The 576716-nt window shown below is 46.1% G+C and overlaps 5 protein-coding genes and 1 long non-coding RNA gene across 32 annotated transcripts in view; 1 reads left to right on the top strand and 5 right to left on the bottom strand.

Annotated features, from left to right (window-relative positions):
- Positions 1-4506, bottom strand: part of DLEC1 (DLEC1 cilia and flagella associated protein) — a 104011-nt gene extending 99505 nt beyond the window's left edge. The window contains exons 1-2 of one of the 2 annotated variants that reach the window (XM_073810995.1): positions 4088-4506; positions 3704-3770 (exon numbers count right to left, since the gene is read on the bottom strand). The gene's annotated coding sequence lies outside the window, so the exon portion shown is untranslated. Of the gene's footprint in view, positions 1-3703; positions 4068-4087 lie in introns of those variants that run through there. The other variant, XM_073810996.1, reaches the window with a different exon arrangement.
- Positions 1-21863, top strand: part of PLCD1 (phospholipase C delta 1) — a 22053-nt gene extending 190 nt beyond the window's left edge. Inside the window, exons 2-16 of one of the 3 annotated variants that reach the window (XM_033864583.2) lie at positions 4706-4888; positions 7626-7790; positions 11155-11383; positions 17608-17737; positions 17839-18070; positions 18648-18849; positions 19018-19162; positions 19239-19388; positions 19479-19637; positions 19869-20028; positions 20224-20340; positions 20738-20916; positions 21009-21141; positions 21218-21367; positions 21502-21863. In XM_033864583.2, coding sequence (XP_033720474.1) covers positions 4706-4888; positions 7626-7790; positions 11155-11383; positions 17608-17737; positions 17839-18070; positions 18648-18849; positions 19018-19162; positions 19239-19388; positions 19479-19637; positions 19869-20028; positions 20224-20340; positions 20738-20916; positions 21009-21141; positions 21218-21367; positions 21502-21587 — 2420 coding nt within the window. In that variant the 3' untranslated portion in view covers positions 21588-21863. Of the gene's footprint in view, positions 1-4705; positions 4889-7625; positions 7791-11154; positions 11384-17607; positions 17738-17838; positions 18071-18647; positions 18850-19017; positions 19163-19238; positions 19389-19478; positions 19638-19868; positions 20029-20223; positions 20341-20737; positions 20917-21008; positions 21142-21217; positions 21368-21501 lie in introns of those variants that run through there. The other 2 variants (XM_033864585.2, XM_073811009.1) reach the window with 2 other exon arrangements.
- On the bottom strand, positions 11684-48497 carry VILL (villin like). Of its 9 annotated transcripts, XM_033864578.2 has the most exons (21): positions 44825-44865; positions 44672-44742; positions 36049-36115; positions 35807-35881; positions 35280-35485; positions 33899-34007; positions 32519-32629; positions 32016-32215; positions 31554-31632; positions 31352-31450; positions 30508-30646; positions 30186-30286; positions 28106-28243; positions 27842-28000; positions 27129-27308; positions 26406-26551; positions 25271-25415; positions 23328-23513; positions 23105-23176; positions 22686-22913; positions 11684-22432 (listed from the first exon to the last, which is right to left on the bottom strand). In XM_033864578.2, the coding sequence occupies exons 3-21, from the start codon at positions 36112-36114 to the stop codon at positions 22319-22321; spliced, it is 2553 nt and encodes an 850-aa protein (XP_033720469.1). In that variant the 5' UTR covers position 36115; positions 44672-44742; positions 44825-44865; the 3' UTR covers positions 11684-22318. The 9 variants fall into 9 exon arrangements, with proteins under 9 accessions (XP_033720469.1, XP_033720470.1, XP_033720466.1 ...); XM_033864579.2 differs by lacking the exons at positions 44672-44742; positions 44825-44865 and adding an exon at positions 48363-48497; XM_033864575.2 differs by lacking the exons at positions 44672-44742; positions 44825-44865 and adding an exon at positions 46065-46180.
- Positions 46356-171377, bottom strand: CTDSPL (CTD small phosphatase like). Of its 14 annotated transcripts, none has more exons than XM_073811013.1 (10): positions 102977-103109; positions 80484-80638; positions 71660-71692; positions 64126-64227; positions 60976-61032; positions 57537-57629; positions 53767-53952; positions 50145-50262; positions 48363-48433; positions 46356-46494 (listed from the first exon to the last, which is right to left on the bottom strand). In XM_073811013.1, exons 1-10 carry the CDS (start codon positions 103092-103094, stop codon positions 46444-46446), a joined length of 984 nt encoding a protein of 327 aa, XP_073667114.1. In that variant the 5' UTR covers positions 103095-103109; the 3' UTR covers positions 46356-46443. The 14 variants fall into 14 exon arrangements, 12 of the variants coding, with proteins under 12 accessions (XP_073667114.1, XP_019802395.1, XP_073667115.1 ...); XR_012334551.1 differs by lacking the exon at positions 46356-46494 and adding an exon at positions 46558-48058 and having other exon boundaries at positions 48363-49182; XR_012334552.1 differs by lacking the exon at positions 46356-46494 and adding an exon at positions 46558-46928 and having other exon boundaries at positions 48363-49182.
- LOC109552018 (uncharacterized) lies at positions 121676-134284 on the bottom strand. The gene is made up of 3 exons (XR_002178747.3): positions 124854-134284; positions 124198-124342; positions 121676-123868 (listed from the first exon to the last, which is right to left on the bottom strand). It is a non-coding gene; the product is annotated as an uncharacterized lncRNA (long non-coding RNA).
- A 30735-nt stretch (positions 171378-202112) lies between the features above and the next one.
- On the bottom strand, positions 202113-554644 carry ITGA9 (integrin subunit alpha 9). Of its 3 annotated transcripts, none has more exons than XM_033864555.2 (28): positions 553912-554638; positions 538075-538202; positions 535768-535874; positions 523968-524091; positions 510771-510838; positions 504960-505089; positions 502302-502387; positions 499575-499643; positions 494490-494627; positions 491296-491401; positions 490433-490527; positions 486394-486484; positions 484132-484177; positions 478190-478344; positions 468257-468417; positions 380992-381141; positions 360697-360773; positions 335441-335591; positions 284409-284495; positions 280925-281004; positions 273723-273812; positions 271500-271608; positions 266063-266170; positions 240488-240613; positions 238376-238495; positions 234614-234715; positions 217930-218049; positions 202113-205377 (listed from the first exon to the last, which is right to left on the bottom strand). In XM_033864555.2, exons 1-28 carry the CDS (start codon positions 554094-554096, stop codon positions 205351-205353), a joined length of 3036 nt encoding a protein of 1011 aa, XP_033720446.1. In that variant the 5' UTR covers positions 554097-554638; the 3' UTR covers positions 202113-205350. The 3 variants fall into 3 exon arrangements, 2 of the variants coding, with proteins under 2 accessions (XP_033720446.1, XP_033720445.1); XM_033864554.2 differs by having other exon boundaries at positions 202113-206551; positions 553912-554632; XR_004528480.2 differs by lacking the exons at positions 202113-205377; positions 217930-218049; positions 234614-234715; positions 238376-238495 and adding an exon at positions 261493-261661 and having other exon boundaries at positions 240509-240613; positions 553912-554644.
- Between the last annotated feature and the right edge of the window lie 22072 nt (positions 554645-576716).

The raw sequence follows: 576716 nt of genomic DNA, 5'->3' as shown, positions 1-576716 counted from the left end.
GGGACCCCGCCTGGGCCGACCTCGAGGAAAGCCGTTCCCGGCCCAGGATGGGGGACCCCCGGTTCCTCGGCCGCTCTCCGCCCCGGGCCCGCCCCTCGTCCCTTTTGTCGCACGGAGGAAATCTCCACCCGGGACTGCCGGGCGCAACCCTGGGCGTTTCCAGGCTTGTTCCCCAGACCCGGCCGGTGGGGAGAAGGGTGCGAGTCTCCCCCGGCCCTGCCGCCTCGGGGACTCCCCCTCTCCCTATCCTAGTCACGGACGGGTGGGCTCCAGGGTCCGGCGCGCTCGGAGGGACCGAGGAGGAAAGGAACCAGCATCCACGAATAACCGAGTTATCTTCGCCCAGTCCGGGCCGCCCAGAGAGGCTCCCCAAAGCCCAGGCGTGCCTGGACCGCGTCAGGCAGCGTAGGTGTGGCGGGGTGGGAAGGCTGGCGCGAGGAGGTTTGCGAGGTGAGGTCGGGCCGCGCCGCAGTAACTGCCCAGCGCAGAAATCCTAGTCAGCGACGCCCGGACTGGGAGGGGCAGCCCGATCGCCCCCATCTGCGCACCCTCCTGGCCGGACAGGCCTGAGTCTCAGCTCTAACTGCCTGCTGCTACCCCCCTTTGTCCAGCCAAGCTCTGTCTTCTCCGACCGACCGGGAAACAGTCTGGGCCAGCTCCTTGCCCTATAGCTGTCTCTCCAGGAGAGAGGGCAGCCGCGGGCTCTGGACTGCAGGGACTGGAGGTCTCCTAGCTGCACGGGGGCCCCCAACCTGGACCTGGAATCTCTTTGCTCCAGCCTGGGGACTCACCCACTTTTAGCGTGCTTTGCCCTCCTGCGCCCCAGGTCATCTGCCAGCTCAGCAAACCCTGCCTCTCTTGCACCAATCACCGCTTAACCCGATCTCCCTCTGTTTTCTAGTACCTCTGGAGTCCTTTAGTGCCCACCACCTATCCACCTAAACCATGCATGGATATAATAGAAGGGAAAGAGAAAGCCAGAGCCCTCCAGCTGTCCACTAGAGACCCTCTGGAATTCAGGGACACTCGGAGACGTTCCTTTCAGCCAGTGCCCAGTCTGTCTCATTTTCCTGGTTGTCTCAGATCTGGTCCCCATGGCCCAGAGAGACCTTGCTCAGTGCCCAGAGCTGTTACCCTCACACAAGTAGCCTCAAGGCAAACTCCTTCAGGGTCATGGGATCCCTGCCCTTTCCAGGGCTCCCTCTTCTCCTCTCAGGACAGAGGTGTCTCAGTGCTCCTGCCACCCTGGCAGGAAGGGTGGCTGGGCAGCTCAGAGGATCACAGTAGAGATCTCTGCTTTCTCTCTCATCATCCCTTAGCTAGTGCTGTGTACCCTACAGACTGCCACCTCTTCCGTGCCAGCTTCACATTCAGACCTCCTACAAGCCCTCTGATCGCCTCTGGCTACAGCTGTAGCCTCAGCTCATGTTAGAATGGCCTGCATCCTCAGGCATCTGTGCCTTTGCCCGGTCTCTGTCCCTGGGCAGCCCTGGTATCTTCCCTGGAGAGGAAGCCACGTGGAGGCTCATTCAGCGCCTCCCAGTTTTGTGGCATGGGCTTGGCAGCCCTGGTCCATCGTGTTTGAGACCTGCCTCCCAAGTGCCTGACAGTCCAGCTCTTCCTGCGGAGCTGGCAAGAACAGTGCGATCCCAAGCTGTCTCCCTGAAGGCCCTGCTGCTTCTAGCTCATCACCCAAAATTACGTCCCTTAACTGCCTTTTGTTCCCCCTGCAAACCGTATCGGCAAGCAAGAATCTGTCAAGGAGAACTGGTGGTGGAAGGGTGTAGTCACTGTGCCCTGTGCTGTTCCAGGTTGTTCACACTTCCACTGGAGAGTCTGCATCTCTTTCATATTTCGGGTCCTCTAGCACTGGACACACTTTCTGGCTTGGGCAGTTGGGGGTCTGCTGCAGAAAGGCTCCCTCCATTGGCCTGGGGGGGTATGGGGGCCACCTAGATAAGAGATGTCCCTTCTGTCCTCGCCCCAGATGCATGCAGAGGCACTGTAGTATACAGACATGGATTATGGAAGTAGACTACCTGGGGTCAAGTCTTAGCTTTTTCATCTTAGACAAATCCCTTGACTTCCTGGTGCCTCAGTTTCCTCATCTGTAAAATGGGGGATAAGAACACTACCTCCCTCATGAATTGCAGTAAGGATTGAATGAGCTAACACATACAAGGCAATAATGAGAACAGTGCCTAGTACCAGCAGGTACAATGTTCCTACAGGAGGCCCACCCCCCAAGTGACCACGTCATGTGAGTACTTTGTGAGATGAGGGGGAATAAGGTAGTCCCTAACCAGGAAAAAAGTGACCAGAACCCTTAAGAATCAAAGGGCTCCTGGGGAATTCCCTGTCGGTCCAGTGGTTAAGACTCCATGCTTCCACTGCCAGGGGCCGGGGTTTGAGTCCTAGTCGGGGAACTCAGATCCTGCAAGCCATGCAGTGAGGCCAAAAAAAAAAAAAAAGAAGAATCAGGGGCTCCTTCTGGTGCTTCTGAACCCCTCAGACTGACACTGTAGTCCCCTGGCCTCCTTCCCTACCCTGCTTCCTTTGCTTGCTCCATTCTAGCCAGGCCTGCACTGGCTTCTCCAGCAGGTCCCCAGATGTACCCAAAAAGACCTAACTTCCCAAAGCTCTCCCCTCACTGAACACATCCACCTCCACCTACACTAACTATTGAAACACTGAATCCCTCCCGCCCCACTGTAAAACCTGGCATTAGTAAAAGTGCAAGGTAGGGTGTAAGAGGGGCCTCATCTTGGTCCCAGGAGACCTGGGCTGCAGTCCTAGACCTGGGTTCTAGTCCTAGCTTTGCCTCTACTTACATTGTGACCCTGAGCAAGTCCCTTTGCCTGTCTGGGCCTGTTTTCTCATCCACGGGAAAGCAATACCTACTGATAGGGGATGTTGTGAGGATAAAGCACTAGTGGGCAAAGGAATTCTAGGTTGGCAAAGAAGCCAGTACCCCCAAGAGATAACGGTTCCAGATCCATCATAGCAATTTGGGGTAGCTAGACCGCTACCCTCCTCAATTATGTTTCAAAGCTGTCTGTCCCTGGGATTCCATGCCCACACAACACAGACACACACTGATCCACACTGATCTTAACTTTTTTGTGCCCTGGACCACTTTGGCAGTTAGGTGAAGCCTGTGGACCCCTTCTCAGGATCATGTTTTTAAATGCATAAAATAAAATACATAAAATAAAATACATAAGAATTCAAAGGAAGCAAATTGTATTGAGATGTGATTCTATCCATAGGTCCTCGGGGAGTCCTTGGCCCTCTGATTAAACCATTAAACCATCACGTGGTTTCTCTAAAACAGAGGTTCCCCTTACAATCAGCTCCCTCAGCTCCAAATGAAGAACAATATTTCTGTGCCCATATTCCAGCTCACCTACATTAACACACATTCTCCTGATTTATTTTTCTCCGAGGTGTGACCTTAGGCAAGTTGCTCTGCACTTCAGTTTGTTATTATTGCTGTGCTTGTCTGTGCTAATAACTGGCTTTGCCAGTGACTCACTGTCAATGCTGGTGACTGGAGCTGCGGTGAGGCGAGTGAAGGAACTATTCAGAGGCGGAGAGTAAAAGAGAGGAGTGAGTCAGGCCTCTGGGTGGTGTCCTGACCTTGGCACACAGTAGGGGCTCCATAAATAATTGCTGGGTGAATGAAAAGCAAGACGTAACTTACATGAAAGGGCCCACTGTTCCGAGCACACTGGCAGCACAGTTTCATATGGAGTTGGAGTCCTCCTCACCTATTTATCAAAGCAAGCCTGTGTTAATGGACTCATTTTTAAGACTAGCATTTTTTCAAGAATTCCATTCGCATTTGGAGCCTTGGAGATTATCCCACTCAGGTAGCGGAACTCTCAGAGAAGGAAACAGGCCTCCCTGAGGTTTACATGGGAGGCAACAGCCCGTTGAGTCACAGTGGATTCGTTGAGGAACTGAGGTAAAATATTTGGCGGGTTCCGCTGTCCGGCCCGGGCTCCATCCCCGGCTCCTTCCTATCCCGCCCCACCCGGTTGTCCGCTAGACTCTGCAGCCCAGGCTGCCGCCCGGCCGGGCTTACCTCCCGGCTCAATCTTGCCCAGCCCTCCAGTCCTCTGCCAGGCCTCCAGCTGAGCGTTTAGAATTCGCGGCTCAGGCTCCGCCCCCTGGTAGGACTGCCTCCACAGTCGAGGTTCCGCCCCTCCCTGCCGGAAAACAAAAGGCCTTTGCAGTGAGGGACCCTCCCCCGGTTTGTCCCCTGGGCCCTGGCTCCGCCCCCGGCCGTCTTCCTGGCTACCTCTGCCCCACGTCGCCTCGCAGACTCGGCTCCTCCCGCTCCCCATCTCTTTGGCTCTGGCTCCACCCCAATCCGCTTTCTGGGCTCTGACTTTCACCACTGATCTTCTTCCCGGGTTATGGATTTGTCCCACTTCACCTCCCGGCCCCGGTTCCTCCTCCTTCTCTCCCCGCCTTGATTCCGCTCTCGCCGCACCTCCTGGGGGCATCGGTCCTGCCCCTCGGGAACTGTCCCTGCCTCCTAGGGTATGGCCCCGCCCCTTCAGCGCAGATTTTCTGTATCGCCCCGCCTCTAGAGCCATGGCCCGACCCTTCACTGCCCCGCCCCCACGGGTTCTAGCCCCGCCCATCCACTCCAGGTCTCCGCCCCTGCTCCACTCTAAGGAGGCCGTTCCGCTCCTAGGGCCAGGGCTGCCTTCTGGACGCCACACTGTCCCGGGCCAGGCTCAGCGGGCGACGGGGGCACTTCGGAACGTCATGCAGTGCCTGGGGGTCAGGCGCCGAAGCCGGAGCCAGAGCCGCTCCAGAGAGCTCTACCTGCAGGAGCAGAGCCTCGAGGTGGCAGCTCTCAATGAGCAGAGGCTGGGTAAGGGATGCAGGGCGCCCCCCCCCACCCCGCCCCGAGATCTGCGGAGGCTGGGAAGGCAGCTGGGACAGGACTCAGACTGTATGTTCCTGATCTCGGGGACTGGACCTGTATAGTTCTGTGAGTGTGTGACCCACGGTGGGGCTGTGTTTGCGGGCATGGCATGTGGAGTGAGTAATGGGGGCGGGGATTGGTTACCCTGCGCCTTGCCACCCCCAAACCATCCTGTTTACAAACCTAGTGGTGATTCTGTCACTTGTATGGTAGTGGGGGCCACTGTGCAGCAATAATGATATGCAATGCTGTGTAACCAAGTGACACCAGTGTGACAGTGTGTGATCCAGGGTGATGCTGTGTACCATGTGTGACTGTGGGTGACCCAGGTGACTGATTCTGTCATCTCTGTTATGGTGTGTGTGTTCTGTGGGTGTTCTGCTGTTACTCTTTGTGGCAGCATGCCCCTGAGAGGTGGCTGTATAAGGTAATGTTTTCTAGCATTGGCCCTGTGGGCAAGCTTCTGAGTCCCGACTCTACCATGTAACTTCCTTGAGCCTCCGTTTCATCATCTGTAAAATGGGAACAATGATAGTGCCTTCCTCACAGGGTTGTTCAAGGGATTAAATACATGTGCTAAGAACAGGATCTTATTCAAACATGAACTATTATTATTATTATGGTGACTGCTATTATTATGACGACGATGACGTTCTGGCACTGTACGTTGTGTGGCTGTGTGTGACTCCATGTAATAATATGTGTCACCGTGTGTGGCCCATTGTCTCTTCCCGGTTGTGTATGGCAGTGTGTGATGAGTACAGTGGTGTGGTGTGTGTGACTGTGTATGTGTGTGGCTATATCTGTGTAGCTGTGTATTGCTGTGAGTCCCAGACTCAGTTTGTTTCCATGAGGCCTCACCCTAGGTACATGGACAGGGCTCCTGGCACCGCCCCCACCGCCAGCCTCCTACTAGCACTGTAGCCCCTCTGCACTCCCCATATGTGCCACTAGCCTGGGCAGGTTGGTGAGGCTGCAAGGTCGACCCAGGGGCCCCTGAGCTCAGAGGCCCCTCAGCACCACCCTCCCGCAGGAGGAGAAGGTGCTTCAGCTGAGTGAGTGGGGCTGAGCGAAGGGCCCATAGACCTTCTGGGTGCTAAGGGAGCAAGGGAGAGGGGGCGGGCAGCCCAGAGGCCTCAGAAACAAAAGGGCCTCAAATGAGGCTCAGAGATGGAGGTGTCTGCTTAGGTCGCCCAGCGGCCTGGAGGGTCACTAATATCAAGACCCACCTTGGGACCGAGGTCTGTGTTCTGGAAGCCATGTCGGCAACCAGGGGACTTATCTCTGCCTGACCGCAGACAGGGCCGCAGTCTGGCTCCAGGACAGGATGAACATGTCATCTGCTCACAGCCTTTTCCAGAACCAGAGGGTGGGGCTCACCTTCCGCCCCTGTGCGCCGCCCCTCCCCCCATCTGTGCCATGCAGTGGCTTGTCCTAATGCCCTAGCCGGGGAGGGGCGGTACAGCCAGAAGCCAGAGGGTAAGGAGATGACCCCCCGCCAGCTGACCTCAGCCTCGGAAAGGACAGTGGGATCCCCCAGCTGAGCTGAGGCTGCTCTCTCCTCCGGCGGCTGGGAACTACCCTTCCCAGCCTCTGTCTTGGGCCCCACAGACACAGCCACCAGTTGAGGACATCCTGCAGGAGCCCTCTCCTCCCTCAATGGGCCTCCCCTGGGGCTGGAGGGAAACTGCTGACACTAAGGCAGGGGGTGGAGAGAGCTGGGACCGAGGTGGGGGAAGGTCACATCAGACTGTCACCTCTGAGGAGGTCTTGAGACACCTCCTTACTCAGTGCTGTTGGGGGAACAGAGGCACAGAGAGGGAAGGAGGTTTCCTGAAGCCATGGGTGTGGGGGGCTGTTAGCACGTGGCTGTGTCTCCACTGGAAGCAGGAGATTGGGGAGGGATAGGGGGTGGGTGGCTGAGGCCCGGGGAAGTGGTCCAGAAGATTCTGTAGGTCCTGAGTGTGTGTAGAGCAGGCTGGCTGGGGCATAGGGAGTGGGGTCATGGATAAACTGGGAGAGCACATCAGGGGCTGGGGATCTGGGTTCAGAAAGGAAAAGCCTACAGGCCTAGGCACAGGCCCCTCAGACTGGACCCACACGGTCCCTGATGGCACCACTCTGCTGGAGCAGAAGGATAAAGACTGCTGAAAAGCCACAGAGTTTTTGTTTTGGGGCCAGAAGTGAGGTGAGGTAGTCCATCGGCTCTGAATAGAGCTGGCTGCTGGACTCCATGTGGCCAGGGTGATAGGCTAGGGTGGTCTTTTGGTCCCAGCTTCCTTCAGGTCACTCTGACCCCTAGGAGAAGCCCACTAAGTCTTTCAGAGCCAGGCCATTTCCTAGGGGTCTGGTCACCCACGAACCAGGTGTTCTTGAATTAGCTGCCCTCTCTTTGTCCATTCAGCTGTGGGTGGCAGGTCATAGTGTATAAAGTGTGGCCTTGAGTGGGTGGGTGTCCAAAGGTTTACGTGGCCTCAGCTGGCAACACAGATGCCTTCCTGGAGAAGACAGGGCTCCAGAATCAGGTTGGAACAAGGGTGACGGAGGGAGAAGTGAACAGAGAGCTGAGGATGAGGCTGGTGAAAAATGGGCTGAGAGGGTCCAGTGGTGGGCATGGCCAGCATGGGGCCTGGGGCAGCAGGGACCCTAGAGGAGGTAGCATCTTACCAGCTCTGCCCCCTAGGTCTACAGGATGACAAGGACCTACAGGCACTGCTGAAGGGCAGCCAACTCTTGAAGGTGAAGTCCAACTCATGGCGGAGAGAACGATTCTACAAGCTGCAGGAGGACTGCAAGACCATCTGGCAGGAGTCCCGCAAGGTCATGCGGACCCCAGAGTCCCAGTTGTGTGAGTGCCCTGGGCTGCAGGGGGAGGGGCAGGGTGCTGCACCTGCACTTGGTTGGGGAAACTGACACTGGTTAGGGTGGGGTGGGGCTGGAGGTCAGTCGTGGACCAGGACCAAAGGTAGGAAAACTGAGGCCTGGCCTGGCGGGGCAGAGGTTGGTCATGCAAACAGGACCAGATATGGGGAAACAGCCCGGCCAGGGTTGGGGAGAGGAGCCAGTTAAATCACTGATAGGGAAACTGAGGCCTAGCCTGGGCTAGAGAGGGCAGTCATGGACCAAGGACCACAGATGGACATGCTCAAGCCTTTTGGGGGTGGGACTCCATAGCCATGACCACAGATGGGGAAAGCCGGGCTCCCAAGTAGGGAGGGAGCTAGACAGTGTTGCCTGAATTCCCAGGTAACCACCCGGACATTTGTGGGAAGGAGGGAAGGAGGGAGGACTGGGGCCCAGGTGTGGTGAGGCCCAAAGTCCAGGGGCAGATAAGGCCCTTCCAGGTAGCAGTGGCCAGGATGTGAGGTGGGGCTGCAGGAGGCAGCTCCTCCCTGGGCTGGGACCAGAAAGAGAGCCTGGGGTGGAGCAGGGCTGGGACTTGCACAGAGAGGCCTTGGCTGGGCAGCTCCCTTGGGGTTGTGGACCTGAGGGCTTTCTGGAAGCTTTAGAAAAGGTCCAAGACGCCAAAGCTCAGGCCTGCAGATGGAGAGTGCCTCCTGCAAGGTCTTAGGAAGAAAGTTCTGCCACTGCTCCTGCCCTTTTACACAGAATGCCCTAAGAATCTTGTAAAATGAGAGGTTCCCTCTGCACCTTTACTTGGTGGGAAAATTTTAGACCAAAGCTATCCAAAAGAACTTTCTATGATAATGGGAATGTCCTGTATCTGTGCTGTCCAATATGTCAGTTACTAGCCACCTGTGGCCATTGAGCACTTGAACTGTGGCTAGTGTGACTGAGGAAATGAATTCTTTTTTTTTTTTTGGCTGTGCCACTGCACGGCATGTGAGACCTTAGTTCCCCGACCAGGGATTGAGCCTGAGCCCCCTGCTTTGGAAGTGTGGAGTCTTAACCACTGGACCGCCAGGGAAATCCCACAAATTCTTAATTTTACTGAACTTTAACTAATTTATATCTAAATAACCACGTGTGGCTGGGGGTACAGAAGGATCACTGCAGCTGGATTTCTCACACAGTCCAAGTCCCTGGAAATCCCTCACCCATTCACCTGCCCTCGGCTGTAGAGATGGTGCAGGCAGGGTCAGCCCACTGGCAGGTCTCTGGGGAGTGAGACCAGACACAGCTGACAGGGCCCAGGTGGGAAGGGGGCAGGAGAAAAGGGAGGGGCAGCCCACTGAGGGTGTCTCAGGAAGGGTCTGCCAGGCCCCAGGACACTGGACAGAAACCTGAGAAGGTGTTGCCTGTGGCAGGTCAGAGGGGAGGCAGGACAGGAGCAGGGTCCGATGCGGAGAGCCCGGCTGGGTCCTGGGGGCAGTGGGCCATGGGAGGTCTGAGCAGGGCAGGGCAGGGTGGGAGGGGATGGAGCCTGAAGCGCTCTCAGGAAACTACCCTGCGTGCCTGTTGGCCACGTAACACAGGAGTGACCTAGCCCTTGCCTCTGTCTGTGGCTCCAGCCAGGTTTTTTCACAGGCCTCTGCCCTGATATGGGGTTTCCTGTTAGACGCTGGCGGTTGGCGGCACCGTGGGAATGGGGCATCATACTGTCTGAGCCCTGGGGACTCCTGGGAGCCCACCCCCCAGCCAGTACACGTGCATGGTTCCCAGTGTGAGCCAAGCACTTGGCGGGGGTGGGCAGGGGGCAGACTGAGGAGTGGGAGATGTGGGCCTTTCCAGACCTGAGCTGGTGAGCTGGGAACCTCATACCGGCACAGCTGGGAGCACAAGGGCAAGAGGAACCTCCCGGGCAGCAGACCCAGTGTGAGCAAAGGTGCAGGGGCAAGAACAAGGAAGGGCCGTGAGTGAGGGGGCTGCACCCTGACAGGAGGGGCCACAGGGGCGACAGGTTGGGGGTTGGGCACCAGGTGCGCTCCGGTGAGGAGCATGGCTGGAAGAGGGCTTTTTCCATGTCAGAGACCCAGAGACAGGTCTAGGCTGAGCATGCCCATCGGGCTGCTTCCCTCCTCTAAGTGAGCAGTGAGACTGCCCTCCACTGTGCCCCCCCCCCCGGGGAAACTGAGGCCAGGAGATGGGGGTGGGGAGCAGTCCCCAGTTCTCTTTGCCTCTGCTTCCTGGTCTGGAAGTTGCCCCCATCCCGACGCCACTAGCCTCCCTCAGCTCTGGTTCCCATAGGCAGACAAGGATTATCATCAGCAGGGAAGGCGTCTGGATTCTTTCTCTGCTGCCCAGGCTTCCCGTTTCCACTCCCAGCCTGGGGCAGCTACAGCTGGTGTGGGACCTAGAGGGACACGGGAGGTTGTGAGCGGAGCGATTCAGCAGGGATATCCCCTGCATCCCACATGGCCCAGGGTTCGCGTGTCTCACACCTCAGAGCCTGCTTCCCGGACAGGCACATGCCACACATCTGGGGCCTGCAGGTGGCCAGGAGGCCACCACCGGGAAGGACAGGCAGGCTCTCAGCCAGAGCTGGTCTAGACCCAGGAAAGATGGACGTGGATGGCTCAGGATGGGGATGGCGATGGGGCAGGAGCAGGGGCAGAGCCTGGCTCCTGATGCGGGGAGGCCCAGCATGAGCCCCTCCCAGCCAGGCCAGGGAGGGCACCTTGGGGTTTCAGGCAGGTGAGCAGGGCCTTGCTGCTCCCTAAAGCTTGGAAGGTTGGGCTGTGACAGGACAGCCCCCATCCCTGGTTCCCAAGGGTAGAATGATGTCATCTCAGACCCCCAGGGGCACCCTCCAGTCTACCTCTTGGGATCCTGGAGCACCATTCCTGCCAAGGGGCTCCCTGAGATCAGGACACACAGATTCATGCAGGGCAAGGCCCTGCCTGCTCCCCTGACACAAGCACTTCCCCCTCTGTCAGGAGAGGGGCCTGGAGGCTCCCATGGCTGTCTTGAGGGAGGCGAAGGGCCCAAAGTCAAGCACAACAGGAGAGTGTATGGCCTCCTCTCCGTCACAGGCCCCAAGCTCCAGAATGGTCTCTATCTCTGTATGAGAGCCCTGCCCTGCCCCACTCCTCTCCCAGGGGCCCTGCTTCCTCCCAGCACAGAAACAGGAGGCCTGGGACCCTAGGTGCCCTTCCCACCCTAAAGTCAATCTCTCTCTGCCTGGGCGTTTCCATGTGCACGCTATAGCTGTGTCTCGTTCCTTCTCCACCTCAGCCTCTTTTTGTCCCCCGCTCTGCCCATCTTCCTGCCCCTCACGGCTCTCTCTGCCCACCTCCACCCTCTTCTTGCAGTCTCCATCGAGGACATTCAGGAGGTGCGGATGGGGCGCCGCTCAGAGGGCCTGGAGAAGTTTGCCCGGGACGTGCCTGAGGACCGCTGCTTCTCCATCGTCTTCAAGGACCAGCGCAATACTCTAGACCTCATCGCCCCATCGCCCACCGAAGCCCAGCACTGGGTGCAGGGCCTGCGCAAGATCGTCCATCACTCGGGCTCCATGGACCAGCAGCAGAAGCTGCGGCAGTATCCTTTTGGTGGCAGTGGGTCCAGGCCCAGCGGGTGGGTACTGGCTATGGTCGTCCCCAGGACAACCTGGGTATGGAAGACACGCAGCTTGGGCCATCATACCAAAATACCATAGACTGGGTGGCTTAAACAACAGAAATTAATTTTCTCACCGTTCTGGAGGCTGGAAGTCCAAGGTCAGGGTGCCAGAGGATCGGGTTCTGGTGGGAGCTCTCTTCCTGGCTTGTAGATGGCTGCCTTCTTTCTCACTGTCTTCACATGGCAGAGAGAGAGAGAGCACAAGATCTCTGGTGTCTCTTCTTTTTTTCTTTTCTTTTTTTAAAGATAAATTTATTTATTTGTTTGTTTATTTTTGGCTGCATTGGGTCTTCGTTGCTGCCCGCAGGCTTTCTCTAGTTGTGGGGAGCGGGGGCTACTCTTTGTTGCAGTCCGCGGGCTTCTCATCGTGGTGGCTTATCTTATTGCAGAGCACAGGCTCTAGGCGCACAGGCTTCAGTAGTTGTGGCAGGCGGGCTTCAGTAGTTGTGGCACACGGGCTCAGTAGTTGTGGCTTGCAGGCTCTAGAGCACAGGCTCAGTAGTTGTGGCGCACGGGCTTTGTTGCTCCGTGGCATGTGGGATCTTCCTGGACCAGGGCTCGAACCCGTGTCCCCTGCACTGGCAGGCGGACTCTGAACCACTGCACCTCCAGGGAAGTCCCTCTGGTGTCTCTTCTTTTATGGGCATTAATCCCATCATGAGGCCCCCACTCATGACCTCATCTAAGTCTCTCAAGGCCCCATCTCCAAATACATCACATTGAGGGTCAGGGCTTCAACATATGAATTTGGGAGAACACAAAGGAAGCAGGGAGGGTACTTGGAGCCCTCTTTGGTCTACTCTGACCCAAGGGCCAGACAACAGTGCAGCCCCCTGAAGTCCCTCATCCCCCCTAGGTAACCAGCATGGAGTGGGGAGGCTGAGGGGAGCTGCCTGCTTCAGTGGGAGACCTAGTCTCAGATATTTTAATGTTTCCTAGAGTTAACTGCATTTTTTTCCTCTGGGAGTTTGGGAGGCCATGATACACTCCCACTTGCCCCCATATCCTGTGCCACTCTTTGGGGAGTCATCACGTTCCCCCAGTCCCGGTGTGCAGGCCAGCCTGCGGGCTTGAAACAAATTCACTTCAAAGTCCAGGTGCACAGCAACACAGTAGTCTATGGTTCAAAGTGATCAGCCTTCTGGTATGTAGGATTAGGGTGGAACCAGCACCGGCTCCTTTTTTTCTTTTTAAATGACAGCTTTATTGAGATATAGTTCACATACCATATAATTCATCCACTTAAAGTGTACAAGTTCATCTTTTTAGTGTATTCAGAGTTATGCAACCATCACCCCCAAAAGACACCCCATGCCCTTTAGCAGTCCCCATTTCCCCACAACCCCCCAGCCCTAGACAACCACTAATCTACTTTCCGTCTCTATACATTTGTCTTTTCTGGACCTATTATATAAATGGAATCATACAGTCTCTTGTGACTGGCTTCTTTCACTTAGCATAATGTTTTTAACGTTCGTCCATGTCGTAGCATGTGTTTGTACTTCATGCCTTCTGTTTGCCTAATAGTATTCCACCGTGTGGCCATTCCACATTTTACTTATCCAATCAGCAGTTGATGGACATTTGGGTTTCTGCTTCTCTGAATAATGCTGCTGGGAACATTTGTGTATAAGTTTTTGTGTGGACATATGTTCTCATTTCTCTTGAGTATATACCTAGAATTTCTGAGTCTTGTGGTGACTATATATTTAACCTTTTGAGGAAATGCCAAACTATTTTCCAAAGAGGAAATTTACATTCCCACCAGCAGTGTCTGAGAGTTCTGATTTTTCACATCTTCACTAACCCTTGCTATTATCTGCCTTTTTTTTTTTATTATAGCCATCCTTGTGGGTTTGAAGTGGCATTTCACTGTGGTTTGCATTTGTGGTTCACATTTGATTTGCATTTCCTTGATAGCTAACGGTGTTGAGCATCTTTACATGTGGTTATTGGCCATCTGCATATCTCTTTGGAGAAACAGCTATTCAATAGATCCTTTGCCCATTTGTTGTTGTAAAGTTCTTTTTTTATGGATCTATTTATTTTAATTTTAAATTGTGGTAATATATACATAACATGAAATTTACTATCTTAACCATTTTCAAGTGTACAGTTCAGTAGTGTTAAGTACATTCACATTGTTGTGCAACCATTTCCAGAACTCTTTTCATCTTGTAAAACTGAAACTCTGTACCCATTAAACAGTAACTCCCCATTCCACCCTCCCCCAGGTCCTGGTAACCACTGTTGTACTTTCTGTCCCTATGAACTTGATTACTCTTAAGTTCCTCATATAAGTGGACTCATACAGTATTTGTCATTTTGCCACTAGCTTATTTCACTTAGCATAATGTCCTCAAGTTTCATCCATGTTGTCACATGTTAGAACTTCCATCCTTTTAAATGCTGAACAATATTCCATTGTATGTATATTACCACACTTTGTTTATTCATTTGTCCATTAATGTACATTTAGGGTGCTTCCACTTTTTGTCCATCATGAATAATGCTGCTATGAACATGGGTGTACAAGTATCTTTCTGAGGCTCTGTTGTCAATTCTTTGGGGTATATACCAAGAAGTCAGATTGTTAGATCATATGGTAATTCTATTTTCAATTTTTTTGAGGACCCACTATACTGTTTCCTATAGCATCTGTACCACTTTACATCCCCACCAACAGTGCACAAGGGTTCCAGTTTCTCCACGTCCTTACCAACATTTGTTATTTCTTTTTTAAATAGGTCTCTTACTGTGGTTTTGACTTGCATTTCCCTAATGATTAATGATATTGACCATTTTTTAATGTGCTTTTGTATATCTCCTCTGGAGAAATGTTTATTCAGATCTCTGGTCCATTTTTTTTTTTTTTTTTTTTTTGGCGGTACACGGGCCTCTCACTGTTGTGGCCTCTCCCGTTGTGGAGCACAGGCTCCAGGCACGCAGGGTCAGCGGCCATGGCTCATGGGCCCAGCCGCTCCACAGCATGTGGGATCTTCCCGGACCGGGGCACGAACCCGTGTCCCCTGCATCAGCAGGCAGACTCTCAACCATTGTGCCACCAGGGAAGCCCTCTGGTCCATTTTTTAATTGAGTTGTCTTTTTATTATTGAGTTGTAACAGGTTTTTTTTTTTTAAATATTCTAAATATTTTAAAAAATATTCTAATATTTTAAAAATATTCTTATCAGATATACGCTCTGCAAATAATTTCTCCCATTCTGTGGGTTCGTTTCTTTTTTTGGTGGTATTCTCTGAAGCACAAAAGTTTTTAGTTTCAGTGAAGTCTAATTCATTTACTTTTTGCTTTTGTTGCTTGTGTTTTCTGATCTCACATCTAACGTAAAGTCACATTTACTCATATATTTTCTTCTTATAGTTTTAGCTCTTGCATTTAGGTCTTTGATCCATTTTGAGTTAGTTTCTGTGTATGGTGTGGTGAGGGATCCAACTTCATTTTTTTTGCATGTAGACATACAGCTGTTCCAGCACCATTTGTTGAAAAGACTATTCTTTCTTCATTGAATCGTCTTTACACCATCTTCAAAAAATCAACTGACCATAAATATGAGGGTTTACTTCACGACTCTCAATTCTCTTCCATTTACCTAAATGTCTCTTCTCACACCAGAACCACAATGTTTTAGTTACTGTAACTTTGTACGAAGTTTTGAAATCGTGAAGTGTGAGTCTTCCAAATTTGTTCTTTTTTTTTCAAGATTGTTTGGACTGTTTTGGGTCCCTTGAATTTCCATATGAATTTGAGGATTGGGTTGTCAATTTCTGCAAAGTAGCCAGCATGACTGTGATAGGTATTGTGTTGAATCTGTAGATCAGTTTGGAGAGTATTTCTCATTAAACAATATCAAGTCTTCTTTCTGATCAGCAAATATGGGGTATCTTTCCATTTATTTAGATCTTTAATTTCTTTCAACAATGTTTTGTGGCTTTCAGAGTATAAGTTATGTATTAAAAGAATTTGTATTTTTATTCATTTTGATGCTACTGTATGGAATTATTTTATTACATTTTCTGATTATTCATTGCCAATGTATATCCAACTCCTTTGGGGGACACATTTTGAACCCTGTTAGCTCCCTTTACTGTGTACTTTTCAGCATTTCAAAGACTTTTAAGTGTCTTTTCTCAAGGCTATGTCTGCCTGATTTTGAGCTTTCTTTTTAAAATTTTAATTGTTATTTATTTTATTTTTGGCCATGCCTCGAGGTATGTGGGATTTTAGTTCTGACCAGGGATTGAACCTGTGCTCCCTGCAGTGCAAGTGCAGAGTCTTAACCACTGGACCACCAGGGAAGTCCCTGAGCTTTCTTAAAAGCCCAATTCTGTGGCACTTTTGTGATAGTCACTCCTTTTGCACAGGCATGCACTTGGACAATCTCATGGCCTCTGCAGGCTTCTGCTGCCCAGACCTTGAGATCATAAAGCCATCCCAGCCTGCTGAAGAGCAGTTGGCACTGGGACCTCATGCTTGGGTGTACCACTCTGAACTTGATTTTTTAACCTGGAATTCTACTATAATTTTTTTAATGTAAATACACATATTTACATAAAACATACATATATATAAATAAAGGTTTAAAAATATGGGTAGGTTAGAATAAAATTTTAATCTTTAATCTTTTCTGGCTGCATTTCATTTTGCCTAATGATGCGTTTGCTAAAAATAGTGGAGATTATACATTTGTATCCATTTTCTGTGTTAACATTATATCGTAATTATTTCCCTGTGTTAGTATAGTCTCCATAAACAGCTTTATTAATGACTGTGTACTATTCCACTGAATGGATGGACTATAAATTAGTGATCCATTCTTTTAGTGTCAAACATTTCATTTCCTTCACCACTATGAATAACATTGCAAAGAACTATGTTCATAAAACCTTTCAGTATTTAGAAGTATTTCCTTACCAATGGATTCCTAGAAGTGGAATTACTGAGTCAACTGATGTAACAGGTTAAAGCTTCAGCTATCCCTCCATCACTTTCCTAAGGGTTGTACTGATTTACTTTTTGCCCACGTGATGGATTTGAGTGCCCATTTCACCTCACCCTTACCTGCACTAGGTAATATACTTTTAAGTTGCTAAATTTTAGTTTAAGAAATTGCATCTCATTTCCAAATTGTTAATAACTTTGACTACTAGTAATGTTTGCAAAAGGTCAGTTTATATCCCTTTCTCATTTAGTTATTAGGGTCATCATACTGTTTTCTTTTTAATTAATTCTTCAAAGGCTTTGCTGCAAATGCTTCCTCCAGTCTGTCAGATAGATGACTTTAGTTTTTCTTTATTTAATCCTCAGAATTTTAAAAAGTTTATATGGCATGATTTATGTTGTTGTTTCTTTTGTGATTTCTTCTGAAGCCTGCTATCATGTTTTCATTGTGCTCATGAGCTCCCATTGTCTTGTTCTATAGTTAGCTCTCTGTTTTCTGTGGACTGTAGTGTGCAGCTCCTCCTTCTCTAGTTCTCAAGGTCAATTCTGATGGGAGAGATAGAGGGAATGGAGAAGTGGAGGCCTAAGTGCCCCAATCATGACACCATGATCCCGGCTTTGTTTTTGCATGTGATGTCCCCACCTTCTGATCAGTGGCTTGAAAGTTGCTGTTTCCTACTAAATAAGCCTCAAGTGCTTTCGTCAGAAAGCACTATATACTATATAGTGTATAGTATAATTATATGCTATATAGATATATACGATATCTATAATTGGGTAACAATTATATACTGAAAGGGACATACCTTGAAATGTTAACAGTAGTTACCCCTGGGTGATAGGATTATGGGGGCTTTGTTTATTTACTTTTCTGCATTTTCTAAATTGTCTGTAATGAACCCTTTTAGAGTGAGAAAAGAAATGTTTTTGAAATTTTGAAAGGGTTCAAAGCCAGAAAACAGGAAAAAGACTCCTTCACTGGATGTCACATTTCCTCCAAAGAGGCCACCAGGTCTTCCCTCTGAAATGAGGATATGCCAAAAGTCAGGCCTGCGGGGAGCTGTGTCTACAGGGGACCTCAGTCCACCTGGGCCCGGGAGTTGACCCTGAGCTTGAATCATGGCTGTGGCTGGGACCTCGGGGGTCCCAGGGCTCCTGGATTCTTTCCTTACTTCTTGCCCAGCTGGATTCATTCCTGCTTGCGAAAAGCTGACAAAAACAAGGACAACAAGATGAACTTCAAGGAGCTGCAGAACTTCCTGAAGGAGCTCAACATCCAGGTGGACGACAGCTATGCCCGAAAGATCTTCAGGGTGAGGCAGGATGTGAGGGCTGGGTCTGCCTGGCAGTGTGTCCTTGACTGCAGCCCGAGACCTGCTCTGAACCCTGCCCACCTGGCGTCCTGGCTCTGCAGGAATGTGACCACTCTCAGACAAACTCCCTGGAGGATGAGGAGATCGAGACCTTCTACAAGATATTGACCCAGAGGAAGGAGATCGACCTCACCTTCAAGGAGGCTGCGGGCTCGGGGGAGACCCTGTCGGTGGATCAGTTAGTGGTCTTCTTGCAGCACCAACAGCGGGAGGAGGCGGCGGGGCCTGCACTGGCCCTCTCCCTCATTGAGCGCTACGAGCCCAGCGAGATGGGTGAGGGCCTATGACCTGTAGTCCCAGGGCCACACAGGGTGGGGAGACCCCTGGGGAGACGGCAGCCCAAGAGTAGGGAGCTGGCGGGAAGGGGGCACCTCAGCCAGGCCCAGAGCCCCTGGTCAGTATTTCTCTGCCCCAGGAAAGCAGATGGGAGGCAGGGACCCTCTCTTGGTTCCTCCTTCAGGGGATTTGAGGACTCCTCCCCCAGGAAATGGAGAGAGAGAAGGCTGGAAAAGCAGGCACTTTTCCTGCCTCCCTCTTTGTGCCCACGCTGGCCACAAAGCTTTAAGACATCAGATGGGGCCCAGTCCTGGAGAAGGAGGAGATGAGGCCCTGCCCTCAGGGGGGGCCTCACAGCATGGGGGACAGAGGGGGAGACAGGGCCCCACCCTGGGATAGTCACGGTCTGGTCAAGAGACTCGAGCTCAGCCGCTTCCAAGAGGTACCGAGGACCAGCTCAGGACGGGAGGCAGGAAGAGTAGGGGGGAGGTGAGTGCGGGGAGGGGGAGTCCCTCACCCCAGAGCGGCGGCGCCAGCCTAGGGCTCTGACGGGCGCCGGCCTCCCGCCTCCCAGCCAAGGCGCGGCGGCAGATGACCAAGGACGGCTTCCTCATGTACCTGCTCTCGGCCGACGGCAGCGCCTTCAACCGGGCGCACCGGCGGGTCTACCAGGACATGGGCCAGCCGCTCAGTCACTACCTGGTGTCGTCCTCTCACAACACCTACCTGCTGGAAGACCAGCTCACGGGGCCCAGCAGCACCGAAGCCTACATCCGGTGGGGCCGGGAGACCTGGGCATGATGGGGCGGGGCCGGGCGGGACCTGGTCGTGATGGGGCGGGGCGGGGCGGGGCGGGGCCGGGCTGAGCGGGACCTGGGCGGGCAGGCGGGACCTGGGCGGGGCCCGGCCGGGACCGAGGGGCCTAGCCGCCGTCCCACTCGCAGGGCGCTGTGCAAAGGCTGCCGCTGCCTGGAGCTCGACTGCTGGGATGGACCCAACCAGGAACCGGTCATCTATCACGGCTACACCTTCACCTCCAAGATCCTCTTCTGCGACGTGCTCAGGGTCATCCGGGACTACGCCTTCAAGGTGGGCGCGCTTCTGGGCCTGAGGAAGGGGATGCTCGGGCCCACCCACCCCTCCTAATCCGCCCTTGGGCCTCCAGGTGTCCCCCTACCCCGTCATCCTGTCCCTGGAGAACCACTGCAGCCTGGAGCAGCAGCGTGTGATGGCGCAACACCTGCACACCCTCCTGGGCCCCATGCTGTTGGATCGGCCACTGGACGGGGTCACCAGCAGCCTGCCTTCCCCTGAGGTGCCCGATGGGGTGGGGTGCCCAGAGGAGAGGGCAGGGGACTGGCCGGGAGGCCCGCTGCGTCTTGACCAGCTGCCCCTCCACCCTTAGCAACTGAAGGGGAAGATCTTGCTGAAGGGGAAGAAGCTTGGGGGGCTTTTCCTCCCTGGAGGGGAAGGCAGCCCTGAGGCCACTGTGGTGTCAGACGAGGATGAGGCTGCTGAGATGGAGGATGAGGCAGTGAGGAACCAAGTGCAGCACAAGTCCACGGTTTGAGCGGGGGCTATGGAGCGAGGAGGGGAGGGGGGCCCTACCCCACCATCCCCCTCCATCACACTGTGGGGTATTTGTCTTGTCCGGGTTCTCTGTGGCTGTCACTCAGACCCTCTGCCCCCTCTCTCTGTCTCCCTCTCTGTTCTCTCTGTATCTGGGTTTCTGGCTCTCTCAGTGCCCACCTGCCCCAACCTCTGAATCTGACTTGGGCCTCCCCATGGCCCCCAGGAGGACAAGCTCAGACTAGCAAAGGAGCTCTCAGATATGGTCATTTACTGCAAGAGCGTCCACTTTCTGGGCTTCCCCAGTCCTGGCACCCGTGGGCAGGCTTTCTATGAGATGGCATCCTTCTCCGAGAACCGTGCCCTCCGACTGCTTCAAGAATCAGGTGAGCCCGGCCCTGTCCCCCCAGGGTGCTGTCCATCTGTCTGACCACCTGAGCTGGCCAGGGTCAGGACTGGCTCCCACCCCTCCGGACGTCACCCAGAGCTGGCACCCCACGCTGTTACCAGACAGAGCTGGTAGGGAGGGGCTTGGACTCACCAGGAGGCCTCCGCTTCTAATGCGCCCACACCCCCCTCAGGAAACAGCTTTGTCCGCCACAATGTGAGTCACCTGAGCAGGATCTACCCCGCCGGGTGGAGAACGGATTCCTCCAACTACAGCCCTGTGGAGATGTGGAATGGGGGCTGCCAGATCGGTACGGGCTGGCTGGGGCTTGGAGGAGGCCTGGGTGAGGGTTTCCGCCTGGAGGGCCACGGGTCAGGAGCCTCTGGGGACCCAGGCAGAGCCAGATGCAGGGATTTGTGGGCTCAGGAGCTGGTAATCTCAGTCTGGAAATATCCCCCACCAGCAAATACAGCGTCAGAAATCCCATTGTTAGCACACTTGTCCTTTGAATTCTGGCACCAGAAATGGAATGCAAGGTTGGTGTGGTGGGTCAGTTAGGGTGGCAGGAGGGCAGTAGGCATTGAGTGATCCTGGACCCTGCTTCTGCCTCACCGTGTGACTCTGGGCCTCAGTGTACCCCAAGCAGGCTGGGCTATGGGGCCCCTGAGGCCAGCCCACAGCCTGTGACTGCTCTGTCCTGCCTGTAGTGGCCTTGAACTTCCAGACACCTGGGCCAGAGATGGACGTATACCAGGGCCGATTCCAGGACAATGGGGCCTGTGGGTACGTGCTGAAGCCTGCCTTCCTGCGAGACCCCAACTCCACCTTCAACTCCCGTGCCCTGGCTCAGGGGCCCTGGTGGGCTCGGAAGCGGCTCAATGTCAGGGTATGGCCAGCCACCGGAGGGACAGATGCCATGGGCCTCCCTTCCCCCTGGCTACCATCCTGAACCCTTAACTGTCCCCCGCCTTTCCTCAGGTCATCTCAGGGCAGCAGCTGCCAAAAGTCAACAAGAATAAGAATTCAATTGTGGACCCCAAGGTGACCGTGGAGATCCATGGCGTGGGCCAGGACGTGGCCAGCCACCAGACCGCTGTGGTCACCAATAACGGTACGTGCTGGGCCTGGGCTGGGCCCGGCTTCTGGAGCTGGTGTCCATGCTGTTGACATGGTGCCTGCACCCCTAGGTTTCAACCCATGGTGGGACACAGAGTTTGAGTTCGAGGTGATTGTGCCTGAGCTCGCCCTCGTGCGCTTTGTGGTGGAGGACTACGATGCCTCCTCCAAGAATGACTTCATTGGCCAGAGCACCATCCCCTTGAACAGCCTCAAGCAGGGTGAGTGTTTGTGGAGGGAGGGGACGACTCGAGGGGAGGCATCTCTTGGGAAGGGGCCGGCTATTCCTCAAAGCATCCTCCCTAAGTGACCAGAACTTCCGCTGTGCGCCCCTCCCCGCCCCTCCGCCTGCCAGGATACCGCCACATTCACCTCCTGTCCAAGAACGGAGACCAGCACCCGTCTGCCACCCTCTTTGTGAAAGTGGGCCTCCAGGACTAGGCTCGGGGAGTCTGGTGAGGGCTGCCCCGAGCGGACCAGGCCCTCTGTCCACATCTGGGGGGCAGGACAGGGGCTGCTCCCAACCTCTCGCTCAGAGCTGGCAGTCCCGCGCTGCCCTCAGCTCCAACCTACTGTCTGTGTTGCTGCCTCTCGGGAGCCCAGGAGCTGGCCCAGTCCCTGGAGCTGTCCTCAATTCCGTTAGGAATGACACTGCAGCCTGCTCCATCCTCCAGCTGGGCCCTAGGTTGAGGGTTTTTATAAAAATCATAAGACTAAGTACTGTGGTCTCTTTACCTGGACACTGGAAAAATCCCTGTAAGGCATGCGTGCGTGTGTGCATGCCCCAGAGCACTGGAGCCCCAGCACCTCACTCTCCACTTCTCCACCCTCACACTGGAGCAAGGGGGGACATCTGTCCCCCGGGAAGGAGGGACCAGCAAGAAACAAACGCCTGAATGGCGGAGGGTATGGAGGGCTCAGTCTTTGGAATGCCACGGCCGACCCCTCCAACCCCAGAGGCCCACTCTCCCAGAGGCAGACCTGCTGAATGACCCAGACCTGAAAGCCCACTCACCACATCTTGTGAAGGCCACAGGCTTTTATTTTAGTGACCCGGGAGTCTCCAAGCAGGGTGCGCCAGGAGGGCCTCCCCAGGGGGCTCGTATATGTGTAGGGGAGGTGCCCGCAGGCAGGCGTCTTGGCCACGTAGATGGAGCCGGCAGGGCCGGGGTTCAGAAGAAGCCAAGCTGCTTCTTCTGCTGCTGCTGCCTCCACTTGGCCATGCTGTAGAACTCCTCCTTGGACTTCCCGAAGATATCTTGGAAATCAGAGTCTGAGAGATAGGACTGGGGTGCGGGAGAGGAGGGAGTGGGTGCAGAGGAAGGGTATCAGCGGAGCCCAGAACCCTGTCCCACTCGCCCAGAGGTGTCATCCTCTCCCACATCTCTCTGCCCATCACCCTATCTGGAACACACATCTCCCCGGGCAGCCTGCCCATTGCCCACCGTCAGTGGGTCACGCCCTGGGCGCCGGCACCTCAGCTTTATATGCATTAGTGCTGGGGCGGTGAGTGGCGGGGCGGGGGTCTCAGGCATCCACCTCCTTGTGGGCCGGGTCCACACCCTCCGGCAGGTCCTCAACAGCCTGGTGCCTCAGCTGTTCCTGGGGCAGGCTCCTGCTGGCCACGGATCTGGGGCCGCTGCCCGCCTTGGGGCCCCGCTCCAGCTCGTTCTCGGAGCTGTCCTTGGAGCCCTTGAGGGCCCACAGGGCCAACGGGCCTGCCCTGCCATTGCGTGGCGATCTGGACAGCCGGAAGCTGCTGACCTGCTGTCAGGAGAGGGGACTCAGGCTGGGGAAGCTGGGGGATGGGCTCCCATGGGAGGCCACACTGAGCCCACCCGCCCTCCTGCCCCCAACTGCCACCCCTGCCCTCTACCGGGGCCTGGCTCCTTCCCTGCTCCTCTTGCCCTTGGGCCATGCCAGCCGAGCCCAGGCCCCTGGGAGGCCCCAGTACTCACTGCTGTTCTCTCTGAGATGGCAGATACTGCTCCCAGGCCGCCCTCCACCACCTCCTCATAAGACTGATTGTTCTGGGGGGGGCGGATGGAGGGGCACCAATGAGACCAGATTCCCCATACACACTGGAGGTCCCTGGACAGGGCAATGGCTCCCCCACCGTCTGCCAGGGCAGGCCCCTCTCCCAGGATTAGGGTGGGGATGGGGGGTTCAGGCTTCACTCACGGTCCATTTGTAGGGGTCCCAGTTGTGGAACCATCCAGTGAAGGTGGGAGGCTCGTGGCCCTGCTTGACCAGCACGATAGGCGTGGCCAGGCTCCTCCCTGCTGGGTGCGTCTTCAGGTACTCCCGGCCCCAGGCCACGGCCTCCTGCTTCCACTCGCTCGCAGCTGCCCCCAGCCACAGGAAAATCTGGGCCACAGAGGGGGCCTGGCCTTGGGCGGGTGGAGCTGACCACTTCCCTCCCAGCCCTGCCCATCAGGTGGTCTCAGAACCCGATGCACACATCCCAGCCAACCAGACCCACCCAGCAGGCTGGCTGCACCCCCACACACCCGTAAATGTGCCAGGAAGTCTCAGGCATGCAGGTGTGCAGTCAATCCACACATATTTACTGAGCACCGACTGTGTGCCAGGTAATGTTCTAGGCACGGGGGACTCAACCATGAGAAAGAAAGAGACAAAATCCCTGCTCTTGTAGAGCTTTCATTTTGCTGGGGGAGACACAAAAATAAGTAAAATATGTAGTATATCAGATGGAGAAAAATAAAGCAGGGAAAGAAGAGAAGTGGGGTGGTGGTGGGGTGGATACTGTCATTTTAAATTAGAGTCAGGGAGAGCCTTACTGAGAAGATGACACTGGAGTCAAGCTCTGAGGGAGGTGGGGGAGCAAGTCACATGTATGTCTGGGGGGAAAGTGTTCTGAGCAGAGGAAACAACCAGTACAAAGGCCCTGAGCACGCTGGCATGTTCAGGGAGCGGCCAGGAAGCCATGGTGGCTGGAGCAGAGTGAGCGAGGGGGAGAGTCGGGGCCACCTGTCACAGGGCTGGGGGAGGGGCTTTGGCTGCGCTCTGAGTGGGATGCGAGCCCAAAGGCCTCCTTGCCACAGTCACACAGAGTCCCAGGCACAGTGATGCAGATACACACACACGACCACAGATACACAGACACAACTGTCCACCACCACTCAGCCAGACGGCAAATCACAGCCATACACTGTCACCCGTACTCGTGCATAGTTGCATCTAAGCACAGTTACGATGGATCACACAGCCTGAAAACACAAGTAGCCTGAAACACCATCACATCCAGCCACACAGAAACATGATTACACAGTCATACGAATTCAGTCACTCAGGCACTCACACCTGCAGCCAGTTACATTGTCTCTCTCTCACAGTGTCACCAGTTATAGACGGTCTGGTCACTTATAGCCAGTTCCTTGACCACACAGCCATTACACACAGCTGCACACACACAGGCAAATTCAGGCACACAGACAGACAAATGACAATGAAAACACAACCAGACAAAATTTATGGGATGCAGCCAAAGCAGTCCTAAGAGGGAAGTTCATAGCGATACAGGCCTTCCTCAAAAAAACAAGAAAAATCTCAAAATAAGCAACCTAACCTACCATCTAAAAGGATTAGAAAAAGAACAAACAAAACCTAAAGTCAGCAGAAGGAAGGAAATAATAAAGACCAGAGAGGAAATAAATAAACTAGCGATCAAATGCAGTCACACAGAGGCATCACGCACATGCGTGCACACGCACACGCACACACACACGGTCACTTTATGGCCACCCACTCAGCACTGACATGTCAGCCATGGGCACTCAGTTGCATGGACTCACACGCCCTTATAAGGCACACGGAGTTACACCCAACTACACAACCGGTCACGACCACACATGAGTCCCAGACACACAGCCACAGTCTCCCCCAGGCTCCCTGGGTCACAGAGTCGTCCCTGGTGTCTTATCCACAGTCACACAATTGCCCAGTCACTCAGTGTTACAGTGTCGTAGATAGTCACGCACTCACCCGCAGCCTTATATGCAGTCACGTGGCCAGAAACACAAAGTCACACACACTCACACCCAGTTATGCAGGTGCAGACACCCCCCCATTCACAACCCAGCCAGGCACCCAGGCTGCCGTACCTCCTCCCAGGTGTCCAGTAACATGACGTCATACTTGTCCAGGTCCTCTTGGCTAAAGAACACCACTTCCGTGAGGACCAGGGGGCCCGTCTGGATGGAGCACTCAAACAGTCGTGGCTGGAAGTCGGACACATCCTCGGGGAGCCTGGCCAGCATGGCACAAGGCCATGAGGGGCGCAGAGAGAGCTGGGCTTCTGACCAGCCTGGGCCAAGCCAGCCCCCAGCACAGCACCCCTCTACCGCCCCCCAGGGGCCGGGACACAATGCCTCCTGGAGCAGGAGGCACCCGCTCCCCTCTGAGTTCCACCCATCCCAGGATCCACTCCCAAATGCCTGCCCTTCTCTGGGCCTCCGTGTCCTCGTGTCAGTGGGGAAAGCAGGTTAGGTAGTCTGTCTCCCCACAGGCAACCGGGGTGCAAGCTGCCCCATGAATTTCTCGGGGAAGGAGCACGGGGAAGGAGGGGGTGGCTGGCTGAGTGCGGAGGGAGGGCCGAGCTGGAGCCCTGCCGCCCTGGGAGGGAGGAGCCGCTGGCCCCCGGCCTCAGGCCCAAGGTGGGAGGACGGAAGCCAGGCTGAGAGAGGGCGACAGCAGCACTTAGGAGCTCAGGAGACTTGGGGGGAGCACAGCGCATAGCTGGGCCGCACAGACATAAAGAGCGGTAGGTTCTCCGCTCCCAGTTCCCTTTGAAGCCTCACTCTGCCCTTCCTTCCCATACACACCCTTATCCATTTACGCACCCCACACACACTATTCTTGCACACTCCACACACGCTGTTTACCCATATGTCATATTACACCGGGGACACCACCCGTGGGGATTGTGGGGTGGGGGAATGCACTTTGCCCTCTGGCCCTCTGCCGATAGGACGGTCCAGTACAGGGACCGTGCAGGGAGCACATTCGGCCAGCAGAGGGCGCGACCACCCTGCTGTCCCCGGCACCTTCGTGCTCCAAGTTAGGGAGGAGGGAAGGGTGGGCTGTGCTCCTAGGAGCCCCTGGGCTGGGGAACCACGAGTTCTCAGCTCCAGTCTGGCCTCTCCACCTCCCTGTGTGACCCTTAATCAGTCACCCACCCCCTTGGGCCTCAGTTCCCTCCTCTGGGTCAGGAGAGCACCCTCGTCCCAGCCTTGTCACCTCTTGCTGCTGGGGTAGGGTGCCCGGCCCCCCAGGGCCTCCCAGAAGTGGGGAGGCTCCTGACCCTCCAGCACCATTTCCTTGTCCTTCCTGGAGATGACGGTGACCACTGTCCGTGCCATCTCACGCTGGTCACCGCTGCAGCCCTGGCAGGCAAAGAGCTGGGTCACGCCCTGCACAGGGAGGGGCCTTCACCTCCTGCGCCACATCCCCTGCTAACAGGAGCCTGTGCGGAGCCGCGCCTGAGTCACAAGGAGCCCTGGGCTCGTGGCGGGGCACACATGACAAAGTGTCTCCCTTCCTCCCCCTCCTCCCTCTGTCTCCTCAGCTGATCAAGGTCACAGGGACCTGAACCCTCTCCAGGTCCAGAGCACAGGATGGGGACCTCCAGGCTTGGAGATCATTCACGGTTTATGCTGAAGATCAGAGAAAACCCTGGCAATCTGAACTAGGCCTCCTTTTCCCAAGAGACTTGGGAAGGGATGTGGTCCCGGCACGAGGCAGGAAGGAGGGCAGGCAGCCTGGGCCTGGCCTGGCTCTGACCCGTGGATGCCCAGGTCCACCCATAACTTCCCCCAGGTCCCAGAAGGGACACTGTGGCCTCTCCCCCACCTCCCTCTGGCCTGAGGCTGGACTTAAAGTCAGCCTCCGCTGCGGAGTAGACCCTTCCCTGGCCTGGCACCGCTGCCCCAGGCGTAAGTCAAGTAGTCATTGCTGGGGTACCTTCCCAAACCAGAGGTAGCAGAGGCTGGCTGTGGCCAGCAGGAAGATATCGTTGGAGTTGAGGGCTGAGGCCCGGGCTGGCACCTCCAGGGTCCAGGTGTTGTAGCTGTCGGTGCCTTGTACGTGGAAGAGCCTTGTGGCGGACTCTGGCTGCCCCTTCCCGTTGTGCCCAGCGCTCCCCTACGAGAGGGCTGGGCCTCAGGCTGTGGCAAGGGATCTTGGGGCCGCCTCCCTCTCCCAGTGGGGGCCAAACTGCCTCGGCACCCAGGGCCCCCTCTCCTGAAGCCAGCTCTGTTTTCTACCCTCTGAGTGTGGAATGTGAGGATGCCATCGGTCTAGAATAGGGAACCAGGCCCTTTCTAAACAGACCCCTCACCCCATCACCAAGGGGTCAGAGCATGGATCCCGCAGGCCTTGAAGACGGAAAGTGGGGAGCAGCTTTGCCTGTGTGTGACCCCAGGTAAGGCCCCAGCTCCCTTTCTGTTCCGCTTCCGCACTTGTGCGCCTGTTCTGTGGCTGCCTCTGGGGATGGGGGAAGAAACTCAGGCAGGGGTCACCCTTGGAGCTCCTGGGCCTTGGACAAGCACCAGGAAGCCAAAGGGCTACCGCTGGGCCCCTGACCTGCAGAGAAGGTGCTTAGCACATGCGTGTAAGGGCCATGGGTGCACGGAGGGGTGGAGAGACTGCGGCCACAGCAGCAAGGCGGGCCCTACCTGGAAGATCACCAGCTGGCCCTGGAAGATGGCGAGGAAGTGAGGGGGCTCACTGCCCATGGTCACGTGCTCCTGCACCAGCGCTCTGTGGTACTGGAGGTCCAGCTCCTCGGCGTTGCCTTTCAGGGCCTTGATCTCGTGTGCGGTGGCCTGGAGGCCCTGCGGGCAGGGGTGGTGAGGGCCTGGCACGGCTCCCAGACCCCACTCTCAGCTCCTGAGCTCTGGGGCTTGAGGGTGCCCGCCACCCTGCTCAGGCCGGCGCACCTGCCACAGGTACAGGATGTACTGGTCGAGGCCCATCTTCTGGTATGTGTAGAGGACAAGGTAGCAGTTGCCTGCGCACAACTGTCCGTGATGCATTGGGTCCACGGGCTGCCTGCGTGAGCCCTGGATGTACCACACCTGGGGAACAGGGGCCCAACAGGCAGGGCTGGTGCCTCCACCTGAACTAGCCCACCCACCGTGTGTCCAGCCAGGAAGCTCTCTGCAGCGGGGGGCACGCCTCATCTGTGCAGACAAGGGGCTCCCCCCGAGCTCTGTGCCCACCCTACACTCTGTGCTTCCCCCAGGGACCCCTGGGACCCACACCTGTGCCAGCCTGTTCTCAGCCAGGACTCTGAGTTGGTGTGTGGTGCCTGGGACAAACAAGCGGTGAGCACTCCAGAGGCTGCCCAGGCTGCCACGTGCCACCCCAGCCTGACCTCACCAGCCACAGCCCTGCACAGCCGCTCTCTGCTCAGGCCAGGGCAGCAGAAGCTGGGCAGAAGCAAGGCCTTGGGGCTCTTGGAAGAATTTCCTTTTTTTCAAGTGTCACTTAAAAAAAGCAAACCCTGTTCAAAGACTGAAACGGAAACACTTAGTCACACTTAATGTGATATCCTGTTCCTGTGGGTAGCCGAGCATGGGCCCTGGAGCCAGGCAAACCCTGGTTGAATCCCGGTCACCCACAGCGGCAGTGAGACCTTTCTGAGCTTCAGTTTTTCCCACCTGTGAAGTGGGGGTAACAGCGCTCACCTCGACATGGCAAGAAACAACATCTGGGCATCCCGTGGCCACACAGAGCCTGACGGCAGTCTCTGGAAAAGACCAGAGCACCGGGAATCCTGCTTCTGCAGAAGAGGCTGACTGCAACCACTCGCCCCCAGGAGCAGCACTCACCTGGCAGCCAGGCTTCCTGGCTCCGGGCCCCCTCTGGCTGCCTGTCCCTGAGCCTGCTGTGGGTGGGGAGGGACATCCCCTCCCTAGCTTTGTGCTTGGGGCCTGGGCTGCAGACCCCTCCTTCCTTCCTCCCTTGCCCTTCTCTCCGCTTTCCTGTTTCTCCTTTTGTCTCTCTCGCTGGTTGCCCCTCTGTCTTTCCCTAGGTACCCCATCTCTCCCTGACCCCCTTTCTCCTCTCCCTGTGCCCTCACCCCTCCCTGCTCTGCATCCCATCCCCTCCTCCCTCTATTCGGTCTCCTCCGCCCTCTCTCTCTCATTCTCAGTCTCCTCTTCTTTGTCTCTCTCTGTCCCCTCAACCTGTCATCCTCTCTCCCTCCTCCCCCTCCGCCCCATCTTCTCCTATCTCAGTCTCTCCCCACTCACTGCCACTGTCCATCCATAGTAGGGCAAATGTCAGAGGGCACCTTGGAGAAACAGTACTTTCTCAGACCTCGGCCTACCTTGAGAACTAGTGCGCCTCACACAGGCCCAGCTGTCCTGTTCCCATACGCTCTCAGCACCCGCACACCAGCCTCGGGGCCAGGTGGGACCACAGCTTTAGCCCCATTTTACATATAAAAAACTAAGCCCTGAAGAAATTAAGGGCCCTGCCTGGGGGTGACCCAATTAGTCAAGATAACAACACTGCCCTGTACAGAGCCTGGAAGGAGCCCCCAAGCCCTGCCATCTCCCAGAACATTGGTCTGAGACCAGACGGGTGGCTGACAGGGTGTGACTTTGTGTTGGGCGCGTGGGGCTGTGATCATGTGTGATGCAGAGTTTGTATGCTTACATGTTTTCAATTGTTTGAATAAGTGCAATCACAAGGTATGAGTATGTGTGTCTATAATATGTATGTGTCATACATATGACAAAAGGGCACAATTAATTGTCCGAATGTTACTGTTCTGGGTGCCCTGAGTGTTACCGAGCAAGTGGCCGTGACTGCATGGGACTGTACGCGTGATGCATATGAGCTGGCAGGGCGGAGGGTGCGTGTATACGTACACATGCCCCGTGTGTCCCTGATTGTGTGTAGATGTGCACCTGGGCGTACCTGGGTCACTTTAGCAGCCATAAGGTTCACCTGAAGACAAAGCCTACACCTGTGCGCCCATCTTCCCCCAGCCAAGTCAGTGCCCCTCACCTCCACCTTCCCAGAGCCGTCGTCCACCATCCTGAGCTGGGCCGCCAGCTCAGGATGGCTGTGCAACTTGCCCACGTCCAGTTTCACCTGAAGTAATTTACCTGAGGGTGGGACAGAGGGTGTCACTGGCGATGTCTGCCCTGTCCCAGACTTCGCCTCGCTCAGCCAATCACGCAAGAAGCTCCCTCCGGCCACGCCCCCTCAACCTTCCCGTGGAGATTCTGGGCCCCGCTCAGGCCCCGCCCCTCCAGCCCCGCCCCGCCCATCGTTCAGGAAGCCTCGGCTCGGCGCTCCGCTCCGCCGTCCGGCCACGCCCCCTCACCCATTCCGCGGAGGTGCTTGTTCTTGCGCTGCTCCCCAGACCACGATCGGAAGAGCTGCTTGAACGCGGCCGACTCGGCGCCTTCGTCCACCACCTCCACATTGGTGTAGCTCGGGTAGCCCTTGGCCTGGATGAAGCCCTGGGCGGGGGGGCTCTGTCAAGCGTGTGGCCCAAGGCCCCACTGCTGCGCTCCACCCACAGGACCTGCCGCTCACGCTTCGGCGCCAGCCAGTGCACTGAGCAGTGTTAATTAACTGAGCTCATGACTGGCTTAAGGAGCTGGCTCCGGCACTACCGACTTCTCTGAAGTCCCTGAGGACAGGCAGGGTCCCGTTAGTCCGGGCCTCGGGAAGGGCCAGCTATGACCACCCGTCAGACCCCAGGCAGAGCCCTGCCTCCCCTCCTGGAAAAGGAGGGAGCACCCAGTGCTTGGAGAATCCTCAGACCTCAAGGCGGGTCCCCCACATCCCCCTTTTACACATGGTTTCTTGGAAGCTATCTGGTCCTCCCCCGTCAGGGCCCCCAAGGCAGGCCACAGCCCGCGGTACCCCAGAGGGGCCCTGTGTTCCCCCTCGGACCGTTGGGCAGAGCTGTGTCTCCGCCCTCAGACAGGGCGGTGGGTGTTCAGGCTTAGACCCCAGGGCAGGGTTATGTCCTCCTCCATCCGACAGGGCTCCCAGGGCAGGATGTATCCCCCTCCTGGCCCCAGGGCAGGATTACCTCTCTCTTTAGACCCCAGGACATGGATGTCTCCCAGCTTAGGTTGCAGGGTAAGGCGGTTTCCTCCCTACCCAGGAACCAGGGCAGCTCTATGTCCCTCTAAGCCAGGGCCCCATAGCCTCACCAGAGCCCTGCTGAAGGCAGCCTTTTTCTCCTGTAGGCTAGTCATGCGTCCCTGCCACACGTAGATCTTGAAACCACCCTGGTCCAGGATGTAGCAGTCCTGGGAGCCAAAGTGGGGCTGGTCAGTAGGTGGTCCAGACGGGGTTGGGCTTGTAGAGTGGGTGGGGAGATGGACGGGATGGCTGGGGCCAGGCTTGCCTCACCTCCTTCTGCAGTAGGTCTTGGGCCAGAGGGCAGGTCGACAACTCCTGGATCACCACATCCTTGCCCTTCTCGTAGACACTAGGGGACAGGCATCCAGATGTGGGCAGCTCAGCTCCTCCCGGGCCTGGCTGCACTCCAGCTACCACTGCCCCTCGCACCTCCAGAGGCAGAAGGCTTGGGGGCTGGGGGCCCAGGTTGAGGTCTTCACTGCAGCCTTGCTGTGAAGATTTAGGCAGCTCCCTGGCCCTCTCAGGGTCTCAGTTGCCCTGTCTGTACAATGCGTTCTCAGAAAGGCAGCCACGCAAGAGCACAGGCTGGGCCTAAGGTCCCACATGGCCTGCCCCAGAAACCCATGAACCTTTTCTAGAGGGCTTCCTAGAGACACCGTGTTATTGCGGTAATGCCGGACATGCACGCCTGGGCTATTCCACCCACCCTGCCCACTCCCAAGGTCTGCTCACTGGTAGAGGCGGACGTTGGCCTTTTGCAGTTGGTCAGTACTCTTGCTGGGCATGGCGGTGTGCAGGTTGCCCACTCTGCAGCCCAGCACAGCTTCCATGATCTGCATGAGGTCAGTGGCTTCAGCCTCATCATCCACCACACCAATCTGTGCACGGCCACCACGCTCCCTGTCCTGGAGGCTGCGGGTCAGGGCCAGGCCCTGCGGGGCAGGACCTGGCAGTCAGAGCATCCCCAGAATGCCCCCCATCACCTCTCAGACAGTCCAGCCCAGAATCCTCCTGTCGCTGCTCAGCTCCCAGAGGCTGGGGGCCAGGGGAGGTATCCCCTTATCCTGGCATCCAGGGGTACCACCAGTTCAGGATCTGGACTCAGTTTGTAGGTGCTTCTCAGCTTCTTAGGCACGAGAGAAGCCCACGTCTTGGGGTAGCTGGAGGATGGGCACCTGGAGGACCACCCCTCTCCCCGAGCACTGCACCCCTTAGTTCCCGGGGCAGACACTGACCCGCGCCTTCTCAGCAGTGCTGGTTTTGGGCCCATTCCACTGGATCATCATCTTGCCCAGGTCTAGCAGGAAGATGTCACTCTTATTAAAGCTGTGCCAGGAGAGCTCCACCTGCCAGAGCCAGGCATCAGGGAGGGAGACAGTGTGTCATACCACCCGCACCCAGGTGGAGGGGCACTGCAGCCTGTCCTTGCCCACGTGCGCATAGCTCAGGTGTGTCACTTATGTGCATGAAGCTGCGTGCAACTGGGTGTATGTGTGAGTGTGACACCACTCTGATGGTGTGCAGGCACGCATCCATGTAAGCATGTGAGACCTTGAGCGTCACTGTGGATGTGGCTGGGTGCATCTCTGGGCATGTGTAAACGTGGGTTATGCTGCATTTCACAGGGTGTCCGTGACCGAGTCTGACACTTCTCACTCAGTGCAAGTCTACAGCAGTACATGCATACACAGACACATGGATGCAAGTGGGGCACAAGTACCAGTGTATCCACATGTGTAGATGTGTGTGTAGGTGAACATCAAATGTGAAGAAGTGTATGAGCTCCTGGCTGACGGTGCATGTGTACCTGTGTGGGGGACAGTGTGTTATCTGTGGAAAAGGGCAAGTATCATCCCAATGCTTTGGAGAGTAAAAGTGGGAGCTCTGAATAATTATGCCAGGCTAACAGGCAAAACCTGGGGCTGCCTGGTGGCGCTGCATGACCGGGGATGTATGATCACTAAATCTGTGGGTGACACTGTGTGAGCCTGGGTGGGATTGTCTGTGAGTCACAGAGCTGCCACATACCATGCAGACAGTTAACGTACACAACTCAGTGTCACCATTCACATCGCAGGCGTCAAACTCCTGACTGTTCATTACACTGATGGCAGCAAACTGTCTTGTTCTCACAAGATCAGTATTTTCCATCAATATCCTGACAGATGGAAGTAAGGGGCGCTCAGGTCTAATTTGCACAAGGGCACTCTATGGACCGAGTGGCATTAGGGCTAACCGTGGAGACACTGGGTGTGCCTATGGGTGACAATTATGACGTGTATGAGAATGTGGGGCTGTGCACCTCCCTAAATCATGCTACTTCCCATTGTGCTGCTTAGCAGAGCCATCCAGGTGCATCATCTTGTCTGCCTCACCTCCCTAGTTCTCAGTGTGTCCATGGGACAGATGAGGAAACAGAGGGTCAAAGGAGCTGTGGGACGGGTGGGGCTGGAAGCCTGGCTCTGCCTTCTCTCTCCTCATCAGGATGGGCCATCGGGGAATGCTGACCTCCCACGTTCCCCTCACTGTCCCCACCGCCCTCCACACTTCCCTACACTTCAGGACACGCAGTCCAGCTGAGTCCATGGTCAGGTGGCATCCCTGGCAGCTCTCACCTCGCTGGCTGACACGTGCTTCCCCGCTCTGATGTGCAGCAGTCGCTGGATGTTGTACACGTTGGTCTCCACGTGCTTGAGGGCAGAGGCCAGGCCTCCCTTCCGGTAGCTGAGGAGAGCATGGGGTCCCATGTGAGACCATATGCTGCCATGCGCAGGGGTGAGTGCAGATGTGCGCACCTGTATGCACGCATGTGGGGACACATGTGCCTGTTTAATACGTGTGTGCAAGTAGATATGAACACGTGTGTACAAGCATATGGGGGCAGTAATGTGCATGTGTTTATCCATGTGTAGATACGTGGACACATGAATGTGTATATACATGTATGCATGTGGGGAATAACGTGTATCTGTTTATCCGTGTGCGTACAGATGTGCGTGCATGGAATTCACGCAACCGCGTATATGTGTGTAGGTGGACATGAATACTCACCAATGTATGTGGGTGCCCATCTGTAGGTGGACATACATGGGGTGGCGTGTTTTCTGCATGCACATGTATACATGTGTGCGTGCATTTATGTATATACTATTTACATGTATCAGGTTCAACAGAAATGATCGAATACTGGCAATTTCCTATGGTTCGACTTAATATATTGTAATTGTTAATTAAATAAATATTTGAAGCAATTTACAGCAAAAGACATATTTCTATTGGGCATAGTAACAGAAAAGCAAACTGAAAAACAGCACTGGGATCCACTCCTGGATATACACCCAAGAGAAATGAGAAACACATGTCCACACAAAAACTTGTATACAATACTGGATGGTGAGTAAACTTACCGCAGTAATCATCTCACAATATATGTAAGTCAAACTATTATGCTGTACACCTTAAACTTATACAGTGCCGTGTGTCAGTTATATCTCAATAAAACTGGGGGGAAAAACTACCCAAAACTTGTATACAAATGTTAACAACAGTATTACCCATAACAGCTAAAAAGTGGAAACAACCCAAATGTCCATTAAGTGATGAATACATAAATAAAATGTGGTGTATCCATAAATGGTGTTGTATAATTCTATTTAAGTAAAATGTCCAGAAGAGGGAAATCTATACAGACTGGGGCAAGGGAGTATTGGGGGAAATGGGGAGTGATGCTAAAGGGTACGGGGCTTCTTCTGGGGATGTTGAAAACGTTCTAAAATTACGGCGATGGATCCCACAAGTCTGTGAATACACTAAAAAATCACTGAATTGTATGCTTTAAACGGGTGGGTTGTATGGTATGATTTGTATGTCAATAAGTTGTTACCCGTCCCCCTCAAAAAAACCACCCCACACACTATGATGAGGGAGACAGTTGCCCCAGGCCGCCAGCCACCCCACGGCTCCTGTCCCTCCCAGCCCCCTGCCCGCCTCACTCACATGATTCCAGGGCGGAAGTAGCTGCGAAAGCAGGCGGATTCGTGGCCCTGCGCCTCGCGGTGCTGAACGGTGGCGCCACCCAGCGCCTCCTGCAGGTGCTGCACGAAGGAGCCCGCCGTACCCTGCGCCTCCACACCCGCCTCCTTCCCGACCCAGTAGTGCAGGTCTTTGGGTGCCCCCGACGTGGTCTTCAGGCTCTGGGGGACCTAGGGCCCAGGTGTTTGCGTTCGTGTGTGTGGTGAGTGGCTGAGGTCCCAGGAGTGGGGTGGGGCCCGAGGGCTGAGGCGGAGAGGGGAGATCGAGGTGGAGGATGTACGAAGGGCTGTGGGGAGACTGGTCAGGTGCTTCCACCGACAGGAGACGGAGACCGGCGAGGGAAGGGTGAAGAGGCCTCAAAGGCAGCAGCCTCCGTATGGGATGCGATTCTTGGGCTCCCAGCCTGCCTTTTCCCAGGGTGGGGCTTAGTCTGCACCATGGAACCCCCAAAGGGCCAGCCACCCCACCCCCCACCCCCCTGAAGTGCTCACGTGCAGGACGATATAGCAGTGCTCCTCAAAGAAGTTCCCATAAGCCCGCTCGGGGACCGGCACCATCTTCAGGTTCTGGGAGAGGAGGGTGCCTAGTGACAACTTGGGAGACCCTGTTCCCCCCAGCCATGACCCTTTGGCGTAGGGGGAGAGAGCTCTGAGTGGGGGGCGGGAGAAGACTGGTCTCAGAGACCTGCACACTGTCTTTATCACCAGCTCTTCTGTCTGGTCGTGCAGCTCACCTCAGTGATCCATATGTGGAGGTCCCTGTGGCTCTCGATGGCTGGGAGGCCCCTGTTGGTGTCCATCCTAGATCAGGAAAGAGTGAGGGAGGGAACAGTAGCCAGAGTCCTCAGGCCCTGGCCGCCTGTACTCTGGGCTCTAAGCAAGAGCTCTCCCCACGCACAGCTCTCCAAAGACCCTTCATCATAGCCTGTGCCTCTCATGAGGAGGGCTGCGTAAACAAAAGGGCCAGCACACCAGGACACCAGGGTACTGCAGACGTCGGCACAGAGGCTTTGCAAACAGGGACCTGCCTTGTCGTCTGTGCTTGTGTACTTGAAACAGGGCTGAGCTCTGTGGACAATGATAGGCTTTGAGTCTATGGACAACCTCTGCAAACAGACAGGGCGTTTGAAACAGGCTATGCATACAGACACAGGATCTGCAGCCAGGGACAGTCACTGTAGACAGTGATAGGCTTACAGCCAGGCGAGGGCTCTGCTAGTCACAACAGGTGCTGTAGGCAGGGACAGACTCTGCAAACAGGGGCAGGCTCTTGAAGTGAGACAGAATCCTGTAGACAAGACAGGCTCTGCACACAAGGCAAATAGGTGTAGGTCTTTCAGACAGTTAGGAGATAACCACGCAAAGAGACACAGCACCTGCAGAGAAAAGGGACAGCTTCCTCAGACCCAGGAAGGGGATGCAACAGGCACAGGTTCTCCTGACAAAGATGAGTTCTGTTGACAGGGACCACCTTTGTAAGGATGACCTACGTGAAGAGACACAGACTGGACCCAGGGAAATTCAGACAAGCTGGGCAAACAGGTAAAGTTTATGAACACTGAGAAAGGCTCTACAGACAGTCCCGGGTTCTGCAGGTGTGGAGGGGTTTTGCAGAATTGGGAAAGGCTTTGCAAATGTGGATGGGGACAAACCCTTAAGACAGGGACTCTTTGCAGAAGAGACAGGCTCTGCAGATATGAACAGGCACGTAGATAGGCAAGGCTCTGCAAAGAGACACAGCATCACCAGTAAGAGAAGTGCTTGCCAGACAGAGGCAGGCTCTGAAACAGGCAAAAGCTCTCTAGGCATGGTCAGGCTCTGCATGCAGGGACAGCCTTGGGAAACAGCCTCAAATCCTGCAAACAAGGAGATCGGAACAGCCTGGGCAAGCAATCGTGAGCTCTGCAGAGCAATCCGGGCTCTGCAAAAAGACACAGGCTCTGCAGACAAAGCCTGTATAGACAGAGACTTGGCAGATTGGGGTAGGTTTTGTAAGCCCACACAGGCTCTGCAAACAGACAGCCTCTGTTAACAGTGACAGTGTCTTCAGAGAGGGCAGGATGTGCTGAAAGGAGCCGGCCGGGAAATCAGCTCCATGTTCCAGCACAGATGCCCCAGACATGGGCAAGATCTTAAAACGGGGCTGGGTTCTGTAGAGAGCCCAGGTTCGGCAAACAGGGACAGGCTTTAGAAAAGGATGAGTTCTAGAGAGAGATAAAGGCTCCATGAATAGGGACAGGTTCTGTTAACAAGTACACATGGAATTAGGAGTAGACTGTGCAGACAGGCATGGGCTCTGCCAACAGGGATGTGCTCTGTCGAAAGACAGGGGTGCTCCCAGACACAGTGACCCATGGCAGGTGAAAAACTCTTCGTAGGAGTAGAGCCTGCAAGCAGACGAGAATTTCTATCCAGGAAGTTGAGACAAGCTGTGCAAATAGGCAAAGGCCCTGAAAAATGTCACAGACTGTACAAAGAGGGCTCAGGTTCTGCAGACAGAATAGGCTCTGAAATAGGAAAAGACTCTATGAATAGGGACAGAGTCTAGAGACAGAGATACTCCCTGCAGAGGAAACAGGTTCTGCTGACAGGGCCAGGAACTGTAAACAGACAATGCTTTATAGACAGGGACGGTGTCTTTAGGCAGAAAGAGATGTCCCAGCCAAGGCCGCGGGACAAGCTCCAGAGACAGGGATAGGCTTGCGTTCAGGGCCGCTTCTGCAATAAAAGCATATCTTATCCATGAAGAAAGAGGGACAGACTGTTTAAAAAGACCCAGGTTCTGAAAAAAGACACTCTCAAAACAGGCTCAGGACAGAAAGAAGCTCTGCAGATCAGACACATGTTCTGCAAACCCAGGACAGACTCTGCACACACGGACTGTCTCTGAAGATGACAGACTCTGCAGCAAGTGACAGGCTTAGCTGACATGAGCAGTTTGCATAGATCAGACCAAAACATTCTCAAATTCTTGAAACACAGCTGAACGCTTAATACACACAGACTGCAAACAGCCACTGGCTCTGCAAACAGCAACTTTGCCGTGCTCTGTGGTTCTGAGTGTGCACAGGAGAGAGAAGCGTGGAATGAGAGGGATCTGGGGAAGAAGGGGGCTCTGGATTTTGTTTCATGTCGGCAGGTGACTCTCAACGACCCCGGGCTTCCCTGCATCCCTCCTTCAGAAACCTCTGCATGAGGTTTGGTCATTCCTTCATCCGTGGAAATTCTTTCGATGTGTAAACTAAATCCTGCCAGCTGCAACTTTTCCTTCTTGCTGCTGCTTTGCCCAATAGACCCAGAAGTCCCTTCTTTCTGAATTTCTCACTCCTAGTGGCCCTGGTGTGGTGTTCACTCCTCTCCCCTCCCCTCTCCACTCCACTCTAGCCGTGCTATATCAGCAGGAGGAACAACCTTGACCCTGCATGATCAGGGGAAATGAAGTGGGAGGGGAGATACAGAGTTACAGAATCAGAGGCAGAGCATGACAGGTGGCACCGAGTGGCCCAGCTTACGTCTTTGTCCAGGCTGGGCCCAGGCCCTGGTGAGCTCACAGTGGGAAACACCCAGCCCTCTCAAAGAGGGCCAAGATGGCCGTGGATGTGGGGTGAGGTGGGGTGGAAGAGGGAGCTGCCCAGAACAGGGCGGGCAGAGGGGGTTCCTGCTGGGGCTAGAGCCGCCCCCCGAACCTGTACTGGAGACCCTGTGTGCTGACGGCCTGGCCTCCCTCACTAGAGCATTGGATTCTGGGGCCAGGGGCTTGTCCTCCTGGTTTACTGCCGGCTCCTGCTGCCTGACACCTGGCAGGTTCTCAGCCCATGACTGCAGGAGTGAAAGCGGACAGAGAAGGGAGTCACCACGTGCTCTAACTGCACCCAGAACTGCTGTCGCAGTGATGGCCTGTTGCTGTGACAGTGACATGAGTGACAGGCAGACACGGTGACCATGTAATGGTGGTTTCAATCAACAGGAAACACGTGGTGACATCAAGTGACAGGGGTAGTGACATTCGGCGGTGACGGGCAGAAGCAGTGATTAGTGACAACCACCAGGGCACAGGCAGGCAGTGACCAGAGGTACAGACTAGGAGCTGTAACTGTGAAATAGTGACAGAGTGACAGGAAGATTGGTTGGCTCAGCACAGGGGTCACCAGGGCTCCCTGTGGGGCAGGGAAGTCAGACTGCGGCCAGGAAGTTGGGACTGGGCTGGTTGCACGGGGTGGGGACAGCATCATCCCCAGGGAGCTTGGAGGGGGCCCGCATATCCAGTGCCAGCCTGCAGAGCCAAACTCTCAGGCTCCCAGGGCCTGAGGCCTCATCCCATGTAACCTGTCTTCCAACTGGATTCTGGGGGGATGGAGAAGGGATGCTCAAAGGGTGGGGGCCCTATCTCCCCAGCACCCTCTTCTTTCCTCCAGGCAGTCCCTTCTCCCTCAGGAGGCCCCTGCCCTCCCCAGAGTGCCCCTTCTGACCCACCAGGCTTTCCCACCCGAAGGTGTCCCCTCTTCCCCTTCCATCACCCACCCCGAGTGGGGACCCTCTACCAGGTATCCTCTCCTCCTACTGGAAGCTCCCTTCTCTTCCCTGGGGGCTCACTCCCTCCAGCCATGGCCCCCTTCCTCTCCCAGATGTCCAGTTCCTCCTCTGACGTGCCCTTCTGTCCCGGTGCCCCCTCCTTTTCTGGGTGCCCTTTTCCTCCCCCCATGCATCCTCCCTCTCCCCAGTGCCCCCTTCTCTCCTGACTGCCCCTCCACCCTTTCTGTGCTCCCTTCCTCCTCCAGATGCCCCATTCTTTCCCCTGGAGCTGCCCTCTCACACCCCTTTCCTTCCCCAAAGCACTCTCTCTCCCCTGGCCTCCTTTTCCCTTCCCCGGGTTCTCCTCCCACCCAGGGGCCCCTTTCTCTCCCTCGGAGCCCCCTCCTTCCACACCCCCCGCCCCTCCCTCTACCCAGAGCCTCCTCCCTCCTCTGGTGCCCCTTTTTCTCCCCTAGGTGTGTAACTTCCGCCTCCTGAGGATCCTGCGAAGGGGCGGACCCTGAGGTCACTTTGCCCGACTTCCAGGAAGGGGGTGGGAGGCACTGCCTGCTGGAGTGGGAGGGAGGGACAGGGCCCCGGCCCCAGGTGTATGGACTCTGGGAGACAGACACGCCCCCCACCCCATAGAAAATCTGACACTTTCCTGCCCCTGAGGATCGCTCTGGTCGCAGCCTCCCTGCCTCCACCAGTGTCCTCACCTGCTGGGCTGCTCGCTGCCCTCCCAGTTCTGCCGGCCCCTCGGCAGCCCTGAGCCCAGTGACCCGATGTGGTACACCCCATTTGGGGCGGCCCTCCCCACCCTGGCCCCCCAGTCTCCTCCCTGCCCGGCCTACCTGCTGGAAACTGCTCGTTCCTTCACCCTGCCTGTGGGCAGTGCTGGGCCTGGCTCGGGGCCAGGCTCTGCCCATTGCCCTCCCCAACACTGTAACTGAATCCCTGTTCCCGCCCAGCAGGACACACCCCAGCACTTGTCGGGCTGGGGCATTCAAACTTAGTCAATCAGTTAGTCAGTCAACAAATATTAACCCAGCTCTCTGAGAGCCAACCCCTTCCCCTGGCTGGACTGCCAGGCCTCACCTCCAGGGTACCAGTGGCCAGAGAGAGCGGGGGATGGAGACCTGGGCTGCACCAAGATGTGGGGTGTGGAATCCACTGTGATTTCCCTTCTGAGAGTCCCTGATCCCCGACCTCCAGAAGGCCAAGCCACCCCAGCAAACTTTAGGAGGAAGCAGCACCAAGGCTGGTTCGGGGGGGTCGGCAGTCTGGCTCTGCGAGACCCAGGTCACTTCAGAAGGTGGGGGAAGGTGGCCAGGGCTCCCTCCTGCATCTCTGCTGCCCTCCCCACCCCAATTCGGGCTCGCTGCCCGGCACAGCCCTCCCCAGGGAGCCCTGATACCCATCGTGGGAGAGGCCAGTCCAGCCCTTGCAGGGAACACGCCGCTTCCACGCCTAGGCTGCCCCCTCCTTTCCTTCCTGATTGTGGGGTGGGGGAAGAGCTGGAAAACAGAGCCTTCCAGAACCTCCAGGGGCACGGCCATCCTTAACTTAGACCACAGGCCTCAGTCCCAGCCATGGTGCAGCCGGTGTGGATGCCCCTTCCAGTGCGGGAACACTGCTAAAAGCTGCCACTGGGCGCTACCCTGGTGGCGCGGTGGTTAAGAATCCGTCTGCAATGCAGGGGACACGGGTTAGATCCCTGGTCCGGGAAGATCCTACATGCTGCGGAGCAACTAAGCCCGTGCGCCACGACTACTGAAGCCCACGCACCTAGAGCCCATGCTCTGCAACAAGAGAAGCCACCGCAGTGAGAAGCCCGCACACCGCAACGAAGAGTAGCCCCTGCTCGCCGCAACTAGAGAAAGCCCGTGCACAGCAACGAAGACCCAACGCAGCCAAAAATAAATGAATAAATAATTAATTTTAAAAAATCCCTTAAAAAAAAAAAGCTGCCATTGGTCCCAAGACCCTTTCCCCATGTCCAGTCCTCACCCCCACTGCTCTCTGTCACAGGGTGAGGGGATTCCAGGAAATCTGGGTCCAGCTGTGCCCAGGACGACCTACTGCCGGTGTGTGACTGTGTTTAACAGATAGAGTTACTGGGTCCCTGTGTGTGAAGGGAGGCCCGTGTCACAAGGCACTTGGCCAGCCCCTGTGTGTGTCTGTGTGTCTGACCTCGTGTGTGGGAGAATGCCTTTTTGAGCCTCTGTTCCTTTCTGTGACTGTGCGTGTGTGCCTGTGAGGTGCCTGTGTTTGGTTCCACCTCTTTGCCTGTGCACACCTGTTTCCCGACTCCTTTTGTCTGGGCCCCAGCAAAATCACATGCAGTCACTTCTCCCCACCTCATCTCATTTTCTCTCTCAGTCCACCCTGGTTGGTCTTTGTTCTTCATTCCCTGGAAATGGCCCTTTCCTAGTCCCCAGAGCCCAAAAGCTGGGGGTTGGCTCCCTGTCTTCACCTTACCTTTCCCCTCCACCAACCAGGAACTCCGCTGACCAACCCTTCCTTTTGAAACCTCCCCCAGCCCAAGTTTTCTCCCCACCGCACCGGCCGCCTCCTTTGGGGCCTTTAAATGTCAGCAGGCACAAGCCTCCGCTCCTTCGCCGTCTCCTTTCTATTTTTTTCCCAAGTTCCAGTCCCCAGGCTGTAAACACCATGGAAACGCTCTCTTCTGACCCCAACTCCCACCCCTCCCGAACTCCCCCAGCCTCCATCTGTCTCCTTTATCTCGTCCCATCTGTCCTGGCACGTCTGCCCTCACACTTGACATCCACGTCAGGCCTCTCTCAGATCTACCTCCTCACAGCCTCCGGAAATGGCAGGAACATCTAGCTGCTCAGGCCCCAAACCTGGGAGCCATCCTGGGTTCCTATTCTCCCCTCACACCCAGCAGACTGGCCAGCGGCTGGTTCATCCGGGCCCCTGAGCCTGGCCAGCCCTCTCACAACTCCTGCCCTGCTCTGGAAAGCAGCCTCTCACACCAACTGGCAGCACGAGCTCCTCTCTCGATCTCCCTGGTCCCTACATCCATCCTCCCGCCGTAGCCAGAGGGATCTTTCAACCATAAATCAGATCGTGCCATCCCCCTGCTTCAAACTTTCCAGAAGCTTCCCTAAAATCAAATCCCCAGTTGCCTGTCCCTCTGGCTGCATCTCCTATCACTGTCCCCAGTTCTCACTACATTCCAGCTACAGGATTCTTGTGTCTCTTAAGACGCGGACCTCATTCTAGTGTCTGGACCTTTGCACTTGTTGTTTCCTTTGCCTGGAAGCCTCTCCCCTGCATCTTCCCATGGCTCCCTTTCCACATTCCTGACTCAACCAAAACGGCACCTCCCTCCGCCCTCGTTGTGGGCAGGACACCCCACCTGGCACAATGCAGCCTCAGCAGCTTAGTGCGGGGTGGGGGCACAAGGACCTCTCCAAGGCCCCTCCCCTTAGACTTCTCTGGGTCTCTAGGAAGTCTCTCATAACTGCCCTACTCCAGAGCCGCCCCACCCTGTAATCTGTGACCCGAGGCCCAGAGCGGTGGCAGTGGGCCCAGGGCCTGGCCTGGGGTCCAGATGAGCAGCATTGTTTTGTGTCTGGTGTGGACAACTCCACGGGATCAAGCCCTTGGCACAGAGAGAGGAAACTGAGGCCCAGAGCAGTGATCACAGGCAGCCAGTATGCTACAAGGACGAGAGAGTAACCGGCCTCTCCCTTCATCCTCCGGAGCAAGAATGGAGCTCTGTCAACCGCTCCTCCGGTTCGGCCACCCTCCCACGGATCCGGGCTTGGAGTCAGAAGGGGACTGAGCCTGGCTTGCCTCACCCAGCACCGACCTGGCCATGACCCCCTCGTACCACTGACCTCTTCCTGCCCCGGGACGCCGCGACCCGCCCCCACCCTCGCCCCGCAGGTTCCCAGGGTTCTCAGCGCTACTCTGTTCCTCCCCGCCCCCCACCCCCCCACCAGCTTATCTCCGAAGGCCCAGCCCCCTCGGCATCAATGTTGACAGAGGCGTCGGAGAGCCTGGGGTGGGCGGGGCAGGCGCTGGATGCCAGCCCCGCCTCAGGCCCCGCCCCTGCAGGCCCCGCCCCCACGTTACCTGCGCTCTGGTTCCCACCTCGGCGTCCTGGTGTCCCAGGTTTCGTCCGAGTCCCTCCCAGACAGGTGCAGGATGTTGCCTCTCGTGGAGACCGGGTCCCAGGTGGCGGGGGGGGGGGGGGGGGGGGCGCCCCTCCGGAGCGCGGACAGGACCTGGGCCGGGGACGGGGCTGCCTGACCAGTGTCCTGAATCCCACGGCCTGGAAACGTCCGGTCCTACGCCCTTGAGGAGAGCGGCCTTGGGCCCGCGTGGGTCCCCTCCCGCCCCCCACCTGGCTGCAGGCCGCGGAGGAGCAGTGACACAGTAACCGGGGCGCGCACGGTCCGAGAGCGACTCCCCCGAGGGCGCCATGGGAACGGCCAGGGCCCGAGGAGATGGAGCCTGTCCTGTGCCTGCGGGGGCCACCACTCTAATGAACCGTGTGGAGTGCCCGAGGCCGAGGACGAGGTCCAGAGAACAGCCCTAGGTCTCTGCGAACGAGAAGGTGCCGATGCCTTGCGTCTCCGTGGCAGGGAATGCGTGGCCCTGCGCAGCCCCCGTGCACCCCCCCAATTAGACACAGCTGGGGCCAGGACGGTACCCTCCCTACCCCCTCCTCCCGCCAGGTGAGGTGTTCCCGGTGGCTTGAGCGATCCACTGCTCCGATGTGAAGTGGGGGTAGCTACTCTGCTCCCCACCTCACTGTAAAAGCAGGGAGCTGTCAGGCAGCTGGGGCTCTTATTGGGACACCCGCCTCACCCCTGCCTTGGGAAAGACTCCCAGTGTCCATATGGTGTTTTCTGTGTACTTTTCTGAGTTTCCTGAATTTTCTGCAATGAATACATAACACCGTTCAGGTAAAGCAATATATGTCATTCCCCCTAAGCCCTGCCCATAGCTCCTGTGCCATACCTGGAGGTGTCAGGCCTGGAAGAGTTTTGGGGGACTTTCTTTTCTTCCATAGCCAGAGTGGAGGTTCTCAGCCCAGGTTGCACCTTTGAATCATCTGGGCACGTAAAAATATGATGCCCACCCTTAGAGAGCTGGGCTGGCACGGGTCCTCTGAATAGGTGGGAAGGGAACAGGTCATCAAGAGGTCACTTGCTTGGGACCTGGCATACTGAGAGTTCACCTCCTGATGTTTTCTTGTTTGAGCACCTATATCACTTCTGTATTCCAGGACCCGGGTAGGAGGCTGGGGAGGAGTGGCTGGGGAAAGCCCACCTGGGAAGACAGTCTGCTGAGCTTATGGATAAGCGGCAGTCTGTGTAACCTGGGATGCTGGCGTGGCACACATCTCCTGTGCCAGGGCTGCCTGCGAATCAACAGGCTGCTCACGGCCCAGATTCACCACCTGGCATGGCCACTAGCCTGATCTCCAAGGAGAACACACTGGACCCTCAGGCCTTCGGGAGGAGGCTATGTTGGCTCTAGGTTCTCCACCCCACACCTCCCTTACAGCACCCTCTACTAACCCAGTGATTCTCAGTTCTCGCTGCCCATTAGAAACCTGAGGGCCCTTAAAAATACAGATCCTCAAGTCCACCCCAGACCATTTAAACCCAGCTTCAGGGGCAGTGACAGTTCTCAACCAGTTGTTTGCTTGTATGCAGAGGTGGGGCCTGGGGGCTATGCCAGAGAAGCCAAGGGGAGGGAGAGGGCTAGGGAGCTGAGCAAAGGAGAGACAGAGGGACAGAGAGGGACACAGCCTAGGAATCCAGACCAGGGAGGAAGCTGGGGTGACTGCTCTGGCTGGCCAGGACCTCTATTGCAGAGAGGGCACCTAGGGGCATGGCACAGACTAACTAGGGGGTGGGGGGGTTTGGGGTGTGTCTCTGGGTAAATATTAGGTTTCCTGGCCTGATATAACACTGTGCCCTGTGTTGTTTGGGATGAATATACATGCCTGGCAGAACCCTGTATCCCTCTGACAGACAAAATAGACTGCAGAGCATTGTCTCACTGGCCTCTGTTTTCTCATCCACAAAATGGGGATAAGACCTATCTGCTGAGATTGTTGACCCTGGTGTTTTCTGTTATCTGAATTAGGTATCATTATGAAGAAACAGTCCTTAGAGTGGCGAGACTGTGCCCAAGGCTCTGCCGGGACTTCCTAGCAGAGGAGCAGGGCGGGGAACTTGTCACCCCTTACCTTCTCATACAGAGGGGCTGGCTGAGGGCAATGTTTCTGGATGTCCCAGTGCAAGAAAACTGTTTTGGATATCCTTACGCTCTTCCTGGGTCCTTTGCCATGCTTCATCTGATAACCACAGCACCTCAGCCAGAGTATGCGAGGGCTATGGGTTTAGGTACCACACTCAATGCCTGTGGCTCTGAGGCTGTGGTTTCCTCAGGCTGCACTTGGAAGCCTGTTGGTAGGGCTGGCGTCCTTGGGGGAGGATGGTAAGCCAGACCGCTTCTGTCTGGGGAGATGAAGCCAGGGTCCTAACACTGGGCAGAGTGGTTTCCTAGCTCCCCTTGGAGTCAAGGTCCGTGGCTCCTGAGATCCTGCTCCCATTGGCCCCTGCTCTTCAGAAGCTGGGGCACCGGGAGACCCAAGGTGCCGGTGTGAGGCTGTGCAGCTGGGAGAGAACAGAGAACAGAGTGAGGAGAGGTGCTAAGAAGCAGTCCACCCACAAGAGAGCGCAGTTTCATGTATTTATTTTTGGCAGGAAGGAAATCATTGCAAATCTCTTGACTGACAATGCTCGGCCCTGGAAACGTGCACATTCTACATGTAGTATTTCCCCAGTGATGCTGGATTGTTTACACATTCAAATGTCCAACAGAAATCCATGACTACCCAGACACCACCAGCATCTCCACCACTTGGGGGTGTGCGTGTGTGTGTTTGTCTGTAGAGAAGCTCCCTAGAGAATGGAACAGGAACAGATACCATCAAATTTACAGTAAAATAGGAACAGAGGCAGCCAGTTGATTTTGCACAGGTATATGCAAGCACGTCAAACCATCCACTCTTCTCGAACCCTGGCATGCCAACTGTCCATCACAGCACCTTTAAAAGCAGAGGCACAAACGTCACGAGTGTTTGACCATAGGGCTGTGTGGTTCTGGATTTTATAAGAAAGCCATCTTTAATACACAGGGTCATAAAAATGTTGCCAGGTTATAGACTTATACAGATTTCCTTTTTATACAAGTTCAAATGCTGCAACCATGACAAATCAGTGTCATTAGGGCATCCTCATGTCTCCAAAATCATCTCATCAAAATTGCACCACATCAAAGGAGTTTCCCCGTCAACCATCAGCTATGACACGTGGTGCTTCTCTTTAGGATACAGATGCATTGTTTACAAACAGCTAATGGGTGAAACCACGGACCAACACGTAGGATTCCAGAGCAATGGAAGACAGAGCAGTAACAACCTCAGGTGTGCCTGGGCACCTCCACTCAAGGCCCGGCCAGAGATGTGATAACATCACAGTCCACGAGCCACAGAATCCTGTTCCAGATCTTTATGTAAAAAATATTTTTCCAGGAGACTATATTTTAACCTGGTACCAAAAGGACCATGGAAACTCAAGAGGTCAGATTTCTCATTTGGCTGAAGAGTTGGGGGGTGTTTTGGTAACAATGGGAAGTATATGGCACAGAGAAATAGCTGATAGGTTTCATTAGGTTTTAAAGCCCACAATTTAATAAAAGGTAATAATTAAAAACAATACCCGTATTTACCTTAAAAAACATAAACCCCGAACATTCATCTCATTTCTTGGCCTTATGTTAGAATTCTATTGCTTCATTTACATGTAGATGATTAAAAATATATATATCGATATAGATATTTTGATTATGTACATAAAGCAGAATCAAGGGTTAAAATAAGAACGGAATTTTGGAGTGGGGTCAAATAAGGTGCACAGAATCCAGAATGCTCCGAGGGCCCGCTGCCCTCCTGAGACGTTCTGCGTCTGTGGTGGCAGGAACTGGGTTCCACCCCCGGCAGCTCTGCACTGGCTCAGTGCAATGGTGCTCACGGTTTCAGGAATGACCAGGTGAAGTGTCTGGCTCAAGCCTGCCAAGTGTCTTCACTCCATCGGAAGTGGGGCACGACTCCTAGGTTTGATTCCCCTGGAATATTCTAGGATTTCAGTCCTCTCTGCCCCCTATTCCAAATAAGACCTTGGGATGCCAACAAAGAAGGGGGCACAGGTGAGGTTCTAAGGCTCTCATCAGGACTGATTTCTGTGTGGATGTCAGCACATGTCAGACACTTGACTGCAACATTCAAGACATTTAAGGCAGTGGGTTCTTTTAATGACTAGTTTTCCAAATCAAGGTGTATGGCATGTGCAGACCCGCCACGTAACTGTTATTTTCTGTAGTCATGCCTTGCAAGGGGCTCTTTCTATTTTAACTGGCATGTGGATTACTGGGTTTGGAACACTCAGAGCATGGGGAGACCTGGTTACCCCTGAATACTTACTTCTCTTCTGAAAGCACGGCAGTCTGCAGACCAAAGTGCTGTTGGGAGGACGTGATTGGCAGCTGGCTTCACTATTTTATGAATGAAAGCAGAAAAGAAATTTTACTTTGACAGCTCCCCGCCCCCCACCGTTTTCCAGTCTTCTTAGTGCCAGTCACTCCCACCAGAACTCCGGCCCGACCCATAGAGGACTAAGGCAATGGTGCCAACATGAAAGGGTTCTTTTAAATTATCTTTAAGAGCAATACTTTATAGACTGTCTTATTGTCAAACGAGGAACATGGCACTGCTTAAAAGATCTCACTGGGAAAGGCTGCAAAGGGAGCCCCGGCTCAGGGAGGGGGCCCTTCCTCTCCTTGGCTCTGGGCGATGGGTCCCACATCTAGATGCGTTTCCCCAACCCTCGGCTCAGAAATAGGCTGTGCTTCAAAAGAGAAGACCAAGAGATGGACTCGGGCCACATCAGCGTGGTGGTGGGTTGAGGCCACAGGTTCTCAAGAGACAACAGTCGGCTTATCAGAAACTCTGAGCTTGACTGCCGTTTGAAATGAACGCCACACCGGTCAGGTGCGCTGGCCCTTTTGTCTTTGTTCCCTTCTGAACTCCCAAGGCTGGTGCCAGGGAAGGAACGCAGTCCACAGTCTGCAACGGGGTGGGACACCTATGTTTCTGACCCTGTCCAAGTCTGCAGCTTAGCAGTGAGCAGATTCTGAGCGTAGGCACAGTGGCAAAGAACAGTGTAACAGCCGCTGGTCAATTCCATTTGGTGGCAGCACGGTAGCAGCAAAGAAAATTCCCAAACAGCTCCACGGGTATCCAGCTTTTGGAAAGGACAGATTTAAAAATCAATCATCAGATTTTTTTTAAACTATCCAAGGGTTTTAGAGTTTCTTAGAACTGTTCTACCAACAACAATCAAACCAAAAACATACAGAAATATGGCAGTAGTGTGAAAGCGGAAGTGACATGATGCCACTTTTCCAGGGGAAACTGTGACCTCAAGACAAATTTGTCACCGTCAGAAACAATACGAGTAATATAAAAGGATCTACCGTTTCCTAAAGCGTTGAGCCACACGATTGCGGATACATTCCAAACTGGGTCAGAAATGAATGCACACACTGACACCATCACAAAATCTCCTCGCAGGGGCCTGACCCTGCGGCATGCCACAGGCGGTCGGAGCAGCACACCCGCTGGGAGACAGGCTCCTATGACTCACCCCCATCCCTTACCACCCACCTCCCTCCCACCTTCCAGGTTTTAGAAAATTGTCATATTTATCTTCTTAGAGAAGCTAAGACAATAAAAGACTAAAAGATGTCTGGAAATACGTTGTATAGAAAAATTAACTCTCAGCTTAAAATAACATTCAAAAAGGCACTTCATCCTGTAGGAAAGAGATTCTGAGTTGGGTCAGCTACTCTGAGCTGGGGTAGAAGGGGACAGGCTGTCTGCTGGAGGGGAGGACAGTTGAAAGGAAGTCTGATAGATATCAAGCTTTTTTTTTTTTTCCCATTTTTTTCCTTTTTGGTATGTTTTAAGAAAAGCAAATCCAGTAAAATGCATGTCCCTTTACGAAATTCGTTAAAAGAGTTCATTTTAAAATAGTTGTTTCTGTTCTTAAAAAATAAACCAGGTAGGTATGGCCACATTCGCCCCGTGGCCTGGAGTATGGCGTGTCCTCACTCTTAGCTCCTGGGGAGCTGAGGCCAGGCAGGTCCCGAGGCTGAGGTTCCAGGGTGCACAGGCGGGAGGCGGGCGGAGGCCGGGGCTACCTACTGCAGAGTCTGTGCAGCATGCTGTACACGTCGTCTTCCTGGCTCAGGCCCTCAAAGAAGGGGATGAGGTCCAGTAGCTCCGTGTCTGTCATATCATCGAACCAGGACTGCACAGGCACCTGGAAGACAGTGCGTGGAAGGGGCAGCAGAACTGTATCCAGGCCTGGGGGCCGCTTCTAGCCTGACTGTGTCCCTGTACTTTAACATTTTCTTTGGTAAGGAGGATGGGTACCTGGAAATCATCATCATCATCATCATCATCTTGTTCGTTCTCCTGTCCCAACTAAAATCAATCTAGATCTACCTGGTTCAGGATGGCAAAATTAAGTGTACCCACTTTGCAGGCATTTGCCTGTTTTGTTTTCCTGCCACAGAAAAGGTGGCCAGGGCGCAGAATATATAACTAGCTTAGCACCTTGCTAATTCCAGAACGCTCTTGCCATTGCATTAAACCAGCTTCTGGTACCTCAGAGCACTTGGAGCCAGCGGACACCAGCCAACACTGACATCAGGGAGCCCACATAGAGGGCACCAGAGGGCTTCCACTTAGGGTCACTGTGCCAGACTGCACGGCAAGGAGAAGTGGACCATTTCCTCCCACGCTTAGCAGAGATCAGGTAAAAGGGGAAGTATAAAATTTCAGGACATTCTGAAGCCATGGGCAAGACAGCATTCTCCCTTAGGTTTAGACAGAGAGGTGGGGAAGGCTGCTAGTGGGTAATAGCCAGGGGTGCCAAGAAGAGATATTAAAAGAAATTGGGGGAAGCCAAAAAAGTTGTAAAGCAGTATTTTTGACCATTTTAAAAATCTAAAGACTGCTCAGAAACATAAAAATTCAGCATGTAATTTAAAAAAGAAACAAGGTAAGGATTAACCAAAAAAATGACTACTCCTGGGGAAGGGGCAGGAATGGGGGAGAGGGCAGAAATGGACACAAGACTTCTCTGAATTTATCTTTGCTGATAGTTTTGATGTTAAACTACGTAAATGTGTTACATAATTGAAATAAAATTAAATCATTAAGAAAAAAAGCAACAAAAGATGAACCTTAGTGTATATAAGTTTGTGACATAACCACACAGGATTATTTCAAGTGATTTTGAAACATAGTGCTCTTTGTAGATTTCTCAAAAAAACAAAACCTCTAAATGCACTCAATTGTTTTATTATTAGTAATAATATTAAAACACTGCAATTCTGAAGCTATTAAATGTATACTATAGAATAAATCAAATCTGTAATGATGTTAGTATCTTTAGGAATCAGGAGTTTCAGCATAAGAGAAGGAGACACAAATACAAAAACAAATTAAATAAAAACCATTGCAACTGAATTGGAAAAACCAATGTGAATTTATGATTTTGTTTTCATTCTAAAAATAAAAATAAGTGTATTTTAGCTCTGTCCAGTAGAAAGGACTGGAAGCAAAGGACATCCCAGTAACAATGAGAACCCACCCAAACTGTGGTCTCTAGATACCATTTTCATTCTTAGGAATCAGGGTCCATAGAAAAATGGCTGATTCCAGGGCTGGAGCAAGAAATGGACAAGATGAGCTTAGAACCCCTTGCTGGACCAGAAAGCAGGAAGCTATCAAAGACTATTGTTATCTGAAGGGGCATCCACTGGCCAAAGTATACAAAAGGATAATAGATGGACTTAAGTTATAACATAAAAAAAATCCATGAGTTCATGATGGTACCTAAAAAAATTCACTGGTTACTTTTGGAGGCTTGCTAGAGCACCAACTCATGACTCTGAAAACTGCAAAATTAATGAAAAAGAACCAAGACTTTACTCTGACTTCCCTATTCAAACATTCAAAATGAATTTTAGGGTAATCAAGTAGTCAATGAGAGCAAGTTCAATTTAAAAAAAAAAGAATTCCAGCCCATAAATGCAGAAAGAATGATAGGATTCAGAAATCACCATTTTGCAATTCCTAATGAAATAGTGGATGTAGGTAAGGATCATCAACGACTGCTCACAGTCGTGAGCAGTCGTGAAAGGTCGATTGAAAATTTAAAAATGGATGGATCCGGCTGACAACACCTGAATCCAAAAATCAATTCAAAATCTTTAAAAGTGGGACAACCTGATGTCGTATGCCTCCTGATGGGATACCACAGTGAGTACACAATACCAAAGCAGTGTATGGACCTTGTCTGGATTCTGATTCAAACAATCCAAATGTAAGAAAATATTTCGAGATGATAGGGAAAAGATGAACACAGACTGGATATTAGATAATATTAAGAAACTGTTAGTATTATCAGATGTGATAATGGAATCGGGATTTTTTTTTTTTTTTTTTTGGCCACGCCACGAGGCTTGTGGGATCTTAGTTTCCGGACCAGGGATTGAACCAGTGCCCCCTGCAATGGAAGCGTGAAGTCCTAACCACTGGACTGCCAGAAAAGTCCCAGGAATTGGGATTATACTAAAAAGAACCCTTATCTGTTAGACACATTACAAAATGCATTATGTTGAATTTGATTAACTCATCAAAAGGAGCATATTTAAATATGATACATTTTGAATGTTTGTTCAAATAATGATTATACACTAATGGAATCTAGTTTGAACTCAGTTTTTGGTTATAAGTGGAGCAACAGAGTTCTGGCCTCAAGGAAAGGACCCTGTTTGGGCTTTTGTTGAGTCTGAGAAACATGGGCTTGGGAGAAACATCCTCTCCAGGGCCTGAGCTGAGGCCTGGCATGGTGGCCACCATGGAGGGGTGAGCAATCACCAATGGGGCTGGTCTCTCTTCCCCTGGAAATGAAGGGCGGGCAGCAGGAGGGCGTCTCTCCTGCTCTGAGTCATGCTGCACCCAGAGAGTCGGCACTGGGAGCTGCCACACTCCATGGTTTTTGTTTTGTTTTGTTTTTGCAGTACACGGGCCTCTCACAGTTGTGGCCTCTCCCATTGCGGAGCACAGGCTCCGGACGCGCAGGCTCAGTGGCCATGGCTCACGGGCCCAGCCACTCTGCGGCATGCGGGATCTTCCCAGACCGGGGCACGAACCCGTGTCCCCTGCATCGGCAGGCGGACTCTCAACCACTGCGCCACCAGGGAAGCCCTCCATGGAGTTTTATGTAGGAAATGTTCCCGTTGTCTACTTTTTAGACATCATTATGAGGTCGTAAAGCCTGGCAGTCTTATCTGAAGACCTCATTGAAGTGCTATTCATTCTTAATACTTCTGTTGAAGAGGTCACCCAGGCCTTCTAAGTCTACAGGGGTCATGAAGTCCTGGGCAACAGCCAGCTCCAGGAAGCTAATGACAGAACCTTCCCGGTCACAATCCTAAAGATGCTAAGGAGATACAGGCTCATTGAGCCTGCAAGCTCTGCTCTAAGTGCTTTTCACGTACTGCCACCCAATCCTCCAACAATCCTATGAGATCAGCATGCCTATACTCCCCATCTGACAGAGAGGACAACTGAAGCTCAATGGGCATAAATAACTTGGCCAATGTCACGTAATTGCTAAGTGGCAGAGTTGGGATTTCACCAAGGAAAAGGCCAAGAAACCCCGCACAGGGGCTTGAAGGTACAAAAGTGGTTCTGCCTGGCAAGAGAGCTCAGATGGAGCTCTGCGTCCTTTTGCTTTGGGGCTACTTACTGCATTCTCAGGATGGAAGATGTACGAGGCAGGAGAATTGTCCACGATGATCACTTTGCTCAGCTCCCGCCCAAGGCGACTCAGGTCTTTCACATAGTTCCCTCGATGGAAAACACATGATTCTCGGAAGAGCCGGGCCCGGAACACACCCCAGCGGTCCAGCAGGTCAGCCACAGGGTCTGCGTACTGGAAAGCAGGTGTTACAATGAAGCCTGGGCGCCTGGAAGAGCCCAGAAGCCCTGACCTCCTGCAGCAAGATCCGTACTACTTTTCTAAAAAGGGATTTAAATAACTGGATGTGTTTCAAGATCCTGGTTATTTCCCTGACACCCTGGATTCTTCCATCTCTCTCACTTCTCATATCCAATCCATCAGAAATTCTTGTCAGTTCCAGCTCCAAAAATATCTTGAATCCACCTGGATCTCTCTGTATTGTCACTGCCTCGTCTGGGCCTCTGTAGTCTCTGGCCTGTGGTGGCTGCGTGAGCCTCTAGAATAGCTTCCCTCTTCCCCTTGGGCCTCCTTTCCACCCCTTCACCCCACAGCTGTCAGAGCGGCCGCTGGAAGACATCTGTCACACCACATCACTCCCTGCACTGTCTTCCCGTCGCATTTGGAACGAGGCCCCCTGATCCCTGCCGGATCCTGTACGGCTGCAGCCACTTCTCAGCTCCATCTCAAGTCACTTGAGCCACGCTGGCTTTGCACATGGTCAGGACCTTTGCACCAGTGTCCCCTCTGCATGGAACACTCTCTCCCCCGCTCTCTGCACGAACTTCTCCTTCTGTCTCCTCATTTTTCAGATCTTGGCTTCCCTTATCACCTACCCAGCCCTTCCTCTCTGCCTACTCTCTGGCCTCACAGCCATTGCCCCCACAGAGCTCACCACCTGGGACCACCTGACGTTCCTGTCACCTGTCAGGGACCAGGCCTTGCCTGTCATGTTCCCCATGACATCCCTAGCACTTGTGGGTGCCTACCTCATAGTAGGGCTCAGTAAATACTAGTTCCGTCAGTGAACGAAAGAGCGGACTTGGTATCTGTCTTGTGTGCACGGGGCCACACTGCCCCCTAGAGGTGCTCTGGGCAGCTGGGCCAGCCCAGCCCCCGACTGTCACTGGATGGTGCCCAGACAGCACTTCCATTTACTTGGAGCCCAGGAGTTTTAAGGGAGGGAGTTCGAGCCCCGCTCACAGTTGGGGTTCATCCAGCTTGGCCCTAGTCCATGGCCTGGGGGAATTCCCCCCAAAGCAGGCTGAACTGGATAAAGAAATAGAGGGGTTATCCCTGAGGGAAAATCTTCATCCAGACTGAGTGGCCTGGGCTGAAGGCAAAAGAGTGGCAGCTCCCAGCCCGATGTTAGGTCAGGCCTCAGCACCAAGACCCAAGTGAGGGGCACAGCCAGTTTCCCTAGGGGCCCAGAGGCTCTGCCAGGGAGGTAGGAAGCACCCGAGGCTGGTGGTCTTGGGAAGGCCAGTGGCAGAACACACAGCAGCCCAAGTGCAGAGCCAAGGCAGGCACGGCTGCAGGATGCAGGGCTACGAGCAGCATCCTGGTTCCATGGGCGAGTCCTCCTCTCTCCAGAGACATCCTGATGGAGCAGAGTCCAGGAGGAGGCTGGATTTCCTGCCAACCAAGTGGGGTGAGCTCAGGGCTCTGCAGTTTTCTGCTGGTGAGGGTAGCCAAGTACCATGTGGGTTGTTTTTAAGGGGCTGACTCTAGGTAATTTCTTCATAATCATTAACGGTGGCGGTGGCATACATCTTTCAAGGGAATGTCTGACTCTGGGGCTCCAGGCCTTGGAGATGAAGGTGGGGAATATAAGCTTCATGTGGGCAGGGACTGTCTCTTGTTCTCTGTGGTATGCCTAGTGCCTAGTACAGTGGCTGACACACACAGTACATGCTTGCTGGGTGAGTGAATGAAGGAAGGACACTAAGATGGGGAAGCAGACACCGAAGGGCTCTGACAGTCAGCAGAGGGTTGCTTAGGTCCCCGGGCGGCAGGCCAGGAGGTCCTCTGCACCAACAGTGCTGGCTGGGGCTGAGCCCAGAGCCAAGCACTGGGGAGTGGCCACCTGTCAGCAGAGCTTGTGCACCAGGGAGGAGAGAAGCTGGACGGCTAGACTTGAGGGCTGATTCGGCAGAGCCAGCCTTGGGGCAGCAGCAAGAGAAGGGCTGGAGAGACAGATGGAGGGGCAGGTGGGAGCCGTCCAGGGAGAGCGACTGAACAAGGATGTTTAAGCAAGTGCTGGGGATGATGCCAAGAAAGAGTGCTTTCAATTTCGCCAAAGAAAAAACAGCTCTCAATCCACCAGCATTGTGCAATCTTCCTGTTTGTTATTTCTTTGGTTATCACTTCAGGCTCCTCGGCAGCCCAGAGCACTGTCAGAAAAGCCCTCGGCACCGCAGCACGATTAGCCTTGGTACCCACCAGGGAATATTATGCTTTCCCTGAGGCCACGTTCCCTTTACAGTATGCAGAGGTCAGCCCGGGGCTTTGGATCCCCTCACTGCCGGCCTGGTGATGAGCTTGGCAGAATGTGAGCAAGTGGGGTTTTCTCTCCCCTCGGCCATGACAGAGAGATGGCCCAAACCAGCAGTGCCCAACCTGGCAAAGCAGCGTGTGTGGGAACTTGGGGTCAGAGTCCTCGACATGCAGAGAAGGGAGCTGCGCAGAGACAGAACATGGGGGAGGAAGCTGCCTGTGGGTCCTTGGAGCAGGTCTGCAGACAGGCAGACAGCTAGCTAACTTGGGCCCCACAGAGCTCATCTTTGGGGCCGTTCAGGGTCCCTGAGGTGCCCATGGAGACACAAATGGATGGCATTGGCCCATCGGGGTCAGGGTTTGAGACATGGTCATGGCAAGGATCTCTTCCTAGGAGCAGGGCCTGCCCTGTCTGCCCTCCACACCACGCACGTACCTCCGCTCCCCTGTGAAGGGACAGACTAAACCACACTGGGGGCCCTGTGAGCCTGCCAGTTCCCTCCAACAGTAGGAGAGGGCCAAGAAACCACTCTCCTTGGTCAGAGCCAGTGTAGATGTTGGGTCAGAGATTCATACCAAACCACAGGACCAGAACATGTGTGAATTATTTTATCATCAGGAATAATTATGATAATAAAGAACGAACACCAGTAGCGGTTACCACGTGACGGCGCCCAGCACAGCACATGGGACCCGGCAGGTGCTCCACGGACACTTGCTGAGTAGGAGCGGGGCCCTGTGCTAAGCTCTTTATGGGCATTATCTCATTTGACCCACCCCATGAGGTAGATGGAATCATCCCCATCTTATAGAAGAAACTGAGGCGAGAGAAGTGAAGCAACTGGCCTGAGGTCCCAGGGCTCATGAGGGCAGTCACAACTCTCATTTGGCCCCAGCAGGTGGATGAATCTTTGACCCTTATCTCTCCCTGAAACCCGTGTGAGCTAACCCAAGGGCAAAGAGGCCTGAGCCTGTAGCCAGTCAACAGATGAGATACGTACGCCCTTTCTTGGTTACACTGGACACATGTGTGGTTCCCTGGTCTGTGGATAAGTAGCTTCAGCGGCCGCAGGGAGCAACTTCATGGAGCATTTGTTCCCAGTGCTGTCGCTATGGTAACCCAGAAGCCTCTCAGGCTGGTGCTGTGCACATGGCCTGCATCCACCCCACCTGGGGTGGGAACCTGTCACCATGGAGACAGCTTCCCCCACCTTAACAAAGGGCTGCTTGACAGGGGGCAGGGGTGGAGGGGCTGGGCACTCAGGGCTGGGGGCAGGACCCACCTTGGCCAAGCTGGCAGTAAAGAGCACACACTCAAACAGCTGCCCCATCCTCTGGAGGAACTCGTCCACATGTGGCCGCTTCAGCACATACACCTGCAACGGCAGGGACAGCACGCCGGTCAGTCACAGCAGCCGCTGGGAAAGGCCTGGGGCCCGGACACCCTGCATAGGAAGAATTCCTAACCAGGTTCCTGCCTCCTGCCCCTTGGTTTAATGTGGTGCGTATGAAGGGCTGTGCAGTCAGATACGGCGCTTCAGGCCAGACACACCTCAGACTGGGCTCCAGGTCTGAGTTCGGAGCAGACGCCCCTCCCAAGGGGGAAAGGGAAGCTGACCATGGTATTGAAGGTCCTGGGGATTTTCAGAAGCAGTGAGTGGAAGGGTTGTGCCGCATTTGTGTGACACAATTCCTTCATTTCACGTGCGTTTCGCGGCACATGCTCTCAGTCAGGCCCTTTGTGGACACAGGCTGTGGTCTGGGGTAGTCCTTTCGGGAGGTCAGGGCCTGGCCCCCTGCCCGGCAGGCCTGGGATTGCTCCAGCTGCTACCTACTCTGATTGGAACCCCTCCCTTGCTGAGAAGGCCTGGGGTGGAGGCGCAGGCCCAGCAAAGCTGAAGGAAGGGCCTTCCTTGTCGGCTTGGGAAACCATCTACCTGACCCCACAAAGGTAACTCTGCTTGGGTCTGCTCCAGAAACAGATGCTTCAGGGGACTTGAAGTCAGCCTACCCCAGGCCCCAGAAACCAGCCATCAGGAGGAGCCGCCAAGCAGAGGGGGGCAAAGAGCAGCCTTTCCTAGAGTGGCTGGGCTCTGCTCCTGACTGGGGAACCTGAACAAATGTGAGGAAACATGGGAGCAGGGAGAGAAGGCAGAGCTGGCAAGAGGAGATAGAGGAGGTGGGAGGAGGGAAGAACTAATTAAAACTTGAATAAATTCCATCTGAAATTAGCCATTTCCCTAAAATAATTCAAACTTGTTAAAATTCAATTCAATTCATATTCGCTCAGTCCCAGCTCTGGGCTCAGCCTGAAGCAGTTACAAAGGTGAGTGAGACACAGCCCTTGCCCTTGAAGAGCTCACAGTCTAGAGCAGACATACAGAAAAATATATCAAAATAAACATGTGTAATGAAAGCTGTAGTAGAGGGATAAATTGAGGATGATTAACTCCCCTCTCAAGGGGAGGGAATCACAAAAGGGAACATGTGGCCTGGACCTTGAAGGATGAATAGGAGTTCACCAGGCTGATAAGGAAGAGAAGTGAGCTTCCAGACAGAGGAAACAGTATGAGCTTGAGACCTGGCCTGAAAACACTTGGGGTGTTAGGGAATGGCCAGAGCCCTGCATGACCAGCCCTTCAGAGGCAGCAATAAAAGAGGGGGAAATGGGGGTAGAAAAGGCTGAAGATGAAATGTGAAAAGCAGGCCAGGGCGAGTAATGCATGGGGCCATAAACGAAGCAGGCTGGATACCTAACAGGACAAGTAACAGAGGGGAACGGGGCTCTGCCCCACACGGAGGATGTGCTCCTGGTAAAGGAGTTTACACAGAGCCAGGACTTGGTGGGAAACATGGCTGACTGAAAGGGTGTGTGGAGTGAGGGGCCAGAGGAGCAGGGTGGCCTGGGTGTGGGTTGAGGGCTGGACCTGTGGCTGTAGTAGCTCCAGGCCCCACTTTTGCCCACGAGGCTGCTTGGTGCCAGGAACGGATCCGGCCTGCGGTCCTCAGTCTCCCTGGGAATATTGCTTGGAAGGGAAGCTTTGCTACACGCGAAGGGCAGGAGACTGGTTTGGGAACTCTGGTGTTGGTGCCTCTGGCAGAGAGGAGGGTCCTGGGCCCGGAGGCCAGCGTCCAGGCCCGCGTCCGCGTGCAAGTAACCAAGAATAGGCCCCTTGGGACCTGCACAGCCTATCCTGGATTACTTGAACGAGGCCACGGCCTTCGCCAGGGCCTTGGTCCTCCTCTGGGCGCCTGTGGCTTCATTCCCTCAGGAGAGAGAGTTTCTGACCCCAGCTCTGGGGTATCTACCACCAAGTGAATCACAGCACAGTCTGGAGGGCTGGGGTAGCTGGGCGGCTCCTTAGAGAATGGGCTGGCCATAGCAGGTCAGGTCCTGAGGGCCACGCTCACGGTCACGAGGAACAAAGGATTAATTTCTCTCCTAATTCCTGCCATGCCAGTGGGCAGCCTCTCCTTTGTCTCATTATCTTGTAACACGAGCCAAGATAATAAATGCAGAAGCCTTAACTGCTTCTCAGATGCTAAGTTAATTCTGTTGACGCTTCTGCAAATGTTAAATGCCCAAGTGCCTGCTCCCTGATGGCTTTTAAAAGTGTGAAGTGTGGAGACACCAGGGACAGGGCTGCCTTTCCCAGGGACTGGACGGATTCCTGGCAGGACCTCCTGGCAGGGGAGGAGAGGGACTCGAGTATCACCAAAAGAGCCCTGGGTTAGGAACAGGAGACTGGAGCTCTCATTTTAATTCTTCCTACTGTATGACCTTGAACCAATCCTCTCCCTGGCTGAGCCTCAGTTTCCCCATGTGTGCTATGAGGTGGCTGGATCAGCCCGACTCCCCCAGCTCTGACACCCTGCACTCAAGGGCCAAAGAGACTACCGACATCATTAAGGAAAGACATCCTGTTATGGCTCAAGCGCCAAGGGAGAGTTTTCCTCCTGGGATATAAACACACCAGGCCAGAGACCCTCCCTTTAGATCTTGGGGTTGACAAGGAAGATGACTGGATCCTCCCTGCGGAAAACCTACAATGTCTTCCTACAATGTTTCCAATATTTCATAAATGAAACTATTTCCAGAGGAGCTTCGTGAAGAAAAAAGGAAAATAAGGGGGAAAAAAAATCAGAACAAAGATGTATGCCAGCTGACTAGGGCATCTTTAGTCAAAGCTGCCTGCTCATCCAAAAAACGCACACCCTTCCTCCTTTCCTTTTTGGGTTGGATTTTGCTAAATATTCACTGGAGAACACGATGCGGGAGTGACAAGGTAAGTCTGGACTGGCTGGCCTTGGAAACGGACAACTTTTCCCGAGAATCTACCATAAGCGGGTGACTTGTGACATTCTCCTGTTGTCTGCTAGGAGAGTAGTTGCAGCAATTACACAGGGAAGTTAATTAGACCATCAAGCTAGGCCAGTGGGGGATACGGAAACTTCTAAAAGTCCGCATCAAATCAAAGAACTATTTGAACTTGCAACCACATCTAATATTTACAAATAGATTAGAGTTTCCCTTATAAACTAAGTATAAAATTCATCTGAGTGAAAAAAAAAGCAGAACATCATTGCATTTTTAATAAAATCTACCTCCTTTTGATTTAGGAATAAAAAGACTATGAAATGGGAATTTAGAAATACAGTTCGCAGGAAACATAATTACTAAAAAATGCTAACTGAAACTCAGATTTAGCTTTGATTTCTTACCTGATGTATAGTTCCATCGATTTCAACGGGAACAATAAAATCAGCATTACTAATAGGCTAGAGAAAAAAGAAACTATAATTAGTATGTCTGAAAGAACAAAATAAAATTGGAAACTTTAGCACCAAGAAAGCTTGCCTGGACCAATGTTTTTATTGTTGGAAAAAATAATTCAGGAGGATGTTGAAGCATGCCATGGCTCCTCAAAATAAGCACAAGAAGAAAAGCACATTATTTTCTGTTCTGAACATTGTTACATTTTCAGCATCTTGGTGCAACTTTTTTATCACCTCCCTGGCCCCAACCGCAAAGAGTGGCGCACCTGGCTTGGGAACGGGGCTTGTCAAACTCCCCGCTCTTGCCTAGAGCCCTCCCAGCATGGCAGGAACCACTGCTGGCCACCAGGGGGAGGAGGTGAGAGCCTGACGATCCCCGAGGACAGTGCTACTCAGGGGAAAAGAATTTGTCTTGGACCCACAAGTGCAGACTGCCCTGTGAGGGGCTGCTTGACAGATGTTCAACACATGGACCCCAAGTGGGGCCATCGGATATGTGGGGTGAAGTCAGAGGCCACAGCCATGACCTTGGGCGGGCTCTTTCCCCTCTGGACCTCGGATTCTCCTGTCTTCCACAACTAGAGCAAGGGATCTGATGAGTGCCCCTACCTCCATCCAGCATGCATCAGTGATTTCAGGCCTTGCCTGGCACCATCTCCTACTGTGGGAAGTGGGGAGAGCCAGCCCACTCCAGACCGTTCTGCTCTATGTAACACAATACGTAGCACACTCACAAACCTCTGCATATTTAAAGTAACTCTGACACTTAATAACACTTAAAATTCAAATAGGATGCTTCGGCAGTCACTATGTTCTCAATGATAGACTCACATACACTTCTAAATGGAATTCCATAAATCAGGTAGAAATGAACAGGCCCAAGAGAATCATGAGACCACAAACCCTCGGGACACGTAGGAGAGAAACAGAGGCAGGGAGAACACGTGTGTGGTGGCCACAGGGCACTCTGGTCACAATCTGAACTGGGGTCTCTGCCTTTAAGCCCATTACTGTACACACACATTGTTCTTTGATATGTAAACTGAAAAAAAGGTGGAAAATACTAGATCACAGAACCATTACTAAGCACTCAGCAGAGCACCTGAGGCTTAAGATTACAGTGTCTTCACTGCTTTGGTTGGAAGGCCAAGGATGAGTTCGGTATTTTATCATTTCACAACTAAAATAGAGAATCAGGCTAGAAAGCAAGAGACTGAAGGAAGAAATTCTCACAAGGCATTAGACTGTGAAATCATATTCCACAGAGCATAGAACAAGAGAAAACCATTGCCCAGCTCAGAGCAAGCACTGCCCTCCATCTTTTCTTGCACGAGACGGGGCCAAAGCCAGGGCTGTAAACCTGGGTCCTGGCCCTGCGTGCTGTACAGATGCGCAGTTTCAAGGAGAGAGGTTCACAGCTTTCGGATTCTCAAAGGGCTCTGAAATGCCTAGAACCTTAAAAACCATATGATAAAGAATATTCTGCTCGCAAATGTAGGCAGGCCAGGGAGGGAAGAAACAAAGAGATGGTGTTCACATCAGCCTGTCGCATCAACGCCCTCTGAGTAGGCCCTGGAGATACCAGGGGCTGCCAAGGCCTCGCCTTTGGAAGCAGGAACCCTCAGTAACCTTGGGCAGTCTGGCCAGCGATGCCCACACTCCCAGAGCTGCTTGGAATGAAGCTGGTCTATGCTGTAGTGGCAACTGACCCCTGTCCTAAAGGGCTTTCTTCCTCAGGGACTTGAAAAAGTCTTGAGCATCCTGCCCATGGGGGAGAAAAGGCTTCCAATGCCATTCAGTGTTGAGTTGGGATATAAGGTCACTGCAGCCCTGGGACCAATCCTGGAAGGGCCCTTGTGGGGCTGGGGAATGAGTGGTACCTACGTGCCCCAGCTGCCAGCCGGGCCATTTCTCACTGCCAGGGGTAAGTGTGGCCCCGCCTCCACTCTCCAAAGGACTCTAGGACGACTGCCTGGCCTTGTCCTGTCAAGGAGGATTCTGTTTAGTGAGAAGCAGGCACAAGGAGGGATGTTTCTGGCAGAAAGGTCTTCAGGAAAATTTGATGGCTCTCCCACTTCCCATAGAGCCATCAAGGAGTGACTGGCTGGTGTCAGACACACACTCCATCTCAGGTGGTGCTTTCACGTCTCTCAGCAAAGTAAACGGGGTCATGGGCTGGGGGTAAAAAGAAGAATGTGGTCTAACTGGCCAGCAATAGTAGAGCAGCTCCATCACCAGAAACACCCAAGGAAAACAGGACAAGGACCCTACACACCTGCTTCTTTTCCCCAACACACCAGTCCCCTATTTCCAAACTTTTTTTTATCATTTGCTTCTTTTAAACAATTTCAAAAAATGGAAAAACGATTAATTAACTCATTTCCCAAGAGTGTAGCCATAGCTGTCCCTGCATAGAGGCCCTTGGGTAATTTGTAATCTTGGCTGTTTTTCTGGCGGGGAGATGAAGATGGAGAGCAAGCTGCGCTCACTGCAGCCCCGCAGCCATCAGGAGGGAGGTCAGGCAGGTGGATACACATTAAGCCATGAAGCTTAGGAAAAACTCCAGCAACCTCCTGTCATGAAAACGGTCAAGGTAAATGGCTGAATGTGTTCAGATGCCGTTAACTCTGGAAGTCTTCTTCAGAGTCGGGCATCTTCCAAAACTTGGTCTGGGAAAATTTCCAGGATAGTCGGTTGCTTGATGGTTTTCAACAGTGCCTCCCCTGCCCCTCCCAATACAACTTGCAGCACGTACAGCGCTCCGGTTACCTTGACAAACACATAGCAGTGTTCTGGGGCACTGATTGCCTTGTGCCACCTGAAAAGGATTTCTGCAGGGGGCAGAGTGTTGGAAAACTCAAATTGCATACGTAAGAATGAAGTCTCAGGGATATTGGCAGCCCCAAACTAATCATGTTAATATTCAGCTACCTGAGTTAATGTTCACCTGAGTTAATAAGCAACTGTTATTGGGATTTCATAAACAGTGAGGTCATATGCCAACAACCACAAGCTTTCATCCTTTTAATTTTCCCTTTTCCAATACAACTGTGACCAAATCACAAAGATCACTGATTGTTTTTTATGTTGATTTACCTTAAATGAACTGTGCACCAATGTCTCATCTAAATCAATGACCACACATTTCTTTCCATAGTCAAGCACCGTCACCTCTGGAAGGAGATATTTAGCTGGTGGCTAAAGGGGGGGAAAAATCAATATTATTACCTTTATGTAAAAGACAAACCAAATCCCTTATAATTGTATTACACTATGTCAGTGAGGTCAGAAATGAAACCAAACATTTAAATGCCTGGTCAAGCACATCATGGAATTTTATTAAAAACAATAGGAATATAATAAGCAGTTTGCAATTGAAGTTTTACCAAGCAAATACTGTGCCACTTGCCTGAACGGCTATTATGAGGGCCTGGGCTTTGGAACCAGACAAACTTGGGTTTGAATATCAGCTCTGTCTGTTCTTTGGCTGTGAGTTGGGATGATAATACCTACCACGAAAGGTTGTTATCAGCTCTAATTGCAGTAAAACACCCAGCATTCTGCCTGGCACATATGTGGTGGCTATTGTGATTATTAAAATGGACAACATGGGCTTCCCTGGTGGCACAGTGGTTTAGAGTCCGCCTGCCGATGCAGGGGACACGGGTTCATGCCCCGGTCCGGGAGGATCCCACATGCCGTGGAGCGGCTAGGCCCGTGAGCCGTGGCCGCTGAGCCTGCGTGTCCGGAGCCTGTGCTCCGCAAGGGGAGAGGCCACGACAGTGAGAGGCCCGTATACCGCAAAAAAAAAAAAAGGACAACATGAAAATGAATGTTAAATTATAATCGCTACTCTAACCATGCAGCCTATGTTCCGGGGTCATATTTCATCTGAAATTCACTGTGGTATATAAGCATATTTTAGAGCTTTATTGGACCATAGTATTTTTTTTTAAAGTGACTGAAGCTTTCAAAAAACTTTAAGAGAAACTATAGAACTACCAGCAAAATGCAATCCAAAGTGACCTCCAATAATAAGAAACAGAAATAAAACTGGTCCACGTACAGTGCCCTGCGTTGTACGTGCCCCACTGTGGTGTAATATCGAGCAAAGGTGGCACTTTTATCCCTTGGAGTCTCTGTCCCTGGAAGTTATACTTTAATCCACATGTTGCGTGTTAACCAGAAAATCCATTTATGTGTCTTTGTAATAGCTGACTTTCATGTTATAATAAAGAAGTCATAAAGAGTTAATAAAATCCTAGATATCTTCAGTCAACCTCATTCTTGATTTAGAGTATTTATTTCTTGGGCCTTGCCTCATTCTAGAAATGATTTGAAGTATTTCAGTTTACTTTGTGGCATATTCAGTATCCAATGTTAACTAGCTAATTTTCTGTCCTGGAGGAAGGTCAAGCTCTGTTCCATATTTAATGCAAAACAAAACACAAGAAAATATCTGTTCCTAACCACTGAAGAATGGACAATTTAGCTTATCAAATAAAACAAGAAAAAAATGAAATCAATAAGTATTCCCTTTTAAATGGCTATTTCTTTCTCTCTCTCTCTCTCTTTTTTTTTTGGTTTCCGTTGAACATTAGTCAGAGAATTCATGTCAATTTTGGACTTGAGCTGGTTCAATAGTGAATGTAAAGCAGGCGGTCAACAGGGTAGGTAAATTTGCAAGTGCTATGATCATCTTGGCTGGAGGGATTGTCGGGGGCGGAGTAGGATGAAGCAATGTGTGGAGACACGAGCATTTCTAATTCCTGGGGGGCTATCTCTAGTAAGCGTGGGTGTTTCATTCTCTCCAACATCATCCAGCAGAAAAAGCCCTTATGGCCTCCCAACTCCCTTGGCTCTAATGAATGTTCACCAGGCAGTATCCCTGAGAATGTGGCACTGGGAAAGGCGTGCCTTAGACTTGGAGCGTGGGACCCAGTGTCCTGGAAAGGACTATGTCCTTCATTACAAATCAGCAAGCAGGCAGGTTTTATTAAAAAAATTAAAATAAACTTGCAAGAAGTTCAAAAGAGGTTTAAAAAGGCAGGGTGTGATGAGCCCAATAAATGAACGTAATAGAGAGGACTGGGGTTATTTCTGTTGTGTGAGCCATAGCAGAAAGCATGCTTGTGACCAGAATAAAATTTGTTTTAATTTTCTATTATACAATTATGTAATAAAACACATTCTCATTGTAAAGAATATAGACGTAGAAAACACAAGTATTCCCTCTTCCATGCTCACCCCCCCAATTCCTTTCCCCAGGTGCCCCCCCTTTTTAGTTTGGTGTGTATCTGTCTAGCCCTTTTTCTATGCGTTTATAGACTAAAACAGCATTTTAACTTTAAGTAATTGCTAGTCTGGAAAATAAGGATCTAGAACTTCTATCCCTAGCATATCTGAAAACATCAAAGCTCTGCCAAAAGTGGCTCAGTTATTTTCCAAACCAGAGAATGAAAATTACTTTCTTCGCAGGTTTAACCCACACTTTACAAGCATTCTCTGAGTTAACAGTAAGGAAAAAGCCTCCCCGCACTATTTTAAGAGAGAAAAGAGCAAGCGGGGTGACAGGCATAATAAGCAAGCTATTGATTTAGCATTTCTGCTGCAGAGAACAAGGCCAGGCTGGGGCGACACGCTGCAGAGGGGGGGGTCCATTAATCCTTAGCCCAGTTCCTAAATGCACGCGGCTTCCCTGAGAGCTTGGCTTTAGATTAATGCAAATTCCTCAGACCAGTGGTAAGAATTCTTTTGGACAGCTGTGTCCTTGGAACATGCGAGGATGCTAGATAATTGCGATAGTGTTTTGTGACTTCAATTGATCTGCTCAGGTGATGCTTGAATCATTAACTAAAAAATGTCCTGATGCAAATTTTCTCTCAGGTCATCATCAAGCTGAAGAACAGGGGAAACACCAGCTATATCAAAAAGAGCCTTTTCTAAACACAGTGACTTGCTCCCAAGCACAGGCGGGCACTGCCAGGGGGGTGGGGCGGGAGTAAGAAAGCATGGGGGGAGGGGGAGGTTTGAGAAGGGCATTCATGCCATTGCTCTTTCTGGAAGTGGACGTGAAAGTTCCCGTCCTGGGCTGTGAACGGGCAGCCAGGAATAGTTAATCTAAGGTATCCACCCCATAACACACACTTGCAAATCTTACGGAGTGGTGCCTCTTCTTGGTACGCTGGTTGGCTGTCTGTGCACTTGAGTTCTCAGGCTCCAAGTCTGCACACTGCCCACCTCCCTCCCCTCGCCCCTCCCGAGCTCAGGGCAGAACTCTAGGGGCTGCTGCAGGAGGGGCAAAGGAGACTGGCCACCAGCTCTAACTACAGGAGTTGCTCTGCTTATATGATCTTCCTAAGGTTTGGTGGAAAAAAGTATACTACTGTTTACTAAAAGGCTTAGGCCGACAGCATAGAGACATAACTGTTAGAAAACAAATTTCTCCTCTCCACTTTCAGCAATTTTATGGCTCAGCTGCACTGTCAACCCCGAGCTGGAAGCACCAGGGACTTAGTGATCCCAGCGAGCATGTGGGGAACGGGAGGGGTCTGGTCCTCACTGGGGCCAAAGCATTGGAGTGTTCACCTTCAGAGTCACCACCAAACTTCACCGTTTCCAAGCCTGTCCCTCTGCATTTTTCCTTACCCTTCAACACCTGACTTTTACTGGACAGAACATGAGGCTTCCGATAAGAGGTACAGAGGGCCCCAAACCCCAGCTCCCAGTTGGGAGACAAATGTTACTAAGTGAAACGTTTAAGATCAAATCCAGATAAAAATGTTATTTCTAATAGGTGTACAAAAGATGGGTTACTCAATAAATGATGCTGAGACAACTGACTTGCCACCTGGAAAAGCAAATAAAGCTGGATTGCGACTTCACGCCCTACACCAACATAATCCAGATGGATCAAAGATTTAAGTGTAATGATGAAACCGTTAAAATACTAGGAGACAAGTGGGTCATAGTCATAGAGTGGGGAGAGCTTTCTAAGCATGACATAAAGTTCAGGAGCCATAAAAGATAAGATGAACACATTTCCCTATATAAAATTACACTCCTTTGTGGCCAAATGATTATAAACAAGACCAAAAAATATATCATAAATTTGGGGGAGAGTGCTAATTTCCTTGAAATTTAAAAAGATAATAGTATAAAATCTAGAAGAAATGAATAGGTAAGAAGAAATACATATGGACAATAAACTTGTGAAAAGATGTTCATACTCATTCATGAAGAAATGCAAATCAAAGCAATAAATCTTTACTTTCAGATTAGCAGAGATCAAAGTATTTGCTAATTACCATTTTTGAAAAGGGAATGGGCTCTTGCTGGGAATGTACATTAGGTTTTCAGAGGGCAATTTGCCTTTAATCTACCAGAAATATAAAGTATACCCTTTGACCTAGCATTTCCACAACTAGGAACTGATCACCCAGATACTATCACTCAGGTTGACAAACACACAAGCACAAGAATATTTGTAATAGCACAAAAGTGGACACAACGTAAATGCCATCAACTACATGTAAAACAATGAGGCAGCTCGCTATGTACTAATATCTGGAAGGATGTTCAAGGTACCCTGATAAAAGCAAAAAGCGACTCGCAACACTCTCATTTGTTTAAATATGCCTGTGTTGATTTAGAAAATTTCTGCAAGGATATACAAAAAATGTTAGAAGGCTATTCTAGAGAGTGGGATCAAGTTGGGAGATTTTTTTTTTTCTATTTTAATCTTGCAGTAATTTTTTAAACCATGAGTTTGAATAATGAAAAAATATGAATAATAAAAAGTGAATAATGAAAAAATGAGCTTAGTAAAAAAAAAAATCAAAAGATGGAGGCTGCACATATAAACAGCAGCATGAGAATAAAAAATGGAGGGCTCATGAGGTGAGCAGCAAGAGATGGGAACTCCAGCCGGATCTCCTCTGGGCACCCACAGGCTTAGGGGAACCTTTCGTCTTCTGGGCCTGGAAAAAGCTTTCAGCGGGTGTGGGGACTTGGTTTGGAGGCTCAGCACAAGCCTGGATTTCTGGTCCTGTGTGGTAGCCCTCCAACAAGCTCTCAGGGGCTCCTAGCACTAACCAGGTCCCCCGTGGTCCAGAGCCCCCTCAGGGGCTCCTAGCACTAACCAGGTCCCCCGTGGTCCAGAAAAAGCCCAGCTCTGTCAGAGGAGCTCCCTTTAAGGACTTTATTCTCTGGTAGATATGGCTAAGGGCTCCAGGAAACCTTCCAGGGCTGCACCACCATCTTCTCAAGTCATTCATCTAGGCAGGTACTAGGGCTACTGTTTATGTGAGCTGCAGTCTCGACAGGTAGGTGCAGATTTTGCAGGAGACCCCAAGGCTCGAATCCTGAGGCAGAGCTGTTCTCCAGATGGACTTGGGTTCAGTGCTGCACGCTAAGCATGCAGTGGAGATCACACGGTACCCACTGGTGGAACTGCTGTTCTGGGAGTACTTATTCAAAGATGCAAGTTACTGGGCTTCCCTGGTGGCACAGTGGTTGAGAATCTGCCTGCCGATGCAGGGGACACGGGTTCGAGCCCTGGTCTGGGAAGATCCCACATGCCACGGAGCAACTAGGCCTGTGAGCCACAACTACTGAGCCTGCGCGTCTGGAGCCTGTGCTCCACAACAAGAGAGGCTGCAACAGTGAGAGGCCCGCGCACCGCGATGCAGAGTGGCCCCTGCTTGCCGCAACTAGAGAAAGCCCTTGCACAGAAATGAAGACCCAACACAGACAAAAAATAAAATTAATTAATTTAAAAAAAAAAGCTTTAAAAAAAAAAGATGCAAGTTACTTTAGCTAGGCTTTGCTTTCTTGCAAGATATTTCAGATTCATAAGGCCTAACCCAGTGTCTCACATGTAGGAAGCAGTCTGTGGTTTACTGACCTAACACTAGGCTAAATTACACAAAGCATCTTTTTCCTCTTGACTATTTTATTCTGGGACTCTAGAAAGAGATTTGTGAAGAAAGCGTCATTTTTCTCTACTGTGGGTGCCCAGTAGAGCGTTTACTCTGACAAATGCTTTGATTCAGCACTTAACTTTACAGATAGCTGTGAATTAACTTTGAGGAAAAAAAACAGTGCTATCGGAGTCTCAGAGGTAGGGGGAGAGATGCCACCTGTTGAATGTAGACACCTTTGCAGGAAAAATATACGAAACTACTTTGTATAAAGATTAAAAAGAGGCCTCTGGTATCAATCCCCTTGGGTATCCTACTCAAACACTGGATAAGAAGTCGTGCTGATTGATCCATGTTTTTGATCAAAGTCAGTTCCCAACAAAGTCCAACCCCCAGGCACGCTAGCAAAGTCAGAATCACTCCACAAACCCTTGCAACCTGATAATCAATGGAGAGTTAATGTTGTGAAAATAAGTGAAATTAACAAAAATATTTTGGGCACTTTATAGGTGACATGCATCGCCAAATTTGAAGTCAAACTGTACTAATGAAATCCATCATTTCCTTCAATGTAAGATTGCTGTGTCTCTTGGATGTTCCCAGAAAACATGTGAAAAAGTCCAAGTAAAGATAGATGATTAGATTTGAATCAGACAATCTGAATCAGAGAATCTTTATGGATTAAAATATCAATTTCTGGGAATTCCCTGGCGGTCCAGTGGTCAGGACTCCGCTCTTTCACTATCGAGGGCCAGGGTTCAATCCCTAGTCAGGGAACTAAGATCCCACAAGCCACGTGCGGTGTGGCCGAAAAAAAAAAAAAATCAATTTCTGGACAACTTTTAAAAACCTAAATCCTTCTCTAAGGACACAGGACTGTTTGAGAGATCCTGTTTGATACAGACATCTCAACTGCAAGTTTCTTTTGGGAGTCGGTCATTGGTCTGCTTCTTGCTTACTGACTGGCCTCAGGCCACACGGCTCGGCTGGCAGAGAAGACGGAAGCAAAGGAGCGGTGGGGAGAGCAGCTGTCTGAGGGGTGGCCGGTCCAGGCCTGTGCTGGGGCAGACACTGGTGCAGCTAGTATCCCAAATTCCAGGACTGAAAACAGAAGTGGGTGGTCCAAGGGAGTGCTTGGCTGGGGCAGAGTTGCAGTACAACCAGCCTGTGGGATTTGGGGGGCAGAGGGCAGGATGGTGGTGATGGTAGGGTGATTCTGCAACTTCAGGGAATACGACAGGAGATTTTTCTGATCAGAGCCACGGCCAAGCTACCGACACTGCTGAACAGTCAGGGATGGTCTGCTCCCCTGGGATGGGGGTGTGGTGAACCTAGTCCCACTGAGACAGAACCTGTTGCAAAGAACCCTATTGGGGCAAAAGTATGTTCTTGCAGTCTATGGAGTTGGGGAGTGCCGCCTCGGCTTACTAAGAGACGTGGAGGCCCTTTGCAGAGAGAAAGGTGAGAATGTGGTTAATAGATGCTGGTTGCCTTGCTGTTCCTAAGAAAGGAAACTCATACAGAACTTCCTGTTCTCGGTTTAAAATGTAGCTTCACTTTTTTTTTTTTTTTTTCAACAGACCAGAGCTGTTAATACCACACGATAAAAATGCAATATAAGCAAAAACATTAAAAAATCTTTTATATTAGTAGGCCGAAAGCTACAAGATTCTATAACTGTTTAAGTAAAATTGGATAAATATACATACACTTGGTATGGGAATGATCTGCCTCTGGTCACCCTGAGGAGAGAGAAAAAAAAAAATCACTGTCAGGTTCAAAGAGAAGTAGATCATATTCTCCAAAGAAACTTCAAAGCACTCTTGAGTACAGCGGCCGTATGACTGCCTGTTCTCTGTACCTTGGTGGGATTTTTTTTTTTTTTGGCTGTACACGGGCCTCTCACTGTTGTGACTTCTCCCGTTGCGGAGCACAGGCTCCGGACGCGCAGGCTCAGTGGCCATGGCTCACGGGCCCAGCCGCTCGCGGCATGCGGGATCCTCCCGGACCGGGGCACGAACCCGTGTCCCCTGCATCGGCAGGCAGACTCTCAACCACTGAGCCACCAGGGAAGCCCCCTTGGTGGGATTTGATGAACAGGAGGAACTCAAAGATATTCCACAGTTAGGGCACTGGGCTCCACTCTGCCTCCCAGACAGACCAAAAGATGTGGTACATATATATAATGGAATATTACTCAGCCATAAAAAGAAACGAAATTGAGTTATTTGTAGTGAGGTGGATGGACCTAGAGTCTGTCATACAGAGTGAAGTAAGTCAGAAAGAGAAAAACAAATACCGTATGCTAACACATATATATGGAATCTAAAAAAAAAAAAGGTCATGAAGAACCTAGGGGCAAGACGGGAATAAAGATGCAGACCTAATAGAGAATGGACTTGAGGACACAGGGAGGGGGAAGGGTAAGCTGGGACAAAGTGAGAGAATGGCATGCACATATATACACTATCAAATGTAAAATAGATAGCTAGTGGGGAGCAGTTGTATAGCACAGGGAGATCAGCTCTGTGCTTTGTGACCACCTAGAGGGGTGGGATAGGGAGGGTGGGAGGGAGGGAGACGCAAGAGATATGGGGATATATGTATATGTATAGCTGATTCACTTTGTTATAAAGCAGAAACTGACACACCATTGTAAAGCAATTATACTCCAATAAAAATGTTAAAAAAAAAATGGCTCCAGACACAGCCAAATGTTCGCTGGGGGCAAAGTCACCTCCATTTGAGAACCAATGCGCTAGTGGGAGATGGCAAACAGCCCTAACACACAGGTGTACCTTCAGACCAGGTGAGCACATCCGTGAGGTGAGAGATAACACCGCCAAACGGTTATTTGGGAAGGGCTTGACAAAACACAGACCACAACCAAAGGTGCCACCCTAGACAAGTATGTGGGCTTGAAAATTACCTTAGAGGTTTACGTGTCTGTGTACATGGGATACGCATGTATGAGTGAGCGTCCAGCAATGGCTTTCACTCTGTCCTTGCACTGAGAAGTCCTCCAGGGTCTCTGCCATTGGGACCTTCTGAGTGCTGACTCCTTCTAGCCTCCAGACAGGGGCTGCAGACACTTTTATTTTGGGCAACTTGTCTCCAGTCCAGGCTGTAACTGTGACGGTCACAGTGGTAGCCACCCCAGGCCACTGCTCTGAAGCTTTTCTCCAGGACAGTAAATATGCAGGGTGGATGGAACCATCTGTTGCACTCTGTCCACAGCCTTCCCTCCTCCTCTGGCAGGCTGAGCTCCAAGAGGCTGGGAGAGCCCAGGAGGCAGCAGTAGAGACATGCTTGGAATCAATCGGCTTCCACACCTACTGAGCCTGGGCTTTACGTTCCAGGTGTCCTGACCAGGTGAGTGCAAAGGGCAGAGTCGCCCCACTTTGACACAGGCTCTTTCTACAAGGTCTGGTCTCACATGCTGAAGGGTCGCGGATTATGCAAACGATGCACTCCTCAGAGTTAACTTAATTCTTTAAAAAGCCACTCTGACAAGTGTTAACCAAAGGACGTTTCCATGAGTGAACACTAGGTCCAGCTAAGCCCAGCTCTGTCAGAGGAGCCCCCTTTAAGGACTTTATTCTCTGGTAGATATGGCTAAGGGCTCCAGGAAACCTCCCAGGGCTGCACCACCATCTTCTCAAGTCATTCATCTAGGCAGGTACTAGGTAAAAATAACTTTTACTATGACAGCAGTGATTCTTCACTTTTTAAATCCTTTACAGGCCTAGGGTACAAACTATGTTCCCTTCACTAATGGGGATTCTCCTCAGCAATGATTTTCAAATTGGGAAAATTGAGAGTTTGAGGGGAGATATCAGAATTTGGGGCTGTGATAGGGTTTACAGTGAAATCTCATCATACAAATTCCACTTATGTTTTTCTACACCAATGTACAGTACAGCTTAATATCTCTTAAGTCTAGGTATCTTTCATTATATTAGTATTTTTCCAAAAATTTCTCAGCTGTTCTTTTTTTAAAAATTTATTTATTTATTTTTGGCTGTGTTGGGTCTTCGTGGCTGGGCACAGGCTTTCTCTAGTTGCGGCGAGTAGCGGTTATTCTTCATTGCGGTGCGTGGGCTTCACATTGCGGTGACTTCTCTTGTTGCAGAGCACGGGCTCTAGGTGCGCGGACTTCAGTAGTTGTGGCGCGTGGGCTCAGTAGCTGTGGTTCGTGGGGTCTAGAGTGCAGGCTCAGTAGTTGTGGTGCACGGGGTCAGTTGCTCTACAGAGTGTGGGATCTTCCCGGACCAGGGATCGAACCCGTGTCCCCTGCACTGGCAGGTGGATTCTTAACCACTGCGCCACCAGGGAAGCCCTCTCAGCTGTTCTTAGACATTTTTTTTCTTCTGTATAAATTTTAAGTCTTCCTATTCAGAAACACAACACACTTCTCAAGAAATAAGAGCCACCACATCAAAACGTTTTAGTGATTCTCATTTTTTGGTAGTATTTTGGGATTTCACTGTAAATAATCATGCCATCTGCAAATAAAACTGGTTTTCTATCTTTTCCATATTTATATCAGTTGTTTCATTTTATCTTATTACATTAGCCAGAACTTCCAATGATTTTCCTATGTTGTTTGCTGTTTATTTTTAGAAGACAGCTTTATATCATGCTTAAATGATATTCTTCTATGTATTTGGCTGTACTGTTGATTGGTATGTAAAGGTTTATGGCTACTGTACACTGCATGTATTAGTTCTTTTATCATAAAATGTCCCTCTTTCTCTTGTTTAATGTTTTTGGCCTTGAATTCTGTTTTGTCTGATACTAATATCGCCACTTTTGCTTTCTATGATCTGCTTTGTACATTTTGCCCATCTCTTTATTTTCTACCTTTTTTGGGTATCACTGTATGTTAGATGCTGGCTCAAAAGCTATTAGCTGCATACTGTAACAGTCATTAGCACTGTTTACCAAATAATTCCAGTTTTCTTTCTGGGCACATGGTAGGATTACACTTCCACAGTCCTTGAAGTTAGGTGTAATCATGTGAATTGCTTTGGCCAATAAAATGTAAGCTGAAATAAGTCTTGTTACCTCTGAGTGAAAATTTTAAGAGCCAATGTGATTTACCACATTCCTCTTCTGCTGATGTGACAATCATGGAAGCAAAGAGATGGGCCCTCCTTAGTCTGGTCCATGAATGAGGATAAGATAGAGTTACCTAGTAGAATAACAGTAGCTATTAGTCACATGTAGCTGTTGAGCACATGAAATGTGGCTAGTCCAAATTTAAGATGTGCTGTAAGTATAAAATACGCATCAGATTTTGAAGAATTAGTAAGATAAAAGAATGTAAATTTTATCTCATTGATAATTTTTTCTATCGATTACATGCTGAAATAACATTTTGGACATATTGGGTTAAATAACAATCTCTTATTAAAATCAATTTCAGGAATTCCCTGGCAGTCCAGTGGTTAGGACTCTGTGCTTTCACTGCCGAGGGCCTGGGTTTGATCCCTGGTTGGGAAACTGGGATCTCACAAGCCGTATGGCATGGCCAAACAAATAAAAAATAAAATTAAAAATATCAATCTCAAGTTTTAAAAAAGATTCTAAAAAATGAGGCTGCTAGAAAAAGTTAAATTACACATGTGGCTCACACTATATTTCTTTTGGACATTGGCACAGAACAGATGGCCCAGCCAACCCATGATAAACATGTAGCATGAATGAAAAATTAACTTTCCTTATGTTAAGCCTCTGAAGATTTGGAGTTGTTACTGCAGCATAACTGAACTCACACTGACCCTAAATCTACTCAGTAGTGATTCCTCTTTTCTCCTCTGTGAAAAGAGGTCTGATTTCGTTGACAGCAGGAAACTGCAGGAATAAATCCTTCCCCTTTCAGGCCTCTCTTGCTGCTGGAGGGCAGCCAGGTGACAAAGTTCTGGCCCATAAGACATAAGCAGAAGGACTTTCCTGGGACTTTCTGTGAAAGCATTTCCATAAAACGGACAGACATGGCTAGTGCTACTCCTCCCTCTTGTATTCTCTTAAATGTGGATATGATATCCGAAGCCTGTGACTTTGAGAAGATAGTAAACAACAAGCATGAGGATGAAGGCAAACACTCCAAGAACGGTGGAGCAGAAAGATCAAAAGATAGAAGAACAGAAAGCGTTTGGGACCCTGATGGTATCACCATGCATCTAAACTAAATCCAGCAACTGCCAGCATCAAGTTTTATACGTGAGGAAAAGAATCTCCTATTTGGCTAAGTTATTATTTGTCAGTTTTCTTTTACTTGCTGCCAAAATCATTCCTATCTGATACAGGTGTATTCTTGGAGACAGCATCCACCTGAATTTGTCATGCCAATCTGATAGAGTCTTGGTCTTTTGTTAGGAGAATTTCGTTCATTAAACTTGGTTTTATGCCTACTCTTTGTTAGGTTCCTATTTATTGTTATTTATTTTCCCCTTTCCTTAATTTTTTTTTCTTTTTGGCTGCACCACGTGGCATGCAGGATCCTAGTTCCCCGACCAGGGATTGAACCTGTGCCCCCTGCATTGGAAGTGAGGAGTCTTGACCATTGGACGGCCAGGGAAGTCCCCCCTTTCCTTAATTTTGATGGCTTGTTCACAATTCTTTTTATTTTCCCTTTCACTCTCTGTGAATTTTGAGGATCTATTTTCTAATTGTGCTACTCGTCACAGTTCTGTTCCTAATAATTGTATTTATTCCTACATTTTCTACAATTATATCATAACTGAATATCAGTCTCACCCAGATTGTTTTTTTGTCCCCTTTCTGAATCATTCCATGTCTGAAAATGTACTTCTTTTGCCTTAGTAGATAAATGATTATCTTGGTTACATGTAGAATTTTGGGTTTGTAACTCTTCTCTCAGTAGCAAACATTTTTTCACAGTCTTCTGGCTTGCAGTGTTGCTGACGAGAAGTCTGGTGCTAGTATAATTCTCTTTTCTTTGAAAATATCTTGTTCCAGTAGCTTGTAAGATTTCCTTTATACTTAAATTTCAGAATTTCAATGGCATATATCTAGGCATACATGTGCTCCTTTTCTTGCTGCCACTAATCCTGCTGCAGATTTGGTAAATCCTCTCAATCTGCACATCCAAGGTTTTTTTTCAGCTCAAGAAAATTTTCTTCTATTACTTTTTCTCTTCCTGGAATTCCTATTATTTGCATGTTAGGTCTCCTAGATGTTTCTTCCCACCTCTCACAATTACTGACTCTGTGTTTTTGATCTGAATTGTTAAGATATTTTTTCCACTTGCTCCTCCGGAACATTAATGCAGTTCTCAGAAGTGATCATTCCCACTCTTTTTTCTCAGTTCATTTACTGAATTTTTGTATTTAGAAAACAAGGGATTTTTTTTTAAGTTCTAAAATTTATTTGTATACTCAAAATTCATTTCGGAACTTCCCTGGTGGTCCAGTGGTTAAGACTCCTTGCTTCCAATGCAGGGGGCGCAGGTTCGATCTCTGGTCGGGGAACTAAGATCCCACATGCCGTGAGGCAGGGTCAAAAAAAAAATTCATTTCTTGAACTATCATTTTCTTCTACCTTTTCCATTAGTTTTACCTCAGTGGGAGTCTCACATTCTAGATTTTCAACTTGGAATCTCCTCAGCAGTGGTAAATGAGGGAACACTGCGAGGCCCAGCACTGTGAGGCAGAGCTGTTTTCATGGTCCAGCAGAGCCCAAGTTGACAAAGCACAAAGAGGTGAAAAAGTCCCTGTACTACTGGGCTCCTCCAGGGCACTAGACTGAAAGCAATTCAGCTCGTCAGTGCAGCCCCTCCAGGGACCACACACATTAAGTGGGCAATGCAGGCCCTTTCCAAGGGGATCCACAGGCTCCCGCTGGCTTGTTGACCTCACAGGACTTCACATTTCAAGTCTTCATCCCAGGACTGCAAGAGAGGCAAGCATTTTCCTCTGATGTGGTTCCCTGCTTCTTACTGAGTGTCAGAGAGAATGAATTCTGTGCCCTCTCTTTCCCCTGGAGATGTCAGGAAAAGTGGAGGCCTTGATGTACTTCCCAGGCTCCACCAGCAGGCTCACCTGGGTTTATCCAGAGAGGGAATTTAAATGGTCAGAACCACATGCTCAAGCTGTAGTCTTCCCAGAATCCTCTGCCTTATGTTCGTATGCACTTTTAAAATAATCTATTTTCTAATCTAATCTATTTTCTAATTAAGCTTTTCTGTGAAAATTGGGAAAAGAAGAAGAAATAAGGCACAGAGGAGAAGAGAAAATCTTACACAGATTCCACAAGTCTGAAATAATCTCTTCATATTTTGGCATATGTCATTCTGGTCTTGTAAATGCCTGTGTGTGTGTGTATGTGTGCTTATGACCATATACATACTTATAAATATACTTGCCTACTATATTTTAACCTTTTTTCCCCTAAGTGATATATTGTGAACATCTTCCTATATCAGTAATATTTATGAGACATCATTTTTTTTTTTTTTTTTTTTTTTTCGGTACGCAGGCCTCTCACTGTTGTGGCCTCTCCCGTTGTGGAGCACAGGCTCCGGATGCGCAGGCTCAGCGGCCATGACTCACGGGCCCAGCCGCTCCGCGGCATGTGGGATCCTCCGGGACCGGGGCACGAACCCGTGTCCCCTGCATTGGCAGGCAGACTCTCAACCACTGCGCCACCAGGGAAGCCCTATGAGACATCATTTTTAATAGCTGCATACTACTTGATTGTATGGTTACCGTATAGGTCTTTTATTGTTTATTGTCGATCATCGGCTCACTTATAATTCTGCAACATTATAATCTATGCTGGATAGTATCTTATGGTTAAATCTTTGCACATCCATACTCATGTCAATAAGGAGGAACTGCTTGGGTGGACAGATAGGTATATTTTTAAGGGTTTTTTTGTTTTGTTTTGTTTTGTTTTGTTTTGCGGTACGCGGGCTTCTCACCGCTGTGGCCTCTCCTGCTGCAGAGCACAGGCTCCGGACGCGCAGGCTCAGCGGCCATGGCTCACGGGCCCAGCCGCTCCGCGGCATGTGGGATCTTCCCGGACCGGGGCACGAACCCGCGTCCCCTGCACCGTTAGGCGGACTCTCAACCGCTGCGCCACCAGGGAAGCCCTATTTTTAAGGTTTTGAGATCATACTGCCAAATTTCTCTCCGGAAAGGTGTAACCAATTCACACTCCTACCAATAACCAATTTACATCCTCTACTCTCTCTCTCACTACCCCCATGCCAAACCCAAATATTATTTTAAAAAATATCTTTTGATAATTTGATAGATGGAAAAGGACATCTCATTGTTTTAGCTTTCACTTCCTTGATTACTAACAATACTGAACATTTTTTCATGTTTACTGACCAATTGTGTTTCTTATTTATTTTTTTTGCTGTATGCGGGCCTCTCACTGCTGTGGCCTCTCCCGTTGCGGAGCACAGGCTCCGGACGCGCAGGCTCAGCGGCCATGACTCATGGGCCCAGCCGCTCCGCGGCATGTGGGATCCTCCCGAACCGGGGCACGCACCCGTGTCCCCTGCATCGGCAGGCGGACTCTCAACCACTGCGCCACCAGGGAAGCCCTGTGTTTCTTATTTTATGAAACGTCAGTTCATGTCTTTTGCTTACATTATTTGGGATATAAAGTTTTATGACTCTTGTGTCCTTGATAATGAATAATCTCCTTTGTCTCTTTCAGTGATTTTTACCTGAAATTCTTTCAGCTGAGATTACTATTATAATCCCTGCTTTCTTTTTTTTTTTTTTTTTTTTTTTTTTTGGTACGCGGGCCTCTCACTGTTGTGGCCTCTCCCGTTGCGGAGCACAGGCTCCGGACGCGCAGGCTCAGCGGCCATGGCTCACGGGCCCAGCCGCTCCGCGTCATGTGGGATCTTCCTGGACCGGGGCACGAACCCGTGTCCCCTGCATCGGCAGGCGGACTCTCAACCACTGCGCCACCACGGAAGCCCTTTCTTTTTGTTTATACTTGTGTGATGTCTTTTTGCTCATTCTCCTACTTTTAACTGTTCTGAGTCATTTTGTTTTGAATATGATGTCTGTTAGACAGCATATGAGTAGAATTTGTTCTTTTTTAACCTATTGTGATGATCTGACTTAAAATTTTTTATTTGACACATATGAAAGAATATATAACAAATACGTTTATTATTAAATGAGGTAGTTAAATTCACTTATATTTATTATTGGCTTTTTTCCAAGTCTCTGTGTCTCCTCTGGTCTTTCCATTTCTTTGTCTGCTCCTGGTTCTTTAACTCTCTTTCATACAACTCCCCATGACAGAATGTTACAAAAATATGAAGTGACTCTTATAACTCGCATCAAATATGTTCTTCAGTTGCTACATGGGAATGACTGACATATCCTGTAACAGAAAAGATGGCTTTTTTGGTAATTTCAAACCTTTAAGTAAATGGCTGCGCACATACTGTCACAGATTCTGACTAAGGATGCTCGTCAAGGACGGGACAGACGCGCGGTGGCGGAAGAACACCGGGGCTGCTGCGTCGGCACTGACCTTCTGAAGCCCGCCGTTCTCCTCCACCAGCGGCGGAAGAACACCAGGGCTGCTGCCCGGCGGAGCGTCCACATTGTAATCACGGAAGCAACAGAAGAAGGAGCTGAGGATGCTGCGGCTCCTCTGCTTCTTCAGGCTGACGTTGCACTGGGATGCTGGGAAGAGAAACAAAGCACAGCGTGGCCAACTGTAATACTACGGGAAAACTCGAACGTGCAGCCGCCCCAGAGCCCTGACGTGTGGAGACCAACTCAGGACCAGAAGACCAGGGGAGTCAGGAAGTTCCTCTAAAAGACTGTTACGTGACTCCTAGAGGGCCAGACGGTCGATGGAGTCCAGTCCTGCTGGCTGGACAGAATTCCCCTGATCTCGGCCCAGTGGGGGCTGCTTGCTCATTAGCTGACCCATCCCCGGGGCCATCTGCCTTCCTGAGACCAGCAGATAAAGTCTTCCAACCCTGCACAAGTGCTACTTCAAAACATAGATCCTTGCAGGCACAAATCAGACTTGTCCCTCGCTGAGAAGCATTTCTCTGTGAAGGGTACCAAGGAAGAGTCACATTGAAACTGGGTTCTTGGACACTCCCTGCTCACCATGGAAACAATTAACTTCATGGGTTAAGAAATAAGATGTGTGAAGGCACAAAGCAGCCCTCTTCTTAAACTCTGCCATTTGTCAAGAAGTTGATAGGAGCCTGGACCCACAGAGCTCAGGGGTGGAGGCTTCCATCACACTTAAAATAGAAACAGCAGGAGAGGTGGGACAGAACATCAGGGCTGGCCAGGGCAAAGCCTATCTTCACGAGACCCAGGGCAATACTGTGCCACTGACTCATTCCCTGGCCTGTCCTGGATTGAGGCTCCGGAGGGAGGGATGGATCCTTTCTGTTATGCAGGGCTCAAGACAAGTCGCCACAAGTCAGAAATAAAAGACAAAAGTTAGTACAGATGAGAAACACACCTCAGGGGAGGAGGCTGACAATTTGGAGGTGCAGGAGCATTTAGCCCTGGGAATGCAGTCCCACCACATACCACGTCTGGGTGGGTCAGCAGCAGTCCCACCACATACCACGTCTGGGTACAGGCTACGGGCACAGGGACCATGCTTGGGGTTGATGGGAAGATCGCCACTGTAGGAAATTATTAAGTTCGCATGATAACTGTTGGAGTCCGTCTCTCCCACAAAGCAATTCTGGCACGATTCCTCTTTGTACACTTGAGGGATTTGTATAGCACCTACCCACTCAAGAGATCACAAAACCTTTGCTGAAAGTCTGCAGGTACCCTTCTGCCAGCAGCAAAACCAAATGCATTCAGAAATTCTGAAAAAGGACTGAAAGGCTGTTTTGCCAGCAGCTTCACAGGCTGGATGGTCTTTAGCCTGGGTTTAGACAAATGGCCCAGGAAGTGTGAATTTAAGATAATCGCTGGGAATTCCCTGGCGGTCCAGTGGTTAAGACTTGGCACACTTTCACTGCCGGGTCCTGGGTTCGATCCCTGGTCAGGGAACTAAGATGCCGCAAGCTGCCTAGCACAGGCAAAAACCAACCAACCAACCAAACAAAAACCTTCATTAATTAAAGATGATCTTTAGAACCATAAATCTCTGGAAAAGCTGGCTGTTTCTTCTTCCTTATGAATCCTTAGGTTCATGTCACAGGGCACCCGTCTTCTCATTTCAGGCCCCACTCGTCCGGCCAGACCAGACCAAGGGGACCACCAGGCACAGAGGCCTCCCACACAGCAGTGGTGGCAGCGACAGTGACCACTGTTTCCTGGGGCCAGCCCTCTGGGTTCTAGTACTTTACAATCCTCATCTCATGTCATCCTCACAGCTACCCAAGGAGATAGGTGTGATTGCTTCCATCTAACTGCTGAGAATATACAGCTAGTAATTGCACGTGCCCAGATTCAAACCCAAGTGGGCCAGTTTCCAGAGCGCATGCTTTCCCCATGCACCACACTGAAGACAATTCTGAAACAACTCAGGTCAGATTAAGAAGGAGGGAACGTGCCAAACGGAGAGAAAAGCACTGCCATAAACTCATATTTAATATAAATGATTGGTTAAGCTGTTTTGTTGTTACTTTGGGTGTTTTAGTTTTTTATGCCTCGCTCAGATAATTTAGTCAGAGGAAGAAAAAACTGTCTCTTCCCCGGCTGAGAGCACATTTCTCTGCAAGTAAACAAGCTGTTTGTTCATGTCTTGGTGACACTGAGCCATCAAAACCCAGGCCGGGCAGTAAAAAGCTCTGCAAAAAACGCACTTTCCCGGATCCTATTTTCATCCTTGGGTCACATAAATCTTCCCCATAACTAACTAACAAATTAACAAGCTAACTTATGTGCTAAAAAAAATCCTGACCATGGAGCCAGGGAGCTACTTATAATTCCACCATATGATTACTTGCCATGTGGCAGCCACAAAGAGGGCTGCAGGGTCACTATTTGCTCAGGTCACTTGGGAGGCCATCACCCCTGACAATGGCAGCTCACTCCATTCCCCCGTCTATGTAGGAAGAGGTGAAGCAGCTCATGGCTGTGGGAGGGTCCAGGCATCTTCCTGTTAAATAAGGTCACTACTAGGGCCCGTAGGAACCTCCAGGCAGCTGGGGGCTTTCGAATCTTCTAATCTACCCTTGGGTTGGGCTGGTGCTCTCAAAAGCAGGCTAGCTGGGGAAATGGCTGGATTTCCTCAGGACCAGCATGAGCCCACCCTGCCCACGGCACTCACTGTTCCTGAAAGGTCAAGGTGGGCTGTATGGGTCTCATGACCCTGCTGCCTTCCACCCCAGCTGCTGCCTCTCCACCAGCTACAATCCAGAAGGCCCTTGATTTACTCATAAACTTCTGGTAAAAGGGTTTCAGTTGATACACGAAATCAACATCTATGGGTTTTTTTTGTTTTTTTGCGGTACACGGGCCTCTCACTGCTGTGGCCTCTCCTGTTGCGGAGCACAGGCTCTGGACGCGCAGGCTCAGCGGCTCAGCGGCCAGCCGCTCCGCGGCACGTGGGATCCTCCCGCACCGGGACACGAACCCGTGTCCCCTGCATCGGCAGGCGGACTCCCAGCCACTGCGCCACCAGGGAAGCCCAACATCTATGTTTTAATGGACAAATGTTTATAACATTAGATCAAAAAAGCAAGATAAATAATTGTATTATCTGACTTGATCATAACTGTGCAAAAACAAATGAAAAGAGATTGTAGTAGAGAAAAGATCGGCAAAAATATATCGCGATGTTAACAGTAATTGTCACACTCTGGGTATTTACACCTCTTCCTTCTATATTTCCCCAATGTTTTATGGTCATTACATTTTACTCTAACAATGGGGAAAGAAAACAGTCTCGTTAAGCTTTCTTTCAGCAGCTCTGTAAAGCTCAGGAGAAACCATATCCTACGCCCAAACCCAAACCCTTACATCTATTCCTCTGCTTTCCACTCCATGCCTGTGAAGGGCAAAATGAGGCAAGAGCAGCGTCATAAGCCTTGCAGGAGGTAAATGTCACTGCTGTGGCGGCCCAGGCTCAGCCCCGGACCGTGACATTGCCGGGATGGAACATGCCCACCAACCCAAACCAGAGGGGCCCACGTGAACAGAGGGCACCGAGTCCATGATCTGCCCCAGCAGCGTGCTCCCACTGGCTTTCCCGGCTGGCAGCCCACCCAGCCTCTCACCACCTGGCCTCACTCGCCCCTTTGAATGTCCCTACTGATAACACGAGAGGCTCCCTGGTGGCCCAGGGAGCCAGAAGAAGGTCTTTATCAGAATTGTAACAGTAGGGTATGAAAATCAGTTTAATATGTACATCTTCCAGTTACACTGGTTTTAAGAATACTTTGGAGGAGTAAAGGAGAGAGTAGGAACTTTGAACATCAGTCTCGAACATTTCATAAAGATTTCCATGTTTTATCAGATTTAGGAGGAAAACATCATCAAAAATTATTCTGAAGTTTTCTGTTGCTTTCCCTGATCATCTTCCTGCTCCTATCCACGTCCACACCTGTGCACCTCATGTCCGGTTTCCTCCTCATGGTAGATGCCGCATCACGCTGACATCCTACCCCCCACTCCTCCTCTCCTTATACCCCACTTCTGAGAACATTCCTGTTCTTCAGGGGCTGGTTCAAAGCCCAACCCCTTGAAGGAAGCCTGTCCCAGTGGAAGGGATTTGGTCCTTGGCCACTGAACTCCCAAATAAACACATGTCTGTCTGGGCTACATCTTCAGCCCATTCCTCTCTCCCAACTTCCAGACCAGTTTATCCACCTGCCTGCCGGATGGACATCTCCTCCGATGCCTCCTAGGAGTGCTTCACCCAGCAGGTCCCCTCGTCACCTGAGGCATCAATCTCCGAGTCTAAACATCTACCCTTCCCCCTCTCATTAAGTTGTTGGTTTTGATATCCTTGGTGGTTCTTAAATCTGTCCTCAACAATGCCCTGTCCCTTTCATATCCCAGCTGAGGCCCTCATCATTCTGTCCCCGGACAACTACAATAGCGGCAGAACTTGTTTCGCTGCTGCTGATTCTGTGTCCTATAATTAATCATTGACATGACCCACCGAGGTGTAGCCCAACAAGTGAGGAGACTGGTGGTTGTGAATGTGGCCTCTGAAGTCAGCCTCCTAGGTGCTGGCTCGACCAGTAAATGTTACGGGACCTAAGTTATATGACTTCTTTGTGCTTCAGTTTCCTTATCTGTAAAATAGAAACAATAGGCTTGTTGTGACAATTAAATGAGTTCGTATAAAGTACACAGAACAGGACCCAGCACAGGGTAAGCACTTCATAAATGTCAGCTCTTATTACTATCATTAGTTTCTGAAGAGCCTGTGCTTCGTAAAGGAGTAGGGGTTCTGCTGGTAAATCCCGGATCAAAGGCTGGATCCCGTGGGTCCACATTTGTTCCCTGCCGTCTGACAACTAGGAGGCATAACTTACTATAACTATAACAACTTGGTTACTTAAACTGTAATTCAGAAAGCAAAACTAGAAAAATCTCAGAAGTGATTCTACTCAACTGCTCTAAAACCTGGAGAGGCAGAGATGAGGAAAGAAAATGCAGGGAGGGGTGAAGCGTCCAGATGAATGCTGTTGGGCACTGTTTACCTGCTTCCCCTTAGAAAAAGAATACTGCTTTCAAGATGAGGGGAGGAAGCATCCACTCTCTCCTGCCCACTTGCTCAACCCTCCTCTGCTGAGCTCTGCCCCTGCCCCGTCTGCATCTGATCCAGGGGCTCCTCGCCCCATGCTGTGCACCAAAAGGGAGCACCCTCCCGGGGGAGGAGGACTGCATGAGCACCAGGCAAGGAGGCCAACAGACCCATCGTGGCTCTCCTGCAGGCTCCCCTACTGGGCCACTGTATGCTGTCATTGCCCCCCAGCTCTGAGAGCGCAGGCCCATCAGAGGGAACTCTTCTTCTTCCTCAGTCCTGCTAATGAAGACATGCCTGTGGCTGGTCCCAGCAGCTGCCCTTCTCTCCACACAGATGGCTGGCCCATGAAAATGGCATCCTACAGGGTAGGATGGGGAGATCCCCGGCAGGGGCAGATGGGGTGATCCTAAGACTTCCCCCATTTTTCTGAGCAGGCCTGCGTGGAGCAGAAACCCTGGGAAGGGTTGTGAAGAGCTGGAGACGTTGGGCATGGGCCTCACCCATGTGTCTGGAGCCCTCTGACCATGTGGGGAGTGTGTGACGTTGAGGACAAAGACACGTGGCCCGGTTTTCCTCGATACACCCTGGGAGCTAATGCCTCTCTCTTTGTCCCTGTACTTGATGTCACTGCAGCCAGCAGATGAACCACCCGCTTCCCACTCATACACCCCCCCCCCCCGCCACCGTTCTCCTTCAATGGCTGGGGACCTCCCATCCTCCAGCACAGCAGATGAGGGGCTTAGAGAGGGCCTATGAATGGGGCGGCTAACATGAGTGCAGAGATGGCTGCCTTCCTTGAGTCTTCAGTCCTAAAGGTGAGACAGGAAGCCTCCTCAATACCTCCCTGGTCTCTCTTGGCAGACTGCTGGTCCAGCAGCAAGGACCAGTATCTTCAAAGCACCAGCTGCCGATGGGGAGTGTAGTAGACGTGTGACATTTTTGCCTGCCAAGATCCATTTCCCATCCTCTGGTAAAAGTTCCACCACTCTCACCTCACCAACTCTCAGTCCATTACCAAAGCCTGGCCAATAAAAGCCATGTGATTGGCTCAGAGATGGGCGCATGACCCAAGCTGGGCCGAGGAAAGTCGGCCCCTGGATTCATGTTACGGCTATTGGAGGAAACGTTCTCTTTTTGCTGGTTTGCTAAGCTGGCAGGATGTAAGCCTGGAGCCACCAGCGGCCATCCTGGCCACCAAGCGAGAAGCACCTACCTGACTGATCACGTGAGCCCAAACTGAGATGTGAAGAGGGGCAGATCTCTGACTTGATTTCAGTAAACCAGATCTTTCTGGCGTTTTCAGTTATGTGAATCTCTTTTTCTTTGAAGCCAATACGAATTGGGTTTATGCTATCTGCAATGGAAAGGATTATCCCTGAAAATGTGAGCTCCTGGGCGAGGCAGTGCAGAGACACTGATAAATCACACAGGCACCGTCCCTACCTCACGACGCGCACGCCTAGGAGGAGAGACACGAGAACAAGCAATTCTAATACAGTATGAGTCTCCTTATGATGGGGTAGCACAGGGCGCTGCTGGGGCCCAGAGAAGGGCACAAAGTCCATATTTGGCAGGGGGTGGGTAGGAGTGACTTCTTAGAAGAAAGTAGTCTGACAACTGGGCTGAAGTTGTATAAAACTGTTGGAGGTGGGAGGCTTCCCTGGTGGCGCAGTGGTTGAGAGTCCGCCTGCCGATGCAGGGGACACGAGTTCGTGCCCCAGTCCGGGAGGAGCCCGCATCCTGCGGAGCAGCTGGGCCCGTGAGCCATGGCCGCTGAGCCTTGTGCGTCTGGAGCCCGTGCTCCGCAACGGGAGGGGCCACAACAGTGAGAGGCCCGCGTACCGCAAAAAAAAAAAAAATTGTTGGAGGGGTCAGGGAAGTAGGGAAACAGCAACGTGTAAAGGCCCTAAAGTGAGAGGGAGCATGAAATATTTGAAAAATCAAAGAGGCGAGGTGTTATGAGATGGGGATGATGACAGCAAGGGCCTTGTAAACCATGGTGATGAGTCTGGATTTAATTCTATGGACCTGGGGAATGACGTAATCAGATCTGTACCACACACGTCATGGTTTGACTTGTGTAACTGGAACTACTGAGTTTAAATTTTAGATTATGACTAATGTAAGCTATCTATATACATCACAGATTTCCAGGATGTTTAAAAATCACAGATGTGGCCTCTTTTATGTAACATGCCTAGAATGGAATTTCTTATTTGAAAACTGACTTTATTTATTTATTTTTAAAATTTATTTATTTTATTTTTGGCTGCACTGGGTGTTTGTTGCTGCACGTGGGCTTTTCTCTAGTTGAGGCGAGCGGGGGCTACTCTTTGTTGCAGTGCGCAGGCTTCTCATTGCAGTGGCTTCTCTTGTTGCGGAGCACGGGCTCTAGGCGCATGGGCTTCCGTACTTGTGGCACGCGGGTTCAGTAGTTGTGGTTCGCGGGCTCAGTAGTTGTGGCACATGGGCTTAGTTGCTCCGCAGCATGTGGGATCTTCCCGGACCAGGGCTCGAACCCGTGTCCCCTGCATTGGCGGGCAGATTCTTAACCAGTGCGCCACCAGGGAAGCCATGAAAACTGACTTTAAATACAAGTTACATGGAAAGAAAACGGGCTTTAGAATTACATTTACATAGAATTACCCTGCCTTCTGTTCGCCAGTGTGAATTCATCTACCTAAGCCACACAGGTAACAGGGGAATCATAACACCTACCCCCACAGGGTTGTTGTGTGGATGCAGCAAAACCATGTATGTTTGTGTAAGAGAGAAAAATCTATCAGCAGCTTAAGATATAGCAACAAAAACTGATGATTGGTTTAGGCCCAGTGCAGTGTCTCACTGTGAACAGAAGTTAGTGACTGTATCCAGACAACAGTCCTCACAAAAACAGCCTGGCTTTAGGAGAAAACACGTAGGCAGACCCATTTTGGTTCTGGTTATGTGAATTCTAAACTTAGAACTTGAAGTAGCTCTTTCAAACTCTACCTCCTATCTAGTGAAGGTTTCTTTGTATAATAATAATAATGTTAGAAAGTAAACAAGTAAGAAGCAGCTCTACATGTGAAACTTAAACCCTAGGATTCAGGCCTTTTTGAAGAAATCTTACATGAAATATGGTTAGAAATAAAAGTGTTGTAGTTAAAAACATGGAAAGTCTTGGAGAAAGACCACCAAGGCTGACGGTGGGGTTTGGCCCTTCACTGGGACAAGAGGACTGTGTTTATGCCAACAGACGGAAGGCACAACGGAACCCACAGTGGGTTGGTATGACAGGCCGAGAGGGGCATTTCTGATCATCCTCTTATACTTACTTCCTGACCTGACTGGTTCCCTTCTGTATCCAGAAATGGAAATGTTGACCCCAAAGCCAGCGTTTCCTAGTTAGTGTGATAGCTGCCCACTGCCCTTTGACAATTCTGACCTGGTTTTGATTCCAGGTGTGGAGAGGCTTAGGAACCGTCCTGAATCCCTGGTTGCAGGATCACAACCTCTGGGGTCTACACTGATTCAGAGCTTTGCACACTCTCCTATGTGAGCACCCCACCCACCCATCCGTCCTTATCTCTGATCTGAGCTCGAACTCCCGGCGACCCCCTCCCCCATCTCTATAGAACCAAGGAGTGCTTCAGGGTCAAGATGAAAGTAGCTGAAACATAGGTGGAAATGTTTGCTACCAACTATGACTCCACCCCCAATCATTCAAGTGAAGAAACTGCATCTTGGCAGCTATAGAGAACAAGGTTTACCTTTCATTTCCACAATGCCAAGCCAGCCTACATGCCGACACAGGGTCCAGACTACCAAAGACCCCGAGTAACAGAATTTCCAGGAGAAAACTGACTTAACACATGAAGTCTACTGCTAATGTGTCATAGCACCAAAACCTGCCATCAGAACCAGCTTCTTTCATGCCACGAGCAGAAGCGAGAAAGGTATTGCGTAGCAGATTTGTGTCATCCACGTATTTACAGCAGAACATTAAAAACATGTGGACACCAATGCTGTTATAGCTGCAAAACTGGACACCAAAGTTTCCCAAAGTAGGCTATTTCTCCGTACATGGGGATGTCAGAGCGCATTACAACCCTGAAGAGACCGTACAGCTGAATTCACAACCACTTTACCACAGAAAATGCTAAACACCTTTTTTTAAGGGAGGAGGGGGAGTTCCTCTGAGGGTCAGCTTTTAAATGAATGCACCATTTCTTCTCTTCCAGAACTGGGCTGCAATCTCTGGAATGCATCCCAGGGCCGAGGTTTGGAATGGGTGTCTAACAGGAAATTCTGGGCAGTCTATGCATACATTACATTCCTTTCCCACCCTGAAACAGTTGTCAACAAACACAACTTTCCCCTGTTTGAATAAAAGGGGGGGGTGGGGGGTGGGGAGAGGCCAGGGCACAGACCGCACAGAGTTCAAAAGCAGATGTAGCTGCTGAGAATCCAAACATCCTTTCCTCCTAGGAAAAGGACTTAGTCACTTTTCAAGATGTCCCATCAGTCCCTACTTTCTTCCCAAGTGATCGATTTGCTCAGGGAATTCCACCCGCCACTCTGTGAAAGAAATGTACCTTTGGAAGCTCTTATCCCTTGTGCAGCCTGTAACTGGCAGTGGTTCCTCCAGCAGTGAGACATCAAGGGGAGGGCCCGTAAGGGTTGATGGCTAAAAACTGGGCAGGAGAAATCCTAATCTCATCCTCTGAGATGGAAGGATGAGCTTCCCCATTCACAGTTGGTTCGTAACAGCCCACGTTAATTGAGTGCCTTGTTTGTGTGAGGTCCCTGACATAAATCACTTGTGGCCTTCATGATGTGCAGTGCCATTTTCCAATGAGAAGACAAGACCAGGAGTACATATAACTGTGCAGTGAGGGTGCTGGGGTTCAAAGTCAGAGCAGCCTGGCTGCAGAGCTCCCGGCCTTCCTACCACCCTTCCCTGCCTCTCCCCAGCACTTGATGGGTTTGGGTTTTGTTTCCAGGGAGAAACTGAATATGAAGCCTTATGCCACCTGCCTTCACTCAAAATACCACACTTCTGAAAACTCCAAAATGAACCAGTGATACTCCCGGCAACCCTATTAGATGAAGCCAGACACAGTGGCTGTTTTGCCGTCCCCCGAATGTACCCAGGCCACCAAACTCTGTGACTCAGCTTCCCAGGAGAGCCCCTCGGCTGGGAATGCCTTTCCTGGCCTCAGCACTTCCCCAAACCCCTGTGCCCCACGTCACACAGCTCCGAAGTAGTAGGGCTGGAGATAAACCAGGTCTGTGTGGGTCTAGAATCTGAGCTCTTAACCATCACTATACAGAATCTGTTTTTCACACTGAGAGCCAAAATAAGTAACGGAACAAAGGATTTAAACAGATGACGCACTTATTTAGAGGAAGCAAAGGTTAAAATTTAACAGTAATCAAATAAATGAATGTTTAAACAACGAGGTCCAGTTTTGGACCTAAAAAATAAGCAGAAATGATAAAAATAAAAACATATAGCCAATGGTGGTAAGGCTTTGACGGCCTGGGCCCATTCACTCACACATTGCTGGTAACTCTGTAAACTGGAACAGTCCATATGACAAGTAGGTGAGTGATGTGTCAAAGACCACGAGGTGTTTATGCTGGTAATCTGACCGTCCAACAAAGCGGGGTGCTTAGTTAAATCCGTGCACAGCGACTGGAGTGAATACTGTGCAGCCACAAGAAATGACCATTATGAAGACATGTGGGGAAGCATTTGTGGTCAGGCGGGTCACCTCAGACACTGTGCTGCCCGATGTCTGTAACTTTGTCATGTGCTTCTGGACAAGCTGGGGAAGGTAGGCTCCAGGGGTACTGGCTTGGAACGTATCTTGTTCATGTCTCAGTCCTTAAGATCTAGAAACACGATAGTACAAAATAGGCCTGACATACAAATGTTTATTGAACGAATGAATGTGTGAAAGGAAACACAGAACAATGAAAACGACTGATTTGATAAAAAGGAACTTTAAGAGCACGCTCAGCCAAGCAGCATGTCTTTCCTGGGAAGCCCTCTTGCCCCCAGTGAGCCTCCCTCTTCCAAAGGGCTTTAATCTGTGCCACCCACACATGGCCAACCCTCATCTGGGGAGCCCAACTCACAGCTCCCTGCCATGTTTAGCAAAGATGGCGACTCCTACTTCCTATAAAGTAATGAATGCAAGTTTTCTGAAAGAGAGATTATGTGAAGTTCACCAGGATGTTAAGTAAGCACAGCAATCTCTGGATCGTAGGACTAGGTTAATTATTATTTTTCTTTATACTTTTTTTTATTGCTTCTCAATGTCTACAATCTACATCATGTTTATAGTGGAAAAAACTGAGTAAATATTTAAAATGTTTGTTTCTACTTAATATGTGAACATTTTCACATTTCATCAGATATCCTTCTATAACCTTATTTTGGTTGGTTGTATTGCATTCCACTGTATGGATGTGCGCTGTGTCAAAATTAAACTAACTTTGGACATTTATGTTGTTTCCTTCAAACTGTGTCATAATACTGCAATTTGCTTGCAACAGCAATGCTGACCTCAGCACAAACTAGTTGTTTATCAATGTGGGACCAAATATTATACATCTATCTATATCTATCTATCTATCTATCTATCCCTGGTGTGGAATATTATACAGCTGTGAAAAAGAAGGCTGCAGCTCCCTGTGCACTGATAACAGCCAACACTTATCTTACCTAAGATGTACCAGGCACTATTCTATGCACTTTACATACATTGGTTCATTTAATCCTTTCAGTAATCTTATGAGGTTAGGACTACTATTATATTCATTTTATAGGTGAGGAAACTAAGTCCCAGAGAAGTTAAGAAACCTGCCCAAGATGACACAGCTAGTAAGTAGTAGACTTTATTCAAATCCAAGTAGTCTGGGCTCTTAACCTCTGCTTTATATTGCCTACTGATAATGGAGCACATTCTGAGATACATTAAATGAGAAAAGCAAGGACATTGGAACATATAGTGTACTACCATCAACCTTCAAATACAAAATCAAATAAATTAACAAAATAGAATGCACAAGCGTGTGCATATCCTTATATGTGCAAAAAGTATCTCTATAAGTAACTGTTGCCCCATGGGAGACGAATGGAGGACACACCAGAAGGGAGGGAGAATTACTTTTCACTCTATTCTCTTTAGTATCCTTTGGATTGTGTATCATGTATTAAACTAATAATTGCATACTGTATATCATGCATTATAAGTAAAAAATTAAATCATCAAAAATAATATGGCAGTGAGCATAGCATACCTAATTTTATGTGCACATCTGATTTATCCCTTAGAAGAAATACCTAGTAGTGTAACTGCTTTTCAAAGGCCAAAGTCTTTGAAAAAAATGTTAAACCTCTTGATATCTATGGACAATCTGCCACTTAGAGAGGCAGTGTGTATGCGCACCCCCTCATGGGGTGTTCCACTTAGGCTGTGCAAACTCTGAGACTTTAATTGGCCTTTGCCAAGCGGAAAGGTGAAAATGGTAACTTGCTGTTGCTTTAATTTGCATTTCTTGGATTGCCACCCAAGTTCTACAATCTCGCATATACTTTTTTTTTAAATAATTTTATTTATTTATTTTTGCCTGCATTGGGTCTTCGTTGTTGCACGCGGGCTTTCTCTAGTTGTGGTGAGCAGGGGCTACTCTTCATTGCAGTGCATGGGCTTCCCATTGCGGTAGCTTCTCTTGTCGTGGAGCACAGGCTCTAAGCGCGCGGGCTTCAGTAGTTGTGGCGTGCAGGCTCAGTAGCTGTGGCTTACAGGTTTTACAGTGCAGGCTCAGTAGTTGTGGTGCACGGGCTTAGCTGCTCCACGGCATGTGGGATCTTCCCGGACCAGGGCTTGAACCCATGTCCCCTGCATTGGCAGGCAGATTCTTAACCACTGCACCTCCAGGGAAGTCCCTCTCATATACTTTTTGGTCATTTCTATATCTTCTTTTGAAAACTGTGCTTATATATTTTTGCCTATTTTTCTATATTTTTTCTTTGACTTATAAGTGTTCCTTTGTCACATATTAGAGACATAATTCTTGGACTGTTCTGTACATTGGAAATTGCATCAGTTTGTTTTCAGCCTTCTACTTTTTTAAAATAGTAGTTATGTATGTGCAGAAGTTTTAGTTTTTAGGAAGTCAAACCTAACCATTTTTCAAATGATTCCTTCCCAACCTAATACAATATACTATTCACTTATATTTTCTTCTAGTTCTTTTTTAGTTTAAAGTAAATATCTTTTAAAGTAAAGATTTTATCTGTTTTATCGGTTTTACCTGTTTATTCTGGTACACAGTAGGATATATGAATCTACCTTTTCCCCCCAAAAGATTAGTCAAATATACTAATAATATTTATTGAACAATTCACCCTATACAATGATTTGGGCATTCTATTCTACCCTATCCCATCCCATCCCATCTCATCCCACTCCTTTTCTTGTGCCAGTAACACATAGCTTTGCTACTGTAGATTTAATGTTTTATATTTAATAGTATCAGTCCTCCTTTATTATTTATTTTCAAAAACTTCTTGGATAGTCTAACCCTTTATGCTTCCAGATGAATGTCAGAATCACTTTATCAAGTTTTAAAAAAATACCACTGGGATTTAGTTGCATTAGGCTCATAAAATATGCATGCACTAATTCTAGTTAATTCCATTAAAGTAATTAAAATGAGAAAGTTAAAAAAATCCATTTGTTGTACCTTATTCCTAAAAACTGTGCCAAGATTAAAAGTGGCCTTGGTTATCAGCTTAAAATAGATTACTATAACTATAATACGTTTAATGTAAGTCCCATGGTAACAAAAAAGAAAATACATATGGAAGAGAGACAAAAGAAAGTGAGAAAGGAATAAAAGCATGTCATTACAAAAAACAAAAAACAAAGAAGAGAGCTAGAAAGAAAAAGAGGGTTAAAAAAATTACAAGACTGACAGAAAACAATTAAAAAAATGTAATGGTAAGGGGGCTTCTCTGGCGGCACAGTGGTTAAGAATCTGCCTGCTAATGCAGGGGACATGGGTTTGAGCCCTAGTCCGGGAAGATCCCATGTGCCGTGGAGCAACTAAGCCCATGCGCCACAACTACTGAGCCTGCGCTCTAGAACCCACAAGCCACAACTACTGAAGCCTGTGCACCTAGGGCCTGTGCTCCACAACAAGAGAAGCCACCGCAGTGAGAAGCCCGTGCACCACAACAAAGAGTAGCCTAGCCCCCGCTCACTGCAACTAGAGAAAGCACGTGTACAGCAATGAAGACCCAACACAGCCAAAAATAAAATAAATAAATTTATTTAAAAAAATGTAATGGTAAGATCTTCCCTATCAGTAATTCCTATAAATGTAAATAGATTAAACTCCTCAATAAAAAAACACAGAGTGGCTGAATGGATTAAAAAAATAAGATCCAACTATATGCTAACTACAAGGGACTCACTTTAGATTTGAGAACACACATAAGCTGAAAGTGAAAGGAGAGAAAAAGATATTCACTGCAAATGGTAACCAAAAGAAAGGACAGTAGCTACACTTATAAAGACAAAATAGACTTTAAGTCAAAAACTGTCACAAGATGGGACTTCCCTGGAGGTCCAGTGGTTAAGACATTGCCTTCCAATGCAGGGGGTGAGGGTTCAATCACTGGTCAGGGAGCTAAGATCCCACATGCCTTGGGGCCAAAAAACCAAACACATAAAACAGAAGAAATATTGTAACAAATTCAATAACAACTTTAAAAAATGGTCCACATCAAAAAATCTTTAAAAAAAATAAACTATCACAAGAGACAAAGAACATTATCTAATGGTAAAAGGGTCAATTCACCAGGAAGACATAACAATTATAAACATACATGCACCAACATCAGAGCATATGAAGTAAACATGGACAGAACTTAAGGGAGAAACAAACAGCAACACAATGACAGTATGAGGTTTCAATAACCCACTTTCAGTAATGGATAGAACATCTAGAGAAAGGACAAAGAAACAAAGGACTTGAACAACACTATATTGCAAATGGACCTAACAAACATATACAGAACATTCCACCCAACAAGAGCACAACGTATATTCTTCTCAAGTGCACATGGAACATCCTCCAGGACAGATCACGTATTAGGCCACAAAACAAGTGTTAACAAATTTAAGAAGACTAAAATCATACCAAGTATCTTTTCTGACCACAATGGAATTAAACTAGAAATCAACAGTAGAAGAAAAACTGGAAAATTCACAAATATGTGGAAGTTAAACAACACACTCTTGAACAACCAATGGGTCAAAGAAGAAATCAAAAGGGATTAGAAAATATCTTGAGACAAATAAAAATGAAAACGTACCAAAACTTACGGAATGTAGCAAAAGGAGTATGAAGAGGGAATTTTATAGTAGTAAATGCCTACATTAAAAAAGAAGAAAGGTCTCAAGTAAACAATCTAACCTTACACTTCAAAGAATTAGAAGTGTAAGCCCAGAGTTAGCAGAAGAAAGAAGATGATAAAGATTAGAGTGGAAATAAACAAAATAGAGAATAGAAAAACAATTTTAAAAAGCAATGAAACTGAGTTGGTTTTTTGAAAAGACCAACAAAATTGACAAATATTTAGCTAGACTAACAAAAAGAGAGAGAAGACTCAAATAAGTAAAATCAGTAATGAAACAGGAGACATTATAACTGATGTCACAGAAATAAAAAGATTATGAGAAAACTATGAACAATTATAGGCCAACAAGTTGGGTAACCTAGAAGAAATAGATAAATTCCTAGAAACATACAACCTACCAAGACTGAGTCATGAAGAAATAGGAAATATGAACAGTCCAATAATGAACATGGAGACTGAATCAGTTATCAAAAATTTCCCAAGAAAGAAAATCCCAGGGCCAGATGGCTTCACTGGAGAATTCTACCAGACATTTAAAGAAGGATTAATGCCACTCCTTCTCAAGCTTTTTCGAAAAATTAAAGAGAAGGAAATACTTCAAACTCATTTTATGAAGCCAGTGTTATCCTGATACCAAAGCCAGATACATCACAAGAAAAGAAAACCTCAGGCCAACAGCCCTGACGAATACAGATGTAAAAATCCTCAACAAAATACTAGCAAGCCAAAGTTAATAGCACACTGAAAGGATCACATGCCATGACCAAGTGGGATTTATCCCTGGGATGCAAGGATGGTTCAACACACAAAAATCAATCAGTGTGATACACCACATTAACAGAGTGAAAGATAAAGATCACATGATCATCAACAGAAGCAGAAAAAGCATTTGACAAAGTTCAACACTGCCTCATGATAAAAATAATTTTAAAACTAGGATTAAAAGAAAAAATCATCAACATAATAAAGGCTATATAAGAAAAGCCCACAGTTAATCCTACTAAAAGTAAAAAACAGAAAGCTCTTCCTCTAAGATCAGGAATAAGGCAAGGATGCCTACTCTTACCACTTCTATTCAACATAGTACTGGAAGTCCTAGCTACAGCAATCAGGCAAGCAAAAGAGATAAAAGGCATCCAAGTCAGAAAGAAGAAGCACAATTATCTCAGTTCACAGATGATATGATTTTATATGTAGAAAACCCTAAAGATTCCACCAAAAAACTATTAGAACTAATAAACGAATTCAGCAAAATTGCTGGACACAAAATCAATGTATAAAAATCAGTTGCATTTCTATACACTTATAATGAACAATCCAAAACGGAAATAAAGAAAACCACTGGATTGACAATAGCATCCAAAAGAATAAAATACTTAGGAATAAACTTAACTAAGGAGATAAAAACTTCTACACTGAAAACTACAAAACATTGGTGAAATTAATTAAAGAAGACAGGAAAAAAATGGTAAGACAGCCTGTCTTCATGGATTAGAAGACAATATTGTTAAAATGTCCACACCACCCAAAGCAATCTACAGAGTCAATATAATCCCTATCAAAATCCCAGAGGCTTTTTTTTTTTTTGCAGAAATAGAAAAAACAATCGTAGAATTCATATGGAATCACAGAGGACCCCAAATAGCTAAAACAACCTTGAGAAAGAAGAACAAAGCTGGAGGCCTCATATTTCCCGACTTCAGAACATATTAGAGATCTACAAAAGTATGGTACTGGCATAAAGACAGATATATAGACCAACTGAAAAAAATAGACAGCCCAGAAATAAACCCAAGCATACACAGTCAAATGATCTTAAAAATGGGAGCCAAGACTACACAATGGGGAAGTATAGTCTCTTCAACAAATGGTGTTTCTTAAAACTAGATATCCACATGCAAAACAATACAATTGGACCGTTATATTACACCATAGACAAAAATCAACTCAAAATGGATTAAAGACTTAAATGTTAAGGGCTAAAATTATAAAACTCCTAGAATAAAACACAGGGGAAAGCTTCATAACATCGCTCTTGGCAATGATTTTTTGGATATGATACCCAAAGCACAGGCAACGAAAGCAAAAACAGACAACATTAAACTCAAAAGCTTCTGCACAGCAAAGGAAACAATCAACAGAGTGAAAAGGCAACCTACAGAAGGGGAGAAAATATCTGCAAACCATATATTTGGTAAGAGGTTAATATCCAAAATATATAAGGGACTCCTTCAACTCAACAGCAAAAAACCCCAGGTAATCAGATTTTTTAAATTGCCAATGGACTTGAATTGACGTTTCTCTTAAAGAAGACACACAATGGCCAGCAAGTATATGAACAGATGTTCAATAACACTAATCATCAGGGAAATGCAAATTAAAACTACAATGAGGTATCACCTCACACTTGTAAGGATGACTATCATCAAAACAAAACAAAACAAAACAGGGCTTCCCTGGTGGCGCAGTGGTTAAGAATCCACCTGCCAATGCAGGGGACATGCGTTTGAGCCCTTGTCCTGGAAGACCCCACATGCCGTGGAGCAACTAAATCCGTGAGTCACAACTCCTGAGCCCACGCACCACCACTACTGAAGCCCGAGCGCCTAGAGCCCATGCTCCACAACAAGAGAAGCCACGGCAATGAGAAGCCTGCGCACCGCAACAAAGAATAGCCCCGCTTGCTGCAACTAGAGAAAGCGCAAGCGCAGCAACAAAGACCAAATGCAGCCCAAAATAAATAAATAAAAATTTTAAGAATGCTCCAAAAATACCCAAGAAACAAAAAACAAAATAACAAGTGTTGGCGAGGATGTGGAGAAATTGGAACACGTGTGCACTGTTGATGGGAATGTAAAATGGGGTAGCTGCTGTGGAAAACAATATGGAGGTTCCTCAAAAAATTAAAAATCCCATATACTTAATATTAAAAATACCACTAGCATATGATACAGCAATCCCACTTCTGGGTATTCATCCAAATGAATTGAAAACAGGATCTCAAAGAGACATTTGCACTCCTATGTTCACTGCAGCATTATTCACAATAGACTAGAGGTAGAAGTAACTCAAATGTCCTTTAATGGATGAATGGATAAAGAAACTATAGGGTGTGTGTGTGTGTGTGTGTGTGTGTGTGTGTGTGTGTGTGTGTAATGGAATACCATTCCATTAAAGAAGAAGGAAATACTGTCATGTGCTACACATGGATGTACCTTGAGAACATCATGTAAGACAAAAAATTTCTAGAGATCTGATGCACAGCAATGATCATACAGTTAACAATACTGTACTGTACCCTTAAAAATTCATTAAGGGGTAGATTTCATGCTATGTGGGTTTTTTTTTAACAACATTAAAAAAAAAAAAAAAAGAGTGGTTTCGGGAGGAAGCCACAGCTCCCGCTGATGGAAGGAATGCCTCCTGTACTGGGCGAGTGCCTCACATGCTCGACTTGACACAATCTCCTCCTCACGTAGGTATCACCATCCTCATTTTGGTGGCCTAGAAGCGAGGCACCTAGACTTGGCCCAAGAGTGCACAGTTACGTACCAAGTAGTAGAAGCGGAATTTGTACTCAGGTTGTCAGACTGCAAAGCCTATACCTTTCTGCCCATCGTTATTACAACCGGCATACCACGGGCCATCTCTCTCGCTCCCTCTGGGCTGTGGGTGATCCGAGTGCTGTGGTGGGGCTCCTTCACTCCTGGCTCATCACCACCGTCGCCTAACAATGCAAGTATCTTCTAGGTAATGAATGCATTTGCTTCTTCTTTTGGACTAGGGCCACAGTTCACTGATAAAATTCCACTAAAAACTGCTATTATTGGGTCAAACTCCTTCCAGAAGAATTCCTAAAGCAGCAAGCCAGTTCACCCAGAATGTTCTACCTCTAGGTTGGTTCTACGATTAAAATGTAACCATTTCTACATTTGGTCTCTATCCAGTCACACCAAATACTGGTTCACAACTGCAAAAAGCGATAATCACCTCAAATAATGCTTCAGGAGTCCTCACTAATCCTCCTCACAGCACAGACATTTCCTGAGGCCAAAACCTAAAAACAAAAAAGCTCAAGTCTGCCAGTCATTCAGTCTTCGATTCCCTCCTCAGTTTTGCTAATGATCAACTCTGTATAGACGTCATTTGTCCCCAGAGTCTCTGTTCTCTATGAGGCAAGACCTGGGTGTCTGGTTATTCTGCCAAGAGGGTTACCTTGATCAGAGGTCCCTCCCACACTTATCAGTCAGACCAGTGTACCTGATGACAGGGACTGACATTCCTACGTCGGTCCCACTGACGCGCCTGGACCTTCACCTGCCCAGGGACGGCACTGAGAGATCTCCCGGGACGACCTGATTCTGAGTTGGAGGGCTCTCAGAGGGCACTGAAGTGGGTGGTTCCTGAGTGAGGGCCCTGGGATGTAAATTATGAGTGAGGGTCTCTGGGAGCCCAGGCAGCAACACGGCTGCACGGACTCAGTTCTGCTGCTGCTGGGAGGACGCAGACCCACGTGGCTCGTGACAGTCAGTGGCTGTTTCTTATTTACAATGTTGGAGGGATCCATCTATGTCTCTATTAACAAATGAGAACAGAAATGAATTCCCTAATAGTTTATCTGATAGATGGATATGGGATCCACGGTGGGTCAGGAATGAAAAAAATAATAGTGTTTCTTGTGTGGGCTGGAAACCTATGACCTTACCCACCACAGCTGTTTCTCTCAGTTCGCTGGTGTGGCTTCAATGAGGGTCTCTTCCTATCTCCTGCTGCTCCGCTCGTTTCGGCTTTTCTAGTTTTATCTCCACTTATTTGTGTGGTACCTTTTAATTTCCTTTTGTCTGTCACCTGCCGTCTCTCTGTGACTTCCCGTGGCCTCATGGACCTCTCCCCAGCTACTGCTGATCCTCCTTCTGGGCTCAAGTAGAAGGACTCTCAGCCCCCAAAGGGCAGGGAATTCATCCAGCACATGTTTTTTAGTGTCTGCTATGTGTCAGGTAGTGTTCTAGGAATAGAGCAGTGAACAAAGCTTACAAAAATCCCTGCCCTCGGGCTTCCCTGGTGGCGCAGTGGTTGAGAATCTGCCTGCCAATGAAGGGGACACGGGTTCGAGCCCTAGTCTGGGAAGATTCCACATGCCACGGAGCAACTGGGCCCGTGAGCCACAACTACTGAGCCTGCGTGTCTGGAGCCTGTGCTCTGCAACAAGAGAGGCCACGACAGTGAGAGACCCGCGCACCGCAATGAAGAGTGGCCCCCGCTCGCCGCAACTAGAGAAAGCCCTCGCACAGAAGCAAAGACCCAACACAGCCAAAAATATAAATAAATAAATAAATAAAATTGGAAAAAAAAAAATCCCTGCCCTCGTTGAGCTTATGTTCCGGGGGGGAAGAAACAGACAATAAAAACATGTAAAACATAGAGTAGGTCAGATGGTGATATATATTGTAGGTCAAAGTAAAGCAGGAAAAAGGTTAAAGAGTGCTGTGTGTGTGTGTGTTATTTTAAATAGGGTATTTGGGGAAGACTATACTGATTAAGTGATTGAGCAAAGGCCTGAAGGAGGTGAGGGTGAGCCTTCTGGGCTCAGAGCACAGCAGGTGCAAACGCCCTGACTGACGTAGGGGCATCCTTGACATGTTCAAGAACAGCCAGGGGGCCGGTGTGGCTGCAACAGAATAACTGAGGGGACAGTGGTAGGGGAGAAGGTCAGTGATGAAGGGCTAGGTCAGGGGGCCTGCAGGCCACTGGAAGGACTTGGCTTTTCCTCTGATTGAGATGGGAAAGTTGTTGGAACAGCACTATAAAAACGGCAGGCTTACGACAGGACCTCAATAAGGCTATTTAGGGCCAAAGTCAGGTCCTGTGGAGTCACTACCCCTGAGGAACACTCCTGCCTTTGGAGAACTGCCACCCCTGCAAGGAAAGAGCTGATGTTTCTCCTCCTGTCTCCTCCCATCCTCCACTGGCCTCCACACAGACCTCAGCCAGCATTCCTCCTGGACTGACATGTCTCCACCCCGACCTGTCTGTTAATACCTGCCCTGTTCCCAGGACCAGATACCTACTTTGCAGGACCCAGTGCAAAATGCAAATGCAGGGCCCCTTGTTCAAAAAGTAAGAAAATTAAGACAGTAACAGCAGAGCAGTAAACCAAGTGTGGGTCCTCTTTGGGATGCAGGCTGCATGCCCATGAAGCCGGCCCTGCTTATTCCCATTCGACCCAAGAAAGAAGACCCTGGGAATGCAGGCCGCCCCCCGCTCCCCGCCACCATGGCCCCACCTAGAGGCTTAGGGTGACAGCAGCCCTTGCTTCATTCTAGAGGGAGCTCCACGAGTCTGGGTGGAGGAGAAAGACAAGCCCAGGAGCCAGCGCTGGGAGGGCAGCCTTTTACAGGGCAAGGACTGGTTCCAGGAGGGGACACTAAAAACCAAGGCTAAACAGGAATGTTTCTCGAGTGCCTCCTTTGCACTGGGCGTTGAGGGAAAGAAACAACGCTGGATGATGCCGGCAAACGTTCACAGTGGTTGGCCAAGGCTTCCCTTGGGCAGGGCAGTCTCTCTGGGGAGGTGGGACTACAGCTGAGCCCGGAAGGATGGACAGAGGGCAGGTGGAGGGACGTTTATATGGGAGAAATAGAAAGTTACAAAAGCAACAAGCAGCCGGGGTGTCTGAGGGGCAACAAGGAGGCCAGTTTGGCTGGGGGCAGAGGTGAGACCAGAGTGGGGAGGGCCTTACCCTGAAGGCAGTGGGGGTGGGTTGAGAGAATGCTCTGAGGAGGGACAGAGACAAGATGAGAGCTGACCTCTTGGGAAGCTTGGCTGGCGGTGTATGGAGGACAGACAGCGGGGTCAGAGCTTCATGTAAGCGGGGTCATGCTGGTGGGGGTGGGATGTGCCTACTCACATGAGCTGGGTAGAAGCCTTCCCGCCACGGGCAGTGGGTCTGCACAGACGGACAGACATGAGACAGGGTTTAGATGCACATTTCCAAGCACGCAACGACAAACAAGGGCACTGTACATCCCTGAGACCAAGTCCTCTGGCAGGGTGCCCAAACCACGTGCGTCCCACAGAATTCCTAATTTTAGAAACCAGACTGGAACTTGTCTGAGCAAAGTAAACCTGGCCCCAAGTATTTACTTTTGTCGTTATTTTGCAGTTGTGGAGGCAGGAAGATCAGCGAGAGCCTCGGGACATTTGACATGCTGCCCACCAGGCTAAGCTGCTCAAGGTGCCCTCGCGAAAGCCTTGTTGGAAAAGCCAGCAATCACGGTACCAGGGGTCTCCGAGAACAAGGAAAAGCTGCTGGCATTGGGTCTTTCCTCACTGTTTTTCAGCCTCTCAAATATCAGCTCTGGACTTCATAACCCTTTTGAATTCCTTTTTCACATGCATAAACAAGCCTTCCAATCATGGGACAGCAACCAAAAGGGACAAGAGAGTAACTGGCGAAATTTATTTTCATCATATAAACAGGACACACAATGCTCCTTCTCTCTCTTTAGGCCAAATAAGGGAAACAGCTTTAGTATGAATCAAAATGAACTCGGAATTCTCACCTCAAGGATTGTAAGACAAAGGAAATCTCACCCTGGATTACACGGCAAGAGGCTTGTTCTCGTTCCCCATTTTCAAACACAGAAACTCTTCCCTGTTTCGGTTTAACAAGAGAAGAGTGAAAGGAAAGAGTTTATGCTTGCAACACTCTGATTAAAACTGTCTTCATTTCTCACAGATATGGACAGATGTTTTCAAGTTAATTTTGAAAATCCCATCAAATCACGTTTGTGTTGTCTCCTTCCTACTATCATAGTTTTCTGACAGCCTTAGATGAGTGGTTTAATGCTGTTTGGAGTTTGAATTGGTTTGTAAGTGTTGTTTCATTAAAAAAAAAAAATTGAGAAAATGAAGGAATACTTAGAAGGCTTGTTAGTATCCACCGGCCAACAGTTTAATAATTTGGATGGAAATATGCACATTCTAATGTCGATGCTGACAGCCTAGAGTTTTTACCTTTATAATTTGAATTCCCATAAGAGCGTGACTTTGTAAGAAGTATTTTTAGTTATTTGTTCCTTAACCAGGAATTTTCTAGGGTATAAAACCTTTACAAATGGAAAAATAGCAACAAATGATCCCAAGAAACCTCTCTAGATAAAAATGCATAAACCACACACTTCAAAATAAACACCACATTTTGGGGACTGCACATGAAATAAGAAGTACCATGTGATTCTTCCTACACAGAGTTCCACTCTGCCAAGACTGGGTATTTTAAGAACACACTTGAACTATCCGTTGGGCTGGCAGTCTCCCCGGGAGTCTGCACATCAACTTCAGGGTTCCCCAAAAGAAGAGCTCAGGGCTCCTTCCTCCAACTGACTGCTTCGATGTCACTACAAGAGCACCAGAGAGGTGGACACCCAGCTCAGCTTTGCCTCCTGCAACCCCTGAAGTCAGTCAGCTACCAGGCGCAGGCTCTTTCATCTTTCATCTGGTGAGTCGTCATCCTGGCCCACGCTATCACCCCCCTCCCTGGGACCTCCGTAACAGTCTGATGATGACAGGTCTCTCCTCACCCACTCTGTCAGCGTCATCTTTTCTGAAATGCAGCCCCTCGGTGGCCCGACCTGGCTCACGCTGGGTTGTTGCAATGTTAGATGAGATAAGGTCACACAGGGAAGCCAAGGATGCCCAGTGAACTCACCCCTTGCTGTCCACGAGGGTCACATTGCCCTGGCTTGTCAAACACCCACATGCTGGAATAGTCCTGCCAGGCCAGTGGGCTCTGAGCCTGGGCTGGGCTCCAGCCTTGAAGATGGCCCTGACACAGAAACACACACACACTTCAGTGCTTCAGGCCAGGAGGTGGCAAGGCCCCAGCTGGTGAGCAGGTCCTGGTCACAAGCCTCACTCGCCAATCACTGTTTGGAAGCTGGCAAGCTATTTCCCATAAATACTAAAGAGATAAGGTGCTCATGCTAGCCCAAAAGGGCTGATTTAACCCATAACTCAACATGGCCACATTTGCAAGGAAAAGTAGGAGCAATGTATTTAGTAAAGATTTACCTGGCACCGAATTTAAGGAAGCCTGCTAGCTCCTTTAATAAAGTAATACCCTGATCCTCCCACTCTGGATGGAGGAGGGAGAATCGCCCCAAGGGCTGGAGCCATTTGAGCTCCAGCCCAATTCTTGCCCTGAGATCCATTTTCACCTTGGGAATCTGACTGGTCACCGCTGACTGGTCACCGGTGTGGTATAATTGCACCGCTGGGGCCTCAGGGTGCTGCTTCCCAGACCACTTGGGCTCACCTTGGGGACAGACCCTGGCCTTCATGCTGCACAGCAGTGCGGGCCTTCAGTTTGAGGATGGCATTTAAGAATCAAACTCAGAGGGCTTCCCTGGTGGTGCAGTGGTTAAGAATCCGCCTGCCAATGCAGGGTACACAGGTTCGAGCCCTGGTCCAGGAAGATCCCACATGCCGCGGAAAAACTAAGCCGGCGTGCCACAACTACTGAAGCCCACGCACCTACAGCCCACGCTCCGCAACAAGAGAAGCCACCTCAATGAGAGGCCCGTGCACCGCAACAAAGAGTAGCCCCTGCTTGCTGCAACTAGAGAAAACCCACGTGCAGCAACGAAGACCCAACGCAGCTAAAAATAAATAAAATTAATTTATTAAAAAAAAAAAAAGAATCAAACTCAGAGAGTAACTTCTAGGGGCTGCTAGATGTGGCTGCCCTCAGGCCCTTCTCCATGGGTTGCCGGCTACCTCTGCTCCCCCAGGCAGAGGTCTACATATTCCACAACCTGGGAAAAAGTCCTCAGCACATCTGAACGCCGTGGAGGCAAGGCCCATGACAAGAGGGCAGAGAGGGAAGAAACAGATGTCCTGCGATGACCCGAATTTGTAATGACCATTTGCTTACACGGGTACATCCCCTTACCATAGAGTGAGGCCTCAGAAAGTCATATAAGTCTACCTCAGCACAAAATACACACATACTCTGCGCATGTGTATCTGTGTGTGGTGGTGATGGTGGTGGTGACGGTTGCAATGGCTTTCTCACACCAACTATGTGTCACGTATTGATTAGACACTGCGAGATTAAAAATAGTCAAATAAGAAAATGTTTCTGTCCTTGGGAAACTCCCAAACCAGTGGGAGGAGAAAGGTACACATCTAACTACCTACAGCAGTATCTCTGAACTTGGGGGTATTGAGCATGACACAGGTCAAACACGTCTGCAAAGCAGGCTCTGGTCTCTCACACCCTCTGTCCTGACTGTGGAGGAGACAGTCCGAAGGGGCCCTCCCGCTGTGACAGTCAGCCCAGCATAGGCGAGGTGCCACCCCCTGCATGGGAGCCGTGGAAATAATCCCGGACAGCAGCCAGTCTTCAGAGCCTTTCTCTTGGGCAAGTCATTTAGCCAATCAGAAATTAAACCCTGTTATCCGGAAAAAAAGGTGGTCCTGTGCAGGCCACATCCAGAAGATGCTTTGAGAAGATGGCACAACGGATAAGGAAGTACTGGGGCAACTGTACCAGGCAGTGGTAGGGAGGATGGTTCTCAGCCCTCCTCTCTCAAATCCCTCTTTTTCTTCCTCCCAGTGGGAGGGCTCTGGCTCCTGGGCTCACAGAGGTCCAAGGGGCACTGATTCAAACCCATGGGGAGAGGAGAGGGCTCGGGATAGGCTGGACCCAGGCCCACACGGCTGAGGAAGTGCAGAGGGCAGGAGGGTCGGGAAGAGACCAGAACCAGTGCTTGACTAGGTCCTCTTCAACCCAAGCAAGCTAATTAAACCCAAACATCTGCTCCATTCCACACAGCGAGGGCAACGCACCCACAGTAGAGCCCCTGGCGTTACTGAAAGCCCTGCAATACTGGGGCTGAAGAGGATGTGGGATCTTAAACCAGATGCTGTTCTTCCCCCACAAAAGGTCACTATTTTGAAAATCTCACTCTTGAGGAGGATGTTTCTAAACCGAGAATGCCACCAGTGCCTGGCCCTTCACCACCCAGGGACCAAGCGAGGAAGGGCCAGGGACGCCCACACCTCCTGCCAGGGCCTCTCCGGCCCCCACCTCTGACGTTACCCCTCAGGGCAGATGCTCCACAGCCTGGGAAACACAGCTGCTCTGAGGGGGACCAAAGCTACAGAACAGCCCAAGCTGCCAATTAAAAGGGGGGAAGGCTGCTTCCTCCTTGCGCAGCTCCAGCAGCTCACGTCCTGGCTTCCAGCACCAGACAAGTCACCTCTGGAGAGAGCTGCCCCCACGGCACTCAGCCTCACCAAGACCTGGTGCATGCCAGGGAACATTCCGTCTGCTGGAAGGAAGGTCTGGGGAGTTCAGCTCTGGCAGCCAGGCCGGTCCAGCCCCCAAGACAGGGTCCTGTGGCACCTCTTCAAAGACCTCAAGCAGAGATCATGAATTCCCGTCTTTGATCCAGAAATTGTTCCTCACGCTTTAGCTAAATCCCTCTGCCCTAGGGAGGGCTGAATAATGCTCCTCCCCAAAGACAGCCACATACCCATCCCTGGACCCATGAATGTTACCATCTACGGCAAAGGGAACCCGTAGACTTTTTTTTTTTAACATCTTTATTGGAGTATAATTGCGTTTACAATGGTGTGTTAGTTTCTGCTTTATAACAAAGTGAATCAGCTATACATATACATATATCCCCATATCTCTTGCGTCTCCCTCCCTCCCACCCTCCCTATCCCACCCCGTGTATATATATATACACTACCAAACGTAAAATAGATAGCTAGTGGGAAGCAGCCGCATGGCACAGGGAGATCAGCTCGGTGCTTTGTGACCACTCTCATCATTCTTTAGGGCCATTTCCCCTTCTAGATTGGGAGCTCCTTGGGGGCAGGGAACAGCGTTTTCTTCATGATTCTGACCAGCTAACAGCAGAGGGCCCAGATCACATATAGCCCTTAATGTTTGTTGGGGGAATGAGTCAAATTGTTTCTAAGCTCCAGGCACTGTCCTTTATTTAAGATTCTATCTATGAGATGCAAAAAGACAAACGAAAAACAACTGGACCACAATTACAGAACACAATCCCTTAGCGTCACCATAAGGCAATTTAAGTTTTGGCCTACCTGGGCTGTGATCATATTAAATCAAGAGAACATGTGATGGGGGAACTTGATATGTTTCATTGATATGAAAACAGAATGTGACTGGAAGGACAATGAAGGTAGAGTCTTCTAGAAATGTGAGCCCAGATGACACTCCTAGGGAGAGGTGGACCACATTTATATGCTGGAGGGCTCCAAGAAATATACGTTGAAGGCCAGAAGGCTTGGAATATTCCACATGTGTCCCTGAAGATAGTGAGCCAACCTGGGAGCAGGGGCAGGGAGCTAAGAGAAGACCAAGCACAGGGCGTGGGGCCACAAGGACCCAGGCAGCCTGAGCAGACAGGGCCTTCCAAAGCTGGCAAAGGCCTTGGCCTGATGAGGCAAGCGGCGGGGGCGGGGTGGGCAGGAATGGAAGGGGCTCTGACAAATTAGATTTTGAGGAATGTCCTCATGCCAGGTGGACTTTTGAGTTCCCTAATTAGGGCACAGGGGAATGGAGCGACCTGCACAAAGTCAGAGTTGGTTAGCGGAGAGAGAGGCTGTACCAGATCTCCAGGCCCTGGGGACTGTTCTCTTATTCAATGAAGCAAGTGTGCACGTAAGTGAGTTTACTGAGCATATGTCCCTTCTGGAGCTTCCGGTGTCTCCCCTGGCCCTGCCTTTGCATCTGCTCCCATCTCCCCTCACTTGGGACGCCTCTCAGGCCTTCCTCTAGCCGCTCCTCTTTCTCACTAAAAAGGCCCAGTTCCAAGAAACTTTCTGAAATTCTTCCCTGAAGTCTCCAACCCACACTCCTCTGCTCTAACTCCTACTATGCCTTTGGGCTCTTGGCTCATCCAGCTCTTTTCACAAATTTCTGCTGTCAAACACAACAGCACTCGATTTTATACTTGGCTTTTTCATGTCTTATTCAACACCATATCCCCACTGCCTGGACACTCAAACTAAGGTTGAACAACGAATGAAAGAATGAAGGTTTCACCGCTTACAGTTTGTCTCTGGCTGAGGACAGGAACTGCCTGATGCTTCCTTTACCCACCTTTCAAAGTTCTAAATAAAAATTTGATGACGGAGTTACACTGTGTACCAAACAGAAACATTTAATAGTAATACTATATCTAGTACACTGTGGTCTGGCGTTTGCTGTTGGGCTACATTTTCAACTGGATGACATCAACCTAATAAGGTCTAAATTTATTCAGCTATATTGGGATATAATTTAGGACAATTTATCAGCAGATAATTTTCTAAATAATTACAATGACAGTGTCTAACACTTTAAAGCAAAAGATGCGCCCTCAATATTAAACAGACTACACAAATGCTTTCTGACATTTTATTTGTATATAAAGCAGAGTGGAAAACTCACTTTACATGAGTAAGATTATTCATACTCTACTAAGTTCTACCTAAAAAGCTACAACAGTTTAAGGGTGAAACTTCTCTGCTATTGGGTTGTGAGCTCCTCGCGATAGAGACTGAGCACTCGTTCTGTCCCTCTCGAATTTGTCCTTCCCTGTACTGTGCCCCTGCCCTCACCCAGAAATAGGACCAGGTGGGCTTCCCCGATGGCGCAGTGGTTAAGAATCCGCCTGCCAATGCAGGGGATGAGGGTTCAAGCCCCGGTCTGGGAAGATCCCACATGCCTCAGAGCAACTAAGCCTGTGCGCCACAACTACTGAGCCCATGTGCCACAACTACTGAAGCCCGTGCGCCTAGAGCCCATGCTCCGCAACAAGAGAAGCCACCGCAGTGAGAAGCCCATGCACCGCAACAAAGAGTAGGCCCTGCTCCCTGCAATTAGAGAAAGCCCATGCACAACAACGAAGACCCAACGCAGCCAAAAATAAATAAAATTTATATATATATATATATATATATATATAAAAAACAAATAGGACCAGGTGATAACTTGGTAAGTGCCTGCTGAACAAATGAATGAACAGACAAATGAATGTGTGTGCTACCCAGTCAAATAAATGTTCTGTCCTTTTCACACAAGGCAGTGGGCATCAGCACAGGGTCACTGGGAACCTCGCCATACCCAGGACCCTAGAAAGATGTAATGAGGTTGGAGAAGAATTATGGTATCTCAGTGGGATAGAAAGAAGCAGGATGCCCAGGTACATCCAGACTTCGCCTGTGACTTGTGGTACCCAGAATGTGGATGCCTCCTCTCTGGGCCTCAGTTTCTCTAACTCTGACCTCATTTAACATCACCTGTCCTCCCACCTTCCTGTCAGAATAGTTGTGCAGAACAAAGTAGTTTAATGGGAAAGTACTCTGTACACTATAAGGCACTATATTAATTTTTTAGGGCTGTCATATGAAAGTACTACCGGCTGGGTGGCTTAACACAAAAGAAATGTATCGTCTCACAGGTTTGGAGGCTAGGAGTCTGAATTCAAGGTGCTGGCGGGGACATGTGCCCTCTGAAACCTGCAGGGGATCCTTTGCCTCTTCTAGCTTCTGGGGTTTGCTGGCAAGCCCTGGCGCTCCTTGGCTTGTAGACGCATCACCCCAGTCTCTGCTTCTATCCATCACACGGCCATTTTCTTCCTGTGTGTCTCCGTCTCTGGGTTTCTTCTCCTTTTCTTATAAGGACACAAGTCACACTGCTTTAAGGGCCCACTCTACTCCAGTGTGACCTCACCTTAACTAGTTACATTTGCAACGACCCTATTTCCAAATAAGGTCACATTCTGAGGAACTGGGGGTTAGGACTGCAACATATCTTTTGGCGGGACACAATTTACTCCACAACAAACACCATGTGAATAAAAGCACCACATTTAAAAACCACTGATGTAATGTTAAACTAGGTAATTTGGACTAATCCTCCTGCTGAGAACGAGAAAAGCTGGAAAAATGTTTTAAAAGTTCTACTTGAGGTTATGGAGAATTAGCAGGCAGTGAAGAACGGAGCCAAGACTTAGGAGAAGAGAGAAATCTGGAGAGGTGAGTCTGGCATTTGGGGCTGCTCTTCCTCTAAGAATGCCTGCCACTTTTGGAAGAATTAGTTAAGAGGCTGAAAAGCTGAGCATCACTCTGGACAGCTTGTGAAACCAGAGAAACAAAAATTGGAGTCCCATCCCCAAAGTGCTACACCCTATGAGTAAAGATGAACAAAAGGCAGACTGGTCCTCACGGAGGCAGAGCTCTCTCAGTCTCTGGAACTGGCTTACAGTGACAACAGACAGCAGGTGCTCCAGGGGCCTGGCAGAGGAAAGAGTAATTCTCCCTAAAGGAAGAGAACATCCTCCAAGGCCTCCAGTTATTTCTGTAAATTTTCATCTTTGATGTCTGGCGTGCAATCAAAACTAACCAGGTATATGAAGATATAAGACAATGTGAATGGATTCCAAGTTAAAAAACAGGCAATAGAAACAAACTCAGAAGGGCTAAAAATAAAGGTGTTATCAGATGCAGAATTTTAAAAAAAGACACTTAATATGGTCAAAGAGTTGAAAGATGAAATTGAAAAGTTTCTCTGAGAATTAGAAACAAAACAAAAAGAACACATAGAAATTCTGGAACTTAAAAATAAAATAACTAAAATTAAGAATTCAATAGGTGAGTTTAACAGCAGCTTAAACACAGCTTGAAAAGAAAATTAGTGAACTAAATGATAGGGCAGAAGAAAATATCTAGTTTGAAACTCAGAGAGACAGAAGGATAGAAAAGAAAGATGAGAGCATTAGAGATACACAGGGATGTAACACGAAGGATTAACAGGGCTTCCCTGGTGGCACAGTGGTTGAGAGTCCGCCTGCCGATGCAGGGGACACAGGTTCGTGTCCCGGTCCAGGAGGATCCCACATGACGCGGAACAGCTGGGCCCGTGAGCCATGGCCGCTGAGCCTGCGCTCCGCGACGGGAGGGGCCACAACGGTGAGAGGCCCGCGTACAGTAAAAAAAAAAAAAAAAAAAAAAAGAAGGATTAACAGGTATGTAATCAGAGTCACAGGAGAGAAGAGAGAGAATTGGGCCAAAGAAATAACAGCCAAGAATTTTCAAAACTGAAGAAAGACATCAAGCACAGATCCAAGTTCTTAAATGAGCCCCACACGAGATAAATAAAAAGAAAACTATACCTAGTCATATTATAGTAAATCGCTGTGCACCAAAGACAAAATGAAAATCTTAAAAGCAGACAGAGGGGAAAAAGACAGATCGGCATCAAAGGAGGAGCAATAAGATGGATTTTAGATTTCTTAATGAAAATACTGAAAGCCAAAAGACTCTGGAATATTGTCAAAGTACTGAAAGAAAATATTCAAATGTTTAAAGAACAAATACACCAATCTTAAGCAAACCCTTAACAAAGAAATAATATCAATCCCACACAGATCCTTCTAGAGAACAAAAAAGACGGCACGTCTCGATTCATTTTATGAGACTAATCAAACCATGACATAAACATCTGGCAAAGACATTACAAAAGAGTAAAACTACAGGCAATCCTTGTCATGAGCATAGATGTAAAAATCCTGAATAAAACATTAGCAAAATGAATCCAGCAATGTATAAAAAAATGATAATACAGTACATCACAAACAAATGGGCTTAATAACACAGGAGTGCAATTCATCACATTAACAGTATAAAGGGGAAAATCATATCAGCAGATTCAGAAAAATAATCTTATGAAATTCAACATCTATTTATGATAAAACTCCTTGCAAACTAGGACAAGATAGAGACTTCCTGAATCTGATAAGTGGTATTTATAAATAACTATAGCACTCTCATCATACTTGATGGTGAAATGCTGAAAGCTTCCTGCTGAGATCAAGGACCAGGCAAAGAGGCCTGAATCACCACCTCTACTCAACATGATACTGGAAAAGAAAAGGTAAAGAAAGAGGGAAAACATTCCATTCACAGATATTTTGACTGTGTGCATAGATAATCCAAAAGAATCTTCAGATAAATTTCTACCCATCAACAATTAGTTGGGAGATAACAAGGTTGGTCTGAAAATATCTCTCGTATTTCATAACACTAAAAATAAACACTTAGAAAAGGAAAAAAAATTCAAAGTTATAATTTACACTAACATCCAAATACAAAATATCTAGAAATAAACAGAAAGATATGCAAGACCTGTATGTAGAAAATTCTAAAATGTGATTTGAAGAAATTTTTAAAGTTCATAAAAGATGGAGGGACATACCATGTTCATGGTTTTGAAGATTCAGTATTGTAAAGATGTCAATTCTCCCCAAACTGGTCTACAGATTCCATGCAGTCTCAATGAAAACCATAGCAGTTCTTGTTTGTTCATTTTGTGAAAACCGGAAACAGATCACCTGATTCTAAGATTTATATGGAAATGCAAAAGGCCAATAACAGACTTGCTCCACTAGTTACTGAAACTTATTACTGAGCAACAGTAAGTAAGAAAATGTAATTCTGGCAAAAGAATAGACAAACAGACCAATGTAACAGAATAGAAAGCCCAGAAACAGTCTCAGGCACATATATGTTCACACGTGGAGAGATCAATGTTGCCAGATTCCTGGAACAACAGCCCTACTCTCGAGTAATCCTGGGCAAGGCTCTCCCCTCCTCTGGATCTCAGTTTCTTCATCTATAACATCTACAATTTGGACTAGGTCACAAAATTCTGATTTGAAATAAACAGATTAATATGCATTTCCAGTTAGCAGGGTGTCCCCAGGTCTTACTTCCACCTGAAAGCAAGACAATCTGCTATGAAACCACTCCCCCTCTGCTTTCCAGGAAAAAGGGAAAAGCAGTGCCTTATGCCCTGTGTCCTGCCACCTACAGATTTTATTCCAAAATATTCTGGTCAGTTGAATATAAAAGAGTATAGCCTGCTGAGTCTTGCAGTGTTTGCTCGTTTAGGAGGCATACAAGGTAGCAGATGAATGGGTAGACCTTGGTTTTAAAATACTGCTTTTCATTTATACACGTATCAAAGTTTCTAATCAAACTATTTAAGCTCTTTGAGCCTCAGTTATCCTTATCTGTGAAAGGACAGTTATGGTGAGGATTACATTGAATAATGCTTGTAAAGCACTTAGGAGAGTGTCTAGCGCACAGTAAGCATTTCATAAATGGAAGTTGAAAATATACTGGGGCTGGGTGTTGCGGCTGTGGTGGTGATGAAGACAGGATGACAGAAATAACAAACTAGACATGTGAGGATTTACCACAGTGTCTAAAGTATGGTTAATGCTCAATAAATATGTGTGGTATGGGGAAGTTATGAATTTCCTGGACTCTCACAAACTCTTGCTTATAGTGTCAGACTCCCTCTGAAATGATAACTAGATTACTAATAATTTCTGCCTCCCATTACTACCGAAGACTTGGCTTGCTACCATGTCCCCAGCACACACACACACACACACACACACACCCAGCCTCAGTTAACATGTTTCCCTTTCTTCCCATCCGGAGATTCTGAGGGCCCCTCTGCCTCGTGTGGTCAACTTGTACCTGGGGAACCTGCAGCCTGGCTAACGCCTACTTGATTTAATGAGGGTCTACCTTACCCAGAGACAATAAAAAACTGCCTATAAAGGAAATATTTCAAAACCAACAAGCTGGGTACTACAAAGACTTATTCCAGAACTTACACTCTGGCCTGAAAACATCTGCCTGGAAGGGAGGAACGGACAAGGCTGACGCCAGAAAGGGCTGCAGCTCTCTCTGTCCTTCCTTTCCAGCTGGGAAAGTCAGAGCACCTCTGGACCCGGCCACCCAAGATACCATAAATCAAGGAGTTTTGAAAGTCACAGATGAATAGGCTAACCTATAATTAACTGAAGGGGTTTTCCTAATGGCAGATTTTTTTTTTTTTTTTTTTTTTTGTGGTACGCGGGCCTCTCACTGTTGTGGCCTCTCCCGTTGCAGAGCACAGGCTCCGGACGCGCAGGCTCAGCGGCCATGGCTCACGGGCCCAGCCGCTCCGCGGCATGTGGGATCTTCCCAGACCGGGGCACGAACCCGTGTCCCCTGCATCGGCAGGTGGACTCTCAACCACTGCGCCACCAGGGAAGCCCATAATGGCAGTTTTTGATTTGTAAGCTTATCAGACTCTTGTTCCTCCCTCTCTCTGTAGAGACGGTTCCACCTGCCACCCAGGTGTTTGGACAGCTTCCTGATGCCTGCTGCTACCCCGCCTCTTCTCTCTCCCAGGAAAAGAATCTGAAACCTATCTTGGAAATCAACTAAAATGTTTTTAAAAAACATTTTTCTCCAGTGAAATCCCTGTTACTTGTGAAAGGTTATTCTGGTTGGGTGTTCAGTGAAATGAGAAAGAGCTCACCTGCACCTCTGGGTAAAGAACAGCTCATCATTCCTCCACCCCTCAGCCTCTGTGTTCCAGCCACACAGCAATACTTCTCTCCTGGGTCCTCCCTCCCGGATCTTGCTGAGTGACAAGAGGGAACTCATCACTCTGCGTTGTCTCAGGTCTGAAGTTCCCGATGCCCTGCAAATTGCTACCAAAAGCTGTGATCATCCCAATTTCTCAAACCCAAAGAGGACTACACTCTGACTTAACATTCAGTCATCTCAACAAAGCAGATGTAGAAAAGCAAAGGTGGCAGCTGCTGTAACCCCCTCTGGGGCTCACCCTTTGTTTGATTTCCTAAGTACAGCAATTAACCAAGTCAGTCTTCTATGATAAACTGTTTTGAAAGAAGCAAGAGTATTAAGTGATTTAAATTACCGACATGCTCACTGTAAGCTCTGCATCGTCCTAGCACCTTGAGAGATACAGGACAACAACGTCATCCAACAAACCCCTATTTACAGCCATAAAGCAGGGCAGAGGCCTAGACTTAGCACACATGGCAGGAGGCTTGACCTTGGAAGCACAGGAGCTTGAGAAGGGCTGTAACCCACCATCTCACCTCCCCCAGACATCAGGGCCTGCATTCACAAGCAGTGAACTCACACCTCCCCCATCAGCCCCTGGCCCCCACCCTGTGAAACAGAGAAATTCAGCCTCTGTGTGTTTCCCTGAGACAAAGGGACATCTACTTCAGCAGGAAGCAAACTTTTTCCATAGGAATACAGCCCTGAATTTTAAAAAATCAAAGCCAATAAGAATAAAATATTTATAATAATTTACAACTACTCTTTTAGGAATATGTCTTCTATACTCTTGATGCGTATTCTTCATAAACACCGTCTACTTCTAATGAACTGAGAAATCTCACAAAATTACCTTTAAACTGAGTTTCCAGATCTTTGACAAAAAGTATGCAGGCTAGCCTCTCAGAATCATAGATTCAAACAGAGTTTAGCAAAGAAAATCTCAGGACCCTGTGCTAACTGCTGTAAGGTTACCATGTGGTGTAGAATTCTGTTAATACTTAACTCATACTACCTCATTCAATCCTTGCAACAACCCTATGATGTAGTTATTATTATCCTCCCATTTTCTGGATGAGGAAGCTGCAGCACAGAGAGGTTAAGTCACTTGCCAACTGTCACATACAGAGCTAATAAGTGGTGGAGACGGGATCTGAATCCAGGCAGTCTGGCTCCAGTGTTCATGTCTTAACCGTTCTTCCCAGAATGTGAAGAGACTGGGAGTGGGTGATACTTCACTTTGTGGGCAACAAAAGTTTAAAGTTTAATCAGCTTACATTTAAAATCCATTAGTGTTTAATTCATGGGCACCAGGGTCCCAAATTCCCAACTACGGTAACTTGTCATCCCCTTCTTACCTCCCCACACATGAGACGTACGTAGCACCTCAGCCCTGCTCAAGATCACACAGCCCCACAATCACCATCACAGAAACCCTGCTGGAAAGGGCCAGACTCTTTCGCTACAAGAGGAGTTCGAGAACTGAGGTTACCCATCCCGGCCTAGTTCTTTCCCTCCCGCTGCTGACTGAAGGAACACCACCACACCAGGAAAAACAAGAAGGTGGTTAGCAGATACGCCAGAACAACAACTCTACTGTTCCCAGCAACTGGCGAGAAAAGCATGGCCGTGGGCAGTGTTGGGCGAGAGCTTCAGTGTGGTCCTCCTAATCTGCTCAGTTCTAGAGGGCAAGGGGTGGAAGGGGACCCATGTTTACTGGGCTCCCACTGTGCCAGTGTTTGTTCATGACCTTGGTCCACACCTGGAAAGTGGGCATGGTAATTTCCTGGCATAAATGAAGGCAGTGAGGCTCAGACAGCCTGACTGGTTTGCTCAGCCAGGACATCACAGGCAGGGACTGGAACCTGGCTTTGTCTACCTTCCAAGGCCTCAACTGGATGCATTTTTTCATCCTGCCATGCTGTAAAAATTCTTCCTCAGTTTTAACCAACAGGGTATCCTGATTTTTATTTAGCCAACAAAATAAATAAAAACACCAGTGAATCAGTATCAGTTTCTTTAAAAATTTTTTTTCTATGTAAAACTTCAAAAATTTTAAAGGGCAAACAAAACAGTTGCAAAATTGTGATAAAGATTAAATATTGGGTAAAGGCTACATACAAATTAAAAAGAACAGCCCAAGATCACCCCCAAACCACACACTACTATATATAAAATAATCAACAAGGACCTACTGTATAGCACAGGGAACTCTGTAATAACCTATATGGGTAAAGAATTCTGGGGCTTCCCTGGAGGCGCAGTGGTTGGGAGTCCGCCTGCCGATGCAGGGGACGTGGGTTCGTGCCCCGGTCCGGGAGGATCCCACATGCCGCGGAGCGGCTTGGCCCGTGGGCCATGGCTGCTGAGCCTGCGCGTCCGGAGCCTGTGCGTCCGGAGCCTGTGCTCCGCAGCAGGAGAGGCCACGGCAGAGAGAGGCCCGCGTACCGCAAAAAAAAAAAAAAAAAAAAAAAAAAGAATTCTGTAATTTCCTATATGGGTAAAGAATATTCTGTAATAACTTATATGAGTAAAGAATCTGAAAAAGAATGAATACGTGTATGTGTATAACTGAATCACTTTGCTGTACACCTGAAACTAACACAACATTGTAAACCAACTATACTCCAATAAAATTTTTAAAAAACTAAAAAAAAAGATCACCCCCCAATAGTAATATATAAACAGAAATACAAACTTGGAAAAATTTCAACCTCACAATCAAATAAAATGTAATCAGTGTATTTAAGCTATTAAATTGGCAATTAAGAACTTATAAAACATAATGCTGGTACAAGAACATGCTATTGGAAGTGTAAATTACTACTATCATTTTGGAAAGCAATTTAGTAATTTGTACCAAGAGTCATAGATGCTTTTGTTCACTCCTTCACCCAGTAATTCCATGTCCTGAGTCTATCCTAAGGGATTCATTTAAAATATGAAGAAGTTTTATGCAGCATGGATACCTTCTTTCTGCATTACTTACAAGTGGAGGATACGTGGAAAGCAGCTTAAATGTCATTCTGATAAGTGTTGTGATATTTAGTTAATAAAACATTACTCAGTCATTAAAAATGATGTAACAGAGTCTATGTAGCAAAATGGAAAAATACTATCAAACGTAATATTGAGGACAGAATAACTGGAATAAGGATGAAAAATAATGTAATTTATGTAACATGTGATTATGTAGACACGTGATTATCACTTTGGCAAAAAACTTGCCCATGACATGACAAAAGGAAACATACCAAAAAGAGAAAAGTGGGCATACAGTTCAAAATATTGTATTCAGTCTCTTCTGATAGGTTCACATGCATTTGCCCCATCGTCCACTTTCCATGAGGCACTTTTTAAACAAAAGAGAACCACAGGTAGGGTGGTACTCTTGTCTGCTGTGATAGACACTAGCCCGCTTGGCAGGCATTGCCAGGGGGTGAGTTTCCAGAAGGGAGCATGAAGGGTGGCTCACAGCATCCCTTCTTTCATGTGGCTTGTGGGCAGCGTCTGTGCTGTGTTTGCGTTCTGACCCTACAAAGGTTACTTCTGATCCAGTAACTAGTTGTGGTTTAGAGGCTACACTGAGGGCTACGGGGGAAGACCATGCAAACTGAACTGTAAAAGCTTTTTAAAGTTTCTTTTAAAACTTAAAAGAACAAAAAAAAAAAACAACTGAGGACTGTCTGCGTTTTTGTCTGTCTTGCACCTCAGGAGCAGAGGGTTCCCTGCATCACATGCAGTAGTTCTGGGCACAAGATTAACGTGGTCCAGGTGAAAGCTCTGGATTTCTCTGTGTGTGTGCTTTTCTCCCTGTAGCCCGATTCCATCTCCCTCACCCCACAGGCAAACTGTCGAATGTGCTTGAGGTGTATCTTTATGTTTGCTCACAAGATGTGCTATGGGTTTTCCTGTGTGCCTATTTTTAACTTATGGAAATATTGGTTTGTGTATCTCATTTTAATTTTCCACTGAGCACTGTGTTCTTAAGATCTCTCACATTGCCGTGTGCACAATTCCCAACCGCTGCGTAAGCAACACAGTGAGGTGTGTCTCCACCAGGGCATTTAGTGCTATGCCCTCCCCCGGCCCATCGCTCCTTCACCCCTTTTCTCCTTCCTCCACTCCCCCACTGGTCTGCACATGGTATGGCACAATATCCACAGTGCCAAGTGAGTAGGATGGAAGTTCTTTAAGTGCCTTGATTACTTTTCTTTTTTAAACAAATTTTTGGCTGCGCCTCACGGCATGCCAGATCTTCGTTCCCTGACCAGGCACCTGCACCCCCTACAGTGGAAGCGCTGAGTCTTAACCACTGGACTGCCAGGGAAGTCCCGCCTTTATTACTTTTTTAAGGAGAAAACTGCACTTGACATTTGTAGTTTTCAAGAGTGTATTTTTCTTGTATGTCAAGAACTCTCGGTGGTAACTTTAATCATTAAGAATAGCTAAATAGGGCTTCCCTGGTGGCGCAGTGGTTGGGAGTCCGCCTGCTGATGCAGGGGACACGGGCTCGAGCCACGGTCCGGGAGGATCCCGCATGCCGCGGAGCGGCTGGGCCCGTGAGCCATGGCCACTGGGCCTGCGCGTCCGGAGCCTGTGCTCCGCAACGGGAGAGGCCGCAGCAGTGAGAGGCCCGCGTACCGCAAGAAAAAAAAAAAAAGAATAAATAAATAGGGGGCTTCCCTGGTAGCGCAGTGGTTACGACTCCGCCTGCTGATGCAGGGGACACGGGTTCCAGCCCTGGTCCGGGAAGATTCCACATGCTGCGGAGCAACTAAGCCTGTGCGCCAGAACTACTGAGCCTGTGCTCTTAAGAGCCCGCGAGCCACAGCTACTGAAGCCCGTGTGCCTATAGCCCATGCTCCGCAACAAGAGAAGCCACAGCAATGAGAAGCCTGCGCACCGCAACAAAGAGTAGCCCCTGCTCACCGCAACTAGCGAAAGCCCGTGCGCAGCAACAGACCCAATGCAGCCAAAAAAAAAAAAGAAAAAAGAATAGATAAATTAAAAAAGTATACTCTTAATTTCTCTTATCCTCTCTTAGACCTAGTTTGAAGTGGCTTCTTTGAGAAGGGCCACAGGTGGCTGCCTAAGACCCTCGAGGTCTGGATCTGAATTCCAGAGATGGCCGGAGGCTGCCGCAGCGCTTTGATGGCATGATCCTGTAACCTGGTATCTCTGAGGTCAAGCTTTGATCCTGAAACTGACACTCTGGGAGCCACGTATGTCTCTATGAGTGCATACAGCAGGAAAGCATGAAAGGAAGCAGGTTTAGCTGGGACAGGAGCAGGGGGAATGTCCCCACGGAGCTCTGTGCCCTGCCCGTGACCCCATCACAATAAAAGCTGTTTCTGACGGCAACTCTCTTTAGTCTGCACAGACTCCTTCCTCTGCACCTCATAACATTCGTGTGTGGGCCAGGGATGGGGCAATCAGCTCTGGACTAGGAGGGAAGAGGCCAAGGCTCCGAGGGTGAGGTGACCTGCTCAAAGTCACAGGGCAGAGAGGGATGGGAGTGACAGTCCAGCCTCCATTGGTGTGATCACCCCTTACCCTCGCCCCTCCACCACAGGGGGACAGCACACCTGCCCAGTCTTTGGAAATCGGGGCTCTGACAGTCTGTGTCTGCCAAGGCCCTGGTGATCCTTGTCCTAGTGACTCTGTGCTCTGGGGATCACATTTCTACCAGTCCCTCCCTCCCATGATCCTGGTGAACCAGGCAGGGAGGCACCAATGAAAAACGGGAACCCCAAAGGGCCAGCTCCCCCTTGCTTGCAGGCATCTTTTTTCTGAGCTGGAAAAGATCTTAGGAACCATATCCGCCAGGGTTCTGGCAGGAAACAGATGGCACTCTCAAACTGGGTAATCTGAGGAGAGTTTAATAAAGGGACCATTTATAGAGGGGCGAGCAGCGGGTAGGGGAACCACAGCGCAGCGTTCTGGGACCAGTAACAGTGCCACATTTACACGCCAGGACCACAGGGGTGAGGGAGGAGAGGCTACTGGAACCTTAGACGAAGTGCCCTGTGGAGAGCACTGCCGACCAGGGGCCCAGACCTGGTGATGCCTCAGGGAGGAGCCAGGAGAATCAATACTTGGGCCTCGCACCCCCCCCCCCATTCCCAGCGCCCTCCACCCACCCCTCTCATCTCCTGTCGGTTCTCCCCACTGGGTAAAGAGCACAATAGGGGGCAGGAAGCCAGGAGCCCATTCACACAGTCCCTACGGTCAGCTTCCAGAGCTCAGGGCAGGGCACAGAAGGGTGAAGAGTGGATCTGAGGGGCAAACAGAAAACATCCACCCAGCCACCTAGCTTGAAAGGGATTGTGCCCCTGGGGGAAAGGCCTGGCCCAGAAAATCAAAGGATGAGTTGCAGGGCTGGGCGGGGCACTCGATCCTTCAGCACCACGGGTCCACACTCCTCAGCTCTCCATTTGACCTGAGGGTTCCTTTTGCTATTAGGAGGTGTTTGTTTCTCATGTATGGATGGTGTATTCCAAAGCTACCCCTACTCTGTATAGTCTACACTCCCCCAGAGCGACTCCTCAGACACCTACTAGGTTCATACCTACACCTCTGACCCAGAGTCAGGGCTCCCACAATTTAAAGGGACCAGCTCAGAATAAACACCTTGCATCCGGTGCAGGCACGCAAACACAAAGGGGTGAGGAAAACAGGCCTGCGGTTCTGCAGTGAAGTCCAGCTGAGGCACAAGGAGGGAAGAGGAAAGTCCTGCATCCAACCCCCCATCCAGAGAGCCAGGACCTGCCCTCCGTGAACCGGCAGAGCACCTCCCACTCTACACACATACAGAAATAGCTGTGCATTGACCCGTGAGTCGCCCAGGCCTGGAAAAATCCTCCAGGATATTTTAAAAATCACATGTTCTTCCAAGCCTTTTTCAACTCGACTGAAGAACTGGCTGGCTAAAAAAAGAGCGAATTATTGAAATGCTTTTGGTAGGCATTATCTGAGCTACAAATTCAAAACAAAAGATCAAAATGTTATTTGACTCTCAGTTTCCTTATATATTCCATAAACCTTGCCCCCTTTATGAAATAAGACAGGCCTCTCAATTCTCTGGATAACAGACTTATCTCCAGAAAACCAGGAGAAGACTATCAACGATACTCTTAATATCTCATGAAGATATTAGCATGGCAGCTCTGTAACTACGAAATTAAAAACACCAGAGGACCCTTGTTTGGCCTCCAAATTTTTATATTCATTCATTCCACCTCTAAATGTTTTTTGAGTCCCTAAGTTTGGAGCTGTGGGCAGAACAAAGTGTAACAAGACTCAGAGAGGCAGAGGGGGGCCAAATCACAAAGGAAGGTTCTCCCACCTTCTCCTTTTTCTTGTAGGCAGCGAGCATGGAGCTGAAAGCTTCCAGAGGCATGATTAGAGTGCATCGTGTTTTGGCAAGTTATGCCAGAAAGAGGTACAGGATGCTGATGGTGAGTCCTAGAGGCAGGAGGCCTGCTTAGAAGGCTGCTGCAATACCGCAGGCAGGATGTGAGGATGGGCAGAAAACCGCTTTCCCAGACCAGAGACGTAGGAAAGGAAGGAGCAGAGACTGGAACCACGTCTGCGTGTTGCAGCAGGGAGGTTTGCCGTGGATGTGTGGGATGGAAAGGGACTCATGGCCACGGACATGTTTTCTCCACGAGAAGGAGGCAGCGCAGAGAGCTGCAGGCTGAGCGTGCAGACGAGGGTGAGCTGGGCCATCCCCAGGGCCCAGTCTCGAGCCCACTGTGCACTAGGTGCTGACTCCTGGGAGCCTGGGGTGCAGGAGTGGTCTGGGCGGGGAGCTGGAAGGGCGCCTCCCACCCCTGATGGGCTCCCTGGCTTCCATCTCTATCCCCAGGGGTCACTGCTCCTGAGAGCCGGTTCTCCCTCTGCACAGCGTGTCATGCTGTGAGGTACTCTCTCAGCTCGCGTCAGTTTAGGACCTGGGGTCCTCCACTCACTGGTGCGGGTCCTTTCCTCTGAAGCCTGATAGAGGGTCCCACCCCTTCTTCTCCTGGTGTCTGAAAGGGACCAAGTGAGAAGCCTCCCCCAAGGGAATTAGTACTCATCAGCCAAAAAAAGAACCATAACTAGCTTGGCTCTGCTCAGCAATCTGCCTTTCTTCTCTGCTTAAAAAGCAAATGTCACATAACCAAGTTCAAAGTTTCAGTGAAGGGCTGGTCTGCTGGCAGGTCCAACAGGCAGCCAGCCCACGAAGCCAACTCCATTCTGTAGAATTCTTCAGGTTGAGGAGATTGACTACACGGCCCTCCAGCCCTGGGCAGGCTGAAGGAGAGCTCCTGAGGCCACGAGAGCATGTGGTGGGGACCTGGGGAGGAAGGCAGTGCCATTCAGTGACTTTCTGTTTCAACCGCTAGAGCCCCGGCATAAGCTGCTTGAATAAACCAGTTACCTAGTGGCAGCGGCAGTGGCAGGCTGGCTTGGGGACCGGCCAGAAGCAACTGCACGTGGACTGGGCAGGGGCTGGCCCCTCAGTGCAGCACTGTGGCCCACTGGAGCTTCTCTGGGCCAGAGCACGAACGCAGGGTGGAGGAGAGAAGGGGGACTCCTGGGCTTCTGTCCAAGAGGCCGTGAGCCGGTGCCACGAGGCCGGAGCAGGGCCCCAGTTGAGAGCTGTCTGGTGGGAGTGTGACATACCTTTGCCTTCTGTTCACCTGGACAGCCTTGTGATAACTCTTGTGATAACAGGGCCTCCTGGCCTGATTCTTGCCTTTGACCCTCGGGGCCCAGGTGTGCGAGCTCTCCCTGCATCCAGAATCACACAGACAACCTAAAAGCGCTACTGAGGAGACAGAGGAGGCTTTTTCATCCCCCCTCCCCCCGGCCCCTTCCCAGATCCCTGAACTCGGTGCTCCTGTCCTGTGTTGCCAAACAACTCTGCCCCCTCCGTGCCCCCACCTCCAAAGGCGGTCTCACACCTCAGGGTTCAAAGCTGTTTTGCAGCAGCGGCAGCTGTAATAACAGCCACAAGCAGGCCTCTGGAGTGAGTCATGGCTTCAAAGAATGTGCCTACACATTCCCTCATTCGTCCTGACAACTGGCCCTCACCTCTCAGCAGCCTGGGACGTGGCTAAAGGCGTCTTCCTCACAGAACACAAGGGTCTCCCCAGGGATGCCGGCAATGAGACCAGCCACCTTTCCCTGGGCTCTCTCCTCTGCCCTGAAGTCAGTATGCAGGGGCCCTGGCTGTCTCTCCAAGAGCCAGATGACAGGAAGCTCACCCCCATCTCAAACAGTCTCCAACAAAAACTGAGGCCCACCCGGGGGATGGTGTTTTCTGGAGCACAACTCACATGGACTCAACGTGCATGACGCCCCGAGAGCTGTGCAGTCCTGTGCCCTGAGACTCCCTGAGGCAACGGGTCGCAGAGGACGTGGGCTCCACCAGCACCTGCCCCAGCCATAGGGCTCTCTCTGTTGAGGAAAGAAGCCACAATGTGTCCTGTGGCTAAAGGGTGACGAGTGACCACTGGGATAGGAAGCCTCTGCCTGACCACAATGCTCCTCACCGAGGGGTTACTGACTCATCCCGGACACTGTCTCTTTTGGGGGGTCTGAATGTGAGGTGCAGCCATGGCAGCAGAGGTGACAGTCGGCTTGAGTCAGTAGAGTGAGGAGTAGAAGGAAGAGAAAGAGGGCAAAGAGGGCAGCTTTCCAAGCCAGGAAGAATCGCGGGGTGTGGCAGGGAGCCATGGATGCCCGATTCAAAGTGATGGCAGGACAGCTCGTGCCCAGAGCTCCTGGTACCTCCCGGACAGCAAGGTGCCAGAGGGCCTGCTGGGAAGCACAGAGGAGACCCACGGGGAATGGACTGTGTGTTGCTGGGACCTATGTCTGGGTCTCCCCATCCCTGGGGATCTCCCAAGCCCTAAGGCAAACCGGGGATACCTCTAGTGAGTTGAAAGAGCCTGACTAGACTAGGGAGGTGGAACCACTGAGCCTCAGAGAGATGAAGTGACTTGCTGACACGGATGCTGATGGCTGCTGACCCATCAAACATTCCTTGTCTCCCTTGCTAACCGAACCCTGATTTCTGTAGGGAGGGCAATGTGTCCAGCTAAACCTTCTCCCACAGAGTCCCTTACAGCCAGGTGGCCATGTTCTGGCCAATGAGACATAAGCTGAGCGTTTCCAAAAAAGCTTTTGCTTTCCTGATCCAGGGGCTGCCCCACTTTCTCCCTTTCTGCTTCTTCCTGCCTCAGATGCAGCCATCTCACAACCATGAGGACAAAAGCCACAAGGCGGGGATAGTGCAGGTGGGAAGATAAGAGAGTGGGTCCCTGAAGACACCGCATGAGCCCAGGGTTGGCTCCCTCCAGAATTCTCATAATGTCGGAAAAATAACTACCTACTTGTCTAAGGCACTCTCGGTTGGGTTTTCTGATCTTTGCAGCTGAATGCATTCCTAAGAGCTGCACCTGCCTGAGTCACAGAGCTGCTGGTCAGTGGGGCAGCCGGGACCCTAACCAGGTCTGTGAGACCCTGAGCCTGCCTTGCTTATTTTCACTAGGAGACACTACTGCCCGCCTGCTCTCAGAACAGGAGGTCTGCAAATTAACAAGTTGCTGTATGTAGAGCACCTGAAGCATCATAGCAAATGCCCAATAAATATTAGCCACTGTTAGAACCATTATTATTAGGTCCAGTAGGCTCCAAGCCACTTAAAGCTCCTCTGTTTCAGACCTAAGACCACAGCCTCATGGGACCAAGAAAGCGGTGTCTCTCTTTCTGAGGAAAAGAGAGCGAGGAAGGGCTAGGTCCTTTGGCCTCACAGGGCTACTGGGAGCAGAGGGGCTGTCCACTGGGATGGACTCCCATCCCCAGAGCCTGCCTGTCCCCAGGAAGAGCAGCACAAACACATAGTGACCCCTGCCATGATCAGCGGATCTGAGGACTCCCTCTCTGGTCCTTCAATCTGGATGCACAGAAAGCCAGACAGAGGCCCTGCGGAGGGGTCTGAACAGGTTTAGTTTGGGCCACCAGGCACCCTTGCAAACTCACATATTTCTCCACCTTCCCCAGACATAGAAGTGTGTCTCCTGAAACCTGGATATTCCCACTTTTACAAAAGAACATTGGAAACAATCTAAATGTCTAATAGTGAGGTACTATTAAAATGATGCTGTGTGGGCTTCCCTGGTGGCACAGTGGTTGAGAGTCCGCCTGCCGATGCAGGGGGCACGGGTTCGTGCCCTGGTCCGGGAGGATCCCACGTGCTGCGGAGAGGCTGGGCCCGTGAACCATGGCCGCTGAGCCTGCGTGTCCGGAGCCTGTGCTCTGCAATGGGAGAGGCCACAACAGTGAGAGGCCTGCGTACCGCAAAAGAAAAAAAAAAAAAAAAATCAAAAAAAAAAGCGATGCTGTGCTCACAAAATGGAATATTTTGTAGTCATTAACTATATTCTCTAAGGGTTTTTTATAACACGAGAAAAATTCTCACGTTATGTGAAAAATAGCTGGCATGTTTCCGATGATGCCCTTATGACATTTATGCATATACATATGTAAGAGCAATTTAAAAGGAAGAAGAAAAATCTTAAAATGCTAACAATGGTTAACACCTTTAAGTTGTGGTATTATGGATGACTTTTGTGGCTCTACACCTTTCTATATTTTCTAAGATTTTAATAGTTCCTTTTATAATCATATGAAAAATCCTTATAAGTTGAAGAAAGGGGAAACTATGCTCATGACAGAACTTGTGACATTATTATTATTTGGACAGGATATCTGGCTTCAAAACGTGCTGTTTGCTGAAAACAGCGCACATTTCAGGGAAATGTTTAAAAATGGAAGGGTCCCGATGTGGCAGTCTTTAGCTCCCAGCAGAGGAAAAGCAGCTTCCTCTCTTTACTGGGGCCTGGTCTGGAGGCACGTCCCTTAACCTCTTTGAAGCAGCTCTGATCTGAGACCCCGCTTACTGGGTTCCTTGAGAGAACATCCTCTTTGTAAAAGACCCTGGGGGTTCTGAGATTACTCTGGACTGATTCCATCAATAAATATGAATACTGACCACCTCTGCCCCATTCACAAACCACAAATCTATGAGACCCTTGGAGAGCTGTGGCTTGGTGTTTAAATGGTTTTGATGAGGCCAGGACATGGCTTCTTTCCCTAATAAGATGAAAAGTGAATGAACGCTAAGAAACATGTTTTCTCTGCAACAGAGATCTCTGTGTAACCAGCACTCCATCAAAGATCAAACTTGTGTCTTTGGAACCAGGTCTAAGCCAGTCATCAAACCACCACAGCAACGGCAAACATACCATTGAGAGTGCTCTGAGCTACCTTTCTTTCTGTTTTTCCTCCCAAAGATTCTGTGTTCCCACCTCACACAACTTTTTCAACATATCACTTCTTTCCTCACATCAAATGCCTGAACCCAGTGGTCTGAAAATAACAATATTTCCAGCATCTTTCCTTCACTCTCGACACAAGCAGATGTCCACCTAGACCTGGATGATTAGAGCTGAAAGTTAGTTTTTCACCACCTACCCAATGGTTCAATATATTGGGACATTTTTTTCTGGGTCAAAGATCAAAACACACCAGAGATTACAATGAAACCATTATTAAAAACTCATGCAGTAATAGATTTTCTTTCAACACAAGAAATTGTGTTGTCTCTGTTTCCTTGCATCCAGGAATTACCAGAATGATACAAGCAAGTTCGTGTTGCTCAGACCCATCTGTGACATATGCAGAAGCATTGGAAGGTTTCCCCTGTAACCCCCACCCAGTTTAAGGACACAATCAGTCTTTTTTTTTTTCGCAATGTTAAAGTTCAATAGCTTGAAATGTTACCGGTCTGTGAAAAGCAACATTACCACACAGCAACAGCTCACAGCTCTGATACCCAGAATATGGAATCTGTAATATATCTAACAGTACAATCCAGACTTTATGAAGTAAGAGTTGGCTAACGGAGCAACATAACATTGCAAGAGGAAATATTTAATCTGTTTGAGCAACAACTTTTTCCAGCCAACAGATCACAGAATGCTGGAACTGGATGGACCTTGGAGACCCTCTAAGCTACTTTCTTCAACTTAAAACCGGGTCCCGGGCACCCCTCCAAGGGCGTGTGATTGGAATAAAGCCTTACAGTGGGAGGCGGGGCGGCTCTCATCTGGACTTCCTGCATTTCTGGGTACTAGTACGTAACATTTATGTTAAAGCATGCATCTCCCTCCCTTGTCCAAACACACAATGTATGTCTCCTCCCTAGCTACGGAATAAAACCCAAACCTGGTTTTCAAGGCCTTGGTCCCACCTTTCCAGGTTTATTTCACACCCCTCCAAACATCTGCACAGGCTCCCTTCTGCACCAGATACCGTCTTCTGTGCTGAAGGCCCCTGTCCTCTTAGAATCTAAAATAGCCCCTCCTCCAGGCAGCCTCCAGGGTTCCTCCAACCTAAAATGCTCTCACTCTGCTGAACAACATGCCAGCTTGTCCTTACCTACTTTAGAGAACGTATGGTATTCTGTGCTCTATTATTTGTATGTTTGTTTTATATGCTTCATTAGATTGCAAGTTTCCAGAGGACAGGAAAAAACCTTGATACATATTAATTAATTATTCCATGATCCTTTGCTTATAGTAGCTCTCAAGAAACTCAGAACAAATGTATGCATAACACATTTTTCTTGTCTATAAAGGCAGATCCCAGTGAGGCTCAGCTCAACTGCATTTCCGTAATTCTGTGTGCATGGAATTAAAAGCACGCTTTTCCTTCACCTTTTCTCCCCAACATTTTATTATGAAAAATTTCATATAGACAACAGAGTATGTTTAAGGCCACCTAGATTCTACCACTAACATTTTACTATACTTGCTTTATCACATATCTATATACATATCCATTTTCCTGTCCATCCATCAATCCATCTAGTCTTTTTGATGTATTTCAAAGTAAACTACAGATGTCAGACTTTCCCTAAATAATTCAGTATGCCTATCATTAACTGAAGTTCAATACTAATATTTTCTTTTGAAGTAAAATTCATACTCAGTGAAGTGTCCAAGTCTGAAGTGTACGTTCACTGAGTTTAGATAAATATATACACCTGACTAAAAAACCCCTTACTCCCCCATAAAGAACCACTGTTTTGATTTTTTTTCCCCACCATAGACTAGTTTTGCCTGTTCTAGAATTTCTTATAAATGAAATCGTATAGTATATACTCTTTTTGTGGAAGGTTTCTTTCACTCAGCATGTTTTTTAGTTTCATAAGTGCTGTTGCACTTATGTAATTTTCTCCTAATGTAATTTTCTCCTCAGTATTGCTGAATAGTATTCCATTGTATAAATATCCTATTGTTTGTTTATCCATTTTCCTACTGACGCCTAGGCTTTGTGTTTATTTGTCAACATATATTTCAATTTCCCTTGCATACATAACTATAAGTAGAATTGCTGAGGCAAAGAGAAGGTGTATATTTAGTTTTATAAGAAATGCCAGGGGCTTCCTTGGTGGCGCCGTAGTTGGGAGTCCACCTGCCGATGCAGGGGACACGGGTTTGTTTTGTGCCCCAGTCCGGGAAGATCCCACATGCCGCAGAGCGGCTGGGCCCATGAGCCATGGCCGCTGAGCCTGCGCGTCCGGAGCCTGTGCTCCGCAACGGGAGAGGCCACAACAGTGAGAGGCCCGTGTACCGCAAAATAAAAAAAATTTAAAAAAAAAGAAATGCCAGACTTTTTCCAAAGTAATTATACCATTTTATATTTCTACCAACATTGTCTGAGGTTCAAAATCGTTGTGAGAAGGCGCCTGATGTTGAATTAGACTTTGTTTTTAAAAATAGACATAGTGCTATTCAGATTTTGTTTCATCTTGTGTCAGTTTTGATGAGTTGTATTTTTCAAAGAATTTGTACAGTTCATCTAAATTGTTTAATTTTTTGGCATAAAATTGCTCATAACATTCCATTATTTTCCCAATGTTTGTAGTCCCTCTCTTACTCTGGATATTGGTAATCTTTGCTCTCTATATACTTAATAAATTTTATTGATCTTTTAAAAGAACAAGCATTTGGGGCTTCCCTGCTGGCGCAGTGGTTGAGAGTCCGCCTGCCGATGCAGGGGACACAGGTTCGTGCCCCGGTCTGGGAAGATCCCACATGCCGCGGAGCGGCTGGGCCCGTGAGCCATGGCCGCTGAGCCTGCGCGTCCAGAGCCTGTGCTCTGCAACGGGAGAGGCCACAACAGTGAGAGGCCCGCGTACCGCAAAAAAAAATAATAAATAAATAAATAAATAAAAGAACAAGCATTTGGATTTATGGATTTTCTCTATTTTTTGGTCTACTTTCCAGTTCACTGATTTATGCTCTTATCTTTACTATATCCTTATTACTTATATTGTGTACTTTTCTTTAGTCACTGATTTTTAGATCCATATTGTCCAATATGGTAGCCAATAACCACATGTGGGTATCAATTTAAATTAAATAAATATAAAATTCAATTCCCTAGTTACACTAGCCACATTTCAAGTACTTAATAGCCACACATGGCTAGTGGCTACTGGACTGGACAATACACATAGAGGACATTGCCATTATCACAGGAAGTTCTATTGGACAGCATATTTAAGACCTTTCTTTTTTCTAATACAAATATTTAAAGCTATAAAATTTCCTCTATATACTATTTTAGCTGCATCCTACAAATTTTGATATGCTGTATTTTCATTATCATTTAGTTAAAAATATTTTCTAATACCTTGTGATTTCTTCTTTGAACCATGAATTGTATACAGTGTGTTGTTGCATTTCCAAACATTTGGGGTTTCCCTAGATATATTTCTGTTATAGATTTCTAATTTTATTCCATTGTGGTCAGAGGATATCCTATATTCTCTATATATTTCAAACTTTTAAATTTTATTGAGACTTGTTTTATGGTCCAGCATTTTGACCAACTTGGTAAACATACCATGTGCATTTTAAAAGAATGTGTATTCTGCTGTTGTTGAATGTAGTATTCTATATCAATGTGCTTTAGGCATTCATCTATGCCTTTACTGATATATATATATATATATTTTTTTTTTTTGTATAATTATTCTATCAATTGCTGACAATGGAAAATCTCCAACTCTGGTTGAGAAATTTTTTTGTTTCTCCCTTTAATTCTGTGAATTGGTATGTAATTTGCTGCATGGCAACTTTTACTTCACTACAATGAAATTAAAAGTTCTGACTAAAAGATTTACAAAGCAGCTTTTGGTATCTCATTAATATGTTGAAGTTTACAATGAACCATGTTGCTTATTTGGGTGTTAATAGTAGTGCTGTTTACCAAGACCCTAAAAATAACAGTTTTCCTCTAGAAGTTCTCAAGTTCCATGTTTTTATCTACTTATATTTTTCAAACTTGCTAATCTGAACTAATTATGGGAAGGAGCAGCTTGTACTTTAAATGTTCTTTAAAAAGTGTATTTTTGGTTCTACTTCTGGTATGGCCAAGTAAGCTCCTACTGGACTGGTTCTCCTGGAGAAAATAACTAGAAACTCTGGAGAAAAACTGAAAACACAACTACCTGAAGGCACTGTAGAAAGATTAAAAAGTAGGCAGATTCAAGAAGAAGGCTGACACTCGGAAGAAGGGAAAACACTTCGATGTGTTCCTCAATTTCATGGCTCTTAGCCTGGTGGCAGGCTGTAGTCAGTGGCATGTGAGGTGGCTAAAACTCCAATAGAAAGCATGCAGTCCTTGGGGGACAGATTTCGGGACAACCACAGACACTGAAAGTAAAGAGAAAATCCCAGAAAGTATACAGCCAGCAAGAGAGAGACACAAATTCTGTGTTAAAACTCTGCCCAATTTCCGGCTGACTCCTGAGCCAGGAATGTGTGGAGCAGACTGTAAGCAACCTGGCTAAAGATAAAATAACTGAGCCAAGAACTGAGGTGCTGCCCAAGAGACAGAGTTTGTGGTTTTAGTTCAATCAAGCTAATTGAGAGCTAAGGCAAAAACCAAAACAAACAACAATCTGCCCCCAAAAACTTCTTCAGAAGAATATAAGAGAAGCCACGGTATTCATAATATAATAGTATAATGTTCAAAATACACTCTAAAATTATTACATATACAAAAATAAAACAAGATGCAACCCAACCTCAAGAAAAAAGACAATCAATAATGATCCCAAGATAACCCAGATGTTACAATTTACAGATAATAATTTTTAAGCAGCTATCATAATTATGCTCAACGGTCTAAAAGAATATATGAAATATATAGGAAACCTTGGCAGAGAAATAGAAACAATAAAAGAGAACTGGAAGTTCTAGAACTAAAAAGTACAATATATAAAATTTTCCAAAAAATCACTGGATGAGCTTAACAGAATGGAGATGATAAAGGAAAGAGTCAATGAATCTGAAGACAGACTGACAGAAATGATCCAATCTGAATAGAGAGAAAAAAAAGATGGAACAAAATATAAACAGAACATCACACCTGTAGGACAACATCAAAAAGTCTGCCATAGGTGTAACTGTAGTTTCAGAAGGAGAAACGAGAGAGAATGGGGTAGAAAAATAGTTGAAGAATATTTCGAATATTCTTCGAATTTGGTATAAAACCTAAATTTACAGATTCAAGCAGCTCAATGAACTCCAAGCAGGATAAATGCAAAGAAAACAAAAGATAAAGAAAAGATCTTGAAAGCAGCCAGAGAAAGATGCTACATTACATAAAGGTAACAATGATTCCAGGGACCACTGACTTTTCATAAGAAACCAAGGAAGCCAAAAGGTGGTATAACAGCATCTGGGGAAAAAAATCTTCAACCTGGAATTCTATATCCAGTGAAAATATCTTTCAAAACTGAAGGTGAAATAAATATACATTATATCTGTCATATCTTTTAATCAAAACGTTTTCTTTTACACTAAAAGTTGGTTAGCCACACAGCAGTTTGTATACCAATTCATAGAAACTGTAAGACACATGTTTTAAAATTAACAGTAATTAAAATATCAAGTGAACTGGGGGAAGGAAAACAAAACAAAACAAGCTCAGGTTTTCCTTTAAATTGAATAGTGGGTAAGAAGTTATTTTTATGTAATCTGACCTAAGACTGGGAATCATTTACATTCTGCCAGGATTTCCTGGTCTAAACTGTCTCTTCTCCTCCCTCCTTTCCTACAATTATGCCACTAGGAAAATGAAGAAATAGTTATATTTATTCCTCTAAACATTATTCAGGCCTAGAGAAAGAATGCAGAACTGGTCATTAAAAACTCACCTGCTAAGGTTCAAAATGAAGGGTGGGCAAACTATCAGGCATGAAGAAAGAAAACAGACAGGCAAAGGTATTCTGAAAGGACACATTCAAGTTGAGAATTAACTGCAAATGTTGCCACTGAGTCAATATTTGCATTAGAAATCTCAACCTGAATTACACATTTGTTGGACTTGTTAGTCCAGAAACAGTTCCCAACAGAGCTCTGGAAGTGTGACCTTCTCCTGCACATCTGCTCTGACTTTTACGAGTTCTCGGTATTCTTTTTAAAGCTGCTGCTAAGTGTTCATTTTTGTTCGAAGGATTACCAAACAACCTGTTTGGTAACACAAAGATTCCCTTCATACTGGCCTTCCTTAAACCTAGAAGCAGACTGTTTTCCAAACTGTTAACATCCCGAGCTGACTGCCAAATACAGTTATTAACCAGCCTCTGATATCTAAACAACAGCTGTGTTCTGTCCTGCTAAAAGGCAGCCTCACCCAGACAGTGCCTCTTAAAGGTCAGATGTGTCCTGCAGCAGGAAGTCCACTCCATGGTTGATGGCACATGCCGGCACGACGGAACAGTCTATGTTTGTCCCAGTCCCCTTTCCTCCCTTTTGGCTAATCTTCAACGGGTCGTAAATGTTCAGCTCGCCCTGCACAGGAAGCGGGGGCCTGAGACTTCATCCTGCCTGCTCACTGCTGCTCTTGCTCTTACACAAACTCTTTTCGCTGAAGATCATCTTGGAGCTGCCACTGAAAATGGTGCTAACGACAAAGAGTCAGAAGATAAAGTACAAACACTCACCTCAGAAGCAAGTACATTTGTTACGTATTTATTAAGTGGCAGGCCCTGTTCCAGTGTTTTCTTACAATATCTTCCCCCCATGTCTTATGAGGATCATCTCTCCCATTTTACAGGTAGGGAAGCTGCAGTTGCTCAGAGCATTTAAATGAACTGCCCATGGTCACATTGCCTTGGAGGGATACCGCGAGACTATCCAATTCTTTTTGACTCAAGTCCAAGGGTCTTTCTACTCTGGCAACCTTCAAAAGTAGAGACACCCTTCAAAACTCCAACTGGATTAAAAAAAAAAAAAAAAAAACTTGTCATATTGATGGGAGGTAGGTGGAAAGTTGACTTAAAAATTTACCTGGAGGAGTAAATGCATAGGAATAGCTAATGTCGCTTTAATAATAATGATGGAGGACTTGCCTGTGCAGATATTAAAATATTTGTTTATAACGCTAACGTGTGAAATAGTGTGGTATTTGTTTACCCACACAGTGCCTGGCTGATAGTAAGTACTCCAAAAATGTTAGTTATGATTATTATAATATGCTAAGTACATTTTATACATATTATGTTACTTAGCTTTTTTTTGGTAGGAACATTGTGAGGACAATTTTATTCCCATTTAATAGATCAGGAAACAGGCACAAAGAGTTTAAATAACTTGCTAAAGGTCACAAAGTAAGTGAATGGAGTATCTGGAATCCCAACTAAGGCTGTCTGACTTCAGAGTTAAGGGTACTATTACAATTCTAATATTAATATCAAAAGTCTGGGAGAGGGGTCTCCCTGGTGGCGCAGTGGTTGAGAGTCCGCCTGCCGATGCAGGGGACACGGGTTCGTGCCCTGGTCCAGGAAGATCCCACATGGCGTGGAGCGGCTGGGCCTGTGAGCCATGGCCGCTGAGCCCGTGCGTCCGGAGCCTGTGCTCCACAACGGGAGAGGCCACAACAGTGAGAGGCCCGCGTACCGCAAAAAAAAAAAAAAAAAAAGTCTGGGAGAAATTAAATGTTCATCAATAGGGGACTTAGATAAATCAAAGTGTATCAGTATAAAGAATATTCTTGAGAAAGAGGCAGATCTATAGGATATGAAAAGATGCCTATAATTTATGTCGACAGAACAAACATACTGCATTGCATATGATCTCATTTTTGTTGAACAATAACCATATATGTGTGGTCACAGCTGTTTGTGAAGATACATATATGTATATATACATATATATGTTGTACATACATACATATATACCATCCTTTTTGTAACATAGTTTTGTATTGTTTCAATCTGTTACAAGCATGCATCACTTCTATAATAAACAAGATTTTTAAAAATGGCTCACTACCTAGATGATAAAAGAAAGATGTTCTGTTCAAAGGAAAATGCTTCCACGAACAGGTTAAATCATGACTAACTGAAAGTGCAAGGTGTCCTCCCCAGCTAGGAGTTTGGTACAATGGTTCCCCGATAAAATGGCACGCCAGGCCTGGTGTAGAAGAGGACAGACTGGGCTTCGATGCAGTCCAGTCTACACAGACAGCTGCGTCTTCGATTGTGGCTGGCCTGGTGCCCTGCACACCTGGGTGTAGGAGTAGAAAGCTGCTTCCCTGTATAGTCACTTCTTTCAGACAGTGCTGGTCAACAGGAATAGGGTATAGAGAAGTGAATGGCTACCTGACTATTGCTATGGTCTTAGTGGTCCAATTCTAACGAGACTCAGGGAGCCCAGACACGGATTAGTCTGCACTGGGGCAGGCCCCAGACTCATGATAAGGCACCTCTGTCAGCAGTGATGATGGATGGAGAGGTCACCCCCTGGATGAGGGGTGTGGGTGGGGGAAATCTGGTCCATTCTGTGTTCTCTAGATAGATCACTAGGTCAGGCCAGCCAGAACCCTTAGTACCACACCCCAACTCCAACCTGGAGCAGGGGTGGGAATGGGATAGCCCAGTGTGCCCACTGGTTAACTCTGCTCCCTGGGGCTGGCTTAGAGACACACTGTTGAGTCATACCAGCCAGCTTTACATGGTAAAGAAGTGGAATCGTCATCTGATACTATATTCAGCTGGTTGGTGCATTTCAGATAGAGTTTCCCTGAAGCTGTCTCAACAATAAAGTGGCAAATCATTTTCTAAATCCATCTATGAAGGGGATTTTCTCCTTCCTTCCTTCCTCCTCTTTCCTCTCTTCCTGTTATGAGGCATACACCCGTGCTCAGCCTTATAACCTCATCTGAAACTTGGTATGGTGCTGGCAGGAGATGGCCCAATCACCGGCCAATGGACAGGGAGGCTATCCCGAGACAAGAAACCTGGAGACAGAGCCTGGATTTGACAGAGACTCTGACTGTGTGCTCCCATCTGCCACACTGCTGATGCCTGTGGTGACAAAAGCTTAGACGATGCAGGCTTGAGTTTCCCACTGATGGTCAAACTTTTGACCTTTTCTTCCTTTTATTTTCATTTTTCTCAGAGCAAACAAAAACACATGGTTTAAATCAAACTGCTCAAAAATGCTGAAACCAAAAAACAGGACCCTGAGGCAAACACTTTCAATGCTTTTTGCTTTTTTTTTTAATATATAAATTTATTTTATTTATTTTTGGCTGCGTTGGGTCTTTGTTGCTGTGCGTGGGCTTTCTCTAGTTGCGGCGAGTGGGGGCTACTCTCCGTTGCGCTGCGCAGGCTTCTCATTTGTGGTGGCTTCTCTTGTTGCAGAGCACGGGCTCTAGGCACGCCGGCTTCAGTAGTTGTGGCGCAGGCTCAGTCGTTGTGGTGCAGGGGCTTAGTTGCTCCATGGCACGTGGGATCTTCCCAGACCAGGGCTCAAACCCATGTCCCCTGCATTGGCAGGCAGATTCTTAACCACTGTGCCACCAGGGAAGTCCCGCTTTTAGCTTTTTTAAAAAACCAAATAATATGTTAATATTGCCATTTCTTGGTTTATCTATTTACCCTTCACCCATTAACTTCATGTTATAATTGCCTAGATTTAAGCTCTTTTATACCACCTACCACATTTCTCCTTCCCTTATATTATTATGATAAAGAATTGTTCACTGAAAAGTCAAGGAGGTAACTAATTTTTTTTTCCCTTCTACAATTTTTTTTCCTTGGAGTTAACACTTCCCTCTTTGTTTCATTTCCTTCATTTTCTAGGCACTTACATTCAGGTTTTTCCAAACACTCTCCCTGAACTATCAGTATATATACAAATATTATTTTTCCAAACGGCTAAGTACAGCAGACACTCTGTGAATTCCGAAGTAGCCAGGCCTATTTTATACACATTGGGCTTCTCCAGGCTGTTTTCCTGTGTTGTTTCCCTGCCTTCTGAGTTCTATTTCTCTTTCTGTTTTTATTTCCTCATTTTGCTGAGTATTTATTCTGGTTGTTTCCTAGAAAAGGATCCACAGAAAGCAAAATTTTGAGTCCTTGTAGATTTAAAAATGTCTTTGTTCTATCCTCAGACTTTATTGAAAGTTTAGCTGAGCATAGAATTCTAGATGGAAAATAATTTTCCCTCAGAATTTTGCTGACTTTGTTCTGTTGACTTCTAGCTTCCACTGCTGATATTAAGAGCTCTATTAGCATTCCGATTTTCCTTCTTTTGTTTGTGACTAGTTCTCCCCCAAAAGCTGTTACAATTCATTGTTTCTGGGGTTGTGAATGTTGATCACAGTGTGTCTAGGGATGGGTAATTTTTTTCATTCATTGTGCTGGGCTCTAGACTGAAAGCTCCTTGACCTTCAGTTCTGAAAATTTTCTTGTATTATTTCTTTGGTAATTTCCTTCTGTTTTCTGTGTTCTTTCTCCTTGGAACTCCTATTCAGATATTCAAACTCCTGGATGTATCATTTAAATTTTTTATTTATTATTTCTCCCCTATTTTCTATCTCTTCATCTTTTCACCTTGCCTTTTGGAAACTCCCTGATTTTGTTTTTCAGCCTTTCCACTATACTTAAAAAGTGTTTAAGTTAGTTATATCTTTTATTTTCCAAGATCTCCTTCTTATTCTCAAATATACTAGTTCACTTTTAAAAAACTTTATTATGAAAAATGTCAAACAGTTTGGTATTCAAAATAATGCTTCAGGGACTTCCCTTGCAGTGCAGTGGCTAAGACTCCATGCTCCCAATGCAGTGGGCCTGGGTTTGATCCCTGGCCAGGGAACTAGATCCCACATGCATGCCACAACCAAGAGTTCACATGCCACAACTATGGAGCCCATGTGCTGCAACTAAGGAGCTGGTGAGCCACAACTAAAGGGGCCCACCTGCCGCAACTAAGACCTAGCACAACCAAGTAAATAAATAAATATTTTTTAAAAATAATGCTTCACACATATGCACTCAGTGAGACTTTCCAGCCATCGTCCTTCCTCTGCAGCACAGTGTGGTCCATGGTCTGCACTAACTGGGTATTAGGTGAACAAATGAAAGTTATAGATGGCTAAGGCCTCCTGGCTACTGCCTGCCACCTGGCTAGCAGGCTAGCACTCTGACCTCCCATAATGTTTGGACAGGCAGCAATAAAAAAGAATATATTCATCTTAAATTTTGCTCTCATTTGTAAATATTAAAAAAATTATTTATTTTAAAAGACTTAAGGTAAGATTATGGATTTTCATCCAACAAGGCTTTCCTGGGCCTCATTCATCTCCAGGGACTTATTCCACAGCTGCTTCTTACTAAGGCAAATGGCAGGCTACCAAGCGAGCCTTACCGAGGCAAGCTTTCAGCCTGGCTCAGCTGACAGCAGCCCCCGTAGCACTCTCTCCATCCATGAATCTAAAGACCCCGGTTTAAGCATTATCTCCAAAAAGTTTGGGCAACCAAAGAACTGTTCTGGCTCCTCAGACGAGATGAGATGATCCTTGTTTTTCTAAAGACAGTTCCAGAAACAAACTGACTTTCTGGTCTCTAGAAGTTTTGAGGCTTACGTTCTGATAAACACCAAGCAGTCAGTTCAAATGTCAGTCTTCTTTTAAAGAAATATTGCAGAACTCAAACAAGGCAGTCTAAAAAGTATTTTAGTGGCTAGCACATGAGATCACTTGCTAAGGGCTCACAGACTAGCATCTCTCATCCCAAAACAGAAATAAACCACAGTAATCTGCTTTCTAACACCCTTCTAGGGCTCTCCTGTACTTGGAATCTGAAGTATGGTACCACTACGTCTGAAGCACCAAGGAAGGGCATCTTGGCAATGGGATACAGGAAGGTGATGCTTTGGCAATACTATCAGTTGAGTTTTTTACATAAAAGTTTGATGAAACATGATTTCAGAGATTTATTCAGCTTTGTGTCACTTTAGAGACTGATGCAATTGGTATTTTTAACTTAAGATATTACCAAGGAGTGAGAAAACACCTGCAATATGGCTAAAATAAGACAAACTTTCATACCTCCCATTGGCATTAGCTTGATATTTAACATTGGGAGATGTTTTTCAAGCCAACATGTGCCAAAATGGCACGGGGCATGCATGCATCCCCTAGACCCAAACTTCATGAAGCCCACAGCTGCTGCCATGTCCTTCATCTATCACACCCATCATCCCTGTGCTAACACATCTTTTCAAAGCACCCTCTCCCCCACCTCTGGCTCTGCTCATCTGCGTGGTTGCAGCCTGTTATGTAACTGCCACCTTACCAAAGCACCAAAATGCTGAACTGCTGTAGAGCTGTTAAATTATGCAAGGCTTGACCTTATTGCTAGGAAATACCTAGCATATTTTAATTGTCTTCAGGGGTCCAGGCAGTATTTTGAAGAGCAATTACTACCTTATTAGTCATTCCTCTGATCAATGCTGATGCAACAAGGGGGAATTGGTAACTCTGGACAGATAACCATGGAGAGCAGTGAGTCATCTCTTTAGATTCTCATTATTTCATCACAGTTTTCATGTAATAATTATAATAATTGTAATCCCTTACTGAACACTTACTATGTGCCAAACGCTGTTTCAAGGGCTTTTCATGCATTAATTTGTTATCCTCATCACCATCCTGTGGGGTAGGAATTCTTTTTACTTTTTATAATATAATTAACTTTATAATTTTTACTCTCACTTTATAGATGAAGAAACAGGGGGCAAAGGGATGTCAAAGGTCACGCAGCTAGGAAAGGTGGAACTGAGGCACGAGCCCAGGCAGGCGGTGTGCCCAGAGTCTCGCCCTCATCACCACGCAGACGGTTTCTTCCTCCCGCCAGCCTGGGCCAGGCACACGTTTGGGCTTGGTTTACGTGGAAGCCTTATGACACAGAGAGTTGGCAGACCACAGAGCTTGGGCATCCATGCTTCGGAAGGTGCTAAGAAACACCCTGGCAAGGGGGGTGCTTCCAACAAGAATTCCACTACACTCAGTATTTTGCCAAGGTATGCCTAAAAGGACTTTGAAAAATAACTTGGCTCCTGGGGCCAAATGGCCACGCACATCAAGAAGACAGCAGCTTGGGCCCAGGCCAGTTTGGGCCCGAGAAGGTGCAAAGGCCACAGTACTGCGCTGTTGCTGTTAAATTCTGGATGGGGATCTGGATGGGGGGTGACTCAAGCCTGCTCCTGAGACGCGAAGCTTCAGAAAAGCTTAACAGTGTCCACAGGGACAATATCAGGGAACTTAAAAAAGAAAGCAAAACCAAAGACAAGAGTTCTGTTGAGCTGAGGGCTCTCTACATCAGGATCATCCAGAGAGTTTTTTCTGTTTTTTTTAAATGCAGATACTCAGGTCCTATCCTGGACATACTGAATCAGGGTTTCCCCCCACTGGGCTCAGAAGTCTGGATTTTTAGCAATCTGATATATTCTCAACACTGATAACCACTGCTTTGGGTCTCTGGGACTTCATGTCCAGGCATCAGAGAAGAGCCGTGTGTTAAAAGCAATATTCAATTCAACAAGTAGCGTTCAGGTCTGAGAATCAGGGTTCTAGTCTCAGCTCCATCAACAGCTTGCTGGTTGACTTTGGGGGTGTCTCTTGGCCTCTCTCTCAGTAAGAACAGGGGCCTAGGTTCCTCCCAGCTCCAAGTCCTGTGCTTCCTCCTAAGTATACCTAAGTGTACTCATCATACCTAGGTGTTCACTGACACAGAACTGATGAGGTCCTAAAAGGAGTGATCAGATGAGTACCTGGAAAGGCAAAGATCAGTCAGTATGGGCTGGTGCAGGGCACTGGGGTGGCCATCCTGACAGGGAGGGCATCACAGAGACCTGGATGTGAGGAGGTGGGGATGTGAGTTGGGAGGGAAACAAAGCACATCTAAGTAAAGGGAAAGCTTTGGAAACAAGTCTGGGAGGTAGGATTGTTCCATGTTCCAGGTTATGGAAGCCTTGGAAAGCCAGGGAGGGGAGGTAGTATATGATGGAACCTAAAAAGGGAAGTGGCAATGGGAAGGGTGTTTTGGGAAGATGGCTGCGGCGGCCTCTGCAGGATGGGAAGGCTGGGAGGTGGAATGAAGCAGGCCCGGGCGCTCAGCTAGGAAGAGAAATTTGTGACCCCGAGGACAAGCTTGTTCTAGAGCCAATGTGGCCCTGACCTGGATCTGCGCCAGTGGGAACAGGAGGGGAGAACATGTCAACGGGAAAAGCTCCAGGACCCTGGGATCGTGAGTCATTCTTATGATTCTTTTTGTTTACTTGTTTTTGCTTTTTGCTTATCTGTAGTTTCTGTTCTCTCCGTAGTGAGCAGATATTGCTTTGTGATAAGAAAAAGAAACATACAGTTCAGCATTTCCTTTGGGAAACCGGCAAACAAATCTTCACCCCTTTGCAGCTCAGCCCTTCTTCTCGCTAGTCTGCTTCTCTTTTGAACGCCGTTCTCGTATTTTTTGCCCACACATCTGCACCCCATGCCCCGTCCCTTTGCTAAGAAGCTTTTGCGGAGCATTCCTTCTCCTCTTCTGGAGCATTCCTTCTGCCAGCCTTCCGGACGGCCAAACCCCACAGCTGTGAGGGGAGGCCTCTCCTGGAGTCTGGAGTCCAGGGTCCTGGTCTTAGGAGAGCAGGTCAAGAGACTCCCTGCTGTCCTGCAGCTGCTCCAGACCAGGACTCTACCAGCTCTCTCCATCAAGCCCTCTCTGAGGAGTCTTTCTACCCTTGAAGGCAATCTCTTAGTACCTGCCTCAAAATCTTCTCCAAAGGAATGCCCGTCATCATCCTGGGAAATGCTCCCATCCACGAGGAAGCCCACTGGACCTACCAGCGTCACAACCCTTTGACCTTCCCAACTTCTATGACCATTCCTGTGCCCCCTTGGCCACCTAGCAGCCCTTCGTGTCTCCTATAACATGTCAAACTCTGAAAACCCACCCTGACCATGAGCACCTGTCCTCTGGCTTCTTGGATGTCCATATTCCAACTAAATCCCCAGTCCTCGGTACTCTTCTTAATTCACTTTCCTCCCAAGCATCCTGGATTCTAAGGTCAATCAGTATCCTGAATTCTCTCATCCTCTGAAGCACTACTAAGCCTGCGGAGCCACCCTCTGACCTGGTACCAACTGTGCTTTTCTCCTAGAGAAAAACTGCCCAGCCATACCATCGGGCTCCCTTACCAAAGTTTCCATAAGGCACCCAGGTCAGCTCAACTGTCCACGCCCCAGTGAATCCCTCTCCTCCTGTCAATCCTATTGGAGACCCTTGCCACTTTCCTCAAGACCCCTGCTCCACTCTTTTTTCCCACTCTTTGCAAATAGTCTCACCTCTGATTTCAGTAAGAAATTGGCAGCCGTGTGTTAGGAACATTATTTTCCCTTCCCTTATGCTCAGAACTTCTCCACATTTTCAACTGTCTTTCCCTCCTTTCTGGGAAGAAATGCTGCCTTGCCCCTTTAGGGCTGACTTCTGTGTCTGAGTCCAGGCCCTCCTGTCTTTCAGTGATTACCCCTTCTTTATTGTAGCTTCAAGCTCTCTTTCTTCCCTGGCTGTTCTCCATCAGTCAAGAAATATGCTTTGACACTTCCCTCCCCTACCACCCTCTCATCTTCTTGTTACTGCCAAGCTCTTTAGAAAGTTTTGTTATTTTTATAGAAATGATGCATGTTCATGCAAACATTTGAAACAATACAGAAGAGCAAAAGGAAAATAACTGTTACCCAACATCCTACCACCCATAGATAATGCTGTTAGAAACTTGGTGACCATGCTTCCCAATTATTTTCTATGTACCCATTCACATATAGAAGTATATATTTAACACAGAAGATGCTACACTGTACATGCTCTTCTGTGACTAACATCCTATATTTTGTAACTAAAAAAGGTAGTCTAGCGAATGTAAACAGTACGATTACCTCCCTGACTCCTATTGATTTGTTTCCCTTTTTTTTTGGCTGCTATAGATAATACTGTGCTGATTATGTTTGCATTTGTGAAATTATTTATTTATGGCAAATTCTTTAAAACTGGTAGTTGGATAAAATATACTCACATTTCATATTTGATATATACTATACTACAAAACAGTCTTCCAGAAAGGCTGTACGAATTTATTTATTTTTTATTTATTTTTTTCTGCGGTACGCGGGCCTCTCACTGTTGTGGCCTCTCCCGTTGCGGAGCACAGGCTCCGGACGCGCAGCCTCAGCGGCCATGGCTCACGGGCCTAGCCGCTCCGCGGCATGTGGGATCTTCCCAGACCGGGGCACGAACCCATGTCCCCTGCATCAGCAGGCGGACTCTCAACCACTGCGCCACCAGGGAAGCCCCGAATTTATTTATTTTTAAAAGATTTTTTTTTTAATGTGGACCATTTTTTAAAGTCTTTATTGAATTTGTTACAATATTGCTTCTCTTCTATGTTTTGGGTTTTTTTGGCTGCGAGGCATGTGGGATCTTAGCTCCCCACCAGAGATTGAACCCGCATCCCCTGCATTGGAAGGCGAAGTCTTATTAGCCACTGGACCACCATGGAAGTCACCAAGGCTGTACTAATTTAAATGCCTATCAACGGTTGTCATTTCCCTAAACGCTTAAGAACCCGGAGTTGTGTTAATGTTTTAAAATTTTACCTAATATAAAGGATGAAAAAGAGGACAGCGTTACAGATTCTATAGATGTTAAAAGGGCAAGAGGACATTCTGAACAACTTTCACTCAGTATTTTGAAAACAGCAGGAATGGACAAATTCCTAGGAAAAGGAAACTTGCCAAAACTTATATGAGAAGAAATAGAATATCCAAATAGTCCTGTATATATTAAATAAATTAAATCTATATTTTAAAAGATTCCCAGAAAGAAACTTCAGACCTTGAAGGGCTTCACCAATGTAATCTACTAAACATTTAATAACATTTAATAACATTAAATAACACCAACCTTACACAAATTCTTCTTTTTTAGAATTATTTTATTTATTTATTTATTTTTGGCTGCATTTGGTCTTCGTTGTTGCACGCGGGCTTTCTCTAGTTGCAGTGAGCGGGGGCTACTCTTCGTTGCGGTGCGTGGGCTTCTCATTGCAGTGGCTTCTCTTGTTGCAGAGCATGGGCTCTAGGCACACGGGCTTCAGTAGTTGTGGGTCGCAGGCTCTAGAGTGCAGGCTCAGTAGCTGTGGCGCACAGGCTTAGTTGCTCCATGGCATGTGGGTTCTTCCTGGACCAGGGCTCGAACTCGTGTCCCCTGCATTGGCAGGTGGATTCTTAACAACTGCGCCACCAGGGAAGCCCAACCTTACACCAATTCTTCCAGAGAATAAAAGTCTCCAATTTGCTTTTTGAGGCCAGCATAACCTTGATACCAAAACGTCAAGGACATTTAAAGAGAAGAAAATCACAGGCCAATCTATTTTGGACATGATGATAAAGTTACAGGCACGGTTAATATTATACTGGTTTGTTGCCAGTTACTTCATAACTGAGAAAAATGCTAAATTTTAGTTAGAGGTCAATGAAAATTAAGATGTAATATTTTTTCCTAACCAAGTTGATGGACTCCCTGAATTCTACTCATGAGCCACTTAGGGATCTGTGGACTCCAGGTTAAAAATTCCTGCACTAAAAAAATGGAGCTGGGACTTCCCTGGTAGTCCAGTGGCTACGACTCCGCCCTTCCAATGCAAGGGGCCTGGGTTCCATCCCTGATCAGGGAACTAAATCCCACATGCTGCAAGTAAAAGGTCCCATATGCTGCAACTAAGACCTGATGCAGCCAAATAAATACATAAATAAATATTTTTTAAAAAAATGGTGCTGGAAGCAGCCTAGACCAAGGGGGAACCAGAGTTCCACCCAAATGGAAATCCCACCAGTTCAAAGACTTAGTGAGGGCCTCTGTGCGCCAGGGATGCCAGGGGTCTTCAAACACTTGTTCAGGTGATTTGTTTTAAGATGACTCCTCTTGATTTTGCATTTCACACATTTCTTTGTTCTCCTTCCAATATGATTTTCCTTTGCTTAATAGAAAGGACTTGGCTCAACATTTCAGTTCCTTTATCCCCAAAATAAATTCCCACGATAACAGGGCACAATTGGCAAATCAAGCAAACCATTCCTTTGATGACACCCAGGCTATTTGACCACACAGTTGTAAATAGAACATTTTAAACCAACATGGACTTTTGTTGCCAGCACTCTACACAAAGCTAACTTGGCTCTAGACCAAGCACTCATGACACCCTTTGGAAGGTCACCTGAGAGAAACATAATAGGACTGGGGTGTGACCTGGCTCCAGCTTGCATACCTGGCACAGCCTGAGCTACGACTGAGGACCACTCCAACTCCCTCTGGAAAGCTCAGTGACCAAGTGTTTTGGATATCTTCCTGAATACCCTCCTGTTGGGAAAAGAACCAGCTAAATTCAACAACTGCATTTGTACCACTTCTTTTGAATTTATCTCTATGGAAAGGAGGTAATATTTTTAAAAATTTACCTTAATACTCAACTAAAGCCCGGTATTAACACTTTAAATTATGAAACACTTAGTTATGCAGAGAAGGACAGAGAATAAATATAACAAACAACTATATATTGGGCTACCCAACTACCCAGATCTTGGATTGCTTAACATTTTGCTGTTATTTGTCTCAAGAAAATAGTTCATAAAAAACAAAACATTAAAGATACAACAGAAGCTGCCTGTATACCCTTCTCTGGTCCCACTCCCTGTTCTCCCTCTCCAGAAATAACCACTATTTTGAATTCATCATTCCTGGGGATGCTTTTGTAATTTTACAATATATGCATCTATCCATACACTCTATAGAGGCTATTTTTGCATGTTCTCAAACTTTTTTTGGTATGGTATCAAACTGTATGTGTTATTATAGAACCTGCATTTTTGTTCAACATTACATTTTTAAATCTTAGCCGTGTGAATAGATGTGGCTCTGGTTTATCCCCTTTAATTGCTGTATATGATTTCATTGTCTGAACATGCCTCAATTTATTTATCTAGGATTTTGTTTTTATAAGATCTCTTCTAACTAGATCTCAGCCCAGCTCCTCAAATGAGCATATACCTCAAGAGAATCAAGTAGGCCTATGAGCACTGGCTTCCTTTTATTTCTAATAGTTCTTAGAAACGATCGCCAAGTTTAAGGGAGGACAAATATTGTTCTGGTGATGCTTCTGAGCTGAATCAGCAGCAGGTGAGGGCAGTAGCACATTCACCAAAGTAGTCCTAAGATACAGTTCAATGTTTTTTTCCTGGCTGTGAAACAGCCAAATCTAATTCTTTGGCCATACCAGTGGGTCTACAAGCCACTAAAATCTTTTGACAAATTCCTTTCTGTCTAAAACAGTTTAGGCAGGTTCCCTGTTTTGCCACTTAGAACTCTGACCAATATAATGGGATTCAAGCATCTTTAAGAGCCTTCTTAGCATCCTATCCCTCTAAAAATATCTTAAAAGTCCACTTTTATTTAGTTGCACACTTAGACATAGTGTGTAAGTCTTAATAGTGAAGGCTGTCACTTCTGCCAGATTTTTAGAGATAAAAGCCATTGGAGTCTTAACCTTTACTATAAACTTTAACTCCTCTCATTTCTACTATTCACAGTTCACAACTGAATATGAAGAGGGAGATGAAGAGTTAATAGCAAGACTCAAGGAAACAGAATTTGTTATATAAGTAACAGAAGATGAATTGGAAGAAAATGTGGCCTGTCAACTTGGGTGAGCCCTAGAATTTATCCTGTTAAATATGCTGCCTCTGGCAGAAGCAGGAAGAAGCATCTTTTGAAAAAATATGGTTTCTGTCTTTCAAGATGTAAATCTCAAAGGGCTTATGATATTCTCCAAATATTTCCTAAATTTCCTTTTCATGGAGTCAGACAGCAGTTTAACTCTTGGCTCTACTATCTACACTATACAGGCAAGATACTTAGCCTCTCTGAGCCTCAATGGGGATTATAACACCTACGTCTTAAGGCTGTTGGAGGATGAAATGAGATACACATGTAAAGTACTTGGCATATAGTCATCATAAAATAAATGGCAACTTCCATGGCACTTTAAATGTCTTCTTCTTAAAGCATGGTGCTTCAGAACCTCCGCTACACGGCCAGGGCTCACTCTTCTCTGCATCCCAAGTATCTGGTACAGGTGAACAACACACAGTGGGTGCTCGATAAATGTTTACTGACTAAATGAACTAGACATAATAATAAGAAATGCTTATTAAATACTTATGTACTTTGATATGCACTATATATACACACATATATATTATATTATTTAATCCTCATAATCACCCTATTAGGTATGTACCACTATGAAATCAAGGCTCAGAGAGATGAAGTAACTTGTCAAAGTTCACACAACTCAAAAGTGATGGAGCTGGAATTCAAACCCAAGCCTGTGCCCTTGAACATGACCACTCTGTTTACTGCATCTTGCTCAGACAGTGCAGGAAGGTATCAAGAGAAGGCGACGCTCGAGATGGGTCTGAGGGGATGACTAAGAATCCACCCGGCACATAAAGGAAAAGGCATCTGTTAAGAGAAATCAGCGTATGCACAGAGGGGTGACAATGCACAGCATCTTTGGGCTCAGCCAGTGGATCATCACCGCGTGGAAGGGGATCCCTGGACAGGAGGATGCAGAGGTGGTCTAGGGTCAGCCCGTGAAGGGCTACAGGCTGTGAAACACCATGTTTTTATCTTAAAGCCAATGCGGAAGCACCGAGAAACAGCTTTGAGCCGGCAGCAGCAATAATCACAGCTGTGCTTTGGCAATTTACATCCAGCAGCTTCAGGGAGGAAGAGCTGGAATGAGTGGCCAAACAAGAGACAGGAAGATAGAAAAGAACATTAGCCATTGGCCCAGTCTTCCACCTCTGAGAGGCTGATCATCTCGACATCATTTTCTAAGCAATGTCTTAAAATTAGTGGCAAATAGACTGTGGTTTCTATACAAACTGAGTCATACTACCTGGATGAAGATTTCGTTCTCAGAGAAGTTTCACCTGGTTTATTTACCTGGTAGTAAAAGAACTCAAGCTACCCTTGTGATTGCCAGGCTCTTCTCTTTTGTTTAGGTAACAGAAGCCCTTCCTTTTTTTGGGGCAGTTATCTGTGGACAGCCTGAAAGGTGTCTCCCACGCCCTCTGGAGCCCAGGCCCTCTCTGCAGAGCTGGGGCTTCAGCACATTTATTTCTGTTTTGGTGACATTATATTCTTTTGTTCGCTTGGACTCCATCAAGATAGTCACTATTTTTATACTATTGTATAACTATGGGAGACTATATTTTAAACTCAAATGCTTGTTTATCTTATCTTGTACTTTTGTATTAACTTTCTGCAGAAGGATACTCAAGATTAGAAGAAATTCTCCGCCCCAATTTTAAACCTGGAAAAAGATACTGTACAAAATCTGTTTGGGTAAGTTCCCAAAAGAGTGGAGAAGGTCATAGGTTTTGTCTTTCAGAACACCCTTCATTGCAAAATGCAGAGTAAATCTGCCCGGCCAGATTATAAAATGTCTTGGTCTCCTCTTCTGGTTAAATCATGACCAAAAATTTACTTCTGAGGGAGGGCTGGTAATATATTAAGCTTAACACTGCTTCACATTAATAGGATGCTGATCAAAATTTAAGGAGAGAATAGAGTCCAGAAATAGACCCACACATATACAGTCATTTGATTTCTGATAAAGGTTCAAAGGCAATACAACAGAGAAAGGATGGTCTTTTCAATAACTGACGTGGAAACAATTGGACATTCACATGCAGACAAATAAACTTCAATTTCTGCTCTTCAAATGACATCATCAACACCTCACACACATTAGGATAGCTATTACCAAAAAAGACAGAAGTAACAAGTATTGGTGAGGATGTGGAGAAACTGACACCCTTGTGTACTTGGTGGGAATGTAAAATGGTACAGCTGTTGTGGAACAGCAGGAATGGTGGTTCCTCAAAAATTGAAATATACAATTACCATGTGATTCCACAACAATTCCACTCCTGGGTATATACCCCAAAGTACTGAGAGCAGGGACTGAAACAGGTAATTTCACACCCACGTTCACAGCAGCGTTATTCACAATGGCTACAACATGGAAGCAACCCAAATGTCCACTGACAGATGAATCAATACACAAAATCTGGAATATTTTATATATCACATATATAAAAAGATATATAATACATCTGTATCTCTCTCTCTCTCTCTCAATGCAACCTTAAAAAGGAATGAAATTCTGCCATGCTGCAAGTGGATCAACCTTGAGGACTTTATACTAACTGAAATAAGTCAGTCATGAAAAGACAAATACTGTATGATTCCACTTATATGAGGTAGCTAGGGTAGTCAAAATCAGAGACAGAAAGTGGAAGGGTGGTTGCCAGGGGCTGGGGAGAGGGGGAATGGGGAGTTATTGTTTAATGGGTACAGAGTTTCAGTTTTGTAAGATGAAAAGAGTTCTGGAGATGGATGGTGGTGATATTTGTACAACAACATGAATATACTTAATATCATTGAATTGTACCCTTTAAAATGGTTAATGAGACTTCCCTGGTGGTCCAGTGGTAAAGAATCCGCCTCTCAATTCAGGGGACCAGGTTCGATCCCTGGTCGGGGAACTAAGATCCCACATGCCGTGGGGCAACTAAGCCCGCGAGCCACAACTACTGAGTTCGGGCGCCTCAACGAGAGAGTGCGCCTGCCGCCAACCACAGAGCCCACGCGCCCTGGACTCCGCACGCCACAACTAGAGAGAGAAAACCCACACACCACAACTAGAGAGAAGCCCGAGAGGCACAACTAGAGAGAAGACCTTGGGCCACAACTAGAGATTAGCCCACGCACCGCAACTAGAGAGAAGCCCGTGCTACAACGAAGACCCGATGCAGCCAAATAAATAAACAAACAAATTAATTAATTAAAAAAATAAAAAATGGTTAAGATGGTAAATTTTATGTAAAGTGTGTTTAACTACAAAAAAATTGGAAAATCAGAGACATTGCTTAGAAAATGAAAAGACACATAAAAGACTGGGATAAAGTATTTGCAAAACACATATTCAACAAAGTACTTGTATCCAGAATATATAAAAAACTTTCAAACTCAATAATGAGAAATCAAATAATCTAATATTTTTTAAATTGGCAACTATTTGAACAGACAATTTGCCAAAAGGTGAATGGCACATAAGTCCATAAAAAGAATCTCAGCACTATCAGTTGTTAGTGAAATAGAAATTAAAACCAAAAGATACCACTAGATGCCCACCAGAATGGCTAAAATTTAAAAATTGACAATGCTAAGTACTGACAAAGATACAGAGTAACTGGAATAGTCAAACATTGCTAGTGGAAATGCAAAATAGTACTGCTTCTTTGGAAAACTGGCAGTTTTTTTTTAAATAAAGTTAAACATATACTTTCAGATTGTGGTACATGCGTACAATCGAACACTACTCAGCAATAAATAGCAACAAACTACTGATACAGGCAACCATCTGGAGGATTTTCAAAAGCATTACACTAAGTGAAAGAAGCCAAACTCAAAAGGCTCCATATTGCATGATTCTGTTTAGATGATATTTCAGAAAAGGGAAGGACAGGGGAGAGAACAGATCAGTTGTTCTGAGCTGAGTGTGGAGGGTGGGTAGCGGCTGAGGGGCACAGGGATTATTTTGAGAGGCATGGAAATATTCTCTATCTTGATTATGGAGGTGGTTACACAGCTGTATGAGTTTGTCAAAGCTCAGGGAACTTCGTAACCTTGGGTTACACCAAAAAGAATGATTTTTATTGTATGTAAATTTACCTCATTAAAAAAATTAAACTTAAAAAAAACCAGTCAAGTCTATGTAGTAAAACAGAATATCCTGTGGGACAGAAAAATTCATGCTCACTAATAAGTGCTCATACACTTGACAGAGTTAACAGCGCCTTCAACTGCATGCTTGTTTCGATGACTGCCTTGAAATGTTTTTGTTCTAACCCAAACAAAAATGAATATGTTGAACTGATTCCTCAAAAAGGGGAAAGAAAATACGGCTCTGACAGAAGGTTCTGGAATTAAAGTCAGTGGTTTCTGACCTGGACATAAGTGAGTCAAATACTTAGAACAAATTTATGATACGTTAAGCATGGAAGCTGGAGCTTGATCAGAATGCAGAGGGACACATTACACACAATGCCAAGTATAGGATGAATGTTTACTGGAATACTGACTTCTCTCTGATACTAAAAGGCTACATTTATTCAAGCCGTGTTGACAAGGTAGTGCGTGCTGACAAGGTAGTGTGGTTTGTTGTTCATGACACCGTGAAACACTGAAAGCTTAGGTTAAATGCTAACTATGAAAGGTAAGAATAGTATCAGCCATCACATATTAAGCCACTTCTCTTCAGTTTTTAAAGTGCTTTGAGTACCAGGATTTTAAAACACTTTGGCAAGTAGCCTTAGGACGAGTTATAATTACAAAGAAACCTTTCAGTTTTTAACTTGAAGCAGCTACTCAGAATCAAAATGAGAGATTACTTAGGTGATTACATAATCCTTAGTATCCATGAAGACCACTGTTTATTAGGCCCTAGTTTCAGAGAACTATGTGTTTTTAGTGTTTTCTGTCCTGATTCCAAATATAAAAATGTCCACATCCCAACCCAGGGCTACAAGCAGTTCCTAAGCCTTTGCTCCATTATGTGTTATTTCAAAGCCACAAAGACAAATATTTGCTTAATTTTATTTTAAATAAAGCACTGACCATGCCTCCTCATTAAAAGAAAAAATAGTAAAAGATTAAAGGAAAGGAGGGACTTCCCTGGTGGCGCAGCGGCTAAGACTCCGTGCTCCCAATGCAGGGGGCCCAGGTTCTATCCCTGGTGAGGGAACTAGATCCAATATGCATGACGCAACTAAGAGTTTGCAAGCCACTAAGGAGCCCACCTGGTACAACCAAATAAATAAATATTTTTTTAAAAAAGATTAAAGAAAAGGAAACTATTTAATGAAAGTAGATTTATTTATTTACTTATTTAATTTTTGGCTGTGTTGGGTCTTCGTTGCTGCCACGGGCTTTCTCTGGTTGTGGCGAGCAGGCACTACTCCTCGTTGCTTCTCACTGCAGTGGCTTCTCTTGTTGCGGAGCATGGGCTCTAGGCGTGCGGGCTTCAGTAGTTGTGGCACGTGGGCTCAGTAGTTGTGGCTTGCGGGCTCTAGAGCACAGGCTCAGTAGTTGTGGCGCACGGGCTTAGTTGATCCAGGCAAGTGGGATCTTCCCAGACCAGGGCTCGAACCCATGTCCCCTGCACTGGTAGGCAGATTCTTAACCACTGCCCCACCAGGGAAGTCCCGAAAGTAGATTTTTAAAAGAAAGCTAGGTCATTAAAAATACTAAACTTCAAATGTCTTATAAATCATGATTTAATATCTGGAAAATAAGTTTCAAGGTATATATTATACCTCAACATTTCCCAAGAGAATCCTTACATTCCCTTGATTAGTAGTTATATACTGCTGACCTTAGCATCATACATTATTACCAAAGCAAGTGAAAAAAAATTATATATGTATTGTATGTTTAAATCTAGAATCGTCTGTGGCCAGAGTGTTTCCTGACCTCTGCCAATTCCTGGCTGAAAGGACCCAGTGAACCCACTGGCCCTGTCATGTATCCCCCTTCTCCCACCCCCAACATCACTACACACACACACACACACACACACACACACACACACACACACACACACACACACATCTATATATATATTCATATACATGTAAGATTCATATACATATAGATTCACACATATATTATCAATATATAGTGGAACATTATTGTCATAATAAAGAAGGAAATCCTGCCATTTGCAACATTATGGATGGACCTAAGGGGGCAGTATGCTAAATGAAATAAGTCAGAAAAAGACAAATACTTTATGATCTCACTTATATGTGGAATCTAAAAAAACCAAATTCATAGGAAAAGAGATCAGAACTGTGGTTCCCAGAGGCAGAGGGTGCGGAGGGGGGAAGTGAGTGAAGGTGGTCATAAGGTACAAACTTCCATTTATAAGATAACAAGCACTAAGGATGTAACGTGCAACATGATGACTGTAGTTTACAATGCGGGGTGGTATATTTGAAAGTTGCTAAGGAAGTGAATCCTAAAAATTCTTATCATAAGGGAAAACATTTTTTTGGTAACTATATGAGGTAATGGATGTATACTTATTGTGGTAATCATCTCACAATACGTATGTATGTCAAGTCATTATACTGTATCCCTTAAACTTAAATAATGTCGTATGTCAACAAAACTGGAAGGAAAATAAATAAATACCTCAGAATTAAACGTAAAGCCGTGTGGTCCCCCCTGAAAGCCCAGTCCTGCCATTGCAAATGGGGTTCCCCTCCGACCTGGGCCACTCTGGTCAAGTGCAGCCTGGGCCAAGTTTCTGAAGTCCTCAGACCTACTTTCAGGGCAGCACAGACTGGAAGCAGGCTTTTCCACTCACTGGCCAGTGAGCCCTGCCTGGTAGTCACAAGCGCTAAAACCAGAGATAAGCTCCTTTGTGTTTACCCGAGGAAGACACTTCTTCTATCTACTTAAATGGATGCTTTCTCATTTGAGAAACAAAGTGAAAGATAAGATATGGGTTTAAACATGCTTGCCAATCAAACAGAATATTAGATCAAAAATACATCTAAATCAGGATACTTGAGAATTCTGATCTAAATTCTGGTGTTAAGACGTAAGCTTATGAAAGCATCCTTTGAAGGTTGGCTCAACAACAGTTGTCACTGAAGCCCCACTGATCTAGACCTGATTTCACACTGAATTCTTTATCATTTCTCTTTTTCAGGGACAATCAAGATTCTCAGAGCACTAACTCAATTTGACTTTTACATCAGTCATTAGCACATTGCTGAAATAAACCTTGAAAGTTACAACTTTCCAAATCCAGTCTTCCTTAAAACACTTAATTTGGATAGGTCTAAAAATTAATCAGGGGACTTCTACTTCCAAGAAGATGAAGTAAACATACTTCTTCCTATTCTTTCCACTAAGTACAACTAAAAACCTGGTTTATATAGCAAACATAAAAAGACTGAAGGTGGAGAGAAGGCAGAGCAGCGAGGGACCTGAGACCTGAACTGACAGTGGTGACCCCCGGGGTTTTCTTTTACCTCAGATAACCCAGACTTAGAGCTGAAGGAGCTGGATATGGGCAAACATCAACAGTTGCAGACAAAGTCCTCTCAAAGGCCTATTCTTTGTAACCAAAGGATCAGAAAAGGGACAGTCTAGTAAGACAGAAAGCTTTCAGATAATAACTGCTCTACTGCAGCGAATAACACACACACACACACACACACACACACACACACACACACACACACACACACACACACACACTGTGGCCCCAACCCCACCTATATTAGCAAAATCCAATGCGTATGTAGAATTCCACCCCCACCAGGGTGTAAGGAAGCACCCCACCACCCTGCTGGGGCAGTGTTTGAGAAAACCACGTAGGCAGAAGAGACCTTCATCCCTGACAGCTGGTACTGAGTCCCTTCCACTCCCAGTGGTGTCAGTGGAGACCATGTGGCCAGACTGGACTTCTATCCCTACCCAGCAGTAATGAAATGCTCCTTCCCTACCTACAGGGGTGGAGTCAGAAGAGGGACAGGAAGATTCAGGGCTTTCACCATCACCCAGTGGTAGTGAGACCACTCCCACTGCAGTTCAGCAGAGACCATGTGGGAGCTGAAACTCCCTCCCCTGCCCAGCAGATTTGCCAAAAGAGGACAAGTGGAGATCTTGGACTTCTACCTCAATCTGGCAATAAGGAGGCAGTGTTCCCCCTTCCCTGCTAGAGCAGTGCCAGAGAAAACCAACTAAAACAGAAGGTTGAACTAAGACCCAGAGTCTCATACAACATGAAAATGTCCAGGTTTCAACTGTAATTCACTTGTTACACCAAGAGCCAGAAGATCTCAAACTGAATGAAAAAAAGACAGTCAATCGATGCCAACACCAAGAAGACAGAGATGTAACACTCACCTGACAAAGATTTTCAAGCAGCTACAATAAAAATCAATTAGGAACACACTTAAAATAAATGAAAATAGAAAGCCTCAGCAAAGAAATAGAAGGTCTTAGTAAAGAAATACAAGACATAAAGAAAAACTGAATGGAAAATTTTAAACAAAAAAAAATACAAAAGTTGAAATAAAAAACTCGTGTATGGGCTCAATAGCAGAATGGAGGGGACTAAGAACAAATCAATGAACTTGAAGATAGACCAACAGAAATTACCCAATCTGAATCAACAGGGAGAAAGGGTTAAAAAAAAAAAAGAATAGTATTGATAAACCTGTGGGACTATAACAAAGGATCTAATATTTGTGTCATCAGAGTCCCAGAACAAGAGGAGAAAAGGGCAGTGCTGAAAAAGCACTTCAGGAAATACTGGCTGAAAACTTCGCAAATTTGGTGAGAGACAACATACAAATTCAAGAAGTTGAGCGAATCCCCAATAGGATAAACCTGAAGAAATCCATGCCAAGACATAACATAACTAAACTTTTGAAAACTAAGGTTGATACAAATACTTTGGAAGACACTTTGACAGTTTCTTACAAAACAAAAAATATTCTCACCATATAGTACAGCAATAGCGCTCCTTGGTATTTACCCAAATGAGGTGAAAATGTGTGGGGTCAGCATTATGTGGGAACTCTATACTTTGTGCTCAATTTTGCTGTGAACCTAAAACTGTTCTAAAAAATAAAGCCTATTTTTTTTTGTTTTGTTTTTGTTTTGGGGTTTTTTTTTGCAGTACACGGGCCTCTCACTGTTGTGGCCTCTCCCGTTGTGGAGCACAGGCTCCGGACGCACAGGCTCACCGGCCATGGCTCACAGGGCCAGCCGCTCCGCGGCATGTGGGATCTTCCCTGACCGGGCAAGAACCCGTGTCCCCTGCATCGGCAGGCGGACTCTCAACCACTGCGCCACCAGGGAAGCCCAATAAAGCCTACTTTAAAAAATTACATGGAACTGAATGAAGATGAAAATATAATAAATCAAAATTTGTGGGATATTGCAAAAGTAGTGCTCAGAGAAAACTATGTAGCACTAAATGCATACATTAGGAAAAAAGAAAAGTCTCAAACCAATAATCTAAGTTCCCCTCCAAGAACCTAGAAAAAGGGCAAAATAAACGCAAATCAAGCAGAAGGAAAGAAATAATAAAGAAAAGAACAGAGACATTCACGGAAAGATAGACAAGATGAAAAGGCAGAGGGCTATATACCAGATGAAGGAACAAGATAAAACCCCAGAAAAAGAACTAAATGAAACGGAGATAGGCAATCTTCCAGAAAAACAATTCAGAATAATGATAGTGAAGATGATCCAGGACCTCGGAAAAAGAGTGGAGGCAAAGATCAGGAAGATGCAAGAAATGTTTAACATAGACCTAGAAGAATTAAAGAACAAACAAACAGATGAGCAATACAGTAACTGAAATGAAAACTACACTAGAAGGAATCAATAGCAGAATAACTGAGGCAGAAGAATGGATAAGCGACTTGGAAGACAGAATGGTGGAATTCACTGCTGTGGAACAGAATAAAGAAAAAAGAATGAAAAGAAATGAAGACAGCCTAAGAGACCTCTGGGACAACATTAAATGCAACAACATTCGCATTATAGGGGTCCCAGAAGGAGAAGAGAGAGAGAAAGGATTTGAGAAAATATTTGAAGAGATTATAGTCGAAAACTTCCCTAACATGGGAAAGGAAATAGCCACCCAAGTCCAGGAAGCACAGAGAGTCCCATACAGGATAAACCCAAGGAGAAACACGCCAAGACACATAGTAAACAATTGGCAAAAATTAAAGACAAAGAAAAATTATTGAAAGCAGCAAGGGAAAAATGACAAATAACATACAAGGGAACTCCCATAAGGTTAACAGCTGATTTCTCAGCAGAAACTCTACAAGCCAGAAGGGGAGTAGGATGATATACTTAAAGTGATGAAAAGGAAGAACCTACAACCAAGATCACTCTACTGGCAAGGATCTCATTCAGATTCGATGGAGCAAGCAAAAGCTAAGAGAATTCAGCACCACCAAACCAGCTCTACAACAAATGCTAAAGGAACTTCTCTAAGTGGAAAATACAAGAGAAGAAAAGGACCTACAAAAACAAACGCAAAACAATTAAGAAAATGGTAATAGGAACATACATATCGATAATTACCTTAAATGTGAATGGATTAAATGCTCCAACCAAAAGACACAGGCTTGCTGAGTGGATACAAAAACAAGACCCCTATATATGCCATCTACAAGAGACCCACTTCAGACCCAGAGACACATTCAGAGTGAAAGTGAGGGGATGGAAAAAGATATTCCATGCAAATGGAAATGAAAAGAAAGCTGGAGGAACAATACTCAAATCAGATAAAATAGACTTTAAAATAAAGAATGTTACAAGAGACAAGGAAGGACACTGCGTAATGATCAAGGGATCAATCTAAGAAGAAGATATAACAATTACAGATATATATGTACCAAACACAGGAGCACCTCTATACATAAGGCAACTGCTAACAGCTATAAAAGAGAAAATCAACAGTAACACAATAACAGTGGGGGACTTTAACACCTCACTTACACCAATGAACAGATCGTCCAAACAGAAAATTGATAAGGAAACACAAGCTTTAAATGGCACAATAGACCAGATAGATTTAATTGATATTTATAGGACATTCCATCCAAAAACAGCAGATTACACTTTCTTCTCAAGTGTGCACAGATCATTCTCCAGGATAGATCACATCTTGGGTCACAAATCAAGCCTCAGTAAATTTAAGAAAACTGAGATCATATCAAGCATCTTTCTGACCACAACGCTATGAGATTAGAAATCAATTACAGGGGAAAAAAACGTATCAAACACATGGAGGCTAAACAATATGTTACTAAATAACCAAGAAATCACTGAAGAAATCAAAGGGGAAATCAAAAAATACCTAGAGACAAATGACAATGAAAACACGAAGAACCAAAACCTATGCGATGCAGCAAAAGCAGTTCTAAGAGGGAAGTTTATAGCTACACAAGCCTACCTCAAGAAACAAGAAACATCTCAAATAAACTATCTAACCTTACACCTAAAGGAACTAGAGAAAGAAAAACAAACAAAACCCAAAGTTAGCAAAAGGAAAGAAATCATAAAGATCAGAGCAGAAATAAATGAAATAGAAACAAAGAAAACAATAGCAAAGATCAATAAAACTTAAAGCTGCTTCTTTGAGAAAATAAAAATGATAAACCATTAGCCAGACTCATCAAGAAAATGAGGGAGAGGACTCAAATCAATAAAATTAGAAATGAAAAAGGAGGAGTTACAACAGACACCGCAGAAATACAAAGCATCCTAAGAGACTACTACAAGTAACACTATGCCTAAAAAATGGACAACCTGGAAGAAATGGACAAATTCTTAGAAAGGTATAACCTTCCAAGACTGAACCAGGAAGAAATAGAAAATATGAACAGATCAATCACAAGTAATGAAATTGAAACTGTGATTAAAAATCTTCCAACAAACAAAAGTCCAGGACCAGATGGCTTCACCAGTGAATTCTATCAAACATTTAGAGAAGAGCTAACACCCATCCTTCTCAAACTCTTCCAAAAAATTGCGGAGGAAGGAACACTCCCAAACTCATTCTATGAGGCCACCATCACCCTGATACTAAAACCAGACAAAGATACTACAAAAAAAGAAAATTACAGACCAATTTCACTGATGAATATAGATGCAAAAATCCTCAAGAAAATACTAGCAAACAGAATCCAAAAACACATTAAAAGGATCATACACCATGATCAAGTGGGATTTATCCCAGGGATGCAAGAATTCTTCAATATATGCAAATCAATCTATGTGATACACCATATTAACAAATTGAAGAATAAAAACCATAAGATCATCTCAACAGATGCAGAAAAGGCTTTTGACAAAATTCAACACCCATTTATGATAAAAACTCTCCAGAAAATGGGCATAGAGGGAACCTACCTCAGCATAATAAAGGCCATATACGACAAACCCACAGCAACTAAAAGCATTTCCTCTAAGATCAGGAACAAGACAAGGATGTCCACTCTCGCCACTATTATTCAACATAGTTTTGGAAGTCCTAGCAACGGCAGTCAGAGAAGAAAAAGAAATAAAAGGAATACAAATTGGAAAAGAAGAAGTAAAACTGTCACTGTTTGCAGATGACATGATACTATACATAGAGAATCCTAAAGATGCCACCAGAAAACTACTAGAGCTAATCAATGAATTTGGTAAAGTTGCAGGATACAAAATTAATGCACAGAAATCTCTTGCATTCCTATACACTAATGATGAAAATTCTCAAAGAGAAATTAAGGAAACACTCCCACTTACCATTGCAACAAAAAGAATAAAATACCTAGGAACAGACCTACCTTGGGAGACAAAAGACCTGTATGCAGAAAACTATAAGACACTGATGAAAGAAATTAAAGATGACACCAACAGGTGGAGAGATATACCATGTTCTTGGATTGGAAGAATCAATGTTGTGAAAATGACTATACTACCCAAAGCAGTCTACAGATTCAATGCAATCCCTATCAAATTACCAATGGCATTTTTTACGGAACTAGAACAAAAAAATCTTAAAATATGTATGGAGACACAAAAGATCCCGAATAGCCAAAGCAGTGTTGAGGGAAAAAAAAACGGAGCTGGAGGAATCAGACTCCCTGACTTCAGACTATACCATAAAGCTACAGTAATCAAGACAATATGGTACTGGCACAAAAACAGAAACATAGATTGATCAATGGAACAAGATAGAAAGCCCAGAGATAAACCCACACACCTATGGTCAACTACTCTATGGCAAAGGAGGCAAGGATATACAATGGAGAAAAGACAGCCTCTTCAATAAGTGGTGCTGGGAAAACTGGACAGCTACATGTAAAAGAATGAAATTAGAACACTCCCTAACACCATACACAAAAATAAACTCAAAATGGATTCAAGACCTAAAGGTAAGACTGCACACTATAAAACTCTTAGAGGAAAACACAGGAAGAACATTCTTTGACATAAATCACAGCAACATCTTTTTTGATCCACCTCCTAAAGTAATGGAAATAAAAACAAAAATAAACAAATGGGACCTAATGAAACTTCAAAGTTTTTGCACAGCAAAGGAAACCATAAACAAGACGAAAAGACAATACTCAGAATGGGAGAAAATATTTGCAAATGAATCAACGGACAAAGGACTAATCTCCAAAATATATAAACAGCTCATGCGGCTCAATATTAAAAAAACAAAAAACCCAATTCAAAAATGGGCAGAAGACCTAAATAGACATTTCTCCAAAGAAGATATACAGATGGCCAAGAAACACATGAAAAGCTGCTCAACATCATTAATTATTAGAGAAATGCAAATCAAAACTACAATGAGGTATCACCTCACACCAGTTAGAATGGGAATCATCAGAAAATCTATAAACAACAAAATGCTGGAGAGTGTGTGGAGAAAAGGGAGCCCTCTTGCACTGTTGGTGGGAATATAAATTGATACCACCACTATGGAGAATAGTATGGAGGTTCCTTAAAGAACTAAAAATAGAATTACCATATGACCCAGCAATCCCACTACTGGGCATATAGCCAGAGAAAACCATAATTCAAAAAGAAACATGCACCCCAATGTTTATTGCAGCCCTATTTACAATAGCCAGGACATGGAAGCAACTAAATGCCCATCAACAGACGAATAGATAAAGAAGATGTGGTACACATATACAATGGAATATACTCAGCCATAAAAGGGAACGAAATTGGGTCATTTGTAGAGATGTGCATGGATCTAGAGGCTGTCATACAGAGTGAAGTAAGTCAGAAAGAGAAAAACAAATATCGTATATTAACGCATATATGTGGAACCTAGAAAAATGGTACAGATGAACCAGTTTGCAGGGCAGAAATTGAGACACAGATGTAGGGAACAAACATATGGACACCAAGTTGGGAAAGCGGTGGGGGGTGGGGGGGGTGAACTGGGAGGTTGGGATTGACATGTATACACTGATGTGTATAAAATTTATGACTAATAAGAACCTGCTGTATAAAAAAATAAATAAAATTAAATTAAAAAAATTTTTTTAAAAGAAAAGAACAGATATCAATTAAGTTGAAAACATAAAGCAGTAGAGAAAAATGAATGAAACACAAAGTTGGTTCTTTCTAAAGATCAAGAAAATTGAGAAACCTCTATCAAGCCTGACCAAAAAATAACATGGAAGACACAAATTACCAATACTACGAATGGAACAGGGGATATGAGAAACAGCGGCTATCACTTCAGACCCTGCAAGCTTCAAACAGGTAACAAGGGAATAATAGTATGAACAACTCTACACACAAATTTGACAACTTTGATGAAATGGATTAAATCTCTAAAAACAAAAATGACACAACTTACCCAGTATGAAAGAGATAATTTGAATAGCTCTGTAACTATTAAAGAAATTGAATTTGTAATTTAAAAACCCCCCTCAAAAGAAATCTCCAGGCATAGATGATTTCACTGAAGAATGAACACCAGTGCTACACAATCTCTTCCAGAAAAGAGAAGAGAGAATACTTCCCAATTTATTTTACAAAGCTGATACCAAACCAGATAAAGACCATGCCAAAAAGGAAAACTATAGACCAATATCACTCGTGAATACAGATGTAAAAATCCTCAAATATTAGCAACAGAAATATTGCTAATATTAGCAATATGAGCAATTAGAATTCACTAATATAGCGCTTCCCTGGTGCCGCAGTAGTTGAGAGTCCGCCTGCCGATGCAGGGGACACGGGTTCGTGCCCTGGTCCAGGAGGATCCCACACGTCGCGGAGTGGCTGGGCCCGTGAGCCATGGCTGGGCCCGTGAGCCATGGCCGCTGAGCCTGCGCATCCGGAGCCTGTGCTCCGCGACAGGAGGGGCCACAGCAGTGAGGGGCCCGCGTACCGCAAAAAAAAAAAAAACCAAAAAAACCAAACCAAAACAAAAGAATTCACTAATATATAAAAAGAACTATATATACAACCATGTTTTTTCTAGGCATGCAAGCGGTTTGATATGTCAAAATTCATCAGTGTAATCTATCATATTAACAGACTAAAAATGAAAACTCATATGATCATATCAACTGATGCAGAAAAAGCATATGACAAAATTCAACATCCATTTCTGAAACTCCCAGAAACACTGGGATACGGAGACCTTCCTCAACCTGATAAAGACATACAAAAAAACAACAGCTGACAATATACTTAATGGTAAAAGACTGAAATGGTTTCCCATGGGGAACAAGGCAAGGATGTACTTTCTCACAACTCTTATTCATCATACTTCTCTAAGTTCTCGTCAGTGCAATAAAGCAAGAAAAAGAAAAGCATACAAATCAGAAATGAATATAAGTGTTCTTATGTGATGACATGTTTGTCTATGTTAAAAGCCCCAAGAAGTATATAGAGCCTCTTATAACTAATAAGTGAGATGAGCAATCACAGGATACAAGGAAAACATACAAAACTCAATTGTATTCCTATACACTAGCACTGAACACATGAATACCAAAATTAAAAATATAATAACTTAAAAAAAGAGAAACACTGAGATGCATATCTAACAAAAACATTAATAGGACCTGTATGCTGAAAACTATTTAACCCTGATGAAAGAATCAAAGAATATCTAAATAAATGAAAAGACATACCGTGGTCATGAACTGGAAGACTCAAAGTAGTAAAGATGTCAATTCTCCCCAAATTGACACACAGGTTTAATTCAATTCCTACCAAATCTCAGCAAGTTTTTTTTAATAGATATAGACAAGATTATTGTAGAATATATATAGAAAGACAAAGGAACTAGAACAGCTAAAACAATTTTGAAAAAGAACAAAATTTGGAGGAATCAGGCTACCCTATCTCAAGACTTAACATATAGCTACAGTAATCAAGACTGTGATACAGGCAGAGGGATAGACACATAAATCAGTGGAACAAAATAAAAAACTCAGAAAGAGACCTACACAAATATGATGCACTGATTTTTGACAGAGACGGAAAAGAAGCGCAAAAGCAGAAGGAAAGCCTTTCCAACAAATGTGGCTAAAGTAATTCAACAGCCAGAGACAAAAAGTGAATCTAAGTCAATCACCTTATAAAAATTAAATCAGAATAGATAATGGTATTAGATGTAAAACTATAAAACTTTTAGGAAAAGCATATGAGAAAATTTTTGAGATCTAGTGCTAGATAAAGAGTTCTTAGAGTTGACCTCAAAAGCACAATCAATAGAAGGAAAAACTGATATATTGTACCTTTTCAACATTTAAAACTTTTGTTCTGCAAAAGTCTGTGTTAGGATGAAAATACAAGCTAAAGATAAGGAGAAAATATTTGCAAACCACATATCTGACAAAAGACTAATACCTAGAATATGAAAAGAATTCTCAAAACTCAACAGTAAAAAAAAAATCCAGTTAGAGCACAGACTAAAGACACGAAGGGACATCCCATCAGAGAAAATATACAGAAGGAAAAGAGCACATGAAAAGACGTTCAACATCATTAGCCATCAGGGAAATGTAAATAAAACCACAATGAGATACTACTACATGCTTATCAGAATGGCTAATATAAAAAAGTGACATCAAATGCTGGTGAGGATGTGGTTCTCCACATTGGATCATTCACACATTGTTGGTGAGACTGTAAACTGATACATTTAATCTGGAAAACAGTTTGGCAGTTTCTTTAAAAAGTAAATATGCAACTACCATATGACCCAGCAATTGCGTGCCTGGGTATTTATCCTGGAGAAACGAAGACTTATGTCTACCCAAAAACCTGTCCATTAATGTTTAAAGCAGCTTTATTTGTAATAGCCCAAACCCAGAAACGATCAGATGTTCTTCAAAGAGTAAATGGTTAAACAAACTGTAGTATATCCATGTCATGGAAAACTACTCAGCAATAAAGAAGAAGAAAATATTGATACAAGCAACAACCTAGCTGAAAATCCAGAGAATTATGCTGAATGAAAAAAGTCAATTCCAAAAGAGCACATATTGTTTGACTCCATTTATATACATTTATATATTTTATTTATTTTTTTAAATTTTATTTATTTATTTATTTTTGGCTGCATTGGGTTTTCATTGCTGCACGCGGGCTTTCTCTAGTTGCGTCGAGCGGGGGCTACTCTTCCTTGAGGTGCGTGGACTTCTCATTGCGGTGGCTTCTCTTGTTGTGGAGCATGGGCTGTAGGCGCACGGGCTTCAGTAGCTGTGGCCCACAAGCTCGGTAGTTGTGGCTCGCAGGCTCTAGAGCACAGGCTCAGTAGTTGTGGCGCATGGGCTTAGCTGCTCTGCAGCATGTGGGATCTTCCCGGGCCAGGGCTCGAACCTGTGTCCCCTGCATTGGCAGGCGGATTCTTAACCACTGCGCCACCTGGGAAGCCCCTATACATTTATATAAAGTGAGAAAATTTCAGAAATGAAGAACAGACTAGTGGTTGCCAATGGGCTGAGAAGGGGTGAGGATGGGAGGGAAGTAGGTGTGGTTATAAAATGGCCCCATGAGGGATCTTCCAGGTGATGGAATTTTTCTGTATCCTGACTACACCAATGATTTTGTACTAAGGTTTTGCAAGATGCTAATATGGGCAGGAACCAGGTGGCAGGGTGGGGCAGGGGGAGGTCAGGAGATCTCTGTGTGATTTCTTTTTTTTTTTTTGCAGTACGCGGGCCTCTCACTGTTGTGGCCTCTCCCGTTGTGGAGCACAGGCTCCGGACGTGCAGGCTCAGCAGCCATGGCTCACGGGCCCAGCCGCTCCGCGGCATGTGGGATCTTCCCGGACCGGGGCACGAACCCATGCCCCATGCAATAGCAGGCAGACTCCCAACCACTGCGCCACCAGGGAAGCCCTCTGTGTGATTTCTTACAACTGCATGTAAATGCACAGTTATCTCCAAATAAAAAGTTTATTATTAAAAAGCTAATCAAACTGAATCTACTTCAAATGTGTTCCAGCATCTGAAATAATTATTGCTTCCAAGAATCTTCTCCTTGCTATAATTTTGTTAGCAGCCCAAAGGTTAAAGGTTTCTGAGTTAAGCTTAAGTATTGCAAACATTTGGGGGAAATATACCTAGCATTTTAGGCCAAAATTCTGCCAAAACAAACTTGCCTGGAGAAATCCCATCAAGCGACATGTATTAGCTTACAGAAATTTCTTTTCTTTTTTTTTAGTTAAAAAAATTCTTCCAGGGGCTTCCCTGGTGGCGCAGTGGTTGAGAGTCTGCCTGCCCATGCAGGGGACACGGGTTCGTGCCCCAGTTCGGGAAGATCCCACATGCCGCGGAGCGGCTGGACCCGTGAGCCATGGCCGCTGAGCCTGCACGTCCGGAGCCTGTGCTCCGCAACGGGAGAGGCCACAACAGTGAGAGGCCCACGTACAGGGAAAAAAAAAAAAGAAAAAAAAAAAAAAAATTCTGTAAAGCACAAGTACATTTTCATTAATATTTAAACAAAAAGGCAAAGTTCCCTCGCTTCCCATCCCCGTCTTTTCCCCAGGGAAGTATTGTCTGTTTGAAGTATTTCCTTCAGATTTTTTGTGCATTTCTAGACATATGTACAGTTTTATGTGTGTGTCTGATTTTTTTTTTAAATAGAGACAGTATCACAATGTTTATACTGTTCTTCAAATTGATTTTCCCCCCTGCTTCAAAATGTCTTGGAAATTTGCACATCGGTATGTTTAGATCTATGTTTACTCATTCTTTTCAAGTACCTTGCAGTATTCTATGGAATTGATGTACCACAGTCTAATCCTTTGATACTTAGGATGTTTCCAATTTTTGCTATTGCAAGCAATGTAGCCATTGGTGAAAATCCTTGTGCTGTTTCTTGGACCACATATGAGGCTATTTCTCTAGGAGAGAAATCCAGAAGTAGACCGGGGCTTTGCAGGTGTGGCCAGAATTGTTGACTGGCTGAACCAACACCTGTTCCCACCTATTGCCAATCATCTTCTCCTCTCCCACCTCCAAAACAAAGGCTCGACTGACTACATGACCAATTCTGGCCAATTACACATCAGCAAAAGTTTGCTGGGCCGTCCCTAGGAGTGTTTCTGCTTTCTGAGTAAAAAGGGCTGGACATGACTGGCACTGTCCCTTTTTCCTGCCCTGAAGGTGGCTGTGGTGTTTGGAGGGGTGGCAGCCATGTTACAACATGTAGGGAAGTCAAGGGAATCACAGTGAGGTCAGCCCTGATACTAATGAGCTGCTGAACCAAAGCCAGCCGGCAGTTACCTCCAGACTGCTTGCTATGTGACAAGAATAAACTCCTATCAGGTTAGGTCTGGTTTTCTGTTACTTGCAGCCAAACGTGTTCCTAAATGAGCCAGTACTAAATTACTCTCTAAAAAGTCTGTATTGTATTCTCTCACAAAAGACTACAAAAGTATTCCTTTCCCCAAACTTTTGTTTACTTTGAATGTTGTCAGTCATTTAAATATTTAACCTAGCTGATGCATGAAAAAATTTCACAGGAAGTAGTGTCATTTCATACACTTACTGGACATTCAAATTTCCTCTTCTCTGATTTTTCTTGTTGATATCTCTTGACCACTTTTCTACTGCATTGTTTGACTTTTTCATATTGATTTGTAAGAATAAATTTCCAGATAGCAAAGCAGGCTGAGCTAAACTCAGGGAAAACTGTCTCTGCATCTTTATACCATCAGTCAAATCAAACATGATTACAAAAAAAATCTTCGGTGACAGGCCACACCTCTGACAGGGAGAGCCATCTCTGAGTGGTGCACCACCACGAGGCAAAGTGTCAAAAAGTAATTCAACTCGTGCAAACTGCCCCCACGCCCGCCCAAGCCCATGCTTGGGCCCATTACTACTTTCTCTGCAAACCTAAACCTAAAGAAAGGTTTATGGGATAGTGACACACTGGTGAACCAGGCAGAGTCTTTAACATACCTCATCTCATTTAACCCCCAAATCAAACCCAAAAGGCAGTCATTATTATTCCTATTTTAAGAACAAATGATAACAGTAAACTTTTAAAACCAAGCATTTCTTTCCTATCACAAAAACTTACAACATTCCAGGCCCCATAATAAAAACCAAAAGGATTAAGTATTTACCTAAAACTCAAATGATATAAAATACATTGTGCCTGTTCTGTCTCCAATAAATTGGTTTTTTTTATTACAGTCCTGAGATCTTAAGCTATATCTCATCTACTGTGTATACCAAATGGAAGGCACCTTATAAATACCATATTTTATTAAAAATTAAAATTGGCAATTAAAAAGAAATAAAAATAAAATACATTGTGCCTATCTAAATATATCAACATGCTTAAGCAAGAAACATTGCTAAACCTGTTTAGTGGTTTATGAATCTGAAGAAGCTATTCCAAAGCTTGGTTCTAAAGTTTATTGCCACACTATAGTTAACCAAAATTATTTCCAGCTTTTAAAGTGAGAAACTAAATTGAGTAGGATTTTAATGCTTCAACAAGAAGCACCTACTATCTAGCCACCCCATCCCAGAGCAGCAGGTGAGGAATTCCTCTAATCAGTTACCAAAACCAACCTGACACTAGAAAACAAACAAAATAAACAGTTAAAGATAATAAAAGAGTGTCATGGAGGGCAATGTAAACAAGTTGAATAGAACAAGCACCATCCTTGAGTATTTGTACATGGTTTGGATTTTGGATAACTGACTCCACTTTAGAAGCCTAGCATCTATACGAAAAGAGAAAGCTGGGTAAGTGCCTGCTCCTGGAACCAGGTGGGGAGCAGCAGGAAGGCTGAAGCCTCGACAAATATTTCCTTGCTTTCCACCACCCCTCTCCTCTCAAGAGCTGTGGATTCTCTCTGGCAAAGCATCACACAAAGCACTCAATCCACAGAGGGAGAGAAGCAGAGGCATCAAATCTCCTTGATGCCTCCAACCAAAACGTCCCTGAGGGGACATGCCCAGCCCAGAGCCAGCAGGCCAGGGCCCCAAGAACTAACAGCCCCAGCGGCAGGAAGGCCAGACCAACCAAGGTGCTGCCCACTTGGGCTCCAGAGAGACATGAAGATTCATCTGGAGCACCCTTTTGCAGAGTTTTTTATAGCCCATTTGTAAGACACAGGAAAATGCCTGGGGGAGTCTGATTTCTAATTTTACGTAAAAGAAAACAAGTCCACAGACACACAGTGTTTATGGTCTATGAAAGTGCAAATGGGTTGACAAATCCCCAATCTCAGGGTGCCTCTGGTGGTTTCTTGCATTTTCCTGGTGGGCTTGCTCAGCCGTTCCTGCTTGGGGAGAGGCAATGGGGTGTTCTCCCCACCCCCACGCCACTGCTCCGTAGGGCTGCACACCTCACCCGACTGGCACAAGAGTAATAACACATGGAAAGAAATCTGACTCTGTCAAAGTCAAAGGCCAGGCCTGGAGAGGGGAGGGGCGTGTCCTGGTGGGCTGCTCCTGACCTGGGTCCAGGTATTTGCCCGGCGCATAACAGGAAGCTTTAGTCACCAGAACAAAACAAGCCAGATTCCTTGGCCCTTCAAAACTGTCCAAGCCTCAGGCCAGCTCACTAAAGTGACAGTAAGCAGGGCACATGAGAGAGGGGGACAACAGGTCTCCAAGAGGGGCAGGGACACAAAGGAAAAGAGCAAAAAAGATAACAGAAGTGGGTGACGGGGCCAAAATGTGCTGAAATCAGACCAGGTGCTGCAGCACAGTGCCGACTCTCCGGGAAGGGATACACCTGGCCCCCAAGGGCTCCTCCAGTGCCCATGAGAGCTGGGCCCTAAAAGGACCCAGGGAGGACCAGGCCTTGCAGATGCGCCCAGCAGGCTGGTGTCACTGAGACGGCAGAGTCAAGGAGGGCGGATGGCTCAGCAATGCTCCCCCCGACCCCCTACCTCACTTGTGCAACCAACTAAACGCACGGCACACAGCCTCATTGTCGGGTGCGCACGCTGCACACACAGGCTCATGGTCAGGCACAGCACACACAGCCTTCTCGGGTGTGAGTGCACACAGACATACACCCTGCCAGTTGACGGACACAACATATTCAACTTGCCAGCTGGGTGCTGTAGGCACACAATCATCTGCACACACAAACTGTCAGGAGCGAACACATACAAACTCTCAGACTCAGGCTCTTTTGGGCATGCACACATACATTCCACAACCTCCTAGTCAGGTACACAGAAACCTCTACATAAGGTACACACCCGCACTCACAGCCTGTCAGGAAAACCCGAGCGCACCACCTCTGTTAGGTGCACACACACACACCTTTACCGTCTCTCAGTTGGTGTGTGCACACCCACAACATGCAAGTGCACACACACACATAAACCGATAGACACATACACACACTCCCAACGTGTCGGGTGCACGACACTCACAACTTCTCCGTTAAGTGCACACACACCCTTCCAACGTCTGTCTCCTGCACACACAGGGCACACACACTTCCAACCTGCCAGGAACACACACGCGCGCTCACAACTTCTCCGTCGGCGTGAGCGCACACACAAACTCCCGGCCGGCAGGGTCGGCCCCACATTGCCACCCCCCGGGAGCGGCGCACGCCCCCTCCCGCGCCCCGGGCTGCGCGGGCACACTCCCCCTCCCGCCGGCACCCGCACGCCGGCCTCCCTGCGGCACACCCCGCACCCACGCACCCCTCCCCCAGCCCGGGCCGGCGCCCGGCAGCCAACTCCGGCCGCGCGGGGAGTGCCCACGCCCCCGGCCCGCCGCGCCCGCGCCCCTCCTCACCTTTCTCGCCGGCGCCCGGGGCCCGGCCCTCGTCCTCCTTGGGGTTGGTCACCTGGGTGATGATGGCCGGGCCGTCCATGGGTGCGCGGCACGGCGGCAGCCCGCCGGCCCGGCCCCCCGGCAGCCAGGCGCACGGGCGCACGGCGCGGGGGGCGCGCGGGGCCGCGGGCCGGGGGGGGCGCTCGCCGCCGCCGCCGCCTGGGCGCGCCCGCCGCCCGGCCCCGCTCTCTGGGAGAGGCGGCCCGGGCCCGCGCCCCCGCTCCCGCCGCCGCCGCCGCCGCCGCTGGGCTGGAGCGGCCGCCGCCTCGTCACCATGAACCCCGGAGCCGCGCCCGGGAGAGCCGCGCACGGGGAGGCGGAGCGGGAGGCCGGGCGCCGCGGGAAGCGGGAGCGGGCGAGGGGGAAGGAGCGAGCCAGGAGCGAGGGCGGGCGGGCGGGAGAGAGGGAGGGAACGAGGGAGGGAACGAGGGAAAGCGGGAGGGCGGGCGGGTGGGTGTGTCCCGGCCCGAGGACCGGCCTCCACCGCCGCCGCCGCCGCCGGCGCTGCCAGCCGGCCCCGGGGGGAGAGGGTTTCGGGGTGAGGCCGAGGCGGTGAGTGGAGGGCGGGCGGGGGTCTTGGGCAGACGAGTTGGGTGAGGGGCTTGGGGTGGAGGGGATTCCAGAGGGATCCTGGCGGTAGATAAGAGGGCCGGGGTGTGTGGGGGTGTCAGGGGTTCTGGGAAAATGAGTGGGGTGAGCGGCCTGGGGTGCGAGGGCCGTGAGGAGGAGTCCGGCAGATGAGTGGGCTAAGGGGCGTGGGGGGCTAGGCAGGGGCCCGCGGGGGTGCGGGTAGGGCTCGGAGGGGTGTTCGGAGTGGGATCCCGGGGGCCCGAGGAGGGATCGCATGGATGCGAGAGTGAGGAGTACCCTGGGAGGGATGTTTACCGGGAGGAGGCAGGAAGAGTAGGAGGCAGATGTGAGGGAAGGGGAGGAGGGTCCCGAGAGGGTGTCTTGGGGGAGGTGCTGGGTGAGGGGCATCCCGGCGCGGGAAGCGAGGGGTCAGGGACTTGGGCGCGGAGGGCAGCGGTTTGCGGAGGTAGAGGCTGCTAAGAGAGGTCCCTTACACCGAGGCGGCCCGCGGAGGGGTCCGGGGCGCTGGTGCGAGGAAGAACCCCTGAATGCGAGGAAGGTTCGGCGGGACCCGAGGGTGCGCCGGTCAACGGAGGGGTCCCAGAGTGTGAGGAATCCTGAAGGGTCCGGACATGCGGGACCCAAGAGTGACCAGGGATTGGGTGGAGGGAGGAGTCGTCTGCGGACGGAGCTGGAGGCTCCAGGCGGGGGATGCTTGCAGAACTGGTTTCAGCATTGGACCCTAGAGCCCGCGTGCTGGACGGTGGGTCCTCGAGGACCAACCTCATGGCACGTGGGGGTGTAGGCGTCGAGCGGGGCCTGGGCAGTGGGCATTTACGGGTGCTGTTGCAGTAAGGGGCCCGGCCGGGGTGGCGGGTCGAAGGCTGAGGAGAGGAAGGGGCCTGTGGCGGCCCGAGCTGAGCAATGACTGTGCTTCTGAAAAGCAGCCAGCCACTGTCAGGTCTGGAGCGAGGGCGAGGGCGAGAGCGCGAGCAAGACGGGAAAGTGCCTCCTCACCCTTGGTGGGTCTGGGCCCTTTCGCGCCCGCGCCTTCGTTTTCCAACTTGGAAGCCGCACTAGCAGCCCGGTAAACCAGGGGGCCGGGCAGTGCCGCAGGGGGGGCGGATCTGGGGGCGGAAGGGGAGCACTCGCGCGCGCTCTCCACCAATCAGGAGGATCTGGGCGGGCCTGCGGAGCGTGACGTAGGTGGGCAAGGCTGAGTGGGCGGACTGCTGCTTGGAGCGCCCTGCCTCCCTGCGCCCGGTTGCGCGCGCACTTCAGGCGTTATAGGCACGTCCATCCCTGTCGTGGCTGAAAGGAAGCCAGGCCTTTAGGACTTTTCTCACTCCCTAACACCTGGAACCTGGAGCTGGTTGCCGCGAGGTCACGTGCTCACCGGGAGAAGCAAGGAGACTCTCCAAAGTTTTCAAGTACACTTCCGGAAGCGCCTCTGGCGAAGGGCAGCCAGCAGACCTAACAGTGTCTGCACAGGGTGGAGCCCAGTGAGGGTTCTGGTCTGGGAGACAGTCCTGGGACAGGGCTCCTGTGGCAGGTGGGAAAACATTTCAGGGGAGCTGCTCTAAAAGGTAGTTAGGCAAGCTGTAGGGGTTTTGCCCCCAAATCCAGGACCTCAAGTGACATCCTGGCTTTGAGCTTGTTCGTGAGTCCTGGTGCCCGCTGCCTTGGAGTGCGCTCATGTGTGAGTAGCTGCTCTTCTGTTGGCTCCTTTAGGACCATAGTGATTTCCTGGGGCAGCTGAGCCAAGAAGGTTGAAGCGAAGTGCCCTTTTGGTTAGGAAGGTGTAAGTAGCCCAGGCTCCAGCGTACGCCCAGCCTAACCCTCCCAAGTGCAGAGCAGATTAGGGCCCCATGGCACCCAGGACTTCCTTGTCCCCACTTCTAATGCTCTTTGCATTTGTTCAGAGGCTGTGGCTGGCCCAGGGGCTGGCAAATTAAAATGTTCTCTGAATTCAGAAAAGGGAACCCTCCTACACTGTTGGAGGGAATGTAAAATGGTATAGCCACTATGGAGAAGAGTATGGGGGTTCCTCAAAAAAACTAGAGTTGCCATATGATCCGGCAATCCCACCCCTGGGCATATATCCGGACAAAACTATAATTTGAAAAGATACATGCCCGCAGTCTGTGGCATGACATGTTTCACAGGCAGGTCTGATGACATCTTGGCACACACAGGAACAAGCTCATTCGTACACAGGCTCACATTCATGCCAGGACACAGGGTGCACCCGTGATAAGGTTGTCTCTGCCCAGGCTGGTTTGTCCCACCTTGGCACTGCCCTCCCTTGCCCTCTGGCCTTCCCTGGCCCAGAAGGGATCATCCATCATGCACATGAACACAAGTGAGAGCAAGGGAGCGTCTGCAGGCAATTGCTATTTTTTGCACAGACTTCCCCAGAGACCTGGGGAGAGAGAGGGCTGGGCTGTCTGCTTTGGAACTGGAGGAGTGGAGAATACAGGGAGGAAAAAATAAGATCTCAATAAATCAGCCCATCTCCTGACTCCACTCTCCCTCTCTCCCCCTTCTTCACTCCCCCAAGCCTCCCCCCCCTTAGTTCCCTAGCCCCCGCACGCTCGGGCGCATCTGCCTCACCTTGTCCTCCTGCACCGCTGCCCCCGAAGCACCGCTGAAGCTTCACCCCAGGGAACCACCACCACCCACTACCCAGTCTTGTGCTCCACACCTGAGTGCTGGGCTGGGGTAGGTGGAGAAAGGGGGCTGCGTGTGGGGACCGGGTGAGGAGGCCCTGCCTCTGCTGAAAGAGGCCATGGGCAAGTGCTCCCTCTCTCCGGGCCTCCCCTTTGCAGGCAGGAACACGCAAATGACGGTCTGTTGCCAGAAGGCTCTGGAATGAGTACAAACCAGAAGGGGGCACCTGTCCCAGTCTGAGCTTGGAGCTGGGACCGAGGAAGTGAAATTTCTGGACATTTTTGGATGATTAAAATTATTTTTAAAATAGTAAAAGTAAAGTATTTTGGAGAAATGAAGACGATACTAGCCACCCACATGAATTTGTCCAGACCTTGAGTGTTCACAAAGCTCTTTAACATTTTCTGTCTCTGCGAGTCCCACAATGAAGGCAGGTAGGTGTCCCCCCATCCTGCTTGCTTACTGTATGCCAAGCTCTGGCTGGGTACCATGTGCCTCCAAGGGTGAGAGGCTCCCTTGGCTGCAAGGAATGGAGACTCTCTTAGGGAAGGATTATCATGGGGGTCTCAGAGCAGGGCTCTCTGCCCCATCCAAGACCGCATAGGAGCCCAGCTGAGACCCTGGAGAAACCCACCACCCAAAGGCCTCAGGAATGATGAGGTCCTACTACTGACCTCAGGAAACTGGATCATTCAGGACCAGGGCCACTCTAGCCCAGCACTCCTGTTATTCCAGAATAAGTCATGTATCACGAATGAGACTCTCTTAGGGTCTAACCACTTGTCTCCTGTTAGCAACTCACTCATTTCCCCTTTTCTTTTTCTTTTTCTTTCTTTCTTTATTTTTTGTGGCCATGCTGCGCGGCTTGCTGAATCTCAGTTCCCCTACCAGGCATTGAACCAGGGCCACGGCAGTGAAAGCGCCAAATCCTAACCACTAGACCACTAGGGAACTCCTGATTCATTTTCATAAGTCCCAGTTTAAATTCTGGAGAGAGAATTTGTTCGGCTTAGTTCATTACCATTGTTCAAGTTACTATAGTTGTATAAAAATTACTCTAAAACTTAGTGACTTAAAAAATATTTCTATGCATATGACTTACAATTTGGGCAGGACTTGACACGTGTAGCTCATCTCTGCTTTACATGGTGTCACCTGGGCTGCTTGAAGGCTGGGGGCCAGAATCATCTGAAGGCTCACTTTCTCACATTGCAATTGATGCCAGCTGTAAGGCTGAGCCCTTTGGGCTCTTGGCTGCAAAACCTACAAATGGTTGTATTAGCCATGCCTTTTATTTACTATACTCTGATGTTTTGACATCTTAGGGCCTTGCTGACTCTAGAGCGACTGCCCACCCCAGGGCTACATCATTCCTAGAGAAAGCAAATAACTGGCTTATAAACATGTCTTTCATATGCAAACCGATCAACCCAGAGCCCATTCCCCCAGCCACCTCCTTTTTGGAGCTATTACACTCCAGGCCACTATTGCCCTAATCACCTTAGGATCAGGTACCAGACAACTAGAGATAGTCCCTACATCCTAGAGCCCACCGAAATTATTCTAACTAGCCAATCCTAAACCACTAACCCCGTCTCACCTGTTCCTTTCCATAGAAACCACAGTAAAGTCTCTTGCTACAGTTTCCCTTTCTCCCTCTGCCTCCTGACCCACCCTCGTGCTTCCCTGCATGCCATCCCCCTTCCCGTGGCATGGGGCAGCCCCTTCTCTTGGAAATTGAGTATAACAAACTGTTTTCAATGGCAGTCGTCTTTTGGCCTTTCCAAGGCCCGATCATCAGGGAGCCTGCTCTGAGTTCAGTATTCCTGGGCTGTGTTCCCCTTGGCCTTTGGACCTACTAATCAGGAAAGTACAGTTGCAGAGTGAGAAGGGAGAGGTGGCAGGAATGTCCCCTGGATCAGTCTGCAAACTGCTTTAACACATCCTGGCTCTGGCAGATCGGGCTGCACCCTCAGATGAAAGCATCCCATATGCTGCACGGGGCCCCTGAAGGAGGCCCTGCTGCGCAGAAAAGCTTGATGTGCCAAGAACATTTCCCTCTCATATATTGAAACACATTTTCTTCCTTCCTAACTTAATTCAACTTTAAAGTCTCTTTTCCCCCTTTACTGATATAAACTTATTTTCCTCAACAGTGGGGTTCTGAAAGATGCGTAGATACCCCCCTAGTGCTGTGTATGACTGAGACCAGGAAAACCAGGCGACAAGGTTGCTTGCACCTCTCCAAAGGCAGCTGATGAAATGCAGGACTTCCGCGGGGGAAGACCGTCTGGACAAGCTCTTCCTTGTCTCTGAGGATTGGGGCTGCGTCCAGATTGAAACTCCTTTATTAGCAAATTGATTATTTATATAAGGGCTGTCTCGGCAGCTTCCTTGTTGGTGCTAAGCTGGTTTAAAAGTTCCAGATGCAGCAAAGCACTCTCCAGCCCTGGCAATGGTTGTTATCAGCAAGACCTCACTCAAATCAACTCAAGAAAATAGCTTTAAACTGGAGACTGCAAACTAGCAGCCCAGGGGTGGCACCCAGCCTACAGGTCCGTGCTGGTGGCAAACATGGTTTGTTATTGTTGTTTTGTTTTTGCCTGTACAGCACAGACTCTCGCAAATTTTTGTTTATAATCATAGACTTACAGAAGCTTTGCAAGAATAAAGAATTCCCATATACCCTTCAACTAGATTCCCAAATGTTAACTTTTTATCCCCCCTATTATTATCGTTTGGACCATTTGAGAGTAAGTTGCAGACTTACTCCCAAACAGTTCAGTGAATATTTCCTAAAAAACAAGAATAGTCTCTTTTATAATCACATACAGTTATCCAATCAGGAAATTAACGTTGTTACACAATTATTATCTAATCTGCAGACCTTATTCACATTTCACCAATTGACCCATTCTGCCCTTTACAGCAAAAAAGAAAATATATTTTTTCTGGTCCAGGATCCAATTTAGGATTATGTTGTCAGGTTTCTTTTCTTTCCTTTAATCTGGAACAGTTCTTTGGTCTTTCTTTGTCTTTCACGACCTTGCCAGTTTTGAAAAGTACAGGCCAGTTATTTTATAGGATATCCCTTAACAAGGGTTTGCCTATTGTTTCTTCAAGAGTAGATTCAGGTTATGCATTTTTGGCAGGAATGCTCCAGAAGTGATGCTGTATCCTTACCAGGACATCATATGAAGAGGCATGTCATGTTGCTTCACTGTGGCATGATTGGTAACTTTTTTTTTTTTCTTAAGAGGCGGGGAGATGCCTCCTCATTCTTTTTTATTTTTTTAAATTTATTTATTTATTTTTATTTATGGCTGTGTTGGGTCTTCGTTTCTGTGCGAGGGCTTTCTCTAGTTGTGGCAAGCGGGGGCCACTCTTCATCGCGGTGCGCGGGCCTCTCACTATTGCGGCCTCTCTTGTTGCGGACGGAGCACAGGCTCCAGACGCGCAGGCTCAGTAATTGTGGCTCACGGGCCCAGTTGCTCCGTGGCATGTGGGATCTTCCCAGACCAGGGCTCGAACCCGTGTCCCCTGCATTGGCAGGCAGATTCTCAACCACTGCGCCACCAGGGAAGCCCCGATTGGTAACATTTTTGGTAACAGTTACTTTGATCACTTGCTTAAGGCAACAGCTCTAAGGTTTGTACACTATAAATTTTGTCCCATTGTATTTTCCCATTTCTAATTAAAGAGCTTTATGTGGGGAGGTGCTTTGAGACCATTCAAATATCCTTACTCTCATCAAACGTTTAGCCTCTATCTTTAGCATCTGTTGATGATTCTTGCCTGAATTTGGTTACTGCTATCAGGCTTTTCCCCATTTCATCAGTGGGAATCCATTCAAGTTGGTTTTTGTGTGCATTTGACATCTCCACATTACTCTCTGAGCTCTTCCTCACTTTCTGGTCCAACAAGATGTTCCAGGCTCATCTTGTCCTTTCCCTGCACTAGTACTGGAGTCAGTCATCTGTCTAAGGAGCCTTGATTCTTTTTAGTGGAGAATGGTATTTAGAGACCAAGATCTGGGGGCTAGATGTGTGTTCATTGCTACTGGGGTGTTATTGATTCTAGGCTTACTCAGTGGACACAGCTATATAAATTTATCTATCTATCTATCATCTACATCTATATGAATTTCTCGATCTATATCTGTATCAAGCAGTCTATCTCTTTACCAGTCATCTATCCATGTTCAATCTGCTAAAACCATGAGTTCCTATCTAACACCACAGATTTCATTCCAGCCTCCCCTCTTCCCATATTTGTAACTCCCATTTATGGCAGGGAGAAACTTGACTCCTGTAATCCACCATATAGCTGTGTGCTCAATCTTAGCATACCCAGAGAGTAGCTGCAGAATTGCTAACCCAGTCCACAGCAAAAATCCATCCCACTAAGTAGAGTTCAGTATTTGTTTACAGTTCTTTGTCTTTTTTTTTAAATATGTTTTATTTTACTTTATTTAAAGATCTTTTTGATGTGGACCATTTTTAAAGTCTTTATTGAATGTGTTACAATACTGCTTCTGTTGCATGTTTTGGTTTTCTGGCTGCAAGGCATGTGGGATCTTAGCTCCCCGACCAGGGATAGAAACCACACCCCCTGCATTGCAAGGTGAAGTCTTAACCACTGGACCGCTGGGGATGTCCCAGTTATCTTTGTCTTTTGTCAAAATAGTTCATTCACATGTTACTTGGGTTTGTTCTTCCACACTCAAGTTAGGGTCATTCTTTTCTGTTTATTCTATGTTAGGTTTTTTCCCCATTTGTGTAGATTTTTTTTTTTGGTAAGTGAAACATTAATATGGTCCCCAAAGTCAGAACTATACTGACTTTCCTAAAACCAAGGTATACTCAGAGAAGTGCCACTGCCCCACGCTTTGTACCTCACCCCTGACCCCATATCCTCTCTACTCTGTTTCTACCCTAGAGCTTTAGCTGTTTACTCTCATTAGTTTCTGGTGTATCCTTCCTGGGTTTTGTTTTCTTGTTCTGTACAAAGAGCAGATACATGTATATATGACTATTTCTCATGTCCTATATAAAAGGTAGCCTATAATACTCACTTGTACCTTTTCTTTTCACTTAACAATATAGCCTGCAAATCACTCCATTTCAGTTCATAGAGATCTTTCTCATTTTTTAAAAGACCACACTGCATAGGAGTATTTTAAGGGTAAATTCTTGGATACTTTTGACCCAGATTCTTGGGTCAAAAGGTAAACACACGTGTAGTTTTGTTAGGAATTGCCAATCTCTTCGAAGAAAGATTATATCAAGTTGTATTTCCACCAGCAATGGATGAGAATGCCTTTTTCCCCTCAGCTACAACAATAAAATGTGTTTTCATGTTTTAAATTTTTGCCAATCTTCCAGGAGAAAAATGGTATCTCAGCATAGTTTAAATTTGTATTTCTCTTATCATGTGAGTTGAACATATTTTCATTTATGTATAAAGTAAATTGTCTATTCATGTCGCTCGCTCATTTTTCTATTTTTTAAATCTGACATCCCTGATGTTTTAGAGCTCTTTCTATATAAGGATATTGGCCCTTTATTTGCGACATAGATTGTCAATACTTTCTCCCATTTTGTCATTTGACTTTGCTTATGGTGTTTTCTTTTTGCCAAGAGGAAATTTTTATGTGGTTAAATTTATCCATCTGTTCTTATTGCCACTGAATTTTGAGTCATAGTTAGAAAGCCTTTCCCTACACCCAGGTTATGAAAGGATCCATCTAAGTTTTTCTTCTAGTACTTGTATGGTTTCATCTTTTAGTTAGATTTCTAATCCATTTGGAGTTTATTCTCTTGTAGGGTGTGAGATAAGAATCTACTTTTTTCTTTGTCCCATGTCAACCCTGTTCTCCCAGCACCATTTACTAAAAAGTTAATCTTTGCCCCAGTGATTTGAAATGCTACCTTTATTGTATATTAATTTCCCATATGTACCGAAGTTGATTTCTGGGCTTTCTATTCTGTTCTGCTGGACTGTCTGTCTATTCATGCACCAATACCACATTGTTTCAATTATAGAGGCTTTAGAATATGTTTTAATGTCTCATAAGGCCATGACTCTCACAATAGCTTTTTTCCCCTCAGTATTTTCCTAGATATTCTTGCATGATTTTTTCCATATAAACTTTAGTATCAACTTATCTAGCGCCATTGAAAAATAACCTGTCCTCAAAATGTTCCTAAAAGTTTGAATAGTTTCCAACATTTAAAGTGGGGAGATATCACATGAAAATATGGATTTCTGGGGGTTTTTTTGAAAACTGGGGATCTATCAACAAGGACCTTTTCTTCCCACATGATCCAATAGTGTAGAGCAGACCAGTAGCTGCAGCCTTTACACAGGCATTGTGGTCTCCAGGACTACATGGTGCCCACTATGCCCTCTGATGTCTCACCCCTGAGCTTCACACATTTAAGTTCCCTGTGTGGCATCTGAGTTGGTGACTCAGGCTTTAAATGATCAGGAAAGTTATATATCATGCCCACACTTAGTCATCTATTTCTCTGTCTCACAATAAAATATTATGAAAGCGGTATGTCTGTTTTATTCACTGCTGTGTCTCCAGGGCCTAAGAAGAGGGCTTAGGGCATAGTTGGCACTTGGTAATTATTTGTTTAATGAATAAGTGTTTATATATAGGAAACAAGAAATGATAAAAAATGTGTTCTCTCTTCAAAACACCATTGAAAACACATCAAGTGGAACCATTATGGGTGGGAGTAAGTTGGTACAGTGCTTACAGAGAGCAATTTGGCAATATGTCAAAGTTACAAAGGGATAGATTGGTTTTCGCTGTGGTTCTACTTCTAAATATTTACCCTAAAGTATATTTGCACACAGGCAAAAATGACGATTTTCAAGGTTATTTACTGCAGTAATAATAAAAGGTTGGAAAGAAATTACATTTGTTTTAGAAGGGACTGATTATATAAATTATGGTTTACCCATACATTAGAACAATGGAATAACAAATATACAGTAATAAAAAAGAATAAGAATGCTTTCTGTGAACTGAGAGAGAAAAACACAAAGCGCAGGGTAGTGTATATAGCAGGCTACCTTTTATGTATAAAAGGAAAAAAAAAACAAAGATCCAAATTCATATTTGTTTGTAAGCATATGAAGAAAATCTGGATGGACTTGTAAGGAACAGATAGCAGTGGTTAGTTGAAGGGTGGAGGAAATGGTGAAGACACTGGGTAGATGGGGACAAGGTGGGAGGGGAATTCTCTCTCTCTCTCTCTCTCTCTCTCTCCCCCCTGACCCTGAGGAATAGGTTTTAAATCAAATATTTCCAGGGACTTCCCTGGTAGCACAGTGGGTAAGACTCCACGCTCCCAGTGCAGGGGGCCCTGGTTCGATCCCTGGTCAGGGAACTAGATCCCACATGCATGCTGCAACTAAGAGTTCGCATGACACAAGTAAGGAGCCCACGTGCCACAACTAAGGAGCCCGCCTGCCACAACTAAGACCTGGCGCAACCAAATAAATAATAAAATACATAAAATTAAAGAAATCAAATACTTATATATGCACACATAATGTATACATACATACCAACACACATGTATAAAAACAACTATTAGACTAAAAGGACAGCAGAGGAAGCCATTAGACCCTGGAGACCACAGCTATCCAGCTAGGACTCTGTCTGGACAACCATGTGATGGAGATTCTAGATCACTCACTGGTATTTCATCTATTCTTGCTAGAAGATGATATATTGTGCATGTTAATTCCATTTGACAGAAAAGGCAATGAAATATGTTTCCCCTCTTACTATCTTGCATTCAGATAATCCCAGAGTGCACTTTACAAATTGACAGTCAATAAACCACTTCACCCAGTGAAGAAATAGAGCACATTTCAAGATGGAATGGTGATATTCATGCCACAGTCCCCCTCCCCTGCCAATGCTTCACAATAAAAAAGTGAAATATTTCAGCTAGTGAAATTGGGAATTTAGCAAAGAAAGAATTTATCAACTATAGTTCTAGAATGATAGAAAGCAAGATCTTCTAAAATATTAAAATGCAAAGTCAGGAAATCTTCAGAGAATATAGCTTTTGGTACATGGCATATGATCAATGTGAAATGAATTAAAAAAAGAAAATGTATTGAGTGCTGTTACTCAAATAAATTAAATGGATGAATCTGTATTTGTCATAGAGTTTATCAAAATATTTTAAACTGGGGAGCCCAGAGAATAATTAGAACTAACGCTGTGGCAAATAATATTTTGGATGGATGCATATCTCAATAATGTTTCTCTTGCCCTTTTTTTTTTTTTTTTGGTTTATAGATTTTTGTTGTTGTTGTTTCTTTGGAATAATTAGCTTCCTTTAAAAAATTTCTCAAATGGCAAGCTATTCTGTTTTACACTTTTGCAGATGTCTGATAACAAATTTTAACATTTTTGGTAGGCAAAATACTGGTGTTTTAATTCAGTATGCCATAGCTCAAGGTCATATATTCAAAGTAGAAGAATACTAATTTAAAAAACCCTTAGCGTAAACCACCTGAGAGTAAAGATACTTAGGTACAATGAAAAGTGTTTTCAACTCATGGGCTCAGAGCATACCCTGAAGCATTCATACATACATACATAGACACAGACATGGAAAAGGATCTATATTAAACACCACAAGAAGAATATAAACATTTTAGAATCAAAGCTCGTCTCTGTTGTCTTTATAAGATGTGTTTAAAATTAAGATTGTTTTCTGGTAATTGCAATGACACTGTAGAGAAAATGTTGCCAATAGATATCCATTGATTTAGTGGCATTTCACCCATGGTTACAAGGAGACTAAGAGTGACTCGCCTTGACAGTGATATAGTTTTGGAGGGGAGTGGGGAAAATAGGTTACAAAACAGTCCACAGATAACAGCCCCATCTCAGTAAGGATCACATTCTATGTTTCACTGTAATTCTCTATTTCTCAATAGTCCTGCAACTCGAAACTAATGCAAAATTCAAAAATTGCTTTTATAAGTTTATGGTTGAAGTATTTTCGTTGTTTGTTTGTTTGTTTATTGGCCGTGCCTTGTGGCTTGTATAAGCACAGAGTCCTAACCACTGGACAACCAGGGAATGCCCTTGTTCTTTTAAAAAAATGCTTGCTTGCTTTCCTTTCCTCATTACTCCTGCTAATTGCATCACTTAATTTCTTGATTATTGTTGCCCCTCAGCCCTATTCCACTGACGGTTTAGGAAGTTAAATGTTCTGTTACCATAAATACCAAAAATATCCGCATACCTTCTGAGCAGTTGTTAGAAAGCCTGCCCTGACGCATCCTGACCACCAGGGGGCAGCCGGGAGCTAGATTCTTTGCTTTCCTCCCAATTCATTCAGAAGTAGGTTCCAAAATTCGATTGTGTAACTATATCATGGGGATTAGAAATTTCTTAAATGTTCACTAAGACTGGAATGAATAAATAAAATGCACTAATATCATATCATGGACTACATAACATATCATGGACTACAACATGATTGTTTTAAAAGGGAATGAACTAATTTTAAGATATTTCTTGACTTATGATGGGGTTAAGTCTGGATAAATCCACTGTAAGTTGAAAATATCTTAAGTAGAAAATGCATTTAATACACTTAACCTACCAAACATCACAACTTAGCCTAACCTATCTTATATGTGCTTATAACACTTATATTAGCCTACAGTTGGGCAAATCATCTAACACAAAGCCTATTTTATAATAAAGTGTTAAATATCTCATGTAATTTAATGAATACCATTTTTTTTTCTGGAGAGTTTTTATCATAGATGGTGTTGAATTTTGTCAAAAGCTTTTTCTGCATCTATTGAGATGATCATATGGTTTTTATTCTTCAATTTGTTAATATGGTGTATCACATTGATTGATTTGCATATATAGAAGAATCTTTGCATCTCGGGATAAACCCCACTTGATCATGGTGTATGATCCTTTTAATATGTTGTTGGATTCTGTTTGCTAGTATTTTCTTGAGGATTGTTGCATCTATATTCATCAGTGATACGGGTCTGTAATTTTCTTTTTTTGTAGTATCTTTGTCTGGTTTTGGTATCAGGGTGATGGTGGCCTCACAGAATGAGTTTGGGAGTGTTCCTTCCTCTGCAATTTTTTGGAAGAGTTTGAGAAGGATGGATATTAGCTCTTCTCTAAATGTTTGATAGAATTTACCTGTGAAGCCATCTGGTCCTGGACTTCCGTTTGTTGGAAGATTTTCAATCACAGTTTCAATTTCATTACTTGTGATTGGTCTGTTCATATTTTCTATTTCTTCCTGGTTCAGTCTTGGAAGGTTATACCTTTCCAAGAATTGGTCCATTTCTTCCATGTTGTCCATTTTATAGGCATAGAGTTACTTGTAGTAGTCTCTTAGGATGCTTTGTATTTCTGCGGTGTCTGTTTTAACTTCTTTTTCATTTCTAGTTTTATTGATTTGAGTCCTCTCCCTCTTTTTCTTGATGAGTCTGGCTAATGGTTTATCAATTTTGTTTATCTTCTTAAAGAACCAGCTTTTACTTTTATTGATCTTTGCTATTGTTTTTGTTTGTTTGTTTCTATTTGATTTATTTCTGCTCTGATCTTTATGATTTCTTTCCTTCTGCTAACTTTGGGTTTTGTTTGTTCTTCTTTCTCTAGTTCCTTTAGGTGTGAGGTTAGATTGTTTATTTGAGATTTTTCTTGTTTCTTGAGGTAGGCTTGTATAGCTGTAAACTTCCCTCTTAGAACTGCTTTTGCTGCATCCCATAGGTTTAGGATCATTGTGTTTTCATTGTCATTTGTTCTAGGTATTTTTTGATTTCCCCTTTGATTTCTTCAGTGATTTCTTGGTTATTTAGTAACGTATTGTTTTGCCTCCATGTGTTTGTGTTTTTTACGTTTTTTTCGCTGTAATTCATTTCTAATCTCATAGCATTGTGGTCAGAAAAGATGCTTGATATGATTTCAATTTTGTTAAATTTAGTGAGGTTTAATTTGTGACCCAAGATGTGATCTATCCTGGAGAATGTTCTGTGCGCACTTGAGAAGAAAGTATAATCTGCTGTTTTTGGATGGAATGTCCTATAAATATCAATTAAATCTATCTGGTCTATTGTGCCATTTAAAGCTTGTGTTTCCTCATTAATTTTCTGTTTGGATGATCTGTTCATTGGTGTAAGTGAGGTGTTAAAGCCCCCCACTATTATTGTGTTACTGTCGATTTCCTTTTATAGCTGTTAGCAGTTGCCTTATGTATTGAGGTGCTCCTATGTTGGGTGCATATATATTTATAATTGTTATATCTTTTTCTTGGATTGATCCCTTGATCATTACGCAGTGTCCTTCCTTGTCTCTTGTAACATTCTTTATTTTAAAGTCTATTTTATCTGATTTGATTATTGCTTCTCCAGCTTTCTTTTGATTTCCATTTGCATGGAATATCTTTTTCCATCCCCTCACTTTCAGTCTGTATGTGTCCCTAGGTCTGAACTGGGTCTCCTGTAGACAGCATATATATGGGTCTTGTTTTTGTATCCACTCAGCAAGCCTGTGTCTTTTGGTTGGAACATTTAATCCATTCACGTTTAAGGTAATTATTGACATGTATGTTCCTATTACCATTTTCTTAATTGTTTTGGGTTTGTTTTTGTAGGTCCTTTTCTTCTCTTGTGTTTCCTACTTAGAGAAGTTCCTTTAGCGTTTGTTGTAGAGCTGGTTTGGTGGTGCTGAATTCTCTTAGCTTTTGCTTGTCTGTAAAGCTTTTGATTTCTCCATCGAATCTGAATGAGATCCTTGCCAGGTAGAGTAATCTTGGTTGTAGGTTCTTCCCTTTCATCACTTTAAGTATATCATGCCACTCCCTTCTGGCTTGTAGAGTTTCTGCTGAGAAATCAGCTGTTAACCTTATGTTAACCTTATGGGAGTTCCCTTGTATGTTACTTGTCATTTTTCCCTTGCTGCTCGCAATAATTTTTCTTTGTCTTTAATTTTTGCCAATTTGATTACTATGTGTCTTGGCATGTTTCTCCTTGGGTTTATCCTGTATGGGACTCTGCGCTTCCTGGACTTGGGTGGCTATTTCCTTTCCCGTGTTAGGGAAGTTTTCGACTATAATCTCTTCAAATATTTTCTCAGGTCCTTTCTCTCTCTCTTCTCCTTCTGGGACCCCTATAATGCGAATGTTGTTGCGTTTAATGTTGTCCCAGAGGTCTCTTTGGCTGTCTTCATTTCTTTTCATTCTTTTTTCTTTATTCTGTTCTGCAGCAGTGAATTCTACCATTCTGTCTTCCAGGTCACTTATCCGTTCTTCTGCCTCAGTTATTCTGCCATTGATTCCTTCTAGTGTATTTTTCATTTCAGTTATTGTATTGTTCATCTCTGTTTGTTTGTTCTTTAATCCTTCTAGGTCTTTGTTAAACATTTCTTGCATCTTCTCGATCTTTGACTCGACTCTTTTTCCGAGGTCCTGGATCATCTTCACTATCATTATTCTGAATTCTTTTTCTGGAAGACTGCCTATCTCCGTTTCATTTAGTTGTTTTTCTGGGATTTTATCTTGTTCCTTCATCTGGTACATAGCCCTCTGCCTTTTCATCTTGTCTTTCTGTGAATGTGGTTTTTGTTCCACTGGCTGCAGGACTGTAGTTCTTGCTTCTGCTGTCTGCCCTCTGGTGGATGAGGCTATCTAAGAGGCTTGTGGAAGTTTCCTTATGGGAGGGACTGGTGGTGGGTAGAGCTCATGAATACCATTCTGAAAGTGAAAACAGAATGGTTGCCTGGGTACAGGATGGTTGTAAGTGTATTGGTTGTTTACTCTTGTGATTGCATGCCTGACTGGGGGCTGCAGCTGCCCAGCATCTCAAGACCACATCTTACTGCATATTGCTAGCCCAGGAAAAGATCAAAATTCAAAATTCGAAGTATGGTTTCTACAGAATGTGTATTGCTTCTGTACCTTCATAAGTCAAACCATCATAAATCAGGGACTGTGTGTATGTGTCACCAATGGGGCAAGATGTTTGCTCTGACTACCCAAGAGTGCTTCATGAAAATGTCTTAAAAACAAAATGTTTAGCAAAATCAGCAAGTAAAAATGATGCATACGACATGACAGCATTTTTGTAAATTAAAAACCTATAAAACATATAAATCTTGTTCATAGATTCATATCTATAAGTCTCTGAAAATGTAAAAAAAGGACTGAAAAGATGCACTCTGAGTTCATAGTGGTGGTTTCCTGGAAAGGAGAAATGGAGGAGAATAGGGCTAGGGACTGGGGACAAAGGGGCTTCAACTTCATCAAGATGTTTTGTTTTTATATTTGAAATAGCTGACACGCTGGAGCAGTTGGACTTTCATAGGCTAATAATGAACCTGGATTCAAACAATGAGATACCACTACATACCTATTAAAAAGATGAAAATCCAAAATGCTGACAACATCAAATGTTGACAAGGATGTGGAGCAACAGGAACTCTCATTCACTGCTGGTGGGAATACAAAAGGGCACAGCCACTTAGGAAGACAGTTTAGCAGTTTCTTACAAAACTAAACCTACTCTTACCATTTGATCCAGCAATTTCACCCCTTGGTATTTACTGAAATGAGTTGAAAACTTTTTTTTACACAAAAACCCGTACACAGATATTTTAGCAGCTTTATTCGTAGTTGCTAAAAGTTGGAACTAACCAAGATGTCTTTCAGGAGGTGAATGCATATATAAGCTGTGGTATATCTATACAATGGAAAATTATTCAGTGCTAAAAAGAAATGAGCTATCAAGCCATGAAAAGACGTGGGAAAAACTTGTGTTAATTTAGTAAGTGAAATAAGCCAATTTGAAAAGGCTATGTGCTGTATGATTTCAACTATATAACATTCTGGAAAATGCAACACTAGGGGGAAAATAAAAAGATAGGTCATTGCCAGGGGTTAGGGGGGTAGAAAGGATGAATAAGCAGAACACTGAGGATTTTTAGGACAGTGAAACTATTCTGTATATAATATACCTCTGTGAAAACCTCTGTTTATATACATATAATAATACATATAATTATACCTCTGTTAAAACTCATTGAATTCACAAGATCAAGAGTGAACCCTAATGTAAATTATGAACTTTGGTTGATAATGATGTATCAGTCTAGATTCATTGATTGTAGTAAATGTACAACTGTGCTCCATGGTGTTGAAAGTGGGGGAGGCTGAGTGTGTTTGGGGGCAGGGAGGATATGGGAATTTACTGGACTTTCTGCTCAATTTTGCTGTGAACCTGAAATGCTCTAAAAATAGTCTATTTAAAAAGCAAAAAAGCCAAAAAACAAAAAATGCAAAAACCCCACACCTTATACAAAATTAACTTAAATGGGTCATAGATTTAAATATAAAATACAAAACTGGAAAACTTTTAGAAAAAAAAATAAGAGAAAATCTTCACAATCTCAGGTTAGATGACGTGTTCTTTCACACCAAAAACATGATCCATAAAAAAATTGATAAATAGATAAGTGAAAAACAAGTTACAGACTGGGAGAAAATATTTCCTAACTACGTAGCTAACAAAGGACTAGTATCTAGAATATAAAAAGAGCTCTCAAAACTCTGCAGTAAAATATCAAACAGTCAGTTAGAAAATGGGCAAAAGACTTGGAAAGACATTTCACCAAAGAGGATATGCTGACACAAATAAGCACATGAAAAGATGTTTGGCATTGTTAGCCACTAGGGAAATGCAAATTAAACCCACAATGAGATATTACACCTATTAGACAGCTCAAAAAAAAAATTGTGATGATATCAAATACTGGTGAGAATGTAGAGAAACTACATCTTTCATACATTGCTGGTGGAAAATAATTTGGCAGTTTAGTTTTAAAACTAAATATACACTTACCTTACAACTCAGTAACCTCACTTTTAGGTATTTATCACAGAGAAATGAAAACTTATGTGCCACAAAACCCTGAAATACAATTGTCATAATACATCATTATTTGTAGCAGCCAAAAACTGGAAACAACCCAAATGCCCTTCGGCAGTTGAATGGTCAAACTGGGGTACATCCATATCATGGAATACTATAGAAATACAAAAGAACAAATGATTGATACCTGTAACGACTTGGATGGATCTCAAGGGAATTATACTGAGTGAAAAAGCCAATCTCAAAGGTTATATATATATATATTTTTTCTTCTTTTACCACAACTGAAAGAAATGTGAATATTTTTGTTTCTCTGACCCCAGTCAGATAAAAGTTACTCCAAGCCCACACGATGTTTGGCAAAGCAAAGTTGGGCACACAATTCCAACACAACGTTTGCAAACACCAATAAACGGGTTGTTTTCCGGTTTGGACTTTGGGATATATTTTTTCACAGGAGCAATGTTATGAATAGTACTTTGTCTAGTCAAAAACGTCGATTGAATCCATAATGTGTCCATAGGATGATAATAGAATAGTAGTGCTACCCCTATGGAAACTTAATACCAACTGCATTTTCTCAGAGAAAATTAATTCAGTTTTCTCAGTGGATTTGGGAATCTCCCTCCTCCTGCTTTTCCAACCTGGCTGAAGAGGGCTTTCCACACATACGTAAAGTGGATACTGCCTGCAGAGAGGAAAAAAGGGACAATTTCTATGAATAGAAATAAATCTGACTAGAATCTACAAATGGAGAAAATAGTTGTATAATCTATGATTCCACTTACAAAATATTCTCTAAAAGACAAAATTATAGAGGTGGAAATTAATGATTGTTAGGGGTCGGGTTAGGGGGTAGCATGAGGGAGTCCCTTTGTGGTGATTAATCTTTAAAAAAATTTTTAAATTGAGATATAATTGACATAACATTATATTATTTTCAGGTGTGCAACATTATGTGGTAATTAATCTTGAGTGTGGTTGTGGTTGAAGGAATCTATACATGTGATCAAATTGCATAGAACTATAGATCACGCACATGCACACAAATGAGTGAATGTATATAAAAACTGATGAAATCTGAGTAAGATCTATAGATTGTACCAGTATCAATTTCCCCTTTTTGATATTGTATGTATTATGGTTATGCTTGATGTTACCATTGGGGAAAGCTAGGTGAAGGGTACATGGGACTTCTTATTTTTCAACTGCCTGTGAGGTTATAATTATTTCCAAAAAAAGTTTTAAAAATCCAATGAAATACTTGGAGCAAATGTGACAAAGTGGTGGTAGGTTCCTAGGCATTTGTTATAATACTGTTTGCACTTTTTTGAAATATCTTTCAGAATTAAAACAAATGGCATCGGGAAGGTCTTTTCATTTTTCTTTTATTGGAGTGAATTTTAAAATACCTAGGAGTTGCCCACAATCTTAATATGAGTCAACGTGGTAGCAAAGCTGCCAACAAGACAGATAAAAATTCTTGTTACTGAATTTAGTTCTATGCTGGCAGCTCAAAGCAAGGAGGGAAATTTGAGGGGTAGCTTCATTACAGGGTGACAGTTATTTTCTTATTTATGTCAGAGATGGTACAGGATGTGGAAGCTGTCATAAACATAGTTTTAGGAACTAGAGATTTCTTTATGCAGGAAAGAGAAATTTTATAGATTATATAGCAGCTCTTTTCATATGCTTTGAATGCTGTCATGGAGACAAAGTAGATATTTTATTTTTAAAGGGAAACTTGGGACAGATGGCTGGGAAGGTTGGGGGTACAGAGGGAAGAAGAGAAATATAGACCAATGGAATAGAGTAAGGACCCCAGAAATATATCCTCACATATTTGGTCACGTAATTTTTGACAAGGGTACCGAAACCATTCAACACTTTTCAACCAGTAGTACTAGGAAACTGGATATCCAGATGCAAAAAAATGAGGTTGAACCCTTACCTAACACCACATGTAAAAACTAACTCAAAATGGATCAAGAACCTAACTGTAAGACCTAAAACAATAAAACTCTTAGAAGAAAATACAAGACACAAGCTTCCCAACATTGGATTTGACAACAATTTATTGGATGTGACACCAAAGGCAAAGGCAACAAAAGAAAAAATAGACAAATAGGACTTGATGAAAAATTTTAAAATTTGCACATCAAAAGACACTATCCAAACTAAAAAGACAACCACAGAATGGGAGAAAATATCTGCAAATCATATATCTGACAAGAGTTTAATATCCAGAATATATAGAGAACTTCTAAGACACGACAACAACGACAACAAAAAATCCATTCAAAAATGGACAAAGGATTTGAATAAACATTTCTCCAAAGAAGATATACAAATGACCATCAGCCCATGAAAAGATGCTCAACATCACTAATCATTAGGTAAATGCAAATGAAAACTACAAGGAGATACTACTTCACACCCATTAGGATGGCTACTGTCAACAAATAAACAAACAAACAGAAAACAACAAGTGTTGACAAGGATGTGGAGAAATTGGACCCCTTGTACACTCTTGGTGGGAATGTGAAATGGTAAAGACACTGTGGAAAACAGTATAGTGGTTCCTTGGTTCCTCAAAAAATTAAACATAGAATTACTATATGATCCAGCAGTTCCACGTCTGTATATATATATATACATACAAAAGAATTGAAAGCAGGGTCTCAAAGTGATATTAGTACACCCACGTTCATAGCAGCATTATTCACAATAGCTGATACATGGTATATATGGTATATATACATGGTATATATACATGTGGTATAGTGATACAATGGAATATCACTCATCCTTAAAAAGGAAGGAAATTCTGACACATGCTACAATATGGGTGAACCTTCAGGACATTATGCTAAGTGAAATAAGCCATTCACAAAAAGACAAATACTGTATGATTCCACTTATATGAGGTACCTAGAGTAGTCAAAATCATAAAGACAGAACGTAGAATTGTGATTGCCAGGGACTGGAGGGAGGGGAGAATGGGGAATTATTATTCAGTAGGTATAGAGTTTTGGTTTTACAAGATGAAAAGAGTTATGGGGATGTACGGTGGTGATGGTTGCACAACAATGTGAATGTACTTAATACCACTGAACTGTACACTGAAAAATGTTTAAGATGGTAAAAATATAAGATATGTGTATTTTACCAGTATTTTTAAAAAAACAATAAAGGGAGACGTGACATAGATGGCTGGGAGGGCTGGGGAGACAGAGGGAGCTCCAGGGTTCAGCAGCACTGACCCAGTGGGGCAGAGAAGTATGGTGAATGTTTCATCAATGAGAACCTTTGAGCAGAGACTTGAAGAATGCAATTTCAAGGATGCCAAAGAAAAAATTCCTGTAGCGAGTGATCTCCAGAGAAGGTGACAACTCCAAGATTCAGATTCTAGGTGTAACTGAAAGATGCTAGACCTTGCTATTACAAAAGCATAGAGGAGCCATAATCACACAATACCCAAGAATCTATACTCCAACCAGAATCATGCAACCAAGCATTCCTGAATCACCTCTTGGCATGATCATGATTACGTGCAGCTGCATTATTCCCTGTGTGCATGGTCGGGGGTGGGGGGTCCTAGGTGAGCTCATTTTCTTTCTAAGATCCCATAAGCAAGGTTCTGGGACATGGTGGGTCTGTGGTGCTGATAGTGGGATTGTTTCTCCAATGACCAGGGCTCCTTCCTGGCCCCTCAGGGCCCTTGTGGGGGTGGCCCTCTGCTGTTCGTGGGTACTTCTCTCCTGTTGGCTGTTCTCCCTATGATCTGCCTAAATCAAGAGCTCGTCCTCTCAGCCATGCCCCCATACTGCATTCACACATCATCTACCAACAGGTTTGGACACATAATGAGAACATGATAGATATTTGATATTACAAATATCCTAGGAAGGTCTTACATGGAGAGTCCACGGACGGCCATCATTTAGAAGAGGTTGATAAATAATGCGTATTTTACTTGTGGAAGGAGTTATAATATTCTAATACCTAACGTATAGTGTCTAAGAGCTACCTCCCACCCTGGGAGGGAGCACTCAAGGAGCACTCAAGAAATTATTGGCTTCTGTCAGGGTGTACTTTCTCAGCCTGGTGTAAAGAAAGACCACCTATTTGTCTGAAGTTATATATCTTCTCAGATCCCAAACTTCTTAGACATTTCTAATAAGTCTGGGTTTACAACATTTCTTATGGACACACAAGCACCATAAAAAATAAATCCTAATAATTATTGCTGCTGACATTAAGCAATGCCAAGTAGGAAACTAATTTATACTTATTTCCATCAGCTCATATGTTCATACAAGTTTCAGCACACAATCACAAGTATAGTAAAAATAAGTTTTACTGCATAGTTACTGCCAATAGCTACATTAACAGCAGTATCATTAATAAAACCTTCAACTCAAAGGTAGATCAACTTAAATGAAAAACTCAGAGGGAATAAATCATTCATAAAAATGTTGAACAGAGCTTTTTATCTTCTTGCTTTCAGTATCTCATATAATCAGTTTTCACATATGTTAGAGTTTAAGTGAATTTTTTTTTTTTTTTTTTGCAGTACACGGGCCTGTCACTGTTGTGGCCTCTCCCGTTGCAGAGCACAGGCTCCGGACGCGCAAGCTCAATGGCCATGGCTCACGGGTCCAGCCACTCCGCGGCATGTGGGGTCTTCCCGGACCGGGGCACGAACCCGCGTCCCCTGCATCGGCAGGCGGACTCTCAATCACTGCACCACCAGGGAAGCCCTAAGTGAATTCTTAATAGAGCACATGAGAATTACTTGAGAGTAGAAGTTTCTAGATTTTTCTTTTTATCAGATTATTTTAAATTATGACATATTTCAAATATAGAGAGAAATACAGACTTCTATTTCCGCTAGCATGGTTGACTTTTCTGCTGAAATCATCTAAAAGGGCAAGATGAAAATATTATAGTTGCTTTTCTTAAATTATTGACAAAATGGCAAGAAAAGGAGGCACATCCAGGATAAGCACTAAGTTCAGGGGTGTGGGGAACCCAGGTAGGGGTGGTAGGCAGAATGCTGAAGCTGACTTGTGCCTTGGAAACATTTGCCAAACTGGGAAAACTTGGTTCTGAATTTTTATAGCGTCATAGGGAAGGGGGCACAGGAGACATAGTCCTGGAATCACTCAAGGAGGGCGATCTGAAAGGGGTCTCTCCCTTCCTGAATCTGGGACACCAAAGGACTGTACCATCAGCATAAGGCTAAATGAGAAGTCAACTTGCTGCTGCCCCATCCCAAGGTATACCAAGAAAATGGCCAGACTAGAATCCTGGTGTTGAATAGAGGAGAAAAAAATATCTCCTCAGAGAACTTATAGCCTTGCTCCTGCTCTGACATCAGTTTGCAGGCTGCCTACAACACTCCCTGGGTGGTCTGAAAAAAACTCAAGGCAAGAATTTAGCTTAAAACAGTCCCAGATTATTCATTCTCTCATCCACTTTGCAGAAGCACATGAAAATCTTCCCTGGAGGAAACTACCTCAAATTCCCACAGATAAGCTCTGAGGGGAACAAGCAATTGACAGGAAAAAATGGCAAAACACAAAGGAAACACGGCACCACAACTGAGAAACAGACAATGATAATAAAAGACATCAGTTATTGGAAATAACATACACATCATAAAATAAGTTTAACATACTTTAAAAATAAAAGCTTAAACATATGTGCAGGGATGAGAGACTATATAGATTAAAAAAGAATCAAATAGAACTTATAGAAATGAAAAATATAACTGGATTAACAACTCAAACAAACATACAAAAACAACTGACATTCAGGGGAAAATGTACTAGTATATGCTACCTACTTTGAAATATGTAAAAATCAGACATGTGAATGGATGGAGAGAGGAATGGATAGATCTGTGATAAACTAAGTATAGTAAAATGCTAATGGACAGAATCTAGATGGTGAGTATACAGGTATTTACCATAAAACTATTTTAACTTTTCTGTTTGCTTGAAATATTTTACATAACGTCACACACACACACACACACACACACACACACAAACTGATTAGATTAGATACCTAGAAAATAGATATCTAGGCTTATAATCCATGAATAAAGGTAGATCAAGCCCCCCAACAACAACAAAAATATTAAAAATGAAGAATAAAATATTTTCAATAGCATGTTCTTAAAAGCACAGAAGACATGGCAAATGTATTGTAATAGGGAAGAACAAATCTGACTCCATGTTGGATCTGTTTCTTTTACTTTAACCTTTGTATTCTATTGCCTTTGCTACAAGTTAATTACTCAAGGGATGTTGCCTATAGCTCAAAGTATACATAATGGCCCACCTCTGGGAACCTTGTCTCCCAAGCCTGAGCATTAAACTAAAATACCTTTGTTTAGCTCACAGCAAACATCTCGACCAGGCCCGCCTATGAATGGCTGCAGGAAAGAAGAAATTAACACATCCCCTCTGGAGTCTGGCCAGAACCAGAAAATAGTTGCAAAAACTTAGTGCCTTTTTGACTTTACCTCCTCACCCCCGCTACCCCCACTTTGTTCTATAAAAGAAACTAGCATCCACGCCCTGGCAAGATGGTTCTATGGGACAGTAGTCCACCATCTTCTTGGTCTGCTGGCTTTCTGAATAAGTCGCTATTCTTTGCCCCAACAACGCGTCTCTCCATTTATTGGCCTGTTGTGTGGTGAACAGTATGAGCTCGGACTCAGTAACAGTATGAAATTATCAAGCCAAAATCTGAGTGAAGGTGGCAATGTGGGGAGGTAAGTGGAGGATTGCAGTCACTTTAGTCCTGAGCAGGTGTCAACCTAACAAAGTTGAGATTGGTTTTCATGGCTTTGCAGGGTTCGTGGGCCCATAAAGTGGGAGCTCAAAGGGCTACAACCTCCATGTAAGAGAAATAGAAACATCATTCCTACCAGTACTCAACTGAGGGGAGTGGCCTCAGTGCTGAGTAGGGCACAGGGTGGGCAAGGGGGTGATGGAAATATCACTGCTGAGAAGTAACAACCACAAGTTGGCCTTATCATAGATTTGTTCAAATTCACACTACATGGGTGGTCCATAAAACCTCAATGTATGGTCCCAGACTAGCTCCTGGCAGAGGCAGAAGCAAATGCTCTCTGTAGGAGCACATCTCCATCCTATCTCTCAAAGAATTACCACAAATAATTTTCCAAGGAAAATAAGCAGCTAATAGTAAAAAACATACAGACCAACAAAAAACAATCAAGCAAGCAACAAAAAAATCCACTATTTACACAAGGAAACAAGGTAACGTGAATGAGAATCATCAGGGAAAAAAACCCCAGAAAGCAGAAAACAGAAATAGACACATAACAATGACATTGCATGTATTGGATATAAAATAGAAACTATGATTACCATGTGTAATGATACAAAAGAAACTTGAAAGCACATGTAGTGAACAAGAAAATACAAAGAATTACCAATCACATCTGAAGGAGAACTAAATAGAACTTTTAGATATGTGAATGTAATTGAAATGAAAATCCCAATAAACAATTCTAGAAGCAGATTTGACACAAGCTGAAAAGACAGTGAATGCAAAAGTAGTCTAGAAGAGATATTCCAGGATGCTGCACAGAGAGATGATGAGATGGAAACAGGAAAGGTAGACAAAGAGGCAAGAAGGACAGAGAGAGTCTCACACTTAGATAATCAGAGTTCTAGAAGGAGTCAAAGTAAAAATGAAGCATGGAGAATATTTACAGAGATGAAGAGAATGGATGAAAGACATCAAACCACAGAAGCCCAGCAAATCCCAAGCAGAATAAGCAGAAATTCCACCTTCACATCCGAGTGAAGCTACAGATCACAAAAACAAAGAGAAAACCTTAAAAGAAGCCTGAGAGAAAAAACAAATCCCTCTTAAAGAAGTGACAAATGGATTGACTGCCAACTTCTTAATGGTAACAACAGGAGCCAGAAGATGAAATGATATATTTATCCACCAAGAGAAAATAACTGCTGAATTCTATGCCAGCAAAAAGTCAAGAATCTGGCAGATTAAAGAAGCTTCAAATAAAACAAAACTGAAATAGTGCCTGTCAGCAGTCTCTCACTAAAGAAAATTCTAAAAGATGTACTAGGCATAAGGAAAATGACCCCAGGAAGAAAGATCTGAGATGAAAGAATGAAGAACAGAGAAGGTGGCAAATACATGAGCAACATTTTACTACAGAATATTCAACACAAAAACACAAAAAAAGACTTATGATTTTGAAGTATAAACTTAAAATGCATTAAAGGAGAGTTATTAACTTTAGACTGTGGTATGTTTAGGCAAGTAAACTATGGTAAGTCTTGAAGTTCTAGGGTATCTGGGTATCCACTTAAAGAACATAAGAAGAAGGACTAATGGGGGGAAGAACGCAATGTGAAAAAGAAGAAAAGGACAGAAAAAGAAACTTAAGATAGGCAAAAAAAAACCACACAAAAACCCCACAAAATAAGACAGAAATAAATCCAATTATTTCATTAATAATTATAAGTACAGATAAACTAAATGTTCTAATAAAATGACAAACAGTGTTAGAATGGATTTTAAAAACTCAACTATATTCTGTTTACAAGTGATACATACAAAATATAAGGATATATCAATAGAAAGACTATAAATAAATGAGAAAAGATATATTGTATAAACACTAACCAACATAGACTTGAACACAAAGTATTACTAGAGAAAAAGAAGATCACTGCATAATGATAGAGTGTTGATCTGGAAAAGATAGATAATTTAAACTTTTAGGTACTTAATAAAATAGGCTCAGTCCTAAATAAACGGCAAAAATGGACAGAACTAAAAGGAAATAAAGAAAAATCCAGTCATAGTGGGTATGGACAGAGACACAGGATGGTTCAGAGTGATCCTGAAAGCTCTTAAGTTTGCCTGGCAATGAGTGCTTTACAATTTTCAAAAGATTCACACAGATGAGTTCATATAATCCCATAATAACCCTTTTTTTCCTCTACTCCTATATTGCCCCTCCCCCCTCCCCATTGGTAACCACTAGTTTGTTCTCTATATCTGTGAGTCTGCTTCTTTTCTGCTTTATTCACTAGTTTGTTGTATTTTTTAGATTCCACATATAAGTGATACCATATAGTATTTATCTTTCTCTGTATGACTTATTTCACTTAGCATAATGCCCTCCAACTCCATCCATGTTGCTGCGAACGGCAAAAATTTCATTCTTTTTTATGGCTGAGTAATATTCCATTGTATATATATGCCACATCTTCTTTACCCATTTATCTGTTGATGGGCACTTAGGTTGCTTCCATACCTTGGCTATTGTAAAAATACTGCTCTGAATGTTGGGGTGCATATACTTCTTTTTTTTTTTCCCGGTACGCGGGCCTCTCACTGTTGTGGCCTCTCCTGTTGCGGAGCACAGGCTCCGGACTCACAGGCTCAGCGGCCATGGCTCACGGGCCCAGCCGCTCCTCGGCATGTGGGATCTTCCCGGACCGGGGCACGAACCCGTGTCCCCTGCATCGGCAGGCAGACTCTCAACCACTGCGCCACCAGGGAAGCCGGCATGTACCTTTTTGAATTAGTGGCTTTGTTTTTTAAAGACCATTTGGCAGAGATTTCTGAAGGAGTGGTTGTAGTGTGGGAGGTGGCTGAGTCAAGGATGACTGCAAGGATTTTGGCCAGGGCAAGCAGAAGAATAAAGCTGCCATTTCCTGAGATGCAGACAGCAGCAGTCCAGCTTTGAACATGCTCAGTTTGAGAAGCCTGTGATCTAGCTGAGTGAGTGGAGAATTCAGGGGAGAGGACCAGACTGGAGGCACCTGGGTCCTGTAGGTGACACATAAAGCCAGGAGCCTGGATGGGGATCTCCAAGGAGTACAGATGCAAGAAGTTCCAACATCGAGAGGCTGGGAAGAAGAGTGGGAACCTGCAAGGGAGGCTGAGAAGTGGCCAGGGAGGTGGTAGGCGTACTATTCTGGAAATCTAATGGAGAGACTGTTCAAGGAGGTGAAACTGATTCCAGAAAAGGAAACCCAGATGGCCAATAAGAATATGAAGAGATGCATGGGTACGGCTGTCAAACACATTCAAACCTAACTCCATACAACAGTGTACACACAAGACTGGCAAGAAAGTCAGATAACTCCATGATGGGCAAGGATGCAGGGACATGCACTGCTGCTGAGAGCATCCACTGTGGGGTCATTTTAGAATCTGGAAAAGGAGACTGTAACCATGTTAAGATGTAATATATGTAATATGGACCACAAGAGATTCTAGCTCAGGCCCAGCGGGAGACATGGGAGAGGATGTTCATTGCAGCAGGAGGGTGCAAGCAGTCAAAGGTCTCCTACAGAGGGGCTGGAGTAGTAAAATGCGGTAGAAACAATGTAGGATGTAGAGCTGCATAACCACAGCAACATGAATACATCCTCAAAAAAATGAAACCACAACCTGAGCTTTTAGGCTCAATACCATTTAAGTGAAACATACAAAATAATACTATGTACTTACATTTCTAAAGACATGTATTCAATTCATTAGACTTGGTGCCTCTAGGAGAGAGAGGAATGTGAATGAGGATGGCGGGGGATAAAGGAGAAAAATAACATAAAACAAGAAAGAGCTTTGTGTGGACATTAATATGATTAGCCAACTCTGTTGTACCCTAAGTACCCACCCCAAATAAAGGTGTTCCTCTTGCTCAAATCCAGTCAGACTCAAGGATTTGAAGGGTACGTATTTAGGGCTTAAGGAAGCTATATTCTGAGTATCTTATACCAATGGGTGTGGCAACTGTTAGTTGTCTCCAATATGTATTCTCCTCTTATTCCTTAAAAATCCATTCCCCAGCCTCCTTCGTGGATGGGTGCATTTATATGACTAATTTCTGGCCAGTGCTGTATGGGACTTCTGGGAAGGCCAGTTAAAAGCAAGGGGGCATTGCCATTTTATCCTCCTCTATTGTTGGCTGGGAATGTGGACACAATGGCTGGTACACTGGTAGCCAGCTGGGACCACGAGGTAACTTTAAGGATGGAGGCCACATGCCTAGAAAGATAGGAGCTGGTATCCTGATCATCCATGAAGCTGCTGTTCCAGAACTTGATGGCCCACACCTGGTCTTCTTTTATGTGAGAGAGGAACATACTTCCAGCATGTCTAAACCATGTTATTTTGGATTTTTCTATTATATGGAGCCAAACAGTCTTCTAACTGATAAGGTGGGTTCTGAATAGACGTAATATTGGAGAGCATTTCATTTTTTCCAAATCTGCCATTTCTTAGAAGAAAGTTTTTCTGGAGATCCTTTTAAAAATGCCCCCTGCTTATTAATCCATTTGGTGTCTTCAGAAGGTAGTACTTATACCTCTATTGAGATTTGCTTTAAGTTTTTAGGTATTTTTTCAATTATAGAAGAATCACATCAAATAAAGCACACACTGATCCGGACTAGACTTTGAGGTGAAGCAGATGTTTGGCAGCAGGCCCAGATGTCACAGCCTCAGATTTCAGGGCAGAGCTGGCCATATCTCGTTATATCCACTTTAGTTGGATGTTACACAGAATGAATGGACATGATCTCAGGGTCGGGTGGCCTTGCTGGTGGATAGCTGCCAAGTGGTTTGATAGTATAGACAGAGCTCTAACTAAGCACTCCCATTAATTCTATTACTAAGCAAAATACCCTGATGAAGAGACAGACTTTAAGGACCAGAGGTAAAGAACAGTGGACTGTACGACTCCTGATTGAATGGGAGACAGAATTTACTAATTGGCCATTTTTCTTCCTCTTAGTTTTGTATCTTTGACTCCTTTGAGTTAGTCGAGGCCTCTTCCTGGCTGAAGGAAACAGGTGGAGCAACACAAGAGAAGCATACTTAATCAGCATTAGTGATCTGGCAGGTCTTGTTAAGCCAGGAAGCATCCGAATGAAAAATCTTGGGATTTCTCACTGGACCATCGTCCTAAGTGTCAGGCTCATCAACGCTCTTTGTTGCAAACAAAGCTCTTTCTTCTGAGACCTAGAATTTGGGATCTCTCTTGGTTTAGCAATTCGTACTCTCCCAGAGGTAACTTTATTTTAAAAGTAATTTGCATATGTTTCATTGTTACTAAAGACATACATGCTCACTGTAGAACATGAAAATTCAGACAAGTAAAAACAAAACAAAATGCAAAGCAAAAACACTGACAATCCTACCCAGTTAAAGACAACCAGTTTTATCCCCTTGGTGTGTATCTTTTCAGACCCCCTTCTATATACTGTGTGGGGTGTGTGTGTGTGTATGAATTTTAACCACAGGGGAGTAATATAAATCTTAACAAGTACAGAAGCAGCAATTAATGAAATAGGAAGCAAAAACCAGTACACCTGATTGGTGTAGCCAAAGGCTTATTCTTGAAAAGATCAATAAAATGATCTCTGTTGGTCTCATCCAGAGAAAAAAGAGAAAAACACACAAATGAACAATATTTGAGATAAGAAGAGGGACATAACTAGACAGATGGAGGGGATCAAAAATTAAGAGAACACAATGTTTGTAAATGTGTAAGGATGCTACCAAAAGGCTTCCGGGAAAATGCTTCATGACTGGCGGACACATGAGGAAGCAGTCTACTAAAAACGAGGAATCAGCTGCATTTAATTCGGGCACGTTCCTCCTAAGACCAAGGTCCCAGGTGTGGCCCTGGGCAGGTGGGTGATGCATAGAGAAGGTGGCGACCATGGAATGGAGGCCAAAGACTAGGGACAGTTCGGACACATTGAGTGGGTTCTTTATGTGCAATTAGACGAACCTGCATGGGCTCTTTAAATGCTCATGTTGTATTACACCAAAACCCCATCTTTAACAGCCTAAAAAGGCTCAAGTACTTCAGTAGCAAAAGAAATTACAGACTTAACTCCCAAATCGTTTGTAGCCGTTTTTTTATTCCAAACACGTACTTTTGTAAACCTGCATTTCCCAAACAGTGCAAGTGAATTAGAAGTGACTGCACAGACTTGAATACATGCGACTTTGTGAAGAGGAACACCCCTCCCACTGAAATTCCTCAACGGAAACGTACACAGATGCATCAATCAAGTTCTGGAAGTGAAGTTAGCGTGGGTGCCTGCCATGCAATTCATCACACTCTTAAAGCTTTTAAACTTACTCCGCCGGTCACACCGTGCACATTAGAATTTGAAAAAACCTTAACACAGTCTGAAATCTAGATCATTGTGCTACAAAGCATTGCATCACGTGGGACATTTGTTCATTATCCCCCTCACATGCTGAAAATCAGAAGACATTCTAGGAGGTTCATTTTGGCCCTACTGCCTTTGTATCCTAACCCTTCAGCCATTCTTTGCTTCAGAACATATTCTCCACTGTGTATATTCTTGCTCTATATAGCAAAACAACACATGGACTAAAACCCTGCATACTTGGAGCATTTCTAAGGGACACTCGTTTTCTGCCTTTTATCTGCTAAAAGGCCATTTCCCCCAAATACCAATCCTTTGCTTTGCCTCTACATTTCGGGAAGTCTGAATTAGGTGCAGGTTTCATCAGGTGTAGGTTTTACAGGTAACCCGAGTGTAACTGCGTTGCCCTGATATGATGCCTTATCCAAAAATAAAAGTAGAATAACCTTTTTTAAAAACAACATTGCTACGGTTCCACAGGTAGCATATCAGCACCCATCACAACCACCTAAGGGACCTGCTACACATCCACATTGAAAACAGGTCCCTGATGTTTCCAGGAGGCCTGCTGGTTTTGTTTTGAACCTCCCTGCCTCTGGCTCCAGGGCTGAAGGTTACATATGATTTGGTGAAGGAGGACTTTCCATCGGATTTTCTACAAAGCTTACCCAACTTCAGAATGCTGATGGAAGTTTCCTGAAGAATTGACTGAGAAAGCCTCAGTGACCTCAGTAGCAAGTGATTCTGGCCGTGTGCCTGTCAGTCACCGTAAAGCCACTGGACCCACTCACTCCTGCCAGTGTCCCCTCGTTCCTGAACCTCATGGCCTCTTCTTTGTGACAGGTCCAGGGCTCACTTAGGTGATGTTCCAAACTCCTGAGTCCCATGTAAACTGAGCATAAGTGAATCATTTTTGAAAAGGGGGCATTATTTCACTTAATTTCTACAAAGGTCCTTTTGTCATATTTAAAGAGCACCTCAATCCTTCTGACAGTTGATTATAACCCTAGTGAATACACAACCAAAAAGCTGAAGCAGACTTAAATAATGCTGTGCAAGAGAACATCAGATGGCATTCCACAGTGAACCCGCAGAAGCAGGAAAGGTGGAAATTGGAAGGCACTGTGGAATTTTAAAAGAACCTTCTGGAGAAGGAACAAAGACACACCAACCCATCCTGTCTGCTTCCCCCAAGAGCCTACTGAGGGCTTCTGAACTGGATGGAGCTGGTGAACCGGCCAAGCTGAGTGCTGATAACCTGCTCAACTTCCCTATCACTGTGCTAAATGGTCACCTCCCCAGTCCATGCTGCCCCGCCTACTCAGCATCAGGAGATAAGCAGATGTACCATCCTCCCCATACAGGTTCCAGAGTGGCTGCCAGTATTTCCTCCAGTGGAGGCCAAGCGTGATTTTCTTAAAAACTGCCCTATTTAGTCTTAGTAATCTCCTGGGTATGTGACCACTCGTGTGTCCACCACTCAGAACCACCCAGAAGCACATGGATCCCAGCTCTGAGACTGGCTATGGAGCCTGCCCCTCCCCTGGTGAGGCTTTCCCCTCTGGCTGGCAGAACCGCGTGCCTGCCAGTTATCCTGCTACACTGTCTCCCATGCGTCTGCACACCTTGCAGGAGGCTGGCTGTGGCTAGTCGTGCATTTGGCCAAAGCTGCTGATGGAGCTGTCCCAGGCCTACCACCTAAGAATCCTAAATGATTTATTAAAGGACAACACGAAACAACAAGCAGAAGTCCATCCAAGGAAGGCTACAGATGAGGTCTCGTAAAGGAATTCACGATCCCACTGTGGGAAGATCTGCCTCCCCTGGGGCAAAATGTGGGGTGGTGTTCACTGGGGAACCCCCCGCACTTAGCACAGGGCCTGATGCACAGCAGGGGCCCCATACATATCTGTCAGAGGTGAACTCTGAGTGAGAACTGGAAGGGGAGCATGATGCATTCTGTATCTTCCTGTGTCAGAGTCAACTGCGTAAGAAACAAAGACATGTGTGCTCCCTGCCAGGTTTGCAACCGCCCAGCACCCTCATAATTTTGCCAAAACTTTAGATATCTTTGCAAGCATTAGCCAACTATGTGTCTGGAAAAACCTATCTCCCCTGAAGTTGAGTTCTGTGTCTTTTCAACAATACTCACGGGCCCCCGCACATCTTAGCTCCCAGTCAACAAGGCCCTATGAGAAAGATGCCTGGTCTTGTTTCTTGTTTCATTCTCATCTGATGCCATCTGTTTGTACCCGGGGCTTGAGCAGGCTGTGATAAGTGACTAAGGACTCTGTCAGACCCTGCTCTTCGGCACGTTTTCCCCTGTACCAGATGGTTTTCCAGCAGCGGTAAAAGCAGCCAGGGCTGCTCATGGTTATTGAATGTTCACTACGGGCCAGGCATGATGTTGAGCTTGCTACATCCATCACCACCTCGCCCTTTCAGAGAATCACACTGCACTCAAATCTGGACAGCACTGCGTGTCTGGTAATGAACACTGTCAAATAGAGAGCTTGGATAGTGAAGGCCATAACTCAGCATTCACCTGTACAGGGGATAGGCGAGGACGTCAGTGCTATGCCCAGATCCCTCTGCATCATTTCTTTTGCATTATTTCTGTGCGCTTCCCAGGCTGGGGGTGCAGCCCTCTTTTTGAGGACTGCTCCTGAGCTACTGGGGCTATTTTGCTGGCAGGAAGTGAAAGCAGAAAGTTTACATCTCTCCTGGGTCCAAGACTATGAAAGCTCAGCTCCCTTGCCCCGGGTTGGGACAACTCTGAGGCATAACTTACCCTCCAGAGCCCCCCAGCAGGATCAGGCTGAAGACCCCCTGCACGGGACCTGCCCTGAAATGGCTCCCTTACCTGTCTTCCTCCCCTTCTGTGTCCTGCTTCCCTCGTGTCCTTACTGGTGTGCCCTGGGGATACTTCCTTAATAAGTTACTGCGTGAAAATCCTTGTCTCAGGGTCCACTTCTTAAGAATTCCACCTAAGACACGATTAAAAAAAATAAGGACAGGTTGAATGGTCATCTCTGGGAAGGACACTGCAATTACCATTAGCTGGGACAGCAAGAGTGATGGGGATAATGGAGACCCCTGGACTCAAATTAACATGAAAAGATAACACATCACAGCACTCAGACACAAGTCTCTGCTTGGTGGGCACCAATTCAGTCCCGGTGGTATGCGGACTCTGATGCACGATGTCCAGGATGAGATGCCATTCTGAGGTTTACCAGTGATGAAATGGCATTGCTCCAAGCTTTCATGTCTTAATTTAAGTGCAAGGAGGGTGAAATGTCTGCTCTATAAGGTGATGCAGAACAGACCTCAAGAATCAGGTTTTTCCATCCAAATTCCTGCTGGGAATCTTCCAATGAACGGTACAGATGAAAAAACTCTCGTGGTTCTTCAGCACATTATTCCGCACTTGACTCCAGGCAACAGAGATGTGAGATGCCTTCGGGCTCAGCCCCAAACCACAGCTGATATACAGCACCACCCGCTGGGTGGATTCATCACATGAGGTTTCTTCAGATGATTTCATCTGAGTCTTCTTTAACAGCAAGTTCCAGAGTACAATAAGATCTTTATCCTTTAACATTTGTATGAATATACAAGTATTTCCAAGATTTCAGGCCAGATATCAGTGCTTGAGTGAACTATATAACCATTTAATAGAAATAATAAAACATCGATACAAATATAAAGACATAATCAGTATAAAAGGCTTATATTTATAAAAATACTTTTAGGTAACAGTTTTCCCCTGAGGGTTGACCACGCATGTTGCATCCATAAATATCGCCTGGCTCTGCAGCCGGCTTTCCAAAGTTGTGGGTTCAGCTGGAAAAGGAAGTGGTGGTGGTTCCAGTCAGGTGACCTGGCCGAAGTGACTGCCTCAGGTTGGCACCTGGGCTTGAGAGAACGAGGACGAGAACAGCATCGTGGGGCCTCCGAAAAATCTGGAGAAGATTCTTTCTTCCAAATATGGAAGATACAAAGATCAGGAAGACAGGCGAACCACTGGGCCACATGACCGGGGTGGGGTGGGGTGGCAGGTCACTGGTTTTTCTGGACCCAGTCCCAACTGTCTTCATTCTCTTTACGGTTCTTCTCAGCTTCAATAATTTCTTTGTACCTTCTGCGAAAGAAGCCCATCTGAAAGGCAGAAAGAGGAGGCGCCAGGTTAGAGATGCTGGGGAATCAACCGTTTTGATTCCCAAGCCACCTGGACCCGGAGGAGACATGACCTATGCTCACAACGCCTCAGATTGGGCTGATTTAGAAAAAGCATCATGCGGAACCACTTTTCAAAATGCATGGACTTCCTGCAAGCTTTCTTATGATAAGTTGTTTGTTCCTTGTAATGTGCTTCTGGTGGAGTGTTTCCCAAACTGTATGCTGGGGAAAACTAGTTATTGAGCTATTCATAGGTTGTTTGGGAGTAAAACAGATTCCACGGTCAAAGAAGTTTGGAAACGATACACTCTTTAAGAGATTCGTAATGTACAGTAGAACAGTAAAGGATCAAATCAACCTTTTAGGAAAGGATTAAGAAAGTCAGGGACTTGATATTTCCCAAGCTTATCTGGCTTTTGATAAATCTATTAAATCCTGAGAGAGATTAGCCATTGCAGAATAATTTGATAAGTACTGCTCTCATACAATAGGAGTTTTAAAGTATCTGCAGACCTGCATCCTATCTTGCTGTCCTCCAGATCTTTCACTCAAATCTGTGACCCCCGAGAGCTGCCGAGCTGCCGTGCACACAGCTGGCAGTGTGTACCCCCCTAAAACTGGCAACTCCTCCTGAGCCACGATGGCAGTTTCCTTTAGCTTAGTTCTGAAAAGACCTTTCCTTCCGATGTCTATGGCTTTTCATACAGGGTAAGATGAATTTCCATTTCTTTTCACATGGTCAGCATAGGCACTACTGCCATATAAAAGTAACTTTTTGTAGCCCAAAGCTGACCTTTTCTCCCAAGCTCAGGAAGACCTGGTATCTCTTGTCCTGTGCTCCCTAGCATTAGTGGCCTCTGTTTCTGAGATCAGACATCTTCCTGCATCTGCCCTTAAACATGACTGACTGGAGTTGGTGTACAAATACCCCAGCTCCCTCTCTCCTTGGGTGCGAAACGCTGAGGTGCATGCTCCGCGTGGAACTTTCCCGCAGTGGTAACCAGCTTGATAACACATCCTTTATTAGCTTCCTTCCCTGCCCTCTCTTCCCTGGTCCCCTATCACTGTTTCTTGAGATTATCTTCCAAATAAATGACTTGCCCTCAAATCCTTGTTTCGATCCTCTTGAATAGGGGAATTGAGACAGACATGCACACTTGGCTTACTGCTAGGAGGCTGTGCTGCAGGTCTGTGGTACCACACTGTCACTGGTGTATAATTTCCATAGTCATATTTGAAAACACTTGAGACTAACAATCTCTGCAATCTGCTGCCAATGGGGGATGCACATACAAAACCTGCCCTAAACAAATCGTCAAGCAAACCCAGGCTGTGGGCACATCCAACTCCTTTGTGCATCTTTCCTCACACTCCTTCACCATGAACCAAGCATCCACAGTCTCACTGCACCATCTTCCTACTCCTTGAAAGGGGCTTACTGGCCCAGGTGAAAATGAGAATTGTCAAGAGAGCTGCCAAGACAGTGCTGGTCACCTCCACCCACATTGCCAAGGGAGTCCTGAGAGTTCCCTCTGAGAGCAGTCTGACGGCTGGGAGGGAGTGGAAGCTTCCACAGAACAGCTGGCAAGGGTCTTGTGCTCTGAGCTTCGATCCTCAAGACCCGTTTCACAGACAGACATTGAGTTCCCTGGATATGTCCTCTCAGCATCAGACCACATCTGTCAGAACCTCACTTTATGACACCCCCATATACTTTTCTCTCATTAAGTCTCTACCACCTTCTCCCTTCTGCAAGGGATGTGGAAAGAAGGCTTGGCTTGAATGTTCTGGATAATTAGAAAAAGGTCGTTGTTGTCATCCTCAAAGCATACCCATAGGAGGCCAGGAAAGCGACCCAAGACTTCATGGAAATGTCTAACTCAGAAGTTACTGCTTGAAATCTCATTCTTGAAAGATAAAGATGTGGTTGACAGGGCGAATGTGTCATGTGCACCTTCTGAGCTGAGGAGAACATAATCATAGAAAGAAGGCTGGATATAACATGAGAATAAGATTCTTTAGCACATGACTCTACCTGTGGATAGTGTGATGTTTCAGTGATCTCCAGTTACTCACTTTAACTCTAGAGAAGTAACATATCTCTACTGTGGCACCAATCAAGCAGAGCTTTAACTGTCTGCTCTCTTATCATCTTTCACATTTGTCTCAGGACTCCTACAGATTTGTGCTTTTTATCCCCAGAGCTCAGCATCTCACCGCTACTTACTGCCAGTGATAAGTTGCAAAAATGCCCCTGTATCCATGCCCTGTACCGTGGCTTTGCAGCAAGTCCTATCAGGAGACGGAGTCTATTTTCCACACCCTGAATCTGAGTCGTGACTTGCTATGACAGTTGGGTGCATGGGAGGTGATGCCCTGTCAGTTCCACACTTAGGCCTCAAAGGCCTTGCACACTTCCACTTGCTTTCTCAGAACCCTGCCTTGCTTCCAAGTGAGTAAGTTTGGTCTCGCTGCTGAAAGATGAGTCCACCAGCTGAGGTCCTCCTAGACCCGCCAACCCCCAACTGCTTGCAGGTGTAGGTTTGAGCCCTGCTGAGATGGGAGGACCTCCCTGTTAAGCTCAGTCCAACCCTCAGAATTGCGACCTATGTAGATGGTGGTTGTTTTTAAGTCCCTAAACTTTGGTTTGTTACATAGCAAGAGTTAACTGATATAGAACTCCATATTTTTTTGCCTGAATCACTGAATGAGTCAACACCCACGGGAAAGGTGGCTGAGGGGCAGCCTGACAGGGCTCTAGATGGAAAGAGCATCACTGTGCCCTGTCCTGCTGAACAGACTTTTCTTGTTCATCTCTAAGGAGGACGAGAGTCAGCTCACCTTCTCACAGCTATGCTGGCGTAAGGATTTGATACAGAGTACGCAATCTAGCAAGGATTGAGAGTGCCTGGCCCAACTCTCACAGGAGGCTCTCCTGTGCTCATGTTTATGTGTGTCATACTTTTTACCAACAAAGTGATGGTATATCATCTCCTGTAGGCATCCAAAAGCAAGCTCTTTTGTCTCAAGTGGTATGGTGTCAGCATTAGTCTTTTTTTTTAAATTTAATTAATTTGGTTGCACCGGGTCTTAGTTGCGGCAGGCGGGCTCCTTAGTTGTGGCTCGCTGGCTCCTTAGTTGTGGCATGCAAACTCTTGGTTGCGGCATGCACGTGGGATCTAGTTCCCTGACCAGGGATCGAACCCAGGCCCCCTACATTGGTAGCTCAGAGTCTTAACCACTGTAACACCAGAGAAGTCCCTCAGCACCAGTCTTGAAAAGTCTACCCGTGCTGGCAGTAACCGTAGAGCTTCTCTTCGAAACAGGCTTGCAAACTCTCCACCCCACTCCAGTGAGGCAGGATATCCAGAGCCCTGTTCCCAACATAACCTGTGTGTATTCTCATCTTTAGATGGAAGCTTGGAGCTGCCACTGGTGTCTGTCCTTCTTCTTTGGAGCCCACGACCATTTCTTAAAACACAGATCACGCTCATGTCTAGGGAGTGCTGGGTACAGTAATGCAGGCTGTGCACTGCATATAAGGGGGGAGGGTGCCACTCATATCAGAGAGATCATGGACGTGTAAACTTATTACAACTATTTTCCAGCAGATGGCAGTCGGGTGTCTTTTTCTAATAAAATCAGTAGATTTTTCTGAATTTTCTGACAGATGGAAGTAAAGCTTCTGGAGGAAGGGGCGCTGTTTACTTGTCTGCACAAAGGTGCGATATAGTCTAGAGGTGGTTCTGTCAAATTAATATTGTTTCTTACGTGGTCAAACGAATTCCATTTCAGAAAAAGAGAATATCACCTTTGTGCTGTTGTTTAGAGCCCGGTTTTGGCTTTTGATACAGAACCCAGAGCCCAGGCTCTGAGTTTACCAAGCCAGGGTTCCCCAAACAACTGTGTCATACCAGGCCTGCCCAGTGCCACAGGACCTACTCAGAAGGGTTGGACGGGAGAGGTGCCGCATGGGGAGCCTGGAGTTCTGAGTACTGCTCACGCTTGGCCACAGGGCAGGTCATTTCCTGGCTCTGAACCCCGGTGTCTTTGTCTCTGCCCAAGAGATCGATGGCATTCTCAGACCTCTTCTAGCCCTGAAACACAATGAAAGCTTTTTATGTTGGTCCCCAAAGCAAACTCGGGACTGCAGCCTATAGGCCATACAGCTGTGTATCCAGTCCTCACACGTAGGAGGCACGGGGCACAGAGTCCTCGCCTGGTATCATTTTTTCTCAAAGCGTTTTTGGAAAATTAAATTTCCAATTTTTATATTAAAGTATGGATATGTTATAAAGTATAAAGAAGTCTAAAACTCTTAAACACTAAGATAACTCAAGACTTCAAAGACATTTCTCTCCTGCAGCAGGCCTACACTCTCACCATCACTAGTACTCATGGTTACTTTGGGGAAAACCTTGGAGAGATGTTGGGCAAACCTACATTTTCCCAGCCAGCTGAGTCCACACTGAGGTCCACACTGAGTCCACACTGAGCCGTGATGAGTTAAGCTGGACCCTCAGCAGCCCCTCACTCAATTCCAGTTCAGTGGAGTATGTGTTTTCCTGCACTTTTTCTGGATCCTTCCAGGGCTTGCTTTGCCACTTGAGGGGCAAAAGGCTCTGTTTATAACTGCTGTCTGTAGCGGAGGGAACACTCATGGAAACCCTACAGGAAGAGAGACTCCAGCCAAACTTGGCTCCCCTGGAAGCTGAGGGAGCAGGGGTTTTCTGGCTTCTTGTCTGTGCCACTCCTGAGGGGGACCTGCGGCCCCACAGGGCAGCTCCCTCAGCCCTCCTGACAGATTCACACAACTTTCTGATATAAACTTGTATCAAAAAAGCTGCCAGAAAACTCCTAGGGAAACAGCAGGTTTCCCCTGAATGGCCCTAATTAGGAAGGTTCTGAGAGGGGCCTGGGGCCCAGGAAGAAGTGAGAATGACTGGGTTCTGGGGTCCACATCCTACAGCACCAGCCTCCTCCTTCCCAGCCCAGTTCGGGGTGAGTGAAGGGCGGCCGCACAACCCCACGGCCTCTGGTCTCTGGGGAGATGCCCACCCCCTCCTCCCTGGCTTTTGGATTGCCTCCTGGGCAGCTATTCCAAGGGCCTTGGACACACTCCTTCTTTGGACTAACTCAGAGTCTCATGTTTATGGGTCCTTTCAAGTTCCTTGACTATTTACATAGCACGTCTCTGTCTCGAGATGTCAACAGTGCAACATCAGCCCAATATTTACTTCCAAACATAAATAAGTCCCCACTGAGCGTCTCTGGCACATGGTCTTAATTGAGACAGTGCGAAGGGTGTGTGTGTGTGCACGTAAGTCTGTGCATTTTCATTTTCTCTGCAGGAGAAACAAGGATGGGTCCTCACAGCCCAGCTGGAGGGCAGGTGATAACCCCAATGACCCCTGGAGGGGCTGCCAAACCTACCCATCCGCTGGGCCATTTCACAGATTTATTTTTCCTAGTATTTCTGCTTGAGGTCAGCAGGAATGCTCTTAAATGAAAACCAGGAGCCCAAAACCAGCTCTGGAGCAGCAGGCTCTTGGAACAGGCCCGGCTGACAGAGGGTTCGAGACAGTCCTTCTGAAGGACGGTGGCAAACCTACTGCACAGCCCACCTCTATACCACTTGTGAGAAGGCAGAGCTGTCAGGTCCTGGGCCTTTTGGGAAGAGGCTGGTCATGGGGCTGGCCAGGCCATGGCACTGCCTTTTGCTCCAGGCCATCTCACTGGCAAAAGGGGCCAACAGGAGAGAAGGGAAAGGTTCCTGGGCTGGAAGCAGTAGAGGAGGATGCAGAGTTTTCTCCTTCACTGAGTGGTGGCCTGTGTGTTTTGGCAAACTGTACAAGGGAGCGAGGAGAGGGGGAGAGAGAGGGAGAGAGAAGCCTGGGGCCCTAAATGAGGCTTTTCCTCTTGAAGGAAAAACATCCCAGCATCTCCACTCTCTAACCACTTGACTCAAAGGCTGGCTTGATGAGTTGAAGGCACTTTTTAAAGGTGCAAGTCACATATACCCTCTGAATGATGAAATTCCTCCTATAAACAGGCCTTTACGATTGTCTTGAAGAGGCACAGGGCCCAGGCCATTTCAAACCCAAACAGGAGCCAAAAGAAAGGAGAGTGGACTCATTTGGATTTTTCTCCCTTAAAAGAGTTTCCTATTTCAAAGTTTTCTTCCTGCACGGTGGCTTGGCAGGCTACTGTAATCCTTGCACAGAAAGTTTAAATTATGGCTCCCAGTGTCTGCTAACAGCTCGGCTCTGGGAAGCCTGATTAGGATCCATTTCAGAATGTGAAGAAGGGTCTGGTTAGCTCGGGGCCCTCGTTGTGGATTTTGCACCGGAGCCAGGACCTGCTGCGGCCAAGCATGAGACAGCGCCTGATGTGCCACCGGCCGACCCTCTGGAAGGCCCCGGAGGAGAGAAGGAGGCTGAGCATTAGGCAGGGAGCCTGGACTTCGGCTCTGGAGAAGGTATTTGCTGACCCTATAAGGGGTTTCTGTTTCAGATAAACAGGGGATGATGGGCATGTTGGTAGAACCACGGCGACATGTAGGAGGTGTGGCACAGGCTCTTTGCCTGGCCAAGTGCTGCTTACTCCTCAGGATGTGCTTGGCTCAGCCTCGGTCACTTAACTGCTTTCCCCAGTCTTTACGATGGAGTGAGGGCTCTGCTGCTTATTACCTCTGTCCCTTCACCCCGAGCCGGCCACTTCGCAGGGATCTGTTTGCTGAGTGAAGGCACCAGCCAGCTCACAAGTGTAAAGCATGCTAACCTGCAGGCCTTCATGGCACAGAAAGTCCATCCACACTGGGCCAGCCGCCTTGTTCTGTTTTTGATACCACGCCACCATCCTTGTACTTTCTGGGGAACAATCATTTTGGGCTCATGAGCTCAAGGCAATGGCAAGCAACCACAGGTAGCGGTGTCAGGTACTACACCAAAGGGAACTTCAAGAGATGTGGCTCTAGAAAGGAAAGAGGACTTGAACATTGCCCACCTGTCTTCAAAGGCTCTAGTGAAGTGTTTACTCATCAGCAGTGGCAACTGGGTACCATGCAGTGACTTTCCCCTTGAAAGGACTGGAGGGAATGATATGTGAAATACGGTAATAAGCCAGAAGCAGTTAGACCTCCCATCTAACTCAAATATTAGGCCCATTAGTCAACAGATTTCTGTGCACTGAATTGTCAATATTAGACCTCTATACATAATGCATGTTTCTTAGGTTATAGACATAGGGATCCAAGTTGACAAGAGGTCTGTAGTTGACTCACAGACATAGAGAACAGACTTGTGGTTGCCAACGGTGAGGGGGATGGATTGGAAGTTTGGGATTAGCAGATGTAAACTATTATATATAGGACGAATAAACAACAAGGTCCTACTGTATAGCACAGGGAACTATATTCAATATCCTGTGATAAATCATAATGGAAAAGAATATGAAAAAGACTGTATATATGTGTATAAATGAATCACTTTGCTGTACAGCAGAAATTAACACAACATTGTAAATCAACTATACTTCAATAAAATAAATAAAAAACAAAAGAGGTCTGCAGTTGAAGTTTTAGGAATATGTAGGTCTTCAGAATAATCCTACATTTCATTTGCCCTTTTCAGTGTCCTATAAAGTCATTCTATTTAGTTAGTTCTTCAAGAGAAAAATATTTTTCCTAAAGAAACTCCCTCTGCCGAGCTCCTTACTGCACTGTCGCTGTGCCTGAACAGACTACCCACTCTGAATGTTGAGTGCGTTCATGAACCCTGCATCAAGGTTTAGTTTTTTTTCCTCCAAGGAGCTCAATCATAATTTTATCTATGACACAACGGAAGAGAGATGAGGTTTCATCTACTTCAGAACAACAAAACTTCCAGTTAGGCTAATCGTCCTTTGCCATAGTGAGTTTTACAGAAAAGATTAAGATTTTGCCCATATTTCTGAATATCATGTATGTGATAGACAAAAGATGGCCACTAATTCTTCGCTACTCCTCCCATTGGGAGGCAGAGTCTCTTTCCTGTTCCTTGACTCTAGGCTGGCACGTGACTGCTTTGACCAACAGAGTGCAGCAGGATGATGCCATGCCAGTTCTGGGCCAGCCTTTCAGAGGACTAGCAGCTCTCACCATGCTCTCCCAGAGCTGATGCCACCATGTAAAACATCAGCCCACTCTGCTGGAAGGGCCACATGTAGAGGCCCTGAATCTACACGAAGAGAGTGAGGGGACTGGCAGAGTCCGGCCTTCCAGCCATCTCCACCCAAGGTGCCAGCCATGTGAATAAAACTGTCCTGTGAAGTGAAGCAGACCAGCCTAGTCACCAGGTGAATGCCCTTGTGTGACACCACTCAGTGTCACTTGGAGCAGAAGAATCATCCAGCCAAACCCTTCCTGAACTCCTGACCTGTACATTTGTTAGGCAGAAGGGAACTCAATTTGGTGGCAATTTGTTGTGCGGCCACAGCTACCCAGTACCATATAAAAGACTGTAATTTAGGCAACAGCACCACTGACAACCACGAAATCCTGCTGGAGCGAAAGCCTTTAGGGTATCTGCCTAGTTTCCTTCTAAGATTAGCCCCTATCCCCACCCCTACCTGGCCTCCCCACACCTCCACATTGCATCTTTCTCCTGCGCTGGCCTTAGCTGTCTGGATGTGGGAGACATGTGACCCAGCCCTGGCTGGTCACATTCTCTCTGCCACCTCCTGGCCTCTTGCCACAGTTGTAGACATTTGACTTGAGCTGAGCCAGTCAGATTCTCTCTCCCAGGCTTGTAGGATTGGGACTCAGAGGGGGCTGATCAGTCTGTGTCTGTGGCTAGAAGTTTTGACGGCATCACTCATCAGCTTTCTCAGAGGTGTTCTAGACCCTTCCTTCCTCCAGCAGTTAAGACGACCTTGTCTGGTTAAGGCCGCTTGACCGCCACCACTCTGCTTTCATGGCCAGTCCATGGCAGCGGGTGATGTCTGCCTTCTCGGGCCCTGGCTCTTTGGATCACACACAGCTGGGTGGCCTCAGGGTACTGGCCACCCCATGACACCCGCTCCTGACACACCACATTCTTTAAAGAAACATGGCAGAAGCAAAGCGAAGCAGATGGCAGTTGGAAGGAGGTGGGAGGGTGTGCTCAGGAGAGGGGACACTCCTGAGTGGCAGAGCCAAGTGGGGGGCCCAGAGGGAGGGGGTGGGACACAGCCACCCCGCTCCCCACTCTGTGTCCCTGTCTGGTCCCATGCACCCAGCAGTGGAGGACGGTGTTCCCTCTCTTCTGAAATGTCTGTACAAAGGCAGAGAAGGAAGTATCTCTCTCTCACACACACACAAACACCCACCCCCCCCCCAAAGCCCTTACTGTCTTCAGATCCCAAACACTGAGCTGGCTTTGTTCTCTACCCCCAGACCAGACGTCTTGGCAGGAAGGAGTTGGAGTTAGAGAAAAGGGAGAATTAAGACTCTATCTGGCCACGCAGATTAAACAAACAACAAATGGGCAGGTTTTTCAAAAAAGGTAATATCTGCTCCTGGTACATATACAGGAAAATGGACACTTTTGATACACTGCTTGTATAACCTTTCCAGAGGGCAACTGGTAATATGTAATAAAAGGCTTAAAATACGCATTTCTTTTGACTCGGTAATTCCGTTTCTAGGGTTTCATCTTAAGGACATAATGAAGGAGTTGTGCAAATATTTGGCTCCAAGCATATTCACTGTGGCACTGTTACAAGAAGTGTGAAACCAGAAGCCACGTGAATGAATCCCAGCATCCGAGGACTGGGATCTGCCATACACCTGCAGCCTGAGGACAGCGCTGGACACGGGTTTTTAACAATAGGAAAGACTTTCACAATTCTGCATTCAGGGAAAGCTGGGCTGTAAACTAGTAAATGGGATGTCCAAAAGGCACGGGAACCTGAGATAAACTGATTTTCAAGTAATATGCTCAATATATTTTTCTTCAACCTCCAATACTTTTTTCAGGTGAAGTCCAACTGTCAATCTGAAACGATGTACAACAAAAACACTATTTTCCCTGCGTTTCTAGATTTCTTGGATACTCTGAAGTATATTTACTATACTTTTTTCAGATTGATAATTGAACTCATTGTTTTAATTTTAGAGGTCCTACACCTTAAAAGGTATCAGGTATTTTACTGGAGAATTTAACACACTATTCACAAATAAGTGGGTACTATGAGAATGCCTGGTCTCTGTCTATTATGTAGGGAAAAAGTTCAAGAAGAGACAACGCTGGTCTCACCACGGTTATTTCTGGGATGGGGACTCCTGAGTATTTGACAACTTTTCTGCTTACTGACATGTGTCTATGTTTGATCAATAAATACAAATTATTTTGGAATCCCAAAGAAACTAATTATTTGAATTTAAAGGATCCATCCATAATCATGTAAGAGGCTGTTTCCACCTGCCTCTGAAACCTGGAACACTGGAAAAGCATGAACTTGGTGCCAGGAAGTCCCAGCTGTGGTCCCTGGTGCTGCTGTAGGAGCTGGGGACACGGTGGAAGCAAGAACAGACAGGACCCAACTCACGTGGCACACTACCATCCCGTGGAAGAGACAAACCGTCCTCAGATAATGACTCTGAAACCATTACTGATGAATACAGAGGCCCTAAAGTCAAGGACGCCAGGTGTCTGAGAGAAGAGTGCAGGGCAAAGAAACCATCTTAGAATTGGGGGTGAGGACACCCCTTTCTTCTTGAGAAAGTGACAAGAGGCAAGATGTGAAGGATGAGCAGGTGCTCCCTGCTGAAGGAGACAGGGCAAGTCTACCCCCTGGGGCACCTACGAATGAACCCCCATGGGGTTGGGAGAACATCTGATGAAGCTACCCAGGCAGCACTCCAGACATACAGCCCATCGCCATTACTAGAATCTTCTGGGCAGAAATCTGTTCCATATTCCACATGGGAAAAGAACAAAGAATGGCTCTGTAGTTTCTTTTCTTGTTTTTGTCCCAAGTAAAGGAGTTAACCATCCCCGTCCCAGTCCCAGCTGTTACTCCCCAAGCTTGTGCGTTGGAGTGAGGATCCCACCACCCTGTGTTAGGACTGGTGGCAACTCTGCTAGGGAAGGCAGGAGAAGAGGGTAAGATTTTGGGGTTCCCTCTAAAGCGGTCCAGTCCTCAGGTGTGAATGGCCTCAGGAGGAGCCTAGACTCCATTCACTGCCTGGAAGGGACCCTGCCCTCCTTTCATTGTACCCGCACTGGGAAGGAAGTTCCACCAGGAAACCTTTTCCGACGATGCGCTCTAGCCCTGCTGAGGCAGGAGAGCTGGGTGTCTGGTCGGGGACTCCCTGGGGACCTGCGCTCTCCACTCACCTTCCAGAGCAGCACAGCCAGCAGCAGGAAGATGAGGATTCCCACCAGCAAGCTGATGGCAATGATCCACCCCACGACGTAGCCTCGGGGCTCCAGATTGTGCAACGCCTCGAAGACCACCTGGGAGGCAAAGCAGAAGTGAGATGGTTCCCAAACGGAAGCACCCACCGCCTGAGGGGACCCAGCCTGGGCTTGACATTGGGACTGAACTGGAGAGATGTGTCCAGACTGCTGTTACTCTCAAATGGGCTCTGTTGAGTGCTTTCCGGGGTGTATACGGATGGATTTTTCACAAGGACCTGAAAAGGCACTTGAAATCGCAGCCCCAGTTCTTGAAAGGGCTGTAATGACAACAGGCCTGATTTAAGTATCACGAAGTGAACGTAAGTGTGGTGAAAAACCGAGAGGACGCACTATGTTCTTGATTCAGAACAGACAGTAACAGTCTGTTTTATTATGGTTTTGAAACAAAGGGCATGGGCGTGTGCTCCAGGTAAGACAGTACTTCTTTCTGAGTGTTCCGTGCACTGTGTAACTAGTGTGATTACTCAATTAATGCCAGTTTCCCCAGTAGACTGTGGACCTCAAGGGCTGGGCACAGTTTGCCTTGGGTCTCATGGCGATGCCTAGCACACTAAAAGCACTCACTCGAGGAGCGGAGCCCTGGTCTCCAATGGGAGCCATAGGTCCTCAGAGCCCGTGTCTCAGTGGGGCAAGTTTTCCCAACTTTGATGGAATCTCAGTGGTGTGCTAGCTCACATCAATGGTGCCAACGGTGTGCATCTCTTCCCAGTTCCACATCTAAGGATGTTACAATGCTATTTTGAAATGGTCCATCACAGGAGTATTTATACCACCTAAAGTGGCGCACAAATCAGGGCACCCCCACCCTCCTGCCGGAGAAGTGATAGCTTAACACGTGCTAGCTCAACACTGACTACTCTTTGGCTCTATTTTCGCCCCACTGGTCACAGTAGAGTTTATTTTTGTAGAATTCAAAGCATCCATTGTGTCCTCTACAGCCAATCCCCTAACACCCCACCGTCCCATTCAAGCTCCTCTGCTGAAGAGACAGAAATCTCAGCTCTGGGCAGCCCTTGGCTGCAGACAGGCTGGCCCAGCCACAGGGCTTTGTCCAAGCTAGGCCGTGTGCTTGGAATGCCCAGTCCCTCCTTGGAGAAGGCCTATGTAAACCTGGCTCAACCCTGAAAGCCAGCTGATTTTTTGCCTGGCAGGAAGCCTCGCTGGTTATGGGAGCCCCTTGCTCAAGCCTCAACGGTGACTGGGCACATGACTGAGTTGATACTAGCGCTATTTATGTTACCTTTTTAGGGCCTGGCTTCCCTCTCTCTGTAACAGTTCTTGAATGCTCCTCTGTGTCAGGCTCTGTGCTTTTCTTGCAGTCTCTTGTCTAACTCACACAATCACCCCAGGAGGTATTTAGCACCTATTTTACACAGCAGGACATGGAGACCCAGAGAGGACAAGGGATTTGCTCTGGGTCATGTAGCTTAAAATGCAGAGTCAGGATTTGAACTCAGGTATAGTCAACCCCAAACTCCCAATCTAAGCTGGTCACCAGCACACCACAGAGTACTTGGCTGACAGTGGCTCTTTAAAGATTATCTGTCAATTAAATGGATCATTTACTGTCTCTTCCCTGGTGATAAGGAAAGCAAACACAATCACCTTTGTCTCAACTGTCTTCATTCCCACAGTTGAGGTGGGGGGGTGTGCTGGGGGAGGGGAGGATGGTCATCCATGAGGCAGATCCTGAATTCAAAACATTATCTCTAGGGAAATCAGAGCAGAAACCATTCCTTCCTATGTTGGGACGGATCAAAGAAAACTGCCTACAGAACACAGTAGTCACTTCTGGGAATGGAAATAAGGCCTCTTTTCAGCACATACTCACTAGCTGTGTGACCTTGGACAGGGTACTTTATCTCTCTGAGCCTCAGTTCTCTCCGCTGTAAAACAGGGGTAGAACAGCACCTCCCCAGAGAACTGAAGGGACTAACGCATGCAGAGCGATTGGCAGAGCCCATCCCTGACACGTGGCGGGTGCTCCCATCAGCATCATTAGCACTGCTGGCAGGGAGATTTCTTTTGAGGTTGTGCATGGTTGGCTGGCACCCTTTTTAATTTTAAAAAACTATTTATTGAAGTCTAATATACATAGAGAACAGTCTACGTAACCTAAGTGCACAGCTCACTGCATTTTCACGAACTGAATGCGAAATGCATCTGTGTAACCAGCACCCAGATCGAGATGCAGGATGAGACCAGCTGCTGAGAAGCCCCCTTCACGCTCTCTTCCAGTCACAGCCCCCACGAAGGGTAATCGTCCTGACGGCCAAGAGCCTAGATGAGCATCAATGCTCTTGTCCACGCTTTCCCTGGAAGGACTTCTTCCTTCCACATTAGGTTTGGGAGATTCCTCCAGGCTGGAGCATGGCATTCTCATTGCTGTGTGAATACACCTCGATTTATTTATCCATTCTACCTGGTTTGGGGCTATTACAAAGAGGGATTTTCAGACATGAGGCGATCCTGAAGGAGGAATATGTGGGGGTGGGACAGAAATGGGCTGTGAAGTCTGTCATCTTAAGCCTACTCTTTTCTATCTGGTTCAGATTAGAGATTTCTGTCTTTAAAGACAGATAGATTCATGTCTTTGAGTTACTGCCCCTAAAAGCTGCGGATCAAATCACCTCTCACATTCAGAATCTCTTGTGGTGTCTTGCACAGGTCAACTATGAAGCACCGTGGCTGAGAGGGGCACCCTTGGGCAACCAAGACAAACTTCTCAGTATCTTCCTCTGTGAAATGGGGAAGTAAGATAGTGTCTCAAAGTTCCTGGTCTCTGGTCGCATAGTGAAAATCTGCTGAACCTTCCTGTTGACAATGAGACAGGCCGTGGGCTCCGTGGGGTCAGCTGTAAAGTCCAGCCCCTTGGATCACCCTGAGAGCCGCACAGGGACGCTGCCTGCCCGCAGTGTCTAAAATGCGTATCCTGGCAAAGCTACCTTGGAGGTCTGGTTTTGTAGAGACAGCAAAGAGTATCCACTACAGTTTAGTCTGGCAAATTCCACAAGAATGCCCTGGCACTTCCCCGGAATGTGTGCTTAATCTTTTATTATTTTTAGTGATGCCGTTCATCATCTTGGATGTGTGCTTTATGCTTTGGCAAAGCTGGTTCCTGCACATCGCGACTCTAATCAACTCATTAAGTGGAAGGATCTGAGCAGCCTGAAGTTCTAAGAAGTCACATCTTAGATAAAAACCCAAAGGAACAGCAGCATGGACCACAGAGAGAGGTAGGAAGCACCGACAATCCAGTCTGGTCGCCACCACTAAATACCAGGATGATCCTGGTGAAGCCCTTATACCTCTTTATTTTAATTCAAAAATTAAAAAAACTTTTTTGAATCAGCCCATGGTATTTTTTGATGTTTTTTTAAAATTGAAGTATAGTTGATTTACCATATTATATTAGTTTCAAGTATAGAGCATGGTGTCAGTATTTTTACAGATTATACTCCATTAAAAGTTATTACAAGATAATGGCTATAACTCCTTGTGCTACACAATAAGTCTTTCTTACTTATCTATTTTATACATAGTAGTTTGTATCTCTTAATTCCATCCCCCCGTATCTCTTTAAATATCTTTTCTCCACCTCCCCAGTTACTGCTCCAGTTCAAGCCTGAGCTTCTGTCACCAGCACTATTTCAGGAGCTTTGGAGGAGCCTTCCTGCTGTTAGAGTTGTCTTCCTAAAGCACAGGCCTCATCACGCACTTCTCAGTTTATACTACAGATGGTTTCCCTTTATACCAAATATACATTTCAGGGTACCACGCTCTTTACAATCCGGTCTCCTTCCTACCTTTCCAGCCCCTGGCAGGACCTGTACTCACATTCTAGCTGGTTAGAGTTATCTCCCTGTGGGACCTGTGGCCTCCTGCCTGTCTGCAGCCTGCTTTTGCCACCTTGGAAGACTCTTCCATTCTTGTCCAGTTGACAAACTGCAATACTGCTTATCTTACAAATGTTCATATCCTTTTTTTTTTTTTTTTTTTTTTGCGGTACGCGGGCCTCTCACTGTTGTGGCCTCTCCCATTGCGGAGCACAGGCTCTGGACGCGCAGGCTCAGCGGCCATGGCTCACGGGCCCAGCCACTCCGCAGCAATGTGGGATCTTCCCAGACCGTGGCACAAACCCGTGTTCCCTGCATTGGCAGGCGGACTCTCAACCACTGCACCACCAGGGAAACCCTGTTCATATCCTTTGATCCATTAATTCTGTACTTGAAAATTTACTCATAGGCAAGAAACATAAAAGTACAGGAAAAGTTTTATATTCAAAGATGTTCACTGCAGAATTATTTATATTGGTACTGAATTAGGAATATCCTTAATGGAAAAGAATACAAAAAAGAATATATATGCATAACGGAATTACTTTGCTGTACACCAGAAACTAAACAAAACATTGTGAATCAACTCTACTTCAATAAAAAAACAGAAATATCCTAAAAGTCTAACAATAGAGCGACAGATGAGTAAATTACAGCAATCGCAAAGTAGAATACCACAGAGCTGTTAAAATGATAATACATCTGGCTGTCAAAGTATGATTTTCAAAAAGTTAAAAACATGACTCTCATACAAATATGCAGCAAATACACATTAAAAATTTATTTAATTCATGACCGAGGGAATCAGGATGGTAAAGCTAGTTCAAAAAAGGACCTGAGAATGCGGGTAGTTACAGAAAAAAAAGAATAGAAGAATGTTGAAATCAGATACAAAACTGATTAATACCTTACACGGCAATAAACTATAACCTTTGGGATTATATTTTCTGCCAGACAGAAGTCATTTTCATCTTTACTGGCAAAAGGCATTTGTAACTTAGTTTTCTATAGGTTAATATGTAATTTCACAGAATATGGGCCCTAGGGAGTTAGGCAGGCCTATTAGAACAGTGTTGTTTTTCTCAAATTTTAAGGTGTGTAAGAATCACATGAGGAACCTCGTTAAAATGCAGATTCTGAATCAGGGAGTCTGGATTGGGGCCTGAGCGTCCACATCGCAGTTACGCTCACTGGTGATGCTGATGCTGCTGGTCCAAGGACCACACTTTGAGTAGAAAGGGGACAGAGAGTGCTCCAGGCGTGAAAGGACACACAAGCATCTTTTGCCTGATTTCCAAGTTTTACATACTTTAGAAAACATGATAATAAAATGGGAAAAATGATAAATGCTATAAAGTTATACGAAAAAATCAATATCAATTTAGCATACAGAAGACTTCAGCTTTGCAGAAAAATGTAGGAAATTTTTTAAGTAAATAGGTGTTTTTAGATACTACGGGTATTGTTTTCTCTTTTCTACTTTTAACTACTTTTTTAAAAAACTGAGCATTTTAAAGCCAAGTTAAAAAAAAATTAAAAGGAGAGACTCTGCTCCAACATCTTCTGTTCCAAGAAGACTGACCTACTCTGCTCTTTTCAGCAGAGTTAATCATTCTCTGAGCTTTTGGAAACAGCAATTTTTCAACTTCTCTTAGCAGAGAAAATCTGCGCTAGCACCCCAATGTATAAAACAGAAAAAACTGGAGATTCTCTGTTTATAAAGAAGGTGGGAAGCTCAAGCCCTGCCTGAACGGTCCCCCTTCCCAAGCCAGTCCCTTCTACCCCAGGCCCAGCAGCCCCAGAACCAACTCAAGGGAACCCACAGCTCCACAAGCTTAGCTTTAAAACCACAGTGGAGCACTTCATCATCATCCCAGTCCTAAGTCCTCTTCACTCTGTAAGGTAATGATGTATCTTCCTGTCTATGGACTCCAGTAAACTGAATTCTTACAGAGCAAGGATTTAAATGCATGTTCTCCCGTCACCTAGACCAAGGTAGTGATTCATCATGTGATTCATGAAGGCACAGATTAATAAATTCCATGTCCTTTTTGCCATACCATTCGATGAAGTATGACTATGATTCAGTCTGCAATGAAGAGAGGATGAGATCTGAAGCTGGAGTTTCTGAGTATGCTTCTCTTTTTTCTACTTCAAAAATATATCTGCAAATGTTATTTCTTTTGGGAGAGTCCTGGTCATCCATCCACACATGCATCCATCTGCCCATCCACCCCATCTGTCCATTTGTTTGTCTATCCATCTGTCTGTTCGTCCGTCCATCCATCCATCCACCCATCCAACAAATGTGTACACAGGACCTACTATGTGCCAGGCACTGTAGGGATTCATTGATGAATAAAATAGGCAGTCTTTGCCCTCATGGAGCTTCCAGCTTGTAGAGAATACTGGCCAGTTAGACACATAAATGCAAAATTATAACTTTAGAAAGTGCCCCAAAGGAGAGGTTCATGGTTAGAAAAGACTCTAAGATAAGCATGGCAGTCAGAAAGAGTTTTCTGAGGGACTGCCTGAGCTAGAGTTAAAGGGTAAGCAGAAGTTAACTAGTTAAAGAGGGAAAGGAACAACATTCCAAAAAGGAATAGCACGTGCAAACCCCCTGTGACAGAAGAGAGCCTGGCAGAGGTGAAGTACTGCCAACAGACAGTGAGCATGGAGCAAACGAAATGAACAAGAAGTCACCGGAAAATGTTCAAGATGAAGCTGGAGAGATGGGAAGGCCTGGAGGCTGTGTTAAGAATTATATGCTTTATATCAAAGAAGCTTGTGGCTTCCATCTGAAAACTGGCCCCATCTAGCTTTTTGATGGCTGCACTAAATCAAATCAAACCTGTAGTTATTTTGATCTTAATGTCTAATTCCCAAATAATTTAGTTTAATAGGTTACTTTCTTTTCATAAAACACTGAAATTCAAGCTTCTGACTCTCCTTCTCCATTCAGGTAGAGAGGAAATCGCTCCAAAAAGCAATGTAGAACCTCTTTTGTCTTCCTGAGGCATGGCTTTGAAAATTACTTATAAATAATCCCTGAGAATCATCAGATTCATTCATAAAATTACCTGAGAAAACTGTTGATAAGCATAGGAGGAATAAGGGATGCTTTAATTATGCCATTAAAAATACTGTGGGGGCTTCCCTGGTGGCACAGTGGTTGAGAGTCCGCCTGCCAATGCAGGGGACACAGGTTTGTGCCCTGGTCCGGGAAGATCCCACATGCTGCGGAGCGGCTCGGCCCGTGAGCCATGGCCGTTGGGCCTGCGCGTCTGGAGCCTGTGCTCCGCAACGGGAGAGGCCACAGCAGTGAGAGGCCCGCGTACCGCAAAAAACAAAAACAAAAACAAAAACAAAACTGTGGAATTAAACCTAAAAAAAAAAAAGAATTATACGCTTTATCTTAAGAGGCATGGGAGGTCAATGGAAGGTTCTAACTAGAGAGTGACATGGTTTGCATTTTGCAAAGAGCACTCTGGCTGCAAAACGCCTAGATTAGAAGGGAGAACTTTACATGGGGGTTCAAAGAACAGGTCCGTTAAGAGGGCTGCAGGGGAAGTGGTTTCCCTAGCAGAGATATACACTCCCAGTATGAAAGGAGAAAAAAGACTGAGGCTGAGGGGGAGTCTGCACGTTTCAGAGGGTGGTAGGAGGCTGAGAGATGGGGCGGCAGAAGTTCTGACCAACGAAGGGATAGATGATCACACAGCAGCAGACTGAAGCTGGAGGGCTCGTGTGTCGGATGTTAACTAATAAAACATAAGAGAATTGAGGAGCACGAGGATTTGCCTCAATAGAGTCCTTGAGGAGGACAGACATCCGGCAGGGGCGATGGCAGACCCACACGCTGGGCATTCTGCCTGCTACTGTAAACCTGAACGCACCTGAGGCTGGCAAGCTGGCATCAGGGAACCACCAGGAGCCAACTTCCAGTCTGAGGCAGCTGGTAAGCCTGAACCACAGCACTTGATTCACTTGTATGTTTCTGGAAACTTTTATGTTCTGACCACTGTAAATATGCCCAGTGTCATAGCTGGAAATGCTCAGGTCTCCAAAAGGCCTGAGAACATGACCACAATGGGGTACAGCTGGCCCAGGCCTGGCTGGATGGAGGGCTTCCACGGCTGAGGGGACAGCTCAGCATCAGCAGCACTCGAATGGAGGTTCAACCCCAGGCCCCACTGCCTGAAGGTCAATTACAAGGGCAAGATGCTTTCCACAATTGACATCACACACAGGTCTCACAGACGGAAGGAATTTATATAAAATAAAAAGTGGGAAAAGAAGAACATCTGGGACAATGAAATGTCATTTTCATCTGCTTCTAATTACATCTAGCAGCCAGTGGAGAAGGGGGCAGGGATAAAGGGTTGTGGGAGCTGGAGGAAATGTTCTCAGCAGAACCATGTCTTAAATCACTCTCAGAACAGCGCCTTCAGAAAGCATCCCTGCTCCAGGGAGACTGAAGACTTATGGAGATGACATCAATGAACAGAAAATAAATTGCATTTGGCAAGACGGACATTGTAAGTCTGTGCTGTGATAAACAAAGATGTCAAACTTGCCCCTGCCTGCTAGGTGCTGGGTTTCAGGAATTCCTTGGTCTGTTAGAATTTGCAGAGGAATGAGCTGGGCCAGTGCTAATTCCTTTATTGTTAAGAACGGGTCACATTTGTTGAGAACTTATCGTGTGCCAAACATGGTGCTAAGAGGTTTTATATCTATTACTCCTGAGAAACCTCATGACTGCTCTTTAAAGGGAGGAGGGGAACACAGCTCCTTTACCGCAGGCTACGGAGGGCCCTGGATGAGTGCTAATTCTCTTGATGAGTAGCTGTGCATCTGGTTAGGAACCAGGCCACAACAGGAAAGAGCTCCAGAATCAACAGACCACTAAGTCAGAGCAAGATGTGCTTCTGAGGTCACTGGAGCCAAGGGTCGCTCCAAAGACGAAGGGCCAGCTGTCACCACCCATGGCTGCATTCCTACCATCTGTCAGAGTTGTGCTCCTGCTGTGCGAGGGCGGGGCAACAGGCCAGCAGGGGCCCAAGGAGCGGAGGATGAAGGGAGACTCGGGCTTGCAAACAGGCAGCCCTGCACCAGACCCGGCCCTTCCACTGACAAGCTGTGGCATCTCAGGCTGGTAGGTCCCTTCACCTGGGGGTCTCAAGTTTCCTCATCAGAAAATGGGAGTAATAATATCTCATTCACAGGGGTGATGTGAGAGTGATAGGCGATAATCACATCAAATGCCCAGCACATCACAAGAACTGAGCATATACGAATGAAAACAATAAAATCGTTAAGCAATGGGACGCAGAAGGGCACATCGAGCCAAGCCCCCAGTGTCTGCGTGGAGACCACTGCCATCTGTACCCTATACTACTGGTCGTCCGCCCACATCCCTCGGGTCCCTCGATCAGTTCCCTATGTCCAACCCCAGCTTTACATGCATTCACTTCTAAGTGGACGGCACGTCAGAGGCCACCTGCCCCAAGGGCATGTGGGGAGAGGAGGACCCTGGGGCTCATTACCTCCTGGGCAGCCCCTGGCCAGTGACTGACACGTACAGGAGTGAGAAAGCCCAGCTCCCTCGCTTCAAGGCAGGATGATCTCTGAGGTGGTATTTGTGCTCCAGGGCTCCGCTAAGGCTGGGGCCCCTGGAATCTCATCCTTGGTCCGCTTGTTCTCTTTCCCTATCCTGTCTCCTCACTTCTTTTCCCGTCTCTCTGGGAGCATTTCCTTACTAAAATCTTTGCACCCACATCCTCATCTGAGGGTCTGCTTCTTGAGAATCTATTTTAAGACACCATCTGACTCCATCTGGAGCCCAACCTTCCCCTGTCCACTTAGAAAATGCTTTCAATACTTGTTCAGGGGTCACTCTGTCCATGCAGCCAGCCTCTCCTAACCTCTTCAGCTCAGGCTTTCCCAGCACAAAACCACACTACTGTGTGTGTGTGTGTGTGTGTGTGTGTGTGTGTGTGTGTGTGCTTGAGCACGTGTGTCTGCACACGTGTGCAAGTGCAGTGTTCACCCCTTGAGGCTATAATTTTTTTCTTGTTCATGTTTACTGGGGGGTCCAGTTCATGTCTAGTGAAAGAATTTGAGGGGCTGGACAGCAGCCTTGTCCTAAAATACAACCTTCCATAGCAGTGGTTTCCTTGGCTCCACAGAGCCTAGGGGTTTGGTGAGGGGATGCAGAGGCCCCCAAGGGAAAATGGAAATACAAGTTGGGGGAGTTCCAGGCATCCCACCTCTGACTCAACCAAAGCACATTTCAATTTAGAAAGGGGTTGTGTTGTTTAAAAAAATGATAATGATTATCATGATGACAGCTGGAAATCATTGGTTTAGAGTAAACTGATCATGATTCTTGAGGTTTTGAGGGAGGGAAAAGCTATTCTTTATTTGCTTCTTCCCATCCTTGGCCATCTCTTCATGCAATGGGAGCCACTACTAACTGACTGCTCATGCGTAGGCACCAGGCAAGGGGCTTTGCACCAAGATGTGATCTGATCCCTCCCAACCCTTGAGGACAGATACTCCCCACATGTGACTGGCACAAACTGCTAGACCTCTACTGATATAAAGTACCTGTCTACTTCTATCTCCTCGGCCACCATCATCTCTAGCCAAGTGACAGTCACAACCTTCTTGCAGGCCCCTACAATCCACTGTCCACACAGTAGCCTATGATTGTTAAAAAATATATATTGAATCATGTCATTCCCCACTCAAAACAGAAGCTTGCAATGGCTTCCTTTGTAACTGCTCCCTGGTGTTATATGGTATGACCCTGCCTATGTCTCTCATCATGGATGTCTTCACGTGTCTCCCATCATGGACGTCTTCACGTGTCTCCCATCATGGATGGCTTCACCACTCACCAGGTTGCTGCCACACTGGTGTTTCAGCCTTGAACACGCTAAGCTATTTGGCTCTTCATATGGCTCTCCCTCCTCACTGAGACACTCTTCCCTGCGCTTGGCAAGCTAATTCCTCCTCTCTCTCTAGATCTCAGCTTCCTTGGAGAAACATTCCTTTAGATTCCCCTCAATCTAGAGCAGGTTACTCCCATGGAACTCACCTTGATTTGAAATAAAACCCTTGTTTGCTTCCTTGTTTACTCTCTGTCACCCTCTCAGTCAGCTCTGGGAGGGCAGGGGCCATGGCTACTTTGCTCCCCATTGCACACACAGTGTCTCTATGTTGCCTGGCCCGTAGCAAGCCCCCAATAAGTATTCATTGAATGAAACTGTGAATAGTGACAATCAGCAAACCACACTGGGATTTTTCTCAGTTCCTTATGGTTAGAGCTTAATTCTCACATTGGGGGTAGTGGGTGAGGGGAGAGGACCGCCTACCATCTTTTGATGATGACAGGGAATGGGGGGGGTGATGACTTTCCAATGACCCTCTTCTTCATCGTACCTCTCAGTGTAAGAAGGGGGAAAACTCTCTTGCCGGGTATAATGTAATTTTTCACATAAATGGTAAAGTACAAGTCACAGTCTATTCGGCGACAGAAAATGGTAAAGTTTGCTTCAAGATGCATTAAACAACAAAAGAACTATAGGTGGCACCTTTCGAAGTAATCTCATTTACTACCTTAGATGATGCCCTCTAGATTGGGGGGCAGTGACAGGGAGCAAAACGGAGGGGAAACCTCCAGGAAGTAGAAAGCAGGTTTCCCATGTTACAGATGAGGAAACGGAGGCTCACAGAGCTTACCTGATACCCAAGATCACACCACTGGGATGTGAAGGAGATGGGATATGAAGCCAGGCTTTTCTAATTCCAAAGGGGGAAATACAGTGCTCCCTGTTCACAGAGGACAAGGCCAGACTAAAAGTACTGACTTCCCAGAAGGGCCAAGACCGGGAACTGAACTTGAACGGCTTCAGAGAAAATGAAGCTGGAACGTGCTGTCTTGATCAATTCGTGCGTGAGGGGGAGGTTTATTCAGAAGTGAAAGCGTGGCTGCAGGCTGGAGGCTTTGTTCTGGAGTCTGACTGAGACTGAGCAGGGAAAGCCCCCACTGGGGTGAGGAGAGCCAGGTCCAGTCTGAAGGGGCTGGCTGGGCTCCAAGGGTACCTGGGCAGTTTTAACAGACAGACTTTAAAACAAGTCAGTCCTTTCCAGAGTGGACACTTGCACTTGTCGGGGCCCTTTCATCCAAGGCCCAGTGCCCTCCCGTGTGACTGAGTGGCTGCAGGGCAGGGAAAGGAGCACCAGGCTGGGGAGTTAAGAGCTCCAGACACTATTCTTGGCTCAGTGATGTGAGATCCAGGGCAAGTCATCTATTCTCCCTGAGCATCAGAGGCCCTTTGTTCACTAGAGGAAGAGGCTTTGTGCTTCTAATCCAGGCAGGGCACAGCAGAATCTCAGGGGACTTGTTAAAGTTATGACCCCTGCATCTCCCCACCTGCAGGGTAAGGGATGGCAAAGGAGGACTGTGGGAGGGAGGTGACCTGGACATATGATTCCCGGGGCAGAAGGTGAAGGCCCCAGACACTTGTCCTGTCAGCAAATGTCAGCAAGGAAGTAGCTCATTCCAGCATATTCATTCTTAAAACAAAACAAAGCCCAAAGCACAAACACTGCTAAACCACCTATGGACAAAGACTTTCATGTTCTCTCATTAATGGAGCTGACAAAGTGGTCTAAATGACTGAACAAAGACTGGCTCAGATGGGAGCTCTAAGATGCACCAGGGGTTGGTTGGCCCCATGCTGTCTTCGGTATTAGAAAAGCACATGGGAGGGGGGTATTTGTCACTTTTTAGCATCCTTCCAGTGCTGGGGAGTCTTCCTCTAGGTGAGTCTTGGGGTGAGGGTGAGGCTCTACTATAATAGCCCAAAATGCCAGCCACCTGCTCTTTCTGGGGTGCCTGGTACCCCATGGACAGGGGTCTAACCTCAGCCAGTGAGAGGTTCCTGCCTGACTCCAGAGCAAGAGGCTGAGAGAAGCCAGGGAAAGCGTCCAGAGTACCACGCCAGGCTCTTCCTGGGGCCTGACCCAGCCTGTGGTCCTGGCGCCACAGATTTGTCATATCCCCAGCCTTCCTGGCAATTCTGAGAGCTACCCAATATCCTTCTAATCCATTCTGATTCCGCTAAAATGAGACGGAGTCAGTCTCTCCTGCTGGTACCTAGAATCTCAGCCTGGTGCCCACTCCACATGGCAATGACTTACTTATCCATCTGTGGATTTCCATGTTCATAATGTATTCCACTATTTCAAACTATCAAGAAAATAGATTTGCTCTGTAACTCATACAAGCTTCTCACGCAGTCTGAGAAGGGAGTGTGGGGTGGTGGCTCTCAGGAGCAGAGCTGGTGTGCTGGAGATTCTTAGTTTGCCCCTGGGGAGTTTCTAGCCTCAGCTGTTGGCAGCACTGGCAGAAAAGCCGGAAGGGTTGGGTTGGACAGGATGGGAGTTCAGAGTGTTCTCAGCACAATCAGCGCTGAATGCGGTGACTCAGATCTCATCCACAGTTCTCAGGTTTGGGTCTGTACAAAGCCAGGTAAGCTGGTGTGGTTGGCCTTGGACACGTGCTAATACCCCACCTGGGAAGGGCACCTCAAATCTATTATTAGTAAACAAGGAAAATGCCTCAAATATCTAGTACATATTTCTAGGTATTCAACCGTACGCCCTGTAAAGCACTCCCCGTACCATGGCATAAAAATAAAAGACACAAAGAGTCCCAAGAAAATTATTTGATTTGCCTGTCAGTTGAATTATCACCATGTGCATTTTATGTGGTTAAAAACTAGATTGTTTTCCTCTTCTCACCCACACCCTGCTCGTTACCAGCAGCAAGTACACTTCCTGTTCATTCCAAGGCCATACAAATGTGGCGTCTGATCTAAACTCCTGCGATATTTTGCCTGATTTAAATTTGGTGGCTAGCCTCTATGGAAATTTCCCTTCCGATGAACAACTAACAGAGCACCAGGCATTCAGAAGAAACATGTAGGGTGGAACGTGTTTGTTCTAAAAAGGCAAACCTTCCTACTCAGAAAATATATATTTTTTTCTGCCAGGAAAGTTGAGAACAGATTGTAGTACTTCATCTTGGCTCACGGATTGAAAGGCAAAGTTATGGAAAGGAGGGAGGTGGGGGCATTGTGGGATTCCGACGGGTACCCATTTTTCTTAGAGTACCGGAAAAAAACTACTTGAAAATGAGAGCTTCTTCCAAAGAACTCTTGATAATGATAATATTACCATAGTGCTCAAAATGGAACAGTAACTAATGGAAGTGGTTTTTGGGGGGCGTACAGATGACTCAGAATCCAACGATGGGGTGTTAGGCAATGTTTTCCTGGATCCCACAGCTCCGTGTTCTAATCAAAGGCAATGCACCCATGATATTTTTTTCATTTACCCAAGGGATTCCACCTGTAGGAAACCTGTTAGTTACTTCCGTTAACTCTTAATTGGGAACACAGTGGTCTACCAGAACATTCCAAACCTCTCATGTTGGGCATGTATCTCATCCTATGAAACTTTTTAACCAGAGCTGTGACAATGAGCAGTGAATCTCCATTCTTCTTCAATCCCCAGGTAAGTCTGAATTAGCAGTTAAATGGCCAAAAGGCAAGGAGGAAAAGGCAAAGGCCATCTCCAAATATTTGATCTTCCATAAACACTGACCCTAGGAGTGAAGGACTCCAGCGCCATTCCATTTCATCCCATTCAGTTTCTGTTATTAAAATGACTACGTGGAGAATTTCCTGATGTGAGTAGAGGAGTTAAGGTCTGCATCTGACAGTCCTTCCCTGCATCAGGCATGCAATACCCACGGCCTGGGGCAGCTTTAACATCCTCACAGATTCTTATTCATTCTGTACCAGCTGTTGCTTTTGTTTCTTGCTCAGGACTGAGAGTTCATGGAGGTCCTGGGCATTTCTTTAAATTTTTTTTTTTTTTTTTTTTTTTTTTGGGTACGCGGGCCTCTCACTGTTGTGGCCTCTCCCATTGCGGAGCACAGGCTCCGGATGCGCCGGCTCTGTGGCCATAGCTCACGGGCCTAGCCGCTCCGCGGCATGTGGGATCTTTCTGGACCGGGGCATGAACCCGTGTCCCCTGCATCGACAGGCAGACTCTCAAGCACTGTGCCACCAGGGAAGCCCCATTTCTTTATTTTTTAAAAGTTTTAATTTTATTTATTTTTGGCTGCGTTGCATCTCCGTTGCTGTGCACGGGCTTTCTCTAGTTGCAGAGAGCAGGGGCTACTCTTCGTTGTGTTGCACGGGCTTCTCCTTGCGGTGGCTGCTCCTGCTACGGAGCACGGGCTCTAGGCACATCGGCTTCAGTAGTTGTGGCTCGCAGGCTCCAGAGCACAGGCTCAGTAGTTGTGGTGCACGGGCTTAGTTGCTCCGCGGCATGTGGGATCTTCCTGGGCCAGGGATAGAACCCGTGTCCCCACTGGCAGGCAGATTATTATTCACTGCACCACCAGGGAAGTCCCCGGGCATTTATTTTCTACATGAACCCTTCCTAACCAGGGTCTTATAAGAGTGGGCTTTGCTCTGATCCTCATCCTCACATTTAGATATGTGGTGTCTCCATTGTTATTGGAAAATAAGTTAACCATTTTTTCTTTGTAAGTAATTAATCTCTGTGAATTTTTCACTTTTGTAAATTTGTCACAGCAATATTCACTCTTCCAAGAGAGGGTAAAGTCTCCCTTGAGAGAAGTAAGTTCCAGGAAAGGAGATGCAAAAAGCTAGCATCATTGCATAACTCATTGGCCAAACCAGTTCAGAGGCTGCTGTCTCCCCATGTGCCTAGGACCTCAGTGTGGGTGTCAGAGAATAAGCCTCCCCCCTGCCTCCTGCCCCTGAAAAATAATAAAAGGCAGCCAATTTCCAAGAGTACCCCTTTCCCTCCAGCTTCTCCCACACCCCACATCCGAGCTCCCGGTTGCCACATATTCCATCTTGAGGCTGCTTACCGACTGCACTTTATAGAACAGGGGTTCCCAACCCCCGGGCCACAGACCAGTACCGGCCTGTTAGGAACTGGGCCGCACAGCAGGAGGTGAGTGGCAGGCGAGAGACAGCAAAGCTTCATCTGTGGTTCCCCACTGCTGGCATTACCACCTGAACCATCCCCTCACACCCCATGGAAAAACTGTCTTCCACAAAACCAGTCCCTGGTGCCAGAAAGGTTGTGGACCGTTGTGATAGAGGATACGGGGTTAGGTAGGGAGTGAAAGAGGAGTTTCTAGGACTTGGCAACTAGGATGTGACCCCTTCAGGTTGCTCAAACAACTTGGTTTAGAAACACCCAGCGTTTATCCATGGACCAATGTGACTGGGAAGGCAGATGAGGTTTCAGGGAAAGGTCTGAGAAAAATAAAAATAGTCTTGGCTCCAGAATGGAAATGCAAGCCCTGTCAAGGGTACTTCCAGAAGATTTTTCCTTTGGCTGGTCATAGCCGGGAGCTTTCACATAACAACAGCATCCCAGAGAACATGGCTATCACAACAAGAGCAGACCGCAGAAGTTCTCCAACAGCATCCCAGAGAACATGGCTATCACAACAAGAGCAGACCGCAGAAGTTCTCCATGGGGGCCTGGAAGCCAAGGCAGGCAAGGTCTTGGGTCTACCACAAAGCTGACATCTTGGCTTAGAGACCGCCTTTACCCTCAAATGCCAGCACCAAGTCTCCCAAGTCACCCAGATTCCCTCACCCTTGGAGGAGAGCTGTGTGTGTGTGGGGTGACCAACTCACCGTCATCTCCTCTGAGTTCCCACTGGCTACCTCCACCACCCTCAGGGCAGGGTCCACCTTCACCTTGGCGCGGGTCATGAACTGGATGACAGATGAACTGTCCTGAGGAAGAAACAACACAACTCACTGTAAGACTTTTCAATCACAATGGCTGGGCCCCGAGGTCCCAGACAGAACTGAAATTCAAAGATTCCATGTGAACCAGACAAAAATTTCTATCACTGAATGAGACAAGAGATTTCCAGTCTCTCTCTTGAGGATTCTTTCATATCATAGTGGACGCTGAAAAGCTCTGGAGTTTTGCTGAGTCATCAACACATGCAGGCTTGTGTGCTGTGGTTTCCAAGTGGCAGGAGCCAGATATTTGGATCTTGGTATTGACATATTCCCAAAGAGCAGAGAATAAATAAAGCTGTTAATTGTGTACAACAAATCAAGGCCTGGCGTTCCATAGAAGGTGTCTGATTTACATTTCTCAAGCATCTTCCTGCCTTGACCACAACCCTCAAACTCTCCACATGAGTTCCTTTTAACTCTTTCTTTGCTCTTAAATGAAGCTGGTTTGGGGGGTCAAAGCCATTTAAGCTTGGAAGAGGGTACCTGATGGAGAGATGAGAGGCGGGAAGCATCTAGCTTATACAGTAAGTCCCCCCACGTGTGAACGAGTTCCGTACCGAGAGTGCGTTCGTAAGTCTAACAAAGTTAGCCTAGGTACCCAACTAACACAATCGGCTATATAAATAGTACAGTACTGTAATAGGTTTATAATACTTTTCACAAAAATATTACATGAAAAACAAACACAAAAAATAAACATTTTAATCTTACAGTCCAGTATCTTGAAAAGCACAGTAGTACAGTACAACAGCTGGCATACAGGGGCTGGCGTTGAGTGAACAGGCAAGAAGAGTTACTGACTGGAGGAGGGAGAGGAGGTGGGAGATGGTAGAGCTGAAGGATCGTCAGTAATAGGAGACGGAGGGCAAGCTGCAATTTCACTCACGCCTGATGCTGATGGAACGCACGTTCACGTCTTTGAAAGTTCACAACTTGAGGAGGGTTTGTATGTAGGGAACTTACTGTAATTAGGTGATGGCCCGATGAGAAAGGGGATGGGGGGAGGGAGGGTGGCCCAGGAAAGACTCAGGAAGAGCCCACCAGCCATTGCAGGCAGAAGCCTTGGTGTGGGCTCAAAGCCACCAATCCAGATAATGAGAGAATGGCTCCAAGGCAGTGATGGAAGAGTTTGGAAGAAGACAGGGGCTGGCAAACTTGTCACTCAAAAAAAACTGCTTCAGTGAGCTCATATTAAGCAGTAAATAATTTTGTATGCAGCAATCTTTTACCAGTTTAACAGTTCTGTAGATTTGTGGTTTCATGGGTCAGGATATACTGTCTTTTCAATCTTAGATCATCATCATCATCATCATCATCATCATCATCTCGGACATTGCTAATGACAATAATAATGATGATGATGATGACGATGATAACTGTCAAAGTTAAAGGCCGAGCAGATGAGGAGCCTGGCACAGAACAGGTGCCTTGTGGTTGTAAAAAACAAGTACTTTGGAAGAAACTGGAATCCTCTGATGATTAAAAAAAATCAGATCCTACATTTCAAATGAAAACTTGTTAAAGTCAAAACAATAAAACCTCAAATTCCCTTGTCTGTGGCCAGACCTTCAGGTCAAAGGAAAACTAACAGAAGTGGTGGCCCAGGGAACCACAAGGCTGGTTCTGCTCCACATCCTTAGGGAGGCGTGGCTGGCCTCGGGGGCCCGACAGAGGCTTTCCTCTGCACCTGGGATTTCTGCTGGTTTCTGCTGAAAGGGAACCAGTAGGGAGATCGGTTCTCCAACATCCGCATACGACACCCCATGGCTTCCTGCTGTCTTGGGATGCAGACTAGGCTGGATGGCCCACGGGGACAGCAGTCACTGGGACATGTTCCTTGGCAAAGGGTCACCATTGATCACTGAGAGAGAAAGAGAAAGCTGCACAAGACCAGGCCAGAGCTGGGGACAAGGAAGGCTTGAGGCTTTGTGGTTAAATTTGTACTAATGACTAATTTATAAGTGCAAGCAGCAGCCAACTGGGTTGAGGCTGAAAGAGAAATCAGAGAGGCTTCCTGCCATCAGTGCCGTATCAGGGTTCTGTCAACAGTGCCAAGTGTGGCATAGGGAATAAAACTGTCACCAGGGCCGTTTATCAAGAAGGTGAACAGGATGGGTAAGCATACAGAATCATAATCCCTCAACCTGTCCTGGGGACCCAGGACAGTAAGGCACTTCCTGTGATATGACATTCTGGAATCATAGGGTGACCAGGGGTGCTCTAGTTCATGCCTGGTCCTCTCCCAACACTATCCTTTTTAAAGGGAGAGGTACAACAGGGAAGCAGTGCTGTGTGCACCCAACTTGCCCCAAACCAGTTTCCCTCCAAAGAATCCAGGGAAAGCAGAACTGTTCACAGCTCTCCACCAGCCGGAGTCGGAGAGTGGGTAAAACATCCTGTATCCCCCTGTGCCTGTGACTTATCAGGCCAACATGTTACTGCCATGCCTAATTTAAAAAATAACACTGGAATGACTTTTCTAAGGATATTCATTTATACACTGACAGTTTTATACAGACTAACACATTTAGTTTTTCCAAAGGAAAATAAAGAGAATCTCTGTGGCTAACATGCCTATTTTGTTTTAGCTTCACATGTGATTATTTTAGAAGCATCTTGTTGGATGTGGCCTTTCATACTCAGCAGCGTTTATGTTAAAATAAATCATAGTGAATGTGTATGATTTTCTTAAGGGCCACCAATTCATGGACTGAGGTATTTTTTATGAGCCACTTTTATAAACTTATAATAGCAAAGTGATCTGAGATTCGCTGCTCAGTGCTCTGTAATGGTCTATGTGGGAGGGGAATCTAAAAAGGAGTGGATATATGTGTATGTATAGCTGGTTCACTTTGCTGTGCACGTGAAGCTAGCACAACATTGTAAATCAACTATACTTAAATAAAAGTAAAAAAAAAAAAAACCCTAAAAAAAAAAGTTATCTGAGATTCAAAAGTTGGAATTCTGAAAAACAAGGTGCCATCTAAACAAGGGGTTGGCAAACTATGACTCACGGGTCAAATCTGGCCCTTTGCTGGGTTTTGTAAATAAAGTTTTATTGGAACACAGCCACACCCATTCATTTGAGTATGGTCTGTGGCTGCTTTCACAATACAATGGCAGAGTTGAGCAGTGGCAAGACACTGTATAGCCCATAAAACCTAAAATATTTACTACTGGCCCTTTAAGGAAAACCCCTGATCTAAAACGTGGTCCCCAGAACAGCAGTATTGGCATCACCTGGAAGCTCCTCAGGAACCCAGACCCTCAGACTCCCCTCTGAGGAATCTGTGGTTTAACAAGGTTTCCAGGTGATTCTGAAGCAAGCTAAAGTCTGAGAAACTCAACTGTGCAAACAAAACACCTAGGGAGCTTGTTAAAACAGAGATGCTGATTCCCAAAGGCTGGGTAGAGTCCAAGATTCTGCAGTTCTAAGGAGCTCCCAGGTGATGCTGATACTGCTGGTCCTCCAACCAGACTTTGAATAACAAGGGTCTGGTATGTTTCCCCGGCATCATCTGCAGCAGAATTACCAGTGGTGCTATCCAGGGCAGTTTTTTAAAGGGGGCAGGCAGAGTTTGTTCTGAGGAAACCAATTCAAATGCTTTTAAATGAACCCCAATAGTACAGCTTCCCAGGGCTTACCTTCTTCAGTATTTCTGTGTTCAGCAGCATGTAAATGTCTATAGTACGACTTTCTTCTTTAGCCAGCGCACTAAGATTACAGTGCATTGTTAGGCAAGAAATTCCTGGCTTTTCACAGTCCTGAGAAGAACAAACAGAATGATCAAACCGTATTAAGAACAAAGACAAGAGCACAGCATTTATAGCACAGAGGGCACTGTGAGCTTCTATTCTGCGGACCAAGGCCATTCCAGGTAGAGGAAATCCATAGGAAGATGCAATTATTCCTTCTTGCCACCAGAGGGCAATCAAGGGACTTCCTTCCTGGCAGGCACCAGAACATGCCTTCAAGTCTAAGCTCACTGGTGCACCCTACCAAAAAACTGGATTTGCAAGGAGAAAGAAGAGTTTTTTTTGTGTTGTTTTTAAAGAAACACATTTACATATTTTGGGAGCATTCCTCTTATGAGTTTTGAACACAAGGTGCATGTCCTAGATCATGTGATTTCTGCCTGTGAAGTGACAAATACACTTTCATGCCCAATTTTTAGGTTGGGCAAATTAAAGGGCTACAAAGTCACATGACTCAAGAAACCACAGGAGTAAAGAAAAACACGTTTAACCAAGAAGACACACGAATTACAGCTAGAAACCTAAATTCCAAATTTAAGTTACAAAGGAGGAATTCTTTTGTATTGTAGGATCCAAAATGTGCAAACATACCTTCACGATGTTTCACATGTGGGGTAAAAATTTCAGCTAGATAGAGTTGCATCCGTCAAACAACTAGATATCAGTATATCTAACAATTCTAAGGGCTTCAAAAAAAAATAGCTGATCGGGCTTCCCTGGTGGCGCAGTGGTTGAGAGTCCACCTGCCGATGCAGGGGACACGGGTTCGTGCCCCGGTCCAGGAAGATACCACGTGCTGCGGAGCGGCTCGGCCCGTGAGCCACGGCCGCTGAGCCTGCACGTCCCAAGCCTGTGCTCTGCAACGGGAGAGGCCACAGCAGTGAGAGGCCCGCGTACCGCAAAAAAAAAAAAAAAAAAAAAAAAGCTGATCATCAGCATTATGTAAGTAAAAATATTCCAACTTTCCAAATGGCAAACAGTCCTACTACTTCCACTGCAAAAAAAATTGAGGAAGGAAATGTCAGCGAGACGTGCCGTAGCCGAAATAAGGAGCTGAAGAGATGTAACCAAAGACATGGAGACAGGAGGTTGTGGAAAAGCATCTGATTCCATCTTTAATACCTTCACTTTTAAAAAAGTTGAGGTATAACTTACATACACTAAAGAGAATAAATCTTAAGGATCCATCTTGATATATTTTTACATACGTTTATAACAGATCAAGATATAGAACATTTCTTGCACTTAAGCAGGTTCCCTCATGCCCATGACTGTCAATATTCCTCCAAAATTAACTGCTACCCTGACCTCCATTGTCATGGATAACTTTGCTATTTCTGAACTTCATGTAAATCAAATATTACAACATGTGTCCTTTTGTCTCTGGCTCCTTTCACTTAATATTATATCTGTGAGATTTACTTATGTTGTTGGTGTTGCAGTTTTTATTGCTCATAATACACCAGTGTATGGGTACACTGCAATTGTTTATACATTCTCCTGGTGATGGACATTTGGATTGTTCCCAGTTTCTGGCTATTATAAGATTGCTGTGAACATTCTTGTCCATGTCTCTGGGGGATACAAGTACCCATTTCTCTTGGGGATATACCTGGGAGTGGAACTGCTGGGTCATAGGGTACAGATATGTTTAGTTTTAGTATATACTGCCCAATAGTGGTATACAAAGTGGTTGTATGAGAACCATCACTCTTGATTAGACTCATACTAGTGGGAGAAATGTTTAACTTTGTGCTTGGTGGGTTGCAAAGGTTTTCCCTTTGCCAGCCAATGGAATTAGAAATGTAAATTTAACACTTTGATAGAAACCTCAGGCTGAAAAATAGGAGTTGACTACGGTCCTTGTGACTTCCTAAGCCAATTGATTAAAACCAGATTTGGGAAATAATAAATGCCAAATAGAAGACTGGCTTCTCATCTCAGACTTGCCTTCCTAATGAGGACCACCCATGTTAACCCAAGCAGTAAGCAAATTCTTACCAAGACTTTTCTTCCCGACTTTGTGAAAAAAGCAAATATTGTATGGAAGATATTTTCTGGTTCTTGAGGGATGATACAGGGGGTTGGGTTTTTCTGGAAAGAACAGTTTCCCTTCTCCTGGCCCACCTGAAAATGAAAAGAAACCTGTCAGAGTGGTCCATCCCAAGAAAGGATCATGAGCCTGGAATCCCTTATTGTAGAGGAGGTTGCGGTAGAGCCCAAAGTCAACTGTTCCCCCTGGTCCATTCTCCAGGGGACAATAATGGCTGAAAAGCTGAAAGGCAGAAGTAGTAGCATCAACAAGGCCAAATAATAAAAAACGTGGATGCTAAGTTGTTAAATAATTGAGATGGCACACAACATGCAAGTGAGTTGTGACCAAGGAAGAGTGGACAAAATAAACTTTAAAAACATCCTTACATCAACTCTCTGAAATGAGCATTCATGTTCTTTGTCTGGAGAAAGAAAATGAGGCTCAGGTTAAATTACTTGCTAACAATCACACAGACCAGAACTCAGGTTTTAGACCGAGATCTTCTGAGTTCCAGCCTTTAGGCATGGCCCACTGTCAGAGGTTTTCAAACTGTGTTCCACGGAACCTCTAGGTGCTGTGGAACCCCTCAGTGGATTCCCTAGAGAGGAGAAGGGGCACCAAGCAGGACTGCTCCGGGCTCCCATCTCTGTTCCAACTAGAGCAGCAACCACACATAATGTCATTTAAAACCAGGATTCTGCTACCAAAAAAAAAAAAAAAATTTGGCATCCACTGCATTGAGCCATACAGGAGCTTATATGCCCTGGGAACCCTTGCTGAGTTACCTGATTTTGCTTCTGACAGCTTTTGAAAGTCCAGTGGAAAAACAATGCTGAGCAACAGCAACATTAAAAAAAGATCAAAACAACAGTACATAGTCTTCCATGTTGGTTTCTTTAAGAACAATACTATTTTTGATGCCTAAACTGGGGAAATGTTGAAAAAAACAAAGCCTTCTTTATATATCATCATATCACACTGTGTGTAGTTGAAGCTTTGACATGACTTAAGGTCAAGTTGCAAAATTAATCGTTAGTAATTCATAATTTAGGATTGTGTTTACAATCTGATTTCTAACCAGAATCATCTACTTAAACTACACTCTCCTATCTTTAATGCCTTTGAGTAAAATATAGTGTGTTTACACTGATTCAAGAATGTTTCAGCTTCTCATTCATGGTAGGGAGCAAGGTCTAGTTTAAAGTTTTTACATGGAAACTTCTAACTTAAGCTAACAATGCTAATCTTTGAACAATGAACTTTAAAACAAGATCTCCAAATTTAATCTCTATTTTATCTTTGGTCTGAACACATATGCCAGGATTTACTATATATGCCTGAAGATAAATAAGATGAAGGTTTATTTCCTCAAATTAACTCTTAGAAAATAGAGTGTTGCCTTTAAAAGTCTCTCATAGTTTGGGGACTTACTGTTCTTTAAAATGCACTGCATTTTGTTTGTTTGTTTTTGGCTGCGCCTCTCAGCTTGTGGGGACCAGGGATTGAACCCGGGGCCACGGCAGTGAAAGCGCCAAGTCCTAACCACTGGACCACCAGGGAACTCAAGGGACTTACTGTTCTTTAAAACAGTAAGTAATGTGGTACTCTCTCAATTGCTTTATTTGAACCACAAAATCTGGGAGGACACACCAGTCTGAAATGGTCTCAATCAGTGTTGGTTTTGGATGCTTTTCGAGGTCACTAGAAGAATTAATGGGAAGGAGGCAATGAGATTTAACATAGATGTGGTGATTATTCCTGGGGTGCAACTGTAAGTTGTGATAAATATTTTAAAGCTCATTTTTGGAAAGCAAAACATTGGCTGATTATGTCGTGAGAATCAAGAACAATCACTTCTAAGACAGATGAGAAAAACAACTGCTGTAATGTTATGCAAATGGGTATTTGTGTCTTACAATAAAATTTCAGCATCAAACATGGATTCAAAATGTTCCGCATTTCAAATAAATTAGATGAATTGAAGATGATATGCTTTGGAATACTGTCAACTAAAAAAGTGGCTTTAATAATGCTATCCGTTGATCTCAAAAGATGCACATCTGCATAAAATCATTTTGTGAAATGTGTGAATAAAAACAGTAATATAAATTAATGTAGTATTCTTGTATAATTTTAAGTGTGCGACTACATGATTAGGTTAAGTATTACAAGTAGATATTTACTTTTCTAATTTTTTTAAAAATTGAGGTTAAAATTTACATTCCCTAAAAATGCCCAGATCTTAAGGGTATAATCTGATGAATTTTGACAAATGAAATCACCCACATAACCACCACCCCAGTGAAGGGACAGAGCACGTCCATCCCTCCAGAAAGTTTCCCCTGGCCCTTTTCCAGTCAATTCCCATCCCCAGCCCAAAAGCAATCACAGCTCTGATTCCTGTCAAGTTGGCCAAAAATCTGTTAAATTTACCTCTTTAGCAAAGTGGTGGATTGTGTTCTTTGGGGGTTGCCCTCTATTTGGGCATATATGGCACCTCACAGATAGAAAACATTTTGTTCACTGAACATTTGAGAACTTGAATGTGTGTGCTCATGTTAATTCCAATCATATTTCACTCAGAAGCATGCGGGTCTCCACTTTTCCTGTTTGTCTTCTGGAGTGGACTTTTGCTGAAAAGCCGCTGGAGAAACAGTCCTTCTGCAGCCCTGTGGGATTCATGTTCTTCTGTGGAGATGACCAGGCCTGGACCCCCAAACACATTTGGTCTGGGTTGAGAGAGATGGAACTCTGAGTCTTGCAGGATGCATCCGTTCCTAATTAAAATCAGGGATGGGGCAGAGCTCCTCCTGGCTCTGCAGTGGGCGATTTGGGTTTCCAAGCAGGGAGGGGAAGTGTAGGAGCAGAGTCCCAACCCAGCCAGGTTCACTGTCATGCCCACAGGACACCAGCACCTTGGGGGAGGGTGCTGGGAACCACAGGGAGAGATGGGAGGAGCAACCGGTGCCAACACGTGGGGCACAGACACAGCTTGGAGCTCCATCTTCCTCTTTTCCCCTAGTGTCTTAGGGGCCTGTGAACAGAGTGATGACAGGGACGTGATGTGATCTGATGTGACATCTGATCTGCCTCAGGGGAATCTGGAGGAGGGAAGTGGAGGCTAAGTCTGCGGTGAATGAAAGTCTCAGCCAGTCATGCTCCCGACTGTGGTTACATGGGAATCACTTCAATCAGGGAAAACAACGTTTTTCCGGGAGGTTCAGGGTGGTCCTCTCTCAAAGGAGGCCGAAGGTTGCTCCGTGCTGCGTGGGTCTGGTTCAGACCAGCTAATCTGGTTGTAGACGCTCCCTCAGCTAAAATGAGCAACTTGGTCCCTGACCAGGGTCATGAGGGCAAGGGATTGTTCTGTGTGCATGGATAGAACGTGTGTGATGGACACAACGGTACCCGACACTTGTGCAGCCCTTACTGCGCACCCCTGTGAGGCGAGTGCTATTACTGTCAGCATTTTACAGATGGGGAAGCTGAGAGGCAGGGGGGCCAGGTCTCCCAGGGGGCAGGCAGCAGAGTTGGGCTGCAGCGCAGGTCATCCAGCTCCAGAAACCTGTTTGCAACCACTTCCCTGCCTCTTAGGTCCAGAGGCTGAGGATGGGGCTGGGGTAGGAGTCATGGAGGGGTGGGGGGTGGAGGTGGAGGTGGAGGGAAACCATCCCTTCCTGTTCTTACCCCAGTCAAAGGGAAGGAACCATGAGCCTACAAGCCCAGGAATCCCAAAGTCCTCCACCCTGACCCACTTCTGCTCCATGGGAGATAAAGTGCCTGCTGGCTGGGAGGCCAGGCCACTCCATGCTGTCTCAGGCTGGAAGGGAAACAGAGCATCCTGGAATGTTGTTTCTGGAAGGCAGCTCCAAGATCATACGGTCCCATGGCCTCGGCTGACAGTAAGGAACCAGAGGCCCTGAGTTCCGTGACTCGTCCAAGGTCACGTGATTGGTTGGTGGCAGCAAGTGGCACCCAGTGAAGGAATCCTGGGGCACAGGTGGCCTTGATGAACTTGACGGTCCTGGGCTCCTAACAGCTGATGCAGTTCAGGTCTCTGGGGCCTCAGTTTCCCCACTTGTGAAATTAGGATGGTGGCCTACGTGATCACTAAGGTTGTCCTCAGTTACTAATTATGCCTCTTGAGGATTCTCCTGCATTTTCATTAGAGCGGGGGTCACCTAATCTCCTGCTACATAGATAAGCAATTACTGAGCACCCACCCCCCACAACTGGGTTCTAACCACCCCGTCTGGTGGTAAAATCATCAAGGAGATGCAAGGTTTTCTTCTTGCAGACAATCCAAGCACTATGGCACTCATATCCAACAGCTTCATTTCCGTGGCTGGCCAGGGACTCTGCGGCCACTGCCCCCTGCTTATCCCTGTCCACCCACTTCTCATCTATTTTCCAGACTCTCTGAGTCCAAATGCTTCCCATGACACGGCTGCTCATCTTCCAGGACCTCTGGGGGCTGGAATAGGCCGTATCTACTGGAATGTGAATAAAAGAACTTTACCAAACACACAAAAAAGGACAAGAGGATACAGGACACAGTGTTAAGGCTGAATTTGGCAAATGCAGCTATTGAGGGTTTGCTGTTGCCATTTGGCCTCCGCCTCTCCCCTCATCCTGACCCCAAAGAAAACATTGTGCAAGTTGAAACCAAGAACTGGTGGTGATTTGGGAAACTGTGGGGAGCCCAAGAGAATGGGGACATCACTTGGTGGCAGAGTCCGGGTCAGCCTGGGTCAGGGGAACCTTCATAGTCAGAAGTCTTCAAGGGCCCAGGCCTATCCGAGGATGAAGTGTCCTCAGTGCACTCCAGGTAGCCTGGCAAAGCCTCATTCATGAAATACTGGGTTTAAAGTATGAACTGGGGCTGATTCATGGGTAAAATACTGAAAAGGGGAATTAACTCTCTGGGTCGAATTTATCATTACCTGCCACCAGGTGGAAAAGGACCTCTAGAGCTTTTACTAAAGACTCTCTAGGGTGTGGTGGTCTGATAAAGGGGTTGTAAGAAACGGCATTTCCTGTGGCCTCTACTGAGGGGCCACATGTTATGGCCTCAAAAGAGGGGTCTGTACAAGGTACTTATTGCTGTCGGCTGACCTAGAGTGAGAGAGAGGACACAGGTCTCTCCCAGGTTCCCAGAACACAGCAGCCTTAATAGAGTCCCTGTCCCTGGGCCTGAGGGACAGGAAAGTCCTCCAATGCGTTTTCTAAGTCTCTTGCTCCAAGCACATCACCCTGGAAACCAATTCCAGCTGCTTAAGGCCCCATCTCTACGCAGATATAAATGGGAAAAATACTAGCTAACATTGGGTGCTATTCTAAGAGCTATGGGATACACTGAATCCTTATAACACCCACTCACAGAGGGTACTATTATCAGTAAGTGACATATAATTTATTATCTAAATGGGGATATTTTTGAGAATGAAGTCGGGGAGTCAAACAGACAGAATAGCAAGACAGAGACATAGATCAGGTATGAGCCAGGCACACTGGGACATCTGGTCTCCTGAAGTTTCACCCCCATTTTACAGATGAGAAAACCGAGGCCCAGAGAGGTTAAGGAACCTGTTATGTACCTGTCAGCTTTGACTGTGGAAGGAGTACCATCTCCAAAGTCTCCACCACGAAGCTCCCTGTCCAGCCCCACCTTCCTTGCACCCAGGATGCACAGCCTCTGTTCCATCATCTCATGGTTTATCCTTTCACAGCCCTCAGAGCAGGGCTCCTATTGTAGATTGTCAATCTACAAAGTTCTCTCTCAGCCAACAAGTCAGTCTCTGTCATGAACTGCATCCCTGACTCAGAGGAGGTGGCATTGCAGGTGAATTCTGGAGGAAAAGAGAACCTCTAGAGAGTAAAGGGAGCAGGGGAAGGGAATTCCAGGCAGAGGAGAACAGCATGTGCAAAGGCATGGAGGTGCAAACAGTAGGCTTGAGTCTAGAGAGCCTGGGAGTTCAACGTGGTCAAGCATTGGATGAATGTTGGGGAGTAGTGGCCAGAAATGAGGTAGGTGAGGTGAGCCTGGACACAGAGGAGGGCCTTGTAGGCAAATCACAGAGGTAGGAAGTTATCCAGAAGGTGGATTAACATGTCTCAAAATTAAGGAACCACTTTTCCTTAATTATTGGTATTATTGGTATATTTTTGGTGTTATTGGTATATTTGGTATATTTATTATTTTTGGTATTACTGGTATTTTTTTTTTTTTGCGATATGCGGGCCTCTCACTGTTGTGGCCTCTCCCGTTGCGGAGCACAGGCTCCGGACGCGCAGGCTCAGCGGCCATGGCTCACGGGCCCAGCCGCTCCGCAGCATGTGGGATCTTCCAGGACCGGGGCATGAATCCGTGTCCCCTGCATCGGCAGGCGGACTCTCAACCACTGCGCCACCAGGGAAGCCCTACTGGTATATTTTTAACAGGCTAAAGCATGGATGTCCCCTTTCTACCAGCATCAGCCTCATTCCTTAACCATATTCCAGCTGGCTGGGTTCTAGGGATGGGAAGGGTCACCAAAGTGTCCCTGGCTTGATGCTCCCTGGACATAGTACATAGGAAATAAAAGAGAAATGGAAGATTAAATTAACAGAGGAATAAACTCAGTGACAACAGTTCTGCCCAGGAGCCAATCCTTGCGTCTCCACCAACGTGGGTCTTGGGTAAAGTCTGGTCTAGAAACTATGTTTGTTGGAATGACCTGGATTAAAGGGGGGCATAGGTTCATTTTTTAATAACATGTGTTTCATGTTAACTCACATTTATCTGTTAATCGTTGACTTTCTGTTCTCTGTTACATCCCTGGGCCACTTTTCCATATCATGTGACACCGATCACAGCTGATGGCAACTGGGTAAACATGACCCGTCCCCTGACGGGTCCACCTGCTCCTCTGAATTCACACGCCCCTTGAGCTTAAAAAAACCCAGAGAATGTTTTGAATGCCTACTTTGCTAATTCAATTACCTACTGCCTACTCTTGGAACCACGGTATCTGAAGATAATAAGTTCCCTTTCTGCCACGGGAGGCTGAACGTTGACCACAATGGCTTTGCGGATATTAATTTTAGGACTCCAATGTTTGAAATAAATATAGCCCTCATAAAAGGGTCAAGAAATGACACCAACTGGTTACTTAGGCCGATATAAGATGTTTACTACTAGAAAGAGAAATAAGAGCTACATATTTTCCATTCAGCAAAACGTAAACTGTGATAGTTTTTTTTACAGTCTTAAAGAACCCTTTTTATTATCTTTTATGTTAAATCATATTGCTATGATTTTCTTGATATTGCCGAAAGAACAGTGAAAGATGACAACATTTTAATAATAAATCCTAAGAAAAATACTTTTATGTATCACCGTTCATTTCAAGACTGTATAATGCAGACCCAGAATAACCTAGAAGGGTTGGGTGCTCAAAGTCTCCATTTATTCACTCTGATTTCTTCAACCGCAAAGACATTATAAGAACAGTGATAACCATCTTGGGTAGTTCCTTATAATGGATATGCCCAGCTCTATGTTACCTATGTATTTGAAAGGTTGAGAACACAATTTGTGTGTGTGCACATCATTTAAAAGTAGGAGTTGTCAAAGGCATCCTTTGGTAGACCTCTCTCAAGAGTTATGAATTCTTTTGCTTTGTGAAAAGGGTCCCCTTGCTTATCAGTTTGGCAAGTTCTGATTTTCTGATATTTACTTCTGTGTGTAGCTACAGACTTCAATGTGTTCCTACAAATAGACAAAAAGGAGAAGTATTTTGATGATCACAACAATACAAGGTAAGTTAATATGAGGTTCTAGCTTTGGACAGGCCCTCCTAGCCTCACTCCGCAAATAAAGAGCTGAATTCTGGTTTTGAACTGAAATGTGTAAATGAGAGCACAGAACAGCTGTCCATAAATAAGAGCCCGTTGACAAACCTGCAGAGTTGGAAATGGAGCAGAAGGAGCAAGAAATGTAACAATGACCTAGTGCCTTTTAATTTCTAGAAAGGGAAAGACAGCAACTCAAAAAAGCCTGAAAAGACCATAACTTCAACTCCAGATGTCCTTTCTCTTTCTAGCTGAAAAGTTATCTTCTAAATGAAAGACTTGCCTCCCCAACCCCCTTCCCCGTCCCTTAAGGCCATCAACACTGGGAAAAATTGCATTTGATCTGAAAGGTCAGTGTGTTACTGAGACCAAAACTGAAACAGGAAATAAAGGGGCAAAGCCTCAAAACCAACATTCCAGAGGAAAGAGAGAGCACGATCCATCGTACAATTTTGTCCTCTGTATGAATATGCTATTATTTCATAAAAGATATCACTTCTTATCATAAAAGGCAATGATTTTTTCCCACCAGCTCTAGGGTTTGGCTAAAATAATGGTGTTCCTCCCCATCCCCCACACCCTTTTCCTCTGGGTGTCACAGGCCAACATGCTGAAAAGTCAAGAGTGCAGGCCACCACCAGGCTGCCCAGTAAAACAGCGTTCATTTACATTTTATCAGAGAAACCCAAGTCTCCCCCACCCCACCCCGGCCCCGCCCCACGAGGCCCATTTCAAAGCACGGGGATGGCCTTTTACTGGAGTTTAAGTGATACAGATGGGATGTAGTTTCAGAGAAGCAGTGACACCAAAGAATTTCCAGATGTGGTCAGATTCTCTTTAGCAAAAAAGAGAGACATAAGAATGTTATCTGAGTACTTGATGTGCATGCCAAAAATACTTTCCTTCCACAGATAATGAAACATTTTGGAAGCAGAATGGTTTGTTGATTTGAATAATAAATGAGTCAGTAGCCCTGATGTGGGACATAACACAGTCCCCGGAATTGTATTGGCTTATTTAAGCTCCGGTTCTAACTCTTGGACCCATCTTATAGTGAAGAGTGAAGCTCATACCCATCTCACGTTAAAGGATAAAGCAACACACCTATGGAATCGCTGAGTTATCTCTGCATTTATTAGATGCATCACTTTATTATTCCTCTTTTACCAAAAGGTAAATAACAGTCATTTTCTGGATGCTATGTTTCAGGTATAAGCATCTGTCTAACCTCTTACACTGGTTTTCTGAGGGGATACGCATCAGAGCAGTGAAAAGAGAATCCTAGATGTCACTCATTGAATCTAAAGCTTTATTAAGACTTCGTGAGAGTCCTGAAACATGCTTTCGGTCATATGTTTAGGAGAAGTTAAGTGGAGTTAGCACCTGACAGCTGGGGAGATAATGACTTCTCAGTATCTAACAAGGCTGAGAAAGTTCCTTTTGGTCAGAAGAGGCTTGGTGGGTCTATCAGAAAGGAGTTTTCCTGTTTTCGTGCTTCTGATACACACACAATTAGTCCTTGGCAGGTTCAATGAGAACCATGTGTTTCTGGGCAATGGCTGATGTGTTCTGTTTATCCTCAGTGAGATTTCCTGTTATCAACTTTGCTAACAACCCATCACCCCTGCAGTGACAGGGCTATGTTGCTCTTAAGGAATGAAAAAAGGAAGAAGGAAAGTAAACTGCATAACCACCAACTTCTAAGGCCCATTTGTGTTGGGAGACCAGAGAACACAGGCGCCTCAGCATCATCACGCGCATGCTGCCACAAAGCGTTAATGCTTCTAGATGTCACAGCAGCCCTGCGCACGAGCCCCGCAACCCTGATAGGTGGAGCCCTCAGCCAGTGGGGAGCTGGTCTTACTGCCTTGATTCATTCGCTCTGTCCACAAGGGCTAAAGGGCAGTCTCTGAACCACACTGTGCACGCGCAGCCCAGGCTGGAGCTCATCACCACCTTCCAGAGGGTGCAGCTCAGGTGTAAGCTTGCCCAGAAACACACACGCTTTCTCCCTCTAGCCAAACTAAAAAATTGACCCAAGAGCCCAGGAACGTAACTCTTGCTCCAGAATTCCATCAGCCATCTCCCCTAAGTGTTTGGCTTCTGTTGAGGAAAAAAAATTACAGCCAACCTAATTCTGACCCATTTCAGGACCTGATTATTCAACTCACATTCAGACATGTGCAGAAAGAAGGAAAAATTAAAAAAATGGTTTGAGGTCATCACTGAAATCAGCAGACTTGTGTGTGTGTGTGTGTGTGTGTGTGTGTGTGTGTGTGTGTGTGAGAGAGAGAGAGAGAGAGAGAGAGAGAGAGAGAGAGAACGTCTTCATAATATCTCTGATCAAAATTTGTGGAGTTTAAGTTTGCTCTTCAAAGCCTTCATTTCTAATAAGTGATTCAGCCCCTTATTTCAAAGTTTTACATTTTTACTTTTTCCCACATTGAAATTAAAGCAACCTCTGTTGTGGGTGAAGGGAAATTGTCAAAACATCTCTACTCAGGGATTGAAATTCAGTGCACATTTTCTGAGTTCCTGGAACGTATGAGGTGCTCATTAGATGTGCAGCAGGGTGTGTAGGTGTCTAAGGACACACACCCTATCCTAACGCCCAGAGAAATATTTGTGATGGTGATACTGACAGAGTGGGAGTAGCCAATGCTTTCATTTATTTGAGCACATACTGCATATAGTGCATATGTGCATAGAGTCCGGGCACCAAACACTAGGGATGCACAGAAAACAAGGCAGCTGTGACCTTTACTTCCATGGTGTTTTTAGTCTTCTGGAAGGAGACAGACAATTAAAAACAGTAATTTCAGATAGTGGTGAGTGCTATGAAGAAAACAGCACACAGGGTAATGGGACAGAAAGTTGATAGGAGGTTTGCAACTTTAGCTAAGGTGGTCAGGGTAGACCTTCCTGGAAAGGTGAACTTTGGGCTCAGATCTGCATTATGAGAAGGAACCAGCCATGCAAATATTTGGGGGAAGAGTGTTCTCAGCAGAGGCAGGTGCAAAGGCCCTGAGGCAGGACGATCTGGGAAGGCATCTGGGAGGGCTTGAGGGAAGAAAGGATGTGTGAATTGGGTCTGGAGGAATGAGTGGGCTTTCCACAGCCAGAGGGAAGGGAAGGGAGAAGCATTAGTAAGGTCAGGAGGCCCAGGGAAGTGCATGGTGGGTGGGTCAGCAGCCTTCGTGGTCCAGAGTGGCTGGAAGACAGGGTCAGGGGTGAGGTTAGGGGCAGAGGAGGTTGCAGAACATGGCCTGGAAAGATGGGAGGATCATGCAGAGTTTTGGACCTCATGGTTTTGGCCACTAAGATCTCCTTGTTGATCTTTTTACAGAGAACCTCAGGGTGTCTCTGAGAGCTACACTGGGGAATTATTAGGAGTAGAAAGCACATTTTCAAATGGTAAATCAGGTCCTCCCTGCCAGAGTAATAACCGTTTGTGATGAGGAGAGCTTGGATAAAAAGGCATAGTACTTGGGGCTCAGTTTTGTTTTGTTTAAGTAAATTTGTTTTGTTTTATTTTTGGCTGTGTTGGGTCTTTGTTGCTACGTGTGGGCTTTCTCTAGTTGCGGTGAGTGGGGGCTACTCTTCGTTGCGGCGCGCAGGCTTCTCATTGCCATGGCTTCTCTTGTTGCGGAGCATGGGCTCTAGGCACGCAGGCTTCAGTAGTTGTGGCTTGTGGGCTCTAGAGTGCAGGCTCAGTAGTTGTGGTGCCCAGGCTTAGTTGCTCCGTGGCATGTGGGATCTTCCCGGGCCAGGGCTCGAATCCGTGTCCCCTGCATTGGCAGGCGGATTCTTAACCACTATGCCACCAGGGAGGGGCTCAGTTTTGAATTTTTATTTATTTAGATACTAAGAGAACAAAGAGAATGGCTTAGGATGGGAAAAAGAGAATTAAAGGAACTGTGATATTTTGGGGAAGAGAAGTGGGAAGAATGACTAAGTAACAGCTCAACTTCTCCACAGAGGGAGCTAGGCAACTGTTTTCCATTTTAACTCAGAAAAGGTCGGGAAATTAGAGCATGATGAACTGAAGATAGTCATAAAAAATGGGATTCAAGGCATATCAGAATGGCTTAACCTGGAGAACCTGCTGGAAGCACGGTTCTGTTGTACTGGGGAGATGTCTCACGGCAGAGGGTTGGATCCCATAGAACCCCACCCCCACCCCATCCACCCCAGGGCTGGAAATCCATCTGCCCCTATTGGAGAAGGGTTTCTTCCCCTCCCCGCTTATCTTCTCATCACATAAGCTGTATTATTAACAGTTAACTTTACATGACAGCATTTAAGTTACAGGATATCAGGGAAAAGAATGAATATCACCCAAACACTTGGCATCCTAAGGAGGGTTTCTAAGCCTTGAATTCTTGTTTGCAGGAACCTCCCAACCAGGATGAGTGGTGATTTGGTTTAGGGTGAGCCCTCGAATTTCTACAGAAAAAACAGAATGAAGGAGAGGAAGAAATTTCTACAGAAAAAACTGAGAGTGAAGGGGCTTGTGTCTCAGAAGACAAACTTACAGTTACCAAAGGGGAAAGGGGGGTAGGGGGAAGAATAAATTAGGAGGCTGGGATTAACATACATACACTACTATGTATAAAATAGATAACTAACAAGGACCTACTGTATAGCACAGGGAAGTCTACACAATATTCTGTAATAATCTATAAGGGAAAAGAATCTGAAAAAGAACATACATACATATACATATACATATATATATATATATGTATATATATACGTATATATATATGAAACTGAATCCTTGTGCCGAACACCAGAAACTTACATGATATTATAAATCAACTACACTTCAATTAAAAAAAAAAAAAAAAGCATGTGTTCACCAAGAGGGAAAGTAGTAGACACTGGAAAAAAAAAAAGTGAGTTTGCTTTGGGTTATTTGCTGGGTTGCTTTAAAGTGTCAGGCTTGGCTTATGTACAGGTTATGTCTTGGCCTCCAGCACGCCTGCTGCAGGGAGATTTCTTGTTGCAACTACCCTCCAAACATAACTAAGTCATAAAACCCAGGACCCTCCTCATGCAAAATGTGCCTTAACAGCCAGCCAGCTTCAAAAATCAGTGTTACTGTCAACTGCTGTGGCCAGCGAGATAAGTGATTCACTCTGGGAAGAGAGCTCCCCCAGAGTGAGTGCTGACGAGTACACACAAAGAGACTCCTGGTTTCCAGTTTGGACTCGGACACCACCACGCAGGGGCAGCATGCGGGGTTGGAATCGCAAAGGAGAGAAACCAAGTAGCGCCAAAATCAAGGAAAGAGAATTATCAGAAAACACAGACTTGGCAAGGCCTTATGAACAAAGAAGATCACCTTACAAACTCCTGCGACAACTTGGGTCCTCCCCCACCCCAACCCTGAATGAAGGTCTCAGAAAGACCTGCTCTGACGTCTCTATTTAAAATCAGAAACTTCCTCACTCTCACCCCCTTGCCTCCTTTATTTTTTTCCAAAGCATTTCGTATTATGTAATGTACTATACATTTTACTTATTTATTACTTGCCTCTACCAGAATGTAAGCTACGCGAGGGCTGGAAATTATTATTTTTTGTCTGTTTTGTTCCCCATAGTAACCTAGTGCTTGCCATAGGGTGCATGCAAAGCATTTGCTGAATAAATGAAGGTGTGGATTAAACCACCCCCCAACCCCCCAACAGCCTTTCGTGGCAAGGACTGTCGTCACCATTTTATAGATGAGGAAAGGGAAGCTCGGAGAGAATTAAGTAACATGCTTTAGACCACAGCTTAATGTGCAAAGGAATCACTGGGGATCTTGTTAAAACACAGATTCTAATTCACCAAGTCTGGGTGGCACCTGAGATTCTACCTTTCTCCATTTCTCACTTCCCGGTGATGCTATGGCTGCTGGACAGCTACAAGTCCAGACAAAACGGTGTTATGAGGCCTTGCAGGGGCTGTACAGTTTAGTGGTCAAGAGCAGACATCAACCTAGCTATTTACTGACCCTGTGACCTTGGCCATCCCTTTTGTCTTTGCCTCTGTTTCCTCATCAAACTATCATGAATATTAAAAGAATTTGTCCAGGTAAAGTATTTAGTACAGTTCCTTATCTATAGTAAATTCTTAATAAAAATTTATTATCATTATTATTGTTGTTATTAATATTATTACTACTACTTTTTTAGCCTAAACCTAACAGCTCCTTCTCAGAATACTAATGGAGTATTATTATTTTCTACTTCACCAACATAGGAAAAGCCTACATTTAAGCTGAGAACAATGACCACTCACATCTACTATCAAAAAGTTAGAAACTTCTACTATATATACTATGTGAGAATTCTGAGGCAGGATCTGAAAAGTGGAATTGTTGGTATTCGTATTTTAAATTCTGATAGTTACTGTCAAATTGCCCTTCACACCAACAGTATTTGGGAGTGCCCATTTGCCCTCATCTTAACCAACAATGGATATTAAGAATCTTTTAAATTTTTGCCAGTTTAATGGGGGGAAAGACCTCATTTTCATTTGAGTTTGCATTGCTCTGATTACTGGTGAGGCTAATGTTTATTTGCCATTAAATTTTTTTATATGTTTGTCATTAAAATTTCTTCTGTGAATTTCCCGTTCCTATCCCTTCACCCATTTTTATAATTTTTGGCATTTTCCTTATTGATTTGTAGAAGTTATTTATATATTATTTGTCTGTGAACTATGTTGCCAGTATATTCTCCCAAATATCTTTTAGTTTTGTTTATGATGTATTTTGATCACACAAGATTTTGGTAATTGTATAGATTTATATTTGTCAGCCTTCTCTTATGGGTTCTAGAATTTATGACTTGCTTATGAAGAAGAGCTTTCCCATCTAAAGATTATGAAAATATTCAGCACTTTCTACTAATACTTCTTCTTCTTCTTTACATATAATTTTTTCATCCATCTATTTTTTTCTAAGTGAGGTACAGGTTTTCCGTAATTTCTTCCCAAATGGATAGACAATTTTCTTCATTTATTGTGAAGGAGTTTATACACCTCGATTGTTTGGGGTGATTATTTCATCAGATATTTCTTCTGCTCCCTCTTCTCTATCCTCTCCTCTGGAACTCTAAATATGTGTATTTTGTTATGCTTTATGGTGTCCCCAGGTCTCTGAGGTTTTACTTGTTTTTCTTTACAGTTGACCCTTCTTACCCACAGGTTCTGCATCTGTGGATCCAATCAACCACAGATCGAAAATATTTGGGAAAAAAAATTCCAGAAAGTTCCAAAAAGCAAAGCTTGAATTTGTTGCCTTCCAGCAACTATTTATGTAGCATTTACATTGTATTTACAACTATTTATTACATAGCATTTACTTTGTATTAGTTATTATAAATAACCTAGAGATTATTTAAAGAATATGGTAGGAAGTGTGTAGGTTATAGGCAAATACTATGCCATTTTATATAAGGGACTTGAGCATCCACAGAGTTTGGTATCCATAGGGCAGTCCTGGAATCAATCCTCCACAGATACTGAGGGATGGCTGTATTCTCTTTTCAGTTCTTTTTTGGTTTTGCTTGTTTGTTTACTGACTTGCCAGGACTATTCTGTGGAGCCTGTTTTTCATGAAGTGTGTAGCCTCTAATGTCTCTGCTCAGTAGTTTTTTCTACACTTGTTTTTATTTTTATTTTTTTTTTTTTGCGGTACGCGGGCCTCTCACTGTTGTGGCCTCTCCGATTGCGGAGCACAGGCTCCGGACGCGCAGGCTCAGAGGCCATGGCTCACGGGCCCAGCCGCTCTGCGGCATGTGGGATCTTCCCAGACCGGGGCACGAACCCATGTCCCCTGCATCGGCAGGTGGACTCTCAACCACTGCGCCACCAGGGAAGCCCTACACTTGTTTTTATTTTTAAACCTGGTTTCCTAGAGGTTGTCCTGGATCAGTATAGCTTAATGATCAGTCAATGTTTGGTCAGAGGCTGCACAGAAATACCTTGATCCAGTAAGGCTTCCACCCTTAGCCGATAGACCTGTGTGTGGCTTGGGGAATGCATTCAAAGGTCAGGCAGTTTATAAGTGTGCCCAAGCTTTTACTTGTGGCATTCACAAAGCCTCATATTGAGTCAATTGATTCTCTTGGATTTTCTAGGGAGACAATAACGTTGTTTGCAATAGGGATACTTTGGTTTCTTTCTTGACAATAAAGGTTATTCATTTCTTTTTATTCCTATAACATCCAACACTGCTAAACTGGAGAGACAAAAGCAGGAACTCATGCCTCCACTCCACAGGTGGGACAGCTCCTAATGTTCCAGCATCAGGTTGGAGTTTTCTATAGGTTCTGATAGGGGACCTTTGTCAAGCTGAGGAAGTTCCCTTCCATGCCTTCCTTACTAGAAGTTAAAAAAAAAAAAAGTGGATGTTAAATTTAATTTTTGACTTTTTAGAAGCCCTCATCAAGACAACCATCTGGTTATATCATCTTTCATCCCTTAACTATTAATAGAATGAATAATGTTAATTTCTTTACGGAGAATCAACCTAGCATTCCTGGATTACATCCTTCTTTACTCAGGATAGATTCTTCTAAAAGGAATTGATTTGCAAACATTTATTTAGAATTTTTGTATCTGTTTTCAAAGTGAGTTGGCCTGCAGTTTCCTTTCTTGTGTTGGTGCCCATTCTCCATTTCTAGTTTTGGAATAATGGTTAGGTTAGTATTCTAGAATGAGCTGTTCCATCTTTTTCTACTCTCTCGAACAGCTTATATAACAAAGAAACTATCTGTTCCTCGAAAGCCTGGTAGAGCTTACCTAAATAGCTACCTGGGTCTTGTGCTTTTTCAAGGCACAAGTCTTTGACTACACTTCATTTTTCTTTAATTATATAAGTTTCAGGTGTACAGCATTATAATCTGATGTCTGTATACTACTCATATTTTTTCCTGAGGTAATTGGTCTAGTTGGATTTTTTACCTCATAACACTTCTTTTAGGCTTTTTATATTTGTGGGCATTATATTGTGAAAATAATATCTTATAATTTAAAAATCTTCTCCATGTGAGTGTAGTTCTTTGATCATTTCTAGGGTTGTTTTTTGGCATTACCACTCTTTTTCATTTCCTGATCAAATCTGCTGTAGGTTCATCTATTTTACTGGACAAAAAAAAGCCCCCGTTTTTAGTTTTATTGATGTAGGATACTTTTGATCTTTTTCCATTTCACGACTTTTGCTTTATCTTCAATGATATCTTCACTTTACTTTCTTATAGTTGAATCTGTTTTATTGTCATTTTACTAGCTCTTGCTGTCAATTTAGGTCACTTATTTTCAGTCTTTCCTGTTTTCTGTATATGAGTAGTGACATTTTCTTCTGTGTGGGTTTTGTCTACAACCATTAGTTTTGATATGAACAAGCTTTCACTGTCTTTCATTTCTAATTTGTTTATCCCTTCCTCTTTGATTTCTTTTTTATCTAAAAAGTAAATTAAGATGGTGTTTAAAAATTCCCAAGTAGTTCTGTTTTTGGTTGGTTGTTTGGCTAAACTTTTGTTGTCAACTTCCAAGTTTATTGCATTGTGGTCTGAGAATGTGGCTTGTATTACTTTTACTTTTGAAATTCTATTGGGATTTGCTTTTGTGGTGCAATACGTGGGTAATTTGTGAATGTTCACATATGTTTGAAAAGAATGTGCATTCCCTTATTTACATACTAGGAACTCTACTAATTGCTCCATATACATTAACTTCTTCCATCCTTACCATGTGAAGTAGATAGTCCATTTCACAGGAGGAAAATAAGCTTGGAGAATTTAGGTGACTTCCTCAAGGTTACCAAAAGCTGGTAAGCAGGCAAATACTAATGAAACCCAGACATTCTGACTCATTTTGGTTTTTCTCTCTCTAAGAGATCACAATTGTTAGCTGCATTATTCAAATACTCATGATTTTTGAGGAAAGTGTATTAAATTTTCCTGCAGTAACTGTGAATGTGTAAATTTCTCCTTGTTTTTCTGTCAGGTATTACTTTATATGTTTTTTATAGCTATGTGATTGGTTATGTAAAAATTCATTTATATTACAAATAATCATTGGATTGTATCTTTTTTTTTTTTTTTTTTTTTTGCGGTACGCGAGCCTCTCACTGTTGTGGCCTCTCCCGTTGCGGAGCACAGGCTCCGGACACTCAGGCTCAGTGGCCATGGCTCACGGGCCCAGCCACTCCACGGCATGTGGGATCTTCCTGGACCGGGGCACGAATCCGTGTCCCCTGCATCGGCAGGCGGACTCTCAACCACTGCACCACCAGGGAAGCCCTGGATTGTATCTTTAATCATTCTGGAATACATTTTTGGGCCCTGTTTAACAATTTTTTGCTTCAATTCTATTTTGTTTGTTATTAATATTCTTATGCCTGTTTTCTTTTTGTTAGCATTTGCCTTATTTTTTTTTGAATGCCTTACATTATGGGTCATTTTTAAAGGTGTGTCTCTTACAAGTAACTTATGCCTGGGTCAAAAAAAAACCACATCTGAAAGTCTGTCTTTCACTAAGGCATTTAATTCATTCTCAGTTATTCTGATTATTGATATATTTGGATTTATTCTTGTCATCTCATATATATATACATGTAAAAATTTTGTTTCTCCTTCACCTGCTTATTCATGAGTTCTTTCTTTTTAAGTGCTTCTTATTCTTTAGTGGTTTGGATGTCCTACATTGCTTTTATTCTTCTAAGTTGCCATTAAAATTTTTGCATGTTTAAACTTTACTTTTATCAAAGCCTTGAGTTAATTGGTACACAAACTTTTCCCCCAAACAAGACAAGAATCTTGGCTTGCTTTCACTTCCATCTTGCCAGCCTCCTAACTCTTATATTGAGAGCATTTGGATCTTCATTCCAGATTGTTAAAAGTTTAACTGGCCTTTTTTGGGTCTTTTTGTACTACATTCTTGAGAAATCCCTCAAGTTTCCAGTCCACTACTTTACTCTTTTATATCCATTCTACTACACAGCTAATATACTAAGGTTTTTATTCGAATGATCAAAATTTTAAATTTACAAAACTCTTGTTTATTCTATTTCATGCGAATACTGTCTTTTTGCATCTCTCTGAAGACATCAGTCTTGTTCATCCTAAAATCTTCTTCTGTTTGCCTCGTTAATATACCCTCTGGTGTTAGTAATTCTTTTGATAGCAGTTGGTGCCTCACTGTCCTGGGGTAGATGCTAAGTGGGTGATTCTTGGTGGTCTGCTCATCTTCTGTCTGTTCTGTTGACTGAGTCTGCCTCTGGTGACCGGGGAGTGGGCAGTGCGCCCAGGAGGGGTGTGCACAGTAGTACAGGGGGAAGTAGATCTGACTACAAACACAGCTCTATTACTTACTAGCTGTGTGATGTTGGGCAAGTCTTTGAGTTCTGGTTCCTTAACTTGGGATAATGACCTTACCTTATGGAGCTGCTGTGTGGATTAAATTTAACAGCACATAAAAAAAGCCACTAAAGCCTCAGGACAGCACTAAGTGGTATTCATTTTTTGTCAGTTATTCAGGAGAAATTTTTTCACTCTTTAGCCTTTGATCAAATGTGATCAATTTGATGGTCCCAACACCGCTTTCATTAAGCAGATCTGTCTTCCCCAGATCATCCTTGGGGAAAACAATTCAGTCCTCCATTTCTAAGTTTAAGCTACTGTGTGGTCACTGATATATCAGGTGCATCTTTTCTTCATAGGGATATGGAGATCCTCATCACAAATTAATTAAGGTTCCAGTATCAACTGACTCATTTTGGCAGAAATTAGATCATGGGCATCCCTGTCTGGTGCACACGCACTGGCGGCGGGGAGGGGGGAGGTTACAATTTACTAAGATATAAGTCTTGCTACCAACTTGGATATTCTAATGAATACTGGTATTGATATTATATTGATATCAATATCCTAATGGTACCCTATGGCAAAGTTATTGATGTGTCTCCTTGGAATATTATCCTTCATTCCCACCCAATTTTACTTCCTGGAAATCATGTCAGTTCTTTAGAATCACTGCCCAATAGTAGGGACAGAACAAACCAGAGAGGTAAGCCTTTTCAGATAGTTTTGCAGAAGGAAGAAAGAAGGGTATGGTATTCATTTCATGTTTCTTCTAGATTACTTTTAGAGTTTTTTCAAAGACCCAGGACTTTCACCTGGAATAAAGTTCCAGCCCTTCGCTCTCTGTAAGTCATTTATGACTTTTTTCTTCCTGCATATTATTAGAAGCCAAACCCCTAAGACTCCTTCTCCAGTGTCAGAAAGTTGCTCACAGACAGGTTTTCAGTGTCAACACCTGAAGCTTGAGCCCTGAGACGACCTCCCATCCTTTCCCCTGAACCTTCATCCCCTGTGAGTAAACTTAAGTTTGGAGCAGGATCCCACCCAAGTTCAAAAGGTCTTGCCTTCATGAGCCATAAAGCTTGACACATGTGCTACCTTGGCCCTCTCTTAGGCCTGCCTGTGCTCAGGGTCTCTGCTAAAAGGCCCATCTCTGCAGCAGGCCCACAACAAAGTGAGGTCGTTACATTTTCCAGGCAGGTTCCTATCAAGCTGTGTGAGAGAAGCTGTATCCTCAATCCAAACAGGAACCTTCTCTCAGAAGCAAGTGCCTATGGCTTGTCTCACACGGGTAGTCAGGCCCACAGAAGCCACTCTCCCCTGCAGCAGCCTGATCATTTGCCGGCAACGTCTACGACGTGTGCTTAGCCTTGGGGAGCAGGGCGCCTGGCCTTCCCTAATCCTAAGTCAAGAGAAATGAAGGTGCGGGTCCATGAGCAAACACAGATGATACACCTCAGAAGGAATGATGCACCCCAGAACCTCATCAACTGTCACGGGAAATGACAGTGGTTTAGCACTCCCTGTCACACTGCCAAGAAATCCATTTGCTGTACGCCCTGCAGAAGGCGCAGAGAACAGTCACCTATAAGAGGTGGGCAGAGAGAATGGAGAACCAGGTAGGGCCTCCACTGTACTCCTACACATGCTGATCACTCCCTCTGTCTGGAATGATCTCATCACGTGTTCTCCTGGTGAACATCTACACATCCCCTAAGCCCTGACTCCAAAAGCCTGCTCTGTGAAGCATTTGCTGTCCCCTCCCCAGGGTGGGGTCCATACCTCTGTACATCCCTGGGTCTGGGTGTGCCTCCATGACTGCATTTGGTACATGGCACTGCAATTACATTTCACAGATCTGCCTCCTGCTAGACTGAATTTCTGCCAGTGTTGCATGATTTATTCCTCTTAGTAGAGCCTGGAACGTCATTGGTGCTTTCTCTGCCAGTGTCTGCAGAATAAATCAAGGATGATCTAGCACTTGTGATGATTTTTATTTTATTTATTTATCTTTATCACTTCAACTATCAACATGCACTGTACCTCTTGGGGAAATGTCTACTCTGCTATAACTTAGTTATTCATCTTTATTTTATTTATTTATTTATTTTTCGGCCACACTGCGCGGCATGTGGGATCTTAGTTCCCCAACTAGGGATCGAACTCGGGCCCTCTGCAGTGGAAGTGCGGAGTCTTAACCACTGGCCTGCCAGGGAAGTCCCTGTGATGATTCTTATTTTAGATGGGCCGGAGAAGTCTGTCATTCTTCCCCTCTCTCACTCTCTGTTATTTTCATGGTCCTCCCTACTAGGCCTCCTGATGGTCTCTAGGGTCGTGGTGGCCTGCCCATGCTTTGGCTGTGCTGTGGGGAGTCGAGCGTCCCCACAGGACTCGGCACAACCCCAGTGGGTGGCAGGCAATGGAAACTGCAGGTCGTTCCTCAGGCCACCACCAAAGCTGTTTCTAAATAAAACACAAGCAGGGTGGTGGGGCTCGGAACACTTGCTCTAAGGGAAGGAGATCAGGAACCTCAGCTGGGTGGACATAGAAAGGAGTCTCACTGCACTAGGTTTCCTATACTAATCTCTCCCACGTAAGCAAAGACACTCTCCACTCACAGGCAGCTTGACCTCAAAAAACACTTCGGGAGAACAAAAGACTCTCTGGTGAAATGTAGAGGCAGGCCTGTCCTGTCCAGGGACCCTGGCTGCAGCCCCTGATACTTCTGAATGAATTCTGAACCAACAGTTAGAAAACTGTGTTGCAGAGTCGGGGCCTTAAGTGGGGTGATAGCTCAGACCCGTGGGGTCAGCCAGTATGCCCACCCTCAGCAATCTATACAGATGATGGATACCACGGGCACTGTTGAAGGCAGAGAAACAATCTGAGGGTCCCGTGGTGTGTGGGGAGGGATGGCAGATACGTCCTCTCTCAATGTCTGCTCTCTGCTCCTGGGCTTCAGCTGGCTGAGGAGGTAGCTGGCTCCTGGCTGCCCAGGGGCCTATCCAAGACTAGGGGATGGTGGTGGCTGAGGTATGGGGGGATGCCACCAGGCCTTAGGGGCCCCTCCTAGTGTAATACAAGGAAGGAGTACTGGTTTCTCCTAATAGGAGTGAGTCTGACTTGCACCAAACCACCTAAATACCCAGAACAAGAGCCCCACTCTATTCAAAGTCCCAAAAGGCCAGAGTGGAGGACGTCACGAGCTGTATGACCTGCCCCAGTAGGCATTCTCGGGCGCTGCTGAGCAAGGGAGGGGCCGAGGCTGGGAACCTGGCTGAGCTGCAGGACGCCCTTGCTCTCAGCCCTGTGGGCTTTAGGGTAGAGGGTGTGCTGCCCACCAGCCTCTGAAACAGTACCTGGGACTCTTGCCTCATCACTGCATCCATCATGCACTGGCTTTTACATTTCTAGTCTCATCATCATTCTGGTCTCCAGTGATGACTGTCCATGAGAACACTGCTTCACTACTTGCTTAGTGAGAATTTGCCAGTGAGTTTGATTTTCCATACCACACAAACGCCAAGGGCCTCAACACGGGCTGGAGTATCCAAGCAAAGGCTTGGCTGTCCTTGAGAATTGTTACATACTTTTGAAAATTCTCAGTACCGTATTGAAAATCCAAAGGGTCTGCTTCTGAGAACTCAGAGAACGGAATGCAGGCAGCTCACAGCACTTGGGTTTTCAAGAGTCCACTCAGCTGGATGATCAGTCAGGCAGTTCTGCATATCGTCAGAAAAACCATTTCTCATGCCTTCCCGCCAAGCCAGCTATTTATAAACACGTCCCAAAGTCCTTTCGAGTGGCTCCTGCTCGGTCGGATGATCAGTAAAGAGAAAAGGGGGTGGACTTCGTGCTGAGATACTTCCAGAATCTGAGTGACTTACATTTCCTGTTTTGTTCAATAAATAATTTTGTCCATGGGGGAGCATTTTTCTCTACAACATTATAGATGTTTATGTGAACGGCTCATAGAACATGCTCTGTGAGGAAAGCATCCCTAGCTGTGGGGACAAGGTGGAGTGGCTGGTGAGATGAACATTATGTAAGGAGGCAGATGGGAGCATGTGGGTGGCAGGAACCTCACGCTAAGCTCAAACCGTGGTAGCTGTAGGTGCAGAACACCAGGGGCTTTTCTACCGCTGTTTCAGCAGAGCACCCAGGCACGGACACTTTGTGGAGCAGGAATGGAATACCGTGAGCAGTGGGGACGGCCAAGCAGGCAAGCCAGGAGGGGCACATATTCTGCGTTCAACATTTCCCATGGTCCAGGGTTTCAGCCCATGTGACCCAAGAAGATAGCAATGCAGGAGACCATCATCGCCATCACATGATGCTTTCTGAGCCTCCTGTGGGCTCAGATGTGTCACATGCCATGGGTCTTGCTGCCCTGATTTTCAAGCTATCCATGGAGAGGTTGTCCCTTTGTCTGGCTAGCTGTCCCTCACGTGCCCGTGCAAAAGGAACAAGTCAGTGGTGCCCTCAACGTGGACCACACTCCCTCTCCTTATGTAGTGACTCTCAACCATCAAGCACCCTCCCTCCCAGGAGGGGTCACCCTCACGCCCAGCCACTCCAGACTCTCAGGCACACTGAGGCGATTTATATCAGCATGAAACTTTTCCTGAATTCATGTAGAAAGAGTAAACGACTCTTTCTTTTGTTTTATACTGTGGGTTTTTTCTTTTAGTCCAATATCAAATATTGATTGAGCATATAATATATGCCAAGCATTGCATATAGGAGGCCCTGGAAATACAGTAGTGAGCAGACAGAAATCCCCATCCTTATACTGTATGGGGCCAGGAGGAGGCAGATAATCTGGTCAAATAGGGAAATACATGGTATGTCAGCTGGTGATGAGGGTGATGGTGAAACACAAGCAGGAAAAGGGGATGAGGGGTGCTGGGACAAAGGCTGTTCAGGGAGGGCCTCTCTGAGGAGGTGATATCTGAGTAAGCACTGGGAGGATGTGAGGGCGGAGGTCACGTGGCTCTCTGGGGGAGGGCGTGCTGGGTAGAGGGAAGATCCAGTGCAAAATTCAGGAGGTGGGAGAGTATCTGCCATGCTCTAGGGCCAGCAAGGAGGCAGGATGACTGCAGTAGAGAGAGTGGCGAAGAGGAGGAGGAGGAGGAGAGGTCAGAGAGGGGCAAGAGACAGGCTGTGAGGCTGGCTGAGGTGCTGGAAGAATCTGTGGGGTAAGTGAGACACTGGAGGGTTTTGAGCAGAGGATGACATGACCTGACTTAGATTTTGGAAGGCTGGCTCTGCCACTGCGGCAAGAACAGATGGCAGGGATGCCAAGGCAGGAGCAGGGACCCGAGTGAGGGGGCCACTGCAATAACCCAGATGACAGATGACAGTGCCTTGGGCCAGGGTGCTGGCAGTAGAAGGGTCAAATGCGGTAATATTCTGATTTGTTGAGAGGGCAGAGACATCAGATTTTCTGACAGATCAGATGTGAACTGTGGGGAAAAGGCGTCAAGGGTGACTCAAGCAATTGGAAGGACTTAGTAGCTGTTTGCTGAGATGCAGAAGGTCATGGGGGGAAGCAGGTTTGAAGGGATACTGTTGAGAGTTCAGCTGTGCAGAAGACTGAGATTCCTATTAGGCATCCAGGGAGAGATGGCCTGAAGGTAGTTAACTGTCAAAGTCTGGGATTCATGGGAGAGATCTGGGCTAGAGAGAGAAACATCTGGTGTCATCAGCACAGACTGAATATAAAGCCATGAGTCTGGGGGAGATCTCTAAGATTAAGGATGGTAAAAAGGAGACCCTGGGCCCTGTAGAAGTTGGGGAGATGAGGAGAAAACCAGTGACAAAGGAGAAGCCAAGGGAATGTGATGTCCTAGAAGCCAAGGAGGTAGGCGGAACGATCATATCCTAGTTGAGAGAAAATCATCTACAGCTGACTTAGGATCACGCTGAATGGCATATTCTGCACATGACCTTGAGTTTCAACCTATACTTCTGTCTTATGAACGAATCCTTCACCCTCCAGGCATCAGTGGCCCTATGAGAATCTTTACGAGTGCTGGGGATCTTCCCCTTAGAAAAACACATTCAGATACGCACAAGACTACAGACAGTTGCTGGCGGTTCCCAGAGCCAGTAAAGTCCATCCCAGAAGTCAGGTTCATAACTGACACTTGCCCATCCCCAAAGAGGTCTTCTCATGGCATGAACCAAGCTGTCTCAATGTAGAAATCCAGGTGTTGCAGGTCTCCTGGCTTCTCCAGGTATGTTTCCAAAGGTAGAATGAGTTAACCTTTCTGGGCTCTTGGGTGGAATACAAAATGTGAATGGGCTGGCTTGAGCCTGAAAGCAAGTGTGAAAACAAATGAGAACTCACCACCATCTCCTGCACATGAAACATCTCAGCTCCTCCAGGTGACAGACGACTGGGGAAAGAGATGCTGACAGATGACCCAGGAAGGGTGCTTGGCCCAGTGTTATAGACCTGTAGGTATGAGACACACATGGCAAGTTTTAATAGAAATAGAGATCTTCATTTCACGTCCTGCAATATATACTCTAAAATCCTTTGAAATGATACACAGAGATACAGAAGGATACAGAAGCTCATGACTTGAAGTGAAGTGAAATATCAAATGAGAGATTTCAATGAAATAGAAATTTTTCAAATATGCATTTAACATCCCCAAACCTTCAAATTACCTTCTTTCCCTTTAGCATTTTCTTGTATTCTTCCAGCTAAAAATTATATTTCTTTTTACACACCTGGAAATTTACTCATAGACTATTACACTTGGTGAGGATTCAGGAATAATCTAGACTAGTATTTCTGAAACTTTAACACATATCAGAACAATCAGATGGGCTTGTCAAAACATAGACTGGGGCAAGGTCATGTCCAGAGTTTCTGCAGTTGTAGGTCTGGTTGGGAGGGGGTGGGTGGAGGCTAAAGGATTTGTATTTCTAATGAGTTCCCAGGAGATGCTGATGTTGCTGGCCCAGGAAACATACTTTGAGAACCACTTATCTGGTCCAATGCCTTTCCTTTTACAGTTTGAGGTAACTGAGACCCTCAAAGAAAAAGTGGGTTGTCCCCAAACCAAATGACCTAACTTACAGGAAGGGCTGTTGTACTATACTATCTAGCTGGTTTGGTTTCTCTATAACTTACAGCTTATCACTTGCTAATACTGTTTGATGACACCTGTGCACCTCTTTTCTGTCCCAGCATTTGGTCCTGTAAACTTTACCCCTCTCATTCCCACCACAGTCCTCCTTATTTTCTGTTTCCAGCAGCCCATTATCTCCTGAGAAATGAGAGAAAAGATGGCGGCCACAAAAAGACCGATACAGGAAAGGAGATGGAGCAAAGGCTGAACATGAAACTGAAGGAAGAAACGGAAGATGAAGGAGAGTAAAAGAGATGGGTAGATGTGTAGAGATAGAAAGCAGATTAGTGGTTGCCTAGGGCTGGGGGGAAGGGGGAATGAGAAGTGTGGCAGGCAGAAGAATGGCTTCCCAAAGATGTCCATGTCCTAATCCGTGGAAACTGACTATATTACATGGCAAGGAGGATTTCAGGTTGCTAGTCAGCTGACTTTAAAATCGAGAGATGACCTTGGATTATCCAGGTGGGTGCAATGTAATGGCAAGCGTCCTTATATAGGGAAGTGGGAGACAGAGTCAGAATCAGGGAGATGTATTGTGAAAGAGATCCAACTGGCCATTGTTGGCTTTGAAGATGAAAGGGGCCATGAGCCAAAGAATGCAGCAGCCTCTAGAAGCTGGAAAAGGTAAGAAAACAGATTCTTCCCTAGAACCTCCAGAAAGGAACGCAGCCCTGCTGACACCTTGCTTTTAGCCCAATGAAACCTTTTCAGGCTTCTGTCCTCCAGAACTGTAAGATAATAAATTTGGCATAAAGTTCACAGTAATTTGTTACAGCAGCAATAGGAAACTAATACAGGGAATGACTGCTAATGGGTATGGAGTTTCTTTTTGGGTGATGAAAATGTTCTAAAATTAGATTATGGTGACAGCTGCACAATTCTGTATAAACAGAATTGTGGAAAAAGTCATTGCATTGCGCACTTTAAACAGGTAAACTCTAAGGTATGTGTCTCAAAGATGTTATTTTTTGAAATTAATTTTTATTGGAGTACGGTTGCTTTACAATGTTGTCCTAGCCTCCGCTGCACAACAAAATGAATCAGCCATACACATACAGATGACCCCTCCCTTTTGGACTTCCCTCCCATTTAGGTTACCACAGTGCATTAGGCAGAGTTCCCTGTGCTATACAGTAGGTTCCCATCAATTGTCTATTTTATACATAGTATCAATAATGTATATGAGACATTATTTAAAAAAAAAAAAAAGATGGGTAGGAGCAGGAGAGAGGAAGAAATGAAACACTGCTTGGTGGCCTGGGGACTAAAGAGAGAATTCAGGGATTCAGGGCATCTCTGAAGCTGAGGTCAGAAGGGCAGAGCCAGGAGACGGGTTGGACAAGTCACCGGGTCTTCACACTTGACAGAACGTATAAGGATCTAGCTCCAGCAAGCTCTTCCCTAGAAAAGCATGTTTTCGTTTTTTGCAATAGTGCGATCTGCTTCAGAGAACAGACACAAAAAATGGTTGAGTGGATGAGCAGTTGTTGGCAACTCTTAATTCAGAAAGAACACAATTCACCCATAACAACAACCCTAAGGCACAAGAAAAGGAAGGAATTTCCAACCATGATGGAAATAGCTAATTTGAAGTGAAACGTGAGAGCACAGAATTGAAGAGAAACCTATTGACCTGTCTGGGAAATTCCAATTAAAGCACAAGTAGGGGGAAGAAAAGAAGATGATGATTTTGTTTTGCATGATTTCACCCATCAAAACCAGATGGATGGGAGAGCTTATATTACCTTATTTATTTTTAACAAATGTCTTAACGTCTGACTCTCTGCAAATGTTCTTGTGTAACATCTGTATTATTTTTCATCATTTTTCAGGTGAGGGAAATGACTGATGATGCAAAAAAAACCCAAACAGCCAACTATCAATGGTCAACAAATTATTACATCTCTGTTAAGAAAACTCTGATGAAACTTTGAAACCAGGTCCAAGACTAATATCTCTGCCTTTCTCCCATCAGCATTTGCAGTGGAGTCTTTAAACAATGACGCAGCTTGTTGAATATTAGCTTTGAAATGACACAGAAAAAATACCTTTATATGGAAAGACTTGTGCTTTTCTTCAGGAAGGATGTTGCCAGAATAAGGAAACAGAATTTTACCCATATCCCTGACCCCATTCTCCCCCACTATCTCTACCTTTTTCTGGGGGTCACTATCACCATCAACCTGGTCAGTGGCTTTCCTGCAGGATGGTCAGACTAATGACAGTTATACCAGAAAATTAGTCATCAGAGAATTCTCCAGGAAACTGTCAGCTTTGCTAACACAAGAGGATTTCCTTCCAATCAACGACACACACTATCTATCTTTCAGATCCAGCCAACTTTCTTAATCCTGAACGGAATGCTATGTACTTCCTCAGGCAACTGATAATCACGAGGAGAATCTAAGGGTCATGCCAATCACTCATTTCTGGTGCCCCTATTCCCTAGCCTGTATCTACGTCAGGATACAAGAAGAAAGCTCTTTGCCTGAATACGAAACTTTAAGCTCCCTGCAAAAATGCATTCAGAGAAACATGATGTAACCACATGCCCTCAGATTTCTTTCTTTTTTTAAAGAGGGGGAAAAGAACATTTTGTGTATCTTCTGAATACGTTTTTGTATAACTGTTATTCTTTTTTGCCTTCTCCTTTCAACATCTATACCCTCTTTTAAAAAAAATTTTATTTTACTTAAGTATAGTTACTTTACAGTGTTGTGTTAATTTCTGCATATACCCTTTTCATTACATGATGTGTGTCATTTGAATCCTTCTCAATAATGTTTTTGACTGTATATTTTATTGTAAGACACCTCCAAAAGTTTAGTTTAAGTAACTAAACTTACTTAATTTGTAAGTAATTAAAATTAAAATGATTTAAGTAAAATGAAATAACTCCATCTGGCCTTTATCTGTTTTCTATCCAATTACAAAAAAGCAATGGAGAAAAGGAAACTAATTCTGAGAAGCAATTCAGAACCACTGAGGCCCTATTCCCAGCAATCACTCTAAGGTCTCAAAAGAAAGGTTAACCTCATCTTTCCCTTTTTCCCTGTAAATCAAACATAGAGTGTGACGGTTGGGGCTTAGCTGGCCGGCAGGCACCTCCTCTCTGAGCTGGGATGTGTGCTATCCATCATGGCTTTGGAGGCCTCTTGCCTGGGAGAATGCTTTGGAGAAAGGAAGACCATTGTTTGTGAGAGACCACAAATATTTCACTGCCTCCCTCTCTAGACCCTCACCCCATCTTTATTTGTTATCCCCTTGGTCCACCCAGGAGTGGCCACAGGGAAAAAAATTTTAATTATTTGGCCATAGCAGCAGATGCCAGACCGGGAAACCATCTTCTCTGTGGGGAAGGGTGGAGGGGAGGCAGGGGAGGGCTTCAGGAGCTAGAGCTGGAGAGATGTGGGATGTGGATTATGGTACACTGTCTTCATCACTTCATCCCCAGCTCCTGGCAGGTGCTGAGCTACACAGGGGTGTCCAGGCAATGCCCGTCCAGTCCTGGCCCCAGCCCGGCTGCTCCCAGCTCTGTGCCCTGCAGCATGTCCTCTACCCCCTGGGCCTACATTTCCCGCATTTGTCAATCGAGGATAATGCCTGGATGATGCTCTGTCCCTCTAACTTTGTGTTCAAAGACCCTCCTGTTGAACAGCACTGGCCTGAAGGGTCTGTACTTAAAGCAGGGCTCAGCAAATGATGGCCTGTACACCAGATCTGGCCCTCCACCTGCTTCTGTACAGCCTGCTAGCTAATATGGTTTTATATTTTTAAATGGTTGGGAAAAAAAAATCAAAAGAAGATGAACATGTCATGATATGTGAAAATGATATGAAATTCAAATGTCAGTGCCCACAGCTACAGTTTTGTTTGTGCATGGCCTATGGTTGCTTCCATGCTACAGAAGCAGAGTTGCATAGTTGCTGGCTCACGAAGCCTAAATACTTATCTTCTGGCCCTTTGCAAAAAAAGTGTGCCCACCCCTGGCTTCCAGTGGGATGCTGTCCTTCACGGTGTCCACAGTCCACACCGAGTGGACCTGCTGGACACAGTGCTTATGTGATGGAAGAGCCAGCTCTGTTCTTTGGGAAAGCAGCGTGTTTCCCCTGGGGGAGTTCCCATCGCTCACACTGCTTTGCTCTTGTAAAACCCCACTTCTGAAAGGCTGTCCCTCTGTGGGAGGAGTGGGCTCCTGGCTGAGTCAGTGTGGAGAAGTCCAGGATTAAGGGGACATGGCAAATCCTTGAGGCTACCCTGTCCACAATGTGAAGAATGATGGAGAACTGAAAGGGGTCCTTTAGGGCCATTTGGGCAGGGATGCTGGCCTGGCCTCAGCATTCAGAGCATTCATGCAGCTCTCTCTCCAAATACTGAAGAGCAGAGGGGTCTACACAGCAGAGTACCACACAGCAAAGGGATTAATTCTGTGTGTAATTATGGAAAACAAACAAACACACACACACACACACACACACACACACACACACACACGCACACACACACACACACCTCCAGCCAACCAGGCTGGGAAGAATTTCTCTTGGAAGGAGCCTGGCCCTTTCGTTGCCTTTCATAGAAGGCACATCCCTTGGGCCCTTCCATTGGTCCCCAGTGACAGAGAAGGTCTCCAGGGATGGATACCTGAAGGGTGACGTTGAGAGGCTGGAAATGACACTCCAGGTCTTCCAGCTGAATGAAGCTGGATGCGTCCACAGACTCGCCGTACACAAAGGAGGTTGGAGACATGATTCTGAAAGAGGAAAGCATGAAATCTGTCATCCCAACCCAGGGTCACTGTTACCCTGAGAACCCAAACATCTGTCCCTATTTAATCTAGAACCTGGCTCCCCACAGTGTCCTCCACCAAACGCTTCCCTTCTGGAACCGCTCCTTCCCTCTCCTGTAAATGGACACAGCCAGACCTACGCTTTGTAAACAGACATTTCCAGTAATGTCTTGTCATCTTAGGTGAAATCAATAAGCTACGTATACAAACATGTACCAGGATTACATTTTTAAAATGAGGAGGAAGACGATGGTAGCTTTGATTTCTGTTTTTTTTTTAAACTGGATTATAAAATTACGCATGTTCTGTTTTGTCATTTGAAAAACATTTTGTGGATTGAAAAAGAGTATGACAATTTAAATGAATTATATATTTGGCATCCTAAGCCCCACTCTGTGACAAATTCATTTAAAAAAAAAAAAAAGATTTTCCGACTACCAAAATTACTAGGAATTAGGTATTAAAAGTTGAGTCCTCTCAGTGATAGCCTTTTTTCTTCAGATTTCAAACAGTGGCTACGTAAGATGTGATTAAGAATTCCGGTTCATTCTGTAGTGATGCTTTCAACGTTGCCCGCAAAAACAAACCCCAAGATTAGACAAAGCCAGACTTACTTAAATTCTCAGACAAACAATGGATTCTAGAGGAGATTCTAGAAGCTGCTCACTTGCCTAAACACAATAATGTAAGATTTTTGGTACCAAGTGTGAATGGATAGCAATTCACCTATTTTCAACTTAACGTATATTAGAGTTTGGAACTGCAGTGAGTTCCCAGTACCACCCAATGGCAAGAGCTGGTTCATTTAAATGAGCCCCGTCTTATGTTCCTGGAAGTATCAGCGGTTCACTCGTTTGTTTAACTGATGGCTTCGTCCGCAGGGGGAGGGGGGCTGGCGGGGGTGGGGGGGTGCTGTTAACACCTCACAACGAGGTCTCTGAGGGCTGGACAACGGGATCAAGTGAGCCTGTGTTTTCTCTTTCATCCCCCAAGGACGGGGCTTGGTCCTGGGGATATTCTCACTGTGCCTCTGAGGAGACAAGTAAATAAACTACAGGGTTAAAAATAGAGCCATGAACAGAGGCAAATCTGTGTTAATTTGCAAATATATTCCACCAATGCCTCATGTCTAAAGAACGTGATGAAAAACGCCAAGAGGCAGGAACGCCCACCGGAGACTCATTCCTGACACCCAGCAGAGTGGGGGAGCTTTGCAGGGATGGTTCCTTCTGCAACGCATTAACTTTTTTACTTCCAGCCAAGGCCGGGACCCAGAAGCACTTGAAAACTGAAAAATGAGAAACTTTGAACCTCCAGAAAGTTCAGCTTGCCTGTGGGGCAAGGGTTCAACAGGTCCTCATTTGATCTAAACTAATTGTGCAAATCCTTTTTCCACTATCAAAGAAGTATGTGCTCTGTTTCTGAAGCCGGAAACAGGAACTGACTTCTCATTTTTCCAGGCCTGGGTTTTGGCTGAAAACCACCCCGGGTTGTTTTGGGTGCCTGCCTGCAGCCCTGCTTTCCAACAATGCCAGCAGCATTGAGTGGCCAAGGACTTCAGCCAGGCAGATGGTGGGCCTGCTGTGATTGGCCCTGCCTGCTGGCTCTGCAGAAGGGTCAGAAACACGCAAAGTCAGCGGTGACTCGAGGCTAATCAGAAAGCAGCCCAGGCTTCCTGGGAGCCAGCCAGGGCACTGGGATGCATCTGGTCGTAACCTCTGGCCCAGGAGCCTTTGGCTAAGGTTTTAATCCCAGGAATCAAGCTGCCTCCTATCCTATGACACTCTGGAGGGGTGGGCACTGGGAAGAGATGCATGGAAAGATGTACAGAATATTCAAGGAAATTATGGGGCTTATATTTGTCATCACACTTCTTGTGTTACCTACCAGGTGGGTGGGTAGCTGGGAAAGAGGAGAAAATCAGGGAGGAGGACATGAGTCACTGCAGCTAAAGCTTCATCCTGCATTTCAAAGCTGGGCAGGAGCGGAAGTGGCAGGGCTGCTGGCTCCTGGCTACACAAGCAAACATAAGAGAAGTACAGTGTTCCGCTCCAGGCAGATGTGTCCCGGCTACTCACCCAGTGATGGATGTGTCCACCTCGTGCATCAGCGGCACTGTCAGCGTGAGGGTGTTGTCGTGCAGGGACTCTGAGCGCTCCATGTTGCCGCTGTGCAGGGAGAGAGGAGGGGACACTGGTCAGCACAGCCCGCCCACAGCGGGTGTCTCCCCTCCCTGCAACAGGTCTCCGTTCTGCACCTTTTTACCCTCAGCTCTGTTTTTGGTCCCTGTATGGCATCCCAGTGCCCTATGGTCTCAGTTGTATTCCCCCCACAAAGACATGAGTGGGGAGTGGAGAAGGGAGACAGGAAGGAAGGCAGGCAATCAGGGCACGTGATCCAGCAGGTCAGGGCTGTGGGCAGCTGGGCTCGGTCTGGCCAGGGAACTCTGGGAGGCAGCGTTGAGCACCAACCCCAGTCTCCCTAACTGAGGCCATGGGAGCTGATCCACTGACTCCTGAGGCCTGCTGGGGGGCGGGGAGGGGGCATTAAATCCCTGGCACCTGCCCTATGTGCACAGGTGAGGGGGGGGTGTGGCCAGAAAAAGCCTCAGGCAGAGAGGCAGGTGCTGAGAGCTGGGAGCTGTCCAGTGCGTGTGTGGTGGAGATGAGTGCTGAGAGGTTATAGGTGGGCACCAACAGTGTGTGCTGCTTCTGCAAGGCTTGCTCCATGAATAATGGACCAGCAAGGTTAGGGCACTGCAGCTGGGAAGGGGTCTGCTGGACTTTAGCAGCTATTTCCCATCTACAGGCATCACCCATCATCCACTGACAACCAAGCCCAGGAGAGAGGTCCTGGCCAACCCCGTCCTGATAAATATCATGGGAGTTCCTGTTATGGAATTCTGGCTCCAGCAGGTTCACATACGGGCCTTCCCCTTGGGGTGAGGAAGCACAGAATGGGGAGTCTTGCAGGGTCATTCTGGAAAGGTGAACACAAGAGGGCTGATGCTGTTGAGGGCTACCATGTGCCAGGCACACTCCTCAGCATGACTGAGCTGGGTCCTCAGAGTAACCCCGGAGGGAGGGCTCACCCACCACTGACAGGTAATAATCAGCTCAGACAGATTAGGTAACTTGCCCCAAGCACCCACAGCAACCAGGACAGTCTCCAAAACCCGTGCTTTTCCACTGTAATGGCTTCTCCTGACACCAGATTTGGGGGAGTGAGGGAGGGGAGAAGGAAGAGGAGAGGAAGGGAGGAAGAGGAGGAAAAGGAGGAGAAAGAAGACCTAGTTTCCCTTCACTACTTTATGAAATTTCAAACATATATTGTGATCATTATTGTAGGGAAGCAACCACCTTGGGAAAAAGCACGGCTACTGGGTATATGGTGCTGAACCCAGCACCTGGTTCTACCACACAGAGTGAACAAAGGGTCCCAGTTGAAAGCTAAGTTCACCCTCCAGGGGTGGAACATAAGAGTCCACAAGACCTGCTGAGGTTTGGACACAGCTCATCTGCACCACTCCCCACCCATCATTCCCTGAACCTGTGCAGAGTTCCTGCCGGCTCCCTGCCCTCCCTCTGCCCCCACTGCCTTCCTCTCCTCACCAGCGAGTGCTGAATGCAACCATACTTCAACAGCTCACATCCCCTCTCCTCCTCTCTCCTATTGTTCTGAAACAATGGTGCTCTGTGACTCTGACCCCTGACTCCTCATCTGTCTTCCGCATATGGGGTGAATCCATCACAGTTTACAGAAGCTGCAGGATCAGGTGCCCACCTGGCCTCACTTCCTTGCCCTTCCTTTCCCAGAGGGGACAATAAAAGCTGTACAATCACTGCTCAGGGCAAACCAGAGGTGACTCCTGAATGGATGGGAGGATGGCAACGCCCGGGCCTGCTCCCTCCCCTGACCCAGCATCCTGCCAGGTCTGAGTAATTGGTTCCTGATGGAAGCGCCACCCCGTGCCCTGCCATTTGTCCAGCCACCTGTGGCCGCTGGCAGCTCTGGCCCAACAGTCTCATCTGTCATCGGGTGACTGCTCCAGACTGAGTGAAGTTGCAAAGTTGAGATAAAGAGGCTGAACATCAAAAGGCCCCCAGTTATTCTGCAAGCTCGTGACTTGGGATAATTCCCATGGTCTGCAGAGCCAGGCTGCTGAGACAGGAGCTCTTGAGAAACTGTTTAGTCTCAACTTTCTGTCCTCCTAAATCCACAAGTAGGCAAGAGATCTTCAAAGGGTGGTGACGGGAAGAAAAGGACGATTGGTATTTTAACTGTGGCTTTCAAGATAAGGAGCTTTAAGGATCTTTCCGTCACAGTACGGAATCAAGTGCTGTGGGTGCCCTCTGGGACAGTAAGACCAGATTTTCACCAAAGTCTGCAGAGAAATGGGTGCCTGAAATATTCTGCTGCAAGTTTAATAGATAACACAGCTTCCTAAACATCTGTGATTCAAGAAATTAGAAGATTCTGATATTTAATTATTTAAGCGACCAGTACTAGGTGTTCCCTAATGCTATATAGAAATATTAATGTACATAAAGGGATGTTCTTTAATTAAGTTATTAGCATTTTCTTATATGCCCAGCACTGCATCTGGCAAATAGTAGGTGCTTAACAGATGTGTGTTGAGTGAAAATGTGCCTAGTATAGAGTAAGGGACTATACAGAGTAATCATTTGATGAACCTTTAAAAAAATCCCAATGCCCAGATCTCACCCCAGACAAATTAGATCAGGATCCCTGTAGGGTGGACCAGGCATCGGTAGTTTTTAAGGCTCCCAGGTGATTCCAATGGGCACCTAAGATCAGAACACCACTGGTCTATGGACATGAGATTCTAGTAGATAAAGTTTCTGTGTTGTTTGCTCCCCTTCTTTGACACCTCTGATTAGCCCTAAATGGGATTGGGAAGTAGGTGGAGTTTCCTCTTTTTGACAAGGGAAAGTCTCTTCCATGTCATATTTCCTGCCCAAATGTTCCTTCCCATGAATATCAGCTGCTCCAGGTGTTGAGAGACCCAGACAGCACACTGATAGATCTGCCCAACAATGGTGAGTTTTCTGTGGTTTCTAGAAACAGCAGGAGAATGAGAATTTTCAGGTTGGAATAAGCATCTGCCCCCCTTTATTAAATCCAACAGTCTTGTGCTCTGTGGGCAAGCCATTGCATTGTATCACTCCCCTCTTCAAAAACTTTCAGTGGCTCCCCACTGCCTGGGGAATGCAGTTGAGGCTTTCAAGGCCCTCCGTGGACCAGCCCAATCTCCTCTTTCAGCCTCATCTTCCTTCTACTGCCCTTGTATGTCCCCCACCCTTCCTCTGAGATGGTCAGGAATCCCCAATGCACTTCAATGCCCACCAGTCACATGGGTGTGACAGAGTAGGCTGTGCCATGCACATCCTCACCACTGTGCCTAGGCTTCTTCAGCCCAAAACCAGACTCCTCTGTGTAAATGCCACCTCCCCAGTGAAGCCCTTCTGGATTCTGGCAGTGGGAACAAAGTCTACCTTCTCTATGCTTTGCGTTTCTATTAGATCACAGCCATGCTTTATGTAAACGTGAATGATGTGATATTGAAAATAGTGTGAATAAAAAAAATCACGTCTTGCATGATTTCAAAGCTGGCAAGCTCAGACAATTGTCATCTGTGTTGAAATGCTATTATTCCTGTGGCAGTGCTACCCTGACAGACAGCGGGAGCCATGCTGCACTGGAAAGTTGTGCAGGAGTTGGGGGATTGCTGGGCTGTATTTTAACATTCACTGTGGTTCTTATTTCCATCTGGTTTGCATGTCCTATTGCAATATGTAGGATATAATTAGTGTTTGTTAAGTCCCACTAGTGCTGAACTAAAGGCCAGAAAGTCATCACCTTTGGAGTGGAGGCTGGATATGACAACACAAGGTAAAGAGGGTCAAACAACCACTGTGACGTGCTGTGCTCTCATTTTTAGGAGAAAGAACATGCTCTAAGATATTAAGGAAAATGCTAAAAAAAAAAAAATAGAGAAAGCAGCATTAAATGCAAAAATATGCTACAGTGGTGGTGGATTGAAGGGCTCTGAAAATGTATACTTCCAGTTTCACAGTGGTTCCCAAAGGAAAATTAATCTTAATTCTGTGAGTTTTAAATAACATTGAGACTGAGGAAGGACTCCAGTGAAAAAATAAAACAAAGCCTCGTTGAGTGTTTGCCCCACCAGTCCTGCTGCTGTCTACTGTTGGGTTGTATTTGTTGGGGCCTGACCTGAACCTCCCAAATGCCCAGTGACTTCAGGCTTTGGGGGCAAAGCCATTAATTAGTAAGAGGCAAGAATGGACCAAGGGTGATGTTGAAAGATTCAGCACTTGGGAAGAATCTTAGTCTAACCTTTGACTAATTGGTGTTTTTGTGAAAATTCAAGAATCACTCAGGCTGGGGTGAGTACGACAGGGTGTTAAAATGCAAGTTTTGGCTGAGGCATAATAGATGCCAAAATTCAGAGGAAAGCACTAAACCAGGATTTACTATGTCTGGTGGCAACAACCCAAACTATAATGTCAAGGATGTAACAGAGTCGGGAAAGGAGGATTGTTGGAGACAGATTTTGGAGAAAATGGTTTGTGGTCAGGGGAGGGTGACTGCCTTTTAAGTTAAACTTCAGGGGACCTTGATCAGGACAGTCAGATGCAGGCCCAGGAAATGTAAGGGGAGGGGGCTGCTGGCTTTCCCCTCCTGACTCCACAAGGATCACCTACCTTTCCAGAGACTGTCAGGGCAAAGATTCCTGAGTGGGATCTACAAGCAAGAGCCAGGGTAGGGTCACCTTTGGTCCTGTCCCGGGGCACAGTCTGGGCAGCAGGAACTGAAGGCATCTTTGGCCGCCTAGAGGCTGAGGTTGGAAGATGTGGTAAGGGAGGAAGCACAGGTGAGCCTCCCCAGTAGTGGGAGGGCGGAGGGGGTCCCCAAAGGGGAGGAGCCAGCTCTGCATACCCAGACTGAGTGAGTGCCTGCAGCAGTGCCTGGTAAGAAAGACCTTTCCTGTTTGCCTTTTACCTCTCACAATCCCTGCTGTGAGCCTGGGGGGCTCTCAGGAAAAGGGGGAAAGGGCCAGTAGAAGCACCACTGCAGGAAAGCTAGACTATTCCCGGAGAAAGGCTTCCCTCCTGCAGCCTTGCCCTGGCAGAAGGGAGGAAGCCTTAACTTGAAATCAAGTTTTGATTATTTCATGGGACAGGAGACACTTTGATTATGGATTTGTGCATTTGCTTTGAGGCTTGAAGCAACTATAGGAGCCCAAGAGAAGGGCTTTTACCAACTTTGGTCCCTGCTGTATCTGCCCTTGTCTCGCACAGTGGCTGGTTGTAGTAAGTGCTCAAAGGTTTGTAGAATGAGTGAGGGACAGTGCCTACCCTGGGCTGTTCTGCCCTACTTCCTGCACTGAGCCATGTCTGCCTCTGTCTCTAGACTGACCCTGTCTTGATGAGGTTTGAGATGGAAGACTCTCTCATTCATTCATCCCGGCTCCCTCTCAGCTTCTGCTCAGTGCTTTACATTTGATGGACATGAATGGGGTTGAGAGGAGCAATCCAGAGCCGAACCCCTTGCTCTACCTGGGGGTCAGATAGATGGCTGAGCCGGCACCTGTTATCTTGAACGATGGGGCTCATCTGAAAAGTCCGGGAGATGACCTCCTCTTTCAGAATGTGGGACCAGGAGCTCCTTCTCAGTGCCCGAGGGTGCAGTCCTCCTTGGAGGAAGTCTTGGGTTGAGCACCCTCATTTCAGAGGTGACCATGTGGGTGGGGGCCTTAGTTTTACAAGGCTCAGCCCCTTGCCTCGCTCTGCACCCCGGATTCAGTGGGTCTCCAGTCTTGGCCACATGCTAACCTGTGGTTGCACAATCGCCTTTCTCTGGTTGACCTGCAGCCCCTGGTTTCATGGTCTGCTCATCTAGTGTCTGGCCTTCCATTTTCCCGGCCTCCATTAGCTATGAGGTTCCTGATTTTGTTATCTCACCTTTTTTCTGTGGACCTTGCCTGACCTTGGGCTTCCCAGTGTTTGGTTCAGATCTCCAGACCACCTCTGGGATAGACTCAGATCCCTTGGCATGAAAGTTTGTTTTGGAGATTAAGGCAACTAGAGATAAGACATGATAACTGAATGCCTGATCCTTGATCAGACTCTGGACCAGTAAAAAAGTGGCTACAAAGTCATTTTTGGGACAACTGGAACATGGACTAGAGATTAGATAATAGCATTGTATCAGCGTTAATTTTCCTGAATTTTATAACTATACTGGGGGTATTTTAGAGAATGGCCTCATTCTTAGGAAACACATGAAGATACTTATGGGTAAAGAGGCATGATGTCTGCAACTTACTTTCAGATGGTTAAGTGGAAAAAATCATACACAGAAAGAGAATGATAAAATAAATGAGGCAGAGCGTCAAGACTGAGTGAATCTGGGTAAAGGGTATACAGGAGTTCCTTGCACTATTCTTTGCAACATTTCTGTTAAGTTTAAAATCATTTCCAAATAAAAATTCAAATAAAAAGGTTGCCTTGGGTATCCAACCTATACAGTCAAAGCTTGTATCTCCCTATTCACCCACCTAAGTACCTCTCCTTCCAGCCCAGCTATCGGCCAAGGGCTACCCAGATGGTACTTCAATGCACCTGTGGATTCTGGCTTGTGGAGGCAGCTCATGACCCCAGAGTCTCTCTCAAGCACCCTTGGCTCTACTGGAGAGAGAGAGGCAGGAGCACAGTCCTGAGGGAAGACATCACTACTGCACTGTCCCCTTCCCTATCTGTCCACTCAGCTCCTAGGACAAGCCCTCTCTTGAGGGCCATCTCTTGGGGGCCTCCACCAACAGGCTTGGCCGGGCCCTCAGGCTGCAGGTGTCATGTCCTCGCATCAAGGGACGCTGGGGTACATCCATGAGAAACCACTGACCACAGAGGACACTTGTGAACTAACCAACCACATAAGCTTGGGCTGGAATCCTGACCTCTCCAGGCCTGTCTCTCCTCAGCTGTAAAATCATTTACCTCTGACTGGATGAACCCCTAGTCCTTCCCAGCTCTCTCTGAGCTGGTGTCTGCACAAGCGGAACTAGACAAGCACCATCCTTGAGAGACCCGATTCTATGCAGCAGTTTGGGGCTTTATCACTGAGCGGTTCCTTCCTCCTCGGCGTTTTGGGCATCATCATCAAAGCATGACCAGGGCATGACCTTTCTTGGTCCCATAAATCTTTCATCTTTGGAAAAAATTTAAATCCCCCTTACCTCTGAGCAGTAACGATGAAGCTAAGAACTTCCTCTTCCCCAGACAGGTGGCTTGTATCAAAGATCACGCTGAATTCATACTATGGGAAAAGAAAGTGACATTTGGCATCAGCCAGCATTCCAAACTTAAACACTACAATCTTCTGCAGTTTATGACCTCTGGATGCTCATTTGCACGGCAAGCTTTATTCTGTGTGCATTTCTCTCTGACGGTCAGGCCAGAGATACAACTTTAGCAATAAAACCCAGAGCCCACTCTGGCGAGAGGCACGCTGTTCTTTTCAGCAACTGAGGTTTTCGTTAGGAAGCGATACACTTGAACTCTTAAACCAGGACTTCCTAAATTTCACTCACACACCATCATCCCAGTTTTTGCCACATCTGCTTATCATATCACCTGTGATATGTACTTTGTATTTTTATTGCCTCACTCTTGCTGTTTAAAGACTATTTTAAAGAGAAGAATTTGTATCACTATCACAGATGGGAATCCAGGATCACTTGCCATAAAGAGGAGGTCATCATAAAAATAAACATAATGGAAACAAAGGGATGTTGAATTCTGTTGCCTGCTGAAGGCTCTGGGCCTAAGGTCTGCTCTATTTTGATAAAAGGGAGATTAACGACTGATAGGGAGGTGTTAGAGATATTGTAGAGCTACCACAGAATTTCTCCCACAAAAAGTTAGGATTGAAAGAGTGTTGAAAAGGTAATAAATTTCTGTTAGAGTCAACGTGGTTTAGTGCTATGTCCATGTATCACCTAAAATCATCTCATGAGCCACCCAAAATCATCTCAGGTACTCCCAGTGGTGGGCACCCTGTGATTCGGGGAACACTGCTCCAAGCAAATGGTTTTCACCATATACACACTGGGCAAGTGTGGGAATCAGGAAGGACCCCTTGGGCAGGGCTTATAGAGCCAGGCCCTACCACAAACTATGTGATCTTGGCCAAGATACTCGATCTCTTTGCTTTTCAATAAAAAAAGAAGAGGGTGGACAAAATGATCCTTAAATTCCATCAAGTTCTGAGAGTCTATGACTTATTTAATATCTAAATATTTGTTCCTTTATGACGTCATTTCATTCCTTTATGAAGAATTCTAGGCAATGGTCTAACTTTGCAACACTGGATTCTACTGAACTAAATGCTACCTGAAAGTAATTAACACTGGATCATGACTTTGGACCATCAACTAGAGTGGATGCTGGACATCCCTTTCTAGACAGAAATTTCTGTTGCAGTGAGACCTGTCAGCTTACAGTGAGGGTGGGGCATGGAGACAGGACAGGAAATAGAGCTGGAGGACCCAAAGGAAGGGAAAGTCAAGGGTCTCATTGCAGCAGAGAGTCTGAACTGGCAGGAGATCTGAATTAAACCCTCTAAAGATCAAAGTGAGGTAAGAAGCAGAAGATTTGAGCACAAAGCCAAAATGAGAGCCAGAGGCCTGGGAGAACAGAAGGTCAGGGACTGGGCAGGCTGGTCATGAGAGACAGAAACATACGGCCAGTGAAGTAAGCAGATAGTGTGGTCATGAGGCTTAGCAGGTGGTCTGGAGCCTGATGACCCACAGGGTCTGAGGGCAGGGGAGGACAAGCCAGGCTGTGGATAGAGGGAGCCCCATCCCTGCTGGGCCGCTTCTGGGGCTTTCTCCAGGGACTCACCCCCAGAGCCCTGCCTCCAGGACCAGCCTTGCTACAGGCCTTCACTTTTGCATGTGGAGGAAGGCAGTGACATTGCCAAGATGGAAAAAAAATCCAACATCCAACATCCATACTTCTGTTGGCTCTGTGACTATTTTGAGAGAGAATGAATGAACAAAATTTAAGGCCCCAGAAGTCAAGGTTACTTTATTTTCATTGTATTCATTTATTCACTTTCTCTTTATGGGAAGTGATCCTGGATCCATCTGCAACAAGTTTTCCTTTTAAAATATCTTTAAAACTAGCAAGACGCACCTTAGGTTTGAGGGAAGGAGGCTGGATTTTACAACAAAATGTCTACTTTTTCTTTTTTTCGGTACGCGGGCCTCTCACTGCTGTGGCCTGTCCCGTTGCAGAGCACAGGCTCCGGACGCGCAGGCTCAGCGGCCATGGCTCGCGGGCCCAGCCGCTCCGCGGCATGTGGGATCTTCCCGGACGGGGGCACGAACCCATGTCCCCTGCATCGGCAGGCAGACTCTCAACCACTGCGCCACCAGGGAAGCCCAAAATGGCTACTTTTAAAGTGTTTCAATTAAGTCTATTTCCTGTTGCTCAAAAGATTTCAATAAAATGTGTGTGTGTGTGTGTGTGTGTGTGTGTGTGTGTGCGCGCGCGCGCGCGCGTGCATTGAGTGCCATATTTTACTACAGGCAATGATGCCCAGCATTCAGGGTCCTCCTCCTGCATCCTCACCCTACCTGGAATCTCACAGGACTTGGCCCATATTCTGCCAGCTTTCCTGAGGGCAGCCACCACTTGGGGCTTCCCTTCTCCTGGGATGAATGTGGACAGAATGAGGATCAGAGCCAGAAAAAAGGCTGATGAATCACAGATATAAGAGCCACCACAGTTTGGAGCAGGTACGTTCAATGAGGCGAAGGGATTCAAGTGATTTGCTAAGAAATGAGCAAATCTTCCTTACTAGAATATTCTCACAACTGCTTTGCAAAACAGCTCCTATGTACTGAGACCAAAAAGCCTTAGAGATTAAAATGATCCAATTCTATGACATAGGCAGGATAAAAGGATTAAACTTTCTTTTTTTTATTTTTAGGAAGGGAAAAAAGGTAGACAAAGGAATATAAAATTTCCTTCAAATCATAGCAGGGAAAACAGCTTCCATTTAAAAAGGCAGAACTGGTCTTTTAGAGTCTAGTTTTACCTCCAAAAATCATATCTTCTACATCTTTGCATCTCTTTATAATGATGGCACATACTAGAATGTTCCATGAATCTCCAAATATGCTAAACCATATTATTGTTTGAGCTTAGAAAATTTGGCTCCTTATAAATACCAAAGTGACTGTACTTTCTTGTACTTTTCTGAAAAAATGAAGTGCAATACAATTATTTATATTTTAAGAGGACTCTTCAAAAATTCTAAGTTCCCGGGGGGCGACAGCCAGGACTGTAGATCACTAGCCCAGACCACATCTTCTCCTATGTTGTCCCAGGGACTCAAAGTGGCATGGGATGTCCCAGAAAATAAAATGTTAAGAGGCCAACCAGATGGTGCTTGACAAAGTACAAAGGCCGTGGCATGTGTCTCACATCTGTGGTATGTCACATGGATCAAGGGGAAGGACCACATGTCCACGGCGCCCCGGAACAGACTTGGAGATGGCCATGGACAGGGCTGGCTGTGCCCAGGCAGGGCTTTGCTGGCCACCCTGCTGCAGTGGGGTGTGGACGAAACCTTGGGGAGGCAGTTGCAGAATGAGTGGCTGGTGGGAAGGGTCGGGGGTGCTGCCAAGGAAGTGCCCTGTCCCTGCCCCTTACCTTCGACTTCGACCTCATGAAAGGGAATCCCACACTGCATTTGAGGAAGTCCGATTCCAGCAGTTCACAGGAAATGCCCATTTCCTCCTGAAAGACAAAAAGTACCAAGAGATGGGCTGGCTGCACCAGGACAAGTGTGTGGAGGAGCCCCAGGGAGGCAAATCCAGGCTTCAGCAGACATGGTCCTGCTATAGGGAAGTTCTCAGAAAACAGCCACTGTTGGCTGTGCTGGAATGAGGAGCCTCTGACAGGCCAAGTCCCCATCCTCCTCTGACTGCCCACTCGCCCCACCGCCACACTTGCCAGAGGTTCTCTGGGAAGACAGTGCAGAGGACAAAACCACTCTTCATTCTTTTTTTTTCTTTATCATGTTTGTTATTGTATATCAGAGTTTCCCTAACTGTGTTCTGTAAAACATTAGTTCTGTGGGTATTACATTTTAAAAAAGGGTTTTGGGGTCAAAAAGTTTGGAAGATGTAGGGATAAAAACAGTTAAAAATGTGATTTTTTTTTAAAGCAAGTATTTTTTTTTGTATTTTATTTTGTTTTTTTTATACAGCAGGTTCTTATTAGTAAGAACACTCTTCATTCTTAATCAGCCCTTTAGCTCTGATCCCTAGTGCTCTCCTGGAGAAATGGGACAGCCCACACGTGAGCTGGATGCCTCCTTAGGTTTGCATTAAAAGGCATCCAAGTTGCCTTTCTGGCTCACACCCTAATCTTGCCTTTCAAAACCTTACTAGTTGAGGAAAAATAAACGCTAAGAAAATCGCACCAAGGAAAACACAGGGATTCCTTCTACAGCATGAAGCAATGAGGGCTGAGCTGCACCCTCAGCAAGCCTTCCCAGGGTGGGGGTGGGTGCAAGGGCAAGGAGAGGGTTCCCAGCATAGCTGGCCTGGGCTGGACTCTACAGACAGGCACGAGAAAACCAGGAAAGGGGCCGTGGGCAGCTGCCATCTTACCACCTGCACACATAGTTTACAACCAAAGTCAAAGAAAAGCAGGAGGCTCTTCATAATCCACAGGGCCTCTCCGAGCCACTGAGACCAAATCAAGACTTCTGAGGGGAGACAGAATGTTTGCAGATATGGGAAAAGGAGAAGGCACAGAACAGAACTAGCACTGGCTGAATGTCTAGAAGCTGGGGTGCTGGAGTTCAATGAGGTCATGTGACTTCCTCAAGGTCATTCTTTGTTTTAATTCTTTTTTTTTTTGGGTACGCCGGCCTCTCACTGTTGTGACCTCTCCTGTTGCAGAGCACAGGCTCCGGACGCGCAGGCTCAGCGGCCATGGCTCACAGGCCTAGCCACTCCGCGGCATGTGGGATCTTCCCGGACCGGGGCACAAACCCATGTCCCCTGCATCGGCAGGCGGACTCTCAATCACCGCACCACCAGGGAAGCCCCCAAGGGCATTCTTGACTGACTCTAAAACCTACCTCCTTCCCCTACCAAGGCCCTGATCTTCTCAAGGGCCTTGGCAACTCTGCAACACACAACGGCAGCCAAAAGAAAGCAACCTGTGTGGATTCTGGCTCTGAAATGTCACCCATGCTCCCTCCTCCAATTTCCAAGACCTGCACCTCAGCCCAGACCCACACTTCCAGGTAGATGGGTGAAATAAAAAAAGTTTAAGTTGTGTGTCTAATCAGAAAAAAAAAAAATGTGAGCACTTACCACAACATACCTACTTAGTTACATGTTATACACATATACTGTTACACTAATATATTATGAACATTATCAAACACAAAAAGTAGAAATGACAAAAAACAAATAACTCATCTGTGGGATTAGAAGTCAAGATAATAATTGGCGGGTGGCAAGTGGAAGGGAGTTCTCGGGGTGCTGGGGATGTTCTCAGGTGTGATCATTGTGAAAATTCACTGAGCTGGGCCCCTAATGATTTGTGTACTTTTGTCTGTTTTCTAAACATCAATAAAACTTTATTTAGAAAATAGCAACAAAGCAACAGCAACACAAACAACCCGAAATACAAGGAAACAAAACATAGGAGATATATAAATATAAAAGGGAACTGTAGCTTATCTTTCAGCATTCAATCTAGATATCCAATGGGGATAACTGATCTCAGTAACTGTTAAGTTTTCTAACTGTTCTCCATGACCTTAGTCAGCATCCCTCATGTGGGCTTGGGACCTCCTGCATTAAAATTGGTTTGGGATCGCCTTAAAAATACAGATTCCCAGGCCACGCCCCAGTGGTCTGAGTATACTCTGGGATTGTGGGGCCTGAGATAAGCATTTTCAATTCATGGTAGGTGATACGGTAAGTGTTCCACTGTGCAATGCTTTGGGAGCCACTGCTATGAGTTTGCCTTTTTTTTCGTCCATTCTACAGGCTGCTTGAGGAATCTTCTTAAAATGCCTCTCTCCATTATGAACATAATAAAGCTCAAAATCTTAACACTGGCATCCATTTGGCCCCTACCTCTCTGAGCACATATGTCACTATTCTACAAATATCCTTTTCTTGGTCTCATTTCCACACTTTCCACACTTTTGCCTAGTTTTTCCCACTGTCAGGAACACCTTTCCTCAGCCCTTCTTCCAAGGCTTCCTTCACCCATCTTGCCCCAAACACTCGTGGGTGGTAGGTAGTTTGCATATCTAATATGGGCAAGGCACAGGACTTGGAACGGACCCTGAGCATCCATTGAGTGGCTGAGTCATCACATCACCTCCCAAGATCAGCACTGAGGACACAGATCTGAATGACACTAGTCCCTGTCCTTGAAGAGCTCACAGCTTAGAAGGGGGACATCTTCCAGCAGAGAAACAGACATTTACAGGGCAGTGTGAGGGGCTGCTCTTGGAATCTCGAGAACATGCAGCGGCAATCTCAATAAGGAAAACCAGTGAATGATTTCTCAAATGCTGTCTCACGAACTGCATGGCCCAAAGATTGGTCCTAATGATTCACTGTTGGTGGCCTCTTGTCACCATCCTCTTCCTTATAATTCCTCACTCAAGAAACAATATCCACAATTGGCCCAAGTACAAGCTACTCTAAATCCTAGCTAACTGGTCTGTGGGCATTAGAGGCAGTGAGCTCAAGCCTAGGTGACCTTAACTCCCTGGGACAGTCTTGGTTTATGTCTGTTGTCCTGGTGTAATTACTCTCAAGAGCATCCCAGGATATACATAAATTATATTACTCAACCCAGTTCCAAAGCTCAATATCTCACTGGAAATCCCTTTCAAACCAGGACAGAGGTTTTCAATTTAAGTCAAAGGTCTATCCGTTCTCAAAGATTTATCACCCCGAAGACTTCTTCAGGTTTTACATGGATGTGAAGGACTCACTAGGCTTTAAAAATTTACTCTGGAAATTGAGGGGACCTCCGTTTACTCAGCTTTGATCTAAGACTGCTTTTGATTGTCTGAGAACTGCTGAACTACTTTATTTTTGTTAATTCCAAAATGCGAGGAAATAACATTTAAACCAGCATTTATTGCATTATTCCACATCTCTCTTCCACCCTACTCAGTCTAATAGAAATGACAGAATTCCGGTTGGATCTTGGGGTGGGGGACAAGCAAAAAGAGTGAAAACCAAAGACATCTGTAGGAATGAAAGCGCTCAGTATATGGTCATGACTCACGCGCTCCCGGACGCTGCAACAGGGAAGAATGTCATGGATCACCCTTCTGCGCCTGTCAGCACCAGAACAGCCCTCCCATGGCTATGTAAGTCCCCTTGACTGAAAGGCTTTAATTCTGTTTTCCACCCTTCACTGCAGCTATGAGGCAAAGAGGCCCCCAGAGCATGGGCTTCAGCAAACACTGTGACTGCTGGTGTGGACGGCACAAGATCTGCACCCAGAACCCCTTTACTAGATGACTTCCAGTCCCTGGCTGAATGGGAGCTGCTTTGCCTGGGAGGTTATAACACCCTTCCTCTGCAGCCTATGATTGACATGGGTGCAAAAGGCTGCCCCTTTGCCTCAAGGTGAGACCAGCTTGCTGTGCAACTCATGTTCCAGAGCCCCCGTGGGATTAGGCTGAGAGCACATACCTGTTTGCCTCTCTCTTCTGCCCCATTCTGTTCCCTTCACTCCTTTTCTCCCAAGAGCATTTCTGCAGTAAATCATTTGCCCAGGAATCCCCATCTCAGGTTCTTCTCCGGTGAACCTGACTTCAGACAATACTCTTTATAGATGAGGCTGCTGGCACTGAGAGCTTCTGGAAAGTACTGGGCATTTGTTCCCAGGTGGGGAGAGGCAATGGGAGGGGAACCCTCACATGCTAACGAATGTTGTTCAAATCCATACTAACCCAAGGAAAAACTTTCTAACTACTGGTTATAAAGTCAGCATAGCTGCCCCCATCAGGGAGCACTTAATCTCAAAGCAGTATCAGCACCCCCTTTGCTCTGGTTTTAGATCCTGCCTGGGGCATAACCTTAAAAAACAGGGTCACTATGGAGCTAGGTACCACCCCCGCGCACCTCCACCCCCACTCCATAGTCAGGCAGGCATCCTGTAGTCAGAGAAGTCTCAGGGAACCTTTAAAAGATGAATGTTGGGGTGATGTAGCTAAACTAGCTGTGCCCTGGCTTTAGACAGCATCAGGAATAGTGATTTAGTGGGGGAACGGTGCTTTTTACCTCCGCCAGGCATGTGGTACCCCACCAGGAGGTACATGGGAGAGATTCTAGGGACAAGGCTTCTCCGTGGCTCTGATTCCTTCTGTGCCTCAATCATTGCTTACATTGACTTTAGCTTGGAGAACTTACCTTCAGCACTGTTGCAAGACTTATGATTACCAGCTCTCAGCTGATGGGGAATGTGGACCAGTGAATAGACTGTCTACCCTTTGGCCCTGATTGCCAGACAGTGTAGAATCTGATTATCCAACTCATATGCAGTGCAAATCTACTAAAACCTGTTGCAAAGGTGCAGGCTTTCATGAAATCAATGAAAGTGATGCTCAGAAACTGCTCAAACCACTCAAAGCCTCTGATTAAGTCTGGATCTGGCAGTTAGATCAGTTAACAACTGTTGAAGAAGTCAAAATTATCCTTGGATGATAACACTTTAAGATGCTTGAGAAGATAAGGCTTCAAATTTAAAAGATCAAGAGAAGTGTTTGGGAAAAATGTACCATCATAAAAACGACCTTTCTGTGATTGTTCTAAAAAAAAAAAGGCAAACTATGAAGCAAAGAATGTTACCTTATAATAGGAATATTCACATCCAAAAGCTGCCTACCCAGGACTCAGTTACTTCTTTCATTTCAGAAATTAATGCACTGCTATTTTAAAGATGCTAATAAAGCAAATAAACTTTTGCCTTGGGTCTAAGTATCCTTGACCATTATTATTACAAGAGCTGTTACGTGTAGAATAACATAAACTTATTTTCATAATCTTTAGTTTCATTTTTCAAGTAAAGTCCCAATCAAAACTTAAAAGAAAAAATTTTAATATGAAATTCTGGACCCTATTTTAAGAAGATTCACAAAACTGGCCATTTTCCCAGTCCCACTTTTCCTTGGCTAGCAGACACATCCAATTCCATAAAATGCTATCAAGGTTTCTCCCCAGAGATTGAGTAATTCAGTTTAAATTTTCTAAATTTTTTGTTTTACTAAGACACATTACTCTCAGGATCAGAAAAACATCAATTAACATTTTTTTTTAGAACACAAGATTAAAGCCTACTTGGTTTCTGCATGTTCGTCTCTATATTCTCAGTACCGGGCACTCAGTAGCTCCCTAGTTTGCACTTAGTACTTCAACAAGCCTTGGCTCTTCGGGGATTCAGATGAAGGGACTTCAAGAGGCAGCTTATTTGCCGGTCTGCCTGGCATGGGAGATGCTTGCCTTGGCAAAGGTCCTCTCTTTTCCAGACATACCTCGGCTGTCCTGGCCCTGAGAGTTTGGCCAGCGGAGCCAAGCTCCAGCCCTGCTTGTACTATGCAGTGTGGCTGGCAGGAAGAAATCAGATCATGAAGTTAGTGAGCCTCCTTGGCCTTCAGGCTCCTTCTTCCCATTTACACAGCATTCGACTTTATTCTGGAGCCAAACTTGCTCTGACCACCAACGCAGTGCCCTGTGGGAGGAGCAAATCCGCAAATCTGGTCAGGGCTTAACGCTGGGCTCCAGGGAGAGTGTGAAGTTTATCTTCCCGTTTGCTACTTCCTCCTGTGTTTGTCAAACTGAGATGACCCTTCATGTTCTATGTCTGACTGAAGTTTGGTATTCATCTAAGACCCCCTTCCTTTTTTCCAGCCATGTGAGGTGTGACCCGTGAGCTGATAAGCTCTGTGTTAACTCAGTTAATAGAGAATTCAGGGAAATTCTGGAAGCACTTGATCCCAATTCTCTAATTAACTGAGGAGTCAAAGGTGAGCAGGGGTTCTCAATAACCTGGCCCAGTGAGCTAATAGAAAGAGTTTATTCCCTGGAAATACTTTATTGGCCCCACTCAAGGATGAGTCAGCCTGAGCCTCACCAGAAAAAACAGTGCTATTCCTAGACGGGAATCCTTTGGGACAGGGCCCATGGAATTCCTCAGCATGCAGAAAAGCACACGGTATGCAGCATAGAAAGTGCACAAGCTTTGGCATCGGTGTCCCAATTGATTTGCTCGGATATGTAACAGCTATGGGTCATCCGACAAACAGGCTGCCCTTTCTACAAGCCTCCATTTTCTCACCTGAAAAATGAAGCCATAACACCTGCCTTATAGGACTGGGGCTGGCCTGCCAGGGTGGATGGTTGTAAAGACGGAGTCCACAGATGGCCCCTACTCAGTAATAGCTTGTTACATGCCAGGTAGCTCCTCTTTTTATGCCCATTTTACAAGGAGGAAACTGGAACACAGAGAAGTTATAGCACTTGCCCAGGATCTCCCAGCTGCCAATGTAAGAATGAACCAGAGGGGGCCTGAGGCGGGGAACCCCAAACAACGCACAGACAAGGTCCCCTCTTCCCCATCCCCCGAAGAACCCACAGAAACTGAGCCTGAGCAGGTGGGCAGCATAAACCCAATGAATGGAGCATGTGGCCTTTAAGGAACCTGGAGTACACGGGATGCCAGGACAGATGCCAATCGTGGCTAATAGCCTAGCAAGGCTGGGGCACTGGTTTACAGGCCCTGCCGGATAGGGGCTGGCAACCAGCAGTCTGAGGGAACAGAGGTGATTACCAGCACACATGGGGGTTCCAAGGCAAGTGCTACAAAGCAAGTGCCTTTTTAAACTTTTGTCTAAACCCCCATTTGGAAGTAAAGGCCCAGACTATTCTGGGTTTCTTCTTTCCAAGCTTAAAAAAGTAAAGCAAGCAAGAGCTAGAGTCAAAACAAATGCTTGAGACAGATGAACCACATAACTGTTAAAGCCAAAATCCCCTCCGAAGCTAAGGAGTGCTGAATTTGGAGCGTGCACTTTGAACAACCCTGTACCCATCACAGGCAGTGGGAAGTCAGCTGTCCCAGGAGGAGCAATTTTCTTATCAAAGTGGAGACAAGGGAGGCTCCTCCCAAACAGTCCTCTTGGCGCTACGGATGCTTTAAAATGAGTAAAAATCATATTGCATTTAAAAAAACCAACACAAATCAGAAATGACTTGAATAAGCTTATTCCTGTAACATGCTCCTCCTGTGCATTACATCAACCCCTAATCATGTATTTTCCCAACATGAAGACAAATCAAAACACTTCCATAAATGCTGATGACTGCCCCCTTTGGGATGGCAGGAAAACTAAAGAATCTAAACAAACAAATAAATAAAAATAAACCCACCATCCCAGCCCCCATTCACCCCAGCGGGTGAGCAGACAAGCCTCTCAGGCTGGAGCTGTCCATCCTTTTTTATTTCTGGTAAGGAGCAAAAGAGATCTCCTCCAACACCCAGCGCTAAGGCAACACTTCCAATTTGAATATTCCATTGGTCAGGCTGCTGCAGGCAGCCAGGCTTTAGCAAGACCAGCTGGGTGGCTGACAGAGCCTTGGTGCTCCAGCCGGGTGTCAGGCCCATGCCTCTGAGGTGGGAGAGCCGAGCTCAGGACATAGGTCCACCAGAGACCTCCTGACCCCACATAATATCAAACGGTGAAAGCTCTCTCAGAGATCTCCATCTCAACGCTAAGACCCAGCTCCATTCAACAACCAGCAAGCTACAGTGCTGGACACCCTATGCCAAACAACTAGCAAGACAGGAACACAACCCCACCCATTAGCAGAGAGGCTGCTTAAAATCATAATAAGGTCACAGACACCCCAAAACACACCACTGGACGTGATCCTGCCCACCAGAAAGACAAGATCCAGCCTCATCCACCAGAACACAGGCACCAGTCCCCTCCACCAGGAAGCCTACACAACCCACTGAACCAACCTTACCTACTGGGGGCAGACACCAAAAACAGTGGGAATTACGAACCTGCAGCCTGCAGAAAGGAGACCCCAAACACAGTAAGTTAAGCAAAATGAGAAGACAGAGAAATACACAGCAGATGAAGGAGCAAGGGGAAAACCCACCAGACCACACAAATGAAGGGGAAATAGGCAGTCTACCTGAAAAAGAATTCAGAATAATGATAGTAAAGATGATCCAAAATCTTGGAAAGAGAATGGAGAAAATACAAGAAACGTTTAACAAGAACCCAGAAGAACTAAAGAGCAAAGAAACAATGATGAAAAACACAATAAATGAAATTACAAATTCTCCAGAAGGAATCAGTAGCAGAATAACTGAGGCAGAAGAATGCATAAGTGACCTGGAAGATAAAATAGTGGAAATAACTACTGCAGAGCAGAATAAAGAAAAAAGAATGAAAAGAACTGAGGACAGTCTCAGAGACCTCTGGGACAACATTAAACGCACCAACATTCGAATTATAGGGATACCAGAAGAAGAAGAGAAAAAGAAAGGGACTGAGAAAATATTTGAAGAGATTATAGTTGAAAATTTCCTAATATGGGAAAGGAAATAGTTAATCAAGTCCAGGAAGGACAGAGAGTCCCATACAGGATAAACTCAAGGAGAAACACGCCAAGACACATATTAATCAAACTATCAAAAATTAAATACAAAGAAAAAATATTAAAAGCAGCAACGGAAAAGGAACAAATAACACACAAGGGAATCCCCATAAGGTTAACAGCTGATCTTTCAGCAGAAATTCTGCAAGCCAGAAGGGAGTGGCAGGACATATTTAAAGTGATGAAGGAGAAAATCCTACAGCCAAGGTTACTCTACCCAGCAAGGATCTCATTCACATTTGATGGAGAAATTAAAACCTTTACAGACAAGCAGAAGCTAAGAGAATTCAGCACCACCAAACCAGCTTTACAACAACTGCTAAAGGAACTTCTCTAGGCAGGAAACACAAGAGAAGTTAAAGACCTACAATAACAAACCCAAAACAATTAAGAAAATGGTAACAGGAACATACATATCGATAACTACCTAAAATTTAAATGGATTAAATGCTCCAACCAAAAGACACAGACTGGCTGAATGGATACAAAAACAAGACCTGTATATATGCTGTCTACAGGAGACCCAGTTCAGACCTAGGGACACATACAGACTGAAAGTGAGGCGATGGAAAAAGTTGTTCCATGCAAATGGAAATCAAAAGAAAGCTGGAGTACCAATTCTCATATCAGACAAAATAGACTTTAAAATAAAGACTATTACAAGAGACAAAGAAGGACACTACACAATGATCAAGGGACCAATCCAAGCAGAAGATATAACAATTGTAAATATTTATGCACCCAACATAGGAGCACCTCAATACTTAAGGCAAATGCTAACAACCATAAAAGGGGAAACCAACAGTAACACAATAAAAGTACGGACTTTTAACATCCCACTTTCACAAATGGGCAGGTAATCCAAAATGAAAATAAATAAGGAAACAAAAGCTTTAAGTGATACATTAAACAAGATGGATTTAATTGATATTTATACGACATTCCATCCAAAAACAACAGAATACACTTTCTTCTCAAGTGCTCATGGAGCATTCTCTGGATAGATCATATCTTGGGTCACAAATCAAGCCTTGGTAAATTTAAGAAAATGGAAATCGTATCAAGTATCTTTTCTGACTACAACGCTATGAGACTAGATATAATCACAGGAAAAAATCTGTTAAAAATACAAACACATGGAGGTTAAACAATACACTACTAAACAACCAAGAGGTTACTGAGAAAATCAAAAACTACCTAGAAAGAAATGACAAGGAAAACATGACGAACCAAAACCTACGGGATGCAGCAAAAGCAGTTCTAAGAGGGAAGTTTACAGCAATACAATCCTACCTCAAGAAACAAGAAACAACACAAATCAACAACCTAACCTTACACCTAAAGCAATCAGAGAAAGAAGAACAAAAAACCCCAAAGTTAGCAGAAGGAAAGAAATCATAAAGATCAGAGCAGAAATAAATGAAAAAGAAATGAAGGAAACAATAGCTAAGATCAATAAAACTAAAAGCTGGTTCTTTGAGAAGATAAACAAAATTGATAAACCATCACCCAGACTCATCAAGAGGAAAAGGGAGAAGACTCAAATCAACAGAATTAGAAATGAAAAAGGAAAAGCAAAAACTGACACTGCAGAAATACAAAGGATCATGAAAGATTACTACAAGCAACTCTATGCCAATAAAACAGACAACCTGGAAGAAATGGACAAATTCTTAGAAAAGCACAACCTACTGAGACTGAACCAGAAAGAAACAGAAAATATAAACAGACCAATCACAAGCACTGAAATTGAGACTGTGATTAAAAATCTTCCAACAAACAAAAGCCCAGGACCAGATGGCTTCACAGGCGAATTCTATCAAACATTTAAAGAAGAGCTAACACCTATCCTTCTCAAACTCTTCCAAAATATAGTGGAGGAAGGAACACTCCCAAACTCATTCTATGAGGTCACCATCACCCTGATACCAAAACCAGACAAAGATGTCACAAAAACAAACTACAGGCCAATATCACTGATGATCATTGATGCAAAAGTCCTCAACAAAATACTAGCAAACAATCCAAAAGCACATTTAAAGGGTCATACACCATGATCTAGTGGGATTTATCCCAGGAATGCAAGGATTCTCCAATATATGCAAATCAATCAATGTGATAAACTGTATTAACAAATTGAAGGAGAAAAACCATATGATCATCTCAGTAGATGCAGAGAAAGCTTTGACAAAATTCAACACCCATTTATGATAAAAACACTCCAGAGAGTAGGCATAGAGGGAACTTATCTCAACATAATAAAGGCCATATATGACAAACCCACAGCCAACATCGTTCTCAATGGTGAAAAACTGAAACCATTTCCACTAAGATCAGGAACAAGACAAGGTTGCCCACTCTCATCACTCTTATTCAACATAGTTTTGGAAGTTTTAGCCACAGCAATCAGAGAAGAAAAAGAAATAAAAAGAATCCAAATTGGAGAAGAAGTAAAACTGTCACTGTTTGCAGATGACACGATACTAGACATAGAGAATCCTAAAGATGCCACCAGAAAACTACTAGAGCTAATCAATGAATTTGGTAGAGTAGCAGGATACAAAATTAAGGCACAGAAATCTCTTGCATTCCTATACACTAATGATGAAAAATCTGAAAGTGAAATCAAGAAAACACTCCCATTTACCATTGCAACAAAAAGAATAAAATATCTAGGAATAAACCTACCTAAGGAGACAAAAGACCTGTATGCAGAAAACTGTAAGACACTGATGAAAGAAATTAAACATGATGCAAACAGATGGAGAAATATACCATGTTCTTGGATTGGAAGAATCAACATTGTGAAAATGACTATACTACCCAAAGCAATCTACAGATTCAGTGCAATCGCTATCAAACTACCAATGGCATTTTTCTCAGAACTAGAAAAAAAAAATTCACAATTTGTAATGGAAACACAAAAGACCCCGAATAGCCAAAGCAATCTTGAGAAAGAAAAATGGAGCTGGAGGAATCAGGCTCCCTGACTTCAGACTATACTACAAAGCTACAGTAATCAAGACAGTATGGTACTGGCACAAAAACAGAAATACAGATCAATGGAACAGGATAGAAAGCCCAGAGATAAACCCACACACATATGGTCACCTTATCTTTGATAAAGGAGGCAAGAATATACAATGGAGAAAAGACAGCCTCTTCAATAAGTGGTGCTGGGAAAACTGGACAGCTACATGTAAAAGAGTGAAATTAGAACACTCCCTAACACCATACACAAAAGTAAACTCAAAATGGATTGGAGACCTAAATGTAAGGCCAGACACTATAAAACTCTTAGAGGAACAGAGTTCATAGGCAGAACACTCTATGACATAAATCACAGCAAGATCCTTCTTGACCCACCTCCTACAGAAATGGAAATAAAAACAAAAATAAACAAATGGGACCTAATGAAACTTAAAAGCTTTTGCACAGCAAAGGAAACCATAAACAAGACGAAAAGACAACCCTCAGATTAGGGGAAAATATTTGCAAACGAAGCAACTGACAAAGGATTAATTTCCAAAATATGCAGGCAGCTCATGCAGCTCAATATCTAAAAAAAAAAAACCCAATCCAAAAATGGGCAGAGATCTAAATAGACATTTCTCCAGAGAAGATATACAGATTGCCAATAAACACATGAAAGGATGCTCAACATCACTAATCATTAGAGAAATGCAAATCAAAACCACAATGAGCTATCACCTCATACCAGTTAGAATGGCCATCATCAAAAAATCTACGAACAATAAATGCTGGAGAGGGTGTGGAGAAAAGGGAACCCTCTTGCACTGTTGGTGGGAATGCAAATTGATACAGCCACTATGGAGAAGAGTATGGAGGTTCCTTAAAAAACTAAAAATAGACCTACCATATGACCCGGCAATCCCACTCCTGGGCATATACCCTGAGAAAAACATAATTCAAAAAGAGTCATGTACCACAATGTTCATTGCAGCTCTATTTACAATAGCCAGGACATGGAAGCAACCTAAGTGTCCATCAACAGATGAATGGATAAAGAAGATGTGGAACATATATATAATGGAATATTAGTCATAAAAAGGAACGAAACTAAGTTATCTGTAGTGAGGTGGATGGACCTAGAGACTGTCATACACAGTGAAGTAAGTCAGAAAGAGAAAAACAAATACCGTATGCTAACACATATATATGGAATCTAAAAAAAAAAAAAAAGGTTCTGAAGAACCTAGGGGCAGGACAAGAATGACACCGATGTAGAGAATGGACTTGAGGACACGGGGGAGGGGGAAGGGTAAGCTGGGGCAAAGTGGGAGAGTGGCATGGACTTATATACACTACCAAATGTAAAACAGATAGCTAGTGGGAAGCAGCCGGATAGCACAGGGAGATCAGCTCGGTGCTTTGTGACCACCTAGAGGGGTGGGATAGGGAGGGTGGGAGGGAGACGCAAGAGGGAGGAGATATGGGGATATATGTTTATGTATAACTGATTCACTTTGTTATACAGCAGAAACTAACACACCATTGTAAAGCAATTATACTCCAATAAAGATGTTAAAATCAATCAATCAATCAATCAATCAATCCACCAGCTCTAACTGAAAAGCCCAAAGTGAAAAGACCAGTAAGTTGTGTCTTCTAAGGTTTAAGAAGTAATCAAAGTATTTGATTTCATTCAGGTAGTTTTTCCTACTGTTACACAGAGGCAAATGACTTATTCTTAGGTTTTTTTTTTTTTAAACTATTAATTAATTTATTTTTGGCTGCACTGGGTCTTCATTGCAGCGCACAGGCTTTCTCTAGTTGTGGCCAGCGGAGGGCCACTCCTCGTTGTGGTGCATGAGCTTCTCACTGAGGTGGCTTCTCTTGTTGCAGAGCATGGGCTCTAGGCACGCGGGCTTCAGTAGTTGTGGCACGTGGGCTTAGTTGCGCCGCAGCTTGTGGGATCTTCCCAGCAGGGATTGAACCCATGTCCCCTGCATTGGCAGGTGGATTCTTAACCACTGCACCACCAGGGATATCCCTATTCTTAGATTTTTAAACAGGGGTTTCTATTCTTAGATTTAAAACAAAAGTATTTCCCAGAGCCTGCAAATTCTTGATGAACATACTAGAATTCAAAGTTGAATTCCATCTCATGAATCAAATTATTTTGATTTTCTATCATTTTTTCCTTTGCCCTACAGGCTGGATGAAAACTCTACAAGGTGGCGACCTCTCCTGAAATGATCAGAAAGAGTTTAACATCATGGCATAAAAACAATTTATGAGTGGTGTTTGGATGAAAAGGTTTTGTAGGAGTCAAGTGTATGAGGAGTACTTATTAAAAGCCTGGCCAGGAATCTTGATATTAGAAACGTACTTACAGTGAAGAGTTCCATCCCACCTACCAGCCCACTTACACCCCCGCAGCCTTAGAACTCATTTGTGAAGGACCTTGCTGCTAAGGGCCTTGCTACTCAGTGTGGTCCTTGGACCAGCAGCAACAGCATCACGTGGGAGCTTGTTAGAAACGCAGATTCTCAGGTCCCACACAGACCTGCTGAGTTAGAATCTGTATTTTAAGCAGATCTCCAGGTAACCTCTGTGCACATGACCATTTGAGAAGCCCTGCTCCACAACACTGACCCACGCACTCAGGAAACATATGATGTTGACCCATGGAGACCAAATTCCTGTACTCTCTGCCCTCCAGAAAAAGATATACACAGCCGATGCATTTGAGGGCTCCTGTCTGAGTGAGGATACACTTTTCTGGAGCTGGAGATCCACCCATTAACATGCCCCATGGTCTGGATCCCCACCAAAGCAGACTCTGGGACAAGGACTGGGGTTCGAGTAGTTTGGGAGGTGACCTTAGGTGCTCCCTGAAGGAGTGGGGATGAGAAAGCTGGGTCACCTCTCCGCCAGCACCTGCCTCTCCTTGGTTGAGAGTTGTTCCAGGGATATTGAACTTCCCTTGGCCACAGATGAAGAGACAGGGTCTGAGAGAGGACCCTTCCCCAGCACAGCACCCTGGAGTGCTCTGTGGGCTCACGCAGTCCTGTTTCAGGGGGCATTTGCTTACTAATCTCTCCCCCCAGGTTGGCACATCCACTTTACTACTTCTCTACGCAGCTCAGGACTATCCTTTCTCTTTCCTTGCTGCCACAACAGATCAGCTCCAATCTCCTCCCACCTAGGCCAGTGTAAAACAGCTTCTCTGTGGATGCTCTGTTCTCAGCTGTCCCCAATCTGGTCTACAAGCTGCCCCAGGTGAATCTGAACACACTACTCTGTGCACTTCTGCCCAAAAGCCTTCAAAGGTTATTAACAGCCACACTTGTCACTGCTTCCTAACTGGGGTGTGCACTGGAACCACCTGGGAGCCAGAGCTACCATGCACAGCTGTGCACGCTGTTCACTGCACAAGAGACCTGGCTGAGGTGGGGAAGGGGCTGAAACCCACTCCATGCTGCTCTCCCCAAGCCCTGTACCCTGGCAAGAGGCTGTGGCCCCCCAGAGGGGGCACTTCTCTGCAATTTGTAAAATGGTGCTAGACAGACTGTGATGATTTTGTGGAAAGCTTTGTAAAAAAGCCCCCCGTGGAAGCCCCACTGAATCAAAGCACACAGCATGGGCCAGCATTTGCTGAAAGCTCCCCGGGTGCTTCCAACACACACCCAAGCTAAGAACCCTCAAAAGTTAGGTTACGTTAAAATCCTTGTTAAAGATGCAGATTGCTGGGGCTTCCCTGGTGGCACAGTGGTTAAGAATCCGCCTGCCAATGCAGGGGACGTGGGTTCGAGCCCTGGTCCGGGAAGATCCCACATGCCGTGGAGCAACTAAGCCTGTGTGCCACAACTACTGAGCCTGCGCTCTAGAGCCTGCAAGTCACAACTACTGCGCCCGTGAGCCTAGAGCCCGTGCTCTGCAACAAGAGAAGCCACTGCAATAAGAACCCTGCACACCGCAATGAAGAGTAGCCCTCATTCACTGCAACTAAAGAAAGCCTGTGTGCAGCAACGAAGACCCAATGCAGCCAAAAATAAATAAATAAATTAAAAGAAAAAAAAAGATGCAGATTGCTGAGCCCACCCTCAAGAGTGGGATGCTTTAGAGCAGAAGCAGGGTCAGGAAATCTGGATTTTGAATCTGAGGCAAACTTTCTATACCAGCCTTTGAAACACTGGCCCCGAGGGCTAGCCATTTTGGAGGTTAAAAGATGGAGACCCAGGGCTTCCCTGGTGGCGCAGTGGTTGAGAGTCCGCCTGCCGATGCAGGGGACACGGGTTTGTGCCCCGGTCCAGGAGGATTCCACATGCCGCGGAGCGGCTGGGCCCGTGGGCCATGGCCGCTGAGCCTGCGCGTCCGGAGCCTGTGCTCTGCAACGGGAGAGGCCACAACGGTGAGAGGCCCGCGTACCGCAAAAAAAGAGATGGAAACCAAGACAGAAGGGAAAAAAGTGCTTTCCCTGGGGTTCAAACCATGGTGAGGACAGAATATCTTTTATTATGGCCCTTCCTGCCTACAGGTCCTCAGACTGGAGCCCTGCCCACCATGCCCCCAGGGCAGTGACCCAGAGAGATGATGTCTACAGAGACCAAGACCAGCTCCCACACGGGTGCCCATCCCCTGAGGCCCTGGAGGAAGCCCATCCATCCACTCAGCAAGTGTTTCTTATTTTGTCTCAAATGGGAAACAGCTTCTGTAGAATAATTCTTATGCATGAGACACGTATGTTTTCTGTTACGTCTTACATTCCTTTGTTCACGCCCTCGCTTAATAATTATTTTTTAAGCAGCCTCGATGTCCTGCATTGGATAACATGCCTTTATAATATAGTCCTTGCTGTCTCCAAGGGATGCTCCCAGCCTGCGAGGAGGGAGAAGGACCAAGCTGTTTGAGGGAAGACTCCTGTGATAAGTGTTTGGGTGAGGCGCACTCACAGGGCCAAAGTTGGTCTCTCCTGACAAGAGAATCTTCACTCCCCCCAACCTCATTGCCATTAGTCCTATTTCATTATTATTACATACTTTCATTATTGTTACTCATTATTATTACCACTGCTTTACCTTTCCTTTTAATTAACTAAAAACCTCTACCAGTTCTTAAATTTTTATTTATTTATTTTTTTGGCTGTACCACGTGGCTTGTGGGATCTTAGCTGCTCGAGCAGGGATTGAATCTGTACCCTTGGCAGTGAAAACATGGAGTCCTAACCACTTGACCACCAGAGAATTCCCTACAAGTTCTTTAATTTATGGAATTCAAGACCTGACAGAGTGATTTCCAGACATCACTGCTGACTTCAGTGGGAAAATTTAGTTCATTATGTGAACACATGGGTCAAAAGCTATTATGACAATAGTCAAAAATACCCTTCATAAAACAGCAAGAGCCAGCTGAGAGTCCTCTTGTTCAGAACTGTTATCTACATTCTATGAAGCCACCATCAACCCTGATACCAAAACCAGACAAAGACACTACCAAAAGAAGAAAATTACAGGACAATATCTTTGATGAATATAGATGCAAAAATTCTCACCAAAATATTAGCAAACCAAATCCAACAACACATAAAAAACATCATAACCACAACCAAGTTGGATTCATCCCAGGGTCACAAGGATGGTTCAACATATGCAAATCAATCAATGTGATACACCATATCAACAAAAGAAAAGACAAAAACCACACGATCATCTCAACAGATGCAGAAAAAGCATTTGATAAAATTCAACATCCATTCATGATAAAAACCCTGAAGAAAGTGGTATAGAGGGAACACATCTCAACATAATAAAAGCTATTTATGACAAACCCACAGCCAATACAATACTCAACAGTGAAAAGCTGAAAGCCGGGCTTCCCTGCTGGCACAGTGGTTGAGAGTCCGCCTGCCAATGCAGGGGACACAGGTTTGTGCTCCAGTCTGGGAAGATCCCACTTGCCGCGGAGCAGCTGGGCCTGTGAGCCATGGCTGCTGAGCCTGTGCTCCGTAACAGGAGAGGCCACAACAGTGAGAGGTCCACGTACCACCAAAAAAAAAAAAAAAAAAGAAAAAAAAGAAAAAGCTGAAAGCCTTCCCGCTAAAATCTGGAACAAGACAAAGATGCCCACTCTCACCACTTCTGTTCAACATAGTATTGGAAGTCTTAGCCACAGCAATCAGACAAGAAAAAGAAATAAAAGGAGTTCAAATTGGTAGGGAAGAGGTAAAACTGTCTTTATGTACAGATGACGTGATAATACATATAGAAAACGCAGAACTGTTGTCTAGTGTACTAAAAGCCTGAGAACAGGTCCCTGTAGTGGGTGCAGAACCTGTGCTGTTACTAATTTATTCAACAGATACTATTAGACTAACCTCATGTGTCAGGCATGGAGGGACACAGGCATATCCCTGTCCTAAGCAAGCTTTTCTTTTAAATACCAGACACAGAATGATTGCCTTGGCGGCTGATCTAACAAAGAAACATATACCAACTGAGGGTTCGAACTTTAGGGAATGCCCACGAGAAAAGGGCAGAGTCGGGAGCACGGGCTGTATCTTAGGTATTCAGACTGTGCACACATCAAAAACAAAGCCTGACGCCAAGAACCTCCAGGGTCAATACACAACTACAACAATTACCAGCACTGAATTAAGAAGGACCCACTAACATAAATAAATGCTAAAGTTATGTGTCCTTTTCATATTGTCAAGAAGAAAATAGACAGGTTTTGTTTTCTAGGATGATACTTGGTCTTCTCTGTATTTGGTTTCAACATTTTCAATTAATTGGTTAGTTGTTTAAAACGACTTACAAAGAGGAGTTGCTTTTGGTTATTTTAATGGTGAGGTTTTATATTAAGACTTGCTAGAGTTGTTTATGAAAAATTTATGATTTTTCCTGGTTCTTTAAAAAAAGGATGGGCTGCAGGTTTATAAGACTGCCTAAGCCCTGGTATGTGTGTTCTGAACTTGTTGGAATGAACTAAATTTAGGATTGTGTCTGAAGGGGTCTTGGTTATGGGGGGAGATGAACGGACTGGTTTATTTCTTCCTTCCCAGGCTCTGAGCCTGCAGAAGTAAGTGATGGAGCAGCATTTTCTGTGTCTCTCCCCAACAGGACAGTTTCACTCATTCTCTATTCTCCTTTTTAAAGTGTTTCACTTGTCTTGCTTCCCCCGCCGGTTTTTAGTTCTGCTTCAGTTGATGAGATGGACACACACCACCTCGCTCACAGCAGCGAGAGGGGAGGCTGGGGACACAGTGCTGGCGGGCCTCCGTCCAGGTCCCCACTGGCCTCTTCACTGGCATCTGGGTGTCTTTTGTCGGAGGAGGGCCCTTGGGCTGCTGGAACGCTCTTTGCCTGTGAACATGGAGAGATGGAAGGGGTTGGGAATTCAAACCCCCTTGGGGGGACACTCAACCAAGCTTCCCAGTCCCTGACTGGGACCCTCTGAGGTATGACCTATATTGTGGATTGTGCCCAAGTTATTCACCTTCTTCCTCCCACCCCCATGGACTTTGATATCATACCTTTGCTTGGCTGCCTTCCCTGTCCCCCTCATGGTTTCTTCTGGGAACACATCCTAGTAAATTACTTTGAAATGATGTCTCGTCTCAGGATTTCATTCTAGGGAACTAAGACTGAGGCAGTGGAAACAGACCATCGCAGAAACATCCAGCTCCCCTCCTCGCTCGGGGCCCTCAGGTAGGGGGATGACAACCTGGCATCAGTGGAGCATTTCAGGCTTCGAGCGAATGGTCTCCCAGGTCTTGGAAACCACTCACCCTCTCTAATGCACGATCCAGGGCAGAGCTGCTTCCCTGGGACTGGCAGTTCCAAGCAACTCAGGATCTTTTAAAACAAAGAATCCCAGCAGCCAAACGTTAAGGATGCCAGCGTAGATGGCTGTGCAGACTTACATGACTCACATCTTGATTTTAATTCACTTAAGTGCCTCTTAAACATGGACTCATTTAATTATTGCTCCTCAGCATTTTCTCTTGGTCCATTTGGGAAGGATGCCTCCCGCACTGTCCATGCCAGGATGCAGGCAGGGGCCCCTGAATGGCGAGTGAAAGCTGCTTTCCTCTTTACAGAGTTTCCCAGGGGTAGGAATTGAGACCCTGGAAACTTCTCAACTTGTGATCACATGATTTTTTTCAAACCGATTTAGGTTCAAATCAAAGTGGTTCTACCACTTACCAAGTGGTGCCTTAAGTTACCTCCCCATAAAAGCACAGATAGTAATTCCTACCCCACAATTTCTCTATAAGGATTGAATGAGTTACTACGTTAGCTGCCACCACAGTGGTTGTTGATGCTATTAGGCTCCAGAGCGGGACTTTTCAAGTGTTTTCTTTGCTTGGTCACCTACAGTTGCTGGCAAATCCTTAGCCTTCAAACCACCTCCAGAATACGACCCTCAACCTGGCTGGGCTGCCTGAAAACTAAGACAGAGCTAATGTGTACTGGACTTGGACCACGTGGCAGACACTGCTTTAAGCACTTTGTGAGGATGAACTGATTTATGCTTCTCAACCACCCTACAAGATAAGTATTACTTTATCCATTTTGCAGATCAGGATTCGGAGGCCCAAGAGGGTGAAGTAACTTGTCTGAGGTCACAGAGCAGCCACGTGGTAGAGCTAGAACTTACGTCAGCAGTCTACCTAGAGCCCGTACTGCCTCACAGAAGTCAGTCTGCAAAGGGGCCTCAGGGTGCATGGTGATACCGTGTTTCTCCTTTGCTCTGCTGTAACCTGCCTAGTTCTCAGACTTTTCTGTGCATTGGAGCCACCTGGAGGTATATTAAAATGCACTCTGCTGGGATTCACCCTCAGAGTTTCAGATTCAGTAGGTCTGGGGAGGGGCCCGTGAATGTGCTTTTCTAATCAAGTTCCAGATGATGTGGATGCTGATGTCAGGAGAACACACTTGGAAAACACTGACGTAGATTCTTAGAAACACTGGGCCCGGGGAGGATCCACAATGGAGGACAGTCTCACAAGTGAGACTGGGGCTTGGTCTACCGAGCCAGTGGACACCTGAGTGGCCCCCTCTGGGGATGCTGTGAAGTCTGCAGGGCCCCCTGACACTGCTGTATGGGAACCCTTCAGAGCCACCAGCTGTCACTGTGACACCTAGATGTCACCTTTCTCCAGGCTGCCTCCAACCCCCCATTCTACAAAATGGGTCTAGAAAATGAACTTCCTAGTGATGCTATGGTGAGGAAATGCTAAAGAGGAACCAAAGGGGGAGGAGGGAATGGACAAACATTTACAGAGTGCCTTCTTCATAACTGGCCCTGGAAGTACCATCTTATTCAATCCTGACATTATAACTAGGTCTCATAATCCCCACTTTATAGGGGAGGAAAATGAGGCTCCAAAAAGCTGGGCAACTTGTCAAAATGTGTCCAGCTATCAAGCAGCTAAAGTGGGATTCAAACCCAGGTCAGCTTGGCCCCAAGACCCCTGCATTTCCTCTGCCCCAGGCTACGTCCCTGTGACTGTCTGGATGGTGGTCACCCTGCCCCGGGCACAGCTGGCGCTGAGCAGGCTGCAGAGAGGCCTGCGACCCCATGCAGAGTTCCTGCCAGGGAGGGAAGTGTTTCACAGGCAGCGTTTTAAGCCATGAAACAGACTCTGGTCTGTGTGGGGTTTCCCAACCAGAAATAAAAAGGTCAGATGTTGTCTCATCGGCTCCAGGATCCAAGGCTTGTCCTTAGTCCAGACAGAAACAGCAGTGTGACCGCAAGTGGAGTGGCCCCAGGCCTTCAGAAATGGCCAGGAAACCCCTTGCTAGCAGCCAGTGTGCCCATCCATGAGTCCCAACCCTCGTGAGGAAAGCTCAGCAGGCTTTTTATAAAGAGCAAAGAGAGTTTTCTTTGGCACGAGGTTCAGATTTCCTGCCCCGTTCCAGTGACCTCATGAGGGTGTGTGGAAGCAACCCCCGGACCCCTCCCCAGGGCCAACAACCTCGCCTCGCAGCTCAAGCTTCCTGCTTGTTTGGAGATAGAGCTTGTTTCTCGCCTTCTGAATGTGAGGCCCTCCTCCTCCTCTGTCTGTGGCTCAATCCGCTGCCCTCCTCCATGTTTGGAGGCAACAGGCAGCCCCTTCAGCTCAAACCTTCTAGTTGAGGGGGCCTGGAAGAGGGAGGCCTTGTGTCGTGAGCACCAGCTCTGCATCTCCTCAGCAGATGAAACTTTAACTGCTGAAAAATGACACATGGGAAAAGAATTCTGGCTTTAAATCTTACGACCAGGCAGCACTAAAAGGTGAAAGGAAAAGTCACATGAACTTGGAGACGACAAAAGATCCCAGTGTCATTGTCCATGGGACCAAGGTCTCTCAAGGGTTTCTGAGAAGGGGTTTCCCTAACTAGAAATTCTGTCCACTCCATCAGCAGGTCATCATCCCATGCCACAACCTCCAGCCAAAGGCGTTTGAACCCAGTCACTTTTAGAGCCACTGGTCATGTCTTAGAGTTCTAAGTGGACACTTAAGATGGCCACAGGGCACTGGGGCGTCAGGACTGGGGTGGAGAGAGCCTCTTTCTCCATCAACATAATCAGGACTGGAGGACTGGGCTCCGTCAACTGCCAGCTGGGAGACTTTTGCCCAAGTTACTTGCCTGAGCCCAATTTCTGCTTTGGTAAGTGGGGTAATGAGACTGGAGCAGATATCCGTTTCTTGCCACCTGCATCATCCAGGTTTCTGATGACCTCCCCACCATACCCACACAAATTCCCTCTGGGGAGCCATCTCCTCCCCACCCTCAGCCCAGGGGCTCTGGGTGGCATTCCACCTTACTCCCACTCCTGTAAGAGGTGGGCCCCATGACCTAGGTGTAAACTAATTAAACCAATGAGACTCAATGAAACTTCTGCTAGGACTTTTGTGAAATGAGGTTCCTTGTTTGCCATGGCTTGGCAGCCACTTTGCCACCCTGAGGGGACAGGATGTCTGAGAACAGGGCCAAAACAAGAAAGAGAAACTGATCAATAGAGAGAGACTCTGTGACACTGCTCTGTGGCCCATCAATAATCTGTGGCCAAGGCCAAGCCTAGGTTTTTTTCAGTTTGAAAAACAATTCTTTTTTCACTCAAGCCAATTTGGGTTATCTATTTCTTGCCACAAAAAGCATTAAAAACAGGTACAAATAAATACCTATCTCATAGGGTTGTGAGACACGAATTAAATAAAAGTCCTTGAAAGGGCCCAGCAGAGGGTGGGCTAGAGGACAGCCCATGGAATAGGCCTCTGGGCTATAGTTCTGGGGCCCAGCTCCCCCGGGTTGGGAAGGAGGCTCAGCCATGATGGCTCCATGCACCAAGGGGGGGTGAGGGTGCTCATCAGAGGATTTTAGGAGGACACATGTGAAAGTCCAAACTGAGGCAATCCTCTGGCCACCCAAGACTCTGTGGAGGAATGACCTATATCTGAAGAAGCCTCAGAGCTGACCTGCTTTTCTCAGGCCCTGAATTATAAAGGTGACTTGGGTTCATTCATGTCTGGCCAAGGTGCTCAGGCTTACTGCACATCAGACCCTGTCCTTGCCCATCCACATTTGGGAATGCTGCTACTGGACCTTGGAGGGCCAAGAGATTCCTCCTGTTTTTAATGAGTACCAGGTACTGGTGCAGGCACTTTACCTATAGCACCTAACTTGTTAAGTCTGTAACATCCATCCTGAATAGGTACAGTTGTTTTCAAATATGTCCTTAAGTAATTGGACACTCCTCCCTTCCAAAGGTGGAGCCTAATTCCCCTCCCCTTGAATATGGGCCCAACTTAGTGACTCACTTCTAAAGAACAGAACATGGCAGAAGTGATGCTGGGTGATTTGTGAGAGATCATAAATAGGTGAGCTTCGGCCTGGATCTTGCTCTCTTGGCTGGTTCCCTCTGGGGGAAGCCAGCCGCCATGTTGTGAGGACACTCAAGCAACCTGCTGGAGGAGCCCATATGGCCAACCACTACCACCAACTTGCTGGCTGTGTGAGAAGCCCCCTCAGAAGCAGATCCTCAAGTCTTCAGACAATGGGGGCCCTAGCCAACATCCTGACTGCACGAGAGACCACACGCTAGAACCACCCCTGAATTCCTGACACGGTATGAGGGGTAATAAATGTTTGTTGTTGTTTTACCAGGTTTTTAGGTAACTTTTTACACAAAAGTAGATAATGAATACTGTGGGCATCTTTAGGGTTGCTATACAGATCAGGAATCAGACCCAGCAGAGACCCAGGGTCAGACAGAGGGGAGAGGGGGTTTGAACAGGGCCCAATTCACTTGGCTCCAAGGCCAGAGTCTTGCTCCTGTGTCCACTTCAGGGAGCCTGCAGAGTCTCCAAAGCTTCCTTGTATTTTGGCCATAAGTAGGATGACTGTGCATCCCATTTGCCTGGGACAGCACCAGTTTATGCCTGTATTCCTGGGGCTAATTATTAATAACGTTCCCTTTAAGTCCCCAAAGTGTCCTAGTTTGTTAGATTGCATGCTCACCCCTGAAATAAGGAATCCACCCCTGATGTTCAGGCCTCAGGGTCCCTCTTGGAGGACAGCCTGTAGCCCAAACGATTCTGTTCAGTGCCCAGGTGAGAGGCCTGCTCAACAAGATGCCTTCGCACATGAACCACACTCGTGAGCTCAACCTCCAACACTATCTTTTATTGTTATCTCTTTATTTTTGTAGGGGCGGGGGAGGACAACATTTATTTCTTGACAGGACTGACAGTTCCCTGATGTCAGGATCAGGCTCTGTCCTTACTTACGAGGCAGGATGGTAATTGCCATCAGACAGATGGGGGGTCTGGTCCCAGACCCGACACTTACTAGCTTTGTGACTTGGAGCAAATCACAATCTTCCTGCTAAGTTTTTGCCTCTGTAAAATGGAGAGGGTCATTGTACCTCCACCGGTCATGTGAGTGTCCCTGAGATGGTGCAGGTGGTGGTGCCTACCGCAGCTCCTGCACACAGCTGGGGGGAGGGGGGGTTCTGCCCTCCCCAGCACTGTCCTGTGCTGAACATCTGTGAGAATCAATCCAGAACAGTAAGTACAACCCTGTACGTAGTTTTCTCTCTCACAAGAAAGAGTCAGATGGAGTCCTTTCCTCCTTCCTCTGTCAGAACGGAATTTTCATCAAGGGAGTAGGGCGATTCTTTAGAAACACTGGATTTTCACTCTCTACCCCCGATTTCCCAAAACCTCGCAATGGTGGGCTCCACTTTCTCCCCACTGGACGAAGCGTGAGGATGATGAGATCTCCCAATAGGCTCTCCATCCCTCCTGCATCCACACCTCATGCAACTCAACTTTGCAGCTTCCCCCACGAGGCAGACTTTATTTCTCCACCTTGAACCTGGGTAGAATTTATGACTTACTCTGACCCACTGAATGCTGCAAAAATGATGCTGTGCCTGTCCCAATCCTCATCTCAAGAGGCCTTAGAACTTCTATCCACTCTCTCGGACCCTTGCCGAAGCCACGGGAGCCCGGGCTAGCCTGCTGGAGGATGGAAGCCTCCGAGCTCCATTGCTCCCACTGGCCCAGACAATAGCTGGGCTCCAGCTGACCTGCCAGCTCACTGCAGACACCTGAGGGAGGTCAGCCAAGGGCAGCCGAGCCAGGCCCAAAGCTGAACAACTGCTCCAAGAGTCACAAGCAATATTAAATGGTGGTTGTGTGAAGCTGCTACATTTTGGGGCGGTTTGCTACAGCAACGGATACAGAGTCACTGTGCAGAGTAAACGAGAGCACCTGCGAGTTACCTAAGCCCAGTGGAGCCGACAGGAATTGCTCAGGAAGGGGTAGCCATGACGGTGTGGTCACCCATGTGGAGCCCGTGCAAGGGAGCCAAGGGAGGGCCCTGCTTGTCCACACTCCACTTTGTAAGAACCTAAGGCCAACACTTCTTTCTTGGTTAAACTCTAAAAAGAGGAAGAACTGACATCCAAAGGTGAAAACAGAAAAATTAGAGAGAAAAAGAGTAAGAAAATAACTGCAGAACAGCAGCATGGATTTCATCAGGCTGTGAGTGGAGGGATTGCACGACTGAGCCCATCGACTATTGAGGAGGAAAGATGGGGCCTGGGGTTGTGGAATGTGCACAAGAAGCCCTGGCATCACCTCATTTCACTCTTAACTGTGTCCCCTGGGGGCTGAGGAATGAACCTCTGAACACAGAAAAAACATCCCGACTCAGAAGACAGATGACAAAAAACGGCCATCAATTTTATTTACTGTCCCCAAACTTTTAAAGCACTTGAGAGTACTGCAAATAGAAAGAAATATGAGAACACAAATGTAATAAAAACAAGAGAGGTGTTTCATAAATTCCTTCAAAGAACTTGTTTTCCTCATCCACTGATGGTGCAGCCACTCCCAGAGAACCCACTTTAAACAGAAATAGCTCCTTGGCAAGACTGTTCCTGAACTAAATATCTGTAAACTGTTGAAGCACACTGAGCTTTTTATTTGAATTGCACCGACCTCTCTGTTAAGATGTTTTTAAAATTTTCAGTATTAATCCCCTTGTAAACAGAAGGAACTTGTGAGTAAAGTAATCAGTTCCTTATTTACCTTTCTTGAAGTCTGGATTTTATTTTATTTGTTTAGCTCCAAGTAAGGTTTCCTGCACACTATAGTTTAAATGTCATAATTTTCCAGATATTTTCATATTTACTTATTTTTCTTAATGTATGTCCAGTGTCAAGTATAGGTAAGGAAGAGTGAGGGTCTAGACTCAAACTCCCACCCTCTTCCTTCCAAAACACAAACTCTTACTGGCTCACCTCTACTTAGAATTCAGACTGTCTTCCCTTTGGGCTCACGGAAAATCTCAGTCAACTGATTATGGCTGAGAGAAGAGCTGACCCATGCTTTTGTTCAAATCGCTGAAAGCAATTAGGGGCTGAACTCAGGTTTTGGCAACCTGGGCTGGGACTGTGGTCAGAAATAGGTTTAGCAGGCTTCCCTGGTGGCGCAGTGGTTAAGAATCTGCCTGCCAATGCAGGCGACACGGGTTCGAGCCCTGAGCTGGGAAGATCCCACATGTTGCAGAGCAACTAAGCCTGTGCGCCACAGCTACTTAGCCTGCGCTCTAGGGCCCGCGAGCTACAACTACTGAAGCCCACGCACCTAGAGCCCATGCTCCACAACAAAAGAAGCCACCGCAATGAGAAGCCCGCACACCACAATGAAGAGTAGCCCCCGCTCGCCACAACTAGAGAAAGCCCGTGTGCAGCAACAAAGACACAACTCAGCCAAAAATAAATAAATAAATTTATTTAAAAAAAAAGAAGAAATAGGTTTAGCAAATGCCTCAGATGCCCTGTGTGGTTTCCTCCTGGCCCAACTCTGATTCCAGCTCTCATGTGGTGGACAGTTCCATGGGTCCTCGCTTTCAACTGCATCCCTTGCCAAGACAGAATAATCCACTCCTTCGGAGGCATCGCTCAACTGGCTGGGAACAGGAGCCCGAGAATGAATGCTCTGGTCTCCTGTCCTCAAGCAAACGTTTATGGGTGACTTTTATTAGGTCACATTTATTAGGTCACTGCTGGTGGCGACCTAAAACCACACACATTCATGGTGACTTTTCTTCCCTCCTTCCTGAGGCCCTGCTCCAATAAACCACCTGCACCCACATCCTCGTTTCAGGCTTTGCAAATGGAAGGCGCCAATGGCCTGTGGCCAGTAAATCTTAGGAAAAGGAATGGTCTAAAAAACAGACTTTGGGAAAAAGCTGAACCAAAAGGCCCTACAGTCCAACTGAGGCTGAGACGGAGACTTCCAGAGGGAGCTGATGGGGAAGAGGCCTCCTGACAGCTTGAAGGCTCACAGGCAATGTTCTTAAGGACAAATGGCCCTTCTGGAACAGGCCAGTATGTGTGCAGGGGAAAGGAGAGAGAGCAAGGGTGTAAGAGACTAACCTGCATGGGTTCTTGCTCTGCAAAACCAAACTTCCTCTACTCTTACCTCCATCTTATGTTTCCACCCCGATGGCAAGCCCATCTCATGGAAACTGCTGGACCATCGGACAATCTTTTCATTTTCTGTTGCTTCCATCCTTAAGTCCCCATTAAGAAGAAAACGAATGAATGACTTTGGAAAAGGAAGATACCACATGGGGCCTGGTGCTGCTAGAACACTCCTTCCTTCCTGAAGAGCAAGCTGGGTACTCAACACCTGGGTGAACTGTGGCTTTAAAAGAGCGCAGATGCCCACCAGGCAGGCTCTTTCCTCTCACTGCCCGATTAACTCATGAGGCACAGCAAAAGGAACTGGTTGCTGTATACTTCCAGCCAAGTAAAAGAAACCTCATTTTCCAAAGCCAAAACTAATACTGCACGTGGAAACTGGCTGAAAGCTGATGCTGAGTGCAGGTAGAGGGGTTCAAGGAACACACAGCATAACCCTGGGCTGGGAAACGAGGGCTGGAGGGTCAGGGTTCTCACGCTCCAGCTACACTTTCAGAGAAGCTGAAGAAAGAAGGAATTACACTGAACCTGGACTTGGTTTTCTTAGACAAGGACCGAAAAATCAATATGCTCTTTGGCTCTGTGACTTGCCGTAGACCATCTCCTTCTCCAGGGTCTCGTCCCATCTGTGAAAGGTAACCTTTTTGGGCTTCTATAGCCTGAGCGTCCAATCTCCTATGACAAGTTCAGATTTAAAGCTTGGAGCCATCAACTGGCTAATGACCTTCAGCAGTGACCAAATGTGTAAATGGTTCTTTTATGATGACAATTCTGGTCTCAATGAAAAAGCTTCTGTTTTCATTAAGGACAGTGTTTTATGGCTTCTCTTCTAAAGTAAGGAGAAATGATTAACTGTATGTCCTTTCTTCCCCAGATTTAATTGTTAGATTAAAGCTTTAAAATAAATAAGTACATAAACATTTTTATGGCATTTTATAAACAAATTTGGAGGCTCCAACATCAAGGCAAAATAGAAACTGAAACACTTGCACAATAGCCCTCCCTGCATTTGCGTGTGGACATCTCCCCGTGGGCTTGCCTGGTGCTTCCAACCTCCCCTCTGCCTCTCCTCTCACGCACTCACTCCGTTGCAGCCACACTGAACTTTCCTGCAGTGGCCTGTGCTCCTTCTGGTCCCAGCATCTTTGCTCTTCCTGAAAACTGCCCACAGTGCCTCAGGGAAACCTCCTGTGGCACCCAGTGTGCTCCACTCTCCACAGTTACCATCAGTTTCATGAAGAATTCAGCAAATATCTAGTCCCGAATGGACTGGAAGCAGACTGAGGACAGGGCCTATGTCTGCTTTGCTCATGTATCTCCTACACCTAATATGTGTTAATCACACAATTTATACCTGACGAATGAATGAATGGCACCCTTACCCTCCTCATGATTGAGCCAGCTGCCATTTACACATTCTAAGAACCCACTGTCCCATAAGTAAGTTTGGTTCCATTACACCTTTAGGATATAGGTTAATGGTTATCTCCCCAAGATCTAGTTCTAAATCATGCAAACAAGGGGCTCTACGGGATTCATTTAGTCTCTTACTGGTAGAACTTGCCTTTGACTATTTAGAGTAAAGCAAAACAAAAACAAGGGCTTTTATCCCATGAAAATCACAGCTATCTCTAGAACCCAGCATCACCCCATTGTACACTAGGAAATTAGAACATGTCACAGGATTCCAGTTGTTATGTGATACAACCTAACCTACTGATTTCCTTGGCGCCTAAAAGAGCTTCAGATCCACTGTGACCACCAGCATCTCTTCTTCCAGACATCCAATGCTCAACAGGTAACCGTTAAAACAGGAAGGACTGTGCTATTTCCACCTTCCTAACCCCACATAAGGACAAAGCTTTTATGTGTGATCTTCTTTTTATTTTGAGTTCACTTGGGGACAAATTAATTCCAGAGAGGAAAACCCAAGGGTGAGGCTGCTGCCAGCTCTGCAGGATCCAGGGTAGAGGCACGCAGGCACCGCAGGAAAGCTTGCTCCAGGAGGAACTGGTTGGGAGCTGGGTCTGTGTGCCAATATCTTTGGGATACTGAAGAGAGCCTTGTTCAGACAAACTGCAGCTGTCTCCAAAAATTCATCAATGCTTCCTAGTCCATTGCCTCTTGCATTAAAAAAAAAAACAACAACAACCAAAAAACTGGTGATGTAATGAAAAAGATCTAATTCATGAAGCACCTGGCACTCCAGAGGGTAAGAGCCACAAAGCCACGTGGGCAGCCCACACACTGCATCAAACATGTAAATTAAGCCTCTTTCTGCAAAGAAGATGCATTCCAGCACCCTGGAGTCAGCCTGTCTGTGCCTGAATCCCTGCTCCACCACTTAACCAGCTGTGGCTCTTCCTTAACCTTGCTAAGCCTCAGTTTCCTCACCAGGAAAACGGAGATCATAATTGGACAGTGTTGTGAGGGTTAAATGTGTTAATAAAAGTTAAGTACTGAGCATAATGCCTGGCACATTAATTAGTGCTCCAGAAAGGGCTAGCTCATGCTGTTGGATCATGTCCTGTACATCTCGAGTACAGAGAAAGAATGTAAGCTTCTTGCTTCATTTTGCAAAAACCAACAAAAGCCTGACAATGACAAATATAAGAAAGAAAACTACATACAAATCTCATTTATGAAAATAGATACAACAATACCAAATAAAATATTAGCACCTTAAATCCAGCAACATAGGAAAAGAATGATACACAATGACCAAGTAGACGTTGGAACTTTAAAAATATAATTGATCTTATTCAAATGTCAAAAAAAGGGAAGCAGGACTTCCCTGGTGGCGCGGTGGTTGAGAGTCCGCCTGCTGATGCAGGGGGGAAGATCCCACATGCCGCGGAGCGGGTGGGCCTGTGAGCCATGGCCGCTGAGCCTGCGCGTCCGGAGCCTGTGCTCCGCAGCGGTAGGGGCCGCAATGGTGAGAGGCCCGCGTACCGCCAAAAAAAAAAAAAAAAAAAGGGAAGCAATATGAATGGCTTAATATCTCATTATTTTAAGTGTTAATAGTTAATGAAAATAGTTATATCTTCAGTGACTCAAGTGAATTAGATTGAGCCTCATTCAGAAGAAATAATCACTCAGAACAAATACTTACAAAATAGATTTATACTAGGTTGTGTTACAAAGACAAGCTACTCCAAACTGGGTCATTTGAGGGAAAAGACTGTGGTTACAACAAAAAAAATCAAAACATATCTGATTGGCTCAATCAGTAATTTGAGACGTTTCTGTTGTAATGAACAAAGCCTATTTATGAAAAAGAGGGCCAGCCCGTTTTAGGTCTGGGTACCCAGAAGCAGACCCCTGAGATAAGGATTCATGATCAAAAGATGCATAAAAATGTCCTCCCAGGGAGATGAGCGAGGCAGTGGGGGAAGCAGGATAGGGGCTGGGGAGGAAATGAGGCAAGGATGTGCCAGGGCGGGGGGGTGGTGCTCACCTGATCCCACGGGGAGCTCTAGAGTGAGTCACACCTCAGAGCTGTCCCGACCTGGGATGCTGGGCTTTCATAATCTGGCCCAGAGAGTCTTTGGTCAAGGGCTGCCCAGGTTGGGAAACCTGTGGCTTTTCATGACTACAGGTAGAGCGGCTCCAATAGCCTGAGGTCAGCCCTCCAAAAAAAAAAAAGGATCACAGGTGCTGGATGTTAAGAGCAAACCAAAGTGGGGTGTGTGCAGGTGGAGTGGCAAAAACGGCAGGGAGGGATTGGAGAGAATCAGGGTGGAATGCCCGCCAACATTATTGTCTAATAGGGCCAACTGGATAATAGATTAGGGTAGAACCATGATGTCCCTGGTCCATGTCGCAGGCTTGAGATGGTAACCCTAACTCCTCTGGGAAAGTCAGTACAAGCGTAGCTCCAGGAAGAAGTCAGAAGAACCACAGTCAAAATTAGAATCAGACTAGAGATAATAAAGAAATTTAAATCCCTAGTAGCAGCACTTGCATTAATTGGTTTTTAGTGTTAGCCCACTGACTGGTGAATCATGATTTGCTTTTTAAGGTATTGAAAGCATTTTAGAGAGATTTATGAAAAAATTCAATTGATTTAGCTTGCGTTCAAAGCTAAATGGGAAAATCTATTAGGTTGAGCCATTTGAAATTGCCAGTATTCAGCTATCTTTGACCTAAAACAATGTCAATTTCATATGGTTCAATGTAAACCATTTAAGTTCATGTTTTTAATTTATTACAAGTTATACAAGTATTATGTGAATATCTGTAAAATGGTAGTTCCTTCAAAATAAATGAACTAGATACTAGACATAAGACTAACAGAAGTAACCATTCCTTTTCGTGCATAAAAGCTCTTCAGATTTGAATAGACTGAAAGCATATCTGACAAGATGTCAGCATCCATTCATGTTAATGCACTTCCTTAACATGATTAATAAAATGCAGAACTCAGGTCAACAACCAGCATCGTGCCCATTAAAGGTGAGAGTGAGAAGGATGTTCACTAGGTCTGGCGTTGCTCCCTACTGCCATGAAATGAGAGGAGGAACATTGCTCCAGAAGAAGAAGTGAAGTTTAATATCAGAAACGACGGAGTAAAATCACTATTTGCACATGACATGATTTCTACCTAAGAAAGGCTTAGATTAATGAAACTGAAAAACTAGGATATAATTTTAGTAAAGTCACCAGTTAAACTTATGCCAAACTTGAAAGCTTTTTTTTTTCATATACATGTAAAAGCCAGCTACAAAGGAAAAGGACCCCATTTACAGCAACAAACAGCCAGGAATAATAAAAACACGCAGGAGGGCTTCCCTGGTGGCGCAGTGGTTGAGAGTCCGCCTGCCGATGCAGGGGACATGGGTTTGTGCCCCGGTCCGGGAGGATCCCACGTGCCGCGGAGCGCCTGGGCCCGTGAGCCATGGCCGCTGAGCCTGCGCATCCAGAGCCTGTGCTCCGCAACGGGAGAGGCCACAACAGTGAGAGGCCCATGTACCGCAAAAAAAAAAAACATGCAGGAAAGGTGGAGAAAATGATGATGCTTTTTTGAGAGAGAGAAAGGAAAAAAAGTAGGTGAACAGACAAAGCAGGTTCTTGAAGGAGAAACCCCAACACTAAAAAATGTATATATATTCTTCCCAAATTACATATTTAAAATAATTCCAGTCAAACTGCTATGGAATTTTTCTGAACTTAAATGAATGGCTTATTTGAAAGAATAAGCATGTGACACTAGGCAAAAAAAGTTGAATGCTAAGGGAGAAAATTCTTCTTCCAGATATTAAACTGTCATATAAAGCTTCAGCAATTACGGTTCATGGTATGACCCCGAGGTAGAGAGATGAGGGGACAGAACAGAGAAATCCAGAACTGGATCCAAATGTAAATGGGAATTCAGAACACAAAGACAAGAGTAACTTGGGTCAGTGGTGGTGCGGGTGAGTAATGGAGGGTTTAACCAATCTTTTGGAAACATCTGACGATTTGTGACTATTTGGAAGAAGTAAAGTTGGAGCTCTTGGACTTCCCTGGTGGCACAGTGGTTAAGAATCCACCTGCCAATGCAGGGGACACGGGTTTGAGCCCTGGTCCGGGAAGATCCCACATATTGCGGAGCAACTAAGCCCGCGAGCCACAACTACTAAGCCTGCACTATAGAGCCCGCGAGCCGCAACTACTGAGCCCGTGAGCCACAACTACTGAAGCCCACTTGCCTAGAGCCCATGCTCCACAGCAAGAGAAGCCACCACAATGAGAAGCCCACGCACCACAATGAAGAGGAGCCCCCGCTCACCGCAACTAGAGAAAGCCCGCGTGCAGCAACGAAGACCCAACGCAGCCAAAAATAAATAAATTTATATATATAAAAAAAAGTTGGAGCTCTACGTTTTTCTCCTTACACCAAAGTAAATTCCACCAACAATAGATTGAAAATATAAGTGTAGGAAAAAAAGGAAACTATGAATCATTAATAAATACTTGGGTAGATATCTGGAGATGGGGAGGAATTTCTAAGCCAACACCAAAGTTAGAAGCTATGCATAAAGGAAAAGATGGATGAATTTGACTACATAAGAGTTATGATGAATTTGACTACATAAGAGTTAAAGTCTTCTGTTGGGCAATTGTGACAAAGTTAAAAGAGAAAGGACAAATTGGGGATAAATGCCACAGGCAAAGAGTTACTATGTCTGGTTTAACATCCATAAAACACTCCACATGTCCCTTCACATAATATATATTCAAATACATAAGTACATAAAAATGACAAGAAGAAATTTGGGACAAACATACCCCAACAATTCCTAGTGGTCATAGCTGGGCCATGGGGTCACAGAAAATCTTTCTGCCCAGCAGAACTGACACCCCTCCCAGGCTCGGGGAGCAACAGAACTTCCTCTTATCCCCACACTAGGAGCCTTCTGGGAGGTGAGACTCTGTGGGGCACTCCCCCAGGGCAGGGCCAACATCTGATCGATCTTTGGGCCCTTGGGTGTCTCGTCACACAGCCTAGGTGCTCAGGGGATGTCTATGGAACTCTCACTTCTGAGATAGCATAAGGAGAAAATGCTTGGCTGAGGGGGACCCCAATGACACCTTTCCCAACTGCGACTTTTAGGAGAGCGGCATCCTTGGAAGGAGTGCCGGTGACTCCTTTTCTGTAGCTGACTGCATGGCGAGGGCTCCAGCACAGTCCCTACCCGGTCCACATAAAGCCCCACCTCTCCTTCCAAAATGGTGATCGGCTCCACTAGACACCTGTAGCCCAGTTATCTTCCTTTCTCCTCTGGTGAAGCTTTAGAGTTGCATTTTACCTGCTGAGTTGAGTAAGGGCAAACAGGACAGAGCTCTTATCCAAAGGTTGCAGGCTCCACAAGGTCCTCCTTTAACTCTCCCGGAGGAAAACTGAGACCTCAGTGGAGACCTTTTCACATACAGCTCTAACCACCTGTCCACCCACAGGAACACACTGGGGGCCATCGCTGTGCCACACAAGACACATGCTGGGTCAAGGCAAACCTTCGTTTGGAGAAGTGCACACACAACGGACAAAACACAGGCTTGGCCTCCAGACAGACCAGGCTCAGATCCCAGCTTCGCTGTTTCCTAGCTGCATCATCCTGGAACCACCTGTGCCTCTTGGAGCCTCAGGTTCCTCATTTTAAAATTGGGCTTAAAAATATAGTGGGTGATTATAATTACTACTACCCCCAGTTTCACAGGTGGGTCTGTACTCGCACATATGCCCTGTCAGCCCCCTCATGCATGTTGTCTGTCTTTGCTAAAAACGGGCCCCTTGAGCACCAAATAACTCACCCATTCACCCCCCAGAATCCCACCTGGGCCCTGAGCCATACCTCTGGGGGTCCATGTGCACACATGAGGGTACATGACCTGTTCCATAGCCTTTGGGAGCTCCCTGAGAGCAGAGGCGGCCTCACTGAGGCCAAAGCTTCCAGACGGCCTGTGTGGTTTGAAAGCTGTATCTACTGTAATCTCCCTCAATCCTACAGCCTGTGGACTGCTGTTCCATATCCTTCACTCTATCTCAGTGAGGACCAGAAAGAAGCGAGTGAAAAAGAAAGAACTGTGGCCGGTGATTGAGTGTGGTGTGATGAGGGAGCCCATCCTCGCCTGTGAGGTTGACACGAGGGAGGGGGTGGAGGTGTCACAGCAGACCCTCTTGGTCCACATCCCCACCCTGTCTCTCCAGCTGCCGGCATCTGCATTTTTTCACCAGAGAGCTTTCTCTAGTGACAAAGCTCCTCTGTCCCCTTTGCAAGGCAGGCCAGAAGTGTCAGGGTATTAATGCCCCCAGGAGCAGCCCTCAACCAGTGACTGTTGAGAGGTGGTAGGTAAAGCCCCGGCCCCATCATCGCTTGGGTAGCATCACTCTGAGATGCTTATTCTATGGACCCCGAGTTCCCCAGTGGGAGTAACCCAGTTGTCCAACAGTAGTACTTGGCTTCATAACCTGACCGTTTTCAGCTGCTTTCTTTCTTCTCTCTCACTTCCCCATTCCCCTACCTTCACCTCCCAAACAGACTACTTGCATTTGAATTCTTCTCTCAGGGTTTACTTCTGGGGAAACCTAACCAAGACATGGGTGTCACTTTTAGTTCTTGTAAAGAACGCATAGCACAGATGCTTTTCAAGCCCGTGGGGACTGTAGCTCACATTCTCAGCCCTACCAAAGGCCTGAAAACCTAGGGCCATTGCAGAAACCCACTTGGACAAAGGACTGCTCTGCTGGAAACAGCTGCTGGCTTCAAATGAGGAGGGTGTGCTGGAAAACCTGCAGGCATGGCCTCGGTCTGTCGCCTGTCACCCCCAAAAGGCACAGACACAAAGCTGCCCCTCAGTGATGAGTTTTAGCACCAAAGGCCTGATCTTACACAGCAAGACTCTATCACTATGGGGGCGGGGGTAGCATTTCTCCATTTCTCTGATTCTTGGTGGTTTCCCTTTCCAGGGAGATAAGAAATTAGCATCTCTCTCCAAGCTATTAGCTGTTTAAAAAGAGCATTTAATACTTAAAAACTACTAGTGCAATGTAAAACCTAATGGAACTGACACAGTAGTCATAAAGTAGATAGAAGGACAGAAATATCCTTCATTTATCTATATACATATCCACCATCCATACATTTGTTCATTCAACAATGTTAAGATCCGACTACATCCCAGGCATTTAGGTGTCAGGGATGAATCAGTGACTAAAAAGTCATTCAAGACAGTTAGAAACAATTAGTTTGTCAGATGACAGGTTTGATGAAGAAAATTAGGGTACAGGGATGAGATAAGGATGTCTGGAACAGTAGGATATTTCTAATCAGGTGCCATCTGACCAGAGGCAAGAAGTAAGTGAGGGAGTGGGCCATATGCACATCTGAAGAAGAGTCAGTGCAAAGGCCCTGAGGCATGAACAAGCTTGGTGTGTTGAAAGGAACAGCAAGGAGGCCATTGCGGCTACAGTGGAGAGGGCAAGGAGGAGAGGGGTGGATATGTTCACAGAAGCAGCAATTGGGTTGGGTCTTATGGACCCTTATGGGTACTGAACGGAACGAAGCTTTACAATGAGATGGGAAGCCATTGGAGGGTTGTATGCAAAGGAGTGTAACAGAGCAAGGGTGAAAGCAGGAGTCTAATTAGGAAGGAAGCCACTGCAGCAAATAATAGGCAAAGAAGATGGTAACCTGGGCCAGGATGGAAGCAATGATGATGGCAAAAAGTGGTTGCCTTAGGGACAGACTCTGCAGGTCCAGTCAGCAGGCCATGGTGGGACAGCTGAGGGGTGAGAGAGAAAGAGGGAGCCAGGAAGAATGGAGTTGCTGTTTCCTGCAAATGGAACTGGTCTGGGGGGATTAGGATCCCACTTTGGACATCCTTCTCTCCTGTTAGAAATGCTCTCATTCATGATGTGGGTGATGACTAGATGGACACAGATGTATGCAAAAAAGTATTGATCTGCACACTTAAGATGTATGTATTTTAATCTATGTAAATTGTATCTCAAGGGGAAAAATGCTATTAAAGACTAAAAATGAAACCCTCAAAATGAACTAATTAACTATACTAATAGTTGCTGATGGGTCCAGAAAAAAAAGGATGGAGAAATGAGCCCTGGATTCGGCCAGGTGGAGGTGATGCTCATCTGCATGTCACCTGTTAGTCACACAGCCAGTCTCAAGCACAGTCTACTCTCTGGCTCAGGGAACCTTCCCCTTTTCTCTAGTTGAGCACACATTCTCTTTATCTCAGTCTTAGTGTGTGGCAGCTGTGCTCACGGCTCAGTGACCCTGTCACCTCTAGGAAGGGGACCACCCCCCCCCACACCCCACACACTGTCCTGAGACCTTCCTCTAGAGGCCTCAGGACCCCTCCCTGGTTTTGAATTTCTCTGTTTTCTCCAGCATACGTTCCTTTACGGAAGAGCTCACCTTGTTGCTTCTTGCATGGTGGAATGGCTGCCATTTTAAAATTTAGCACTAGAGAGAAGCAGCATCACCTCTAGCCACGGAGACAGAGACTGATTTCCCCAGTCGGCCAACCAGATTTTCAGGAAAGCATCTGAGAGACTTCCTGGCGGCTCAGACAAGGAAAGCTGGGCCAAAAGGTGATGTTAGCACCAGCTCAGTCACTTACTGGTTGTGTGACCTCAGTCTCATTAACCTTTATGAGTCTTGAACATAAAATGATTGTGTTCCCTTAACTTTGGGAGTCTTGACTCCCTCATCTACAGATTGGGAATAAGAGCCCCCATCACACAGGGCTGTGGTGAGGGCTCAATGAGATAAACCCCCCGAGCCCCGTGCTTGAAGGATGCTTCATAAAAGCCTCCTCCTTCCCTCCCCAGGCACTCTGTGAGTGCCTCCATGTCTGCCCAGAGGGCATCCCACCCAGAGCACCCCAGGCCCCTGCTCCAAGTGCATTTAGGGTCCTCATCAATGTCTTGGTAAGTTACCAAGTTAGATGACCTGAAGTCAGGAGCTCAGACCTCCCTCAAATTTTGCTATGCAGGCAAATACCTAAGGATCTTGTTGAAATGCAGATACTGGTCAGCAGATCCGGGTAGTCAGGGTGGAGATTTTGCATGTCTAACAGGCTCCTAGGTGAGGCTGTGCTGCTGGTCCATGACTGTATTTTGAGTAGCAAGGCTATAAATGACACAACTTCCAAATAGCATAAAAAGACCAGAAAAAATTAGAATAAAGGCATCACAAATAAATGCAAGTGTGCCGTGGCTGCCACGTTAACAGAAATATCATTTTTAGACTTGGGGCAATAATAACTCTAGGCTGGGCACACTGGATAGCAGTGCAGGCCTGAGTTTTACATTTTAAGAAGGAAACAGATAAAAAGAACAGTAAAGGGCTTCCCTGGTGGCGCAGTGGTTGAGAGTCCGCCTGCCGATGCAGGGGACACGGGTTCGTGCCCCGGTCCGGGGGGATCCCACATGCCGCGGAGCGGTTGGGTCCGTGAGCCATGGCCGCTGAGCCTGCGTGTCCGGAGCCTGTGCTCCACAACGGGAGAGGCCACAACAGTGAGAGGCCCGCGTACCGCAAAAAAAAAGAACAGTAAAGAAGGGGCTGGAAATATATATACCAAAAAGTCAGAAGGACAGGGATACTGGACCTTGACCTTTCCTTTTTTTTTTTTTTTTTTGCGGTACGCAGGCCTCTCACTGCTGTGGCCTCTCCCGTTGCGGAGCACAGGCTCCGGATGCGCAGGCTCAGCGGCCATGGCTCACAGGCCCAGCCTCTCCGCGGCATGTGGGATCTTCCTGAACTGGGGCACGAACCCATGTCCCCTGCATCGGCAGGCGGACTCTCAACCACTGTGCCACCAGGGAAGGCCGACCTTGACCTTTCTTGCACAGATTGGCCTGGATGTAGAGCTGGAGCACCTCTGTTGGAGGCCCTGAATCCAAATACAGTGACATCTTGATTGGAATGGCTTCACCTTGTGAAAATAAGAAATGCAGGTATCAATGATGATAGATAAGGTGGACAGATAGAAATTACCTTATACTTTATCAGGATCCAAAGTCTACTGTAGGAGTAGTCCCCTTGGGCACTGCTTATTAGGCAGAACTGGGTCACATCACCTGCTGGTTCTCACCAGGGGCTCTGCTACACCTGACTATGGCCAAACTAGATCTCCCCAAAAGGTATTCTTGAGGGTGACTGCAAAAAAAATCCTAAATGCAGTAACGCAGAGCTTGAAAAAACTTTGGCAGAAGGACAATAAGACAGTAATTGTGCCGGTCACTTGCCTGTTTGTCTGTGATTCATTCCCTGCCCTTCCCCCTTTCTTCTTTTTTTAAAAAATTAACCAATTTATTTATTTTTGGCTGCGTTGGATCTTCGTTGCTTCGTGTGGGCTTTCTCTAGTTGTGGCAAGGGGGGGCTACTCTTCGTTGCGGTGCACAGGCTTCTCACTGCGGTGGCTTCTCTTGTTGCGGAGCACGGGCTCTAGGTGCACGGGCCTCAGCAGTTGTGGCTCGCGGGCTCTAGAGCACAGGCTCAGTAGTTGTGGCGCACGGGCTTAGTTGCTCTGCGGTATGTGGGATCTTCTCAGACCAGGGATCGAACCCGTGTCCTCTGCATTGGCAGGCGGATTCTTAACCACTGTGCCACCAGGGACCCCTCCTTCCCCCTTTCTGCTTTGTATCTCAGAGACACTTGCAAACGACCACTCCCAGGTTCCTGCTGTGGCTGACTCTGCCGATGCATCCCAATGCTACTCTCCTCTTCCTCCCCGTAAACTGAACCTGGTTGTGTTTGGGGTGGCAGTGTGTCCAGCCAGCAAAACTCATCTCCCGGCCTCCCTTGTGGCTGGGGTGCCCATGTGACATGGTTTTGCAATGAGATGTACATGGAAAATGCTGAGTGGAGCTTCAGGAAAGCTCCTTAAAAGGGAGCAGGCCGGTTATGTTTCTTCTTATTATTGCCTGGAATACAGTTGCAGTGTTGGAAGTGGACACCAAGAAGCAATGTGTATGAGGCAAGGCTGAGTGGAAAGAGAGAGGAACTGGGTTTCTGATGGCATCGTACAATTACTTACCAGTCCACTTTGAGACTTATTATTACAAAGGAAAAATCAAAATCTCATTAGGATCACTTACATGCAGCCAAACACATTTCTAACTGGTTTTTAAAATCAGCTGCTTAATCTACTTGCTTAGGAGAACAGGACAGGCTGGCTAGTTATTCTTAGGTGCCTGGGGAAGAATGATGCCAGTGGCCATCAGGGAGCAGGGATGCTCCTTGTAAGGCTGGCCTCAAATGGATGAAATGACAGCTCTGGAAAACTGGACTGCAATGGACCACAGCTGTGCATTCATGTTGTCTCTTAAATTCCAAGGGCCTCCACAGTTGCTGATTCCCCTATTCAGGAGTTGGCAGAAATATCCTGTGTGCAACTGACACTGAGAACATCACAAAAACACCTCAAGAGCTCAAAGATCTTTGTCCATATGCTTGTAATATACCTTCAGATCACAAAGAGCACCCACTGATGGTAATCCTGCTGTAGCAAGTGCTTTTAGTGGTCCACGCCATCCCCTGGGTCCCCTTGATGTGTCCACCCTCTGGCTTCAGTGCGCATTTGCTTTCACGAGCCAGCACCTGTGGGTTTTCTGAGGCCTGCCCTCTGGCTTCTGGAGCTGCTCCATCCACACCTCACCCTCAGAGCATGGAAAGTGCCTGGGGCTTCATTTCCTCCGTAACTGGCCCTTAACCAATGACCAATGCTCGTGGGAGAACCAAAGCCCAGGTTCCTGGCCTTGAGATGTGGCAGTGCCGAGGTGTGGCCCCCATTTCAGAGCTCAGGCAAGGCCACCCTCTTCATGACTTCGCCTGAGACGCACCCTTTCTTGCCCTGCTCCCCCAACTCCCCACGTGGAGCTCCCTGGGGAGCACATCCCTCATAAACCACTTGACATGAATCCTCACCTCAGGATCTGCTTCAGGAAACCCAGCCTGAAACACCTAATTCTTCTTGATTTTTTTAGTTTTCTTTTGCTGGACTTAGCAGATGAATTTCATGGCTTTCTTTTTAAGAGGTGCTGTGCTGCTTTATAAAAAAGATTTAAAATCCAAGACTCCCCCTTTCCTCTTAAAAGAGGGAATTATTTAATTGCTGTTGTGCAGTTCATTAGGAAAAAAATATAGAGGCTTAACACGTGTTTTCTAAACTCCCCCCGCACATATCTGCCCAAGTCCTGCAGCTCTGGAAAACTACTTTCGTGAAAAATCCTTGTCGTAGCTACAGCTCTGTTGACATTTCTCAAGCAAAACGTAGCCTTCCTTTCCAACGCAGTGAATACACAAATGCAGCTTTTCACATACATGAAAACTGAACCCCGCCGTGGAACACTGAGGCCACGGTGTAATTTGAAATGGGTGTCTGGGTTTCTCCCCCACTTCCTCGCTGCTGGCTGTCACAGAAAGGGCCCAGCCTTCCTTCCAGGCACAGCTTCACTCTGGGTTAGGACAGCTCTGATGGGGTCAGAAAAATGCTAGCGCGATGGCCACAGATAACCCAGGGTGAGGACCTGCAAACCTGGCCTGGTCCCTGCTCCCCACCACCCAGACTCCTCTTCTCCAGGAGGAAGGTCAGAGCTGGCAGAAATAAGTCAGAAACTCAAGGGGCTCTAGGGAACATGGGATTTGCCTCTGACAAGCGGGATGGGAAAGACCACTGGAGAGAGAGAGTGTGCTCTGTGTTAAGAGCTTCAAATGGCCCTTGGATCCAGGTGAGGTCTTTTTGCCTGGCATTAAGCAGGAAGTTCAAGGTAAAGCACCAGGGGGCTCGGGGCACTGGATTAAAAACAGGAAAGGGGCGGAAAAGACTTACTATTTTCTGAGTATCAATATCCACCCTCAGGGCTCTCTTACAAGGGCAAGCAGCAAGTTCATGCATCATCTTAATGGCCTGGCCAAGATGACTATAAACATCTAAGGGTTGCATTTTACTCGAGGCTACTATTAACTTGACAAGAGACACCGGAGAAAGCAGAACACAATGAAAATCAGTTCCTGCCATGAATGGGGGCAGTGGCAAGGTGCAGGAAGGCTGTATGAAATCTGTTTACACGCTCAATGATGAGGTGCACGCACTTCCGCCCACAAACCCTTCCAAAGCACGATGCTGGGCTGCCCAGCTCCACTTAATACATTTCATTTTGTCCCTGTGTACGGATGTGGCTTCTGTGTGGAACCTTTTGTCTTGAGAACAGGCCAGGGCACTCCCACAAACATAAAGGTATACAAACATGGCAGGGTCTAATCTTGCCTGATCTACCTGGGTTAGAAACTGGATCAGTCTTATGGCCTGGTGCCACGTTGAATGATTTGCCTTGAACTTTAGAAGGGGTTGCCCTTTCTGGGGTAAATGTAGACATAGCTGGAAGAATCACTTTACAAGAGATACAAACTTGTTAGCCCTCTATGTGTCTTGTCGTAAAGAATAAGCCACTGAAAGCTGCGGAAGCTGCCCTGCAGCTTTTCCCCGCCAAAGCTGAGTTTAATTCAGAACTCAAAGCACTCACTCTCAGAGAAAGCAAAACTGGGCTTCCCTTCCAGCATCTTTCTACATTATTGTCACACCTCCCACGTTAGACCCTGTCATGGAGGAAATAAAAGGACACAGGCTCGTTCCTCCATTGCAGCTCCTCCAGAAGACTAGGAGGTGATGCAACAACTCATCAGTCGAATCCAGTGACTTATAACCAATGGTGACAAGCAGGAACTACACTTCTTACAAACAGGAAGTGCTCCGAATGCGATCAAACGCATCACAGTGGAGGGTCTATGTTCTCCCCACTTGATTCATGATCACTCATCCTCCTCACCTGTCTCCCTCCTCCAGATTATCATATTAAGTGAAGTCAGAGAAAGACAAATACCCAATGATATCACTTATATGCGGAATCTACAAAAATGTTATTTACAAAACAGAAACACACTCACAGCCATAGAAAACAAACTTATGGTTACCAAAAAGGACAGCAGGGGGGAGGGGGGAGAGATAAATCAGGAGCTTGGGATTAACATATACATATTACTATATGTAAAATAAAGAGGGAAGAGATATGGGGATATATGTATATGTATAGCTGATTCACTTTGTTATAAAGCAGAAACTAACACCCCATTGTAAAGCAATTATACTCCAATAAAGACGTTAAAAAAATAAATAAAAAATAGACAACAAGGACCTACTGTATAGTACAGGGAACTATATTCAATACCTTATAATAACCTATATGGGAAAAGAATCCAAAAAAGCATAGATATATGTATGTGTAACTGAATCACTTTGCTGTACACCTGAAACTAACACAACATTGTAAATTAACTATACTTCAATTAAAAAAAAAAGGTAAGGGACTTCCTGGCAGTCCAGTGGTTAAGACTCCATGCTTCCGATGCAGGGGGCATGGGTTCAATCCCTGGTCAGGGAACTAAGATCCCATATGCCGTGCAGCACAGCCAAAAATTAAAAAAAAAAAAAAAAAAGTAAAAAAAATTTCATGAACACCACATTTGGGTTGACCCTCTCCAATTCCCTCCTTCCCCTCAATACACACTCACTCTCCAGTGTCTGGCTAGCTGATCTGCTGCCCAGGGGTAGACCTGAATTGCCATCAAGGCTGCAGACAAACTAGGTTCTACCAGAAATCCAGGTCCATGGGCCAAACAGGCAGGCAAGACAAAAGGACTAGAACATGTGGAAAACAGCAAAGCGGGAGGTCACGACTGGTGGCCTACAGGCTGGATGCAGTCAAGAGGACATGTTTTGTTTGGCCCATACAATGTTCAGAGAATATTTTAATTAGCTGCCAATGCCATGAGATTTCACATAAAAATGTGGATTTTTGGCTTTTGTTGAAAAATAGGAAGTCTGGCAAACTGGCCCTCACTCCCATCTGGCAACAGGTGACCGCTGCTGGGCATGGGCTGCCTTCTGTGGAATAGGCTGGAATCCTCCATTTTTCCACAGTCTCCACTGCTTCCTACTGTCCCACACCCAGCCCCCTTCACCCATTTACAACACCTGCCTTGCCCCACTCCTGTAGACTGTGAGGTGTGCGCCTGCAGAATCCCAGTGAAGTGCTATGAGGCCAACTTACACCTTCTGGAAGCCTAGAAAGTGAAGTGCTCAGGGTAGAGGTGCTGGTGAGCCCTGCTCAGATGGCTTGCACCTTTCAGGCTGCTCCAGCCTACTTCCAGCTGCCAGGGTCTGATCTCTGTGCCTGAGAACATCGTTCCAGAACCGTGTAGATGGCTCTGGCCATGCACGTTATAAGACATTAGTACTGGCGAATGAACACCCCGAGAAGGTCTCAACCACTGACTCTTTGGGAGGGGGTGTAAATCCCCAGCTCCCTCACCCCTGAAGCTTGTGTTCTGTCCTGTTTCCCGAGTTGCCCTGCAGGATGAAGCCCCATCACCCACTGTGGTACCTGGTGTAAATGCACCCTCTTCATTAGCTGCCTTCACCTGCCTGTATCACTTCACTTCCTTACCAGTGTTTCCTGCACCTCTCAAATAAATGAATTGACCTCAATTCCTTGTTTCAAGGTCAGCATCTGGGAGACCCAAATCAAGAGTGCACGCTGTGGAGAAAAGACTAGGTCAGGAGCCTGCCCTTCCTCTCTCTTCTTTCCCAGCGTGGGCTTCCCTAACTCCAAGGCAAACTGCTGCGACCCCTTTGTACCCAAATGTCAGCTGGGAGCTCTCCTGCACCTGCTTGAAGCTTACAATGTCCGTGTTCCACGTGTGCACGGCAGTCAATATCATAAAGATGTACTCATGAACCCAGCCTCTTTTTTTGAGTTTCTCTCGCTCATGTGAGTTATTCATGAGTGCAAGAGTCCTACCTGACAAGCTACTTCAGCACAGAACAGCAGGCATCAGCATTCCTAAAATGTCCTGTCATCACCCTGCCACTAGGAATGGTACTGGTCCTTTGTCCCTCATGGGCAACCTTTTTCCATCTCGCTGGATTCCTTTTGTCCCTCCTCCTTTGCTCTCCTCTGCCATCTCACCCTTACTCCAGCCCAGCTCTGGACTTCACCTCCCAAATAAATTCGCCCACCTCACCCACCGACCCCAGGTCTGCAATGTTGGCACCGGCTGACACCAACTCTTCAGACGCCCATCCATCTACCCCTAGCATCCGTCTAGGGATTCTGTCCAACCCAAGACTAGCTGTCACAGTAGCGACTTGCTTCACCTTCAAAGCAACTTCTCAGCACCTCTGTAGAGCAGCTGGCATCTTGTACTTTAAATGCTGCCTGATATGTCTTTCACCCTATTAGGCTCTGAGCTCCCTGGGAGCTAGGACCAGCGCTTACTCCTCCTTGTGTCTCCTAGCAGCCGGTACAGTCCCTGGCACTTAGCGGATACTTTATCACTGCTGTCCAAACAACTCCATTCCTGTTCCACGGATGCAAGAAGAGCTAAGTCCCTTTGTGCCAAGTAGCACCAAGGCAAGAAATGACAACTCAACTTTATCTTGATTCCAGTGCCACATAGCTGTAATGACTCCAGAGGGCACCGTTCATGTATTCTGCGGAACTGTACCCTGAGGTGTTGCTCACGTAGAGCCCAAGGTGAACGTGACCCTAAAGTTGTATGATGCAGTGGTATTCCAAACCATGTTTTCTCCATTCTTATTCTCTCTTTTAGCTTTATGTAGGTGAGAGAAAAGTCATCCCTGTGCAGCCCACATTCTTATAAGCAGCCTTCCCTTAAAGGAAGAACAAATCCATGAAACAAGCCTCGCATGAGATAGAAAAATCCATCTCAAGTGATATTTTTTTGTTCAGTCTCAGAAACTGATACATCACTAATTGTGTGATGACAGAGAAGACTGGAGACCTTGTAGTCAGGGCCTGGGCGCTGAGTTGCTTTGTGACTCTGGACAAGAGGGACAGCTAGTCTTCCACCCATCCACCCAACTATCCATCTACCCACATCACCTGTGCAGCCATGCGAGGGGCCTGCATGGGTGACCCCTGAACTGAGATGTGAGGTCAGAGCAGTTCATTAAACAAACTGGGGCTGGGGTATTCCTGGGTAAAGGCAGCTTCAGTCATAAAGTATGAATGGATTCAAGCATGTATGTGGGGGATGGTGAACAATGAGGCCAGGGAGGAAGGGAGGCAGGAAGGACCAGGCTGGGAAGGGCCTCTCATGAACAGCTGAGGAGCCTGAGCTCCATCCTGAAGAATGTGAAGCAGGAGGAGTGACAAGATTAAGTTTCTTCTCAAATTTTTATGGTAAAACAGATTATAGGCTTATTTTTATTAATCTTTAAAATTATATATTTACTGAGGCAATAATTTTTTTACATTTGCTTAATATTTTCAATATTTGTAAAAATTGTTTTTGCTTACTTTTTTTATTTGGCTTTAATACACTTTTTATTCAACAATATGCTGTATCTATAACTGTTTCTCAGAAAGAGTTTCACGGCTATTCAAGCTTTCATGACTTTTGTGGCAGATGCTGCCAGTGCCTTGCTCGTGTTCCCTGTAAACACCCGTAGGGCTGGTCACTTGAGGCCAGTCCCCTTCCAGGCCCAAAGCTCCCCCAACTCTCTGCCTGAGTTGTTTCCTGGCCCCAGGAAGTATGGCCCACAGCCAGGGAAGGCTGCAAAGGCTAGACAGTTAATGCCTTTGGAGTGATTCTCCATGGATGAGCAGCAGGAGTTGGTAGATAAACCCTCCAGCAGCTTCCTTACCCTACAGAGCAGTGAGTCTGAGGGGTGACTCTGTCTCTCAGAGGGTCTGCAGCAGGATGGAGCCCGAACTGCCCACAGCACCACCTGCCCCTCCGTGCACACTCTCCTGTCTCTCGTCACTCACCACTCCCACACCGTGCCCCACCCCCACCCCCGGAGACAACTCTCTAAACTACCTACACCACCACCAGTGTGTCTGGGTCTGCTTTGGGGGGAATCCAAAACAGGAGAGTTAGTAGACTTTACAAATTCTTATATATTCAAGGATATCTTTATTTTGCCTTTACCATGGAGGGCAAGTTGGTTGGGTATAGAATTCTTATTTCACCATGGAACAATAATTTCTAATTATTGCTATTAATGTTACAGAAATCTGTAGAAAATGGCTTTCTTTGTTTTCTGTTAGGTACGAGTAGTATCATTTTTATACCTGTAAAATTAGAAATGTCATGAGGTTATGTGTAAACATTAAACTGTTCTTAACACTTTTGCCTAATGTCTGCAGCACCCATTCAAGAAAACGGAGATCCTTCTTTGCTGTCTACTCATGTCTTCTATTCCAGTGATTCTGGAACTGTTTCTATTTGCTGATTCTCCAGCCTCCACCTTCCATACCTAGTCTTCACTGCCATCCTTCTCCACTGCTCTGTTCTTTTTCTCTGAATTCTCAGAGACCTCCTCAAATACACCCTCTGCAACAATGAATCAACTTCCCGTACTGCCAATTCTGCTCTCTCCTGATCATAACACATATTTTTTTTCTTTTTGGCCATGCTGCGCAGCATGCAAGATCTTAGTTCCCCAACCAGGGATCTAACACAGGCCCCCTGCAGTGGAAGCATGGAGTCTTAAGCACTGGACCGCCAGGGAAGTCCCCATAACACATATTTTGATTCTGTCATTACCTTCTTGGTTTCATTATAATATTTCCTTATCCCACTCAAAACCTTTATTTTTGCTTCTCTCTCAGCCCATTCCCTTTTCTTCTCAGTCTGTTGTTCTACTATCTGATCATTTGCTGCGTTCATTTTTTTCTTGAATTTTACTAAAAACAAAAGCAGACGCTCAGTAAAATTTACTTTTGTTTTCTATTAATAGTCTTTTAAAAGGTATGCCTTCCCTCTGTATCTGGAGGTATACTTTTCTTACTTAATGTGCTAGAACCTTTTGGTAGGGCCCATGTTGGTTCTGGTAGGTGGGTCATGGTGGGTGGGCCCTCTCCTGTCTCCCTCATTACCCACCTGCATGCCGTTAAAATCTTGCTCTGAGCTGAGTGATGCCATTTATATTCCCCAGTTGCTTAACTTTGCAGTTGTGGTTGTAGTCACAGGAAGGGAATTTTTTTTCTCTATTATTCCTTCTCCTGCTACACTGAGGTCCATCTCACCCATCTGCTTTTCTAGCCAGTCCTGCCTCTGCAGCAGCTACATGATATAATGTCTCTGTGCCCTGCCACCTTTACTGGACTAATGCCCACCACATCCTGAAGAGCCCGATACCCTGTCAACTTTCTGCCAAATTGAAACCTAGTGTCCCCTGTGCCAAAGGTTTTAAAGGTTGCTGGGACTCAATGCCAAAGAGATAAAAATGTGCTCTCATTGGCCCCATGATCAGTTACAGTAGCTAGTGACACACCTGTGTCCTTCTCACATGCGTCGTCCTTGACTGACCAGAGTCCCCTTGTCCAGGATGTCAGGGAGGCTACTCACCACCACCCCCAGTGGTCAATGATGATGACAGGGTGGAAATGGTGCTCCCCTTCCACTTCAAGGGGGAACAGTTCTGCTGAGTGATTTATGCTCTAGGGCATTCCCCCACCTCTTTCCACCCCACAACCCAGACCAAGGCTGGATTTTACACCCTTACTCAGCCCTTTCTGCCCCAACCTGCTTCCCTCACTTCTTTTCTCCTGAGAACATTCCTCCAATAAATCAGGTGCACCTGGATCACATGCAGTAAGGAGAGAATGGGAAAATGTATGTAAAACCTGTGGTGTATAACACATGGTCAATAAATGCTACTTCCCATTACCCAAATAATTATGATTAAGGATATAACCATTTGCTCATACTAATCTCTGTAGAAGATATTCATCATAATATTATTTAAAAGAGAATAAAATTGGAAATAATCTAAATATCCAATAGTAGGAATTCATAGGCAATCCATACTATATCCTATGATAGAATATTATACAGTCTCCAAGCCAAAAAGAAAAACATGGTGAAGGGAAGTAAAGCAAGATGCAGGAGGCTACTTAGTTTATAAATTATACCACCAAATCCTAGGTACTAACAGAGTGGGGCAAGCTCTGAGCTTCCTAGCAGGCAACAGAAACAATGAAGCTCAGTTGGTTATAAGGATGACTGTGTCCACAGATATGAACAAGCCAAAATGCTCTGGAAAAGCACAGCTATTCCTAATTCTGAGACAAAGAGGAAGTTCTCCCATGGGTCCTGAGTGACAGGAATACATTCAATGTGATGACCCAGTCACCAGTCACACCCTCTTAGTTACCATAAATGTGAGTTCCACAGGTCTGGTCCCTGAGTGAACCCCCCTCCCCCCATCCACCCTCTTATGCCCCACAAGAAGACCCATCACAGACATGACATTCTGTAAAAGAGATTCGGTGCACAGCCAGGTAATAGAACCCTGAAGATTCTTGGCTCCCTCTGGACTGGGCTTAAAATCAGGGACAATTTTGGGGGTGTAGAAGTGGCTGGAAAGCATGCCCTTCTTGCATTCAATGCCTCTGTGGTCTCCCCTACCCTGTAGCTCCAGAAGCTACAGAGCATCAGAGATTCTAACATGACTGCTTGGGATGTTCTTGAAGTGCCTTTCAGGATGTCTCCATATGCCCCAGCTGCCCCCTAAGCCAGGCAGGGTTGGCACAGTCCTGTCCAAACAACTGAGCCTAGCAGGACCTGTGCCTGGACAGAGGCTGCCCACCGCCCGAAGGCACACCAAGCGCTCACCTGTGGGCAGGGCCAAGGTTTCCCTTGGAAAGTGATTCCGGCTCCATTTTTACACAGACATCAAGGTGCTGCAGTTCAAATCTGTGAACACTTTGAAAAGCTGCAAAACTTCCCATCGGAACAGCTGCCCACAGTCAGACAACCACCAGGTAGAAGTCGGTCTATCCGAGTCCACTCATTCCTCCTGCCACCTACGTTTGAGACCCATTACACTTTCTTCCCCAAAGTGGTTCACTGAGGGGGATTATGGGACTAGAGAGAATCCCAGCTCCTTTTTCCTTTCTGAGTCATGCTATTTAAACGTCAATCGTGCAAATAAATTAAATCGCTCTTTAAAACTCACTCAATTCATGGAAATAATTTAATTTCCTCAATTCACTAAAATATCTCAGGACTAAATCAATATGCCAAAGCAGAGGCAGATGTTCATGATCCTCGAATGGAAAACATCAAGGGCACCATTGGTGATAACGTGCATGATAAGCAGTGATCTGTTCTCATTTCTTATCTGGTTTTTCACAACAACTACTGACCTACAGTGGGAATATTCTAGAACATGCGTGTGCTGGAGATGATGACTGTATCATCTCAGAGAAGGGGCCAGACATAAAACTGTGCAGAGAGGGTTTCACAAGAGAGAAGGGATGGGAAACTGTGTGAGATATGGATACGGCTCTGATGCATCGTGGGCATTTACGGTTTCTTTGGCTTTTACCAACGATGCTTTCTAAGTTCAGGAGGAAAAAATTATAATTCCAAGCGATCCTCCACATAAAGGAATAACCTCTGCAGAATCACTGCATATTCCAAGGTACGATGAAAGTCAGCAAATGCACTAGATGTGGGTCCTTCTTACCTTCTGCCACATGTTGATGAAGAAGAGCTCCCGGGAAACATTGAAGGACACGTTGGCATCATAGGCATCGTCCCCGAGGTTGGAGATGGAGATGTTTAGGGAGATATTCTTCACAGCCCCCATAGCTAGATACGGGGTTCTGTCATCAACACTGCAAGGAAATATGAACAGCAATAAGTGTTCTGAAGCTTTCACTGATATAACATGAGGCTTCAGGGGATAGCTGAGAGTGGGGGCGGAAACTCTACTGGGATCAGAACTACAAGTCCCAGGAAGTCCAGTAACTAGCCATGCATCCCGGGGCACTCAGTCAGCCCCCATGGGCCTCAGCTTCGTCATCTAAGCACGGGAAGTTCTATGGTCCTGTGTTGCCTAACTCACTAAGCTGTCCTGTGGCTCATGTGAAATCTAGTGCATCCAACTTGGAAAATTATAAGACATTTAATAACCTATACATGGAATTTGGTCATACAGTAATTTATTCAAATATTTCTGAGCACCTACTACATGCCAATCACTACTCTACGTGCTAGAGAAAGCAGTGAACAAAAGAGAGCTCTTGCTTTCCTGTAGCTTCAAGGAGACAAAAAACACATACATAAAGAAGCAAACATACAGGTCAGATTGTGATAAGAGCAACGGAGAAAACTTACAAAAGGTAAGAAGGATAGAGGACACCAGATTTGGAGGGAGAGTAGGGTGCAATTTTAAATAGGCCGATCAGGGAAGCTTCACTGATGAGGTGACCTCTCAGTAGAAATTGGAAGAAAGAAAGAGAGCAAGATACCCAGATATCTGAGAACTAGCAAAGGAAAAGTTGTGTCTGGTGTATTCAAGGGCAGCAAGGAGACCCGTGTGGCTGGAGAGGAGTAAGGGGCAGAGTGGGAGGAAATGGGCTTCAAGGTGAAGGGAGTAGGGGTGGGCAGACCACGCATTGTGGGCCATCCCTAGGCCCATGGTTTGCCTCTGAGACAGGAGCTCCTGCAGGCCTCTGAGCAGGGCATGGTGTGACCTGACTTCAATGGTTAAAGGCTCACTGGATGTGATGTGAACTGTCTGGAGTGAGTGGTTGGTGGGGGGGAAGGAGAGAGCTTGGTTTGAAGGTACTTGTAATAATTCAGGTGTAAGAAGATGGCAGCCCAGACCACAATGTAGAAGCTGAGGTCATATTCTGGATGTCTCAAAGGTTGTGCCAACAGATTTTGCTTATGGATTGGATGAAGGGAAGAGGGGTCACTTATTGAGATGGGAAAGACCATGGGTATAGAAGGTCAGCAGAGAAAATCCAAATGCCTATTGGATTTTCAAGAAGAGATGCTGAGATAGTTGGATGTAAGGGTCTAGAGTGGAAGGAGGGGTCAGGGTTGGAGGTATGCATTTGGGTGGACTAGAAATGATCACTAGGGAATGCATGTAACTAGAGAAGGGGGTCTCATGTTTAGGAGCTAAAGATGACAAGGAGCCAGCAAAGGAGACTGAAAAAGAGTGGCTAAGGAGATGGGAGGAAAACCAAGAGAGACAGTCTCCAAGCAGCCACATGCTTCAAGAAAGGAGTAATCGGTTTCGTCAAATGTGGTAATCTAACATGAGGAATTAGAACTGGCCACTGGAATTAGCCATCTGGAGGCCATTGGTGATCTTGATAAGAACTGCTGAAGTGCAGTGACAGGGATGATCGGAGTTGGTCTGAGAGAGGTAGGAGGAGAAGAAATGGAAACAATAAGCACAGCTGACTCTTTGGAGAAATTTTTCTATAAAGGAAATTTTTCTATAAAGCTGACTCTTGGGAGGAATTTTTCTATAAAGGAAAGCAGAGAAATAGGATTGACAGCTGGTGGGGGAAGTGGGCTCAAGGGAATTGTTTTTTTCTTTTCAGATGGGAATTATCATGGCATATTTACATGATCACAGGAAGGATCTACTAGACAGGGGACAATTAATAAAGACATGACAGGGCACAGCTGCTGGATGGCCTGGTGAACAAACGGAGGGGCAGGCCTCAGCTGGTACGAAGTGAGAAAGTGGAGCGCATGGCCCAGATGCATCAGTAGAAGGGTGGCAGGAACAAATGAAAGTTCCCCTGTGATTGCTTCCACTTTGCAGTGAAATAGAAGCAGCGTCAAAGACTGGGAAGGGAGAGGGGGAGAGGGGAATATTTGAAGGGTGAGGAGATGGAGGGAAATGGCAGCCCAGGAGAGCGGGGGAGTGAATGGACCATCAACGGCATGAGGATGATGGTGGTGAGGATGATGACAAGGATGAAGATGCACGTGAGGCTGATGATTATTAGAGAATGTGAGTTTTGGACAAAATAAATTCACATTGGAGGCCGATCTTTGACTGGCCAGCCAGTTAGTGGCAGATGTCATCAAGCATATGAGGGTTTGAGTAACGGACAGTTCTTACTTTTGGCCACTCAGCATCCTGACACGTTTTTGTTTGGGGGGAATCTCAAGAGAGGTGGAAGAACTATCAGCAGAAAAGGGGCATACCCTCCCTCTGCCCTTCTCTTGGTCATTCAAGTGTGGGCACTTAACTAAGTGCAGTCACGTGATCTAAGGGTGGTCAAGTGGCCTCAGTGTGGGGGGTGGATGCTGCCAACTGGGGCCACGAATTTTGAGGGCTGCCCAATGACACCAGGGCCCTCTGAGATCATCTGAGGTGGTTGCAGAGGAGTTGACAGCCCAGGGTTGGCATCCTGGGCTAAGCCTTGCCTCTCCCTCCTGCCTAGGCTCTGAACCAACCCATATCCTTCCAATAAATTCCTTTTCCACTTAAATTAACAAGCACATGTTTATTGTTGTTTGCAACCATTAATACAGCATGAAAGAGAAGAGAACTCTCCAAAATCTCAGTAGGCTATAAAACTTTGAAATACGCATTTTTTGGGGGGGAGGGGATCATCATTACCCATCCATGAAGAGAGGACCTCACTTTCCTGCATGCCTGGCACGTCAACAAGAATAACGTGCAATGAGAGATCTGATGGCCTTGGTTTTGGAAGCAAGAGCTCTGAGGATCCAAACAAGATGTGAAAAATTAACTTGGAGAAAAGTTTCAAATTCTTGAATGGCCTCCAGTAAATGAAGACCCTGACCTCAACCTATTATTGTGGCAATTATTTATTATTGTTGGCCATTTTCATTTTAAACAATTGATGGGTTATTTCTGTCCTCCTGTTTGCTTTTTTAAGATTAAAGAAGTAATTCTCAGGCCTTGAAGAGTTATGAGAGAGCATTAGCCTTGCGTTATCTCAAGAAGGATTTGCCTAAGCACCCACAAGTAGCCTCAGAAAGTATCCATAGTTTCCAAATGAAATATTAAGCAGAGAGACAAGACAGAAAAGCCCAGGACCATGGGGCAGGGGCTGCCTGCTCACTCCAGTTTTGTCATTCATGTGATCAGCCTCCTTCCCTTGTGTGTAAACGGCAAAGGATCAGGCCAGGGATGTCTAATCTTCTGCCAGCCCCTAAAGCCTCTGTCACTTAATCAGGCAGCAAGGTCATTCCCAGGTTTTCAAAGTCAAGTAAGGCAAACATGGCTCTATGATTAAGGGAAGCCAGGGACCTCCCAGGGCTGAAAGCAAACTCAGACGTTTTAACAAAAGAAGGCTCAAAGCTGTTTTCACTCTTTCTTCACATCTGAAAGTCCACGTACAAAACAGTAGATCTCTGCTTCCAAAGCTATTCTTAGAAATGCAATGCAATGTAGTTTGCCTGGTGCTGGGTACTTGCAAACAAGTTGTCCTGAAACCTTCAACAGCATGACAGCATGAAAAGTTCCTGATGTCAGCTGTATTTTTACAGATGAGGAAATCGAGATGCAGGGAGATAAGGTGGTCAAGTTGCTGAGCTTAGAACTCAGTGCCTCCTGTGCCTTCAAAGCCCGTCCCTCTCCACCGTTGCCTGCGTTCTCCAGCCCCTCACCTGTCACACCCTTAGGATGCCCTTTCTGGTCTCCCGTCTGGGTGAAATAAATCTCCCTATTATGAGCTTCTTCAGCCGCAGGGCTCCACCAGCCCTTCATGGCATTTCCCAAGGTTGTCATGACATATTTGTGTGGCTGTTTGATTAAGGATGATCTCTCTCCCCACTAGGATCTAGGCACCAGGGGGCAGGGACTTCTGTCTGGTTTTGCTCATCATTGAACCCTCAGGGATAGAATGGTGCCTGGCACACAGTAGGTGCTCAACAAACCCTTGCTGAATGAATGAATGGCATGCATGACCTCCCCACAACAGATCATGAGTTCAATCTTTACATTTACAGGTGAAGATGCCGAGTCCCCCACAGGGGAGTCCACTCTGATCAAGGTCACCAGGCCATGGAGGTGCTATGCTGGAGCTGGTGCCAAACTTCCTTCATCATGAAGGCTGTCTAAGCTACAACTCTTATATAATCTCCAGCTCAGCCAGGAAGGGCTTTGGCAAGAAATGTCATTTAATGACATCTGAAAAAAAACAGGATTCCGTGAAGACCAACGTCTCGGACGGGACTGCTAAAAGAGTAAAACAATGAGGCACAGTGTTTTTGTGCTAAACATTCCACGGGTGCTTTCTGATTTACTGAAGAACAATCTTTCTAATTTTCAAGGCATTTTAGTCTCTGAGAAATTTTCCCATTAATTCTAATTTGATTCTGCAGTCTCTTAAGTGGGTCAGATTTCTATGTACACCAATGACTCTGGTGTACTTTTATATGAAAGGCATGATTAGTCACTAACATAAGGTACAAACTGTACAGTTTCTATAAAGTTTATCTTACAGCACACATACAGCCTGCTGAAACATCTTGCTCATGTTTTATCAAAAATAATAAATATAACTGTTCTAATACATCTTACAGCAGCTGTTTGTGAACATGCTGGGTTTATATTGAAGTTTAGTGCCAATTCATTCAATACTCCAAATGTCAGATGCTGCTACGGGCATCTTAGTGGTCGTGTGGTACCTGAGGATCACTGTAGAAACTGTACTTTGACCTCACTCATTACTGTACATTAAAAACACATACCATTCAAAGTTCCTTATTGGGTAAATGCAGTACATTTCCATACCAAATCATCCTATGCTGAACCATTAAAGGTCACTAAAGCAAATTCTTTTCTACCATCACAGAAACAGTTTTATGCAGATAATTCTTTGGTGAAGATACTAAGGAAAGAAACTAAAGCAGCTAAATTGGTGTTTAATAATTTTCTATTAGATCATTTTAGACCTTCCTTAAGTCTTAAAGATATAAACAATGACCTTATTTAAATAACTTGTGGTTATAATCTATCTTTTATAGAATATAATACTTTTATTTTCTTTTGCTGCTAGTTTAAATTTAGCCTTAGTGAAGGATGCTAAGACAGGGGTTAAGTCAAGCACATTCTAGTCAACTGTATTTGAGTTCACAAAACTTCCTGTTATACTGTCATTAAGACTGACATTATATTTATGAACCACAACTATATTTGATAATGACAACTAGGGTAATACTACAGGGCAGCCAAATCCACCTACTCTTTCCTTTCCTGCCTTCCTCCTTCCATCCTCTCTCCCTTCCTCTTTCTAATCATTTATCCATCCATCACTTTTTAAAACTACCTTCTCAATTTAGGCACCAAGGATACAGGTTCCAGCCCTCAAGGAATTCACAGTCTAGTGGAGGAAACAAACATGTGCGACATAAGTTAATGTCAATATGTGCTACCTGCCGACCCTTAGGGATAAGCAAACATCCTTATGAGACCCTTACGAGACCCTGTATGCGATGAGAGGACAAAGAAGGGATTCTGCAGGGACAGTGGGGTTAGGGGAGGGCCATCGGGGATATTACGCAAAGTATTATCAAGGAAGTGAACCATGAATCCTACAATTAATGGAATGATAGCCCTGTCAACAAAAATTTGGCTAAGACCGATTGTCCACACCCACACCCACACACACTGGTTTCTCCATTCATGGAAATCATATTAAAAAGGACACTGTGAAGCAGAACATGTTCTCCCATAGGAGAAATGTCAAAATCGGGGGCCACATTCCTGAGTAAGGATTCAGCATCCAACAAATCACAGATATCCTCAACAATGTGCCATAAAAGCAGTGACATAAATTATAGCCACTGTAATTTAAAATCATAAACAATTCCTAGTCTTAAAAATGAGCAGACATCATAAAATCAGAAATGGAACTTGACAGCTGGATGGGGACTCATTTGAGTCATCATTTTGCAGATAAAGGCCAGAATTAACCACTTTCCTGAGGCCACACAGAAGATAGTGGCAGAGCCAGGCAGCCCTCCTAACTCCTGGGCCAGCGGTTCTCCCTGTGTGGCATTGCTCCTAAAGTACATAAAAATACAACTAAACGGTATAAAAGTTACATAACACTTATTCGGGTATAGGATGAGAAATGAAATCGTAGTTGCCTTCTTACCATTTAGAATATTTAGAATACTGGGTGCTGTCATCTCTTTACAAAAGCTATTGTGAGTGCTTATTTTTCCTCTTGACAATTTTCCTTGAAATTGGTGGAGGCATTCAGGATGACTCCAGATGCCTTCAGCAGCTATGTTGGACAATCTCCCTCTTGGCACTTTGTTGACAACTATCATAGCTTTTCAACTTTTAGTGCTTAAAATTACAAACATGAAAAAACCCACATAAAACCACAGTTGTTCATCGGATGTCTTCCTATGAGGAATATGAGCACAAGGCACCAAATAAATTATTATGTGAAGGAGATGCACCATGAAGCTGATAAGACAAGTCACGCCAAAAGAACAGGTGCAGTATAAGAGGCAAGAGAAATCCAGAGCAAAGAAATCACTGTAGACTGATGTTGCTGTAAGAAGTTCCCTGAGAGATGTAGAAAATGAGCAAATTTTAAAGGATGAGGAGCAAATGGGGGGACAGACAAATAGGAAGGACATTCCAGGCAGAGAAAAAAGTAAACAAAAGATAAAGGGATGGAAGTGACTCAGAAATAACATGGAAAGAGGCAGGAAAAGGACATTCTTAGCAATAAGATGGGTAGGACAATACTGATAGAATGTGTAGGCTGTGTCCAGATTCCCATGGACCTTGAATGTCAGAGTGCTGAGTTTATCCTCTAGGCCAGTAAACTTAACAGTTATCTTGAGTCACCAATGCCAGGTGTGTTGCAAATAATTTGTTAATAAATAACAAGGCACCAAAGTGAAGGTATTGCAAAACGTAGTAGGCTATGTATGGGTGGTTCTGCTCCTGTCCCTGGGCGTCTTATCTCTACAGCCTCCAAGGCTGCAATTCCATCTGCCAGCATCCCCATCTTTTGCCGGAGGACCTTTTGCTACAGGCCAGCTAAATGCCTAAGAATTAAGCCCCTGACATTCCCTGTAGCAGCCCTCAAACAATGACTGATGAGAATTGGTGTATAATTACCCCAGCTCTCTCATCTACTAAGTGAGACAACATAGTATGTTCTAGACCTGTGCTGTCAGATATGGTAGCCACTGGTCACATGTGCCTTTTGAGCACTGGAAATGCGGCAGGTCTGAATTAGTGTAAAATACACACCAGATTTCGAGGACTTAGTGCAATAAAACAAAAAAGGATTTAAAAATCTCAATCAGGGCTTCCCTGGTGGCGCAGTGGTTGAGAGTCCGCCTGCCGATGCAGGGGACACGGGTTCGTGCCCTGGTCCGGGAAGATCCCACATGCTGCGGAGCGGCTAGGCCCGTGAGCCACGGCCGCTGAGCCTGTGCGTCTGGAGCCTGTGCTCTGCAACGGGAGAGGCCACAACAGTGAGAAGCCCGCGTACCGCAAAAAAAAAAAAGAAAAAAACTCAATCACTGCTTTAGTATTAATTACATGTTTAAATGATTTTTGATACACTAAATAAAATTTGTCGCACCAGTTCCACTTTAATTTTTCAATGTGGCTACCAGAAAGTTTAAAAAGTTTAAAGCCTATTGGTCAGCACTGTTCTAGATTCTCAGCAAATTCTACGTATTGTACTTTTAACATATAATATGGTTGTCTGTAATTAAGTTTCAATGGCACAGATTTGCTCATGTTACTTGCAAAATAGAGGTCTAGGGAAAATAAACTGGGGTAAAAATAAAATTGAGTATTTAAAGACATAAAATTGATAATATTTAGCTCCTGAAACTCACTTGCTTATAAAATGCTGTAATGAATATTGTAAAAATTTAAAAAAAAGGTGTCCCACATATGTACTTTTCTGCCCCAGAAGATAATTTTGACTTTTACCAAAATGTGATGCCCCAAGTTGTACACTGGGCAGGGGAACCTCATTGGTTACATGTGATGTGGTGCAAAAAGGAGGTAAACCACACAGATCTAGGCCATAAGGAATGTCCTGAGTTGTCGCATCTATGCAATGAAGGAAGAATTTATGTGCCAACTCCAGTCACTGGTTGAGGGATGATGTGGGAAAGGGAGAGCATCTATTCCCAGCACCTCTGGCCTGCTACCTGACTGCTATCCGGTGGGTAGAGTAGGCAGAGAGATGCAGTTCTGGGAGCCAGACGCCAGGCCAGCACATAAGGGTAAAGGGATTTGACAGTGTTGACAGTGCCTGTGGTGGGGCCCTATGCCAGCTTTATGACCTGGTGAATAAGGCCTGTTTCTGGCAGGTCAGATCAGCTAATCCTGTTATCTCTGACCATCTGAAAGGGGCTCCAGGCCTTCGAGAAACCCCACTCCACCCCTTGTGATCCACATCCTGTTCACTTTCCTTCTCATGCCACCGTCACAAGGATCCACCTCAGGTGCCATAGTCTCCGTTTCTTCCCATGGTTCCAGGAAACATAGGTATGCGTGACTGAACACACCCCTAACCCAGGGCTGACCGCCAGTGGGTTGCACCAGGGGCACTGTTCTGGTTGTCTATGCCTGGTGACTGCTTCTAAAAGGTAGGTATGCCTGCTGTGCAGGTTGTTAACTATTTTTAATATTGTCCCTGCCCTAAACCAGTGCACCTTAAGGTAAGTCACATAGCACACCACCCTTGCTGAATCTGAGGAGTATATATTTCTGAGCTTCCCCAGTGCAATTCACTTTGGGGAGAATGACTAGGGACCAATTAGAGAAGACACAAATGGCAGCAAGCACAAATTTCTGAACCCATTTTTGCAGGGCAGGCACTCTATAAAGGGCTGTCCTTGGCTTCGCAACCCAGGAGGGCAGCTGTCAATACCTCCAAGGCGCAAGTGTTGACACCACTTTGTCCTAGAATGTCATTACAGTGATTGGTCTTCAGCCTCTGTTCACCTCTACAGGATGAGAGTTTTTACAGTCAAGCCTACTGCTGCATCTGAGAGTTGCTTCAAAGCCCCTGAGATTCTTCATTACAGAAGCACTTGCATTCAAAGAGCCAGACTGGAGGCCTCGCCTCTGTGACACAGGCAACTCCTTAGCAATCTATACAAAACTGTATAAACCCATTCTCAAAATCCCAACATTTTTATGTCTCCAAAGGAAAAAGCTGCCAACATCAGCCTTTAGAGGTAAGAAGCCACTGGGAATGCCTTCACCATATTCTGTACACATAGAATATTATGAAGGCTAAGCCATGTCCTGGGGAGTAAATGATAAAAACATCTCCGAGTCAGACGTGGAGTGATACACACAGTTTTATAAGATCAAAGTTTAGAGACTCATGGTCTTTTAAAGCTGAAAAGGACTTCAGAATTGATTATAGAGCAATCTCCTCCCTATTTTGCAATGACATTGAGTACCAAGTGATATAAGTGACTTAGGAACTTATTGGGTAATTAGTGGTAGTACCAGTTTACCTAATGGAAGTGCCAGGATTCAAACACACTGTATCAGTCAGGGTGCAGCTAGCAAAACAGAGTCCATGCCAGGTAGTTCACTGGAAGAGATTAAAACGGGGAACTAGGAACAAAGGTGCCAGAAAAGCCAAAAGAGAAAACAAGGGGAGATGAGGAAAACCAGAGATTAGAAGTAACTATTATCCATGAAGCTGGAGGGACTGAGGGAGGAGGTTGTGACCAGAGCTGGGACTGCCAAGAAGAGGCTGAGACCACAGAGGGGATGTAGCTATTACCAGAGATGCTGCATGAAGTGGGTGAGGTTGGGAGAAATACCTTGACCCTTCTTCTCCCTCCCTTCAGCCTCTCAACGGTGCTCTCATTGGCCAAACTTAACAGGAAGTCTGTTGGCAAAGGAGCCTGGGAAATGTAGTTTTTCAGAGTCAGGCTCCTATGAACAGAGCAAAGAAAGGTGGGGAACAGATAAATGCGCTATGTTTTTAGATTCTTAGTCCCTTACTCTCAGCTTGCAATAAGTTAGGGAAGCCATCCTTTCCCCAATTTTCATGCGATGGAACTCTGGACAAGGAAACCTTGAGTTCCAGCAAGGGACTACAAAGGATTCAGTCCCCACGGAATGTTCCAGCGTAAGCTCCAAAGTTCCTCCTTCCTACAGGGATGGGAATTGTTTTTGTATTGCTGGCTCATTTTAGTTAGTTTTACTTTGTTAGTTAGTTACTTTAATAGTTTTACTGCCTATTCTTATAGAACTCACTGAAACATCAAAGTATATAGAATCCAAATACCAATTTTCACTGCCATGAAAAGTCATTAAAGTTTCCTGATTTTGAAGGTTCTAGCTATTATGGCAAACATTTAGGAATTTATTTTATTAACTAAGACCACCAAAAAAGATATCACTTTTTTTTTTGGTAAAAACATATTTTTTGGTCAAAAGAATCACCAAGAAATGCCCAAAAAAGATATTGTACCTAAAATGTACACTTTTAAGAAATCAAATCTAATCTTGTTTTATATTTTAATATACTCTAGAATGGTAGGAGCTGTTACTTTTGCCCAACTATTCATCTTGTCCTGTGGTTATCGTACAGCTGGCCCCACAAAAGCCCAGGCCAGGGGAAACTTCCTGTGGTTTACAGCCTCACCCCACAATCATCTGATCTAACCCATTTGATGATCCTCATACCGACCAGCTCAGGATCCCCTTATTTTATAACCTGCAACCTATTCTGCTTTGTTCAAAACTCAGTGCCACGTCAGGGACCCACTTGCTTCTCAGGTGTGCCCAACGCACATAGCTCTGTCAGCACTCAGCTTCTCCTCCTGACTTTGGTTTCCCTGGATACACACCCCAGTCACCTGGCTGGGCTGCAGCTGAATCCCTGGGTCACTTACACAGGTTGTCCCAGACTCCCACCACCATCTATCTGGGCATTTGTCTACTTTCAAATACACTTAAAAAAAATCTAAACAGCAACAATCTACATTAATTAATTTCTGCTTTTGTTTTAAATCTATAATTTTAAGGAGCTTTAGTATTCATATTGTTTATATCCTCAAAAACTGCATAAACCAATAATACTCTGTTAAACAGAATATGCTATCTGTACGGGTGTAGGTTTCAGCCTCCTCCAACAGTGGGCTATTATACATAGAGTTTGAGATGTGCTTCACATCTTGCCATGCTTTATAAATCCCTTCTAATCATGCAAAACAGACCCACATGGCTATTAACTCCAGATAGAGATCACGGGGCACCTCTGTAAGGCATGTCAACTAAAGTTTACAGAGGGTCAGGGAAATGATTCCTGGGAGTGAATTTCTGCTTTGAAAACCACTTATGTGAAATCAGAAATACCTCTATCTCCCTCATACGTAGCCCCTTTGGATGGTTTTATGCTCATAAAGTAAGAGAAAAGTATTTACTAAGGTGATCTGAACTAAAATAGTGGTTTCCTTAGTAACATTCAGATCGTTCATGTAAATATGTGTTACTTTAAAAAAAAAAAATGTCTATATATCCTCACTGATTTTGCTAGCATCAATGTGGCCCCAGCTCTGGCTCATTTAATAACTCATTTAGTTATAGAATCAGTATTTGCTTCAAAGGCTACCTTCTTTCTAACAAGGCAGACATGAGAAGCCCGAGGGCCCTCCCTGCCCCTCCAAGAAGCTTAGGCTCCCTCCTCCTGCCCCATCTGCTTAACTGTGAAAAGAACTGCTGGTTTCCAGCGAACAGAGGAATTCAAATCCTCATCAGCCTCGACTTGAGGAGTAGTTTCCGGAATCACTAAATCTTACAACATCTGGAACAAATCAGGTTCACCAACTATAACAACTGGATTAAAGACAAACAGTACTTTGGGGGGCAGAGGAATTCCCCAAATTTGCGGGCTGCCCAGAGGTCTGATGCCATGACGGGGATGGTGTGCAGCAATGGATGACCTGACCAGCAGCGGCCCAGTGCCACCCTGCACCACATACACCGCCCGTTAAACTCAGCCAACATGCATTTAAAATGCAAGAAGTGAACCTGCACTTCATGACGCAGGCCAGACAACTCAAGAGAGCCCAAGTCGGCAGGGCCACTGTGGTCCCTCCACAAATAACTCTGTCATGGCCATCATTTTTCCCTGTTTCTAGCTCAAGAACCAAATGGGGAATGTAAATGGTCACAGACAATAAAGCGTATTGAAATTACAAGCCTCCCTGATTTGGAAACTTCTTCCTGTGAGGTGAGCAGTCATAGGGGTCAGAGGAAAGTGGCTCTTCCCACCTGGGTCCCCAAAGGTAGAAACAAGAATAGACACTCCAGATGCACCACTTCAAACAACCACATATGTGCCCATTTGTGCACAAAGTGGCTACCACATTCACCACGATACCCAGTTTCTCTGCTTTGGGCCTGAAGCGTTGGTTTTCTTGAGCTCATCAAAGCTGTGATAGACAGTTACCCGTGTCTTTAACAAACCCAAACAAGGAATGAATGTTTACTTCATCACCAGTGTATCATACATGCTGGGAGCTACAGGGTCCGGGAACTACTTCCTCCAGCGGCTTCTAGGTTTGACCCCACGTTAAAAAAAGAGAAAAATGTGTAATAATATGACACAGGCCTTATAATAAAGTCTCAGTTCTGGATATTATAATAAAAATCTTTTGTCTATTCCGGTAAGCAGAGCAAAAGGTTTGTTTCTCCAACATGTATCTTTTCCCCAAATCAGGGAAAACTTCTAGAACAGGGGTTTTTAACCTGTTTTTGTCACCAGATACTCTTGGAAGTCTAGTGAAGTGAATGGACCCCTTTTCAAAATGTTTTTAAATGCATAAAATGAAAAATAGAGTTATAAAAAACCCAGCTATACAGTGATAATTATGTTTAAAAATATGTGGTTTATGAATATGGGTTTTTAAAATAACATTGAATAATAAGGTTTGGCGGTAGATCACATAGCTACCATAACTTTGAAGTAGAGATGAATGTGAATGATATTTTGAAATATGTGCAACATTGTAACTTGATGTGAAAATATCAGTGATTTCTATGTGTGACAGTCACAGGTCCTGCTAATGTTACTCTGTTTCGTCGTCTACGTTGACAATTGACTACGATGCTAAGTTTTACTTTGAAGTTAGTGAAAATAAAGCTGTGATTGTTTTCCTATCTAAATTCACAGACCCCATGAATTCAAAGTGCAGACCACCAAGAGGATATGAACCCATATCCTCAGGTTAGGAACCTGTGTCCTATGGCAAGTGAGAGGGAGGGACTAACTCAGTGCTGATGAGTCACCAATGATGATGAGAGGCCAGGTAAAGGGAGGGATGGACAGCATGCTTAGCCTCCGACACCAGGAGGAAAAGGAAGATGTGCATTTCTGAAAGGTGTAGAATAAGAGATTTGTAACTGCTGTTGGTTTCCTTCATCTCAATCCTACTCTTCCAGGTCTAACCATGAGCCATCTTTAAAATCGACGAACCTGGGGAAGCTGGACAGAGAGGTGCGTAAATGAGAATTTTCTCCTTCTTGGCTCAGGAGGTTAAATGAATCGTGTTCTTCCACACAAAGAACAATTTTCTTCCAGAAAAAAAATATGAAAACTTGGGATTTCCCTGGTGGTGCAGTGGTTAAGAATCTGCCTGCCAATGCAGGGGACGCGGGTTCGATCCCTGGTCTGGGAAGATCCCACATGCCGTGGAGCAACTAAGCTCCTGTGCCACAACCACTGAGCCTGTGCTCTAGAGCCTGTGAGCCACAACTACTGAGCGCGTGTGCCACAACTACTGAAGCCCACATGCCTAGAGCCCGTGCTCAACAAGAGAAGCCACCGCAATGAGAAGCCTGCACACTGCAACGAGAAGAGTAGCCCCCGCTCACCTCAACTAGAGAAAGCCCACGTGCAGCAATGAAGACCCAACGCAGCCATAAATAAATAAATTTTAAAATATATGAAAACTTAAAAAATGTCTTTTTTTTCCCTTGAAGAAACACAATTGTGGACTGAAACAATGGCATTCACCTCCTGTTCAAATCTCATTATCACAGTAAACATTCTCAAAAAAGAGCCAGCGCTCCTGGCCAGGAAGGCTGCTCACTTCACCTGAGCAGCACGTGACTTTTATGCCCTGAGGACTGTATCTGCTCTGGCTCCCACAGGGAGGACATTTTGCAATGAAAGCTGTATCTCACAGGGGGCCCCTCTCCTTTTATCCCTGCGTCTGGATAGTCCTCTTTAAAAACAAAGTCCTGGGGGAAGAAGCAACCAGAAGTATTCCTAAAAGACACAAAGTCCCACTCACCCCCTGAAGGGACCTCCTACTCATCACTCCACAGTCCTGGTTTTTAAAAATCCAAAAACCCTCCAATTCCAAGAGGGCAGATAAAAGCCCACTGGCAACTGTTTTCCCCCACTCATATCTGATAAATACGTTGAATTTGGTTTCCTTTTGAAACTCACGGTTCTGAAAAAGATTCAGACTTCCTGGCCAGGAGATCTGAGAAGGAACAGATTGTGAGGTGTGAGCTCTCCAGCATCTCAGGTGGGGTTCCCTGGCAGCAAGGAAGGATTCGGGTGGTTGTGAGGGATGCCACGGGAAGCAGGACTGGAGTGGGGAAGAGTCTATGCAAGTAAGACCAAGGTGGTCTTGGGTACAGTCTAGCCTTGGCCTGATTCACAGGGGGCTCTGGAGCACAAAACACAGCATAGAGTTACTGGCACTTGAGGCAAGAGGCTGGCTTTTTGTACCTTAAATCAGCAGTCATTGGAGAGGGCTGCCCAGGATGGGTGTAACCTCTCAGGCAAGGCGACTTTCATGAGGCAAGGGCCCTTCTCAAGATAAGAGGAAGGGCAGCTGTGAGCCTTGGCAGGGGACACTTAATGGCAGCTGGGAACGGGGCACCTGTACCATAAAATGATCTGGGCGCGGCACCAACAGCCTCCACCCAGCCTCATCATTTTTGGATCAAGATCACCTGGAATGGAGTCAGGGAGGAAGCCTCATAAAATCTAGAAGTTCTTTACCTAGTACCTTCCCTCTCATGGCAATTGCAATGAGGTGATTTTTGGGCAGCTCATGTTCTACCTAAGCCTGTCACCTTGGCCCTGGGAGGAGGGGCAGTGACCTCTGGGGAGAAAGCCAAAGTGGTCTTTGGTTTTCCACCTACCAAGAGAAGCAGGGCCACTTTCTGATTTGCCTGAGGTTATATCAGGTGGCTGTAAACAAATTTGGGAGAGATGCTAATAAGAGGGCATGTCCAAGAAAAATATGTTTGGGGGAAGATTTACTTCAGAAAACAAAACAACTGTGCATCTTTGGAATTTGGCTTTTCTTCCAGTAAGTCTGCCCCAGGATGGGTGCGTCTAGCATTTGTGGCAAGAGACCAACACCACAGTCACAGAGAATAAACTGCAAAAATCTTAGCAAAAAAAAACAAAACAAAAAAACCCCAACAGCATGTGGCTCCGTTTGCTCTTGATCTGAGAGAAGTAAAGGATCCATTTGCTACATTCTTTTGGTAAATCCTTTTCTTAGGTTGAATGTCCAGTGAGAAGGAAAACGATAGCCATATCATTTTGGCCCTGCTGGAAAGATGCTTACGCATAAAACCTCTGATGGTTGGATCTATTTGGAAGCCAAGGAAAATATTAGCAAATACTATTTTCTTAGGTACACCTGTGAGGTAGATCCAGCCTTCCTGGGTGGCTGGGGAGGGAGCTGTGAGCATGGTCCCAGCCTCTTCTATGGTTGCCATGGTTACCCCTCAGCTCTGTCTTCAAGGCTCCTCTACAGATTCCCCATCCTCTTACCATCCAGATGGAAAATCTTGGTTAGTGTCTGCTCAGCAGGGGGAGGGCTGTCCCTGATACCCAATATTCATTGGGATGGATCTCTGCTGCTCATGTGTGGTAGGGCCTCACACCAAGGCTGGTCCACCCTTTAGAAAACTACAAATCAGATCCTCCTAGAGATAGGAAGGTATTCCCCAAAGTCATTCCAACTAGTTAGCAGCGCGTCAGAGTGGGAGCAAGAAACAGGCTATTTAAAGACAGAGGCCACAGGTCTAATGGCTAGAACACTGGACTTGGCCTCAGGAACCTCCCAGCAGGTTTTCTTTCCTGCCACTGCTACTGAGCTTTCTTTCTGACCTCAGAAAAGTGACTCAAATCCCTGCCTATCAGCTTCTTGTTCTGCATCTGAAATGCTATGCTATCCATGAGAACCACCAACCATGAAGAAGCTTCGAGCTGGGCTTCTTTCCACCCCGCCTGAGTTACTGTGTAGGACAGTGGAGTCGCTGTCTGTGCTCCTCCTGGGGCTGGGCTGGAGCCAGGGCTGCAAAGCAGCACAGCTGCTTGGCCCAGCTCCACCCAGGTCCCTCCTGGGATGATGGAGCGGGCAGAGGCCTGATCCTCTCTGCCTGAGATGTGCCGTGGACACTTCCCTCACCTGCCATTGCTGCTATCCTCAGGAAAACAGGAACAAAGCTCCCAGCCCTGTACCTGGCTCATGGGTTTTTACTACAGCCAAATGCCCTTCAGCAGGTGGGTGATACACAGTGCCGCTCGGGAGAGAAGGGGAAACAGAGTAAGTTGCAGACACATGCAAGAGGAAATCAAGTTACCACAGTAATGGAGAATGTTAGGGGTTTGGAAATGCGGAAAGAAAGCATTCCCCACAAGTTAGTGGAAAGAAGCCTGGGTGTCAAAAGGTAGTATGACACTTCTGCTGGAAATTCCAGAATGAATGCATCAACTGAGATTCTTTGAGAAAGTGGGTGTAGAAGACGTCGTCCACGCCCTTGCCACCCGCCTCAGACTGTTTCAAATGATCTTGCTGACTTCCAGCTGCCAGTGTCTGAATCTCTGTAGCTGAGGACCTTTCTTCAGAACCAGACCCGGCTGCTGTCTGTCACAGGCTGGAAGGGCACACCCAAACCCAGAGTAGTGCTCAACCAATGACTCTCCATAGCTGGTGTACAAGCACCCCAGCCCCTTCACCCCTCAGAGGCAATAATTTTAAGCTGTGTGCTTCCCACCATTCCCTAGTGTTTCCCTGCAGGATGAAGATCCAGAATCCCCTGCAGGATGAAGATCCAGAATCCCCTGCAGCAGCGGGGTATGATGGGCTGATTGGTAGCCTTTCTCTATTCACATCCTTTGTCTTATGACACATAGCTCCTCCCAGCGGTAAGCACAGTTTATTTCCCCATCCCTTGAATCTGGCTGGCCCTGTGACTTTGCTTTGGCTAACAGAATGTGGCAAAAAGTGAAAACAGACCAGTTCTATAACAGGTCTCATGAGGCCTTGTGCACTGTGTTCTAGATTTTGGACCCCCAAACAGAGACACCTAGCCAACGTGAAGTTGGCTGCAGGTCCATGAAGGAGCCCAGGAGACCAGAAGACCCAAACAGATGAGCCACAGAATCTGGAGCTGAATAAATGGTGGGTTTTCTGAGGCATGAAGTTTGGGGTGATTTGTTACATAGCAATAACTAACTGATACACAGGTGTATGGTGCACCCTATTGGCAGGCTTCCCTGTAAACTTCTTTACTCCTCTACCTTTGTTCCCTGCACTCTCAAATTTACTCTCAAATCCTTGTCTCAAGGTATGCTTTGGAGAGGACTCAAACTCAGACAGGGGGGGCCTCTTCCCTTGTGCTTCCGGGGAACTCCCTCATGTTCCCATGATTATAGTGACCACAGTGAATTATAATTACTGTTTTCATGTGTTTCCCCTTCTAGACCAAGAGCATCGTGTGCAGTAGTTTGTCCCTATTTGTTTTCACCAAGCCTAGTACATCCATGGCAACTGCTCCATCGATATTTGCCATATAAATGAATACACCAGCAGTGTATCACTTCTTGTCAGTTGAGTAGAAGTATTCTGGAAAAGTAGTGCACTCTTCAATACCTCTTCCAGTGTGTGAATGGCTCTTTGTTTGCCTTACTCTGTTGGTCACCTTCCCAGGGGGTTACATCTCGCCCTCCGCCTAGGTAACTCCAACAGAAGGACCACGCACACACCCATTCATCCTTGATGTGGTCCTGAAATGTGAGGGAGACACCTACTGCCTCCCTAGGGAACCCCCATCAGAGCAAGGGAGAGAGGAGAGTGAGGATGAGGAATCCTACTCTCATTCAAAAGGTTCTATTCATTGGAGCATTTCACCTTTCTTTCAAGAACATACCTTTGAAAAAAACCATTCCTATTTCCAGAGATTCCAGAAACAGCCACTACAAAAGCCAGCTGCTCCCGATCAACAAACTTCTGCACTTTTTTGTCCCAGATTTTAGAAAGACAGTGGAGGAAAAAAAATAAATAATGAATCACATGGCTAATATTCTGGTAAGGGCAAAAGTTTTCCAAGATTCTGATCAGCTCCCACTCATCTTCCTTCATAAAATAATAATAATAATAGTGATGATATTACATTTGAGGAAACTGCTGACATAGCAGCCACAAGCTCACGGTCAAATCTGAGGCCCTCCAAGGAGAAAAAAATCCAGCCTACATGTATTAAGAATATCCTGACTCGATGCTTGGACCACCATTTTGGCCCAGCAGGACTGGTGTCTGTGGTCTCCAGTGAGAAAAGCTTTTGAACAGCACCTCACATGTCAGACAGCACAGGGGAAGCATGACTGGGGATGGATGGGAGGCATCTTTGAGGATGGATTTTTTTCTACCCATCCACCTCCTTTCTGTGAGGCTTTTCACACAGAGGAGGACTTTTCCCCCAGCTCCCCAGCCTTGGTCCTTCTGGTCCAGAGCCAGCCTCAGCAACTGAAGCCAGTGTACTGGAAGAGAGCAGGATGCAGAACTGGACACTCCCAGCTTTAATCCCCACCCCCAGCCCCGACCACCATGAGCCCTTGAGCAAGTCACCTGTCTCCCTAAGCCTCTGCGTCCTCCACACTATAAAGAGTGTAATAATACTTACTTCTTAGTGTCACTGACCAGATTAAATGAAATAATACTAGCTCTCATCTACTGAGTGCTTACTATAAGCCAAGCTTTTGGAAGCACTTAAACATGTTTTAATTCGTTAAGTACTCAAAACAACTTTAATAATGTGTTGCTATTATTTCTCCCATTTTACAGAAGAGGAAACAGAGGCACAGAGGTGTGAAGCAACTTGCCCGAGGCTGTGCAGTTGTGCAAACACTACAGTGGACTCTAGCACCTATAGTCCTAGTATAGGGTACCTAGTACATGATGGAAACTCAATAAACAGGGGTCTCTTCCTCTTCATAAAAGAAGACAACTTTACTTCTACCCTATGCTATGCAGTTGATGATTTTGGTCACTGTACCATTTTTAGGAAGGTGAACAATTAGTTTCAAACTCTAAATGGCGCTCTGGGTATAGTGATCCTCCTCTTGAAGGCTGGTTTTTCATGGATGGAGCCACCCATCTCCCAGCCAAGTGTTTTAGGAAATGCACTTGATCCCCCACCCACACCACAAAAATAGCCTTACTAAGGCTACAACCAGAAGACCATTATATGTGGCCACTAGATGGTTCTTCCAACTTCATATATATTCTTACTGTGCCTTTTTACCTCCTTTAAGTGTTCTTTCATTATTGGAGTTGGCTAGCCAGAAGGCACTGAAATTTCCACTCGTCTCCTGTAGGATGCATCAAAGAAAAAATTTTTTTAACTTAACTGCCATAGTGTTTATTTCTCTTTTCTTTATCTTAATCACATGTGATATATTCTTAGGTACTGTGAGTAGTCAGACAGATGAAACAAAACATAGTCGCATCATTTTACAAATGGAATTTTCAGTCCTGTTTAAAGAAACTAAACAGCTTCATCCCTATTCCTGGACATTTTGGAAATGGTGTGTTTTGGAACGAGGCTCAAGACCATTAAAGACTGTAGACTTTTAATTGCAGAGTTGGTTGTTTTAAGAGACAACAGGCCTGCCAGAATTCATGCTCTCTGGAGAGAAAAATAAAAACATCTGTGAGTCCCAGTCACAGACAGCATTTCCTGGCTTGATCCCTGGCCACTTGAGGTGACCCAATCACTCCCAGATATCTTTCTCTCTGTTTTCTCAAGACAAAGAATCCTCAGTCTATGGGTACTTTGGCTGCTTCCCACCACAACACCTTGTACTGTGCTGTCTACCCTGTTGTTGGAGGGACTTTTCTCTGTTACCCCTTGGCTTCAACCTTATAGTACAGTGGATGACAGCCAACAGGAGAGCTAGGCTCTAAACACAGCACGAAAGGCAAAAATTCTGTCCAAATTGTCCTTTTGAAGCCCTTGGGGAGGCACCACGGTGGAGATCAACACAATATCTCTCATAAGCCCAACCCTACCCAAGGTGCTCCTGCACTGAGACCAACAGCGGCCACTCCATGGACCTGAGCCAGGGATGCAGGAACTGAGATGCTAGAGAGAGTAACTGACTCAAAACTCAAGCTGGACCGTACTTTCACTCAGTGGAATACAGAACCCAATGACCCACACCATCTAAATCTCAATCCCCACCCCCACTCCTCTCTCCCTACCCCTTCAGTGTGCCTACCTGCAATTTTATTAGGTAAAATCCATTCATGCTACAATCCTGCTATACCTCCACTGGCTTCAGGATGAAACCCAAACTCATAGGTGTGTCACAATATAGTGTTTCTCTCTCTCTCTCTCTCTCTCTCTCTCTCTCTCATCTCTTACTGTGTTCTCCTGGCCTGTGTTCAGTATTTTGGCCATAAACATCTTGGCCACAAGCATTTTTGCAGCAAATATTTTTGCCACATAACTAATTGACCATAAGGCAATTTTGCCATAAAAGATAAAAGAACTGGTTGATTTATACTACATAAATCTAGGCACTCATAACACTCTACACGGTGACAAGGAGACAGGCAGTCTTAAAGCACTGGATGATAACAGCTACATGTGTCGACTTGATTGTAAACATGGTGATAAAACTTACTGGAAGTACGAAATAAGAGAGGGTAAAGCCAGATTGCATACTCTACTAGAAAATAATAACATAGCAGTTTGCAAATCCTTCAGATATTTGAAGGTGGAGAGTTGAACACACATTTCCCATGAACTTTGGAACATCTATCAATGAACATGTGACAAGATGCCAGGAACACACAACAGTGTAGAGGCTTTCACAACACAAAGCTCAGTTACAAATGTGCATCTCAGTATTTGGAAACTGATCCCTCTCTTAATGGAGGAAGAAATCTTAGCAAAAAAGAAAAAGTGCGATGCTGAACGGGAAAACAAATCACATTTTAAATGTATTCAAGCATTTTGCAATAAAGTCTTTTAATCTTCGTTATTCATTTTTCATGTTCCATTATGTCCTGTTTAATGATGCTCTTTTATTTTTTATTTTTTACAGGAGAATTGCCTTATAGCCAATTAGTTACATGGTGAAAATGCCTGCAGCAAAAAGTCTTGTGGCAAAGATGTTTACAGCAGAGAAGCTCATGGCAAAAATACCTCCGGACCGACTCCTTTACTCCAGATGCCTGCAGATCTGCATGGGTATCCTGCCCTCCACGCCTCTGTGCCTCTGCTCACATTTTCCCTCTGCCCCGAATGTCTGGATGCATTGCCTTTAACTCCTCCTCTTGGAAGCTGTTCCAGGGCCCCATGATGACCCATCTACCTCTCTTCCAGCACTGACCAGGCACTGACAGCACCCAGCTGTCCTCTCCCACCACACCAGGCATCCTGGGAGAGCGGGGCCCACATTTCTTCCCTGACTTGAACAATAAAGAAATGTACATCCCATCCCTGGCAGTAAGGAATCAAGAAAGTTACACAATAACCAAAACAGCTCACTCCTGGTTCAAGCTACCAAGCCTTCCTTTGTCAACCAAATTCAGATCTTGGCTTCCATGAGCAGTTTACTGACTGTGCCTTCTCTCTCTGTGTGCCTGGCTCTGTGCAAAGATCTGGGGAAATTCAAAGTAATGTAAACCCTGGGCTTGGTTTTGTATCTCTACTTAGCCAATTACCAGTTAATGTTTCTCTGATGGCTCCCTTGGGGACATTTATGGGCCCAAGAGTATAATGAAGGTTTGTTTAATGGTGGATTCAGCCAAAAGGCTATTTTGAGAGACTAAGGGGCCTCCTGGGAAATAACTCATCCTAGGGAGATGCTCAGAGCTTTGGTCCAAGGACATTACTTCGGAGATTTGGAAAATCTCCTCCCGCAATCTCTAGGTCTCATGTCTGAGTTGTAGGAAGATGGAATTGCAAGAAAGGCTGAAATAGTCCTGAAAATTATAAGGCACCAGGAAAGCGACACAGAGACCCTGTTTTTTATGTGGTATAATAGATTGCATTATGTTTCCAATTTTCACCCCTCCCTAAATTTGCCTCCTTTGCTGTATGACTGCAGTTCTCCTCGCTAAAAGGGCACAGAACAATAGTTCCCAGTCCCTTGACTTTGAGACTGGTTATATGACTTGCTGTGACCAGTGGAATAAAGCTGAAGTAAGAATGCACCAGCTCTGAACCTAGGCCTTGAGAGTTATCGCGTGTTTCTGCTTGCCCTCTTGCACCGGTGCCATGCTATGAGAAGAATACACCTAGGCTAGGACACTGGTTCCAGCAGGACTGTGAAAGACACATGAAGCAGAGCTGAACTGGGTCACCTTAGCCTAGTTGAGAACCACCTACCCTCTGTTGAACCCCAGATGCATAAGCAAGTCAACCAAGATCCAGTTGAATCCAGCCTGGACCAGCCAACTCTCAGCTGACCTGCAGTTCCCGGAGAATAAACAATTGCTGGTTTAAGCCACTGAGTTTTGGCTAGTTTGTTATACAGCATTTTCTTGTGGTTCTAGCTAGCTGATACATACCGGAGTCTGGGGCCTGGCCACCACACCAGTTGTTCCCATATTATTGATTACTGGGCCCAGAGAACAGACCTGGCTCCGACCAACAGTCCTGAAAGGCCAGGGTAAGGCAGTGGAGGCAGCTTTAGGGAAAAGATGCCTTACTGACCATGAGCCTCGGGTTTTATATTTTAACATATGAAGAGCACAATGCAATACAGATGGATTTGACCGTCCACTAATGGGCAGCAAGAACATTAGGACTCTTCTAATATTTAACCTTAGAGCAAGTGAACATTTTCCCAACACATGAAGTTTTCTACAATCCAAAATACAGTCTGCCTCAAGATAAAACAAATCCACATATTTTTGTTTCATGTTACTTTTCCCCTAAAACACTTTTTGGAAGACCTTTCTAAAACTAAAAGTCATGATCTGATAACTTATGAACCTTCTTTAGAATTGGTTTCTCTCATAATCCCAGGAGGACCTTCTGACTAATGTTAAAACAATTCCAATACCCACTTATCAGTTTGAAATACTTTTCTAAGCTTGGCACAACATGTGCTACTTTAATCTACTACACTAAGTCCTAAGTAAAAGTAATGCTAATTAATATTTAAGAGGTTTGGAAGAGTATCTGTGTGTATGCGGAGGGGCGGATGGGGGGCAGTTACGTCACCTTTCCCCCGATAAATGTAAACAAAAGAAAAAGAATCTTATGGGATATGGGGATATATGTATACATATAGCTGATTCACTTTGTTATACAGCAGAAACTAACACACCATTGTAAAGCAATTATACTCCAATACAGATATTAAAGAAAAAAAAATTCTTACTATTACTTTCCTTTGATGAATAACAGGTTATTTATCAACAGAAGTAAAGACGTCCTAGTGTAGTTACTGGTTCGTGATGGGATATTTCTTTCATTCCACCCAAACTTAACTCTCACAGTTAAGACACACAGTATGGCATTTTAGAGGATACCTATCAACACTGATGACTGTTTTTGAGAAATGGTAATAAATAGCATGGAGGCTAAAACAATCTCTCAGAAGGAATTGTCTCGAAAGGAACCCATTCCCTGAAACGTGGTTAAATGACTCAGGACCAGCACCTTCAAGAAGTCTGAAATAAAAGGTTGGCAGAGAGAAAAACAGAAGGCTTTTACGGAAGGTTCACCTTTAGCTGAGGGTTCACGTTCTGTAGGAGGAAGCCCTGCTCCAGGAGACTGGCTGTCTGTTCCCTGGATCAGGACAGCCGCCCCTCTCTTCCACCTGCTCCTGCCACAGAACCATTGCTTGTTGTTAAAGCACAACACTTTAAGTGTGGGGAAAAAAATAAAAAGAACCTTTATAGTAGTTCCCGTATTCCTTTATATAATAATAAACTGAATCATAGGGGTTGTTCCAAACAGTTAAATATTGGCAATTTCACATGGCTCAACTTAATACAATGAGTAAACCTAAAATACACTCCTCAGGACTACCCTGGTGGCTCAATGGTTAAGAATCCTCCTGCCAATGCAGGGGACACGGGTTTGAGCCCTGGTCCGGGAAGATCCCACGTGCCACGGAGCAACTAAGCCCGTGAGCCACAACTACTGAGCCTGCGCTCTAGGGCCCGTGAGCCACAGCTACTGAGCCCATGTGCCACAACTACTGAAGCCCACGTGCCTAGAGCCCATGCTCGGCAACAAGAGAAGCCACCGCAATGAGAAGCCCACGCACCACAAGGAAGAGTAGCCCCCGCTCGCCACAACTAGAGAAAGCCCGCACACAGCAACGAAGACCCAACGCAGCCGAAAATAAAATAAAATAAATAAATTTTAAAAAACATTACATTAAAAATAAAATACACCCCCCAACACATACACATCACCAATACTCAGGGAAATCAGAAATACAAAACTCTAATTGTGAGATATGTGAGACTACAAACAAAACAAAAACCAAACTATCCCCCCAAATAATACTTGTTGTTAAAATTACAGTATAATATACACTTTCTTAAATTGCAACTTTTCATTTTAAACCCACCTCTATTTACCCTCTTCGGTGGGGAAATCTGCACATGCAGACTTTGGGCCTGAAGTCAGGACAAACAGCTTCCCAGAACAAAGTCAAGAAGGGGGCACTGACTCACCTGGAGAGTAACAGGTGACCCTGAAGCTGCAGGTCGGCGGCACAGTCCTCAGATCGGCAATTCCTTTCAAACACGGTCTGTGAGGGAGACACAAGAGGAAAAGCAAAACAGGGTTAGTGGTAAACGAGTAAATAACAGCTAACCACTTCCTTCCAAATCAGCGGGAATTCTTCCCGTGTGCTTGAGGCACAGCGAGGCCAAACAATACCAAAAAGTCGGAGTTTGGAGCAGACAAAGGTTTACTGCAGGGCCCTGCAAGGAGTCAGCGTCTCATGCCTTAAAAACCCTAAACTCCCTGAAAGCTTTCAGCAAAGCCCTTTTACAGGAAAGGTGAGGGAGGGGCGGGGTTCATTGTTGGAATCTTCTTGGTGTCAGATCCTTTGTTCCTGAGGTCGGGTCACATATTCCTGTAAACGTCCACCAAACAAATGTTAGTCTCTGTTATGACAAGATGGGGCAAGGTCCCAAGGCTCAACTTTCGCCCTCCAAGGTCCTCGTTAAGAGGCTGGCGGCGCCCTCAGGGCCAGGTCCCCAGGCGCCCAGGACCCAGCCGGCCCTCAGGCTCCTGAGGCCGCCCAACTGGGGGCCAGGTCCCGCCGACTGCGACCCAGGGTGGCTGTCGCCGCCATTAGGTCGCGGAGGTGGGCATGGGGGAGAGGTTCGCCGCTGCCTCAAGGCCGGAGCCCAGTGACAAGGGGCCCTCGGCCTGCCCCCGGGCCCCCAGCTCACCCGCCGGTGGAGGCCGAAAGGCCTGGAGGGTCCCGGGGAGAAGGCCGTGACCCATCTGTCTCCACACTCTCCGCCGCAATGACCGCTTCCCTGTTGACCCGGCGGAGTGGGACGTCTAACCACCGCGCCCCGGATCTCGCGCTGAGGGTCTCGCGGTAAACGCCACGCAGCTGCCCCGCCCCTATTACAATTCGGGTAAGTCCCCCACCCCCATGGAGCCAGGTCCCGCAGGGCGAGGGGTCCTCAGCAGTTAACAAGGAAACCCAAGTCAGGGGTGGCCTTGACCACAGAAGGCACCCCTTGTCTGATTCGTCTCTTAGGCTGCTCAAGTGCTTCTTCAAGTAGTTGTTTCAAGAAAGGTACACGGTAGGTGTTCTTCCCATCTTTGAGATGATCTTTAAATGCTCTCAGATCGGAATGAATAATAACCCATGTGAGTCAAGAACTCTTAGGTTACAGTCTGGTCATTTCCCTCTGCTGTCGTGGCGAGGCAGAAAATCCGTATTTGATGTGGGTTCTGCCTGAACGAGGGGTTCATACTATAATTTTTAATTCCAAAGGGGAAAGTCAAAGGCAATTAGGCTCTGAGGCCAAGGGCACCACAACCAACTGAAGGGATCCTGTCTCGGCAGGGCAGCTGGTAGCTATCAGGATGGAGTGTCCTTTCTCTAACCAAGGCTGGGCCTCCTGGGCCTCCAGGGCCTCCACCCAGTGCTGGGGCCTAAAGCTCACTATGCCACACCCGACATCTTTCCAGGGGGCTTGCAGCGTGTGCCTGAGCTGAGCCTACCTGTGGAGGGCAGCCGGGAATCAGGAGCAGCTCTGGGGAGGAGTTACAGTTTTCTTCTCTCTGTGGTACCCGGCGGGCTTGTCTGTCCTTTCCTCTGGTCTCAATCTCTCTGATGTCTCTAATCTGTGAACAGCAGGCTTCCTGAGTCCACACGGACAGAGACTCTTCACTAGTTAGATGCCTTTGATCACTTTGGTGGGATTTTGGAGAGAGGAGCCTGTGGCCGTTTTTCAGTTGTCATTTATTCACTATTCAACTTCTCTGTCATCACTACTCATATTTCTGGGTCCCCCTCTAACACATACAGAGAACATAGTTCCACGTGATTCATCCTACTCCCACAAGACAAGTCCAGGCAGCTTCTCTGAGCATCCATGTGGACTCCAGCAAACGTGCTGGCCAACGAACAATCTAGACCCAACCAGGCAGAGTAACTTTGCTTATGGAAATTCATATTCCTGTGTCACATTTCCAAAAGAATAATATGTCCCAGACAACATTCCCTGCCGTGAGTGTGGGGGAAAAACTCATGAAAGTCTTGAGCAAAAAAAGGACATTCCCATGTTCTTTTAGCCAACACTGGGGGCAAAGAGAGAGCCAAATTTCCAGGAGATTTTAATAGGGGGCATTTGTGATTTATCTGCCATCTCAGTCAAGGAGAAAACAGGAATAAGTGGATGTGAGGTCTGCATGAATATCTCAGGTGGGAAAAGGCAGCTTTCCGAGGTTAGAAATGAGGAGAAACACCAAAGATGACTTTACCACCAAGCTGATGAAACTTCAGGCTGAAGGGCCTTCACTGACACGCTCCCACCGGGGCCTTGCACCTCACGTTCTATTCATGATGTTACTTGATTTTCCCCAAGAGAAGCTCTCCTCCCAAATCATATAAGCTTTAGGCTTTACTAAACCCAGCTCTGCCCCTGGTGACAGGCTTCTCTTTACAAATGTTTCTCCCATTTTACAGGCAAGAGACAGTCTGACTTCCAGCCTTTGGAGGTGGGGTGCGGTGGGGTGGGGAGCAGGTGAGAACTGACAAGGAGGAAGGGACCTACAGCCATCCCGTGGCACACAATCTGAAAAAATGAGGTGCCTGCCCTCCTCAGCTCCATCTCCCTGGCTCTCCTGTGCCAGCCACCCCTTAGCCTGGCCGTATAACTTCCCACCTCAGGGCCTCCCCACATGCTGAGTCCAAATGCCTCCACCGGGTTCACCTGGTATGTGTCCTTTCATCCTTCAATGAGCAAATCAAAACCACATCCCTGAGTCCCTGATAAGCTTGGGCTCTGTCATAAGTTCTTGTAGTTCATGTACTTTTCCTTCTACTGCTCATCTCGATTGTAAATAATTAATTTTATCATTACGTGTTTCCCGTTTGTCTCCCCTGCTAAAATGATGCTCCAGGACTGTATTGGTCTTGTTCACCCCTGTGCCTTCCCTCAGACCCCAGCATGTAGAAGCTGCCACACTGGAGGACCCCACATGCTCTGAGAGATGGGGTGACCGTTGGAACATGGGCCAATGAGAATACACTGCTCATCAACACCAAAGCTGTAGCCCCCCCAGCAAAGAACTGTTGCTCAGCTACAAGCTCTGTCCTTGGTCTGACTTTCCCTTGTACTCTGCTATTTCCTGTCCCTGAAACTAACTTCTCTAGCTGTTAAGTCCTCCAGTGCTGCTGAATTTCCTTCCAACAAAGGCAAGCACTGAGTCTGCCATACACACACTCACACACAAAAACTGGGTGTATACACACACACACACACACACACACACACACTCACATACACATTAGTTGAGTGCTTACACTGACCAGCTAAAATTAAGCACAAACTATAGTGAGAAGATAAAGCACAAGCTTAGAAATCAGTCCAGGACTCAATTTCCACATTTACAAAATTAAAATAACAGCATTAGTGACAATCTTGTTAATCCACATTAGCATTTAGCTGGGAGTGGGAGTTTGTGGCTATTACACTGTTCTTGTTTTAGGCATCACTGTCTACACCAGCAAATGTGAATGACAATGATGGTATGTAAGAGTGAGGTAAGAGTGAGCTCCATGAAGATTCCCTAGTGGACAGTGCAGTACAAGACCATGGAGAGAGAATCAAAATGAATCTCTCTCTGTGTAGACGACTGTACTTTCTGAAAACCAATGCACGATGTCTCCCATTGCACTCTTTACAATGTGACTCTGAGATTCCTCCCACAGAGAATGGCGTCAATACTTTACCCTTTGAATCTGGGTGGATCTGTGGCTGCAGAGAAGTGGTGCTTTGCAATTTCCAAGCCTAGTCATCAAAAGTACTAGAGGTTCCTCTGAGTTCTCCTGCGGCATTAGCTCCTGGACTATAGCTACTACCCTACAAGGAAGCCATGGAGAGGCCCACGTGGAGAGAAACTAACCGGCAGCATCAACTCGAGGCCACGGAAGTCAGCCGCCATGGAAATGGGTCCCCCAGCCCCACCAAGCTGCCATGATGTGGAGCAGAGATGAGCAGCTCTGACCAGGCCCTGCCAAATTTCAAATTCATGAACAAAATGAATGACTGCTGTTATTTTAGGCCACTACATTTTGGGATAGTTTATTTTACAGAAATAGTTTACTGGAATATTCCTCAACCTAATGGCCTCCCCTAACTTGGGTAATGGTGTGAACAAAAGTGGCTGTGCATTCCAAGCCCTGGCAAAGCCTTGGCTTAGGCAAGACCCTCCCCAGGCTGGGAATGAAGTTGTCTTATAGGTAAAATATCAAGACAGCAGGGAATCAAGAGACCTGTGTCATCCACCTTGGAGACTGAAGTTGAAACTCAGAGATCCTGCGCTTGGGACCTGGATTCGTCTCTCTGGGGCAAGTGACAGTTTTGTTTCCTGAGGAACTGAAAAACATCTCTCTGGGGCAGAAGCGGGGGCAGTCTGAAGCCTCAGAATGCTAGCTGACAGCATAGTTTCCAGGAGCAAGTAAAAAATATCTCTCCTGTACAAAGCGGAAAGAGTACAGGTTCTCCCTGAAGCCAATGGGCCAAACTACCAATTTTCCAACTTCTCCTCTGCCTGCTTCTCCGCGTCTCCCTAACCCTCTGGGCAAACACAGGCCTGGCTGCCTAAATCAGGCAAATCTCAACCCAGCTTGGAAGCAGTCTCTCCCACCTCCTTCCAGCCTCGACCTCTGATTGGAAAATCCCTGTCAATTTTTTTTTTTTTTTAACCTGGAAGCAGCCATTCTGGAAAATGGAAACAGAGCTAAGAAGACATCATCTCTGAGGACGTCCCTGGTGGCACAGTGGTTAAGAATTTGCTTGCCAATGCAGGGGACACCGGTTCAAGCCCTGGTCCGGGAAGATCCCACATGCCACGGAGCAACTAAGCCCGTGCGCCACAACTACTAAAGCCTGCACGTTCTAGAGCCCGTGCTCCGCAACAAGAGAAGCCACCACAATGAGAAGCCCACGCACCGCAACGAAGAGTAGCCCCCGCTCGCTGCATCTAGAGAAAGCCCGCGCGCAGCAAAGAAGATCCAATGCAGCCAAAAATAAATAAAGAAACTAAAAAAAGAAAAAAAAAAAAGAAGACATCATCTCTGATTCCTCTCTGTCTACAGGAGATTAAACTCCTTCTCTCAGGAGACGACTGTTTCCTGCCTTGGGCTTTGCAGTCTGGACACCCAGTGGCCTCCCCAGCCTCATGGACTAGATTTCCATGCTGGCTCCTTTCTCACCCTAGTCTTCATCTCAGCTTTCCCTGGAGAATACACTTTTCTTTTTGAAATCCTTTCTCCAGCTTCTCCTCCAATCCTTACTCTACTTGTTTTAGAGTAAGGTTGGCAGATTTTTCTGTAAAGGGCCAGACAGTAAATATTTTCAGCCTTGAGGGCCAGATGGTCTCAGCTACAACTGCTCAGCTCTGTTGCTAGAGCAAAAGCAGACATATGTAAAGGAATGGCCATGGTTGTGTCAGTAAAACTTTATTTATAAAAACAGGCAGCAGGCTAGATTTGGCCAGCAGACTGTAGTTTGCCCATTCCTGTTCTAGAATATTTGGATACTTGTTTCCTCATTCCCTTTAGGCCAGGGGGGTTGGGGGGAGGGTAGAAGACAATGAATTCAGTTCAATTTAAATTTTGCTCTGAACCAGAGCACAGAGGCTGGAGTTGGCTGTGTTTTTCTCATAAAGCTGTGGCCACCAAGGCCAAAACAACCTTGGGTGCGTGTGATAGCTCAATGGCTGCCCTGGCCAAGGCTGACTTCAGAAAAGCAGTCGCCCAGGTGCTCAGGCCTTGGAGGGCCGATTTTCTCCCACCCAAATCTACAGTGGAAAAATCTGCACTGATCTAGCAGGAAGTAGGATTCTTAGTCTATTCCAGCTGTCACGTTCAGAAGAGGCTCAGTTTCTTGAAGTTGGTGATATTAGCTTTAAAAATATACAAATCATTGATGTAGGATAGACACTGTTTATAGGGTTGCCATGGCAAACCGGTCCCATGCTGACACCTGAGAAAATAGGACAATTGGATTGGGTGGGAATTAATGCTTTTCAAATCCCAGCCCAAGGCTGTTTGTAAGCTAAAATGAGCGAGACATTTCCTGATGGGCAATCTGACTTTGCAGAAGGTGTCTGCCTGGACAACAGGAGGGACATTTCTGAACTGCTGTTCCTCCCATCATCCCACATAAGTTCCCAGAGGCCCCAGCCATAGGTAATTCATGCCTGCAGCCCCCAGCACCTAGCATAGTATTAAACATTTGTATTTGTGTGTGTGTGTGTGTGTGTGTGTGTGTGTGTGTAAATGCCATGACCTGAGTGTAAGAGGTTTCTCCTTCCCGATTCCATTTTAATGCTTTTTCCAGAATGCAAAATTGTCCTTAATGTGGCACATTAAAGACCTCATTCCTGGGTGGTCCCAGGAATTTCAGCTCTATTGAGTCTTATACCCAAATGAAGGAAGAGTCTCATAGCTTGGTATTTAAAATCAGGTCACGGGCTTCCCTGCTGGCGCAGTGGTTAAGAATCCGCCTGCCAATGCAGGGGATTTGGGTTCGAGCCCTGGTCCGGGAAGATCCCACATGCCGCGGAGCAGCTAAGCCCGTGCGCCACAACTACTGAAGCCCGCATGCCTAGAGCCCATGCTCCGCAACAAGAGAAGCCACCGCAATGAGAAGCCTGAGCACTGCAACAAAGAGTAGCCCCACTCACTGCAACTGGAGAAAGCCTGCACACAGCAACGAAGACCCAACGCAGACAAAAATAATAAATAAAATAAATAATAAATAAATAAATAAATAAAATAAAATCAGGTCATGCAGACAGACTTGCTTTCTAAAGAACAGCACATCCACAAGAATAAATGAAAGACAAATACTTTGTAAAATTAAAGCTGAGAAATTCCTTCTATCTCAGGGTCTGTATAAATTGTCCTTTCAGATTTTGAAATCATGGGAGGAGTCCAGTTGGTTTCCCTTTAAACAACAAACGTGGTACTGATTTTGCTTCATGTCCCCCATGGAAAAACTGGAAGTGATAAATGCTTCTGTCTTTTGGGTATCCCTTGGTTTACTCCATGGCCCTGTGGTTTGGAGAACAGCCCCCACTGCCTGAAGGCAACATTCTGAAGATCTAGTTCAATCCCCATGAAGAAGTGAGTGGGAGGAGGAACTGCTCAGGGAGGTCCTGCCCACACGGGCCTACATCTGGCCTCTGGACCCTCCCAGTGTCCTTTCCAGGTCTGTCTGAGACTTGGTGGCTTTTTGCAGGCCATATTTCAAGTCCCTCTACAACAACCTCAGCCATCAACTCCCCTCTAGGGATCTCCTGCCTTCCAGGACCAGAATTTCCTTCTTTTTTTCTTATAAATTTATTTATTTATTTTCAGCTATGTTGAGTCTTCGTTGCTGCGTGTGGGCTTTCTCTAGTTGCGTCAAGTGGGAGCTACTCTTCCGTTGCGATGCACAGCCTTCTCATTGCAGTGGCTTCTTTTATTGTGGAGCACGGGCTTTAGGCGTGAGGGCTTCAGTAGTTGTGGCGCACCGGCTCAGTAGCTGTGGCTCACGGGCTCTAGAGCGCAAGCTGAGTAGTTGTGGCACACAGGCTTAGTTGCTCCGCGGCATGTGGGATCTTCCCAGACCAGGGCTCGAACCCGTGTCCCCTGCATTGGCAGGTGGATTCTTAACCACTGCGCCACCAGGGAAGCCCCAGAATTTCTTTCATTTCTTCTTTTTTTTTTAAAGGGCCAGAGTTTCTTTGCCTTGATTTTTACCCTGGAATCTTTTGTGTTCTTTTATCTTTTTAAGAAAAGGTTGCTGTTAGTCACAAGAGGCAGAAAACAGAACCAACAAGTTCAAAAAAAGGGTCTGGTGCTGTCAGAGAAAAGGAAGAGTATTCTAGCCATGCTTCTTTTTTTTTTTAAATTTGGCTGCGCTGGGACTTAGTTGCAGCATGCGGGATCTTTAGTTGTGGCATGCGGGCTCCTTTAGTTGCGGCACGTGGGATCTAGTTCCCTGACCAGGGATGGAAGCCGGACCCCCTGCATTGGGAAGCACGAAGCCTTAACCACTGGAGCACCAGGGAAGTCCCTAGCCATGCTTCTAAAAGCTGCTGAGTCAGACGTAGTCAGGCAACTAGGAGTGAGAAAGATGGCTTCAAACTGGAGAGGACGCCAGGGGGACCTCTCCTCCCCTGTCTGCAAGAACATCATGTGAATGGGCTCCAGGTAGCATTTCAAGTAGCAAGAGCCTGGCCTTTGACTTCCTGAATCATCTCAGAAGATACCAAGAGAGAAGCTAAGATTTCTTCCCCAGCTAGAGACCATCCACTGGATGTGCACCCTTGCTTGTTTACACACACACTCCACGTGCTTGTGCGGGAGGTTTTTAATAAAGCAGGACAATGTAGAAGAAGATCCAACAGGCTGAAGATTTGGAGGAAAACCACTGTTTTCTTCTGAAAAGAGTTTTGGAGGACCAGAACACATTCTTTCCAGAAAACTGCAAAGATAATGGTTGTAATTCAGTTTGCTAATCTTTTGTTAAGGATTTTTGCATCTATGTTCATCAGCGATATTGGCCTATAATTTTTTTTTGGGTGTTGTTCTTGTCTGGTTTGGGATTAGGGTAATGCTGGCCTCGTAAAATGAGTTAGGATGTGTTCCCTTCTCTTCCGATTTGTTTTGGAAGAGTTTGATAAGGATAGGTATTAAACCTTTTTTTTTTCTTTTTTTCGGTACGCGGGTCTCTCACTGCTGTGGCCTCCCCCGTTGCAGAGCACAGGCTCCGGACGCACAGGCTCAGCGGCCATGGCTCATGGGCCCAGCCGCTCTGCGGCATGTGGGATCCTCCCAGAGGGGGGCACAAAGCCGTGTCCCCTGCATCAGCAGGCGGACTCTCAACCACTGCGCCACCAGGGAAGCCCTAAATCTTCTTTGAATATAAATAAAAAGAAATAAAGAATCGCATGCTGCGGGAGTTCCCTAGTGGTCCAGTGGTTAGGACTTGGCACTTTCACTGACGTGGCCTGGGTTCAATCCCTGGTTAGAGAACTAAGATCTCGCAAGCCGCATAGCGGGGCCAAAATAAAAATAAAGAATCTCATGCTAAAAAAAATTGCAAAGATAAAGTATAACACTGAAGAAGAAATTGTAAAAATTCAACAGGTGACTACAAGTACAGCCCAGCCTTTGATAGTAGGTGTAACCTCTCCTTTGCTCTTTGGATTAACCTTGACGGGAAGCCTGAGAAACAGATACAGCCAGACTTCCGTGGTCAGTAATGTTGAACTACATACTTGTTTTCCTCACTTGTACTTGAAAGTGGATGGTTTTCACAGGTGTTTCACCACGGTGCCCTTTCTGAGAAGATTAGCCAGAGGCTGATGCCAAACAGCTAATGCCTATAAAAGTAGGACTGATCAGGCTGATATAGGGAGGGGGGTGGACACCTCCTCCTCTAACACCCCTTCTCCTCCACTGCACCAACCTGCTCCCTTGAATCCAGGTGTGTGCTCTGGAACCCGCAGGTTGGATGGTCTCTGAGACCTGTCCGGCTCTGACGTCTGGAGTTACTCTGCTCTCTCCTCCCTGCCAACCCCTCAGATTTCCATCCTTCTGCAGAGACTTTACATATGGTAATGAAAATAAACCTTAGAGCTGTAAATAATAGAATTTTAAGCTGGCTGTGCACCTCAGCCAGGAAAGCATTACCTAATGTCCAGGCTGAACAAACACTGAGTCTTTGTGGGCACGGGGCTGGCATCCCACACACCTAGGCATTGAGGGGCCGGGGTGGGAGGTCCAGATGGTGATGGTTTCCAGCACAATGGAGGTTCAGAGTTTATGGCTTCAACATAGTAAAACGTTAATATTAGAGTAAAACAGTTCACCTTTCCCTTGAAAGATGACAAAGTGAGTATTCTCAACATAGCCAGTGCCTTTCCTCTCACCAGCTGTGTCTCCTCCATCTTGATCTTCGAAAAAATAGACTCACACGTGCACAAAGGTACTGTGGAGTAGGTAAGTCATCCTAAATCACACACCTTGCTCTCCTGCCTGGTAGGAATTCTTAGAGAGTTCATGGAGCACATTTATTTCAATTATACAGCTTTGCTGAATCTGCAGTGAAGAAATTCTGATACGACGTCCAATGTCTGCAGGAGGACCTAGCCTTGTGCTCTTTCAGAAGGGCCCTTTCCACTGAGATAGGTTTACTGAGCATCCTCTATGAGCCAGGCAGTGCTAAGTATTGGGGGTCAACAGCAAAAATCAAGGTGTTACCTGGTCTGGGCCCTTATCTGGAGGCTCTGGGGGAAAATGCGCTTCCAGGCATACTCAGGTTGTTTGCGGAATTTACTGCCCTGTGGTTGTAGGACTGAGGTCCCCATTTCCATGCTGACACTCACCAGGGAGGCTCTCTCAGCTCCTCAAGGTTGTCTGCATTCCTTGTCAAGTTGCATCACCGTCTTCAAAGCCAGCAATGGCAGGTCAAGTCCTTCTCAAGCTTCAGATCTCTCTGACTCCTTCCTCTCCTGCGTCTCTCTGACCTATTCTTCCTCCTTCCTTCTGCCTCCAGCTGGAGAAAGATTGGGCCCATCTGGATAATCCAGGAAACTCTCCCTAGTGTAAAGCCCATAACCTTAGTTACAACTGCAAAGTCCTTCCCTTTGCCATGTGATGCATTATATTCACAGGTTCCAGGAATGAGGGTGTGGACATCTTTGGGGGCCATTCTGTCTACCACAGTGGGTGGCTGGGAAGTCCAGCCCCAGCCAGGTCTCTTTGGGGGCCTCCTGAGGAAGCCTGAAAGCAGTTATTTCCAAAGCTCTACTCTGTGTATAGGGTTTGAAGTCAGGGCCTCTGTCATAGCCATTGGTATGCTCACCTGTAGGAGAAACATTAGGGCCCCAATGACAGCCCTTCCTGCTTTCCCAGCACACAGGCCAGCCAGAGCTTTCCAGGACTGTTTCATTTCATTCCATACTCTTTCAGCAGCTGAGACCCACTAGGAACTGATGATGAGTCAACTCTCTGAGTGTATCAGACAGAACCTTCATGAACTGACCTGCAAGACCTTCCTGGGGCTGCTAACTGGCCCCCCAGTCCAGGCAGACCACCTCAAGAAGATGTGATGGTCTCCTGTCCCCTACCAGTTCAATCAATTCCAACTCCCTGGTCAGTGAACAAGTGGCCTTAGACTGTCTGACTGTACCTCTAGCCCTAATGGCCCCTCTCCTTCTCCTCACTAGATGTTCAGCCACATGGAAGACCATTAGCATCCATCACTCCCTCCTTCTCTGTTGGTCAAAGCCCTCCAGCCCCAAGTATACAAATCCTACTTCTTCCATGAGGCTCCAGCCAATTCTCCCTTCTCCAGAGAGCATCTCCTTATCCTCAGCTGGAAGAGGTCTCCAGAGTGAAATTCACACACACTAGTCTGAATCTCACTTTCTGCTCTGTATAAGTTATTCCTGTACAGTCTCTAAGTCTACTAAGGCAGCAATGTTTCATTTATCTTTTTATCCACATCTTACGTGTAGCAGACATTCAATTAGCTGAATTGCTCTTAGATTTATAGTCCTTTTAAATTACTCTTCTGGCTAATGGATAAAACACTTTGTTGTTGTTATATCTGTACCAAATATATCTTGAGGCAAGAGAGGCAGGTCTCTGCTTTCCTTAAATTTTTAAGGTGAAACGTGCATTCATCAGTCTGTATGTTCTACAGAGGCTGTAGCATTAGAGCTCCAATATTCTCCAAGTGCCCAGAATCCCAACAGGTCCTCAGCAACGGTGGCAACCCCACTATTCACACATACAGCCTGGCACGCACCCTGAAACCCATTTTCTCCCAAGGTTGCTCTTCACCCAGCAGAGGGAAGACTTGGCCTCCTGCCTGCCTCACTCACTCCCACTCTCTGCCAAAAGCCTTGGATCCATCAGTAAGCCTGTACTTAACATGCTCTAACCCTTAGCCAGACTCATCAAGAAAAGAAGTGAGAGGACGCAAATCAATAAAATTAGAAATGAAAAAGGAGAAATCACAACTGACCCCGCAGAAATACAAAGGATTACAAGAGACTACTACAAACAACTATATGCCAATAAAATGGACAACCATGAAGAAATGGACAAATTCTTGGAAAGGTACAATTTTCCAAGACTCAACCAGGAAGAATTAGAAAATATAAACAGACCTATCACAAGTAATGAAAGTGAAACTGTAATTAAAAATCTTCCAACAAACAAAAGCCCAGGACCAGATGGCTTCACAGGTGAATTCTATAAAACATGTAGAGAAGACCTAACAACGATCCTTCTCAAACTCTTCCAAAAATTTGCAGAGGGAGGAACACTCCCAAATTCATTCTACAAAGCCACCATCACCCCGATACAAAAACCAGAAAAAGATATCACAAAAAAGAAAATTACAGACCAATATTCACTGATGAACACAGATGCAAAAATCCGCAACAAAATACTAGCAAACAGAGTCCAACAACATGTTAAAAGGATCATACACCATGATCAAGTGGGATTTATCCCAGGGACGCAAGGATTCCTCAATATATGCAAATCAATCAACGTGATACACACTATTAACAAATTAAGGAATAAAAACCATAAGATCATCTCAATAGATGCAGAAAAAGCTTTTGACAAAATTCAACACCCATTTATGATAAATACTCTCCAGAAAATAGGCATAGAGGGAACCTACCTCAACATAATAAAGTTTATACATGACAAACCCACAGCAAACATCATTCTCAATGGTGAAAAAGTGAAAGCATTTCCTCTAAGATCAGGAACAAGACAAGGATGTCCACTCTCACCACTCTCACCACATAGTTCTGGAAGTCCTAGTCATGGCAATCAGAGAAGAAAAAGAAATAAAAGGAATACAAATTGGAAAAGAAGAAGTAAAACTGTCACTGCAGATGACATGATGCTATACACAGAAAATCCTAAAGATGCCACGAGAAAACTACTAGAACTAATCAATGAATTTGATAAGGTTGCAGGATACAAAATTAATACACAGAAATCTCTGGCATTCCTATATACTAACAATGAAAAATCAGAAAGAAAAATTAAGGAAATGATCCCATTTACCATCACAACAAAAAGAATACCTAGGAATAAATCTACCTAAGGAGGCGAAAGACTTGTATTCAGAAAACTACAAAACACTGATGAAAGAAATCAAAGATGACATAAACAGATGGAGAAATATACCATGTTCTTGGATCGGAAGAAGAAATATTGTGGAAATGATTATACTACCCAAAGCAATCTACAGATTCAATGCAATCCCTATCAAACTACCAATGGCATTCTTCACAGAATTAGAACAAAAAATTTTTACAATTCGTATGGAAACACATAAGCGCCTGAATAGCCAAAGCAATCTTATGAAAGAAAAACGGAGCTGGAAGAATCAGGCTCCCTGACTTCAGACTATACTACAAAGCTACAGTAATCAAGCCACTATGATACTGGCACAATAACAGAAATATAGATGAATGGAACAGGATAGAAAGCCCAGAGATAAACCCATGCACATATGATCATCTAATTTACAACAAAGGAGGCAAGAACATACAATGGAGAAAAGACAGCCTCTTCAATAAGTGGTGCTGGGAAAACTGGACAGCTACATGTAAAAGAATGAAATTAGAACACTACCTAACTCCATACATAAAAATAAACCCCAAATCGATTAAGACCTAAATGTAAGGCCAGATACTATAAAACTCTTAGAGGAAAACATAGGCTGAACACTCTCTGACATAAATCTCAGCAAGATCTTTTTTGACCCACCTCTTAGAGTAATGAAAATAAAAACAAAAATAAACAAATGGGACCTAATTAAACTTAAAAGCTTTTGCACAGCAAAGGAAACCACAAACAAGACGAAAAGACAACCCTCAGAATGGGAGAAAATATTTGCAAACGAAACAACTGACAAAGGATTAATCTCCAAAATACATAAACAGCTCATGGAGCTCAATATCAAAAAAACAAACAACCCAATTAAAAAACGGGCAGAAGACCTAAACAGACCTTTCACCAAAGAAGACATACAGATGGCCAAGAAGCACATGAAAAGATGCTCAACATCACTAGTTATTAGAGAAATACAAATCAAAGCTTCAATGAGGTATCATTTCACACCAGTAAGAATGGCCACTATCAAAAAATCTAGAAACAATAAATGCTGGAAAGGGTGTGGTGAAAAGGGAACCCTCCTGCACTATTGGTGGGGATGTAAGTTGATACAACAACCATGGAGAACAGTATGGAGGTTCCTTACAAAACTAAAAATAGAACCACCATATGACCCAGCAATCTCACTACTGGGCATATACCCTGAGAAAACCATAATTCAAAGAGAGCATATACCACAATGTTTATTGCAGCACTATTTACAATAGCCAGGACATGGAAGCAACCTAAATGTCCATGGACAGATGAATGGATAAAGAAGACGTGGCACATATATACAATGGAATATTACTCAGCCATAAAAAGAAATGAAATTGAGTTATTTGTAGTGAGGTGGGTGGACCCAGAGTCTGTCATACAGAGTGAAGCATATGTATGGAATCTTAAAAAAAAAAAAAAAAGGTACTGATGAATCTAGTGGCATGGCAGAAATAAAGACGTAGACACAGAGAATGGACTTGAGGACATGGGGTGGGAGGGGAAAGTTGGGGCAAAGTGAGAGTAGCATGGACATATATACACTACCATATGTAAAAGAGATAGCTAGTGGGAAGCAGCCGCATAGCACAGGGAGATCAGCTCGGTGCTTTGTGACGACCTAGAGGGGTGGGATAGGGAAAGTGGGAGGGAGGCTCAAGAGGGAGGGGATATGGGGATATACGTATGCATATGGCTGATTTACTTTGTTGTACAACAGAAACTAACACAGCATTGTGAAGAAATTATACTCCAATAAAGATGTATAAAAAAATAAGAAATAAAAATAAATTTAAAAAAACATGCTCTAGTCACTGACTCCATGTTATATACACTGTGCAGCTATTCCACCTGAACTAGACCATCAATGAGGGCAGACCCTGACTCTAAAAGATCGCCAGAATTTGCGCAACTATGTACCAACATGGGCTTTTAGTGCCTTTTAGTTGAAGAGACTAAGGCACTTAAATCCTAAAGTTACCTGGCAAAATGAAGAGTTTCAATGAGTTTATTCCTTCCTAGGAAAGAGGTTAGATGCTCTTTGTGGACCTGTCACATACATAGAAGTTAAAAATCAGCTCTGCTTCCTAGAGTGGGCCTAGCTCTCAGAATCTTTCCCTTAAATTAAGCCAACATCTGGAAGACACATGGAGAAAGATCATTAAATTATTATTATTATTTTTTTTTTTGCCATAATCAGGAAAAGGAGTAAAGCAAGGATCATTCTCCCAGAATTTTTCTCAGGCTCCTGGACAATCTTCTCAATCTAAGGACAATATTTTTCTTTCATTTTAATTTCAACCAAAGAAATCACATGGTTAAAATAAAAACCTCCTGCCACACACCTCCATATACTGAGTCCTCCTCTCAAGAGGAACCACTCTTACCCATGTCCATTTATGTTTCTTTTGATGATTATTTCCATATCTCTAGAAAATATACTGATACTACTACTTCTTGATTTATCAGATTTAGACATTATCTCACTGAATTCCTTCCATGATAGACAAGAATTGAACTCACCTATATGAAGGCCCCCTCCCACCATCCACCTTCCTAATTTTGACAGGCAAATCGTTACTCTCAGCTCCTCTGCTGCACTGGTTCTCAAATGTTAGCTGCATCAGAATTACCCGATCAGCTTGTTAGAACTCAGATTGCTGGGACCCACCCATGAGTTTCTGATTAAAGGGTCCGGGGTGGGGTCCAAGAATTTTCATTTCTGACAACATCCCAAGGGAGTTTGATGCTGCTGGTTCAGCGACCACACTTTAAGAAGCACTGCTCTACTGGTAACCTCTGCAATTTTAAGTAATCACAACTTTTTCTTGTTTCATCAAGTTTTACAGTATCTCTTGGCTCACCAATTTAAAAGATTAAGACATTAAAACAACTTGTTTTGTTCTATTTTAAACTCTATACAGTAAAATTAAAGACATTTACACTATGTACTGTAACCATAACTGATTTGGCTTGACTGTAAATACTAACAACCAATAAATCATGTTGTCAATATGGCCTCTTGATTACTGTTCACAGAAGAGCCAAGACAAGTGTCATGATTACATATCTTCCTCTACAGGTGCAAAGTTAAACTACTAGAATACTCAACTTTTGCTTAAGGGAGAATGCTTCTAGTATTAAGGTCCTTCTCTTCCATATATTCTTCTATTTGCTTAAAATCCCACCACATTTTAATTTGTCTTATATTTGAACCATGACATATTGGCCATGTTTTTATTTTCCTGGGAATTTTTGACTGCCTTTATTTTTTCTTAACCATAGAAAAAATATATTCCATCTACACTGTATCCTGAATATTTGCTACTCTCTTGTCATTCTGCTATGGCTGGCTTCATTCTTCTCGAAGTTCATTGATCCCCTGTTCTAAACTGATCAACTGTGTTTTAGACTTGCTGCACAGTTGTAATCCTGGAATTTCTTGTCATTAGACTTCTAGGAGTTAGTTCTTACATCCCCCATATTGCTCCTTCTAATTGTCACCCTTGTTTTCTTGGAGTGCATCTCAGGTGATTTCCTTGGAAAGGCTACTAGGGATGTAAACTTTCTGCGTCCTTGCTTGTCTGAAAAATAACTTTATTTTGACCTCATACTTGACTGTTAGGCTAAGTATAAAATCCTAGTTTCAAAATCACTTTCTCTCAGAGCTTTGAAGCCCTTATTTCACATATGCTTTCTTCCAATCTTGCTAATAATTAGTCTTATGGACAACTTAGTGTGACTCTAATTATGTCGTTAGTGGACAAATATTCCTCACTACCACCATCCTGTACTCCTTGTCCTGGAAGCATTTAGAATTTTCCTTATGTGTTAGGAGTATTACCATTTCAAAATGATGTATCTAGGATATTTTTGGTTTATCCTGCTTGCAAGTCTGTGGGTCCTTTAAATTTAAAAAAGTGTCTCTCTGTAACTCTGGGAAATTTTATTACATTATCTCTCATAATGTTTTTCATTTTCTCTGTTTGCTTTTTCTGATATTCCTATTACTTGGATATAGGACCTTGCAGATTGATGCTTTAGCTCTTTTCTATTTGTCTTTTAGCTCTGCTTACTGGGAGATTTCTTATTATCTTCTACTACATTTTTGGCTCTGCATCCATATTGTTAATTTTCAAGAAACTTTTCCTTGTTCTTTCTTTCTTTTAAGAAGAAATAGAATTCCAATCACTTTCTAATGGATAGAATATATTCTTGAATCTCCTTGTGTTTATTACATAGAGTATAAATTGGTATTTAAGTTGTTATAATCTCTTCTATTCCTTAAAGAATTTATTTCCTTCTAAGTCAGTTATTCTGTAGGTGTATTTTGGTTTTTTTCTCCATGTACCACATTTCCCCTCAATTTCAGATTTCCTTGGTTGTCCATTCATTTTTAAGAATAAAGTAAAAGAGCTGATTGGAAAATCTGGGTGTTTGGGTGGATGGTGGGAGGGGAAGCTAGCTCTTACATTGGAGGCTCCAAATGCCAGAAGAGATAAGGCTTCCCCCTGGGGAAACAGCCCACCTACACTATCTCAACCAGTTTATTCAATTCTTTAGAAAATAAAAGGCCTGGCTTCTTGCTATTCTGCATGGCTGGAGTATGTAGGTGTGGGGACAGGGGCAGAAAGTCAACTCTTCCACAAACGAACCTTCACTTAACATCCCCCTTCCCTGTTTCCAGCCCCATTTCTCACTCCTGAACCCCTCTGAAACTGCTGGCCTGGCCGTGGCTACAGCCTCTCTGGACCCATGGGTGGACAGGCACCTAGCCCCTCCGTGTAGAGTGCAATGTTCACCCACCAACACTCTTCCTTCTTTACTCATTCCAAAAATCCCTGGACTCTCTCATTGGCTGATGCCCCTTCCCCAACAGCATTCATCTCCCTGTTCTGATTTACTCATTTATAATCACTATAATAGGGTCTCAGGAAGCACAGACATAAATATTTATGCTTGCTTGGCCATCTTGAACATAAGTGACCAAGAAGAGCATTTTCGTACTAATCTGTCCCTACATCTCTGCCTTTGATCAGGTTGCCTCAATCTAAAAATGCTAGTAAAGGTTCTAAGATGCTCTTCACTAAAGAAGGCCCACTTTGTGCCACTGATGGATTGGTAGAAATGAGAGTTGGGTTCATTGTAGAAGGGATGCCCAGGGCTAGCAAGATGCTCAACAGAGGAGGCCGCTACCTCACAGGGTCATTTCAGAGGTAAAACAAGCACAGGGTACCCTGAAATGATTCCCAGCACCCCAAGTTTGGACCACTCCCATAACCGAACTTTATTGGGCCAGCAAGATTCCACCTTAGAGAGCAAAGTATTAATAGGACGGGGAACTCATGATCTAGGAATTATCATAATATTCTGGTTTACTGGGTCCCCAGCCTGACCTCTTGGCCCAACTTCACTGTCAGGAGATGATACACACTTCTACTCCTCAGTCAAGGTAGGAGTCATCAGCTTCCTGTCCCGCCTCTTCATCTTATCTTCCTGTCTTCATCTTCCTCATGCCTCCCCTCTACCCTGCCCCACCACTTAGACACCCAGCATCCTCCTGGTCTCTCCCCTCACTCCCCCAGAGCCTTCTCCAAGTATCAGTGACCGGCTGGACATTCTGGCCACCCTACAGGTCACTTGTGTTTTGAAAGTTCATGTTTGACTTCAAAAGAAGCATCCAAAAAGGCAGTGTTGCCAGTAGGTTGTGTGTATACTTCTGCCCACATCCCTTTACAACTGCTGCCCCTCCCCCAGCTGATGTGCTACAGGCGGCTAACGGCTCACATCTGCAGCCTCCTCCAGAGAACTGTCCACAGCAGGGAGTCTCCTTCAAGGAGGGCTACACTCCCCTTCCATCCCCCACAGCCAGCCAATGGCTGACGAGTAAGGGGTACAAAAGGCCAGACCCTTCCCTCAAGGAGAGGATGGCTCTTTGCTGTAATTTATGCTCCAAAGCTCCCTGCCTCAGGCCAAAGCTAGACTTTAGCTGAGACCACATACTTGCTCACTCTTTCCCCATTCCTTACAGGGTTCTCTTAAGAGCATAGCTTCATTAGACCAAGTTGCTCCTAAATCCCCGTCTTAGGCTCTGTTTCTGGGGAACCTGACCCAAGACCACATGGGAGAGACTTTGGGAGAAAATGAGGACATCTTGGTAAAAATCTTACATCTCGAATTCCAAACACTTCTCTGTGGTTCTATTTACAACTCTCATCTGCAAGGCGTGGGTCACTGATCTGCTAGTTTTCCCATAAGCTCAGGGCAGTCAGAACTGTGGAGCCTGGGGCTGGTGGGTGGTTCCACAGCTTTGCCCCACCCCACCCAGAAGTCTGGTTTAGCCAAAAAACAGTTTTGTCTGACCTTCCCCAGGTCCTGGATCTGTGATGATCTTGGGTGTTAAAGATTTAGAACCAGACTTGGGATCCCAGATTTCTTACATATTTCCTGCATCGTCATCAGCACTGTATATCTCTCAGATGACTCGGGGCAGACAGGCCAGTGATGCTGCACAGCGTTAGCTCATGGCTCACTCCTACCCTGTATGGCCTCGTACGGCCTGCACCCCACGTCACCCTGCAGCTCCTCCACACAGCAGCACAGTCCGGAATCTGCCGAGTCGGGGAGGGTGGTGAGAGCCTGTGCTCACAGTGCTCTGCCTTCCAAAGATCCTGAGCGGGGCATTCTCAGCTCAACCACCAATTCTAGCAAGAGGAAGTTCTTGCCTCTTCACCCCACTCATACTCCCATCAATAAAACATGTACTGTGTGTAGAGCACTCACTAGGTGCTGATCTGAGCTCTGGAAACAGTGTAGGAACAGGAGGCAAGTGCCGGGGCCAAGCAGCCAGCTCATGACCTCAAAGAGATCATCATTTTCTAATTGCTTGAGAATAGCCTCGATGAGTTTAAATCACGTGGTTGTTAGACACAAACCCCTAAATCATACATTTCATCATTTTGCAGATCGGGAAAGGGAGGCCCAGGAGGGGGTGTGGCTGGCCATGGGCTCCCAGGCCACCAGGGTCATTACTTCTGCATAGGCACCTGCCACCTGGGGTCCCAGCCGTGAGCTTTCAGGTTCTCACCTGATTCTTCTGGGCAATCTTTTGTCCCTTTTTCCAGCGGAGCACGGGGGTCAGGGCCGGCAGCTCCCTCTCCTCCTCTCCCATCACATGCTCACCCAGGCTGTAGGCGGCCTCAAACACGATGGGGCTGATGACGTCCTGCACTCTCCGCTGAAACAATAAACACACAGGCACGTGAGCGGCGGGCGCTGCTGACATGTGCAGAGCATTTCAACAGTTTACAAAGACCTTCCACATGGACTGCCCCGTGTGAGCCTCACAGCCACCCTTGTGTGGCTGGATTTTATTGCTTTCATATTTTAGATGAGGTAATGAGGCCGAGAGTGATGACTGTCCTGTCCAAGGTCACTCCGCTAATGAGCGGGGGCTTTCCCCGCTCTACCTCCCATGGTACGAAATCATCGTCTCTTTAGCATGTGGAAGACATTACCTTAGTCATCTTCCAAATATTCTTATAACCTAGTTGGCAGGCAGGCAAGCATCTGTACTCATAGTGCACTGCTAACCTTCCCATCCGTGGTGTTTTGATCATCAAAGCTCTTCTGCCTTGAGGTAAATATGGACTGTGTGTTAGGGCAGGAGACCTGAAGACACTGGGGCCTGGCATCTTCCCAGAGCTGGGCATCAATGGAGCCAGGGATGAACTCCGGCTTCTGGCCTGTGTTCTTTCCTTTGGAGCCCAGGACTTTAAGAGCCAAGGGAGTGATAGGTCCATAGTCACAATGAACACCTACAAGATGCCAGGCACTGCACTAGGTTTTCTAGAGCAGGGGTCCCCAACCGCTGGGCCGTGGACTGATATCAGTCCATGGCCTGTTAGGACCTGGCCACACAGCAAGAGGTGAGCAGTGGGCGGAGCTTCATCTGCTGCTCCCCACTGCTCACATTACCGCCTGAACCATCCCTGCGCATCACCCCCGTCCGTGGAAAAACTGTTTTCCATGAAACCAGTCCCTGGTGCCAAAAAGGTTGGGGACTGCTGTTCTACAGAGACAAGCCACACGTTCAAACCCTGCAGCTGGGCTTATTCCCCACCATCGTATAATAAAAGGAAGATGAAGGCACAAGTTCCCCAGGCCACAAGGCTGAAAGGATTCTGAGTCACATCTGCTCAATCCTGGAGTTCTTGACCTTTCTGGCCCAGGTCTCACTGCCTCCTGGGTACTCTGGCCACCCCCTGGGGCTCAAAAGTTAGAGTTTGAGGAAGGAATAAAGCATCAGTATCCCTGCATCCCAGGCCAGCATGCTCTATGGAAGGTGGGCTTCCAAGGAGAGCAGGGTAAATCTCAGAAGTAGCACCAACGAGCCACTGCCTGCAGCCCCACTGCCTGCATCTGTCAGGAAGAGATGACGGGATGCTCAACAGAGGAGGCCACTACCTCACAGGGAGCTGGCAAGGAGGCAGGAGTGGGAGGCGCTAGGTGGGCAGGCAGAGGCCAACCAACCCCAAGGCCGTGAGCAGATCCAAGGACTTCAGACTACGCTCCACATAAAGTCTGGTGGAGTTGGGAGCAGACTAGTGCTGTGTTCAAAACAGTAGAAAGTTTTAAAGTTCGCAAGAGGCACACAGTGAGGAGCTGGCTCTTACCCCACACCCTGGATACCCAGCGCCCCCTCCAGAGACAGACACGCCTGTCAGTTCCGGTTTATCCGTCCAGTCTAAGCACATGTGGGGAACTGGTGGCTTACAGCAAGCTGCACTTTGCCTTCCTCACTCAGCATGTACCAGTTCACCAGGGGGAGGTTAATGAAAGGGTCTGTGATCAAACAAGCTGGGGGGATACCAGGTTACACAGGTAAAGGGGTGTTTAGCCTCTTTTGTTTATTGTTTGTTTTTACTGCAACTGCCTCCCACAAAGAGTAGGATGGCCCCAGGTCTACCAGGGCGCAGGACCCTGTGTTTCCCTGGAGATCCTTGGGGCATGTACGTGGAGTGGAACATGCTCAGAGACACAGAAAATCTCCTGCAGCAGCCCAGGAAAGGAGATGGTGCCCAGGCCGGGGCGGGGAGGCAGATGGAGCTGCTGAATGTGGGCTGCGGGGGACAGATGACTCTGGGGTGGGAGCCTGAGTGACATACTCAGGAAAGCATTCAGCTGGGAATAGATTCAATCATTTATGTAAATAAAACACAGAACCTTTTGGGGGAGTGACAGGGGAGCCTCTGGATAAGCTACTTCCACAAAATTCTCTAGAACTTCACATTTTAGGAGCAGATCTTTAATGCTCCTGTCCTTTCTGTGAGCAAAGCACACACCTGGGGATCCAGATCCCCTCCGCCTACTGACCGACTCTCCTAAACAGAATGTAAATACTGCATGGGCACAGAGAACAGTGAAGGAGTGCAATCTTAATGTTTTCACAGATAAATGCTTCAGTGTTTCTTTAAGGGTGACTGCCTTAAGATTTTGCATTTAAATCCTTCATGCCGAAATAAGTCAGTTATTACACGCTGTTACTCTTGTGGGAGGAACTGAAGATGGGGGTGTGGAGGCAGAAGCCACGGAACATTTCCTGGCTACCACATGTATTCCAGAGACTGGGCCAATCTCCTCCCAGACATCCTTTTACTTAATCTGCACCACACCCAAGCTGGTAGATTGTTGCTCCCATTGTACAGATGAACGCAAATAAACTGTGCTCCGTCCCCAAACCAGTAAGTGGTGGAACCGGACTCATTCTTAGAACCAGAAGCAAAACTGCTTTCCTTGAAGCCCATGAAATACTGTTTAAAAATCATCCCAATTGCTGTAGGTTCTGACATCACCCTGAAATATTACCTATCTACTTAGGAGGATACAGGGCAAGGGGAAGGAAATGTTCCTCATACAAGGAAGAATGTGAGTAAATGACAAATAACTAAAGAAACAGGGACTTGAAGGGAGGGCTGTTTCTAAATGTGTAGTCATTCTGTGTCTTAGTCAGGGCACAGCTATTTGGGGTGAGTAATGAATTGTGACACCTAGCGGTACAGACGCTGTGCTCTGACACTGACTGCATGAACCAGTTTTAACTATGATGTTTGAGAAACACCTTCTTATGACGTGTCCAGTAGCTCTGGGCAGAAGGGGCCTACCCCACACTGAGCCATGGGTGGAGGCAGGGGAGGACACAGCAATTAGAAACAAGCCAGCAGGGCTTCCCTGGTGGCGCAGTGGTTAAGAATCCGCCTGCCCTGGTGGCCAGAAGGTGCAGGACTACAGGGCTCGTGGCAGAATAGGGTCAGCAGGATGCCACTCACACTTCAGCTGGTTGCCCAGTATATAATAGGACTTTTCTCACATCTCCATTTCTTTTAGCCTTTTGATTGCCATCCTCAATATTCTTCCAAGGCAATTCTGGAATAAACACATTATGAAAAACTGGGCCTTTTTTAATTCCAGGAATCCCAAAGTCAACCCAGCAGCATATTAGGACTAGATGTGATTTCAAGTAAATCCTTTGAAGGGTAGATAACATTGCCTCAGCCTTTCAGGGAAGCTGTGAAGACAGTGGAGGTTGCAGCACAGGAAACAAGGGAGCAGTGGTACTTATAGACATTGGTTATCAGCCACCATGGGATCTGTAAATTCCAAGATACTTCTGGGATATGCATATTCTCTGTGCATATAGATAAACCAGGTTTTGGCAGCCTGGGGGCAGCCATCTGACAGAGATGCAAGTGCTGGCTGCTGGGAGAGCAAAGGGGCTGTGATAGTATCTGTTATGCCACAGTTTATATAGCTGTAAGTATATACGCTTTCTTTTCAGTTGTCTTTTCAATAAATATATCTCCTTATTTAAAAAAAATGGGCCACGGTGACTTTGCTTGAAGAGCTATATACTGTGGTGACATTATTATGGCCTTCTTACGCTACTACCTTTTCTCTGTAGTCCTTCTTGATCTCACATTCATAATATTGAGAAACATATCTCAGGAGGCCTGATGGTTTTTTTTTTAGTTAATTAATTAATTTATTTACTTTTGGCTGCGTTGGGTCTTTGTTGCTGTGCGCGGCCTTTCTCTAGTTGTGGCGAGCGGGGGCTACTCTTCATTGCGGTGCGCAGACTTCTCATTGCGGTGGCTTCTCTTGTTGCAGAGCATGGATTCTAGGCACGTGGGCTCAGCAGCTGTGGCTCGCGGGCTCTAGAGCGCAGCCTCAGTAGTTGTGGCTCACGGGCTTAGTTGGTCCGTGGCATGTGGGATCTTCCCGGACCAGGGCTCAAACCTGTGTCCCCTGCATTGGCAGGCGGATTCTTAACCACTGCGCCACCAGGGAAGCCCCGATGATGTTTTTTAATTTACTAGAAGATATCTTCTGATAACCCTGGGCACAAAGACTGAACTAACATCTGGATGGATGGATGAGTTAACATTTTTTTGACTAAAAGATCCAAAAGATAGGGCAGGATCAATGAGATAGGCTGATCATATCTAAGAGAGGCCCAGTGGTTTATCAATATCATTTTCTTTCTTGGCATATCTCACTAAGCTCTGATACAAATTACTTAAGGTTTAATACGATGTCAAATTTATGAGTCTCCTCTAGAATATTAATTTATATGAAGTCACTGAATCATACAGTTTTGAAGTTAGAAGAAACTATGATGTTACTTAACTCAATCCTCTCATTTTAAAATTGAAGAAACCATAGTTGAAGAGATAAAGTATCTTCCCAGGAAAGTGTAGATTTAAAAATATGAAGGATGTTACTTTTGCTCAATTATTGCTCAATTATTTGCTCAATTATTTCCCTGACCCTTCTTCGTTACATGCTATTCAATTTTAATAGTGTTCCCCTCTGTCTTCCTGCAGTGTGAATATGTTTTTATATGGTAGGCACTTATGGCTGTATCAAAAAGAAAGTTCAAATCGTGTTTCAAGTGGCTGTGCATTATGTTGTAGCTTATACAGCTTTCTAGAGTATATTTTAAAAATTCCTTCTTATTCCATATTAGCTCATATGGTAGTATAAGATTGATCATTTGATTTTCTAAGTGGGTATAAAATTTTAAACATATACAGTGGTTCTAAGGAAAAGTACTTTTTTTCCCCCTTCAAAATTGTTCTTCATAGTGGTATGTGATCAGGAAGGCAAAAAATCTCAAATTTCTAAACAGCATACATGCACAAGAGGTCACAGTTAAGGTTACCTTTGGAGTTCTAATTCTGAATTTCCTGAATTTTGTGGGTTTAAATCACAATTTTAATGTTCCATTAATGCAAATTGCTTTTTTTTTTTACACTAATTGTGTATGTCTTTTATTCTGCACTAATGGACATTGTGTTGATTTCTGTGACAATCAAGGAGAGTTCAATATTCTGGTAAAACTCTTTTTAGTTAATGTTTTATTTTTTAAATCCTTTTACTTGAGTTTGACTAAGACAATTTAAAAGCTTTTCTATCAATAACTAATTTTATTTTATAAACACAGAGCAATATGGTTTTGTATATTTAAAATTAAAATGTGCCTTCTGAAAACTTTGAAAAATTAAAAAAAAAAAAAAGAAGAATCCACCTGCCAATGCAGGGGACACGGGTTCAAGCCCTGGTCCGGGAAGATCTCACATGCTGTGGAGCAACTAAGCCTGTGCGCCCCAACTACTGAGCCGGTGCTCTAGAGCCCACAAGCCACAACTACTGAGCCCACATGCCACAATTACTGAAGCCTGCGCACCGAGAGCCCATGCTCTGCAACAAGAGAAGCCACCACAATGAGAAGCCCACTTGCCGCAACTAGAGAAAGCCCACGTGCAGCAACGAAGACCCAACACAGCCACAAATAAATAAATAATTTTTTTAAAAAATTCAGTTTAAAAAGAAGAAAAAGAAACAAGTCAGCACCCCAAAAAGGACAGTCCCTTCTCCCCACACTGTGTTTGCTTTCTTTTATCTGAGCTGCAAAGGAAAAGTAGCAGCAACATTTCGTGGTTTCCTTTGTATTGTTGGAAGTGTGGCCTCTCTCAGCCCAGCACTGCAGTGAAATGAAGGGGCCCCTCAGGATGGAGAAGGAGGCTTAGGGGTTTGGGCAGAGGCTCTAGTTGCTGACATTTTACTGCTTAAAAATATTCACCACTACAAACAGAAGCTTCCCAAGCTGAACACACTTACTTATGATAGACCAAAAGCCAATAATCCACCTTTTCCTGCTAAAAATCTACTGTACCCTCCTTTTCTGAAAAATGAAAGAGGCTGCACAGAGAAGAACCTTCAGACTGGCGGCTGAGGTTTTATAGGGAACTTGACATATGTGCAATTTGAAATTTATTGGGTGCTTACTTTATGCCAGGCAATGTGCTGGGCCCCAGGGAGATGGAGATGAAAGACCTTGGAGGAAACAGGCAGGCAGTGACAACCTAGTGCAACATGTACTAGAAGAGAGGCGGCTCTGGGAACACAAACAAGAGCACCTGATTCAGACTGCAGGTTGGCGGGCTTCCCAGAGGAAGGGAAGTCCCTGGGCTCAGTCAGATGACAGAAGGACATTAGCCAGGGGGCAGGCATGGCCGGTACACACAGCAGGGGGGAGAGGGCATGGGTGTCCAGTGGATTACATGTGCTCCCCAAAGGTGGGACAGTCAGGTTAGTTGGCAGGTGGGAGGGGAGAGGAGGCTGAAGCAGAGACGAGATTTCACAGGGACGTAAAGGGTGTGTTGATTTCAACCTAAAATCTAGGGAGAGCTAGATTTTAGGTAAGGCAGCGGGGTAACGTAATGCAAGAGACTGTGTTACAGAAAAATCCCTCAGGTTTCTCGGATGGATGGGGGTGAGATTGGAGGTAGGAAGGCTGTGTTGTAGAAAGATCCCTCTAGCTGTAGCATGGAAGTGGATTGATGGGCGGAGGTCTGAGGGTGAACAGTCTAACATAGGGGTTCACAGGAAAGATGGAGAGAGCCTGGGCCAGGACACAGGAGGGGGATGGGGAACGGGAGGGAGGTGAGGCTGACTCAGGAAGAAGAGATGCTGCGGCTTGGTGACTGGAGGTGGGGGATGAGAGAAAAAGAATCATGGAAGGTACCCCAGTGTTCAGCTCAGGTGAGTGAGTGGACCTGGCAGCCCCTCATCACCACGGGGAACCAGGAGAGGGAACAAGTGTGCAAGTTGTTTAGGTGTGAACATACTAAGGTTTGTTACAACACAGAAATCCTCTTCCTGTCTCCAAATGCCAACTCCACAAGCAATCTCCCAGAATACACTGATCTGGGCCTAAAACCTCATGCTACCTTTTCTCTTCCACAAAACTGCTCCCCTGCCCCAGCGCCCAGGGTAAGCCTCCCCAGCACTGGCTCATCCAGACCTACCACAGACCCTCTGTCTACACTTTGAGCTCATCCACCCGTCCTCCAGGGACGAGCTTTGCCCTCCTTCAAACCACACTATTCTCCTCCCTCAGTGTACCTCACACGCAGAGCTGTTCTGTTGCGGCCCCGAGGGAGGACTGCAGGGCCAGGGAGGGTCTGATGACAAGAGGGAGAGAGACCCTTAGGGAAACGCGGTTGAGTACCCCCATTCCTTCACGGCGAGTCCCGGCTTTTCCTTCTCATTCATTAGCTTGCCTGTGAAATCGAAGTAACTCAGATGGAACACCCAGCAGGGGAGGCTCGTGACAGGCAGGGGCCACCCACTCAAGGGTTCCACCAGAGGAGGGGTCACTCTGCCCTGTTATCCTAGGGCATCTAGGCCGTTGTGAGGGTCAGAAGCCCAAAAGTCTTCTGTCTCCTTTACTTGTGGAAACAGGGAATTTTCCCTGGTGAGTATAAGCCTCAAATCACGGACCCCCACCCACCTGGCCAAGGGAAGATATGCCTCACTATCCGGTGGACTCGATTCCAAGCCCCATGTAAGCAGGACCCGAGCACCGCGCACCCCTCGACCAGCCACGTGAATTAGAAACTGACCTCATGCTGCTTTTCTCCAAGAAATGAAGGGTTTTTATCCTCCTTAGCTAACTAGCAGCTACAGAGGTAAACTAAATGAAAACAGGAAAGGATGACCTTACTTTATATTTGCAAATAACACAGAAGGCCAGCAAATAAGCAGCTAGCATTAAGCCAGATAATCGGTTTAGGAAAAAACCCTCTAAGGGCTTTTTAAAGATGCCTCAGTATTTTTCTATTTTCAAACATGTGATCTTTTTGTCCCCTCCCTCCTGTATCCTTTCTCACGATTCCTCTGCTCTCTACACCCAGCTCTATTGCCTACGATTACCTCGCAGGCAGCCCTAGAAATGAGAAGTCTTCAAAGTGGAAAGCCTTTTCCTTTATCTCAATAACCATAACAATCAGAATGGCAGTTAAAGTGTTAGAGGAGAGCTTATAATTCCCATAAGCTTGAAGATTCTTCTAAAAGCAAACTGAGGATTTTGCATTTCTGGTAATAATAGAGGGACTTGCTGAAGATCTATCATTTCACTGAGAACAACTAGAAAAGCTGGAAAACACACACACACACACACACACACACACACACACACACACACACACACACACACACACACACACACCTGTCTAACAGTATCAGGGAACTCTTCCCTTGAGCTGTGTACAGGTCTCTAAGCAGCCTGGAATAAGAGGCTGAGAACCTGTACGAACGTGAACTGGTGGCTAAAAGCTTGAGTTCTTGAGTTTCTGAGCTGAGTTTCTGGAAGTCTTATGAGTCCCTGAAGACAAACTTAAAGCTCAGAGCTACTAAGGTGGCCAGGACTAGAGGGTCAAGATTCCAAAGAGAAGGTAAGCACCTTGAGGCAAGTCTGATTTTTGACACCACATTTATTCTTGGGGCATTGGTGGATTCCACAGCAACATAGGGTTACGAGACTCAGAAACCAAGAAGAAGGCCATGGCCAAGCTGCTGAGATGACGAAAAGAGATGTAGTTAGCTGGAGACTGGACACAGCAAGAGAGAAGACCATTGATCCACAAGGCAAGTCAATAGAAAATATGCAGATTGAAGCATGGAGAGTAAAAAGGATAGAAAATTCAGAAATTAAATTCAGAAAAGGCCACAGTGAAAGATATGACATATTCAAAATGATATAATAAATGGTCTCTACAATTATATGAAACACCCAGCACAATGCCAAGTGTAGTTAAAGGTGGGCAATAAATAGTGGCTATTATTATTTTTACCATAATCTTTTAAGTGGCAACTTTGACATGAAAATCTGTGAAAACTGCCCTATTTCAAAATGAATCCTTTTTATGAACTGTGCATGTAGCAAGGACCTATTTCCCATTTCACTAGAGAACAAGCTGAGGCCAAGTGTGCTTTCATTTAGAGTCCTATAAATTAAAAAAATAAACAGAGCTTCCCTGGTGGCGCAGTGGTTGAGAGTCCGCCTGCCGATGCAGAGGATACAGGTTCGTGCCCCGGTCTGGGAAGATCCCACATGCCGCGGAGTGGCTAGGCCTGTGAGCCATGGCCGCTGAGCCTGCGCGTCTGGAGCCCGTGCTCCGCAACGGGAGAGGCCACGACAGTGAGAGGCCCGCGTACCGCAAAAAATAAATAAATAAACAAACAAATGAAAATTTAAATTAAAACCAAGGGAGAAAATTCAGTAAGTTTCTCAGTGAGATTAGAGATTTTAATTATGACTACATACTACTTTATATGTAATATCATATTATGGAAATGGATATCATTATTAGTCTGAAATGTATGATCCCCCAGCAAGCATCAGTGTCCAGGAAGGGCATGAAAGCATTAATTACACTTCAATTAACATATCTGCATAAATAATTCTATTTATCTGTGAAAATCACACAACCCTATTGATGCTTTTTCCTCTTCAAATATAAAACAACATCTCCCTGGATCCTTGAAAAATGGTTTGTTTTTATATTTTAGAGTTTGTGTGCATAGGTGGTGACTGCTTATTTAGTCAATTTATACGTGTGTATGTTTTGTGACTTTTGTTTTTTCTTTTTCCAGGCATCCATTCCAAAAACACACAAATGTGAGATTAGAACTTTTGAAAATTTGGAAACAATCTTCTAAGAGCATGCCACAACCTTGTAAAATGTTCTTTGCAAAGAGACATGTTAATTACATCACAGATAATGGCATGCATCATTTGACAGCTACATGACACCAGATGGAACTGGCCCAGCATGGAGATTATCCAGCCTATGTGTCCTCCAGAGGAAACAGAATTTCATCTTCCAATCTAATGCTCCTCCCTTCCTGTCTTAATTCTCTCTTCCTGTGTCCCATCCTCAAACCTCCAACGTGGCTCTGATAAAAATATCTGTAGGTGAATACAAAACTAACACAGAAGAAAATGCTCCCAGTGTAACCAACAAAAGAAATATGGCCCAAGCCTGCCCAGGCAGGCTTTCCTGCTCCGCCACCCTTCGCCACATTGTCTCAGCCACGAGTCCTTTATCCAGCTGGCATGTCAGCCTCAATCCTCACTTTAGAACAGAAATGCTCTGGGACCCCGGGAGCCAACAGTGAAGGAGAAGTAGGGAGGGAGGAGGAGGACTGACTTGGCTTAGAAAGCAGTTGAAAACCCTGGAATCTCCTCTCTCTGCACCTTGACCTGATAAAGCTTTCAAGGAAGGGGGCACAACTGTGCTAAGTGCATCTGCTCAGGCCCAACTGCTGCTCCTACCTGTACCTCTGCTCTGCTGACCCCACATCTGCTGTGCCCTTATCCCCATGGAACATGATCCACCCTTCACAGCCCAGCTCAAGGCTACCTCTTCTATGGGACTTTTCTTGAGGACCCAGCCCTCCAACCACAGCCTCCCAGGGTCCTTATGACACAGTTTGGCACTTAATTATTTTCTGTCTTCTATTGCTGTCTTTCCCTGAATCTAAGGCCTTCCCTCAGCCTCCCATTCAATGTTTCTGAAGTGGAGATGCATCTTAGCATAAAATAATAGGTTTAATATGAGAATGTTTCCCCTCTTCAACCCCTGCCTGGAAAGCTGTCACTACATTGTTAGCCGTGTGGGGAGTGAGGGAATGTGGGGCTGGCTCACAGTGGTAACTGCAGCTGCAGGAACCAGATCTCAGCTCTGCCTGGAGCTCCCCAGGTCTCTGGACAACACTGCGCATGCTCGTGTCTGAAAGGCTGGGTGCAGAGGACAGGACAGGACACTCAGGTCAGGGCAGGGGATGACAGGTGTGTAAAGCAGGAGTGGAAGGGTGAGTGCACTGACATTGCTGTTGACCTTCTAGGGGAACATCAACTAGGTTGCCTGCAGCCAGCACTTGGTTGCCACGTGCCTGTACCAGGAACCATGTGAGGCAACAGGGAAGCAGAGAAGAGGCAGGCAGGACCGTGTGAGCAAAAAGCCAAGATGCAGAGAAGAAGGTGCGTGGACAAGAAGTGTGGGAAACTGATGAGAGGGAATCATCTCTGACCCAGAGAGGGGCAGGAGCGGGAGCGTTAAGAGTCCTTCCAGAGGAGGTGACCTTGGAAGAAAAAGGAGACGTTCAGCAGGCCGATGGGGGAACGGGGATCAGTTGGTGGAGACGATGTCTAACAGACAACTGCGTGTCTCAGGAACGGAAGCAACAGACAAGGTGGAGAGCAAGGACTTCGACACTGACGGTCCTGGGTCTGAGGGAGTCCCAGCTCCATCTCTTACAAAGTGTGTGACACTGCTCACTTCACTTAATCTCAGAGTCAACCTTTCATGGCTGTCATGAAGTTTAGAGAGCATAGATGTCAAGCACCATGGAGAGCTCCTGGTACTCAGTGAAGGATAGCTGCATCTGCTGCATCATCACCACCAACATCATCATCACTATCACTACCACTATCACCATCATCACCATCACCACTTGACAAAGGTCTGTAAGGTAAGATCACACGGGAAGGGGCAGAGAGGGGCTGTAGACTGGGAGGGAAAGCAGGCTGGAACCAGGTGGCAGGACCTCAGAAACCAGGTGAAGGTGCATCATTCTGTGGGTAGTGGGGACTGTCATGAATTTTTTTTTTTTTTTTTTTTTTTTTTGCGGTACGCGGGCCTCTCACTGTTGTGGCCTCTCCCGTTGCGGAGCACAGGCTCCGGACGCGCAGTCTCAGCGGCCATGGCTCACGGGCCCAGCCGCTCCACGGCATGTGGGATCCTCCCAGACCGGGGCACGAACACGTGTCCCCTGCATCGGCAGGCGGACTCTCAACCACTGCGCCACCAGGGAAGCCCTGTCATGAATTTTTAGAGCCAGCTTTAGGAAAAGAAGCCCAGAGGGGATCTGAAGGACCAACAGGATGGAAAGGGAGGAGAATGGGACCTTTGTGGGGCTAGTGCCCCCACCCCCTCCAGCTGCATATTAGTTGCCATCAGCTCACTACTGCTTCTCACAGAGAAGTGTCCTTGGTTAAATGAGAGCCACCTCACTCAAGAGGTTTTATGCCCCCTCCCCTCCTCACTGGCAATGACTGACTGGCATGGGGGTACAAAAGGAAGTACTCTTTGCCTCAAAGGGGGACAACTCTATGGTGCACTTCATGCTCCAGAACTCCCCGTGGGATCAGGCTGAGGCCGGTCTCCAGCTGACACCACATCATTGCTCAGGTCCTTCCCCAGCACCATCCTGCTCCCCTCATTTCCCTCTCCTGAGAGCACCCCTGCAATAAATTCTGGGCAAGCAAATCCCTATCTCAAGCTCTGCTGTTAGTGCCCTGCCCAGATGCCCTTACCAGCTGATACACCCCCTCCTGCAGCTGCTACAGGCATTAGCTACTAATGGTTCACACCTACAGCCTTCTCAGGAGAACTGCCCTTGGCTGATGGGAGCCATCTCCTCCAGAGATGCCTGCCAGGTGATGCCCTGTGATAGGCAGAATTCTAAGATGACCCCCAGTGACCCATGCCCCTCCCCTCCAGTGTGGGAAGGATGGTAAACAGGACACAGGTCACTCCCATGATTATGCTACATTCTATGGCAACGGTGAAGGAATTCTGCAGATGTAAAGAAGGTCTCAAATCAGTTGAAAATGAGTTAATCAAAAGGGAGATGATCTGGGTGGGCCTCCTTTAAAGGAGGGCTTAGTTCTTCCCTGAGCTAAGAGACTCGAGGCAGGAGAGACGCTCTTCCTGCTGACCTTGAAGAAGCAAGTGGCCATGGGCTCCACACCTACGAGGACATGAATTCTGCCTGCAACCGTATGAGCCTGGAAGAAGACCCCAACCTCAGATGCGACCCGGCTGACACCTGAGGGCCTGACTGGGGACCTAGCTGGGCCGTGCCCAGACTCCGTGCCCAGACTCCTGAAAGTGTGAAATAATAAATGGGCGTTGTTTTAAACTACTAAATGTGTAATTTTTATGTAGCATAGAAAACTAGTATGTGCCCACTCCCCTGGCTGGCTGGCACAGCTGGCCTCTAGTGGGACAAGCTCCAGGGTGATTCATACTCCAGAGCTCCCTCCTGGGATCAGGCTGAGGCTAGACTTCTCCTGAGACCACATCCTTACTCACTTTCCCCCTGCCCTATCCTGCTTCCCTCACTCTTGAGAGCACTCCAACAACACATCTCTGGCAGAAATCCCCATCTTGGCTTCTGCTTCTGGGGAACGGGATGCAAGAGACCCCATAATCAATTCCACACTGAATTTGTTATTAGTTACAATCTCCTTAAAGAGGTGAGAAAAGCTAGATAAAGTGTGAGGGATGACCCAGAGTTCACGGCTGACGACCAAAACACAAGCAGATCCATGTCACCAGTGGAAATGAGTGGGGATTACACACAGACTATCATGTTGACCATTACTCTCCATTACTTTCAACTTGGGGTTTTATTTTGCCCTTCTTTTATTTATTCTCAAAAAGACGAGAGCTAGCACTCCATGAATTAAAGACACATCGGCCTCAGGCCTCCACAAGGCAAACCTTTTTTTTTCTTTTTTAGAGCTGCTCATGAAGCACCTTTGTCTCTTGTACACAAGGCATCAATGTTTTACAAAAGGTAAAGTGTGCAAAGAAAAGGACTGGGACTTGGCCCATCCACAGAATTAATAAGCTCCTCGGCCCTGAACAACTGATGATTTATTACTATGTGCCACATAAACCACAGACTTTTTTGTTTGTTTTACTACTTTCAACCAAAATTATATCTTAAACCAGAGGTTCTTAATCTAGAAGAGAATTCAGGGGGGGTGTGAACTTGGATGGAGAAAAATATGTACATTTTTATTTTTATTAACCTCTCACTGAAATTTAGCATTTCCTTTTGTTATAAATGTAGGCAGCCAAGACACTGAAGCAACCTAAATGCCCATGGACAGATGAATGGATAAAGCAGATGTGGTACATATAGACAATGGAGTATTACTCAGCCATAAAAAAATAAATGCCACTTGCCAGCAACACGGATGGACCTAGAGATGATCAAACTAAGTGAAGTAAGCCAGAAAGGGAAAGACAAATATCATATATCACTTATATGTGGAATCTAAAATAATGATACAAATGAACTTATTTACAAAACAGAAACAGACTCACAGATACAGAAAACAAATTTACAGGTACCAAAGGGGAAAGGGAGGAAAAGGGATAAATTAGGGGTTTGGGATTATCAGATACACACTACCATATATAAATTAGATAAACAACAAGGTCCTACTGTATAGCACAGGGAACTATACTCAATATCTTGTAATAAACTATAGTGGAAAAGAATATGAAAAAGAATATGTACATATATATGTATAACTGAATCACTTTACTGTATACCAAAAACTAACACAACATTGTAAATTAACTATATTTCAATAAATAAATAAATGTATGTAGGCAGCAAATCACAGAAGTATTAGATAGACATGTGACTCTGTCACCAATATAAATCTGAGATATTTGCACATCATATTACAGTTGTAGAGTCCTTGAAATATTGTTTATGCTCTTCAAAACTTCAAAAGATCGCATTATTTAATGCATTAATAAAAAGCAGGTATATTACTATGCCATAAATGAAGGTTTTCTTTTTAATATTTTGATAGCTGAATTTCAGGAAAGCTGCCTACCTCCACTTCATTTAGTTGTTTTTCTGGGGTTTTATCTTGTTCCTTCATTTGGTACATAGTCCTCTGCCTTTTCATTTTGTCTATCTTTCTGTGAATGTGGTTTTCATTCCACAGGCTGCAGGATTATAGTTCTTCTTGCTTTCTGCTCAGGGAACAATTCTGAGGTCTCTTCACCTTAATGATCCAGGTGGGCGGGACAATAACAACAGCATGAGCCCCAGGGAGCAGGGTTCCTCAATCTGATGCAGCATGAAGTAGGTCACCTTATTATGAAACACCTGCTTGCACCAAGAACAGCTTATAGCCACAGTCTCTTTACTGTGGAAGGAGAATTTTTGCTGGAAGCCAATGTAAAAGTAAATTTTTCCAATCGGAGCCCATCTCAAACTGGTTGTGCCGTTCCCATGCAACTGCCAGCTGAATTTCAATATAGTTGGTTTCTTTAGAAATTGGTGTATTTTATAATATGCACTTAAAAACATTATTCTGAGAAGGAGGCCATAAGCTTCCCCCAGCTGCCAAAGGGGTCCATGCACAAAAATGATCAAGGACTTTTGTCTAAATGGAAAACAACACAATGAGAGGCACCATCCTGTGGTTTCTGAAATGCTTCAAAATATGCTTCCAAAGCTGCAGAAAGAAATGCTGTGTTGTTTCAGTCTTCACAGGATATATGAACTCCCTGGTCTCAGCAGTTAAAAATATACCGTCCATTACGTTTTATGACAGGTTCAAGGCCTGAGCTCAAAATCACCCCAGGGCCCCTGGGGTTTTAAGAATTTGGTCCTGGATAGGTATTTTGGGCCAGGGTACAGCAGAGCTGCTTCAATGCTGAGAGTTATATGAAAGCATCTGTTTCCCTGTGTGAGCCTATAGGAGGGGGAGGGTAGTGCGAGTGGGTTCTCTGGGCTACGTGTAGTGTTCACTGCCTTTACAAAAAAGAATCCTGACCTCTCCAGGGCAGGCATGCTGCTTCATGAGCCCTGAGAGGGTACCTAGAAAGCTGAGAAGCCTGCCCCAGACCTTGGTGGTGTGTGAAAACCCTGAACCGTGACTGAGGTGAAGAAGAGAGTCAAAATACTGACCCCACAAGATTTCCAAGCTCCTCAAACCACAGTGGGCCTATCTGCCCAGCTTGGGGGCGAACTAAGCCAGCACAATTTCTTTGAATGATTTGCAGCTTAGCTTCACTTCATTAGCAAGAGAAGAAAGTAGCTCCCCTCAAACCTGTAATAAAACAAGGCCATTAAGATTCCAGTGAATTTCATCAAAACTCATTCACTCTTGGGTCTATTCCATTCCTCTTCTTGTCTCTCTGTTTCCACTGGATTTGGCAAAAATCACCAACAGTTGCCATGTTGCAAGATCCAACAGACACCCCTCCTCTACCCTCATCTTTCCAGACCCCCGCAGGCATTTCATGTGGTTGAATCTCTTCTTCTTGAAGCTCATCTTCCCCTGAGTCCCCCAGGGGATGGCTCACTCCTCCAGTCCCCCCTGTTCCTTGTCCTCTAAGATGATATCTAAAGCAACACGTGGCATTTATTGGTTAACCTATCCCCCCCACAAACTAGACTGAACTCTTTGGGAGCAAAGGCCATGTCACATTCATCTCAGTATGTCCCAGGGCATGGGACAGAGCAGACACTCAATAAACATTTCCTGAGATGTACATAAACTGAAATGGACATTCACCCCAAAAGGAAAGAACCCTCCTTATAAAGGCAGCATTATTCCACAGATCAGTCCTACTCCTACAGTTAATGTCCAATATACATATAAACAGCTTACTAAGCATTTACCTGAACCTTTATTTCTTTGCTCTACCATTACTTCCTTTCAGTGTTTAGATCTCACACTTCTTTACTGCTTTTCTTTTCAAATCTTCCCTCCTTCTTAACCTTGGCTATTTTAAACATCTTTAAGCTCAAAAGAAGCAGTGTCACACCTATCCACAAAAACCTTCTTAAACCACTTAATAGATACCATTTATTATACCTCTGAGCTAGAGCTTTTGGTTTTACTGGATACTGTGGGATCTTAATCCAGTAATAAAAGAGACAGACACTGGCTTCTTATTTGTGGGAAAGGGCTGGAACATTGGCAAACAGACGCTCTGAGTGAGGTCTCCTTTTCTTTTGGCCTCTTTAGCATTGGCGCCTGTCACATTTGAATTCAAATGACATTGATCAATCACCAATACCCAAGACAGGGCTACATGCTTTTATAAGTTATCTGGTTCAATCTCACCATAGGTATTTTTTCCCCAAATTGTGAAACTCAAGCTTCAACAAATTAAGTCTGTATATGTATCATTTTAGAGTTTACTAATATGATCTCAAGAGACTGTTACAATTGTCAGGAATCACAGCAGAATACTCTGAACTATCATTACATTTCTGGAACCTTAGCAAACAAATAATAAAAGAGCAGAAATAATTTATCATATCCTCTCCTCATTTATCCCTCTTCTATTTGGGTAAGGCTTATTTCCTTTCCCACCCAGGCATTAGATGGAAACTCTGTACAAATTTAACATGACCTATAAGTCTTAAATAATTTAGAGAACAAAAACAAAAATCTCATCTTCTTCCAGGGCAAATATAATACTAAATAGCCCTGCCCTCAAAAATTTTAAATCTATCTGAAAAATAAAGAAAACAACTCCATTTATAATAGCATCAAAAACAACGAAACACTTAGGAATAAGTTTAACCAAGAAGGTAAAAGATCTATAAGACATTGATGGAAGAAACTGAAGATGACACAAATAAATGAAAAGATATCCCGTGTTCATGGATTGGAAGAATTAATATTGTTAAACTGTCCACACAACTACCCAAAGTGATCTACAGGTTCAATGCAATCCCTATCAAAATTGCAATGGCATTTTTCACAGAAATAGAAAAAATAATCTTAAAATTCATATGGAACCACAAAAGACCCGAAATAGCCAAAGCAATACTGAGAAAGAAGAACAAAGCTTGAGGTATCACACTTTCTGATTTCAAAGTACACTACAAAGCTATAGTAATCAAGGAACTTCCCTGGTGGTCCAGTGGCTAAGACTCCGCGTTCCCAATGCAGGGAGACAGGGTTCGATCCCTGGTCGGGGAACTAGATCCCACATGCTGCAACTAAGAGTTCGTGTGCCACAACTAAAGATTCCACATGCCACAACTAAAGATTCCACATGCCACAACTAAAGATCTTGTATGCCACAATGAAGATCCCAAGTGCCTCAACTAAGACCTGGCGCAGCCAAATATATAAATAAATACTTTTTTTAAAAAAAGCTATAGTAATCAAACCGGTCAGGTACTGGCATAAAAACAGACACACAGACCAATGGAAGGGAATCAACTTCCCAGAAATAAACCCATGCCTATATGGTCAACTAATACTCGACAAAAAAGTCAAGAATACTCAATATGAGGAAAAGATTCTCTTCAATAAATGTTGTTGGGAAAACTAGATATCCACATGCAAAAGAATGAAACTGGAGCCCTATATTATGCCACTCAAAAAAATTAACTCAAAATGGATTAAAGATTTAAATATAAAACTTGAAACCATAAAACTCTGAAAAGCTTTTTGACATTGGTCTTGGCAATGATTTTTTGGATATGACACTAAAAGTATAAGCAACAAAGGCAACAAAAGCAAAAAGCAAAAATGAGCGATGCTAATCAAACTAAAAAGCTTCCATACATCAAAATAAATGACCAACAAAATGAAAAACCAATCTACTGAGTGGGAGAAAATATTTGCAAGCCATATATCTTGTAAGGGGTTAATATCCAAAATATATAAGGAACTCATACAACTCAATAGCAGAAAAACAAATCATCTGATTTAAAAATGGGCAAAGAACCTTAATAGACATTTTTCCAAAGAAGATATACAAACAGCCAACAGGTGCACAAAAGGTGTTCAAAATCACTAATCAGGGAAATTTAAATCAAAATCACAATAAGATACCACCTCACAGCTGTCAGAATAGCTATTATCAAAACGACAAGCGATAACAAGTGTTCGTGAGGATGTGGAGAAGGGAACCTTTGTACACTGTTGGTGGGAATGTTAAGTTTGTGCAGCCATTATGGAAAGCAGTATGGAGGTTTCTCAAAAAACTAAAAATAGACCTACCATATGATTCAGCAATCTCACTTCTGGGTATATATCCAAAGGAAATGAAATCACTGTCACAAAGAGATATCTGCACAGCCATGTTCATTGCAGCATTGTCTACAGTAGCCATGACGTGGAACCAACCTCAATGTATGTCAACAGATGAATGGATAAAGATCTCTCTCTCTCTCTCTCTCTCTCTCTCTCTCTCTCTCTCACACACACACACACACACATACACACACACACAGGAATATTATTCAGCCACAAAAAAGACAGAAATCCTACCATTTGCAGCAACATGGATGAACCTTGAGGACATCATGCTAAGTGGAATAAGTCTGACAGAGAGAGACATATACTGTATGATCTCACTTACAGGTGGAGAGTAGATTGGCAGTTTCCAGAGGTGGGGGTGGGGGTGGGCGATGGGTGAAGGTGGTCAAAGAATACAAACTTCCAGTTACAAGATGAATAAGTTCTGGGGATCTGGTGTACGGCGTGCTGACTACAGTTAACAATTATGTACTATATACTTGAAACTTGCTGAGAGAGTAGCTCTTAAATGTTCTCTCCACACACACAAAAAGAAATTGGAACTATGTGAGGTGACAAATGTGCTAACTAACCTTATTGTGGAAATCATTTCACAATATATCCATACGTCAAATCATCACGTTGTACACCTTACACTTAACACAATGTTATATGTCACTACTATCTCAATAAGGCTGGAGAAATTTTTGAAATCTAATTTAGGAGACATAACAAGCCTTCCAGCCCAGCCAGCCATTCTAGAACTGTCCCTCCTCACCCATGAACAAGACTCCTCATCACTGCTTATGAAACTTGCCTTGGACCCCTTGCTCTTCCTCTTCCCCCAACCAGAGTTCAAGGTGGATCCCAAAATCTCCTCCTCCAAGACATTTTCCCCAAGTGCCTCTCTGTTACCCAGCAACAACCACCATTGGTGCCACTCATTTGGGCTTTCACTTATTGTTGCAGGTTGTATTTCCCAAAGATGGTTACAAAATATCTCCCACTCTACTTCTGCAATGTGACCCTGCTACTTCCTCCATCAAGAGGTGGAGTCTAATTCTACTCCCTTTGAATATGGGTGGGTCTCAGGACTTACTAGTAACCATTAAAAGACAATGGGAGTGATGCTATATGACTTCCAGGCCAGGTTAGAGTAAGCCATGTGGCTGCCACCATATGCCCTTGGGATGCTTGCTCTGGAAGAAGCCGATGGCCATGCAGGAATCATGCTCCCCTAAACCTCCAGACTACCATGCTGGAGGTGCCAGGCCCAGCTGAGCCCAGCCTTCCAGCCATCACTACCAAGGTGCCATCTATGCGAATGAAGAAGCTTGTATGTACATCTTCCAGCCCCAGCTGTTCCAGCTCTGAGCCATACAAGTCTCCTCCAGCTAAGGCCCCAGCATTGTGTAGCAGAGGTGAGCTAGGCCCAATGTGCCCTGTCCAAATTCCTTGCCCATAGAAACTTTGAGCACAATAAAATGGCTGTTGTTTTGCACCATTAAGTTTAGGGTGGTTTGTTAAGCAGTAGATAACTGAAACACCCATATTTTGTGATGCATAGTTATTGACAAGTGTCACGGGTAGAGACCATGTCATTCTTTGATAAATCTTCCACTGTATCAGGCACAACAATGTGCACGTATCTGCTGAACAACTTTCATTCAGTCATTCAACAAACACTTCTTTAGAATGCCAGAGTGCATTGGGGTTTACAAAGATGAATAAGGTATCATTTTACCTTGTAGGGAGACTACAGAATTTCTTTAGATGGAGACAAGACCTGTTTACAAATAATTCTAACACAAACCTAAAGAGACACAAAGTGTCGCGAGAATTTATAGGAAGACACACTTTCTTATCAAATTGAAGGATGGATGAAGTATTTGATAGGAGAAAGTGTGTGGGCAGGCGAGAGGTTAAGAGTGGGGTGTGTGAGAGAGTGACTGTGTGGATATTCTAGATGGAATATAGGCAGAAGAGCACAGAGCATGTCCCATGTCTCAGGAAGAACAGGAAAAGGACCAATCATGTGATTCCAGTCAAGAATTTTTGCTCAATGGATGAAAAGTAAGGGCGTAGCATCACTTACTTTAGGGGAGTAGCAAATTTAGGGGATGACTTACATCTTAGTGCCGTATGACATGGAGGGCAGAGCCCCTCTCCCACAAAATGCCAGCCTCTGGTCCCAGCAACCTGAATGTCTGTGGTCCATCTCTCTCCCCAGCTCCCCTGCCTCCCCTTGGGACAGATGACGGGGGTACTTAACGGCCTCCACTTCAAGGACTACCCTAATTTGAAGTTTCAAAGAAAACCTCAAAGAAACAAAAAAAATCCTCTAGACTTGTAAAACACATCATAAAAGAGTGGTCCTGCTAACTATATAAAACAGCATTTATGTCTCCAACTTCAGGCCACTGAAAAGCCCAGTAAAGGCCTTTTATTGGGCTAGGGAAGTGTCTCCAGGAACTTTAAACGCAGCATGATTTGTACCAAGGACAAGCTCGTCTACAATGATTCATAAGCACTGATGGACTCTCAGGGGCCCCAAGGACAAACCTGTCTGAAATGATTCACACAGCTCCCATGAATTATCTGGAGTCCATGAACCAGCATTCCTGACATAACTAGAGCCAAAGATGACGGAAAAATTTTTGTCTTTTTCACAAAGTCTTAATTAGTTGACCCATTTTCCACTAAATCTCAGCCTATTTGCATTTTTGCATTGATATTCCATATGATCACTTTTAAAAAAGGACAGAAAGAAAAAGAAAAAAACTGTTAACACTTTTTGGTGTTCCCCTTCAAAGACATTGTCCCAACCCCTTTCTGTTAAAAGAAACAGCTGAAATTTATGTTCTTGAAATAGTATTTCTGCAGCATTTAAGATTTCTTTGATCTTAATCTTTTCAGTGGGTAAGTTAATACCACTTTTTATATTGGAAAGGGAAACATAAATGACTGAAGCTTTTATAATAAGTTACCCTCCTCAACCAGGGTAAATTTGACCATAATCTTTAAATGCATATTCTGGAAATCCAGCTATAAAGATCCCACAGATATCCCCCACACAACCAAACCACGTGTTTATAAGCAGATCAGTTCACACCCCGGGGGGGGAACAAAGATGTGCCAAGGAGAAAAAGCCAGGGCTGCAATTCGGATAATTACCTGTAATTGAAAATCCCTGCTTGGTTTCGTATGCCTGGCCATCCTGTCAGGAACAAAAATACCTTTGAGGAATGACCACCAATGGTAAAAAGAGGGCTAACCCCCAAATTAAAGATGGCTCCTGTTAAACTTGACTTTTTAAAAAAGAACCAGCCACCCTTTCACAGGACCACGTCTGCTGGGGCCCCAGCCTCCCTGACATCACTCCCAGGTCTGGGCTGCTCCTGGAAGTGATGCTGTTTCTACCAGATTCCATGGACTTTGCACACCTCATTACTATGAGAGACAGCACCTGACATTTTAACCCTGTTCTTCCGTAGAAAAGTTATATTCTAAACCTAGGGCATGCAAAAAACTAAGCTGTTCTCCATCGAACATTCATCTGTTATCTTTCAAGTGTCTTTTGCTATGTAGAATATGAATTATTGCCCCAAATGCTGAATGCTGATGCTTTAATTTGAAGGGCAGGACTTGCCCAGACATCAAATTCCAGAATGGGAGCGAATTAGATGCCATTCACAATGAACACTCATTCTACCATCAAGCTTGGGTGAACTGTCAATCTTCATTTCCTCACCTGTAGACTGGAAAGAATGATGTTCCCAAGTTATTTGTCCTGACACCGTTTCCCCATCTGCACGAGTGTAACTTTCAACCTCTCCCTCTACAGGCTAATGAACCGCCCGACTTCTGACCCTGAATCCAGGAGTATCCTCGTTCTGGAGAACACTGCTAGCTCGACAACCCACCCACCTGCCAGTCAGCAGAGGCCTCCTGATAACACTCGTGTACCTAAGGAAGTTGGCTCATACAGAGAGCCCACTGGGCCTTGCTGTTGTCGGGGCCCTGCGCTGTGATCACCTTGCCCCAGAAATTTCTCACACAGGCCAAGGAGTGGGCGTGTGGCAAGAAGCCACTGACTTTCAAGTATCTAGGCCAGTGGTGACAGTATTAAACACCAAGAGTCTGAAACGACCAATGCCCTCTCTGGGAGTTGCTGTGTGCCAGGGAGAGAACAAGAGAGGCCGGGGCTAGGAGCAGTGCAAAGTGTGGGGAGTACATGCGCCTCCGTGGACAGCCTTCTCGGTGAGCCCCTCACAGCAACACTTTGTTAATCTCACCACACGGACAGCAGTGAAACACCGAGATGGCAAAGCGATCCCCTGTAACTGTCCAAAAACAAATACGCGTTACGGCACTGCCCCAACACAGGAGGCACAAACCCTGGTGAGGCTCTCGGAGGGCGTCAGGGGAGTCTTCGAGCTCATGGATTCACAGAACCCTTGGGGCTCAGAGGAGCGGTTTCCCACAAGAAGAAACATTCTTCTAGAACGGCACTGTCCAATACAGTCACCGTTAGCTGCATGTGCCTATTTAAATTTGAACTTGTTAAGGTGCAATACAATTTAAAATTCAGTTCCTCTGTTGTACTAGCCACATTTCCAGTGTTCGGGAGCCACGTGGAGCTAGGGCCTGCTGTACTGAACAGGACACACCAAGAACATTTCCACCATCACAGCACCCATCCAGCAAACATTTTTAAATTCGTCTCTCTGGGAACCCGGAGACCCTCTTGGATGACAGAGCAGCAAATTTCAGCATCTGCTCAGAGCCATAACAGAAAATTGCACTTGAAACAGGATATTTCCTTGTAACATAAGGATTCCAAATGGCCCAAGCTCATGATGCAAGATAGAGATGCTTTGTTCAAAGCCAAAATCAGTGTTTTGTGACTTTACCCTGAGAAACTGAGGAACCCGGGGATGAGAATATAGCTATCCACTGGACTGGGGGACCCTGATGGTCTAGCAGCAGCAATAGGGTGCTAAAAGCTGTGGTCTCATGTCAGTGGAGAGTGACTGTGGAAGGCTGAATGGTCCTCAGTCAGGCATTCCTCACATTCACAGCAGCATGTCACACTACACACTTTATCACACACGTGTGTCACCTGCAGGTGGTGACCAGAGACATAAAGCTAAAAAAAGGTTCAACCATTCCAAGTTATGACCGCCGTAAATGACTACATATAAATGACCGCACCATGTGATTTTTAACTAGCCGCCCTCCCTTAGAGATACATGGGGCAGTAAGGAAACAAAAGCATCTTTTTAGCGTCAGGCTGTAATAAAATGTTGCTCATGTGGCGACTGCTGAATGATTTTCCCACACTGGAGGAACACCCCCCCCTTTCAATATGAATCATATTAGCATACGGTCCAGGTTTATAGAGGACTTTGTAATACTTATTTCTTCCAGAAACCACATGAGAAAATACTTGTCCCTGTTTTATTAGGGGTGAACAGTTGCATGCCAGAGAGATTAGGAGACCTGCCCAAAGCTGCACAGTAACGAACTGGCAGCGGCCAAATTAGATTCACTCCTGTCCACTGGGAAGCACAGTGACTTCTTTTTCAAATTATCTTTTTTATTGAAGTATAGTTGATCTACAATGTCATGTTAGTTTCAGGTGTACAGCACAGTGATTCAGTTTTATATGTGTGTGTGTACATATAATATATATATATATTATATATACACGCACATACATATATACTTTTTTAGATTCTTTCCCCTTATAGGTTATTACAAAATATTGAGTAGAGTTCCCTGTATACAGTAGGTCCTTGTTGGTTACCTGTTTTACATACAGTACTGTGTATATATTAATCTCCTCCTAATTTATCCCTTCCCCATGACCTACCACGTGTATCTCCTCTCGGGCTCCCTGCTCTCTCTCCTGCTCCTGTCCTGTCCATTCTCCACTCAAGCCAGGGTAATCTTCCTGAAATGCAAGTAAAACCACATACCCCCCACTGAAAACCCTTCAACTGCTCCTCACTGCTCATCTAATTAAACCCACTCACTGAGCCTGCTCCACCCGGGCCGTCGGGAACGGGCTCTGCGGACTTTCCCACCATCACCTCCACCCCTGCTCCCCCTCGCCCACCACACTCCAGTCACGCCGGCCTCCCAGCTGCCCCTCTTGACACCCGCACCTGCCTCCAGGCCACCGCATGTGCTATGCCCTCTGCATCCAGTGCTTTTCCGCCTATACTCAGCATAACTGACCCTTCTCAAACACTGAAGCCTGGTCGTTTCCCTCATAGCCCCTGTGACAATCGATTTCTCCTTATTTAATTATCACGTGTTTACTTCCCAGAATTCCTAGGAGAGGAAACCACATCTATTTCATCGGCCTCTCAATACCCAGCCCATAAAAAGGCTCAGTAAACAAGCTGAAGAAATGAACGAACTGGAGGATGACTGAAGGCCTTCTCAGGCCTTGCCAGCCGGCCTTAGCGCCTTCATGGATGGGAGGAGCCCTCTCTGAACATCCAAGAACCTCCGAGTGATTTCCTTCAACTTTCTAAAATGAACTCCTTTCAGGGTTTTAAGGGGGTGGAGTGAGAAATACTGAACTCTACCAAGGCCACCTGCCAAAAACTACATCTTTCAGGTTTCTGTTCCGCAGTGAGCAAAGGAAAGAGAGGAGACATTGAGGAAAGGTGAAGCATAATTAAAGGCTGAGCAGAACTAGCACCTCACGTGATTTCCACACCATTCCCGAAAGTCACACAAAGCCCTCAGTGTGGGAAGCCTCTGGCTAAATGTCTGCTTCTGTAAGCAAGGTTTTCCTAAGTGTCCAGCTCGTGCTTCTGATTCTCACAAAAGAACCCTTTTTCTGCTACCCTCCAGGCATACATAATAGGGAAATTCTTTAGATTTCCATGAACTTTTTTTTTTAAATAAATTTATTTATTTTTTGCTGCTTTGGGTCTTCATTGCTGAACGCAGGCTTTCTCTAGTTGCAGCGAGCGGGGGCTACTCTTCGTTGCGGTGTGCGGTTCTCATTGAGGTGGCTTCTCTTGTTGCGGAGCACAGGCTCTAGGTGCGTGGGCTTCAGTAGATGTGGCACACAGGCTCCAGCAGTTGTGGCGTGAGGGCTCAGTAATTGTGGCTTGCGGGCTCTAGAGCGCAGGCTCAGTGGTTGTGACGCACAGGCTTAGTTGTTCCATGGCATGTGGGATCTTCACGGACCAGGGCTCAAACCCGTGTCCCCTGCATTGGCAGGCGGATTCTTTTGTTTTTTTAAATTTATTTATTTACTCATTTTTTTGGCTGCATTGGGTATTCGCTGCTGCATGCGGGTTTTCTCTAGTTGCTGAGAGCAAGGGGTACTCTTTGTTGGATGTGCGGGCTTCTCACTGCGGTGGCTTCTCTTGTTGCAGAGCACGGGCTCTAGGCGCACGGGCTTCAGTAGTTGTGGCACACAGGCTTCAGTAGTTGTGGCTCGTGGGCTCTAGAGCACAGGCTCAGTAGTTGTGGCGCACAGGCTTAGTTGCTCCACGGCATGTGGGATCTTCCCGGACCAGGGCTTGAACCCATGTCCCCTGCATTGACAGGTGGATTCTTAACCACTGCGCCACCAGGGAAGCCCCATGAACTGCTTTTAAAACATATCAAAAGGTAAAGCTTCACTTCCAATGCATCTGCTTCTAGAATTCACCTGATGGTTGGAACTTTCTATCTCTGTAACCAAATTTAACACAGCTTGGTTAGAAAGTAGAAAACTAGGAAAGATTGCCTGGTTAATGGGAAATTCACCTCCTGACAATTTAGTTAGCATCTCTCTAAGGCTAACTATTATCTACACCCAGTGTCAGTTTCTCCATATGCTCCTTCTCCATTTAAATCTTAGATACTTTTGGGTCTCCAGATGTCTCAGAAAAAAACGTACAGCTTATTTCTACCTGTCTCTGCTGAAGGGCTGAGAAGGGGTATGATCTGGGAGAGAGGGGTAGGGGAAGAACCTTGAACTTTTCTTAAAACTGAACTGGTTTCCTTTCTGATGGAAATGTTCCATCTCCTGGCTGAATAGGTAGCCTGCACGAGACCTAAGGACACCCAAGCAGTTTGGACATCGCTCGGACACACTTTGAATCCGATATGTACCCGATTCTTTCATCCAGCCCTGGGCTCCCTCATTGCCTTTCCCCATCCCAACAAAATAAAATATGGCAGCATGGTGTGGTAGGAAGACAGGCCTCTGGGGTCAGCAACACTGAATTTGAAGCCTTTCATCCGTGATAGCTTGGGTAAAGAATCAGCCTCTCTGAGTTCAGTTCCTTCCTCTGGCAAAGGAAAAGATACCAGAATGGACACGCAGCTCATGGTGTGAGGCACACTGGGTAAGGGGAATCACCACAATGTGTTTGGTGAAGCAAAATCCCCTGTCATGTGGCCCCTTGTCAGTTAATAAGAGAATCACAGAATTTTCCAAGAAGGAAACTTAGAGGTACTCCATTTAAAGTTTCACAACAGCCCTGAATTCTCAGGAAACATCACATGGCACTTCCCTCTTACGACCACGTGACTGAAAGTTCGCATTAGGTGAGAGAAATGCTGAGCAACATAAACCCCACTTAACAAGGCCCAGAGCCTCAAAGATACTTGAGTGGCTGGAATATATGATTCTTCATGAAGTAAAGAGGGAAATGAAAGGCTGGGTCAAGTTGGAGAGCGCTTTAGCAACTTTGTCTGCATCCAGATCATCACATCACAGGACCAGAGCACAATACACCATCAGGAGAAGTGGACAATCCACAGAGAAATTCTAGGACGAGTGTTGCACTCTCATAAGGGGACACTAGAGAATAATGACTAAAATAATGGCTAAAATAATAGCTGTGTGGCCTTGGACAACTTATTTATCCTCTTGAAACCTCAGTTTCCTCCTCGGCCAAATGACGGTAATGGTGGTACCCGTGACACAGAATGGTGGTTCTGATTAAATGAGATAATGCACACAAAATACCCGACACCAAGCAAGGCCTCAGGATATACAAACGCCATTGTTAAAAGAGAAACTGTTATTTACAACGACAGTTTGAAGCCACTGACTCTGTAACTAACCTCACTTGGAAGAGGCCAAAAACTAGAAAGGTACTCCTGACTTAAGAAGTGTAAATGAAAGGATTAAAATTTTTTTAAAAAGAGAATCTAGGGATTTCCCTGGTGGTCCCGTGGTTAAGACTCCGTGCTTCCACTGCAAGGGGTGCAGGTTCGATCCCTGGTTGGGGAACTAAGATCCCACATGGCGCACAGCATGGCCAGAAAACAAACAAACAAACAGAGGATCTAAATCTTAACACAAAATTCATCATCTAATGAAGCATTTCAAGAGAGCCAGGAACTTACTCTGAACTTTAAAAATATATTTGATACATATACATACATATAGCGTTGTGGGGATTGCTTTAATGTCAATAGTATCAACTATGTCTGTGGTTCTATGACTTCATCGTCACAGGCTGGGTTCTGGGGAAGCCAATTCAGATGGTGATTGGTGTGCAAGAGGATTATTAGGGAGTGCCCTTGGGATTAACACTTACGGATGGGAAGGGACAGAAGCCGACTGGGCAGATGAAGTTGAGCTGTGATGTGGTCTCAATGGAAGTTTTAGCCAAAATTAATTACTCAAGAAATAATTGATAATAATAATTATTATTGAATTCTAAAGATGAAACGGTATTTTAGCGTTGTTCCAAGTTGGGCCAAGAGGTCCAGGCCTTTATTCCTCTGTAAGGATCAGCCATTGGATGCAGACTGCTCTGGGAAGGGGGTGTGACCTTGGACAAGGTTGGCTGAAGGTGATGCACAAGAGGAAATGACAGCTGAAGGTCTCAGCTGGAGGAAGAAGTCCTTCTTGGAGGAAGATCTGAACTGAGCTATGCATCACAGCATCCACCGTGTTCTTTCTTCTCTTTTTTTCATTTTTAAAGTAGGATCTCTGAGAGCTTTCTATGCCATTACAGAGCCTGCCTCATTCTTTTTACTTGCTGCATATTAGATTCCATAGGATTACTCCACTATAGCTCATCTAAATCTCCTTATTTGTGGACATTTACATGGTTTCAATTTTTCTATGATCATAGACAACACTGTAATAAAAAATCCTTGCTTTGAGCATGCATGCAAATATTTCTGTAGAGAAGACATCAAAAAGCAGAGTTGGGAGATTGGTTCAAGATGGTGGAGTAGAAGGACGTGCTCTCACTCCCTCTGGTGAGAGCACCAGAGTCACAACTAACTGCTGAACAATCATTGACAGGAAGACACTGGAATTCACCAAAAAAGATACCCCAAAGACAAAGGAGAAGCCACAATGAGACAGTAGGAGGGGCACAACCACAATAAAATCAAATACCATAACTGCTGGGTGGGTGGCTCACAAACTGGAGAACACTTATAACACAGAAGTCCACCCGCTGGAGTGAAGGTTCTGAGACCCACATCAGGTTTCTCAACCTGGGGGTCTGGCAACAGGAGAAGGAATTCCTAGAGAATCAGACTTTGAAGGCTAGTGGGATGTGATTACAGGACTTTGACAGGACTGGGGGAAACACAGACTCCACTCTTGGAGGGCACACATAAAGTAGTGTGCACAACAGGACCCAGGGGAAGGAGCAGTGGCTCCACAGGAGACTGAACCAGACCTACCTGCTAGTGTTGGAGGGTCTCCTGCAGAGGCGGGGGTTGGCTGTGGCTCACCGTGAGGACAAGAAAACTGGCAGCAGAAGTTCTGGGAAGTACTCCTTGGCGTTAGCCCTCTCAGAGTCCGCCATTAGCCCCACCAAAGAGCCGAGGCAGGCTCCAGTGTTGGGTCACCTCAGGCCAAACAACCAACAGGGAGGGAACCCAGCATCACCCATCAGCAGACAAGCGGATTAAAGTTTTACTGAGCTCTGCCCACCAGAGCAACAGCCAGCACTACCCACCACCAGTCCCTCCCATCAGGAAACTTGCATAAGCCTCTTAGATAGCCTAATCCACCAGAGGGCAGACAGCAGAAGGAAGAAGAACTTCAATCCTGCAGGCTGTGACACCAAAACCACATTCACAGAAAGACAGATAAGATGAAAAGGCAGAGGGCTATGTACCAGATGAAGGAACAAGAAAACACCCCAGAAAAACAATTAAATGAAGTGGAAATAGGCAACCTTCCAGAAAAAGAGTTCAGAATAATGATAGTAAAGATGATCCAGGACCTTGGAAAAAGAATGCAGGCAAAGATCGAGAAGATGCAAGAAATGTTTAACAAAGACCTAGAAGAATTAAAGAACAAACACTTAGAATAATTAAAGAACAAACAAACAGAGATGAACAATACAATAACTGAAATGAAAAATACACTAGAAGGAATCAATGGCAGAATAACTGAGGCAGAAGAACAGATAAGTGACCTGGAAGACAGAATGGTGGCATTCACTGCTGTGGAACAGAATAAAGAAAAAAGAATGAAAAGAAATGAAGACAGCCTAAGAGACCTCTGGGGCAACATTAAACGCAACAACATTCGCATTATAGGGTCCCAGAAGGAGAAGAGAGAGAGAAAGGACCCGAGAAAATATTTGAAGAGATTATAGCCGAAACCTTCCCTAAGATGGGAAAGGAAATAGCCACCCAAGTCCAGGAAGCACAGAGTCCCATACAGGATAAATTCAAGGAGAAACATACCAAGACACATAGTAATCAAATTGGCAAAAATTACAAAGAAAAATTATTGAAAGGGAAAAACGACAAATCACACACAAGGGAACTCCCATAAGGTTAACAGCTGATCTCTCAGCAGAAACGCTACAAGCCGGAAGGGAGTGGCATGACATATTTAAAGTGATGAAAGGGAAGAACCTACAACCAAGAGTACTCTACCTGGCAAGGATCTCATTCAGATTTGAAGGAGAAATCAAATGCTTTAAAGACAAGAAAAAGCTAAGAGAATTCAGCACCACCAGACCAGCTCTACAACAAATGCTAAAGGAACTTCTCTAAGTGGGAAACACAAGAGAAGAAAAGGACCTACAAAAACAAACCCAAACAATTAAGAAAATGGTAATAGGAACATACATATCAATAATTACCTTAAACGTGAATGGATTAAATGCTCCAACAAAAAGACACAGGCTCGCTGACTGGTTACAAAAACAAGACCCATATATATGCTGTCTACAAGAGACCCACTTCAGACATAAGGACACATACAGACTGAAAGTGAGGGGATGGAAAAAGATGTTCCATGCAAATGGAAATCAAAAGAAAGCTGGAGTAGAAATATTCATATCAGATAAAACAGACTTTACAATAAAGAATGTTACAAACGACAACGAAGGACACTACATAATGCTGAACGGATCAATCCAAGAAGATATAACAATTATAAATATATATGCACCCAACATAGGAGCACCTCAATACATAAGGCAAATGCTAACAGCTATTAAAGAGGAAATCAACAGGAACACAATAGTGGGGGATTTTAACACCTCACTTACACCAATGGACAGATCATCCAAACAAAAAATTAATAAGGAAACACAAGCTTAAATGACACAATAGACCAGATAGATTTAATTGATATTTATATGACATTCGATCCCAAAACAGCAGATTACATTTCTTCTCAAGTACGCACGGAACATTCTCCAGGACAGATGACATATTGGGTCCACAAATCAACCCTCAGTAAATTTAAGAAAACTGAAATCATATCAAGCATCTTTTCTGACCACAACGCTATGAGATTAGAAGTCAATTACAGGGCGAAAAAAACATAAAAAACACAAACACGTGTGGGCTAAACAATACGTTACTAAATTGCCAAGGGATCACTGAAGAAATCAAAGAGGAAATCAAAAAATACCTAGAGACAAATGACAATGAAAACACGGTGCTCCAAAGCCTATGGGATGCAGCAAAAGCAGTTCTAAGAGGGAAGTTTATAGCTATACAACCCAACCTCAAGAAACAAGAAAAATCTCAAAGAACCAATCTAACCTTACACCTAAAGGAACGAGAGAAAGAGAACAAACAAAACCCAAAGTTAGCAGAAGGAAAGAAATCATAAAGATCAGAGCAGACATAAATGAAATAGAAACAAAGAAAACAATTGCAAAGATCAATAAAACTAAAAGCTGGTTCTTTGAGAAGATCAACAAAATTGATAAACCATTAGCCAGACTCATCAAGAAAAAGAGAGAGAGGACTCAAATCAACAAAATTAGAAATGAAAAAGGAGAAGTTACAACAGACACCACAGAAATACAAAGCATCCTAAGAGACTACTACAAGCAACTCTATGCCAGTAAAATGGACAACCTGGAAGAAATGGACAAATTATTAGAAAGGTATAAACTTCCAAGACTGAATCAGGGAGAAATAGAAAATATGAACAGACCAACCACAAGTAATGAAATTGAAACTGAGATTAAAAATCTTCCAACAAACAAAAGCCCAGGACCAGATGGCTTCACAGGTGAATTCTATCAAACATTTAGAGAAGAGCTAACACCTATCCTTTTCAAACTCTTCCAAAAACTTGCAGAGGAGGGAACACTCCCAAACTCATTCTATGAGGCCACCATCACCCTGATACCAAAACCAGACAAAGATACTACAAAAAAAGAAAATTACAGACCAATATCACTGATGAATATAGATGCAAAAATCCTCAAGAAAATACTAGCAAACAGAATTCAAAAACACATTAAAAGGATCATACACCATGATCAAGCGGGGTTTATTATCCCAGGGATGCAAGGATTCTTCAATATGCACAAATCAATCAATGTGATACACCATATTAACAAATTGAAGAATAAAAATCATATGATCATCTCAATAGATGCAGAAAAAGCTTCTGACAAAATTCAACACCCATTTACGATAAAAACTCTCCAGAAGGTGTGCATAGACGGAAGCTACCTCAACATAATAAAGGCCATATATGAAAAACCCACAGCAAACATCATTCACAATGGTGGAAAACTAAAAGCATTTCCTCTAAGATCAGGAACAAGACAAGGATGTCCACTCTCACCACTATTACTCAACATAGTTTTGGCAGTCCTAGCCACAGCAATCAGAGAAGAAAAAGAAATAAAAGGAATACAAACTGGAAAAGAAGTAGTAAAACTGTCACTGTTTGCAGATGACATGATACTATACATAGAGAATCCTAAAGATGCCACCAGAAAACTACTAGAGCTAATCAATGAATTTGGTAAAGTTGCAGGATACAAAATTAATGCACAGAAATCTCTTGCATTCCTATACATTAATGATGGAAAATCTGAAAGAGAAATTAAGGAAACACTCCCATTTACCAGTGGAACAAAAAGGATAAAATACCTAGGAATAAACCTACCTAGGGAGACAAAAGACCTGTATGCAGAAAACTATATGACACTGTTGAAAGAAATTAAAGATGACACAAAAAGATGGAGAGATATACTATGTTCTTGGATTGGAAGAATCAATATTGTGAAAACGCCTATACTACCCAAAGCAACCTACAGATTCAATGCAACACCTATCAAATTACCAATGGCATTTTTTATAGAACTAGAACATAAAATCTTAAAATTTGTATGGAGACATAAAAGACCCCGAATAGCCAAAGCGGTCTTGAGGGAAAAAAAAGGAGCTGGAGGAATCAGACTTCCTGACTTCAGACTACACTACAAAGCTACAGTAATCAAGATAATATGGTACTGGCACAAAAACAGAAATATAGATCAATGGAACAGGGTAGAAAGCCCAGAGATAAACCCATGCACCTAGGTCAACTAATCTATGACAAAGGAGGCAAGGATAAACAATGGAGAAAAGACAGTCTCTTCAATAAGTGGTGCTGGGAAAACTGGACAGCTACATGTAAAAGAATGAAATTAGAACATTCCCTAACACCATACACAGAAATAAACTGAAAAGGGATTCGAGAGCTAAATGTAAGACCGGACACTATAAAACTCTTAGAGGAAAACATAGGAAGAACACTCTTTGACATAAATCTGAGCAAGATCTTTTTTTTTTTTTTTTTTGCGGTACACGGGCCTCTCACTGTTGTGGCCTCTCTTGTTGCGGAGCACAGGCTCTGGACACGCAGGCTCAGCTGCCATGGCTCACGGGCCTAGCCACTCCGTGGCATGTGGGATCTTCCCGGACCGGGGCACGAACCCGCGTCCGCTGCATGGGCAGGCGGACTCTCAACCACTGCGCCACCAGGGAAGCCCAGCAAGATCTTTTTTGATCTACCTCCTAGAGTAATGGAAATAAAAACAAAAATAAACAAATGGGACCTAATGAAACTTAAAAGCTTTTGCAAAGCAAAGGAAACTACAAACAAGACGAAAAGCCAACCCTCAGAATAGGAGAAAATATTTGCAAACGAATCAACGGACAAAGGATTAATCTCCAAAATATATAAACAGCTCATGCAGCTCAATATTAGAAAAGCAAACAACCCAATCCAAAAACGGGCGGAAGACCTAAATAGACATTTCTCCAAAGAAGACATACAGATGGCCAAGAAGCACATGAAAAGCTGCTCAACGTCACTGCTTATTAAAGAAACGCAAATCAAAACCACAATGACGTATCACCTCACACCAGTTAGAATGGGCATCATCAGAAAATCTACAAACAACAAATGCTGTTGAGGGTGTGGAGAAAAGGGAACCCTCTTGCACTGTTGGTAGGAATGTAAATTGATACAGCCACTATGGAGAATAGTATGGAGGTTCCTTAAAAAACTAAAAATAGAATTACCATATGACCCAGCAATCCCACCTACTGGGCACATACTCAGAGAAAACCATAATTCAAAAAGACACATGCACCCCAATGTTCATTGCAGCACTATTTACAATAGCCAGGTCGTGGAAGCAACATAAATGCCCATTGACAGACAAATGGATAAAGAAGATGTGGTACATATATACAATGGAATATTACTCAGCTATAAAAAGGAATGAAATTGGGTCATTTGTAGAGACGTGGATGAATCTAGAGACTGTCATACAGAGTGAAGTCAGTCAGAAAGAGAAAAACAAATATCATATATTAATGCATATATGTGGAACGTAGAAAAATGGTACAGATGAACCGGTCTGCAGGGCAGAAATTGAGACACAGATGTAGAGAACAAATGTATGGACACCAAAGGGGGAAAGCGGAGGGCGTGGGGGTGTGGTGGTGTGATGAATTGAGGGATTGCAAAGGGTTGTTAGGTTCAAAGATATGAACAATTAAAATACTTGATAGAAGTCAAATTACACTCCTATCACTAGTAAATGCAAATAACTACTTCCTTATTTTCACCAACATTTGATTTTTTTTTTTTTTTTTTGTGGTACGCGGGCCTCTCACTGTTGTTGCCTCTCCTATTGTGGAGAACAGGCTCCGGACGCACAGGCTCAGCGGCCATGGCTCACAGGCCCAGCCACTCCGCAGTATGTGGGATCCTCCTGGACCGGGGCACAAACCCGTATCCCCTGCATCGGCAGGCGGACTCTCAACCACTGCGCCACCAGGGAAGCCCAACATTTGATATTTTTAATCTTTAAAATTTTTTTGCCAATATTATGGGTGAAAAATACTATTTCATTGTTTTCTGCTTCTTTGATTACAAGTGAGAATAAATATGTAACTTTTTGCTTGTTTGTTGGGCTACTGTATTTCCTAGACTCTAAAATGCCTCCTCATATATTTTGGTTTTTTAATTGGCGGTAAATGGTTTTGTTTATTGTTTTTTTAAAGAGTTCTTTATATATTCTGATTAGGAATCCTTTGCCTATGGTATATATTTTCTACTAATCATTTTACATTTCTACTAGTAATATTTTGTTAATGATATCAATTGTCAAATAAAAGGGGTTTTAACGTAATAAAATGTATCATCCATTCTTTATAGTACTGACATCTTGTATTCTGTTTAAGAAGACTTCCCCAGAGTTCCCTGGTGGCCCACTGGTAAGGACTTGGCACTTTCACTGCCGAGGACAGGGTTCAATCCCTGGTCGGGGAACTGAGGTGCCACAGCCACGTGGCACAGCCAAAAAAAAAAAAGGAAGACTTCCCCTACTCCAATTCATGAATATAGTTTTAAAATTTTCTCCTGCCATTTACACTTAACTCATCGAACCATGTGGAAATTATTTTTGTAAATGGCATATGGTAGGGATTTAACTCCTTTTTAATCGATACTCATTTCTGCTAATACATATATATATTTTTTTGCTGCAGATTTGTAAGTTATTTTATAGCATATATGCATTTGATTCTTTCTACAATAATTTTTGGCAACATACAGTTAGAATCAAAACCTCAGCATGATAAAAAATTTCCAAAAAATGGTTCTAAACCTATTGGGAAAAAATAATCTTGTGATGTTATTAGATAAAAGATTATAAATGAATAACAGATAAATTTCCTTATAAGATAGTAATACAATTAAAAGCTATACATTTTAAAGTACAGTGATATTGGTGAGAGCAAAAATGAAGATATCAATGTACTGAAAAAGAAAAGAAATAGTTCTTATATAATTAAGACTTTAATAAATGATAAACCTTGTATCACAATTTATTTTAGAAATGTAAACGCCATGCCTGGATTATTAAGATAAACTATTTGGAGAAAGTGAGATTATTATATTTCAATATGTGAAATAAATTTCAGGTCAATTTTGAAAATTAGCTATAAAAAATATTTTTAAATTATTACATATTAGAGTGAGGAAAGATATTCTATGCATAAGAGTTACAGAAATCATAAGTTTTGTATGGAAAAATCATACAAAAAAGAAAATAAGTAAATATATATATATAAATGAAAACTAAGCAATATTAAGCAAATAGAAAAATAAAATGGCTGAAGAACCATATATATATTCAGCCTATCTATATACTTATATATCTTCTACAAACATATATACAAATATTATAAAATGCTAATCAATGAGAAATGAAAATATGAAAGGACTACAAATGGTCACTACACAGTTAATATTCATATGGAAAAGACAAAAATTGAGATAAAGGTTACAATAAAAGCACATTGAACCTTTATATAAAAACAACAGATATGAGTAATTAATACTTTTTTGGCAATTGAATATCAATGAGGAATCTGCTAATATTTAAGGCTAAATAGTCCAGCCTTTTCCCCAAGATTTGAAACATAATCTCCATCATCTACTAAAACCTCATGTATACATGTCTGTTTCTGAACTCTGTATTCTGTTTCACTGATCTATTTGTCTACTGCTGTACCAATTCTATATGGTTTTAATACTGTTTTATATTTTGATATCTGGCTAAGCAGGTTCCTTCTTCCATTATTTTTTTCTTTTAAAGAAAGTCTGATTCTTTTTGCATATTTTATTTTACATATGAATTATAGAAAAGCCTGTCAAATTCCATGGAAAAAAATCTTACTAAATAGTGTTTGGGGACAATTGATAAATTTGTGTGGTATATCTCTTTATTTAGCCAAATCTTTTAAGTACTTTTAAAATTTTATGGTTTTCCTTGTATGAGTCTTACAAATTTCTTATTAGGTTCATTCTTACTTTACATTTATTGCCAATATGATTTTTTTTTTTTTAATGAAGCACAGTGCAGCTTTACTGAGGAATAACTACACAGCAATCAACAAGAATGATGGGTGAAACTGTATGTACAACACAACCTTACCTGTATAACACACACAAGGCAGAAGACATAAAAATACATTTCTATGTCAGAGAAAGACAAGTATAATATCATATCACTTATATGTGGAATCTAAAAAAAATGATACAAATGAACTTATTTACAAAATAGAAACAGACTTACAGACATAAGGGAAGGGGGCAGGGAAAAATTAGGAGTTTGGGATTAACAGATTCATAGTACTATATATGAAATAGATAAACCACAAGGATCTACTGTATATTTCAGGAAACTATATTCAATATTTTATGATAACCTATAATTGAAAAGAATCTGAAAAAATATATATATTATGTATACCTGAATCACTTTGCTGTACATGTGAAACTAACACAATACTAAATCAACTAATAAAAGCTAATCAACTAATAAAATACACACATATATTTCTAGAAAGATACACAAGTAGCTGTCTGAGGGACTCTGCTAACGTGATTTTTTAAAAATAATATGTTCTTGCTAAGTACATACAGGAAAGCTACTGATTTTTGTGTATGGATCCAGCTAACTTGCTGAAATCTATTAATCTAACAGCTCATCTATTATTCTGTTAGATTTTTCTAGTTAGACAGTAACATCTGTAAATGATGACATTATCTTTCACTTTCTACTATTTATACCTAATTTATTTTTCTTGGCTTATTACATTAGTGAGAATCTTCAATAGACAGTAGCAATGATAGCAAGCCTTCCTTCCTATAGCTCCTACTATGATGCAAATTATTTCCATATTTCACCATTAAATATGATGCTTGTTATAGGTTTCTGGTGGATACACTTTATTAAATAAAGGAAATTTATTTTAGTCCATAGAGTTTGCTACCTGTATTTTAGCTCTATGGTATATGTACCTCTGTTGTTGCAATACAAGGCACAGGGACCTCACTGTGTTACTCAGTTTTGTATTTCCTATTCCTTAAACAATATAGGTTTTTAAGAGATCCACAATTAACGTTAGCTGAATGAACTGATGGAATAAGTGAACAAAGGTATGTTTTGTTGTTCTGTTTTAGAACAGTAAATTGGGGATATTTTTCCATTTTTAGAAAAATAGAGCCATCAATTTTGACTCTAAGATTCTGATTAACGAGAGTTCTGATATGTAAGAATTTTGTTGAAGCCTGTGATGACGGACTTCAAGTGTGGTTAATATCAGAGCTAATGCCCAATATTGCTTATGTTGATGGTTAGCAGAATCCATGATGTCTGGAAATTATCAATATTCTATCTGAAATCCTTAGAAAAATTCCTAAATGTAAGTAGCTTAGGAATATGCTGCTTCTGGGGAAATACCAGCAGTCAACTCATGTTAATGAAGTGTTAAAAAGCAAATTCTGATGTGATATCTCATCTCCATTTTCCCTTACTTCTTTCTGGGAGCAGCACCTGAATGGGTAACAAAGGACCCTCTGCTCTCCTACTGTTCATTATCTGTATTCTCGGCTTCTGCATTCTTGAAGGCTGAGGGAACTTTCTTTTCCAGAAAGCTGCTCTGTTTCTGTTCACATTGCACCTTCCCTTCCCCATCTTCCCCCCACCCCAACCTCCATGGAGCAGTTAAGGTCTGGTTAAGAGTCATTCTACTCAAGCAAAAATGCCTTGGAGGGGAAATGAAAGTCTCCAAGAGAAGGTGGAGGCATGGCAGAAAGAAAGGAAGCACGATTCTTCTTTTCCCTCCAATAAGCCTAGAAGGGTCTGGAATCTCATAAAGGTCTGGAAGAGGGTCTGAAATCTCATAAAGTTGCTGGTGGGGCTTAGAAGGGCTGGTGATGAGGAACAGAGGGATCTCTGAGGCCCATCTTGGGTCCATGGGGAAGTCACACTCCAGGTCACCTTTCCACAGCCACGTGACTGGTGCCCATGGACAACTTCAACTTCTTTATGCCATTTACTGAACTACTGTTTGTGTTGTGCTATATCCTACTCTTTTCATCCAATAATTGCAGGTTAAGGGAAAAGAAGATGGGGCAGGCTATGCAGCCTCCCATTCCTCCAGATATACCCCAGGAGTAAAGTAGTGTGTATTTGGCTGTTTGACTGGGGTAGAGGGTTTCTGTAATCGCCTGTGGAACTCCTAGGAAGAGGTGCACTGTCAGTGGGAGGATGTTGAAGGCAGAAGAGGCACAGTGTTTCTGTCCATGGAGCTCCTAAAGGGGGTCAGACTAGTCCACAGACCACTTTAAGGCAGGCATCAAGGAGTGGCAGATCACAGCGAGTTCTAAAGGTTAGGGGACCGTCAGTAAAGGCCTCTTGAGATGGAGGTAACAGTGTCATATCTATGGAACCCTGAACCCCACAGATCCCAGCCATGTGCTGGTTCGGGATCCCAACATCCAGCCCAGCCTGGCTGCTCCCTACTACTGACTCTGCAGTGTGGAGTCCATTCCTGTCCAGGGTCTATTTGGAAGTATGCAGAAGCACAGGGCATGTTTGGGGCATAGGGAAGAATCCACTTTGATTTGAGTAAGCACAGGAAGGCAGCACAAACTGAGACCATATTGTGAAGGGTCTTGAACACCCAGCTTGAGAATTTATAACTTCAGAGGCAATGGCAGTTCTCAGAATTTTCTGAGCAGATAATGAAACTGAAATCCTTTAATACAGGGGGAATTCCTTAGTGCCTCATTTCCTTGTGTCTCTGGCTCCTAGCACACAGTCTAGTGTATGATAAGTGCTTGTTTTTTGACTAAATAAATGATTAGAATTACTGTATTTATAAAGTTAGGATGTTAAGGAAATGTTGAGGAGGGCAGAGTAACAAGAATGAATGAAATACTCCTATCCTGTTCACCTGAAAGCCTCATTTCAGAGTATCTTTTTACTGAGCATTTACTAGACGTTAGGCACACATGCGTTATCTAATCCTCAAAATGGTCTTTTGAGATAGATACTACTAGTGTTCCCATCTCATGGATGAAGGTTGTGGGTAAGTGGAGAATCCTGGATTGACAGTCCCAGATGACTCCAGAGCCTACGTGCTCTGCCCACAGCATAAGGACCCAATTTTCTACCTCTTCCCACATGTGTGTCCTGAAAATATGACATGGTGGCTCCTCCCATCAAGAGATAAGAGTCTATTTCCCCATCCTTTGAATTTACTTTGGCCAACAGAATGCATGAGAAATGACACTGTACAACTTCTGAGCCCTGGCCTCAAAAGGCCCTTCTCCCTTCCAATCTCACTCTTAGAACCTTTCCCAGCCACCATGTAAAAAGCCCAGGCTAGCCTGCAGCATGATGAGAGACCCTTGTCACCACAGCCAAGTACATGACATTGGAGTGAGCCAACGTCCAGTGAGCCTGCAAGCTGAGCCACACCACATGTGTGAGCCCAGTCAAGATCAGCCAAGCCTGGCCCAGATCAGCAAAACTGCCCAGCTGACCAAGAGATTCACAGACAATAATAAATGGCTACTGTTTTAAGCCATTAAATTTGGGGGAGTTTTGCTACTCAGCAAAAGCTAACCGATACACACACACTTCTGCTCAGAGAAAGAACTGAATCCATCCCGCAACAAAGAGGTTCTCAGCAGTAACCATTCTACTGGCCTATCAGTCTCAACTACCTGTGCCTGCTCACCATAATTGCTTTCATTTCACTTCTTTGTTATAATTCTTTACAAATTCTTCCCAGAAGTCTGCATAAGAAATAACAAAGGAAAGGCACCACCCACTGGGCTTAAGAGGTCACTGGTGCAGCCTTCTCCACAAACCCAGGGATCCCACAAAACATACCCACCAAAAGGTGCCCCAGCCCTCGGTTCTAGTGGAGGGATTCCCAGCTTGAAGGATCCTCAGAGACCTCTGAGCTTCCCCCCCTTCAGTTACTTCTTCCTCAGCCCCCATTATGAGATGGTTTCAGCCGTGAAAAGATAAAGTATTACAAGCAGAGGGGGCTTCACACACTTGGGATCTAAGAGCAGGCTTGCTGCTTGTGGATGGTGGGGGGGCAAAACCCCATGCAGTAGAAGCAGATGTCAGGGCTGGTACTTCTCCTGGCCAACCAGTTTCTCTGAGCTCATTTTCTGCCCATCCTGTCTGACTTTCCCACTAGACTGTGATTAACCACTGTTGTATCCCCAGCAACTAGAAGAGTATCTTGTACATGGTAGGTGCCAAAGAAATGTTTGTTGAATGAAATAAATCACTCCCTTCCTACAGCATCTTCCATGGCTCCCATGCCAGCAAAATAAGATCAGAACTTTCTGGCACCACACCCCAAGAGTGCAGAGAGACTTCAGCCCCCCTTTCCACACTCTCCCACCTCTTCCTTCACAGAGGCTGTGTACTCTCTCACCCCCATGCCTTTTTACCTGCTATTTGTTCAGCCTAAAATTCCCTTCCTTCCCTTTGAGCTCTTTTTCATCTTGCACAAAGCTGGCCCATGGTGGATGCTCAGTAAATGCTTGTTGACTAACCAGGTTAATTAAGGAAGGAACGGAAGAAAGAAACCATCTACAACCAGGAAGCAGTGGTCCAACCTTCCTGCCACAGTGGCACAAGGGGATGGAGCTGCAGACCACCTCTTGGGCCCACTGCATCCCACAGGTGAGAATCCTGACTGAGGGCCAGACTGGTCTTCCAGTGCCACACACGGGGACCAAGGGAACTCTCTCAAAACCCAGGCAGCAGGAAACCACCCCATAGCTTTCTCTATATGCACACAGCCATCAGGCTGACAACCCAAACACCAGGCCAGGAAAGGAATGGAATGGAAACGCAGACTTAACAAGTTGTTCAAACACAGGAAAAAGCCAAGTGAGGCTAAGGGGATCTGAGTCAAACTCTGCTCCTACCAGCATTCCCAGTGCCAACTCTGATTACTAAAATAAAGAGATTAAGTAGCTGAATTTGTTTTGCAGTGTTTATGTTGTTCTGCCATTCTCTGAATTGTGCATTTTGGACAAGGAGAACGAGTTTCCCAAGTCAGAGTCTGTTTGCTTTCAATTTTGGTTGTTTTTTCTATGCAGTTTTCAGACTCCAATCTGGTCCCACGCCACCAGAATTCCCTGACATCTGCACTTCTTGGTTCTATGACTTTGTCTGTGCTTTCTCGCTTAGCCTGGTGCTTGGGTTGCCAAGCGTACCGTCTGGCCTGGTGGTGGGACTGGCACAGGAGGGCTGCTGACCTGCTCTGGGGAGGACGGGCCTGTCCCTTTGCACAGCCTGGGGCCCTCTGGGGGCTACTGTCCCTTCATCAGCCCAAACTCAGGCCTCAGAAGCTCCCAGCTCCTATCAGCCTCCCAGACATATCTGGAAACCCAGTTGCCTTCCTCTTCCAACCTGGCTTTCTCTCAAGCATGATACCACTGCTGTTCTTCCTGATGCCAGAAATCTTCCAAATTTGAAATAAAGCAAAGATACTATTGGTAGCCTTTCAATGTCATACTAGAACACTGGCAAGATGGCCTAAGGGTCATGTGACTATCTAGGAAAAGATATCTTTTAGTTATTTTTTAATCTTGAATAGGGCCCAAACTATTGAAAGTTAGATGCTAATTTGTGGAACACTGACGATCCAGGAATGGGCTGTCTGGTGGAAAGATACACCCAAAGGTTTCCATTTTATTGCCCTATAGGGCATTAACCAATTCTAAGTCTAACTTTGCAATCTTATTCCAGCATGCTTTCTCCCCCTGACTATACAGACCTTGATCCCACCTGTTCTTCACTCATCCACTCTGTGCATGTTCCAGTGGGCCTCCCCTTCCTAAAACCTTGCTAACCTTCAGGACACAGCCTGCACCTCCTCTCCTATTGGGGAAGCTCCCCCAACACTTGCAGGCCCTGGTACGGTCTCCCCTGTGGACTCCCAGCAACACTGCCAAGAAGGAACATGGAACTTCATGCAGTCACACAATGTTTCAGGTCATTCCTCAAATGGTTCACCCCTCTTGCATCTCAACCACTGCCTAGTCCACAGCCTTCTTTTGTTTTCCTATAGTACTCCACATTCAGCATGTATTCAATAAACACTGTGATTGGTCATTTGAGTTCAAGAAGGATGACGCACAATCAAATGACAACTGAAGCAACCACCTTTGCAGGGAGAGGAGAAGCCTGACATCAAGGAGAGATCAGGGCCTCAGGCAAACTAGGGTTTGAGTATTGAACCCGGGATCAACTTACCAGACTCACTCTCAAGCTCAGTTTCCTCATCTGTAAAATGGACATAGCATCCCCACCCCTCAGGATTGAGTGCTTTGTTGTATTGCATTGTTTTAGGATTAAAGGCAATTTATGCAAACTGCCTAGCATGGCACCTGCGAGCTGTTTTTGATTCCTGTCCATTTCCCCAGCAGCTGTGCTGCCTGGTACAGAATCTAGAAACGGTACTGGAGAGGGCTATCATCACTCCACAGCTGCCGAGGGGTTAAAAAAAAAGAGGAAGCAGATCTTCTCAGAGAAGGAATGGAGAGAGTCTTAAGGGAGAAGACTGGGAAAAACTAGGAATTACCACCTTCTGGTCTATACCCGCTCCTTAACTACATTTAATTTAAAAAAATTTTACACACACTATATGGCACTTGTTATGTGCCAGGCACTGTCCTAGGCGCTTTGTAAATATACACTCATTTAGTCCTCCTACTAACGGTGACTGTGATCACCGTTTTACATGTGGGGAAACTGAGGCACTGAGCAGTTAAGTGGCTTACCCAAGGTAGTAAGTGGTAGAATTTAGATTCCAACCTGGGCCATCTGGCTCCTGAATCTGTGTCCTTAACCTCTGCTATGCAGCCTCAAATACTTCACTTCATGCTTTATTTGGAAGTTAGGAAAAATAAAACAAAACAAACTTCCCTAAGAGTGACCTCCCTGGTCTAAAACATGCTAAGTGCCCCCTCACAGTTGAATCTCCTCCTGAGGCTTCAACAGAAGGAAGGAAGAAGGGGCAGGAGAGTTTATGGAGAGCAGTGGGAGACGTCAGCTAGGAACTCAGTCCATAGACTGTCCGCGTCCTCTGCCCAGGTTTCCTCACAGGCAGGGCTGTGAATCTCCCCAGCTCCCCCATCGGGCAGTGTCCCTTCTCCTGGCTCCTGGCATAAAGGCGTAAGAGAAGGCTGCCAAGTCTGACCTTGGAGACAGGAATGGAGCCAAGCCTCTATCTCAACCCTCACCTGCAGAGCCTCCCCAAGTCCCTGCTCTAGGGACCCACCATTGACTCAGAGTCCCGTTGGCCCAGGCTTCCTGGCAGCCCTGGTGCCACCTGTGACACAGCCTGGAACAGCCCAGTGGCAAAGCGGGTGTGGCTGCAGCATGGGACTTGGCCTTCAGCCGGCTCCCCATTTCTTTCTGATGAGGGGAGGAGGGGGCAGCCTGCTTGCTTCTGGTCAGATGCCCAAGTAATGCCTGCTCCCAGCCCTTCTCGGCATGACCCCCGCCCCTCTCCTCCCCAGACTGATGAGCCTGGAGCCAAGGAGAGCAGAGGAAGCGATGCTAGCCCAGGGCAGGAGGGCACCCCTCTTCACCCGACTCAGGCACTTGCCTTCACCGCTCCCCCTAGGTTCACAGAGACAATAGCCAGACACTGAAGAGGGCACAAGGCCCAGGGAGGCATCCTCTCCTGGGTTACTGAGGATGCTTTATTTCCCCCCGATTATTATTATGCTTAGCTTTGTACTTGCAAACTGGTCTGTCTGATCCTATCAGGTGCTGTGGTTTTAGACTGTGAATACAGCTACCAGTTTTTCTCAAGTGTATCTCCATGGAGTGGGCAGAGGGGCTCAAGTTCATTCGCTACCGTTTCTACTCATTCCTGCATTCACCAAATAGCCCTAGAGCACTCGCCCTCCTGGGCCTCTGACAGACAGGAGCCTTCCCTCTTGACACCCACCCCTCTTCCCACAGACTTCATCTCCTTGGGTGGCCCCACCAGGCGCCCTGTCCTCCAAACTAGAAAGAAACCCAGGGGTACCTCGGACAGCTGACTTTCCTTCATAGCTGCACAGACGCTCGCTCAACAAGTCCTGCTGAAGTCACCTCCTCACCACCCCCCCAGGACACCCACCCCTTTCTGTCCATCTCCTCCCATCGATGCCATGTGGCGTTATCACGGGGGCCACCGCTGCGGCTATCTGACTAGTTCTCACCAACGGAAGGTGATGGAAGGGATGTGGGACATCTCTGGGCTGGAGTGTTCAGGAAGAGCTGCGCCTTCTCCACCGGCTCTTCTTCCTACTGCCCCCAGGAAGCAGAAGACTCTGAGGCCCTAGGGGGTGGCAGAGCCAGCAATGGAAGGAATCAGGGTCCCAGCACTGCCACATGGACGAAGCTACGTCCACTGGAGAAGAGACTTTTGACTGATACGTGAGCAATGAACAAACTTCTAGTGGGTTAAGTCACTGAAAATTGAGGGTTTGTTAGGTAATTACAGCAAGTAGCATTGTGTTAACGAATACAGGCATATACAGGGTGATCTTGCTCTTAATGGGGGCTAATGAGCAAATTTAAGCAGAGAAATGATATGAAGGGAGACATCTCAGGCCTCAGAGGGAGGAGGAAAGGGGTTGGAAAGAATGGGTTTTCTACCATCTCCTAAGATGGGGGTGTGGGAGGGAAGGCGGGACCTGCACCCCTCCCCCCCCACCCCCATCCACCCTGCCGGGGCCTCTTCACGACTAAGATGACTGAGTTCTGGGTCCCAAATCCCACTCTATGTCTTTGTCACCCTTTAAAATCTAGAAGCAGGTTAGACTTCCAGCCCCTCATAACCCAGGACAACACCTCTCCCCCTGTCAGAGTTACTCCACGTAGACCCAGGCCAGGTTTCGGAGGAGAAAAGGGATCTTGGGCTGGAAATCAGGGCTGGAAGTGTGGCCCTCAGCCAGGGTAGGCCCTCCAGGCCAGTACTGCTGGGATGGACAGAGTGTGGAGACAGATTCCACAGGCTTGCCAGGAAGGAACTTGCCAGAAGTAGGTCCCAAATCCCACCAAGCCTCAGGTAAGGATGCTCAGGCTTTTTGTTAAGGCCCAGGGACAGCCCATTTGATGGGCCAGGGCTTTGTACATGAGGAGGATCTACAGCTGAGGAAGAGGAGGCAGGTCCGGAGAAGAGCTAAGAATTCAGCCCCTGGAAGAAATCCTCCTCCTGACCCCATCCTAACAGCTGCCAACTCTCCCCTATCCACCCCTTCCCCTCCCCAGCTCCCCACCTCCAGCAGCTCACAGAGGAGCTCACCCCTCACAGGAGTGGCTAAGGGTGGGGTGCACTGGGGTCCCCAGATGCCAACGGGATCCACTCCATCGCAGGTTACATAACCTCTCGGCGGCAGCCAAGGTCTGAACTGAATCTGAAAATGGAAAATGCTCCAGCAAATAAATTCCAGGGGCATTAGGCAAATAGCCCTTTTAAATCAACAATAGCTTTCATTTTTCACACAGACATGATGAAAGGAAGGTGGGGGGGAAAATGAAGAATGGATCCTTCCCTGATCACAAAGCTGATCCTCAGCAGAACCCAGGGCCTTGAAGTCAGGGGCGGGAGGGGCAGCCGTACTGCCAGGTGGCAGCCAGACTCTCCCATGGGCAGGGCCTCCCCTCTGCAGGGCAGGGAGGGGCACAACAGGGTGAAGACTTCCTCCATCTGAGCGAAGCTGATAACCCAGGGCTGCACAAAGGGAGCGGGTGTTTCCACTGGCGGATTCTTCCAGAAACAGAGCTATGGGGCTTCTCTGCATTTACTCGGAGCAGGAGTGGGAAGCGGTGGGCCTGTCAGCAGGAGGCCCAGACTCAGTGAAGAGGGCCTCTTACCCTAGGAGAGCAGCAGGTGAAGCAGGCCCTGCTTCTCCCCGCCCCCACCCACCCCTGGGCCCACCACAGAGCTGCAAAGGGGCACATTCACGCCTCAGCACAGGACCTAGGAGAGCCTGCGGCCGCAGGCAAGGCTGTCCTGCCAATGCCAAGGGCAGGGCAGGTATCTCCTAGAGGATGACCACAGTCACATGCTGATCTAGGGCTGGTGTGGCCGTGGTTCAATGTTTGGGCTTGACTGCAGCAACCGCAGGAACAATGCAGTTTCAGACCGAGCCCTGAAACCCCACGGCAGAGCCAGGACTGGGAACTAGTCAGAGAACAAAAACCCAGCCCTGCTTCCTGTCGGCTCCAACACACCCCCTCACTCAATGTCCTCCACCCTACGCTCCACCCAGGCCTCCTTCCCGTCTTCCCGTCCTCTAGCCCTGCTCACCAGGACAAAGCCTGCCAGGAGACCAGGGGCCCAGGGTGGCCTGGGCATGGGCCTCAAGCTCCATGGGGAGCTGGCTGCAGAAATGAAAAGAGCACCCACAACCTGCCCCATGCCAAATTCCCACCAGCAACATCACTCCTTTTTTTAAAAAGGGCTTCAGAATACAATGCATCCGATCATTGGCATCATTGGCTGGAGGCAGACATCTGGGACTTGAGGGAATGGGACAGGGCATGGTGGCTGCGGGGGGGGGGGGGGGGGGGGCGTACGACTGGTTGGGGACAGTGAACCTGCAACAGGAGATGGGGGAGGTGTGGGGGCTCAAACTGACAATACAGAGGGCACCTAAGGGCCCAAGCCAAGGGTCAAGCCCTAGCAAGAAGGTACCGAGGGTCATGTCAATCCCCCCCACCAATACCCTACAACTGCCCTGTCTCAGAGAAAAAGCCAAGTCCTTTCAGTGGTCTGTAAGGCCCCTGTCACTTCTGTGACCTGATCTACAATCTACACACAAACACAGCCCTCCTGGCTGTCCCTGGAGAAACAGGCATTTCTGCCACAGGGCCTTTGCACTGACTGTTCCCTCCGCTTGGAATGCTCTTCTCTCACATCTCTCCACGTGGCTCCCTCCCTCACCTCCTTCAAGTCTTTGCTCTCATGAGGCATACCCTGATCATCCTATTTAAAATTACAGCCCACCTTGGCATGACCAAGCCCCTCTTACTATCTATTTTTTCCCCATAGCATTTATTACTTTCCATGCAATTTCCATATTTATTATACTTATGATTTATCTCTGCCTCTGCCTGTTAGGATGCCTCTGCCAGCTCCATTATGGCAAGGAACTTTGTTTCTCTTGTTCACTGGTAAATCTCAAGCTTCCAGAACAGTGTTAAGCAATGGTAGGTATTCTATATATTTGTTGAATGAATGAATGAACGAATGGCAGCCCCTTCTCAGTGCGGCCCAGGACTCCTAGAGAACAATTACAGTAACAGTTACCATCACAACAGATGCAATTCATCAATGCTCACTATGGGCAAAGTCATGCTCTGTGAGAAGATTTCTACAGACTTTTCATTTTCCACCTGTACTACTCTACTAGCAAATTCCATTTTATCCCCAGTTCCCAGATAAGGAAACTGAGACTCCAGGAGTTTAAGAGAAATCAAAGAGCTGGTCAGCACTGCTGCTGAGATATGCACCCCAGAAGCCTATTTCCAAAGCTCAGAGCCTTGTATAAACTGTTCTGAAATCATATCTCTGCAGTAGAGCCCACGTAAGCTAGTCACCCACTCAGGGCCAGCCTCAGGTCCTCACAACCCACAATGGCACTAAGGATGATGTCTGGAAAAATCTCATCCTTCTGAAGTCGCAAGTGGCAGGCTCACTTGCAAGATGAGAATAGCACATTGGCTAGGGAACCAAGGAACCAGGGCTCCAGACACAGCTCTGAGATTACTATCTGGGTTCAGCTTGTATAAAATGACAGAGGTGGGTCATGTGACCTTTTCAGTCCCTTCCATCATCTGACTGTGAAGAACTCGTATCAAGCCTGAGACCTGGGCAAGAGCGGCCCTTGCCTTGAGCACCACGTTTAAGAGAACTGTCCTCTAGCTATATTTGCCCCCAAGGACAAGGAGGTTGTGAGGCCAAGGGCAGAGCTCATATCCTCCCCTTTCAGACATGCTCTGGGTGCCCAGCATCCCAGGATTTCCTGCCCAAACAGCCTGGGTCTACTTTCAGGGTGTATGTTGGCTCTTCTCCAGGGTCCACGCCCTCAACTGCAAGCTGCACCACTAGCGAGTATACATCTAGGCCCAAAGGCAGCCTTTTGTGTGGAGTGGGTGGATGGAGCTTAGACAGGTGTTCACACACATGCATGACTGTCTGATGGCTGAGGTGTCCCAAACAGGAGGCCCACTGCAATGTGGGGTGGAGTCAGATGGAAGGAGAAGTGGGGGGATGGGCTGGGGACCAGCCATCCTTATGCTGTCAATTTCTGCACTAAACTCCAAAGAGCCTGAGAAATCTATATTTGATCCTGAGCTTCTAGGTTGTCATAAAGGTGTAGGAGGACAGAACAGAGTTTACTTAACGGCTACCTTGTTTTGAACTTTTCAATATTTAGACATTCACTGAGTGGACCTCCATTTGTACTTCTGTACTCTTCCACCCTCAAATGACACAGTGAGTCTGGAAAGAACTCCAAGTTTCCAAGACAGTAAAGGGCAAAGGGCAAAGCAGAGAAATGAGAGTCGACGTGCCTCCCAGGGGTTCAGTCCCATGACTATCTCTATCCCGGTTTCACTAATAAAAGGAAGATACCACAATAAGTGACAAATGAGGGACTGTTCCAGCTGTGACCCTGCCATAGAACGTTCACTCTACATTCCGACATGGGTCTGGGCCCAGGCAGATAGAAGAGTCCATTTAACATAAAAAAAACGAAATGCCGCTCTGCTCCTCATGTCACAAGGATGCCTCAGGCTTGTTCCACCTTGATTGGTTGGGTGATCAGGGTAAAGGTACATTAGCTTCTGTTCTCTTATAGGCGATACAATTCTTACCTCACAAAGATGCTTTGAACATTGGAAACCGTCTGAGAATAGTAAGTTCTCAATAAATTATGGTTATTACTACTGCTTTATCATTGCAACCCTAGCATGTAAACATAGTGCCAGGCATCATGTAGGAATCAGTAAGTGTAGAGATGGCTGGATAGGTAGATGGATGGACAGATGGGCAGACAGTGGACAGGTGGGTAGATTCTTGGTTGGATATTACAAACTACCCAGCATTCACAAAACTCCCCATCCAATAGTGATTCACCAACATTGCCCTTAAACTGAACCTCAAATACCAGGGCATAAAACTCCTTTTGTCTTCAAGAAGAAAAACAATAACAAAAAGATTGGAATTCGTCACTGGACTTAGGACTTGGGCTTAAATGTATTCTCCTAAAGCATGTGCTGTAAGGTCATGTGCAAACAGTCACAAGCTCAGTTCTGGAAGATGCATGTTTCAGGGTTCATGGCCCAAGGGTCTCATTACCCATCATGGCCTCATCTCTGCCCTTGGATATGGAGAACGTTTTTAATACCACAATTGTTGGTTCAGTGAATTGAAGCTCAAATCCAAGTCAGTGCTAATTTAGTGCAGAATGAGTAAACAGATATCACGCTATTTTCCCAGATAGACACGCAATACATGCTAACCCAGGGATGATGATAAATCAGCTTTAAGCCAAGGTTTTATCATGGCTGAGGGAAATGTGTGAACACTAAAACACATGGGCATCACAGCTCCCCAGCCCTCCAAGTCCTTGGGCTTCTATTTTTCATTCAACACTGCCACAGATTTTGCAAAAGGCAGAAGAAAGGGTGTGGACTAGGTAAGGAGAGAACTCAGCTTGGCCTGCAAGACATTTCGTTCCTCAATGGGTCACAGAAGCAATAACTAGAGGAGTTATAAGTCAACAGGCAGCCCAGGAGCTCTAATTAAAATGAATAACATGATGGTTCCCCAAATGTATTAATTAATAAAGTTAGGAAACCTCCCCCTGCCCAAATCTCAGCAATCACAACGCATTTGATACTAAAGGCTGCAAAGTCATCTAGTATCAGAGTAATTCTGTTTTCTAGGCATGGCTTCCTGCAAAACTGCTACAGAAACGTGAAACAGCATTTCGAAAGGGAGACGTCCTAACTGGCAAGAAAGAAACAGCCCAGCATGTCCTTTTTAGGAGGGAACATCTGTGCTCCCCTCCAGAGAGCAGTCAGTTGCCTAGAGATGTCTCTCTGTAAGGAAACCCTCCACAGAACGTCCTAGAAACTCCTATTGCACAATCCAGGCATGTGGTGAGGTTAAAAGAATCTTATCCTGACAACATGCACTGGTTCTCAAAGGGTGGGCTAAAGGCTGTTTGCTTGTAGCTTTCATATGTATAACCTGACAACTGCTGTTATCTTTGCTTCTGGTATCAATTAGGATATTTAACAAAAACCTGCTGGTACCATTCTTTCCCTTCAATTCTGGTAAAATAATGTTGGCACAGGCAATATTTGACAAGAACAAGTCCTGAACGGGCCAGTGTGGTTAATGAGACAAAATATGTAAAATCTTGGCAAACCATACAGTGCTTTCTAAATGTTAATAGTCTTGTATACTACCCTTACTGTTATCGTCATCATTGGATTTCTTCTTAGTCAATAGACCAAAATGTGTGAGAATCGTTAGCCGAGCCCAGTGTGGGGGATTAAAATGACTCATCCAGGGATGCATGTTGAATACCGATTCCTAGGCCCCAGCCCAGGCTCAGTGAACCTGAATCACTGGGAATCTGAATTTTTAACAAAACATTAACTTGATTAGGGAAGTTTGGGAAATACTCTAGTGGTTCTCTAACTCATTCAGGAGATCGAAATGTGGGGCCCTTTTTTTTCCTGCTTAGAAAAACAAAATGCATTGCTCTACTGAGTCAGGCGCAGCAGTGTTAATCAGCCCTTCCCAAATTAATGAAGGCGATCATTCCTGGTGGGATTTACACTTAGTTTCCTTATGTTCAGACTGCTTTAGCCACAAACACTCCCTACATTCCCTTCCTGGGATGCGATAGGGCATAAATCATATCTGGGAAATAAATCCCCCATGGAAAAAATGTTGCTCTTGAAAGAATCCCTAATTATTCCAAAGGGCATGCCAAAAAAACCCAGAGAAAAAAGTAAAACCTTTTCTATCTGGATTCTCTCTGATGAATTGACACTGCCAGGTTCTTCTGAGAAGCAATGAACCGTGGCTGGACAAGTAATGGGGAGAGAGGGAGGGTTTCCTGGTCTGAAATCCCATGGGGTTTTCAGGTAGAAGAAGTGATCAGTGTGAAGGCCAGCGGGAGGAAAAACAAGAAGCCCTGATACTCAACCATGCACTTATTGAGCACCTAATGTATCCACGAGGGTCTTGGCCAGGAATAGATGGCTCCTGCAAACAGGGAGAAGGAGTTCAGTGAAGGGACTATTTACAAGAGAGGGGGCAAGTTTAAAAGAAGCCCTCCCCCATGGCAAAGTACATGAGGAGGGAGCTCATGTGGCCCCAAGTCTGAAGGTTACTAGAACCCCAAGGTTATCAGAACTAGCCGCCCGGCAGAAGCTATGGCCTTCTGCAGAGGGTCACAGGCACACCAACCTGTGGGTGGGCACACTTCCACCCTCTTTTTCTGGTACTCCCTTCAGACTGAACCCAACTAAAAGGCAGAGGGAAGGTCAGCCTCCAAGGGCACAAAGCAGGGAGAATGATGGTGGAGCACAGATGTGGAGGGGAGAAATGGAGAATATCCAACATACCCACTAAGAGCCAGACACTGCAGTATGCCCACCTGACAGTCTTCAACAGACATATTGCCTGTGGTAGACAGCATCCCCCACCCCGACCTGGTGCTCACATCCTTTTGCCACTGACTCTGAACTTCCTCTCACTAGAGGCGAACTGTTTCCCCACTGCCTTGATGTTGGGTTTGGCCAGTGGAACGTGGAAGAAGTGACAGCACTCATTCTGAGCCTACCCCTTAAGAAGCCTCACATGTTTCCGCTCACTCCTGCTGTACTTCTGCCCTCACCATGAGAAAAGCCTGCTCTGGTAGCCAACTGGTTCCAGAAGGATGAGAGACATGGAGAAGAGCTTCCCCAGCCAAACTGGAGAACTATGGCTTGAAGCAGAACTGTCCAGACATCCCTCAGAATGATATGTGACAACGATAACTGCTTTTTGTTGTATGCTCTGACTTTTGGGGTCATTGTTATGCAGCAATAGCTGACTGATACATCACTCTACCCAGGTGAATAAGCCATCCCAATTCAGGAACAGAAGCTACCGGGGTAGAGGGAAAGGCTGAGCCCAATTGATAGAACCAGGTCCAACATGGAGTTAAAGGTCAGTAGTGTCCAGTAGGGAGAAAGACCATGTGACATCCCAAAGCTTAGATGTGGGCTAATCCTGATGTGGGAGCCTATTTGCAGTGATACTATAAACCCTTTCTCAGAGGAACAGACATTTTGTTACTGTTGTTTTAAGTTACACCTAGCCTTGTTCCAAACAGTACTTAAGGATGCTTACAAAAATGCCCACAATAAAATAAACAAGTGAGAAAAGCAGAGCAGCGAGAAACGATGGCATCTGAAAACAAATGCATGCCATAAAATCATGTCCTTTTCTGTTAGAAATGAGCTGCAGGGCTTCCCTGGTGGCGCAGTGGTTGAGAGTCCGCCTGCCAATGCAGGAGACACGGGTTCGTGTCCCGGTCCGGGAGGATCCCACGTGCCGTGGAGCGGCTGGGCCCATGAGCCATGGCCACTGAGCCTGCGCGTCCGGAGCCTGTGCTCCGCAGCAGGAAAGGCCACAGCAGTGAGAGGCCCGCATATCGCAAAAAAAAAAAAAAAAAGAAAAAGAAAAAGAAATGAGCTGCAAAGTTACCCAAGCTTCCCAGCAGCTAAGGCAAAATTAGAAACACGATTTGTAGCATGAATAAGGTATAAATGAGCCAGGAACCCAGAAGGAGGACAACTATTTCCTGAAACTGAGGTCTAATATACATGTCTTCCCTGGGGTCCCCATAAGGCCCTGGGTTATGTAGTTAACAACGTCTTCAACAGAACCCTCAAAGAAAACAGGGAATGCCATGATGATAATAATAACAGCAACAACAGCTAATGCTGAGAGCACGTGCCAATTGTATATGCAGATGTTTTCTAGAACAGCTGAACATACATACAACTGATTGTTCAACACACAACTGATTCACCCCTTTTCTTACTATCCTCTAAGAAGCAGCAGTGGCTGTTTCTCATCATGACCAACAGGAGAGACACCTTTGGGTGGTCAGGGATCTATGCCCAGCAGTCTAGGGACTCCACTCTCAGCTGAGGAAGTCTAAACCAAGGATGTATCTTGGAGCACTGCACGAGAATCCAAAGACAAGATTTGTAAACAAAATATCCCACTTTTAAATTCTGACAATTGTATAGGTCCACACTGTGCAGGGCAAGCAAAGCATGACCGAGCAGGATCCAGCCTCCAGGCTACCAGTTTTCAACAACTGGCCTAGAAAATGGATGGACAGCGTAACCTTCAGAGTCTCCACAATAAATATTGATATAATTAATTTCAGCCAAGGTTTCAGTAAGTATTGAAACGCAAGGGGTTTGAAGTCCTACTAATTGACAAGTTTGGGGATGCTAATTCCATAATGTTATTAAGTATAGAAGCCTGAGGATTGCCTAGGCCAGGGGAGGGGCAGACACCTCTTTTGTGGGTTGTAGAGAATTGCAAAGACAACAGCCTTGCCCAGAAATGGGACAAGCAAGGTCTGAAAAGCAGCCAATCCGCCTTGGAAAAGTCACACCATTATTTCTTCAACTATGGGTTAATTTCCTTACTCAGTGGTGTTGTTTGGGAACCCACAAAGACCAAATAATCAGACTGCCACCACCACTCCTCAGACCAGCCATCACCAAATGTAGCAACAAGCATCATCGCCAATGTATTCAAAACTCTGCCACCCAGGCAGACCCCACTTACTCTAATGAGAAAACCAGGCCTGCCTTCCTTTTCTTAGGGGGAAGATTGGAGTGATGTAGGAAGCAGGAAGAGGAAGAGGAGAAAACAAGAAATACCATATATACTCAGCCATCTTCCTCCCCTTAAAAATCCATCCCTATTTGGAAATGTCTGCTGCCCCTTCTTAAACAAGACAAGTGACCTCGGGGCCAGAGAAATAAAATCCCCTGCCTGTCTCAACGCAACAGGTTTCCTGACAAGTTAAACACAGCAGCACTTCAGCTGCTATTTTTAGACCCTATAAATTCTGTTCTTTTTCTCTCTGAAATATTCTTTACAGATTTGCCAAAGCCTTTTATCTGGGCTCTAATGCATGACAATCATTTCACAAGTACAAAGACCTCACTGTATGTTTGTTTGCTGCTATTGTCATTATTTTAGGAATATATTCATAAAATACATGCAAGGTTTCTTCTTCCTCAGAGGGGATGCTGCCTGCTCCTAATTGCCCCCAGAGTCTGGGTTACAAACAAGATGAGGAAATACTGCCACCAAACTGATTTCCCTCAATGAAGGAAAAAAAAAAAAAGGGAAGACAAGAACCAGGGCAGGAGTCACGTGGAAACTTCCCCCCACCCAGGACACTGTCTCTCAAAACACTTCAAAACTCAGATTTCCAGGGGGGCCCCCACCCCGAGATCTACCAGGTACACGCTCTGGGGTGGGGTTCTGACTCACCTATAACAGTCACACCATCAGTGTGCCCAAATTTGAGAATGCTGCTCAAATTCCAAAGTCCACCCCGAATCCAGCTCTAGGGTAACTTTCACTTTGTCCTAACTCTCTGTTCGAGCAGACAGTACCAGTGAGGGGACCAGTGTCATCTAAGGTGGTATCAATGTGACTATCCAGGGTCCCTAACGCTTTCAGAAGACTGTGTCACATTCCAGGCCTTGCTGGATCCTGCCCAACTTGCTTCTAGAAGCTACTGTCTAAACGAGTGGATAGTCAGAGCACAACAGCTTCAAAGCAAGAGCAGAGGTGGACCATGGCCTGCCGCACGGTATTCACCATCCAACACACGCACCCCCTCTTTCCTCCACGTACTCAGGGATCCAGCCAGCTGGCCAGCATGCTGCAGCTGCCATCCACGTGCGCAGTCCTCCGCCAGGCTCTGGGACGGGCACCACCATCCCCAAACCTAGGACTCCTGCTTGATTGCTCCCCGTCCTTCCCTCTTCCACATCTAAGACCTCAGCTACTCCTACTGTCTTCACCTCCCAAAGGTCCAGCCCTCTTCTCCACAGCTCTCCTCCTAACTGGGCCGTCCGCTTCCACACCCGCCTGCCCCCGCCCCAATCCAGTCTCTAGAGCCAGAGTGACCTTCTGGGAACACCTATCACACCACTGCCCTGACTCTCAGAGCAGCCACATCAAATCCAACCTCTCAGCCTGGCATACGTAGCCCAACACAATCTGGTCTTCGTCCGCCTCTCTGTGCTTTTCTGCATATTTCATTCAATCCTCCTAATGACCCTTTGAAGTAGGAATTAACTTCAGTTTACAGATGAGATTTGGGAGATTCAGAGAAGTGAAGGCACTTGCCCCAAGTCTACAGCCAGCGATGGTGGAGCTGGAGTTAACACCTGTGTCTCGCAGACACCAAAGCCCAGGCTCTTTCTACTCAACCTCTTAGCACGGATCCACCAGATTCAAAACCAAAACTGCAGCAGCAGCCCATGGCTCCTCGTGCATGTATTTCCAAAGATCAGACCTGAGTTGATTTGGGGAGAGCAGAATGGTTGCACATAGGAGCATAACTGGATAAGAAAAGGAGAAAAGGTAAGGGAGAGAAAGGGAAGGGAAGGGAAAACAAGAAAGAGGAAAAACCACAGATGCTATGACCAACATCTGAAACAGAATCACAAAATGTAGCTGCAAACCTCCATCTGCTTTTGGCCTGAGCTCTGTTAAGTTTCCAAGGCCAGCGGGTGGGGCCAGTACTGATTTTTCTCCTCTCCCTAGAAGCTCCAGGCCCTGCTTACATCACCTCTCTGGGGACCTAGCAGACAAAGTGAATCAGCCGGTCACATGGCGAGGGCTCACCAAAGACACTGTCCAGCTGAGATGTCCGGTTCAGTCAGGTTTCCTTCCCTCGGAGAGCAAAAGGGAAAGCCCTTCCTTCCAACCATTCTGATTTTTTCCATCCACCTATTTTTTTTTTTTAATGTGGTGGAACATAAACTGACATAACTAGATTTTCAGGATTACCTGCCCGTTTACAAATATGAAGTACTAACAATAAAGTTTCTCAGGCAACTCTGATCTTCCTATATTTTTGTAAGTTCAAACTCAAAAGAGTCAAAAAGGGCATTTTTCATAAAGATTTCTCCCTGACATTCTACTAACACTGACTAGTGATGAAATGCTTCTCTCCTGTCTCTCTAACATCTGGAATTAGAGAGTATAATCACATGTTTACCAATAGTGCCAATTTTCATGACGTAGATTTTTCCAATTTTATTAATAATTATTAGCACCTTTATCATAATCACTTATTAAACTGATAATTAGGTAAAAGCCCTCTGGGAAGAAGTTAGTTTTTTTTTAATGCCTGACAAGAAATCATTTATAATCGCAGATCCACAGGGAGGGGGAGTTGGGAGAGGGAGGGTCTGAATTTGATTTAATTCAGCAAAGACGGGCTCAGAGCCCACCATACATGCCCCTGGGTTGGTAGCTATAAATAGTACAAAGAGGAAGAGGATAAGCTGCTTCCAAACAGCTGAGGGTCTGATAGGAGGGTTAGATATTATGTAAGTAGCTAAATGCTTGGCAGAGTATGCTGAGGTCCACACATAAGGTACTTCACATACGCTGGACCAGGGCAGAGACTTCCATGTGCCTAGCAACAGGCAACATTTTCCAACCTCCTTTGCAGGAAGGAGGTCATGGGATGCAAGCAGAAATCACCATGTGAGCTTTCCGGTAAAGCTCCATAAAGGGAGACAACTTAGCTGAGACATGCACTCCTTTGTACTCTTCTCTCTTCCTCCTGTCTCCCATCTGGAATTTGGATGTGATGGCTGGAGCTCCAACAGTCACATTGGGTGATAAGGGTGGTTTTGAGGCTGGAAGCCATGGTCTGAGGATGGTGGGACAGAAAGAGATAAGGATCCTAGACCCTTGATGACCATGAAGCCACTGTACCAGTCCTGAACTTCTTTTGTGTAAGAGTAATAAACCTGAATCATACAAACATCTTATTTGGATTTTCTGCTACATGCAATTTGGCTTGATCTAAAGGAGCGGTGGCACCAAGCAGCACCAAGAGAGGAATCAAGAGAAAGGGAGGCTGATGAGGGTGCTTCCCTAGGGCGATAGGGCCTCTGAGGAGACTCCTGCCCAGACAGCAGAGGACAGGCTCTTGGAACTTCTCCTGGGTAGGATGGGATGCTAAATGATGAGGGACAATGGGCAAGGATAAGTTCACTGCTCTTACCAGGATCGGGCTTCCACTCACCAGTTACAAACCACCCCAAACAACCTTCTTCCTCCTCCCCTCATCTCTGCTTGCTCTCCCTCCTCAGCCCCAGCTGACAGGTACATGGCTACATACAACTGAACCTCAGGAGCAAGGGGAGAAAGCATCCTAGGACCTTCCTTCCTACCTTCCTTTTCCCCTCCCACCATGATGCGGCTCTTCCCTGCAGCTCTCAGGAACCTGGACACAGAAACAGGTGGGGACAGGAAGAAACAGGCTTGAGATTATGGATTACCATCTCTTCTTTTTTTGTAAAGACAAAAGGATGTCAAACAAAATTCCTGATCCCATCTAAATCCAAATCAGAGTGGTGGGCTAGAGCCTAGGAGATCAGTCTCTCTTGACCGAATTGGCAGATGGAAGCAAACAAGGAGGTCAAGGGACCACTTTGGGGAAGGATGGGTAATAAGGAAGCTCTCCCTAAGGGCACGCCAAGCCAAGAATGAAGAGGGGGCGGCTGTTATCCTCTTTGAAAAGCCATCCAAAAGTAGACCAGCCTTTACATTTTCCACCAAAAAGTAGCAGCATCCAAGGATGCAGGCCCTTCTGAAGGAGGTTAAGCTTCCCCACCCTCTGCCATCTCTTAAGACACATAAATCCTTACGAAACAAGCTCATCCAAAATTTCCCACCAATGAATTAAAAGTTAGGACCACCAAGCAGTACACAAAAAAGTTCCAAAATCAAACATTTCTTTTTTCCACGGGAAACAAGTTTTTAAAGAGCAAAAGGAACAGGAGTCAGAGTATCCCCCCCGCCCCACCTAAACATTTCTTCCACATTTTAGATGCAGCCCATCCTCCCCCTCCCAATTTTTTTTTCTGGAACTAAAAATACCCAACTTTATTAAATATCTTTTCTTCACTAGAAACTATGTTTGGGCTTGAGATTAAATAGCAAGAAATCTTTAAACCATTATTTTTAAAAAGTAAATAATGACCAAGGGAAAAAGAATCCCAGATTTTTCCAATACAACATAAAGATGACAGCACAAGATAATACTGAAGGCCTCCAGGAGGAAAGACCAATATGAGAATCCTCTAGGGCCCTATTTATATTCCAAGTGACATTCACAACTAAACTAAAATGTGTTTGTGTTTCCACAAATCTACTTAGATTTCTCATGTTCTGTTCATTTAGCCACCACCTCACAGGAAGAAGTTACAAAGCTTCACAGTAGATGTGGAAATGGAAGGTTTTATTAATTGTTCCTCTTGAATTACAACCTGATTAAAAACAGAACGTAAAATGATAATTCAGGAGAAGCTTCAGGAGAAAGGCTGGTCATTCCAAAATTAAAGAGGCCACCGAAAAAACCATAACCTTTCCAGCCAGCCATCACTCATGCCACTTCTTCATGCCTTTTAAGGATACATTAGAAACATACGTGGCAGGGCTTCCCTGGTGGTGCACTGGTTAAGAATCTGCCTGCTAACGCAGCAGACACGAGTTCGAGCCCTGGTCCGGGAAGATCCCACACGCAACAGAGCAACTAAGCCCGTGCACCACAACTACTGAAGCCCACGCACCTAGAGTCTGTGCTCTGCAACAAGAGAAGCCACTGCGATGAGAAGCCCACACACCACAATGAAGAGCAGGCCCCGCTCACTGCAACTAGAGAAAGCCCGCATACAGCAACAAAGACCCAACGCAGCCAAAAATAAATAGATAAAATAAATTAAAACAAACAAGCAAAAAAACAAACAAAAAACTTAAAAAAAAAATGGCAGACTGGGCTGGAAAAGCCTGTTTGGATTTCTGCTCGAGGCAGAAACAGTTGGTTCCATCGCTGATCCTGCGGCTTTGTATGGTCACATTTTATGGGTCTCTGGGGATCCCAAGGCCGCCCTTTGCCTCTGAAGGACACAAAAAGACCTGCGGCTCTCACAACTGTCAGCCATGAGAGCGTGAACACCCCTTGGCTTGGATGAGGCCAAAGTCATCACTTGGTTTTTATGATTATAGTCACTCAATGTCCAGCCAGGGTTCCTTTTACACTCAAGCAAATGAAATCAATGAACCAAGGCTCAAGGCATCCCTACTCAAAGAATACAGGGAAGCCAGGGTAGTGAGGCTGAGGGGCTCAGCCATGTACAACTACTGTAACTGGGCACAGAAGTGTCCACCTCATCCACAGGGCAGTGGGATGGGGGGCACCTTGGGAAGTCAGTGACCTCACTGGATGTGGCCCTCACCTCTCCGCTCTTCCCACCCCCACCGCAGAGCTGCTCTGTGTTAGAGGAACAGTGTTCAGGGCCCGGACTGCCTCCAGGATGTGGTCATGAGGGGCAGCGGTCAGCCTCTGTCACCTGGACCCTAGGGCATCTTAGCCATACCTGGGTTCCTGAGCTCCTGAGCCAAATTGATTCTGTAATTTCTGTTTTATACTTTTTTCTTGTTCTTTTTTTGTTTTTTCAAATAATTTTTATTGGAGTATAGTTGATTTACAATGTTACGTTAGTTTCAGGCGTACGGCACAGTGAATAAGTTATATACATATATTCACTCTTTTTAAAATTATTTTCCCATATAGGTCATTACAGAGTACTGAGTAGAGTTTCCTATGCTATACAGTAGGTCCTTATTAGTTATCTATTTTATATATAGTAGTGTGTATATATCAATTCCAATCTCCCAATTTATCCCTACCTCACACCGGTCAGAATGGCCATAATCAAAAAAATCTATAAACAATAAATACTGGAGAGGGTGTGGAGAAAAGGGAACCCTCCTACGCTGTTGGTGGGAATGTAAATTAGTACAACCATTATGGAGAACAGTGTGGAGATTCCTTAAAAAACTAAATATAGAACTACCATATGATACAGCAATCCCACTCCAGAAAAAAACATAATTCAGGGCTTCCCTGGTGGCACAGTGGTTGACAGTCTGCCTGCTAATGCAGGGGACGCAGGTTTGTTCCCCGGTCCGGGAGGATCCCTCGTGCCGCGGAGCGGCTGGGCCCGTGAGCCATGGCCGCTGAGCCTGCACGTCCGGAGCCTGTGCTCCGCAACAGGAGAGGCCACAGCAGTGAGAGGCCTGTGTACTGCAAAAAAACAAAAAAAAACCCGTAATTCAAAAGGACACATGCACCCGAACATTCACTGCAGCACTATTTACAATGGCCAAGACATGGAAGCAACCTAAATGTCCAGCGACAGAGCAGTGAATAAAGAAGATGTGGTACATATATACAATAGAATATTACTCAGCCACAAAAAAGAATGAAATAATGCCATTTGCAGCAACACTGATGGACCTAGAGACTGTCATACTGAGTGAAGTAAGACAGAGAAAGACAAATATCATATGATACTGCTTATATGCTTCATACTTTTTTTTCAAGCAAGAACTGTGGCTGGGGCTACGTGCTTGGCTCCTATGGGCACTCCTGCCATGCCCCATGAAGCCTTGCCCCTTCCTCAATTCCCACCTCAACTTCTCCAACAGGACTTTAGATAACAAATGACCCTGGGTGGGACTTCTCCTGTCCTCCCTCATGTTGAACTGAGATCCCTCATACCCAAATGGAGAGCTCAACATGTAGGTGTAACTTCCAACAAATGCCCACTTTCCCTCATTAAAGGAAAAAACAATCAAGAGTCTCCCCATTCACAGGAAGTGCAGAGCAAGAAGGTTATGAATATTCTTATTAAAAGACATTAAGAGGCCGCCCCAGATCACGGCCAAATTCATCCTTTTCTGCCCCCTCCTTCCCCTGCCCTGTGTGCCCCACCAGAGAAGGGTTTTGTCACCTCTTGTTCTTCCTGGAGGAGAGATTCTGGAGACACAGATGCAGCCTGTTTACTTCTGTGACCCTGCCCTGGAGACCAGTGGGTGCTCCACAAACAGCAGCAGAATTAAAGCTACCTGAGGGTCCACCGGCTCTGGGCTGCCAGGCAGTGAGCCTTTCCCAGGGGCACGGCTGACCCTCCCCTCTCTTCTTCTGGCTCCAAAATGGTCCTTTTACTTGACTCCAGGTTTTGTTTCTTGGGACAGATTTTCAGATAGTTTAAAAATTAGCACCCTTACCCCTTACCCCAAACTTAATTATGAAAACCTTGATCTTTTATCAGAATAAAAAAATTCCTTGGGTTTTAATAACTTGCTTCTGTGGCGCTCAAAGCACTTTCCAGACAGCCCCCACTTTGAAGAGCAGATGCTCAAGAGGTAGGATTATCCACACAGGGCTTTTCTGCAGCCGTACTTTGTCACCCGGGCCTGGATGGCCCCGGATATTCAACAAAACAGTCCAGGCCCCAGGTTAGGGGGCCAGGCTCTGGGGTCAAACTGGATTTGGGGCCCACTTCACTGCTTTCTGCTCATAAGAGTTTAGGCAAACTCACTCACCTCTCTGGGCCCCAGTTTCCCTGTGAGTAAAGGGGGTGATGACAGCCCATCTGTCACAGGGCTGCGGTGAGGACCAGCAGACAGCTGGGTAAAGAGCTTCCAACAGTGCCTGGGTGGGGCGAGTGTTCAGTAACTACTAGTCATCATCATCGATGTTACTTCTGTGACTCTCACTACCTTCAGTTACCCCTAAATAGGAGACAGTAGATAAAGTCACAGGAAACAGCAGCGGGATCAACATACTAGTAGGTATGGGTCTGTGGATCATGTTGATACACACCTGCTGAAGGCTGGCCGGTCACCTGGGGGCCCAGTCTCCTCACAGTGCTCTGAGCCACCTCTATGCCCACGAACAGGATGTTCTAGAATCTGCTACTGATAAACAGGATTGCAGGAGCGTGAGCTACGCCAGTGGCGTGTGGTGCAGGTCTAGGGTTGGGGTGACAGCAGTCTGTGGTGGCATCAACTCCCTCACCAGAAAGAGCCTCAGCAATAAATGTCCTTTTGTCACCAAACATCCAAAGGCAACTGGGTCCAGCTGCCTGCCTCCCTCTCTATTAGCCATGACGTGAGGGTCCCTTCAGAGGAGCTAAATACAAGGACACAGTCCCTGTGCAAAAAGACCCTTGAAGGCAAGTCCAGGGCGAGGACCTCTGGAAGGTTCTGAGAATGTGCTCCAGCACGTTACAGAAGGTTCTCTGTAAATCTGGACCAAGTGGCTCCTATCTGGCTGGGGCCTGATGCCGAGGTAGACCCCCTCTCCACCATGACTTCAGACCTGCATCCCCAGGTAGGGCAACTGGAGCCCTCCCACCCCAGGGAAGCCCTCCCCGTGTACTGAAGGGATACAGTTGCAAAGCCTGTGACCTTAAGAGGTCTGAACAGTTAATTGTCCCCACTCTGATGGGCAGTGGTGTGAAACACTGGGGATCCTTCCAAAGTCTCAATAAGAAATTAACTGTGGGGCTAAGAAGAGACAACTTAGGGAGTTTAGGAAAAGATAACCACATCCATCCCAGGGGAGTTCAACATCTTTATAGCTTATTGGTTAAAACCCTGAGTTTTAATTTCAGATTGGATCTTAATGTAACAATCCTTGGCTGCAAGAACTGGATGAATATGGAAAAACAGGAAAGAATAATGGGGAAAAAATCAGCAAAGGTGACTCTTGGGACTGATATTTTATTATACCACACTTGATCCTAATCCAAAGGTCATAAAGCAATAGGATTTTACTCCCTACTTAACCTGGACCTTCTCCAATCATTATTGAAAGTTAGACCATTCTGAGGACATGAAGAGGATTCAAAAATCAGAGAGAGCTTACATTGGTGGAGAGTGGCAAACGAAAAGGAAATACACTATTAACAGTCTTAAAAGAAATACCTACCCTATGAAGAATCCCAGCACTGAAAATAAACTTCACATAAATGTAAAATAAACTTTTACGAGCAGTCTTCTCCGGGTGATTTTTTTTTCTTCCCATCTGACTTAAATACAAGCCAGGCAGGATGTTGACTGAGATGAACTTTTCACTCTTTAGATAGTAAATGGAATGTTGTAGGTCCTGTGCTAACTATAAATAAATCTTAAAATGGTCTTCAATAAGGTCAAATTCTCAACAGGATAAGACTGTATGCAGAGTCCTGGACTTCCCATGTGAAGTGACTGTGCAGGAGCCCTGCTCACTCTGCCTGGCTCCAAGATCATCTGAACAAATATCTGTCGGGTGGCTGATGACCCAGCACCCTCTTTCTTCCCCTACTCCCACTGTGTCCAAACTGACCTGACTGTCCACTCAGGATCCTCACCTGTGACCCCCTATGCTGAGAATACATCACATTCTCTGTCAATGTAAACATGTATTCCCTTCTTCGAAGTCATCTGCTTTTTTATAATGCAACCTTGACACTCCTACCGAGTGGTCAGCTCTATATGCCTTCCCCTTGAACTTGGGCAGCTGCGACCATCTCGAACACCAGAAGTGACGCTCTAGGACCACAAGGCTAGATCATAAAAATGCATGTGCTTCCACTTGGCTCTCTTGAGACTCTTACTAGGAACGCGGCCGCCATGCTGGGAGGAAACCCAATACCTTGAGAGGGTACATGCAGGTGCCCTGGCTGGTAGCCCACCTGAGGGTCCTGCCCCTGCCAGGTGCTGGCCAGACATGTGAAGGAAGGTGTCCTGGATGATACCAGCCCCAACGTGGGCAACTGCCCGCTGAGGCCCCAACAAGCCCTCCCCCTGTGCTCAATCTGAATGATCCACAGAATCCACAAGCAAAATAAAACGGTTGTTTCAGATCTCCAGGGTTTAGAGCGGTTTGTTACAGAGCAAGAGCAACCAGGCTACCATGTCTCAATGAACAGAATCACAAATTTGAATGCAAACCCCAAGTCACAAGCGAGCCAGGTGTTACACACACGGGAAGAGGGTGGTCCCAGAGCAGGAGAGGAGGTTAGGATCCCAGCGGTCGTTAACCTCTGGGGGAGCCTGAGCCAGTCACGTCTCTGAAGGCTTCATTGTATGAAAGATCAAATGGAACTAACAGAACCTAGTAAGACCATTGTAGGTATTACATGAGACCCAGCACACAAAGACCCTTTGATGTGTGAGGCATTACTAACATCACACGTGAGTTCCTTTCAGTATCACATACATCTTCCTTTTAGACACACAAATTCCATGGCTCCACAAAACCTGTAAAGGTCTGTTGAAATAGAAGAACGAGAGGTGGTGATGAAAGTAGCAGCAGGTAAAAGCTCAAACGAGGCTTAATGAATTTTCTAATGAATTTTTCCTCCCTCCAGCTAATTTCCTCCAGCACATTGATAGCCTATATAAAACATAATCTTGGGTAGGTAGGAAAACTAAGAATTCCATTCCTAAAAGTGTACACACACAAATGGCATACATTACAGGTCTTTTCATGGCTCAAGGTTAGCAGTGATAACTAAAACATGTTGACTTTTTTTTATAAGTGCAATTCTAATTGCATGACATGAATTACCTTAGTTAGTCCTCCTAGCAATTCTATTAAATAGGTGCTAGTATTGATATTATCCTAATTTTATAGGTGAGGAAACAGGTGCAGGCAAGTCACATCACACAGAGATGAGGTGACAAAGCCAGAATTCAAACACCAGGCATTCTGAACAGGGTCCTGCTTTTGACCACTGCATTGCAAGGATTCCCCAAGGCAGTCTTCTTGAGGGTAAAATGTGAACTCATAACTTCGTTTCCTATCTAATCACTGGGAACTTACAAAGTGCTCTAAATAATATTCTGCCACTCAAGTTCCCTTAAAGAAACATGAGGGAATGATAAAAAGGACTTTCAAGAGAACACAGCAAAGACACGTTTTCTCTTCCACCTCTAACTGACTCAGTGCCTGAAGTACACGTGTTCAGAGTCCCTGGATGTGTTCGTTCACACACCAGGACCCAGCAGCTTTCCTCTGGACATTAATGGGCCACCCTGTACAGCTCAGATCCTGGCGAAATTCTGAGGCAGCACTCAACAGGCTACCCAAATAATTTATAAAACCCCAGGAGTCTCTCTGGCCCAGACACCACGTGGCAGGCAATTTGGTTCTCTTTTTTCTTTAACTAAAAATGCTGTGTCATAAGCCACCCTTTTGAATTTCTTTTTATTTATTTATTTATTTATTTATTTATTTATTTATTTATTTACTTATGGCTGAGTTGGGTGTTTGTTGCTGCACGCGGGCTTTCTCTAGTTGTGGCAAGCGGCGTCTACTCTCCGTTGTGGTGCGTGGACTTCTCATTGCAGTGGCTTCTCTTATTGCGGAGCACAGGCTCTAGGTGCGCGGGCTTCAGTAGTTGTGGCTTGCAGGCTCTAGAGCGCAAGCTCAGTAGTTGTGGCGCATGGGCTTAGCTGTTCTGTGGCATGTGGGATCTTCCTGGCCCAGGGCTCGAACCTGTGTCCCCTGCATTGGCAGGTGGATTCTTAACCACTGCGCTACCAGGGGAGCCCCCTTTTGAATTTCTGAGTCTGAAGGACAAGCAGAAGAACGGAATGAAATAAAGAATGATGGGTCCTCAGATGGTGAGCCGTGAGTGGGACAGGATGCTTCCCTGTCACCTTCCAGCCCAGGTATCTGCTTGGCTGCCTAGTGTCTACGGAAGCAGAAAGCAGATCCCCTCCACAGGATCCGGACCTCCTTTGCAGTTTAGATCAATGGACCAGTGGCATCATCATCCCAAGAAGCAGTTAGAAATGCACCTTCCCAGCTCCTACCCCAAACCCACTGAAACAGAAACCCTAGGGCAGGGCCCAGAAATCCGTGTTTAACGAGTCCTCCAGGTGGTTCTGACACCTGCCAAAATCCAAGAACCACTCCTTTCAAGTGAGAGCCACAGACGTGAATAATAGGACCACACACAAGGGCTCTAGTGCATCTTGTCCGAGTGCCGGCCCTCTCTCTGGCTAATGTCTATGCAGCGTTCCCAGCCGCTTGAATCAGAACACACCCCAGAATCCCTCTGAGTTTGCTAGGTGGGCTGATGGGATGGGCTCAGCCTTCTTGTCCAATCATCTTGATCAATCATCATTTCATTCATCCAACCAAAACCACAGGCAACAGAGCTGTGGTCTTGTGAGACCTGCAAGCACAGCTCAGATCTTGCATGTTCTCTCAAGCTCTTAGACAACTCATGCTGTGATATGCTGTGTCCAGCTGACTGCCCTGCCCAGGGCTGACCCTTGGCTAGGGAGCAGCCGCTCTGGACATTCAGTACTGCTGTGCACCCCCTTCAGCCCTCAGCAAGTGCCTTTGATGAGAGGCTTCCCATCAGTCAGCCCTCCCAGGGTCCATCCACTGGGCTTGCTCTTCTGTTTTAAATTATCACATCTCTATGAATAGTTAATTTGTTTGACAAAGGTTCAGTAAATTCTTACCATCAAGCTGACAGATTATTTATAAATCAAGTCTGATGAAGTGATCACTGTCTACGGTGGTTCAACTTTTAAGTTAAGGAAAACACTTTTACTTTGTAGATAATATAAAATAAAAAACTTTAAAAAAAATTATCACCCCCAAATTGACATTTCCTTCTCAGAAAAAGTAGGCCATGTTTCTGGCCAGGAGAACCCCAGTTTCTTAGGAAATTGGAGAGTGATGGACCTACTACACAAGAGGCCCACTGCTGCTGCATACATTCTTAGCATCCAATGCAAACAGCTGAGCCCTTATTTGAATCACTGAACTAGGGCCTTCTGTTTCTATCCACCTCTCGTCAGTGGGATCCTCATAACTTGATTCTCATCCAGCACTACTTCTGGGATATATTTTCCTAACATCTTCTCATCTCTCTACTCTACACAGGTATTCCATTCCATTCTTATTTCCCTCCTGCAATTAAAAAGAGAAAGGACTAAAAATAAGAATCTCTACTTTCAGAAACCAAAGGAAGCTCTCAAAGGTCAAAGTTTGCCTTGGTGAAAAGGTCAGATGTTCCCAATGATCCTCGCCCAGGTCAATGACAGAGGTAGATCCTCTTCCTCTGAGAACCTCCCATGTTCCTTGATTGGACTATAATGAAATATCCCGAAGTGAGTCTGACAGATGATACCAAAGGGTGACAGAAAGGGGAAGGGAGCCACCTGCTAGTCATTAGCAACCCAGATCTATCCACTTCCAAAAATACAAAGTCTATATGTGGTTCCAAAGAAACCTGCAAAACAATCGGGTCCCCAAACTGCTCGTTGCAATTCACAGCAGCATCATTCTGCCACTCCTGACCCAAAGGGTCACACCCAGCAAGAGATCCAGCGTGTGAATCTTCTGTACACTCAATATGTAAGAACAGCAACAGCCAGAAGAGTCCACAGGACCCCAAAGCTGTCCAGCAAAAGCTGCCAAGCACCTGAGAGGTTCATCCTGTTGGGTCTTTGCTGTACCCTCGAAGAGGTGGTGGCCAAGAGTAGCCAAACCCGGGGAAGAAATGCTGAGACTCTGGGGGATCAAGGCAGATGCTTCAGGACCTGCCAAATCACTGATCAACCCCACTTTGAGGGATCTGGTTCCTCACAACTGCATGATCCTCAAATAGTTGAAAACCTCTCACTGGCATGACTTAAAGATACACACATTCTCCAAGCAGCTCTCAGTAGTACCAACATTTTGTCATTAGCATAAGGTGGAGGCCAAATCTAACCTGGCTTCATGTTCAGCAAGTACTTTGTCCCCTGGAGCCCACAATCTGTCACATCAAGCTTTCTCCCATGCATATAAACACCATGCTACAGGGCCTTTACTTGTGCTGTTTCCTCCCCCCAGAATGTCTTTGCTTCCCTTGATTCTACCCCCCAACTCTTTATCAATCCAGGAAACTCCAACCCATCTCCAGTGATCCAGCTCCTCTCTCAAACTTGCACCCTCCTGGCCTCCCAGCCTTGTGGCTATTTACAAAACTAGCCACTTCCCCCGAGTCTCACAGCACTCCACACCTGCGTGTATTATGGCACTTATTTATATCATAGTTGTGTGTTTGTATCATCTTCCCGACTAGATGTTGGCTCGTACTCACGATGTCTTATTCATCTCTGTACTCCAAGGCCTAGAACAATGCCTGCAATACAGAGTACCAGGATTTAACTCACATGAACTAGTTAAACCAGAGCCCAGGAAGGTGATTTGGCAACTATAATACATCAATGTGGAGTATCACCTGACTCATAGCATAATCAATGTTAGCTGCAAACTCTGCCAAAGCAATTGAGAGAATCACAGGATTTTCACTCAGGGAGCATCTGGTCCAAGCTCCCTCTTGGTGCTGGGGCCAGGGATCCTAAGGGTCATGCTTGAATATGTCTGGTGATGAGAAAATCACTGTCTCATAAGGCAGTCAATTCCAAAGAACATGCTGGATCACTGTAAACCACAGGTGACTTGAAACCCATGAAACCCATCCGGTCTGGATCTCTCTCCTCTGTGACCAAACTTTGCTGAGGACCAGGGCTAATCCATCTGAAAATCCCCAGTGCTTCTCTCACCAAAGTGGAGCTAAAGTAGGCAACTCAAATAATTGTGCTGAAAATAGATTCCTAGTCTTGAGCTGAGCACTCTTTAAAAGAATGTATGGCATTATACCAATGTCAATTTCCTAATTTTGACTGTGTACTACAGATATATAAGACATTATCATTGGTTAAAGGCTACATGAGTACTTTCTATACCACTTTTGCAACTTCTTATGAGTTGAACTATTTCAAAATTAAAAATTATGAAAAACAGATTGTACATACATACATATGTGTATATACATGTATTTATATTATTTATTTATTTTAATTTTTCTAAATTTTATTTATTTTTATTTTTGGCTGCATTGGGTCTTCGTTGCTGCACGCGGGCTTTCTCTAGTTGTGGCTAGTGGGGGCTACTCTTCATTGTGCTGCGCAGGCTGCTCATTGCAGTGGCTTCTCTTGTTTCGGAGCACGGGCTCTAGGCGCACAGGCTTCAGTAGTTGTGGCGTATGGGCTCAGTAGTTATGGCACACGGGCTTAGTTGCTCCATGGCGTGTGGGATCTTTCCAGACCAGGGTTCGAACCCATGTCCCCTGCACTGGCAGGTGGATTCTTAACCACTGAGCCACCAGGGAAGTCCCTAATTTATCTTTAATAATTATATATATATGTGTGTGTATATAGAGAGACAGACAGGCAGATATACAGAAAGAGAGAGAGATGGGAGCTGGGGTCACTGCCCTGCGGGTATGTGCCCATAATGGATCACTCTGGGCATGGACACATGGAGATTTTTTTGAGGCCCTTATCATCTGTAAGAACCACTAAAAGATGTGACAAATGCCATTATCTCCATGGCCTTGTTCTCTCACCCACTCTTTTATACATCTCGAGACCAGAGCAGTCTGACCAGTTCATCTGCCAGTCCCCTAACGCTACCCCACATCCACACCCCAGACACAGTATGAGGCAGGTCCCCACTCCTTTTAACCAACCCAGCCTTTAACTAGCAGCCAAGGTAACACTCCAGGCTCCCTAGGAAACCAGGAAGTAGGAAGTCAATAAAGCCACAAGAAGCACCAACCATGTGCTAAGCCCCCTCTGGGGTGCTCTGCACCAATTCTCTCCCTTAATCCTCACTACAATCCCATGCTGCAACCATTCCACAGGATAGGAAAACTGAGGGACCCAGGAGGGAGGAAACCCTCCTGGTGACCCAGGAGTGCCTCAGGTCACCAGGCCAGTGAGTGCAGAGACAGAAGTCAGACCCCAGCTGGGTCCGCACTCAGCGCTGGCTCACAGCAAGAGAACCACTCACTGAGAGTCAGCAATGGCACCAGTCGGGTTTTCAAAAACCCAAGATCCAGCCTGCTTTGTGCCAACCCTTTAACTTCACAGATGCCTTGAATCCCAACACCCATTTCTACCCCTTTCTAGAGGTGGTGTTTTGGAATATTTGTTAATCCCATGGGCTTCTTTTAGCCCCTTTCTCCTCATTAAATCTAGGTGGGGATGGGTAGGGATGGGTGTGGCTGGAGAGCCAGGCCCTGGAATTTTGTTTTGGGCTCCAAGGCCCTTCAGTGAAAGCACCAGGGCCCCAGGCCAGCAAGATGTTTGCATGGTCGACATTCAACAGATGCCTGTTGAAGTAAACAGGCAAGTGTATCCATCTTGGTGAAGCATCACAATTTTTAAAAAGATACCCACTTATTCAGTGGCTGCTTCCTTTTGTCATAAATCAGTAATAATTTAATGATGGGGTGGAGAAGTGAGGATCACATTTTCTCCCATTAAGACCAGCAATCAATCAAGCCTGCTAACAGTCCAGTTAAATTCAGCATGAGATAGGGGCCTTCAGAAAGGCCTCCACATTGTGGGCGGCCACTAAAAATATAACAAAAAAATGAAGTCACCACAGGATGGATGGAGGTCTCTAAATGGTGGGGACCCTAGAGATTGGTACAAGGCCTGCCATACCTTTAAAGTAGTCTTATTGATTAAAAAAAAAAACCTAGAGAAAAATCTCTAGATGTCAAATATCACTAAGTTCTTCTATCACTAAAACATGAAGCTAAAGAAGAGTATTTGTGTGAGTAAGGAAAAAAGGAATAGGAAAGTGTAAAGCCAAATTATTGAGAGAAAACTCACCTATGTTGTAGCAATATCTCCTAATCTTCAAGAGAAAAAAAAAGTGTGGTCAAGTACATTTGGGAAACGCTGGAGATGCAAAAGGGGGAAAATGTATCCCCTTGTGTACCCTGGCTTAAAAAATTCTGGGAGGTCCTCCAATAAAGAAACATATCCATTGTTAAATACAGTATTTTCTGAAACTTATTTGAATATAGGCCTTTGTTTTGTTCTTGAACATAAAACCTGTTACCATCCTGTAAAAAATGCTTTGAGAAATGTTCTCATAAAGGATTAATATTCTTTAGGTTGTCGGTGTGATTTAAATAGGCACTTAGGTGTCATCAAAGACTGTTCCATAAAAATGATCAGTCTGTGTATTGCTGCTGACACACAGGATGACAAAAAAACACCAGGAACTGTCAGAAAACGTGTGAGAGGCCAAGCCAAGCCCAGTGTCCTGGGCACAGAAAGCAGGACTTTCAAATGGCTGTGGTGGACTTGTGACCAAAGCTGACATCGGGGGTGGGGGGGGACACAAGCAGCTGTCACACTGACCCAGCAAAGCCACAAATAGGAATTCGTCCTCCTGAACCTGATGGTCAGGTGCCGAAAGACGTTCACTGCAGCATGACAGCAACAGGAGAAATGAGGAAGAACTGAAAGATTCAATGGCAGGAGATGAGCAGGAAAAGTGCCAGCACACCCAGAATGGGGAAGCAGGATTCTCTACCCACAGACATCCCGCCCTGAGGTAAGCCATGTGGGCTGAGCACCACCTGTACCACAGTCCCCGGGAAGGGCTGGTTGAAAGTACACTGCTTCAGCCCAAGGTTTGGTTACAACCACCCTAAATTCGGCAGGGGAGGCAGGGAGTTCTGGCTACCCTCTCTGAAGGCAAATGGAGAAGCTCTCACATGACGGCCTTTCAAGCGATCAGGCCACATGGTCTGACAGGTATTCATCTACTTTTAATTACAATCAAAAAGAATATTTTTATTCACATCTGTTCCACAATATCTTGGACAACACACAGAAATCAACTCAAAATGGATCACTGACTTCAACATAAAAGCTAACGTGGTAAACTTACAGTCGAGTATCTTGGGCATATGTTCACCTTGGACCTAGTCCAGCTTCTTCTAACATTCTGGGAACATTTATTGAACAATTAGTCAATGTCAGTTTCCCTGCTTGGTGATGACGATATGGTGAGAAACGAGACAGTCCCTGATGCCAAATCTTATAAGCTTTTAGGAGCTCTTTACGGCTTTGTCATTAATAAAATTATCCCAAACCTCTTTGAATCCATATCTCTTTCCAACCAGGACTACCTTGGTTGTAACCTAAGTTTATGGACGCTTCTGGCTCATTAATTGATAGGTAAGGATACCCTGTGCTATAAGCTAACATGTTTCTTACCAAGTGGATGGGAAGAGGAACATCAAGCCCAAGAAAGTACAGGATGAAAGAGGAACAAATGTCAGATTCAGGAGATCCGCACGGATAAATGTCACTGTGCAAACCAGACCAACATGCACTGTCTTTTGGAAGAATAATCAAGCCAGCTGCGGTGCCAGATGAGAGGATTACATCAGCCAATTTGAGGGCCTGGCTAACAGGAAGGAATTATCACATCCATTGGACCTCCTTGTTACAGGCATCTTCCCTACACCGTTGTTGGGAAGGAGTAAAACTGGCTGGTTTGAATTTCTTCTCCTCTATTTTCCCTGACCCCTGGTTGGGGGATGGCTAAAACGTCAGACACAGAGGAAGAAAGGAATAAAAACAAAGGATGGCTATTTCACTGATGGAATAACAAACTGGAGACCCAAAGGAACTGAGGATGCTGAGCCCTGGAGGAAACAGGAAGTGGGGGTTGCAGGGACAGACCGACAGATGCCTATGGCTGCTCAGGGCAGAACTAGGGGGAGGGGCTCTGGCTCAGCACACGGAAGGACTTTGGGGTGATCCATACCTCCCAGCGCTGAGTGGGCTGCCAAGCACAGTGGAATCCTCCCAAAACCAGGGTGGCCAGAGCCACAGGACACCTGGAGCAGCCCCCAGTGCCCTCTTCATGGCTCCCCTCTCTGAGAATAGGGGGCACCCCACCAGCAAAGCAACTGCAGAGGAGCTGAAGGAAGGTCAAAGCTGCCTTTCCCAGGCACTCCATATAGGTGGAGAGCAGAATTCACGGCTCACAGGAAATGCCTATCTCCTGACTGCAACCCAGGAAGCACTGAACCAGTAACAGTGCTCGCTGACTTCAGGAACCTTTTATCCCCTCCAAAGCCTCTCGGGGTTAACGGCCCTGACAAGTGAGTCCCTGGAAGTTTGTGCTTACGTCCGTGGGTGAGAAGCACAGACACAAAAAACGTGGGCCTCTGCAGCCCCTAGGATTTCTTCACCCACTCAATTAACCCCCCACCTCCAGGACGACCCCAGGAACACCTAAGTGTCATCAGAAGCCAAGGAGAAGGTCTGATCAGCACGGGCTCACCAGCACTAACACCCCAGCCGAGAGCAATGATGCCATTGCTGGATGGTGATCTCTGTGCTTCCCACAAGGCTTTCTGAAATGCTGGAAAGATTCTGCAGACCCTCCTCACCATGCTATGGACACATGGGCCCCACGAACTCTAGTTTAGGAAATTCAGAAGCAGGCTTCCCAGTCCAAGTATGAAAACATCCTTTATAATATTGTTTCTCAGAACCACAGGTAATAGACCGTGTCCTTTTACTACCAGTTGATGAAGGACATGCGTTCACGTACTCATATACTCAGGCCCCTGCAGCCATCCCAGCGTCCCCAAAGTGATCAGGGTTGACTCTAACCACTGCACACACTTCCCTAATGAGCACATAAAATGTGGCTAAGATACACAGTGGATTTCAAAGACCGAGCACCAGAAAGAACGTAAATAACTCACTAATAATACCTACACTGATTACATGTGGATAATATTTTGGATATACTGGGTTCAGTGTTATTAAAATTAATCTTACTTGTTTTCACTTGTTCAACATAGCAACTAGAAAATTTACAATTCCATATGTGGCCTGCAGTCCCTTTCTATTGGACAGAGCTGCTCTAGAGTTTCCACTCTGGGACAACTCCCCTTTCTTGATAGAAGTAGAGGAGGCACCACTGCCTCGGGGCCTGGGTGCCCCTCCACCTAATCGACTTCTTGCACCCAGGCCAGCAGGCATCCCAGAGAGTGACAGGGCTGACTTTCTACATAGGGCAACTGCTCTGTGTCGTTTTCTTAGAGATGATATAGCCTTGAACCATTTCCTGAAACTGTCTGGGTCCCTCCCTCTCTCCCTCTGAGGCAGGTCCATTGATCTGGGAAGAGCATACATGCGGCTCCACAATCACCATATGCTGGATCTTTGGTGATAAATAAAAAGCTAAATCACAAAGGACTAAAAAGAGGCAGGGAGAACACCTGCCTGGAAATTCCAACTCAATCCATTTACAGAAGACTCTTATGTCTGTGTTTGTGTATTGTCCATTGTGCAGAGCTTAGCACTTTATAAGCAAGGTCTCGTTTTAGCCTCACACCAACACTGTGGGGTAAACATCTGGGCCCTGCCTTCGCCCTGTACTACATTTACACCCAAGGACAGAGACTGTCCAGAAAGAATTCCTTGTTTGTTTATTTTTAAACAAACGACCCCAAAATGGTTATGGTGTGTGGGTGTGTGTGTGTTCATAAAGTCTCATCCACCAAATTCTTTCCAGGATCAGAAAAGTTTGATTCATTACATCAGAAAAAAAAAAAATCTCTCCTTTGAAGTTCAATCCATTAACTCTACTCAGCCCTTGAAATGGACAATAAGAAATGACACTAAGAACCTAATCACATAACATTGTAAATTAAGTATACCTCAATGTAAAAAAAGTCTTCAAGTTGGAAACAAAAAAAGAGCCTAATCAGTCATCTGACAAGCATGGCGGCTGGTCCCATGAGGTGTGGCCCGGGTGACTATGCCAAGTGTCATGCACTCCCGGCCCCAAGCAGCCAGTAATTAACAGAGGAAGCTAAAAGCAAGTGTGAGAGCGTTGTGGGCTGACGTGTGTCCTTCCAAAGTTTGTATGTTGAATCCCTGACCCCCATACCGCAGAATGGGACCAGGTTTGGAGAGTGGGTCATTAAGCTAAAATGGGGTCTTTGGGGTGGGCCCTAATCCAATAAGACTGGAGTCTTCATAAGAAAAGGAGATTAGGACACAGACAAGTACGGAGAGAAATCAGTGGGCAGACACCAGGAGATGGTGGCTACCTACAAACAAGCCCAGGAGAGAGGCCTCAGGAGAAACCAACCCTGCTGACCTTGAAACCCACCTTGATCTCATACTTCCAGCCTCCAGAACTGTGAGAAGTAAACATTGTTGTTCAAGCCACCTACTCTGTGGTCCTTTGTTATGACGGTCTGAGAAGACTATGACACCAAGAAGTCACACCAGTGGGGAAAACGCCCACAGCTGACCTGGGGGATGTGGAGGGAGGAGGGTGGGCAGAGGGGGATCAGACAGTGGGCAGCCATTCTGCAGAAGGAGCCTCACTAAGCTGGACCTGGAGAGGAGGGAAGGTCTGCACAGGTGGAGGTGGTGGGAGGGGGCCAATAAGAGCAAAAGCAAGAAGCCTGGAAGGCTGGGGCTGCCTGACTTGCCAAGTCATGGCTTTCAGAACAGCTGCCCCAATAGACCAAGACATCTTTGGAGGCAGGGCAGGGTCCATCGTTCTCCATCTCCCCAGGGCTCAGCACGGTGTCTGGCACACAGTGCGTGCTCCATAAATGCAGTGGCATACACAATTTCCCATCCAAACTGGAAGGCTTTGCAAGGGAAAGGGTAACTATTAATGACTGGGACTGGGACAACAGGTGCACCCCAGGACTGTCCCAGGCACACCTGGGCAGAGGTCACCATAGCGGTGACGTGTGCAGAAGTGAACTGAAAATAGTGACACATGGGGTGAGGGGCAAAGCTGAGCACTGAGACAGTGCCCCAAGGCAGGGGTGAAACCATTCTCAAAGGCCAGCCTGGGTGTTTTCATCTTCATTTCCCTGCACCCAGCAGAGCCTGCACCCAACACATGCTGGGAGGCTGAATGCATGAACCAGACTTCAAGATCCTAAAAACGAGGATAAATGACATTTAGTTTTTTAAATAGTTGAGGCCAAAGACAGACCGGGAAGACCAAAGAGCAGGAAAGAGAACCTCCATTGCTCCAGGCCCCCTGCCTGCTCTGGGCTCACCGGCCCACACCTGAGTTTTCCTCTGGCCACAGAGCACAGGTGATGTGGACGCACGTGTGCAGGAGCAGCTGTGAGTCAAGTTCTCCAACCAACATGGGAAACCAAGCACCCATTCACCCGGAGACAGGTCTCCCAGAGCCAGGGCTTTCTCTTCCTCAGATCACCTTTTTAATAACAACTACAGTAACCATCACTTCTGGTGGACCACGGTGCTAAGATGACATAATTTGTTCAAGGTCTAAGAACTATTTAGCTGCCAGATAGGATTCAAACCCAAGACTTTGCTGCTGACCAGTTGTGAGATCTTGAGTAAATCAAATGTTTTAAGTCTCATATTTGTCAACTCTAAAATGGGGTTTTATTTTACTTATATCCATTATATATCATTATAATACATATAATTTTATGTATATAGTATTCATAATTACATTTTGGGGGGTTCTTATAAGAATTAAATGTGCACGTAAAACACTGAGCACAGTAAATTTAATAAAAGATAGCTATTATCACTGTTGTTGTTATTGCCTATAGTATTTTACTTACATAGTCCTAATGCATTTAGAAAAAGAAGCAATTTTCTGTCATCCTCTTCACACAAAACTTCTGGGATGCATATGGATAGATCTGTCCTTGGACCCACCATTATTCCAATTCTAATGTCACGAGGCCAGGTCTGTCTTGTGAGAAAACCCCAAAAGCCACCTGCAGGCAGCCGCTTGGAAGGAATGGGTTTCTTTGGTGCAGAGGCTTCCCTGGCTATCTATGAGTATGAGAACCCTTTCTGCTGTCCACACTCACTACAACCAGCAAATTCCCCGTCCTCAAAAATAGAGGTCACTCAGGAGGCTGGTGCCCCACTATAACCTGCCTGGGAAAATAATGCACGTGACTAGTATTTGCTCACAAATGCAGAAAGAACCTATGCAGTCTCTAAGTTGGTTTCTCATTCTCTGTTTGCCCCAATGGATGGGGCAAAAAAATTCATAATTATTCTGCTTAATAAGAGCTTGTACTTCAAGAAGCTCCTAGTTTTTGGGGAAGAAAAGGATTTCTGACTTTTTTGTTTGGGTCATGCCCAAAACACTCCAATGAAGTTAAACAGAAATGCTGAAAAAAATCGTGCTCAGTAAGCTGACTGCTGACAACACAGTCCTTCAAGCAACAGGCAGTGAGGTAACGTGGAAGAAATCACAGCCTGCACCAGCCCTTCTACGAGGGGCATGCCCTCTGCTCACAAGCATCAGCGTGAGCCCCAGGGTTGCACAAGGTCACAAGGAAGCCAGAGCATGACCATCAGAACCATGGTTCCACATCACTGGTGTGGAACCTCTCACCGTCAGTGTGAGGGGAGTGGCTGGCCTTCCGAGGCCTGCTCCACCTGGAAAACTGCCAGACCATGGCCATCATCCTTTGACTCTTTACCTGGAACTCTTGGTACCTACTTCTTCTAGCTCCTTGCTTCTCAGAGTGTGGTCCATGGACCAGCATCATTGACATCACCAGGGAGCTCGTCAGAAATTCACTCCAGACCTGCTGCCTAAGATCTGCTTTTAACAAGGTCCCCGGGTAACTGGTGTACACATTAAAGTTGGAGGAGCCCTTGTAAACTGACTCAGCGGCTCTGACTTGCTCTGTTCCAGGTGGAGAAGGAGGATGTCGGCTGAGAGAGTTGTCCTCTTCCCACATTTATTTCTTGTTTGCTCCATACTTTCTATTTTCTTTTCACCATCTGCTTCTAATCATTTTTTTAAAAATTCCCCAAACACCTATGAAATGAGTCTTGATCCATTCTAACACAGAGGCAGCCAGGGAGAATAATAGATTTCCGGGTTAAGGAGAAGGGAAAAGGGGCCCAGTGCTCATCAGATCCCTACTAGGAAGTTGGTATTCTTCCCACTGTCATCTGAGGAAGCTCAGAAACCCAGGTGAAGCACTTGCCTGAGACCCCGTGGCTGACCACAGATCAGATCAGCCCAGCCCAGCCCTCACTACCCAAGCGGGAAGTGTATACTTCATGTGGGTCACAAATATGAGTTGAAAAGGAATCTCTCCACCCAGTACTAGCAAGAGCATTGAGGTGGGGGGGGGGGGCTTTACATTCTAAAAGGCAATTCTGTGATATGTCTCAAACCTTAAAATGTCCTCCCTCCTGACCCAGCAATTGTATCTCCATCCTCTATACTGCCACCTTTTACATAGTTTCAAGCCACAGAGAAGAAAATAGAAAACATCAGATGCAAGTTTATAACACTCCTGAAATGATCAACTCAGGGTGAACCATCCAACTTTCTCAATTCTAATACCGCTCCCCTCCCCCCGCTGTTATGGCCTATGGAAACATGTATGTGCATGCAGATATGTGTGTGCAAGTGTGTGTGCGTGTGTGTGAATGCTCCAAAAGAACCCTGGAGAGAGAGACCATGTTCTACGGCATTCTTGAAACTCAGGTTTTAATCAATGTAAGTGCAAAATGAAACAGTCAGTTTGACTTCACCCCAGTTATTTGTTTCCACTTGGCTTGTGACATTTGATTTGTGTGACCAATGTCCTATGAAGACTCTGTGTTCTACTGTAGCAGAAATCTGCACTGTTCAATATGATAGCCACTAGTGGTAGCCACATGTGGTTGTTTACATTTAAACTTTAATTAAAATTAAAGTAAAAATTCCTCAGTGGCACTCATTACATTTCAAGTTCTCAATAGTCATATGTGGTTAGTGTCCACCATATTGGACAATGCAGATATGGCACATATCCAACATCACAGAAAGTTCTACTGGAGAGCAAAGCTCTACACTGTTAGGGTTTGTAGTGTCCAGATGAAACTGACATTTCCCAGCCTCCCTTAAAATATGGATGGTCAATGAGTTAGTAGAAGTCATCGGAGGCTCTTTAAAAGGGCCTCAGATCAGATGGCAAGAGCATTTCGCCCTTCCCCCTTCTTCCTGCATGGAAAGAAGACACAGTGGTTGGAACTCAGCAGCCATCTTGGGACCAAGAGGAAAAGTACTCCTGGTGCTGGGTACCCACGGTCCCCTTTCCTTCCCTTCTGTCTCTCTCTCTCTCTCTCTCTCTCACTACCTTGGTGATCTCATGAAATCTCATGGCTTTAAACACTATCTTCTAATGACTCCAAAATTTATACTTATAACCCAGACCACTACTCAAACTGCAGACTCATATATACACATCTCCACTTCACCATCTAATAGGCCCCTCAAACTCAGTGTGTCTAAAACAACTCCAGATCTTCCTCTTAAAGCCTGGTATACCTGCAAACTTTTTGTTGAGCTTTAATAAAAGTATTCAGTCATATAACCACCAGCGCAATCCTGCTGGAAAATTTTCATCACCCCCAAAACTTCCCTCATGACTCTTTGCAGCCAATCATGGACACCACCACCCAACCCCATCCCTGGCCTCTGGAAACCTCTGATCTGCTTTCTGTCTTTTGAGATGGTCTTTTCCATAGAATCACAGTAGCAGCCTTTTGAGTCTGGCTTCCTTCACTTAGCATAATGCTTTAGAGATTCACCCACGTTACTGTGCATATCTGCAGTTCATTCTTTGTTATTGCTGAGTAGTATTCCATTGCACAACCTTTCCAAAACCTGCTTACCTATTCTGCTATTGGGCATTTTAAAAGGAAAAAGGAAGCTGCACAGCAGTCAGCCACAGCATGCTGCTGTTTGTGTAAAACACAGCTTTGTGTATTCATCAACAAGCTCTTGGAAGACACACAAGAAACTGGAACCACAGATGCCTTCGGAAGAGAAATGGGGTGCTGAGAGATGTTCTTTCTTTCTATAACTTTTAGTACAGTTTAAAAAAAAATTTAACTATGTGCATATATTACCAATTTTTTAAAAATGTTTTAAGATGACCTCCTACATCTAAGGTCTGTTTCCCCTTTTGTATCCAAATCTTACAACTTTTTTTTGGCTATTTATTTGATTTATCAGGATGATTAAGATATTTTATCAAGAGATTTAGCAATTTACTTCCCATATAAAGAAGAAAACTTTGCTGTTTTCCTTTCTTCTCTTCCTCACACAGAGGTCTTCTTTACTCCAACTTAATCTTCCTTCCTTAACTGTTTCTTAAACAAGAAAATAAAAGTCTCCAGCACCTCTGAAAATTGGCATTCAGTGGATCCAAACACTTTTCAAACTCAGTCTATCATGTGACTGAAGCTGGCCCTAAGGCATTTTTTCGGATGTGAAAATGGAAAAAAAAAACTACAACATCTGGGCAGAGCCCACGGCGTAACCTCCGAGACTGCCCGGTGGCCAGTGTGCTGCCCTCCCTTTGCCAGGCCAGCCCTGCAGTAGCTTAAGGTTCCAACTCCCTTGAAGAATTCTCCAGCAACATAAGAGAACAAACAGCCTCCTGAACATCTGCAGCTACTCAGAGAAACCAACGGTGCTTTTATATACCCTCATCTAGTGTGGAGTGGGTTTTTTTTTTCCTTTTCACATTAATCCTGTTGTTGGCTCCCTTGACAATGTCTGACACGTGATTTCGCTCACCAGAGGTTTTCTGGAGGCCTCTGCAGGGGATCATGGATCCTCACAGTTGGGAGTGAGGCAGCTGACCCCATGCTCAGCCTCGCCTGGCCTTCTGCACTGTCCCTGTATAAGCTCAAAGCTGTCGCCTGCTTTCCCCACTCCTGAAAAGGCTCTCGTTTGGCCGTCAGACATAAGCACCTGACCTCACAAAGGGCTGGCTCTCTCAAGGAGCTGTGCAGGACTTGAAGATGGAGCACAGTTACCGTCCAGGTAAATACAGAGACCAGAAAATGGTGGAGTGATAAGGGAACACGGCCATGCATCCAAAACCCTCAACTCCATCACCTCCCAGCCAGAGGTCCAAGAGTGGTTAGAGGTCCCTGATCAGACGCTCCTGGTGACCCCACAGTCCAGCTGACCCAATGAGTCACTTCAGCGCAGTTGGGTCTTGCAAGCATTTGTTTCATGCCTATCATTCCAAAAGCGGGAGTCGGGCAGCATGGAACAAGCTCTGAGAAGGCAGGAAGCTGATGGCAGCCTCCCCAGGGCCAAGGGCATCGGCTGGCTGAGGATGTTTAAGACCTGGTGGCTGACTGAGCCTTGAAACACAGATAACCCTTCAGCAGGCAAGAGGGGGAAGGCACAGCCAATCAAAGCAGAATGAGTCCAGGCCCTAGGGCTTTCCATACGGGGTTCATGGCATGGATTCCCACGGCACGTGGGCAGGGCTCTATAAAAGGACCCATACATTTGGAAAGTTACTCCACAGTCAATACCCATTTAGTCCTTCTGATTGCATCAGAGAGAAAGTTCATTGTGGTGCCAGCATGTCTTTAATACTTCCGCAGCACTCTGTAACTTCCCCTTCTAACACACAGGAAGAGCGGGCCGCTTCTTCAGGGACTTCAGCAAAGAATGAAGCCCAGTTAGAATTCAACACCACTGTTGTGTCTTCAATGTATTTTTGTTTACAGTTACTTTCTCTTTTGGCAGGCAATAATTGGTGTTCCACTTACAGGAGTGTACAGTTTCTGCTATAAATTATTTTCAGGCAAAAGGATGATTGAAAGAAAAAAATAGGAAATAAAATACCGCAGGTGGTGCACGTTTGAGACCAAAAAATGCAAAAACCATGCAGGTGGTACGTGGTTGTACACGGATACGACAAAACCTGGGCCTCTGGTGACTCAAGTGCCAGAGGTGCTGGGTGAGCACAAGAACTAAGACTGGGAAGCACGAGGGACACATTCCAGGGGTAAAGGGTCAGTCCACCTTGACAAGAGCCCAGGGCACGTGTGATGTGATGCAGAAATGTGGCTGGACAGGTAAACTGAGGCCAAGTTGTGGAGAGCCCTGAGGCTGAGGGGAGGTGTGTGGGCTTTCACCTGTGACCTTGGGGACCCACAGAGGTTTCTAGGCCCCTTCACTAGTAGAAGGGGGCCCATCCCCCAAACTGGGGCTTGTGGACTCTGAGGGAGAGAGGCCAAGGAAGCAGCAAAATCTGCCTCAGCTCTGCTGACCAAGTGAGCCTTGAGAGTGGACCCACACCCCCAGGAGGATGCAGTGTATCATAAAATTAGGTACACCTCGGAGGCCCCACCAGGGCTGTGAAAGGAACAAAATGGGACAACGCAGCCAGCCTGGAAGGCGGGTGTCAGCCAGAGCAGTTTTCTATGATAGAGATACTTGTCGCCATATATGGAATGAAAACCTCGGGGAAAAAGGAAGAAGGGAAAAAAAGATTGGAATGGGCTTAAAGAAAAAAAGGAAAAAAATACCTAAAGATAGCCTAAACAAAACACACCCAGCGCCTAGCGCCTGCCTCCCTGCCTGCGTGCCATATGGTGTGTGATAAGCAAGAACACTTTTCTCTCTCTTCCTTCACTGTCTATAAATCCCAGCGCCAGCCCCATCAAGAAGGCTGCGCTGTGCTCTCACGCCCTGCCGCCCTGATGAGCAGCTCCCAGCCCGCGGCCCCACTCCAGGAGGTGGCCAGGCTGCCACTCCCTGCCCCCAGCATTGCTGCCTGCCTCGGCCACACAAGGGTCACTGCCTTCACAGCTGTTTTCCCACAACTGGAGAAACCACAGGCCAAGCCAGCTGGGCCACATCGCGAACAGCCAACGGGCCCATTAGCATTCACCTTCACTGGCTCCCTCTGCCAGTCCCCAGGGTCCTCTGCTATGACACAGACAATGCCTGGTAGAAAAAAACTTCCCACATGGCTATAAATTATCATCCACCTTGAGCGTCTCCTGAACCATAAAGGCATCAGAGGCTTGTGACTTCCTGATGGATCCCACCACCCCGGTCTCCTTGCATGAGAAAATGGCCAGCAATAACTATATCCAAATTTTTCTAGGTCCAAGAAGCCCTGCTGAAGCCTGCTCTCTTGCTCTTCCTTAAAATGACCCAAATAATCCCATAAAGGTGTGTGATTGCTCTGTGCTCCTGAGCCCTGCCTTCATCCTCCAAATTCTTCTGACCCCCATCCAATGTCTCTCCTTGTCAGCAGTGTTTTGACTGATGGGAGAAGTGCCGCTTGTGGGATGGAAGGATATCGGTCAGGGTGACCCTTCCAACTGGATGCCCAGCTAAATGTGAATTGCAGATAAACGACAAATATTTTTTTTTTAATTCTTTTAGGATAAGTAAATGCACTATTTAGGACATACTTATACTAAAAAAAAACTGATTTGTTGTTTACCTGAAAATTCAGTTTTAACTGGAAGTCTAATATTTTTATTTGCTAAGTCTGGAACCCTAGATATTAGGACATTGCAGGACCAATAGCCTGGAGCAGCTCTGCTCTTCCCCAGTTAATCCTCAGAAGCCACCACAGAAACAGCCCTACCTCCGGCCTGCACCTCATTATTGCTGTTTTCTGAGTGTATTTTGCAAAGCCCTGCAGGCTCTGTGTGGCCCTATCTCGCAGCCAAGACTCCTGGTAGCTACATGGGAAGGGGTAACCTCTCAGTCAAAGCAAGAAGTTCCAAGAGCCCAGAAGGAAAGTATTTGTGGAAGAGACCAGCATAAAGAAACCCAAGGGAAGGGCTTTCCTGGTGACACAGTGGTTAAGAATCTGCCTGCCAATGCAGGGGACATGGGTTCAAGCCCTGGTCTCGGAAGATCCCACATGCCGCGGAGCAACTAAGCCCGTGCGCCACAACTACTGAGCCTGCACTCTAGAGCTCGAGAGCCACAACTACTGAGCCCTCATGCTACAACTACTGAAGCCCGTGCTCCTAGAGCCCGTGCTCTGCAACAAGAGAAGCCACCGCGATGAGAAGCCCACGCACCGCAACGAAGAGTAGCCCCCGCTCGCCGCAACCAGAGAAAGCCCACGCGCAACAACAAAGACACAACACAGCCAAAATTAAAATAAATTAATTTTTTAAAAAAAGAGAAAAGAAACCCAAGGGAAGACGCCCCACCTCCAGGAAGTGTGGAGACGCCAAGTGCAGGCACTTGAAGGCCTGGCAGTGTTTGACTTGACGGCCTCATACCCCCAAGGGTGCTCACGAGCCAACATCATCTAAGACCCATAGAGGTGGGTGGCTTGTTGGCTTAACAAGAGCATGATTTGCTTTATAAATGGCCTTCACTGCCCAGGCCTGAGGGCAGCTGGTCTGGGCAGGCCCCTGCATGCGTCCTGGCAGGAGACAGAGCCCAGCCCCACTGAAAAGCATCTCAGGGGCATGGACTCAGGCTCTGGGCCAAAGTGCCATGGATGTGTGGGGCATTTCTCTATCTACAACCCAGAAGCATGCAGAAGCAGCTGTTATTCTCCTGCTCTGGCACTAACGACATAATAATAGAAGGACACTTCATCTCCAATCCGTAGTCTATTTTTGTTATCATCCAAAAAGCCACTGGTCATTAATAATGGTTGAACTACATGTAATCATTTTTGTAAGTCAAGAATGTTAGAATATTGGCAATTACGTATGGTCCAACCGAATAATAATGCTGAGTGCCTGCTGTGTGGCAGACTCCGTGCAAGGTCCTTTAAGTATATCCATCATGTAATGTTTAATTCTACAACCACCTTTTAAGGTAACTATTTTAGAGATGCAGAAACTAAGACACAAAGAAGTCAAAATTCTCATCCAACTGGACACAAACCGGGTCTGTGTGACACCAAAACCCACATTCATCTTACCCATCATGTGGCTTGGGTCATGGGGGTCCTTCCACCTCCTTTGCTGTCTCTGCCTGGGGGTCAGTGGCTGGCTGTTCCTGCAGCAATGGGCACCAGACTCCCAACCTGACAGGACCTGCCTACACAGGGGCCTCTCTGTAACTAATTGAAGCCTGGCCTCCTGAATTAGCAGCAAAGTGTATTTAACAAATAATTTCAGTAGAAGAAAAACATTTTGAAAGTTTATTTAATTGAGGGGGAAAGGGACCATAAAATGCACTCCTAAAATAAACAGGAAGTAATCAAGAGAGGACAATCAAACCAGTTGTAAAACACCTTAACCTTGACTATGAGCTAATATGTAGTGAATCACCGAGAAAGGCATCAGGCACAGTGTGATCCAGCACCACTGCTGACTCAGAGGCATGTGCTTCTGTGTCTCTCCTCTGAGAAGACTACTGAGCCTCACAGAGGGGAGAGGACAAAAAACATCCCAAGAGAACAAGGCAAGGCCAGAGAGCACTGCTGGTCTCCTGGCCTACCATCACCCCCCTCAAAGGCTAAGACCAGCACAGTAAGATCAATAAAGAGCTGCCCAACTCCAACTTTAAAAGAAGAAACGAATGTTCTCCTCCTTGTAAAATAAAATTTTGAAAGTCAGAGCATATGTAATGCACAATAAAAGTTTCCACCAGTTCCAAATGAACATCTGTAGAGATCAAAGTTTGAGGATAAAAAGAACTGACCTTCACATGGGCCACGTAATGATGACACGTCGCCTCCAAATGGACCAGCTGCAGCTTCTCTGAGACCTGACCCACGGACTCTCCCAGCAACACAAAGTAGACCCTGGGCAACTGGCTCTTTTCTTTTTTGGCCATATCAGCCGTCAGAACGTAATTCAGGCCTGCCAATGAATAAGGTCAAAACATCAGCGAGGATAGACACAGTGACAAGGCCCCCTCCAGACCCCCTCAGAGGATCACAAGCACCCTTCAGACAATACCTAGCCCCCTGCTGCACAGAGGACTGATGGCAGGCAGCCCCGATCAATACCATCTCAGAGAGAAATATACAGCCAGGCACCCCCAGAATCCGGAGACACTGGGACAGCCCTGTCTTCCTGGGGATGCTCTGGGCATCACACTTCACAGCTCCCCACAATTTAAACCTCACGAGTTATCACTTGAGCCACCAATATACACATCAATGGTTAGCTGTACCCAACACAATTAGTGTCCTGAAAGGCAGGACAATTACAAGGAATACTACAAGAAGCTGCTGAAACCACCAAGGCTGCATAGAATACTGACTCCCATAAAGAAACAGGACATATGCCCCACACGAGGGAGGAATCACCCAATAAGTCTGACTCATTGCACAGCTGTTGCGTCGGGCTCTATAACTGCTACATCTACTGGACCATAGCCATCCGTGGTCCACTGAGCTGGGCACTGTGCAGGCATGGGAGACACATCAAAGAACAACGAGGGCAAACTCCTGCCCTCATGGAGATTTCACTCAGGGAAACACAGGGGCGGCTGAAGCTGACTTCATTCCTAGGCCGCCATACAGTGACCAGTTTTATGGTGCCTATCGGTTCAACAAAACCATGACCACTGTGGGGTCTGTACTGGGGTGCATTCCCAAAAAGGAAACCTCATCACCTTGTGCCTCAAGGTGTAATGCCAGATGGCAGAACCTACTGTGACACAATGTGGGACTTTAAAAAATGGTCACGATAGAGAACACACATTGGATAAATAAACCCAAAGGGTTTCGCCTCCATTATTTCAGAGTCTGTCAGTAAGTATGGGACAATGTGTTTTATTAGGTAAATATGGCTTTGGTATTAACAGACCCATTTCATTGCTTTTCTGTCCCACAGAACCCTGTTTCAGAGGTCAGCCCCTCCATAACACTTTTTTACGTAACACTATCTTTTAGTTGCTTTGTGGATTCAGGGGAATGTGGTATTTTTAAAGTGAGAGAAAAGGAGCTTCTGTCCCTAAAATGACCAGATGAGACTGCTGAGCAGTGGGAAAGCGGATGACCCAGCCCCTGCCCTGGCTCCACACACCAGCCTCCTAGAAGCTGGGCTCTTGCACCAAAAAAAAAATCAGCCTAATGCCTCCTGGCATTTAAGTATGTGAAGCGGGGGCCATGCGGATGGCTCTGGCTTTTAATAACATCAAAGGGATCAGCCACTGGGGGAGGTACGAAGGAGGAAAGTGACCTGGATTGGCATTCTGTAGCTGCCACAGGGTATATTTTTGATGCATTTAATGGTTTTCCTGGGCCTCTGCCATCTCAGGGACCTTGCCAGGCCAAGCTGGCAGATTCCTGGTCAGCAAGGGCAGGTTTGCCCCAGCTTGTTTATTTCAGCAAACAGCTGATTTCCAAGGCAAGGCTAGATCACCAGGAGGTACCTGCGACCTGGATGATCCCAGGAGATATTTTTGGGAACAGAAGAAAGCACACGGGAAAGTACTTCAACAGAGAAAACATGGGAACCTATACAAGATTTACATACCTGCTCTGATGGTGACAGTGCAGGAAATGGGGTAGACTCGTAGAATGTCTAACCTTTTGGGCAAGCCTAGGGACCATCTACATCAAGACCCTCATTTTTCAGATGAGGAACTGATGGCGCAAGAGGGAACAAGACTTGCTGCAGGCCAGAGAGCGGAATCTGGAACTCTGCTCATCTCCAGTGTTGGGCTATTCCTACCATACTGGTTCTTGGTGCATTTTTTATATTATCAGACAAAAAACTCACATTCTTGGAATGCACAGACAGCAAAATCAAATGAGTATAGAGATTTGGAGCTGAACTTTGGCTAATTTACTTTCTCCTAATCACAATTTCCCTGAGCAACAGCCAAACAATAAGAATATGTACAACATAAATGAAGTGAGTTTCCAAGTTTCATTTAGCAGGATCAGGACTGGAGATGGGTGTTGCTGGAAGATGAGCCAGAAGACCTTGGTGGGGTAACCAACGTGGTGGCAGCAGCTGCTGAGTGGGGTCCCCGCTACAGCCCCCCACCTGGCCGTCCTCCCAGGTGAGAGAGCTACAGCCACCCTCCCCTGGGTGGGCATGAAGGGTGATCAAGGAGAGAACAGAGGGTTTGAACCATCTCGTCAGCAATGAATGGCTGAGCCCAGAGAAAGCCTGGGTGGAAATGAACACAGGAAGACAGAGCAGATAGCATCAGGGCCCCACCTACATCCTCTTGGCTTTTACCATTTCCCTGCTGTCCAGCCCAACTTCCAACTGCCGGCACCTGCATTCCCTTTCCCAAGGGCTTTGGTGGGCATGGCACGCACCCGTGGGCATGGCAGGCCAGGAGCACCAAGGACTAAAGCCCCTGGGGCAGCGCTCAGGAAAGCATGACCCCAGCTCCCTGGTCCTTTGGGTGGGGTAACCGTGAGGTGTGTTCCACACTGGCTCCCAGACTTCCCTAGCAGGATTCTGCTCCCGCCGCCCTGTTACAGTGGTAACTTGTTTAATAACACACCCTCTATCCAGCTGCTGTGATGGTTTCTAGTCAACTTGACTAAGCCACGGTATCCAGATATTTGGTCAAACACCCATCAGGATGTTACGATGAAGGTATTTTTTAGATGGGATTGACATTTAAATCAGTAGACTTTGAATAAAGCAGATTACCCTCCAGAATGCAGGTGGGCCTCGCCCAATCAGTTGAGTGCCTTAAAATGTAAAGACCAAGGTCCCCCCCAGAAAAGAAGTGCTGCTTCCAGACTGCCTCTGAGCTATAATATCCATATACACACACCCTCTTGGTTCTGCTTCTCTGGTGAACCCTAATACAGCTGCCTTCCCTTCCTATCTCATGGTCCTGCTTTCCTACTGATGTTTCCTGGGATCCCCTCCTGAATCAACAATGTGCACTCAAATCCCTGATACAGGCTCTGCTTCTGCAAGAATCTGCATTAAAATGGGACAAGTCCAGAAAACAGAATGAATTCGACCCTCCATATGTGCCAAGAACTGTGCAGATACTTTACAAACATCAAGCTTAGTTCTCCAAAACCCCATCTCACTGCAGAATTGTTGGCCCAATAGATTCTTCTTGCAACTCAAGGGAGGGGAGAAACAGCTGAGTTACTAACGCCAAGCTGAGGACCACAACCGCTGCTCTGCTATGGGCAGACTGTACACATGCCAACACGCTCACCTACCAGATATTTCTAAAACAAGAAAGCATACAATCAGACAGACCAAATTACCCAATTCACCAAGTGCAATCATTTTGGAAACATTTCCCCTTTTGAACTGCCTACTCAGTGCTTCTTCTTGATTTAAAATTTATTTTGGCATTTTAAATTACACAAAAAGAAGTCAGCACCTTAGCAAAATCTCTCTTCTAGAACAAAACCAGAGACCCATGATGGGAAACCCAGCCTGAGTGAGGAGGTAGCTGCCAGAGTGGCAAGAAGTGTGGACCACCCTAAATCCCTGAGCTCGCTGCTAACAGTTTTGATCAGCCCCCACCCCAAGTGTGTCTAAAAGGGAGCCCCGCCTAAGAAGCAGACGAGATGCCGGAGAAGCAGCCTGACAGCCCCTTGGCTCGGCGGCCCACCCCGTGGGAGCAACAGGCTGGTGGAGTTGCTAGCGGCCACCCCCAGCCCAGTCAGCCGGGGCCGGGGAGGTGCTGGTTCTGATTAGGGCCTGCTCCAACAGCGCACTTCACATCCTCAGCTCTCCTTCTGGCAGCTTGTGTCCCTGCCATGTCGAATGATGTCATCTTGATGGAAAAGCTGATCAGCCCAGAGTCATGCTTCCAGCCTCCTCCTTTCCCTGCCCCCCAGCTGGTTCCCCAGGGCCCCCCACACCGGCCCGGGCCAGCATCGAGCCAGCTGTCTTGCATCAGCACGGCTCTGGTCGCTCCCAGAGAGTTTTGATTCATTCCCATTCTCCATCAGAACATGATTTCAGCTGTGAAATTCTACTAATAAATCCTCCTTCAACTTACTCTGAGCTTCCCTCGGAGTTTTCCAGGAGAGGGGAAAAAAGGCTATTTCCACTTACCTAACTTTTCTCGCTCTCCCCCAAAGGAATGAGGTGGTAATTAGAATAGGACCCCGCCCCCCCCCCCCCCCCATAGAACATGGATTTGCCTCATTATCCCATCTCCATGCTTCTCGAGACACCAGAAGGAGCTCAGGGAATGTTCTCTGTGTGCAAATGCTCTCTTGAGTAGAAACACATCCCTAGGACCAGAGGAAGGGTCTGGGGAAAGCTTGCTGGTGTCAGACTTATTTCTGCCACTGGCTTGCATGACCTTGGTGCCATTTATCAGGACCTGGGCTCTACTGCTTGTCCAGGGGTAGGGCAGGCCCCCTGCTCACTCACAGCTTCGCCAGGCTATACGAGAGCCACAGCAACATGAGGGAGCTGGGTCAGAGCACAGAACACAACCACTTAGGGCTCAGCCCTGCCTGGTTTCTATTTAGTGCTCCGGGGAGAGTCCAGGATTGCCAGCTTGAGTCTCAGCCTCCAAGGACTGACAAGTGCATTTAGGTTTCAGCCTGGCCGGCAAGTAGGTACAGGCCCAGCCCGCGGGTAAGGGGCAGAGGCCTCTCAGGCATGGCCTTCACCTGCCTTGCTTATGGCAAGCAGGAGGCTCCCAGGAGCCACACGCTGCTCCCCAGGCCAAGAATGAAGGTTAATAAGACTTGAGATGAGCCGAACTCTTGTTTTATATAGCTTGATGAAATCCGTTATAAGTGTGTTCTGGGGGTTGAGTTGGGCACGGTGTCTGCACCCCAGGACGGAGCACAGGGCTGACCACACACACTCCATGGGGGCAAGGACCTTGACTGGCCTGTTCCATGCTCTGTGCCCAACGCTGGGCACAGAGTCTGGCACCTTTCAGAACCTAATAACTATCTGTTGATTGAATGAGCCAACAGGAGTTTCAGTGACTCCTTGTGACGGATTTAAGAAGCTGCTGCTCGGGCTTCCCTGGTGGCACAGTGGTTGACAGTCCGCCTGCCGATGCAGGGGACACGGGTTCGTGCCCCGGTGCGGGAAGATCCCACATGCTACGGAGCGGCTGGGCCCATGAGCCATGGCCGCTGAGCCTGCGCGTCCGGAGCCTGTGCTCCGCAACGGGAGAGGCCACAACAGTGAGAGGCCCGCGTACCGCAAAAAAAAAAAAAAAAAAAAAAGAAGCTGCTGCTCTGCTCGGCTGGGATTCTGCAAACCTCACTTCTGCCTTGCCAGTAGCTCTCTGGGAGGCCCTGCAGACATGGAGAGCTTGAGGGAGGCTGCAAGGCTGGAAGAGGGGAAGGGGCTTCCCATGAGCTTAACCCAGCGACAGTTTTCCATGGTGGCCGCCTCCAACAGCAGTTAATTCTCGTTTCATGTTTCCCCCACACCTCAGAACCAGCCTCACTGCACCCCTCTGAGGTACCAGCAGCACCAGCCACTGTCCCCTCTTCTGAGGTTTAGATGCCAGGTCCGCAAGGTCGCTTCTCCAAGCTTCTATGTTCTGATGACCCCAAGGAAGTGGTCCCCCACGTGTATAACCTTTTCCCTTTGTTCCCCTTGACCAGAGGTTCTCAAACCTAAGCCAGCTGCAAGCTTGTTAAAACACATTTTGCGGGCTTCCCTGGTGGTGCAGTGGTTAAGAATCCGCCTGCTAATGCAGGGGACACTGGTTCGAGCCCTGGTCCGGGAAGATCCCTCACGCCACAGAGCAACAAAGCCCGTGAGCCACAACTACTGAGCCTGCGCTCTAGAGCCCGTGAGCCACAACTTCTGAAGCTTGCGTGCCTAGAGCCTATGCTCCACAACAAGAGAATCCACTGCAATGAGAAGCCTGTGCACCACAACAAAGAGTAGCCCCGGCTGGCCACAACTAGAGAAAGCCCACATGCAGCAACAAAGACCAAACTCAGCCAGTAAATAAATAAATTAATTTTTATATATTAAAAAAATTCCTTTAAAACACGTTTTGCTGGGCCCCACCCTCAGAGTTTCCAAATCAGGCAGAATTCACATGTCTAACAAGATTCCATGTACTGCTGTGGCAGCCGGTCTGGAAACCACCTTTGAGATCCCTGGTGCAGACCTAGAAGTGGTGGCTGCTCCCTGCAGTTACTTCCGGGTCCTCCATGACCTGCTTAACTGATTCCAAACGTTAAACGCTCTCTGTTAAGATAACTGGTGTGGTTTCCATCTTCCTGAATGGACCCTGCCAAGCTGTCACTGGCGCCAAGGCAGAGTCACCCCCGTAAAGAACCTCTGTAGTTCCCACAGCATTGCCAGAAGCGGCAGCAGCCCCTCTAGTGGCTTGGGTCATCAGCTGGCCCTGAATGTTCTGTGACCAAGTGGGAGCTTTGGTTTTTCCATTACCAACACAGAAAATGAAGAGGCAAAAGGAGTCCCTTCTCTCTGTGTATGCTTCAGCCCCATCAGGTCCCAAGGGAGAGAAAAAAACCAAAGAGATGACTATAATGTCAACTGCTTACGGCCCCCCAAGACATCCCCAGGGTGGTCCCGCAGCAGATATATGCCACTTCGGTGCCAGCAGATATATGCCACTTCGGACAACTGTTCCGAAGTACCTAGCACACAACTGGCGCCTCTTTATTGCACTGCCCAGGCTGTCTTGCCCAAATGCAGCCGTTCTGCTGACAGACTCAGCTCTGGAAATGCAGACACTGAGAGGTGCCTAGAAGATGCCCACTTGCCAAGCATGCCATGCCAAAACCACCACTAACATGCTCTTGTGCAGCTGCCAGCAGTGAGAGCAAGGAAGGCTCATAACTGGAGTTCCAGCCCTGGGCTCCCAACACAGAGGCCTGAGCAATGACACTGAGCTGGCCAGCACTGGCTGCTGGGCCTGGAGGAGAGAGGAGGATGTCTGTGTGCTGAAGGTGCTCCCATCCTTCCTGGATATGGAAACAGGGGACCTGATCTTCCCGGTGGTACAGAACCAAGGGGCTGCTTCTATGCTGCACTCTGCCCACATCTGGATCCACCTGGCTACTTTGCCTCCACCTGATTCCTCATCACACCATCATGACTTCCCATCATTCCCTCCTCAAACTCTCTGTATTCCCCTGCCAGCTTATTTTGCGGCAGATTTCTACATTTCTCCCTTTACTGCGAAGGCTGAGATATAGCTCATTTCCCTGAATGTCAGGGGAAGGAACAGAAAATGCCAGGGATAGAAAATTTCCTGCTTTGCCCTACGAATACCCAAAGTCTCCAGTTATCATCCTCTTCATGCCTGAATCTTAAATAAATGTGGGCAAACATCCCCTTAGACTGTCAAGGGATGTCTAATTTCATCAATGAACCCATGTGGCAGATGGAGGGTAAGGAAGTAACCTGCACTGGGGCAGGTGCTCCTGCTCAACGTTCCACATCCTAAGGTGGACATTAGCCAGGTTGCTGCCCATGAAGGCAACACTGGATGTCATCTGACAGCCTGTCTCTTCCATCATACCCCAGCACTGAAGGGCCATTGCTAGCCTGGACCTTAATTATAATTCTGCCTGGAGGTCAATGAAAGGGGCCCCAATGACTGGGGTCAAGGAAAGGGTCCCCGATGACCAGGGTCAATGAAAGGGGCCCTGGTGGCTGGGGTCAATGACTGGGGTTCCAGAAGGAGCCACTTGTGGGGGGCAGCATGAGGAGAAACCCACATCTCCTCCTGGCTCAGCCCCTGAACCTACAAATCAGAGTTTGCTCTCCCACTGATCTCATATGCTCTGAAATCACTCTCGCTCAAAATTTGCATCTTGGTTTCTTCTCCTCTATTCCTGCTCTACCCAACTTACCTCCATTTTCACCACCACAGTGATGTAGTTATTGAGTCTGAAAACTGTGTATGCAGCTTCAGGATCAAAACAGAAACTCCTTCTAATTCCCATTAAAAACTCCGTGAGGACACGGCTGGCCCGTGCAGGCGAACGGTAAATATTTGTCAAATGAACACACACATGAACTATTAATTGCTTGCTGTTCTTAGAATTGTAGAGTAGTTCTGCTTATTTTTAAACACAACGGAAGTAATCTTCAACTCAACAATTCCTTTAAAATGTTTCTTAATGGAGTTCAACTACATCACAAGTTGGTATTGATAAAGGACACACCATCTAATTAGGCAGAGGATATATGAGTCCCAAGACCATCAGAACATTTTTTTCCTAGAGACTGTGGTGCCTTAAACAATTAGGGAGGTGGTGGGAAATCATTTTTGGAAAGCAATAGTATCATCAGACCAGAATTCAACTCTTGGCTTCACCGAGACCTGTATGATCCGGACCAAGTATCTTTTTCTCACTGGGTTGCACACAAAAAGTTTGTTAGTCCTCTCTCACTAACCAAGTCCCAAGTTCACAGTAAATTTATATTCAGTTTTGAAATTTCTAAGTTCTTTTTCAAAAATCCATATAAAAAACACAAGGCTTCATTGTTGAGCTTATTCAATCCACCTGAAGATCAAGAGAAATGCCAATGAAACAGCCTAGAAGGATTAGCATATTGTTAAATAAGGTAGAGCATTCAAGGTGCAGCAGAGAAATGGAATAGTGTGTGCACCGTGAGCTCTGCGTGTCTGGGCGCCCACATACATGTGCTCCAGAGCAGAGCTTCTCAAACTTAAATGTGTACTAGCATCTTGTGGGGATCTAAATCCAGTTTCTGGTTCAGAGGTTCAGATCAGGGCCTCCGATTCTGCATTTCTAACAAGCTCCCAGGAAATGCTGATACTGCTGGTCCAAGGACTACACAGTGAGTAGGGAGGGGAGACACTCATGACACAAAAACTGTCTAAGAAATTCAATGAGTCCAGGTCCTTAATAGTGGTGGTGTTTATTGTTTTGTTTTGTTTTGTTTCATTTTCCTGGAACTCTACTTTCTATTATTCAGTGTCTCTCAAGTTAAAAGACCTCTTAATCTGCACAGCTGCTCCAGATTCATTTCCTTCAGGTGATCACACACTTTGAATTCTAATACACACTGATCCTATTTTGTTCCTGGGCTTGGCCCAGTCTCTGGAGCTGGGCCAGCAAGTCGCCCTCTCCCAGTCAGAGAAACGGCAGGGACAGCTGCCACTGGCCAGGGTTCGCCTGCCCCTTCTCCAACATCTGAAGCTAACAAAGCAGCTTCCCCACCTTTTGGAAGCCCGAGCCTTTGTAAAACTCAGCAATCCTAATCCCACCACCCATCCTCGGTCTCTGATTCCACAGTAAAGAACACAAGCCCCTGACATCTGACTGGTGTTGCAAGCTCAAGGGAGAGCCTCCAAAGTCCCACCACTTCTTTTTTCTAACTGCATGGAATGTTCCAGAAGGGCCAGGCTATTCACTGCATTTCCACAAGCCCCACCACCTATCCCACACGTGGCCCAGTGAGGTTTCAGTCTGGTCCATGGAAATTTGCAGAAAGGATGCTTAGAGTCAAATATTATTTGTCTGAGAGCTAGAGGTTGCAATGAATTGGAAAAACAATGGTAAGAAAAGAAGAGGGGGAACCTCAGGGGAAAGGGCATCTAGCCTGTGGGCCTGCTGCCTACAAAACCAGCTGGGATGCACAGCAGGAGGGAACCCCAGAAACATCCCCTGGCTTCCCATGACCCCACATGCCCACTCCAGCTAAGATGGCTATGCTGAGCCCTGACTCGGTGGCTCTTTACCTATTTCTCCCGGAACGTGCTTGCCGTGGAAGCTAAAGCAGGCGGTGACATTCAGGCAGTTCACAGGCTGCTGGCCATCGTGGCACTGGGGCGCCGTGATGTTGATGGAGGTGGGGAGGAAGATGGAGACATCCACCGTGATGACGGGTCTCGCCCTACAGGTCAAGAGGAAGGCGACTTAGTCACGGTGAAGAGCAGCACTCAGAACCAAATGAGAAGTAAACCAACAGGACAAATCCCAGGGCTTCAGCCCAGCCTCTAATTAAAGTGTGAAACAGCCCAAGAGAGAATGGCCAGGGTGCTCTGCAAATCCTTTTCTCCGGTTTCTCAGCTTATTTCCCAATAAATGAATCGTTATCTTCCCAATAATGAAGGCAAGTTAGTTGTTAACAAAACACATCTATCTGCTTGAAGCCGTAAATGAACCACAAGATGCTGAGAGATTATTTAAAATTTCACCAGTTAAGTTCTGATTTCCATTATACTAGGAAGATAGGAATAGATTTAAGAGGCGTCCCTATAGGGGATGCTGTGACTCAAGAAATAGATACATAAGCAGGAATTCCCCAAAGCATTTACTGCCATTACAAGCATGAACTGCAAAGTCCCATCCAGTGGGTCAAACCTACTCTCTTCATTTACTCCCATCAATTAATTAAGTATTTTTCTAAAAGACCTTGATGAATGGAGTCCCAGCTGGTAACACCAAAGCACTTTAGAGCTGAAGAAACCAACCTGCCTGGTGGTGGGACCAAAAGTGAAACCCAATAAACAAGCACACTCCTCTCACCGACAGGGATCATCCCCCAGGGCCTGATGGATGGACTCCATCCATCATTGCTGGCCTTCTGGGGACTCCCCAGGGGCTCCCCAACAGAAGCAGAGAGTGAATCACACCATTCTGCTCTTGTTGCAAACATCTGCTGAGGGACGGTTCACCTAAGCTATGGCTTAACCTTCTCCCCTCCAGGCCTCACAAAAAGACCCTTTTACCTCCAAGGAGCCCTGGCCTTCATGCCACTGGGGTGACATAACAAGATTAAGGGGCATTAGCAGCTTGAGAACAATGACCTCACTTGTGTTCAGTGATCCCACAAAGAGCATCCAGGGGGACAAGACAGATGGGAACCAGGACCAACACCAACTCTGAGAAAAGAAAGCGTTAAGGAAAACCTCAGAGAAAAAAAGGAAGCGAGGAGCTGCATGGCCCAGATGGGGTTAGGGGATTTCACTATTGCCAGCACTGCCTTGAGACATGGGTCAAGAGAGGAACAGCTGTGACAGGTAGAAAGGAACTGCAGGATCCCAGAGCAGATACAGCTGTAGGTCTAACGGAAGTCAGACAATAGCGCTGCCTGGAAGAAATCCAATATCCGGTTTTCCAACTTCCTTCTGGGTTCATCCTTGGAAAATGCTCGAGCGTTCCTTAGCACCCCTGGCACTTGGATGTCTTCCTTCTCTGTGTTCCCGACACTGTGTTCACACCTCGCCTCATCTAGTAACTAAGGTCACTGTCCATTTCCAAACCCGCTCCACCCGCCCTGTAGGCCCTCCGAGGGTGGTGGGAATCCTGGTGAGTTCATCCTGATATTCCCAGGAGAGTAAGTATTCAAAAACGCTTGTTATATGAACTTACTCACAAAACAGAAATAGAATCACAGATGTAGAAAACAAACTTACGGTTACCGGGGGGAAAGGGTGGGAGGGATAAATTGGGAGATTGGGACTGACATATACACACTACTATATATAAAATAGATAACTAATAAGGACCTACTGTATAGCACAGGGAACTCTACTCAATACTCTGCAATGGCCTATATGGGAAAAGAATCTTAAAAAGAGTGGATATATGTATATGTATAACTGATTCACTTTGCTGTACACCTGAAACTAACACAACACTGTAAATCAACTATACTCCAATAAAAATTAAAACAAAAAAAAAAACCTTGTTAAATGGGTGAAACCTCCTCTCCAGGCCAAGGGATTGAAAACCACAGGAGGAGCCAAAGTTTCACAAAACAGGGCGTCCACCCTGTGAGAACCCCAGCTGCCCATGTGTCCTGCCAGTCACTGCACAGAAGCAGCCCAGGCCCTCCTATCACCCCAGGACCCCCTCGTGGGGAGGACACTTCTTCTCCTGGCAGAGCCTGGCAGGGGAAGGCGAGGTGAGTAGGAAGCAGAAGTGAGTGGTACAGACAATAGGACCTCCATGAGCCATTGTTTAAAAAAAAAACAACAGTCCTTTGAAATGACAGACCAGGACCTTCACAAGCACATCTCCAACATCCATCAGATCAGTTCCCTCAAGCCTTTTTGTTTCAACTCCAAGCATTGTTTTTGGACCAGGAAAAGCCCAGAAATCTTTCATAAGCCTCTCTGATCACTTCCTTTAATCTTCAATGGCATTAACACCAAGCGCCTATCACCCTAACACCAGGCCTGCCCTCTCAAGCTAATCCCAGAGAACAAACTTCCCGAGGGCAGAGCTTGGCCAACCCACACCCCTGGGGGGCGGGAGACTGGGTTTCACAGTCTGAGATGAAAGCAAAGGGGCACCCAAAGACAGCACCGCAAATGTGCTTGAGACTTTAAAGAAGCTGGTGGCTGGAATACTTTTTTTTTAATTGAAATATAGTTGATTTACAATGTTGTGTGAGTTTCAGGTGTACAGCAAAGGGATTCAGTTACACATATACATATATCTATTCTTTTTCAGATTATTTCCCCTTATAGATTATTATATGATATTGAGTATAGTTCCCTGTGCTATACAGTAGGACCTTGTTGTTTATCTATTTTCTATATAGTAGTGTGTATATGTTAATCCCAAACTCCTAATTTATCCCTCCCCCCACCTTTCCCCTTTGGTAACCAGAAATTTGTTTTCTATGTCTGTGATTCTATTTCTGTTTTGTAAATAAGTCCATTTGTTTCATTTTTTTAGACTCCACCTATAAGTGAGATATGGTATTTGTCTTTCTCTGCCTGGTTTACTTCACTTAGTATGATCATCTCTAGGTTTATCCGTGTTGCTGCAAACGGCATTTCATTCTTTCTTATAGCTGAGTAATATTCCATTGTGTGTGTATATATATATATACACACCACATCTTCTTTTTCCATGGAATACTTCTTTCTGATGCTTCTCGGATAGTTCAAATTCTGATATTTGATTTGATCCTGATATTTAACTTCCAGATAAATAATAAAACCAGTCAGAATACTTTCTGACGTGGTGTTGCTCCAGTGACCCTGGCCTTCTGTGGGGTCATGTTGCTTGCAGGGCAGAGACGGGGTCGGGGGGGACACATAATGAGCCTGCACCCTGGTGAAGGTGTTAGACCACTAACTGGGATATCCCCAAAGCCATCCATTACTCCAGGGAGCTACTTCATGTCTCAACAGGTCAATGCACAGAGCAGAATGAATGAGGGAATGGGATATGGTGAGCTTGGCACCCCTAGAGTAGCTGTCATGGCCTTCCGCGGACCTCCCCATCCAAGCCGGTGCTCCTGGCCCTGCTCCTAAAGCCTCCCCTCCCCAGGAGTGCTTCCAGGCGTTCTCTTCCATGGACTCTACATCTGGCCCCGTTAGAATTCACCTCATCCGATTCAACCCTCCATCCCAGGCTGGGGTCTGTGGTCTCCCATCCACGTGTCACTGCCTCGCTTTATGTTTACGCTTTATGTTTACACCCCTGGGGAGGGCTGTCCCTCACAACAGAGGACAAAAGGAGACAAGCCCCTCTGGGTTAGAGCTCACAGCTACAAGCTTATAAAATACAAGAATGATGAAAATGCAGAACCTATGAGATGTGCCTTTTGTGCCAGAAGCTCCCAGTTTGGAGAGGGCCTAGTTTCCACAAAGAGAAGTGGGGGAACACGTTTTATTCAAGGGGAATCTTGAGAAGCCAGGGCACCCTGCTCAGAAGAGTGAGGGAGGGAAAATGACTTCGTGAGGCCACCAGCCAGAGCCCTGGCTTCACAAGTCCAACCGCAACCATCTGGAGCTATGAAAGCTGTTCCACCTGAAAAACTACCAACCCAGAAGAAGGGTGATAAAGTAGAAATCCAGTCCCGTGGGAGTAATTAAAGGACCCATCTTACTGAAGTCACCACCCGAGGGACACAGCCGCCACCTTCAAATACTGAAGGGCTGTTATATGGAAGATAGGGGACCAAGAAGCAGACTTTGAGGCAGGCAAATTAAACCCAACTGATGTCAGAACTGCTAACATTTACTGGGCACTTAAACCAGGCACTATTCTAGCTCACTGAGCTCTCATAAGAACTTATGATACCCAGTGAGGTAAGTACTATTATTGCCTTTTTAACAGATGACAATCCTGAAGCAGAGGTTACCAGACTTGCCCAGGAAACTCACCTTGTAAGGGCAGAGTTAGGGTTTGAGCCCAGACCACCTTGCCCCAGAGTTTACACCCTTAACCTTAAGGCTATTCTGCCTCTTTAACAATTTAACATTTGTCAGGCGGTGGTGGTGGGGGGGGATGTCATATTAAATTTATTCATTTCATTTCCAACATGATTGGCCATGTTAAGCCAACTCTTAGGAAAGAAAGAACTTGAAAGCCAAAGGCCCTTGAGGCTATGTGTCTTGATGAGAAAATATGATCCAAGTCTCTGTCTAGAGCATCCCTAGGGTGTTGTTCATCATCTTTTCTAAATCCTTAGAATATTTATTATCTATACTGTTCATATAGCACCTATCACATATCATATAGCTGAGGTTTTATGATGTATTTATGGCTTGCTTTAACTAATCCCCTTGGTGTAGAATGGACAATGCCTGAAATATTATGTTTCCCCACAATTCTCTGCCCATTCTGGTGCTCAATAAATGAGTAGTGGTTGATATTAGAAGTATTATAATTCCTGGAGTAGCAGAGTCATTTCTGACTCAGGAATTTTATGATCATCATCTTGAAAAAGTAAGTTACACATGGATTTTCTGACTGCTGCCAATATGACAAACCTTGAAATTAGCATTTGTCAGTTAAGTGTGTGCAAAGTAACTAGCTTGAACAATTTAACATTTTTCATTACCTGTGGGTGAACTGGTCCCCTCAGAAGTTACTAATCCCCACCCTGGGCACTACGTCCTTCTAGAGGAGGCTGTGTGGTACTATGGTGGAGACTCAGAGGAAGGCCCTGCTGAACAAGAGGAATCTAGGGTGTAGAAATCCATGGCCTCTGGGATCCCTTCCAGCTCTAAGAGCCTACTAGCCTATTTTAGAAAGTTCTGAAATCAGGTTGTTAACAAAACCTATGAGTTGGCTCCCGCTCCAAAGTGTAATGTTGCCTTCTCTGAGTCACAGAGACAGAAATACTTGGAGAGGGTTCATGGGTAGGCCAGCAGCCCGCTGGCCTTTGCAGGAAAGATCCAGACTGCATGGGCTTCACAGCGAGGACTGGGCCTGAGCTCATGTCCCTCACCCTCTGCTGCCACCAAAGAATGAGGGGGCAGGAGGCTCCCAGGCCCTGGGGGGCTGGGGACTACAAGGTGGGAGAGCCGGGATGAAGGGTGCAGAGATGAAGAGATGGGATAGAGCAGTTTCATGGCGCCCACAGGAAATGACACTATGTGTAGAGCACATCTATGGAAGGGACTGTTCACAGCAAAAGGCAAAAACCCCAACTCTTCCTAGAAGCTCCTAGAGGAGCTTCTAGCATCCTAGAGGATGCTATCCTCTTACACACGTAAACCACTCAAGGCCCACCGGCTGGAAACCCCGGGATAGAGGATAACAAGAATGAAAAAACAAAGGCAGCATTCGCACTTACCAAGCACCTCTGCCTGCAAGGAACAGGGCAGAGTGACTGCTGACTAATGATGAATAACTCCCCTGGGCCCCCCTTCCCCACCAAATTCCATCCCTCACCCACGAAGAGCCAAGAGGAAAGAGAGAAGCATCTCACCTTAGGAGAACCACACTGTCCGACATGAAAGCTCCAATAGTTACATCTGAAAACCACAAGTTTACAGATTCAGAAACTTGCTGAAGCCCATTTCACCCACCCGCTCTCAAGGGGCTCCACAGCAATGGAGGCCAGCCTCAAGGTCAGGGGGCACCCCTGGGCTCTGAAATGACTTTGTAGGAGTTAGAGCCACACTGCCCCATATAGCAGTCAATCACCAGATGTTGCTGCTGAGACCCCAAAACGTGCTGGTCTGCACTGAGATGTGCTGTATGTGTAAGACATGAAACAATTTTAAAGACCTGGTACCAAAAAACATTAACGATCTCATTAATAATTTTTATACTGATTGTACGTTGAGATGATAATGTGTTGGATACATTGGGCTAAATTAACATTATGAAAATTAATTTCACCTGTTTCTTTTTATCTTTTTAGTGGTTACTAGAATATTTTAAATTATATAAGTGGCTCACATTATATTTATTTTGGACATCAGGGAATCAGAGAGGGGGACACTTGGAATTAAATGACTCTTGGGAAAAGCTTTAAGTTCTGTAGAACATGTGAATCATCTCCGTTCCACCCCTCACTCTATGTGACCCCGGAGTCTCTCTGTGTCCTTGTCTGCACAATGGAGATAATTATCCCCACTGTCTTCTTCAAAAGTTGACAATATTTCATAATATTTAAATCAGAATATATTTATTACACACTTGTTCGATATATTTATTAAATATGTTAAATCAGATATTAAAATCAGAAAACTCATGAAAATACTTGGCAAACTATAAATCAAGACAAGTGTTAGCTGGTAATGTTTACTCCTAAAAAATTTAATTTAGGAAGTATGCATTCATCCAACAGCTCTCTGCCTTTCCTCCCCTCAAATATAAACCTCTCAGCCCTGCGGTTCCCATGACTACGTCACAGAACCAAGCATCTGAATCCCTACATCTACACGACGTCCTCATTAAGGAAAAACAAAGAGCATATCTGTGGATTGCAGGGCTGCTAAAATTTCTGCACTTGGGTATGCTTGTTAATTTTGCTATTTTCTAATAGCCTTTTTAAATTGCCTGGATATTTGAAAATAAAAGAACCCGACGCACTTGCCATTTCTTTTAGGAAAAATGCAAGGTAAGAAATCCACATCCGTCGTGAAGTGTGACCATACCTGCTCACCGTGCAACTACAGAGAAGCAGCCTGGGTCCCTGTCCACAATGATGTGGTCTCTGGTGCCCTTAGTTCTCTGAGGCTCAGTATCCTTGTCTGTAAACTGGGGAGACACCCCCATCTTTAGCTACCTATGGGGTAACTATATGATGTACATTGCACAGGGAAGCATTCTGCACATATCAGAGTGCTAAACCAATGGTAGGTATTATTTAGGGATGGCTACAAATTGCCCAGAACAAGAACTGCTTTCTCAAACCTAAAAAGACTCGTACAAGATTGCATTCATTTTCATAGATCCTTCTGAGGCATTTTAAATGGAAAGAAACACTTTCTCAAGATAGCAAGATGACCTAGAGTTTCAGGGACATTTCTTCTGAATTCCATGATGATTTGGGGTTTTTCCAAATTCTTCTCTTTGTTTCCTCACCTCACCTACTCCATCCCCTTCAGGCAGCAAAGGAACCACTACTCCATTGCCCAGTCAATTTTACCTACACCGGATATCACTTGGGATTGGGGTTTGAAATCGTACATTTTTCTTCAGTCTCAGTCACCACAAGGCATTAATTAACCCTGAAGACAAGCCAGCCAGCCTTGAATGGTGAAAGTCTGTTTTGTCCGTCAGGGAGATGACATATGACATGGTTTTCTTCCTGCTCCAAGTGTTTCTTTCAATACTTGTCTCACGGTGGGGGTGGGGGTGGGGGGTTGCTCAGTGCCTTCTTCATTCTCGAGAGGAAGACGCCTCTGAATATGCTCAAATACCAAGGCAAACATGAGGCTTCACTGGTTATCATTTTAAATGTGGGGAGTGCTTTTGGTCTTTAGCAGAAAGACTTGCTGCCACAGAAATTACTGCAAAAATCCACCTTCCTGGTGCTTAAACCCTTTGGAGTAGAACATTTTAAAACTGAAAAATAAACTTTAACACTACTTTCATCTTAAAAGTCAAACACCAAGCAAAATACCCTATTCTACTGTATGAATTTTCCTAATCCTAAATACAGGTCACATCTGTGATCACGCTTACCAGACTGGTTATCTTTGCTTATCTCATATGCTTTTAAAGAAAAATAGCTTACCGGGATAGCCATTTCCATCCATATCAATGCCTCCTGATATGGACTGACCAAACATCCGCAGGACTGGACTTATCTTCCGCCCAGAAAGTTTCTGAAACAGATAATAGAGAGATTGAGTCACCAGAAGGAGCACGGTCACAAATAAGAACCAGTGACTGTTTTAGGGCAGCTTCCCTGGACACCTGGTCTTGAAGTTGTTCAAAGAAAAAAATCATAGTCTGAATTTTATCGGGGCAGGGGGTAGGGGGCTTTAGCAGGCAGTTGAAGACCACGCACTCCTTTATTATTACTTGCCTTAGTCAAATGTCGCCATTTAAAATTTTTTCTAAGCTCAGTGCTAATGAAAAAGCCACCTAGATGAGTGTGTTAGTGTTTTGATGTGTTGAATGAAGTTCCAAGTGGATCAAGGTTAACTTCCGTTTTTAAGGGAGGTTCTCTTTTGTGTTTATACAGGTATAGCTGGCTGAAATTCTAAGAACATATTGTCCTTATATCTCTCTACCCAAACATGTACTAAACATGGAACACTCCTAAGAGGCACACGTCATCTGTTCCCTAGGTGGACAGGAATTAGCACGACAGCTCTCGATCAAGCCAACCAAAAGATCTACAGGCTCCTGAGCATCACAGACAGGATGAAACAGCTCTACCTAGTACATCTAGAACTCCATGGTCCTGAACCTTCTACAAACTGTAGGAAATCCAAAAACTTAGCTGAAGCCACCCTTCTTCCTAAAAGGCAGCCTTCAACCAACCATTCAGCACTGACAGCTCCTCTGCCACAGGGCACACGAACATCTGCACTTATCTCTCCTTCATCAAGTTCAACAGATGCTAACACAACACATGCTGTGTTGGTCCAAGAATATTCATTGTACAACCAGCCTTTGTCACACATCCATGCTTGTGTGGCACAGTTCCTCACAAAGATATCAAACTTCCTGAATCAGAAAAGTGCCATGTTCTGGGATCTGACCTGTTCTTTCTTCCCTTTCTCTAAACAGTCTCCCTGGGGAGGCTTCCCTCCCAAGGCCCTCGATGTAGATGGTAAGCGAAATGCTTTGTTTTCATGCCACACAGCAACCTCCATGTCAGAACCAGGTTTACACATAGTCGTGGCTCACTTGGGACTTTCTTGCCTTATCCTTTTCCTCACCGAGTCATCCTGCAAAGAAGTCACGAGTATGGGGAGGAGGTGTTCCTACAGGGTTTACAGATGGAGACAGCAGGGACTCCCCCACCCTGCAGCAGCCAATAACTGCTAATAACCCTCTGCCTGCCACCTCAGTGAAACCATCCAACAGGAAATGTGCAAGCATCAAAGCACAAATCAGAACACTGTAGGGAAACACTGAAGAAGTGTTTCTTGATAACAGGCAGAGCCCCACATCCCCAATGGCTCTGTCTAAGGAAACACGGACGTGCATCTGCACGTTTCTTAAAAGTCACATCTTGAAGCAGACCATCTCGGCTCTGAGGTCCAATGACGTGAGCAGCAGCTTGCCCTGGGTTTGCATTTCTAAGGTATGCTGTGGCTGAGACAAGCAGGGAAGAGTGAAGGGGTGGTCCTTTTGGGGGTGGCGATGCAGGCTTAAGTTATCCCACAGACATCTGCAGGCCATTAGGCCATAAAGCCAGGAAGATAAGTCTGCTCGATGCTAATAACTCTAAATGAAAACCAGGAGCCTTGGGAAACCTCCACTTCACCAGGTTTACATGCGGTGTCCTGATGGCAGGAGAAAGATCACAGGGGCCGCCGTGACATGCCTGGAGGGCTCTCAAATTGAGAAAGGCGCACGAGGATCTTAAAATCAACACTTTTCATGGTAAACTCGAGAAAGAGGAATGAGTTAGAGTTATATGGAAGAACTTTAGACCCTGATCTCACAATGCATCCAGCAGAAATAACACCAATCTGGGCCAAAGAAAAGCGATTCCCTTGCCCAGACTTGTTTCTGACTTCCTCCTGTAGTTCACCCACACAATGCCCGCTCTGTCCAGACCTGGGCCCTGGAGAGAACCTGGTGTTAAAGGATTTTTCTTCCTTTAAAATCACAAACCTTATCACATACATATTAGGAGTCTGGAAACGTGTAATCATGGTTGTTTCTTTTTTCTTTTTTTTTTTTTAAAGAGCCCCAAACCACTTCTCTTTGTTAGAGCTAATGAGCCAGGCTGCGTGCTGACAAAGGCAGGACAGGTCCAGCTGCTGATCCCTACTTCCTACTAAAGACAATCCGCGCTGACCACAAAATTTATACCTCAGTTCTCTGCAGGGAGTCCGCCCAGCAACGCAACAAACACGAGAGGGCCGCCAGAGGAGGGGAAGCTGGGGGTCTCTCACAGGCTGCCGCTCTGTGTGATTAGCTTCCCAGGTCCGGGAACAAGCTTCCAGGAGGAAGCATGGAGAGTGACCTCGATGGCGGCACAAGGATGGCTGCTCCCTGGATGACTTTCAGCTTGTGACAGTGGGAACAGCATCCCTGACCCAGGGTAGAGCAGCCCCTGAGACACGGATGTGGCCCCCAAACTGTGCCCAGAGCCCTCTTCCTCCTGCCACCTCAGCTAAATCCTCTAGGAGTTTATTCCCACCACTACTCATTTCTAATGCACAGAGGATGGTCCATGTAGATAAATACCCCTCAGAGTATATATGCCTCACAGACAAATAAACTTCCATAGTTCTGAGTTTTCCAACTGAGCTTCCCTGAGCGTTCCTTTTTCCCGATGTGGAGTTGAGGGCGGTGGTTGCAGTAAGAGGTTTGGGAGACAGACTGGCAAAGGTTCACGGTCAAATTGCCATTTCCTAGCTGGTGACCGTGGGCATGTTAATTAACCTCCCTGGCCTGGAGTCACCTTGTAAATAAAAGGTGGATAACCAAGGTGCCCATCTCACAAGGCTATTCTGAGGACTAAAGGTGAGAGCGCAGAGCAGGCGCTCAGGAAGCATCCTTGCTCTCGCCAGCACCTCCCCTGGCAACTGCCTCTTTCAAGAGTCACGGAGCTGAGCAGGAGGCCCAGCAGAGAGAATCTGGGCTCAAGTGGCAGCAAACCAGCCAGCCCTCAACCCTTCATTAGCTAACTCATATCTGTTGCAGGAAGAACAATTAGGAACGTACACCTTGAACTTACACATATGCATCGCCTCTTAAAATCAACTTGCAAAGCCTTTTCTTACCTAGAGACTTTAGTACGTGGACAACTTTCGATACTTTCCTATTTCATGTTATAGAACGTTTTATAAGAACAGGACTCAGTTCAAAGTTTTGTTTCCTTCGCAATAATCAAGATACAAGGCAAGTTTCTTGGTGACGAGAAATGTCAGCATGAATAGGAGGCGGTAAGCACATAGTAAATGTTCAGTAAATCAGCAGGTGCTGATTGGAAATTTCTCGACATATGCTCAGTCCCTTTCTGTTGCTGACCCACTGGGAGAAAGACCCAGGCCTGTGCCACTCTACATGCAGACATCCACAAACATCCTGACCATGCTTCTGTCCAGAGAGTGACTTCCTTTTTTCCCAGGGGCTGGGCTTGACACCATCAGCAAGACTGAACTCCAAGCTGATATAGCAAAAAACAGAACTCACCACTTCCACGTTCCCAAGTCTGGGGCACGAGGCCAGGGCTTTGACCAGCTCCCCGTTTTAATGCCAACTGTGACAACAGCCCTGTGACAGCTTTCACGTCCCTCCTCCATGGACCACTGTCTTCCTAGATTATATTTTACAAGATATTCCTTTGGCTTAGCACAGATGGTTGACAAAGCAGTAACCAGAAAAAGCAATCCACCTCTTCTTACATAAATCATTCTAACTCTGGCTAAGAATTTGGATCTTATCTTTTGTAGGCAGAATGCCTCCCTGGATATGAGCAAACTCGGGAGTCTATAAATATGTTTTGATTTAAAAAGCAGTCTCAATGGTTTGTGTCTTCCACTGGAGGGGGGGGAAGATGAAGGCAGGAACAACGCCGTGTGTTGTATGTATCTGTGGAATGAATGTATGAACAGCAACCATGACACTTTCACACCAATTACCATGGAGTACTGAGGGACCATCCCACCGGCATCACCATGATAGATGTACACCGCTCCTGAAAAGTCATCCTCCTTGGGTGCGCCAATGGCCACATCTAGGGGGAGAAAAGCAGCTCTGGGTTAGAAAAGCCATTAACATAATGGTGGATTCTCTAATTCCTGCCATGATGTCTAGAAATTTCTTGGTTGTTGCTTGTTCAAGCATTAAACTAGGCACATGATCTCTTAGCAGCAGGAAAAAAAAAAAGTAGAAAGAAAATTATAGAAGCTGAGAAGAGGTTAGTTCCAGAAAATTTCTCCCTCATCCTCATAGGAATAAATTATTGATCTAACCAATAAAAGAAATGCAAATATCAACCACCCACCCTAATGTCTGTCTGAGAAGGGAACTCCATAGACAATGGTTATTGCATAACTGAGAAAGTCAACTCTGTTCTTGGGTAAAGGAATTATATAAAATGGTATTCCCTTTACCAAAAAAATCAATGTTACTCTCACAAACTGACAACTAGATCTTCCTCCATGCTCTCAGAGCATCGTGGAGCATCAGAGGCTCAGAAACAAGCAAGGTTTGTAGTGAGAGGAAGCTGGTTCAGACTTGGCCGCCATAGAAGCCCCTATGGACCAGCAGCAACGTTCACTGCACCACAAACACATAGCAAAGAACACTGAGCTGATGAGAAGGGATTTCATGGAAGCAAAACTCCAGTGGGCTCAGGGCTCAGCCCTGTGTCTACACAGAAAATGTGGTTTCTAACAGGCATCCTCTCCCCAGTGTACATGGATGGGCCTTGCCATGGGCAGGCAGACCCCGGAGCGCCCACGACAGGGGCAAGTTAGAGGGCAGGTACGAGCTCACTGACCTGGGAACCCGTCATCATCGAGGTCGCCCAGGCTGGCGATGCTCTCCCCAAAGTGTGCATTGTAGGCGCCATCCCCACTCAGGGCCAGCTGCTCCTCCAGGGCTCCCTGGGAAACAGGATGGAGGGAAAACGGAAACAAAACAAACAGAATAACCAAAAAAAGAATGAAAAAACAGAGCCGGGAATGCCACCCTGCCCTGCAGCACACCCATGGACAGGAAACACCTGGGCAGAATCCCAGGCATCCAAACATCCCCCCGCAACACCCGATGGTGGCCAAATGAGCTCCTTCCACCTGGGTGACATGAAGGTCTCCGATCACCTGAGATGCATTTTAGAGGGAAGGAGACCCACTGCTGGCCACTGATGACTAAACCTCTCCCTTGTCCTAATGCTCTATACACCAACCTATTAACCAACCTACCTGCTTGTCCCCACAGTCTTCTCTCCCCGCGATATCCTCAAAGTTGTTTTAGAGGGAGTACATATTTCCATTTCTGCTCTCCTCTGCCTTCTGGTACAAATTTATAAAGCTGTTCTGTAGGGTGCATGTATTAGCAATCTTGGCAGAGGGAATCATGGTTCAGAAAACCCAACACCCAATAGTTCTTGGTTAAGGGGTGGGAGCAGTGATAACAGGACACACGACTGTGCCCATTTTCATGTGTGGTTTGGATTTCCTAAGCAAACACCAACCAACAGAGGGAGGGGTCAATGGTGATGGTGTCACTAAAAGCCATGCCCACTTTACCCCCAAATCATTGACACATGACTATCAGAGCGTTAAAACACCATCTGAGGGACTTCTCTGGTGGTCCAGTGGTTAAGAATCTGCCTTCCAATGCAGGGGGCGTGGGTTCAATCCCTAGTCGGGGAACTAAGATCCCACATGTCATAGGGCAACTAAGCCCGGGCGCCTCAACTAGAGAGCCCGCCTGCCGCAAACTACAGAGCCCACGCACTCTGGAGACAGCGCGCCACAACTAGAGAAGTCTGAGCGCAGAGAAGATCCTGTGCGCTGCAACTAGGACCCAATGCAGCCATGAATGAATGAATGAATAAATAAATAAAATATTTAAAAACACACGATGTTTTGAGGCACAAGAGTGTCTAACCCTGCCCCCGGGTAGAGGTACTCAGACCCACTGTACATCCACAAGCCATCCCAAAGCTTTCATTACAACTAAATTTTTTTCCCACTGTACTCAAACAACTTGCAAACAGTAAAGATGTGATGAGTTCTTAAGTCACCGAAACCTCTGCCCCACAACACAAATGTGTTGATTTCTTCCCATCAGTGTGGTGAAGAAAGAGAGAAACATTGATTCCTTGTATGTACCAGGCACTGTATATCCACATCCTCATTTAAATCACACAGTGACTCTATAAGAAAGACCTTATGACTCTGCCCACTTTACAGATGAGGAAACTGAGCTGCTGGTTTCAAGCTATTTGTCCACATCACACAGGCTAGTAAGTGGTGACACCAAGATTCAAAGGCAAGTCATCATTTATTCCCACTCCTGCACACTGCCCTGCAATCATTAATCACATAAGATGAAATTCAACAGAAGTAAGAATACCCTTGTACTTAGGGTAACCACATGGCATTAAGAAACATTGACTGGGGGTGGGATGTGTGGGTGCCAGCTGCCGCAGAAGGTCTGGGGGATTATCCTGCTCCAAGATTCCATGCCCTGGGGCTGTTGGGCTGATCACCTTATTGCCTGACAAGTTAACACCCATGCAAACGCAGCAGTCTCCGGCATATATGGTGGCCAGCAGCTACTGAATGCTGGCTGTTCTCATCTCCATAACGACCACCTCATTTCTCCCCTCACCTGCCTTGTCCCCCTTCCTGGAAGGTCAGTGCAGATGCAGGTGCCATGAGTTGTTCCAACAGGTACCAGGAAGCATCTTTCCTCCCAGGTTTTAGATCCACCTTCCCAAAGAGTTTGCAAACATCCAAGAAAGCTCAAGGCTCTAACTTCCCCTGGCTCCTCTTTAAATAACTGCCCTTTCTGGCATCTGCCCACCTAGTAATAGCTAAACACCACCACCCCCTCCCGATCAGGATAACTAACACCTTGGTCACCACTTAAAAGTACACTTTTACTGACTTTTTTGATTATGAAAGAATTACATTCTCACTGTTTGGATAAAGATAAAGCTAAATATCTACCCAAGCATCACCACCTAGAGGGATCTATTAACATTCTCTATGTATTTTGTACATTTTTAAAGGTTGTTTGTACCTGCAGTCTTTATCCTACTTTTTCACTGATTATCTCATAAACATTTTCTCATGTTAGCTAAAGGCTGGTGGTCACAGGATTTATTCATTTAACCATTTCCCTCTTGTTGAATATTCTTTCTTCTAGATCCTGAAAAGATTCTACTTTCTCATTGGTCTCCTGCACCCACGGATGCACTGCTGCCCCTCAGCCCCTGCCCCCACCCACCCTCCACTGTGCTGCAGAGACATCTTTCTGACTCGGCCACATCCTTTTCATGGTTCTGCAGAATAAGGGACATCGTGACTATAGCCCTTGGCCACTGGGGTGGCCCCCCTCCACTCCTCCCAGTCCCAACACGTTGAACTATGGTCCCACTGCCTCACACCTCAATCCACTTGCCCAGCTCCCAGCCCACTCCCGCCTGTCTACCTAACTCCCATTTTTCTTCAAGATTCCTCCCAGCCATCATGTCCTCTGAGAAGGCTTCTCTGCCTCCGTGGGCAGGTGTGTATATAGTCCCAAGGAGACAAAATAAGAGAGATGAAGCATGCCACCTCCAAAGCCAGTTTGCCTATGTTCAAATCCCAGCCCCACTGCTTCTTATCTGTGTGATTTGGGGCAAGTGACTTAACCTCTCTGAGCCTCAGTTTTTTCACCTGAAAAATGGGGACCCCCGATACCACGTGCAAATGTCACTGAAATCATTCACAGGAAGCAGGAGAAACAGTTCCTGGTACATAGGAATCACTCAACTTTAGTCATTAAGATTCTTCTGGACCCCTGTATGTTTGCAGTCATAACACTGAGTATAACTTTCCATTGATGGAACACGGAGCTTTCTGAAGGTAAGAAGCGTGTCTTTTTACCTCCTCTGGGTGATGGGGCTCAGTCACTACTCCCCTGGGCCAACATCCCTCTCCCACACCCTGTCCACATGTTGCCCAGCTCTGTACTCACGTTTCCTCTGTTGATGTAGACAGTGACCTGCCCTTCGTCCCTGATCTCAGAAAACATGGGGGCCCCCACGAGCAGGTCAGAGAGGCCGTCCACGTTCAGGTCAACTGCGCATAAGGAGGAGCCGAAGTAAGAGCCCATCTGCAACCAAGTCAAGTTGCAACAAAGCGTTCAGTGTCCGTCCTCACACACAAGGCCCCTGCCTTCCTCCAGATGCCCAGCCTGACAAACATCTGCTCCCAAGCCCCTCGGAGGCTGTGCCAGCCATGCCACCCTGGAAACCAGAATGCCTGGGCACGGTGAGATCCCAGCTCCCCTGGCCTCCTGGCAGCCACGTGGGCCCCCCGGTCAAAGTGAGACCCACGTTCACTGGCTTGGAGCCCCACCAAGGGGGAAACAAATGGACTGATCCCTGGAGAACAACGTACTGCTTTTACAAATGCAAGCTGAGGCTGCAGACATAGGTTACAGCCATAATAAAAGTGCCTCGTGTATCAGACATTTGACAAGGCCAAGCAAGTTAGGAATATGGAATTTCACAATACAAGGCAGGCATGAAAATAAATGTTATATGGGAAACAGATTACCCTCGCCCAGTCTTGGGCATAGCTGAAGACTGGTTAGGAAGGCGTGAGTTGAAGTAACAGAAAAAGGTACAACTCAGAAGACCATTTGGAGGATGAGGGAAAACAGCCAGGTTATACTGGCTTAATCATAGCTTAATTCAGTACCTGTTATTTTATTTTTTACTATTTTTTTAATTGAAGTATAGTTGATTTACAACGTATTATTTCAGGTATACAGCAAAGTGATTCAGTTATACATGTATATGTATACATATATATGGAAAAGAATCTGAAAAAATTCTTTTCCATATATAAATATATATACATACTTTTTTAGATTCTTTCCCATTATATGTTATTACTATATTCAATATATATTCGATTATTATATTCAATTATATTCAATCAGGATACTGAATATAGTTCCCTGTGCTACACAGTAGGCCCTTGTTGTTTATCTATTTCATATATAGTAATGTGTTTCTGTTAATCTCAAACTCCTAATTTATCCCTCCCGCCACCACCTTCCCTAAATTTGGTTTCTATGTCTGTGAGTCTATTTCTGTTTTGTAAATAAGTTCATTTGTATCATTTTTTTAGATTCCACATATAAGTGGTATAATGTGCTTTGTCTTTCTCTGACTTAGTACCTGTTATTTTAAATTGGGGGTCTTAAACACAATCCAATGGGATCCAGGCAGGTGATATAACAGGTATAAGGAAAAAGCAGACAACAGTGCGGGCATGCTTACAGGTGGCGAGTGACATTCAGCTTCTGTGTCTAAGAACCAATAGAGAATGATGGAGACTGAAGCAAACTAGAGTCCACAGACCCAGCTAAAGGAGCAATCCCCACCCAGGGGCAGTCAACTCCTGACTGACCCAGAAAAAGCCAACCATCTCATTTTTCAAGAGAAACCAAAGCTCTAAAATTTTATTTGAATTGCCTATTTTTAAAATGCTGACAACTAATTCATATTAAAAAATAATAAACAAACATACCATGCAGGCCAAATGAAAATTTTTGTAGGCTGTACCCTTTCCAAAGGCTGCCAGTGGGCAACCTCTGTTTTTAATTAAAAAAAAAAAAATCTATCCTTTTAAAATAAATGTTTTCAAATAAAAGGGCTCTGGTTTTACAGACATGAACAAGCATTTTCTTTTGCTGTTTGTTGGTAGCTAACCCAGGGGAGTTTGAGAGAGGTGGAGGGTACTTTGGTCTATTTCCTGCAGCTCAGCCTGGGAAAGGACTCAAGTCCCTCCCAGTCACGTGCCGAGGTCACTTCCACCCAACCCCCATCCCCACCTGCCCCCTTCCCAAGGGAGAAGGGCACGGGGAAGTTTCAGAATCATGGGGTGGGGGGTGGGCAGAAACCAGCTGACAGTCACCAATTCAGTGGCCTTGCCAATGTCTCTATCTTGACTTTAGTAAAAGAAACCGCTAAGACCCAGGCAAGGCCCTGAAGACCGAAGCTGCTGGCTGTTCTCTCTGGCTGAGTCCCAGGGGAACTATTTGTTTCATTCCAATGGTCTATTTAACTTGGCATCTTCGTCGGTGTTCAATCAGAAATCCCCGGACGTGAAGTTTCCTATCTAAGTTTTGACATATAAACACTTCACATACTCAATTATTGCAATGAAACTTCGATAGGGCAACGACATGCTTTGGGGTGAGTGTTCCTTGATCAGAGCTCTCCCATCACCCTGGAAATATGAGGACACATGTCATAGCAGTGGAATTGCACATGTATTGGTGATTTCTTACGTGCACTATACGAAGGATGTCAACCAGTAAAGACCAGAACCATTTGGGGTTTTGTCTCTCTTATGGCCAGGAGACAGAACTCTCTGACCAGATTCTGGCCACACGGAAGCAGAAGTGGGTCAGGGGTTTCCTGAGTCAGAACCCTCCTCTATGTGTGGCTCTGGACACAGGGGTAAAGCAAAGGCATCCTTTGAAAGCCTGGGGTCATGTCCTTTCCCACTGAAATAATGGAGAAGTCAGTGGGACAAGAATTTCTCATTTCTTCTGGCACAAGCAGAATAAGATGTCTAAAGAGAGTAATCAGAAAGATGATGACGGGGGCAAAGTTGGAAGATGGTGAAACAAGATGGCAGAGTGAAGGACATATGTTACAATGGTTCAAGGTGAGGGCGAGAAAAGCCCCAAGGAAAATGAATGGCAGCTCTGGAGCTGGGAGGTGAGACAGCTGGCCCATGGTCTCCTCTTCAGGGAGCCCTGTCGTGTCATAATGAGGACACTCAAGCTGACCTGCAGGTTGGTCTGTGCTGGAACCCACGTCATCATGTCCTCGGGAAATTTGGAAAAGCAGACTCTCAAACCTTTCCCTCTCACGTCACCCACTCTCAAATCTGCTCCCCCAAACCTGCCCATGACCCAGACACAGATGGGTAGCCATGAAAGCTATCATCCAAACAGGGAGGGTTCTGGGAAAGTGAAAGGGCTCAATTATAGACTGTTGTTTACACCAGGATGACCAGCATCAGCTGGGCCTGTCCTGGGCACAGGCAGCAGGCAGTGGAGGTGGGGACACAGGAAGCAGGAGGGAGGCACGGTGATAGCTGAACATGAAAATATTCTAAAAATAGGGTGATAGGGACTTCCCTGGTGGTCCAGTGGTTAGGACTCCATACTCGTACTGCAGGGAGCATGGGTTTGATCCCTGCTTGGGGAACTAAGATCCCGCATACCACAAAGTACAGCAAAAAAAAAAGAAATAAATTAAAAAAAAAATAGGGTGATAAGTGTGTTTAAGCCCCACAATTCACTTTAAAGACTCCCTCAAAAAAATAGTAGTTACATAAGATAGATGTGTTAGCGAACCTCAGTGTGGTCATCATTTCACAATATATACATGTACCAAGTCATCACACTGTACACCTTAAACGTGTTATATATCAATTATATCTCAATAAGCTGGGGGGGGTTAATTTCATGCTGTCAAGCCGAGGTACATTGGAAGGGTAGCAGAGGGAGGGAGGGTTTTCCACAGGAAAACTCACCCATTTATTTTTTTTGGATAAAGAGCTAAAATGTTAGGCTTAGCAGCATTTACACCCTACTTGCTCTTTGGGACTCTTTCTCAGAAATGGCACGGGGTTATTTATTTTCTAACTTTAGAGGTGCTTGGAAATCCTTTTTTGCAGAATTGCTCACAGTCTTCTTCCAGTGTTGTTGTTTTGGGGTTTTGGAAATGTTAAAATAACACAGGCTTGCATAGTTGCCGGGGGGGAATGCAGAGCTGCCCTCAGGGAAAACCTCACAAAACTGAGTTTGGTGATGTATTTTTTATTGAAAAGGTTATGACAGTTATATACTAAAAATACACATGATGGTTGTTAAAACTGCAAAAAGCTCTACTTGAGTGGGATTTTTGGAACTCAGACTATGACTCCCCATCAGAACAATATGCAGTGGTGCCAGGCTGGCATGAGGCAGGTCTAACACAGCAGGACCTGAACTGGGGCACATGGCCCACCCAGGATGGAAACATCATTTTTTCCCCCTCTTCTTAGTGTGATGGTAGGAGAATGTCAGAAGGCAATTTTACCTATCTCCTCAAATCTCCCTCCCAAGTCCCAAGTCCTGTTCTTCTTCCCCGAGCTCACTAAGGCCTCTACCAAGACAACTCTTCAAATCACCCCCTTCACATCCCCACCTAAACTTGTCTCCTCTTAGAGTGGCCAATCTTACCAAATAATCCTGCCGATCGAAGCCATGCCAAGGTGTGCACCACTGATAAGCCCATGAAAAATGGTGTGTATTAATCAAAGGAATCTCTACCTGGCTTAATTTCAGACTACGATGCAATATAACGGAAACTTGCAGGAAATGGAGAATTAGCAATAGGGTAAGGATAATAAGATGGCACAGGCAGATAAACCTTGCCCAGGACTAATTTCAGGGCAGCCTTCCCCAGCTATTTCTATTTCAAAGTTCTAAAAGGAACCGGGTGATATCTGTTTTTTGTGTGGCAACAGTTCCCATGGCGATGGTGGCAGAGGGCTTGGGATGTAAGCAGGAGGGGCGGCTTTGGGTTGGTGAGATAGGGAGAGTGAGAACCATCTATCTGCCTGCCTCCTTTGAAAGTAATCGGTCATGTATCTGTACTCAACAATGCCTTATCTCTCTGGAGCTGGGAGAAAGACAGACGGAGAGGGACAGAGAGGCAGAAAGATAAAGGCAGAAAGAAACAGAGCACATAGTCATTTTGATGAGTATCTGAACCGTGGATAACCTTTTAGACCTCTGTGCTGTAACTTGGCTGTGTACAAACTCATCTCGCTCCCCGTCTCAGCACGCATGAATCCCAGGAATCTGCAGGTCACACACAATGCTGAGAAGGTAATGGCTCCAACAGGCAACTGAACATGCCATGTAAATGTAGGGCACAGATGGGCCTTTAAACCAATATTCTAAAAAGTAAGAACTGATTCCCACATGATGACATCTCTCAAACAAACAAACAAACAAACAAGACACTAATCCCAAGGATCTCACCTTTTTACCTGATGCCTGAAAAATCTTAATTAAGGTGCCTGATCTTCGGTCAGCTCTAAAAATATAAACCTATGGAAGAAAAAAAAAAATCCAGTTAAGATGGAAGCAATGACCAAAGATATTTATCAGCATCCTTCTGGGAGTTCTATGTAAATGCCTGACCAGACACATGCAGATGTGCCTACACTAGCTGATGACAAATCACTTCACGCACTCTGCAAAGAAACTGTCCTTCAATCCTGAGGCAGAAATCACCTCCATGCCTCCTGAGCCACACTGTTTACGGGAGTCACGCCCAGTAAGACCTAAGGAGCTTCCAAATTACTACCAAAAAGTCAACTCCTGGGAAAACGATTTTCTTCCTCGAAACACTTCCTTCCTTCCTATTAGTTAGAGCTTTAGCAGGTATCACAATACAGTCATCCCTTGGCGTCTGTGGGGGATTGGGTCCAGGACCCCCAGGATAGCAAAATCCACAGATGCTCAAGTCCCTTAAGTAAAATGGCATAGTGTTTGCATATAACCTAGGCAATCATCCCTACATTACTTAGACTATCTAACACAATGTAAATACTATGTAAACAGTTGTAAATACAGTGTAAATGCTATGTAAATAGTTGCGTGGCAAATTCAAGATTTGCTTTTAGAACTTTCTAGAATTTTTTTCCCCAAATATTTTCCATCCATGTTTGTTTGAATCCACAGATGTGGAAACCCGCAGGTAGGGAGGGCCAACTGTGTAAGAGAAGGGATGGACGTGAGCATTTTAGACAAAGTGATTCCACAGAACGTTAGTGTCATGAGATCTGCTTGGGTAAATATGAGTTTAGTTTGCAAAATGCCAGAGCTAAACATTAAATAAATTCCTTTACTGGGGACCTTTCAAAGACTTTAGCCTGTGCATTTACACCATGAATCTCTACCACAGAAAGGACTGTTTGTGTAGAACTTCCTAAATGAAATGAGTGTGGAAGTTCTTTTTCAAGTTGCATCTTAAGGGAAGAGTGAGTGTCCCATGAGAACCAGTGTCAGCGAGCCTCCCATGGGGTCAGGAATCACCATCTTAGTGTGAATGCTTTCCTGCCCCAATACCGGAAACGATAACCACCAAGATCCTGAAGGCCAGAGAGCCATCCTGGGGTCCTTGGGAAGCAAGTCTGTACCACCTCCCATGCCTGGCAATGTGGAACCGTCAGCAACTTTGCCAACTATGACCAGTCTCCCCAGCACCTCTCAGGGGTTCCAGCTGAAAGCAGCATTTTTATGTTCATCTTTGTTAACTAGATCCAGGGTGCCCTCTGCCTGGCTCTATCCGTTTTAAGTACCATTCTCATCCTAAGGCTTGACAGGGACTATACAGTTATCCCAACCACCTGAAGAGAAGACAATTAGATCAAGTTTTCTGTAACTGGTGATTTAAAACAAAACAAAGCTGCTGTCAGCAGCACTGAGGCATCCACACTGCTGTGAATTGGGAGGTAGGCGTGTTTACCGGCTACAGAGATGCCTGGCCACACGCAGCTCCTCCCCCAGAAGAGATTATCAATGTGGGGACAGCCCTTGGCTCTGTCCCTCCACCACACAGAGGAATTCATGTGACTTGGAAAGACTCATCCCTTGCTGGAAGTTATCAGAGTTCATCTGCACACCCTCCCTGTGCTCAGGGCCCTGGGTTTTTACCGTGGCTTCGTTTTCAAGGAAAATAGCATCGGTGTTAACAGGGAGGGAGGCATGTGCTCCAGAAATCTGAGTGTTGACTCCTAACTCCTGCCCAGGAGGATCCAGGAAAACGACCCTCATGAATGCCCAGCAGTCACGCCTTGTCCGCTGATCAGACTGACATCCTGGCCGAACGCTCCAGTTACCAGTGGTCTCTGTCTGGGCCTCTCCAGAATCCACTTTTCCAAGCCCCCAGAGATATAGCCAGATTCTATCAAAGGTCCACCCCTTATGGGCTCTGACCCAAAGACCATTCCTCTCTTCAGTCGTAACTATCAAACAAACTATGGAGCTTGTTAAAATGCGTATTCCTGACTAATCTGGATCGACTCAACTGGACTTCCTGTAGCCTGGAGCTAAAGATCCAACAAACATAGTCCTCCATATTTCAGGCCCCATAGATGCCATGATTCCCAAAGGGATTCTGACGGTCCTAGATCCATGGGGTCTTTTCTACACTCTGGGCAGATACTTTAGGGAAAGAGACCCGTATATTCCCAGTCTAGCCTCTGGGCTGAATTGGTCTTGTTTCTAAAACATTGGAGGAAAAAATGTGAGAATCTAGGCCTAAAGATAAATAAAAAGGCCCCAAAGATATCTGGGATTAGACCTGGTTCCATTAAGTCAAACTTGGAAAGGATTTGGGAGAGGGGAGGGTTTGAAGTCGGGTAGCGCTGGACACCCTTCCTTTGGAGAATGGCACAATACCACGGGTCAATCTTAATCATCTCTCACACACACAGCATCAGCCATGAAAAACATTCTCAGATGACAAAGTGCAGAGAATGGAGAGGTCTGGGAATAGTATTCATACTCGGATGAAGCTTTCAAAGTAAATTCTCAAAAGAGGCTGTTGGAGATGAACAGATGATTCCTCAATATTTCATCACTTACCTGCCAGCCGCCCAGGAGAATGTTCACATCAAAGTGAATTGACAAACCTCGAAAAGAGCGGCAGCATGCTCCCCCCATCTGACCCCGTGCTATTCCGTAGACTTTGCTCCTCACCTTCCCAATGCCTTCGTCCTGAGGGGCACCTCCTACCACATCGGTGGTGGACACATGAGAAAAGTGTCCGGCAGTAACTGCATAACCTGCAGAAGATGGGGAGAAACCAAGGAAGGGGCGGAGAAAGAAGATCCATCAGAGGACAGTGCTTCTCAAGCATCCCTTATCTGGACAATTATGATCCAGTTATTCTTAGAACATAAATTATCAGGGAATAAATGGCAGCTGTCAGTCTTCTCACGCTGGAATGGCTCATCTCACAAAAAGACATGTTCACAAGGACTCCAGGGCAGGAAAGAGTGCTTTCTGAGTGTCCTCTTTGGAACAGGTGCTGTGCTAAATACTCCACATCTATTTTTTCCTTTTTGAGATACAATTTTCATACAGTAAAGTACACACATCTAAAGTGTAGAATTTAACAAGTGTGTACACATGGACATCACCAGCCAGAGTGACTATAACCACAGAACCACGAGCCCAAAACATTCCCTCATTCCCTCTCCCAGTCACTACCCTGCCCCCTGCACGGGTCACCCCTCTCCTGATTTCTGTCACCATATACTACGTGTGCCTGTTCCAAACTTCCCTCAACGTAACTTGTGTGAGGTTCATCCATGCTGTTGAGTATGGTACTAGTTTCTTTTTATGGATGAGTATGTTCCATTGTATGATGATATCATAATGTCTTTATTCTCCTATTGCTGGACGTTTAGGTTGTTTCCAGTTATTTCAGCTTTATTGTGAATAAAGCTGCTATGAACATTCTTACACATGTCTTCAAGATGCCACTGTCTCTTTTAATCTCCCAACTCTATTTCACAGATACGGAAACAGGGACTAAATGTGGGTAAGCAACACACCCAAGATCACACAGCAAGATTCAAATCCAATCTGTGTGTCTCCAAATCCCTTGCCGTGAACCATTATGCACACCCACTCCTAAGAAGAGCCAGAAAAAAGCTGACAGTGGGTCGGTGGATAGATGGATGATGGAGCAAAGAATCCGCGGACGCAGAAAGAATCTAGAAACAAAGGTAAAAGTTGTCTGAGCTTAGTCTAAATGTCTCCTGCTTTCTGAGAGCCCTGCCGGCAGTAAAAACCCTGTACAGGCTGCTGTATATTCTACAAACCTTTTCCTCATCCTCAAATCCTAATGTTATGACCATAAGCTGCTTGCATTTTGTAATGGTGTCATATTATGATCAACTCTTACTCACCAGGTGGCTGATTTCTCTCAGACTGGAGGCTCACGTTCCCTAAGACTATTATGAGTGACATCAGAGCTTCAAGTGAGTCTTGCAATCCCACAGCATGAAGGCCTCTACTTGGCACACAGGAAGGAGCCACGGGCCCTGAGGCTCAGAGGACCTATCGACCCCAAAGCCACGTCCAAACTGGGTTCTTTTCTGCCTTCTCTTCATTCTCTGACCTAATAAACATGTGTTGACTCCCTCTTCTGCACCAGACACTATACCAAGTCCTGGAAATGTCAGACAAACTCCCCTCCTCCAAGGTGCTCCCAGCCCAGCGAGGGGTCCACACCAGCGGGCGGGGCTGTCTGCAGAGCATACACAGGTGGGCAGCTCGGCACCTAGACTCTGGGCTCAGAAACCACAGGTTTAAACCCCCACTTTGCTACTGATGAACCATGGGATCTCAGCAAGTTAAATGACTTCTTTGTACCTCGGTTTCTTTCACATGCAGAGCCTGGCATGGAGTAAGTCCCCAATAAATGACAGCATTTAAGGAGCTGGGCGTGCAGAGCAGCAAACACCCCAAAGACTCTGAGTAAAGGTATCACAGTCGGTGCTACTGGGCAAAAGACTTAGAGGGGAAAAGACAAGTCAGCCAGTCCCTCCTTCCAACTCACAAGCAAATCTCCATACAAAAAGCGTGTCAGGGACTCCCCCAGATTTAAGTTAAGCGTAATGAGTGTGAAAGAACATTGTTTTCTCATCGTTAGGCCTTGCTAAATTTAGCTTCATTTTCAGCCCAGAATTACAGCATTTAGGGCCTGAATTAAAGAAAAGAGCCATGTCAAATTGTTTTTTACACAAGTAAAGACAGCCTCTCTCTGTTCACCAATAAGCATGGTCTTGTCCAGAGTCATTCTGGCCTGGTGGCTGCTAACTTAAGTTGTGTCTACCTTCCTTCTAGAGGATTAAAACGGTTAAGAAAATATAAGTTTTTCTGAGCCTTTAATTAAACCTCAGGATTAGGTTGCCATCCATCATGCTAATTTCTGGTTCTTATTATTTCTACCTGCAACCAGTTTTGTGACCAGAAAGCAGAGACCTCATCCAAAGGAAAGTCATGGAAAAACAGGATTCTCTCACACTCGTTTTGTATCTAATCATCTGAACCCGAGTAATTGCTAAAATAGGAAAAGAAAATGTTTGCTTCCTTGGAGGTTCACCTGTCAGTTTTTTAATTAAATCACACAGCTTTAATTCAGTCCCGTCTTTTGTTCTCCTCTCTCTACCTGATATGTGTGGAGCTCAATGTTGTGGTGCCCTTGGCTAAAAGTGCAACTAAGTAGAACAGCAGATGTTAAAGCCAACGAACTCTTCTTTCCACCAGTAAAGCAATCACTGGCAAGCTTGGTGGTAATCACTCCCACTTCCCCTTTCTTACCTGTCACCTCCTTGAGCTACTCACCCAGGTAGGTGTACCTCCTGTTCATGATCACTTCATCATTTAGTTTGAAATAGGTGTTGTCTGTGAGGTTCAGCACTTTGACCGTCCCAGCCCAATAAAATGACCCTGGGGCACCCATCACCACCAGCTCCTATGGAAGAGAAACCCAAAGGTAAACAGGGAAGGAAACTGAAGAGGGGAGAAGGCGGTGTGGTGAGACCCACAATCACAACAAAGAACTCGTAATTTAAGTAAAGATGCCACACCAGAAAATTTCTTCACCTGAGCAATAAAAAAAATTTCATATTCATAATGATTTACAATTGCCAAAATATGGAAGCAACCTATGCGTCCATCAACAGATGAATGGATAAAGAAGATGTACTGACACTCCAGAGAAATCCCCTCCAGTCCTCATTCTCAGGAATGGTTCTGAAGCTGGGTTTTCTGGCCACTAAAGGCTCATTGCGAAGTCAAAACAACGAAAACAGGAGAGCAGAGAGGCCCACTACAGGAAAGATGTGGACTGGGGAGAGAAGAGACCACAGACAGCAAGACACAGCACTACTATTAAAACAGGCCCAGGAAGCACCCCAATGTTCATAGCAGCATCATTTATAATAGCCAATATACGGAAGCAATCTAAGTGTCCATCCACAGATGAACAGATAGAGAAGATGTGATACATATAGACAACGGAATATGACTCAGCCATAAAAAAGAATGAAATTTTGCCATTTGCAGCAAAATGGATGAACTTGGAGGGCATTATGCTCAGTGAAATAAGCCCAATAGAGAAAGACATTATCGAGGCTTTCCTTCCCCAATCTTCCCCAACAGGAAATCCCTTCTCTTTGATTATCTATATTTTCTAAAGTATCTACACTGCAGTAAGAAATAATAAAAATTATTTTTCTAACAAATTCATTAACTTTTCACTCCACAATATTTATTAAGCATCTCCTACTTATACCAGATCCACAGATCAATCAAATCCCTTTGTAAAACATTCCCAGGGTAAGGCAACAAGGAAATGTACAGAATGTTTAGAAAAAATTTACCCAAAAGGGTTAAAATAAAGGCAGTTTTAGAGGAAACCCCTCAGCTGTACAAAAACCCCAAAGATACAGGCCTTCTGGGCTCATGGAGATGCTGGACACTGTACAGGTCATGCTCTTGTTACTGACACACACACACCACTCTTGGCCTCTAGGGTCCCCACACTGTTATACTTCAGAAACATCCTTCCAGGCTGGCCCCTCTCTACAGAGCTGGCCTCACCACTGTCAGAAGCTGCTGGTTTCCAACAAGTCCCTGGAGGCTAGATCCCGCCCTAAGAATTCTGAGTTTCTGTTGACATTTCATAAAGTGACACTGAATTCCCTGGGAGCAAATGTCTGAAAAAGCCAGAGCCATCTTAATAGAACAGCAGAGAGAGGAGGACAGACCACACAGAAAGGAGAGCACGTGTGTGGCAGCAGCAGTATCAGGACAAAACTTTGAACAACACATGTTCTATGGTCAATTCGGTAAGAACCTTACCAAAGAACAGGGTGTGAGCATGGCTGGAAGGAAAGCCACCAGACTCCTGCCTGAATGGTTTGCTGTTGATAATTCATGAAGGTGTGGACCAAGAATGACCATTGAGAAGCACTTCACTTTAAGTTTCTGAGATCCAATCCATCTCCAAGGATGCTATGAGGATGAGAAACCGGATACCCTCAGGGGTATCTCACTGTTTTATAAAAATATATCACTTTCTGCACTTAGGACACATCCTTGGGAAAACATGGGCAGTGCGTTCATTCATTCCCCTTATAGTCATCTGTTCTGTGTAAGGGACTGTGCTGGTTCTAGAAGGGGCATGAGAAAGACAAATGATCATCAGAGAAGGGAGACTTTCTCCTTGGTCTTAAGCTCAGAAAGGACGCTGTAATCAGTGCCCGAACACAAAGAGCACAGAAAGACAAAATGAGCAGTATCCCCAGTGCCAGCCATAACCAGCAGCTCTTCACGAGCCAAAGCTTTGAGCACCACCAGAGGCCTATAAGGCTCTTGGGGACACCAGGTAGTGGACGTGTTGTTTTCTGATGATCCAGATTAATCCAGGATAAAAGTCGAGAAATGTATGTCTAACATATCGCTGTATCCCCTCTCTCAAACATTACAAAGAGAATAAAACAAGGTCATCCCTCTCCTCAAAAACCTTTAAAACCAACAGCTTTTGGTTTCTTTCCCTCTCCTCTTACTGTTTATGCCCCCTTCTCCCTGCAGTTCAAACTAGGTAAACTGAGGCCCAGCCTGAGACCCTTGTGGCTGGGGGCAGGGAAACAGCATCTCCCTGGAATTCCCTCCTATTTGGCTTTTTCCATCCGCTGTGGTTGCAGCCTGGGGCCTTTTGACACTGTCCACAAGTGCCAGGAAAATGTGATCAATGCTTGGCTCCTCACCACCCAGGAACAGATAATGCAAATGCAACACACAGAAGTGCAAGCTTCTCCAAAAGCCCAAGGCCACCACTGCCTAAATCATGTGTGCAAAACTCCATCCATCAACAGCATGGGCCTTTAGCAAGGGGCAGAACCTCCTGAGGCACACGGGTACCTGGAGCTGCCTGAGAGGAGCCTGGGGGGCTTTTCTCTGTGCCCTGTAGGTTGGCACAAGCAGGGGGCAGAATAGTCCTCAGAATCTGTGACAGAAGTCTGTGCCGGATGGATTTCCACCCAGATGTCCCCAGGCTCTCACAGTGGTGCCCTGACACCAGCAGGGTTGGGCCAAGTCTTCTCTTGCTGCTTAGAAGTATCTACCTCTGTTATCCTAGGCTACAAAAATAAATATGTTCCTGGGAAGTTCTCCCTTGTCCTCAACGCTGGGCTAAAATTCATGCAGTGTCCATAACTCAAACAGCTTTGATAACCCCAGGGTCACTGACGTTCAGATCAAGCAGTCGCCTTGGGCCAGAGTAGTTTGGGGCAACATGGCCATGACCGGAAGGCCACAGAACTACGTCCAGCTTGGGAGGCAGCTGTCCGCCCTGTGCAGGGACAGTCCAGCTCCCAGCAAAGGCAAACCCAAGTAACAAGGTCAGCAGGAGGGCAGGAGAGGGGCACAGTGCTGCCTGACCCCTTCAACCATATTTCCTGCTCGGCCTCCAACAGCTGAAGTTCCAGAAACGAGGGAGACTGGGAGTTCAAAGACCTCCTGTTTAGGGAGGCCAAAAGCCTGGGAACTGAAGCAGAGGCCAAGGCCCCGAGTGGCCGGTTCAGGACCGAGCCCTCCTGCTCACTGCCCCCCGACTCCCTGCAGTGCTCCACGCACCAGCCCCACTGCTGCCCGCACCCTGCTTCCCTCAGGCTCTGGAGTCCCAGCAGGTCCTCTGGTAATCCGGAGCTGGCACGGCCCCCCGAGTTCCCCTCCACAACCTTGTCCTTCCTCCTCCTCCTCCTCCCCCCAGCCCCAGTGCCCTCGTCTTCCCTCTCTGGCTGCAGACATCCCTTCCCAGGGACTCTTCCTCTCCCCTAGCTCCCCACCAACATCTCCAATGAGTTCTCATTTCTGCAATGACTTGACTTTCTCCTCCCACTGCCTACAGGAGACATTCTGCTCAGAGTCCCCCAACCCCGGCCCTATGCTAAGCATACCCAGTCCCCTCAGAAACATACTAGCATTGGCCAAATCAAGGCTGGATTCTAAAAACATCTATGTGAGTGTCCCATCCCCTCACCTCACATGGCATGTGTATACAGCAGACCCATCAGTTTACCTCTCCCAGTGGATTCTTCCTTGGGCAGCCCCCTTTCCACCGGTACCACTGTTCCCCAGAAACCTGGCATAAAACCTCCTTCCTCCCCGCCTCAGTCCTCTGTGGCCATAGTCCTATGGTCACCCAGCCCACTGATACTGCCTTCATATTTTCTGACTCCCCTCATCATATTTATTCCTAAAACATCCCATAGGCTGCCCTGTCCCTTTGTGGCTGCACCACAACACAGCCTCCAACCTGGCCTCCTCCAGGCTCTCCCACTTCCAGACACCTGGGCACAAGACAAGCCCAAATAGATTTTCTTACGGCACTGCCATCACTGTGTCTGTAAACTTATAGCAGTTCCCTGCTGCTTCCTGCATTGAGTCATACTTGCTACATCTCAATGGAGGAACAACAGCCATAGAAATTACACCCTCTATATGCTTACTGAGATGGAAGATGGGTAACCTTGGCATATGGCAGGATGGTATCTCAAATCAATGGGGACAAAGAAAACATTTAACAAACCAGTATCAGAACAACCAACCAGGGCTTCCCTGGTGGCGCAGTGGTTAAGAATCTGCCTGCCGAGGCTTCCCTGGTGGTGCAGTGGTTGAGAGTCCGCCTGCCGATGCAGGGGACAAGGGTTCGTGCCCCAGTCCGGGAAGATCCCACATGCCGCAGAGCGGCTAGGCCCGTGAGCCATGGCCGCTGGGCCTGCGCGTCTGGGGCCTGTGCACAACAGGAGAGACCACAACAGTGAGAGGCCCGTGTACCGCAAAAAAAAAAAAAAGAATCCACCTGCCAGTGCAGGGGACACAGGTTCGAGCCCTGGTTCCAGAAGATCCCACATGCCGTGGAGCAACTAAGCCCATGCGCCACAACTACTGAGCCTGTACTCTAGAGCCCGCAAGCCACAACTACTGAAGCCCACACGCCTAAAGCCCATGCTCCGCAACAAGAGAAGCCACCACAATAAGAAGCCCGCGCACCATAACGAAGAGTAGCCCCGGTTCGCCGCCACTAGAGAAAGCCCGCGCACATTAACGAAGACCCAATGCAGCCAAAAAACTTAAAATAAATAAAATAAAAAAATTTATTTTAAAAAAAAAAAGAACCAACCACACATTTAGGAAAACAGTGAAGTTCATTTCTCCCGTATAATGTCTGCCCGCATAAATCTAAGATGGATTAAAGATTTAAATATTTTTTAACCTATAAAAGTGGCAGAAAAAAATACACGTGAATATTTCATAATCTTAGGATGGGGATGACCTTCCTAACAGAGAGGTCTAAAATCCCGAAAGAAAAAGACTGACAGATTTGACCAAATATGAATGTTCAATGCCCATATAGTAAAGACACCATTAAGCAAACTTAAAAATCAGGTAAAAGACTGGTGAAAAATATTGTAACACATTCAAGAGATATGAGATTACTATTGAAAATACAAGATCCTAAAAATCAGTAAAACAACAGTTAAAAAATAACATAATAATGGGCAAAGAACTTTAAACAGGCAATTTCCAGAAAAAATAAACACAAATGGCCTATATTTGAAAAGGATACTCAACTGCACGAATAATTAGGTAAAGAGCCATTAAAACACAATGTCATTTTTTTTAATGACAAAAATTTTAAGTATTGGTTAGAGGGTATAGGGACAATGACACACAACTGAGGAGAGTGTCAACTGGTAAATGTTTCTGGAGTGCAATTTGCCAGCATGTGTCAAAATCACATTTTGAAGGGCTTCTGACACAGCAGTTCCTCTACTGTGCAGCTCACCTACAGAAATGTGCACTTGTGCACAAAACACTATGCGTGGGGACCTCTGTAATAATGATGCTAGTAAGGATCTGGCATGATTCAGCAGCAGCTGAAACCAGTGGGTGTCATAGGCCTTTTCTCCCCCTCACTGTCCCATCCCCTCCCACAGCTCTGGGTTGTCCTCTGATGAGTGAAGGAGAAAGTCAGGCCCATGGGCCAAGACACAGAGCTTGGACTTTAATCTACCATATGATGGGAAGCCATGCAGGAAATGAACACCCATGAGAGAAGAGAAAGGCCCAAAGAGTGATACCCACCTCAGTGAAGAAGCCCGCTATCCCAGCCTGGCAGGAGCCATGTTCCTCTCCATACTTCTTCTTATACTCTAGAGGGGGAGGGGAGGGAAGAGAAGCAAACCACAGCCTCATCAGTGTGTGCCAGTTGTGTGCGGAGTGCCTGAGCATGCTGGGCATGTTCTTGAGTGCGGCCGCAGGCCCGGCCCAGGGACGCCGTCCAGACTGGGGCGCAGAGAAAAGTCTCAGGAATCCACCAGACCTCAAAAATCCAGGCTCTGGTGCCATCAGGTAGTGAGGCTGCCAAGTGCCCCGATGGGCTTCCTCTGTGCATGTGGGAAAGGAGAAGCAGCAGCCACGGTAATTAAGTGGGAGGCCAGTGACAATTATCTCATTCACTTCAGAAAGGACGGAAGCCCCAGGAGGAAGAAAGAACTGAAAACACGACACAGAGATGGAATGATGTGGCCATCCCAGTGTGGAGTCGCCTGGGAGACGACCAAGCCTCCCCAAAAGATACTCCATCCAGCTGGAGGCAATATGCTTTCCACCATGTGACCAGAAACTAGCCCTCAGAGCCCAGGGGCTGTGGGAAGAGGGGACTCCGCCGGACTGGCCCCAGAGCACGGTGACACCATCACTGACACCTCTTGTCCTCCTTGTGTGGAAGGAAAAGGGGAGGTCTCTTTCTCCCTCCACAAATGGATCCAAAAGAAAACAACAAGATAAGTTCTCTTCCCCCACCTGTCCCTCAGCTCCTAATACTCCGACCCAACAAACGGGAACTCTGTTGCTACTGTTTCATATTTCAGTTGGCATTTTAAGTTTAGCATGTTCTGGGCACTGTGTCAGCTGTGCCCACTCACCATTTCATCAATCCCTCATCCCTGGGAGGGATCATCACCATTTGTTAACAGGTAAAACCCCTGAGGCTCAGAGAGTTCAAGTGATTCATCCGAGGTCACAAAGCCAGAATTCTATCCAAGTTCGGCAGACTCAGAAATTCACATTCTTTCACCTCTGTGGCTGATCAAAGGTTTTGCAGTGAGTGATTACACAAAACCCAGAAGGTGACAAGCCATGTGAAATAATGACATGGGTAAAGGCATGGAGATGGAGTTATGTTCAGCTTAAGTGACTCTAATTACATGTGAAACTGACATTGCTGGACAGAGGCTCACGGCTGCCTCTGGGCACCTTCAGGTCCAAGAGACCCAGTAAAATGACCCAGTGACCCCCATGTCACCCCCTGGGCTCCTGACAAGTCTCTGGTTCCATTAAAAGCAATATACTTAATTCTGAAACACAAAATAAATAATACAAAGGAACAGTGAAGCTGTGATTGCAACACAGTGCCACTTCCTGTGGTTCCAGAGTTATGTCCTGGAGGAGAAGCAGAAGGGCCCTGGGGAAATACACAGAGGAATTCATTTTCTAACAACACTCACTGCAGAGCCTGGTAACATTCTCCAGTAAGTGGCCATTAACCAACTGCTAAATTACAACAGAATATCAATGGAGTTACTCCTCTTCCAGGGGAGGGCTAAATCAGTTCCTCCTACCTTGTCCTGTTATTACAAAGAGAACTCACAGCCCTGCCAGAAAGCAACCCAGTGACAGTAGAACACACTTCTCTGCAAAATCTTGCACCAGGGCCAGGAGCGGGACTTATGCGAAGTCATAAAGAGATCCTGCATCAAATTGTACGATGGCAAGAAACCATAAAAACTAGTAAATCCTGTATCAAATAGCACAATGGCAAAAAGGGTCAAAATGTCCCAACCGGAACAAACAGTCATATTAAATGTGGAAGGTCTGGCGAAAAGCATATCCACCCACTGACCCGACTGTAAGTCTCAGACAAATGAAACACAGAAAGGAAATTCAGCACCCACGAGCTGAAGGAAACTACAGTGCAGGACACTCGAGTTCAGCCTCATAAATTTAGGACATGAATAGGAATTATGTGGGAATCTTTCATGTTTTAAAGAAAACAGTCCCAAGATCTCTTTTGTGACAGGGGCTCCAAAACTAGACGGGAAAACTTGTCTTTCTCTACCCCATCCCCACACTCTGCTGGCGAGCGCTAAGCCAGGAGCAGGCCCCCGGTTCCTGAGGTGACCACAGCCATTCTGGGAGCTGGGAGGGTCCCAACCCCACCCCAGGCCAAAGGACCGCAGGGGAAGCCCTTTGACCAGCACTCAGCCGGCATCGTGGCACCGTTCAGAGGTCAGCCCGGCTCCCCAACCTGGGATGGCCTCTTCCGAGGTCTGTGGGCCTCACATACGGGAAGCAGTCACCATCTCACCGGCCCCGACATTCCTGAAACCCCAGGGTCTACACCTGCCTTCGCAGCTTGCTCTAGAGCAAGGAATCAAACCACGTGGGGCTCCTGACAAGCACCCATGGCTCCTGAGAGGACAGGCCATGTTCTGACTGCCCAGAAATGCCTGTACTCTGATTAACCCCTTCAACCTGGAACAGGATCCAGTCCTATGCTTCCTCGCTCCCCACAGCATCACACACTTTGGGGGGCAGCTGTGGCAACTCCAGTCTAGGAAGGCTCCACTGGTATGTGTATCTGACATTTCACATTCCACAGCCTTCCAGAACCCCTCCTCAGCTTCTGTGCCCAGGTGACCTTGTAGGTAAAGGTAAGTGATACCCTCTCCCCATCTCAAAATGTGTTTGTTCATCACATAGTTTATTCAACACCGAGATGAGTTCACCCATCTCAGTGCCCCCAACACCAGCCCAGTGTAAGGTACAGTGTGTGCAGGTGAGGCTTTGCTGAGGGAAGGTGTGGGCGCTGCCATCCGTGCCCAGACCCGAGGCCCCAGGCGGAGATGCAAGAGGATCTGGCACATTCTTTCAGCCACTGAGCACCTGGACTCTCCAACTTGCTCTCCTTGGACCTCTGTGCCCCCTGACCTCCCAGCCCTACCCTCTGTCCTCCAGTCCATCAGGCTCTGTGACCTCCACCCCAGGCTTGCTTGAAGAGGATTTGTGTCCTGGGAATCCAATCGGTGGCATCACTGACCCCAGAGGCCTAAGGATGGAAGTAGGTGTGACTGGAGCAGGGCAAGTACACACAGGATGGATTTTTCTGGGCTTCCCAAACCTAGGTTGACTGATTCTGCCTTGGGCAATTCCATCTCCCTCTTGGGCCTCAAGAGAAACTGCACAGAATATTCAGAACCGGTTCTTTAATCCCTGCCCACCCCCTGGCATGATCCTTCACGGACTGTCCTCAAAGATCTGAGGACACAGATGGGACAGCCCACGCTGGGAGACACTGAGCCTGTGTCCAAGCCTGGCCCTCCTGGTACAAAGTGCTCTTCTTCTAAAAGCCAAACTCCTGTGAAGAAGTGACGTGAGCAGGCTTCACAGAACACTTCAAAGCTATTCCTGATCAACCACATCGTAAGACTCAGCACCATTGTGCGAGCACAGCCACCCAAACCCCAAGTCAAGTTCTGTGCCTGGCCTGCTCCTTTCCAGTAAAAATCAAACATCCACATTGTGCTGGCCTACCAGATATTCAAAAAATCCTGATTAAGTGAGAAGTGATCTAAGAAAGACTTTGTAAAGTGAACAAGGCCACACAACAGGTAAACTGGCATCTCAGGGTGCAGTGGTGGCCCTTAGGGCCCAGGCCTGGGCTATGGGGGCTTCCCAAGAGATGCTGGCCAGATACACTGGATCCTGGACCACAGCATGCTTCAGTTGTTTTCACTCTGTTGAGTGCTATTTCCATGAGTTAAGGACACCACTGTTATTTTAACCTGATACCTTCTGCAAAAATATATATATATATAATATATATAAATATATAAAATACATATATATTTTTAAATATTTTATATATTTTGTATTTATGTGTGTATATATGTGTGTGTGTGTGTGTGTATATAAATATATATATATATATATATATATATATAAAGGGCAGGTTGTAGTTTCTCGATCTAATCCAGTTCTAAAGTACAGGCCTTTCTTCTTCTTCAAAAATTATATACATAGGGCAATCTATCATTCCCGTATGCTAGAAACTCGATTTTGCTTGCCTATACTGGAGAAGGCAGGAGATCCTCTACCACAGAGCTATGAGAAGGGGGGTGAGTGTGGAGACAAGGGGCTGTCCCATCACAGCATCCCCAGGTCACACACCCTCCCTCTGCGGAGAGGTCCAGGAAGTAGAGGGCGGAGGGCTGGGGCAGGACCTCCAGCCTCCTGTGTTCTCAAGAAGAACTGCTCCTGCACACACAGAGGCACCAGGCCACTCCTGGGCACTTCCATTCAGTCTCCAAAGGCTCCGAGGACGTGGCCGGGGAGAGAGAACCACAACACGCCAGTTTCCTCCCTCTCCGCTGTGGAACAAAACGTTTATCCACCTCGAAGCAGCAAGGGAGAACCGGGCTTGGCACCACAGCACCTCATGGATGCTGTAACAAACCTGACTCTGTTAAATGTGGGGCAACTGAATCAGGGAAGCAAGATGTGGTGGAACGAGGGGGCCCAAACATCCCTTGGACGAGCTGGGAACGGGTTGGAAAGCTCTGTCTTTCTGCCGTGGGTGGGTCTGAATTATGTGGCCTGCGTCACACACTTTGATTCATTAAGTTGCATGGCTCCTCCAGTCTAAAAATTGTAGTATTTTTCTTGGTTGAGCTGCTGGTTTTACTAAACCCTGTCTAAACAGCAGGCAATTGAGAGAGGAAAAGATACTGGTTTCCAAATGTTCATAACCCACAACTCAATGCATGGAACGTACACTAATGAATTTAATTCATTCAAGAATTAGCCTGGGTGGAGTCGCTTCCTGCACTCTTCCCAAAACACTGGCGGGATAAAACCAACCCATGGAAAGATCAAGATTTACATACAGTGTAACATATATTCTTCCTACTGAGCTCTCTTCCTTTTAACCATTTGAGAAAGTTTCATCTTTCAAAGCTAGTCTTTCTAACACATCAATTTTAAAATTATCTTTCCATAGTTCCTTAGCTTAGCCATGAAATAAAATATCAGAGAAAAAAATAACTTTCCAGTCTTAGTGTCTAAATTTTTGCTCAATTTCTGAGTGAATACTAACCAACTGATAATTAAACAATTTGATTATACTTAAGAACTTATATACAAAACAAAAACAGACCCAGAGACATAGAAACAAATTTACCAAAGGGGAAGAGGTGGGGAGGGATAAATTAGGAGTTTGGGATTAACATACACACACTACTATATATAAAAGAGATGACCAACAAGGACCTACTGTATAGCACAGGAAACTATACTGAATATTTTGTAATAACCTTTAAGGGAAAAGAATGTGAAAAAGAATATATATGAGATATATATATTATGTATATATCATATATATGATATATATAATATATATTTTATATATATATCACTTTGCTGTAACCTGAAACTAACACAACATTGTAAATCAACTATACTTCAATTAAAAAACAACAACAGGGCTTCCCTGGTGGTCCAGTGGTTGAGAGTCCACCTGCTGATGCAGGGGACACGGGTTCGTGCCCCGGTCCAGGAGAATCCCACATGCTGCGGAGCGGCTGGGCCCGTGAGCCATGGCCTCTGGGCCTGTGCGTCCGGAGCACCGCAAGGGAAGAGGTCACAACAGAGAGAGGCCCGCAAAGGAAAAAAAAAAAAAAAAAAAACAATTCGGAGGACAATGAAATCAGGTAGACAGAAATCTAGTGATAAAAAGTATTTAAATATATAAAACAGCCCTCAGTTACAAGGACCACAGCCTAAATGGAAAAAAAAAAAAGAAACGTGTTCTGAACTTAATAGCCACCACCCTTCTTCTGCTTAATAAGCCTGTGACCTTCATCAACCTCCCTAAGCTTCAGTTTTCTCATCTGTACAATGGGGATAAGAATACTTAAACCACCCCCATGATGTGATTACTCAGTAAGATCATAAATGTTAAATACCTAGCACAACACCTGGAACCCAGTAGGTGCTTGATAAATATTTGGTGACTCTGAATCTGTTAGTGTCTCTAAAAGGAAGAAACCTAAGACATCCATCACACAGATATGTAATTTTAGAAGAGGAGATTCATAACATTTGAATATCCATAAGGAAACTATTAGATGACATAATTTAAGTAGTTTAAGTCATAGTTTAAGTCAATAATTCCACACAATGTATGAAAACATGTTTGAAGTGTAGAATATATTTATGCCCAAGATAAGAATTCTTAGCACCAGAGGGAAAGCTTGATGGGTCTCCCTGAGCTCCAAGAGCCACTGCCAGAGGCTTGGCCCTGGCTGTCCCCTCCAGCCACCCTCCCTCTCAGGGTCCCCCTCCACATTAATTGGGCATACTACAGAACTGCATCTGCTTTTTTAAATTTGCTGCATTTACTTAAATGAGATAATGTTTATGAAAGCTCTTTGGAAACCATAAAATCCTATGTAAATGTAGAGCTCTTTATTTAATAAAAATTTATGGGGCTTGTTCTTGAATTTTTAAATGGATTAACTTAGCCTTTTATGGTTCTCTCCAAAACAAAAACACAACAAAACAAAACCTCAACTGCTTTTCATTTGTAAATGGATCTTGATTGATTTGTATCCCCTGTGGAGCCACAGCCTTCAACATTAGAAGGGGGAAGAGGAATCTTCTCATCTAAATAGAGGAATCTATTTCCTTCTCTAGAAATGATCTCCATCTTGAGAGATGCAAAAGCAATTAGGAATTAAAGGCCTGGCCACCCCCTGATAACGAAGAAAATGGTACAGAAATATTTGGAACCAATGGGACAATTTTAAAGCAGGGTAAAATTTGATAAACTAAGACCCCAGCAATTCCAAACTTGAGAATATTTAAACATGGCATGAATTAAACTTCAGATCATCTACATAAAGAGAGCTTACCAAGAAAATAAATTGTGCAAATATGATCTTCAAAGGAATTTTTAAAATTATAATCTTTTCAAGGAGTCTTAAAATCAGGTTAGCAATACCCAGCTTTCCACCCGCCATTATTCATTAAAGCAGGACCGCTGGACGCCTTCGGAGAAGGTTTAAGGACACTATGATACTATTTAAAAAGTTAATTAGAAAATTCCCTTTTATTGAGTACTCACCCTGAGCTAGGAGCTGTGTTAGGCACATTATATACTTCAAATACCTCTCTTTTTTTTATTTTTGGCCATGCTGCGTGTCTTGTGGGATCTTAGTTCCCCATCAGGGATTGAACCCAGGCCACCGCGGTGAAAGTACCGGTTCCTAACCACTGGACCACCAGGGAAGTCCCAAATACCTCTTAAGTAGGGATTAATCCCTCCATTTTACAGAGGTGGGCACTGAGGTTCAAGGCCAGGGGCGGGGTCTACCCAAAGTCACCCAATCAGGAAGTAGGAGCTACAGGTTCATAGGAATAAGTGAGTGGTAAAGCCAGATTCTAAAATTAGATCTAATATACAATGGTACCCAATTGCATTTATCAGTGTTTTATTTTTAATACTTTTTGTTAATTTAGCTGAGCTGCTCCCAGATTATTCCATATTAGTGAGAATATAAAGATGACCTGTTTATAACCCCCCCTCCTGCCAAGCTCTGGCTTCTTGCCTCAGTGGACTCGAGGGCAAAGGATGAAAGAAATCTCTGCGCTTGATTTTATCAATGCACTGACTTCACTTCCGGGAGTCCTAAAATCCCATTGTAACAGGAAAGAGCTAAATGGGATTCTAAGTTCGATCTGTTTCTTTGCCTTTAACCTTTGCTTTTCGCTGCTTTTGTTATTATAATCATACAGAATGGCCTGCCTCAGGGAACCCTGCCCCCTCTGCCTGAATGTTAAAGTGCTCCTGTTCAGCTCACAGGGAGACCATCTGACCCCATTCACCTGTGGATGGCTGCAAGAAAGAAGAAATTAACACATCCCTTCACCGGAGGCTGGCCATTCCAGGAGATATTTGCAAAATTTATGGTATTTTTACTTTACTTCCTCATCTCCTCCCCCTCTCTGTGCTATAAAAGAAACTGGCATCCAAACCCGGATAAGATGATTTATCGGAGACACTAGTCTGCCATCTTCTCAGAGTGCCGGCTTTCCGTTTTAAAGTCGTATTCCTTGCCTCAACACCTCATCTCCAATTCATTGGCCTGTCGTGCGGCGAGCAGCGCGAGCTTGGACTCGGTAACCATAACTTGGTTAATAGCAACTAATGTTTTACAGTGCATGCTCTTTAATTTATGAAGAGTTTTGCCCATCTGTCACCCCACTAAACTTCTCATTTTCTCACACATTCTGATATAAACCAAACCCCATATGGCAGTAATGACAATATTCTCCTATCAAATAAACGGTTTGACTTAGGGGTACACGCCATCCGTTTATTTTACTTTGTGTCCTAAATTCATTTTTGTTTCCCATTCCCTCTACATTTCCTGGTTCCAAACAGGATATTCTGATAGCATTTCCCACCAACCAGAAACAGGAAGCACCCGAAAAGCCAGGAGAAAAATGTCCTTGTGCCAAACCAAAGACGGACTTTTTTAAGAAGTGAAAAGTTTGAGACATTGTGGACAGGTGCCCACACACTTAGAGGCTCTCCTCAATTAAACCAACTTCCCAACATTCTGGAGAGAGCACGGCTGACCCTCACTGAGACCCACAATCAGGCCACAATTAGAGAACAGTGTGTGGTCTTTCTGAACACTTTCACCTGCATTTTCTCATGAGCTTCTCACAATAACCCTCAGAGGTAAATGTAATGGAGGCATCATGGTGTCCATTCCCACCGAGGGTCCAGCCACAGGGTTGAGGCCATGGAGGCAGAAGCCTGGAAGATCAGGCCACACCCAGCCCCACCCTGAGGTCTTTCCACTCTTGCAGAGGAAGTGTCCATCCTCCCCTGCCCAGCATCCACCATTTGTCTTTTCCATGGGCCCCAACAGGCTGCAGACTCTAGGCAGGTCTCCGTTTTTCCAGCTGTAAAATGAAATAATCCTACCTTAATGTCACCTTAAACGAGGATGCAGCCTGGGCCTTTGCAGAGGTTCCAGGCCATGTACACGGGCATAGAATTCTCTCCCCACTCAGCTCTGCCACTCTGGAAGCACCATGTTCCCGCTCTGTTTTCCCCTGTAGATGGGGAATTTCTTGGGCTTTATCCATCAGGCACTTAGCACAGGGTCTAACAGGTACTTCATAAAACTGAGTGGACTCTATCCCTGGTAGACAAATTAGTTGCCCTATAGTAATTAACAAACACTTACTTGGCAGACAGTACATTAGCAGACAATATGGTATATTAACATATATGTGCTTATTAGCATATACAATCTTCCCTCAGTATCCATGAGGGCTTGGTTCCAGGATGCCTACAGATACCAAAATTTGCAGGTGCTCAAGTGCCTTATATAAAATGGCAGAGTACAGTTGACCCTCCACATCCTTGAATGCCAGCCATTGCTCTAAGAACTTACAAGCTTTAACTTAATCCTCTCCACAGCCCCTTGAGGTAGGTTAGGCACAAAAGGTTAAGTCACTCATCTGAAGTCACAGCATTAACAAGTGGCAGAGGGCTTCCCTGGTGGCGCAGTGGTTGAGAGTCCGCCTGCCCATGTGGGGGACACAGGTTCATACCCCGGTCTGGGAAGATCCCACATGCCGCAGAGCGGCTGGGCCCGTGAGCCGTGGCCGCTGAGCCTGCGCGTCTGGAGCCTGTGCTCCACAGCAGGAGAGGCTGCAACAGTGAGAGGCCCGCATATGGCAAAAAACAAGTGGCAGAGCCAGGACTGGGACTCTGACGGTCTAGGCCCAGAGTCTGTTAAAACTCAGCCTGAGCAAGCCACCCCACATCTCTGGATGTCAGTAAAGACAAAGAGGCCAGGCTGGGTGATATCTGAAAGGTCCAGTCAAACTCCAAAATACTTCTGTTGTACTTCACTACCACATGATCCCCCAACTGGAACAGACAGCCAGCGTTACTGAGTTTTTCCACATTAAGAGAAAATAATGATTGCCTTAAGAGCTTAAGTAGGTTTAGTTTAGACCACCAAACAGGGAGATGGAGATCCCAAAGCAAGAGCATAGGCAAGGGCCCTGTGGCCTGCATAACCCACCTGCCAGTCCCTCTTCTAGAGAAATGTGACCATCTGCCACACCTCGCCTCTTACAGGACCAAGAACTACAGAGGCGTTCCGTTCAGTCCCCCATTGTTCTAAGGGGCTGCTTATACCCCAATGCTCCCCATCCCAGCCCCACCCCGTACTCCTCCCTGGGCACTGAATGAGTTAGGATACAGAAGTGTGGGTGCCCGTGGGGATGAAGGACTGGGCAGGGCACGACCACTTTGCTACTTTCCTTGCTGGCTCCAGCTGGCCATCATTAAGTCAAGGAACAACCATAGAAAAGAGTGATTCTAGAGGCCGAAGCCCATCCCACAGCCACTGTTGCACGAGGAATGTGGGTTCCTGTGACAAGCCTGTGTCAGTCAGCTATTACTGCGTAACAACCAGGAAATCTCCTTGCAAACAATGACAAGCATTTATTTCTCCCATGCACATCTACAGGTCACCTAGGGTTTGGATGACCTAGCTGGGCTCTGGCTGCAGGTTTAGGGTTTGGGTCTGTTCCACACGTCTCTCTCCTGGGACCAGTGAGCTACGGGGAACACGTTCAGGCAATAGTCCAAAGCACCCAGAGGGGTGGGCTCGGAGCTCACACTCTACTGTGAGTGACAGACATGTGGAGCAGACATGACTCAACCTGCTACCTGGCCCCGTGGTGCCCTCCTTGGCTCACGGAGGCTTGCACGTTCCCGCCAAGGTCAGGCCAGAGCTGCCAGCAAAGAAGACAGGCAGGTGCCCTTGAGAATACCAACACCCAAAATGTTCATGTTCCCCTCCCTCATGATTGGACCTTTGGGACAGTTCAGTCACCCTCTCTTATTTTGAGAGGGTGAACAACTGGCTCCTATTTAAATCTCATTTAAACCAGAAACACCAAAACACAAAACAAATCCCCACTAACCACCAGGGGACAAAATGATTTGCTGAGGTCAGACAAATGAAAATTCAAAACCCAGCTCTATCCACCATGTGATTTTGAATGACCTTTCACAATTTACTTAAAAGCCGAGTCTTAGCATCCTCATCTGTAACAGGAGAAAGGCAACACAGAACCCTCGCTGCCAAGGGGGCCCCCCCAGGTCCCCCCCCTTACCATTTCTGTAACATGGCCTGATTGCCACCTGCCAGCACCTGCATCTCTCTACCTGGGGGCTTTCCCCGCCCACACACATGGCAGGACAGGATGCCCAGTGGATACAGACCCATCCCCTCATCCCTCAGGCAAGATAATTCTAAGGTATGTGTCCTACGCTGGCCCAGAGATTGTATCCCAGTGGCCCAGGCTGGTAACTCATGGGGACCACACCCCTCATGGGCCGCCTTCCCCTCCTTTTCTCACTTTCCCGCTCCCCACTGGTGTCTTCTGGAATAACTTCCAAAACAAACTACTTCCAGTGATTAAGACTCCATGCTTTCACTGCTGGGGGAAGGGTTTGATCCCTGGTTGGAGAATTAAGATGCCCACATGCCGCGTGGCATGGCCAAAAAAAAAAAAAGAGAATATATAAAGTCCCCAGACCAACCCCATTCTACTGCTGATCCCGCCCCCCCAACTGCCTGATAACAGATCCTTTAAAAGTGTAAGCCACAGTGGCTACAGGTACAAATGGACATGTGACCCCAGCTCCCTCTCCAAAGGGCTGTCTTTTGCTTTCTAACGCTTACGGTGGTGTACAGGGGAGTCACTAGGGATGGCAACGTGGCCCTATTTCACAAGACAACTTCTGAGAAAACCAGAGTGCTGCTGGTCCTATTGCATAATTAGTTGGGTTCTATCCCCACAGCCTCCATCGTCCCTACTGATTCTCTCACTCCTCCCAGCCTCACAAGCTACCCAACGAGTTCTTCCAGGGCCTTTTCACTTTTCCTCCTGGAAAAAAAGGAAGCAACCAGCTGGGGCAGTCAGCACAGTCCTGGCCCCTCATCGGTGTCTTTATATGACCTATCCCTCCTCCTCTCGACTGATCACATCATCATCTATTTTTCAGATGAGGTTTTTCTTTTGATGGGGGCAGTACAGAGATAAACAGGGCCAGAGTTCAGTTGCCTAGCATGGTCCTGCCAGAGCTGATCAGATGCTGACATGGGATCAAAGAAAGGGTTCCCCTCACAGAGGAGAGGGTCCATGCCTCCTGCAGGGACCTGGCCTTTTCCCAGAGCCCCTTTTCAATGGCCAAAACTTGAAACATGTGAAAACCCAGGGAGGCCCAAGGGAAAGGTGGCCACGGGCTAGTGGAGACTTCTGTCCAAACAAATAAATTAGGGGGAGAATTAAAACATAAACAGCCAAGCACTTAGCTCACCTGGAATTAGGCTAAGCAAACCCTGAGAGCACAAGCTGTAAAACTGCAGTAAATGACACTGAATCCATAAAGCTCAAATTCAACTGAGCTAAGTCATGATAGGCTCAGTGGTCCCCAGCCCAGGCATTAGAGCTGTCTAAGTAGGGAGCTTGAGAAAACATTTTCCTTCCCAAACCCCAAGTGCCCCTTCGTAAGGAGCTCTTAAAACCATGCCGAAGGTGCACCCAACTCTCCAGCATCTGCCAGAGTGTGCAGACCGGATGAGAAGGAAAGCCAGACTTGGGATGTCATGAAGTGACTGAACCCTGGGCCTTCTCTTCCCCCTGCCTCAGGACATCTGTCCACGGGTATGGCCGGGAGTTGTCTCGGAAGCGTTATGACCATCTGGGAGCTGCATGGGACTGTGGAGACCATCTGAGCCAACCTCTGAATTTTCATGGGGAGGAAACAGGCCCAGAGAGGGAAAGCAAGTTTCCCAAGGCTGTACAACATCTGGCAGTGTCAGGAAACCAAGAGGCTGGTGAATTTCAGTCTGAGACTTTATAAAGCTTGGGAAGCACCACGGGCTCTGTGGCACAGATGGACAAGGCTGGGCAGGGCCTGACAACGCTGCCCCTTCCCATCTTCCTCATTACCTGATCCTCGGACACCAAAGGGCCATCTGGGGACATGGTGCAGCCCTTCTGTTAGAGTGTGGAAAGCCGGGGGAAGTGTTCACATGGTGGTGTGGAGATGGTTGGGGGTTGTTTGGGGCGTGACGTGGCGTCAGAAAGCGAGAGGGAGGATCAGTCAGAGCTCACCTTCATAGCAAGGAATCAGCGTCCTGCCTTGGGCCTGGAGGTTGGATGGGATGATGTAACAGAAGCCGTGGGGCAGGATGTGGTCTGTTTCATAGTAGATGTTCTTCCAGCGGTGGGCACAGGCCTAGAGGACAGAGAGAGGTTCAGAGGAGAAGAGTCAGGCTCAGGAGGTCACAAAGCAGAGCCCGGCAGTGCCAGGTGGTTCTGTAGGAGGAGAGAGGTACAGAGGGGCCAGGAAGCCACCTTCTCTCCCATCCAGCCCAGGTGCTGTGCTGGGTGGGCATCAGCAAACTGCGAGAGCCTGGGGAGCGCCCCTGGGAGAGGCAGACAACCAACAAACATACAAACAAATGGGGATCCTAGCAAGTGCCGGAAAGGAAAGACACTGGGTTATGGACTGAGAATCTGGGAGTGGGGAGGACAGTTTTCACCTGGAGGCCAGGGGGGGCAGCCAAAAGGATGAGAAAGAGCCAAACACACTGGGCACAGAGGCAAGTGCTCCAGGAGGGAATATCAGGGGCAACGGAGAAGGCTGAGGGTCCACAGAAAGAAAGGAGGCCCGTGGGGCTGCTGTGGAGGGAGGTGAGGTCAGAGAGGGGACAGGGGACAGGCCCCGGGAGTCTTACAGACCTTGGGGATGACTGTGACTTTAGTGGATGTGCTGACAGAGGGTCTTACACAGGCAAGTGGCATGGTCTGACTCACAGTTTGGAAAGATAACTGGGCTGCCGAGTGGAGACTGTAGATAGGCAAGGGTGGAAGTGAACATCAGGTGAGGGATGCTGCTGCCTGCACCAGGACAGGGGCAGTGGAGATGGGAGAAGGGGGTGACCTCACGATGTAGAGGTAGAGCTGATGGGCCCAGGGACCCACCAGATGTGGGCAGAGCAGGAAAGGACAGAAAAGGAAACCAGGCAGAGGATAAGACAAGCACCCAATACCCGCTTCAGGGCCCTCAGGCCAGGATGGATCCGTTGTGCGTGCCCCACACATGCACCTGTTCATTCCTCCATCAAGTATTTACTGAGCACCTACTATGCACCAGGCTCTGAGCTGGCACTGAGGATGCAGCAGTGAACAGTCACAGGTCCATCTGGTGCAGCAGACAGACTCGAGTCCTCAGTAAAGAACATACTGAGAAAAAGCCAGAGACGAGGAGTGCTGCTCCACCCAAAACAGACCCTAAGCATCAAGGTGCTACCTGCTTGCCCATGGAGCAGCCATCGGCCTCCATCAAACGTGAGACCCTTCAGAATCACATAGAAGCCTTACTAAATCACAGACCGCTGGGCCCCACCCAGAGAGCTGGCTCGGCCAGTCTTCAGGGCCCTGAGAATCTGCATTTATAACAAGCCCCCAGGTGAGCCGAGGCCACTGGTCCGTGGAGCACCTTCAGGAGCTCCTTTTCGGGTTCAGGGCAAAGCATTCGGTTAAACCATATGAAGTTGCTGATATTTGACTGTTTTATATCATTAATCAGAAGTAAATGTTTGTTGACGGACTTTTGAAGTAAATTTACATACAGAAAAATGCACAAATCTCAAGTGTACCATCTAATGTGCTTTGACAAATATACTCTCCTGTAACCAAACCCTTAGCAAGATATAGAACATTTCCATCTCACCAGGATGGTCCCACATGCCAGGAAGTGGCCTGGGCCTCTCCGAGGAGGTGACATCTGAGCAGAGACCTGAAGAAAGTGAGGAAGCAACTGGGAGGGGCCCTGAGGTGAGCGAGAGCTTGGCACATGTGAGGAGGTGAGACCGACCCTCTGGTCAGCTCTGGAGGGGAGCCTCTGGGAAGCACTGGGGTCGAATGTGCCAGGAGACACCTGGAGGGAGGGCAGTTCTGGGAGCCAGAAGCAGGAACACAGACTTGCATCCTTCCCCACCGGCACTGGACACACCCAGCCTCACACTCCAATGCACCCGCGCAGCTGGTGAGGAGCCCAGCTGTTTCCTGCAAAGGTGTGCGCTCTGCCTAGCCCCACCTGTTTCTCGTGGACATTCACACTCACTTCTGTCATCAGGTTGCTTCACTCTGGCCAACAGATGCATTTTCTTAAAATACTGCATTTTAAAATAATCAAAGTGTTTCACTTCTTTGTTTGCATCAAACACACTGATTTTGTAGGCTGTAACATTCTGCATTTACATGGTCCACATCTGACCGCTTCTGTAACCCTGGAAGGTGGGGAGGTGTCTTAGAATTCGATTTTCTGTACAGGAACCCTGGGTATCAGAGAGTGCTTTGCTTAAGTTCCAGAGCTGGTAAGTGCTGCAAACAACACAGGAACCCACATTTCAGAGTCCTCCTTGTCTTAGTAGAAAACATTTCCAACTTATAACTCCCAATGCCCACCTGAGAAGCCATCAAAACCCACCCTTTGAGGCAGGTCGGGTAGCTATTGCCCTTAGAGCCTCTCCACAGGTCTCAGGACCCCCAAAATGACCTCTCTGGGGTCGAACAGGATGTCCAGGCCCTGGGCAGTGGGGGAGCTCTCCAGGGCCTGGCTATCCCTGTGGTTACTCTACAAAGAAATTCACTGCCTGCCAGCCTCTCTGGTCTTCATGCCTTCAAGCAAACTGCCCAAGGGCCCTTGACAAGGCTGCTCTCTGTCCACGGGAAAACGAGGACACTCAGAGCGGCGAGAAACCTCAGCCTGCCCACACTCTGCCTCCTACCCTATGACGTTAATCTCATCGTTCCTTATACTGCAAACCACCTTCATTCCTCCCTGCGCGGTACTATTCTGCGCTTCTAGCATATTTCTCAATAGACTGAAATGGTATCAGGCAAGAAGCTAAACAACAGTATCACTCGGTGGATCATCACTCCACTCCACTAAGGGTTTTAATTTTATTTTATTTCTGACCAAATTCTGATAGTTTGCAAATTTGAATCACTTACCATCTAATTAGCTGGTACATTAGTTATATTTTAGTTTATGGATTTGGCAAAGCTCGTGGGCTTACCATGTTTCACTGTATTTCTGGGTTAGAGGGACCAAAAAGGACCGAGGCGGGTGTTTACCATGACCCACGCTGACTCTTGTAAGGACGGACTTTGTGTATTTAATGTCTAGCTTATTGTCTTATTGATTGATTGATTGATTGATGGCTGTGTGGGTTGCAGTATGCAGGCTTCTCATTGCGGTGGCTTCTCCTGTTGCGGAGCACGGCTTTAGGCGCACAGGCTTCAGTAGTTGTGGGTCGCAGGCTCTAGAGCGCAGGCTCAGTAGTTGTGGCGCACGGGCTTAGCTGCTCCGTGGCATGTGGGATCTTCCCCGACCAGGGCTCGTGTGTCCCCTGCATTAGCAGGAGGATTCTTAACCACTGCGCCACCAGGTAAGCCCTACTGTCTTTTTTTTTTTTTAAGTGGCATAAACTATTTAAGAAGTGATCTCGGGGAATTTCTAGAAGATCCAAAGATTGCATTTCACAATAAACTAAACTAAAATTAATGCATTCTGTGAGGTCAGAGATCAAAGTGTCAAGGCAGTTTGCATGTAAGAAAACAAGGAAAAGTGTCTCTGAACATAAACTACAGAAAGAAAAGACTTTGTTTAGTCCCAATTATCCTTATATATACACGCATGTCAATCTGACTCCTACATTAAGAAAAATTCCTAGGGACTGTCTCCAAAGCATTAATATCTCCATCAGTCTCTCCAAATGAGTTCTGCTGTGAGGGAGGCAGGGGGTGTGGGCAGAGCAGGCAAGACGAGCAGGCAAGGAGAAAGAGAGCACCCTCTGGAAACAGCAAGACTTATTCCAACTTGGATTCCAAAGAATTATAACAAAAGAGGGGGGAGGGTCTAGGACCACCCCAAATCTTTTTTTTTAACATTTTACTGCAGTATAATGGCTTTACATTGTTGTGTTAGTTTCTGCTGTACAACAAAGTGAATCAGCTATACGTATATACGTATATCCCCATATCCCCTCCCAATCCCATCCCTCTAGGCGGACCACCCCAAATCTTAGCATCTTACATACTTCAGGTTATAAGGGTTGTTCTTCCTCCCAAAAGGATAAAGAGATGAGTATATTTCAAAGGGCTTTCTTGTATGGAAACACATGTCCTTCCTGGGGGTGGTGGGTACTGGGCCTTTCCGATGGCTCAGCCACAACAGCATGTACGTCTCCCCCCACACCACACCGCACTGCCCTACCACCACTACTACCCCCTCCTCACCCTCTTACACATGCATTTGCCATGCACAGATGGCCAGAGCTTTCCCATGCCTCGGGTCCATTCAGCACAGGCTGGGCCAGGCCCTGGGCCACTGAGAACAGGGGATGGAGGGGATCAGGGCCCTGATGCCACAGATTCCACCCCCCAAAGAACCTTCCACTCCAAGGGAGGAGGGAATGGCCTGGGAGGTCCAGGGAAGGTGACTTCTGGGGTTCTGGGAAACTCATTCTGAAAATGTTCACCTACTGAAAACTCATCTAGATGTACACAGATGATTTGTGCACTTTCCTGCATGGATGTTAAAGCTCAGCAAAAAGTTCACTTAAAAAAAAAAAATCAGGAAACAAAGCAACAGAAGTAAATGCAAAAGTGTATCCTGTGGCTTTGAAAAAATGGACAGATGAGAAGTGGTGAATAGATAGCAACTGCCCTGATGCTCGGAAAGGAAACAGCCAAGAGATAGAGCTGGAGAACACCGCTTCCTCCCAGAAGTCAGCTAGATGCTGACTTCAGTTGTTGTCTGAGGCTTGCAGACTCTGCTGAAAAGCAGAAATGTCAGACTTGAACATTGTGAGCTGCCCTCCCAGGTCCAAGAGACGACTCAGTGCCTGTACTGGGTTTGTTGAGTGGTTATTACCAGAAGTGATTTTTCCCCCCCAACTTCTTAAACTATCATCTGCATCTGGAAGTGCATCTGGAAGGGAAGAGGCTTGCCTCTAATCCCAATGCTGTGTTCACTCCAAGTATCATTTCTTTCCTGGGGCAATGGAAGGAACCACAATGTATGTGGATCCGAGACTGGTAGGTACTGAGCCAAGGGCAGCCTGCCAGACCAGCCCAACGTCCTGGGTCTTGCCACAGCTGGCTGCCGGTCCATGAGGCCAGAAAATGCCATGTGTCATCGAGATACTTGACTCCCTGTCACAGCTTTCAAACTCTGTTTTGTTTTTTTTTTAATTTATTTATTTTATTATTTTATTTTTGGCTGTGTTGGGTTTTCGTTGCTGCGCACAGGCTTTTCTCTAGTTGCAGCGAGCGCAGGCTACTCTTGTGTGCGGGCTTCTCATTGCAGTGGCTTCTCTCGTTGCGGAGCACGGGCTCTAGGCACGCGGGCTTCAGTAGTTGTGGCATGCTGGCTCAGTAGTTGTGGCTCGCGGGCTCCAGAGCGCAGGCTCAGTTGTTGTGGCACACGGTCTTAGTTGCTCTGCGGCATGCGGGATCTTCCCAGACCAGGGCTCAAACCCGTGTCCCCTGCATTGGCAGGCGGATTCTTAACCAATGCGCCACCAGGGAAGCCCCTCTATCTGTTCTTTACTTTGAAATCAGCACCAGATGCCATTTTCAAAAAAAGCCATCCAACCTTTCCCTCTTCAAGCCCAACCTTGGAATCCAATATTATGCTCCTTGGGGATACAGGTGTCATGCCCACACCCCCAGGCACCTCCCAAGTTCTCAAAACATATTTGAGTACAGTGGAGAAAGGAGAGCCTCTTCAATAAGTGGTGCTGGGAAAACTGGACAAGTACATGTAAAAGTATGAGATTAGATCACTCCCTAACACCATACACAAAAATAAGCTCAAAATGGATTAAAGACCTAAATGTAAGGCCAGAAACTATCAAACTCTTAGAGGAAAACATAGGCAGAACACTCTATGACATAAATCACAGCAAGATCCTTTTTGACCCACCTCCTAGAGAAATGGAAATAAAAACAAAAATAAACAAATGGGACCTAATGAAACTTCAAAGCTTTTGCACAGCAAAGGAAACCATAAACAAGACCAAAAGATAACCCTCAGAATGGGAAAAAATATTTGCAAATGAAGCAACTGACAAAGGATTAATCTCCAAAATGTATAAGCAGCTCATGCAGCTCAATAACCAAAAAACAAACAACCCAATCCAAAAATGGGCAGAAGACCTAAATAGACATTTCTCCAAAGAAGATATACAGACTGCCAACAAACACATGAAAGAATGCTCAACATCATTAATCATTAGAGAAATGCAAATCAAAACTACAATGAGATATCATCTCACACCGGTCAGAATGGCCATCATCAAAAAATCTAGAAACAATAAATGCTGGAGAGGGTGTGGAGAAAAGGCAACACTCTTGCACTGCTGGTGGGAATGTCAATTGGTTCAGCCACTATGGAGAACAGAACGGAGGTTCCTTAGAAAACTACAAATAGAACTACCATATGACCCAGCAATCCCACTACTGGGCATATACCCTGAGAAAACCATAATTCAAAAAGAGTCATGTACCAAAATGTTCATTGCAGCTCTATTCACAATAGCTCGGAGATGGAAACAACCTAAGTGTCCATCATCGGATGAATGGATAAAGAAGATGTGGCAGGGGCTTCCCTGGTGGCGCAGTGGTTGAGAGTCCGCCTGCCGATGCAGGGGACACGGGTTCGTGCCCCAGTCCGGGAAGATCCCACATGCCGCGGAGAAGCTGGGCCCGTGAGCCATGGCCACTGAGCCTGCACGTCCGGAGCCTGTGCTCCGCAACGGGAGGGGCCACAGCAGTGAGAGGCCCGCGTACCACAAAAAAAAAAAAAAAGAAGATGTGGCACATATATACAATGGAATATTACTCAGCCATAAAAAGAAATGAAACTGAGCTATCTGTAATGAGGTGGATAGACCTAGAGTCTGTCATACAGAGTGAAGTAAGTCAGAAAGACAAAGACAAATACCGTATGCTAACACATATATATGGAATTTAAGAAAAAAAAATGTCATGAAGAACCTAGGGGTAAGACAGGAATAAAGACACAGACCTACTAGAGAATGGACTTGAGGATATGGGGAGGGGGAAGGGTAAGCTGTGACAAAGCGAGAGAGAGGCATGGACATATATACACTACCAAAGGTAAGGTAGAAAGCTAGTGGGAAGAGCCGCATAGCACAGGGAGATCAGCTTGGTGCTTTGTGACCGCCCGGAGGGGTGGGATAGGGAGGGTGGGAGGGAGGGAGACGCAAGAGGGAAGAGATATGGGAGCATATGTATATGTATAACTGATTCACTTTGTTATAAAGCAGAAACTAATACACCATTGTAAAGCAATTATACTCCAATAAAAATGTAAAAAAAAAACATATTTGAATAACACATATCTTCCTGTTCTTAATTTTAAAATAAATACCTGCCTCCCAGAAAGCTTTGACAGGTAGAAATAAGACATTAAAGAAAAAGCAAATGGATATGAAGCCTCCAAAACATGAATATGGACTAGGTGGCCACTCCTTGTACCCTGTTGTCACCTGTCATTTCCTAGGGGCAACTTACAGCCTTTTCCTCAAGCTTCCATCAACTGCTTAGAATCAGCCACCAAGAAGAGATGGCAACTAATTTGGTTTCTAATTGTTTTAACATTGACGCTCAGCCCCTACATTATTCAAACACACTTTCAGACCCATTCCTTAGAGAGACCTTCTCCATGTGCTGAGAGTTAAAAGGGTAGAAGATTCTCTATACCCAAGTGATTTCCATTAAAAAGTCTCTATACCCAAGTGATTTCCATTAAAAAGGACATATACACAAAATAAGTCATGCACATAAGGTAACGACAATATGCTGAGTTCCTAATGACACAAAAGATGCCAAGCTTGTTCTAGACAGCACCGTCACTGATGACTTCATGGAGTCATGGAGGTGGCAGAGTCTAAACCAGGGAGGACAGAGGGGACTGGGGACAGACGTTTCCTGGCAAGATGGCACACGTGCAAAAAGCCACGAGAACAACTTAACAAAATAAAATCCAATTTAAAAATAAGCAAAGAGGGCTTCCCTGGTGGCGCAGTGGGTGAGAGTCCGCCTGCCAACGCAGGGAACACGGGTTCGTGCCCCGGTCTGGGAAGATCCCACATGCCACGGAGCAGCTAGGCCTGTGAGCCATGGCCACTGAGTCTGCGCTCCGCAACGGGAGCGGCCACAACAGTGAGAGGCCCGCATACCACAAAAAAATAAAAATAAAAAAATAAGCAAAGAACTTGAACAGACATTTCTCCAAAGAAGACATACAAATGGCCAACCAGCACATGAAAAGATGCTCAACATCACTAATCATTAGGGAAATACAAATCACAATGAGATACAATCTCATACCCATTAAGAGGGCCATCATAAAAAAAAAGTGTTGACAAGGACATGGAGAAACTGGAACCCTCCTCTTATGCATTGTTTGTGGGGATGTAAAATGGTACAGCTACTGTGGAAAACAATATAGAGGTTCCTCAAAAAATTAAAAATAGAATTACCATAGGATTTAGCAATCCCACTTCTGGGTTTATATACAAAAGAACTGAAAACAGGATCTTGAAGAGAGATTTGCACACCCATGTTCATAGCAGCATTATTGAAAATAGCCAACATGTGGAAGCACGACTTCCCTGGCGGTCCAGTGGTTGGAACTCTGCCCTTCCACTGCAGGGGGCCCAGGTTCGATCCCTGGTCAGGGAACTAAGATCCTGCATACTGAGCGGCATGGCCAAAAAAACAGACGTAGAAGCAACCCAAATATCCATCAATGGATGAATGGATAAAGAATATGTAGTACATACATACAGTGAAATATTATTGAGCCTTAAAAATTAAGGAAATCCTGTCCTATGCTACAATATGCATGAAACTTGAGAACACTATGCCAAGTGAAATCAGCCAGTCAACCCAAAAAAAAAAAAAAAAAAAACAGGATACTACAGAGAATATTAACCACATTGACAAAACTTTAAAAATGTAACATCGGGGATTCCCTGGTGGCGCAGTGGTTAAGAATTTGCCTGCCAATGCAGGGGACACAGGTCCGAGCCCTGGTCCGGGAAGATCCCACATGCCGCGTAGCAACTAAGCCCGTGAGCCACAACTGCTGAGCCTGCGCTCTAGAGCCCGCGAGCCTCAATTACTGAGCCCACGTGCCACCACTACTGAGACCCATGCGCCTAGAGCCCGTGCTCCGCAACAAGAGAAGCCACTGTAAGGAGAAGCCTGCGCACTGCAACGAAGAGCAGCCCCCGCTCGCCACAACTAGAGAAAGCCCGCGTGCAGCAACGAAGACGCAACACAGCCAAAAGTAAATAAATAAATAAATTTATTAAAAATTAAAAAATAAATAATAAAAATGTAACATTAAGTGAAAAAACAGAATATATGCAACATTTTTAAGTAAAAAATTTTAACTCACACACACACAAAAAAGACAAATGCCTCATACAAATGGAATCATGCAGTATGTAAAGTTGCCAAACTCTCAAGAAAAGGAAGTTGGGGGGGAGGGGGAGAAGGCGACTTATTGTTCGATGAGTTTAGAGTTTGTTTTGCGAGATGAAAAAGTTCTAGAAGTCTGCTCTACAATGATGTATATATAGTTAACACTACTATACTATACATGTAACAATGGATACGATGGTAAATTTCATGTTGTTTTTGACCACAATATTAAAAAGCCATGAGGAAAGCAGATGCTGCTGCATGCCCGTCCTTCCCCACCCCACCCCCCGGAGTGGCTTACTAAATAGATGATGCAGTAACTGTGTAAAAGATGAGAAAATTAGCTTTGCATGCAATGAATTAGAACAGGATAATCACAGCACCATTGGCACAAACCCTCCAGCTCTGCCTTCTTAGCTTCTTTGGCTCAACTGTCCCCGTGATCCTCATTGCTCTTCATGTCCACAGAGATGGCCCCCTCCTGATACTCATTTGGAAAAGTGCAGAACCCTCTGGAAATAAGCTCTCAGCCACGTGGAGGTCATCCTTCCATGGGGAGGGGACATGTTTCACGGGACTAACCACTGGATCTAGGTTCAAGGTTCTCAGGAACCTACGTATTCTGCTGTCACCAGGCCACCACCTCCTTTGTTCTTAATATTGACCTCAGGGCCAGTCTGATTTATAGATGGATCAGCTTCTTCCCCTCCTTCCCATAGGATGGCAGACAAGCCTCATGGGGCCTGGTCAAGCAGTCAGGCCACCGTGTCTGAGGAAAGGCAGAGGTTGGAGAGGGTCCAGGGCAGCAGGTGACAGTGATTAAAGGGCTGGAAACCAAGGCAAACTTTCGGATGGGGGCCTCCACAGGACTTATGCTGTCCAGTAGGGAGGCCCACTGACGCTGCAACAGCATCCAGCTGCTTCCTCCCTCCCCAAAGGGGTCCGACGGCAAGAGGCTTAGTTTGTGCTGATAAGGCAGGTGAAGTTCAGACCAACAACCCCGCACAGAGAAGTCTAACACAAAATGGACTCTTCAGGGAGGGGTCAGAAACATTTTGCCTAGATCCTTAAGGAAAACCTGTTTCCCCCAGGGATTAAATATATGTGAAACCCTCAGCTTTATAGCCTGTGGCCCAGAGGAAGCCCTCCATAAACAGCAGCTAGTTTTATTTTCCCGTCTTAATCTCATGCTTTTACAACAAAAATCTTTATACAGCTTCCAAGAAAAGGCCTATGAAGTCAGATACATGAGTACATGTACATGAAAACATCCATCCAGCTCCTCACTGAAATTGTGCATATTAAGAACTTTAGTGTTATACCTCAAGAGAAAACTGTAAAAGACAAAAATGGACAAAACAAGACCTCTGGGTCAGTGAGAGATTTTGTTGAGGCCAATAAAACGCTCTACAATGATGGAAATGTTTCCTCCGTGCCAGCCAACACAGCAGCCAGCAGACATCTGTGACTACTGAGCACTTGAAATGTGACTAGAGTGACTAAACTGAATTTTTTATCTAATTCTGATAAATTTAAATAATGACTGCTTTATTGGGCAGTCCCAGCATATCGCAAGTCTCAAGGGCAAAGACATCTTCTTCCTTGCATCTCCCTCAAAGCCCCTAATAGATCAGAATATATCATATGCACTTTGGGAAGGAAATAAATGACTATTTTAAAACAACGTATATGTATTTCATAAAATATTATACTGTGTAGGAATAAGTAGGAATGAAGTACTGATACGCACAATATGGATTAATCTCAAAAGTATTCTTTTGAGTGAAAAAAAGCCTTACACACAAGAACACACACTGTAGGATTCCATTTATATGAAGTTCTTGAAAAAGCAGAAGTAACCCACAGTAATACACATCATAACAGTGGTTGCCTTGAAGTGGGAGTAGTTGACTAGTAAGAAACATAAGAGGAAAAAAAAAAAAGAAAGAAACATAAGAGGACTTTTGGGGACAACAGAAATATTCCATATCTTGATGGGTGGATGGTCACACAAGTGTGTACAAATGTCAAAACCCAAACTTTAATCTTAAGATCTGTGCATTTTATGTAAGTTATACCTCAATTTAAAAAGATAGCCACAAGAAAATGCTTATGTAATGAATGAGATTTGCAAAGTACTTTTCACCTACATTTCATTTGCCATTTTTCAATAACAACATCTCAGCACCCTGGACAGATATTATTAACATTTGACAGATGAAGAAAGTAAAAAGATTAATGATTTGTCCAAGTAGTAGTCCAGAAGAGGCAATCTCAAAGCCATGCCCTTATTGCCATGCCATTCAGCTTTCCTAAGGGGTCAAGGTCATTCATTTCCAGGGTGCCACCCTCTCCCCATGGCTCCCCCAGGAGGCCTTACCAGCACGCGGCCATCAGCCTTGGGCTGCCGGGCCAGGCTCACCCCCATCCACTCATCATCTCTGTCTTCCCGGCAGGTCTTTCCACAGGGCATACCCCGATTCTTCCCTGGAGGAAAGAGAGAAAAACCAGGCTTGGACTGAGGAATGCTACTCTCCTGTCTGCTTTCCAAAGGGCGTAACAAACAACCCAAGTGTTTGTTACTGTTACCGAACGCAGGACCCTGTGCCCGATGCACAGTGAGGCAAACAATACGGAAGTCGGAATTGGGTACAGAGAAAGGTTTATTGCAGTGCCCTGCAAGGTGACAGGTGGCTCAAGGCTTAGAAAACTCCACACTCCCTGAAAGCTTACAGCAAAGTCCTTTTACAGGAAAGGTGAGGCAGGGGCGGGGTTAGTTTCTGGAAGCTTCTTGGTGTCAGATCCTTTGTTCCTGAGGTCCGGTCACGATGTTGCTGTAAACGTCCACCAAACAAATGTTAGTCTCTGTTATGACAAGAAGGGGCAAGGTCGCAAGGATCAACTTTTGCCCTCCTAGGTCCAGGCCTCGTTAAGAGGAGGGGTCCCTGCGCAGGCCGATCACCCTGCCCGGGAGCGCTGGTCCAGCACCCAGCCCGGGTCCTCCCGCCAGTGCCCAGCCCGGCTGAGGAGGAAGATCTCAGCTGCCGGCGCCCTCAGGGCCAGGTCCCCAGGGCCAGGTCCCCAGACCCCGCCCAGCCATCATCGCTGAGGGAGCCAGACGCCCAGGACCCAGCGGGCCCTCAGGCTCCTTAGGCCGCCCAACTCGGGGCCAGGTCCCGCAGACTGCGACCCAGGGTGACCGCCGCCGCCATTAGGTCGCGGAGGTGGGCATGAGGGAGAGGTTCGCCGCTGTCTCAAGGCCAGGGCCCAGTGACAAGGGCTCTGGAGCCCTGCAGGACACAGCCCTCGGCCTGTCCCCGGGCCCCCAGCTCACCCGCCGGCGGAGGCCGAAAGGCCTGGAGGACCCGGGGGAGAAGGCCGTGACCCGTCTGTCTCCACACTCTCTGCCGCGATGACCGCTTCCCTGCTGACCCGGCGGAGCGCGACCTCTGACCTCTGCGCTCCGGCTCTCGCGGTAACAGCCGCGCGGCTGCCCCGCCCCTATTACATTACCAGCCCGTAAATAAGGAGCTGATAACAAGATGCAAGTTGACTCCACCACCACGTATGTTGTTTAATTCAGTCAATTTTTTTTCATAGCAAGACTTTCTCAAGGAAGGAAGCAGTACATTGATTTATATTACGAAGTAAGCTCCTTAATTTGTTATATACCAGTAACGGCCCACAAACCAGTCGTAGACACCATGGACACCTCCCCTATTTCTGCTATAGAAAATCGTGACAATTCTTCATTTAAAAAAAATAATAGTTAGAAGATCTTGAGGGGAAAGGACTTTGAAGAAAGTGAGGTCTTGAATTGATGAGTACAATAAAATATAGCTCTTACTTATTGAGAACCGACTATGTGCCAAGCACAGTTCTGTGTATTCATCTCTATTATCTCATCAATCCTCTCAAGGTAATCCTTATGAGATAGCTATCTTCCTTCTGATTTTACAGGTGAGGCAACTGAGGCCAAAGAGGCTCTGGGACATTCCCAGTAAGTCCCAGTGAGTAACTGGCAGAGCTGGGTTCTGAACCCAGGCAGATCTGACTCCAAAGATGATATATTTTCCACCAGACCAAGCGGGCTCTTATAAACATCCCTCAGTCATATCTTTTCCTACTTAAAACATAAAACCTAACATTGCTTTTAATGGCCTCCCACCTTGCACGTAGGATAGAATCCCAACACCTTACCCCAGCCTGTCGGGCCCTGTGTAGTCCAGCCCCAGCCCACCTCACCAACCTCCTCTGCTTCCACGCTCCCCTGCTCACCACTCCAGTGATGCTGTGCTTGCTCTAAATTTTAAAATGGCACAAACTTTCCTCCACTTGGAGGTTCTGCCTCCTGTACCTGCCCGGCTTACTGCTGTGCATCTTTCCGGTCATTGTAAAAGTCACTGCTCCAGACCCTCCAATCTAGATCAGATCAAATACTCACCTCCCCTCTGATCTTCTCACACTCAATTATTTGTTTAATATCTCTTTTGCCTACTAATTTATAAGGCCCAGGACAGCAGGATCTTTGGTGTATCCCAGTGTTTACGAAGTAACAGATACTCAATACGTGGTGGGTGGATGGGTGGAAGGAAGGAAGGAAAAATGGATGAATAATCAGGAAGAAAAAGAGGAAAGTGTGAGGGTGTGATACCCATTCCCATCTTGGCAGTGAAAATCCACTCACCTCGAGCCATGTCCAGTTCGGTGCATCTCCGGTCAGGGTTGGTGTGGACGCGGCACTTAAACACAGCCCCAGGGGACTTCACGGAAGTGCTGTACTTGGAATCCGCCTTTGGTGCACCCACAAGGACCCTGCACATCAAGAAGAAAGAGCATTCGGTCACAACCCGGTACTAAGAAAGGGCAGCCAATGGTTAAATCCTCACCCAACCATGGGAGTGTTGTCTGAATGCTCCCTGGGAGATCATACCCCAGCACTACACAGTGCTGGAGGGGGGTGGGGGCAGAGGGGAGGGACTCCTACAGTGAACCTGTTATGATTTTAACATGCCTGGAAAAAAATCTGAGTTTGGTTGGGAACACATACCACCAACAAACAGTTCCTATCCAGAATGTATAAAGAACTCCCACAGATCAATAACAAAAATACAGACAAACCAATAGAATAATAGACCAAAGACTTGAACACATCCTTGATGAAGAAAGATAAATGGCCAATAAACATATGAAAAGGTGCTCAACTCTATTAGTTATCAGAGAAATCCAAATGAGATACTACTTCACACCACCTAGAAAGCTAAAACCAAAAAGACTGAAAACGCCAAGTGCTGACAGGATATGGAGCACCTGGGACCCTCACACCATGCTGTGGGGAGTGTAAACCATCACGACCACTTTGGAAAAGTGATTCAACAACTCCTAAGAAAGCTAAAACAGTGCCTACCTTCTGACCCAGCTATCTCATATCTAGGAACATACCCAACAGAAACGCACATATGTCTACAGGAGACATGCACAAAATGTTCACAGCTGGGTGTGAAACGGCCCCAAACTAGAAGAAACCCAAAGATCCATCAGTGGTAGAATGCATAAATAAACTGTGGTGTAGAAATAGAATTCTATACAGCAATGAAAATCAATGAACAGTCAACTGCAATGTCATGGATGAAACTCACAAACACTGAGCAAAAGACATTGGGGACAGTAGTGTACTCACTGCCTGATTCCACTTATCTGATGTTCAGAAGTAGGTGAAATTTAACAGTTGTGTTAAAGGTTGGCTACCTCGGGAGATGGAAGAGGGTTGTAAGCAGGAAGAAGGGCTCCTGGAGGGAGATGCTTAAAATGTTCTCTTTTTCAAACTGAGTGGTGTTTATACAAATTTGTGAAAATTTATTCAACTGTAGTTATGTCAATGGGCACTCTTCTGGCTGGGTTATACTTCAACCTTTTAAAAACTTTAGTGAATAAATAAAAAAGAAATTTAGAAATGCCTTTTGACCCATGTCCCCCTCTTGCCCCTCCCTGCCACACACATGTGTACATTTAGGGGTGACAGGAAAGAAGTAGCAGCAATGTGGAATTATAAACTGCGTCCTCTAGCCCAAAGCAAACCGGAGATAGAAGAGTTTGGCTACAACAGGGCACGAACGTGGTTGTGCACCTTTCATCTTGAACTGAAAAGCTGCCCTGGGGATGAGTCGTCCCCAGCAGGGCCCTTGCCCACTGGAGGAAAAGAGCAAGACACACCAAGATGACAGAGACACACACTTGGGTACAGAACATGGGGGAATGGCACACATTCCCCTCCAGATGTTACAAAAACAATTCTGACCTACAGTTTTGTGCATTGTTTCTGGAAAGCAGTCAACCGAAGAGCTGTAGCAAAGAATACTAACTACCTCCAGTCAGGAATGGTTGGTGCTGAGCTACAAGGACCTGTACAACGAAACTTTAAACAAAACCCATGCTGATGTTCAAAGAGTAGACAGTGCCAAGTCACTGCTCAACTGGAACGTGAGCTGCCCCGTATCTCAAGCAGCCTGGAAGGGAGAAGCAATTCCCTCCCAAGGCTATCGGGCATGTTATGAAATAGATCATTTCCCACTGGCCTTGGAATGGAAAGCATTCTCCGCCATGCATCTCTGGAAAAGGTGTCTAAAAGCACAGGTTAGAAGGACCTTAAACAGCCTCCCTAGGGCTGTAGAAAGCTGACAAAGGCTCCCCCCCGCAACTCTGTCCTAAAAGCCACCTTCATCTTGGGATCTCGAACGTTCACCCCAACCCTGGTCTCAGAATGACGCTGCTCCCCTCCAACGCTCCAGCTGAGCGAAGGGGTGGAGATCTCCAGATCCGAAAACGGAGGGCTGAGACCCTCAGACGGGCCTTCAGCAAAGGCTGGCAGACCCCACAGGGACACCACCCTAATCTGGCTCAGAAACATGGTGTCAGGTTCACAAGGAGGCACGTGGGTCCCCTGAGCCCAATCCTTCAACCCCCAGGCTAGGAAGGGTCTCCTTAGTGGAACCTTTCTTTCCAGGTCAGTCTCAGAGAGTCTGGATCTGATCCTATGTGGAATCAAATCATACCACACTGAGGGGTGAGAGGAGCCAGGCCCCCAGCAGTGAGGGCACCCCCAAGCTGCCTGCTGCCCCTCAGTAACAGCCCAGGATCTGCAACCCGCCAGTGCTCCCCGGGCAGCTCCCAGCCTCTGCCTCACCACGATGGGCCACAGCTGCAGGACCCCCAAGCAGAAGGGGGGCTGGAACCCATCACCTTTGGAAATCCTAGCAAGCACTTTCCCCACAGACCACACTGCTTCCATCAACCACATGAGGGCAGCTTAGCCGGCCTGCGACTGCTCTCACTCAAATACAGGACGACACACCAAATGAAACTCCAGTGAGAAGAAAGCCACATGAAGGGGTCAGTTTCCCCCCTCCACCCCGGCTTCTGGGGCTGAGCTCCAGAGCCACCGGGGCTCGGCCAAGGGTGGCTCTCTAATGCTGGCTGTGTTTACACAGGTGAGAGGCATCAGCAGCTTGCCATCTCTACACTGTAACACCCACCACCTCTCCACATGGCAGGCCATAGGAGCTGTGGAACATAAAATACCTCCTCCACTAGAAAACCCCCATGGGACAGACCTGGGTCCAGAAATTCCCACCAACTCCGAATTTATATCAGCACAGCGAATAAACGCCAATTGCAATCCATGCTATTAAAAAAAAATCACAAAAACTAAACAAGGTGGAGAATTCATCATGTACAAAGGAAGGGAAATGGCTGCAAGAAACAATGGCCTGTTTCTCTGTTATGTCCCCCACAGTGGCATTGGAACCCCAGACCTTCCACAGACTGCCACTGCTCCAGACTTCTCAACACAGATACTCAGGTATCCAAGCAGGAAGGACCCTGGAGAGCTTAAATCCCAGCACTGCTTTTCCCAGCCGAGAGCTGAGACAGAGAAGCAGAAACTTATTTCAGAATCGAAAGTTGGAGAAGGGACCTGCTGAATTATGTTTTCCTTCCAAGCCCAAGGTACTCAATGATCCTAACAAGGGCTGATCAAGCACTGATAACAACCATCTGGTTCAAACTCTTAATCAGCTGCTCAGAGGAGGTTTTTTTCCCCCAAATCTAACAAGAAATGAAGCAAGAGATAAGGGGGCGTGTGTGCACTTGTGTGCATGACATTCACAGTGGTGGCTCGCTGGAGGATGAGCCCGTATCTCTGTGTTCACAGAACATTGTGGCTTCCTCCGCAGCCTGGTGCTGCTCTTTACCTAGGCCGCCGGCCAGCAAGACTGCTCTACAGGCCAGCCGATGAGCTTGCCTCTTCTGAAGTTAGTTCAGCTGGTTATTCGCCAGGCTGGTCCCGATAGAGGGCAATGGCCCAGAGTTCAGGGCATGCCACTGAAAGATGCCATCTGCTTTCTTTCTCGTTCTCAGTTACAGAGAGACATCCCAGCCACTTCAAATGTCCCCCCCACCCAAAATCTTTCCCGGCACTCTTGACAAGACAATAAGTTGTTTCTTTCCTCTGTACAGTTACCATCTAAAGGAGTGTCCCCACCAACAGGCTCCCAGGGATAAATCATCAGGCTGTTTCGGACCTTTGCTTGCTACTTCAAGTGTGGTCCTCAGGCCAGCAGCATGGAAAACACCTGGGAGCCTGATGGGAATGCAGAATCTTAGGCTCCATCCCCAGCCTGCTAAATCAGAACGTGCATTTTAACAAGCTCCCCAGGTGATTTATAATCTAAGAAGTGTTACAGAACCACCTACGCTGATTACAAAGAATCACGTTCATCTGGGGCCCGTATGAACTGATGGCCCCGAGAAGCAAGGCTCTCCTCTCTCATCCCCAGTTAAAGATGCATACAAACTTCCCAGACATTTTAGCCTCCTCCTTAACTCAGAGCTTGGGTTCCTAATTACAAGGACAAGCAGCCTGTAATGGGCCCTTGGAGTGTGCAGGTGCTGGGCTAGGCTCCCTCTGGGCACAACTGCATTTCATCTTCACAGCAAGCCTATGGGAGGCACTGATATTATCCCCACTTTACAGATGGAGAAGCAGGTGGCCACACAAGGTCATGGGACTTGCCTGAGCCCACAAAGCACGGTAAGACACCAAGTGCAGCACGCACCCCAGCAGTGGGGTGCAGGGCCCACGCCCCTACTCTGCCATCCCACGTCAGCCAGAAAGGAGGAAAAGGGAGCCAACAGGTATCGAGAACCCTCTCTGGTGCCAGCCACTCACACATGTGACCCTGTCTGAAAAAGGCATGCGATGCTCTGCAGGTGGCCCTGAGCTTAGAACTTAGATTGGAAGCTCTGTCCCCAAAGGACAGACAGGGGTTTGGAACTGAAAGATGGTCCTTCTCCTCCCCATCAGGCTGAATTTCGATCATCTTGCTTTCCTAGAACGTTCACATGGTTGGCGTGGTGCTACCCAGAGGTTAGCCTCTCTCTGTCTCTCTTTGTATTTTATTGAAGTATAGTTGATTGAAAATGTTGTACGGCAAAGTGACTCAGTTATACATATATATTCTTTTTCGTTTTCTTTTCCATTATGGTTTGTCACAAGATATTGAATATAGTTCCCTGTGCTACATAACAGGACCTTGCTGTTTAGAAGAGAACATAGGCAAAACATTCTCTGATATAAAACATACCACTGTTTTCTTAGGTCACTCTCCCAAGGCAATAGAAATAAAAGCAAAAAATAAACAAATGGGACCTAATAAAACTTACAAGCTTTTGCACAGCAAAGGAAACCATAAACAGAACGATAAGACAACCTATAGACAGGGAGAAAATATTTGCAAATGATGCAGCCAAGGGCTTAATTTCCAAACTATATAAACAGCTCATACAACTCAACAACAAACAACCCAATCAAAAAATGGGAAAAGACCTAAATAGAGGTATCTCCAAAGAAGACATACAGATGGCCAATAAACACATGAAGAGATGCTCAACATCACTAATTATTAGAGAAATGCCAATCAAAACTATAATGAGGTGCCGCCTCTCTTAATGAGCAGTTCACGAACCTATTTGGAAATGTGGGCCTATCCGTTCATCTGCCAGCCCCAGTTATGATCATGGGTTGTCTGATTTCCTGCTCAAGGCAATCCTGTCAGGCAGCTTCTAGTGTGCACTTTACTCAGAAACGGTGGGTCACATTGCTGATAAGTGGCTGGGATTTGAACCCAGGGTGTCCATGTCCGAGGGCATGTTCTTTCCAGTCCCCCCCGAACTCCCACTTTTATTTATTGATTTATGGCTGCATCAGGTCTTAGTTGCGGCGCACGGGCTTCTCTCTAGTTGAGGCGTGTGGGTTTTCCCTCTCTAGTTGTGGCGCGCAGGCTCCAGGGCACATGGGCTCTGTAGTTGTGGCACGCAGGTTCCAGAGTGCGTGGGCTCTGTCGTTTGCGGCACGCGGGCTCTAGTTGAGGTGTGTGAGCTCAGTAGTTGTGGCTCACGGGCTTAGTTGCCCCACGGCATGTGGGATCTTAGCTCCCTGACCAGGGATTGAACCTGTGTCCCCTGTATTGGAAGGCAGATTCTTTACCACTGGACCACCAGGGAAGTCCTTCCCTCCGATTGTGGCAGTTTAAATGCACTCCATATTTCCAACAGAGCCACTTCCTTGGTTGACCTGTGTGTGGGGAAGCAGGTTACCAAGGCTCCAGTCCAGCCTCCCATCCTACTCTGAACCCATCCCTCACCTCCTGAGAGCAAACCACCAGTCAATTCCCCTAGGAACAGGTGGCAGAAAAGGGCTGAACCACAGCTACTTCCCTGGGGGAGGCTTGTGAAAGTTTTCTTCTCCAAGAAAAATAGGTCAATACTTTCACATTTACTTTTTTTGGGGGGGTAAAATTCTCACCAGCACCTTGCAAGTGTGGACCTACCTCCCAGACTTACCTGGAGCCTGGGATGAGGGCCAGAGCTCCCCAGAAAAGAAGTGACCTCCCGCCTGCTCGCTGAGAAAAGGAAGAGGCATGCAAAATGCTAGGATTTACCTCACACCTGTCAGAATGGCCATCATCAAAAAGACCACAGATAACAAATGTTGGCGAGGCTGTAGAGAAAAGGGAACCCTCCTACACTGTTGGTGGGAATATATTAGATAAACTGGTGCAGCCACTATGGGGAACAGTAGGGAGGTTCCTTAAAGAACTAAAAATAGAACTACCATATGACCCAGCAATTCCATTCCTAGAAAAAAAGAAAAGACTAATTCAAAAAGATACATGCATCCCAATGTTCAAAGCGGTATTGTTTACAATTGCCAAGATATGGAAGCAAACTAAGTGTCCATCAACAGATGAATGGATAAAGAAGATGTGGTATATATACAATGTAACATTACTCGGCCATAAAAAAGAACACAGGGACTTCCCTGGTGGCGCAGTGGATAAGAACCCGCCTGCCAATGCAGGGGACACGGGTTCAATCCCCGGTCCGGGAAGGTTCCCACATGCCGCAGAGCAACCAAGCCCATGTGCCACAACTACTGAGCCTGCGCTCTAGAGCTAGAGACAGTGCTCTGCAACAAGAGAAGCCACTGCAACGAGAAGCCCGTGCACTGCAACGAAGAATAGCCTCTGCTCGCCACAACTAGAGAAAGTCCGTGCACAGCAACAAAGACCCAACATACTCAAAAATAAATAAAATTAAATCTTATAAAAAAAAAGAACACAAATGGCAAAATTTCAATGGATGGACCTGAATGGTGTTATTCTTAGTGAAATAAGTCAGACAGAGAAGGATAAATACAGTATGTTATCACTGATATGTGGAATCTAAAAATGCAACAAACTAGTGAATATAACAAAAAAGAAGCAGACTCACAGATACAGAGAACAAACTAGTGGTTAACAGTGGGGGAGAGGGAAGAGGGGACAGGGCAGGACAGAGGAAGGGAATTAAGAGATACAAACTATTACGTATAAAATAAATAAGCTACAAGCATGTATTGTACAGCACAGGGAATATAGTCAGTATTTTATAATAAATTTAAAAGGAATATAATCTATAAAAATTTTGAACTATTATGTTGTACACCTGAAACTTATATAATATTGTAAGTCAATTATCCTTCAATTTTAAAAAAGATTTTAAAAACTCTAGGGTTTACAATCCCACAGGTCTCCAATTAAAGCAGCCATCTCAGATCCTTTTGGAAGTAGACATACAAATGAATACACAAAAATGCAGATTTGTGTAGAGCATGACCAAAATTTTAGAGACCACACATAACAGTGTCTTATGCAAGACTCTGTCATTCATTTCTGTATTGAGCGCTGACACTCAAATTTTGATAAATAAATGGATCAACAAATGTACTGAAAGCAAACTTTTAGCATCTAAAGGCAGGATGAAGACCATTAGCTTCAAATGTCAGATCAAAGTAGCAATAGAAATAGCTATTCATATTTATCCAGGGTTTACTCTGTTCTGCATGTTACATTCCAGACTTTGCAGACATCATCTCATTTAATCTCCCCACAACGTGATGAGGGACAAATTCTCATTATTCCTCTTTTATAGAGGAGGGAATGAGGCTCAAACAGCTGAAGTAACTTGCCAAGAACACAACGCTCCTAAATGGGGGCGAAGTCAGGCACCCCCCCCCGTTATGGCACAGACCACGGATTTGGTTGTTGCTGGGGAACCAGGGGCCACAATGAAGGCACTCCTCTGCGTCTGGAACATCCACTCCAGGACCCAGCCTGATGGAGAAGAGGTGCCAGGACCCTGTGCAGTGCTGCGGTGTCCCACACACACGGCCGACTTTGCTCTGGCATCTGTGCACGTTGCAGCATTTTAACACTAAACAGTCCAGAATGGGTGGGAGAGATCACCTGGGCTTCAACACACCAAGGGATGAGCTGAGATGGAGGAAATTCGTTCCATACTTTTGTATGCTCAGATTTGCTCTCATATTGTTGGCCGACTGTACAGAAATTCTGACTCTGTGTGGGTTTCTTTAACAAACCCAGGGGTAAATCCTAAACACGGGCCTCCATGGCTTCCTTTCCCATCTACTCTCCAAACAGAGCTTCTTAAATAAGCCGTGGGAGCCCGGAGGACTCAATGGAGCAGGTGGAGGGATGGTAACAAAAGCAGCCCAGGGAGGTTAGGATGCACACACGGAATAGAACACTCCATCTTTCCTAGGACACTTCTGTCTTATAGAGACTTAGCATGACAGCAGGACCTACAAACGTCCCTGGTGGAATCACTGGTCCCTGTTTACTGAGTGATCAAGCATCTCTGGAAAGCAGAACCCCAGGATCTCTGCACAGGTATCCAGTGGGTCCTGAATAAGCATATGCAAAGGGTGTCACAGGGAAGCAACCACGACCGTGATTCCATAACTTTTCCAAGAACGTAAGACAGAATCTCATGACACAGATGCTTGGGTGCCTTGAAGCTCCAAACTCAGACTCTTGACTTCTTGAGAGGCAAAGGCGCAGGCCCCAGCTCGACCACTGTGTCACCATGTGACTTGGGCAAATACCGTCTCTGTGCCTCAGTTTTCCCCTTCATGAATGGGGCAACAATGATAGCCAGCTGAAGCAATTGCAGAGAACATTAAGTGAGTTAATACGGGCTTAGCGCCCTGTAAGTGTATTCCTGCTGCGGCCGCTGCTGCTGCAAATTTAAACTCACAAGTCCTTTTTGTTCTCCCAAAAAAGCAGACACTGGGGACCAAGTGAGCCTGTGGTTTCAAAGACTGGATTTTTCCGAATCTTGGATTCACTTTCACTTCCTAAGTGATGCTCAAACACTTTGCTTTGGTTGGTCGCCAAATCCACGTGGCTTGAGGCTTTGCAGTTCACAAGGTACCAGGGTTGAGGTCTGGCAGCTCCCTCCAGCCAAGTGCTCGTCAGCGACTCAATGGCTCAGGGTAAGGTGGGAGCTCTCTTCCTCCTCCGTCCCTCACCTGAGACTTCCCAAAGGTCAGGAAGAGGCACCCTGGGAGTCTGCCTCGGAGCCAATTCTAACAGCCCAGAATCCCAGCGCCCCCAATACTGATACAGCGGGATAAGCAGAGGCACAGATGATCCCAGCCACACCGCAGGCCGAAGAACACACCTCACATCCCCGAACACAGCCTTTCACACACGATGGGCTCCGTGGCCGCCGTGGAGGTAGGTGTGCACCACCTGAAGCCTTTTGGCTGCAAGAGGACAGTCAGCTGACAGCCTCCAGCTGCAGCCCCCTCCAGGCAATCAAGCTGAGGCCATGCGTCTCCCAGGCAACCCCAGGCAATCTTGGGGTGGGCGTGCCCGTGTTGAGATGGCGAGACTTGAATCAGATCCCAACCACAGTCCAAGGCTCTCCCTGCCCAATCCTGTCTCCTCCCCGACCCCCAGTGCTTTCACCGGCCTTACCGCCCACCCCCATAATTCTCTTGCACAGGCCCCCAGTGTGCATGCATCACCAAGGCTGGGATGGACCTTGGACAAGGTGTGTAACTCTGTAAGCCTTTGTTCTCTACCTGGCAAACTGAAAACCACTCACTATGTTGTCCCAAAGATCCCACTGGGGACTATTACGCTTGTGAAAGCACTGGACCTCTTGGAGATGCCCAGCAAATCCTATCTGATGGGACTGTTCATTTTGTTTTGAACATTTATTTACTTATTGGGCTGCACCAGGTCTTGGCTGCAACGTACAGGATCTTAGTTCCAGACTCTTTAGTTGCGGCATGCGGGATCTAGTTCCCTGACCAGGGATCGAACCCAAGTCTCCCTGCATGGGGAGCACAGAGTCTTAATTACTGGACTACCAGGGAAGTCCCCATTTTGATTTCTTAAAGTTATATGCTACTTCCTTGAAAACAAATGATTTCTGAGAACACCACGGCTGCTTTTAACAAATGTGAATGTGGCATTTTCCCCAGACAAATCACAATGGGAGTTATCAGAAGGAGACCATTTCCTGACCAGCAGCAGGTCACCGGGGACTCAGAGCTGGCCAGGGCCCGGCCCTTCACACTTTCACACTATGGGCTGCTAGAAACTGGCTGAGAAGTCTGTCTTCTTGCCCTGGAAGGTTCTCTCCTGAGGGACACAGCTGCCTCTCCCCTGGCCAGCGTTCAGCACTAGCTCAGGAAACAGCACCCTCGCCAGCCTCCTGAGATCTTCAGGGAAACGTCCTGGAAACCCCAAGGGATGCTTTCCGGGTCCCCTTAGAACTCGGGCCTCATACATGTGTCATCCCTTCTTGAGTGCTCTGAGAAAGCAGGCTCTGCAGGGCCAGTAAGAACCAAGGACGAGGTTTGAAAAAGCTACTTCCAGAAAATCCATATGGGGAAGTGAAGCTACAGCCCCACCTGAGAGCCTGACATGGGACAGAACGCGACAGAGAGGTCACCACAGAGGTTAGGAGAAGGCCCGGCTACCACCATCATTTCTGGGTGTCTCCTCGCAAAGCCGGGTGGGGCTGGGGGTGAGGAGCGGGGCCCATGATCCCAGGGTCCCCCTTCTGAAGGTTTTACTTTCACAGGACTCTCCTCTGCCCATCACAAGTCCCTAGGGCTGCCCCAGGACCAGCCTCTCCCCTATGGGAGCCCACATCTCATCTCTGCCTGACACACAAGACGAGAAGCCCACAACCTTCTCACCCATCAGGCTATGGGTGCATTTTTCATTCTTGAATACCCAGCCCTTAGCACAGAGTAGGCACTCCAATGTCTGATGGATGAAAAGAGGCTGCCTAGTCTTAATTTTTAGTTAAGCTCCCTCATTTCAGTTTTCATACTCAAATACAAGGGTCGACTTTTCTTACACTGCCTTTTGATCTTTGTCTAGCCTTTTATTTTTTTTTGCCGTAGGGGTGGGGGGTGCCAGCACCACATGGCTTGTGGCGTCTTGGTCCCCTGACCAGGGATCGAACTCAGGCCCATGGCAGTGAAAGCGCCGAGGCCTAACCACTGGACGACCAGGGAAGTCCCTGTGTAGCTAGCCCTTTAAGACACAAGTCATTGCTCCAAACCAGTACCAGCACTTTCTGCGACGGTGAAAATGTTCTGTGTGCTATCCAGTACAGTAGCCACGAGGCACGCGTGGCCACTGAGCACTTGAAATGTGGCTAGTATGACTGTACGACTGAATTCTTCATTTTATTTGGTTGTAATTAATTTTAATTTAGACAGCAATATATCTGGCTCACGGCAACTGCACTGGCAGTGCCAGACCATCTAGCTTGTTCTTTTAATTCTCAACCATCATGCAAATTGAGGATGCTATGGTCCCCTCGGCTCTGAATCACCTCCTGTTCCTCACTGAGCAATGCTCTAACAACCTTAACAAAGCAAAACGCCGGCGCCTCTTCCATTTCCGAGCACTTGCTCTGGGCCCGAGCACAGCCGTCTTGATGCATCCCCGGAGATGAGGCAGGAAGCACGTCTCCAGAAAGGAAGCCAATGCACCCAACTGCCTAGGACTCCGGGGCGTCTGGGGCCAAGAGGAAGGAGGGAAGGGAGGGTGTGAAAGAAACCCACTCTGGGGCTCTACGCCAGCCAGCAGGGCTGCATTTATTTATCTCACAGGGTGTTACAGTTGTCTGCCCTGCAGCTGAGGGACCAGTCCATGTCTAAAGGAAGGGGACAGAAATCTGCTTTGTCCGTGTTCCCTGGCACCTCCTGCTATTGTTCAAAGGGAGCAAGAAGACCCAGGTGGTGGGAAGTCTAGGGAAGGACGCTAGCTCAGGGCAGGGAGATGCCCTCGGGGTGTCACTGGGAAAAAAGAAACCGAGTCACTTGCATGTTTGCATCCAAACTGATACAAATGACATATATCACACTGCCTGCCATATTCTGGTCCACCTGGCCATGGGGACAACGCTCACTGCCCAGAGCATGACACACAGCAGAGGCCACTCAAGCCAAACCCTTGGAGAGAGGCTGGGTCCAGGACTCTGTTCCCAACGCAACATGACTGCGTATGCAGGACGCAGTCCCCAGGGCTCGGAAAGCGAGGCCACCCCATCCCTTACACAGAGAGATAGGACCTCTGATCAGTGAGAATTATTACTTAAAAGAGAACTGCTAGGAATGCTCAGTTAGGGGATTAGAGAAGAAGCACTAGTCCTACTGACGGAGCATATGCAGGAGCTTTGTGATGTGCACCTGGGGTCCCCTCAACCTGGGGACCCTTCAGTTCCGGCCCCTGCAGACTGTCGTGCCTGGGCTCTCTCCCTGCCCCTCCCCCTGCACACTCTCCTCCCTCCCTTACCCTACACACAACAAATCCTTCCACCTGTACAGAGGTGTTTAATTAGCACGAAGCAAAACTACTGAACCACGAAGACTGAATGAAGAAGCTTAAGAGTAACTTCTGCTCAGAAAGAAAGACAGCAGATACAAGGCTTAGTGAACGCTGCCTCCTTTTCCTTTCAGAGTTTTAACACATTGTCCTCTTGGTGTCTGTCACTTACCTCCCACACCCAGTTTGACTCTCTGTGATCGTTATTTTAAGTCCCCCTCATGTAGGTGGCTATGCTCTTCCATTGGACTGGAGCAGCCCTTTGGTAAATTACTCCAAAGTTAAATACAGTTCCCTAAAGTGCACACTTCAGCTTCACTGGCACTCTGGAAACGCAGAGAAAAAGCTTTAAAACCTCCCTCCCTCTCTGACCCAGCAATTCTAAGCCCAGGAACTTATTCAAAGGAAATAATTAAGGATGTCCGCAAGGGTTTTGTTAGAAGGATGTTTACCCGGCTGATGTTTATAATTGTGAATAATTGGAAACAACCTGCATGTCCCTCAAGCAAAGCTAAAAGATCCAGGGCCCAAGGACTGCCTGGTAGGAAGAGACCAACAATCAGTCACTAAGTCAAGCAACCAACCCCAGAGTTAAGGTAGAGACCTAGGGTAGACCCAGATTCCACAGGGCCTGAATCCTACAAATATAGGGCGACTACCTTTAAGAAAATTAATACAAAATTACAAATACAGAATTAGGCACAGGGCCTTGGTAGGGAGCGGCCTGTGCAAGTGAGAGGCCTTTGGTGGAAGTTTCATTAGCCTCATAGTAAGCCTAGCCTCTAAAGATATAGAGAAAAGAAAGAAGTTGAAAATAGGAGATTCTGAAAGTCTCTTGCTTCAAAGACCACTGGCATACCAAGACTGGGCAGCATAATCAGCAGAGAATAACCGTCAAGGCCTAAGACCAAGAATACTGGGGGGACGGGAGAGGAGAGAGAAAAGAATAGGGAGGAAGACGCTAGGAAGAAATAACAAGAGGACAGAAGACAAGGAGATAAGCAAAAACTAAGACAGAGTTAAGGCAGTGGGGGGCAGGGAATAAGAAAAGTTGCTTTAAATAGATTGCAGTAGAGATTAGTTGGTACTTGAAAAACTATAGGGACAAGCGCTCCAATAAAAAGAGCAGCCCACTCAGTATCAGAAGCAAGAGAGAGCGATTTTGAGACCGGAAGCCTGGCTGTGGATGGACCCCTGAAATACTTGAAATATTGAAATATACTTGAAATATTCATACCACACAGCCTTTCCTCATCACCTTTTTAAAACAAAGCAGGCTGGACTCTTTTTCCAAGTCAGATCTGCTCTTGACTCCCCCCACTTCCGAAATGGGGCAGCTTTTACCCGTGGCCCAAAGAGCTCAGAGACCCATGAGGCTGCGGAGCTGCAGACCCCATGTGGTGCTCCAGCTCCCCTGCCTGCCCCTCCTCAGCAGCACCCTGCCCAGAGTTGCCCTTCTATTTTTTTTTAATTAATTAATTTTTTTATTTTTATTTTTGGCTGCGTTGGGTCTTTCTCTGGTTGGGGATACTCTTCGCTGCAGTGTGCAGGCTTCTCATTGCAGTGGCTTCTCTTGTTGTGGAGCACGGACTCTAGGCGCACAGGCTTCAGTAGTTGTGGCACGTGGGCTCAGTAATTGTGGCACGCAAGCTCTAGAGCGCAGGTTCAGTAGTTGTGGTGCACGGGCTTAGTTGCTCCACGGCATGTGGGATCTTCCCGGACCGGGGCTCGAACCCGTGTCCCCTGCATTGGCAGGCGGATTCTTAACCACTGCACCACCAGGGAAGCCCCAGCCCTTCTATCTTTAACAGCCCTCCCAACATGCTTTGTGCCAAGGTCACACAGTTTGGGAGCCCGGGCTAGGATCCTGGGATGTGTTCTCCAATTGCTCCTGCCCAGGCTACCTTCTCTACCAAAGTCCACAGTGGACGCTGAGTACAGAGGACACAGAAAAGGTGTCAGCCTGCTTTGCTTTAAAAGGGGGATTTGGCAAGTGCAAGAAAAGACAGCTGGTCTTAAACTCAGCAACTGGGGTAAATGGTAGGGAGAGAGATAGGGAACTGGACAGGAGCTACACAAAAACCTTAAAAACTTGTTTTCTTAGAGGCAGCTCTCCTAAACAGCATGATTGTTAAAGGGCTGGCTGGTCACGGAGTCCCCACTTTTCCAGGAACGCCAGAGGACTCGAATCTACAAACCCTCCCTTTTCTATCAGCCTCTGTCAAGTTCCGAGCAGAACTGCATGCTGAGCGCACACACAAGGCTGACCTCGCCCTCCCAGCCTGCAGCCCCCAAGGATGTCCACACTGGTGACCACACAATAAAACCAGCCCCAGACCAGCTGTCATCTGGGGCCCCACTGGGGAACTACCCACACCCTAACTCTTTGAGGAGGGGTTGACCCCTCCTGTGGCTGTTTCATTCCCTCTTGTCCATAGGAAAAGGCCAAGGGGAGACCAACCTCCCCTGGTGCTTCTCCCCTGGGGTTGAGCACTCCGTGCCCCTTCACAGGTGGTGCCTCATGGGGAGAGCTCCCACCTCTTGGGACTCTTAAGGGGACATTCAGGGGGCAACTGGACTCCTTGACCTCTACCGGTCTCCAGGGTAGCTGCCCCAGAAATCACCCACCGGTCCTACCGGACTTGTCACTGGGGTCCAGGACCATCCCCCTTCCCTGCCTCCGGACCCTCTCGGCTCGCTTCCGCAGAGGGCCTGGTGAGCGAGAAGGGGGACCACACAGTCGGCATCCCCGCCCCCCGAACCCACGCACACCCAGCCCACTCCCCTCGCATCTCGGGGTTACTCTGCTTCCTGCGCAGAGCCGGCGGGAGAGGCTTAAAGCCGGGGCGAGGCGGGTGGGGTGTCACCAAGTGTTCCCCGAACTGAGGAGTCTGTCTCCGCAGCCCGGGGCCTTCGGGATTCTGGCCGGGCTGCCTGGGGCCCACGGGGGCAGAAGAACCAAGTTACTTTGCGACCTAGAGAGTTAAGCCGAGTCTGGCTGGGAGGCCGAGCGACGGGCAACCCCAGCGGGGAGGCGCCCGGCCCCCTCCGACTCGGGCGCCCACCGGGCAGTACGCTGGACCGGGAACCGGCGTCCTTCCTCCTCCCCGCCTTTCCTCGGCGGCCGAGCTACGCACAACCGAGACATTTAAATCGCCCCCTCGGGACGGCGGCGTGGAGAGGCCGGAAAGGCGGCGGCAGCGACGGCCTGGCGGCTACAGCGGGACGAGCCGGGCCGGGGTCAGGGTCCGGGCCGGGAGGGCACTCACCAGCGCGTGTTGTCGTGGAAGTGCTCCAGCACCGCGTAGCCGAAAAAGGACCCGGCGGGACCCTGGAAGCGCACGGGGCGCTGCGGGTCCAGATTGTAGGCGCCCGCGGGGCTCCCCGCGGCCACCAGCGCCAGGAGCAGCGCGCGGAGCCCCCCGGCGCCCCTCCGCGCCGCCGGGCCGCCCATCACCAGCCGGCCGCCGCCCTCCCCTGTGCCCCGAGAGCAGGGCGCCGAACGTGCCGGCGGCGGGGCTGCTGGGTCCGCCAACGGCCGGGAGGTTCCTGGGGCCGGAGTTCTGCGCTCGGACGCGGGCGCGACGCGGTGCCGGGCCGGGGGCGGTGCGCCGAGCTGCCGCCGCAGGCGAGTACAGGGGCGGCCAGGAGCTGGCGGCGTCCTCCGTCCGGCCGAGAAGTGTGCGCGCTCGGAACAAGCGGGTCCCCGGCCGGTCGGCACTGGACTGCAGAGAGGCGCGCCCGCGGGGTGGGCGGCCTGGGCGGCAGGCGGCGGGACGGCGCAGCAGCGCCCTCTGCGGGCCACGAGTCCCCCTCCGCCTCCCGCGGCCGCGGAGGAGTCTGGAGACCCGCCCAGGCGCCCCACGTCCCCTTCCAGATAGCGCCGTGGGCGCTCGGTCCCTAGGCGACCCTAATTCTCCCCGCGGCTGTGCGCTCTATTGTACTCGGTCTTTATTTGCGTCTCTGGTTCCCTCTCAGCCTTACACTCACACCAAGAACCAAAGGAAGCCGGGTGAAGTTTATCTACTCTAGCCCTGCCCATCTGCTGCCCCTTCACCCAACTGTGAGATAACCTGTAGCAGGCAAGCCCTCCATAAACGCCGGCCGTTGTAAATAACAACGATAGCCACGAGGGAGCAAGCAGAGGACCCCTCCACATGATACTCACCAGGCCTCCTAACCACTTATCCCTAAGTGTGGTCTCCGCACCGACAGCATCAGCATCACCTGAGAACTTATTGACTACAATAGAATGCCAATAGAAAGGCCAATCAGCAGATCCCACTCCAGACCTGCTGATTCAGAACCTTGGGTTGGGGTCCAGCCTTGTGTGCATGTGTGTGTTTAACTGGATAAAATACACATAACATACAATTCACCATCTTAACCATCTTAAAGTGTACAGTTTGGTGGCATTAAGTACATTCACATTATTGTGCAGCCACCACCAGCCACCTCTAGAACTTTAATCTTGCAGAACTGTAACTCTATATCCATTAAACAGTAACTCCTCTTTTCTCCCCTCCCTCTAGCCCTTGGCAACCATTCTGTCTGTGAATTTCGCTACTCTAAGTACCCCACATGAGTGGAATCATACAGTATTTGTCTTTTCATGTTTGACAATCCACTTAGCATAATGTCCTCAAAGTCCATTCATGTTGTACCACGCATCAGAATTTCTTTCCTTTTTAAAGACTGTACTTACCACATTTTCTTTATCTGTCGATCCTTTGAAAGACACTTGGTTTGTTTCCACTTTTTGGCTATTGTGAATAATACTGCTATTAACATAGGTATACAGTTATCTGTTCGAGACAAGTGCCTTCCATTCTTTAGGGTATATGCCGAGAAGTGGAATTGCTGGATCACATAGTAATTCTATGTTTAATATTTTGAGGAACTGCCACACTTTTCCAGAGTGACTGTGCTGCATTTTACCTCCCCACAAACAGTGCACAGAGTTTCAATTTCTCTGCATTCTCACAACACTTGTTATTTTCTGGGGGTTTTTTTTGGGGGGGGGCGGGAATTGGCTTTTAGGTAGCAAGTAAAAAAAGCAATAAAATTAAATTGGGAAAAGTTGGTTTTAGCCGAATTTCACCAAGCTTGGTTCTCCATCTGAGCTACCAGCCTCACTAGTGGCGCCCCTTGGCCACCCAGTCACCTAAGAGAGAGCTCAGCACAAACTGTTACACCTATTTCTCTCGCACACCCAATCCAACCAGTCTGTTTATTCCACCTCCTCAAGCTTTCAAATCCACCAACTCATTCTCATCTACTGGGTTCAGTTCAAGCCCTTGTCTTTCCTTGACCACACTATCAGAATCATTACCTTTTTAATGTCTGTAGAATCTGTAGTGATGTCAGGTTTTTCATGCCTGTTATTTGTAATTTGTATTTTTGGTCTTTATTTCTTGATCTGTCTTTGTAGGAGCTATTAATTTTCTTAATTATTTCAAAGAACCCACTTTTAACTTTGGTGGTTTTCTTTCTATAATGCATTTACTTTTTAATTTTAAATTTTTATTTGATTTCTGTTTTTAATTATCTTTCCTTCTACTTTCTCTGGATTTAATTTGCAATACTCTTCTCTAGCTCCTTGAGATAGTTGCTTAGATTTTTAGCCTTACTATTTTTCTAATTCTTTTCTATTATATACATTTTATATAGTATATTATATTATATAAAATATATACTATATATAATACATGTGTATACACATACACTAAATTTCCCTGTAAGCACTGTTTGAGCTGCATCCTACGAGGTCTAATATGCTCAAAATATGATGATCTGTTACATCTATATGTATACATGCTCATAAAAAGAGGTCTGAGTGGGGAGGGGGGAGAGATAATAGAGGGGTGGAAGAATGGGAGATACAAACTATTAGGTGTAAGATATGCTCAAGGATGTATTGTACAATACGGGGAATGTAGCCAATATTTTGTAATAACTAAATGGAGTGTAACCTTTAAAATGATATTAATTTTTAAAATTTTTTAAAAATAAAAAAGAATGGAAATAATACAGAGGAAATTGGTGAAATAGGAAATGAATAAGCAATAAATAAAATTAATAACCCCCCCAAAAAAAGAGGTCTGGATGTTTACCTGAAATGTTATATGTTCATATATATATATATAACTGGTTATATATATGTTATATGTCATTTATATATATTATATTTATGTTTTATATATATATATAATATATATTTATATATAACCTGTAATGGTTATAGCTCAGATTGTGGGCTGTTCTTGCTGATTTATGGATCATCTATCCATCTACCTACTTCCTTATCATCTATCTTTCCTTTTGTACTGCTTAAATGGTCTACAGAGAGCCAGCAGTGGATGTAAAAGATGCTCCACCCATAAAGCCAAAGCATTCATCAAAGTGAAAGCCTGTCAGAACAGCCTGGCCTCTGTCGAGGGGCTGACACCTGCTTGCACTCCCAGTAGAGGTTAAGAAGGACAGCAGCCAACCTGTGGAAGAAAAGTATCCTCATGGTATTGTCAAAGGAGGGGGAGAAATAAAAGGACCAAGATCATTCACACACCAGATAATCATTCTCTAAATAACTGATACTTAGCTTAATGCATTTCTTGATGTTAATTCTTTAAAAGTTCTCCGACTTTATTTTTCGTATAAGACAAGCTACACTTCCACATGGTTTTGAAATCCAGGAAGTTCATGGGAAGGGCAAATACTATCACCAAACCTTCAACTATAATAGCAGGCAAAGATTTAAGCAAATACTTTCCCACTGAGGTATTTCATATGCCAAAAGTCTCACTGTTATTACTGGGTGCAATATTTCCAACCTGCTTCCATGCTCAAAAAAAATGTTTTTTCCAGAGATCCAAATTTAGTGAAACTGCTTTAAGTAACAACCAACAATGTTAGCATAGACAATGCCAAGGTTTTATTTTTTTATTTATTTTATTTATTTTTGGCTGCTTTGGGTCTTCGTTGCTGCGCGCAGGCTTTCTCTAGTTGCCGCGAGCAGGGGCTACTCTTCGTTGCGGTGCACGGGCTTCTCACTGTGGTGGCTTCTCTTGTTGCAGAGCATGGGCTCTAGGCGTGTGGGCTTCAGTAGTTGTAGCACGCAGGCTCAGTAGGTGTGGCTCGCAGGCTCTACAGCGCAGGCTCAGTAGGTGTGGCGCACAGACTTAGTTGCTCCACGGCATGTGGGATCTTCCCGGACCAGGGATCGAACCCATGTCCCCTGCATTGGCAGGTGGATTCTTAACTACTGCACCACCAGGGATGTCCCGATAATGTCAAGTTTTGAAAACATGTCTCATGTCAATTTAAACTAGCATATGCCACTTTACAAAATGTAAAACTTTTCAAATGATATTTCTAGGAGGCAGTTCAGGGTGATGAGTCAGGGGCTCTGGTGCTCATAATCCCAGTGTGGTGGGTTGTCAGGTATATAACCTGCTGGGGCCACCATAACAAAATCCCACAGACTGGGTGGCTTAAACAACAGAAATTTACTTCCTCACAGTTGTGAAAGCTGAAAGTCCAAGATCAAGGTGCCACCAGGGTCAGTGACTGGTGAGAACTCTTCCCTTGGGTTGCAGACGGCCAACCTCTTGCTATGTGTCACACGACCTCTTCTTTGGGCAAACACATGGAGAGAGAGGCAGCTCTCTGGCGTCTCTTCTCATAAAGGCACTAATCCTGTTGGGATGGGGCTTCACTCTTATGACCTAATTTAACTTCAATTACTTCCTTACTCCATACACAGCCACGCTGGGGGTTAGGACTTCAACGCATGAATTTTGGGAGGACACACACGTTCAGCCATAACATCATGTATGTCACCTTGAGAAGTTCCTTAACCTCTCCAAGCCTCAGTTTCCCTATTTGTAAAGAGAGGATCACAGAGGGTTGCTGTGGGGGATTCAGCGAAATATGCCTCCTAAAGCACACAGTACAGTATTTGGCACATGGGAAGCCAGTGACAAGCGTTAGCGATTTAATCATTATTATTATGCAATTTCTTTTACTCTTAGAAGTAGCTATTTGCATTTGGATTAAAAGAGAAAAATTCAAAGCACTGTCCTTAAAGTAGCTTCCTTGTTAAGTGAGCCATTTTAGAGCCTTTTTTGGCTTAAAAGTTCAAGACCTCACATCCCCACGTGCTTCAGGTACAGCTTGTGGAAGGCTAAGACGTAACTCACAGGGGTGCAGCCACGACCTCATCCTCACGCAAGCGGCCCACACCAGCTGGGCTTCCTTCTCTACAATGACTGTAGCAAATTGTCAAATCTGCCTCTCACCAGTTTCCCAGATGTGGGCCATTGGTGAAGACTCCAGAAATGTCCTCCTTGGAGATTTCCCGCAGCTGCTACCCACTGTTCACAGGGTTTAAGTGCACTGTGTACAGTGCCTGTATACGTGCAGCTAAAAGATACCCTTCCTCGGTGCTCCTAAAGCACTCTTTGCCAGCCATCTCCCCCCATTTCAACCCCTTTCATAATGTTATTAACTGGTCTGTCATCTGCTTCCCTCACTAGACTGCTCTCCAGAAGGGCTTCACTGTTACAGCTCAAGCACTGAGCAGCCTGCTAAGGAACTGGGGCTTGGCGGGGCAATTCTTCAGTTCTGTTTCATGTGGCATCACCTGAGGGTCTCAGTGGTACTTACCTGGCGGCTGGGCTTGTCTACAGGATCCAAGATGGCTTGATTCACACGTCTGGTGCTTTGGTGGGAATGACTGAAAGTCTGGGCTCAGCTGGGACTGTCAACAGTAGCACAGACACGTGGCCCTTCCAGCATGGAGAGAAATGGGCAGGTTTTCATTTCTAACAATGGTCATGCGTTCCCCTCACATGGTGGGCCCTGGTAAACTTTCCCCAATGTACAAACATCAAAGTTGCAAATGAAGGGACTTCCCTGGTGGTCCAGTGGTTAAGACTCCGCTATTCCACTGCACGGGGCGGGGGTTCAATCCCTGGTCAGGGAACTAAGATCTCGCGTGCCACGTGGGGAGGCCAAAAGAAAAAAGTTGCAAACCAAGTTGTCATGGCAACATTTAGCATATGTGGTCTGCACTGGTGGCCTTTCAAATACTGAGATTCTTCTACAGATGCAAATACTGCCCACAGGTTCCATTCAGGTTGGACAACGAAGCATCAGTTACAGCCTCTCCTCCCATCACAAGTCTCTAGAAATGAGACAAATGTGGTTTTTTTGTTTTTTGTTTTTTTTTTTTTTTCGGTACGCGGGCCTCTCGCTGTTGTGGCCTCTCCCGTTGTGGAGCACAGGCTCCGGACGCGCAGGCTCAGCAGCCATGGCTCATGGGCCCAGCTGCTTCACGGCATGTAGGATCTTCCCGGACCGGGGCATGAACCCGCGTCCCCTGCATCAGCAGGCGGACTCTCAACCACTGCGCCACCAGGGAAGCCCTAGAAATGAGACAAATGTGTTTTTGATCCATAATAATGTTGGAAAATTGGAAGGGGTTTCCTTTTAGGTAAGAAATGTTTAAAATCCCTGAAATACAGAAGGCAGTCTAATCAGATTTTGAAAGGAATTCTATACTTAGGTACACATGGGAGAGGACTCTTGCATAGAAGTAGATAGAAGTTGGGCGGTGATTCCAACGATGCTCAAAGCCTGAAGGTACGTATGGGAGAGAAGGAAAAGAGCAGCTTGGAGCCCCTGACGGGGCACGAGCTGGGGCACCTGAGTAGGAGCTGTCAGGTCCATGCCTTGTCCTCATTGCCCCTGGGACTAGGCAGCAGCAGTAGAGGTGCCCGCTTCCATGCAGGACCATGGAGTATATGAGTCTTTAGACAGTGTCCCAGGGGGCTGACTGCACCAGGGAGGAGTGAGGAGTTCCTGCCCCCAAGAAAGCGCCCTCCGGTGGTGCTGTGTTGCCTCTCATTCCTCATCCTCGAAGTGGGCACAACAGGCAAAGACCAGCCAACAGGGGTCCTCAAATACATGACTCCTCAGCTAAGCATCACCAAGCAGCTGTGCAAGAAAGATGTCACCCTCTTACCAAGTGTTACAATTACACCGAGAAAACAAAGCTCATAGACTGAACTGAACTGAATAACTGCTATTCTCAGGGAGATGTAAGATTACCATGTTGCAACCATGATGAATGATTTTAAGTATCTGATCATTGAAAAAAATTCAACATATAGGCTGAATAGGTTGCCAAAGAGCAAATTTGTGAGTTGTAATATCAAGCCAAGAATTCTTCCAGAAGGTACCTAAGGTTTTAAAAATACGAAGTAGAAGAAATGTGGACTATAAAGTGGACTTCAACAGATATAAACAATAAGGTCCTACTGTATAGCACAGGGCACTATATTCAATATCCTGTGATAATCCATAAAGGAAAAGAATATGAAAAAGGATGTATATACATATGTATAACTGAATCACCTTGCTGTACAGCAGAAATTAACACAACATTGTAAATCAACTATACTTCAATAAATTTTAAAATAAATAAATTGGACTTCACCAGAGTTTTAAAAAAAAAAAAACAAAACACTTCTGTTCTTCAAAAGACATTGGCAAGAGAATGAAAATACAACCCCAGACCTGAAGAAAAATCTTTGTAAAACATATATCTATTAAAAGACTTGCATCCAATGAGTATAAAGAACTCTCAAATCTCAGTAAGAAACAACTCTATTAAAATATGCAAATCATTTGAACAAACACTTAACTAAAGAAGATATATAGATGTAAACAAGCACAGAAAAACATACTCGATATTATTAGTCATTAGGGAAATGCAAATTAAAACCATAAGAAAATCTGATATCACTACGTACCTATTAGGATGGTAAACATTTAAAAGACTGACCACACCAAGTGCTGATGAGGAGGAACGAGAACTACCATACACTGCTGGTAAAATGGTGCAACCACTTTGAAACACAGTTTAACAGTTTCTTTAAAAGTTAAACATATACCTACCATATGATCTAGCCCTTCCACTCTTAGGTATTTATCCAAGAAAGCTTATGTCATATAAAGATTTGAACACGAATGTTCACAGCAACTTTATTTGTAATAGCTCAAAACTGGAAACAACCTCCATGTCCATCTATAGATGAGTAGATAAATTGTGGCAGATTCATAAATGGAACACCACTTAGTCCTATAAAGGAACAAACATGTAATAACATGAGTGAATCTCAAAAAATTATGCCAAGTGACAGAAGACAGGCAAAGACTACATCTGGTATGATTCAATTTATATAAAACTCTAGAAAGTACAACTAATCCACAGTGACAGAAAGGAGATCAGCGATTGTCTGGGATCAACGGTGGGAGGGAGAAGAGGGAGGAATTACAAAGGGGCACGAGGAAACTACTGGAAGTAATGGAAGAAACTACTGGAAGTAATCACTATCTTGATTGTGGTGAGGGTTTCATGCAGATAGACACGGGTCAAAACTTATTGAGTTGTATGATTTAAACACGTATAGCTTATTGCAGATCAATTATACCTTAATAAGGCTTTTACTATGTAGATATACACCCACACACATACACACACAGAGTTTCTCAAATTTGTGTGACCACGACCCCTTTTCCCTGCTCTCTTGTTACCCAGTTTGCAGAACCACAGCGTATGCAATGAGACAGACCTAGGACTGATCCTGGCTCTCATACTGGCTATGGGCCCTTCAGCAAGTGATTTGTGCTTTTAAAACCTCAGTTTTCTCATCAGTAAAATGGAGCTGTGGTCAGGATTCAAGTAGTGAATGTCAAATGCCCACCACATAGTACAGTCTTGAAAAACTTTAATCCACTAATCACTCCAGAAATCAAACCAGCCATACTGATGGTTTCCCCAATTGCATTAACTTTATTTGGAGCTAGAGAAACCAGCACTCAGTCATCTGGAGTCCAAAGGTCCAAGAGGAAAGACATTGAAATGCTTAGCACTGCCCTGCAGGCCCATCTGCTCTGCATTAGCTGGTTTTCCTCGGTTTATTATTCCTGGTGTTAAATCTCCTCCAATTCTTGTGTGAAAAGTTCGGACGCACAATAACCTCTTTATCACATTTTCAAAATCTGGGCCTGTTCTGGAAAGTTTACACCTTTTTCTTGTTGCCATTGTTTTCATGTGGATTCAGATTTCTGAAAAAAGGCACTTGGAACATTTTACTGGAAACATTTATGTGTAAGCTGGATGCAGATAAATATCATTGAAGAATGAAAATGAGATGTCAGAGGAATTAGAACCACACCACGTGGTCTCTGTGTTGTTCCCCAGCTGTGGTTTTGCAAGGAGGACCCGAGGCTGAAGCTGGTGGTCAGAAGCCCAGGGCTGATCAGTCCCCTCCCTCAGCCTCTCTCCTTTGGGGGTAGAAACTAAATAATACCAAAAAGAGAAACAGAAACATGCCAATGTTAGGATATGGAATAAAAAGCACACATAACTGTAAAAATAAATATATCATAATAACAATATTGGTAACCATTCACTGAGTATTACTTGTGTGCCATGCTTCGTTTGCTAAGTGCAATTTTATTTAAACCTCACAATAAGCCTATGAGGTATAGAGTCAGTGAGGACTCTCTGAGGCACCAAGTGACAGAAAATTCACTTCAAGCTGACTCATAATATAAAAGAATTTTTTACTGGGTATGTCCATTAAAAATCCAGATTTAGTTCTGGCTTCATGTGAGACTTGATCCAGCAACTGTAAAAGATATCCCCAATGACTCAGATTTTCTCCTTCTCCTCCCTGCTTTTTTATTGGCTTTCTCTTTGGGATTCATGCAGTCAACCTAGAAGTTCCAGGATTTCCCATGATGGCAAAATGAGAGATCAAAAATACAGTAACAGAAATGAAGAATCCCTCTGATGGGATCATTTAGTAGACTGGACATGACTGAGGAAAGACTCTTTGAGCTGGAGGATATGTCAACAGAAACTTCTAAAACTGAAAATTAGAGAGAAAAAAGACCAGGGAAAAAAAAGGAACAGAATAACCAGAACTGTGGGACAACTACAAAATGTGCAGTATACATATAATGGAAGCACCAAAAGAAGGAAAGACGGAGAGAAAGGAACAGAAGAAAAATTTAAAGCAATAATGACTGAGAAATTGCCCCAAGTTAATGTCAGACACTCAACCACAGATCCAGGAAGCTCAGAGAACACCAAGAAGGAAAAATGCCAAAAGAAAGAAAGAGAGGAAGGAAGCAAGGGAGGGAGGGAGGGAGGGAGGCAGGGAGGAAGGAAAGAAGTGAAAGAGAGAATGAGTCCCCCGGGAGCAGGCTAAGGTGTGGAGACATCCAGGGCTTACCTGTACACTGACTTGATCAGTTCAATAAAGTGTACACCTTAAGGAAAAGAAAAAAAGATAAAAGAAACCATACATCTAGGCATATTGTATTCAAACTGCAGAAAATCAAAGATAAAGAAGTAGATGAATCCACTATCAGAGTTGGAGACTTCACCACTCCTACATTAGAAATGGACGGGTCCAGCAGGCTACATCCAGCAGGATGTAGCTGAACTCCACAGCACCAAGAAGCCATTTCCAAAAGCTAACAATAGGAGACACAGACAATAGCAGGCAGAATGTTCCATGAGTGGGCCCCAGGTCTGCCCCCTGAAAGGGGCTCCCCAAACATTGTTTTTTGGGATCTTGGCCCCATGCTCTGGGGGATGCTTCCTTCCCCGTTGTCCTCCTTGGCCATATCTAGGTTGGCCATTGCTGGCTCTGCCTTCCCTGGGGCTGCACTAGGACACAAACCCTGTGCCACCTCCCAGATTCTCTTGATGGTGTCCTTCCCCCATGGTTCCAGGAATCCACCCTGAAAACATCCTTCCAAAGCACAAAACAACATATACACAAGGCCATTCATTGCAGCCCTATTTGTAATAGCAACTCAACTGGAAACAACTCAAATGTTTGTCAGTAGGGGTCTGGTTGAATAAATTACATCCATGCAATGAAATTCTGATGCAGCTGTAAAAAGAATGAGGAAGTTCTCTGTGCAATGGAGTGATCTCTACAATATATTGTTAAGTGAAAAAAGCAAGAGGTGGAACAATGCATATAGTATGCCAATTTTGGTGTAAGAAAAAGGGGAAAATAAATACATGTGCCTATTTTTGCCAGAAGGAACACTGAAAAATGGGGTAAAGACTGTCGGGAGGGAAATGAGATTTCTCTAAGGATACCTTTTAATACTGTTTTGACTTGGAACTGCACAAATGTTTAACATATTCAAAAATAGTTACATCAGAAAGGAAAAAATGCAAACCCTCAAACTGAAGGCAGAGCTCTGAGGATTCAGTGATCATTAGGAGTTGGTGAGCAAGGGAAAAAGGAAAGCCTTCAACTGATAGGGGGTGACGTGGCAGGAGCAGATCTAGGGGGATCAAGATTCAGTCTGGGACACGCTAAAGTCGAGGTGCAATTAGACATCTAAATGGAAATGTTGAATGGGCAGTTCGGTGAGTCTGGGGACCAGAAAGGAGATATAAAATGAGCATCGTTGGCACGTAGTGGGCGTTTAAAGCCATGAGACAGTATGAGATCGCCGAGGGGATGCAGGTAAGAGAGAGGAAAGGCCTGGAGCCTGAATCCCAGGGCCCTAGGTTGTCAGCAGTCAGGGAAGCGAGGATGCCCCAGCCAGCGAGGCAGAAGTGGATTCCAAGTGAGGGGAGGGGGTTCCTGAAAGACAAAGGGGCCACATGTGCGAATCAGGTGAGACCCAGCGAGACCACCTGCCTTAGCAATGGACCTGGCCAAGAGCAGTTTCCAAGGAGGGGTTTAAGGGGAATGGAAGCAAACATGTCAGGGACAGTGAGTATAGTTATCTTTTTTTTTTTTTTTTGGCTGCATTGGGTCTTCGTTGCTGCCCAAGGACTTTCTCTAGTTGTGGCAAGCGAGGGCTACTCTTCATTGCAGTGTGCGTGCTTCTCATTGCGGTGGCTTCTCTTGTTGCAGAGCACGGGCTCTAGGCGTGTGGGCTTCAGCAGTTGTGGCGCACAGGCTTAGCTGCTCTGCGGCATGTGGGATCTTCCCGGACCAGGGATCAAACCCGTGTCCCCTGCATTGGCAGGCGGATTCTTAACCGCTGTGCCACCAGGGAAGTCCCAGTTATCTCTTTTTTAAAGTTATCTCTTTTTTAAAGTGTTCTCTAAAGAGGAATAGAGAAACGGGGCGATAGGTGGGGGAAGATGCGGAATCCGAGAGCTTTATGTTTTGACGCAGGAGCAGTATCAGCACCCAGATGGTGATGGTCCAGCAGTGAGGGGAAAACAAGATTGCCAGAGAGAAGGTGTAATTATATAACCTCTACGAGGAGGGAAATGACGCTTCGGGAGGCACTCAGCAAGGGCTGGGATGGTGACTTGCCAAGGTCGCTGGGCAGAACGTGACCCCCACCACGAACTCCGTCGTGTTACGCAGTGAGGACCAGCCTCTGCTCTGCCCATAAATGGCCACAGACCTGGAGCAGCTCTTGCCTCCCAGGGACAATCAAAGCAAAACCACCTCCAACAATCAGCACCCAGATTAGATATGAACGGCTGAGGCCTTGCCAACCAGCTCCAGGTCTGACAGCTGCCTGGGAAGATCGGGAGGCTCTTACGCCCCAGCACGCCTCTGAGAGCTTCCACCAAGCCTCTGTGAGAGCAGCCACGTTGCTCACACACAGCCGTCCAAGGTCAGAGGACAGGGGACCCCACGGAACCCACCACAACTGGCAGGCAGAGCATCACAGCCAGGACCTATACAAAACTCAAAGATGGGATGGCCCAGGGATAAAAGTTCTCCCTCTCTCCTTACAGCTGCAGGATCTGCATGCTGGCCTATGGTGATACTGCACTAGAAAAAAAAAGGGGGGGGGCACAGTTACCCATACCCCCTTGCAATATGACTTTGCAACACTTCTCATTAAAGTGGAGCCTGTGTCCCCAGCCCTTCAATCAGGCTGGCCCGGTGACTTGCTTTGACCAACAGAATGTAGCGGAAGCGATGGCGTGCAGGGTGGGAGCCTGGGCCTCAAGGTCTGCGGGCTCTTACCTGCTCCCAGCCCCCTGCTATGCTGCCCGTGAACAAGCACGCGCTCCCTGCTAGACTCGGGCTGATGACGCAGCAGAGACCAGGCGCCCTGGCCCCTGGACCAGCCAGTCTCAGCGGACACAGAGTTGACTCTGGGTGCATGAGTGAGCCCAGCTGAGATGGGAAGAATGCCCAGCGGATCCAGCCCAAAGGGCCACCCTGCAGAGTTATGAGCTTGATAAGTGGGGCTGCTTTAAGCAGCAAACATTAACTGATACATCCAACCGATGTCCACAGGTGACCAGGAAGAATTCAGTCACCACTGGTTGACAACACATCTTTGGTGAAGGATTATTCAATAAGACTTTAAACCTCAATTCTTGGCACAAGAGAGTGTGGGCTGAGGCCAAGCGTGGGAATGGAAGGCAAAGCCCCGAGGGAAGGACCAGCAAGGGTGGGGTGGGCCCAGAGGTGCACGTGCAGGACGGCACGCCTGGGCAGCCCTCCGAACCACACCCTGTATCAGGCCTGCGACCCCACGCCTCTGCCTACCAGCCCGACACACACAGGCAGTTGCTCCCTGGAGCTCACATCACCAGTGCAACCCCAGATGACCCCTTCTCAAGAGGTCACAGGCCCCCTGTTCACCAGAGTCTGGACGCCATGGTCCTGCAGTCTGGAAGCTACGATGAGGAACAAGGTGGACCTTCAGGCCAGTCATCCAAGGGGCGTGGGGAAAAACACCCCCTCCCCCACCTCCCACTGCCGACACAAGCTGGAGAAAGCTGCAGGGGAATCAGAGTCACAAGACAAGAGTAAGGGTTTCACTTAAATCAAGAAAGCAAAAGAAGACTTCAGAGCAGAGATGGAGGATATCGGTGACTTTGCTAACGATTTAGCGTGAATTTGAGAGGGCCCAGTGGAAGGTCTGGAATCATTAAGTTCAGGGTTCAAATCCTGCCTCCTGGATTACTGGCCTACAGCTTCTTGACGTCCATGGTGACCCAGTTTCCTCACCTCTGCCTGTTCACGAAAGTTGAAGAAAATAAGGCATGCACAGTGCAGAGTGTAAAGTGAGTCAGCCAGGGCCAATTTGTTTCCATCCTACTGTTCTGACACCTGAAGTTTCAACCACCGCTTCTGATGATCAAAAATGTTTCAGGGCTTCCCTGGTAGCGCAGTGGTTGAGAGTCCGCCTGATTATGCAGAGGACACGGGTTTGTGCCCCGGTCCGGGAAGATCCCACGTGCCGCGTAGCGGCTGGGCCCGTGAGCCATGGCCGCTGAGCCTGCGTGTCTGGAGCCTGTGCTCCGCAACGGGAGAGGCCACAACAGTGAGAGGCCCGCGTACCGCAAAAAAAAAAAAAAAAAAAAGTTTCAATGACCATCTTATCTGCTCTTTCTGTCTCCTGAGTGCACTCTCTCTCCTCTCCCTCCCCACCCATCTCAGGTTATGCAGTGCTAGCAGATTCCATTACTCCCAAGGAAAGAACCCAATTGTATATCATCTACCACAAGACCATGAGGCTCCTGACATTTTCTGATCCTTGCACATTTTCTTGCTCAAACTTCTATCCTTGTCACGGCTCCATAAAGCCCAGTTTCACCTTTTAAAACAACTAAAGGTAAAACCCTAATGAGTCAAATGGGACAGCAACACCTACACCCCTGGGAGGGCTTGAACGAGTCAGTGGGTCCTGAGTCCCTCATGCTGTGAGAAGAAGATGTTCCATAAATGCTCACTTCCTCTTTCTCCGTCCTCCCTCTTTAAAGGGGAGTAGTGAGCTCTGTGGGTGCCCTGAAGTGAATCTAACATTAGCTATTAGCGTGTGTAAAAGAGAAGGCAAACAGTCTTGTAAGAGCAGAAGGAGGGAGAGAAGGAGGGAGAACGAAACAGAGAGGCAATCAAAGGGAAAGACATCAGCCCTGTCCACTTCCACGGGATGCAGAGGTGGCCCTTTCATTCAGGGACACACCTGTCAGGCAAACAGATCTAGACAAATGCAAAGGGAAACTCATTCCAGCCACGAGGGCAACCTACCTTGTCCTTTGATGGTCAACCAAGGACTGCCAGCCACCAGGAACCCCACCAACAGAAAGAAAAACATTCACAAACAGGACAACTAGACCCAAAGAAAATAGAGCTGTAGGATAAAGAAGGAAAAAAAAATTTTTTTAAATTCTAATTAGTATTTTCAGAGAGATTTAAGAGTAAGTTTCATTAGAAAACTACTTCAGTTAAAAAAATTAATACTGAATTTATTAACATCACAAATGTAGAACCTTATTTAAGTTCAGCTTATTAATCTCATTATTGTAATTATAAATCTACCAAATTTCAAGCAATTATTTTCAGAACGTTTTTATAACTTCATTAAATTCTCTTTATATTTGAAATTGCTACATTAATAAATTTATCATACTTTATCTTATTTATAAGCATTTCATGTATTCACCTGACTCCAAAAATCTTCCAAGTACTTAAGTATTTCCTTATTTAACCAAGGTTGATAAATCTAACTGATAAAACTTAAAATAATATGTATCTTCTATGTTAAATATTCTAATGTGGTTTATAAACTTAATAAGGTTTCAGCTTAAAATCACAAATCTAAATCAATTCTTCAATTATAATTTTTAAAATGAATCCAAGGCTAATTTATTAGCTAATTTAATATGCCAAGTTATCTTAAAAATTCAAATAACCCAGGACTTCCCTGGTGGCACAGTGGTTAAGAATCCGCCTGTCAATGCAAGGGACACAGGTTCGATCCCTGGTCTGGGAAGATCCCACATGCCCTGGAGCAGCTAAGCCCGTGTGCCACAACTACTGAGCCTGTGCTTTAGAGCCCACGAGCCACAACTACTGAAGCCTGCGCACCTAGAGCCCATGTTCTGCAGCAAGTGAAGCCACCACAATGGAAAGCCCGTGCACCACAACGAAGAGTAGCTCCTGCTCACTGCAACTAGAGAAAGCCCCCGTGCGGCAATGAAGACCCAATGCAGCCAAAAATAAATAAATCTATTTACTTATTTAAAAAAATATACAAATAACCCCAAAATATTAGGACCATCAACTTGCTTCACTTCAACATTTATATTCAATTCTAAATTCAGAATCATCCTAGAGAATGATCATGTCCTTCTAAACAATTTTTGGCCAAGTCTGAGTGTTGAATTAACCTGTGGGAGATTTGGTTTCTCCTAAATTTGTCGGTGTCCGATAGGGTGAAAATCTCAGCGTAGAGATTGTGCGAGCAGGTGTTCAGATGCTGCAGGGGACTTGGAGGGCTGTGGCTCTTTCTCGGCTGGAGTCCTGCTTCCCTGAGAGCCCAGGGTGTTTTGGCATCTGACCCTCAGGCCCAGCCCCCAGCTCCAGAATAGACCTCCCCCAGGGCTGCTCGCTGGGAAAGACACCTGACTTCTCAAACCTGAAGACATGGAGGGTCCTGGTGCCTCTACCCCTTCTCTGCTGAGGATCTGCCCCCTATCCAGGCTGGGCCCCTAGACTGGCCAGAGGCCTCTCAGTGCCTTCACTGGTCCTGGGAGCAGCCTCCCACACACTGCCAGTTTGGACCTAGGAGTGACTGACTTACTGTATGAAAGAACAATTGGGGCCAGAGGAAACATATATTAGAATCAGAAGACAAGTCCAGGGCAAAGAAAGAGAACAGAAATAATCAAGCCACCAGGGGCAGCCCAGCTGCTCAGATTCTCTGCAGTTGAAGCCTTGGAATCTGTATTTTAAAAGCTCCTTGGGCCATTCTAGTTTTAAGAGTTATGAAACGTGGGACCTAAATTTGGCACCAAGCTTCCATGTGGCCAAAGCAAAAAGGGAAATGTTACATGACACATAAAATTGTTCTTGTTGCCCAAAAGAGAAAATATACTGAAACTTTCCCCGGCACTTGTCTGTAAAATAGATTTCTTACATATTGGTGACTCGTAAAATAGGTGTAAAGAACATATAATCATTGACTCCCTGAAGTTCTTTCTTATGGTGGCCTTTGAGTAAAGCCTAAGGCACAGTCTGAAACACAGATGAGCAAAAGCAGTTCTGCAGGGACCAAGGAAACATGGGCTAAGCATGCTCTTCCTGTTGGTCTGAATACATCCAAAGAAACTTTTTAAAAGCCTTTTGACGGCAGAATCTTTTTCAAACAAAACCTAATGTAAAACCTCAATATATAAAACAAATAAAAGTCAAGCAGCTCTAAGTGGAAAGGAGGCCCAAAACCCTGCGTTTTTGTCCCGCCCCTGCCCCTACCGGGTTCCCTGAAGCACCCCCGTCAGGGAAACTTACAGTTGTGATGGCAAACAGGTCTGATACACTGTATGAACTCAACTGATTGGTAGTGGCCGTACTGAGTTGATAAGTATTTTGATAAATTGTTCGCATTAAGGGCCCCAAATCTTCACACCCTCACTGCAGTCACACCCTTATAAAGTGACTTTGTGAATCCTCCTTTCAAGAGATGGTGTGATTTTCCCCACCCCTTAATTCTGAGTTTGGCTTAGGTTGTGCTATAAGCAGAAGCTTCCAAAAGGGCTTGCAGGTTGCCATTTCTGCTCTTGCATCTGTACCTTTGTTACCAACCAGGGTCCTTGGACTCATTTAATCAGTAGAAATTGATGAGGCCAGATGAGAATTTCAGGCAAGGCTCTATTGGGACTCGTGTTGCAGCATAAGGGAGCGAAAGCAAGTAATAAGTTGCCCTTGCTCACAAGGGGGGCTGGCCCCTTAAATAGGGTGAGGGTAGGGGCAGACTGGTGGGCTGGGCCGGAGGGGTGGCTTAGGTGATCTGCTCATCCTCTCGGTGGCACTGTGCGCAGGGGGCAGGTGCAAGTACCCTGCTTTTGCTCCCGGCACTTCAGAGGGGGCAGTTGGGTTTTGGTCTTTCTGTATCACATTGTTCATAGTTTGCCCCAGCTGCTCATGCACACAGGTTTTTTTAGTCCCTTATAGTTTCTTGTATTCTGTTGCTCCAGGAGTGTTTGTCCAGGTACAAGCACTGCAGCACAGGGTCCCAGGTCCCAGCCCATCTCAGATCCCTGGCATGGTGAGTAAATGGCCAAGCCAGGACTCGAAGCCTGGCAGGCTGGTCCCAGAGCCTGCACTCACAGCCAGCATGCAATGTCACCTCCCCAAGAGATTAGGGGAAATTAAGCTCTTTGGACAGATTCTTTCTCTGGGCCTAAACTAATCTTCAAATCCAACATGGCTCAATCCCAAAAGAAAACACAGTAGGAGTGAAAACAGGGAAGGTCGGGGACTTCCCTGGTGGTCCAGTGGTTAACACTCCCTGCTTCCAATGCAGGGGACGTGGGTTTGATCCCTGGTCAGGGAACTAGATCCTGCATGCTGCACAGTACGGCCCCCGCCCCTCAAAAAAAAGAAAGAAAAAGAAAACAGGGAAGCGATTCCTTCCAGTTGTACTCATTTCTGCTGGTGTATCCTGATCAGTTGTGATGTGTTACAAGTAACTGGTTCCTTAAAATATTAATATTTGTAACTAACTGACTTATAAAGCAAATTAAACAAAGTCCAGGTTCTGCCCATAATTCGGTTCCTCTTGTTCCCTTGTGTTCCCACATGCCTCCTCAAGAGAGAAAGAAGTCTTTAAAAATTTTCCCACTCTTAAAAAATTTTTTTGTTTTTAATTACAAAGAAGGTACTGGTACATTTTCTCTTCTTTCTTAATTCACTTGTCCATCCATTCATTCATTTATATTCGATACATGCTTATTGTGTGCTTACTACATATGCTAGGTCGTAAGGACACAACCATGGACAAGACATAATTTGCCTGGCCTCTTGGAGCTTTCATTCTAGTACAAAGAAAACAACAATTTTTACTGAGGGTAGGCAATACTTGATGCCATAAAAAAAACTAAAGGAGGATGTGGAAGAGATTGGGCGGAGGTGACCAGGGAAGACCATTATGACCACTATTGTGAATTAACTGTATATGCTTCTAGTTTATATTTATTAAAAATATGTGTATCTGGGCTTCCCTGGTGGTACAGTGGATCCGCCTGCCAATGCAGGGGACATGGGTTTGAGCCCTGGTCCAGGAAGATCCCACATACCATGGAGCAACTAAGCCCGAGCGCCATGGCTGCTGAGCCTGGGCTCTGGAGCCTGCGAGCCACACCACCTGAGCCCACGTGCCACAACTACTGAGCCTGCACTCTAGAGCCCGCGAGCCACGACTACTGAAGTCCACATGCCTAAAGTGCGTGCTCCGCAACGAGAAGCCACCGCAATGAGAAGCCCGCGCACCACAACCAAGAGTAGCCCCCGCTCGCCTCAACTAGAGAAAGCCCACGCCCAGCAACAAAGATCTAAATCAGCCAAAAATAAATAACTAAATTAATTAATTAAAAAAGTGTGTATCTGGAACAATATGCAATAAATATATACTAAATATAATCACATTGCATAGGAGACCTGCTTCTGGGAGGCTGGGGTAGACATACTTCTCCTTAGTCCTCCCAAGTACAACTGAAAACCCTGGACACTGTATATAAAACAAACCTAAGAAGACTCTGAAAGGTGGAGAGGAGGAAGGAGGCAGACTGGCCAGGACGCTTGGGACCTGAGGAGTGACATGCCATGAGTTCCCGAGGCTTTCTCTGCCTCATATACAGCAGACTTGGACCTGAAGAAACTGGCTACCTGGAAACCGGTAGCAAAGAACCAGGAAAGGGGCAGCCTAGCAAGACACAGAGCTTTTAGACAACCACGGCTCCACTCCAGCCACACACCAAAAGAAACCTCCAGCAAAAAACAATGACCCCCCTCCCAACCCTGTCAGCAAAGGCCCAGTGGGGAGCCTAGACCTCTAACAACTGCCAAGCTATAAGGACGGACCCAAAACTCATGCAGGGTGATGTCAGAGAAGGTTGAGCAGGAAGCAGGGACTTTCATCCCTGGTGGGTAGCAATGAGACCTCCCAATCGCACCCATCCCCATGATGTCAGTGGAGACCATATGGGAAGCCTGGACTTCCACCCCCACCAGCAGCAACTAGGTCCCCTCCCCTTTCCTGCTGGGGTAGAGGGAGAGGAGGCCCAGGGGAGAGTGGACTTTCACTACCACCCAAAGGTAAAGAGGTCTCCCTCCCTACCACCCCTCCCATGGTTCAGTGGAGGTCTAGTGGGCAACTGTTAACTCTACATCCCCACCCAGCAGTGATGAGGAGACCCTCTCCACCTTGGGTGTCAATGAAGGCCTAGTAGAGAATCTGGATTTCTATCCCATCCTTTATCGGACAAAGACTTTAAAGCAGCCAGCATACATATTCTTCAATGAGCATTACAAACATGCTTGAAATAAATGAGAAAACAAGGTCTCACCAAAGCAGCAGAATATCTCTGCAAAGAAATGGAAGATATAAAGGCCCAAGTGGGAATTTTAGAACTGAAAAATACAATGACTGAAATTAAAAACTCAATGGACAGGTTCAACAGCAGAATGGAGGGGACAGAGAAAAGAGTCAGTGAACTTGAAAACAGAACAAGAGAAATTACTCAATCTGAACAACAGAGAGAAATTAGACTGGAGGAAAAAAAACGAACAGAGCCTCAGGGACTTGTGGGACTATAACAAAGGATCTAACATGTCATTGGAGTCCCAGAAGGAGAGCAGGGAGAGGAGAAAGAGGGTAGAGCTAAAAAAAATACTCAAAGAAATAATGACTGGGGACTTCCCTGGTGGTCCAGTGGTTAAGAATCCGTCCTCCAATGCAGGTGACGTGGGTTCAATCCCTGGTCGGGGAACTAAGATCCCACATGCTGCGGAGCAACTAAGTCCACATGCCACAACTACTGAGCCCATGTGCCACAACTACGGAGCCCACACACCACAACTAAAGAGAAGCCTGCACATCACAACTAGAGAGAAGCCAGCATGCCGTGACGAAGAGCCCACATACTGCAACTAAGACCCGACACAGCCATAAATAAATAAATAAATACTTTTAAAAAACCAAAAAAAAAAGGAAAGAAATAATGGCTGAAAAGTTCCCAAATTTGGCAAAAGACATAAACCTGTAGACTCAAGAAGCTGGGCAAACCCTAAGATAAACCTAAAGAAATCCACACCAAGACACTACATAGTCAAACTTCTAAAAACTAAAGACATCACTTTATCCTGCAAAAATATTTTCTTTTGCATGTGTCAGTTTTCACTAAGTTATGCTACAGTAACAAACGATCCCCAAATCTCAGTGGCTTATAATAATAATAATTTCTCACTCTGTTACACGTCTGGTCAATGTGTCACTATCCCAGGGTCCAAGCTAAGGGAGAACCCATTAACTCAGTCTCATGGCAGTGATAAAGCAGCAATAGCTGAACTAAGCAAGGGCTCTTAAAACTGCTGCTCAGATGTGGCAAAGTCATGTCCACTCAAAACTCATTGACTAAAGTCACACAGCCAATCTCAGTGTTGGTGGAGAAATGTATTTCCACCCACTACAACAGTAGGTACTTCAAAGTCAGATAACGAAGTATGTGGATGCATAACCCAAATATAGGGAGGGAGAGAAGAATTGGAAACAACAATCCAATCTACCACAATCTGCTCACTGGGTCATAAGGATTCATTTCCTTCCTGGTTGCCCGTAAATTACATTAATTAATGCTCTCAAAGACTTCCCAAAAGTCTCACCCAATCATAGCATCAGACATAATGTCCAGGATCTCATGAGCCACACTGGATCCTGAGTTAACTTTTCTTGGAAACCTGGAATGAAAAAGACAAATGATATGTTCTACTCACTCCCAACACACAGTAGTGGAAAGAGAAATGACAGACATGGAAACACACTACACATTCCCCATTTAAAAGGGGAGGGCAGCCCAATCTGGGTGTGAGGTAAGCAAGAAGCAGCCTTCCTGCAGCAGGGGAATAAGCAATTGGAAAATTATAAGAGATGTACCCATAGCTGCATTTTAACTGCATTTAATCGTCAGAGTAAAATTTTAAACGGCCATATTGTTTACTAAGTGTCATATGTTCACACATGTTTGGCATTTGGACACTTCTGAAGAACGTAACAAACAGCAAAGCCTGACTAAAGAGGATCCCAAAGGAAGGCACCAGGAAATTGTTATTATTACAATGGCCGGAGGATGGAAAGAATGTCGCGGCCTTGCCTGCACCCTCACCCGCCCCCGCACTGCCGCCACGGAGAGTATGCTTCAGGCATAGCTATTTCAATGCAGCTTTAACACTTTAACCAAATATGGGTGAAGCCCAGCTTTGAAACGTAGTGTTCTAAGAGTGTACTGACTCTGAATGCTCACCCGTGCGTCACATCTTTGGAATGTTTGGGGAAAGGGTGCCAGACAAACCTGGCACACAGTCTTCTGAAGTGTGTCCGTGTTTGGCAACCAAAGGCTGTTGAGAAAAAGACAGGTTGGTCCTGGATTGTTCTTTCCAGTGTGCTTACAATATGAATAGCAAGACCGTCATGGAGTACTGAATGAAAGTGACTAATTACACACAACCTAAATGTTCAACAGTAGAGAACATGGCATTAAATGATGGAATATTGAGGGTAAAATATTAGGCAATTAAAAATGTTTTCACAAGGGGCTTCCCTGGTGGCGCAGTGGTTGAGAGTCCGCCTGCTGATGCAGGGGACGCGGGTTCGTGCCCCGGTCCGGGAAGATCCCACATGCCACGGAGCGGCTGCGCCCATAAGCCATGGCTGCTGAGCCTGCGCTCCGCAATGGGAGAGGCCACAACAGTGAGAGGCCCACGTACTGCAAAAAAAAGAAAAAAAAAAAGTTTTCACAGAAATTTTAATGGGCCTTAATATAAACAGAATTATAAATGTAGTCATGTGTACACACACACACACACACACACACACACACACACACGGCCTATCCTTCTGTACATCCATTCACACATTAGAAAAATACTCAATAATTAAATGCATAAAAATAATATTGGGCTTCCCTGGTGGCACAGTGGTTGAGAGTCTGCCTGCCAATGTAGGGGACATGGGTTTGTGCCTCGGTCCGGGAAGATCCCACATG

The sequence above is a fragment of the Tursiops truncatus genome, chromosome 10 (assembly GCF_011762595.2).
Source record: "Tursiops truncatus isolate mTurTru1 chromosome 10, mTurTru1.mat.Y, whole genome shotgun sequence".
NCBI lineage: Eukaryota > Metazoa > Chordata > Mammalia > Artiodactyla > Delphinidae > Tursiops > Tursiops truncatus.
Note: the sequence above shows the minus strand (reverse complement) of the source record. Positions and strands in the feature narration are given on the sequence as shown.

Coding starts and splice junctions, on each gene's coding strand:
- VILL (XM_073811005.1), bottom strand. CDS start 40,832: ATGCCCCAGCCCGACAAGTGCTGGGGTGTGTCCTGCTGGGCGGGAACA. Junction 32,630..33,898: donor AGCACGTGTCAGCCAGCGAG/GTGAGAGCTGCC, acceptor TGGCTCTGGCAG/GTGGAGCTCTCCTGGCACAG. Junction 31,451..31,553: donor AAGACCTACTGCAGAAGGAG/GTGAGGCAAGCC, acceptor TTTGGCTCCCAG/GACTGCTACATCCTGGACCA.
- CTDSPL (XM_073811010.1), bottom strand. CDS start 103,094: ATGTACAGTGCCCTTGTTTGTCGTTGCGTGCTTGGAAATGTGCATCTA. Junction 64,228..71,659: donor AGATCATTCCCATACCAAGT/GTATGTATATTT, acceptor CCCCCCCTTTAG/CCACCAGCTAAATATCTCCT. Junction 61,033..64,125: donor TGGTGCACAGTTCATTTAAG/GTAAATCAACAT, acceptor TTTTTTCTCTAG/CCTATTAGTAATGCTGATTT.
- ITGA9 (XM_033864554.2), bottom strand. CDS start 554,096: ATGGGCGGCCCGGCGGCGCGGAGGGGCGCCGGGGGGCTCCGCGCGCTG. Junction 284,496..335,440: donor TCATCAACATGTGGCAGAAG/GTAAGAAGGACC, acceptor TTTGTCTTTCAG/GAGGAAATGGGCATTTCCTG. Junction 240,614..266,062: donor TTCATGTGCAGGAGATGGTG/GTGAGTTCTCAT, acceptor TTTCATTTTCAG/GTGGGCCAGGAGAAGGGAAA.